Source organism: Leucoraja erinacea, chromosome 2 (genome assembly GCF_028641065.1).
Source record: "Leucoraja erinacea ecotype New England chromosome 2, Leri_hhj_1, whole genome shotgun sequence".
Classification (NCBI taxonomy): domain Eukaryota; kingdom Metazoa; phylum Chordata; class Chondrichthyes; order Rajiformes; family Rajidae; genus Leucoraja; species Leucoraja erinaceus.
In genome coordinates, this window is record NC_073378.1 from 73933015 (window position 1) to 74432656 (window position 499642).

The window sequence follows — 499642 nt, forward strand, 5'->3', positions numbered from 1 at the left end:
AAACAATCAGAAACTGGGTTCCAATTGAGTATAAGTTCGTGTCCTGCTGAGGAGGGGTAAACAAACCAAGGAGTCACAGAGGCTGGTCCTTGCAGAAGGCAGAAGGGTGGGGAGAGGAAGATGTGACCAGTGGTAGGATAGCATTGCAACGGTGGAAATGACATAGAATGATGTGCTGGATGCGGAGGCTAGTGTGGTCAAGGGTGAGGAACAAGGAAACTACCTCTGCTCTATCGGTGCAGTGGAATGAGCGGACAAGTATGGGGAAATGAAGGTGATGGTGAGTGCTACGTTTCCTGAAAAAATAGGTAATTTCAGATGACCTGGAACAGAAGGCTTCATCTTGAGAATGGACGTAGTAGAGCAGAAAAAACAGAGAAGAAAATTTGCTCTCATGGAATTTATGTGGGGTGACAAAAGTAAATAAATCAGTACATATTTTCAACACTTGTTTCTTGACGCATGCAAGCAAGACTTGCTTTAATGTTGCAGGAAATCGCAATTCAGCCCATTTTCTGGTAACACAACCTCACCCAACCCAGCACCTGCCCCCGTAACATAGGTGATGCCTGCATCTGTGTTTAAGAGGGAACTGCAGATGCTGGAGAATCGAAGGTTACACAAAAAAGCTGGAGAAACTCAGCGGGTGCAGTAGCATCTATGGAGCGAAGGAAATAGGCAACGTTTCCTCCCATCCCCCAGCCTGCAGGCTCCTCCTCCTTTTCCCGGGGGCCCCGCCCCCGATCAGTCTGAAGAAGGGTTTCGGCCCGAAACGTTGCCTATTTCCTTCGCTCCATAGATGCTGCTGCACCCGCTGAGTTTCTCCAGCCTGTATCTGTGTTTGGTGCTGTTCAGGTCCATAAAGGGGCTGTCCCACTTGGGCGACCTAATCCACGAGTTCTGGCGAGTTTGCCCTCGACTCATACACAAAATCCTAGGAAGTCTTTGTAATCTCCTTCATGCTCGAGAGAAGTCCCCGTGTACTCGAGGCCTCAGCTAGGTCACGGCGTATTTTTCAACATGTAAAAAAAGGTCGCTATGGAAAAAATTGATACTTTTTTTACTCGTAGGTTTAGTCGTAGTAGGTCAGCATGTTAGTTGTAGGTAATCGAGGGTAGTCAAAGGTAATCAAAGGTAGTTGAAAGGTAGTCTTCATCATAGTCGAAGGAGGTCGCCTTCACTCTCCACTATTCGGTGTCCAATTTTCCCGAAGTTAGTCATTGCTAGTCGAAGCTAGTCTTCAACATAGTCGAAGGAGGTCTTCTACATAGTCGAAGTTAAATCTCCTAAACTCTTCTAAACTTGCCAATTAGGTCGCCCAAGTGGGACAGCCCCTTCAAGTTAAACCAGATTCTCTGAACAGCACAACTTTCAACTCTTTTAGGAGTTTATTGAAACTACGTTTCATCTGAACCAGGTCATCTGAAACTAATTGAATACTACGTGACAATAAACTAAGCCTGATGCACATTTGTGCCTGATAATTTTACACCACTTTTGACTAACATTAACCCCCAACCTCCAATTTTCAACACAACTCACCTTGGGATTAAATGAACTAGTTGGTTCTGTCAGTAGAAAAAAATAATGTGGCCTCGCAATAGTGTCTTCAAATATTGCCTGGGATTGTCCCACATTTCTCCCATATTTATAATACAAAAAAAAAGCATAGTGAACAGTACAATACTGGCCACGATGCCTGTGCTGACCATGATGTCAATTTAAATGAACAGGCAGGGAATGGAGGGAGATAGACCATGTGCAGTTTAAATTGGCATCATGGATGGCACAGGCATGGTTCACCAAAGGGACGTACGGGACAAAACATAAGGTAAGTCGTTTATTTTACATATAAACTTGCTTCTTAGGATTACTTTAATCAAAATTTCATTTGCGAAAATGTGATTAAGGCCCCATATGAACCGGCAGTGTTTTTCCTGCCGATATGGGGTTTAAATTCACCGCAACCGCAACGTTCCAAACGATCGCGTTCCACAAAATCTCACTCGCAAGATGATTTAAATGGCCATTAATTTACGGGAATTCCTGTAATTTCCTTCCATTTGGCCTATAAATTCATGACAATGAGATTTAAAAATCATGTTATATTGCGAATTCTTGTATGGATGTTATTTGGACACTTAGGCTATTTAAAAATGTTAACCTTTTCTTAAGAAATGGATAGATGTTTAGATCTAGTAATTGAATTTTGTAATTAACTACAATTAGGTAACTAACTAATTATATGCTTTAATTTCAGGTCATCCAAGTAAGATTGTTTCATATTTGTTTCGGAATGCTTCAATCTATAACTGAAAATTTCATTCAGTTCTCTTAATTTTTAAGAAGGTTATGGGCTTTTGACTGTCCTCGATCACAGCTTTTGAGTTAAGTCAATCAGACCCTCTCTCACACCCCCCGCTGCTGAAAGACTCATCCATGCCTTCATCTCCTCCCGACTGGACTACTGCAACTCACTTCTCCTTGGCAACAGCTCCACCTACATCAACTGACTCCAACTGGTCCAGAACGCAGCCGCCCGACTCATCACCCATACCAAATCCTGGCATCACATCACTCCAGTCCTCAAACAACTTCACTGGCTGCCCATCTCCCACCGGATCACCGACAAAATCCTGGTTCTCACCTACAAAGCCCTCCACCATCTGGCCCCCCCCCATATCTCACTGACCTCCTCTCCCCTACCAACCCTCACGGTCCCTCAGATCCACATCAGCCGGTCTCCTCTCCATCCACAAATCCAACCTCCGCAGTTTTGGGGACAGATCCTTCTCCAGGGCAGCTCCCAGTCTCTGGAACTCCCTCCCCCAACTGATCCGCAATTCCGTGTCCCTCACCATCTTCCAGTCCCGCCTCAAGACCCATCTCTTCACCTCTGCCTATCCTTAGCCCCACGTCCCCCTCCCTTTTCGTCTGTGCTTGAATTGCCTCATATTGTGTTTTGAATTGAATTCTGTCTTTAATTTATGTACTAGTCATGTCTCTACTATTTATTTCATTCCCCTTACATGTTTTTCCTCTACTTGCTAAATTTTTGTAAGGTGTCCTTGAGACTCTTGAAAGGCGCCCATAAATAAAATGTATTATTATTATTATTATACTGATTGTATTGGGAAGGGTGATTATAGGGTGATGGGTTGTATATATGACTAAGAGATACTGTATAGTACATGAGGGTTTTTTTATTTTTATTTTTCTTTTTATTTTTTCTTTTCTTTTTTCTATTTTTCCCTCTTTTTTTTCTCCTTCTCACCCGATTGCTCAGTTTGGCCGGTCGGCCAGCTCTATGAAGAGTTCTGGCGGTTTCATAGTTCTTCCTTTTAAGAATGACAGAGGCCACTGTACTCTTCGGGACATGCAATGCTGCAGAAATTGTTTTATACCCTTCCCCAGATCTATGTCTACACAATTCCGTCTAGGAGGTCTACGGACAATTCCTTTGTCTTCCTAGCTTGGTTTTTGCTCCGACATGCCCTGTCAACTGCGGGACCTTATATAGACAGGTCTGTGCCTTTCCAAATCATGTACTATCAATTTAATTTACCACTTGTGGACTCCAATCAAGTTGTAGAAACATCTCAAGGATAATCAATGGAACCAGGATGCACCGAAGCTCAATTTTGAGTGTCATAGCAAAGGGTCTGAATACTTATGTAAATGTGATATTTCAGTTATTTCTATTTAAAATACTTTGCAAACATTTCCAAACACCTATTTTCGCTTTTTTATTATGAGGTATTGTGCGTAGAATGATAATTTAAAAAAAGAATTGAATCCATTTGAGAATAAGGCCGTAACGTAACAAAATGTGGAAAATGTGAAGCGGTCTGAATACTTTCTGAATGCACTGTAAATCTATTGTCTTTATAGTCAGGCATCCTTGTTCTGAGTTTTCAAGAAGGAACTGCAGATGCTGGAAGATCGAAGGTACACAAAAATGCTGGAGAAACTCAGCGGGTGCAGCAGCATCTATGGAGCGAAGGAAATAGGCGACGTTTCGGGCCGAAACCCTTCTTCAGACTGTTCTGAAATGACTTAACAGGCCTTTCATTTTCAGGAACAAAAATATACTAACTAAAATGGCATTGCTGAGCTTGTTTGCATCAGAGTACAGCCAGGAAGTTATCAGCTGTGTCCAAGCTCAGAATACTTCCTTGGAAATAAAACCCGGTGATTCCACATGTAACTGAAGGCCTTTAGACAAAAATTCCAGCCAGTGTGTTTCATTTCTCATGTTGATAAGTTCATAAGTTCTCGGTGCTTAGAAGTTCATGAGGTCTAGAATTAGACCATTCGGCCCATTAAATCTACTCAGCCATTCAATCATTTCTGATCGATCTTTCCCTCTCAACCCCATTCTCCTGCCTTTGCCCCATAACCACCCCTGACACCCTTTCTAATCAACAATCTGCCAACCTCCGCCTTAAAAATATCCATTAACTTGGTCTCCAAGCCATCTGTGGCAATGAATTCCACAGATTCGCCACCCTCTAACTAAATAAATTAATTCTCATCTCCTTTATAAAGGAAGGTCATTTTATTCTGAAGTTATGGCCTCTCTATCCCTCCTACTATAAAGGCATTGGCTTCTTATTAAGTTAAAATTCAGAGTGTAAGTCATCTTTGGTGCCTCGCCCAAATGATCATCCTCCGTTTAAGCTTTTGCAGCTGGAGAAAGGTCCCAACGTGAAACATATCTGAAGAAGGGTCCTGTCCCAAAACATCACCTTTCCATGTTCTCCAGAGATGCTGCCTGACCTGCTGACAATTTGTGTCATTTTGTGTATTAACCAGCATCTACAGTTCTTTGTTTCTTGCTTTTGTTTGCCATCCCCTTGCATGTCAATTCAGCAGGAGGCAATGGACAGTGACCAATAATAGAAACCCACGTGAATAAGCCAGAGTTGAAGAGAATTAATTGTAAACTGCTCAGGTTAGTGACAGAACCGCGAGTTCCTTATTCTCAATGAATTATTAAGTGAGCTGAATTTGTCACAAAGTTATCAAATTATTTGCAAAATAATATGCCAAAAGCTGGTGAGAGATGGCTATTGGAAGTCAATGTGTCATCACTTTCTGCAATTATCTTCCCATTATTCTTTGTTTTCCTTTCCAGTTCCTTATGCATCACATCTTCAGTCTATTTTTATTTTACTTTGTTTTGTTCTGTGGTTCAGCATTTTACATTTGTACGGCTTTCTTTCTATTCCAACAAAACAGAAACCCTTCAGCAATAACGCCCATCTTTCTATTCCAGTTATCTGAAAAAGTTGTCAGTCTGTAGAAGGGTCTTGATCTGAAACTTCACCTGTCTATTCCTTCAGCAGATACTGCCTGACCCGCTGAGTTCCTCCAGCATTTGGTGTTTTCACTGAGCAGGTGCAGTTTATTTTAGACAAGCCTAACAGTCACCTTTCTCAGTGATTAGTTTGCAAACTGCCATGGACAAAAATTGACTCGGCATAGCCAGGAAAGCTGATATTGAAAGTTCTGGAGACTTTTGGAGATAAATTCACCTCTGTTTTAAATGCTGTGTGGATTTGTGAAATACAATTACCTCACATGATTCCATCATCCTTTAATGTTTTGTCTTCTTGTTATTCTTTGTTTTTTTCTCTTTCTTACATACTTTATTGTTTTTTTTCTAATGGTCTTGCATCGTATTTAATTGTGTATATTTGTAAGATCTCAATTTCCTTTTTAATGGGCAAGTAAGGGTGTATATATTTTTACATATATATGAAAAGTAAAAGTGGCAGGCAGACAAAACCAGGGCAAAAATCAAAACGGGCCACTTTTCAACATAATTGTATAAGGGGTAATAGTGTTGTAAAAACAAGCCTGAAGGCTTTGTGTCTCAATGCAAGGAGCATTCGTAATAAGGTGGATGTGTTGAATGTGCAGATAGCTATTAATGACTATGATATAGTTGGGATCACGGAGACATGGCTCCAGGGTGACCAAGGCTGGGAGCTGAACATCCAGGGATATTCAATATTCAGGAGGGATAGACAGAAAGGAAAAGGAGGTGGGGTAGCGTTACTGATTAGAGAGGGGATTAATGCAATGGAAAGGAAGGACATTAGTTTGGAGGATGTGGAATCGGTATGGGTAGAGCTGCGAAACACTAAGGGGCAGAAAACGCTGGTGGGTGATTGTGTACAGATCACCTAACAGTAGTAGTGAAGTTGGGGATGGTATCAAAAGGAAATTAGAAAATGCGTGCGACAAATGCAAAACAGTTATAATGGGTGACTTAAATCTACATATAGATTGGGTGAATCAAATTGGCAGGGGTGCTGAGGAAGAGGATTTCTTGGAATGTATGCGGGATAGTTATCTAAATCAACATGTAGAGGAACCAACGAGAGAGCAGGCTATTTTAGACAGGGTATTGAGTAATGAGGAAGGGTTAGTTAGCAATCTTGTTGTACGTGCCCCCTTGGGCAAGAGTGACCATAATATGGTTGAGTTCTTCATTAGGATGGAGAGTGACATTGTTAATTCAGAAACAATGGTTCTGAACTTAAAGAAAGGTAACTTTGAGGGTATGAGACGTGAATTTGCCAAGATTGACTGGCAATTAATTCTAAAAGGGTTGACGGTGGATATGCAATGGAAGACATTTAAAGACTGCATGGATGAACTACAAAAATTGTTCATCCCAGTTTGGCAAAAGAATAAATCATGGAAGGTAGTACATCCATGGATAACAAGGGAAATCAGGGATAGTATCAAAGCGAAGGATGATGCGTACAAATTAGCCAGAAAAAGCAGCATACCGGAGGACTGGGAGAAATTCAAAGACCAGCAGAGGAGGACAAAGGGCTTAATTAGGAAAGGAAAAATAGATTATGAAAGAAAACTGGCAGGGAACATAAAAAATGACTGCAAAAGTTTTTATAGATATGTGAAAAGAAAGAGATTAGTTAAAACAAATGTAGGTCCCTTGCAGTCAGAAACAGGTGAGTTGATCATGGGGAACAAGGATATGGCGGACCAATTGAATAACTACTTTGGTTCCGTCTTCACTAAGGAAGACATAAATAATTTGCTGGAAATAGCAGGGGACCGCGGGTCAAAGGAGTTGGAGGAATTGAGTGAAATCCAGGTTAGCCGGGAAATGGTGTTGGGTAAATTGAACGGATTAAAGGCCGATAAATCCCCAGGGCCAGATAGGCTGCATCCCAGAGTACTTAAGGAAGTAGCTCCAGAAATAGTGGATGCATTAGTAATAATCTTTCAAAACTCTTTAGATTCTGGAGTAGTTCCCGAAGATTGGCGGGTAGCAAACGTAACCCCACTTTTTAAGAAGGGAGGGAGAGAGAAAATGGGGAATTACAGACCAGTTAGTATAACATCGGTAGTGGAGAAACTGCTAGAGTCAGTTATTAAAGATGGGATAGCAGCACATTTGGAAAGTGGTGAAATCATTGGACAAAGTCAGCATGGATTTACGAAAGGTAAATCATGTCTGACGAATCTTATAGAATTTTTCGAGGATGTAACTAGTAGCGTGGATAGGGGATAACCTGTGGATGTGGTGTAGCTGGACTTCCAGAAGGCTTTCGACAAGGTCCCACATAAGAGGTTCGTATACAAACCTAAAGCACACGGCATTGGGGGATCAGTATTGATGTGGATAGAGAACTGGCTGGCAAACAGGAAGCAAAGAGTAGGAGTAAACGGGTTATTTTCACAATGGCAGGCAGTGACTAGTGGGGTACCGCAAGGCTCAGTGCTGGGACCCCAGCTATTTACAATATATATTAATGATCTGGATGAGGGAATTGAAGGCAATATCTCCAAGTTTGCGGATGACACTAAGCTGGGGGGCAGTGTTAGCTGTGAGGAGGATGCTAGGAGACTGCAAGGTGACTTGGATAGGCTGGGTGAGTGAGTGGGCAAATGTTTGGCAGATGCAGTATAAAGTGGATAAATGTGAGGTTATCCATTTTGGTGGCAAAAACAGGAAAGCAGACTATTATCTAAATTGTGGCCGATTGGGAAAGGGGGAGATGCAGCGATACCTGGGTGTCATGGTACACCAGTCATTGAAAGTAGGCATGCAGGTGCAGCAGGCAGTAAAGAAAAGCGAATGGTATGTTAGCTTTCATAGCAAAAGGATTTGAGTATAGGAGCAGAGAGGTTCTACTGCAGTTGTACAGGGTCTTGGTGAGACCACACCTGGAGTATTGCGTACAGTTTTGGTCTCCAAATCTGAGGAAGGACATTATTGCCATAGAGGGAGTGCAGAGACGGTTCACCAGACTGATTCCTGGGATGTCAGGACTGTCTTATGAAGAAAGACTGGATAGACTTGGTTTGTACTCTCTAGAATTTAGGAGATTGAGAGGGGATCTTATAGAAACTTACAAAATTCTTAAGGGGTTGGACAGGCTAGATGCAGGAAGATTGTTCCCGATGTTGGGGAAGTCCAGGATAAGGGGTCACAGCTTAAGGATAAGGGGGAAATCCTTTGAAACCGAGATGAGAAGAACTTTTTTCACACAGAGAGTGGTGAATCTCTACAACTCTCTGCCACAGAGGGTAGTTGTGGCCAGTTCATTGGCTAAATTTAAGAGGGAGTTAGATGTAGCCCTTGTGGCTAAGGGGATCAGGGCGTATGGAGAGAAGGCAGGTACGGGATACTGAGTTGGATGATCAGCCATGATCACTTGAATGACAGTGCAGGCTCGAAGGGCCGAATGGCCTACTCCTGCACCTAATTTCTATGTTTCACGATTTCAATCATAAAAGAGTTAGAGAAAATATTAACTTATTTACTTCTCCCATAAATACATTGACAGGTCTACACTGCATTACTATTTGAAGGAGTTTGTTGTATTGCATTTACTAACTTCAAACCTAATCCATTAGAGGTAAAGAACTTTGAGATATTCAAAGGTAGTGAAAGGCATTAGATAAGTACTCAATTTTTCTTTCATTATTTATTTCAGGTATACTCAATAAGAGCAGAAAAGGCCCAATCAGCTGCAATGGAAGAATTCTCAAATCTTAACATAGTGTTCAGACTAACCAAACAATTCCTGAGAAAACAGGGGATTTCAATTTGTGAAATAACATCTGGCATATTTTTGTAGGTCCAACAAAGAACTATTTATGATTGTTCTGAGGTGCCATGGTAGACTGCCTAATATTAAATATTGGTGACCTGGCACGACAAATTGGTCTGGGTTGCATGAAATCAGTAAACCATCCACTCGCCATTAATCATGCCAGACATTCTCCTTCTCTGGGCCTGGCCAACAGATTGTACATTTCCTTTTGTAGGTGTTCAATACTGCAGGGTCTGCAAATTTCCAGTTTCCACCAGCTGCATGTAAAAGTAAACCAGTTAACTGCTCAGAATCGTCTGATCACCAATGACTATGCTTTAGTCGTACTTTAGTATTTATAAAGTAAGCTATTCCATTAAATTTCCACCAGCTCTTTTGATGAGTAATCCATTCGACATAATTCCCATACTCAGTTGCCATATTCCTCCATTTTCTTTCTCTTCCTTAGCACTTTACAAAATCCTTGTTGAAAATTACTATTTAATTTGTTTGGTGGCAGCTGCTGCTCAGTTGGTAATGACCTTGCCCGAGTCAGAATGTGAGTTCATCTCTCTCTCTTTGGAATTTTGATTGCAAAATCTGGAGTGGCAGGTCGCTGCATTGTTGGAGGAAGCATAAAATTAAAGTCCTCTCTGCTCTCTCAAGAAAACTGAGAATATTTTGTGGCACTCTTTCGAGATAGACCAGGTAAATATACCTGGTGGTCTGCCACATTTTATCTTTTGCCAAACACCCAAAAATCTGATAATCTGTTTGATATTGTACTGCTGCCTGTGGGAGCTGGTGCACAAATAAACTGCTGTATTTCCTATATTATAATAATGATGACAGTCAAAGGTACATTATTTGTCTATAATGCACTTGTTAGAATGTCAATTTTGGCTGACTTTTTATTGACCTTTCATCTTCCTAACCATTCATCTGATTTAATCTGTCAGCAAGCCATTTTAACTTTGCAATCAACAATTTGAAGTCATGGTGACGTATGATTATCAATACGCACTTCGATAACTTACCGCTTAGGACAAAACTGATTCTGTGGGTTGTGTGACTTTCCGGTGTCAACATGAGATGGCAGGAGCTGACAGTTAAGGCAACCCATTTAACCACATCCATACGACTTCCAAAGCAGCATCTATCCATGAGGGTAGGTTTAGAAATGGCCTCTACTACCATCTACGTATCCATCACCACAGCAACTCTGTCAATTTGAAGGTAAATTTGTCGATTAACTAAATGCTCAAGAATATATTAGAAAAGCTTTGGAGAATCAGCGAATCACTGCAACAACTTCCAGATTTCACATTTTAACTGTGCTTATGCATGCTCAATGGATTGCTGCTGGTTTCATTCTGCTATCAGCATCATTTAGAATGTTCTACTTTCTGAGGGGTTTAAAATAATTCGACATGTCATTGACTACTCTAATAAACTTATACACTTGAAAGTATCCTAACAGGCTGCATTATGGCCTGGTATGGCAATTCCAATGTACAAAAACGCATGAGGCTGCAGAGACTGGTGGATTCATTCCAGCCCACCACGGGCACAGCCATTCCCACTATCAAAAGCATCTATACATGAGGTGCTGCCTCGAGGCGGCATCTATCCTCAAGGATCCCCACCATCCAGGCCAGGTCCCCTTCTCATTGCCACCATTGGGCGAGACGTACAGAAGTCTGAAGTCACACACAACTAGGATTAGGAATAGATGCTTTCTGACAACGATCGGGTTCTTTAACCAACCCTCACAACCTTAATGCTATCTCACCAGCAGAACACCATAGACCACGTCTTACACTACCATGGGCTTGTTTACTAACTGTGTTTTTGCATTCATGTCTTATTTTGCACACTTTTTCTTTACACTGCCTTTTAGAATTTATGGGTGATTTATGTACAGTTTATGCTGTCATGTTGAAACAAGGAACTGCAGATGCTGATTAATACACAAAAGGACACAAAGTGCTGGAGTAACTCAGCAGGTCAGGCAGCAAGAAAGTTGGAAAAGGGAAGAGTAAAGACAAAGCATGCTTGGTCATATGTCAGCACAGATGAGGTGGTTAACTGGCAGGTGGTTGGAACAAGAGTCAGAGATAAGAACAACAAGTGTGAGGTTTGATGAGTTGCAGATTGTGAAGCCAGTTGTGGAGAGGAGAAAGAAGTGGGAGTCCAGGTGGGGCACAGGAGGTGTGGGGGAGAAAGGGAGGACCAATGCAAGTGTTTGAACTAGTAACCGGGAGATCCTTAAAAAGGTTAGAAACTGCTTGATCTGCCAAGTCATACTGGATTTCCCAGTTGCTAACCATTTTAGCTCCTCTTCCCATTCCCATACTGACCTTTCTATCTTGGGCCTCCTCCATTGCAAGAGAAAGGCCACACGCAAACTGGAGGAACGGCACCTCATATTCTGCTTGGAAAGTTTAGAACCCAACGTATGAATGTTGAATTCTCTAACTAACCTCCCCCCTTTTCTTCCCTGCATCTTAATCCCCCTCTCCCCTCCCCTCTGCCCCTGCTGAACTCCCACCTATTTCTCCCTTCCACAGCCCCCAGCCCCCCCTCCTGCTACTTCCCTCCACAACTGGCTTCACAATCCTCAACTCTTCCAACCTATTCTCACACCTTCTGTTCTTATCTCGCGCCTTTGTTCCAACATCTGCCTGTCAGAAAACCTGTGTCAAGATACCAGATACAAGATCCATTTATTTGTCACATGTGCCAGATGGCACAGTGAAGTGTAATCACCACACAGACATACAGTAAAAATAAAGAACACAACATACAGTTGATAGAATTCAACATAAAACATCCCCACACAGCAGAATCAAAGTTTCCCACTGTGAGGGAAGGCACCAAAGTCAGTCATCTTCCTCTAATGTTCCCCAATGTTCAATGTCCGCAGTCGCCGCTACGTTCAGGGCTCCCCGGGATGATGTAAGTCCGACGTCGGGGCTGGGGGACCTCCTCAGCGGCCTGGACATCCGAGTCGGACACCTCCTACTGGAGTCCGCGGCTTCCACAGGCCGCGTGGGCAGAGATGCAACGGTGGCGGCCCTCGGCAAAGGGCCCCAGGAATCCGCGATGTTGTTCAGCGCTGCCCGCGCTGGAAGCTCTCCCAAACCGCAGCTCCACAATGTTGGAGCAGCGGCCCAACGCTGCGGAGCTCCAAACGACGATCCAGGTTGGTATCGCCCGCTCCGCGGTGAATTCAGCGCCGCACCGCCGCTGTTGTAGCTCTGGTCTGGTTCCCGGTCCCCGGCAGGAAAATGCCGCTCCGATCCAGTTGGTAGGCCACGAAGAGGGGGGGCGAGGATGCGACTCGGATAAATAGTCGCGTTCCTGCCAGGAGGCGACTGGGAAATGGTTTCCCCCTTACCCTCCCCCCTTCCCCACATAGAAAAGTCAAAGATTCCCCCAAAAACAAACTTTAAATTGACTAAAAATAAAAAAAATTGAAAAAACAAACAGGCTACGTAGGCAAGGCTGCCGTCAGTGCAGCGCCCATAGTGTCCAAAAAAACCTTATTATCGACTTATTACCGCCATGCTTTGTTCTGCCTCTTCACTATTCCAGCTTTCTTCCCCCCTCCCCCCACAATCAGTCTGAATAAGGATCTTGACCTGAAATATCACCTATCCACGTTCTCCAGAGATGCTGCCTCACCTGCTGAGCTACTCCAGCATTTTGTGTCCAATTATGTCTTCATGGGTTATCTGACCCTATCTGCCTATGATGCAGCTACAAGCAAGAATGTTTCTGTACCTCACTGTGTGTGCATAGGATGATAAATACATACTGGACTTGATTAAATTCAACATTGACAGTTTTGCCATCGTTACAGCTGATAAGTCCCGTAAAATACTTAAGTGTTGTGTATTACATTTCCAGTACAAAAATGAGGAGTGCGCTATCTGGAAATAGATTCAACATGGATAAAATTTTACAGAGAGCAGGAAAGTAGGCAGAATTGGGTCATGCTATCAAAATAACTATAACAAAATAACTAACAAGTATAGTGGGCGAAATGGCCTCATTCTGTGCTGTATAATTCTATGATTTTATAAACATCTTCACTGCAAATGATGTTTGATTTTTCATGTTGATATTTTAATCTTTAATTTTCCAATGATTTTATCTGTTTTCCTGGTTAAAATAATTCTTCCTTCCATTTCATGACAAAATTGATTTCTTATCACACACGCAATAATTATTTTACAGCTGCCAGTGAAGCAGATGTTGTTCCATTCCATGTGGAAGTCAGCAACTGATAGCTGATTGCAGGCATTCAGGCAAACTTTAATAATACTGCTATTGTTTTGTAAGTATGAGATTGATGAGATAAGGAAACTGTTCTTAGAATGTAAAAGTAAGAAATTAGCTTCTTGCCTTACATTAACATTCCTTTGTCTAATTTTTGCAGCCTATCACAGGTGTCCCTTTTGTTCCCTCACCCTCTCCCAAAGACTCTCGCGACCTCAGAAGGGTCTTTCTCATTGATCTCGGACAAGTCATAAACAAACAGGAAGAATGTTTGGTGATAAAGGTCATCTGATACTGTTCAGGATTAGTCAAGATTTAAGATGGTCACGGTGGCACAGCGGTAGAGTTGCTGCCTTACAGCAAAATGCACGCCAGAGACCCGGGTTCGATCCCGACTACGGGTGCTGTCTGTATGGAGTTTGTACGTTCTCCCCGTGATCTGCGTGGGTTTTCTCCGAGAACTTCGGTTTCCTCCTACACTCCAAAGACGTACTGGTTTGTAGGTTAATTGGCTTGATAAAAATGTTAAATTGTCCAAGTTGGCGATAAGCAGAGTACAAAATTCAAAAGGTTCAGAAGATGCAAAACAATTTTTGGCCTTTAGTGCAAAGAGTAATGCTGCGCTTGCACAGGGCTCGGTGACACCACAGCTGGTGTGATGTCTGTAGTTTTAGTTTCCAAATATAAGGATGGATATATTTGCCTATTTATATCTCTGTCACATGGATTTACCAGATGAGCAATTTGTCCTATTGGCAGAGATTGAGTAAGGCTGGCCTAGAGTTTAAGCGAATGAGAGATAATGATATTAAGTCATGATTATGAGATTCACATGATGAACACTGAGAAGCTTGTTTCCTCAGGCTGGAGAATCTAGAAGTAGATGGCTATTTAGGACGAAGAAGAGGCATTTGTTAACTTAGAATGTTATAAATCATGAGGATTCATTTTCTAGGACTTTGTGAATTTTGCTGAGTAATGTTTATGATTTGGATTGAAGATTTTTGGGCTGTACGGGAATGAGGAAATGACTGTCGGGGTGGAAGATTGAACTGAGACACAGAGTCAGGTAGAATCAGTCAGAAAGAACCACATCTTCTATTACTTCCATTCTTAACAGATCAATGCATGAAGATGGAGTGGAAGTTGTGATAATTATAAATGCCGAAATATTAAGGGAAAAAAACAGGTGATATTTCAGAATTCAATAATCACAATGCTGATATCTGTGAGATAATAATACATGTTATCCTATCAAGCCATGCCTAAAATTTTACTCCTCATTAAGTGGATTGTACATAGAAACATAGAAAAATAGGTGCAGGAGCAGGCCATTCGACCCTTCGAGGCAGCACCGCCATTCAATAATGGCTGATCATCTAAAATCAGTACCCTGTTCTTGCTTTTTCCCCATATCCCTTGATTCCTTTAGCCCTGAGACGGCCACCCAACTTTGTGTCATCTGCAAACTTGAAGATGTCACATTTAATTCCCTCGTCTAAATCGTTAATATATATTGTGTCCAAATGTCATAGAGTCATACAGTATGGAAACAGGCCCTTCACCTCAACTTGCCCATGCAGACCAAGATGCCCCACCTAGTCCCACCTGCACGTTTGGCCCGTGTTCCTCTAAACCTTTCCTATCTATGTACCTATCCAAATGTCTTTTAAATGATAGAAAAAAATGTCAAAAAGTTAAACTAATTATCACAATAATTCTTAAATTAGTGCAATTCATATTATTACTGTGCCTTGAAAACAAATTCATTATTGCTGTCTTAAAACCAATTACTACTGTGCTAATTTTAACTTAGTAGATGGAGTCATTGCACTTTTGTCACTACTTCAAGGATACCTTTTTCAAATATTATTTATATCATTAATTATTGGAAATAAGCAGATGCAAATTATTTTTATTCCGTTTGAATGTGAGCAAACTTTAACCTATTTTAAAAAATTCTATGGGATATTTCTAGTTTGTAAAGTCACAATAAATTATATGTGACAATTAATGTTTTGAAGATTATCTCCATGATGTTGCGATTCAAATTGATTGCAGATATTTAGTGACTTTGCCTTGTTTTGCAGAATAGTGTTAACCTGCGCTCATTGACTTTATCCAATGGAAGAGTAATTGAACAAAATGTAAAACCGTCATCTGTTTCAATGTAGCCTATTACGTGACAACCTAAACAAATTGATCTCTGTCTGTCATGCTCACTGTCTGACATACCACGTTGACTGAACAGAAATTGCCTCCAAGTAAGATAAACTAAGCCATTCATTCTGGCCCTCTTCACAAACTCAACTCCCTAATCGCCAGCTCTGTCTCCCACCCCAGGAACAACACAAAATTGAACCAAGTTGTACCTCGTGTCATAGTTTGCCCCCATGTGAGCCTTGGGCCATAGATCAGTGCTAACCTTAAAATCATATCTTCCAAATTCCAAAGCCCATCTCTATCTTTGCCTAAGCTCACCAGTTGATGAAACCTTTGCCTGTTCTGGACCTGACTGTTTCAAAGCATTCCTGACCCACCTCCTTGCTCTCCTCTCAGCAAAATTCTGCTATTTGCTTCTTAATTTCCACCAAGCCCTATTCGTCCACCATCCCTGCTAATTTTCACAGGCTTCTTGTTCATCAGCATATCACAGTACTTTTCAAAGGCCTCCTTGGTTCCTCCTTAGGTCTGTAATCACCTGCAGAACTATAACCTTCCATGATATATACACACCTTCAACTCTGGCCAGTTGCTCATCTCTGGATTTAGTCAGTGTCTTTGATTAAAAACAAAGTGCTGGAGGAGCTCAGCAGGTCAAACAGCAACTGTGGAATGAATTGACATCCATCTGCCAATCACTCCACTCCCCTCTCCTCCCCTCCCCTCCCCAATCTGTAACCATCTATCACTAGCCAGGCTACCCACCCCACCTCCATTCCAGCTTCATTGCCTCTACTCCATGGGACTGCAGAAGGGTCCAAACCAAAAATTGGCTGCCCATTCCCTCCAGAGATGCTGCCTGATCTGTTGAGTTTCTCCAGCACTTTGTTTTTTGCTCAAGGTTCCAGCATCTGCATTCTCTGTGTCTTCATTTCAGCATCTTTAATTATTAGATTAAGGATATTTTAGAAAGATAAGTTGTTGGTGTCTCTGTGTGCTGTCATACTGTGGGACTTACTGCCATCTAGTGGGTTGAATTGGGATTGATTGCATGACTTAAAAAAGGAATTAAAAATGCAGTGAGCATGAAAAATGTGTATTTTGCTTCTGGTGTTAAGTGGGCTCTGAGGCATTGTCCACTGGTTTCCTTCGCATGCTCTGGATTCCTGCTATATCCCAAAGATGTGCGCATTTGTAGGTTAATATGCCTCTGTAAATTGTCCTTAGTGTGCAAGGAATGTGGGATAACTTAAAACTAGAGTGAACAGGTAATCCACGGTCGGTTTGGATTTAGTGGGCTGAAGGGCCTGTTTCCATGCCGCATCTTTCACTCAATCCTGTGGTCTCAATACTATAATACACCCACAAGGAGTAAACAATCTGCTTTATTATTTAGACAATCGACCACCTCATCTTGCCTTCAATACAAGTTTGGGGAGTTTATCTTTGAAACAAACTTCCACTTCTGAAAAATATAATTCAAACATTAAATTAAATTCATGTGTTAGTTCAACCATATGGGGGAAAATAAAATTACCAACTTCATTTGACCACCTGCATTCAGTGACTCATTAATGTAGATATCTATATGGAGAAATAACTTGTTCTTGTCTTCAGAACTTAATGCAAGTTTAATTTTTAGAAGCTAGAGCTTTTGCTAAATTAAAATGTCCTCGGTCATTTTCATCAACTATTCCAGCAGAGATTATACATTCGCAGACCATATTCTCTGAAATTTAAACTGTTAAGGGGTGATTTGATTGAAGTTGCAAGCAAACTAAAGGGAAGTGGAATAAAAAAATTGCTGACTTAGGGAATCTGAAATTGAAAACAGAAAATCCTGGAAATACAGCAGCTTGACTTGCCAAGTGTTTCCACCATGTCAATTTCTATTGAAGTGAATTATTAGAACTTGGAGAATGAAACAATTTCCACTGGTTTAGGAATTTACAACCAGGGATCATTGTCTAAAAAATTAGCAGCAAGCCTTTTGAGAAAAGAGTTAGGAAACAATTTTAAATGCAGAGGGTGGTAGCAATTTGGAACTATCATCTGCAAATGCCAAGTCTGAGATGGGCAGACGTGATAACTAAAGGTATAAATGAAATGGGCAAAGGATGGGATAAAGGTTTAGTTCACAAATCAGCTATGATAGCACTAAAACCTAGTTTAACCTCATTTCCCTGATATTCAAGTTGTTTGGCATAATTAAACAGCTTAATCTAATATCTAAAAACTAACTATATCATAGATGATTCTAAAGCATAGCTATATTTTTTTTTTTTAAATGGCTAAAATGTATTATTGCTAGTGGCAACACCTTCCACTTATCGGACATTCTACAATAAACAATGATAATATTGCAAACAATAGGCAGAAACGTATTTCATATGAATATTATATTCTTTAAAAATAGGTCAAATGAAGTCCGAATGCAGGGTCTTGACCTGAATGTGAATAATTCCTTTCATCCTACAGATGTTGCCTGGCCCACTGAGTTTCTCCAGCAGATTATATTTTGCTCTAGATTCCATCATCTGCAGTCTATTGTGCCTTGTGAAGAATTGAAAGTTGTTTATTTCATGTTAGTATTCATTGTCAAATCAGTCTATTGAATTTTAATTGATTAATGAAGACAGTATTACTGTAAAGTAGAACAAGGGGTTAGCAGATTGTAGGTTCACATTGAACTGAAGATTGATCTGGAAGATGTTCAACAGTAAAATACCAAGATTTTATTTGAAGTCAAACCATAGCCCCAAAACTACCTCAAAAAACTATAATTCATTACCAATCTGCAAATATTTGCTGTTGCTCTGCACAGCAACAAGAATTGCAGAACTATGAAAAGATTTTTCCTCCACAGTCAAGCTAATAGAAGTGACAGTATTCTGCACCCTTGTTTCTAAAGATTTCCTCACTGTCGATAGGATTTCAGAGGTTGATTAAAACCTGCTGTGAAAGCGCAATAAACGAGTCACATGTTATAAACTCAAGAAAAAGCTTTATTAAACAAAAATAATTCCAAAACACTAGTAGTGTTGCTGAGCCCAGAGTAACTGTGTGTCACTGCAGCAGGGCACACCCTCGACTCCCTTTCATCACAACTTCCTTCCAAACCCCCGCCCCTCAGTCACGTGCCTCTTACCACATAATGAACGAGGGTTCGATTAACCAGTGGCCCGACCACCAGGTGGCACCACACTGTCATGGCTTTTTGTCATACTTAGCACAAATTACATGGGATTAATTTATTCGCAGAAAAATGTCAGTTTAATGTTATTCATTGTGAGAAGTTGTGAGAGGAAAAGGGTATATTAAGCTCAGGTCTGGCTAACATTGGACCACAGAGTTATATTTGCTGCAGGCCACCAGATCGAGTCGAGAGTGTTTAATTGTCATATGTCCCAAAATGGAACAATGAATTTACTTGCAGCAGCACAACAGATGTCAAGATTGGATGTTGTAAAAAGCATAATTAAAGCATAATTAACAACAATAAAGATCAGAAGACAAACAAACAATAATAGTGCAAAGACAAAAGCTCCCATGCTGATGGTTATCGAGCAGGAAGTATTGCTGCCAATTCATATTGATTGTGTTCTGTTGATGAGGAAGTCAAGGAACCAATTGCAGAGACACAGTTCCACGAGTATGTTCAAGAAGGAACTGCAGATGCCGCGAGCATTGCCACTTTCATTTCACTGAACATCTCGTATGTGTATGTGACAAATAAACTTGACTTGACTTGACTTGACTTGACAGATGCTGGAAAATTGAAGGTACACAAAACAGCTGGAGAAACTCAGCGGATGCAGCAGCATCTATGGAGTCTGAAGAAGGGTTTCGGCCCGAAACGTTGGCTATTTCCTTCGCTCCATAGATGCTGCTGCACCCGCTGAGTTTCTCCAGCTGTTTTATGTACCTTCCATGAGTATTTTAACCAGTTTAGAGAGGGTGATTGGCTTGAATAGTCCATGAGGAACAGCCTGACGTTTGTGTTTTTATTATTTTTATTGTGTTTTTATTGTCCAAGCATGGACGGAAATCCCCCCCCCCCGCATGTTTTCTTCTTCTTCTAAAATCTTTTTATTAGTTTTTTTTTCAAAAACAAAAAGCAACAAAAAAATGATAAACATAACAATGATGTTGATACATAGGGATCAGGATTACATTAATAACAGGTAATATGAGTTCAGTGTCAAATTACACATTGAATATAGGTCTCTATGGAAATATAGTTAAGTGCTTAAAAGAAAACTTATGTATATAATAAAAACAAAAAGATAAAAATGGAAAAAAGGAAAAAACAAAGCCCCACTAAACTAGAAGAAAAAAGCAAAACAGAATCTGGGCTGCAAAGAATTTCAACAATTTAAGTCCCTACCAGCACAACAACCCACTTCTGAAACGGCTACTCTGCCAACGGCAACGCCTCCTCCGCCAGTGCCAAAGTCCCCTGTTTCATCACTGGGAATGCTGTTTCAATCTCTGCCACCAGTCAAACCATCGACTCTGTCCCTGGTGGTGAATACGGAGATGTTCTTTATCGCACACGTGCTGGTCGTGTTTGCAAGCCCACCGTGAAGTACCCGGCTATGTTTGACTTTCCCCCAGCTTATTATTCATTGCTGTGCATGCCTTATTTAGTCAATGGTTTTGTACTGACATTTAATTATTTAAGAGGGAGGATGTAGATCAGTGTCACTCATGTTATGAGTCATACTGTGGCCCCGCCTACTGGTTTAATAGAAAGCCTTCTTTCCCTTTCTTTCCCAGTCTTGAGTCATGTGTTAAGATGAAGTTACCTATGCTGTATTGCTAATAAATGTCTTTGTATCTTAATCACTGGACGCGAGTTAAGTAATTCCGACAACAGACATTAAACATGGAAACCTCAGGATTATGTGCTAACCAGTACAGGGGTAAGCAGATGAAGCATATCATTGTATGGTTGTAGAGAAAGAACAGGAGGAAAGGTTGTAGATTTCTGATGCACGGAGACCATTCCTGGGGCATATGAGAGCTATAAATGTGAACTGTACTGGGACTAATATCATGATATTGGGGTTTGGGAGTTTAAATTATCTTGGAAGTAAGGTGGGAACCTCAAAGGGAATTTTGGAAGGAGAGGAATAACGAGGAGTGAAAGTTGGAGAAAAAGAAAGCAAAATGAATAGTCAGCAGAAATAAAGAGAAGCAGCAAATAATTCACTATATGGAAAAAAAAATAGAATTAAGTGAGTGCTACATCAAAACGCTCACAATGTTTGCAATAAGGTCGATGAATTCTGGCATAAATAGAAGTAAATGGATATATTCATATTGCATTATGTCAGAATTCACTTAAAAAGTTAAATGTTCAAGGATATTCAACATTTAAGAAGGAATGGGAAAAAAAAGAAAGTGGTATTATGCTACATATATTGCGAGATCAATATAGGAATCTGAAATGATCTTGGGTCTGTTCATCATGATAATGAATTGGAATCCCATTGAGCTAAGACACATCAATGGATAGAAAGCATTTGTCAGGGTTATCGCTAGGTCACGCAACTGTAGTTAGAATATTGGATAGAGTATAAATGAGGAATGTGTCTGGGACAGGCATAATGCATTAATCATTAAGGGACTGAATAAATAGAATTCAACCTCATGCCTAAATGACTACCATCCAGTGGCCTTGACACCCACCATCATGAAATATTTTGAGAGGCTAGTTGTGGAACGCATTAAATTCAGTCTCGCAGCTGCCTTGACCCACTTCAGTTCACCTACTGTCACAACTAGGCCATCACCCTAGCCCTACACACATCCCTCGAACACCTGGATAAGAGAGACACCGACATCAGACTCCTATTCATAGACTACAACTCTGCCTTTAATACCATTATACCATCTGATTATCACCAAACCCGCGGGACTTGGTGTCATCACTCATCTCTGCAACTGGATCCTCGACTTCCTGACCAACAGACCACAATCAGTGAGGGTAGGAGATAAATCATCCTCCACGATAATCCTCAACACAGGTTCTACGAAGATTCGTTCTCAGTTCCCTTCTTTACTCCTTGTACACCCACGACTGTCAATTTTCAAAATCGCAGGCAACACCACCATTGTGGGCTAGGTATCAAATAATGATGAGACGGAGTACAGGAAGGAGATTGAGAACCTCGTGTCCTGGTGTCAAGACAACAACCTTCTCTCAGTAAGACAAAGGATATAGTGATCGACTTCAGGAAGCAAAGTGGTACATTCCACAGTTTTCATTTACGGTGACGAAGTAGAGATGGTGGAAAACTTCAAATTCCTAGGAGTCAATATCCCCAACAACATCTCCTGGACCACCCATATTGAAGCAACGATAAAAATAGCACACCAACGCCTCTACTTCCACCGGGCCTCACCACCAGCAGTCTGTCTGTCTGTCCCTTCCTTCTTTGTGTTTTAATAGTATGTGTTAAATGTATGTTTTTAGCTTATTTTATGTGGCGGGCGGGGGGGGGTGGAACTTTTTCGAATCCCTTACCTCGACGGAGATGCAATTTTTTTCCGTATCATATTTCCGTCTGCACAGCGGCCTAACATCGAGGAGTTGGCGACCTTTGCAGGAGACCGACTTTTGAGAGCTCAACTGTGGGGAGCCTGTGGGACTTTAACATCGCGAAACCCTCTATCCCTTTGCGGACTTAACATCACAGAGCACGTCGTCTCTAGCCAGTGACCGACTTCGGGAACTCCGAGCAGCAGGAGCTTCAACCGCCCCAACGTGGGAGTTTCGATCGCCCCAACATGGGAGTTTCGATCGCCCCAACATGGGAGTTTTGATCGCCCGGACGCTGAAGCTTCGATCACCCCAATGTGGACGCTTGTACCGTCCCGACACGGGAGCTTCGACCGCCGGCTGCAGAAGCTTCGATCACCCTGACTGCGGACGGTTCGACTGCCCCGATCGTGGAAGGAAAAAAAGAGGAAAAAGTTTGGACTTTTGCCTTCCATCACAGTGAGGAACGTGGGGAATCCGCTCTGGTGGATGTTTATGTTAATTTTTATGTAGTTGTGTGTCATTTTTATGTAGTTGTTGCTTTTTTTTCATGTGGCTATGTAGTAATATGCATATCACTGTACCTTAATTGGTACACGTGACAATAAAAGACTTTTGAAACCTTTGAAACTTCCTTAGGAATATACCAGCCAATGAACTTCCTAAGGCTTAGGCAGTTTGGCATGTCCCCTACAACTCTCACCAATTTCTACAGATGCATCATAGAAAGCACATTATCAGGATGATCACAGCTTGGTTTGAGAACTCCATTCAAGACCGCAAAAAATTGCAGCAAATTGTGGACACAGCCCACATTATCACACAAACCAACCTCCCTTGTATTGTCTCCATTTATACCTCGCGCTGCCTCTGAAAGGCCAGTAGCATAATCAAGGACAAGTCGCACCCTGGCCACTCCCTCTTTTCCCCTTTCCCATCGAGCAAAAGGTACAGAAGTGTGAAAACGCACGCCTCCAGATTCAGAGAGATTCTTCCCAGATGCTATCAGGCAATTGAATCATCCTACCACAACTAGAGAGCCGTTCTGAACTACTATGTACCTCTTTGGTGACCCTTGGACTATCCTTGATCGGACTTTGCTGGCTTTACCTTGCACTAAACATTATTTCTTTATCATGTATCTATACACTGTAAATGGATCGATTGTAATTATGCATTGTCTTTGTTGGCTGGTTAGCACGCAACAAATGCTTTTCACTGTACCTCAGTACACGTTACAATAAACTAAACTAAACAAAAGAGCAGAAGATGGAAGAAGAAATTATGGAATATACAACATGATTTTTTAGATTATTTTGCTGAGAGATCAAATGGTGAAAAGTTATTTTGGTGAGAAAGGGTTAATTGATCATTTTGTAATAAAAGGGTGTATAAGAAAGAGGGTTTTGGTTTATTGTCACGTGGCTTAAATGCAATTTATTGTCATTCAAACCTAGGTTTGAACGAAATATAATTTCTACAGTTTAACATTACAACACAATCCAAGACCCACACTTAACCGAGGTACAATGAAACGCTTCTTTTTTTTTTGCTATCCAATCAAATTAGGTAATACCATACATAAATACTATAGAATAGAATGCAATTTATTGTCATTCAAACCTAGGTTTGAACGAAATATCATTTCTACAGTTTAACATTACAACACAATCCAAGACCCACACTTAACACAGTTTTACATAAACATCCATCACAGTGAGTCTCCAACATCTCCTCACTGTGATGGAAGGCAAAGTCTTTATCTCTTCCCTTTGTTCCTTCTCCCGTGGTCCAGCAGTCCAACTGCAGTGTCGAGGCGAACTGGGGCTCCGATGTTAAAGCCCCCGGCGGGCGATGGTAAGTCCTGAGGCCGTTTAAGCCACGCCGGGCGATGTTAGGCCCCGGCTCCATGTCCTTAAACCCGCGATTCCAGCGGGAGAAGTCGCCGTTGCGGAGCTCGGAAAAGCGGTCTCCCACCAGGGACTTGGAGCTCCCGATGTTCCCGTCCACCGGGTCTGCGGCCGGTGCCTCCGAACTCCAAAAGTCGGGTCGCAGCCGCGCGCCACCACAGCTCTTCCCGCTCCGAAGTTGGCCAGCTCCACGATGTCAGTTCCGCAGGCTCTGCAACTGGAGCCCCCAGGTTAGTCCCGGCCAGAGGTCGCCGCCGGCTCCACGATGTTAGGCCCAACGACATCCGAGACCCGACAAGGAATAGTCGGGTCCCCACACAGGGAAGAGATTCAAACGGTTTCCCCACAGCCCCCCCACATATACACAGCTAAAAAAAATAATAAAAACTAACTCAAGACATACATTTAACAAAACAAAAATAAAAAAAGACAGACGACTGTAGTCGAGCCGCTGCCGTTAGGCGCCGCCACTAACCCATCAAGCCAAACCGAAGTGTAATAGGTAGAGCAAAGGAACATTTACTGAGTGCTGAATATATTTCTCACCATTATAGCTCAACAGCACCAGAAACAAAGTCCTATGTCTGCAATGACGAGAATCAGACTGCACCCTAGCTCTCCGCAGCCCGATAAAAGAGGAAAACCTGGTCCTGAGCGTGGTGGTATGCGCTTTCAACTTGGTGTGCACGTATGTACCTTCTGTCAGACAGGAGCGAGATGAAGAAGGATTGGCTGTGGTGGGAAAGGCCTTTTGTTTTGTTGACTGCTTTTCAGAGGCACCATGAAACATTGATGGAGTCAATGATGGGGAGTCTGGTTCATGTGATGATTACATCGCCAACACTGCAATTTCTTGCAAAATTGGGCAGAGCTGTTCCTAAACTAAGCTGTGGTGCAATCCAACAGCTTTCTCTGGTGTGTGAATATGCAGGGGTTTGGGTACTTGGGAAATGGCAAGTGGGTGTCTGTGAGAATGTGCGGATGACTTCACTTTGCAAGCTGCTGGACCTTGCTCCACTAAGTCTGGAACTTTGCAGAAGCTTCAGGAAGCTTCTGCACCTGTGACCCACTGGTTGCCACTAAGTCTGGGCTTTTGCAGGAGCTCCAGAACGCTGACGCTTAATGCATGCTTGGGATTGGTCCAGAAGGGTGGCCTGCACCTGGAAGTTTCTTATTGCCCTAAAGATGTTTCTGTGTCTCCCCACCATCACCCATGATTGGTTGCCTTCACGGTATGTTTCTCTATGTGGTAAGATGTTTCTACTTTGTTGCTTTGTATGAAGATGTTTGTAGGTATTGTTATATGATTGCACGAAGGAGTTGTCACTCCATGTATCTTCTCTCCGGTATCGGTGATTGGGTTTATAGGGGTTGCCCTCCCCTTGTATTTTCGCCCCGTTAGTTATAGGGGTATAAAAGGGTGATCTTTCAGTTGGGGTTGCCAGTTGTCTCTTTCTTCTGTTCTGTTTACATGAGGCTTGTGAAGGCTCAAGTGAGTGGATCCGAGTCCGGCCCCATGGTAGAAGAGTTTGGATTCCAGTGTTTGTTTCAGTGATTGACTGAACCAGACTAGGGGGATAGCATTAGTCCCAGAATCAACAGGTTTACCTGTAGAAGTTTGTAAGAGTGTTAGTTTAGTTTATAGATACAGCGCGGAAACAGACCCACCGAGTCCGAACCGATCAGCGATCCCCACACATTAACACCAACCTGCACACACACACACGAGGGACAAATTACACTTATAACAGCCAATTAACCTATAAACCTATATGTCTTTGGAGTGTGGGAGGAAACCGAAGATCCCAGAGAAAACTCACACGGCCACGGGGAGAACGTACCAATTCCGTACAGACAGCACCCGTAGTTGGGATCAAACCCGTGTCTCGGGCGCTGCAAGGCTCGGGCATCTATATTGCTGTGCCACCGTTCCGCCTTAAGTCATTGGAGACATGCTAAATTTCCTCAGTCTCACGAGGAACTAGTGGCACATCGTTTGTGGATGGCCCACGACAGATCGTTGGTAATATTTACACCAAGGAACTTAAAGCTCTCAACCATTTCGACAGGCACCATTGAAGCTGATTGGGGCATGTTCTCCACCACGGTTCCTGAGTGATCGAAATAAGATATTGAGTTTGAAACTGAAACTATGATCTTCAATCTAAACAAAGAAAACTATGAAAGCACAACGGGAGCATTAGATGCGGTTGACTGGGAAAACACATTGGGTGGCACAGTGGTAGAGTTGCTGCCTTACAGCACTAGAGACCCAGATTCGATCCGGACTGTGGATGCTGTCTGTGTGGAGTTTGCACGTTATCTCTGTAAATGTATGGATTTTCTCTGGGTGCTCTGGTTTCCTTCCACATTCCAAAGACGTGTAAGTTTGCAGGTCAATTGACTACTGTAAATTGTCCCTAATGTAGGATAGGATTAGAATACAGGTGATCACTAGTCAGCACAGACTCAGTGGGCCTCTTATCCATGTTGTAAGTCTACAATAAAACTAAAGACTAAACTAAACAATGATAGCTATGATGACGGTACATGATTTGCAGAAAGAATATATTATTTTAAAGCACCAAACCTCAGCAAGCAGATAGGAGAAATGAAAAATAGCGAGGAAGAGTTTTAGAAATTTGGTTGAAATAGCAGTATGTGTGAAGATATACTTGCAAACATTCACCAGGTTGGTTCCGGGAATGCCACATTTGCTTTACAAAGAGAGTTTTCATAGATTAACCTTGATCTATTTGAAACTTACAATTTTTTTACAGGGCAGAACTGGCTGAATGTAGGGAGGATATTTCCCTTGACAGAGGAATCTGGTACTGGGTATTAGTTGTTTAGCACAAGGTGAAGTGTAGATTGGAGGTGGTTCAGCATGAGATGAGGAGACATTTCTTCAAGCAGTGTATAGTGAATCTTTGGAATTCTCTTCCCCAGAAGGCTGAAGAGGTCCAATTATTGAGCTTGTTTTAAACAAAGATAAATAATTTTATGGATTTCAAGGGAGTCGAGGAACATGGATATAGTACAGGAACATAGCTATGATGTAGAATATCTTAAATGATGGCAAATAGGCTGGAAGGGTGAAATGTCCTATTCTAGCTATTTCTTATGTTCCAAAGAGTGATCCAAATGTTTCTTGGAATGAACAATGTAATCTTTCTTTAATTTAATTTAATACATCTAAATTAAATCCTTGAAAAGATTTAAAGAGAGATTTAAATCTCTCTGAAGTCTGAAGGAGGGTCTTAACCCGAAACGTCGCCCATGCCAGAGAGGCTGCCTGTCCCGCTGAGTTACTCTAGCATTTTGTGTCGACCTAAAGAGAGATTTACGTTGATTAAAATCATTTTAGCCAAAGAAGCATTTTTGAAGTGTCGGAAGCATGCCAGAGACTTTGCACAAAGCCTCAGTGCACAATGCAAGTAATCTATTTTAGTAATGTAGGGTGAAAAAAAGTCTCTTGCACAGGACGAAGGGGATAACATTCCAGCTCTTCTTTAAAACATTGCCTTAGGCTCCTCTACATCTAAATTAAGGAGACAGACCAGACCTTATCAACAAAAAGCACTTGTGCGGTCTGAATGCAGCATTGGAGTGTCAGCTTAGATTACTGCACTCGGTATCCACTGACCTAGAAGCTGGAATGCTATCACTAAGTCCCTGCTGATGTTAATGTGTCTGATTTGATTTATGTAAAAGGCTTCAACTCGCATGTTCCTATAAATAACTCAGCAGATCAGGCAGCATTTCTGGAGAGCATAGATGGGCGACATTTCGGGTCGAAACCTTTCTTCAGATCGATTGTAAGGGGAGAAGAAAGTTGGAAAAGAGAAGAGGCAGAATAAAGCATGGCAGGTGGATATAGGCGAGGGGGGTTTGGTCGGCAGATGATTGAATCAAACGGCAGAGATAAAAGCAATTGTGAGACAGGATAGAAGAGTGTTGTGAAGCCAGAAGGAGGAAAGTAGTGGCAAAGTAGGGCATGGGGGGGGGGGGGGGGGGGGAAAGGGTGGATGTGGGAGAAAAAGGGGGTTGGGGGTAATTAAAAGGTAACCAAAATTAGTTCATTCAATGTCAATCGTGTTGGGTTGTAAGCTTCTTAAGTGCAATATAAGATGCTGTTCCTCTGTTTGCGTGCGGCCTCACTGGCAATGCAGGAGGCCCAGGACAGAAAAGTCAGTAGATGGGAATGGGAGTAAAAATGGTTAGCAAATAGAGATCCAGTAGGCCTTGGCAAACTAAGCAGTTCCACTATAAACCTATCAACATCCAGTTATCTGGACTTACACTTCCTACCACCCTGCTTCTTTCTATCCCCTACTCTCAATTCCTCCATCTCCGCTGCCTCTGCTCCCAAGATGAGACATTTCATTTTAGGACATCGGCTTTCTTTCTTTCTCTAGTTAACATGTATCCCTCCCCCCACCCCACCCCTGTCTACGATGGATCCTTCACCCAGATCTCCTCTGTATCCCGTAGATCAGCTTTTGCTCCCCTCCCCGGACGGAACAAGGATAGAGTTTCCCTGGTTCTCATTTTACAGCCAACCAGCCTCCGCATCCAACAAATCATCCAACATGATCCCCCCCCACCAGTCACATCTTCTCATCTCCACCCTTTCCACCTTACACAGAGAGTGCTCCCTCTGCAACTCCTTGGTTCACTCATCCCTTCCCACTCAAACCACCCCCTCCCCAGGTGCCTTCCCCTGCATCTGTCCCTCTACCTCCTCCATCACCTCATCTGGGGATCCCTGCAGTCTTTCCAGGTGAGACAGAGGTTCGCGTGCACCTCCTCTAACCTCATCTGCATCCGGTGTTTCTGATGTGGCATCCTGTACATCAGCGAGACCAAGTGTAGACTTCCCGCCCCTGTGCCCTACCTGGACTGCCTCCAATTTGTCCCCTTCTTATCTATCAAAAAAAACCCTCGCCAGTCTCCACCTATTACCTGCCACTCTTTGTCCTGCCGCTCCCCTCTTCCAGCTATTCCACCCCCCCCCCCCCCCCCCCCCCCCCCACCCAAACTTCACAATCAGTCTGAAGAAGGGTCTCAAGCTGAAACATCACTGAGCTATGTTCTCTAGACTGACTTGCAGAGTAATGCCCCTGTCCCACTTAGGAAACCTGAACGGAAACCTCTGGAGACTTTGCGCCCCACCCAAGGTTTCCATGCAGTTCCCGGGGGCTTTTGTCAGTCTCCCTACCTGCTTCCACTACCTGCAACCTCCGGCAACCACCAACAACCTCCGGGAACCGCACGGAAACCTTGGGTGGGGCGCAAAGTCTCCAGAGGTTTCTGTTCAGGTTTCCTAAGTGGGACAAGGGCATTACTCCAGCATTTTGTGTCCTTTTGTGTATTAACTAGCATCTGCAGTTTCTTGTTTCCACTGTTATTATAAAGGTTTACTTCTATGATTGGGAATGTTATGGACTGTTCTTTGCTCCTGAGTAGACCTGTACTTGGCATTGTGTATCCCTTGCCCATACTTTGATCCAAGCATTCAAAACTGTTCAAAGAACAAAAAATACTTTTGATGGGGAAGTTATTGAAACCCTTTGTTAATAACCAAACTTGTGCTTCTTGGTTTTATATATAGACATGGACAGAGCAGGTAAGGGCACATTATTGCTATCCTAATTGTTTGGATGTAGACAGGACAAGCAAGATGCCTTTGGAAACTCATTTGTTGAACTGAGGTTACAGTATCGATCCTTGGAGAATGCACTTTGCACATCCCATCTGTCAGAAGTTTTCCCTTTATTCCTACTTGGCCTCCTTTCTCTCTACCAATTACAAACACACATCAGAAGATTACCACCAGTTCCCGGTGCTTTTATATTTGTGAGGCTGTTCACTGTATAAAGTTCAAACCTTTTCATTGTACCTCGGAACATGTAACAATATCTAAAGTCTATTGCACAACTGTTCTTTAATCAAAATATTGATCAAGTTGTTTCTGCCTTAGTCTAGATGGTGCCTTTAAGGTTTATGATTTTTTTCACTTTTGAGGGGCATTACCTAGTCATTACAACATTACTGCTTGTGTGAGGACACCGGGGCTTATATCTGTGTGCAATTGGCTGCTGTGTTTCCTACATCATAAAGTGACTGCACTTCATTTTACAGTAAATTAGGACATTTTGGTCTGGAGGGCGAAAGTACAAACAGAACTCAATATTTTGTTTAGATTACTCTGAAAAGACAGCCATATCATTCTGCTACTTCATCCCATGACTTCATCAAGGGCCCTCCCATGGCTGGACATAGGCCAGGTCAGATAAAATGCTACTTATGCAATGCGCACTTTACATTTCAGGTTGTTGCAAAGGTCATCTCAAAGAAAGTCGTCACATGTACGGTGAAATCATTGTGAATATATAGGTATACACTGCAAATAGCATGTGTAAATTATGGGAAATGAATAATTTGTTGAGCTTGGCAGCAGTTTCCTTCCCTGAGGGAACTCTGTGAAGTGACAATCTGTTCACTTTATTGTTCAAATTCTCTCAAGCTGTTCTACTTTAGATCATTGTTCCAAATTTGTTATTAATTGTTGACAAAATGGTCTCACTGATGAGGCCAGCAATACTGACCATTGAATGGACCAGTTTCCATGCTGTATAGTTCTATGGCTCTGGCGCAAGTCAAATTAGTTGGAGAGATAATGGAAAATTACAAACTCCAGAAAAACAAAACAAAATGTACTGAGCTAGGGACATCTATGTCCATTATCCAGAACAGAAACATAGAAACATAGAAATTAGGTGCAGGAGTAGGCCATTCGGCCCTTCGAGCCTGCACCGCCATTCAATATGATCATGGCTGATCATCCAACTCAGTATCCCGTACCTGCCTTCTCTCCATACCCTCTGATCCCCTTAGCCACAAGGGCCACATTAACTCCCTCTTAAATATAGCCAATGAACTGGCCTTGACTACCCTCTGTGGCAGAGAGTTCCAGAGATTCACCACTCTCTGTGTGAAAAAAGTTCTTCTCATCTCAGTTTTAAAGGATTTCCCCCTTATCCTTAAGCTGTGACCCCTTGTCCTGGACTTCCCCAACATCGGGAACAATCTTCCTGCATCTAGCCTGTCCAACCCCTTAAGAAATTTGTAAGTTTCTATAAGAGCTCACCACAGATGCATTAGAAGATTCCTTGAATGTAAAAACAGAGCTTCCATTTAGAATAACCCAGGCATAAACATCACCGATCCTAGCTCCATGAACTTCTCCCATGGAGTGTGAAACGCAGAATTTTAATGAGTCGAGGAATTAGGTGAAGTCAGGAAAAGGGTATATTTTGTTTTTCCTTAGTCAGTTAATCTAATAAATAGAAACATAACTGGGTATCAGATCTGTGGAATGCATGTCCTGTTTCATGAAAACATCAGGATACTTTCTCTGTCCTGGGCAAACATGGGGGAGAGAAGTGTGAGCTGGAGAAGCTTGAACTCAGCTGTTCAGAGGTGTCTGCCCTGCACGTGTGTGAATGCAGGTAAAGAGTAATTGCCTAATGTCCTCCATCTGTGGTACTTTTATGATTCTAATGCCCCTGTCCCACTTAGGAAACCTGAACGGAAACCTCTGGAGACTTTGCGCCCCTCCCAAGGTTTCCGTGCGGTTCCCGGAGGTTGCATGTGGTTGCCGGAGGTTGCAGGTAGTGGAAGCAGGTAGGGAGACTGACAAAAACCTCTGGGAACCGCACGGAAACCTTGGGTGGGGCACAAAGTCTCCAGAGGTTTCCCTTCAGGTTTGCTAAGTGGGACAGGGGCATAAGGGGCACAATCAAATAGAACAGGTTGTCCTACAACTTTAGGCTGTGCACGCCATACACAAGAAGAAAGCAAGAAAGAAAATCAGTTGCATTGCTTTTGTACCATTTACAGTTTGTCCTAAAGTGATTTACAATGGAAAAACTCTGAACTGACTTAATTGTTGTAGGTGCCCACAGCAGCTAATTTACACAGGGTGACATTTCAGAAACAGTTTCCCAGATATTGGCCAAACTTGTCACAAACACCTTTATTTTACACCCATTTCAGACACAAAGGTGTATCCATTGTGTAGAGAAACAACTGGTGGAAACTCTCCCATTTTTTAATCAAATTACACCATAGGATTTTTCTCATTTACGTCTGATGATGACCCGAATCACATAGAAAAGTTCTTCCTTGGCTCACTCAGAGGAAGGGTGTGAATCGAATACATCATCTGTTCATTTCGCTCCACGTATTCTGTCTGACGCACTGAGTTCCTCCAGCAGTTTGTTTTCTGCTCAAGATTCCAGCATCTGCAGTCTCTTGTGTGTTCTTGGCTCAGCAATACCTTTGTGCCTCTGTGCTATTCTATTAATACCATGATAGACTTTTGGGATGCTTTTCTGTAAAATTGTTAGATCTTCCTATTGGTCTTCCTTACCCCAGGGGAAATTGATATGATTGTTTGCTCTGGTAAGTAATTCAGCAGTCACTTGCTTTGTGTACTGCTGCACTGCTCATTAGGGATAGCTGGCTAGATTTTAGATAGTTAAAATATTTAGTTAGCAGTAATGATAATGGGGTTTCCGGGCTCCGATCCGGCTTGAGAAAAAACGTTTTCAAGTGAGGACCTAGTGCGCAGAATAAAATAGACTCAACAAAGCATCATGATGTTCAGAACAAGGATAAAGAATTTAGGGACAAGCAAATACTTGAACCTGAGAGATGAGGAAGAGATGACAACCATTACCTTTCCCAGCCACGATCAAAGTATAATGTTTAAGATATGGTAACCATTAATACAAATGAGAACCAGACTTCATGGATTGTTTCAAAATGTGAACTACAAGTAGCAATCAGCATGAAATTAAAAGCACAGCTGCATAAATAAGCATCATAAACTGGTGACTGGTTCATAGCAGAATCTGCTGAAGAGATATGATTTGGAAACTGACATGACCATGAGACATTGTTACATCCCGTGGCCAAGTGCACAACAGTAGGGTTATATAATTGCCCCGTGTCAAACTAGGTATCACATGTATTCAGTGAAGCAGTCAATAATTGTGGGTATTTGTGTATCCAGAGAGTCAGCCTTCATAACTCCATTTTTAAGTGTCTAGAGGTTTCTTTCCTCAGAAGCAGTTAGTCATGTACCCTTGTGAATTGTTTTTTTCCCAATGAAGAGTCTCCCTAAACCCAAAGTACATTGAGATTTTATAATCTTCAAAACAAAGATAGCAGCATGTGGTTTAGTACAAATTTCAATTGCTGCAATATATTGTTTATTTCAATATTTTGAGTCGGACAAATGGTTCCATTGAAGTGCATATTTACAATGTGAGCACGCTGCAACTGACAAGACACCTCTGATGTTCAAACACTTTTCCTGGTACAGAGTAATTTGCATGGAAGGGCTATAAACATTTACGGACGGCAACCCTGGACACCAAAAATGAGGGTTTCCTCTATCGGTTCATGAGTATCATTGATATTCAGAGCAAATGTGCCTATGACCATGTTTGATGGGCTATGACCAAATAATCCAGTCCGGAACTTTCTTTGATCTCAATCACAATGGTACAAAGCACTGAATGGATCTGACGCCCAGTTTCATGAAGCCAGTTAACACTGCCTCATTGTCTTACATTTGGCTGATGTATATGAGAATGTCTCATGGTCATGTCAGTTTGCAAATCATATATCCTGCTATCCTGTACATGTATTTATTTAATTTTTAAACTCATTATTACGTCATTTACAGTTTTTTTCTAAGATCGGTTCTTACATATTAATGCCTCTCCATAACTCCCGGATTAACCCTAACAATGTGTTTTCTGATATCCTGGATGGAATACGAAAGATACTCCCCAAATGGAAACCATTCTTTTGTTTATTTTATAACTAATCAATCTCTGAATGCATACCATGCGTATCTCACAGGTAAAAAGTGGTTTACATTTTCGAATAGCCATTAATAATTTTTTTTCAACTTTGCATTTATGCTGTACTTTTAACCTGAGCCACTTACTAAAGGAATAAAACTTTTTAAAGTGGCGCACGCTATTCTGAATCTGTTAACCATGTTGAATGTTTCATCCAGAAAGTGTTTCTGTGTTTTCTGAAGTGTACACAGTTATGAACATGGTGGGGAAAACCAGAAATGAATCCCAGACAGTAGACACAAAAAATTATAGATCTTGAATAAAAAGCACAATGTGCTGGAGTAACTCAGTGTGTCAGGGAGCATTTCTGGAGAACTTAGATAGGCAATGTTTCAGGTGGGGCCACTTCTTCAGGCTAAAGACTAAAGTCTGAAGAAGAATCCCGACATAAAATGTCGCCAAACCATGTTCTCCAGAGATGCCACCTTGATCTGCTGCGTTACTCCAGCACTTTGTGTTGTTTTACTTGGAGACAAATCCTCTTGCTAACCTACTTTATTTTACAGGGGCTACATGAGGAGCATTTGTATAGTAACTCACTGTCACCAAGAATGGAGGCTAGTTACACTCTGCTTGCATCACATGTAAAATGGAGTGATTGGTGGATAATCTACTCTCAAATTTGTTTGTGGAGAAATCATTCCTTATCTCAGTATGCAGTGATTTTTCATTCATTTCCATCTTACATCGGTGCATTTGGTTTTTCAAATCAGTAAGCTAAGAAATATAAAAAAACAAAAGATGCTTAAAATAATAAGTGCTGGAATATTCAGTATGTCTGGCAGCATCTGCAAAAAGAAAAACATTGTTAATGTTTCAAGTCACTAATAGCCCTGTCCCACGGTACGAGTTCTTTCCAAGAGCTCTCCCGAGTTTGAAGTAAATCTAACTCGTGGTAACCATATAACCATATAACAATTTACAGCATGGAAACACGCCATCTCGACCCTTCTAGTCCGTGCCGAACATGGTAAGCATGGAGAATGAACCGTGGTAAGCATGGAGAATGAACGTAGCGGGTGCGTCGGAGCTCGGGGACGTCTCTTAGCGGCTCGTAACGCTAACGGCAGGTACTCGGGAAGACTCGCTAAAGGCAGGTAAGCACGGGAAGACTTGTGAAGATTTTTCAACATGTTGAAAAATGTCCACGAGAGCCCCGCGTACCGACGAGTGGCCATTACCGTAAATCTCCGAGTTCGAATCAGGGCAAACACGGGAGAGCTCTTGGAATAAACTCATACCGTGGGACAGGGCTTTAATCCTTCCAGTTGTGTCTGAGAAATCAAGAGCATCATTTGAGTACATCATTTGGCCCGTTTAAGCCTTTTTCACTATCTGTTGAGATAATAGCATTCTTTTGATTTTTAACATTATTTTCCTGCATTCCAATATTAATCAATTCCATTATTATTCAGAAATCTATGAACCTCTGTTTTTGATGAATTTGATTATTGAGCCTTCACAACCCACCAGGAGAATCTAAAAAATCAACACCCAAAGCATGAAGACATTTCTCCTAATCTCAGTGGCAAATGGCTGCTCCTTGGCCTGAAACTCCTCGTCCAGGGGAAATCAACCCTGCATCCTTTCATGCTCTGTGATAACTTTGTAAGTTCCAATGAAGTTTCTCATTATCCTAAACTATATACAATTCAGAATTAATTTCTTAGCACAAAGTGATTGCCCCTAACCTAGATGAAAGCTGATTACTAAGAGTGTTATCTCTGCAGGATGGACTTCATCTTTCCAGGTGGAGCTGTTATCGGGCATCCATGCAATGGGGTTAACTAGCATCCAGCACATGTGACTTCATTAACCTGGATAAGCAGCTCGTCAGATTGAAGAATTCTCCAACAGCAAACTAGGATGGAAAAGGTACAATGTTACATTATCATTGGAAGATTAAGGATAATATGTTATTTTAAAATCTGCCATATGTTGAAATACTTCTCTGAGGAATGCATTTCGTTGTCTCTGTACTGTACACTGACAATGACAATTAAAATTGAATCTGAATCTGAATCTGAATCTGAATCTGAGGAAATGATAAAGGTCCCACAAACGCGACTTTTCAGCGACTGTCTTCGACCTTCAAGCTCGAGGGCACTCGCCTGAAAAACCTCGAGCTGGATCGACCGTCAGCGATGAAATAACGAGCCGGATCGACCGTCTGCACACTCATAAACACATCGCAAAGACGGGGGCCAGGAAAAGCGGGGGAGCGCTGTCTGAAATTCACACCCGCTATGAACAGGAAGGTAAAAGACGGCTGGCACAGTTACGGTAAGTCCTTTAGAGAGGGGGGGGGGGGGGGGGGGGGGGGGGGGGGGGGGGGGGGGGGGGGGGGGGGGGGGGGGGGGGGGGGGGGGGGGGGGGGGGGAGAGGAGAAGGAGTGGGGACTCTTTTAAGAAGCCAGACAATTTTTAATAAAGTTTAGCGGGCATTTAACATTACCAGTCGGTTTCCTTACCTATTTTATCTCAACGAGCTTTACCTTCGACTACCCTTGATTACCTATGATTGCCTTCGATTACCTACGACTAACATGCCGACCTACCTCGACTAAACCTACGAGTAAAAAAATATCTATTTTTTTCCATGGCGACCTTTTTTTTTACTCGCGGGCATTTTTCAGCTTGCTGAAAATAACGCCGCGACCTAACTGAAGCCTCGAATACACAGGGACTACTCTCAAGCATGAAGGAGAATTACAAAGACCTCCTAGGACCTTGTGTCGGACATGCTGCGAGTATGAGACGAGGGCAAACTTTTCTAAAGTCGTGAATTAGGTCCCCGCAGTGGGACAGGCCCTTAATTCTCATCCAATTTTAGTCAGAAATTTGGCTTGATGAATATAGCTTTAGGGACTATTAATAATTAATCATTCAAGCCAAGCAAAAAACTAAGACACTTTTAGGTATAATGGAGGAAAAATGTCTGTATATATACCTACAACCTTCATTTTCTTGATTGTAGTGGAGAACACTACAAAACTGCACACTCCGTGGAATATACTGAATTACTGGAATAATGTGCAGATGAATAATGTCCAGGATTTCTTTCTGTTCCATGAAAGTGATTATGGACTATTTCACTATCGTTACAAATGCAAAATCTGGGCCAATATTAATTCTAACATCTCTGGTCGGCTGATCAAGCTGTTTGTTCATTTTCAGTAATCAGGGTCAAGGGGAAAGACTGTCAATAACTAAGTGCCATTTTTTATCAATGAGAACACCTGGTATATGCTCAAATTATCTTTATTAAATGTAACTATTAGGATTGTCAAGTTTCTTGGTGATTCTTGCTTTGAATTGAACTACTTGAATAGAACCTGGGCATAAATTAAAATAAGTACACAAAATCGGAGAAAGTCCAGCAATGTTTGAGAAGAGAGATACAGAGTTAAGCCCCTGTCCCACCTATGTGTCCTTGGCACGCTAATTACGCGACCTCGTGGTCGCGTTGAGGCGCGACGGGCCTGCGAAGGTCGTGCGCGATTTAATGCGCCCGCACAGCTGTCTGGATCGCGTTACGTAATTTGAAGATGGACACAAAATGCAGGAGTAACTCAGCGGGACCGGCAGCATCTCTGGAGAGAAGCAATGGGTGATGTTTCGGGTTGGGACCCTTGTTCAGTCTGAAAGAAGGGTCTTGACCCGAAACTTCACCCATTCCTTCTCTCCAGAGATGCTGCCGGTCCCGCTGAGTTACTCCTGCATTTTGTGTCTATCTTAAATTTTCTTGTCCCCGCTCTGGGAGTAGAAGTGGGGGCGGATCCGGACCACAACGGCCGTGAGCCCTAGGCCGAGTTCGACGATCGTTTGCCTGCTTCTGCTGCTGTTGAAGGTGAGACGTTACATCGCGCCAGGGTCTTGGGTCTGTCCCACATTGGCCGTCATTTAGGCGACAGGCCGTTGGCGCGCAAAGATTTTGTTCACTACAAAAATTTTGGAGCCTCGTGCGATGTCGCGCACAACTACATACCCCTACGCACTTCTCAGTGGGACCGGCCTCGCGTGGACATACGATGCCCGTGCGCCTCAACGCGAGGACGAGGTCGTGTAATTTGCGTGCCAAGGACACGTAAGTGGGACAGGCCCTTTATTGTACTAGGTTGATTATCTTCCTTTGATGCTGAAAGGTCAAAGGCCTAAAACATTACCTAATCTAAGAAGTATTTCTTACATGTTTTGCTTTTATTTCAAATTTCCTTTATCCAATGTAGTTGTATCGAGGGACGTACCTTGTTCCCCTGAAAATACAGAATTTGTTCCATGTAAACATGATAACGAACTTCAGTCAGTTACAGTACACCTGGTCTCTCACAGTTACACTCCTTCAGGGAGTGAATTCTATAACTGCAGAAACTTGTTGATCAAAAGAGTTTGGACTTTATTCAGGACAGAAAATAATTGGAAAATTGTTAAGAAAATGAAAAAAATCAGGTTTGGCATGCCATATCTGTTCTGATGAGTGGTTTATCCACATAGAGCAAGTCTGGCTTTTCACCTTTTTGCTGGATATGCTGTGTCTTCTCTTTTCTGCACTTTTTAGATAGTCTCTCTGGATCAAGGACGACCTTCACGTTCTGTGGGGCTGTGAGGTGGGTGATGAGACCAATGTGGGACACAGTGAGCAAATTAGGCAGCAGCAGTGAAATGTGAAACAATCAATGTTTCAAGTCTTCAGAATTGGGGAAAAAGTATAGAGCAGGGTTTTATCAAGTCAAGAATCAAGGAAGGGGGATCGAAGAATAAGAGTCAAGAGTGTTTTGAAATGAAATGAAATGAAATGAAATGATTCAATTAATTGTCATTGTCAGTGTACAGTACAGAGACAACGAAATGCATTTTTAGCATCTCCCTTGAAAGGGAGACACAGGGCGTCGCGGTGTGCCCGCGCCTGCCGCCGTAATTACATTCCATTACACACAGGCAAAGGTGGGTGAAGTGTCTTGCCCAAGGACACAACGACAGTATGCACTCCAAGCGGGATTTGAACCGGCTACCTTCCGGTCGCCAGCCGAACTCTTAGCCCATTGTGCTATCTGTCTTGTCATATGTCCCGGACAGGACAATGAAATCTCTTACTTGCTGCAGCACAACAGAATATGTGAATATGTAAACATTGTATATAAGGGGGGAAAAAAGAAAAAGTTCAATAAATAACAAATATAGTGCAAATAACAAATAATAATGTAGTCTTTTGCAGTTCAGAGCTCATAGAATATTCATTGTGTTTAATAGCCTGATGGCTGTGGGGAAGCAGCTGTTCCTGAACCTGGACGTTACAGTCTTCAGGCTCCTGTACCTTCTTCCTGATGGCAGTGGTGAGATGAGTGTGTGGCCAGGATGGTGTGGGGTCCTTGATGATTTTGGCTGCCTTTTTGAGGCAGGGACTACGATAGATTCCTTCGACAGTGGGGAGGTCAAAGCCGGTGATGAACTGGGCAGTGGTCACAACTTTTTGTGGTCTTCTTCGCTCCTGGACGTTCAAGTTGCCGAACCAGGCCATGATGCAACCAGTCAGAATGCTCTCTACCGTGCACCTGTAGACGTTTAGGATAATCCTCTTCGACATGCCCGAATCTCCGTAATCTTCTCAGGAAGTAGAGTCGCTGATGTGCCTTCTTTACAATTGCATCGGTGTGCTGGGTCCAGGAAAGATCTTCTGATATATGCACGCCCAGGAATTTGAAGTTATTGACCCCCTCCTCCATCGTCCCGTTGATATAAACAGGATTGTGGGTCCTTATCCTTCCCCTACTAAAGTCCACAATCAGTTCCTTGGTCTTACTGATGTTGAGAGCCAGGTTGTTGTGCTGGCAACATTTGGTCAGTCGGTCGATCTCACTTCTATACTCTGACTCGTCCCCATCTGTAATCCATCCAACCACAGTGGTGTCTTCGGTGAACTTGATGATGGAGTTCGCACTATGACCGGCTTCGCAGTCATGGGTATAGAGTGAGTAAAGCAGGGGGCTGAACACGCAGCCTTGAGGTGCTCCCGTACTAATTGTTATTGAGGATGAAGTGGTTCCTCCAATTCGAACAGAGTGTGGGTTGTGGATGAGGACGTTGAGGACCCAATTGCAGAGGGATGCGCAGAGGCCCAGTTCCGAGCGCTTGGTAACCAGCTTGGAAGGGATGATGGTGTTGAACGCCGAGCTGTACTCTATAAACAACAGCCTGACGTAGGTGTTTTTATTATCCAAGTCGTCCAGTGCGGAGTGGAGAGCCAGTGAAATTGCATCTACCGTTGACCTGTTGTGATGATAATATTCTGCAATCATCAGTGAGCATTCTCACTACTGACCAAATATGAGGTACGGCGCTCCCGTCGGGGCGGCCCAGATCGAGGGAGGAACGGCGCTCCCGTCGGAGCGGCCCAGCTCGAGGGAGGAACGGCACTCACGTGAGGGCGATCCGGCTCGGGGCTGGAACGGTGCTCTGGGGGCTGGGACGGCATTCTGGCGGCGGTGACCTGAGTCCGGGGTTCAGCCGCGAGCCAGCGGCTGCGTCCGTTGGACTGGAGGGCGGCAGCTTCGACCACGCGGTGAGCCGGCCCGTTTGCGGGGTTCGGTGAGCTGTGGGACTGTTTGTGGTATCGCCCGGTGAGGTATCACCTCAGCGCAGAGGGAGAAGAGGAGGGAAGAGACTGCAGCCCTAAGATTTTTGCCTCCATCACAGTGAGGAGGTGCTTGGAGGACTCACTGTGGTGGATGTTAATTTGTGTTTATTGTTGTTTATTATTGTATTATTGTATGTATGACTGCAGGCACAAAATTTCGTTCAGACCATAAGGTCTGAATGACAATAAAGGAAATTCTAATTCTAATTCTAATTCTAATAATGAAATTAAGATTATGAATGAAGATAATTGGGCCAAGACACTCTACTGAGTAACATCTGCAATAAGGTGCAAAAATCAGTGCTGGAAGAACGCGGCAGGCAAGGCAGCATCTGTGGAGGGAAATACACAGATGCTGTTTTAGGTGGAACCTTTCTTCAGAATCAAGATTCCATCATCTGCAGCCCTTGTGTCCCCTTCAGTCAGTTTTCAGGGTGGGATAACTGACGCCCAAAAACCTCCCCGTGAGATATGACTTAAACCATTGGAATATTTTCCTCCTGAAGTTGATTAACCTAAGCATTACCAATGCTCCTTGACTACACGCCTGTTCAAATGCTGTCCTGATGTCAAGGTCCCAAATCATATCTAGAAATCAATTTTGTAGTCCATATTTGAACCAAGCTGTGATATGTTCAAGGGATGAATGGTCCTGATACTCTAAAACTGGCATTAGAGAGCAGGTAATGCTGTGGAGTGGTGCTGTTGGCACCTTGTATGTATGTCATATTTTTCACATTGGCAGGCAGATTAATCTACTTCAGAAGTGCAAACCTTAAGTAATGCAGCCAAGATGTTGTCTGGTACTATTAGCTTTTATTGTTTCAGAGCTCTCAGCCAATTCTTGATATAATATGCAGTGAACAAAATCGGCTGAAAGATATGCTGCGTTGATAGGGAGGACATCAGGAGCATGCTGAGAAAAATATGTATTCGGCTCTTCTGACAAACGCTTTCATTTTTCCTTTTCCAATATCACATTATGTATGCATTTACTCTGCAATGTTCCTGATGTTAACATTGTGACCATACTTCAAAATTGTTTTATTTGCCCCAACCTTTGCAATGAGCCAGTGTAAAATGCTGTGTGAAACTATGTTATTGTTTCAAACCCTTGGGATTGGGTTAAATAGCTTAATTAAACACGCTCACATTCATAATTTTTGGTCTTATGATCTGTGAAAGTTTTGATGGGCTCGTTAACACAACCCATGCTCAGGACCATTTCTGATACACTCTGTTGGTGTTCATCTGCCACTACTAATATACCTCAGGTCACAAAGTGCTAGAAAAACTCAGCGGGTGAGGCAGCATCTCTGGAGCACATGGATAGGTGAGATTTTGGGTGCAGACTGAATGTAGGGGGAGGCGGAGAAGAAAGCTGGAAAAGGCGAGACCATGGCAGGTAATAGGTCGACATCGGCGAGGGCATTTTTTTTATAGGCAGAAGGTAAGAACAAAGGCCAGAGATAATAAAGGACGATCTGAGTCCGCCAAGGCCTACAGGATCTCCTGGTTGCTATCTATTTAAACTCCCCTTCCCACACTGACATTTCTGATGTGGGCCACATCCATTTCTTGAGTGAGGCCACACGCAAACTGGAGGAACAGCACCTCACATTGGGTAGCTTACAACCCAACAGTATGAACATCGAATTCTCCAATTTTAGGTATCCTCTCACAACCCTTCCCTCCCCTGTGCCCTCCCCCCCCCCCCACCCCATTTCTCATCTTCACCCCTCCATTTCTTTTCTCCGCACAATCAATAGTCAATAGTCAATTTAATTGTCATTTGGACCCCTTGAGGTCCAAACGAAATGCCGTTTCTGCAGCCATACATTACAAACAAATAGACCCCAGACACAACATAATTTACATTTTACATAAACATCCATCACATTGCTGTGATGGAAGGCCAAAAAAAAACTTATCTCTCCACTGCACTCTCCCCCCCCCCCCCCCGATGACAGAGTCAAAGTCAAAGCCCCCGGCTGGCGATGGCGTTTGTCCCGCGGCCATTAAAGCCACGCCGGGTGGTGCGAGGTCGCACACCGGGTCTTGATGTTGGAGCCCCCGGCGTGCGCTCGCAGAGTCCCGCGGCCATTCCAAGCCGCGCGGGGCAGTGATGCAGGCCCCGCTCCAGGAGCTCTTCGACCCCGCAACTCGGGCGGGAGAAGTCGCCATTGCAGGAGCCCTGAAAAGCGGTCTCCCTCCAGGACCCTTGCTCCTCTCCTCTTTTCGACCGATTTAAACCAGCATCTACAGTTCTTTCCTAAACATCTTGCCCGTTCCATCCTTCTCCCCCTTTCCCCTCCCCCTCCTCTACAATCTGACTGGACTTTCCCTCCCCCTCCTCTACAATCTGACCTGGACTTTCAGAAAGCATTTGATAAGGTCCCACATAGGAGATTAATGGGCAAAATTAGGGCACATGGTATTGGGGGTAGAGTGCTGACATGGATAGAGAAGTGGTTGGCAGACAGGAAACAAAGAGTAGGGATTAACGGGTCCCTTTCAGTGACTAGTGGGGTACCGTAAGGCTCGGTGCTGGGACGCAGCTATTTACAATATACATCAATGATTTAGATGAAGAGATTCAAAGTAACATTAGCAAATTTGCAGATGACACTAAGCTAGGTCACAGTGTGAACTGTGAGGAGGATGCTATGAGAATGCAGGGTGACTTGGACAGGTTGGGGAAGTGGGCAGATGCATGGCAGATTAAGTTTAATGCGGATAAATGTGAGGTTATCCACTTTGGTAGCAAAAACAGGAAAGCAGATTACTATTTAAATTGCGTCAAGTTGGGAAAAGGGGAAGTACAACGGGATCTGGAGGTCCTTGTACATCAGTCTATGAAAGTAAGCATGCAAGTACAGCAGGCAGTGAAGAAAGCGAATGGCATGTTGGCCTTTATAACAAGAGAAATCAAATATAGGAACAAAGAGGTCCTTCTGCAGTTGTACAGAGCCCTATTGAGACCACACCTGGAGTATTGTGTGCAGTTTTGGGTCCCCTAATTTGAGGAAGGACATTCTTGCTATTGAGGAAGTTCAGCGTAGGTATACAAGGTTAATTCCCGGAATGGCGGGACTGTCATATGCTGAGAGAATGGAGCAGCTGGGTTTGTACACTCTGGAGTTTAGAAGGATGAGATGGCATCTCATTAAAACATATAAGATTGTTAAGGGTTTGGACACACTACAGGCAGGAAACATGTTCCCGATGTTGGGGTAGTCCAGAACTAGGGGCCAGTTTAAGAATAATGAGTAAGCCATTTAGAACGGAGACGAGGAAACACTTTTTCTCACAGAGAGTGGTGAGTCTGTGGAATTCTCTGCCTCAGAGGGCAGAGGAGGCAGGTTCTCTAGATGCTTTCAAAGTGCTAGATAGGGCTCTTAAAGATAGCGTAGTCAGGGGATATGGAGAGAAGGCAGGAACAGGACACTGATTGGGGATGATCAGCCATGATCACATTGACTGGCGGTGCTGGCTCGAAGGGCCAAATGGCCTACTCCTGCACCTATTGTCTATTGTTTATAGTAGTGTCTCGACCTGAAAGATCACCTGTCCATGTTCTCTAAAGATGCTGCCTGACCTGCTGAGTTATTCCAGCTCTTTGTGTCCATTTGTGTATTAACCAGCACGAGCAGTTCATTTCTACACTTCCAATATACTTACTGGTTCAGTTAATGATCAATACGACAAGATACATTTTTGACAAACTCATCTGGGGTAAACTTAGCTCAATGTGCTTCAAGTTTCTATAACGACTGTTGCTTCTGTTCACCGACACAAACAAACAAACGGGTCCACCCCATCGCCATGACAGTTGAGGAGGACGCATGCGCGCTAACGCACTCTTGAAGCGCATCCCGCAGAGCTGGCGCATGCGCGGCGAGTGCCGGATGTGGAGCGCGGGGCCGGCGGCAGCTTCCTGTCAGTTGTCCGCTCTCGAATGTTTGCGAGTGGCGAGCGGGTTGACGGTTTGAATCGGATGGGAGCGCGAGGCGCGGCCGGCAACGATGCTGCGGTCTGCTGGCGTGAGTCACACACACGCGCACACACGGGCACCGGGCACCGGGCACCACGGCGGCGGCGGCGGCGGCGGCGGCGGCAACAACACGGGGCTGTTGGCAACACGGGGCATTGCACTGACTGTAATATGAACTGTAATCGATGTACGCTGGGTTGCGTTAACCCAGAAAGTACAGAGGACAATACACAGTGTATTTAGTGAGTGCAGGAGATAATATCGACACGAATAGAGATCGTGCAGGGGATAATACCGACTAGAATAGAGCTCATAATCAATGGTTGCTGAGATGAATTGAGTGGGATAATGCAATATAGATTGTTAGAAATGTGTACTATTGGGAGGTGCCGCCTGTCCCGCTGAGTTACTCCAGCATTTTGTGTCAACCAAGTTAATGTGGATTGTAATTAATGTCAATTGGAACATATATGCATTAGTGGTTATTCAGGCATTGTCAAGGATTGAGCAATTTGTTGACAGACTTTATACCGAGTAGGAATACATTGGTATTTAACTGGAGGCAGGCAGTGACGAGGGTGCGACAGGGATTCGTATCTGAGCCCCAGTTGTTTACAATATATTAATAATTTCGTTGAGGGAACTAAATGCCACAGTTCCAATTTTGTTTTGAACGACTAGGGGTATGAATGTGAGCTGTGAGGACGATGCAGAGGCATGTGATTTAGATAAAGTGATTGAGTGGGCAAATATATGGTGGATGCAAAACAGTGTGAGATATAGAAATATTATCGGAATGGTAATTTCCTGGAAGAAGGAGTGGTGCAACTGGATTTGCAAGTTCCTGCACACCGGTTGTAGCAAGCATTAGGAAAGATAATTTATATATTGACCACCTTAACTGCTTGCTACAGTTTTACAGAGTTTTGTTAAGACCCCATCTAGAATTTTATGTGCACTTTTGGTCTCGTTATCTGTGGAAGAAATGTAATGAAGTATTACTTGGTGATTCCTGGGATGGTAGGACATGTTGTGGAAGAGAGGTTGGGCTGATAGGCATCTTTACACCGAGGTTGTGAAGACGCAGTCTCGGAAACCTATACACTGATTGTATGCAGTAATGTAGACTAATATATAATACTGGAGAATTTAAGAAATACCTGCTGATTTGAGTGGAGCAGAATACTGCAGCCTAATATATATATATATATGTTAGCGTGTGGAATAGGAATAAAAGATACTGTATAAAATAACAAATAAATACTTGCTCGTGTGAATTGATTTATGAAAATATGTATTGATTGAAATAATGCCCGTTGACATGAGTGAACTTGTAGATTATATATTGCAACATATGCGGAGATGTAGACTAAATATCTGCAGGTGCGAGTAAACTGTGTTAAAATATATTACTATATAGTTGGAGATAAAATTTGGACACATTAAACTTTCTCCCAGCCTCGTGAACTTTGCAAAGTCCTTGTCTCAAAATGTGTGAGTGTTAAAATGAGTTATTTTTGTCAGTCCAATTCAAGAAAACTTGATTTAAACTCTTGATGTTGAAATCGATTCTTTATTCTCACAGCGCTGGATAATTCTTTAAACCTTCCAACACAGAGTTAAAACTCTGGGGCAGGTCGAAAGAACCAAAGATCTTATAGCAGAGCAAGATAGGCTACTCCTGTTAAATGCAATGGGCTGACGTGTAGTACGCTATGGAGGGGATCCTGGGCATTTTTCCACGCCCATTTTAGCAACCTGAGCCTACCGACCCGACTTGCAGTGTAATCAATGTTGCGGGGCAACAGTTTGTGTGGGTTAGATTCATAAATCTGTCAGTTCATACTTCTTGTCAAGAATAAAATTTGACTCTGGTAATTGTCTTTTTTAATGTTTTTTAAATCATTTCTTTTTAAATGACTCACAAACAGTGTTTGAGTTGATTTTGTAGTAACCGGAACCGACCCGACTCGCAGGGTAATTAACATTGCGGGGGAACTTTTTGTGTGTGATACAGGGTTAGATTCATAATTTTGTTAGTTCATAATTATGTTAATTCTTGTTAAAGAATAAAATGTTTATAAACACACATACATGAAAATTATATAAATGTATATAATCATATAACACACACAATTATATTTCTTCTGATCCAACAATGAACTTTATTTCAGACTAGACACGGGACATTAAATAAGAAACATTGTAAATAAGAAACATTGTAAACCTCCCCGCAACTTCACACACACTAGGCCTTATCCCCTCTCGCGCTGCCCCGGACCCCGCACTCTCTCTCCCGCTGCCCCGGGCCGCGCACTCTCTCCCGCTGCCCCGGGCCGCGCACTCTCTTTCCCGCTGCCCCGGGCCGCGCACTCTCTCTCCCGCTGCCCTGGGCCGCGCACTCTCTCTCCCGCTGCCCCGGGCCGCGCACTCTCTCTCCCGCTGCCCCGGGCCGCGCACTCCCTCTCCCCGTTGCGGATCCAATCTTTGGCCGGAAGCGAGATGGCTGCGCAAGATGGCGGAACAAGATGGCGGAGGCAGGTTGCTAAAATGAGTCATAAAATCACCCATGAATCCGCCCATGAGCGTACTACGCATTTGCGTGAGAGTAACCCATCTTGCTCTGCTATAGGATCTTTGGAAAGAACTACTACTTTGGCATAAACGTAACACATTATATAGGTAAAAGACAAGGAGTGGCAAACTATTAACCAATCATTATGGTTTACTATACATTTAACTTATTTGCATTAACCAATCAACTAAATCCTTTACATTGAGTGACAACACGTATAGTCACATGATTTTCCCATTTCCGGCCCCTTTACAACCTTCTTCCCCTCTGTGGTTTCTTCAACCTCTTTGCTCAAAATCATTTTATTTCAATAAAGTAAAACCACAGATAGAAAACTGATTTTCACAGAATACTTTTCAGAATATACACATAATATAGCAATCACACAACACATGCATACAAAACATATTTTCACTTTTGGAAAATAAAGTTATTTCTAAAACTTCCGATTTAAATAAAGTCTAATACTTACAATCGTAATTAAACACAATGCACTTCACCATTAATTTCCTTACAACCACATCGTTAAAATACAGTTACTTATGGATTACAAAGATTAAATATGAATTTTGCCCCATTCTTACAAAGTGGTAAAGACCAGGTTCCAATCACACAATTCCCAACTACAGACACATAAAGGCCATTAATTGTCACACTTGATTGCTTCTTCCCAAGCTCGGGTCTAATTTCATTTTGTATTACAACCTCCCCCTACTATCTCTGGAGGAAACGAATGTAATGCTTCTTCACTAAAAGCATTCCTCACAACAAATGAAAGAGTATCAAAACAGTTACTTTCTCAGTTTCTGGTAACCATAAGAAATCCTTTTGCAAAGGTCACACAACCATCATATATGCCTTATCTTTTATCCCAACATAAACACATTTAAACAGCACAAACCATCTCACAGGCTAGTATCTACCCTTGGTGCCTACAATCCAACATAGGCAACCATAAATCGCCTTAAATGACACAACCAAACTCTGAGATGCGTCACAAAGGAAGAAGGATGGTGCCCATGTCATGGAGAAAGATCCCATTTACACCCTCCATTATAAACACCAACCTAAACCAACTACAACTTCTCACAGCATGATTATTGCTTCAAAGCAATAAAGAAAGATATGCCTATTCAGATCAACCTTTCCATGTTATGATAAGCCATCTGTTCTCCTGTGTGTGCTCTTTGTTCTTTCTTTCTTTGTGGAGGCATGTATTTCTCCAAACCCTTCTCTTGCAACTTAACACAAGTTCCTTAAGAACTTATCATTTGAGCAATTTTATTATATATTTCCTCATGAGCTCCTATTAAATTGGAAGAATGATCCCACAGACTAGTCAAGCAACAGCCGGACTTGAGGTGTAAGAAGGAAATGCAGATACTGGTTTACGCCAATGATAGACACTAAATGCTGGAGTAACTCAGCGGGACAGGCAGCATTTCTGGATAGAAGGAATGGGTGACGTTTTGGGTCGAGACTCTTCGTCAGTCTGAATCCAGGGATGCTGCCTGTCCTGCTGAGTTACGCCAGAATTTTGTGTTTAACAGCTTGACAGATGTTTAAAAATAATTATTTTGTTGGCCAACATGCCAGATGATTCCGCAATCTTGAATATGTAATTTTCCACTGATTTAAAAAGTTCCCGGCAATAGCACAGTGGCACACAAGTGAGAAGGAATACCCTGAAGTGCTGCAGTTCAATTCTATATCCAATAAATTTGTATTGTATTGCATTAGCAAGAAAGCTAACACCTAACTTCCCTCGATTAATGGAACAGTCCTCCTCCATGTTGAACAGGACTTGAAGCAGTGAAAGGGCATGGAATGTCATTGGGTGGGAAACTTAACTAACATAAACTTAATTCCTCACCATTTTGAGACCATCAATGAGCTGTCCAGTGCTGAAGAACATATATTCCCGAATGAGTTTGTGGTAGATAGTATATAAACTGTCATTGGAGATCCAATAGATTTATCCCATCTTTACCAATTTACCTGTGGCAATGGCATCTGTCAACGATAGCATTGATAGAAGTCAACGCTGTTCAGTCCTTGTCTTTGCATCAGTGATGTCCTGACTTTACATCACCCCCACCCCATTATCATGTGGAACAGATTTGTCAGATCAAAACTGGACATCCAGAAAGCAATGTCAACCATTATCGTGATCGAGAATTTGTGTTTATTGTGTGTTTTGTTTTTTATTATTGTATGTATGACTGCAGGCAATTAAATTTTGTTCAGACCGAAAGGTCTGAATGAAAAATAAAGTAATCTAATCTATCTGTAGCAGAAATATACACCATCCCAATCTGTAATCTCATCATTTGACATGTCCTTTTATCAAGGGATCAATCCTGATACATCTGAGGAATACAAAAGGCCAGGCTGGGAGCAGCACCAGGCTTGCTGGTGGGTTGTCAGGCTAGTGAAGCTATCACACAGCCGGCACGGTGGTACAGTGGTAGAGTTGCTGTCTTACAACAACTGAGACCCAGGTTCGATCCTGACTATGGGTGCTGTCTGTACAGAGCTTGTCCATTTTCCCTGTGACTGGGTGGGTTTTCTCCAGGTGCTCCGGTTTCCTACCACACTCCAAGGACGTACAGGTTTGTTAGGTTGATTGGGTTGGTTAAATTGTTCCTAGTGTGAGTAGGATAATGTTAGTGTGCGGGTATCGCTGGTCGGCGCGGACCCGGTGGGCCGAAGGGCCTGTTCCGTGCCGTATCTCTAAATTAAATTGAACTAGACTTTGTTAATGCAAAACAGCATGCAGTGGGCAGTTAAGTGATCGCACAACCAATGGATCAGATCAAAGCTCGGATGATCTATTATAACCATATAACAATTACAGCACGGAAACAGGCCCTCTTGGCCCTTCTAGTCCGTGCCGAACACGTATTCTCCCCTAGTCCCATCTACCTGCACTCAGACCATAACCCTTCATTCCTTTCCCGTACATATAACTATCCAATTTATTTTTAAATGATAAAATCGAACCTGCCTATTGGTTATGAGATTGGGAACTGAACAACTAATTGAGGAGTAATCCAACTAAAGGATGTTGTTTCTGCACCACTTCCATGTCCTCAAATACAAGGCTGATATATTTGCAGCTATGCTCTGAAAGAAATGTTGAAGAGATGGATGATCTATCTTGGTGTCCTTCCATGATCACCATGTTAGAGAAGCCCATCTTTAGCTAATTATGAAAGATTGCCCAGATTTGTTCACAAAAACAGGACATGCAATTTAATTATTTACTGCTCTATCAGTCTAGTCACAATCATTAGCAACATGAAGTGTGTTTGGCAGTTTGCATAATATTTAAACCCATTTACAACATCCCGGCAAATGAAGAAGTGCAACATTTGGGCATGGCAAGTAAGATTCCTACCAAATAATAGTCAGACTATCTCCAATGAAGTTTATCCACTTACCCTGCTGTTCAATGGCATAATTGTCAGCTGACCCATTCTCAAAACCTTTGGGCCACCATTGGCAATATACTAATCTGACCAACAAGGAAATACTGCAGCTGCAAGAGCAAATCATGATGATGAATGATTTGCTTCCTGATTGCCCAATACCTTCCCACTATCTGCAGGCCACAAATCAGCGTTGTGATGGAAAACTCTGCATCTGCCTGGATGACTGCAACTCCAATGCCACTCAATAGTAACCACCTGGAATAAGGCAGACTGCCAGATTGTTACCGCATCAGCCCATACCCCATCACATTCATTCTCACCACACTGGTGCTCAGTGTTTAATTTGCAAAGTGCACTGCTGTTATTTGCGCAGGCTATTCTAACACCATCTTTGAAATTCACCCTCTACTACCAGGAGCTTCTGATAGATGGTAATAGTGCTATTTGATTTTTCTGCTCCATATTTCCATATTGACTTTGAAATATATCATTATTCCTTCATCATTTGTCTAAGTTATGGAATTTGCTTTCATACAACGTTCTTGGACGTGATCGAGAAGTTGGCTCAACGCCATCTTCTTGAGGACAAGTCAGGATGGCCACTAAATACTAGTCTTTCCAGCTGTGTTTAGATTATTAACGATTTGTCATATAACATGTCTGCTGGCTTGATGAAATGAGGGCTCATATGTTTTAATTTATACCATGAGTAAAGAGATAATTCTGACATTTAGACCCCATCTGCAGGTGAGTTGAAGCTGGGGTTGAAATATGCTGTAATGTGCATCCACTACCATAGGCAAACCATAGTTCATGTGAACAGTAATAATACTAAATATTACTAATAGTAAATTGTAGTCAATATGAATATTCATTGCTCTCTGCTCATGTTTAAAGGGGTTAATATGTGCTGTAATTACATATTGCATAATTAAAAACACGGGTTTATGAGTTACATTCTGCTAATGTTTCTGAGCGTTAAGATATATATATGAAGTTGCTGTATGTTAACATATATACCTACAATTTAGGAGCAGAGTTGGCCACAACCCCTCAGGCCAACTCCACCGTTTAACAAAGGGTATGGCTAATATAATTGTGATTTTTCACTCCATTGCTTATCAAGAATATTTCTACATCTGCTTTAAAATGTCAAATGCTTTTTGAAATCTGATCTTACTGCCTCACACTTTTTCCATTCAGAGCACATTGTAGAAAAATGAATACATTGATCAAATATGATTTTCCTTTCACTGAACTATGTTGACTTGGCATGGTTTTGCTAATTGCCTCACAATTACACCGTTAACAAAGCTTCTTAAGAGCTGTCATCAGAAAAAAAAAACGATAACTGACTGGCATGCTGTTTCCTGCTTTCTGTCTCTCCATTTTGAATAAAAATGCGACATTGCTACTTTCTAATCTGATGGAACTTTCCTGAATCTTCAGCATTTTGGAAAATTATAAACAATGTATCAACTGTCTCGCCAGACACTCATATTAAGCTTCTTGGCTGAAGTGCACCAGGACCTTAAGACTTGTTGATCTGCAGCTTCGATAGTTTGCAGGGATAAGTTGTAATGCACACCTACTAACTTGAATCGCGTGCAGTGAGGTCTGAAACACACTTGTCACTGGTTGGCAGATGTCGATGCATCTGACCTCCCTCTCTACTGTTGAACTTCCAGGGAAGGAACTCAAAAATGTTCTGTTCTGAGGGGCTAGATGTACTTTTGGTCCAGCCCCCAGAAAAGCTGTTGAAAGATATGTAAGGGGTTATTGATCTTCCTTTGTAAAAGCTAAGTGGTTTATTTTGTTTCATTTGAATTTAGTTCATTTATTTTCTGGTAAGTTGAGCTGTTGTTAAGTGAACTTATAAAAAAAGTTCAATTATTTATATCTGAACCTTTTAAATGTCCCAGCTGTATAGATTGTATAACAGATTATGTTAATCCAAACTCTCATAATATGTATCTGGTGATTTAAGATGAACTGTTTTTCTTATATTTGCTGTGACTTGTATGTATCAAACTATACCTAATGAATATGTAACATACCTGGTTACAAAACAATCTATGGATTATATGTAGCAGCTAATGTTAAGTGATGACATTTGTGAAATTTGGCTGTTAAAATTGGAGCATCTGTACACAATCAAAATTGCTAATGCAACTCAATTTGTATGTATTATGTATTTGATGAGTTGAAAGTAATATTTTATATATAGCAGCTAATGTTAGTCGAAATCATACATGATGTACACCATAGCTGGTAGTGGGAGTTCTATCTACTTAATATAAATGTCAATTAGAGTCCATTTCTACATAAAGATAGACACAAAATGCTGGAGTAATTCAGTAGGTCAGACTTCTCTGGAGAAATTGGACAGGTGATGTTTTGGGTTGGGCCCTTCTTTGGACTGATTGTAGTCGGGATGGTGGAGGGAAAAATTGGAGGCGAAGAGAAAATCAGGACAAATGAGCGCTGACAACAGATGACAGACAAACAAGTTCCCTGACAGGGTGACTGTTGACTAGGGACAGGGGAGGGGAGGGGAGAGGGAGGTGTTTTTAAAGAGTGACCTGAAATTGGAGAATTCAACTTTCATACTGTTGTGTTGTGAACTGTCCAAGCGAAATACGAGATTTTTAGGATGGGTAAATCTATTTGAAAATGTGAGTACATTCATTTGTATAGATACAATGCCCTCCATAATGTTTGGGACGAAGACCCATCATTTATTTATTTGCCTCTGTACTCCATAATTTGATATTTGTAATTTAAAAAAATCACATATGGTTAAAGTGCACATTGTCCTAAAGGGTATTTTTATACATTTTGGTTTCACCATGTAGAAATGACAGCTGTGTTTATACATAGTCCCTCCCATTTCAGGGCGCCATAATGTTTAGGACACGTAGCTTCACAGGCGTTTATAATTGCTCAGGTGTGTTTAAATGCCTCCTCAATGCAGGTATAAGAGAGTTTTCAGCAGCTGGTCTTTCCTCCAGTCTTTCAATTACCTTTGGAAATGTTTATGGCTGTTTATCAACATAAGGACCAAAGTTATGCCAATGAAAGTCAAATAAGCCATTGGGAGACGAGAATAAAACTGTTAGAGACATCATCCAAACCTTAGGCTTACCAAGATCAACTGTTTGGAACATCATTAAGAAGAAAAAGTGCACTGGTGAGCGTACTAATCGCAAAGGGACCGGGAGGTTAAGGAAGACCTCCACAGTTGATGACAGAAGAATTCTCTCCATAATAAAGAAAAATCCCCAAACACCTGTCAGACTGATCAGAAACACTCTTCAGGAGTCATTCAATGACCACTGTCCGTAGAAGACTTCATGAACAGAAATACAGAGGCCACACTACAAGGTGCAAACCACTGGTTAGCTGCAAAAATAGGATGGCCAGGTTATGGTTTGTCAAGAAGCCCTTAACAGGGCAACCACAGTTCTGGTAAAAGGTCTTGTGGACAGATGGGACAAAGATGAACTTGTATCAGAGTGATGGCAAGAGCAAATTATGGAGGAGAGAAGGAACTGCCCAAGATCCAAAGCATACCACCTCATCTGTGGAACACAGTGGTGGGGGTGTTATGGCCTGGGCATGTATGACTTTTGAAGGTACTGGCTCACTTATCTTCATGTATGATACAACTGCTGATGGTAGTAGCATAATGAATTCTGAAGTGTATAGACACAACCTATCTGCTCAATTTCAAACAAACGCCTCAAAACTCATTGGCCAGCAGTTCATTCTACAGCAAGACAATGATCCCAAACATAATGCTAAAGCAACAAAAGAGTTTTTCAAAGCTACAAAATGGTCAATTCTTGAGTGGCCAAGTCAATCATGCAATCTAAACCCAATTGAGCATGCCTTTTATATGCTGAAGAGAAAACTGAAGGGGGCCAGCCCCCAAATCAAACATAAGCTAATGATGGCTGCAATACGGGCCTGGCAGAGCATCACCAGAGAAGACACCCAGCAACTGGTGATGCCCATGAATCGCAGACTTCAGTCATTGCATGCAAAGGATATGCAACAAAATACTAAACATGACTTCTTTCATTTACATGACATTGATGTGTCCCAAACATTATGGTGCCCTGAAATGTGGGGACTATGTATAAACACTGCTGTAATTTCTACATGGTGTAACCAAAATGTGTAAAAATGGCCTTTATTGCACTTTAACCGCATGTAATTAAAAAAAAACATTTAAGTACAAATTTCAAATTGTGGAGTACAGAGGTAAATAAACAAATGATGGGTCTTTGTGCCAAACATTACTAAATCATCTTTGTAGTATATTAACTCAAAACATAATAACGGTGCTACCTTAGATTGTGGTGAGGCCAAATTGGACTTGACCTGTTTGAAAGAGGTGTAAATAGAGGGTGATTGAGTAAGTGCTGAAACATTGATGCAATGTATTTTTTGTATTTTTTAATTTATTTTTCATAATTTTGGTGTTCAATATTTTTGAACAGTTCATTTGCTCTTCATTTGTGTTTTTGAGCATTTTCAAATAAAAAACAACTTAGTTGTCAGGATTTGATATTTTATGTTAGATTTTTCAGAACAAATTAAGAATTAAAGTATTATTATTGGGTGTCTTGCAGAATAAATATTTCCCAACAGTCTCTGGAACACAACCTGTGATGGTTTGGAGCATGAAGGCAGCAAGTTCTTAATCAAAATTTTATTTTTTTCTATGTTAAAAGCAGTATAATTTGAAATATGTTTACGGTGTGCCCAATTGCTTTCATTATCCTCAAAGCAGACCAATACTTCACAAAAATGCTTTATAAAAAAAGCTCTATCTAGATACAATTTGAAGTTGTTACTTTTTTATTTAATGTATTTCTAGTCTGCAAGCAAAGTAATAATGAATGGGTTTGAATTCATGAATGAATTCACATGCAAATCAGCAAAAAATCTTCATTAAATGTCCCAAGTTATTTCCCTTCTGTTGGTCTGTATATTTTATGTAAACAGACAACTTTTACCTCAAGGCTATAAAGGATAATGAGAATTTAAGTAAGAAGGATGCCAGAATATATTGGCATCCTTACAAAAAGTTAATTTTAGCTGTTTAGTTTCTCAGATTTGTTTGTGTTATTTAGTGTTCTTATTTATTGAGGTACAAAGACTCGTCAAAGATGGATGGAGTGTGATTTAAGTCGTCATGTAGTGGTACAATTAGGACCAAGTGAATCCTATCTTTATCCACCATAAAGCGCATTTGCAATTTTAACCAAGTGATGCACCCTCTAGGAACATAATCTAGATTTCACAGGTTGAGAACATGTGGCTTATTGTGTATGTATCAATTTAAAAAACTGTTATCCATCCTAATCCATATCCCCAGCTGTTGATGAATCGCCAGGCATGTTACTCTGCTAATAGTGCAAGTGACAGTATACTTTTACTGTTTTTTTAACTCTCCTTTTCAGCTGTGAGATTCCAGAAACAACCCAACCTCCTTCCTCCAACATCATCCTTTATGATTAAAAGCTTATTTTCAGTTTGCCTCTAATGCTTTCCCAGTTCCTCCAGCCCATGTGTGCCATTCAAAGATAAATGTCCTTCCTGTCTGCTTGGATATCTCCTCTGCTCCCCAATTGATCCTGCATGCTTTTTCTTTAACGTGATGACGTGAACCATATACTTAATAGTGTTTCATGCAATTGTAGCATAACTTCCCTAATAGACAATAGGTGCAGGAGTAGGCCGTTCAGCCCTTCGAGCCAGCATCGGCATTCAATGTAATCATGGCTGATCATCCCCAATCAGTGCCCCGTTCCTGCCTTCTCCCCATATCCTCATTGATCTGTACCGTCTGCCTGACGGCAACAGTTCAAACAGGGAGTGGCCGGGGTGGGAAATGTCCTTTATAATGTTCTGGGATTTCTTGAGACAGTGGGAACTGTGTAGGTCCTCCAAGTGAGGAGAGGGCAGCCACCAATTTTCTGGGCATTGTCACTAGCCCTCTGGAGCGCTTTCCTCTTAGCCGCTGTGCAGCTGGTGTACCACACGCATACAAAGTATGTTAGAATGCTCTCTATGGAGCACCGATAAAAGGACAGCAGCAGTCTCTGGGCGATGTTGTTCTTCCTGAGCACCCTCAGGAAGTGCCGTCTCTGCTGGACCTTTTTCAGCAGCGCAGAGGTGTTCACGCTCCATGTCAGGTCCTCCTCAATGTGAATTCCCAGGAAGCGGAAATCCGCCACCCTCTCCACTTTCTTCACTGCCTGCTGTACCTGCTTACTTTCATAGACTTACTTTCATAGACTGATGTACAAGGACCCCCAGATCCCGTTGTACTTCCCCTTTTCCCAACTTGATGCCATTTAGATAGTAATCTGCCTTCCTGTTTTTGCTACCAAAGTGGATAACCTCACATTTATCTGCATTAAACTTTATCTGCCATGCATCTGCCCACTCCCCCAACCTGTCCAAGTCGCCCTGCATTCTCATAGCATCCTCCTCACAGTTCACACTGCCATCCAGCTTTGTGTCATCTGCAAATCTGCTAATGTTACTTTGAATCCCTTCATCCAAATCATTGATGTATATTGTAAATAGCCGCGGTCCCAGCACCGTGCCTTGCGGTACCCCACTAGTCACTGCCTGCCATTCTGAAAGGGACCCGTTAATCCCAACTCCTTGTTTCCTGTCTGCCAACCACTTCTCTATCCATGTCAGCACTCTATCCCCAATACCATGTGCCCTAATTTTGCCCACTAATCTCCTATGTGGGACCTTGTCCCTTCTGATATGCTATTGTATGGCTCATAAAGGATGATTTGCTACCTTAATCTCATTCATCTATTCTGCTAGCATGGATTTGTAGGCGTGACTCGAAGATCTCTCCATTCCAATTTACTTTATTCAAGCACTCATTGTGTTTTTCTTTGCCTTGTTACCCTCTCTAAATGGATTTCACTTATAATTCAGTTAACCACTTTAAAGCCTACCTGACCAGTTTCCCGATATTAGGCAGAGGTTCAGGCTCAGGAACAGTTGCCTCCTCTCTGTTATCAGGCTTCTGAATGGTCCTTCCATAAAGTAGGGTGCAGTCCAATTCACTCTACCCAATTGTGGACACTGGACTTTGTCTGTGGAACTGATACGGTATTTGCTGAGACCTATTTTCTGCACTGCATATGCTTTGCCCCACCTTTGTACTTGAATTTGGCTTGTATTATTTGTTCTGATTGTTTAAAAGTGTAAAACAAAATGCTTTTCACTCGGTAGCTTGGTACACTGGACAATATTAAACCTAAACCTGTACCGTTCTGCAGCTATTTTTCCATCAACAAATTAGTATCAATTACACGGGTCAGAAATCTGACTATCACCAAGACTTCACTAAAATGCACTTCCAAATTTTACTTTCTGCTATTTGCCTCTGCCTCAATCCTGAACAGTATCTTCTCTGTACTTTCTAGTATTTATTGACTGTAGCATGAATATTGTTGTGTAAGAGCTAATTTATTGTGGTCCATGGCCATTCCATCAAGCACACCGGATGAGCAAAGTCCTTCATTTTCTTTTCACGAACTGCAGGAGCCTGTGGGGGACCTGATTTGAGATGTACAATATTATTAGGAAGGAAAAGAAAGGGTAGATCACAAAAAACTTTCCCCATAGCTGAGCTGTGTATTACCAGTGGACATTGGTTTAGGGCAGACTTGTAGAAGAACATTGTTTTAGGAGATGATCATATACATCCTTCCTTCAACACACCATCTGGTAACCATCTATATTAATCCCCTTTTCCAAACTTGATCTGTAGCCTATGTCTTTGTAAAATCATGTGGTTACACAAGATTCTGCAGCATTTGGATGAGTTCAGCACTTTGTGTTTTGACTCAATGTTTGTCTGGTTATTTCTTAAATGTTGAGAGGCTGCCTTCACCACAAGTTTAGAAGGAAGAATTCTTCTGAGGAAACATTTTTGTCACCAGACCCTACTTGCTCTTGCCAATTTCCAAAACTCATTTGTAGATGCATTGCAGCCAGGCATGGCAAATGCTCTGCCCAAGACCGCGTGAGGTCGTAGAGAGTTGTGAACGTAGCCCAGTCCATTACACAAATCCCCCCCCCCCCCCCCCCCCCCCCCCCCCCCCCCCCCCCCCCATCAACTCTCATCTCTTCACACTGCTAACATGATCAAAGACCACTCGCATCCCATTCATTCTCTCTTCTGCCCTCTTCCTGTCAGGCAGAAGCTACAAAAGCTTGGAAGTATGTGCCATGAGATTGAAAAACGGCTGCTTCCCTCCTGTTATCTGCCTCTTGAATAGAGCTTTCATATTCCAGGAATACATTTCAATTGACCTCGATGCAGCCATTGCATTTTTACCTGCACTCTCTCTGTAGCTCTGTAGATTACACTTTATTTCTCTGATATACTACTTGATCTACTCGTATATGATCTTCCTGGATAGCATGCAGAACAACGTTTTTTCACACTATCTTGGTACATGACAATAATAAACCAATACCAGAGGGTGGTTGGAAACTTGACGGCATTCCCTGAAGGGGTGGTGGTGTCACAGTCTCAACATTTATGCATTTGATGTTCCAAAGAATAGAAGGTTGTGGGCTAACTGATAGAAAATAGGACTAACACACATGAGTACCATGTTGGTGATCTGAAGGGCCTGTTTCTGTATTGTATGTTGTTTAAAATAATGGTCTGCCACCAGCCTGCTATGTTACAAAATACTGCCTCAACAATGGAGAAATAGCTGACCCCATGTTGTTCTCTCTCTCTCTCCTTCCCATCCACCCCTGGTCCTCCTTTGTGGAGAAAGGAACAGCAGATGCTGGTTCGACCTGCAACATCACTCATTCCGTTTCTCCAGTGATGTGGTCTGATCCGCTGAGTTACTCCACCTTTTTGTGTCTATCTTGGTCCTCCTGCATTTGCTTCATTTTCAATACCTCCCTTCCTAGTTTCTTCCACACGACAACACAGGATCCGCTCCCTAAATGGTTCCTCTGGCCATCATCGCCCATTATTTAGGAAACACGGAACTGCAGATTCTAGTTCACATAAAAAAGGCACAGAGTGCCTGACTAACTCAGTGGATCAGACAGCATTCCCAGAGGACAGGGATAGATGATGTTTTGGAATAGAACTGATGGGTTGTCTAATGAGTAAAGGCTGAACAGGCCGGGCTTTTATTCAGAAGATTGGGAGCAGACTTGATTGAAATATGATTGAAATATAAGATGTTGAAGGATGCTTAGGATGTGATGATTGTGTGGATGTGAATTGTGTTTTCTTTTATGGGAGAATTTAAAACAAATGGTCACTGTTTGATTTTTAAAATTGGTGGAGTGATTTTTTTTTCCACTAGGCTGAACCTTTGGACATGGGTAATAGGGTCATTATCTGAGTTTTTTAATGCAGATGTAGATAAATCTTTTGAAATGTAGTGAAAGGATTACTGAGAGTGTATCAGATCGCAGAGTTGAGTTTGCAAATTAAATCAGCCGTGATCTTATCAACTGGCAGAACAAAGTTGAGACTGAGTTGCTGACTCCTGCTCCTAATTGGTATTTTCGAAAACTATCATGTGAGACTCTACCCAGTAACTGATTAAACTTAAGGAGTATCCAGAAAGTCATTGGCAGTTCAAGAATAATCTTGGGTATATGGAAACCAAGCCAAAATAAGAGGGAGCACACCACCTCCTAAACTACCTCTCTACCTATCTAGTCTAATACCACTTGCCCCATCTGTGTCAAAGTCTACAATTCCCACATTCATCTCATGAATCACATTTAAACCCACAGAACTCAAGTGGTATAAAATCATCCTTGATCCTGAAGTAGCGACTCAGAAGAGCAGAAACTAAAGTCTTAAACTGTAATAAAGGCAATTATGTAAAAAGGGAGGGGGGTCAGACAGGAAAGTAGATGAGATGCAGGATCAACCACTATCTTCTCTGAATGGCAGTGCATATTTTAAAGGGGCAGATTGGAGATCAGAATTCACTTATTCCCCTTCTCTCTCATGACAAGATAAATTCTCCTGTTCTCTCAAAAGGATTTGAGCTTGCATTCTATTGATTTGTTCCAGGCCACTAAGTTTTTTTTTTTTTTGGTGGTTTTCTTTGTGCATTTCTATTTGAAATTTTGGAAGGTGGAAAGGTACATCTCTGTCGGACCTGTGAACAATCAACAAGAAAATATTTTGCTTTAATCTTGCCCGAAACCGGATAATCCAGAATTTTGCGGCAAAGCAAGGAGATTAATAATCTAATTCTTGTATAATTAAGAGTTGTAGTGGAGAATGAAGTCAGCCATTTTCAGTGTACATGCTTGCTGATATATTATGAGCGGAACAGTTAGAGTAAAGATAAAAGAAAACACCGTGCTGGAAGAGCTTGGCGGCTCAGGCAACATCTGTGGAGGGAATGCACAGGCGATACTTTGGGTTGGGGCCCCAAAGATGGAAAAAGAGTAAGAACAGACCGAATTATGGTAGATATAGGTGGAGAGCCCTTTATGGAACCGAACTGGTTCTGTAGGACCCAGTTGATTTGGTGTTCACATAATGGGTGTTCTATGTTTGGACCGCAATATAAGGACTTGGCAGGTGAAGTATTTCACTGCATTGAAGGTCACAAAATGCCATGTATTGATAAAGCATAATAACTTGCCATAATTTAATAAAATATGTCTGGCAATGTGAACCAAGATAGCTTTACACAATACACAATACAATTTATTTGTCACTTGAACCTCATAGAGGCTCAAATGAAATGTTGTTTCTACAGTCATACACACAAGAAAAAAAAGACCCAAGACACAACACAATTTACACAGACATCCATCACAGCGCATCTCCTCCTCGCTGTGATGGAAGGCAAAAAAACTTATCTCTCCCCTGCACACCCCATTCCCCTCCCGATGTCAGAGTCAAAGCCCCCGGCGGGCGATGGCAATTGTCCCGCGGCCATTAACGCCGCGCCGGGCGATGCAAGGCCGCGCTCCGGGTCTTGTTGTTGGAGCCCCCGGCGGGCGCTAGCAAAGTCCCGCAGCCGTTGAAGCCGTGCGGGGCGATGATGTAAGGCCCTGCTCCAGGTACTCTTCGACCCCGCGACTCGGGCGGGAGAAGTTGTCGTTGCGGAAGCCCCGAAAGCGGTCTCCCAGCAGGGACCCGCGGGCTCCCGGTGTCACCGTCCACCAGACCTGCGGTTGGAGCCTCCGAATCCCCGGGGTTGGGTCACAGCAGCGCGCCACCACAGTTCCACCCGCTCCGAACTCGGCCAACTCTACGATGGTGAGTAGGTCCGCAGGCCCCGCGACTGGAGCCCCAGGTCGGGCTCCTGCTGGAGGCCGCTCCACGTTGCAGCCCCAACGACAACGGAGACCCGACAGGAAAAAGGTCGGGTTCTCCGTGCAGGGGAAAGATTTTAAAAGTTCTACTTTTCAGAGCATGTTCTTAAATGTTAATTGTTAATTTGCATGAGTGATTGAAGCTATCAGAATTTTTAATTCAACTTTTGCAAATATACTGCTGTATATTGTCTCAATTTTGTTGGCTGTAGTTTCATATGCACATGTATCCTGAATCGGTGATCAAGATTTTAGTTTTCTACAAAATAATGATTGTACGATAATGTAACACAGAGTCTGAACAATAAAGGCTTTAAATAAATTGGATGTTGTAATCCGGCAGCTGCTTTAAGGTGAATCTACTGAGAAATTGATCAATTTCACACGTGAGGTGAAGCTAGACACTACCACTGAGTTGCGCAGAAGCTGAATATTTTGAAGTGAATAACTCTGATATTGCTCATACACCATTCTATAATGTGAAAGCCAGGAGTATCTTTGAATACTCTCTGTCACACACAAGAAGTTCAGTATGTTCCAAGTCAAAGTGACTTTGACCTACTTTGCTGCAGAATGCACAATACAGAAGGTACACTTCATAAATTTGCTAGAGGTTCTGAAACAATACACCTCAAACCTGTTGCCTCTACCCCCCACTGACGAAATAGGGAGAAATTCTGTGGAAGTACTGCAACTTGCAAGTTCCCCTCCTAGGTATTGGACCATCCTGATTTGAAGATGCATTCCTGTTCCTTGGTTGTTGGGTCATAATCAGTTCTGGTCAGCACTGTAAGAATTTTTGCCACTAGTACTTAAGCAATTTAGGAGGTTGTCTCGGCGCCATCTCACCCAAGGCAATTACAAATGTGCTGCAGATGCTTGCCTTTGCAGCAAAGATGGAATTTTGGGAATAAATTAAAAATTATGTTAATGAATTAAGTCACCTTCCTTGTAAGTTCTACTTGATTCTTTTGCCATTTCTCTGAAAGAGATGTGTAATTTTCTTGTGGATATCACATTTTCACATCTTGAGGCTATCAATGAGGCTAACCAGAGCATCTCTTATTGTACTACACATCACTCATTATGCTGCATTCAACTGGTCCTTGTGCTGCATGCAAACTACTTTGTCTATGAGAACATGTTGCTCTGGAATACTCAGTGTTTTGCTTCTGATAACTTCCTGGAGAACACAATGAAGTAGAGGTATGAGGGGGAAGAAATGGGTGGGGAAGAAAAAATAGGGGACACGGGGGATTGTGAGATAAACAGATGGAAGGGGTGGACAAGGAGTGGAAAGAAATGCATGTGAGGGAAAGGAGGATAGAAGAAAAAGAGGGAGCGGGGAGGGGGCATGCATGAAATTGGGGAATTTGACGTTCATGCCGATTGGGTTGTAGGCTACCAAATTTGTGTGCAGTCTTTATCAGGTAATGGAGGTGGCCCAGGAAGCACAAGTTAATATTGGAGTGAAAAGGGGAATTACAATAGGTCACAACTGGGAGCTCCAGCTAGTCCTGGTGCATGGAGCGCAATTGTTTGACGAAATGGTCGCCTATGCTTAGTTTTCCAATGTAATGGAGATCGTATCAAGAGCAATACAATAGAATAGGTTGGAGGAGGTGCATGTCGGGGTCATTGAATGGTAAAGATGGAGGAGTTGCAGGGACATGGAATAGTGGGTATATGGATGGAGCTGCCAAACGAAGCTGTAGAGGTGAGTACAGTTATGTTGGAAAAACATTTGGACGAATAGATATTTGTGAATAGCAAAGATTTAGATGCAGGCAGATGGGACTAGCTCGGGAAGATAACTTGGTCGGCATCGATGAGTTAGATCCTAGGCCAAGTTTCCATGGTCTATGACAGTATGTTGAAAATGTGTATTAAACATATTTGATTATTTTTTAATGCCAGCAATGCACTTGAGTGTAATCGTAAGGGGCAATCCAGCTTTGCCTGGTTTCAAACCAAGTCTGATCTTACTAACTCAAATCCATGCTATTTGAATTTCACTGCAGCAGAATCCAGAAGACAATAGATTTTCCGCCTGAACGACAGGTAGATTTCAAGATGGACTTTCCCCTTGACATTTAAATTCTCAGTGTGTTGTCATGATTTAGTCACAGAAACGTTACAATTTAAGATTTAGCCAAATTATTCAAATATTTATTATTGACATTTAGCTTTAAGTGATTTTATTTAACCATACATTTTATACAATTGTTGCACTAACAATCAACTAACGTATTAATAAACATGTAACTAGACTGCAGAATTATTTTTTAATGATGTGTGACACAGGGCAAATATTTATTTGGATACTTGCAGGATATTCTGTCAAAAATGAACTATTCTAACTGTATCTCTGGGTTCTGTACAAAGTATAATTACACAAAGTATAATTTATAATTACTGTTTATCCTCAGTGCCATAATGTCAATTCAATGAAGATATAATTCAGTAAAATGATTTATAGAAATGATTCTGTGAATTGGCTCTCTTGATCAGTGTTCGAGGGAATTTTGTACTTTATCCATACTCTATATCTGACTTTACTCAGATAGGCACAGACACCAAATGCAACAACTCCTAGATTAGTGGTGAGTCTATCGAACAGGCGGGAAGTGGTGTGAGCAAGCTTCTTATCCTTCTTGTACCCTCATGACACAATGATTACTTGTGGACTTGAAATAAACAGTCATTAATCAATGCCTCCCCAGAGTTAACTCTAATCTTGAATTTCTTGTTGTTTAGAAATCTTCCTCCCATATCTATCTATCTTCTATTCTATATATTACTAAAAGTCTGTTCTTGACCGGTTTTGGCCATCTGTGCTGTGATTTCCGAGAGAACGCTGCCACCTACGACCGTCATTTTTGGCCACCTAGCTCAGATCCCCCCTCCGCCGCATGTGTGCCGAGGATTTTTCCCATCGATTAAAAATGACAGAGATATTAATGTTTTTACAAAATTCCCCATTCTCTCTGCCGCCCCCGCTGGCGGCAGGGGGGAGGGACTATAAAACCAGGAAGTGGTGTGCCTCAATCAGTGTCTGCAAGCTGGAGGAAAGCAGAGGGTCACATTTCTCTGAGCTGTGAATAACACTGAACACATGTCTACTCAAACGCGAGTGCCCTTAGTGGTTCTAAAATGCTTGCAAAAAGTGTCTATTGGTTCTAAAGCTTGCAAAAAAATGTCTATTGGTTCTAAAGCTTGCAAAAAAAATGTCTATTGGTTTTAAAGCTTGCAAAAAATGTCTCTATTGGTTCTAAAGCTTGCAAAAAATGTCTATTGGTTCTAAAGCTTGCAAAAAATATGTCTATTGGTTCTAAAGCTTGCAAAAATATGTCTATTGGTTCTAAAGCTTGCAAAAAAAGTCTATTAGTTCTAAAGCTTGCAAAAAAGTGTCTATTGGTTCTAAAATGCTTGCAAAAAAATGTCTATTGGTTCTAAAGCTTGCAAAAAATGTCTATTGGTTCTAAAGCTTGCAAAAAAATACTTACTGCAAATGGTGGCTTGGTTGTTTTGGCTTGAAGTTGAAAGGCACTACTTACTGCAAATGGTGGCTTGGGAGCTTTGACTTGAAGTTGAAAGGCACTACTTACTGCAAATGGGGGTGTGGGTGCATTGGCTTGAAGTTGAAATACACTACTTACTACAAATGGTGGCATGAAGTTGAAAGGCACTACTTACTGCAAATGGTGGCTTGGGTGCTTTGGCTTGAAGTTGAAAGACACTGCAAATGGTGGCTTGGGAGCTTTGAAGTTGCACTAACTGCAAATGATGGCTTGGGTGTGGCTTGAAATTGAAAGACACCACTTACTGCAAATGGTGGCATGAAGTTGAAAGGCACTACATACTGCAAATGGTGGCTTGGGTGAATTGGCTTGAAGTTGAAAGGCACTATTTACTGCTAATGGTGGCTTGGTTGCTTTGACTTGAAGTTGAAAGGCACCACTTACTGCAAATGGTGGCTTGGGTGTGGCTTGGGTGTGGTTTGAAGTTGAAAGCCACTACTTACTGCAAATGGTGGCGTGGGTGCATTGGCTTGAAGTTGAAAGGCACTACTGTAAATGCACTTACTTCCTGTTTGCACTGTATATTGATTTTAGATAAAACGCTACCACTTATGGCTGTGATTTTTGGCCATCTTACTCGGTCCCCCTCCGCTGAACAGATGCAGAGAATTCTTCCCATCAATGAAAAATAAGTGTTATTAGTTTAAAAAAAAAATGTTGAGAATCTCTCCTGTCAATCACCCCATGAAAGCCACACCTTTTCCGGTGGGGGGGGGGGAGAGGGGTTATAAAACCGGAAATGTGGGTGTGGCTCAGTCTCTGCAAGATGGAGGAGGGAGAGGTCATGACTCTCTGTGTTTAGTGGCTTTGCACCCTACTTCAAATGGTATGAAACTGCACTTGAATTTGGTGGCCTTGCACCCTGGTAGAAGTGGTAAGAAACTGCACTTGAATTTGGTGGCCTTATACCCTGCTTGAAATAGAATTTCAAGGATTAGCCGTGAGTCAACTACCAGCCGTGAGTGAGTGAGTGAGTTGCCAGCACAACAGGCTTGATTGACTGAGACGCCAGCCCAAGAATCCATTTGGTGCGCACAATTTGCATACTAGCCCTCTGGAAACCAGTCCCTTCAGCCCAACACCCATACTAGCGCTCCAGAAAGCCCCCCCCCCCCCCCCCCCCCCCCCCCCCCCCCCCCCCCCCCCCCCCCCCCCCCCCCACAACTGGCCACCAATATTAGAATTGGTGGAGAGGTGAAATATTGCGTTGGATGACCAGCCCTCCTGTGTGATGCTGGGACCCAACGGGTCCCACTTATTGTAATATATCATAAATATCCAGATTCTACTCGCCAAAGATGTCGTTTGTTATCTTTTGGAGACTTGTTTGTTAAACACAGTGACCAAGAGAAACTGTAATGCAAGATTGCAGCAGATAAGAACCTAGACAGAACTGTGAAGGACTATCCTCCTCACTATTGATAAGGAAGCCTGCTTCTTGGCAGAATGTTTCAGCTTTAGCTATTTTAACTACATTCTATCTTGGCCATTTTCCCATCATGCTCCCCAGTATGTCAGCTCTAGGGTTAACCAAACTATTACCTGCTCATTTTCCTTATAATACTCAAAATTCCTTACAACAATCGGAGAACGTACTTGTTGTTTGTGTCCAGCGTGTCGGCTTCAACATGGGATACTGCAGCCGCTGATGTGGCTCTTTATCTTTTGCAAGTGTTATGGAGTAGATAAAGTCAATGATGTGTTCCATTTAAACATCAAACAGACAGCACTGGAAGATGTTGTGAAAAGGCAAAGTGGTTTATTATGCAACTTTGTGCAAAGAAGATGTCAAATGAATGCATCAGATCATTTATTTTATGAGCTGGTGGTTCCATGGAGCACTGCTGACTTGCCATAGTTTATATCCGCACCATGCAGCTTAACATTGGCTTTAAATAAGCTGCTAAATTGAAAATTCTTTGTCAGTAAATTTGAGTTTATTTTAATTTATTTATTTCAACACTTTTTTTAACAAGAGAATGGCAGGTCTTACACAAGGTTTTTTTTGAGGAAATGATAAAAACGATCGCAGGCAGAGGAAATTAGGTTAACGTCTTCATGTGTGCCATGGACATTGTGGTGAAGGGCTTATTCCTGTGCTGTACTGCTCCATGTTTGATTAAATAAATCATATTTAAATATCACTAATGTGTTAGAATCTCTTGTCTGCATCATGGAAGCTGTTTGTTTGCTGTTCTGCTTTGTGGGTGGATTTATCATCAGATCCAGAGGATGTTTTCATCTGAAGGATGGCAAAACGCCAGTGTGCCCAAGGGGAATGGGTGAGTGGACGGTGTGAACGGGGGAGTGGAGCCTGATGGAGAATAGTTTAGCTCTGTGCATCATTGGGTTTTGCTTTGTTATAAAATGTAGGTGAGATTTATCATTCATCTCTGTTTCCTCTTAGAGTTGAACAAGCAGAGATTGGCCATCAATTTATTCTCATCAAGCAGAAACATGACCCATTAACATTTGGTGTGATTTATATTTGATGATGCTGTATGCACACACATTTAAAGACAATTAACTGTTTTTTAGTTTAGAGCTACAGAGCTGACAGGCCCTTCGGCCCACTGAGTCTACACTGACCAGCAAGCCCCACACATTATCACTATCCTATACTAGGGACAATTTAAATTTATACCAAGCCAATTAAACTACAAACCTGTAGGTCTTTGAAGTATGGGAGGAAACTAAAGATCTTGGAGAAAACCCATGCAGGTCACAGGAGAACGTACAAACTCCGTACAGACAGCACCCGTAGTCGGGGTCGAACCTGGGTCTCTGGTGCTGTGAGGTAGCAACTGTGCTACTTTGTTGCAGTGTCACTCTCAGCAAACTTCTCTAAACACCAGTGTGAAGTAGCTGAGGAATAGGAGCAAGAAAAGCTCATATAATTTTTTGCCTAATCTGTCATTCAATTATATTAGCTTACATACACGTCCACCTCTTGTTTACCCAAAGCCTATATATTTACTGTGTTAAACTATTTCAGATTTTAATCTAGTGTCACAAATCATGAAGAGCTGTTTGGCGGTTGGCGGCGCGGCTCTGGCCAGCAGCGGCCTCTGCAGTCTGTCCGCGTTTTATTATTTTTCTGTCTGTGTTTTAATGTAGTTTTTGTTATTTTTTGTTGGGGTGTGTGTGTGGGGGGGTGGGGGTGGGGTGGGAGGGGGGGGGGAAACTTTTTAAATCTCTCCCTGCACTGGAGACCCGACCTTTTCTCGTCGGGTTTCCGTTGTCGTTGGGGCCACAACGAGGAGCGGCCTCCAACAGGAAGAAGCCGGGGACTCTGGTGCCGACGACTCACCTCACCGTCGCGGGGCTGGCCGAGTCCGGAACGGGTGGAGCGGTGGAGGAGCGCTGCTGCTGCTGCTGCTGCTGCTGCTACCGGAGAGTCGGAGGCCCCCAACGACAGGTCTGTGGATGGCGGCACCGGGAGCCCGCGGATCCCTGGAGGGAGACCGCTTTTCAGGGCTCTCGCAACGGCGACTTCCCCTGCTCGAATTGCGGGGTCGAAGAGCTTCTGGAGCGGGGCCTGACACCACTGCCCCGCGCGGCTTGGAATGGCCGCGGGACTATGCGAGCGCACACCGGGGGCTCTAACACCTAGACCCGGTGTGCGACCTTGCACCACCCGGCGTGGCTTTAATGGCCGCGGGACAATTGCCATCGCCAGCCGGGGGCTTTGACTTTGACTCTGACAGGGGGGGGGGGGGGGGGATAAGTGCAGTGGAGAAATAAGTTTATTTGGCCTTCCATCACAGTGATGTGATGGATGTTTATGTAAATTATGTTGTGTCTTGGGTCTATGTGTTTGTATGTATGGCTGCAGAAACGGCATTTCGTTTGGACCTCAAGGGGTCCAAATGACAATAAATGTATCTTATCTTATCTTATCTTGTTTGTCAATTTGTTTCATATCCTGTTGCATAACTCGTGTCAGGGAATCTACATGTTGTGTACTTGTAATGTTTCTTTGGCATTGCGCCAATATTTTTTATTTTAGATTGTTATCGAGTGCAGGAAATAATTTGGTGCCATTGAACATCTTTTTAACATCTATTTTAAGACCCAATTTCCTACAATATTTCTGTGCTTCTTTCACTGCTCTGGGTCTTAGACATCTATTTCTTGTTTTTCATACGTTTGCGAAAATGATCCAAATTCTTGCAATTCTGAGAGTTTCATGGTATTTGGCCTCAGCTAAATTTACCAGATTTACCTATCCATCTTTAATTTCATTCATTATATTATGCTATATAATTGTTATGTTTATATACTCAACAGCTTTTTGCCATCTAGTAAATAGGGCAATGTTTGTTTTTGTTCTTGGATTAAGGCGCTTGATAGGCCATTTCAAAGGGCAGGAAGGAGTAAAACATGTTAATGTAGCGCTGGTGTCAGCGACAGGTAAGGATGCATAAGGAAGATTAGAAGATTTAGATTAAAAGGTTTGACAGTAAATCATGACAAGCATAAGACTTAAATTCTCAGCAGTATATTCCAGTGAAAAATCAATGTCAATAAAAACGATCTATCTGACTGAACACGAGGTTAGTAATAAATTAAATGGTTGATAATGCTGGCAAGAAGAACGGTATCTTTGAGGATTAGAAGAGTTTTTGGAAGAAGCATTGAATGACTAAAACAAATTGGAATAGGTAGATTCAAGAGAGTGATGTAACAAATTTTAGATGATCAGCCATGATCACATTGGTATGTGTGGTATGTGAAGTATATTGGTATGTGAGGTATATTTAGGTATGTGATGAGGAAAAAAGTAGTTAAGACCAAAGTTGAACCCTTGAAGACCGAAAAAGGTGAATTTATTATGGGGAACAAGGAAATGGCAGATGAGTTGAACAGGTACTTTGTTTGTGTCCTCCTTAGTGAAGACAGATCCAATCTTCCTGATATAGTAGTGGCCAGAGGATCTGGGGTGACGGAGGAACTGAAGGAAATCCACATTAGGCAGGAAATGGTGTTGGATAGACTGATGGGACTGAAGGCTGATAAATCCCCAGGGCCTGATGCTCTGCATCCCAGGGTACTTAAGAAAGTGACTAGAAATCGTGGATACATTGGTGATAATTTTTCAATGTTCTATAGACTCGGGATCAGTTCCTGTGGATTGGAGGGTAGCTAATGTTATCCCACTTTTTAAGAAAGGCGGGAGAGAGAAAACGGAATTATAGACCAGTTAGCCTGACATCGGTGGTGGGGAAGATGCTGGAGTCAATTATAAAAGATGAGATAGCCGAACATTTGGATAGCAATAACAGGATCGGTCCGAGTCAGCATGGATTTACGAAGGGGAAATCATGCTTGACTAATCTTCTGGAATTTTCTGAAGATGTTACTAGGAAAATGGACAAGGGAGAGTCAGTAGTTGTAGTGTACCTGGACTTTCAGAAAGCATTTGATAAGGTCCCACATAGGAGATTAGTGGGCAAAATTAGGGCACATGGTATTGGGGGTCGAGTGCTGACATGGATAGAGAAGTGGTTGGCAGACAGGAAACAAAGAGTAGGGATTAACGGGTCCCTTTCAGAATGGCAGGCAGTGACTAATGGGGTACCGCAAGGTTTGGTGCTGGGACCGCGGCTATTTACAATATATATCAATGATTTAGATGAAGGGATACAAAGTAACATTAGCAAATTTGCAGATGACACAAAGCTGGGTGGCAGTGTGAACTGTGAGGAGGATGCTGTGAGAATGCACGGCAGATGAAGTTTAATGGGGATAAATGTGCGGTTATCCAATTATAAGGTCCTTATCAAATGTGCGGTTAATGCATTTCGTTGTCTCTGTACTGTACACTGACAATGACAATTAAAATTGAATCTGAATCTGAATCTGATTTGGTCGCAAAAACAGGAAGGCAGATTACTATCTAAATGGTGTCAAGTTGGGAAAAGGGGAAGTACAACAGGATCTGGGGGGGATCTTGTACATCAGTCTATGAAAGTAAGCAAGCAGGTACAGCAGGCAGTGAAGAAAGCGAATGTCATGTTGACATTTATAACAAGATGAATCGAATATAGAAGCTAAGAGGTCCTTCTGCAGTTGTACAGAGCCCTAATGAGACCACACCTGGAGTTTTGTGTGCAGTTTTGGTCCCCTAACTTGCTATTGAGGGAGTGCAGCGTAGGTTTACAAGGTTAATTCTCGGGATGGCAGGACTGTCATATGCTGAGAGAATGGAGCAGCTGGGCTTGTACACTCTGGAGTTTAGAAGGATGAGAGGGGAACTCATTGAAACATATAAGATTGTTTAGTGTTTGGACAGACTAGAGGCAGGAAACATGTTCTCTATGTTGGTCGAGTCCAGAACCAGGGGCCACAGTTTATGAATAAGGAGTAAGCCATTTAGAACGGAGACGAGGAAACACTTTTTTTCACAGAGAATGGTGAGTCTGTGAAATTCTCTGCCGTAGAGGCGGGTTAACCGGATGCTTTCAAGAGAGCTAGAAAGGGCTCTTAAAAATAGCAGAGTTAGGGGATATGGGGGGAAGGCAGGAACGGGGTACTGATTGTGGATGATTAGCCATGATCACATTGAATGGCAGTGCTGGCTCGAAGGGCCGAATGGCCTACTCCTGCACTGTGTCTATTGTCTATTGAATGGCGGTGCTGGCTCAAAGGGTTGAATGGCCTACTCCTGAATCTATTTTTCTCTGTTTTTCCATGGTTATTGCCTGGCCTATTGTGACACAAATATCACTATCAGCTTTCCCTAAATGTTGTATTGGCATCAGTTTATTACTATCATGCATACCGAGATACGGTGAAAACTTTTTTTTGTGTGCAATACAAGAAAGTATATCATACCTTTCATTCCATACATGAACTCCACTGGTGTTTAAGAAGGAACTGCGGATGCTGGAAAATCGAAGGTACACAAAAATGCTGGAGAAACAGTGGGTGCGGCAGCATCTATGGAGCAAAGGAGATAGGCAACGTTTCAGGCCGAAACCCTTCTTCTGAACTAGCACTATGTTGTCTATAAAATGTGTTTGCGCTAAATTTGTGGAAATTGTATGTGTGACAAGGTCACAAGTGAAATTTATTTTTAACTACTATGATTTTATTTTAGAACCTGTTATCACTCTGAGATTACATATCCATGAGTTGTGTTCTATACACTTTGACAAATTCCTGTGCGCATTTTTTGTTGCAGTTTTGGAACGCATTGTAAATTGCAAACCAAAGAATAAAAAAACGTGTGGTTAAAAATATTTGTTTATAAAAAAAATTGACGCAATGATGCAAGCAGGACAATGTTAGGATATATTTTATTGTGTTGGTATTACGTCCCATACTTGTATAATTATAGTTGGCCTTAATCCCCTGCCTCTACTGTCATTGCAAAAAAAGTGACGACCGTACACAATAGCAGTCAATTAACAATATATATCAATGATTTGGATGAAGGGATACAAAGTCTTCAAAGTTGGTTAAGAAGGTTAAACTGTTGGGTATAAATGCAGGAATAGCAAGATGGATTCAACAGTGGCTGAATGGGAGAAGCCAGAGGGTAATGGTGGATGGTTGTTTGTCGGGTTGGAGGCAGGTGACTAGTGGGGTGCCTCAGGGATCTGTGTTGGGTCCTTTGTTGTTTGTCATGTACATCAATAATCTGGATGAAGGTGTGGTAAATTGGATTAGTAAGTATGCAGATGATACCAAGATAGGGGGTGTTGTGGATAATGAAGAGGATTTCCAAAGTCTACAGAGTGATTTAGGCCATTTGGGAAAATGGGCCGAAAGATGGCAGATGGAGTTTAATGCTGATAAATGTGAGGTGCTACACCTTGGCAGGACAAATCAAAATAGGACGTACATGGTAAATGGTAGGGAATTGAAGAATACAGTTGAACAGAGGGATCTCGGAATAACCGTGCATAGTTCCTTGAAGATGGAATCTCGTATAGATAGGGAGGTAAAGAAAGCTTTTGGTATGCTAGCCTTTATAAATCAGAGCATTGAGTATAGAAGCTGGGATGTAATGTTAAAATTGTACAAGGCATTGGTGAGACCAAATCTGGAGTATGGTGTACAATTTTGGTCGCCCAATTATAGGAAGGATGTCAACAAAATAGAGAGAGAGTACAGAGGAGATTTACTAGAATGTTGCCTGGGTTTCAACAACTAAGTTACAGATAGATTGAATAAGTTAGGTCTTTAATCTCTGGAGCGCAGAAGGTTAAGGGGGGACTTGATAGAGGTCTTTAAAATGATGAGAGGCATAGACAGAGTTGATGTGGACAAGCTTTTCCCTTTGAGAATAGGGAAGATTCACACAAGAGGACATGACTTCAGAATTAAGGGACAGAAGTTTAAGGGTAACATGAGGGGGAACTTTACTCGGAGAGTGGTAGCGGTGTGGAATGAGCTTCCAGTGGAAGTGGTGGCGGCATGTTCATTGGTATCATTTAAAAATAAATTGGATAGGCATATGGATGAGAAGAGAATGGAGGGTTATGGTATGAGTGCAGGCAGGTGGGACTAAGGGAAAAAAAGTTGTTCGGCGCGGAATTGTAGGGCCGAGATGGCCTGTTTCCGTGCTGTAATTGTTATATGGTTATATGGTGACATTAGCAAATTTGCAGATGACACTAAGCTGGGTGGCAGTGTGAACTGTGAGGAGGATGCGGTGAGAATGCAAGGTGACTTGGACAAGTTGGGGGAGTGGGCAGATACATGGCAGATGAAGTTTAACGGGGATAAATGTGAGGTTATCCAATTTGGTCGCAAAAACAGGAAGACGGATTACTTTCTGTAGTGCTGACAAGTCACAAGATCACGGTTTCAAGGCCAAATCTGTCCATGCTGATATTTTTCTTTAAATTGTATTTTACTTCTGGAATGTTCCAGAATCTGCATGGAAATGTAATTTGTAGCTACAACATAATTTCATTACTTGGATAACTATTTTAAAAACTAATTTGTATTAGAGATGTTACCTTTTTTCTAATTGTACAAGTCAACACTAATCTGTTGTACTAAAGAATTGACCTTGAGCGAAATATACGTATCACATGGAAGCTGTGGAATGTTTGTTAACCACTGTAGAGGCCTACAATACCCCTTAAGATCAGCAGAATTTATTATTTAGATTTGGCTACGTTTGAAAATGTTAAGACTTAAATTTTTAGTAATCTATTTTGACATTCTAGGTCGGAGAATAACCAAAAAATTAGCTATGTTCTTGTCCAATTCCAAACTTGATCTTTTGCAGTTCCTTTGAATGTACTAGCTTCTTGGTGCTAATGAAAGAGCTGACGTATTAACAATCAAGTGTTCAAACTCAAGGAAATTTAGCCCCTAAAGGAAACCATGTCAAGGAGAATGTGTAAAACAGCATGGAAATTGGTCATTTGGCCCATCAAATCTAGTCGTACCATCAAACACCTTTTTTGCACTTATCCTATTTTATATTCTGTATGTTCCATACCTATAAATTAACTCCTTGCGGAAATTTTGAAAGGAAAAAACATAGTAAAGGAAGAATGATGGGGCATTCTTTTTAAAGCAGATACTCACCTAGCCTAGACAAAGTATATTTCTGGTTGATTGTTGATTGCGGGTGGATTGTTACAACCACCTATCATCTTCCAGCCTCTGTCGCTGTTTGCACACATTCTTCCCCCACCTGACTCCATCGCCAATCAACCAACCTACACCTGGATCTAACTATTGCCTGCCACCTCTTGTAACAACCCTACTGCTTGCCTTTTTATGCTTGCTACCTCCCCTCTACTGTCAACTGTCCATCTGAATGAATGAATGATACCTTATTGTCACGTGACGTCACAATGATATTCTTTGTTTTACATACCCAAGGGTTGCAAAGAGTCGCCAAATAAACGGTGATGACGAAGTTACAAGAATCCCATTTTAATTGAAACTATTTAATACATTCCACTTGTGGTCCCCTTAATTCTCGGTGGTTCCCCCACACTGGACCCTCCTTTGTTCTCCCTCTCGGCGGTTTCCCAAGCTAGGTCTTCCTTTGTTGCAGGCAGTGTGTCTGACCTCCGACACCCACGTGGCCCACCCATGACCTCGACTGCCTTGGCCTGCCCTCGACCACCGACCCAACAACAGCAGATTTTCCCGCCATGGATTTCCTGCCATGGATACTACATGACCTGATGAGTTCCTTCAGCAGATAGTTTGTTGATCCAGATTCCACATCTACATTCTCTTGTGTCTTTTTTCCCCCCTCATTCTTCCCTGCCACAAGAGTGCTGGTGGATTGAACAAATGAGCATTTGCTCTTTATATAAGATGGAATGGATAAACTGAATATTTACGAGCCACTTAGATGAACTGTGAACAAGCTTTTCGAATAGATATTTTATAAGTGACAATATAAACCTTTTTAAAAGGGTAATGGTGTTTCAGGGACAGTCAAATGTCATTGGATTTGATGAGGGAAATGCACTTGAAGTCACCTTCATGGATTTTAACTAGGCAATTGATAGATGTCAGAAAAATAAAAGCCCATGGGATCGAAGATTTAAGTGGGGGTTTAAATAGGTTTGGTAGCAGGAAGCAAAGAACAATGGCTAATTGTTTTGTGACAGTAGGCTATTACCAGTGATGTAGACACACGGCACTGCAGATGGTGGTTTACCAAAAAAGACACAAAATGGAGTAACTCGTGGTGGGGGTGGGGGGGAAGTCAGGAAGTCAGTCTCCAGAAAACATGGATAGGTGACGATTTGGGTCAGGACTCCTTCAAACTGACTATAGCAGGTGGGAGAAAGTTAAGAGGAATGAAGATAGGAAAAAAGATAGAAACAAAAGGCAGCATCTCTGGAGAGAAGGAATGGGTGACATTTTGGGTCGCGCCCCTTCTGCCAAAACTTAGCAAGTGATAGGTGACTATCGATGAGCGATAGTTGATCGATTGGCAGATGGTTGGGCAAAAACCGGAGATGGTAAGTCAAAACGTGTGAGATCAGGATGCAATGGTAGAAGTGTGTTAGAGTGTGAAGAAATGTAAGGGTAGAAGCTAATATTATCCCACTTTTTAAGAAAGGCGGGAGAGAGAAAACGGGGAATTATAGACCAGTTAGCCTGACATCGGTGGTGGGGAAGATGCTGGAGCCAATTATAAAAGTTGAAATAGCGGCACATTTGGATAGCAGTAACAGGATCGGTCCGAGTCAGCATGGATTTACGAAGGGGAAATCATGCTTGACTAATCTTCTGGAATTTTTTGAAGATGCAACTAGGAAAATGGACAAGGGAGAGCCAGTAGATGTAGTGCCTGGACTTTCAGAAAGCATTTGATCAGGTCCCACATAGGAGATTAGTGGGCAAGATTAGGGCACATGGTATTGGGGGTAGAGTGCTGACATCGATAGAGAAGTGGTTGGCAGACAGGAAACAAAGAGTAGGGATTAACGGGTCCCTTTCATAATGGCAGGCAGAGACTAGTGGGGTACCGTAAGGCTCAGTGCTGGGACTGCAACTATTTACAATGTACATCAATGATTTGGATGAAGGGATTCAAAGTAACATTCGCAAATCTACAGATGGCACAAAGCTGGGTGGCAGTGTGAACTGTGAGGAGGATGCTATGAGAGTGCAGGGTGACTTGGACAGGTTGGGGGAGTGGGCAGATGCATGGCAGAAAATGTGAGGTTATCCACTTTGGTAGCAAAAACAGGAAGGCAGATTACTATCTAAATGGTGTCAAGTTGGGAAAGGGGAAGTACAATGGGATCTGGGGTCCTTGCACATCAGTCTATGAAAGTAAGCATGTAGGTACTTAAGGATAAGGGGGAAATCCTTTAAAACCGAGATGAGGAGAACTTTTTTCACACAGAGAGTGGTGAATCTCTGGAACTCTCTGCCACAGAGGGTAGTTGAGGCCAGTTCATTGGCTATATTTAAGAGGGAGTTAGATGTGGCCCTTGTGGCCAAGGGGATCAGAGGGTATGGAGAGAAGGCAGGTACGGGATACTGAGTTGGATGATCAGCCATGATCATATTAAATGGCGGTGCAGGCTCGAAGGGCCGAATGGCCTACTCCTACACCTAATTTCTATGTTTCTATGTTTCTATGCTTAATCAGTCTTATTGCCTGTGGGAAGAAGCTGAGGAGCATCCTCAGTTGCAGTTGTACAGAGCCCTAGTGAGACCACAACTGGAGTATTGTGTGCAGTTTTGGTCCCCTAATTTGAGGAAGGCCATTGTTGCTATTAAGGGAGTGCAGCATAGGGTTACTAGGTTAATTCCCGGGATGGCGGAACTGTCACATGCTAAGGGAATGGAGCAGCTGGGCTTGTACATTCTGGAGTTTAGAAGGATGAGAGGGTATCGCAAAGTCCAAGTAGCCTTTATTGTCATTCAGACCTTGCGGTCTGAACAAAATTTTGTTGCCTTGCTGTCCTACATATAGTAAAAATGACAAAAACACACATAAACACAAATTAACATCCACCACAGTGAGTTGAATACTCCTCACTGTGATGGAAGGCAAAAGTCTTAAGTCTTTGTCTCTTCCCTTCTTATTCTCCCTCTGCGCCGAGGCGACCCAGGCTTCAGATGTTGTGACCCCGTCGGGCGATGGTAAGTAATGTCAGTCCCACGGCTGAATCCAAGCTCCGCGAATGGGCCGGTTCAAGTCCGCGGCCTGGGGTGGTCGAAGCTGCCATTCTTCCAGTCCAGCGGATGCAGCTGTTGTTGCGGGAACTCCGGAGAACAGGTCACCAACCTGTGACCTGCGAGCTCCCGACGATGTCGTCCACTGGGCCCGCGGTCGGGCCGGGTGGCTGCTGCCACCGGAACGCTGCCCCAGCTCCGAGGCCGGGTTGTCACTGTCCCAGCCCCGAGGCCGGGTCGTCGCTGCTGCAGCCCCAGCTCCGAGGCTGCCAGCTCCGCTATTAGGAAGGAAGAGACCAAAAACATGTTTCCCCCACCCATACACATACACAACCTAATAAACCAAAAATTAACTAAAACAGTACAAAAGAACAACAACAAAAAAGAAAAAAACAGACTGCAGGCGAGCCGCAGCTGCTAAGGCAGCGCCGCCATCTTGGTTGAAACGTATAAGATTGTTAAGGGTTTGGACACGCTTGAGGCAAGAAACATATTTCCGATGTTGGGGGAGTCTAGAACCAGGGGCCACAGTTTAAGAATAAGTAAGCCATTTAGAACGGAGACGAGGAAACACTTTTTTCACAGAGAGTGGTAAGTCTGTGGAATTCTCTGCCTCAGAGGGCGGTGGAGGCAGGTTCTCTAGATGCTTCCATGAGTGAGCTCGATAGGGCCCTTAAAAATAGAGTCGGGGGGTATGGGGAGAAGGCAGGAATGGGGTACTGATTGGGGATGATCAGCCATGATCACATTGAATGGCGGTGCTGGCTCGAAGGGCCGAATGGCCTACTCCTGCACCTATTGTCTATTGTGAAGCCAGAGGAGGAAAGATAGGTGGGAGAGGGCAGGATGATGGGGATGGGGAAAAATGGGTGCGCAGCTGAGAGAGGCACAAGGAAGAGGGGAAAAAAGGCAGGGGGATTAGTTTACCTATAATTGGTGAATTCAATGTTTATATTGTTGCATTGGCAACCCATGGGGTATACGAGGTGCTGTTGCTCCAGTTTGTGGGTAGCTTCGCTCTGACAATGGAGGAAGCCCAGGACAGAAAAGTTAGTATGGAAATGGAAAAATGAGAGAGAATAGTCAAATGGGAGAAGGTTGCAGAATCTACGCTTCGTCTCGTCGATGTATAGGAGGCCGAATTGGGAACATCAAATGCAGTAAAGAGGTTAGAGGAGGTGCATGTGAACCACTGTTTAACCTGGAAGGACTGCTGGGATCTCTGGTTGGATGTGAGGGTGGAGGTATATGGACAGGTGTTACACCTCTGCGGTTGCTGGGGATTGTCCTGAGGGAGGGGGTGGTTTCTGTGGGAAAGGAAGAGTGAACCAAGGAGTTGCGGAGTGAGCGGTCTCTACGGACATTGGAGAAGGATCTGTCTGATCGTGGGATCACATTGAAGGTGGCTGAAATGTCAGATAGTAATGTGTCAGATGCGGAGGTTGGTGTGTAATTGCACGTATGTGCAACGAGATTTTGTATGCAGCTTCCATCCGATATCATAACTTAAACAACTAATAAAATTTAGATTTAGATACCCCGAGAACATGGTTTATAAAAAGAACAGTAAAACAGTCTAAAGTGCAAATGTGTCTGTGCGATGTGACCATCCGAGGGAGACAGTTCATGGGGGTGGGGGGGCACTCAGCAGGGCCGGTTCAGAGTCGCTATAGCTCTGGGAATGAAGCTGTTCCTGAGTCTGGAGGTGCGGGCGTAGAAGGCCTTGTAACGTCTGCCGGAAGGTAGGAGTTTGAACAGTCCATTACAAGGGTGTGAGGAGTCTTTATGGATGCTGACGGCCTTCCTGAAGCACCGTGTGTGGTAGATGCCCTCCAAGGCTGGTAGCTGTGTCCCCAATCTTCTGCGCTCTGTGGACGACGCGCTGAAGAGCTCTCCTCTCCGCTTCCGTGCAGCTGAGATACCACACAGAGATGCCATACGTTAGTACTCTCTCTGCGGTGCAGCATCCAAGGGAATCCTGACCTTATTCCATCTATGGGAAGGGGGATTGAGAGCAGAACTGCGTTACACAGGAGATGTGGGTGAGGGCTTCATCTACGACAGCAGAGATGGGGTATGTTCTCTTTTGCAAGATGCAGTGTGAGAGAAGATGTAGTCCAAATAACTGTGGGAGTCAGTGGGTTTGTCATCTGTGATGGAGACAGATCAAGAATTGGGAGAGAGGTGTCAATGATAGTCTAAGTGAATTTGAGGGCAGGATGGAAGTTATTGGTAAAGTTAATGAAATCAACAAGTTGTGCAAAGGTGCAAGACAGAGCCGTGACATAGTCGTTGATTTGGTGGAGAAAGAGTTGGGGATGGTGTCAGGATACACAAGGACTGTTTGATTCAACCAACAAAAAAGGCAGGCATAGCTGGGGCCCATGCGAATGTCCCTAGCCATTACCAGTGATCTTCCACGGGAACTTGGTTCTTGACACTTTCTGATTTAAACCTAAATTTAGGGACATGATGATTGCAAGAAACCTCAAGCTACTTGAAATGCATTTTTTGTTTAATTTCCTATTGAAAAATTGTACGCATCAGGTAGCTTGTACATGGTTATATGTAATTTTGACTTTTCTGCTAAATGCGGAATGTTTAAAAAAAAATCTAAACAAATTTGATTAAATCAAAGTAAATTTAAACTGTATATTAAATGTCCAAATATGAAAGGTTTGGTTTGAAAATTACATTTTCAAATTTGACTGTGCATCACATAAATATTAATTTTTTTAAAAGCAGTCTGTTTCCATGTATACTTGATTGGCACCTGGCTTCGAATGGTTTGCACATTTCCATCCTCTCACTATATAAAATTATTAAGGGATTGGACAAGCTAAGATGCAGGAAACATATTCCTGATGTTGGAGTCCAAAACCAGGGGCCACAGTTTAAGAATAAAGGATAGGCCATTTTGAACTGAGATGAGGACATTTGTTTCTCCCAGAGAGTTGTGAATTTGTGAAATTCTCTGCCTCAGAAGGCAGTGGAGGCCGATTCACTGGATGCATTCAAAAGAGAGTTAGATAGAGCTCTTAGGGCTATTGGTAAAGTTTAACATTAAAGAAGAAAATTTAACATTAAAACATAAAAACATCCCCCCCCACAATGGTTCCCACTGTGGGGGAAGGCGCAAAGTCCAGTCCCCATCCACTTGTCCACCCATGGTTGGGCCTATTGAGGCCTCCGCAGTCGCCGCTACGGGGCCCGATGTTTCAGGCCCTCTCGTCGGGTGAAGGTGCTCTGGCGTGGGGAGAACCCTCAGCGGCTTGGGATGCCTGGAACGGCCGCTTCCTTACCGCAGACCGCGGCTTCCGAAGCCAACAGGCCGCGCTGGACGGAGCTCCACCATTGGTGATCTTGGCGAGAGATCCCAGGCTCCCGATGTAAAGTTCAGCACTGCCGCCCACGGCTGGCCACTCCACAGTCCTGCAGCTCCGTGATGTTCAATCGGCAGATCCCAGCTTAGTGTTCAGATCCGTGATGTCCAATCGGCAGATCCCAAATCAGTGTTCAGGCGCGGCGACCCGGGCAAGGCATCGCCGGCTCCGTGATAGCGCTCTAGCGGCTGTAATGCCTCCGAAGCCGAGGTCCCCCTCGGGAAACGCCGCTCCAGGCTCGCTGGTAGGCCGCGAGGACGGGTCGAAGGTGCTCCCCACTCTCCCCCAATGCAATATGCAAGTACCTTCAGCATGTCTCCAGATTATTGTTAAACACTTCCTTCTCAAGTTGATGCTAACTGTGCCAAAGTCCACATTCAACAGGAGTGAATATTTTAATAAAATGTACACTATGTTTGAAGGGCCGAATGGCCTACTCCATCTATTTTCTATCATGCTCCATATGCTCCAAGGAGGCTGCAGTGTACAGCAGACTGGAGATGTATTGTAGCTTTTCAACAAGGTTTGTTCAGCCTTTCACCAACCTGTCACCTCATTCATTGGGAGGAACAAGGACAGCAGACAAACTGCACATGATCGCTGTGAGTTTATTTTATTTTAAAGTACAGCCTTTTGAGTTTGATCCGCCATCCAATAAGGACATGGCTGATATGATCTTGGGCACTACTCAATGTTCCCCACTGTTACATGTGACCTGTACTTTCTCTATTGTCCAAAATCAGTGTTTCGTATCCTTGAATGTAGTCAATGCCTTATTCTCAAACTTTTAATCTGTCAAGAGAGGAGTTTACCTCTGTGTCAAATGGATGATCCATCATTCTAATTCTGTGTCCTCTAGTTCTAGATTCCCCTAAGAAGGAGACCAGTCCTATCAAGCTCCCTCAAAATGGCTTGCTTTACAGGAAGGATAATAAAATACGATGATTATAGACTACTCAAAGACTATATCTTTTCCTCTTGAGACAAATCCATTTATCCCAGAAATCAATCCTGTGAACTATGTTCTCCATTACAAGTATATTACCCCACAAGTACAGTGTTAGGGGTTATGGGGAGAAGGCAGGACATAGGGTCAGGAGGGAGTGATAGATCAGCCATGATTGAATGGCAGAGTACACTTGATGGATTGAATGGCCTGCTTCTGCTCCTATCACTTATGAAGTTAGGAGCCACAAAATTATTGTATGCAACTTGATGGAAAAATGTGAGATTGTGCACTTTGGTGTGGTTTTGTCAGTGCCCAGTTTAGTTGTGACATTTTTAGCAACCAACCTCCTTGCAGTAAAAGTCAACATTCTATTTACCTTCTTTACTTGCGGTATCTGCATTTCAACTTTGTCTCGTGTACAGATTCATCCAACAATAGAGCAGCATCTTGCCGTCTCTCTTCATTTAAACAATATTTTGCCTTTTAGTAGCAATGTTACAAAATTTTGAGATTTAAAAAATCAAGTCTGCAATTTGTCCCATCAGATAAAGCATAAAAAGAAGTTTAATTTGACACCTAATTCACTTTCATATCTTCAGTATTAAAAAATGTTATGGCCATTTTCATACTCTGAAATTAGCATCTTGTTCCCTATTGTTTTTTCATTGACTTAACTCAAAAGCTGTGATCGAGGACAGTCAAAAGCCCATAAATTTCTTAAAAATTAAGAGAATTGAAAGAAATTTTCAGTTATTATAGATTGAAGCATTCCGAAACAAATATGAAACAATCTTACTTGGATGACCAGAAATTAAAACATATAATTAGTTAGTTACCTAATTGTAGCTAATTACAAAATTCAATTACTAGATCTAAACATCTATCCATTTCTTAAGAAAAGGTTAACATTTTTAAATAGCCTAAGTGTCCAAATAACATTCACACAAGAATTCACAATATAACATGATTTTTAAATCTCATTGTCATGGATTTATAGGCCAAATGAAAAGGAATTTAGTGTTTAATTCCCGTAAATTAATGGCCATTTAAATCATCTTGCTAGTGGGATTTTGAGGAACGCGATCGTTTGGAACGTTGCGGTGAATTTAAACCCTATATCAGCAGGAAAAACACTGCCGGTGCGTATATTTACATAATCATATTTTCGCCGATGAAATTTTGATTAAAGTAATCCTAAGAAGCACGTTTATATGTAAAATAAACAACTTACCTGATGTTTTGTCCCCTACGTGAGATCCATCCCGTTGACGGCGTTCGAAGTAGCTTTTTATTTTACTCCAGCAAAGAATTTTCAGCATCAGGTAGTAGCCCGAGAAAATGTATCTCGGATAGGCAGGGGAAAACGGCATTTTAATCCCACCCACCCCTCAAAGGTGCCAAAGTCGCGCACATGGTCAGTGGCAGAACTGCAGCGCCGCTGAAGGTAAGTTTTGTAACATACCTACTTTTAGTCATTCTTACCAAACCAGATGACCTGATTTCATGGAATTGCACACCGCCCTAACTCGGTACTATCATTACCTTCGTGTCGTCATTGCAGTATTAAAATCCTAAACCTCCCCACCCTTCCCAATGCAATATGGGAATAGCTTTAGCATGTCTCAAGATTATTGTTAACCACTTCCTTCTCAAGTTGATGCTAACGTGCCAGTCCACATTCAACAGGAGTGTATTTTTTAATAAAATGTACACTATGTTTGGCTTTTGTTCTTTTCTGTAGATTTAAGTATTCTCAGTCACGTTTTATTTGCTTATTTTTAGGATGTTAAGTTAAGTTGGTTCACACATCAACTGGTGTGAAGATAAGATATGTACATTCCTGTCACGTGTCAATTTTCTTTTGTTTGTATGAAACTTCTGCTGGTAACAACGTGAAGATTAATGGACTTGCAAAACCAGTTTTTTCATCAGTAACTGCAGGGTTTACAGTGTCATTGCGTGCAGGTGTACAATCAAGTGATGGCACAAGCATTAATTGAAGAAGAAAAGTCATAGTACTATAGAGCAGAAATGGGCCCCACAGCACAGCTCGTACATGCTGACCAAGAAATATTATCTAAGCTAGTCCCATTTACCTGCATTTGGCTCATATCCCCCTCAAAGAAGAACTTGTTTTTATGCTCCATCTACCCCAGTCTGGGGACATCCCAATGAATATTATTGCAATAATATAAGCAAATGGCCATGAGGACCCATAAACTGGAAATATATAAATTAACAGTTCATCAGGATTGTTTGTGTTGACTGAGCCTTGAAAGTTGGCCTCCTTCATTTAAAAAAAAAAATTCTGACTCCTTTGTGTATCCAATGAAACGATCAAATTGGGCTCGCTGTAACATTTGACAGCTGTGTTCTAGTCTATTGCAAGGTTATCCCTGAACCAGAGAACTGTTGTGGCTGTTAATCTTATTGCAGTACTGAAATATTGCATTGCGAAAGCAGTCATCTGACATTCTAAACCAACCTTCTGTTGCAGGTGAATATAAAATATTACCTGGCAATATTTTTGCAGTGGAAGAGAGGATTTATCACCATTGCCCTGGTCAATACAGTCCCCCACACAGCATTATTACACAAGCGAAGATCGAGTAGTTGTTCATGAGATTTTGTTGCCTGTAAATTTACAGTCACATTTTCTACATTACATTTCCAAGTGATACGTTTTAGAACATTGTCATCAGGTCATGACAATCCCATTTTTGGTCGCCCAATTATAGGAAGGATGTCAACAAAATAGAGAGAGTACAGAGGAGATTTACTAGAATGTTGCCTGGGTTTCAACAACTAAGTTACAGAGATAGGTTGAATAAGTTAGGTCTATATTCTCTGGAGCGCAGAAGGTTAAGGGGGGACTTGATAGAGGTCTTTAAAATGATGAGAGGGATAGACAGAGTTGATGTCGACAAGCTTTTCCCTTTGAGAATAGGGAAGATTCAAACAAGAGGACATGACTTCAGAATTAAGGGACAGAAGTTTAGGGGTAATATGAGGGGGAACTTCTTTACTCAGAGAGTGGTAGCGGTGTGGAATGAGCTTCCAGTGGAAGTGGTGGAGGCAGGTTCATTGGTATCATTTAAAAATAAATTGGATAGGCATATGGATGAGAAGGGAATGGAGGGTTATGGTATGAGTGCAGGCAGGTGGGACTAAGGGGGAAAAAAATTTGTTCGACACGGACTTGTAGGGCCGAGATGGCCTGTTTCCGTGGTGTAATTGTTATATGGTTATACGGTTATAGGTCATACAGCACAGAGATAAGTTTGTGCCGACCATTGAGCACCCTGTTATATTAATCCTACACAGATCCTATTTTTTGTTCTTCTGCAATCTCGTCAACTTGATCCCCAGAGTCAAGTGACCGGCCTTAAACTGCCAACTGGTAGCACATATATAGATTTTGATGAATCTTGTTGGGTCGCCACTCTGCTGGACCACTAAGTACACCATAGTACACCGATGTCAAACTTTTGTTCATCGACTCCTAGGTATTCAACACAATCTTCATCTAAACATCATCAAACTCGTGGGGAACTCTTCAAGTTATAGGAGTAGAACTAGGCCATTCGACCCATCGAGTCTACTCCGCCATTCAATCATGGCTGATCTCTGCCTCTGAATCCCATTTTCTTGCCTTCTCCCCATAACCCTTGACACCCGTTTTAATCAAGAATTTCTCCATCTTCCCTCTGCACTGGGTCCTTGACTTCCTCATCAGTAGATGTCAATCAGTACAGATTGGTAACAACACTTCCTACTTGCTGACTAACAGTACAAGGGCATATCAAGTCGGTGTGCCCAGTCTCCTGCTCTATTCTATTCTCACTTTACCCATGACTGTAACCAGATACTGTTACATCGCCATCCTTAACTTGTTACTGTAGGTCATGTTGTCTCTTGCGGGAGGAGCATCAAGGCAAATTCCTTGTATGTGAATACTTGGCCAATAAACTTTAATTCATTCAACTTGCAGAGGACAGGAGTTAGATTGATATTCTGGTTTGAATTGTGTCAGAACAGTCTTGCCCTCAACATTAGCAAGACCAAGGAGCTGATTGTTGACTGCAGGAAGGGAAAGTTGAGCGTACATGAACCTGCCCTTGTCGGTGAGACTGTGGTGGAGAGAATCAGTAGCTTCAAGTTTCTGGGTGTGCAAACCTCTGATGATCTGTCCTCAGCCAAGCACATTGATGCAATCACAAAAAAAAGAATATCATGCATGCCTCTACTTCCTCAGAAGTTTGAGGAGATTTGCCATGTCGTTGAATACCTTCTCGAACCTTGACAGAGGTGCAGTGGAGAGCTTACTGTCTGGTGCATCATAGCCTAGTTTTGTAAATGGAACTCCCACTGGCTGCAGAAAATGATGGACACTGCCTGGTTCATCACAGGTACTCCACAGAGTAGGAGTAAACGGGTCCTTTTCACAATGGTAGGCAGTGACTAGTGGGGTACCGCAAGGCTCAGTGCAGGGACCCCAGCTATTTACAATATATATTAATGATTTGGACGAGGGAATTGAATGCAACATCTCCAAGTTTGCGGATGACACGAAGCTGGGGGGCAGTGTTAGCTGTGAGGAGGATGCTAGGAGGCTGCAATGTGACTTGGATAGGCTGGGCAAATGCATGGCAGATGCAGTGTAATGTGGATAAATGTGAGGTTATCCACTTTGGTGGCAAAAACAGGAAAGTAGACTATTATCTGAATGGTGGCCGATTAGGAAAAATGGAGATGCAACGAGACCTGGGTGTCATGGTACACCAGTCATTGAAAGTAGGCATGCAGGTGCAGCAGGCAGTGAAGAAAGCGAATGGTATGTTAGCATTCATAGCAAAAGGATTTGAGTATAGGAGCAGGGAGGTTCTACTACAGTTGTACAGGGTCTTGGTGAGACCACACCTGGAGTATTGCGTACAGTTTTGGTCTCCTAATCTGAGGTTCTGAAAGACATTCTTGCCATAGAGGGAGTACAGAGAAGGTTCACCAGATTGATTCCTGGGATGTCAGGACTTTCATATGAAGAAAGACTGGATAGACTCGGCTTGTACTCGCTAGAATTTAGAAGATTGAGGGGGGGGATCTTATAGAAACTTACAAAATTCTTAAGGGGTTGGACAGGCTAGATGCAGGAAGATTGTTCCCGATGTTGGGGAAGTCCAGAACAAGGGGTCACGGTTTAAGGACAAAGGGGAAATCTTTTAGGACCGAGATGAGAAAAATGTTTTATACACAGAGAGTGGTGAATCTGTGGAATTCTCTGCCACATAAGGTAGTTGAGGCCAGTTCATTGGCCATATTTAAGAGGGAGTTAGATGTGGCCCTTGTGGCTAAAGGGATCAGGGGGTATGGAGAGAAGGCAGGTACAGGATACCGAGTTAGATGATCAGCCATGATCATATTGAATGGTGGTGCAGGCACGAAGGCCGAATGGCCTACTCCTGTACCTATTTTCTATGTTTCTATGTATTGACCTTCCTGCCCTTGAATGGATCGACAGGAAGTTCTAGCCTCAAGAAGGCAATCAATATTAGGTTATCTCTGGATTGCTTGCAGTACCTCGTGCTGGTTATCTCTGGATTACTTCCAGTACCTCGTGCTAGTGAGGACAGGAACAGGGAGATAGGGGATCTGAATGTGTGGCTGAGGCGCTGGAGCGGAGAGCAAGGATTTAAATTTATAGACCACTGGGATCTCTTCTGGGGTAGGGGTGACCTGTACAAAAGGGACGGGTTACACCTTAATTGAGAGTTGTGAGTGTGTGGAATCCTCTACCTCAGAGGGCGGTGGAGGCAGGTTCTCTTGATGCTTTCAAGAGAGCTGGATAGGGGTCTTAAAGATAGCGGAGTCAGGGGATATGGGGTAAAGGCAGGAACGGGGTACTGATTGGGGACAATCAGCCATGTTAAGTCCAGGTTCAAGAACAGCTTCTTCCCATCAATCATCAGGCAGTTCAACAACCTGCATAACCCTATCCACAACCCTACCTCAGCAACAACGCACAAGGGACTTTGTATTTGGTTGCAGTAAGTCCTTTGACTTGCACTGTTAGGGTCTGCTCATGGTATAACTGATAGCTTGTATTATTGTGTATTACATATTTATTTGTTGTGTTGTAAAGCTGTGCCTGTAAAGCAGCATCAGGTAAGAAATTAATTGTACTGGTCCTGACGCATATGACAGACACTCTTGACTCGAGCTTCCACCACTCACTTGCACACTAAGAGCATTTTACAGTGACCAAGTAGCCAACCAACCTGTATCTCTTGGGGGTGGGGGGGGGGGGGGGGGGGGGGGGGGGGATATGAGAAACTCCACACTGACAATACAGGAGGTCAGTATTGAACCTAACGTCACTGGAGCTGTGAGGTAGCAGTCCTACACTCTGTGTCACTTTGGCACCTGTGAAAACTTCATATGTATGTAAGTCCATCTTTTAATTTGAAGATGGCAGTTTTCCCCCTGTAGAAATGCTAAATATCATGATCAAGACTTGATTAATGGTCAACGTGGGCTCAATATTGTGGATACTTTGCTTAATTTAAAGGGAAATATTTTAAACAAATTGCTGAATATCAGGATTATTTTCATAGTTTTTCGAAAATGTTTTCAGGAGTGCAGGTAACCTAATATTAGCTATTCCTCTGTAAAACGGTTACATTTAGGTTGTGCTAAAATGAACTATGACTGTATCTGAATTTAAAATTATCGGTATAGATTATTTCAATAACTTTTTAACACCCTTTTGTATTGGGTACCTTAGATTCCGGGATCTGAGGAGGTGTACCACAGTGAAAATGAAATAATGATTCCAGTCTTGTCATCGAGGAGGGCAAGTGAACTACCTGTGGATGAGGTTGCCAGCATTTTGCAGGTATTGGTGGGTAAAGTTGAGAATTGCTTGATTTATGAACATCATTCTTGATGATGATGCCATTAATGTTTTGGGGGATATTTTCCTTCTCACTTTGTTGAGCTAAGTTTATTTAATATAATGGGAAACATTAGACATTCCATCCATTATACATTGTATGCAGCACTTCCTTCGATGTCGTCTTGATTTTGATATTTACTATGGTTGGGATTCATTAGATTTATTCTGTGCGTCCTTTAGGATTGCTTCAAATTGCAAATGTGAGGATGGCAACTTCACCAAAAAATTATGGCACAGGGTTGTTACTTTAAATTGTCCAGGCTCTGCTCAATGCTGTGATAACTCCTTTTTCTGGTAAATATTTTACTTAATTTTGAGGGAAATAATTACACTTTAACTACAATTGCTAAACTGGATATAGAGTCATACAGCATTGAAACGGGCCCTTCACCCCAACTTGCCCATGCCGAACAAGATGCCCCATCAACACTAGTCCCACCTGCCCGCATTTGCACATTTCCCTCTTAACCTTTCCTATCCATGTACCTGTCCAAGTGCCTTTTAAATATTTTTATAGTACCTGCCACAACTACCTCCTCTGGCATCTTGTTCCATATACCCACCACCGCCTGTGTGAAAGGATTGCCACTCGGGTTCCTATTAAATCTTTCCCCTCTCACCTTAAACCTATGTCCTGTGGTTCTTGATTCCCCTACTCTGTGTAAAATACTTTGTGTGGATTCACCCTATCTATTGCCCTCATGATCTTGTACACCTCTATCTCGGCCTTCTGCACTCCAATGGATAAAGTCCTAAACTGCCCAACCTCTCCCCAGATCTCAAGCTCTCAAATTTTGGCAACACCCTCGTAAATCTAATCTGCGCTCTTCCCAGTTTAACAACATTCTTCTTGTAGTAGAGTGACCAAAACTGGAAAAAAAATGCTCCAATTGCAGTGTGACCAATGTGTTGTACAACTTTAACATACATCCCAACTTCTGTACTCAATACCCTCAATACTTCTGAACGCCAATGTACCGAAAGCCTCCTTGACTCGTACCTGCACTCGTAGATCCCTCTGCTCTGCAACTATCCCCATTGCCCTGCCATTCATTGTGAAGGTCCTGCCATGGTTTAATTTCCCAAAATGTTATACCATTCACTTCTCGGCATTAAACTCCATTAACCTTTCCTCAGCCCACTTGTCCTTCTGAAGAAGATCCTGCTGTAATTTTTGATAACCTTCTTCGGTACCATCGAGAGCAGCCTACTATATGGAATATTATCAAATGCCTTGCTGTAGTCCATAATTGACAAAGCCTATAGTTTTTCCCTCATCAGCCTTTTTGATTACTTCAAAACTTCAACCAGATTCGTAAGACATGATCTCCTACATGCAGAACTACGCCGACTAATCAGCCCTCATCTATCCAAATGCACAAGTAATCCCTCAGAATTCTCTCCAGTAACTTGCCTACCACAGGTTAGGCTCACTGGTCTATCATTCCTGGCTATTTCTTGACAGCCCATCTTAACAAGAGGCTTATCATTAGCCACCCTCTAGTCTTCTGGCACCTCACCCGTATCTAATGATTCATACATCTCAACCAGAACGCCAGCTTCCCACTGTGTCTTCAGATATATCTGATCAGGCCCAGTAGATTTATGTACCTTCATGTACCTTAGGATGTCCAGCACTTCCATGACCCCAATAGGGACTGTCCTCAGGACATCTCCCTTAACTGTTCCAAATGCCCTAGTCTTCATATGTACAAACAAAGGAGAAATACTCTGACCTTGCCCATCTCCTACAGCTCCACACAGAGATGACTATTTTGGTTTCTAAGGGGCCCTATTCTCTCTCTAGTTACCCTCTTTCCCTCAATGTACTGACAAAATATCTTAGGACTTTCCATTACATTATCTGCCAGAGCTATGTCCTGCCTTTTTTTCACCTCCATATTTCCTTAAATATTCTTGGTTCCCAAAACTCCTCCAGGAATACTCTTGATCACAGCTGCCTATGCCTGTTGAATGCATCCTATATTCTGACCAGAACCTCAATTTCTATCATCATCCAAGCTTCCTTACTCCCAGGTTCCTTGCCCTGCACTCGAACAGGAACATGCATGCCTTCAACACTTGTCACCACGCTTTTAATAGCACCCCACTTTCTTGACATTCCTTTGACTGTAAATAACCTACTCCAATCAACTTGAGCAAATTCCTATCTAATACTATAAAAGTTGGCCATGCTCCAATTCTGAATTCTAACTTGCGGGCCCACCCTGTCTTTGTTTATAAATATTTTAAAGCTAATAGGACGTTGGTTGCTGTTCACAAAAAGCTCGCCCACGGTCACTTAAGGGCAGGCAGACAGAGACACAGGCAGAGACACAGGCAGAGACACAGGCAGAGACACAGGCAGAGACACAGGCAGAGACACAGGCAGAGACACAGGCAGAGACACAGGCAGAGACACAGGCAGACACAGACAGAGAGAGAGACACAGACAGAGACACAGACAGAGACACACACACACACACACACAGACACACACACAGACAGACAGACAGACACACACACACAGACAGACACACACAGACACACACACACACACACACACACACACAGAAAGCGGGTCAGCGCTGTCTGAAATCCACACGGTGCAAAGCCAAGTTGATACCCGCGATAAACAGGAAGGTTAAACATGGCTGGCACAGTGTATGGTAAATCCTTTAAAAGAGCTGGGAGGGGAGAAGGGTAGAGAGAAGGAGTGGAGCAATTTTTAAGAAGCCAGACAACATTTGTGAAGGTTAGTGGGCATTTAACATTACCGGTCCGTTTCCCTTGCTTCTGAAAACTCGTGCTTATGTTTTTTTTCCCCAATGAGCCAATTAAAATGCCTGGTTAGCAAAGGCGATTACCTACGGCTACCTCAACTACCTACAACAACATGAGGACCCCACTACCACTGCACTACGAGTTCAAAACTACCGATTTTCTCCATGCCGACCAATTTTTGCTAGCAGAAAATGTTTCAGCTTGTTGAACAATGTCCTTGACCAAACTGTAGTAACCACTATGAGGGAACTCCTCTGGACCATGAAGGAGACTTACCAGTAACCACCTACGACCATGTGTCGACCATGCTGCGAGCTTGTGGCGAGCACAAACTCTCCTAAACTCACAAATAAGGTCGCTATAGTGGGACAGGCCCTTTAGTCACTTGCTCTTCCCAATTTTTTTAAGAGCAGCTCAAATTTTGCTCTCTCCCTTCTAGGGCTCTACATATTGCCCAAGGAAATGTTCCTAAACGCATTTCACTCTAAGTCCTTGGTACTATTACAGTCCCGGTCTATATTGGGAACATTAAAATACACCATTACAACAACCCTATTAGTTTTGCAATTGCCTGTAATCTCCTGCCATATTTGTTCTTCTAATCCCTTTTGATTAATTGGGGGCCTGTAATACACTGCCCACAAGGTGATCATCCCTGTTTTTATTTTTCAGCTTCACCCATATTACCTCACTGGACCAACCATCAGTAATGTTGTCTTTGACTACTGACATTCTCCTTAATAAATCAACCTCCCCATCTGCTTTGTCTATCTCTCCTGTAGCACCTGTACCTTGGAACAAACTGCGCACATTGTAACTCGATATTTAGTCAACGATGCAAAGGGGCCTGAAAGAGAATACAAACTTGGTTTAAACATCAAATGTGGGAACTTCAAAGTTTGCAGTGAAATCAACTTGTATTTTGTTTGTATAGAAAATCATTATTTGCAATTTGTTACGGTCTACTGCGTGTTGAATTGATCACATGTCGCTACTGGTATAACAATTTCTATGATTTAAAAAAAAATGCATTTCTTGAAATGCTATTCTTTTATCACAGGGTGACCTTCATAATGGCCTAAAGAATTGTGAAATTTCTCGCCGTCGGGCGTACCATGGATGGAATGAATTTGAAATCAATGAAGATGAACCTCTTTGGAAAAAGTACATTTCTCAGGTTAGACACAGTAGATGTACCAATATAACAATAATCTGACCATGTTCAGATGACACGAACGTGTTTCATAAACACGTATTTTCTTATCTATGGAAGTGAAATCTTACATTTCCCAGGTTTTGACTGGGGAACAAAAACAGGCATTAACAGGGTGTTGATTTGTTAATTTATACTGAAATCTTAAGAGACAAGGAATGCAAGTTCTCTGTAATAACCATAAAAGTAGTGTCGTAGTTTGCTCTTGATTCGATGTTGCTCTTAATTAAAATGATGTATTTTCTTTGGCTAATTGGCTACTAACATTTCCAATGTCTTTCCATCAAGGACATCTCTGGTTCCATGATCAGCCCAAAGTGTGTATTCTTTGCAATGCCCTTTCTAGAATTTTGGTATACCATGAAATATCAAATTGGAATTGTTCTTCAGTTGTTAAAATAGCATGATAACAACTGCATGAACAATTAAACGGCTATTTGTCAAAAGTTGCAGCAGGATCTTGATCGGTTGGGCAGGTGGACTGAGGAATGGTTGATGGAATTTAATACAGTGAAATGTGAGGTGTTGCATTTTGAATAGTCTAACATGGGCAGGACCTACACAGTGAATGGTATGGGTCTGGGAAGTGTTGAGCAGAGGGATCTAGGAGTGCATAGTTCTTGAAGGTGGCATTACAGGCGGATGGGGTGGTCAGAAAGGCTTTTGGCACATTGGCCTTCATCAGTCAGAACATTGAGTATAGAAGTTGGGAGTCATGTTGCAGTTGTACAAGCTGTTGGTGATGCTGCCTTTAGAGTATTATGTTCACTTCTGAGCACCATGTTATAGGAAATATGTGATCTAGTTGGAAAGGGTGCAGAGAAGATTTATAAGGAAGTTGCCAGGCATTTAAGGTCTGTGTTATGGGGAGAGGTTCAACAGGCTGGGACTCTATTCCCTGGAGCACAGGAGGGTGAGGGATGATCTTATAATATCATGAGTGTAATAGATTGGGTAGACACAGAGAGTCTCTTGTGTAGTGTAGGGGAATCGAGGACCAGAGGCACAGATTTAAGGGGAAGGGGGAAAGATTTAATTGGAATCTGAGGGGTAACTTTTTCACACAGTGCTGGGTGTCTGTAACAAGCTGCCAGAAGAGGTAGTTGAGACGGGGACTATTGCAACATATAAGAAACAATTAGACAGTTACATGGATAGGACAGGTTTAGAGGGATATGGGCCAAATGCAGGCAGGTGGGACTAGTGTAGGTAGGACATGTTGGTTAGTGTGGGCAAGTTGGGCCAAAGGGCCTGTTTCCACACTCTCTGACTCTATGTCGGATAAAAATATATATTTGGAAGTGCACAGCTGCAGAGTCTGGAAACAACAGGAGGAATTTGTTCTATTCAAGAGTTCTGGGACCGAATAGTGTCGGGTCAGGTGGCTGCCTTCATGCCTTTGTAGGTTCTTGGAGAAAAATTAGACTGAAAATTTAGATTGTGCCATATTGACGGAGAGGTAATCATTATTAAGAGCTTACTCTCTTCGAATGAAACACCAATCATTATCCATCCAATCAGATGCACATTTTCAGTGAAGAATAAGTGAGATTTGCCAGTGCTCTGACTAATAAGTTTCCTTCAATTAGCATTGTAAAGCAAGTTATCTCATCAAAATGTTGTTTGTGGGAGTTTGCTGTGCACAGTGGACTGCTGCATTTCTCCAATACAATAATAGACTCCTGGGGTTATACAGCATGGAAATAGGCCCCTTGGCCCTACTTGCCCATGCCAACCAAGAAGCTTCATCCACGCTAATCCCACCTGATGACATTTGGTTCGTATCCTTCCAAACCTTTCCTATCTGCACCTGTCCAAATGACTTTTAAATGCAGCTCGTTCTATCCGTCCACATCCTCTGTGTGGAAAAAGTTGCCCCTCAGGTTCCTATTGAATCTTTCCCTCTCATTTTAAACTTATGCCTTCGGATTCTTGATTCCCCTATTCTGGGTAAAAGACTGTTTCTATTCCCCTCATGATTAGACTGCATCAATATTATTTTGGCTGTAAAGCACTTTGGCGCATTCTGATAAGTGTTAGAGGAATGCAGATCCCCTTTCCATTAAGAGGGGCAATTTTGTTGGAAGTTTTATATAACTGCCCACCACAGCACTCTACATTAATTATCTCTCATTTTTGGATCATTTTGTAAAGTCAAGGTCTGTTGATTAAATTAAGTTAATTGGATCATTATGATTGCTCTCCATGTTTGCCTCTCTAGAATCTAAAACTTCAATTTGTTTCACCCAATTAAACTCTCGTCTTTGGTGAGATTGAAAAAAATATTTTTACAGAAAACATTATGGTCAGTTTCAGCTTAACGTGTTTTTGCAAAAATACTTTGTACATTTCAAGCCAGGCTCATCATAACCCATATTGCAGACAGGAAGTTGAACTATGCTTCTTGTAAACATCTTATTACAGTAAGAAATTAATGTATAACTGTGAGACTGTGTTTTAGTATAAAATAGTAAAACTGTTCCATTGTTATGTTAATTTTTTTAAATAATTATTTTGCAGTTTAAAAACCCGCTTATCATTTTGCTACTGGCTTCAGCTGTTATCAGTGTTATTATGCAACAACTGGACGACGCAGTCAGCATTACAGTGGTAAGACACACATGTTCACTTCAATGTATAGATAAAGGCGCACAAATTGCTGTTTTTTTTTCCCTTTTTCCTTCTGCCCACAATATTTAATATGTAAAAGAATATGTGATTCTGGTCATTCTGTTTGTAGTTTGTTTGGTTGTTTGTTTGTTTGTCTTTTTGCACAAAGTCCGCGAGCATTGCCACTTTTCATTTCACTGCACATCTCGAATCTGAATCTGGATATGTGACGAATAAACTTGACGACTTGAAATTGGGAACCAAATATTGTAGTTAAACAATTTCCATATTTAGCTGTGAATACATGGATTCAATAAAAATTATTGATAGAACAGAATTCTTCATAGCACACATAGGTTATTTATTTATTCTGTCATTCAATTCAAGATAAGAAAATAATATAAAGATCAGAAGAAAGCAGAGGGGATCCAGATTAAATCGAGTTTATTGTCAAATGCATTACAGGCACCTAGAGGCAGACATTGCACAAAAACATAAATTTTATATAAATTATCCACCTAAATTCAACAATACGGTGAAAAGGAAAGGACTCCAAAAATCAAGACATAATGTAAAACACAAATAGAAATCAAATCCATGGTGGATTGTAGGCTTCCATTGCCATGGTCGGATTAGGATTATGGAGGCATGGGGAACTGTAAGTGTTGGAATCTTGAGCAAAACACACAGTGCTGCAGCAAGTTAGTGGGTCAGACCACGTCTGTGGAGGATATGGAAAAGTAATGTCCCAAACCTTCCATTTCCTCCACAGATATTGTCTGATTGACTGACTACCTCAGTTCCTCCAGCACTTTGTGTTTTGCCTCGGATTGTGCAGGTCGGTTCATTAACCTGATGGATGGAGAAAATAGTTGTTCCTGAATATCGTGATGCAGGACCTTGCATTTCTGTACCTTCTGTCCAATGATAGCAACGAGAAGTAAGCATGAGCTGGCTGGTGGGGCCCGAAATGATAGATACTGCCTTGTTGATGCAGCACATCGTAGATACTTGTGATGATGCGGAGAATTGTGCCGGTGGTGGATTGGGCTGAGTTGACCACTCCCACACACAGTCCGTTTGCATTCCTGTGCATTGGAATTGCCATGCTGCAACCAGTATGCTGCAGTACAACACAGCTGTTACAGTACATCTGTAAGATTTGTGAGATTTTTTGACATGCTAAATTGCTAAATTTTAAGAAAGTAGAGGCATGGTGCACCATTGTAATTACATCTATGTGCTGGGCCCAAGAAAGGTAATCTAAGGTGTTAATGCCCAGGAATTTGAAACTGCTAACTCTTGCCATTGCCGACACCAATGAAAGATGGCACGTGATCTCCCGACTTCCCTTTTCTGAAGTCTATGATTAGCTCCTTGGTTTTGTTGATGTTGAGCGAGAGAGAGAGGGTGTGGGTGTTTTGGCACCACTCAACCAAGTGTTCTATCTCTCCTCTGTACACCATCACCAACTATAATTCGGTCACAAGCGGTGCCGTTGGCGTTATCTTCTATGATGATTTGTCCTCAGTCCAGCACATAGATATAACTAGATATAAACACGAAGAAGGAACTTTCTTAAATGTATAAGGAGATTTTGTAATTTCACCGAATACTCGAGCAAATGACTGCAAATATATGAGCGTCTTTTAGCTGATAGGTCAGGTCAGGGGGAGTTCCCACCGCCGGGTACCATGTAATCCTGTGCTACCTGCTCCATGGTCAGATAGTCGGTGACTAAACCGTCTCCCCCACCTGGTTTGCCGGGTGAGGAGGGGGCTGTGGACCCCCAGCAGGAACAAAAACAAGACCTGTCAAAGGGCGGATGAGCTCCTAGTGAGCCAATGGCCATCCACACTTCAGTAGAAGTTGCGATCACTGTCGTACATAGCATTGTAAGGCACCGTAGCCGTTGATGTTTTCAATGATGATGATCTTGATGATTGTTTTAGCTGGACCACATTTGTAGGGCCTACCTTGTTTGCCTAAAAGATTCTCGAGCTGAACAACATTGAGAGGTGCAGAATGCTTGAAGGCACAGTGAGATTTGAGACATGTAAAAAATGATTGAGATTGAAGCAAATAATTTAAATAAATGTTAACAATGATTTTAAAAATGGAAAACATTATGCTAACCAAAATATTCTTTAAAAATGGAAATTACACTCTATTTAATCTCTTCATCCTGGCCTGTAATCAATGGAATCTCCATTCTTACACCATCTAATGTCACACAATTTCAGGCAGTTAATTTAATGAATATCAGTGAGGCTGGTCTCAACTGTTAGAATCTGTTGAACACAGTGGCAGAGTGAACTGACCGATTCAAATTCCGTCCAATCTGTCAGTAAATCTCGGTTTTCTGCCTTTAAGAGAAAGTGTGAGAATACCAGCTTTTTACTTTAGCAAATTGTAGACCACAGCTATTGTGAATGTGTGCCCGCAAGCATTTAGATTTTGAGAACATAGAACTTAATTTAATTAATCTTACAGATCTGACATTTCTTTTGTGATGCTATGCAATTATTTATCTAACATTATTATTTTTAAGTAAACAATTATGCAGTCATGAAAACATTTTATATTAAATGACCATTATTCAATCTCCTGTTGATTCCTAACAGAAAAATACGGATGATTATAATTATAATGCAGAATAATCACTCTTTTTCTCTTCTTCTTTGAAAGGCTATTATAATTGTGGTTACAGTGGCTTTTGTGCAGGTATGTATTTTTCTCTGTTCCTAATTTTAAAAACTAATTTATACACAGAATTGCAAATTTACACCTAGCTTAGGGCTACCAGGAAATTCTAGCAAGATTGTCAACAATTTTGAACTTGTATATTGTCAAATACTAATGATTTCAGTGATATTTCTTTTGGCTGTGTTAGGTATATTACTCAATATTTACTCTTCTGATGACATAAGAGACCATGAGGTTTTAAGTAATTCGCTGGTTTTCCGAGCTTTCCTAAGTCCAGTTCCCCCACTAATTTTCCTGACGTGACATTTTCACCCAGACAGTTGTGATTCTCTGGAATTCTCTGCCACAAAAGGCGGTGGAGGCTAATCTACTGGATGTTTTCAAGAGATAAATATAGCTCTTTGGGCTAACGGAATCAAGATATATGGGGAGAAAGCAGGACCTGGGTACTGATTTTGGATGATCAGCGATGATCATATTGAATGGCTCGAAGGCCCGAATGGCCTACTCCTGCACCTATTGTCTATTGGACAGGCTAGATGCAGGATTTTTTTTTTCCTGATGTTGGGGGAGTCCAGAACTAATGGTCACAGTTTTAAGAATAAGGGGTAGGCCATTTAGGACTGAGATGAGGTAAAACATTTTCACCCAGAGAGTTGTGAATCTGTGGAATTTCCTGCCACAGAAGACAGTGGAAGCCAATTCACTGGATGTTTTCGCGAAAGAGTTAGATTTAGCTCTTGGGGCAAAAGGAATCAAGGGATATGGGGAAAAAGCAGGAATGGGGTACTGTTTTTAGATGATCAGCCATGATCACATTGAATGGTGGTGCTGGCCTATTTTTCTATGCTTCTATGAATCAATCGCCCAGCCTACGTTTGGTCTCGTTGATGTATAAGAGTCCACATCTTGAACGACGGATAATGTAGATGAGGTTGGGGGAGGTGGAAGTGAACATCTGCCTAACCTAAAAGGACTGTTGGGGTCCTTGAACAGATCGAGGGAGGAATGAAAATGTGGCCGCACACTCACCGCTTCCCTTGTCCTTTTCCATTGTGAAGATTCGTTTGGATTTATTTTTGTCATTTGGCTTCCATTATTTAAAAACATAATCACAGCAACTTAAAAATCTATACCTTATTTAATGAGAAAGCCTCAACTCAAATTATTGCTGGTTGAAAGATACCTCCCTTTTCCTCAATCTTTGCTGAACAGTTTTCCTCAGAAAATTATATCAAAAGTTTCATCTGTAGTGTTGACTGTATCTTTCAAGAATTTTGGGCTGATACATCACCACAACAGGAAAAATATGAGTAGGATGTGGTAAAATGGGAAGGCTGTGGCCTAGCGTCTGGAGGAAGATAGGAAAACCAAACTGACACATCGTGGGCACAAACAAGACAAAGACTTTTAGTTATATAAAGATGGGCCGAACTCAGGCAGGTGGGACATGTTGGTCAGTGTAGGCAAATTGGGCTAAAGGGCCCGTTTTCACACTTTATGGCTCTGCAATATAATCAGTAAGTTTGCAAATGACAAGAAAGTAGGTGGTATCATAGAAAGCGAAGATACTTATCAAAAATTACAGCAGGATTTTGATCAGTTAGGCAAGTGGGCTGAGGAACGTTTAATGAAGTACAATGCAGATAAGTGTAAGGTGTTACACTTTGGGAAATCAAAGTACTAGTAATTAAACATGAGAAGTAAGTTTACTTAAAGTGTTCTTCTGCATCTGAATGAGTACTATAAAAAGCTTGTTAGATAATTGGTAGAAGGAAGATCTTTTTACAAGGTACAATACACAAATGACTAGTTTGTGTGAGAACTTAGAAATGGGTAGTTTGAAGTAGTTCATGGTCCATTGAGATGAAACTGGAACTGATCTGTGTGCAAATAATATCATGTTATCTTAATGAAATAATCATGTTATGCATTCTGTGCATATTTTTAAACGTGTGCTCTATTTTAAAATGATGCAAATTTTCATGAGCAAAGACATCATTGTATTTTTGCTAATATCCGACAGGAATATCGGTCAGAAAAATCACTCGAAGAGCTCAGCAAATTGGTTCCTCCAGAATGCCATTGGTATGATCTTTATTTCCCCGAGTTGTTCTTTTCTCTAGTGTTCTTTCATAACATATGCCTGACAGTGGCAAAGGTAAGCTGTATGGTGTTGTTATCGCAGGAATTGATAATTGATTCAATTTAGTGTCATATATGCCATAAGAATTTAACAATTGTTTAATGTGCTCAACAAAGGCTAATTTTTCCTGTTGCAGATTTATTTTATTGCTAGTCGGCCCTTTCAACCAATCTATTTTTTATTGCTTTTTGGTCTATTGCTAGTGGTTTCCCCACTGATAGCCACACATCCAAGATATATATCACTGCAAATTTGGAAATTATATTCTGCAGATCCATGTTCTGTGGACCAATTTTTTTTATTGGTGCCAGCATGGAAACTTGGAGAACAACACTAATTGTCATCCTAATTCATCACCCCGCCATTGCCACTACTCTTTTTCCTTCCGGTTTTCTTTGCCAGTTCCCTATCTATGCTGCCAGAAACCATTTAACTATGCTTCAGTTTTGCTAATCAGTTTTCTCCATGGGACTTGATCAAATGCTTTGATATTTTATGTGTCCCCTTTATTAGTCTTCTCTATTACCTTATCAAAAAAAAAGGTTATTGAAATATGATTCGAAGGTTAGGCATATACCACCTTTTTTTTTTTTTTTCCATCATCACTTTTTGTTTGTTTTCGATGGAGGTTTGGCTTCCTTGCTTTTTTTTTTTTTTCCCTTTTATGACCAAATCCATTCTCATTATTAGGGAGTTCCTAAACAGTTGTAGAAGCTTGCATGAATAAACAGGGCACAACATTTGATTTAACAATTTTGTTTAACTTGATACATTTCCTAGAAGGCAATAATCAAAGCAACAGGAGATGCTCTTGGGGCTCGGCTGGGGTACAATGTCGGGGTAGGAGTTACTCTTAAACTAAATCTTGGTACATCTAAAGTTGGACTGACACAGAATGGTAACAACATTCCCTACCTCTACTGAACAAGAACAAGGCTCACATAAAAACAATAACAATGTAATGTAATGAATTGGGCTTCATTTTTTTTTGTTCACTGTTTTGGCTTGAGTTTTTCTTTATTTACCCTAGTGTAAGGGAAGGAAGGGTGGAACACTTGCTTGCCCGAGAACTGGTTCCAGGCGACACTGTTTGCTTGACTGTTGGTGATAAAGTGCCTGCTGACCTGCGTTTGTTTGAGGTAATGAATGGGTCTACCAAAGTTATATTTTTGTTTTAATGTTGTAATTGCACTTTGTTCCACAATTTCTTTAAAGCGATGATAAAATTGCCATGCAAGATTTTTGAACTTTTCTTTAAAATGTCACATTGCCTTTGAACATTGATCAATTTATTCTGTTACTTGATCTCTTGCTATTACAAATCCTCAGTGATACCAATAGTTAATTTCCTACTCGACTCCTTGGAGGAAACAGTGATCTTTAATAGTTATGTTCCAACTATCAAGCAGGAGCAGTCTGGTGTTTTTTTTTAAAATTAATTATTTGAAAATAATCTGTCATGTTATTGCATTTGAAGAATGGATGCTTTTGAGTTTAAAATTCTAATATTGATTAAATAAATTTAGAGGCTTTTTGGTTCTTCAGAGGAGTTTATATTTGTAATATTAATAATGATGAATGTAAAAGTGCACTGCTTCAGATAAAATGGTCATCTGGTGAAGTTGCAACAGGATAATATAACCATATAACAATTACAGCACGGAAACAGGCCATCTCGGCCCTACAAGTCCGTGCCGAACACTTATTTTCCCCTAGTCCCATCTACCTGCACTCAGACCATAACACTCCATTCCTTTCCCATCCATATACCTGTCCAATTTATTTTTAAAGGATAAAATCGAACCTGCCTCCACCACTTCCACTGGAAGCTCATTCCACACAGCTACCAGGGTGCTGTCCTGTGCATGGCTGCCCAGCCAGCAGCTATCTGTCTTCATCTTTTTATTTTTTCTCTTTTTATTGTTTTTCTCTTTTTAGATTAGTTAAGGGGGGTGGGGGGGGGGGGGGGGGGTTTTGTTTGGGGGGGGGGGGGGGGGGTCTACACTTTTTTTTTGGGGGGAGGGGGGGGGGGGGGGGGGGGGAGGGGGAAACTGCCTTTCAGGGTCCCTACCTGGTCGGAGAGGCAGCTTTTCTCCGGGCTGCAGCTTCGACCCGTCCTCGCGGCCTACCAGCGGGCCTGGAGCGGTGTTTCCTGTCGGGGACCGCCCAGAACCTCGGCTTCGGCGGCGGCACAGCGCTGGAGCGCTATCGCGGAGCGGGCGATACCTTGCCAGGGTTGCCGCGCTGGAGCTCCGGCGAGCTGAGGATCGCTAGGGAAAACATCGCGGAGCTGCGGGACTGTGGAGCGGCCAGCTGCGGGCGGCGGCGCTGAACTTTACACCGGGAGCTTGGGATCTCTAGATGAGATCGCCAGTTGTGTAGCTCCAACCGGCGCGGCCTTGTGGGCTTCGGAAGCCGCGGCCTCCAGTGCAGAAGCGGCCGTTCCAGGGTTCCCAGGCCGCTGGGAGGACTCTCTCGACGCCGGAGCAACATCACCCGGCGAGAACGGCCAGGAACATCGGGCCTCAGTAGAGGCAACTGTGGAGGCCTCAATGGGCCCGAGTATGTGTGAACTGGGGTTGGGGACTGGACTTTGTGCCTTCCCTCATGGTGGGAGCCATTGTAGGGGGATATTCTTTGTGTTTAAGACTCTTATTGGTGTTATGTCTGTATTCTTTTTTTGTGTGCTGCAAAATGGCAAGAAGCTTTTCACTTCACTACACCTGGGTGTATGTGAATGTGACTAATAAAATAATACCTTTGATACCACTCTCTGAGTAAAGAAGTTCCCCCTCATGTTACCCCTAAACCTCTGTCCCTTAATTCTCAAGTCATGTCCTCTTGTTTGAATCTTCCCTACTCCCAATGGGAAAAGCTTATCCACGTCAACTCTGTCTATCCCTCTCATCATTTTAAAGACCTCTATCAAGTCCCCCCTTAACCTTCTGCACTCCAAAGAATAAAGACCTAACTTATTCAACCTTTCTCTGTAACTTAGTTGCTGAAACCCAGGCAACATTCTAGTAAATCTCCTCTGTACTCTCTCTATTTTGTTGACATCCTTCCTATAATTGGGCGACCAAAATTGTACACCATACTCCAGAATTGGTCTCACCAATGCCTTGTACAATTTTAACATTGCATCCCAACTTCTATACTCAATGCTCTGATTTATAAAGGCTAGCATACCAAAAGCTTTCTTTACCACCCTATCTCCATGAGATTCCATCTTCAGGGGACTATGCACAGTTATTCCTAGATCCCTCTGTTCAACTGCATTCCTCATTTCCCTACCATTTACCATGTACGTCCTATTTTGATTTGTCCTGCCAAGATGTAGCACCTCACACTTATCAGCATTAAACTCCATCTGCCATCTTTCAGCCCATTCTTCCAAATGGCCTAAATCTCTCTGTAGACTTTGGAAATCTACTTCATTATCCACAACACCACCTATCTTAGTATCATCTGCATACTTACTAATCCAATTTACCACACCTTCATCCAGATCATTGATGTACATGACAAACAACAGTGGACCCAACACAGATCCCTGAGGCACCCAACTAGTCACCTGCCTCCAACCTGACTAATCTAAAAGGTATACTCTGACACCATGTCGAGCTTCTGCTGTTGGAATAACTTAGGTCACACACACTGATTAAGATCCAAAGACTTTATTAGTGTTACAGCATAGGTAACTTCATCTTAATATGTAACTCAAGACTGAGCGAGAAAGGGCAGAGAAGCTTTCTATTAATCTAGTGGACGTAGATACACAGTATGACTCATAACATGAGTGACACTGATCTACTGTGGGTTAATGAAGGAAGTGAAAGAATGCAATAACTATGCAATGCAAAGCTGTGGGAAATGTTTAGCTTGTCAAGCAAAACCTAAGCTGACATTACAGATGGATGACCTACAGCCGAACTGCCCAGTTCTGTGACAGAAGATAAGGTCTGGTTTCTCAAGTTTTACAGTGGATCTTGTACAACATGGCACATGACCACTGGTGGCATAAAGTGCAGGGGGGGGGGGGGGGGGGGAGGAGAGGGGGGCCTCACTTGGGTACACGCCCACCCGCAACCTCACTTGGGCCCAGCGCCTGGTGGGGAGGCTGCTGCTCTATGAACTAGGTAGGTGCTGCCTCTACCCCCTCCCTCTGCCCCCCCCCCTTCCCTTTCTGCACCCCCTCCGTCTCTACCATCTCTCTATAGGGAGTGGTGAATATTGGGACCTATGGTTCATTGGTGGAGTATTGTGTTTGGCAACCAGCCCTCCACTGTGACGCTGCACGCCACCCCCCCCCCCCCCCACCCCTCAATCTCTATCCCCCCCCCCCCCCTCCCTCTTTAACCCCCTCCCTCTCCCTCTCTACCTCCCTCTCTAGCTGCATCTGCGCAGTTGGGGGCTATGCGTGAGTGGATAAGGCGGGGGAAGGCGTAAAAGGAGCAATGGAATAATATTAATATAATATCAAAGGGGGGGGTTAGTGTGTGTGTGTGATGTGAAGGCCCCCCCTGCAACCGCGCGTTGAGGGGACGGGACCCAACGAGTCCCACTTGGTCTAGTTGACTTCAAATTCTTACCAACCATCAAAGTCGGGCTAACCGGCTAAGTAGTAATAAAATGAGCAGTGGAATCTATGGGTACTATAGAAATTTGGGGAGAATAAAATAAAATTATGGTATGCAACAGTAACCTTTGACTTTGTTTTAATCATCAATGCTGTCTAGCCTGGATTAATCCATGTTTTTCTAATGCACGTTTAGTCTCTCTTCAAATTAACTTCAGTAATTTTGACATTGAAGTCAAACTAACCAGTCTGTAATTGCTCTGTTTATCCCTTCTCTTATTTAAACAATAGTCAACATTAGCAGTCCCCTGGTCCTCTGATGCCATTCACATAGCTGGGAGGATTGAAAGATGCTTAGAGTATTTGCAATTTCTTTCCATTCTGTTAACTACGAGGGAGAAATTTCATATCAAATGGAGATGTGGCATCCTCTCAGAGGAGCAAGCAGAGGTCGGATATTAAGGATTTGCCATTGCTAGGCCAATAGTTATAATGCACCTGGTTAGAAGCTGTCTTAAAATGGCCAAAGAAAACAAATAACCTTACTATGAGTAATAGGAAGAACACTGGGTAGGTAATATGTTCCTGAGGTGTGTTATGTATGGTATCCCTGCTGAAGTTCTTAAAGTTTGGAGAGGGATTTCCGATGCAAATTGACAGGGTCACCTCCCCTGTTTGACAATAGTAGGAGATGCCAGGGGTTTCTTCAATTTCCTCTGAAATCCCCAAAATAAGCAGATTATTGGGTTAATTGGCTTTGGTAAATTTCTCTGTGTCGATGAGTAGTAGAATCTATAAGGACTTGATAGAAATTTTGGGAGAATAAAATAAAATTATGGTCAGCATGGGTTTGGTGGGGCAAAACACCTATTTCTCTATTGACTGACTCCAAAGCTGTTATGGGTTAATTTATCATTGTTAATTTACTATTGCATCTTTGATGTGATTTTCAAATCTACCATCAGCACCTTGCAGATTTGTGGAGACCTTTTGGGATTTTGGAATCTCGTTTAAGTCGCATTTTATATAAAAATCGAAATAGTTTAGTTCAATAATGTATTAGTTTCCCTGAAGGTGTCTGAGTTTATTAATTAACTTTTGTTCATTGCATAGTTGTAGATCTGTAATAGCTTGTTCCCTCGATGTTTCGTTGTGCCACTGATTTTGGAAAGCCGTCACTTAAACTCTCCATGAATTCACCCCTTCTACATCACTGCTATTTTTGTTTGCCCTATCTACATGCGGACTAAAATTCCCATGTTTATTCTACGAACCTAGTTGCACAATACTCATAATTTTCTGTTTTATAATATGCTCTACATTGCTGACACCTGTTTTGTTTTTTCGTCTACACTTTGCTGTTTTGTTCCAGTCAAAATTATTCTACTACTTGATTTTCTGAACCAAGATTTTTTTTTTTTAAAGAGTCATACAGCCCTCTGGCCAAACTTGTCTACATCGACCAAGTAGCCCATTTATGCGAATCCCGTTTCCTCCCGTTTGGCCCATTTCCCTCTTAAATCTTACATTAAAAACATGTGGTTATGGTACATTCCCCAACTTCTTCATCCAGCAGCTCGTTCCATGTATGTACACTTATATGTGTGAAAAAGCTGGTTCCTATTAAATTCTTGATTCCCCGACTGTGAAGAAAAAGGCTGTGGGCATTCACCTGTGACAACCCATTGAATTTAAATTTATTGCTAAGTGGAGGAAAATAAACTAAGAAGAATTCCTTTAGTAACTGTGAATGAAGGGGAAAGAGCCCAACACTAAATTCCTGGCTGCCTCGCGGACACAGAAATCTTAACATAGGTGAAAGCTTTTCTCCAGCTATGGTCAGTGGCTCAAGTTCTACAAAGTCCTACTTTCAGGTGTCTGTATCCGAGTTATTATTATTAATGCTACTCCTGTTTTTCAATTTACCCATCTCTTCCAAAAGTTAAATATCTTAGGACCGCTCCTTGAATACTGTGTGTGATATTGCTGGTGTTATCAAAAAATGGATTTACTTGCCGTAGCTCGCAGCTAAGATTCTTGCTCGCAGCTAAGATTCACCATAATGAGTCATAGGATGATGGATTTATTGTATGAGGAAAGATTAAATCGAGTGAGACTATAAGAATAAGAGGATATCCTATAGGAAACCTACAAAATTATTTTTTGCCATCCCTGTACACTAGCACTATCCTATACACTAGGGACAATTTACAATTTTTACCAAAACCAATTGACCTACAAACCTGTACGTCTTTGGAGAGTGGGAGGAAACCAGAGCACTCGTGGAAATCCCATGCAGTCACGGGGAGAACGTACAAACTCTGTACACACAGCACCCATAGTCAGGATCAAACCCGGGTGTCTGGCGCTAGATGGCAGTACCTCTACCGCTGCGCCACCGTGCACCCTATCTAATTTTCTCATTGTAGTACTCATCTTTGCAATTAATCTTGACCTGCTAATCTGTTTATTCCATGTTCAGAAATAGATCATCTTTCATACAAATTGCTTAATGTTAAAAGAATAAAAGCTGGTATTTTTTGCAGTGTTTTGAACGCACTTACGAACAAACATGGCTGTAAATGTTTTTAACCTGATTTGTCGCATGTGAGTGTGTAAAGGGGCTGTCCCACTGCGGCGACCTAATTGGCGAGTTTAGGAGGGTATGAAAAAGTGTCATGTTGAAGACCTCCTTCGACTATGTGGAAGGCCTCCTTTGATCTCCTTTGACTATGTTGAAGACTAGCTTCGACTAGCTTCAGGAAAATTGGACAAAGAATAGTGGAGAGTGAAGACCGACCTCCATCGACCTCCCTTCGACTATGTTGAAAACTGTCTACGACTACTTTCGACTACCTTCGATTACCTTCGACTACCCTCGATTACCTACGAATAACATGCCGACCTACAACGACCTACCTCGACTACACCTGCGAGTAAATATAAATCGATTTTTTTCCACGGCGACCTTATTTTAGTCGCTGACATTTTTCAGCGTGTTGAAAAATACGCCGTGACCTAGCTGAGGCCTCGAGTACGCGGGGACTACTGAAGGAGAGTTACAAAGACCTCCGAGGACCTTGTGTCGACCATGCTGCGAGTATGTGAGGGCAAACTCTTCTGAACTCACTGTGGGCAGAGCTAGGGGGTCTGAGCTATAGGGAGAGGTTGAGTGCACTGTGCTCTATTCCTTTGAGTGCAGGCGGATGAGGGGTGATCTTATTAAGATGTATAAAATCATGAGAGGAATTGATTAGGCAGATGGGGTAGAGTCTCTTGCCCCGAGAAGATGAATCGAGGACCAACGGACAGATTTAAGGTGAAGGGGAAAAGACTTAATAGGAATCTGAAGGGTAACATTTTCACACAAAGGGTGGTGGTTGTATGGAACAGGCTGCCAGAGGAGGTTGTTGAGGCAGGGATTATCCCAACATTTAAGAAACAGTTGGGCAGGTACATGGATGGGACAGGTTTGGAGGGATATGGACCAAACGTGAGCAGGTGGCACTAGTGCAGCTGGGACATGTTGGTGTGGGCAAGTTGGGCTGAAGGGCCGGTTTCCACACTATCATTCTATGACCCAAACAAAACTTAAAAGTATATAGAAAGTTAGCACCAAAGCACTATTTATTTAATGGAATTCTAGGGATTGGAATAATGAGATTAATTGAAAGCATGTCTGGTTGTTTTGAAAAGGCATTCCAGCAGTTTAATCAGCATTTTCATGAACCTCGTGATCTGGTGCTCTCCCTTGATAGCCACCCCAAATTATTATCATTTGTAGCTCTCACTTAGATTTGCCCACATCCTCAGGCTGTGCAAGACCTGGCGTCTGTGCATCTGCATAAAGGAGATAACATGTTTATGTTTGTATGACCTATTCTGGAAGAATGCATTTGAGAACATTAAATAAAGTCATAACTAAGTTCAATTGTGATGCAGCTACCATTGAAATCATTTGCCAGAAATGTTCTAGTATTTTTGAAAGATATGAGAAACTTGTCGGGGAATATTTGTTTGATTTATATGTAACCAAATAATGTTCTTTTGTCTTAAGGTTGTGGATATGTCCATTGATGAGTCGAGCCTTACAGGAGAGACTTCCCCATGTTCAAAGTCAACATCTCCGCAACCAACATCCACGAATGGAGACCTGACATCCCGAAATAATATAGCTTTTATGGGCACATTGGTTAGATGTGGTAGGGCAAAGGTAATTTTGACGAATTAACTTATTTAAATATAAATATAAATGAATAGGATTTTGTTAAGTCAACAGATTGGAAATAATTATTGAATGATTTCCTTCTATGTAACAACACAAAATGCAGGCTCTCCAAGCTAATTTAATCTGGAATACAGTGTAGCATGTTCCATGTAATAGGTTGTTTACATTCTATCACTTTTTTTCCAGGGCATTGTTATAGGGACAGGAGAGAACTCTGAATTTGGAGAGGTTTTTAAAATGATGCAGGCTGAAGAAGTAAGTCATTATTCATTTATGTATTAGTCATTAAAATGTTGCATTTTTCCTGTTCTCAGGGGAGTTTAATTGCAGTGAAACTTCCGCACTTTCACACCCACATTATTTGTTGAGAGCTGTTGCATTTCAACATTGAAGGCGAATGCAGACCTAAACTTCTTTAAAATTCATTAGAAATATTGTATTTTGAAATTATCTTTAATTTAACTGTTCAGATTATATTGGTTTTAACCTTGAAAGCTGTCATTTCCTAGGAGTTTGGCACCTTGATCTAGGATTATATTAAAAGCAAACATTGCATATTTAGATCTGGAAAAATTATGTACTGCAGTAATCATGTCGCTGAAATGTTTGGAGTGTATTCATTGCTGTCATCTTAGGGAGTGATCCAAGGCAGGAAGTTAAAGAATTAAACGAGAGGGCTGATCATTTAAAATTAGATGTTATATTAACTTTAAATGGCCTTCCCCAGTTTATGGCAGGGTTTAATTACTGTTTATAAATTGAATTGTTCGCAAATCATGAATATAGCCGTTAACCAAATTCTCACACAGCAGAACCCCTGCAGTAGCTACCAAATTCATCTCATCGATTCCCCAAATGCTTGTTTGTATTTATGGATTGCACATTGTCTAGCGCTTGTTAGCTGGGGAGGTGCATCATAGTTCAAACCATCTACTTATTTTATCCTTCAAATTTGTTTTCATTTTTTTAAGGCGCCCAAAACACCATTACAGAAAAGTATGGATCTGCTCGGAAAACAGCTCTCATTGTATTCATTTGGAATTATTGGTAAGCGGAACAATTTTAGATGTTAAACCCTCTTGAGGATGGAATTGAGTTGCGGAGATCTGTATTGTATTCTATTGAGTTTTTATATTTCAACTGTTTAATGTTGAAATGAAGTATAGAGTGTATTTCATGAATAACAGAGAAAAATTGATGATTTGTTAGAATTAAATGGACTTTAAACGTCAGATGCATGTTTAAAAGGCAGTTGTACTTATTTACAGTGCCCTACATAATGTTTGGGACAAAGACCCATCATTTATTTATTCACCTCTGTACTCCACAATTTGAGATTTGTAAAAGAAAAAAATCACATGTGGTTAAATGCACATTGTCAGATTTTATTAAAGGGTATTTTTATACATTTTGGTTTCACTGTGTAGAAATTACAGCTGTGTTTATTCATAGTCCCCCCATTTCAGGGCACCATAATGTTTGGGACACATGGCTTAACAGGTGTTTGTAATTCCTCATGTGTGTTTAAATGCCTGCTTAATGCAGGTATTAAGCACCAAGTCTTTCCTCCAGTCTTTCCATCACCTTTGAAAACTTTTATTGCTGTTTATTAAAGTTGTGCCAATGAATCGTTGTCTCTGTACTGTACACTGACGTTGACAATTAAAATTGAATCTGAATCTGAATCTGAAAGTCAAAGAAGCCATTGTGAGAAACAAGAATACATCTGTTAGATACATCAGCCAAAATCAACTGTTTGGAACATCATTAAGAAGAAAGAGAGCACTGGTGAGCTTACTAATCGCGAAGGGACTGGCAGGCCAAGGAAGACCTCCACAGCTGACGACAGAAGAATTCTCTCTCAAATAAAGAAAAATCCACAAACACCTGCCTGACAGATCAGAAACTTTTCAGGAGTCTGGTGTGGATTTGTCAATGACCACTGTCCACAGAAGACTTCATGAACAGAAATACCGAGGCTACACTGCAAGATGCAAACCACTGATTAGCTGCAAAAATAGGATGGCCGGGTTACAGTTTGCCAAGAAGTACATAAAAGAGCAACCACAGTTCTGGAAAAAGGTCTTGTGGACAGATGAGACGATGATTAACATATCAGCGTGATGGCAAGAGCAAAGTATGGAGGAGAGAAGCAACTGCCCAAGATCCAAAGCATACCACCACATCTGTGAAACACGGTGGTGGGGGTGTTATGGCCTGGGCATGTATGGCTGCTGAAGGTACTGGCTCACTTATCTTCATTAATGATACAACTGCTGATGGTAGTAGCATAATGAATTCTGTAGTGTGTGGACACATCTTATCTGCTCAAGTTCAAACAAATGCCTCAAAACTCATTAGCCGGCGTTTCATGCTACAGCCGGATAATGATCCCAAACATACTGCTAAAGCAACAAAGGAGTTTTTCAAAGCTAAAAAATGGTCAATTCCTGAGTGGCCAAGTCAATCGCCTGATCTGAACCCAATTGAGCATGCCTTTTATATGCTGAAGAGAAAACTGAAGGGGACTAGCTGCAATACAGGCCTGGCAGAGCATCACCAGAGAAGACACCCAGCAACTGGTGATGTCCATGAATTGCAGACTTCAAGCAGTATTGCATGCAAAGGATATGCAACAAAATTCTAAACATGACTACTTCCATTTTTCATGACATTGCTGTGTCCCAAACATTACGGTGCCCTGAAATGGGGGAACTATGGTATAAACGCTGCTGTAATTGCTACATGGTGAAACCAAAATGTATAAAGATGGCCTTTAATAAAATCTGACATGATGCACTTTAACAACATGTGATTTTTTTCAATTACAAATCTCAAATTGTAGAGTACAGAGGCAAATAAATAAATGATGGTCTGTCCCAAACATTATGGAGGGCACTGTATCAGATTGATAACTTATGCCAAAGCATTAGTAATTGAGCTCAAGGCTAAGCTACACCTAAGCTACTCCTTTGCAAATATTTTGACATTACACATGTTTAAGAAACTTTAATATAACATTAGCGTTGCTTCTTAGAATGAAGTTAGCATGGAACATCCTTATAAAGAAGCAAAACCTTTTGAAGAAAAATTTAGTAAGGATGCTTTGAAAACCAAGCACTGGTAGTTTCCAGGTATGTGACCAGGAAACTACCAAATTATCAATAGAAATCCATCTAATTTGATATATTCTTCAAGGGAGGAGGTTCAGCCCATGTGACTCCTGACCCACAGAAGTGTAATTGAATCTTGTTTCCTTCTGACATAGTTATTGCATAAAAACTCCAATAATCTGCCATCCAGCTGTTGGACAATTCCAGTGATTTGTAACTGGCTTATTGAGTTCTGTTTTCCACGCTTCCTTTAACTCACCAGCTACCCATTTCTCATGCTCCATGTAAATTGTAGCAAGTAGGAAATGAGAAACATAAGTGTGTATGGGTGTTAATGAGAGTAATATCCATAAATGTGCCAGTCTGGCACACTAAAATCCTGAGGATGCTACGTCATCTTGGTTTTACAGTAAAGTGGAACATTATTCTCTGTATGATCAGTTAAAGAGAAATACAGGAATATCACCTCCCCTGTACATAATTTTTTTTTGACCTTGTAAGAGGCTTTGGCCGTTCCCTCCATCAATGGGCAGGATCGTCTGGAGCATTGTTGAAATTCAACTGTAAACAGGAATTTATCATAATATAATATTTGCTTAGTGAAGGTAATCAACAAAAGGTATGAGCCAATTTAAGTGCAGACCCCACCATTCTATAATACTCGTGTAACACAACTACCAAACAATGACCATCTTAAGCACAAAATTGAACCAGCAACTTGACATTCAATGACATTCTCGTCACCGTGTTCACCACCATCAACATTCTGGAACTCGCCATTGACCAGGAAATGTAACGAGATTGTGTTACAGCAAAACATAGGGATGAATTAGGATTGCTCAGCAAACTGTCAAACTCATTGGGTTGAATATCCTTCTGTCGTAAAGAAATATGGAATTACAAACGTTTCAATTTTTTCAAAGCATTCAAATTTGTCTGACAGTAAACATATTTCTGTTATAAAAGGTGTTATCATGCTGGTTGGTTGGCTACAGGGAAAGCGCATCCTCGATATGTTTACTATTGGTGTGAGGTGAGTCAATGTTATTTTATGAAAAGGGTAGGTAGGATAAATATTTGAATGGACAAACAAGTAGGAGCAAAAGGGACAATGCAGTATAATGCAAGTGGATAAAATATACAGATTTGATTTTCAGTTGTCAATTGTAGGATTGCAGGACATTCAAAAAATAATAATTTGCGGCCAATTAATTACTTTTAAATTGAAGAGAATACACAGTTGTAGAAGTAGCCAGTTTTTCCACAGCAATGAGTTTTGATAAAATGATAGCATAGATCATTAAAAAAAAAAATCAAATCATAGATAATTTATAGGTCAGGACATCGGAAAATTACCCTGCTTTTGATTTCCAACTGGACGTTTACGGCAGGCTGCAAGGATATTTGAAGTTTCAGATTTTTATCTCATCTCAACAGTATGCCTAAATGTTCATCACTCACTTAGCATTTAAATGCGTGGAGGAAAATGGACCGTTGATGTATTGATTCGAGACCCTTCATTCTAAAATGTACCATATCTACAAAACACGAGTACCACCCATAGAATCCAAACTGACACAAGGTAAAATACTGATAATGTAAAAAATCTGAAATAACGACACAAATACAGGAATAGTTGTTCAGCATTAGGGTGCAAATCAAGGCAAGAAAACAATTAATGTTTCAAATCTGTGGAATGTATAGATAAATATTAAAATGCATGGTTAGATTGGGGGAGAAAACAATGACCAGGAAATCTGTGATGGGAGTCGAATGCAGATAGAATAAATTGGTGCAAATGTAATTAACCTGCTTTCGTTGGCTAATTTCAGCAAATTCAGTAGGAGCAGAATGATATGGATTTTAGTTAAATATTTAAGGATATATGCACTATTCACATTCTGAATCACACTAATGCAACCTTTGATTGTGCGGAACAAGTAGTCTCAGTTTTTTCAGCATTGCTGTTAACTGAGATCATTGTTTCAGATGACAATGAGCAAGATTGTCATGAACCAAGTATGAAGTGTTGCCACCACCCAAAAAAAACTTTCAAAAATGTGAATATCATTTTTCTGCCAAAATGATCGCCTTGTGGGAGAAAAAACTGGAAAATTGCAGAAGACTCAGAATATTTTGTAAATTCTTAGGTTAATTATATCTGCACCAATTTATTTAACCTGCATTCGACTATCATCATAAATTGTTATAAAACACTGTCTTCCATTTTTTGGATTCTTCAAAAAGCTTCACAGATCTGATATCTCAGATTATTCTCAGATGTTTAGGAAAGATTTGAGAGTTTATTTCATATAAAAACTGTAATTTTCAACATTGACTTTTTCTTTTTCTATTTTTGAAGGTTATAATGCTAAGCAAAATTTCATTTCAGATTGTAACTAATGCACAGAGGAAAATTAATGTCCTTTGATTCTACATTTTACATGTATTGCATTTAAAGCTAATGACCTCAATGTCCAACTATTTCAAATGTTTTTTTTAGCTTGGCTGTTGCTGCTATTCCAGAGGGTTTGCCAATAGTTGTGACTGTAACTCTGGCTCTTGGTGTAATGAGAATGGTAAAGAAGAGAGCCATTGTGAAGAAACTCCCAATCGTGGAAACGCTTGGTAAAAGTTAATTCTATTAAACATTAGCAGAGAAAATGTTCATATTTCCATTGTGTTGCATTTATTGCATTGCTTCACAAGTTGAATGAATGTAATATCAAGTGAATTGCAAATCTAATTAAGGTTAACTATAAGCAGCCTCCAATTCACAGATATTCAGGGATAAACATTGAATGGGATCAATATCAGCAATGTGGAAAATGGATTTAATGTTATTAGCTGTAAATAATCAGAACAGAATGACTATGCTGATTTGCTAAAAGGTTTTAGTCATGGAAAAATAGTATTTGCTAAATATCATTTGGCATATCTCCATTCTAGGTTGTTGTAATGTAATATGCTCTGATAAAACTGGGACATTAACTAAGAACGAAATGACAGTAACTCACATTTATACATCAGATGGGCAACATGCTGAGGTAAGAATTATTATTTTTTTGCTTGACATTGCTGTTTAAGTAATAAATGAACCTTATCTTAAAGGTTCATGACATTTGATATATTTGATATTATAAGGTACAAATGAATATTACTTCTTCATAGAATCATAGAACTGTGGCCCCTGGTTCTGGACTCCCCCAACATCGGGAACATGTTTCCTGCCTCTAGCGTGTCCAAACCCTTAGCAATCTTATATGTTTCAATAAGATATCCTCTCATCCTTCTGAACTCCAGAGTGTACAAGCCCAGCCGCTCCATTCTCTCAGCATATGACAGTCCCGCTATCCCGGGAATTATCCTTGTAAACCTATGTTGCACTCCCACAATAGCAAGCATGTCCTTCCTCAAATTAGGGGACCAAAACTGCACACAATACTCCAGGTGTGGTCTCACTAGGGTCCTGTACAACTGCCAAAGGACCTCTTTGCTCCTATACTCGACTCCTCATGTTATAAAGTCCAACATGCCATTCGCATTCTTCCCTGTCTGCTGTACCTGCATGCTTAGTTTCATAGACTGATGAACAAGGACCCCCAGATCCCATTGTACTTCCCCATTTCCCATCTTGACGCCATTTAGGAGGAATTTTTTTGGTCAGAGGGTAGTTAATCTGTGGAACTCATTGCCACAGGGCTGTGGAGGCAAATCAGTGGAATTTTTTTAAGGCAGAGATAGACAAATTCTTTATTAGAACGGGTGTCAAGGGTAGACATAAAATGCTGGAGTAAGTCAGCGGGTGAGGCAGCATCTCTGGAGAGAAGGAATGGACGACATTTCGGGTCGAGACCCTCATTCAGACCGATGTCAGGGGAGGGGGCGGGACATAGATATAATGTAGTCGGAGACAGTAAGACTAATGGGAGAACTGGGAAGGGGATGGAGAGAGAAAGCAAGGGCTATCTGAAGTTAGAGAAGTCAATGTTCATACCGCTGGGGTGTGAACTATGAGGTGCCGTTCTTCCAATTTGTACTCCAATTTTCCTCCAATTTGCCTCACTCTGACAATGGAGAAGGCCCAGGACAGAAAGGTCAGATTGGGAATGTGAGGGGGGAGTTGAAGTACTGAGCCAGCAGGAGATCAGGTAGGTTAAGACAGACTGAGCGGAGGTGTTCAGTGAAATGATCGCCAAGCCTGCGCTTGGTGTCGCCGATGTAGAGAAGTTGAAACCTGGAACAGCGGATACAGTAGATGAGATTGGAGGAGGTGCAAGTGAACGTCTGACTCGCCTGGAAAACCTCTTTGGGTCCTTGGATGGAGTCGAGGCTGGAGGTAAACGGACAGGTTTTGCATCTCCTGCAGTTGCAGGGGAAAGTACCTAGGGCGGGAATGGTTTGGGTGGGAAGGGACGAGTTGACCAGGGAGTTTCGGAGAGGGAACGGTCTCTGCGGAAAGCAGAATGGGGTGGAGATGGGAAGTTGTGGCCAGTAGTGGGATCCCGCTCGAAATGTCCTTGTTATGAATTGGGGGGGGGGAGGGGGGAGCAAGAGCGGAGCTGCGGGATATCGAGGAGACCCTAGTGAGAGCCTCATCTATGTTGGAAGAGGGAAACCCCCGTTTCCTAAAGAATAAAGACACCTCTGATGCCCTGGTATGGAACACCTCATCCTGGGCGTAGATGCGGCGCAGATAGAGGAGGGGATAGATTCTTTACAGGATGCAGGGTGGGAAGAAGTGTAGTCCAGATAGCTATAGGAGTCAGTAGGTTTGTAGTAGATGTCGGTCAATAATCTGTTTCCTGTGATGGAGACGGTGAGATCCAGAAACGGTAGGTGATGTCGAAGATGGTCCAAGTGAATTTGAATGCAGGGTGGAAATCATTAGAGTTCTGCATGGGTGCAGGAGGTCGCACCAATGCAGTCGTCAATGTAGCGGAGGTAGAGTTCGGGGATAGGACCAGTGTACGCTTGGAACAGGGATTGTTCGACGTACCCTACAAAGAGGGAGGCTCATGCGAGTCCCCAGAGCTACCCCTTGGAATTGGAGGAAGTGGGAAGAGTTGAAGGAGATGTTGTTGAGGGCAAGGACCAGCTCTGCTAGGCGGGGGACAGTATTGGTGGATGGAAATAGGCTGGTTCTGTGGTCGAGGACGAAACGGAGGGCTTTAAGACCCTACTTGGTGGGGGATGGAGATGTAGAGTGATTGGACATCCATAGTAAAGATGAGGGATTGGGGGTCTGGAAAACGTCATTGAGGAGACAAAGTGCATGTGAGGTGAATTGGACATAGGTAGGGAGGGATTGGGCTAGAGGGGATAAGATGAAGTCGAGGTATGTGGAAAGGGTTATGGGGTATCAAGGGTTATGGGGAGAAGGCAGGAAATGGGATTAGGAGGCAGAGATCAGCCATGATTGAATGGCAGAGTAGACTCGATGGACCTAATTCTACTCCTATTACTTGTAATGCTAAGACCACCACTTACCTACCTGCACATAACCCATATCCCTCCATTCCCTTCATATCCATATGCCTATCCAAAAGCCTTTAAAATGCCACTAATGTGTCTGCTTCAACTCCCATCCTCGACAGTGCGATTCAACCACTCGCCACACTTTGTGCTTTTTTAAAATCCTTGCTCTGCACATCTCTAAATATTGCCTCCCGCCATAAAGCTATGCCCTCTAGTATTTGATTTTTCAATCCTGCCATAAGTATTCTGACTGGTTACCCCATCAATGCCTCTCATAATTTTGTACACTTCCATCAGATCTCCCTGCAACCTCTAGTGTTCCAGAGAGCACAATGCCAGTCTGTCCAACCTTTCCTAGCAGCTATTTCTCTCCGCCCCCGCCCCCCCCCCCCCCCCCCCCCCACCAAGCATGTTATGAGATGTTTTAAGTTTGCAGATTCTAATTTAGTTTAGATTTATAGTTTGGATTAGTTTATTGTCATATACACCTGGATGCAACGAAACTCTTTGTTTCCACGAAATTCATAGAATAAACAGTATAAGGTAATGATCGATACATCAATAAATACAGCAATGAATGCAAAATGGCAGAATGGTGCAAATATTGTAGTGCAATCTGAAGTAGTGCAAAAACATACTAACGCACAAAAATACAATAACGGAATGAGGCAGAGTAAAGACCGCAGCACAAACTCTGGGAAGGAGCCGTAAATGAGGTGATTGGTTCAGGATTCTGTTAGCAGTTAGGAAGAAACTGTTCTTAAGTCTGGAAGTCCGAGTTTTCATGCTCCTGTATCTTCTCCCAGAAGGTAGAAGAGAGAAAACAAATAGACAGGTAGGTGGGCATCTTTGACAATACTTCCAGCCTTCCTTGTACAATGCACCATGAAGATGGACTGGATAGAAGGAAGCGACAAGCCTGTGATTGACTAGGCAGCTTTCACCCCTCTCTCTGCACGTTTAGGCGTTCAAGGGTAGAGCAGTTGCCATATCATGCTGAGATGCAGCCCGTCAAAATACTTTCTCTAAAGCATCTGCAAAAGTATGATAAAATCCTCGTGGGTATGCCAAATATTTTTGTGAAAGCAGATGTCAGCTTCCTTGATCACCTCGTCAGTGTGAATGGTTAGGTTGCTGATGAAAGGAACTTGAAGCTCGCGACCTTCTGTACAACAGATCTTATGATGAGGACTGGGCTGTGTTTAACCTCACTTCCTTCGGTGAACAATTGACTCTTATCTTGCTGTCATTAAGGGCTTGGTTATTCTGACATCATGACATAAGATTCCCGATCTCTTTCCTATACTCTGTCTCTAGTTGTTGATCCAGGTATCATCAGCAAACTTAAAGATCAAGTGGGCTTTGTACTTGGTGCTACAATCACGTGTCCACAAGGAGTAGAGCAGGGGAATGAGCACAGAATCCTGAGGAATACCAGTGTTGAGAGTCAGGGTGGAGGAAATATATGACCAGCTGTAACTGAGTGAAGTCTGCTGGTCAAGAAGTCCAGAAGCCAGTTGTGAATGAAGGCCAAGGTCAAGGTTTAGAGATGAGCTTACTTGGTATTATAGTATTTAAGGCTGAGCTATTATCAACTAATAGTATCCTGACATAGGTGATCTTACACTCTCCTCCTCCGCCTAGCAGAGCTGGTTCTCACTCTTAACAACTTCTCCTTCGACTCTTCCCACTTCCTCCAAATCCAAGGCGTAGTCATGGGCACCATATGGGCCCCAGCTATGCCTGCGTCTTTGTAGGGTACGTCGAACAATCCCTGTTCCAGGTGTACACTGGCCCTATCCCCGAATTCGATCTCTGCTATATTGATGACTGCATTGGTGCTACTTCCTGCAGTTATGCAGAACTCACTGACTTCATTAACTTTACTACTAATTTCCATGCTGTACTCAAATTTAATTGGACCATCTCCGACATCTCCCTACTGTTTCTTAATCTCACGACCCATCCCAGGAGATAGACTATTGACTGACATTTATTATAAACCCACTGACTCCCACAGCTATCTAGACTACACTTCTTCCCACCCTGCTCCCTGTAGAGACTCTATCCCCTACCCAATTCCTCCGTCTACCCAGCATCTGCGCCCAAGATGAGGTGTTCCATACCAGAACTTCTGAGATGGCCTCATTCTTTAGGGAATGGGGGTTCTCCTCTTCCATCATAGATGAGGCCCTCACTAGGGTTTCCTCGATATCCCGCAGCTCCGCTCTTGCTCCCCCTCTCCCCAGTCTCAACAGCAGAGTCCCCCTAATCCTCAACAGGGACAGTCACCCAATCTGCCGTTGCATACAGCACATAATCTTCCGTCATTTTCGCTACCTCCAATGGGATCCCACCACAAGCCACATTGTCCCATCTCCGCTTTCCGCAGAGACCGTTCCCACCGCAACTCCCTGGTTAACTCGGTCCCTTCCCACCCAAACCACCCCCTCCCCAAGTACTTACCCCTGCAACCGCAGGAGATGCAACCCTTGTTCCTATACCTCCCCCCTCAACTCCGTCCAAGGACCCCGACAGTCTTTTCAGATGAGGCAGAGGTTCACTCCAACCTCACCAACTGTATCCGCTGTTCCAGGTGTGGACTCCTATATATTGGAGAGACCAAGCGCAGGGTCGGCGATCATTTCGCTGAACACCTCCGCTCAATCCGCCTAAGCTTACCTGATCTTCCGGTTGCTAAGCACTTTCACTTGCCCTCCTATTCCCACACTGACTTTTGTTCTTGGCATTTTATTATGGTCGACGTTTGTGTTTGTTTTAAATCTCTGTATGATTTTGGTTGAATTTCTTTTAATCCATTTAAAAAAAAAATGTCATTCCATTTTGTGTATTGTGCAGGTTACTGGTGTAGGCTATAATAGACACGGAGAAGTAGTGATGGATGGCGAGGTAATACATGGCTTCTCCAAATCATCTATAAGCAAAATTGTGGAGGTACGGAAATTGTTGACAAATCTGTGAACTAAATTGAACAAATAAACTGTACTATTAAAATTAATATACCATTTGCTTTATTGTGAAAATGTTTGCACACAATTGATCTGCTCTTTTTATGCTTATCCAGGCGGGCTGTGTATGTAATGATGCTGTTATTCGAATTGATGCATTAATGGGGCAACCTACTGAGGGTGCTTTGATTGCACTGGCAATGAAGGTGAATATTTGAGAAATCATCCATTTCAATATTTGTGGTCTAAGTTCATATTTTGTTACTGAATAATGTTTGCTTAACTTTTACTTTATTTCAATGAAGGTATGTCTGAATCACTTCCGATTAGATGTGATATAAACCTCACTCAATGGCTAATCTTTTTGTCTCAATGACCAAAATTCAAGTTACATGATTGTATTATCTGTTAATTGTTGTTTGTGGGGAAATGGGTTCAATTTATTTTGATGCCCAGACCTGTGAAGCATAACATTACTGCATGAATTTCAGATTATGTAAATTACAGTGATAGAAGGATGGTGTTTATGCCAGGTACACAAAAATGCTGGAGAAACTCAGCGGGTGCAGCAGCATCTATGGAGCGAAGGAAATAGGCAACGTTTCGGGCTGAAACCCTTCTTCAGAAGGGTGGTGTATATGCCATTTGGGTTGGGAAGAGGCAGTTTAATTTAAAACATCGAAAAGTAGTTTGCCAAGTTCCAATAGAACTTGATTTAAAAAAAACAAAATTATACACAAATTTAATGATACAAAACCTAACGGGTATTGAATAACTTTTTTAAATCTATTATCCTGCGATTTTAGTGTCTTAATTTTATGAATTTTCATTCGGACAGATATGTAATGTTGTGCATAACAAGGGTGGTTGGGTGGAGAAACAGCATGGAGAATTTAATCCAAACATGTGCAAGGTGATACAATTTAGGAAGTCAAGTCAGGGTAAGATATCATTAACAAATAGTAGGGCACACAAAGGATTGTTAATGATCTGAGCTGCCTTGGAGTATGTCCATAGTTCCCGGCACATGGCTCACGGCAACAGGGTGGTGACGAGGGCATCTGGCATGCTTGCCTTCATAGGCCAGTGCATAGAATATAAAAGTTGGGGCATATGTCGCAACTTTATATAATACTGCTTAGATTGCACTTAGAGGATTGTGTGTACTTATGGTTGCACATAATATTCAGCGTTGTGTTTATGCTGGAAAGAGTAGAGGAGATTCGCCAGGATGTTGCTTGGATTGGAGGACTTTAGTTCCAAGGGGCGATTGATCGGCTGGGGTTATTTTTCTGGAGTGAAGGAGGCTGAGGGATGAACTGAGAGAGAGAGAGAGATATAAAATGATAAGGGGCTCAGATGGGTTGGAAAGTCAGAATTGTTTGGGCATCAAAACAACAGGGCATCGTTAGCATGAGAAGAAGGAGATTGAAAAGGGATTTGAGGGGAAAGGTTTTGTTTTTAAACAGAGTGACTTGTATCTGGATTCATTGGTTTTGGAGAATTGACTCAATTATTGTCTACCTGTGTGCACTTTGCAGGGATTGCTCAATAGCAGTTACAAGCAAAGATCTTGGTTTGAACCTCGGAGTTTGGTAGAGCAGCCTGGAAGAACTTGTTGGATATATCATGAGACCGATTTAAGATTTTAAGACACAGCTAATTTGTAAAAAAAAAAGACTTTTACACAGGGTACTGACAATTGAAAGGGTGTCGGAACCAATCAAAGTTTTTATTCAGAAAAAAATTGGATAAAAACCTGAAGTAAAGAAATGAACTAGACTACTGGAAATGGCCAGCTCTGCCAAACAGGCAGCTCGAGCATGGATAGAATTGCTGCTTTCTGTGATGTATTTTACAGTTAAATCATTCACGACAGGACAAATAAACCTAAATTCTGAATATGTTGTGTAGGACGACAGTTTGTTTTTGAGCCAAATAATTGATCTGTTAAATTGAGTTTAATGACACACAACTGCATCTTTGTATTGTGTTAATGCGAATAAGTTATTCTATTAAAAAAATGTTTATCCATGTAGTGTAATTTCTCAAACATTTATTGGAAAGTGATTGATGTCTACTTTTCCCTCCATCCCTTTCTCACAAGATGGGACTGGAAGGTCTCCAGCAGGATTATATAAGGCGAGCTGAATATCCATTTACATCCGAGCAGAAATGGATGGCTGTCAAGTGTGTACACAAAACTCAGCAGGTTAGATGTACTCTGGAATAACAAATGTTACTTGGATTAAAAGATCAACGTAGTGAACATCGGAGACGTTCTTACTACAGTATATGTTTAATATTTTCACTTTATGCATCAACGACACAAGTTTAGTGTATAGAGTTTGTGGAGCCATCAATCTCTCTTTGTCCTTTGCGCAAAAATAAATTGCTGCTGCTGCTGCACTTTAAAATTGTAATGATCTCATCCTAAAGATAAACAATATCACTTGTTATAATCATATACTTTGCAATTGCTTTCTACAGTTTTTCTTGGGTTGGCATTTGTATGACATCCATAATGTTCCAAAATGGATCTGTCATTGTTGTTATCTTCTTAGATTGCCCTTTAAGATTCTTGATAGCTTCCTTCCTCTTCAGTTTTGTGGGTTCTGAGGTACGTCACGAGGCCAATGTGGAAACCACTGACTCCTCCCCAAATGCAGCAGGAGTTTGTGAGATGGTCAACTCTTTCTGCCTCTCATGGGAGACTCGCTGTGTTTCTAATGTATGTTCTTGATGTTGCACCAAACAATTTGGTGGTTTTGTTGAAAGGGTCATGGGAGTCTGAGGAAAAAAAAATGGAAATTCCCAATGGAATATGTAAATATTTTGAGTTCAGAACATATTTAAAAGAGAAGAATTTATGCGATTAGACATGCATGACAGGTTTACATGTTCGTCAGAGAAATAATTTAAAGTCAATTTTTTTTCCCAGCTGGATGGAGATGGGTAGTGAATCAAGTTATTTGCTTGTGTAGTATTTCAGCAGGGTGTGTGTTTTTTTGTCAATAAAACAGTGGAGTTCTACTCTGTTAGCAAAAAAACAAAGTGCTGGATAACCCAGTGGATCGGGCAAGGTAATGCACAACATTTTTGCATCAGGAGCGTCCTTCAGGATGGAGTAGGGAGAAGAAAGCTGGAAAAGAGAGGGGTGGGAAATCTGTTTAGGGCATGACCATACAGAGGAAATGTGTCTGCCAGGGCATTCCTGCTTTTGGATATTGGGAAGTAGATAGAAATGGGATTAGGGAACAATAAGGTTGGAGGGTGTGGAGGGGAGATTGCTGGAGGCAACAAGATCAGTGATAATTTGGGAGATGGTGGCCTGATATTCCTCAAAGGGATCATAGTCCAAGCTTAAGTATGAGAAGATGTCCAAGAGTTGACGCCTGGCCTCCTCACGGTAGAGGTTTGCCGGCCAGACCACAACAGCACCTCCCTTTGACAACAATATTGGGATTGATACTGAGTGTGTGGAGGGCCGCGCTTTTATAGAGCTGCCGTTCCCTTCTCCTGTCTCCAACATTCCTCCTCGGCTTCCTCCTGCATTTCCTCTGTGGTTTTCTACCTGCTCTCACCCTCGTCATCTCCAACTGCTGTCGTATTGATCTACTCTGTTTCTATAGCTGAATGTCATTCATAACATGGTCCTTCGTGTTACTTGAAAATTATATTGTTAATCAAAAAATGTGGATTAAGAGTGAATCATTTTCTTGGGCAGTAGATTTTGCTAAGGATAGGCTTTCAGTTCTTAATGGCCAAAACTTTCCTCTACTCATTTCTGGTGTTTCATATACTCTGGCTTTGAAATTGAGCTGATCTAGAATAAGACAATGGTTTGAGCATGGAAACATGGAAACATAGAAAATAGGTGCAGCAGGAGGCCATTCGGCCCTACATCCCAGGGATCAATCTCGTAGGGATCATTGCCTGAGGGATCACAATAGGGATCATTATTCAGTTTTCATGTTACCGACCAATGTGCCTTCTAGAGCTCACCCCAAATTCCTGAACTTGGGCCATATTTAAAAATAAAAAATTCCTATCTTTTTTTTTTTCTCTCTTTTTTGTATGGCTTTGTAAATATTTAATTAGTGTATAAATGTAAATAATTTGGTATACATATAGCTGCTGCTGTACATATGGTGTACATATAGCTGCTAAATTTGTATAAGATAATTATAAGCAGTTGAATAAGGGGTGGGAATTAATAAGCTTTGGCTTCTTTTCGGACACATACGATTTCATTTATTTATAGATATTGTTTATGACACTTTATAAATATTCTTGTTTTGTTTTTTGTATGCTGTTTCACAATTGCTTTTTATTCTTTTATTCTGTTCGAAATAAATAATTAAATAAATAAATAAATAGATATCCATGAACCTGTCCAAGTGCCTTTTGAACATTGTAATTGTACCCATATCTATCACTTCCTCTGGCAGCTCATACCATGAAACCACAACTCTGTGGAAACATGAACATTTCCCCTCAGTTTAAGACCTCCCTTCCCTGAAAAGGGGCTGAATCATCCACTTTATCTTTGCCTCTCTTGATTCTATAAATCTCGAAGGTCATGTCTCAGCCTTGTAAAGTCCAGGAAAAGCAGTCCCAACCTATTCACTCTCTCCTTATAACTCAAGCCCTCCAGTGTCTGCAACATCCCTGTGAAACATTTTTCCATCCCCTCTGGCTTAGTCACATTGTTCCTATAGAATGGTGACCAGAATTATATGTAATATTACAGGCCTTAACAATGTCTTATGCAGTCCTCTATTGCTGTAACATGACAACCCAACCCGTACTCAGTGCCCTATTTGATGAGGGCAGGCAAGCAATATATTTTCTTCTACGCATTATGTATTTGTGTCACCACTTCTCAGGCAATGGTGTACTTGTATCCCTTAGGGTCTCTGTTCTCCAGGACCCTGACATTCATTTAGTAAGTCACACCCCAGTTATGATTAACAACGGGATTAACAGTACTGGTCCTTGCAGCACGCACCTGATCACAGGCCTCCATAAATCTGAAAAATACTCTTGCACCGCCACTCTCCGACTGTCCATCACCCTCGATCACGTTGGATCCTATGTGATTTCACCTTCTGAACCAGTCCTCCATGTGGGACCTTGTCAAAAGCCTAGTGAAAAGACATGTAGACAGTGGCTACCACCCTGTCCCCATCAATCCTCTTGGTCACCTCTTCAAAAAATAGGAGTAAATTTGGCATAAATATTTGCTTTGGCTGTTTTTATAGCTCACACAGATATCAAATATAAATGATCTGCCGTGGAAGTAATCGAAAGAAGTGACATTGCTTAAAGCAGATTGTGACAATTATTTGCAAATGTCATAATAGCTATTCATTCGTGTTTCTTTCACCAAAGGATAAAGCAGAGATTTATTTTATGAAAGGAGCTCATGAACAAGTAATTCGATTTTGCTCTAGCTACAGTAGCCATTCGCAAACCCTGCCACTCACCCAACAACAGAAGGAGTTGTATCAACAGGAAGAAAAGTATATGGGTACCGCTGGACTCCGAGGTAAAGCAAGGGTTTTTTTCCTGATGTATAAAACTCTATTTGGAATATGAACATGCAGGTTGCAACCCGTTTTACACTTTAAAGGACAATAACTTTCATTTGTTTGTGATGAAAGATATCGGTCCTCGCTGTCCTTTATCAAATTCAATTATTCGCCCAAAACCTTTGTTTTAAAAAGTATAGATGAAGCGCAGTTTTTTAACAATACTCAACATATTCTTGAATCTCTTCTGATCTGTCACCCCCTTGTTCCTCAACAGCTCATGAACCTTGTCATTAACATTAGGATCATTAGAACTTTATTGCCTCTATTTCTTAACCTTAATCTTTACTCAAACTGAACTTTTACATGTAACTGAGATGATACCCCTTTAACTACTTTCCCTTCAATGTTTTACTTTTCTCCACTTGATTTTGTTCTTTCTTATCATGTAATCAAAGTGGTTTAACTTCCTGCCTGTTTGCCATTATGTTATGGCTCTTCTTCACCTGGGCACTGGCATGGGGGAAGTCACCAGTCATGTGTCTGCCAATGTCACCAGACCTGAGTATTTCCATGTCTGTTGGGCCTTTTAGTTTTCAGTTTATTTGTGGGCAATCATTGAATGAGCCACAGTTGCTTCCAAAGCCATCACCAGATCCAGTTGTTAACAATGGTGGCTAATTCAACATCTAACAGGAAGTGAATCTTACAAGAACATTCCCATCCTCGATAATGGTGGGGCTCAACATGAGAATACTGAAATATCAGCAACTCGGTCTAGCCGCTATTGATAAATGCATGATAACATATGGCTACCTTCTGAGATCTCCACCATCACAGAGGCCAGTGTTCAGCTAAGTTGATTCACTCCAGTGCAGTTTGCAAGACTTGTGCAACAGAACCAACTACACCTCTTGTCAAGCTCTTCCAATATGGTTTCAACAGCATCTATTGAACATTGTGGGGCAAATGATCAGGTGTGTCCTGACAAATACAATCTGGCTAAATGGCCCCCAATTATGCAATTCTCAATTGTCAGTAAAGAGAAGGAAAGTTTGTTGATCGTGTTAGCAAGTAACACGTGGTCTTTAATCTGCTTATCAATGTTGAATTTTGCCTTGGCCACCCTGCTCTAGCTGCCTTCACTTCTTCAAACACTGATCGAAGAATTAGAAATAAAATTAGAGTGAATGGAGTGGGATAGTCTTGACATGACATCATTAGAAGTGGCCAGTAAAAACAAATACCAATGCCTTGAAATAATACAATGCCCTGAAATAATACTATGTTAATCACGAGCAAAATAATAGTGAATGACAGGAGAATTGGTTTCTGAAGATGGATTTGTATATTATCATCAGCTATAACTTCTAGACCAAGCCTGCATCCAACCATACTCCAGTGACCAGTCAACTCACTGTCGGGCACAGAAGAATGAAAAGTAGACCAGTGGTCCCCACTTGCAGTATTATTGCACTCTTTACAAATACATTTGTGTTTTGTTTTGATCAGAATTATGTAATGTAAATGCCTTTACTGCCTTCACAATCAATATTGGTCAATTTGAGATTTCTTGTCGGTTTCTGCCTGATCATGTCTGCTGTTGTTGTTAATTGGATACTAGTTTTTTATTGCTCATATCCAAAGTAACTACGGTACTTAAAATAGTTTTGGCAATGTTTCAAATTGATTCTTAATCTTCGCTGCATTAGCTCATTTTCGCCGTACCATTTAAAACAGCATGAATGATTGTCTTGGCATTAGCATTTAATTATGGTGAAATCAGTGAGAATTTTCTTACTGGAGTTGTATCTCCGTGGTTATTGGATGTTGATTCTGCCGATCCCTAACCCTGCTGATGCATTTGGTTAAAGCAAAGGATATGTTCCCCATAAAACTGGTGTAACAAGCAGGTAATTGAGAGTGTGGGAAAGTAAAGGGGCTGTCCCACTTGGGCGACATAATCCGCGAGTTCTGGCGAGTTTGCCCTCGACTCGTACTCGCAACATGGTCGACACGGGGTCGTAGGAAGTTCTTGTAACTCTCCTTCATGCTCGAGAGTGGTCCTCGCGCACTCGAGGCCTCAGCTAGGTCGCGGCGTATTTTTCAACATGTTGAAAAATGCCTGCGAGTAAAAAAAGGTTGGCATGGAAAAAATCGATACTTTTTTTACTCGTAGGTTTAGTCGTAGTAGGCCGGAGTAGGTCGGCATGTTAGTCATAGGTAATCGAGGGTAGTCAAAGGTAGTCGTAGATTGTCTTCATCATAGTCGAAGGGAGGTTGAAGGGAATCGAAGGAGGTCGGCTTCACTCTCCACTATTCGGTGTCCAATTTTCCCGAAGTTAGTCGTAGCTAGTCGTAGCTAGTCTTCAACATGGTCGAAGGAGGTCTTCTACATAGTTGAAGGAGGTCTTCAACATGTCATTTTTTCAAACTCTCCTAAACTCTTCTAAACTCGCCAATTAGGTCGCCCAATTGGGACAGCCCCTAAAGGCAATGCGGAAGAGATTATTTTTAGAAAATGGTTAAAAGAGTATATTGCATCTTTTGGCAAATCTTTAATAATGACACAAACTCACATCACGTGCACTGTAATAATTATGTAAGATTTTTAAATTGTAATCAGTGCATTTAACTTTCTGTAATGTTCAGAATATTTTTGTAGATAAGTGTGTACAAATGATGTTAAGGAGTGTGCATTTCAATTGCTTTTGTGAGAATTTGTTATCCATGGGAAGTGGACAAGTCATGACAATATTTGTATTGCTGATTTCGGGTAAATATAGAAATGTGCTAGACCACAAATGATATTTGACATTTTTTCCCATCCAGTACTCGCTTTAGCCTCTGGACCTGAACTTGGACAACTCACATTCCTAGGGCTGGTGGGAATGATTGATCCACCAAAGTCTGGCATAAAGGAAGCTGTCGCTGCACTAATTAAAGCAGGGGTTGAGATAAAAATGGTCACTGGAGATTCACAAGAGACGGCAGTTGCCATTGGTAAATATTGGCTCTATATATTAGTGTTAAAAATGACAACTGATACTTGCATTTGAAAAGATGCTCCTTTAATGCAATGATTCAATTTTTCTGTTTGAGAGAACTAATCCATGAAAACTAAAGCTGTATGTATTCTTTGGGTTTTGGATTTTATCAGTCCCTTGCATCTCAAAAATACTTAAGACAAGTCAATTTTGTCATATGTACAATTATGGTGAGTTAGAGGTACAATTAAAATCTTGCTCACTGCAGCTTCACATGCCCATAGACTGGTTAGCACGCAACAAAAGCCTTTTACTGTACCTCGGTACACGTGACAATAAACAAAACTCAAACAACACACATGCATTGTACATGACTGAAAAAGAAAAAGCTGTGCACAAACAGAAACCAAGACATTCGTGCAAAACACACAATTAAAAAACAGGTCAACGGTAGAGTGTTCCGTCGTACTCTGCTACTGAGATGGGATTACACTCGTGCAAGTTGGTTCAAGAACCTGGTGGTTGTAGGTTAATAGTTGTTTCTGGACCTAGTGGTGTGGGACTTCAGACTACTGTACCCCCTGCCTGATGGTAGCAGCAAGAAGAGCGCATGACCCAGATGGTTGACTATAGATATAGCCTTCTTGAAGCAGTACCTTGTAGATACTTTTGATAGTGGGAGGGCTGTGCCCATGGCTCAGCACTTCAACTCCCCCTCCCATTCCGAATCCGACTTTTCTGTCCTGGGCCTCCTCCGTGGCCAGAGTGAGCACCACCTGAAATTGGAAGAGAAGCACCTCACCTTGGGCAGTTTGCACCCTAGCGGCATAAACATTGACCTCCAATTTCCGGTAGCCCTTGCTGTCTCCTCCCCTTCTCTGCTCTCCCTCAGCCCTCTGGCTCCTCCTCTTCCTTTCTCCTTTCTTCTCCCCGCCCCCCTCCCCCCATAGTGTTAGTTCAGAAGAAGGGTTTTGGCCTGAAACGTTACCTATTTCCTTCGCACCATAGATGCTGCTGCACCCGCTGAGTTTCTCCAGCACTTTTGTCTACCCATGATATACCAGGCTGATTCCACCATTCTCTGCACCCTTTTGCATGCTTTAAAATGGTATTGGATGCAGAGACCATCACAAAAATGATGCTTGGATCTCTTTGAGTTCTCCTATTCCCAATCGATTCACCAAGGCCTTGTTTCGTGCTTTTTCTTTAAATTTATGTGCGGGTATGGATGGTGCGGGGGCTGTTGTGTAGGTCCCTATTTTCTGCAATACTTTAAAATCCATCTGGTTCATTGGACATTTTAAAATAATACTGTGTAACATCTTGGGGAAAAAAGTGAATGAAAGGTGTGCTTGTATAATAATAGGAGGGATATCCAAAAATGCAGAAAACCTGCCAGTCCGGTACAATAATATTGTTGAGGTGCAAAATTATCAGTTTTATTTTATTGTCATAGAATGAGTATTGTACGAAAGTCGATCCCAAAAGTTCCTATATCTACTTTTTAACAGTAATTTGTTGACTACTATGCATTATAACCACTGAAAGCTGAAAAACTCTTCACAAAAGATTTTTAAATACTACATTTACACAAGTATTGCTAAATATTAGTTATAATCAAAGAAACACAAGCAAAGAACAAAAATTAAAAATTAAGACCGAAACAAGTAAAATAATTTCAGCTCCATCCATTGCAATCATGAAATCTCTATAGCAAAATGTTTGCATGAAAGCTTTCAGGCAAGCTCTTATATCCACCGTTCCAGTTCACCCAACACCTGTTGATGCTTTGAGAAGTATCTTAGGTACTTGCATGTATTCAGCTTTATGCATTAGGACCCTTCCTACCATAATGCTGCGATATAAATTCAACTATTTGGAGTTTTTTTCTCAAGGCACAATGTTTTTATTTTTCTTTGTTTCAATCTTGTATTACTCGTTGATCTGATTGTACAATGGTGCAGCTGGTAGATCTGCTGCCTCACAATTCATTAGCACAGACCCGGGGTGAACGCTGGTTGTCACAGACTCGTTGGTCCCAAGGGCCTGTATCCACGCTGTATCTCTAAAGTCTGCAGCATCTCTTTACTTGAAAGGGTAAAGAAACTGGGAGAGGAAGCTGAAGGCATGATCAAAATGAAGAGTGTTTAGGAAAATTGTTCTAGTCGGCAGATGGTGACTGGGCTAAGAAAATGTTTGATGTCAAACAGGCAGTAGGTATGTTTAGCGACTTGGGACTGGAGAAACTTGCATTGGATGAATATAACTGAAAATTCTAGTGAGTTTTAAGGAACCAATTAATAAGGCAGGCAATGTTAAAATACCCATTTAAACAATAATTTTAAAGTACTGACTGATCATTTTAATGCTGATCATTGTATGCGTTGTTGGTCCATACATGTCCAAAATGTATTTTAAATGTTTCTGATTAGCAGAAGAGCATAATTTAGAAAATTATAGACATCCAAAAGTTAAGTAGTGTTGACATAGAATGAAAAGAAAAATATTGCTGTCTTTATTTAATACTGAGATGAAATACAAAATTAATTGGGTATATACAAATGTGTGTTGTACTTGTGCATGGACTATGATAGAATATAATATTATTATAAAATATGCTTTACTTGTATGTAGCAACCCGCTTGGGCTTGTATTCCAAGGGATCCCAAACACTGTCAGGAGAAGAACTAGACTCATTGGATATTCAACAGCTTTCACAGATTGTGCCAAAGGTATGTTGCAAAGTATGGATGAATATTAGAATGAGATTTGCCAAAGAATCGATGCACTGCATTACAGTGGTGGTACGGCGTGGTAGATGTTTCAGATTCGTAATGACCACAGCTTCGGAATATTTACATACTTGTGCAGCATCCATCCACAGGCTTCTTCTTCTTATTGAGTCCACACACAAGACTAGAAGTTGTTCAGCCAGAGCTGCATGTAGTGGCATTTGCCTTGTTTTGTGTGTCATTAATTATGGCATTTGCCTTTAACTTTTAGACTGCCCGTTATTATGTGAGTGGGATTTATTACGTATTCTAGGGCGTGTTTGGAGCTAAGTTTCTTGCGCAGAAGCTTAGTTTTTAGTTCAGTTTGGACTTACATGAGGAAGGCATACCCTTCGATCATGTGAAGTGTAACGGAGACACGAGGAGTTATCTAGCGTTTAAAGCTATATGCTGGAGTTTGACGAAGATTAAAGTGTATGAGTCGGAGTATAAGGTCGGATGTGTACCTTATTGTTTTTCATCAACAATAAATAAACTATTCATCAAAAGACTGTTATGAAGATTTATCTGTGAAGAAGCTCTAAAGGTCTCACGGAGAGCTCACATGCGTATTACGACATTCTCCTTAATCATATAGTCTCCTTAGTGGCTAGAGGGAGTAATCTCTTGAACAATATAAAAAATTGCCGCTACACTGCATACAATGGTGTCTGTCTTGCGCTTCGGGTGTGTGGTGGTGGAAAGATTGGTTGAAACGGCCGTGACATGAATGTTCCTTCCTTGACCCCATCCACAGGCTGAAACTATTAGTTTTCAATCTGTTGTGTTTAGGTTGTTTGCAGTATTTGAATAAGCTTTCACGCTTCAAAAGTAATACGTGGTGAAAAAGTTCAGTAGGTCTGGCAATGTCTGTGAAGAATGAAGGAGTTACCAATTCAAATCAATAGTCCATATTCAGATCTTCTATCTGACCTGTAGAGTACTACCGGTATCTTCTGGCTTTGTTTCACATTTCTAGCATTGTAGTATTTTCTTTTACGTACACTTAATGAATTTGCATTTGTTTTGTGGGATTAATATTACTTCACTAAATCAGTAACTAAATAAATGATATAACCTATTTACCCAGGATAATTGTTAATAGAATAAACTTCTATTAACAGTCCTTTGTATTGTACAACAGTGATAAATGAGGGGTGCAACTGACAGAATGGAGGACTTTGGGTCCTGTAATATGGTACTTTTCTATTTGTGGTGCAGCATTTTAAATGCAACAAAGCAACATTTGAGATCTGCAGTTACTTGTCCAAGAGATATTTTAACTATCAAGTAGTGCAAAAAAAATGCTTGATTCATTAAATGCTGCTTGTACTTCAAAGACATATAATACTTCAGATACAATGAGGTCTTTTTAGATATTTTAATGAAAATTTGTAATGATCCAAAGTATATTCTTTACATCTGTAGCCTTTGTTACTAGCCACGAAGCACAGCTCTGATCAGGCATTTAATTATCGGTGGAAGTACAAATAGGCTATCTTGTGTAATGTAGAAAGAGTTTCATGCTGACAATAGACAATAGGTGCAGGAGTAGGCCATTCGGCCCTTCGAGACAGCACCGCCATTCAATGTGATCATGGCTGATCATCCACAATCAGTACCCCGTTCCTGCCTTCTCCCCATATCCCCTGGCTCAGCTATCTTTAAGAGCCCTATCTAGCTCTCTTTTAAAAGTATCCAGAGAAGATAAGATAAGATAAGATAAGATACAAATTTATTGTCATTTGGACCCCTTGAGGTCCAAACGAAATGCCGTTTCTGCAGCCATACATACAAACACATAGACCCAAGACACAACATAATTTACATAAACATCCATCACATCGCTGTGATGGAAGGCCAAATAAACTTATTTCTCCACTGCACTCTCCCCCCCCCCCCCCCCCCCCATGTCAGAGTCAAAGTCAAAGCCCCCGGCTGGCGATGGCAATTGTCCCGCGGCCATTAAAGCCACGCCGGGTGGTGCGAGGTCGCACACCGGGTCTTGGTGTTAGAGCCCCCGGTGTGCGCTCGCAGAATCCCGCGGCCATTCCCAGCCGCGCGGGGCGATGATGTTAGGCCCCGCTCCAGGAGCTCTTCAACCCCGCAACTCGGGCGGGGGAAGTCGCCGTTGCGAGAGCCCTGAAAAGCGGTCTCCCTCCAGGGAGCCGCGGGCTCCCGGTGCCGCCGTCCACAGACCTGTCGTTGGAGCCTCCGACTCTCCGGTCGGGCCAGCAGCAGCAGCAGCAGCAGCGCTCCTCCACCGCTCCACCCGCTCCGGACTCGGCCAGCCCCGCGACGGTGACGGTGAGTCGTCGGCACCAGAGTCCCCGGCTTCTTCCTGTTGGAGGCCGCTCCTCGTTGCGGCCCCAACGACAACGGAAACCGACGAGAAAGGTCGGGTCTCCAGTGCAGGGAGAGATTTAAAAAGTTTCCCCCCCCCCTCCCACCCCACCCCCACCCCCCACACACACACACCCCAACAAAAAATAACAAAAACTACATTAAAACACAGACAGAAAATAATAAAACGCGGACAGACTGCAGAGGCCGCTGCTGGCCAGAGCCGCGCCGCCCACCGAACGCATAAGAACCGGCCTCCACCGCCCTCTGAGACAGAGAATTCCACAGACTCACAACTCTCTGTGTAAAAAAGTGTTAACTCATCTCTGTTCTAAATTGCTTATCCCTTATTTTTAAACTGAGGCCCCTGTTCTGGACTCCCCCAACATCGAGAACATGTTTCCTGCCTCTGGTGCGTCCAAACCCTTAATAATCTTTATCTCCTCTCATCCTCTCCAGAGTGTACAAGCCCAGCTGCTCCAATCTCTCAGCATATGACAGTCCCGCCATCCCAGGAATTAACCTTGTAAACCTACGCTGCACTCAAATTAGGGGACCAAAACTGCACACAATACTCCAGGTGTGGTCTCACTTGGGCCCTATACAGCTGCAGAAGGACCTCTTTGCTCCTACACTCAACTCCTTTTGTTATGAAGGCCAACATGCCATTCGCTTTCGTCACTGCCCGCTGTACCTGCATGCTTACTTTCTGATGAACTAGGACACCTCAGATCCCGTTGTACTTCCCCTTTTCCCAAATTGACACCATTTAGATCGTAATCTGCCTTCCTGTTTTTGCTACCAAAGTGGATAACCTTACATTTATCCACATTAAACTGCATCTGCCATACTTCTGCCCACTCACCCAACCTGTGCAAGTCACCCTGCATTCCCATAGCATCCTCACAGTTCACACTGCCACCCAGCTTTGTGTCATCTGCAAATTTGCTAATGTTACTTTGAATCCCTTCATCTAAATCATTGATGTATATTGTAAATAGCTGCGGTCCCAGCACCAAGCCTTGCGGTACCCCACAAGTCAATGCCTGCCATTCTGAAACGGACCCGTTAATCCTTACTCTTTGTTTCCTGTCAACCAATTTTCTATTCATGTCAGCACTCTACCCTCAATACCATATGCCCTAATTCTGCCCACTATGTGGGACCTTATCAAATGCTTTCTGAAAGTCCAGGTACACTACATCCACTAGCTCTCCCTTGTCCATTTTCCCAGTAACATCCTCAAAAAATTCCAGAAGATTGGTCGCATGATTTCCCCTTCGTAAATCCATGCTGACTCGGACCGATCCTGTTACTGCTATCCAAATGTGCCGCTATTTCATCTTTTGTGATTGAATCCAGCATCTTCCCCACCACTGATGTCAGGCTAACCAGTCTATAATTCCCCGTTTCCTCTCTCCTTCTTAAAAAGTGGGAAAACATAGCTACCCTCTAATCTACAGGAAATGATCCTGAATCTATAGAACATTCAAAAATAATCACCAATGCATTCACGATTTTTAGGGCCACTTCCTTAAGTACCCTGGGATACAGACCATCAGGCCCTGTGGATTGATCAGCCTTCAGTCGCATCAGTCTATCGAACACCATTTCCTGCCTAATGTGGATTTATTTCAGTTCCGCCGTCACTCCAGTTTCTCTGACCACTACTACATCAGGAAGATTGTTTGGTCCTCCTTAGTGAAGCCTGCTCCAAAGTACCTGTTCAACTCATCTGCCATTTCCTTGTTCCCCATAAAAATTCACCTTTTTCAGTCTTCAAGGGTCCAACTTTGGTCTTAACAATTTTTTTCTTCACATACCTAAAGAAGCTTTTACTATCCTTTATATTATTGGCTAGCTTTCCTTCGTACTCATCTTTTCTTTCCGTATTGTCTTTTTAGTTATCTTCTGTTGCTCTTTAAACATTACCAAATCCTCTTGCTTTCCGCTCATCTTTGCTATGTTGTATCTCTTTTATTTTTATACTGTCCCTGACGACCCTTGTCAGCCACGGTCGCCCCTTACTCCCCTTGGAATCTTTCTTCCTCTTTGGAATGAATTGATCCTGTACCTTCTGTATTATTCCCATAAATACCTGCCATTGTTGTTCCACTGTCATCCCTGCTAGTGTATCTTTCCAGTCAGCTCTTCCCTCATGGCTCCATAGTCCCCTTTATTCAACTGTAACACTGACACCTCCGATTTACCCTTCTCCCTCTCCAATTGTAGATTAATCTTGACCATATTATGGTCACTACCTCCTAATGGCTCCTTAACCTCAAGTTCCTTTATCAAACTCAGTTCATTACATAACACTAAATCCAGAATTGCCTTCTCCCTGGTAGGCTTCAATACAAGCTGCTCTATGAATGCATCACGGAGGCACTCCACAAACTCCCTTTCTTGGGGTCCAGTACCAACCTGATTTTCCCAGTCTACCCGCATGTTGAAATCTCCCATAACAAACATACCATGACCTTTACTACATGCCAATTTTAACTACCGATTCAACTTGCACCCTATATCCAGGCCACTGTTTGGGGGCCTGTAGATAAGTCCCATTAGGGTCTTTTTACCCTAACAATTCCTTAGTTCTATCCATACTGACTCCACATCTCCTGTTTCAATGCCATCCCTTGCAAGGGACTGAATTTAATTCCTCACCACCAGAGCTACCCCACCCCCTCTGCCCACCTGTCTGTCTTTTCGATAGGAGGTATACCCTTGAATATTCAGTTCCCAGCCCTGGGCCTCTTGCAGCCTTTTGTTGTAATTCCCACAAAATCATACTTACCAATTTCTAACAGAACATCAAGCTCGTCCACATTTTTTCTTCTGCAACATTTTGACCTTGGTATTTACCTCCCCTCTCGCACCGCTAGCAATTGGCCCTGACCTTACTCTCTTATCCCTTCTTGAACTTTCCTTCCCATTAATTCGGGAATCTTTCGTAATTTTTCCTGTGCTCACTTCCCCTTCATCTTTATGCTCCCGATTTGTCAATCCCTCCCCGCCACTATTTAGTTTAAACCCACACGTGTAGCCCTAGCAAGCCTGCCAGAACGTCGGTCCCCCTCCAGTTAAGGTGTAACCCGCCCCTTTTGTACAGGTCATCCCTACCCCAGAAGAGATCCCAGTGGTTTATAAATCTAAATCTTTGCTCCCTGCACCAGCCCCTCAGCCACACATTCCGATCCCATATTTCCCTGTCCCTGTCCTCATTAGCACGAGGTACTGGAAGCAATTCAGCGATATGCACCCTAGAAGTCCTGCTTTTCAGTCTCCTTTTTACCTCTCTGAACTCGCGTTGCAGAACTTCCTTCCTCTTCTTCCTGATGTTGTTTGTGCCCACATGCACAACTACTGCCGGCTGTTCACCTTCCCTCTCGAGGATGTTCTGAATTCGGTTTGTGATATCTTGAACCCTGGCACCAAATGTAACTAAACTACATTTTAAATGGAACCGGATGTTTTACTGTATTTGTGTTCTGCTACTGAGACGCGTTTCCATTAAAGCTGAAGAATTGTTGCACAAACCCAACAGCTTCTCTGAAGGATTAAAGGCAGCTTGGTTAGGCCATTCCATTGTGAAATGATTGCTATCCAAGAAGGCAAACCTATTACCACTTTGTCAGGCAACTGGGGATGGCTGATAAATACAGTAGTCTTCAAAGAGCATCTCAGCACAATTCTAAACTTGTACACGTTCAATTTATATGACTAAAGTGTAATAACAAATGAGAAATTAAATGATCTATCCCTGCGTGTACAAAAACATTATAATGCTATTGAGTGGAGTGCCAGTGTGTGCTGGTCAGTGAGTGTAAAATTCTAGCCTACTATTGATTTATGTTTGCACGGAAAATACTTTGTATGCGCATTTTGTTTGTAGCACGGATAAAAGAAAGCAATCTATTGCATTTGTATTTTGGGAATTTGTATTTTGGGAATTAACCTTCATCTTTGTTTTGCTTTGGATATTGGGTGTGCTAGAGTTCATGTCAAATTTTAAAATGTTTTTGATTTGATTGTATTTTCACAGATAGCAGTTTTTTACAGATCCAGCCCCAGGCACAAGCTTAAAATTATAAAGGTAACCATCACAATCAAACAGGAAATGGTGAAGGTGGTTATTTTCTTCTTTGAGAATGATACCATCTTTGTTGTGGGTTCTTGAGCTGTTACGCAGCTGTAGTTTGTAGTACTCTGTAGTTTAATTAAATGTTTTTATGCTTATCCATTTAATTCAGTAGTTACTATTCTGAATGACATTCGAGTATACAGAATGGGGGTATGTCAGAATTCTTAGAAAAAAGGTGTGCAATCCACCCCATTTGAAAAGTTTTAAATCAGTTCATGTGTTATGATTACTTTTCTTCATTTTGAGCACAATCTTCCTAATGTGAATATTGCACCTAAATGTAGTTGATCTGAAGTTGGAGAAAAATTGAGAACAAGTCAATTGAGGTAATTGGAGTAACATTATAGTAATTGTTTGGATACCTTGGCATGAAGAATTTTGATCGAGGCCTCAAAATCTACTGACGTTTGGATCTGATGTTGTTTGCTATAGCACCTACAATGCTTTTCCTCTGACTCAACAATGCCACTGGCAGATTGTTCCGTCCTCAACCTGTTTTTGAAATTGAAACATAGAAAATAATAGGTGCAGGAGTAGGCCATTTGTCCCTTCAAGCCAGCACCGCCATTCATTATGATCATGGCTGATCATTCAAATCAGTACCCCGTTCCTGCTTTTTCTCCTTATCCCTTGATTCCGTTATCCCTTAGAGCTAAATCTAACTCTCTCTTGAAATGAATTGCGATGGGACAAACTCTAAAGTTGTAAAGAATCTTTTATTTGCTGAGAAAAACTGGGGCCCGGGGGGGGAGGGGGGGGGGGGGGGGGGGGGGGGGGGGGGGGGGGGGGTGGGGGTTTTGGGGGGGGGGGGGGGGGGGGGGGGGGGGGGGGGGGGGGGGGTCCCCGGGGGGGGGGGGGGGGGGGGGGGGGGGGGGGGGGGGGGGGTGGGGGGGGGGGGCGGGGGGGGGGGGGGGCGGGGGGGGGGGGGGGGGGGGGGGGGGGGGGGGGGGGGGGGGGGGGGGGGGGGGGGTGGGGGGGGGTGGGGGGGGGGGGGGGGGGGGGGGGGGGGGGGGGGGGGGGGGGGGGGGGGGGGGGGGGGGGGGGGGGGGGGGGGGGGGGGGGGGGGGGGGGGGGGGGGGGGGGGGGGGGGCGGGGTGGGGGGGGGGGGGTCTCATTAAAAATCATAATCGGGGGGGGGTTTGGTTCTTGATCTGTTAGCAGCTGTAGTTTGTAGTACTCTGTAGTTTAATTAAATGTTTTTAGCTGGGGGGGGGGGGGGGGGGGGGGGGGGGGGGGGGGGGGGGGGGGGGGGGGGGGGGGGGGGGGGGGGGGGGGGGGGGGGGGGGGGGGGGGGGGGTCATAATCATTTTAGGGGGATGGGGGGGGGGGGGGGGGGGGGACCTAAATTAAGTTGATTCTGATTGGAGAAAATTGAGAACAATTCAATTGAGGTACTTGGGTACATCTAGTAATGTGGTTTTTGGCTACCTTGGCATGAGATTTTGATCGATGCCCTCAAAATCTACTGACTCTTGTATCTGCGGGGTTGGGGTGGGGCGGGGGGGCGGGGGGGGGGGGGAGGGGGGGGGGGGGGGGGGGGGGGGGGGGGGGGGGGGGGGGGGGGGGGGGGGGGGGGGGGGGGGGGGGGGGGGGGGGGGGGGGGGGGGGGGGGGGGGGGGGGGGGGGGGGGGGGGGGGGGGGGGGGGGGGGGGGGGGGGGGGGGGGGGGGGGGGGGGGGGGGGGGGGGGGGGGGGGGGGGGGGGGGGGGGGGGGGGGGGGGGGGGGGGGGGGGGGGGGGGGGGGGGGGGGGGGGGGGGGGGGGGGGGGGGGGGGGGGGGGGGGGGGGGGGGGGGGGGGGGGGGGGGGGATAGGAACCTAGGCCTAGCTGGGGGGACTGCCATGATCAAAGGGGGACCCTGTGTGTGTGTGTGTGTGTGGGGGGGGGGGGGGGGGGGGGGGGGGGGACTGTGTTTGTTTATTTGTTCCAGTAAAGGTGCAAAATAAACATTGCAAACCAGCCAACAGTCGCTTGTCTTTTTCTTTTCACTTTCAATTTCAAGTTTTTGTGTACCTTGTGTGTTGTGACTGTCAGCAGACCAATTTCCCTCCAGGGATGAATAAAGTTTATCGTATTGTATAATCCAAAGATTTTTCCCCAGATATCCAACTGTGGTAATTGGAGGCCATTCCCATTTAAAGAAAATTGCATTGCAATAAAATACCATTGTTTTTTTGAATTTTTTTCACAAAATAAAATCCGTGTTTCAGTGTACCAGAATGACTGGATTGTCCGCATTGTTTGCCATTGCATGAGAGGGTCTGCAGTGCAGTGAGACTGTTAAGTTGCTGCATGGAGAGGGGGAAAGGCTCGTAGTCTTCTGCATGTTGTACGACTTTTCCTCTGACTCAACAATGCCAATGGCATATTGTTCCCTCCGCAACCTGTTTTAGAAATTGAAACATAGAAAATCAGTACAGGAAGGAGTAGGCCATTTGTCTCTTCAACCCAGCACCGCTATTCAATATGATCATGGCTGATCATCCAAATCAGTGCCCCGTTCCCGCTTTCTCCCCTTACCCCTTGATTCCATTATCCCCAAGAGCTAAATCTAACTCTCTCTTGAAATGATTTGCGATGGGACAAACTCTAAAGTTGCAAAGAATCTTGGAATAAACTGAATTTGCAGAAAAGCTAGTCAAATCCACAATGGCAGGTTCCTTTGCTTTCCATGATTTGATGGTGTCATGGTGGTTATATCCAAACTACAGCAAAAAAAAAGGCAAAGGGGGATGTGCAATGGTTGTTATTGGATGTTAAATGGAGAACCCTATACCGATCTGTAGTTACAATTTTATAGTTCAGAGATATAGCATGGAAACAAGCCCTATGGTTCATGTCGACCATCAGTCACCCTTCGAGCTAGTTCTATTATCCCACTTTCGCTTCCACTTGCTAAATACTAGGGCAATGCATAGAGGCCAATTAACCTACAAAACCCACACATCTTTGGGATGTGGCAGGAAACCGGTGCACCCGGAGGAAACCCATGGAGTCACAGGGAGGATGTGCAAACTCCACATAGACAGAACCCTGAGGTCAGATTCAAATCCAGGTCTCTGGTGTTATGAGATTGTATCATGTCAGTTGTGTCATAGCTCTCCACAGCTGCTGGAAAAGTAAAACAAAGTTAATCTCATTAGCCACTGTATGTTAATCAACAATATTAATCCTAAGCGCAATTAAATTTCACAGCATCAGATGACATTTTGGCAAGAAAACTTCCTACTGATTACCGAAAGGTTTTTCTCTGTTAGTTGATATATCAGTATTTAAATTGCTAGCAGCCCTGTTGGAGGAAGTGTGGGGGAAGAAGGGGCATACACGCCAGGATGGAGACTTTGATGTTCATTGCCAAGTGGCTTTCATTCAGCTCCACTGTCTTACAAAACCTAGCTGTTGCACTGCATGTGTAGTGGATGGTAAATGAACTAAGTTTAAAAAAAACTAAATTTGTAATACAGCCAGTGAGAAATTTTTGAAGTAAGAAAGGCAGCAGTTTCTCCATGGGAAAATTCCACATTTATTATTTTTTTCCCCCAAATTCCAGTCTCTCCAGAACAATGGTGCTGTGGTGGCGATGACAGGTGATGGGGTGAATGATGCTGTTGCTTTGAAGGCTGCTGATATTGGTGTAGCTATGGGGCAGACTGGAACCGATGTCTGCAAGGAAGCAGCTGATATGATCCTAGTAGACGACGATTTTAAGACTATAATGTGAGTAGTGCTTTCAATCATTCTAACTATTCTTAATGCAGTACTGTGCTGAATGTCTTTATTGTAAACCAAGAAGTTTCCCACATGTTTCTCGTTAATTTAAGTTTTACTCAGTTAAAGTTGAAAGTAATTTTATATATGTGATTAATGACCTTTACAAACAAAAACACAATAATTTTAATTTAAGTAATGGGTTCATAGAATCATATAGCATGGAAACAGGCTTTCAGCCTAACTCATCCATGCTGACTAAGATGGCCATCGAAGTTTGTCCCATATCGCTCTTAACCTTTCTTATCCATGTACTTGTACATTTTTTTAATGTAATTGTACCTGCCTCAACTACTTCCTTCAGCTGCATCCTCCAGATACCCACAACCCTCTGCGAAAAAGGTATTCCTCCAAGTTCCTATTAAATTATTCCCCTCTCACCTTAAACCTATGCGCTCTTGTTATTTATTCCCCTGCCCTGTGAAAAAAAATTGTGTACATTCACCGTGTCTATCAGTGATGCCACTTTCAGGGAATTTTTTTTATTTTTTATTAGATCATTCATTGTGTACGTAAAGCTCCATAATTCTGCACCCTTCAGACTTCAGTGCCAGGCTAGTAGATTTTCTGGATTATTAGATATTAGTTCCTAACCTACTAATATCACTTTTTAAAGATGTTAAACAATGAAATAATAATTTTCCAGTGAATCAGGCAAGTTTAACAGGAGTTTGGGGAGACAGAGTAAGGTGAGGATTTTCAATCAGTCAATTGGTGGTTTATTGTTTCACTGGGTATGCGGAGGTATATCTAAATAACTAAAAGTCTGATCTTGACCACTTCCTGTTCTGTATACTGATTTTAGAAAAAACGCTGCCACGTATGGCTGTGATTTTTTGCCATCTTACTCGGGGGTGGTAGTGGTTGGTTTGAAATGAAGCACAGCAAATAGTGGGGGGTGGTGGTTGGTTTGAAATCAAGCACGATTAAAAGTCTAAACTTGACAAGTTCCTGTTTGCACTGTTTATTGATTTTAGATAAAACGCTACCACTTACGGCTGTGATTTTTGGCCCTTACTCAGTCCCCCTCCGCTCATCAGGTGCAGAGGATTCTTTCCATCAATGAAAAATAAAAGTGTTATTTGTGTTTAAAAAATGTTGAGAATCTCTCTCCGGTCAATCACGCCATGAAGGCCACGCCCCTTCCGGGGGGAGGGATTATAAAACCCGGAAGTGTGGGTATGGCTCAGTCTCTGCAAGATGGGGGAGGGAGAGGTCAGGACTCTGTCTGAGCTGTGAATCAACTGAATACGCTGAATGTATACCAAACTGTGAGTGTGGTGTTTATGTGGTGTTTTGTGTGGTTTTATGGTGGTTTCACCCTGCTTGAAGTGGCATGAAACTGCACTTGAATTTGGTGGCCTTGCACCTTGCTTGAAGTGGCATGAAACTGCACTTGAATTTGGTGGCCTTGCACCCTGCTTGAAATGGTAGGAAACTGCATTTGAATTTGGTGGCCTTGCACCCTGCATGAAGTGGTATGAACCTGAACTTGAATTTGGTGGCCTTGCACCCTGCTTGAAGTGGTCGGAAACTGCACTTGAATTTGGTGGCCTTGCACCCTGCTTGAAATGGTAAGAAACTGCATTTGAATTTGGTGGCCTTGCACCCTGCTTGAAATGGGATTTCAAGGAAAAGCGTGAGTCAACTGCCAGCCCATCAGCTGTGAGTCAACTGCCAGCACATCAGGCTTGAGTGACTGAGCAGCGACCCCAATAATCCATTTGGCCCACAATGTCCATACTAGCCCTCTGGAAACCAGTCCCTTCAGCCCACAACACCCATACTAGTGCTCCAGAAAGCCCCCCCCCCCTTCACTGGCCACCAATATTGGAATTGGTGGATAGGTGGAATATTGTGTTGGGGGACCAGCCATCCCGTGTGAACATTGGACCCAACGGATCCCAATTAGTCTAGTAGCTATCTATATGTGATTGTATGGTTTTATTAGCATGCTTATAACTTGAACTAACAAACTAGATGAGATAGCCAAAACAGCGCCAGAGACCGCAGATAGTTGAATCTGGAGCAAAAAAAACAAATTGCTTGAAGAACTCAGTGGGATCGGCAGCATCGGTGGAGGGAAAGTAATGATCGGCATTTTGGGCCAAGACCTGAATCGGGTTTGAGAGAGTATAGGAAGGATAGCCCATGTAGAGGGGAGATGGGGACTGGTGAGGCAGGGGCTGGGTGGTGATAGGTGGCCAGCCAGGTTCGGTAAGGGGTTACAATTGGGCGACAAAGGCTGGGGATGATCAGCGGAAAAAAAGGAAAACAAAACAGTGTATATTTTGCTAGTATGAATGTGCCAGGCAACCATTATCTCCGTCACACTCCCTGTTACTCTCGCTCTTGTGTCTCATTTTACCCCCTTTTTTCGATCATGTCCTCTTATCCTCTTTTCCCTATACCTACATCACTCGCTTTTTGTCTCATTTCAATCCTCCCTCTCCAGTCTGGTTCAACCTGCCCATTACCCACACATTGTTTCTCCCCGGATCTCCTATCCCCACCCTCATGTATTTCCAGTTGCTTATCAGCTTTGTCTTTTCCGCCTGCACTTTTACTTATCAAAGTCTAGAAATGGCACCTTTGCCCCTCTGCTTACCATCAGATTCAGATTCAGATTCAATTTTAATTGTCATTGTCAGTGTACAGTACAGAGACAACGAAATGCATTACCAATCCTCTACCATCCCCCACACCCCCTGATTCTGTCTCGGCCTTCACCCTTTCCTCACATTACACATTGTACTCTTATTTCTCCTTTGTGCTTCCACCTATTTCCCCCCCCCGCCAGCCTCTGTACCCAAACTCCCCCCATAACCCTTCCCCACCCTTCTCCACTTGTCCATCATCCCTCAGTCTACCCACCAGAGGTAATTGCCTCTCCCCTTTATGCTGGCTCCTCACCCTCGAAACATGCATCATGATGAGAATGCGAACTTGCAATGCCAACTATTTTTTTCCCTCCATAGATGCTGCCTGAACTGCTACAACTACAACAGTTTGTTTTTTTGGGGATAAAAAATATCACATTAAATATGCAATTTCCCCTATGCACTGCACATTCTCATGTTTGATTGAAATACAGTTTAGGATCTGATTTAAAAACTTTAACGAGAGCATAATGTAAGTCATCAGGTTTGTGTTTATGAAATGACTGCTTCATAAAAAAAAATGCCGGGTTTAGAGATCACATTTCTATTGAACAGAGCACTTTTGGTTAACTGTGGTGTATCTTGGTATCCACAGTAAATATCAGTAGAAACTGTCTAATTTATTAAGACACATTTGTAAATGTAAGACTTTTTAAATTCTAGGTCTGCTATTGAAGAGGGCAAAGGAATTTACAACAATATTAAAAACTTTGTTAGATTCCAACTCAGCACGTAAGTGTAATCATTTGCCAGTGACAAGGAAACAGCACGCTGACATTTTTGTAATGTTTGTATGTGATCAGTAGCAAAAAGGACAATTATTTAATAATTATGTGTGGAATTTATAAAACATAAAAAAGCACAGACACAAAAAGCTGGAGCAACTCAGCAGAACAGGCAGGATCTCTGGAGAGAAGGAGTGGCTGACGTTTTGGGTCAAGACCCTTCTTCCCGACCCTTCTATCCTTCTCGATCCGAAACGTCACCCATTCCTTCTCTACAGAGATGCACCCTGTCCCACTGAGTTACTCCAGCTTTTTGTGTCTATCGTCGGTATAAACCAACATCTGCAGTTCCTTCCGACATGGAACAGTACAGCACAGGAAGGAGCCCTTCAGTCCACAATATTTATGCTGAACATGACGTCCAGCTGATCTGATCTCATCTGCCTACAATGATGCATATCCCTCTATTTCCTGCACTTCCGTGTGGCTATCTAAAAGCTTCTTAAACACCACTATCATCTCTGCTTCCACCACTGTGTTATGTTACTCAAAAACCTAATATTTTTAAAATATGAATCATAGTTTTTACATGCTATAGTTTGCACATACTGATGCTTGGATTCAGCTTTAACTGCATTTTCAACGTGTGATCCAGCAATCAAGTTAATTGTAGATCAAAGCCACTGTGGTGGGCAGCAAGGAAAAACAGAAGCATAGTGAGACAATGTCATGTAATCAACATTTCGCTGGCATCAATGTGACAAAGCAGAGTTGTGCTGACACAGCTCTGAGTTGAGCCGGAGCCAGCAGAGAAGGATGTACAGGGAACAGGCATGTGTAATGACTAGTCTAGCAAATTGTAGAAGTGTGAGCACACACCTTGATAATTACAGAACTGCTGGGTAAAGTAACTATCGAATGGAGCCAGTAGGGATTCAAATGTCAAAGAAGCAAGTACTCAAATAAAAAGGAGTTGAATCATAGGCATGCAATAGGTAGTAACAAACCAGGCTATATCTGGGGGATGTGCAGAGAAATGTATAAAAAGGTGTCGACGGGAAAATCAACAGCAACAGCGCCAGAGACTAACCATTGCATTAAACGACCCTAAGACAGGAAATCAGAAGAACCTGACCAGTTTCGCCAGGAGCGCATAATATATTACTCCAAGTTGTCATCCTTAAACACACAAGGAACTGAATGAATGAGTGCTTTATTGTCACATGTGACAAGTCACAGTGCAATTCTTTGCTTGCAAACCTTGCCCAGGCATGCAATAGTCGCCCTTGAAGGATGCTTATAAAGTTACAAATCCCCCCCCACAGCGCCAATTCCCTCTTTGGTCTTCTCTCCATTCCCCCCTCCCTCATGGCGATCCCTCTACGCCTGGTCCCCACTGTAGATGCAGGTTTACAAAAAAACACAAAGTGTCGGAGTAACTTCATGAGCCAGGCAGCATGTCTGCAGGACACGGATACGTGGCGTTTCAGGTCGGGATCCTTTACAGGCTGATTACAGTAAGGGGGAGAAAGCTCAAAGAGTTGGGGAAGGGAAAGTGGCCTCACGCTGACAATGGAGGAGGCGCAGGAGGACAGTAAGGTCGGTATGGGAAGGGTAGTTTGAATGGTTAGCAACCTGGAGAACCAGCAGGCCTAGGCAGAACGAGTGCCAGTGTTCGGTGAAACAGTCACCAGTCTACGCATGGTCTTACGATGTAAAGGATGCCATATTGAGAACACCAAATGCAGTAGATGAGGTGCATGTACACCTGTGTCTCAAGGGCTGCTGAGATCCCTGTATGAATATGAGGGAGGTGTAGGGACAGGTGTTACATTTCATGTGGATGCAGGGCCAATAGCTGGGGAGGGGTTGATTTGGCTGGAAAGGGATGGCTGAACAGAGGGATTGCGGAGTGAATGGTTTCTATGGAAACGGGTAGGAATGAGAAGAGATGACCGGCGGTGGGATCATGTTGGAGGTGGCGGAAATGTTAGAGAATGACATGTTGGATGTAGAGAGTGATAGAGTGAAAAGTAAGGACCAGGGGAACTCTATCCTTATTCTATCTGGAGGGATGTGAAGCAAGAGAAGAACGTGGGACACAGCAGACACGGGTGGGAGAGCTGTCTACAACAGCGGGGGGGGGGCGGGGGGGGGGGGGGGGGGGGGGAGAAACCACGTTTACTAAAGGAAATTGCAAGACATTGAAAGTAGATATCAATCGATAGACTGTACCCTGTTATGGAGATCGAGAGAATGAGTAAGGGGAGAGAGGTGTCAGACTTGGTCTAAGTGCATTCGAGGGCAGGGTGGTAATAGTGAAGTTAATATAATCAACTAATTCTGCACGTATGCTGGAGGCAACCTCAATGCTGTTGTCATGGTAGCAGAGAATGAGTTGGGGTATGGTGCCCATGTCTGCACCTTTAACTTGAAGAAAGTGTGATGAGTCAAAAGAGAAGGTAGACAAAAATGCTGGAGAATGCTCCATAGATGCTGAGGCAGCGTCTATGGAGCGAAGGAAATAGGCGACGTTTTGGGTCGTGACCCTACTTCAGACTGATGAGGGGATTGGGGGGGGGGAAGAAGAAAGGGAAGTTGTTGAGGGTGACGACAAGTTTGGCCATGCAGAGGAGAGTGCTCGTGAAAAGGAATTGATGGGGTCTTTGTAGGAGGAAGAATTGGAGGGCCCTGAGATCATCGTTGTAGTATCATCGGAGAATGCAGGAGAAAAGAAGACGACGTAATGATGTGACAATGGCAGCCAGGGAATCGAAAGTTATTGCAGTTAACTCCCCATTCCCATCCCACACTGACCTCTCTGCCCTGGGTCTCATCCATTGCCAGTGTGAGTCAACATGCAAACTGGTGGAACAACACCTTTTATTCTGCTTGGGTAGCTTACAACACAACTTTATGAACGTTGAATACTCCAACTTTAGATAACACTCCACCCCCTCCCTTGTCCTCCACCTCCTCCCTTGTCCTCCACCCCTCCCCTCTTGGGTATGCATCGATTTCTCCCCCTTTCCCCTTCTACCTTTTTCCCTTCCACTGGCTTCAAATTTCACTCTGAATGACCTGATCCAAAACATCACCTATCCATTTTCTCCTGAGATGATGCCTGATCCGCTGAGTTACTCCAACACTTTGTATGTGTTTGAGCCCTAGATTTGTTGGAAACGATATAATGGCTCTTTGAGCTGTTAGAAACTAATCATGATTAATAAAGAAATATAGTTGTTGTGCAAAGTTATTGGTGTATTTATCGAGTGCTACATTGACATCACAACATTCATGTAAATAATTCTGTTTTCAACTTGCAATAAGTTTTGACATAGTTTAAATTGCATTGCTTATGGTAATTGCGTAGAATTTTATTCAATTTATTTACTTTCCAGGAGCATAGCTGCTCTAACATTGATATCTCTTGCCACATTGATGAACTTTCCCAATCCACTGAATGCGATGCAGATTTTATGGATCAACATAATTATGGATGGACCACCAGCACAGAGGTAAAAAGTTTGAAATGCAATGAAATGATACTCTGCACGCTTGACTTACAGACTCTTACAGCATGGAAACAGATCCTTTGGCCCTACTTGCCCACACCGACCAACATGTCCCATCTACATTAGTCCCGCCTGCCTCTGTTTGGCCCATATCCCTCTAAACCTGTCGTATCCATGTCCCTGTCTAAATGTTTCTTAATTGTTGCGATAGTACCTGCCTCAACTATCTCCTCCAGCAGCTTGTTCCATCCATCCATCCATCACCAGGTGGTACCGTGAAGAAGTCACTCCTCAAGTTTACCATTAAATCTTCCCCCTTCCTCCCCCCCCCCCCCCCCCCCCCCCCCCCCCTCCCCCCCCCCCCCCCCCCCCCCCCCCCCCCCCCCCTCACCTTAAACCTATGTCCCCAGGCTCTTGATTCCTCTACTTTGGGCAAGAGACTGTGTATCTACCTGATCCATTCCTCTCATGATTTTGTACATCTAAGATCACCCCTCATCATTCTGCGCTCCAAGGAATAGTCCTAGCCTGCTCACCCTCTCCCTAGACCAGGGCCTCGATGCCTGGCAACTTCTTCTCTGCACCCTTTCCAACTTGACAATTTATTTCAAGCAGTGATATTTATTCCCACAGTGCCGTGTATGGCAAGTTGCATGACATGGGGTGACAATAGTCCCTCCTGCTCGATGCAGATTCCCTACAACAAGACTTAAATTAATTTATTTCACACTCTTTTCCTTAATCTTTGTGCATCTATTTTAAATTATTTTTGCTATTAAATTACTTTGTTAATCACATGTTTTATATGCATTCCCTAAGCTGTAATATGTCGTAATGTTCTTCTGTCTTTCCTATTTCATTCTTCACTGCACTCGTTTAAATGGGCGAGACCAAGCTTAGAATGGGCCGAACACTTGCGTTCAATTTGCCTAGGCCTGCTGGATCCCTGCCGGTAGCCGACGATTTTAACTCCTATTCCCATTCCATAACAACCTTTTTGTTCTGGGCCTTCTGCACTACCATCTATAGCCTTTGTCCACAGATCTGCCAATCAAACCTCCCTCACCTGTATCCACCCACCTACTGCGTCCAGCTTTGACCCATCCCCACCTCTTTTCCAGCTTTCTACTCCCTTCTCCAATCGGCCTAAAGAAGGATCCCGACCCGAAATGTCACCTATCCATGTCCTCCAAGGATGCTGAGTTACTCCAGCACTTTCTGTGTTTTCATTACTTTAATTATTTTATGCAAATTCACCTATTCTTTCACATTCCGTTCTTCCAGTTACTCCAAGTTGCATTTGCTCTGATGATTATACTTGCATATTCAATTAATCATTCTTCACTATTCTACATTCCATTATCCTGTATATATACACTTTGGACCTGGATTCCACTATCAGATGCACCTTCCTCTCTGTTCTGCTTGCAGCATTATGAGATGACCATTCCCTTTATGATTCTCTGGTCAGCTTCCATCCTAGAAATAATGCAACAATTTTCCATGCAAATCAGGATTCCATGCCATGTCATCTTTCTTCTTACCTTTATCCAGGAACTCGTATAGTCAACAGACAATAGGTGCAGGAGTAGGCCATTCGGCCCTTCTAGCCAGCACCGCCATTCAATGTGATCATGGCTAATCATCCCCTATCAGTACCCCTAGTCCTTTCAGTCCTTTGAGATGGAGCAAGAATTCACTTGCACCTCTTTCATGCTAACATAATCATGTAACACTGATTATGCACTCTTGTTTCCAGTGGAGAAAGCTAAACACAGATTTGTCCATTGCTCAGTGGTCACCTCCACCTGCTCTCAATCTGACCTACCTGTATCTTCCTGCAGTTATAACATTGCCTAAATTAGAGGAAATGCTCCTTCTGTCATGCCAATATATATTGATCATGTGTTCTACATCTTCAGCTTATTAGCTTTCTATGCTTCAAAATTGGCCAGTTTTGTTCTACGTCATCCCTCTATAATATTCAGTTTTATTCTCCTTTAGCACACCGTAATGTACCAGACATTTACTACAGCTTCCTTAGAAACAGTAAGAAGTTTGGCACATCCCAAACAACCCTCACCAACATCTACAGATGTGCAGTAGAAAGCATTTTATGGGATTGCATCATGGCATGGTTTGGGAACGGCTCCATCCAAGGCCGCAATAAATAGATGTAGCCCAGACAATCATGCAAACCAACCTCCTTTCCATTGACACTTCGCTGCCTCGGCAATGCCCCTTGAATAATCCAGGGCCAACCTCGCCATGGTCTCTCCATCTTCTCCGTTCTCCCATCAGGCAAGAGGCACAGAAGATTGAAAAAGCATACCTACAGATTCAGGGACAAATTCTTCCCAGCTGTTATCAGAGAACTGACCCATACTATAAGTCCTGATCCTTCTACCTCATTGGAGACCTTTGAACTATCTTTAATTAGACTTTACTGGACTTTATCATGAGCTAAAGGTTATTTCCATTATCCTGTATCTATACACTTTGGACCTCATGTATAGTATTTTTGCTAACTGGATAGCGTGCAACAAAAAAGCTTTTTGCTGTACTTAGATACACATGATAATAATCAACTAAACTAAACATTCTCCTTTTGGTGTTCTCGCTCTCTAAGCACCCTCATTTCATAGCTTTCCTGTTCCTTTGTTCACCCTGTTTATGTGTAATTGCTCCTATCAACGTATCAACATAGATGACTTTCTCTACAGCTTATCCTCCTAGCAACCCTGGCCTTCTCTTATCATGGTTCCTTTTGACCTATCCATCGCTTCCCTCATCTGTGCAACTTAAAACTGTTTTTTGTAGTTGTACAGCATGAATCAGGGCCTACCACATCTGTGCCAACCCATCAAGTTGTCAACAATGTTAATCCCATTTATCAGCACTTGGTTGACACAAAAAGCTGGAGTGACTCTTCCTCTAAACCCTTCAGTCCTCACCATATGCCTATGCCCTTTGGTTTTCGATGTTTCCATGATAGGAATCAAAATTCTCCAACCACTCTATCTACGCCCCTCTTAATTTTTACGCCTGTTTTCCCCAGTTCTGCTCATGGGCGATTGACCTGAAATCTCAACTCAATTTCTCTGTCCAGAGATCTGCTGAGTGTTTCCAGAATTTATTGCTTTTACTAAAATGGATGTAAAAAAGATTGTAAAAGTTAGTCTTAAATATGAAAACAGCAGGAAGCATCTAGTTGATTTGATGTTTTTTTTAAATAACACGCACATTGTCAATATTACCAAATTTTGAAGACTTTATAATAGATAATCAAAAAGTTCATACAGATGTTCTCATCAGTTTCACTACATACAATACATGTAAACAATTTGCAACTGTGTACCTTTTACGTCTTAAAGAGTTGGATGTTATTCTAGTGTGCTTTCTAAACTCTTCTCTCGCAAATTGCCAACTTGTTACAGTAACATTCTGAATTATTTTTCTTTTGATCTCGGTGGTTAGCCTGGGAGTAGAACCTGTCGATAAAGATGTCATCAGACAGCCGCCAAGAAATGTAACAGACAGCATTCTGACCAGAAGCCTGATTGTCAAAATTCTAGTTTCATCGCTGACTATTGTCTCTGGGACACTCTTTGTTTTCTGGAGAGAAGTAAGTAACTCCTTACCAACTTCAGTGATTTCTAGCAGATTAAACCATCTTTGCTCTTCATGGGCAGACTGGTTAGTTTTCTCCATTAAAGCTAACTTGCAATAATTATCTTATTTTTAAAAACACAGTATTTTAAAGGCCCTGTCCCACTTACATGTCCTTGGCACGTTAATTACGCGACCTCGTGGTCAAGTTGAGGCACGAAGGTCCCGCGAAGGTCGTGCACGACAGCCGTCTGGAGCGCGTGACGTCATTTGAAGATGGACACAAAATGCAGGAGTAACTCAGCGGGACCGGCAGTATCTCTGGAGAGAAGCAATGGGTGATGTTTCGGGTCGAGACTCTTCTTCAGTCTGAAATAAGGGTCTTGACCCGAAACGTCATCCATTCCTTCTCGGTTTTGTCGGTTTTGTGTTTATCTTGCATTTTGTGTCTATCTTCAATTTTCTTGGCCCCGCTCTGGGAGTAGGAGTGGGGGCGGATCCGGACCGGAACGGCCGTGAGCCCCAGGCTGAGCTTGTTTGCCTGATCGTTTGCCTGATTCTGCTGCTGTTGGAGGTGAGACGTTGCATCGCGCCAGGGTCTTCGGCCTGTCCCACTTTGGCCGTCAGTTACACGACAGGCTGGTGGCGCACGAAGATTTTGTTCGCTACAAAATTTCGGAGTGGCGGGCGATACCGCGCACAACTCCATACCCCTCCGCGCTTCTCAGTGGGACCGGCCACACGATGCATTTGCTCCTCATCGCAACGATGAGGTCGCGTAATTTGCTTGCCAAGGACACGTAAGTGGGACAGGGCCTTAAGTTACACAACAATTTATCTGTTGGTTCAATTTATTATGCCAGTTGTCGCTTTAAAGATTTTAATTTGAATTGAGTATCAAATGGTGTGCTTGTGCTGAGTTCTGAATATTTTATCTATTTCTCAGTTACAGGATAATGTAATAACACCTCGAGACACAACAATGACCTTCACCTGCTTTGTTTTCTTTGACATGTTCAATGCATGGAGTTCCAGGTCGCAGGTAGAGTATTAAAACATTGAGATCAAGGTGTATTTTTGTGTTTCAGATTCTTGGGCAAAAAAAGGAGTATTTTTCTTTGCATTTGCGTAACTACGTTAGCTTAAGCAATGATCTTGATTTTGGATATGGGCACTGCTGGCCAGCATTAATTACCCACACCTAATTGCTCATGAAGGTGGGGATGATTCCTTATGTTGAAACACTCCAGTTCTGGTGCAGATCCTTTAACAAGGCTTCAAAGCCAGTTCCACATTTTAGATCCAACTGCAATAAAGAAATTGTGTTCTACTTATATTGCATGCATCTTGGCAGGCAACCATGAGGTGGGCATGTTCCATACTCCACCAGGACTTTAATGTTGGCTGAACTTGGTGGTAGTAATACCATTGATTGCCAAGGCAGGCTGGTTAGACTCTGTGTCTGGTACATTTGTGGAATGAATAAAGTATGTCTAATTCAGCCTGGAGAAATATAGAGCCAAAATCCCACTTATTTAAAGCTTTAGTAAATTTGCCCACATCTGTGCTTCCAACAGAATCGAAATATTCCTGTGGTTTGTTAATATGTAAAGTTATCAATAAATATTATAGTTATACCAAGAGTACTGAGTAAAATTACTGCATAGTTAATTCAAAGAATGAATTGTGTTCATGCTCTGATTGCATTTTCTTGTCACTTCCCCATCCGCAGACAAAATCGGTCTTTGAGATTGGGTTATGCAGTAATCTAATGTTCTGTTATGCTGTTCTTGGGTCCATCATGGGACAGTTGCTGGTAATTTACTTCCCACCGCTACAGAGGGTTTTCCAGACGGAAAGCCTCAGTGTACTAGGTGAGTCTTCATTTCTGCTTTTGGATGTACTTCTTATATCAGGGAGTTTGTTTTTATGTATTGGCAGTTTGACTTTTGGCAGGCTGGATAGGATTTATTATCATCCAAGTTTGTTTTTATTTGATATTTTGAAATCTTGCTCCACTAACTGCCAAAGTAATTTACATGTCACCATGTGATTTGTAAGATTGATTAGTGCTAATGCCACTTAATATATGTTTATTGATTTCAAGATATGATGAAGGCTGCATACATTACAAACCAGCCTTGGACTCTCATCTTCTGTGAAAGATTTTCATCTCAACTTCCCACTGTTTCTTCTATTAATTATTTCAAATCTCTGTGGGTTCTTAACAAATGAAATGTCCTTTCTATCTGCACTGTTAAGATGTGTAAAATATGATATACTTCAATCAATCGTTAGTATATTCTGTGTACACAAAAAAGTTAAACAGCGGGTGCAGCAGCATCTATGGAGCGAAGGAAATAGGCAACGTTTCGTGTAACCCTCGTCGGAGCTCCATCTGCTGCACCCGCTGAGTTTTGCTTTTGTAGTGTAACCTTCGATTCTCCAGCAATGCAGTTTTAAACTGGAACAATGTGGTAAACAGCCATTCCTGGAGCTATGGCTCAGCGGAGCCCTCTTTTGTTAGTCTCATTTTGCAATTTTTTTACTTGTGGTTATGGCTCCTAGCCTTGTCCATGTACTTTGTTCCTGGCTTTGTAAAACCCACGTTTCTTAAATTGTTTGAATTCTTTTGAGTTTACTTCTAAAACCATACCACTAAGTGTTTTCCAGATCATATCAGCATGCTGTGTTTAAGAAAGATTTTCTGATGTCATCTTAATTTTTTTTGCCCTCTGGTTACTAAACCTTCTGCTCCAGGGAAGCGATTCTTATATTAATTTAATAAAAATCATGATTAAAAAGAAAACTCCGTTATATCAAGGTTATTTCCCGGTATGGCGGGACTGTCATTTGCTGAGAGAATGGAGCAGCTGGGCTTGTACACTCTGGAGTTTAGAAGGATGAGAGGGCATCTTATTGAAACATATAAGATTGTTAAGGGCTTGGACACGCTAGAGGCAGGAAACAAGTTCCCGATGTTGGTGGAGTCCAGAACCATGGGCCACAGTTTAAGAATAAGGAGTAAGCCATTTAGAACGGAGACGAGGAAACACTTTTGCTCACAGAGAGTGGTGAGTCTGGAATTCTCTGCCTCTGAGGGCAATGGAGGCAGGTTCTCTGGATGCTTTCAAGAGAGAGCTAGATAGGGCGCTTAAAAATAGCGGAGTCAGGGGATATGGGGGGAAGGCAGGAACGGGGTACTGATTGGGGATGATCACATTGAATGGCGGTGCTGGCTCGAAGGGCCGAATGGCCTACTCTGCACCTATTGTCTATTATCTATTGTCTATCTCGTCTAAATCTTCCCTGCCAAGCATTTTTGCAGCCAAAGTCCCTAGTACAATAAGGGATGGTCAAGTTACAATCAATATACCATCCCTTTGAAAGACCCCCATTCTTTTCTCAAGTGTACGCTTTCCAATCAGACATAGGGGATTGTAGTATATTAGATTTATTGTAATGTTTGTTGATTTTTCACCGATTTCTTATAAAAATGCAAGGTGAAACACTTCATAATCTAGTAAGCATTTCATCACTTGGCCTTGCTACTGATATTGTCATAATTTCACGACTTGCTACCACATTTTATCTTATTTTTATTTTAGATCTCCTTTTCCTGGTGGGGCTAACTTCCTCGGTTTGCATTGTATCTGAGATCATGAAGAGCTTGGAGAGAAGAAAAGAGAAACTTCCAAAACAAAGTAAATCCTTTTTAGATGTATGATGCCGGTATCATGGCATTAACAAGCAGATTATGAGATACCTATTGACATGGGACTGATGAAGGTTGAACTTTGAATTGACATAATGTCACTCTTAATTTAAAAAGAATGAAGAGATGTGTTGACAATAAGGACTATGAAGAATTTCTCAATCCACCTGTTGGGATAGCACAGTGGAAACAGGATGCAATTTTTTTTCCTGCAGTGTGATTTGCTGCTTAAAATATACGTAACAATTTGCTTTGAGTATGAGAAAGAATCACTGCACAGATGTAGTGTAGAGTCTGCAGTACACTGGATAAAATGAAAGTTTTTTTCCTAATTTCAATCATATTATTTATCAATAAATAGTATGTTATTTTATATATGGTGGTGTGGATTTCAGTGGCACAAATTAGGTGTTCATATGCATTTAGCATTCCATTTTTTACAAAATTTGAGCCACAAGAAGAAAAATGTCTGCAGCCATTTTATTTTCTTAATATAAAATAATGTTCACAATTAAATAGCGGATGTACTTTTGTGTTTGTGTTTCATGAACATTGGAGGTCTTGACCACTATGAAAACCATGGTTTAAAATCTAGAGGCTGTATCACAAGTGTATATATGTATTTTAACAGAAAAAATGCAAATGTGTACAGTTCAGTGTCAAATGAAGTTTGCATATGTTTCCGCATATGTAATCGGAAATGACGACAGTCTGTAAAATAATATTGGCCTGCAATTTTGTTTCTTTATAGATCCATGTATCCTGTTTTAGTAATTGAATGAGTTGATTGTGTGAACTGTGATGACAAATTATCATTATTTGTAAGATGGCAATTGCAATGATGTCGGGAAATGTAGGTAGTGATTTTTTCATAATGTATTTGGGCTAAGGATGCCATTTTTAAGGCTCTATCTGTGATGGAAATGTACAGTATTGGAAAAATACAGTTTGTAATTAAATGATCTTTGTAAGACTTGTTTCCCTATCGTACTTTAAAAATTATTTAGCAGTGAAAGCCTGACATCAACAGATACTGAAACAAAGCTAACATTAAATTACGTGTAGGAAAGAACTGCAGATGCTGGTTTAAATCGAAGATAAACACAAAATGCTGAAGTAACTAAGCAGTCAGGCAGCATGTCTGGAGAGAAGGAATGGGTGACTTTTCGGGTCGAGACCCTTTTTCAGACTGAAGACCCGAAACGTCACCCATTTCTTCTCTTCAGAGATGCTGGCTGTCCAGCTGAGTTGCTCCAGCATCTGAGTTCTTTAGGCTGAAGAAGGTTCTTGACCCAAAACGTCACCAATTCCCTCTCTCCAGAGATGCTGCCTATCCCACTGAGTTACTCCAGCATTTTGTGTCTATCTAACATTAAATTGCACTAGTTTCTCCTCTGTGTGTGTTTGTTAAATCGACTTAACACTGATTTATTTACTCCCATGCCATCAACACCAGCCACTACTTTACAACACATTAACAGAAGACACAATACCTGCCAGAAGCAAGCACACACCGAATGATATTATTTTCTCTGCAATTCAAGATCATAGCATTCCAAGGTTGACATATAGTCATTGATATCAGATGTCATTGTCTTTCTGGGATATTGGTTGAGCTGTTTGGCCGAACAAATTGATGATGGCAGTTTTTACGTTAAAAATTTGTTGAACTGTTGGGGAAGAAATTACAGCCAAGAAAACATTGGCATATATGACTAGGTGATTGCGGGTTGAACCAGACGCGGCGGGCTGATGGGTTTGTTTCCAAGATCTCTAAAGTCCTTTGTCTGGGAGGCAAACTTTTCCGGTGATGCTACAATACTGGTGTCTTTCTGAAAAAGTGGTGAAATGCCTACTCACGATAAGAAAAGGATTCATAAATCTTCTAAATTACCATGCAATCAATCTTCTCACTCATCAGCAAAATGATAAGTTTTCTCCACAATTGCGGTTAAATAGCATTTCCTCATCAATAATCTGCTCTACTCAGCTCTGTTGTGGTTTCCCAGTACAACATAATGCCAGACTTCATCTTGGTCCAAATGTGGACTAAATAAATGGATCGTAAGATGCTAGTGACTGGATTATAAAGTAAGAATGACTGAGCAGTATTTGTTACATCAAATGGGCATCAAGAGGAAACCAGGCCAAGTGATGTAGCTGTTCTTATATGGAGGAAAGATGGTTGTGATCATTGTAGGTCAATCATCCCAGTCCTTGTGTATCAGGGTGGTGTTCAAAATGTACTGCAGTTACCCACAGTCTGAATCCTGAAACTCCTGCATAAGATATACATGCATTCAGATGGACAAAGGCTGATTAGCGCTAGCATCGTTTTGTACATTGGAGGTCGTGTCTCATGAATCTGATTTAGTTTTTTGAAGATATGAACAAAAAGGTTGATGAGGGTAGAGCTATAGACGTATATATGGATTTCAGCAAGGCATTTGACAGTTATCCATGGTAGGCTGCTCTGGAAGGTTAGAGTGCATGGGATCCACGGAGAGATCACTGAATGGGTTGAAAATTGGCTTCATGTAAGGAAACAGAGGGTGATGGTGGAAGGTTGTTTTTTGGACTGGCGGCATTGCTGTTTGTCATCTATATCAATGCTTTGGATGAGAATGTACATGGCATGATTACCAAGTTTGGAGATAACACTAAAGTGGTGGTACTGTAGATGGTTGTCAAATTTTGCAGCACAATTTAGATTGGTTGAGCAGGTGGACTGAAGAATGGGTGATGGAATTTAATATTGGGGAATGCGAGGTGTTACATTTTGAGAAGTCTTAACGGGCAGGACCTACACAGTGTATGGTAGGGGTTTGGAGAGTGTTGTCGAGCTGCAGGATCTAGGAGTGCAGGTACATAGTTCCTTGAAAGTGGTGTCACAGGTAGATAGGAAGATGGTTGGGTGAGGTTGAGCAGAGTAGGGCTTTGTTCCTTGCAGGAGGATGAGGCATTATCATGTACAGAATCATGAGAGGAATAGACCGGGTAAACACAGAGAGTCTCTTGAACAATGTAGGGGAATTGAGAACCTGGGGACTTAGGTTTACAATGAAGGAAAGATTTAATTGGAACCTGAGGCATCTTTTCTTTACACAAATGGTCATGGGTGTATGGGACAAGCTGCTGGAGGAGGTAGTTGAGGCATACAATACTATACAATTTATTTGTCATTTGAACCCCATTGAGGTTCAAACTAAATGTTGTTTCTACAGTCATACACACAAGAAAGACGCAAGACAGAACACAATTTACAGACATCCATCACAGCGCATCTCCTCTTCGCTGTGATGGAAGGCAAAGACTTATCACTCCCCTGCACTCCCCATTCCCCTCCCAATGTCAGAGTCAAAGCCCCCGGCGGGCGATGGTAATTGTCCCGCGGCCATTTACGCCGCGCCGGGTGATGCAAGGCCGCGCTCTGGGTCTTGTTGTTGGAGCCCACGGCGTGCGCTAGCAAAGTCCCACAGCCATTCCAAGCCGCGCCGGGCGATGATGTAAGGCCCCGCTCCAGGTACTCTTCAACCCCGCAACTCTGGCGGGTGAAGTCGCCGTTGCGGAAACCCCGAAAAGCGGTCTCCCTGTAGGGACCCGCGGGCTCCCGGTGTTACTGTCCACCAGACCTGCTGTAAGCCTCCGAATGTCCAGGGTCAGGTCACAGCCGAGCGCCACCACAGCTCCTCCCGCTCCGAACTCAGCCAGCTCCACGATGGTAAATAGGTCCGCAGGCCCCGCGACTGGAGCCCCAGGTCGTTCCTGCTGGAGGCCGCTCCACGGTGCTAGGCCCCAACGACAACGGAGACCCGAAAGAGAAAAGGTCGGGTTGTCCGTGCAGGGGATAGATTTTTAAAGTTTTCCCCCCCACACAAATACCCACACACATACACAAAAAAAAATAATAAAAACTATATTCAAACGAGACAAAAAATAATAAAAAGACAGACGGACTGCAGAGGCCACTGCGACGTGAGTCACGCCGTATTATTGTAACGTTTAAGAAACATTTAGACAGCTACAAATGCAAGCAGGTGGGACTAGTGTAGATGGGGCATGTTGATCAGTGGGCAAGGTGGTCCGAAGGGCCCACTTTGTGTCACAATGACCCTAACTCCCTACAGCACATCGCTGTAGCACTCAAGCTATTCTAAAGAAGATGGCTAATCAGCTCATGGAGGTCATTTAGAGACGGGCAAAAAAATGCTGGCCATGCCAAAATTGCTCACAACCTGGAGAAATAAAAATTTGAAATAATCCACTTGAAGGTGGTGTATGGGGGATATTATCTTATTTTGTAGATTTATTAATTAAAAACATGATCTACTAATGAACAACATACTCCAACCTTTGCATTACTATTTGTGTGATATATACAATCCAGTTTTACAAAATATGATGTTGACAGAATGAAATATTAATGTTTCTTAGCAGTGATATCAAGCAAAATTATGCTCATAAGAAAATCTAATTTGTAGATTGGGTTCTGAAAAACATCTTAAAGTGGAAATCGAGAGTTGCAAAAAAACAAACAAAAAAAACACAATTAAATCCAAGATCTTGAGATCACACAGTTAGAGGGAGACCTTAGAGTACACTAGGATTCATAATGAACCAAATATTGAAATTGGGGCAATGTTAGAACAGAATGAATTTGCCAGGCACAGTAGTCTTTGGTGAACAGGATTGGCAAGACTTTGAGGATGAGCTGCAGAGTTTTAGATTTCCTCAAATGTATTTGTTTTTAATAAAACTAGGAAATGCAATAAACAAATAGAGTATAAGAGAAGATGAATTATTTGTTTACCTCTTTTATCTCCACAGATGGCTATTCTGGTGAATATTTCTATTAGCTATTTTTTTATTTTAGATTTAGATATAGTATGAGAATTCTTTTACTGTTCAAGTTTTTGTAAGATGGAATAACGTGGAAGAGCAGCCAGAGGTTTAGAGACAGCGAGGATATGGATGAGGGCAAATTATTGAGGTAGGATGAACTTTCATAATATAGAGAAGGAGCCTTTTTGATTGCTAGTTTTGACCTTGGGTCGACATAGACTTTGAAGAATCTAGTTTCCTTATGTTGAGGATTATTTGAAATATGAATTACCAAAGGAAAAATAACAAATGGTAATATTTGGATAATCATTCAATTCTGTGTAGTTAGACTTCCTGTAATTTTCGAAGAAATTTCTTGCCAGTCTTTTTATCAAGTTCATCATGCACTAATTGGACCATCTTTTTGCCTTCTGCATTTGGAATATACTGTACGCTGTGCCTGAAATGTGAACCTGCATTAAATCCTCTGCAAATCTTGCGTGTCCTCACTCAGATGTGGGGTACAGAATGCAACATATATAAATGAGGTAAGAAATAGTCATTCTTTTCTTGTCTTTGATTATGATTTTAGGACATTTTATGAGATTTTATTTTCCTGTGTTTGAATGGCCTTCTATGGTGCAAGTTGTAATGTCAAAAACATGTCGTCCTCACTAGAATCTATTACTAAATAATAGTAATGCTGTTTTAAATGTACAATTTAAGAATCAGTATTATTTGTTCTCCATTTCCTTGGGCCATCGTTGTTCCTGCCGGTTTCTAAACATTTCTCAAGTGAAGAAGGTATTTGATTTGACTTTGGCAAAATAGGGTTAATGTTTTCAAGTCCAGCCACTAGATTGTACTGACTAATGGGATAACCCATTCCAATTCATAGTTCAAATCACAAACAAGCCGTCCGAAGGAATAGATTGTTTTTCTATCATATCACATAGCTACTAATAAGTAGGCAGGCTGAAGATGAACTGGTGTGACTCATTTAAATTTGAAACTATCAGTAATACCTAATAATGGCCATTTCTACTTCAAATGTAATAGGAATTAAGTTTCAAAAATATGATGATGTTAAGTTCCCAGATGAAAGATTTTAGGAACAGCTTTGCAGTACAGCACCTGATTTGTGTTTAATTGTGTGTTCCTTTTAGTGGTGCTGTGATGGGTCTGTTTAAAGTTGCATTCATGTATTATTGTAGTTGCTCTATTAGTCACTATTCACACAAAGTGCAAAACAATGTGCTGAATAACTCACTGAATCAGGCAGCATTTGTGGAGGGAATGGGCAAACAATTCTTGGTTCGGAACCCTTCTTAATACTCATGGCGTGGGGGGATGGGAAGGGGAGAATTCTGGAGATAAAACAGGTGAAGTTGGAACAAAGTAAGGTAAATGATCAGTGGATAAATAAATAAATATCCCATAATGTGAACCCCCTCCCTTAGTGGCTTAAATTAAAAATGACAAAAAAGTAATTTAAAGTCTCAAATCACCAAAATATTAGACTTCACAATAGTAAGTTAACGATCTAATTGTCTCGCTGAAGATAAAAGCATCCGCAGATGCTTGAATCTAGGAGAAAAAAGGTGCTGCAAGAACTCTCAAAACCCTTTTGCCATCACAGTGAGGCTTGAGTTATCCCAGCATATTGTATTTAATATTTTCATTAAGAGCTCTCCAGGAAATGTGTGTAGTAATTTCCTTTTCTTGACCTGACCTAAGGTGAATTTGCATTTTGTCAGCTGAGAAACTAGTGATGAGATGAAAATGATAGTGGTGAAAGTACATGCAGAGATTGCACTTTACAGTCACACACACCAATGGATTATCTTTGTTTTATAGTTTTCTAACCTGTTTTTGAAGAAGCAAGTTTTTTGTTGAGATGCAATTTAAAATTTCCCAATAAAAACGAGAAGATTTTGTTTCATGTTCTCAAAGTCTGTAACGTTTATCAAGCTGTAAGAAAGATTGAGGCAGCAAGTTGGGTGGAGGAGGGGTGGTAATGAAGGAATGATGAAGCAGGAAAGGCTCAATTTTCCAAAAGGGATTAACATTTGGAGCTATGGTTTATTGATATTTTGAGAGCCAATTTATTATGTTATATATTTTAACACTTCAATAGCTACAATGTCAATCTCAATTTTTAAGAACAGGTTAAGAAAAATGCTATGCTTTTAAGGCTTATATCATTGTTAACACCTGCAAGCTTCCCTAGCTTTATTTAATTTGTGTCAAAAGAAAATCAAAGTATATGACCTTTGGTGAAAACTGCAGTGAGAGAGTGACAAGGGAAATATCAGAAAACGAGAATGGCAACAGCTGAGATGCCTGTGCAAGACTGAAAATTTGGATGTAGGAGCAATAGTGAGAGCCATAAAGTGAAGGAATCTAAAAGGTGAGTGACGGCTGCTAGAAACATAGAAAATAGGTGCCGGAGGAGGCCATTTGGCCCTTCGAACCTGCACCACCATTTATAAAATTATATATGGACTGGACAAGCTAGATGCAGGAAAAATATTCCTAATGGTGGAGAATCCAGAACCAGGTGCCACAGTCTAAGAATAAAGGGGAGGTCATTTAAAACTTGAGGAAGGACATTCTTGCTATTGAGGGAGTGCAGCATAGGTTTACACGGTTAATTCCCGGGATGGTGGGACTGTCATATGCTGAGAGAATGGAGTGGCTGGGCTTGTACTCTGGAGTTTAGATGGTTGAGAGGGGATCTTATTGAAACATATAAGATTGTTAAGGGTTTGGACACGCTAGAGGCAGGAAACATGTTCCCGATGTTGGGGGAGTCCAGAACCAGGGGCCACAGTTTATGAATAAGGGGTAAGCCATTTAGAACGAAGACGAGGAACACTTTTTCTCACACAGAGTTGTGAGTCTGTGGAATTCTCTGCCTCAGAGTACGGTGGAGGCTGGTTCTCTGGATACTTTCAAGAGAGCTAGATAGGGCTCTTAAAGATAGTGGAATCGGGGGATATGGGGAGAAGGCAGGAACGGGGTACTGATTGGGAATGATCAGCCATGATCACTTTGAATGGCGGTGCTGGCTCGAAGGGCCGAATGGCCTACTCCTGCACCTATTGTCTATTCTCTAACTTCAAATAGCCCTTGCTTCCCCTCTCTCCACCCCCTCCCCCTTCCCAGTTCTCCCACTAGTCTTACTGTCTCTGACTACATTCTATCTTTGTCCTGCCTACTCCCCTGACATCAGTCTGAAGAAGGGTCTCAATCCGAAATGTCTCCCATTCCTTCTCTTCAGAGAGATTGCCTGTTCCGCTGAGTTACTCCAGCATTTTGTGTCTACCTTTGATTTAAACCATCTGCAGTTCTTTCCTACAGTCTAGATTCTGCATTGTACATATTGTATATGGAATATTTGTTGTTTTGATTCTGAAATGTCCATACAAAGGCAAACTTCTTAAAGAATTATTTTATTCCATCCAAAACAGAACCAGTTCCAACTTTGTTTTCGGACTTTCATGGGCATTCAGTGTGGAACAATTTGACAGGTACAATAAAAATCTGTACTTAACAATTATACTGCTTTGCCAGTTTCCGAACTTAATTATCAAACATGTTATTGGCAATCCATATAAAAGCTAGGACTACAATATCAAATCTTGTACCACCCACTGGGGTCCATGGGGTTGATGCAGGAAGATTGTTACGATCACCAAGTCCAGGACAAGGCATCCAGCTTAAGGAAAGGGGGAAATCCTTTAAAAACTCGAGATGAGAAGCCTTTTTTGAGCACAGAGAAGTGGTGAATCTCTGGAAGGTGCCACTGAGGGTAGTTGAGGAGTTCTTGGCTATACCAAGAGGGACCTATCTGTGGCCCTTGTAGCTCTAGGGGATCATGAGATTTTTTTAACTGAAATTTAGGTACGGGATACTGCAGTTGGATGATCAGCCATGAAAATCAAAGACAGAATGGCGGTGCAGGCTCGAAGGGCAGAATGGCCTAGCTGACCCTAATTTCTAGGGAACTGTCCTTTGATCCTGACTTAGAATGTTGTCAGCAACTGTGAAAGTGCATCCATAATCTGAAATGGGTATCTCTGAGGAGAAACTCATGCTAGTGCCAGATTTGCACATGCAAGATGGAATGTTTGCAGTGAAATAAGTGGGTCTTTACAGTGCTTTGGACCTATCTCCACTTTAGCTCTATCTGACTGACTTTTGTAACATGCTGTGAAATTATAAACTTGAAGAATATACAACACGAAAATCAAAGACAGTTGGAAAGCGGACTAGGACAGCATAGTGGAGCTGCCCCTCAACATAGCTAACAATGGATTTGATCCTGATTTGGATTTGTCAGTTAGTGGTCCATCATATCAAATGGTGTTATGCCCCTGTCCCTGTTAGGAAACCTGAACGGAAACCTCAGTGAAACTTTGCGGAATTCAGTGGTTTCCAAGCTGTTCCCGGAGGTTGCTGGTGGCCTACCGTGAGGTTATGAAGATTTAGAAAACAGGTAGGGGGACTGACAAAAACCTGCAGACTATGACCGACCTGGAGACTTTCATAGCTATCAATTATGGCATTTATTTGGTTAGTGCACCATTTCAAATGTTAGTTAGGCTTCCTAAGTGGGACGGGGGTGTTACAGTATATAAACTGCTCTTAAACTCAGTGTATAAACTCCTCTTAAAAATAGCGGAGTCAGGGGATATGGGGAGAAGGCAGGAACGGGCTACTGATTGGGGATGATCAGCCATGATCACATTAAATGGCGGTGCTGGCTCGAAGGGCCAAATGGCCTACTCCTGCGTCTATTGTCTAATATTTCAGTTACGAAAGATAATGTACAGCCAAAATGTTTTATTAATTTCCAAAAAGCGGGTTCAACAGTTTGATTTGTGTCCCAGACAAGTTTAGTTTGGATAGTTTAAAATATTTATTTGGAAACCTATGTTTCAATAACAATGCATTCATATACGTGCTGTTTTTGTTAAAGTTCCTCATAAAAGCATTAACGGATGAACAACCAAACACTGCTAATTTAATAGTTACATTTATAAAATATTTCCCATTCAAAAATTGTATAGATGATCACTTGTCTACAAAAAATTAACGATTGAAAATGGCAAATAGCAGTCTGTAGAATCCAAAGATTTTGGTGCAGATGTCAAAATAGTACAGCATTAATGAGGTTTAGGCACAGTTCTCATTTGGCAAGGTTGCAAATCTATTTGCATCATTTCCCAAAGGGAGCCCTTGATAACCTTTGTCTGTTGATGTCACAATAGTTTGTTTTTTCTTCAACTTGCCACGAGACTTGGATTTTTTCCCCATACTAAAGAAATCTGTTGGTACTGTGGCAGTCACTGCATGTAGGAGCTGGGAGTACATTTCATCTGCAGCCAGGGAACCTTCCAGTAGATTCTCTGTGGAAGCCATTGATTTCAGCTCTTGGTAGAAATGATGAATTAAAGTTCCACTGTAGAGCCTTTCCAGGACAGAAACAGGATTTCTATTAGAGGATTTCTTGAGTATTGAAGAAATCAAAACATAAGAGTAAGTGTCCTATCAGTCAAAAAGATTATGACTGATCTTTTACCAAGCATCCTTTACCCACTGTGAGTCCATATCTCTCCCGTTTCCTTGACATTGAAAATTCATCAATCATCATTGCCATTACTCAGTGAAAGAGCCTTCATGGTTCTCTTTGGAATTCTCTACCTAGGATTCAGTACTCTCAAGAAATGTCTTGCATGGTGATCCCTTAATTTAAGAATAACCTCTAGTTCTATATATCCCAGCTGCAAGAACTTCAATCCTGCCTCTCTTCCTGTAATAATTTGTTTTCAATTAGATGAGAGCATTTAAACTTGAGAGACTTGATCCACTCTGCATATCCTCTCCTTGAAGTTCAATCCTACTGTTCCTGGAATCAATGTAGCAAATTACTATTTTACACTCTTTTTTTTGATAGCGACCAATAGCCTTCACACTATTCCAGAAGCAGGGCCATATAACTACTGGAAGATATTTTTTACTCTTGTACTCAAACCTTCCTTAGTTTAGTTTATTATTGAGTCAATATTCCCCCCATTCCCGCATTAAAAGATAACACGCTATTTGCCATCTTAATCATTTGCTGTATCTTTTAAATTTTCAATAATTTCTGGATACCAATATATTTCTATCTCTTGGCATTTAAAAAAAATTTTGTTCCTTTCAAAGTGAATGACTAATTTTTTTTACCATTCACAGTCGATATCTTTTTGAATCCTTGCTGCATCCTTTTCATAACTCTCACTGCCAACCTGCATTTTTGTTTATCAATATACCTGGATACAATCTAGATCAATAGTGGAAAGGAATGTGGACAGATTGGGCCCAGTTCCAACCCTTCTGACACATCCCATCCCAAAAATTGCTATTTTCTGATAATTAACCTCAATTCTATTTGACTTTAGTTTAAAAAACTATGTAGCATCCCCTGTGAGATCCTAATATGTCACATTCACTATCTCCAACACATCCATCTTTTTTTGGATACAACCTGAACAAAAACTAGCAAATTTGTCATATACAATTTACTCTTCATAATGCTCATTCTGTCTAATCCTATTATTACTTTCTAAGTGGCATTGCTTCTTTAATAATACATTCTAGCATTTCCTTGGTACTGACAGGTCTATCTGATCCAATTCCCCATTCTGTAATTCATACTAAGTTGAGTGGCATTTGTTGCCTTTACATTGTAGAAACCATTTTGGAAATGACAACTAGTACATCCCATGCCACTCCTTCCAGAACTTTGGTTCAGATTTCATCCTGTGAACTCATCAATTTCTATTTGTTTTCTTTTTTAATTCATTTTAGCTCTTCATTCTTTCTAGGTCTGTTGATCTCCACGAGTTCCAAGTTTTATTTTGTCTTTCTAGGCATCAGATGTGGTATGCTTAATTATAGCCACCTAACATCAATTATACATTTTAAACACTGTTCTGCTGAGAACCAAGAACACATTTGTTCATTTCTTACCGTGTAATATCTGGTGTTGGAAGAGGACAGCACAAGAGCTGATTTAAATAGATTCCCATTAAAAGACAACTCTGCCATTGACAGAAGACGTGAGCTACATCTACATTCAGATTTCCCATTTGCTGCTCTTTTTGTCTCAGCTGGGAAAGTCTTTCATACACCATTTCACTGCCATTCTCGGTGGAGTTCTCGTTCCCTAGACATGTTTGAGCAAAAACATAGTTAAACCTTTTATTTGATCTGAAGAATCATTAATGAACATAATTTGCAGCAGAGGTAGGCTACATGCCCCCTCAAGCCTTCACTAATATAGCACTCAGTCTCATTGCCTTTCTACCTGCTCCTCCACTCCCCACCCATTCAAACAGAGGCCAATTGGCTTACAAACCCACACATCTTTGGGATGTGAAGGAAACTGGAGCATCTGGAGGAAACTCACGCAGTCAATGGGAGAACGTGCAAACTCCCACAGACACCAGATGGAACTATGCCATTGTGCCAGCCGATAAAGGAAAAACAGACCTATCTGGTATTTCCTACACTACTGCATTTCAGTCTTCACAGTTTTCTATTTGTTGTTTTCCTCTCCCTTTCTCTATTTTTAAATGGCCAGTTTTTCCTTTTAAATTAGTACTTTGTTTGCAGTTGCAGAATTCCATCAGTGTTCACATCTACACAACAGGACTGCCCTTATAAGCATCTCACTCAAACAGTGGTGCAGGGACATTTTGTTTACAAACTCATCCTACAAGTCTTAAGAACATTATCAAAAACAAGGTACCTGTTCATTTTTTTCAATCCATGTAGGTTTTTTCACATATAGCTGTCATGTTTACTTGTAAGAGATGAAACTAAATTTCTCCAATACAGTTCACTTTAAATTGTAAAGAGCCTTAATATGTGCTATATTATGTTGGTATATAAATGCACAATTAACAAGCAATTCCATTCTATATCTGACAATGACCCTTGTCTAACAAAAATACACTCATAACACAGGTTAATGTAATCCTAATTTAAGGAGGAGCTAACAGCTGATGAAAGTTCAGTGAAATTAGTTTATTGCAGTGATAGGGCCAAGCTGACATATGTACATTGCTACTCTCCGGCTTTAAAACATGCATACACATGCAATTCAGAAATGACTTATTCTTGTGACTTATAGTTACCAGGTTTGTGTATTAGTTTATGTAATTCTCCAGTTACAATACAAAGCAGTAGAGCCTGGAGATGGTGCAATGTCACTTTGGGTTCAGCCTGAGCTATCCAGTAGCAGGTAATATAAACTGTTAAATGAAGGTTGACTGGCAAAGCGTGCACATCAGCATTCACTTTCAGGGTCTCCAAAAAAAAATGGGTTCTATCCAGGATAGAAATCTGTAAAAAAGATTACATGTATGATTATTTCATGTAACTCAAATGAATTTGTAATGAACAAAATGATGTCCTGTCAAATGACTAAATGAGATAACTTATTATTAAACAAACATCTAATGTTTCTGATGAAAAAATTCATATTAAAGCATGTCTCATGTCATGTAAATATTCTAAGTATACAAATTATAAGTTACAAACTATGACAAAACAATTTTTGGCGACAATGAATACAATTTCCACGTGCACTAAACAATTTTACAATAGATTAAGTTAGAATGGAAGCATTTCCATCACTATATTTTAAACAATAAGCTAAGGCCCAGCTCCATCCAATTGTATTTTTGCTATAATAGATTAGGAATGCAGAGTAGAGGTTGATCACAATTGTATTAAATAAGTGAGTAAGCTTAAGGGGCCAAGTGGCCTACACCTAATTAATATGTAAAATGTATGGGTTTTCTCTGAAACTCAGCTGCCAAGTCTCAACCAAATAATGTGGACTTAAAGTAAGAAATCGCCCATTACAAACCACAAGATCAAGCACACAAAAACTCTTATCCAATATGGACCTTTGTTATAATAGGGGTTTTTGCCCCTCTCCCATCTGGCAAAAGGTATTGAAGTGTGAAAACACACACCTACATATTCAGGGGCAGTTTCTTCTTAGTTGTTATCAGACAACTTGATCATCTTAGCTCTATCTCATGAGATTTTTTAACTGAAATTTAGTTATAAACTTGCATGAGAATGCAACCACGAAAATCAAAGACAGTTGGTTTGTTTCAGCCTAGGGCAGCATGGTGGAGCTGCCCCTCAACTCCAGGGAACTGGATTTGATCCTGACTTCGGATGTTGTCAGCAACTGTAAGTGGTCCATAATATCAGTGGGTGGTAGGAGAATCGGTGCTGTTTTGCATGTGAGATGGAATGGTTTGCAGTGAAATAAGTGGGGGAATTCAGTGCTTTGAAAGCTGACATAGACTTAGTGACTGACTGGCCTACCGTGCTGTGAAAAATATGAAGATTTATACAACATTTAGTTGTTATCAGACAACCTGGTCATCTTACCACAACCAGAGAGCAGTGCTCAACTACTATCTACCTCCATGGTGGCCCTCGGACTATCCTTGATTGGACTTTGCTGGCTTTTTCTTACACTAAACGTTATTCCTTATCGTGCATCTATACACTGTAAATGGTTCGATTGTAATTATTGTGGCACCACCTGGTGGTTAGTCCACTTACTAGGCAAACCCTCGGCAGTGGGGGATAGGGTCACGTGACTGGGGCATGGCGGGAAGGAGTTGTCACGAGGTATAGGGATGTGCCCTAGTATATATAATGAACCCCCGGGTCAACCTTCCCCCATTCGCTTGTGTGTTGTTCTCTTTGTTTTGACAATAAAGATCTCTTTGATTCTCAACGCTTGGCTTGCTTATTCGCCCGTCATATTATTGTCTCTCTGCTAACTGGATAGCACATGACCAAAGCATTTCACTGTACCTTGGTGCACGTGACAAACTAAACTGTAATATTGGCTATTCGGATCTTGGGAGTGAAGGGAGCCCAGAAGATGTTTTTGATCTTTTGATGCATAACATAACAGATGATAGACACAAAAAGCTGGAGTAACTCAGCGGGTCAGACAACATCTCTGGTGAAAAGGTGCAGGTGATGTTTCGGGTCTAGACCCTTCTTCAAACCCTTTTTGAATTGGTGTCTCGATCCAAAACTTTGCCTATTTGGTCTGAAGAAGGGTCTTGACCTGAAACGTCACCTATTCCTTTTCTCCAGAGAATGCTGTCTAACCTGCTGAGTTACGGCAGCTTTTTGGGTCTTTCTTCGGTTTAAACCAGCAGCTGCAGTTCCTTCCTACACAGATAATCTGCAGATCTGGAAAGACCTGCCTCATTTTGTATAGGAAAATCAAAGTTAAAAAGATAAATGTCTATGTCGATAATGGCTTAGAGATGAGATGAAACTATACAGATGGCTATTGCCCAGGAATTCCAATGAATTATTTTAAATATCTGGAGCTATGACCAGTTTTAAACTAAAATTAAAATACAGTGCTAGGACCACATCTCAAGGCTGAACATGGGAGTCTGGGGATGGGAGTGAGCTTGAACATTGAGGTATGCACGCCTTGACATCTGAGGAGCATTTCACCAAGTATGACCACTGGTAAAATGGGCATTGGGGGAATACATTCATGGTTGAGTTACTGTGGGGTGAGGGGGTGGGCGATTGCCATTATTCAAGAACTTAAATGGACCAGCTAGGTACATTTTATGTCTACAAAATCAGGTTAGAGGCAAATGTGGTGAGTGACTTAGCTCCCAACAACTCAAAGCCTTTCCAGCACCCATACAATCAGGAATGAGATGGAATAAGCTCAGCTCCTAAGACTCGACATTCAGGATGGAAGCAGCCTGCTTGACTGCCACATCATCCACAATTCCAAATATTAATTCCCTCAATCACCCACACTGGTGGTGGCCCGTCGGTAACGAAGATGGTGGGTTGTGCAGTCTCCATTCTGACAGAAGAGGGCTGCACAAAAACCTGTGTGTGAATGAGGTGGAGAAGCTGTTGCACTGTGACAACTCCACCCTCTCAGCTGTAGAAGTCAGAGTCCAGTGATATGAAAAATCATCACGGCTGGAGACTTCTTGGCTGCAGTGGATGGCCCTGTCGTCTTTAGTGCTCTGACTAGCCCTTTGCATTGCTGCATCGCCTTTCCAGACATTGGTTCATTCTGCCTGGTTCACCAAAGCAGACTTTCAATGAAGGATGAGCATATCCCACAGGTTGAACTGGACCACACGGTACCAGTTGCAAGGCTATGCTTTGACCTGACAGGTAAGATCACTAAGGCCCACACTAAGGCTGCTGGTAATTACCCAAGCTACTCTGCCACCACATCCCAAATCGGCAACATACGTGGTCAGGGGCATGGACAGAAAGCACATTTGAATAGTATCACCTTCATGTTCCTAAGCACACAACATCCTAAGTTGGAAATATATCACCATTCTTTCTTTATCACTCAGTTTAAACTCTGGAACTCCTCACCCAACTGTGGGAATATCTACATCGGAAAGACTTTGATGGCTACAGTAGGTGACTGGCCCTCATTTCATTTAGGGATGGACAATAAAGTGGTGCATTCACCAACAGCTCAGGTACACCAAGGTGCATTTTAAAAAGTTGTAATGCATGTCCCTGATGAAGAATGTGTAGTCGCAAAGGTGTGTTACAGCAGGAAGTTCCCAGTGGATTTCATTCATGAGACTTGGTGAGAAAATTATGCAAAATGAAATTTACGTAGAACTACTTAAATTACTTTTTTTTTAAAAATCATCTTACTTCTGGTAGTCTTTGCAGTGAATGTATTTTGACGGAGTTGAAACTTTTCCCTACTGCTTGAATGTTGTTTTTTCTTAAGGTCTGCTCATGCCTATCATATTCTTGCACATAATGCACTTTTCCGAATTCTTCAGTACTAAGGCTGGCCTTTCCTGGTAATTTAGCAGATAAACCCAATGTTGCATCAGGAAAAGTCTCCTCGGAAATTAGCAATCCATAAATAACCTGGCGAATGTACAATGAGCACCTGTGACTGCTGCTCCTGCGGTTGTTTTCCACCTGAGCATGTAGGAACGTTCTTCTCAAGGTCAAGCAGTCACTCAGAAATGGAGCCAACTCTCCTTTCAACAGGGCAACTAACATCCATTCTGGGGCTTTGTTTGCCAACACAGTGGGAACATGGGGCCTTATCTCCTTGTTATGAAAGTACATTGCAAGATCCACCTCCGACTGAATGTATTCATCCATATGATAATACAGAACTGCTCGGACCTTCTCGAGTTCACTTTGCTTGAGGTGCTTCAGAATGTTTTCTATTGCATCTTTTGGCTCAGAAAACTCAGCCAGCCAGTTCAGGAGCCCTTGAATACGTGTGTTCTTCCTTCCTGCTGAAGACGTCCTTGCATGGAAACGCACTCTGGTGAAAAGGTTCTCCAAAAAAGGAAGATTAATATAATCATTACCATTCAACACTGCGAAGAGTGGAAGGAGAGCTTTGTTCAGGTGATTAAAATGGTTGCAGAAATTTTCTATTGAGAAACACTGGGCCGAAATATAGAAATCAGAATGATCTTTAAGACCAGTTATATTTTTCCACTTGAAATAATTGAGTGGACAATAACCAGCCTTTAACTCGAAGATACAGAAGTCACTATCCAGTGTTAGGACAGGGCAGTTCCATTGATTAGCAAGAGTGACAATGTCACGGTCTGCTTCAGAATGACACTGGACAAATGGTACTTGCAACTGCATTAAAACTTGTTTAAAAACTTCTGGAGCAAGTAGTGGCAACACAGTCCCTCTTCCACCTCTTGAAATTGTGTGTGCCTTGAGGATATTGTCCTTGGCACGTTGTTTGATAGTTTCAAATTTTTTATCAGAGCAGTCGCATCCACCATCGAAAACCACATATGGTGAAATATTACAGAGTAATAGAGCTTCAAAGAATTTATAGATGGTATCTGTAAATGAATCGTATTCACCTCCATACTTAAGATCCAAACCAGAGTCAAAGTAAAGTCTGTGAAATAAGTTATTACCATCAATCACAATTCTTGTATTTTGTAATTTTATATTATTAAAAAAATGATGATTTTCTCCAATGTAGGACGTCAATCCATGGATACCCATGTTCCAATGCAATCTGCTTCATCCTATGTAACAAACAGAACAAATTGGAATTGTCAGATCACGTAAATATTGTATGATGTACAAAAGCACTTATTTGCAGCTACGTACACACTGAACTAACTATAATAATCTATATTTTGCAACTTATACTGAATAATTTTAGTGAAGCTGAACAGAAAATTAAGAGAATGTTTAACTTCTCCCATGGGGAAGCCACATTTATGCCATCTATGCCCCACTAATCTGGCAAAGGGCAAGTTTGACTGTAATGTGCATATTTGCTTATTTGTAAACTGAAGCAGCCTATATTGATTGTAAAAGCAAAGTTTTGTGGAAATTGTGGAATAAAAGGAAGATTGTGGAAATCTGAAATTAAATAGATGCTCAGCAGAACTATTAAAGATCAACTCTGCTTCTTTCCTCACCTCATATTTGCTGCAGGAAAAAATACCATGTTTTTAGTTACAACTATTAAAATATATTAAAGTACTGTTGCTTAGAAAACCAGATGGTGCCAATTCAAGAATTCAAATACTGTGAAGATAAATTGTGCATAAATTGGCAATATTTTGTAATGATTTAGAACCAGGAAAAAGCATTTATTTTTTTTCACGACAAAGGAGTGGTGAAGAAATGGATGTCATCAAAATGTATAATAGTTTACAATAATAAGCGCACTTAAAATAATTTCATTGGGACATCACATGGGAAACCCAAGGTTGTGAAATATTTAATATGAATGTTAAAAGGGATGGAACCAGTAAAGTTTTTAAAAGAAATTCTCTCAGGGATGAGACGTTAGAAACTAAAGATAGCTGATGAAGGCGAGTTCTTATAGTTCTATTAAAGATAGCGGAGTGAGGGGATATGGTGAGAAGGCAGGAACGGGGTACTGAATGTGGAATGATCAGCCATGATCGCAGTGAATGGCGCTGCTGGCTCGAAGGGCCGAAGGGCCTACTCCTGCACCTATTGTCTATTGTGAGTTGAGAGATGCTTTCTTTTGGATGGATTTGGCAAAAAACTGCAGAAAAGGATAGTGTTAAAATGAAATGTGTTGATTATGCAAATTGTAAATCTAAAATGGAACTCACAAGGTAGCCAAGTTAAATCAAAGCTGATACTTTCATGATTTATGATATTTTCAAGATTGTTTTTGATCCAGCCTCCTCTGCATAGAACAAAACAGGCTAGACCTCAGAAAATGCATTGCTCTTAAAAGGGTAATGAATGTTTGGGAAATTTTAAAGAATAATAATGAATGGATGGGATTTATATAGCGCCTTTCTAGATACTCAAGGCGCTTTACATCGCATTATTCATTCACTCCTCAGTCATACTCGGTGGTGGTGAGCTACTTCCGTAGCCACAGCTGCCCTGGGGCAGACTGACGGAAGCGTGGCTGCTAATCTGTGCCTACGGCCCCTCCGACCACCACCAGTCATTCACACACATTCACACACAGGCAAAGGTGGGTGAAGTGTCTTGCCCACGGACACAACGACAGTATGCACTCCAAGCGGGATTCGAACCGGCTACCTTCCAGTCGCCAGCCGAACACTTAGCCCATTGCGCCACCTGTCGTCCTCGGGAGAATGCTTTATCCCTTGGATGTGGACAGTTAAGGGATTTCTGATTTTGTTTGTGGCTTGTGGAATGATCTGATAGATTAGCAAGAGACACAGAAACTATGCATTTGTAGTACAAGATACTGTAAAAATTAAAACGTGAGAAAGTAAACTCTTGAAAGTTTCAAGCAAAAGTTTAGAATTTTTTATTAAGTTTCAAAGATAGTAATGTTCTTTACTTGGCCAAGCCCATTAAAGAAATGGAGGCACCGTTTTTGTAGCAGGTTCAATCCCCCGAGCAAAACACAAACTTTTTGAGAGGGAACTGCAGGTGCTGGAAAATTGAAGGTAGACAAAAGTGCTGGAGAAACTCAGCGGGTGCAGCAGCATCTATGGAGCGAAGGAAATAGGCAACGTTTTGGGCTGAAACCCTTCTTCAGACTGATGGAAGGTGCCCCCCCCCCTCTCTCCCCATCTGGGGGGGGGGGGGGGGGGAAGGAAAAAGGAAGAGGAGGAGCCAGAGGGCTGAGGGAGAGCTGAGAAGGGGAGGAGACAGCAAGGGCTACCGGAAATTGGAGAATTCAATGTTTATGCCGCTTGGGTGCAGACTGCCCAAGTGGAATATGAGGTGCTGCTCCTCCAATTTCCGGTGGTGCTCACTCTGGCCAAGGAGGAGGCCCAGGACAGAGAGGTTGGATTGGGAAAGGGAGGGGGAGTTGAAGTGCTGAGGTCACCGGGAGGTCAGGTTGGTTAATGCGGACTGAGCGGAGGTGTTCGGCGAAACGATCGCTAAGCCTACATTTGGTCTCACCGATGTAGATCAGCTGACATCTAGAGCAGCGGATGCAATAGATGAGGTTGGAGGAGATGCAGGTGAACCTCTGTCACACCTGGAACGACTGCTTGGGTCCTTGAATGGAGTCGAGGGGGGAGGTAAAGCGACAAGTGTAGCATCTCTTGCGGTTGCAAGGGAAAGTGCCCGGGGAGGGGGTGGTGCGGGAGGGATGGGAAGAATTGACAATGGAGTTACGGAAGGAGCGGTCTTTATGGAAAGCAGAGGGGGGCAGATGGGATGATGTGGCGAGTGGTGGGGTCATGTTGGAGGTGGCAAAAATGACAGAGGACTATTTGTTGTATGTGACGGCTAGTTGGGTGAAAGGTGAGGATGTGGGGGACTGCCCTTGTTACAAGTGGGGGGATGGGGAGAGAGTAGTGTTACGGGGTATGGAAGAGATCTTGGTGCGAGCCTCATCTATAGTAGGGGAGGGGAACCCCCGTTCCTTGAAGAATGAGGACAGGAGGAAAAACACAAACTTAATTGGACAGGCACCATCCCTGGAAGGACGTGGACAGACAAAGTTTCAGGCAACGACCCAAAACGTTACCCAGCCCATTCCCTCCACAGATGCAACCTGACCAGCTGAGTTCCTCCATCACTTTGTGTTTTTCTGAAATATGACTGCCGGGGGCTAGGGGACGATGGTATACTAAGAAGCTCTTTCAGCTGCTAATGACCATAAAAGATGAAAACAAAGGGCACATTTTAGGCGCGAGTCAAAAATACTGAACTGTACTGAATGGATTTGATAAGGTGGGAAGAGGTTACGAAGACCTGGTGGGCCGAGATCAGTGAGGGATGTCAAGGTGAATGTTTAGAACAATAAATGTTGGTTCAAGGCACTGACACTGGACCACGTTTCCACCCATCTGATTGCCACAGTAACCAGTGGCAGGAATCCCTCACTGTTTGGGGCGAGGGTGGGCACTTTACCCCAGGCTTGGCTTGGCTTGGCTTGGCCTGGCCTTGCTTCAGCGGGGCAGCAGCCGCTCCTTCACCCGGTCGCCGATGCTGTTCCAGTACTTCATCTGGCGCAGCAGCGGCCGAGCGTCCCGGGGGCGACCCTGCTCGAAGGCCAGGTCCACCTTGTCCTCCAGCTCCCGCAGCCGCGCTTCCACCGAGGCGGCCACACGGCGAACGTCGGCCTGGTTGTCGGCCTCGGCCAAGCGCTCGTTCAGCTCCAGCACAGCGCCCAGCAAGGCGGGGTCTGCCTCGGCCTCAGCCTCCCCGGCGGCCGGCGGCTCACCCGGCAGCTCCAGCTCCAGCAGGTAGAGGCCGCGGGACAGGGGCCGCAACAAGGCGGCGAACGCCTCGTTCAGCAGCGCCGACTGTAGCTCCGAGTGGCGGCGCTCCACCGCCGAGCTGCGGGCGAAGTTGTCCGGGTGCAGGGCCCGCTGCAGCCGCCGGTGCGCCTCCCGCAGCCGCTCGGGGTCCAGGGGGAATCGGCGCGGCAGCCCCAGCAGCTGGAAGTAATCGAGCCGCCGGTCCGGGGCTTGCAGGGCCCGGCAGGACGAGCAGAAGAAGCCGGGGGGCTCGGGGGCGGCTCCGCAGCGCCAGCAGCAGCAGCCGGCGGCGGGGATGGGGCGCAGGCCGCGGGGCAGGCCCGGACACAGGCCTCGGCGGGTCGCAGCAAGGCCCGGGGCCTCCAGCCGGTGAGCAGCGGGGAACGGGCCGCACGCACCAGGGCGCCGAGCATCGTCCAGGCCGGGGCTCAGGCCGGGCCGCGCTGCACTTCCTTCCTCCCGCCCCTGCGGCGGGAACAGGCGGTGGCTCCGCAACCCTGCAAACGCACCGGGGAGGAACAAGGAACGTACCTGTTGCATTTACAGGCACATTAACTCAACACAACAACAAATACAAAACCAATATTAATGCAGACCCGAGACACCAGGCAATGCAAATCCCAGTTTACAAAACAAAAACTGGAGTAAGTGCTGGAGTAACGCATCATCTCTAGAGGGCATGGATGTGCATCAATTGACGTGTACAATTGCACCAAAGTCATAATTTTCTGACCATTTTAAATATATACTTTGCTTTTCTGTTTTGTACATTGTAGATGGTCTCTCATTTTTCTACATCATGCACTATCTGTCATGGTCTCAACCACTCACTTGGGTTGTCTCACTTGGATTGTCTCTTTCTCCATTAAGCCTAATGTTACTGCACCTTGAATCCTTATCTAGTTTTGTATCATCAATAACTTGGAAACATTATATTTCGTTCCCTCAGTGAAATTGTTGGTACAGATTGTGAATTGCTGGCGTAAAACCATTAATTCCTACTGCGTCTGCAAAACACTAAATTCTTCTGACTTTTTGTTTTCTGTAATCCCTATCCCTCCATATCCATGTGCATATCTAAAATCTTCTTAAACTCCATTATCATATCTGCCACCACCACCTCCCCTGGCAGCACTTTCCAGGTAACTACCAGTCTCTGGAGAAAAAAAAGTCCTAAACATTTCCCTGTAAACATTTCCCCTCCCATCTTAAAGCCATACATCTAATATTTGGCATTTTAATGTCATATAGTCTTTCCCCCGACTGGTATAGCATGCATCAAAAGCTTTTCATTGTACCTTGGTACACCTGACAATAAACTAAACTACTAACTACTATTAATCTTCAATTCTTAACTCCTGTTCATCCCCAAATTCAATGTCTCCATCAGCAAGTGCAACTCTCTTATTCATAAGCAAATTAGCCTATTTATTTTGTTTACATCGAGGTAATAATATTGTAGCCTGCTTTACCATACAAAATTGTAAAGTTACTTGCACAAATGCTCCATAAACAATATAAAACAAGCCAAGTTCAAACTATTATACTGCGTACACCCAGAATGCAAACCAAGAGTCAAGAGTGTTTTATTGTCATATGTCTTGAAATGCAACAATTAAAGTCTTACCTGCAGCAGCACGACAGATATGTAAATATAGTACTCTGTAAACACCGTAGATACACGACAATAGGTGCGGGAGTAGGCCATTCAGCCCTTCGAGCCTGCATCGCCATTCAATGTGATCATGGCTGATCATCCACAATCAGTATCCCTCTCTTGCCTTCTCCCCATATCCCATTGATTCCGCTAGCCAGAAGAGCTCTATCTAATTCTCTTTTGAATGCATCCAATGAATTGGCCTCCACTGCCTTCTGAGGCAGAGAATAGCACAAATTCACAACTCTCTGTGTGAAAAAGTTTTTCCTCGTCTCAGTTCTGCGCTCCCCCAACATCGGGAACATGTTTCCTGCATCTAGCGTGTCCAATCCCTTAATAATTTTATGTTTCTATAAGATCCCCTCTGATCCTTCTAAATTCCAGTGAATACAAGCCCATTATAACCAAAAAGCGCAAAGACAAAAATAATCCCCCCAAGTCTGTAGTTCGCAGCATATTTGGAGGCTGTTGTGTTTAATAGCCAAGGTTCCATTTGCATAGTTGTTAAGCCTCAATTCCCAGCCTATAAAAAGAGTCAAAGAAGTAGCGAAATTGGTGCAGCGATGTAAACTTCATCAGCGAGATTTGGAAAGTAATATAGGTGCAGGAAATGTGCACTATTCGAAATGTATCTTTATTCTCAATAAGTTTCAAAAATTACGTAGTTATGATCTACAAAAGCAATACATCTTACCAGCACCGCACCCTCTGGAATGAAATATAGCCTGTCCTTGTTAATATCAGACCGGAGTACAAATCCCCAGCACAACAGTTCCGACCATAAGTAACTTTACACGGTTCAAAGTTTTTACATTACATTTGGAGTGGAACTATTGTTACGCTTAATCATAATAACAGTAAAGTTTTTAAAAATCTATTAAAAACTTGAAAATTATTTTCTGTAAGAAAAATTTAGAATTGGAATCTTTCCATGAATGGAGAAACAAAGAAGTGGAGTCCCCGCTTCGAGAGATAGAGACATAGACAATGAAAATTAGGAGACCAAAATCTGAAGAAGGACATTATTGCTATTGAGGGAGTGCAGTGTACGTTCACCCGGTTAATTCCCGGGATTGCAGGACTGACATATGATGAAAGAATGGAGCCACTGCGGAGCTTTTCTCGAATTCTGTTTTAATGGAAATCAGAATGTTTAATATTAATTTTCATTCCAAACATTCACCATTAATCTTAATAGTTTATCAACAATTAAAAGTGCATAATTTAATAAATAATGTAGGAAGGAACTGCATGTTTAAGAAGAAACTGCAGATGCTGGAAATCGAAGGTAGACAAAAGCAAAGATCTTATAGCGGATCTATAAGATCTTTGGACAGAAGTGCTTGAGAAACTCAGCGGGTGCGGCAGCATCTATGGAGTACTGCATGTGCTGGTTTACACCGAAGATAGACATATGCTGGAATAACTCAGCGGGACTGGCAGCATCTCTGGAAAGAAGGGTTGAGTGGTCAAGACCCTTTAGTCAGATTGAAGAATTGGAGCAGATTGAAGGAGGGTGTCGACACGAAACGTGACCTTTGCCTTCTCTCCAGAGATGCTGCCCTAATAAATAAAGTAGCTCAGTGGAGGTGGCGGTCACCATTGCGGTGACGTCACGGGGAATACGCTCTATCTCTCAAAGCGGGGAGTCCATTTCCCGGCGTGCCTCACGCCGTCGCGCGGCGACAGGACGCTAAACCCCGGAGACTCGCGAGCAAGTCAACAAGATGCAGGCACTTTGCACAGGTGACACCGCTTCCAATCAACGTACTCGCAAATGCAATTAAATAAAGTAACTTTCCAGCAGTTGATGCATTTGAGCAGTGCTTGCTCTCACCTGATTTATATCTCGGAGGTAAGTGCATGTACAGCGTGAGGCTGGGGTTGTGCATCGCAGTCAGAGGTTGGGGAAAAAACAGTTAACTTTTGTCCTGGTTATCGTCTTTTTGTTTGTTGTTTCTTTAACGACTCATTCGGCTACAGAAACTTCCGTAAATAAATTCGGAAACAACATATTATGTTAAAGTTTGTGTCTCGTAGTGTTTTGAGAAATTGGACATTGTTAGCCGCTCTTTTTATAAGGTGCCTTTATACAGTCCAACTAAATCTTTTGTTCTCTCTTGTGGGTTTAGTGATAAGAACTGAATAAACCGGCTTCAATGTTGTCTGTGTGCCAACTGTTTCTTCTGGCGAAGAACGATGTATTATATTTCCTCCTTTCTCTCAATACGATTTAAAATGTGACATTTATTTCTGCTCCAAGCCTTGCGCAACCTTGAGCGGGACACCGGTACCAATCTGTCGTATTGTCGTTATAGATTTGTATCATGAGTTTCAGGTGGGGAAGTGTTGGCAGGTGCAAAGCGGAAACTCAGGGTCCAGAGTAACAGTATCCACGTCTGCACGCACACACAGCTTTGTGTATGGGATGTTTTTTTTTCTGGAAAACAGGTTACAACTTACAATGCCTGGTCAAATTCAAAGTTATAATCATGAATAGTAATGAGTGAAGGGTTGACAACTGCAGTTGAAAAGAAAAATAAGTAAAATAATATCAACCGCAAGTCTGAAGAAAGGTCTCGACCCGAAACGTCAACCGTTCCTTCTCACCAGAGATGCTGTCTGTCCCGCTGAGTTACTCTCGCTTTTTGTGTCTATCTTCGGTTTAAACCACTATCTGCAGTTCCTTATTGCACAAATATCAACAGCAATTTGGCATATCCCCAATTACTCAATTCATTATTTTCATTATTAAGCCCAATTTAGTTTCTTTAAACGACATATATTAAAGATATGAACGATGATGTAATAATGTAGATATACACAAAAGGCTGGTGTAACTCAACTGAACAGGCAGCATCTCTGGAGAGAAGGAATGGGTGACGTTTCGGGTCGAGACTTCAATAATGTAACTGCTTTCTCACACAAGGTTGTGGAATTGAAGTAAGATTTGTAATTGGACCCAGTTTGCCGATTTCTTAATAGGTACAATGAAGGAGTAGTGTAAATGATTAGACGTAACCATGGTAACTTGGATCATGTTAGCTGCTAAAGATGCTGTGATCTTATTACCAATAGAAAATAAAAACACGTTTGAGAGTTATCTGTATCGGCATAGTGTTTAATGCATTGTGACAATACCATAAATATATGTGTAATTAAAAACCAAACAATATTAGTGCAAAGTCGTAAACAATGCCCCCAAGTCTGTAGTTCAGAGCTTATTTGCGGTTTGGAGTTTTTACATAGCCTGATGGTTGTTGGGAAGAAGCTGTACCTGAACTATCATGTTATAGTTTTCAGGCCCTTGTACCACCTTCCCGATGGCACAAGTGAAATGAGAACGTGCCAAGGTGGTGCGGGTCTCTGATGATGTTCTCTGTATTTATGAAGCAGTGACTCCTATAGATCCCTTTGATGGAGGGGAGGTCAGTACCTGTGATGGACTGGGCAGTGTTCACCACTTTTTGCATTCTTCTTCATTCATGGGTGTTAGAGATGCCGAACCAGGCCGTGATGCAACCAGTCAATATACTATCTATTGTACTCCTGCAGAAGTTCAAGAAAGTATTAATTGACCTACCAAATCTCCTCAGTCTTCTAAGGAACTAGAGGCATTGATCTGCTTTCTTTATAATTGCATTAACATGCTGGATCCATGACTGATCTTCAGAGATATGCATGCCCAGGAAGTTGAAGTTATTGACTCTACCACGGTCCTGTCAATGAACACATGTTTGTGGATCCTCAACCTTCCTCTACCAATGCCAACAATCAGTGCCTTGAGTTACTGCCGTTGAGACCAAGGTTATTCTGGCACCAGTTGGTCAGTCACTCGATTTCCCTCCTATAATCTGAATCTTTATTGTCTGTACTTTGTCCAACAACATTTGTGTTGTTGGTGAATTTGAAGAGGGAGTTGGAATTGTGACTGGCTGTGCAGATGTGAGTATACAGTGAGTGGGGCTGGAGGCTGAGCACACATCCTTGAAGAGCTCTTGTGCTGATGGTTATTGAGGAGAAGTGTTGCTGCCAATTTGTACAGATTGTGGTCTGTTGATAAGGATATTGAGGATCCAGTTGCAGAGTTGCACGGAGACTCGGTTCTGTAAGCTTGGTAACCAATTTGGAGGGGATAATGGTGTTACACAGAGTTATAGTTAATGAACAACAGCCTGACGTGTGTGTTTTTATTGTTCAAGTGGTCCAGTGCAGAGAGGAGAGCCAGTGAGATCACATCCTCTGTTGACCTGTTGTGTCAGTAGGCAAATTGTAGTGGGTCCAGGATCTTGTTAAGGTAGAATTTCTTGTATGCCATAACCATTCTCTCAAAGCACTTCATCAACATGGACGTTAGTTATGTTCAGGCACGTCATCTTACTCTTCTTGGGCACCGATATTATTGATGCCCTTTTAAAGCAGGATGGAACTTCAGACCTCCATAACGAGAGGTTGAAGATGTCTGCAAAAACTCCATCCAGTTGGTCTGCACATGTTTTAAGAACATGACCAGGTATACCGTCGGGTCCAGATGCTCTTCGATGGTTCACCCTCCCGAAGGATTCAATTCAACTTTATTGTCATTGCACAAATACAAATATAGGTACAACGAAATGCAGTTTAGCATCTGGTCATAGTCATAGGAAGAGGATTTCCAAAGTCTACAGAGTGATTTAGGCCATTTCGAAAAATGGGCTGAAAGATGGCAGATGGAGTTTAATGCTGATAAATGTGAGGTGCTACACCTTGGCAGGACAAATCAAAATAGGACGTACATGGTAAATGGTAGGGAATTGAAGAATACAGTTGAACAGAGGGATCTGGGGGTATAACAGTGCATAGTTCCTTGAAGGTGGAATCTCATATAGATAGGGTGGTAAAGAAAGCTTTTGGTATGCTAGCCTTTATAAATCGGAGCATTGAGTATAGAAGCTGGGATGTAATGTTAAAATTGTACAAGGCATTGGTGAGACCAAATCTGGAGTATGGGGTACAATTTTGGTCGCCAAATTATAGGAAGGATGTCAACAAAATAGAGAGAGTACAGAGGAGATTTACTAGAATGTTGCCTGGGTTTCAACAACTAAGTTACAGAGATAGGTTGAATAAGTTAGGTCTTTATTCCCTGGAGCGCAGAAGGTTAAGGGGGGACCTGATAGAGGTCTTTAAAATGATGAGAGGGATAGACAGAGTTGATGTGGACAAGCTTTTCCCTTTGAGAATAGGGAAGATTCAAACAAGGGGACATGACTTCAGAATTAAGGGACAGAAGTTTAGGGGTAATATGAGGGGGAACTTCTTTACGCAGAGAGTGGTGGTGGTGTGGAATGAGCTCCCAGTGGAAGTGGTGGAGGCAGGTTCATTGGTATCATTTAAAAATAAATTGGATAGGCATATGGATGAGAAGGGAATGGAGGGTTATGGTACGAGTGCAGGCAGGTGGGACTAAGGGGAAAAAATTTGTTCGGCATGGACTTGTAGGGCCGAGATGGCCTGTTTCCGTGCTGTAATTGTTATATGGTTATATGGTTATAGTGCAAGATAGTAGAAGTAAAAATAAAAATACAAAGTTGGCATACAATAAAAGTTAAAAAAAATAAATAAATACTGGTTAACAGTGTGTGGATTGTGGATGAATTAAAACTGACACATAGGCAGATAACTGTATACAAGTGGGAGAGTCTAAGGATGGCTAGCGTCGGGACTCCGAGTTCAGCAGTGTAATGGTGTTGTTGACAAAGCTGTTCCTCAGCCTGCTTGTGCGAGACCTAAAGCTCCTGTACCGCCTCCCTGATGGGAGGAGGGCAAACAGTCCATGGTTAGGGTGAGAGGGGTCCTTGATGATTTTCCCGGCCCGTCTCAGACACCGTTTTCGGTGGAGGGCATCCATGGCAAGGAGCGGGGCACCGATGATGTGCTGAGTGGTTTTCACCACACGTTGCAGTGCCTTCCTGTCAGCTGTGGTGCAACTGCTGTACCATACCGTGAAGCAGGTGGTCAGGATGCTTTCGATGGTACAGCGGTAAAAGTTGGACAGCATCTGGGGGGACAGGTGAGCTTTCTTGAGCCTCCTCAGAAAGTAAAGGCGCTGCTGCGCCTTTTTGATCAATTTGGTGGTATTGAGGGACCAGGACAGATCCTCTGAGATGTGTACCCCGAGGAATTTGTAGTTGGAGACGCGCTCCACCTCAGTCCCGTTTGTGTGGATGGGGGTATGTCTGCCACCTCTGTTCTTCCTGAAGTTAACAATTATTTCTTTCGTCTTCTTAGAGTTGAGGACGAGGTTATTATTGGCACACCAGGCTGCCGGGTTCCGGACCTCCTCCCTATAGGCTGATTCGTTGTGTCTCTCTGTCTTTTGCTCTCCCTCCCTCTCTCTCTCGTATGCACTCTCTCTCCCGTTCCCCACCTCTCTCTCTCTCTAGCTCTCTCGGCATTCTCGGAATCATTGACGTTTTGCGGTAGACAAAATACTGGAGAAAATTAGCGGGTGAGGCAGCATTTATGCAGCGAAGGTAATATGCAACGTTTCAGGTCGAAACCCTTCTTCAGACCCGGCTATTTCCTTCGCTCCATAGATGCTGCCTCAAGCCTTGTCCCACTGTGTGAGTTCACCCAAAAGCTTAAAATCTCTGTGTAGCATCTCTGTCCCTATCTTCATATTCCCACTTTGAAATAAAATACAAAGTTTGACAAACATTTCGCAGCAGAATCGCGATTAGTCGATTCCCACGCATTTTCAATCATCGTTTGATACCATATATTTGCATCTGTATAGCGATCCTGCTGCAAAATTTTTGTCGAAAATTATATTTTATTTCAAAGTGGGAATTGGAAGATAGGGACAGAAATGCTACACAGAGATTTTGATAGGAAGGAAACGTTATAGCAGCTGAGTAAAAGATTGGTTAAATGGTAGGTCCAATGAAGATCGGGCGAGGGGGATTGGGGGGTGGGGGAAAAGGATCTATAACTTGGGACTTGCCTAAATGAGTACTGAGATGGATTATCATTCCACACCAAATTTCTTAGACAATAATACATTTTATGCAATTATCACAACATTTTGTTGGATATGGATCAACCTATGCTCGTAAATTAGTAAAACAAGTGTTCTTTTTTAAGTACTGTTGTTTCTGGGATGGGATTTCTGATAACAAATAACCTACATTCTATATTTTAGATTAGATTTGTTTATTGTCATTCAGATCTTTCGGTCTGAACGAAATTTCCTTTAGTCCTGTTGTCATACATATAATAAAAAAATGACAAAAACACACAATCAACACAAATTTATCATCCACCACAGTGAGTTCACCAAACACCTCCTCACTGTGGTGGAAGGCAAAATCTTAGTCTCTGTCTCTTCCCACTTTGTTCTCCCTCTGCGCCGAGGCGATCCAGGCTCCAGATGTTGTGACCCCACCGGGTGATGGTAAATCCCGCGGCTCAACCGTGCTCCGCGAACGGGCCGTGCTGCCGCCGCCACAGCTCCAAGGCCGAGTCGGGTCTCCGCTGCCGCTGCTGCTGCCACCACAGCTCCGGGGCCGAGTCGGGTCACCGTTGCAGCTGCCTCCGCCATAGCTCCGGGGCCGAGTCGGGTCTCTGCTGCCGCCGCTACAGCTCCGAGGCCGCCAGCTCCACCATTAGGCCTCGGCGCAGACGGAGACGGGGAATACGACAGAAAAGTCGCATCCCCCGAAGGAAGAGACCAAAACATGTTTCTCCCACCTCACCCACACAAACACAACTTAATAAAACAAAATGAACTAAAACATGACAAAGGTACAAAAAGAAAGAAAAAATACAGACGGACTGCAGGTGGGCCGCAGCTGTTAAGCCAGTGCCGCCATCTTCACACTTTGTCATAATGTGGCTGAAACAATGGCATATTTTGTGATATTTATTGAGATAGAAAGATACAACTGAGTTTGGGCAAGATATTACCTTGCAACATTCTGTATGTCTGATAGATAATGTGAAATGGAACTCAGAAATGATGGGAGGATTACATAAAATTACAATTCAAAGGTAATGAATATACAGAGTATTCTTATTTCCATCATGAACATACAATAGTGATATAGGACACCAGTCCCTACTGCGGTAAACGCACGAGCTACTATGGTGCTACGTTAAAGTATCAAATTTTTACATCCTGAGTATATTTTATTTGTGGGCATTTTTCAACCTGTTCAAAAATCTTCACGAGTTACCACGTTTCCGGAGTACCTGCCGTTAGCGTTAAGGAATGGCATGTTGGCCTTTATAATAAGAGGAATCGAATATAGGAGGAAAGAGGTCCTTCTGCATTTGTACAGAGTTCTAGTGAGACCGCACCTGGAGTATTGTGTGCAGTTTTGGTCCCCTAATTTGAGGAAGGACATTCTTGCCATTGAGGGAGTGCAGCGTAGGTTTACAAAGTTAATTGCCGGGATGGCGGGACTGTCATATGCTGAGAGAATGGAGCAGCTGGGCTTGTACACTCTGGAGTTTAGAAGGATGAGAGGGAATCTCATTGAAACGTATAAGATTGTTAAGGGCTTGGACACGCTAGAGGCAGGAAACATGTTCCCGATGTTCGGGGAGTCCAGAACCAGGGGCCACAGTTTAAGAATAAGGAGTAAGCCGTTTAGAATGGAGACGAGGGAACACTTTTTCTCACAGAGAGTTGTGACCCTGTGGAATTCTCTGCTTCAGAGGGCGGTGGAAGCAGGTTCTCTGGATGCTTTCAAGAGAGAGCTAGATAGGGCTCTTAAAAAATAGCTGAGTCAGGGGATATGGGGAGAAGGCAGGAACGGGATACTGATTGTGGATGATCAGCCATGGTCACATTGAATGGCGGTGCTGGCTCGAAGGGCCAAATGGCCTGCTCCTGAACCTATTGTTTATTGTGTATTGAAACGTCCTGAGCTCCGACGTACCCGCTATGTTCATTCTATGTGCTTACCACGAGTATTGATTTTTTTTTTTACTTGGGAGAGCTCTTGGGTGAACTCGCACAGTGGGACAGGGCTTCACACCTGCTGAGTTTCTCCAGCATTTTTGTCTACCTTCGATTTTCCAGCATCTACAGTTCCTTCTTAGACGTTTTGCGGCGATGGCTGCATCTGCGGTTCCTTTCTGTTGGGGGGAAACAGTTCTGGCCCTTGTTCACTCCGCGGATGCTGCCTTGACCACTGAGTTCCTCCAGCACTCTGTTGTTTGGCTCTGAAGTTGAAGGTGGATCCCCCCTGTTACAACTCCCTGTCTGTGGTGGCTCAGCGGGACGGGCAGGGGCTCTGGGGAGAGGGTTGCAGTTCTGGTCGAGACCCTTCTTCAGACAATCACAAGTACTCTTACCGACGAGAGTTCAATTCAGTCTGAAGTAGGGTCTTCTCTCAATAGTCGCTGCGCTGCCTGTCCTGCTGAGCTACTCCAGCTTTCGTCTATCTTCAATTTCAGAGTTAGATAACATTTCTCATGGGGGGCTTATAGCGTCTCTCCCCCCCCCCCCCAACCTCAGCCTCACGGTCCTTAGTTCCTAAAACCCATTTAAAATTATCCTTTTCTTAAGAAATGGAATCTACAAGACATTCTTAATGGGACAGTAGTGGGCAGAAAGGCATGTCATGCGTGGTTTGAAGAGCAAAATCTTGTAGTTTACAATGCCAAAATTGAAAAGTTGAGGAAAAACAAGGAGTACAGAGTTGCTTATTGGTTACAATCTGAGGAGTATGATGATGCTACTGATTATGATATGCCAATGTACCAGCTAGCAACTGATCTTCTCCATAAAGACCTGGTCTATTGCTAGAAATTGTAATTATTTACCTATGTTACGGACTTGCAGCATATAATACAATTATATTAAAGTTCTGATCTTGAAAATATCACCTTGAAAATATCACGTTTTTGAATTTTCAAGGCAGTCAGCTTTGACAGGGCATCTTGCTTCACACACATTCTTTTACTGCTTATTAACTGATGTTACTTAGTGATAAGATAATAGACAATTCACTTATCACTATATAGTTTGTTTCACATAATTTGTAGTAATTCTTAGCTTGGTCAAATTTGTATTGGTGCAATACTAAGTTTATTGTTTCATTTATTTCCAGGTATACTTAAAGGCTTGGCCAAATTTACTACGTAACAATCGCTTGGCATTCGGTCAACTTCACTTAAATTTAGGAGACCCTTTACCTTCGATATTGGAAACAAATTCTGGAGGAACACTGCCCCTATCACCGTGAGAGGAGAAATATGCCGAAGTTTCAAGAAGCTGAAAAAGCTGTTCCCAATACTTTAACAAAGGACTGCATCGGGTCACTGATTGGACAAAGATATTTGGTTAAAGAAAAACTTGGCAGAGGCAGTTTTGGGATGGTTTACCTTGTACTGGATAAGAAATGCCAAAAAGGAGAAGCGCTGTAAGTTGAAACTTCGTAATTTAAAACTACGGTGTTAATGGTACATGATCTTTAGTTTTATTTGTAGCTTTAAAAGATTGCTGATATGTAATGGGTGGTGAATAACATGGGTGAAAGGATGTTATCACATGTTCTCCTATGTCCCATAATTTTGTGTCCTTTCATAAGCTTCCAATTTTTATCTTGTGAAATGAATCTAAGATTTTGAAATGAATTTCAAGGGGACAAATCTGGTGACTAGATAGGGAAATTTTATATTTTCATCCTCTTAAATTGTAATAAAATTGCATGCTTTTCTTTGGGATTTATAACTTTGGCCTTCTGCAGAGAGAAAAACAACTTTTGGTTTGGGCATGTCGCTCTCAAAAACTGTACTTACTGCCCTTGAAGCTAGTGATAATCTATCTTTTTAAGGCACTGCTGTCCATGTGGTGAAAGTACTTCCACTGAGTTCCTTTGATTAGGACGGTGACAACCGATATATTGCGTGTCTTGCAAGAGAGTTTGCATGTGGTGGCATTGCCAGGTGCTTACTGCCCTGGTTCTTGCTTTTGATGAAACCTTTTAGCATCTTTGAGAAGCTATCTGTCAATGATCGAGAGAATGGGGGTGGTTTAGATTGTTTACAAAAAATATTTTGCTTCAAATCTAGTTTAGACAAACTTCCACTGTCTTAACTAAGATACCATGGCCTTGATAAGGAGCAATGCTGTTAAAGTTACTGCACAGAACCAGAAAAATCTTATTTTGAAGTATACTAATGAAAAATTACTGCATTGCATAGTGTTTGTTTTGCTGCCACCTAATTACATTTTATAAACCTCTTGTGCCTCTTAGATTCTTTTTTTTTGTGTGTGATAAATCAATTTGTGAGGATAAAAAAAAAAAATCTCCCTGAATGTTGTTTTGCAGAATTGTGCTTTTGCAATTTTAATTATGTTTCTTTTAAAGTAACAATTGAGAATAGCAAATGATTGATTTGGAACTTGGCCTATATAGAACCAAGCAGGGGTGGAAATCGCTCTCATGCGGGGGGGGGGGGGGGGGGCACAATTTCTTGGTGGCCGCATGCAAGCACACACAGGAGAGTCTTCGACCGTGGGGCCCTGTGGATGATAACACTGGGAGCTGACCTGGTTGGTGACAAACTCTAAACTCCAGCAACAGCAACTTCGTCTGCCCCGAATCGTGGGGCTTCAATCGGCCCGTTCGCGGGGCCTTTCATCGCCCTGCGCGGCTTAAAACCAACCTCAAGATCTTCCATCGTCCGGCGGGGGCTTCAACATCGGGAGCCTTGATCGCCTGGACGCATCAATTTGACTGCGAGGCGATGGAAGATCCCATGGAAGATCCCACGGCCGATTTTAAGCTGCGCTGGGTGATGAAAGTCCCTGCAAACGGGCCGATTCAAGCTACGCTCTATGATCTTTACTCCACCAGGACGTCTCCCTCCTCCAATCACCGTGCTCTATCCTCAGTCCCACCCACGCCCTACCTCCCTCCAATAATCGCGCTGAATCATCATGCCCCCTCCCCCTGCACTGCCTGCTGACTGATGTCTCTCTCGTCCAATCGGCGCCCTTGATCATCGGTCCTGCCCCCACTCTCTCGGGGAAAGCGGAGATTTAAAAAAAAAAATTCACCAAATTTCAAAATCCTTACTACAAAACATTGGGGGGATTGTCCCCCACTTCTCAAAACATGGAGGGGACGTGGCCCCCCCTGCCCCCATCCCCCCATCTCCCGGGATTTCCGCCCATGGAACCTTGAGGCTGCAATTGATTGAAAGGTGTTTTCATAATTTACTTCCCTGCTTTATATGTGGGGAAAAAAGCAAACTTAATTTATGACCTAAATGCTGCAGTTGGTCATCTCTGGCAAACTGAAAATTGTTTTTCCACCTTCCCTTCTGCTCATGAACCTGTTCGTGTGTAGGCTGAGAAAGCTGTGATGCATTATCAACATATTGGCAGGCTGCCTGACCATCCCAAAATATCAGTGCAAGCTGTCCTCTTTCCCTTGCCATTCCCACTTCAATAGCAGATGTCATCAGGAGCAGCATTGTTAGGTGTGTTGTAACTCCATCCCACTACATTCCCCACTCCCCTCCCTCCAAACTTGCATTGACAAGTAATTTGTATTAAACCATTGACAGCAAGGATTCTGGTTTCCCAATCAACCCTTGCCAGCAGCATGGGACAGGAAGAAATATTGTAGCTTGCAAGTCAGTGAAGTAAACCTATCAACAAACAACTTTGAGACATTATTTACACCAGTGTGATTCTCCCGTTTTGTACTGGATGTTTGTGCATGCGACAACATATCTGAGAGGCCTTGTGTAGATCTTTGGATCCATAAATTTTCTTTAAAGCTTTTGTAGTAAAAAAATTGAATCTTTTCAATCTAAGTTGCATTTAGTATTTGAGGTATGTGCGAGCTTTCTCAAAGCAAGCCGAATTATTTCTATTCTGAAAGCTACTTTCAGCTACATTTGTCAAGGAACGTGTATTGTAGAAAGCCAACTTGCGGAAGAAATTAATGAAGTGGGGGCCGGCAGAGAATGTGGGGAGAATAGAAATGAGATGGGTCAGTGCAGCCTCGGTCAGGTGTCGTGCCTGTTTCCATGCTGTATCTTTCTACGATTTAAAATAAAAACTGGAAAAGCTCAGCAGGTCAGTCTGCAACTGGAGGGAAAAGAAATGGTTAACATTTCAGGTCAAAGACCCTTTGTTAGAATTGGAAAAGAGGTTTATTAGACTGTCAGGAGGATGAGGGTGTGCAGTGATTTGCAGTAAATGAATAAAATTTTGAAGTGTAGCTAGCTGCCCTTGTAACAAGGAGGACAGAAACCTGACCACCAGGGGCGCTGAGGAGATGGCAGCCCTGCCGGCAGTCTGTTTGTTTTTTCATATTTTTGTTATTTTTAGCATTTGTTAAAAGTTTGTTTTAATGTACTTCGGTTTGTTTTATGTGGGGGAGGGGAGAGGGAATCGGGGGAAACTTTTTTTCAAGTTCCTGCCTTCCCGGAGGTGTGAACAATTTTCCGGGCTCTGCAGCCTACCATCGCTGGAGCTGGATGCCTCCTCGTACTGTCGTGAGCCCCACCGCGGGTCGTGGACTTAACATCGGAGTGGATCCCTTGCCTGGGATCGCTCCCACCGCGGCTTGCGGACTTACCATCAAGGGCTCGCAGTCTCGGGAGAGGCCTTGATGGTAACTCTAAAGCCGCAGAAGGAGCTGACAACCCCCCGATGCAGGAGCTGACCTCCTCGACGCGGAAGGCCCGAACTCCGCCGGCTATGGGTGTCAAGACCATTCTGTCAACGGAGGGCTCGAGGCCCCCGACCGAGGAAGAACAAAAGGAAGGACGAACTTTATTTTGCCTTCCATCACAGTGAGGAATGTGTAGGAGTCACTGTGGTGGATGTTCATGTTAAAATGTGTTTTTGTGTCTGTTGCTTTTAATTGTATGATTGACCTGGCCGGTGAAATTCCTCGTATGTTGCAAAACATACTTGGCGAATAAAATCTGATTCTGACTGGAGCAAGAACATTTTTGAACCGAGCTGTAGAGTTGTTGCCTGACTTCTTAAAGCGTAGTAATTGAAGTATTGGTAAATCTAGGGACTCCATGTCTATGGGACTTGCAAAATGGGACAACCCCCCCCCCTCCCAAAAGTTTCCTTCTTCAAAATTAAAACTCTATAAAAGTTGCTAAATTTGCCTTTTTTTAAAATATAAAAGCTTGATGTACTTCCAAGGTTTGAACAGATGTAATGAGTAGGCAGTTTCAGATATTGGTTGTGATGTGTTAATTCCTTTGTTAGTACAGCTGCAATGTGTTTCTCACAGGCATTTGCAACTTTAATTCACTTGGTGACATTTTCTGAATACGATAATATTCTTAAAGGTAACTTGAGTTTGTCTTTCATTATTATGCTGGTAAGGCTGTCTTTTTACCCTGGAGCATAGGAAGTTAAGGTGTTACCTTGTAGAGGTATAAGTAAGTAACTTTATTGGTCAAGTATTCACATACAAGGAATTTGCCTTGGTGCTCCGCCCACAAGTAACAACATGACATAGTGACAGTTACGAATGACTCGGAAAACACTAAACATTAATAATAATAAAACATTAATGATAAAACACCATTGATCAAGCATGTGAACCAACAAAATACCAGATCAAAGGGAGGCTACAGATTTTTGGCTGTTGAGTAGAGCAACTACTCCTGGATAAAAACTGTTTTTATGTCTGGCTGTGGCAGCTTTGACAGTCTGGAGTCACCTTCCAGAGGGAAGTGATTCAAAGAATTTGTGTCCAGGGTAAAACAGGGTTGTGTCCAGGGTATAACAATCATGTGGGGTATAGATAAGGTGAATGGTTCAGTCTTTTTCCTCGGCAAGAGGAGTCTAAAACTAGAGGCTATAAATTAACAATGAAAGAGGATTAAATTTAAGAATGTTGAGTATGTGGAACACTTCCTGAAGATCTAGTAGTCTGGTACAAATACAATGTTTAAAATAAACTTTGACAGGTTCATGGATAGGAGTGTTTAGAGGGATATGGACCAAATACAGGCAAATTAGATTAATTCAGGTAGGCAACTTGGCTGGCAAGGACGAGTTGAGCTAAAGGGTCTGGCACTGTGACCGGGTGGAGTGAATACTGAAATATTGTTGCTTGTGGTGGAGGAGTGGGTAACGAGGACATGCATTTAAGGCGTTCGGCAAAAAATACGCTATGATTTGAGCACTCACAGATTTTAGGTCTTCGTATCTTGGTCTCGAGGCAAAAGCAATCCACTTGGTCACATTCCTCCATCCTTTCTCCAAACATTTGTAATCCCTTTCCCGTGGGAAATTAACCATCTGCGATTAACACAAATTCAAAGGAAAAACATGAAATCAAAATTGGAGCATATGAAGTGACAAAGGTTAGTGGGAAAACCAAAGGACTGGGTTTTTCTCAGAAACATGCAGTGATGGGATTAAAAGCTAATAGGAGGGAAAACATTTAATATAATATCAAAACAATCAGCCAAAGCTTCTTGAGTAGCTCAAGTAAACAAGGGACTGTTGGGGAGTGAGAACAGGGGATTAATCATGGTAAATAAATAAAAGGCAGATAATTTAAACACTTAATTTGTGTCCGTTTCTAATTGGGGTGGGGGGTGAATTTAAAATGATCATGAAGTCAAAGCAACGGTAAAAGTCTAGTGAGCCTAAAGCAGACAAGTTGCCAGGACCATCCAAAGATTTCAAGGGAAGTGGCTGCTGAGATAGTAGATTTATTAATTGAAGGTTTGGAAAAACTCCAGGAATTGACCATCAGATTGGGAGTTGCAAAATATAACTGCCTTCTTCAAGAAGGGAGGTAAACAAAAACAAACAAAACACAGAACACTATAAGCAAGTTTATTTAACACTTGTTGTTGGAAATGTACAGGAGTCGAGAATTGGGGGAGAAATAATTAGCAATTCAAGGATAGATCATGTTTGACAGATTTGTTATAGTACATCTACAATACGAGTTGGATAGAATGAGTGAGTCTGCAAAAAACTTGGAAAACAAGACTTTAATGTAGGAAAGTGTAAAATGCGCTTTGGTAGGAGAAAATAAAACAGACCATTAAACTGAGAATGCCTGAAAATAAGGAGCACAGTGGGATTTTGGTGTTGTGTATGAATCACTAATGTTAGTTGACAGGCAGACACAGCAAGTAGTTAAAAAGGCAAATTGTGCAATGGCCTTTTATTACATGTTGGTACAATAAGCGAGTTCGGTATTAGATATAGAGCATGGAAATGGGCCCTTCGGTCCACAGAGTTCACGTCGACCAGCAATCACCCCATACACTAATACTATCCTACACACTAGGGACAATTTGCCAATTAACCTTCGAACCTGTACATCTTTGGAGTGTGGGAGAAAAATTAAGCTCCTGGAGAGAACCTGCATGGTCATAGGGAGAACATACAAACTCCGTACAAGCGGCATCTTTAATCGGGATCAAATCGGGTCTCTGGTGCTTTAAGGCAGCAACTCTATCGCTGCACCACTATGTTGCCCTATTCCATACTAATCAATCCAAACTTGCCCAAGTGATGGCTAGAACTTAATTCGATTCGAATAATTTGTGATTACTCAGTTGATTCTTGCATTCTCTGTGAAACAAAAATTTAACATTAATAAAAACTGACACTTTCCAACTTCTCCGTTCTGAAGTCTATGATCAGTTTCCTGATTTTGTTGATGTTGAGTGAAAGGTTGTGGTTTTGTCTCTCTCCTGTAACCTGGCTCACTGGCACTTGTGACTCGGCCAACAACAGTTGTGTCGTCGACAAATGCATGGATGCCAGGGAATTGATCACAGTCATGAGTGTAAAGAGGATAGAGCAGGGGGGCTAAACATGAGGCCCCAATGTGTTCTGTATTATTAATCCATGCCATTTATAATCTCCACTACACATATGTGGATGCCATCCTTTACATGGTATTATGATACCACACAGCTTTTCACTAGCAAGGTCAGTCAGCTCTCTCGAGCTCTCTCGCTGGCTGGCTGGCTGGCTGTTTGAATGTTCTTGTTTGCCTGTGGAATAAAGATTGATGTTCACTATGTGTGTTGCTGTGGATCATTTATAAACATGCACCTTTGTTGGAGGTAAATGAAGAGGAGGTGCTGTTACCAATCCACACTGAGGTCTGCTGATGAAGAAGCCAAGGATCCAGTTGCAAAGGGGCTGGGTCTTGGAAATTGGAGATGAGTTTGTGGAAGAGGGGTTGATAGTGTTGAACACTGAGCTGCAGTCTATGAACAGCAGCCAGGCGTATGAGTTTCTATTCTCCAGAGAGCCCAGAACACAACAGGGAGCCTGTGAAATATCATCTGCTGTTGACCTGTTATGGTGATTGACAAATTAAAGCAGATCCTGGTCATTTCTGAGGCAGGAGTTGATTTGTGCCATAACCAACTTGTTGTAGCACTTTATTTTGTGGATGTAAACGTAATTGTGCGATAGTCATTGAGGCTGGTAGAGGCAGGTCACTGAGTGCTTTGTAGTTCTTGGATGCATCTAAATATTCTACTGGGTCTATCAGTAAGATACGTGCTGCCAAAGGTTAATTCTAATATAACTTTAGTAAATCATTTTCAAAGGTAGAGTACAATGAACTGATGATACTATCCGTGGACACAAAAATACTGGAGAAACTCAGCGGGTGCAGCAGCATCTATGGAGCAAAGGAAAAAGGCTTTTTCCTTCGCTCCATAGATGCTGCTGCACCCGCTGAATTTCTCCAGCATTGTATTTCCTTCTTAAATGTATTTCCTTCAGAAAATGTATTTTCCAGCATTTGCATTTCCTTCTTAAACATACTATCTGTGGAGATGGTTTTCCAGTCGGGTAAATCTAACGTAATTGTTAATATAATAATCCATTCATAATGCAGCATTCATAATGCAGTGGATGTGGTGTATCTGGACTTCCAGAAGGCTTTCGACAAGGTCCCACATAAGAGATTAGTATACAAACTTAAAGCACAAGGCATTGGGGGTTCAGCATTGATGTGGATAGAGAACTGGCTGGCAAACAGGAAGCAAAGAGTAGGAGTAAACGGGTCCTTTTCACAATGGCAGGCAGTGACTAGTGGGGTACCCCAAGGCTCAGTACTGGGACCCCAGCTATTTACAATATATATTAATGATCTGGATGAGGGAATTGAAGGCAATATCTCCAAGTTTGCGGATGACACTAAGCTGGGGGGCAGTGTTAGCTGTGAGGAGGATGCTAGGAGACTGCAGGGTGACTTGGATAGGCTGGGTGAGTGGGCAAATGTTTGGCAGATGCAGTATAATGTGGATAAATGTGAGGTTATCCATTTTGGTGGCAAAAACAGGAAAGTAGACTATTATCTAAATGGTGGCCGATTGGGAAAGGGGAGATGCAGCGAGACCTGGGTGTCATGGTACACCAGTCATTGAAGGTAGGCATGCAGGTGCAGCAGGCAGTAAAGAAAGCGAATGGTATGTTAGCTATCATTGCAAAAGGATTTGAGTATAGGAGCAGAGAGGTTCTACTGCAGTTGTACAGGGTCTTGGTGAGACCACACCTGGAGTATTGCGTACAGTTTTGGTCTCCAAATCTGAGGAAGGACATTATTGCCATAGAGGGAGTGCAGAGACGGTTCACCAGACTGATTCCTGGGATGTCAGGACTGTCATCTTATGAAGAAAGACTGGATAGACTTGGTTTATACTATCTAGAATTTAGGAGAGTGAGAGGGGATCATAGAGAAACTTACTAAATTCTTAAGGGGGTTGGACAGGCTAGATGCAGGAAGATTGTTCCCGATGTTAGGGAAGTCCAGGACAAGGGGTCACAGCTTAAGGATAAACTTTAGGAAATCCTTTTAAAACCGAGATGAGAAGAACTTTTTTCACACAAAGAGTGGTGAATCTCTGGAACTCTCTGCCACAGAGGGTAGTCGAGGCCAGTTTTTGGCTATATTTAAGAGGGGAGTTAGATGTGGCCCTTGTGGCTAAGGGGATCAGAGGGTATGGAGAGAAGGCAGGTACGGGATACTGAGTTGGATGATCAGCCATGATCATATTGAATGGCGGTGCAGGCTCGAAGGGCCGAATGGCCTACTCCTGCACCTCCATTTCTATGTTCTATGTTTCTATAGATTAGAATGAAGTTTTTTTTTCTGTTTGGGTTTGCATCTATGCATGCAACCAAGCAGCCCACTAAGATAATGATGGAAATCCTGCTTTAAGAAACTGTGGTGTCAAAATTGAAGGTAGCCAACAATGCTGGGTGAGGTGATATCTATGGAGCGAAGGAATAGTTGGTGTTTCGGGTCGAGACCCTTCTTCAGACTGATGTGGGGGGGGGGGGGGTGGGGGGGGGGGGGGATGAAAGGAAGTGGCGGAGACAGTAGGCTATGGGAGAGCTAGGAAGGGGAGGGGAAGGAGATTGAAAGATTTCTGTCAATATTGAAAGATTTTGGGAGAAATTTACTTTATGTCTCCAGTACTGCATTGGATGCTAGTGGCTCTCTCCTCCACCCATTTGTTGATGTATTGCACATGTTTGCACACTGAAGTTCACTGAGAACCTGAGGCAATTTTATCCCAACACATCCATTAAAAACATTTATTGAATTAGTTAGGTGCTAGTTTTATATGCCATTCAATTTTTCTCGGCATTAAAATCATAGCAGGCTGATGATACCAGGAATTGCGTAAACCTAGCACTGAATTCCTGAGGTTTTTTTTTAAAAGCACCCCACATTTTAGCTTTTAACATTGCTCTTCGTTGTCACTAAGAAGATCTTGTAGTGAACTCCACAATAGTATTGTCTGAAATATTTAACTGGTTAGGAATAAATGTTCTAGTGTTACCTGGCGGTACAATGGCGCAATGGTACAATGGTAGAGTTGCTGCCTTACAGCAAATGTAGTGCCAGGATACCCGGGATCAATCCGACTGCGGGTGCTGTCTGTACTGAGTTTGTACGTTCTCCCCGTCACCTGCATGGGTTTTCTCCAAGATTTTCAAAGACGTACAGGTTTGTAGTTTAATTGGCCTGGTAAATGTAAAAATTGTCCTTAGTGGTTGTAGGATAGTGTTAATATGTGGTGGGCTGAAGGGCCTATTTCTGCGCTGTATCTCTAAACTAAACCTAAGGGCAGTTATTAATTCTCCAACCAATCCAGCCTGTCCCTCTTAATCGCATTATCTTGTAATGTACACTCTCCACTTCATCCAAAACTTTGTGGTGATTTGTGAGAAGGCAAGAACCTAGATTTAGAAACACATTAAAGGATGGACACAAAATGCTAGAGTAACTCAGCGTGATGGGCAACATCTCTGGAGAGAAGGAGATGGGTGGTGCTTTCTTCAGAAACATTTTGGCAATCTTGGGTGAACTAAATTTGTTAAAATTCTTCTCGGTCAGTCTGTGCCCAAGTCTACATTTCTCCATATTGTAAAGTCCCAATATTGGCATGTCTATCATGGTGACTTAGCTACTTGTATACGATAACAAAATAAGTTGAATGTATCTGGTCATTTGCTGATCTTGTGCCAGTAAGGCAAGCTCATTGGGCAGATTCCCCACTTCAAGTAATTCACCCCAGCTGGTAGAAGAAAATATTAAAAAATTGCATATGCTGGACTAGCGAAACAAAACCAAACACTCGGAAATAGTCAGCACATCAAGCAACAGTTACCATTTTTAAGGGGTGTGACTCTTCTTCAGAAGTGGGACAGAAAGACAAACAAGGATATTTTCAATAAGAGAGAATTTGAGGGAAGGAGGGTGATGGACCTCTGGAATTCTGAACGTGTTTCCAGCATCTATGTTTTTAAAGGTGTCTCGCTAGGGAAATGCAGAAGGTCTGTGCTTTGCCATTGGATTACCGGAATAATTCAGTCATGGCACAATCACAAAATTGTCAATGAAGAGCGGCCAGCAAGTTTACGTCTTGCCTGCATCCCTCAGCAAATTATTTCCTGTCAATTTTCTTTTAGACTGATGTGTGAGTATTGCTGTACTTTATGAACTCTACCTGCAGGGGGCACTTGTGGTGCATTGGTTATGATTGTACAAAAACAAATCAGCCTGCATGCAAGTGAGTAATGCTTCAGTAAAGTACCATCTAGAGTATTTCATTTAGAGAGCTTTAATACTTTTAAGTTGAAAAATAATGCAGCAATTAACAGTCATTTCACATACTGGGTCTGCACTTACTGGGAAGTGGATTTGGATTTGAAAGGAGCAAATTAATTTAATTTAGCATTACTTTGTGCCTGCATGACAGTACTACTTTGATTTTAAACGGTTCAGGCTGAAAATCTGAGCTATTAGCTAGTTATCAGTGGCTGTGGAATGAAAATTTCTGGTGATGAATCCTCATTGGCACTGACATTTTTGCTAAACCTGGGCTGGATCTCAACACATTTACGGTAAACAGGGAAATTTGCTAAAATACTTATTTAAGTAAGTAAGTTTATTGGCCAAGTATTCACATACAAGGAATTTGCCTTGGTGCTCTGCCCACAAGTAACAACATGACATACAGTGACAGTTATGAATGACTCGGAAAACACTAAACATTAATAATAATAATAAGACATTAATGATAAAACACCATTGATCAAGCATGTGAACCAACAAAATACCAGATCAAAGGGAGGCCACAAATTTTTGGCTGTTGAGTAGAGCAACTACTCGTGGATAAAAACTGTTTTTATGTCTGGCTGTGGCAGCTTTGACAATCCGGAGTCGCCTTCCAGAGGGAAGTGATTCAAAGAGTTTGTGGCCAGGTTAAGAGGGGTCAGAGATGATCGTGCCCGCACGCTTCCTGACCCTTGCAGTGTTCACTTCATCAATGGAGGGAAGGTTGCAGCCAATAATCTTCTCTGCTTATCGTACAATTCGCTGCAGCCTCCAGGTGTCGTGCTTGGTGGCTGAGCCAAACCAGACCATGATGGAGAAGGTGAGAACGGACTCTACGATGGCCGTGTAGAATTGGACCATCATCGCCTGGGGAAGATTGTGCTTCCTCAGCTGCTGCAGGAAGTACATCCTCTGTTGTGCCTTTTTGACTGTGGAGTCGATGGTAGCCCCCCCACTTAAGGTCCTTGGTGATGATGGTTCCCAGGAACTTAAAAGACTCCACAGATGTGACTGTGGTGTTGTTGGTGGTGAGGGGAGGGGGAGCTCTCCTAAAGTCTACAATCAATTCGACTGTCTTAAGAGCATTGAGCTCCAGGTTGTTGCTACGGCACCAGGACGCCAGCTGTGAAATTTCCTGTCTGTAGGCAGATTCCTCCCCATCCTGGATCAGTCCAATCAGGGTTGTGTTGTCCGCAAACTTAAGGAAGAGATTATGTTAGATTGCACATCTGTTTATGGGGTCTGAAGAATTTTTAGATATCTCTCCATCTTTCCTGTAGGGCGCCGTCCTGTATGGTATGGCTGCCCAGCCTACAGCTGTACATTTTTTTCACCTCATTTTTAAAATTTTTATTGCGTTTTAGGGTTTTGTTTCTGGAGCTCTAGTCTTTTTTATGTGGGAGGGGAAGGGGAAAACTGCTTTTCAGGGACCCTACTGGTTGGAGAGGTGGCTTTTCTCCGGGCAGCAACTTCGACCCGTCCTCGTGGTCTACCAGCGGGCCTGGAGCGACGTTTCCTGTCGGGGATCGTCCAGTGCCACGGCTTCGGCGGCGGCACAGCACTGGAGCGCTATCGCGGAGCGGGCGATGCCTTGTCCAAGATGCCGCGCTGGAACCGCCGAGAAAAACGTCGCGGAGCTACGGGTCTGTGGGGCGGCCAGCTGCGGGCGGCGGCGTTGAACTTCACATCGGGAGACTGGGATCTCTCGCCGAGATCATCAGTGGTGGAGCTCCGTCCAGCGCGGCCTGTCGGCTTCGGAAGCCGCGGTCTCCGGTAAGGAAGCGGCCGTTCCAGGTTTCCCATGCCGCTGAGAGGATTCTCCCGACATCGGAGCACCATCATCCGGCGAGAACGGCCTGGAACATCGGGCCTCCGTAAAGGCGACTGCAGAGGCCTCAATAGGCCCAACTATGGGTGGACATGGGATGGGATTGTCAAATTGAAAAAAAGATTGAGTAGGAGGTGCCTATATTCTGTGGGAAGAATGAGAGGTGGAGGGGCTTGGCCGAGTACATGCTCAGTGAAATTAAGCAATAGCTAAGAATGGAAGATGGAATTGCATCTCTCAGAGCAATGAGTCTGGAATTCAGTAACGCAGGCCAGTATAGCCTTTTGAATGTACACATGACCTGGATAGATAATCTTTGTGCCAAAAGGGGAGTCAATGCGAGTTAGCATTAAGGCCACATGCTCCTCATGTTCTTTGATGCTCAGTTTAAGATCAATAATAAGACCTATTGATATGATCAATAATACCTATTGATGTGATTGATATAGGCAGGTACATGGATTGGACAGGTTTAGGAGGATTTGGATCAAACGCAGGTAGGTGGGACTAGTGTAGTTGGGACATGTTGACCAGTGTGGGCAAGTTGGGCTGAAGGGCCTGTTTCCACACTGTATCACACTGACTCTATGATTAGTATGGGTGTCATGGGTTATGTGGAGAAGGCAGGAGAATGCGGTTAGGTGGGAGAGATAGATCAGCATGATGGGATGGCAGGGCTGCCAACATTGGGCGAGAGGTGAGAGTGAGAAATTGCGAGGGTGAGTAGCAACCGGGGGAGGTATAAACCAGCATCTGTCATTCCTTCCTACACGCGGTGAGAATTTAGTGGTGGTTGGTCTGGAAGATGGAGAAAGGCACATTCTGGAAGGTGGAAGTTATTTATGTTTAGAGATACAGCCTGGATACAGGCCCTTTCACCCACTGTCTCCACACTGATCATCAATCACCCATTCACACTATTTCAATGTTATCCCACTTAAACATCCTACACACTTAGGGCAATATACAGAAGCCAATTAACCAACACACACATGTCTTTGGAATGTGGGAAGAAACCGGAGCACCCAGAGAAAACCAACGCAGTCCCAAATAACGTGCAAACTCCACACAGATAGTACCTGAGGTCAGGATCGAACCTGGGTCTCTGGTGCTGTGAGGCAGCTTCATTACCACTGTGCCATAATATCCAACCTGAATTCACGTTCTGCACAGGAATGATGAGAAGACAAACTTTGCAAAAGGGATCAACAGCAAAGGTCAGGCAATGGTAAGCACATGTGTTTACTCTGTCACTGGCTGATAGCAAATTTTAGCACTCTTTTGGCTACCTTGTTGAAGTCAAGAATCAAAGCCAGGATCCTGTTGCTCTATGTAGCTCAACTGAGCAGATCCATGCCATTCTTTATTAAGGTTTCGGAGAGTCGGTTTTATTAATATATGCTTCAATGGGAAGATAAGTATCGAGGGTCAAGACACAACAGTTTCTTGCACCCAGAACTCTCCACTTCTGCCATGCAAGTCTCTGAAATTCTACTCTTCCCTTCTGTGAGTAAACATCAGATATAAAATAATACCAAGAGTAATCATGACCTTTTAAATTGCTCTTTGAATTATCTAATATAACTAGTTCATAACAAGATCTCTGCAATCACAAATGATAGAACATCTTGCATAAAATAATTACATTTCCAATGCACATTTCATAACTGCAGAGCATTGCAAAGCATTTCACTTCATTTATTTTTGAAGTGTTTCCTTCTTGTGAAGAAGGAACAGTATCGGAGATGTTACAGCAGGCTCTCAGAAAAAGCAACGTGAGGATGAAGCAATAATCTGGAGGATTAATACACACCAGGACATAGCCTACAATATCTCTGCTTTTCTTTGAAGTACTGCCATTTGCAACCAGCTGAGAGGGAGCAGATGGGGCCTTAGTTTAATATTGCATCAAAAAGACAACGGCTCCAACAGTGCAGCATTCCCTGGACTATTGTGCTCAAGTCTCTAGACCAGGAATTGAATAGAGTTGCTGTCAAGCTGGACACTGGTTATCGGGCTATTATGTTACTACATAACAGATATAATGCTGAGACTTTATAAGGCACTGGTCAGTCTGCATTTGGAATATTGTGAGCTGTTTTGGGCCCTAAATCTGAGGATGGATGTGCTAGCATTGGAGAGGATCCAGAGGAAGTTTATATGAATGATCCCAGGAATTATTTGGTTAACATATGATGAGCATTTGATGTCACTGGGCCTGTACACACTGGAGTTTAGAATGATGAGGGTGACCTCATTGAAACTTACCGAATAGTGAAAGGTCTAAATAGAATGAACGTGGAGAGGATGTTTCCACTAGTGGAGAGTCTCTGACCAGAGGCCACAGTCTCAGGACATACCAAAAGAGAGTAGTTGAAGGATTTCTTTAGTCAGAAGGTGGTGATTCTGTGGAATTCATTGTTACGGAAGCCAAATCAATGGATATTTTTAAGGCAGAGATTGACATATTCTTAATGTCTAAGAGTGTCAGGGGTTTTGGGGAAAAGGCCGGAAAAAGGAGTTGAGAGGGAAAGATAAATCAGCCATGATTGAATGATGGAGTAGACTTGATGGGCTCGAATGGCCTAATTCTGCACCAATGACTTATGAACTACATGATAACCTCTCCAAAAAAATTAGTGCTAAAGTTTTAATGCCAATGTATTCAAGAAAACAAAAAATGTAAAACTATGGAAAATTTATAACTTAAGGCTATTTTGACATTTCTGGGTCACAGAGGAACAAGTTGGAGATGATAAGAGATTTTAAAACAAGAAAAGTACTTTAAAATTAGGCAATGCCAGACTTCGAATCAAAATAGGGCCGGAGGATTTATGAAATCTAATGAAAAGGAACTGCAGATACTGGTTTATACCAAAGAAAGACACAACATGCTGGAGTAACTCAACGGGTCTGTGGAGAAAATGGAAAGGTGACATTTTGGGCTGGGACCCATCTTCAGGTTTTATGAAAGTTAAGTGATGGCAAATAGAGTTCATACAACACAGAAGCAGTTCGGCCCAATTCATCCATGCCAATCAAGACGCTCCATGTAAGCTTGTCCCATTTGACTGTGTTAGACGCATATCCTCATAAACTTTTCTCTCCATGTGTTTGTCCAAGTATTGTATTGTATTGTATTTTAATGACCACACAGCCATGCTGGTGGAATTTGTTATCAGTACAGCTCTGTACAGGTTCCAACATTTCATCAAACATTAAACATATAGCATAGATATACATACAAACAGACGCATTACATAATACATAAGGGCCATGCTTATTCTTATTCCTCACCGTACAGAGTTTAAAATGTTAATTGCAGTGGGAATGAAACTGTTTTTAAAGCGGTTTGTTTTTGAGGCAATTGAGGCAAAAGTGTCTTTTAAATCTATAAATCTACCTTTGATGACATTTTGAGGCAACTGTACACCTGTACTCCTAGATCCCTCTGCTCTCCTCAGGGCCCTACCATTCACTGTGAAGGTCCTGCCCTGGTTTGACTTCCCAAAATGCAATGCCTTGCACTTATCTACAATAAACTTCATTAAATATTCCTCAGCCCACTTGCCCAGCTGATTAAGATCCTGCTGTAATTTTTGATTTCCATCTTTAATGTCATCATACTTCCTAATTGTACCTTGTGCATTCTTATTCACATTGTTGTTATAAATCACAAATGCTGATCCCTGAGGCACTCCAGTGGTCACAGGCCTCCAGTATGAAAAACACCACCCTTCCATGAAGCCAAATCTAGTATCCAGTTAGCTAGCTCTCCCTGGATCCCATCAATTACCTCATCCAGAGTCGCTGCCTTGGTTATTTCTTCAGAAAACGTAATCAAATTCATAAGAGACAATCCCCCAGGTACAAAATCATACACACTATCCCTAATCAGTCCCAGTTGATCCAAGTGCAAATATTTTATCCCTCGGGTATCTTCCTTACCACACAGATGTCAGGCTCACAGGCCTATAGTTCCCAGGCTTTTCCTTGCAGTCTGTCTTAAATACAGGCACACGTTAGCCTCTCTTCAGTCATCTGGCACCTCACCCGTGTCTAACATTCATACGTCTAAGCCTGGGGTCCTTCAATTTTTCTTTTAGTTTCCCACAGTGTCCTCCCAAATATCTTATCAGACCTGGGAGATTTATCTACCTTCATATGCCTTTCATAGGACATCCAGCACCTCAATGACTGTAATATAGACTGTCCTCAAGAAATCTTCATTAATTATCCCATTCCCTATCCTTCATGTCTTTCTTTACACTAAAAGCAGAGGAGTAAGGAGCATTGAGGACATTGCTTATCTCCAGCAGCTCCACACATAGATAACCATTTTAGTGTGTATGAGGCTCTCTTCTCTCTATCTAGTTACCCTCTTTCCTTTAATGTACATAAAATCTCTTTGGATTCTCCTTAATTGTATCTGCTAGAGCTATCTCATGCCCCTTTTTTGACCTTCTGATTTCCACCTCAAGTATGTTCCTCAATTCCTTAAACCAGTCTAGAGATACACTTGATCCCAGCTGCCTATACCTTGCCCATGACTCTTTCTTTTTCCTGACCAGAGACTCAATTTCTCGTCATCCAAGCTTTCTTACTCTTGTCTGTCTTGCCCTTCATTGTGACAGTAACTTATATGCCTGATCTCTCACCATCATTTGCTCCAGACATCCCTTTGTCCGCAAGCAATTTACCCGAATCAATGTTAACAAGTTCCTATCTAATACCTTCAATGTTGCTCTTGTCCCAATTTAGAATTCTAACTTCTGGGCCTGCTATGTGAATTAAGTGTGAACTTTGCATGGCTAATGTCATGTTAATTCTGTATGAAGGATTGTATCATATGCTACTGTGTTTTTGCAACATTCTTTAGTGCGGGACAGAAGGGGCAATTTTTCTCTGCTCTCATTGTGAGCTTCCAATGGTAAAAATATCCATGACCATTTGAAAATGCTCCAATTTCTGATTATTTTTCCAGTATCTAGTGAGTGTAAGAGTTGGAGAGAATGGTGATGAGATGAGAAATCCTAGCTAGGAAGATAGAAACATAGAAATTAGGTGCAGGAGTAGGCCATTCGGCCCTTCGAGCCTGCACCGCCATTCAATATGATCATGGCTGATCATCCAACTCAGTATCCCGTACCTGCCTTCTCTCCATACCCTCTGTTCCCCTTAGCCACAAGGGCCACATCTAACTCCCTCTTAAATATAGCCAATGAACTGGCCTCCACTACCCTCTGTGGCAGAGAGTTCCAGAGATTCCACCACTCTCTGTGTGAAAAAAGTTCTTCTCATCTCAGTTTTAAAGGATTTCCCCCTTATACTTAAGCTGTGACCCCTTGTCCTGGACTTCCCCAACATCGGGAGCAATCTTCCTGCATCTAGCCTGTCCAACCCCTTAAGAATTTTGTAAGTTTCTATAAGATCCCCTCTCAGTCTCCTAAATTCCAGAGAGTATAAACCAAGTCTATCCAGTCTTTCTTCATAAGACAGTCCAGACATCCCAGGAATCAGTCTGGTGAACCTTCTCTGCACTCCCTCTATGGCAAGAATGTCCTTCCTCAGATTTGGAGACCAAAACTGTATGCAATACTCCAGGTGTGGTCTTACCAAGACCCTGTACAACTGCAGTAGAACCTCCCTGCTCCTATACTCAAATCCTTTTGCAATGAAAGCTAACATACCATTCGCTTTCTTCACTGCCTGCTGCACCTGCATGCCTACTTTCAATGACTGGTGTACCATGACACCCAGGTCTCGCTGCATCTCCCCTTTTCCTAGTCGGCCACCATTTAGATAATTGTCTGCTTTCCTGTTTTTGCCACCAAAATGCATAACCTCACACTTATCCACATTATACTGCATCTGCCAAACATTTGCCCACTCACCCAACCTATCCAAGTCACCTTGCAGTCTCCTAGCATCCTCCTCACAGCTAACACTGCCCCCCAGCTTAGTGTCATCCGCAAACTTGGAGATATTGCCTTCAATTCCCTCATCCAGATCATTAATATATATTGTAAATAGCTGGGGTCCTAGCACTGAGCCTTGCGGTACCCCACTAGTCACTGCCTGCCATTGTGAAAAGGACCCGTTTACTCCTACTCTTTGCTTCCTGTTTGCCAGCCAGTTCTCTATCCACATCAATACTGAACCCCCAATGCCGTGTGCTTTAAGTTTGCATACTAATCTCTTATGTGGGACCTTGTCGAAAGCCTTCTGGAAGTCCAGATACACCACATCCACTGGTTCTCCCCTATCCACGCTACTAGTTACATCCTCGAAAAATTCTACAAGATTCGTCAGACATGATTTACCTTTCATAAATCCATGCTGAATTTGTCCAATGATTTCACCACTTTCCAAATGTGCTGCTATCCCATCCTTAATAACTGACTCTAGCAGTTTCCCCACTACCGATGTTAGACTAACTGGTCTGTAATCCCCCGTTTTCTCTCTCCCTCCCTTCTTAAAAAGTGGGGTTACGTTTGCTACCCGCCAATCTTCAGGAACTACTCCAGAATCTAAAGAGTTTTGAAAGATTATTACTAATGCATCCACTATTTCTGGAGCTACTTCCTTAAGTACTCTGGGATGCAGCCTATCTGGCCCTGGGGATTTATCGGCCTTTAATCCATTCAATTTACCCAACACCACTTCCCGGCTAACCTGGATTTCACTCAATTCCTCCAACTCCTTTGACCCACGGTCCCCTGCTATTTCCAGCAAATTATTTATGTCTTCCTTAGTGAAGACGGAACCAAAGTAGTTATTCAATTGGTCCGCCATATCCTTGTTCCCCATGATCAACTCACCCGTTTCTGACTGCAAGGGACCTACATTTGTTTTAACTAATCTCTTTCTTTTCACATATCTATAAAAACTTTTGCAGTCAGTTTTTATGTTCCCTGCCAGTTTTCTTTCATAATCTATTTTTCCTTTCCTAATTAAGCCCTTTGTCCTCCTCTGCTGGTCTCTGAATTTCTCCCAGTCCTCCGGTATGCTGCTTTTTCTGGCTAATTTGTACGCATCATCCTTCGCTTTGATACTATCCCTGATTTCCCTTGTTATCCACGGATGCACTACCTTCCCTGATTTATTCTTTTGCCAAACTGGGATGAAAAATTTTTGTAGTTCATCCATGCAGTCTTTAAATGTCTCCCATTGCATATCCACCGTCAATCCTTTTAGAATTAATTGCCAGTCAATCTTGGCCAATTCACGTCTCATACTCTCAAAGTTACCTTTCTTTAAGTTCAGAACCATTGTTTCTGAATTAACAATGTCACTCTCCATCCTAATGAAGAACTCAACCATATTATGGTCACTCTTGCCCAAGGGGGCACGCACAACAAGATTGCTAACTAACCCTTCTTCATTACTCAATACCCAGTCTAAAATAGCCTGCTCTCTCGTTGATTCCTCTACATGTTGATTTAGATAACTATCCCGCATACATTCCAAGAAATCCTCTTCCTCAGCACCCCTGCCAATTTGATTCACCCAATCTATATGTAGATTGAAGTCACCCTTTATAACTGTTTTGCCTTTGTCGCACGCATTTCTAATTTCCTGTTTGATACCATCTCCAACTTCACTACTACTGTTAGGTGTTAGTGTTTCGTAGCTCTACCCATACCGATTCCACATCCTCCAAACTAATGTCCTTCCTTTCCATTGCATTAATCTCCTCTCTAATCAGTAACACTACCCCACCTCCTTTTCCTTTCTATCTATCCATCCTGAATATTGAATATCCCTGGATGTTCAGCTCCCAGCCTTGGTCACCCTGGAGCCATGTCTCCGTGATCCCAACTATATCATAGTCATTAATAGCTATCTGCACATTCAACTCATCCACCTTATTACGAATGCTCCTTGCATTGAGACACAAAGCCTTCAGGCTTGTTTTTACAACACTCTTACCCCTTATACAATTATGATGAAAAGTGGCCCTTTTTGATTTTTGCCCGGGTTTTGTCTGCCTGCCACTTTTACTTTTCACCTTGCTACCTATTGCTTCCACCCTCATTTTACACCCCTCGGTCTCTACGCTCACACATTTAAGAAACCCTTTCCCTTTAACTCCATCCTCCACTATCCCATTCGACACCCCACCCCCCTCATTCAGTTTAAAGCCACCCGTGTAGCAGTGGCAAACCTGCCTGCCAGAATGCTGGTCCCACACCTGTTAAGATGCAATCCGTCCCTTTTGTACAGTTCCCCCTTACCCCAAAACAGATCCCAGTGATCTAAGAATCTAAATCCTTGCCCCATGCACCAGTTCCTCAGCCACACGTTCATGTCCCGTATCTCCCTGTTCCTGCTCTCCCCAGCATGGGAACTGCAAGCAAACCGGAGGTAACAACCCTGGAGGTCCTGCTTTTCAACATTTTTCCGAGCTCTCTAAAGTCACGCTGCAGAATTTTCATCCCCTTCTTTCCGACATCGTTTGTGCCGACATGCACTACCACTTCCGGATGTTCACCTTCGCCCTTGAGGATTTTCTGCACTCGGTCCGTGACATCCTGGATCCTGGCACCGGGAAGGCAGCACACCATCCTCGCATCCCGTCTGTTGCCGCAGAAACCCCTGTCCGTACCTCTCACGATGGAGTCTCCCACTACAATGGCCTTGCCTGCCTTAAGCCTTTTTGGTTTTGGCTCAACAGCCCTATTCGCATCGCAAGCCAGTCTGCCGCTCAGTGTAAACACGTCTTCTTAAGGATAAGGGGGAAATCCTTTAAAACCGAGATGAGAAGAACTTTTTTCACACAGAGAGTGGTGAATCTCTGGAACTCTGCCGCAGAGGGTAGTCGAGGCCAGTTCATTGGCTATATTTAAGACGGAGTTAGATGTGGCCCTTGTGGCTAAGGGGATCGGAGGGTATGGAGAGAAGGCAGGTACGGGATACTGAGTTGGATGATCAGCCATGATCATATTGAATGGCGGTGCAGGCTCGAAGGGCCGAATGGCCTACTCCTGCACCTAATTTCTATGTTTCTATGTTTCTGTCCCAACAGCTTCTAAGCGGGTGAACCTGTTTACAAGAGGTACACCACCCGGGGACGTTGGCATTCCATGCTTCCCTCCCTTTCTCACTGTCTCCCACCTTCTCTCTTACAGTACCTTAGGTGTAACAATCGTACTGTAGGACTTGTCGAGGAACGACTCTGTTTCTCGTACGAACCGGAGGTCATCCACTTGCTTCTCCAGTTCCCCAACACGGCCCTTCAGGAGCTCTACCTGGATGCACTTTTCGCATTTGTAGCAGCCAGAGGCACCAGCGGTGTCCTTGACCTCCCACATACTGCAAGCATCGCACTGAATCAGCTTGCCCGACATCTCCTTCTTTCATCTCTACCTCTCAAGCGTATTGCGTGGTCTCCTCTCCTCAGCCTCCTCGAACATAAACCTAATCTTGCATAGTGAACGGGTTTAAGCAATCGTATTTTTTTTAATTTCTCTTGTGTCTTGAGTGAACCTTTGTATATCCACATTGGTGAAATGCAGGGGAAGTAAATTAATCTCTCCGTTCCCACAAGTGCACCAATCGTGCTCAATAAACTGCTGTGGTTTCAGCTTTTCAATCCTGCAACTTCATTAGATTTGAAATTGAAACTTTCTACATATAGCAAAACAATCTTAAATTGAACACCTGAGCTATGTTGTAAGTTACTAACAGAAAGTTCATTCAAGACAGTTGCCCGAGAAATTGCTATTTTTGGAGAAATTTATCTTGTTCTGATATGCTTCATGGTTTACCTTGTGTCAATAGCAAATTTGCAGATGACACAAAGCTGGGTGGCAGTGTGAACTGTGAATAGGATGCTATGAGGAAGCAGAGTGATTTGGACAGGTTGGGTGAGTGGGTAGATGCATGGCAGATTCAGTATAATGTGGCTAAATGTGAGGTTATCCACTTTAGAGGCAAGAACGGGAAGGCAGATTATTATCTGAATGTTGTCGGGTTAGAAAAAGGGGAAGTACAACGAGACCTAGGTGTCGTCGTACATTCGATCTGAAGAAGGGTTTCGGCCCGAAACGTCGCCTATTTCCTTCGCTCCATAGATGCTGCTGCACCCGCTGAGTTTCTCCAGCATTTTTGTGTACCTGTCGTCATACATCAGTCACTGAAAGTAAGCATACAGTTACAGCAGGCAGTGAAGAAAGCTTCATAATGAGAGGAGTTGAGTGTAGGAGCAAAGAGGTCCTGCAATTGTACAGGGCCCTGGTGAGACCACACTTGGAGTATTGTGTGCAGTTTTGGTCTCCAATTTGAGGAAGGATGTTCTTGCTATTGAGGGAGTGCAGCGTAGTTTCATGAGGTTAATTCCTGGGATGGTGGGACTGTGATATGATGAAAGAATGGAGCAACTTGGCTTGTATTCACTGGAATTTAGAAGGGTGAGAGAGGATCTTATAGAAACATATAAAATGATTAAGGGATTGGACTTGTTAGATGCAGGGTGACCAAAACTGAACACAATACTGTAAATGTGACCTCACCAATATCTTGTACAGCTTTAACATGGCCGGCCAACTTCTATACCCAATTCTATCATTGGTGAAGGCTAATGTGCCGAAAGCCTCTTTTGACCACCCTATTGTGACGACATTTTCAAGGAACTAAGTACCTACACACTTAGATCCCTCTGCTCTATTTTAACTCTCCCCAGAGCCCTGCCATTGACTGCTGAGGTTCTGCCCCGGTTTGACTTTCCAACATACAACACCTCTCACTTCTCTGCATTAAATTCCATCAACCATTCTTCAGCTGACCAAATAAATCAAGATATTGCTGCAATTTTTACAACTATCTTCACTATCTATAATACCAACTGCAAAGGTATCATATGTCAACTGACTAATCATGCCTTGTACAACATACTCATCCAAATTATGGATATAGATACAAACAACAATGGGCCCAGCGCTGAACCCTGATACACACCACTCATCACAGGTCTCCAGTCTGAAATAATATTCTTCCATCCTTTGCTTCCTTCCATGAAGTCAATCTTCTATCCAGTTGGCTATCCCTCCTGGATCCCATGTGATCTTACTTTCTAGACTAGAGCAGCCTACCATGCAGAACCTTGTAGAATCCATATATACAATATCTGAAGCTCTGCTTTCATCAACCTTTTTGACCACATCTCTAAGATTCGTGAGACACAATCTCCCAAAGCATGCTAAATTTCCCTACTCAGCCCTTATCCATCTAAATGCACATATGTTATCCCTCAGAATACGACCTAGTAACTTTCCAATCACAGATTTCTCTGCCTTTGCTGTATAGTTGCAACTATCCTCCAATAATCGTGGAAGTGGAGTTATCTTCTGAACTGATGAGAAGGTTTCAATATCTGTATCTGGATGTAGTACGCTGAAAAGCTCTAGATAGAGCATCACTCAGCACTGTGATGGTGGTGGACGTGCTAGACGAGATGAAGAAGCTTTTGTATGTGTTGATGTTTTGGAGATCTCTGATGCTGGCTGGTATTCCAATCCCTTGCTGTCTTGAAGAAAAGCGAGTTAGAACGTGCTAATGATGTGCCGTGTGGAATGAAATAATTTCCAGGTTGGTAGCTTCTGGTTGACATGCCCATGGGTGCTTGGATTAATTGGATGTGCTCCATCTTTAAATCAATAGTGGTAGTCTTGATCTTGTGGAATGTTGTCACTCTGATGATCTTGTGACGATGAAGTTTAAGGTCCTTTATCATGAGCTCTGCCATTGTAGGTGTTAGATATGAACCTTGCTGCTCCGTTTTGCACTGCCTGGATCTTATTGATGTTCCCTTGAGTGAAAGGATCCCACACAGAGCAGCAATATTCAATATGTGGACATACAAGGCTTTTATATGCTTGGATCTTCACTTCTTTAGGTGCATTTTGCAGATTGCGACATAGAAAGCCAATAACTGCTGGCTTTGGCTGTTGCCCCTTCCACATGTTTGTTCCATTTCATGTTTTCAGACAATAACTCCTAAATATTTATGACTAGAAACTGCCTCTAACTGCCTCTAGCTGATGTCCAGAGAGTGTATAGGAATGATGGATCAGTTTAGATTTCCTAGTAAAACCATGACATTACATTTTTCTGGTTTGAATATCATTTGTCATTTCTTCTCCCATCTCCATTGAGCGCAGATCTTTTTGAAGCATCAGGCAACCATCCTGAGACTTGATCAATCGATAAACCACACAATCGTCGGCGAAGAGGTAGATCTTGGATGTGATGTTATCTGGGAGATAGTTAATGTAGACTAAAAACAGCAGTGGTCCCAGCACAGTGCCCTGTGGTACGCCAGAGTCGACATAGGCTGGTTTTGAGGATGTTCCCTGGACTACAACCGACTGCTCCCTGTCAGTTAAAAAGCTAGTTATCCAGGAGTGAAGTGAGCCCTCTACACCAAAGTATTTGAGACGGTGAAGAAGCCTCTGATGTGGAACGGTGTCGAAAGCTTTTGCAAAATCTAGCACCACTGCTTCCACTTGTTTGGTTTCTTCCACAGAGCTGAAGATTTGGTGAATGGTGGTTATCAACTGGGATTCACATGACCATCTGGTCCGGAAACTATGTTGAGTATGACTGAGGATGTTGTTTCTCTCCGGGTGTCCCATGATGTGTCGATAAATGACATGCTCTAATAGTTTACAACAAACTGAGGTGAGCGATACCGGCCAGTAATTTGCAGGGTCAGTTCTACTCCTTTTCTTAAATAAAGCAGTGATGTTAGCTTGCCTCCAATCACGAGTAAGTCTGAACACTGAGAGAAGATGATTTGCAAAATAGGTGCCACTTGTTCAGCACACAATTTAAATATTCTTGGAGAGATGCCATCTGGACCAGAGGCTTTGTTTGCATCAAGATTCTTAAGAAGTTTCATTATACCCTCAGTAGTGATGGACAGATCAGAAATCCTTGGGGCCTGTCTAGGTCCTGATGAGGGGATGTTAATGATGGCTTCTTTGGTGAAAGTAGACTGGTATTGTTTACTAAGTGTCTGCTTTTTCTTTGGGGGTGCTGACTAATTTGCTTTTAAATTGTCCACTCGAATCACATCTCTTTTGCTTGATGAATGACCAAAACTTCTTAACATTGGTTTTAAGGGAGTCAAAGATGGTGGTCAACAAGTGGAGTTGTTCAGCTTTGAAAAGTTCTTTCTGAACCTGTTTACGAAGTTGTTTATAACAAAGCCACTGACAAGAAGAACCCTCAGATTTGGAAGTATAGAAAGCTCTGTTCTTGATGTTAAGGGCTTGTTCTCCCTGATGTTAAGGGCTTGTTCATCCAAGGCAGATTGTAGAAACATAGAAACATAGAAATTAGGTGCAGGAGTAGGCCATTCGGCCTTCGATCCTGCACCACCATTCAATATGATCATGGCTGATCATCCAACTCAGTATCCCATCCCTGCCTTCTCTCCATAACCCCTGATCCCTTTAGCCACAAGGGCCACATCTAACTCCCTCTTAAATATAGCCAATGAACTGGCCTCAACTACCTTCTGGCAGAGAATTCCACAGATTCACCACTCTCTGTGTAAAAAAATGATTTTCTCATCTCGGTCCTAAAAGACTTCCCTCTTATCCTTAAACTGTGACCCCTAGTTCTGGACTTCCCCAACATCGGGAATAATCTTCCTGCATCTAGCCTGTCCAAGCCCTTAAGAATTTTGTAAGTTTCTATAAGATCCCCCCATCAATCTTCTAAATTCTAGTGTGTACAAGCCGAGTCTATCCAGTCTTTCTTCATATGAAAGTCCTGCCATCCCAGGAATCAGTCTGGTGAACCTTCTCTGTACTCCCTCTATGGCAAGAATGTCTTGTAGCGAGAGCTTTTGTATTTTGTGGAACTTTAGACTCATGGGCTGAGTTGATGGCCTCTTTGAAACAGCACTAGTTTTCTTCAAACGATCGGTTACCGCAGCTCGCAATGCTTTGCAGAAGTTATCCATCTCCTTCGGGAGGTCGGGAACATTAGCTTTGTGCCAAAGATAGATCTTATGGCGTTCGGTCTTCTGAATATTTGGTCATAGGGATTTGATATGCCAGCTTCAATTACTACAGGAGAAAATCAGCTGGGGTTGGTCACCTGTAGCAAGTCAGGAATATTCCTTACACTATAGGATCTTGTCTGGTGGTTGTGGTTAGGCTAAAAAGCTAACTGTGTAAATGAGAAATCCTGAATCAAATCCAGCAATTCTCGAGAAAGTTCCTGTGGGTATACACACTGATGTTCAGGTTTTCTACACAGGTTGCCCCAATCAATGTCAGGAACAATGAAGTCTCCTCCTATCCATACCATTGGATTTTTGCTGAAATCTATCCTGGAAAGTGATTCATGGAGCTTCTTAATAGGCTCAGATCCTTTACTGGGCGGGCGATAGAAACATCCAATATGGACTAGTTTGGAGTTATCCATTCAGAAAGAAATCCATATCAGCTCACATTCAACATCCAAAAACTGAAGATGAGTGTTAATGAGGTTGTTTCTTACTGCGATGAAGACACCTCCAGCTCTTGTTCCAATTCTATCTTTCCTATGGATGGTGTAATTATCTGGAAAACATGCACTACTACCAATAGTTGGATTCAGCCATGACTGTGCCGATGATGATGTGGGGATAAAATGATTTGGCTGCTTTTTTGGAAGCAAAAGCTGCTTTTTTTAACCAAAATGCTTTGGTAGTTCAAAATTGTAAGTCGTATTCTACTCTGGGTACATTTTGTTGGTAAAATAGGTTTGCTGGAACCTAAAGGAGACTTATCGTGCTTCATTCTGAGTGGGGAAGATGAGGCTAACGGGTTGCCAATAACTTGTTGCTTGATGTCAATGAATCAGTACTATCCAAGTTGGTATCATCTGGGTCCAGGCTGGACAGTGCTGCGAAACCGAATATCCAAAACAAGCTAGAACTGAACCACAGGTACAACAGCATCATGTGAGTTGAGAGTGCTCGGATAAAACTTTATATATATCGTCGGACATTGGGATACATTCTCGATGAAGCCACTGCTGGCAGTGGTCACACTGGATGCCGTCTTGATTCCATCTAACTGCTCTGCTGCGGATAACGCCACGCCAACGACACTTGGGTTACGAATTTGTGTGAATATCACTGTAGGAAGACGGTATTGCAAACATCTGGCACATCAAGGGTAACTTGCACATGATGGTTAATGAACTTGGTTTTCTCAATGCGTAGAAGTGAATACACAAGATGGAGAAGGTTGGTGTCAGAATACACAAGCTTTCTTTCTCCAACATTTTCTTCATTTATCGATTACACATCAAACCTCCCTTCTCTGGAACTGATGTGATGGTGCTGCTCCAATTGCTGAATACTGAAGACTCCAGGGTAAACTGCTGAATTTTGAAGAATCGTTATTGTGCCTATTGCTGAATTCCGAAAAAACAAAATGCCACCAGGATTCCCACCACACAAAAATTGTTGAAAACTGCACAAAAAAACACAAATATGGTAATGGAGAGCCTAAAAAATCACAAACACATAGATGAATAAGGATTGCACTGGATTGTGATTAAAAAGGTTCACAATAATCATAAAAATGACGAAATTTCAAAATACTGCATCGGCTTCCTTGTAGTTGCTCTGTGCCTTATGTCTATGAAGGCTCTGCCGAATTCTGCTGTTATAGTATGGTGACTGACGTTGATCTCTGCTTCCAGTTAAAAATATATAAATTTCACACAAAGTGTCATGACAAATTCACAAAATTCACCAAATTTACCATCTGCACAGTTTACTAAGACGGATGAATGATAAAAATGTACCAAATCCACCAAATGCACCACCAAAAATGTTGAATCTATTATTATAAAACTCTGATTTTACTTGTGTGTTTGCTTGCTTGAACTTTTTCTTTGATTCACATCTCCTTGAAAACTCGACGCAGTAACTGTGAAATGTTTACATATTCCGGTAGGAATTTACCTCATGATTTAAAAAATCCCCTCATCTGAAATTTTGATTCATTATTTCCTGAGTTTTTTACTAAAATTGTCCACCAATCTGACATTTTTAAAATCTAAGCTGGATGACGTCACAATGCCTCTGCTCCTCGCGGCAAGCTGCGCAGAATTTTCAACGCGCAGCCCCACTGTTTTCCACGAGCTGTGAGTTACATGGCCCAGCCACCCCCCCCCGTTTTGGTGTAGTTCCTTGATCTCACACACAGACAAACAAGATGATACTTTTAATAGTATACTTGACCAAGTGCAGACCCATTGGGTCTGCTCCCCCAACGCAGCCTTTCCCTACCCGTAGCCCCCACGGGAGACGTGGTCCTCCAACTCAAGCCGTTCAGGACTCAGCAGTGCGGCTGTTTTTAAATGGCGTCTTTGAGGCTTGATGCGGGCGCTAGCAGCTGTTATGGTCGCTGGCCAGCAGCAGGCGACAAAATTAGGGGGTGGGGGGGGGGGGGGGGGGGGGGGGGGAGAAGCATTTTATTAAAAATGTGTACATAAACACGACGAAATTTAATCAGGAGTGGATACTTGGAATGAAAAGTGAAATGTCTACCAAAATGGAAAAAATCTGGCCGTTTGTGGGTCTGGTGTTGGCATAGCAATGAATCAAAGGCTTGCACCCACAGGCTGGCAACCACAAGTCAGGCAGAAACACAGCCAGCCAGCAGCCACAGAGTTTTAATATTATATAGATAGATTCATCAAACATATTTACATCTGGACCTATTTATTTAAATATATATTGTGCCTATACAGTGTCCTCCATAATGTTTGGGACAAAGACCCATCATTTATTTATTTGCCTTTGTACTCCACAATTTGAGATTTGTAATAGGAAATAAAATCACATGAGGTTAAAGTGCACATTGTCAGATTTTATTAAAGGCCATTTTTATACATTTTGGTATCACCATGTAGAAATTACAGCAGTGTTTTATACATGTGCACTTTAACCACATGTGATTTTTTTTTTTTTCTATTACAACTCAAATTGTGGAGTACAGAGGCAAATAAATAAATGTTGCGTCTTTGTCTCAAACATTATGGAGGGTACTATATATTGGCAGGATGGAAATGATAGGCCACATCCAATTTATTTTTTATTATGCATGGATAGATACACCTTATGTCAATGGTTTTAGATAAACCTGAAACCAATGTTTGTACAGTGAATCAAAAGAATAAGTTCATGCTAGTGACTTTTTTAAATTATTTATGACCATACATGATTAGTCACTGAAGAAAGGTACTTCCAGCTTATTAGCCTGCAATATGTGTCATATTTATGCTGTTGAGCAAAAGCCAAATGGTTCATCGATGGCTTCTCTGAATAAGAAATTTATTTTTCAGTTACAGAATGTTCTACTTAATTATAGCCTTGCATTTGGTAATTCATTCTGAGTCATGAGTGTAATTGCTCAGTGAAGGAACCTTGTGGACGCGGTTAATAATTAGAGATTTTGTGACGGTTTTTCATAGGATTTGTGTAATGGTAAATGCAACTAAATGCTGAAAGTTGCGTGGCTCCAAACTATGTGCCACCTAGTATGACCGTATTCCTAGATTTCAATAAGGTTTTAATGTTAGCAGATTTTTTTCCTTGTCTATATCCCAATTATTGTGAACCATTTACCCATTATCCAATTTCTACGATAGATCATGTCTGCTGAACCAGATTGAATTTTTGGACGAGATGTCCCTTTCCTGTCACTTCAGGATGTTACAAGCTGACCAGTAGCACATAAAATACAATGGGAGTCACTGCTGTTAGATAGGAAATTGACCAGGTAATTTGCTCAAAGTAAGCTCCCACAGATGATAATGTGATCAGGGTAAGGGATAAGTATCAGCCAGGTAATTGGGGACAATGGTTCTGCTGCTCTTTAATATAGTGCCACAGGAGACACGAGTTACAGCACAGTCTGGAATCCGTAGCAAAAGGGAGAGTTCGTGTAGGAACCCAGCGGGTGAGGCAGCATCTATGAAGGGAAATGGATAGTTGAAGATTTAGGTCGGGAGCCCTTATCTGTCACCTAGATTGAAAGAATAGAGGGGAATTAGCCAGTATAACAATATAGTGGGGGTAATGGGAAGGGTTGTACAAAATGTAGCAAGGATTGGTGGATACGGGTGAGGAGGGATTGTCAGACAAGAGTCAGGGAAAGATGGAGATAGTGCCAAGGGTAATAATTGAAGAGGACAAGGATGCAGATTCTGTAATCTGATGGAAAAGGAAGGTGATGAATGGAAGTGAGGGGACATAGTGACAGGTGGTAACAACATAGAGATTGGATTTGTGGGTGGGGGGGGGGGGGTGGGGGTGGGGGGGGAGGGTAAGTAGATTCATTAGAAGGAGTGGAATGGACAGATAGAATGGGTGGGAGGAGGAAAATAAACATGATGCAAAGGTAAAATACCCAATAACGTAGCCTGCACAGCTGACTGTGGCAATAAATCCCACAGATTCACCACCGCCTGGCTAAATAAATTCCTCCTCATTCTCCTTTCCAAAAGGTATGTCCTTTTATTTTGAGACCATGCTCTGGTCCTGAATTCTCCCACTATTGGAAGCATCCTCTCCACATCCACTCTACTCCAGTCACAATGCTCCAAATGCAGTCTGAGCAGTGCCATATAAAGCCTCGGCATTACATCCTTGCTGTTATATATAGGACAAGTGTTTATACTAGTCCTCTTGAAATTAATGTTAACATTGTGTTTTCTTTCCTCACTACCGATTCAACCTGCAAATTAACCTCTTGGGAATCCTGCATCAACACTCCCAAGTGCCTTTGCAACTCAGATTTGTGAAATCTCTCCCCATTTAGAAAATAGTCCTCACCTTTATTCCTGCCACCAAAATGTATGACTGTACTTGTTGCTGAGCTGTATTCCACCTGCCAGTACTCTGCCCACTCTCCACACCTTTCCAAATCCTTCTCCAGACTACCTGCTTGCTCAACATACCTGCCCCTCCAACTATTTTTGATACCATTCACAAACCTGGCCATAAATCCACCAATTCCAACATCCAGATCATTAGCATATAACATGGATAGTGACGAACCCACCGCCGATTCCTGCAGAACACCACGAGTCACCAGTAGCCAACCAGAAAAGTCCTCCTTTATACCTAACCTCTGTCTTCTGTCAGTTAGCCAATCTTCTATCCACGCAGCCTCGTGTGTTGCACCCTATTGAAGGCCTTCTGAAAATCCAAATAAACAACATCTACTGACTCTCCTTTGTCTATCCAACAGTTTTGTCAGGTAAAACCATGCTGAATTTGACCTATTTTATCATGTGCTTCTGATACCCCAAAACCTCCTTAATAATCCTTAATAATTAATTCCAAAATCTTACCAACCACTGAGTCGGGCTAACCAGCCTATACTTTCCTTTATTTTGCTTCACTCCCTTCTTGAACAGTGGAGTTACATTTGCAATTTTCCAGTCCTACTGGAACTATTCCTGACTCTAGTGATTCTTAAAAGATCACCTCCAATGTCTTCACAATCTGTGCAGCTACCTCTTTCAGCACCCTGGGGTATGGTCCATCTGGTCAGGATGACTTATCCACCTTCAGACCTTTCAACTTCCCAAACACCTTCTCACTAATAGTGCCTGCACTCACTTCTGCCCACTGACTCTTGAATTCTGTCAGTGAATGATCTTCTCAACCTAGATTTGTGCTCAATTGGAACACAAATGACAGATGAGGAAATCTTAAGCAAAGACACACTACTGGAGGAACTCAGCCAGTTAGGCAGAGTCTTCAGACTGAGGAAGGGCGTGAACTTGAAATGTCATCTGTCCAGTAACAGGATAGATATACAGTGGGATATTGTGGTTCAAGTCCATGGTTCCCTGAAAGTTATAATACAAGTAGTTAGAGTGATAAAGGTGGCATATTGGTTAGGGTAAGAGTTTTTAAGTCATGTTGCTGCTTTATAGGACTTTGGTTAGGTTGCATTTGAAGTATTGTGTGCATTTCTGGTTGCCCCATTGCAGGAAAGACGTGATGGCATTTGAGAGGGTGTGAAGAGGTTTTCCAGAATGTTCCCTCGACTAGAGGGTAGTAGCCCTAAGAATTTGGGCAAACTTGGATCGTTTTGTCTGAGCATGGACATTAAGGGAAGACCTAATAGAAGTTTATAGAATACAGGTAGCATAGACAATTGGAACCTTTTTCCCCAGTGTGGAAATGTTAAAGAGGATACATCTTTAAGGTGAGAGGGGCAAAGTTGAAAGGAGAGATGTGGGCCAAGTTTGTTTTTTTTTACACACAGTGGTGGGTACCAGGGCCACTGTGACAGGGGTGGAGGTGGAGGCAGACATGATAGTGTCGTCACTGATTAATTGGACTCTGACAACTTGCATCTTTTATCCAGACACTTTATTTACTTGTGCACAAGGAGAACCGCACAGTCCCAGTAGCCGCGCGTAGAGTAGCCGTGCTGCTCTAAAATTCTACTTTGAACTATCTGCTTTTGTACAGTTTTTGACCAGTTAAATTGGCATTCTTTATTGGCATAGATAATTACCAATCTGATATTTTGTGATAATATTATATAATCAATAAAAACAATACATTCTTGTATATTATGGTGGCATACTGATAGAGAAATTGCCAAGCCCTGTCCCACTGTACGAGATAATTCAAGAGTTCTCCAGAGTTTGCCCTGATTCGAACTCGGAGATTTACGGTAATGGCCGCTCGTAGGTACTCGGGGCTCTACTGGACATTTTTCAACATGTTTAAAAATCTTCATGAGTCTTCCCGAGCTTACCGCGTTTCCCAAGTACCTGCCATTAGCGTTACGAGCCGCTAAGAGACGTCCCCGAGCTCCGACGTACACGCTACGTATATTCTACGTGCTTCCCACGAGTTAGATTTATTTTTTTTTAAACTCGGGAGAGCTCTTGAATGAACTCGTACAGTGGGACAGGGCTTTTACAGCACCAGAGATTCTGGTTCGATCCTGACTCTGGGTGCAGAAGAAATTAGGTCAAGTAGGCATTATGTTCAGCACAGACATTGTGGGCTGAAGAGTCTCTCCTTGTGTTCGACTGTTCTATGTTCTAATACAGAAAAATATGTTTGCAATTTTTCTAAACACAGTTGAAATCAATGTTGCACAGTTGAAATCAATTGAGTGCAGCAATGGGTTTCGTTAATGTAACACCTAGGAGAAGCAAACAAAATGTTTAAGGTCAATGACCAAAAAGTTTGCATTGAAATCAATTTTACATGCTGGTGGTTGGGGAACAAATGGTGGTTGGCAGGGAGAGGACAGAACATAAGAACTCTTGTGACAAAGTGGGGTGGGGGGTATCATCGAATGAGAAAAGAGATGCAAAACAAATGGGGGAAATACTGGGATATGTAAAGGAACAAAATAATTACAGAAGTGTGAATAGAAACAGCAGCATCTTCATCTGGCTATTGAACTAAAAATTGAGTGCAGAAGACACTATTGTGCTTGGTAAAAAGATGCGATGGTTCTTGAACTCCGTATTGTACTTCATTTGTGTTTTGTATGAATCTGGGAGCTGAATGGAATTGGGAAATAGTAAAATACCAAGTTATAGAAGTTTGTGGTTGTGTTTGTAGATTGAACCTGTGCTTTGCTTCCTCATTGTAGATGAGATTGCGTTGTGAGCAGTGAATGCATTCTGCTGAACTGCGCAAGGTAATTTGTCCAGTCTGAAGAAGGGTCCCAATCTAAAATGTCACCTATCCACGTACTCCATGGATGCTGCCTGAGTTACTCCAGCACTTTGTTTTGTAAACCAGCATCTGTTTTACTGTGCCACACTGTAGCTTGGTGTTTCATTGTAAATGTTATTTGGTGCAACATGATTAGTGAAAAATAAGGGTCTTATTGCTCCTGCCCTTATAAGAAGAAAGAGTGGGGAATTGATGTTTGCAGAATGTATTGGATTGTTGCAGACCCTTTGGATTGCTGAGAGAGAAGGGAAGTTTTTTCGAAGCATGATTAAATGGAATTGCACCTCTTGAAGCTTTCATCAGCATTACAGTAGATGGTGCTAACAGGACACTGCAAATACCTCGGCGGAGTTGGTAAGAGATGCACTGCTTTAATCTGCTAAATTGCTCAAACTCTGCAAAATCTCTTGGGGTGAGAATCCCTTTTTAATGAAATATGGGTAAACAGCTGTCCATGGTAAACAGCTGTCCATGTTGATGATTAGCAACTTCCAGGTTTCTAAATTGGCACCCTCTAAATGTTGTTGGCGGGTTGTTAATTATGGAGTAAATCAGGCCTCTTGGTTCTCCTTCACTGACATTTCACTCATGCCCAAAGCATTTAACAACTTCTTGTGAGCTACTTTTATTGATTAGTATGGTTATATTGACCAAGAATGCCTTTGCCCTGTTGTTTGGAATCCAAATCCAACTGTATTTTAGCTTGCTTTTAAAGATTTAAGGCTACTGATTTCTAACATGATTTATTATCTGTGACTTAATGGGTACTAGCTACAAATGTTATGGGGTATGCTCCAGATGCTTGAGAATAAAAATTAAATTCTCTACATGACACCGACGGATCGGCAAACTATTGGTATTTGGACAAGACTCTCGTGAGACCGCACTTTTCTTTGTAGGCCCCCCTCGGTCATGATTGACCATGGGTGGTGCATCCTGGTCGGATGCAAGCCTGGGCGATGTCATATGGAGGACAGGCTGTTGCCCATGTAGCATGTCCCCCCTCTCCACGTCGCTGATCGATCCAAAGGAACAGCAGGGCCATTAAAGTTTGGCACCAGCGCCGTTGCAGGAGCTGCCAGAGCGAGGTTGTAGACAACGACGAACTGACTTAGGGGCTCCGACTCCGGATTTTCTTGAGGTTTACTCCTGGAGCCTTTTCCATGACTGGATATGGCCGCAAGGCAGTGGAGGTTTTAAATCAGAGTTTTCCTAGATGGACTGCCTTCCCAGGCTGACGAGCCCCATCTGCCCGAGACTCGTGGGGGCGGGAGCGTCTACATTCCCGTGCAGCACCTGCCCATTGCCCAGAAGTGGGCCCACTTCTCAGAGCACATAAAACATGCCACAACAAGGGCACAATTGTTTTTCATTCATGTATTATGTCTACCAACACTGTAAATTTGATAACACTGGTTGGAGCATGTTTCAAAGTGCAAATGCTGCTTGGGATCAAATAAAATTTCCCTTTACCAAGTTACTTAATTGATCTGGCACTTATTTGGTATGACAATGAATTTAATCACGATTTGCCATATGAACATACTAGTTTCTTTCTAACACACTATGGGTCCAAGATCACTTGCAATGAATACAGTACAGTCATTTTGTTGAGATATCCATAGTTTTATCTGAAACTTTCGCTGTTTCCCTCTTCAACACGCTGATAAGGTGGTTTGTTTTACAAATGACTTGTCACATTCTACTGTTTCAATATGTAGTAACACATTTTGATGAGTTTTGTAGTGTTCGATATCTTTGGGTCCACGATATCTCATTTTCATATGCTGATCACACGTAGGCAAGAAAATGTAAATTATGTTTGGTAATAGTTATAGGCAGTGATGGAAATGTGTTTTTGGAACTAGGGGTCCGTGAGGCTGAGGTTGGGAAGGGGGGGGGGGAATTTTTTTTATGTGCGGTCATACCCGTGTAAGAGTACAAGAATGCATAACTTGTTTATTATGTATTTATAATATAGTTTATTGTGTATTATATGTCATAGCTGCTTTCTTGCATCTCTCTCTCTCAGACGGACGAAAGCAATGATCATAGAGTGGAATAGGTGACATTTTGTGTCGAGACCCTTCTTCAGACTGACAGTCAAGGGAAAGGGAAACGAGAGATATAGGCATATCTTCCATTCATTTGTCCTTAGTACCGTCTATATCTCTTGTTCCTCTTTCCCCTGACTCAGTCTGAAGAAGGATCTTGACCCGAAATGTCATCTATTCCACTCTATGATCGTCGCTTTCGTCCGTCTGTCCGCTCATTCGCTCGCCCTTGGATTAAGTAGCGCAGGATAAAACTCTGAATTCACGCCATTCTCCTCCCATTCCCAATCTGACCTTTCTGTCCTAGGCCTCCTCCATTGTCAGAGTGAGGCCCAGCGAAAATTGGAGGAACAGCACCACATATTTTGCTTGGGTAGCTTACACCCCAGCGGTATGAACATTGACTTCTCCAAGTTCAAATAGCCCTTGCTTTCCCTCTCTCTCCATCCCCTCCCTCTTCCCAGTTCTCCCATCAGTCTTACTGTCTCCGACTGCATTCTATCTCTGTCCCACTCATCCCTGACATCAGTATAAAAAACAGTCTCGACCCTAAACGTCACCCATTCCTTCTCTCCAAAGATGCGGCCTGTTCCATTGAGTTATTCCAGCATTTTACATAGATACATAGAAAATAGGTGCAGGAGCATGCCATTCAGCCCTTTGAGCCATTCAATGTGATCATGGCTGATCATCCACAATCAGTACCCCATTTCTGCCTTCTCCCCATATACCTTGATTCCACTAGTCCTAAGAGCTCTATCTAACTCTCTTTTGAATGCATCCAATGAGTTGGCCTCTACTGCCTTCTGAGGCAGATAATTCCACAAATTCACAACACTCTGGGTGAAAAGGATTTTCCTCATCTCAGTTCTAAATGGACTACCCCATATTCTTAAACAGTGGCCCTTGTTTCTGGACTCCTCCAACATTGGGAACATGTTTCCTGCATCTAGTGTGTCCAATCCCTTAATAATTTTATGTTTCTTTAAGAAACCCTCTCATCCTTCTAAATTCCAGTAGATACAAGCCCAGTCGTGCCATTCTTTCATCATATGACATTTCTGCCATCCTGGGAATTAACCTCATGAACCTATGTTGCACTCCCTCAATAGCAAGAATGTCCTTCCTCAAATTAGGAGAGCAAAACTGCACACAATTATCCAGGTGTGGTCTCACCAGGGCCCTGTACAACTGCAGAAGGACCTCGTTGCTCCTATACTCAAATCCTATCATTATGAAGGCCAACATTCCATTAGTTTTCTTCACTGCCTGCTGTTTCTTGCATGCTTACTTTCAGTAACTGATGTACAAGTACACCCAGGTCTCGTTGCACTTCCCCTTTTTCCTAATCTGACACAGAAGGGGTCTCGACCCAAAACGTCACCCATTCCTTTGCTCCAGAGATGCTGCCTGACCCGCTGAGTTACTCCAGCATTTTGTTTCTATCTGCCATTCAGATGATAATCTGCTTCTTGTTTTTGCCACTAAAGTGGATAACCTCACATTTATCCACGTTATACTGCATCTGCCATGCATCTTCCCACTCACCTAACCTATCCAAGTCACCCTGCATCCTCATAGCATCCTCTTCACAGTTCACACTGCCATCCAGCTTTGTATCATCTGCAAATTTGCTAATGTTACTTTTAATTCCTTCATCTAAATCATTAATATATATTGTGAATAGCTGCGGTCCCAGCACCGAGCCTTGAGGCACCGCACTAGTCACTACCTGCCATTCTGAAAGGGAACCGTTAATTCCTACTCTTTGTTTCCTGCCTGCCAACCAATTTTCTATCCATGTCAATACCCTACCCCCAATACCATGTGCTCTGATTGTGCCCACTAATCTTCTGTGTGGGACCTCATCAAAGGCTTTCTGAAAGTCCAGGTACACTACATCCACTGGCTCTCCCTTATCCATGTTGCTGTCTACCTGAACTTAGTTGTTAGGGATAACATTCATTTCTTTTCATTCATTTTTGAATGACAAATAATTTAATTCAATTCAAAATGTACAGGTCTATTACCAAGAAGATCTTGGAACATTTCATATTGTTTGTCAATGCTCTGCATAGTCTACTCTTCTGCCTCACTTTCCTAAAGTTTACTTAAATTTAGAGCCTTGTTTTCTGACTCATCCTTCTCCCTCTTAACTAGTATATTGAATACCATTTGACGATAACTGCTAGCCAAGCATTACTGCACCATGAACTAATTGACTAACTCGGACTAATTGTTCATTATTTTTGTTACCTGAAATAATTTGTTATCGTTCCAGAAGAATTGAACACAATATTCTAACTATGGAACAAACAATGATTTATGCAAGTTTTCTATTAGCTTCTTAAACATTATTTCCCATTTGAAAATGTAGCATATCATTTGCTTTTGAAGGTTTGTATATCTGAACCCTGATTTTTTTTAAGTGCACATTTAATGCATCTCCTTTCGCCATAATACCTCCCAAAATACATAATCGAGTTTTCGAGAGAGGGGAGAGGCACGGAGGCGGAGAGAGAGGCACGGAGGCGGAGAGAGAGGCACAAAGGCGGAGAGAGGAGCACGGAGGCAGAGAGGCAAATAGAATAACGTGGGATAATAAAATAACGTGGAATGATAAAATAACGTGATTTTACCTGAGCCCATAGCCCTAACAGTGAGTTTAAGAAATTCTGCCTTCAATTTTATTCAAAGGAACGCGGTGTTAAAACACAATTACATTTACTGATGAATGTGGATCGATGTATTGATGACACGTTGTATAACTACTGTTAACTACTGGCTGTTAACAAGTGCTAACAGTGGAAGTTAACAAATCGTTTTCGTCTGAGTTGAATAAAGTGAGAAACGGCTCGAATCTTTCTGCAGTACTCATTAAACCTGAGCTGGAATTTGAAAACTAGGGGAACGCCATACCCCTGCGTACCCTCCCATTTTCATCACTGGTTATAGGCATGACTGGCTGAATTTTCATAACATTTCTTGCCACTGTTGTGTTTAGTCCTTTGTTAACCTGATGTATGTGATTAGGGCAGGAGCATTCTTTCTTTAGCACTTTAGTAGATGTGACCTCAAACTGAGAACCTTAATAATTTTCCCTCCTGCCCTTCATTTCTGAAGTTTGTCTTGTTCTGCATGTGCTCTAGTCACTTTCTGATGTGCTGTACTCCATGAATGCTAAATGTCTGGTGGTGCAACTAGTTGAGTCACTGTCTCATAGTGCCAGAGACCTGGGTTCGTCCTGACCTTAGGTGATGTCTGTGTGGAGTTTGCATGTTCTACCTGTGATCATGTGGGTTTCCTCTGGGTGCTCTGGTTCCATCCAAAGGATGTGCAAGTTTTTTAGATTAATTGGCTTCTGTAAATTTTCTCATGATGTGCTAGGGAAGCAAGTAGATGAGAAAGTGGGATAACATAGATAACTTTACTAGTGTGAATGGGTAATTGGTGGTTGGCGAGGATTTGGTGGGCCGAAGGGCTGCAACTCTAAACTAAACACCTCGTTTGTGTAGAAGCTTCCAATCTGCATGGTCTGCACGTTTTGAAGGGTAGTCATTGTAATAAATAAAATCTGGTAGCCATAGAAAAAAATAATGTAATCATGTCCACGTAAACTGCTTAGAAACATTGACAGATGGATAAATATTGGCCAAAGCACAGGGCTAGCCTTGCCAATGGGAATTTTTACAACATCAGGATATGGCGAACAACACTTCATCTGACAGACGGTATTTACTCTCTTTGTATTTACATTGGAGTATTGACCTAAATTTTTACACTACATTCTCTGGAGTAAGCGTTGAACATAAAAATAGCAGTATTGAATCTGGAATGGACCATTCAGCCCCTTGCACCTGCTCCATCATTGAACAAGATTATGGCTGATTACATGCGTATTATGATTTCCTGTACCAATCCCAAATACCTTGATTCCCTTAATATTTAAAAATATGTTGATGTCTGCTTTGAATATATGTAAAGAGGGGATGGAATTTTTTCTCAACTTTGAATTTAAAAATATCCCATATTTTAAGACCTTGTCATTTGGCCTTTGACACTTGCACAACTATACTATAAATTCAATTGAGTGCTGTGTGTTTCAATGAGATTACCTTCCATTGTCTCAATTGTAAAAATAATTGTAAGAGTTATTTAGTCTTTGTAAATATCCCATTGGCATTTTTCTAAACTCCAGAGAAAGCTTCTCCAGATCAGGAATGAACATAGTGCACTTTTGGTGCACTCCCATTTTTTTCTAGTATTCCTATCTGGCGTTGAGGAATAGAATAATCTGAATACAATTTATTTTTGAAATTGCTTACTGCATTCCATTTTGACCTTGAAAATCACATATGAGAACACTCTGGTCTCTGAACACATCATTAATCTCTCTCAATGTTAAAGCATACTCTTGTTTTTTCTCTCTGGCAAAGTGGATGATCTGACGTTTTGCTTCATTATATGCTAAGCTATGTCCTCGCCCATTTGTATCCCCACAAGGCTCTTGATTCCAGCTCTCACCTTTCACTTCTCACTATCACCCAGCTTTATCTCATCAGCAAACTTGGATGAGTGGACCGAATGTAATACATCCAAATCACTGATGTAGACTCTAAACAGCTGCGACTTTAGCATTGATCGCTGTGGCGCCTCACCAGTGACAGTCTCCCAACCAGAAAATGACCTATTTATTCCTACTTTTTCTGCCAATAACCAATCCTTATTCCACTGCTGCATTGTCCCCTATCCCATGACCTCTAATTTTGTCCAATAATATCTTGCTTAAAAGCTTCCAAGAAGATTTAGTCTTTTGACTTGTATGTAGTATATTACCATGAACCCATGGCTGCCCTAAATAACTGTAATAATGAAGTGATGACAAGAGGCAGGACATTTTATAATTTGACTTTAAATTCCCCATTTCCCACTTTATTAAAAAATGGTTGATGCAATGACTGTATATTGCAGGTGGGCATAGCAATCTTTGTCAGGAGATGAGGCAAATATATTGGTAAAGATCTTTGCTCTCGACTGGGAATCAAATTTTTTTTTTTTCCAAAAGGTTTTTGTTGACAACAATGATCCCATTCCCTCTGGTGACAGACCCATGATTTATTGATTGCAAACCTGTCGCGTATCCAAGATTCACATCAACAAGCACATACATAGCCATGTGCTGTGCCACTGTATTGACAATTGTTAGTTTGTCCACCTGATGAGATTCCTGCAGTGAAGAACTGTTGTTATTTTTATTTAAAAAATGTTTTTTTCATTCCTTGTCCTGCGAATAAATATCCCACACAAAATAAACCACACTCGGTTCATAAAGCTTGTAATGCTTGTTGTATTATTTTAATAGCACTCATTCTTCTGGTCGTAGATACCAAAGGACCAATAAGTAACCATGGCGATGGCCACTTAAGGAACGCCAACGGTGACCACAGGAAAGCTCATGATTCAGGCAGTAGGCTGTAAATGTCAAGCTATGGTTCACCACAGCATGTGTTTGTTCTGCAGCTTATTAAAATTTGTTGTACAATGATAATGCTTTTTTTAAAGTTAACAAGTGCCCATACTTCACCTTTGGGAGAATTCTGATTTTGAAAATTTCTCAGAAAAATTGATCCTACTACAATTTCCATACATTTCTCTCTGGTTCCAAACATATTTGGTTCAGTCCCTACTCCAGGAACTGAGCACAAAAAATTAGGGTGATTCAGTAGTGCAGTACCAAGATGCAGAGGTGTCATCGGTATGAGCTTCAGAGAAGACGTTAAATTAAAGTTCTATGGAGATACAAAGTACTGAAGATGTCGGTTTATACAAAAAAGACAGGTGCTGGAGTAACTAAGCGGATCATATAGCGTCTGCGGAGACCATGGATAGATGATATTTTGGGTTAGGACATTATGTTTTTTGTTTGTCCTATCATCTGCCAATCAACCCCACCCCCCAGAACCTCACCTGTATCCACCTATCACTTGCCAGACTGTGGTCTGCCCTGGTCTCAGTTCCAGCTTTCTCTCTCTCCCCCCCTCCAAAAAAAAACTCCACCACCATAATTACTGAAGGGTACTGACCTGAAACATCACCTATCCATGTTCTCCAGAGATGCTGCCTGACCGCTGAGTTACTTTAGCATTTTGTGTCTTTTTTTAAATCAAGGTTCTGTCTCTCTCTGAAGTGATCACAAAGGATCCCATGACAATACTAATAAGAAACACATTGCTGCTTGTGGAAATTGTAGTGTGTAAATTAACAGCCTCGTTTGTTGCATTGCAACGTTAACTCCAAAAGATATAAGGGACTTTGGGGCAAGTGACAAAGGGCATCAAAGACTAAATTCGAAAGCAAACAACTGCAGCTCCTGGAAATCATGGAAGTGGCAATGAAGTCAACCTGATATTGTACACCAGCTTGTATCCTTGTGGGTGGAAACAAATTCCACATTTGTGATGAGTCTGGCTAACCTTTTTTTAAAGCATCAAACTGCCTACAAAAGAAACAGGAGTATATGGTTATCACTATAGCCTAGCGATAAAGGAACTAATCTGCCAAAAAGCAGCCTGTAATGTTTAAAATAAAAAGGAAATTTAATCATTACAAAATTATCTAACATTATTTATGGAGCGACGAACTGCTTAGTGATAGCTGAAAGATTCTACAGCACTCACTGTACGTATGGTTTCCACCATGTAGGGAGACTATGACAGCGCTGGCATGGGCTTTGTAAGTTACCTTAATCATCAAAAACCACTGGGGTAGAGCCCTCTTGAACTGCTGTGGTTCAAGAAGGTGGCTCATCACCACCCTTTCTTGGGTTGGGGAATGTGCCAGTCTTGTCAGTGGCAGACATGTCGTGCAAATGCATTTAAAAGCATATTGCTTTATGATGAACAAATGAATAGCACTGGTAGACAAAAATGCTGGAGAAACTCAGTGGGTGAGACAGCATCTATGGAGCGAAGGAAATAGGCAACGTTTTGGGTCGAGACCCTTCTTTCTTCTTTAACTCTAGTACATCTGTAGAAATGTCTGCCTTTGATCAACAGATTGGTTATTCTCCCTGATTCTCAGTCCTGGTCTGTGATTAGATTAGATTAGATTTGTTTATTGTCATTCAGACTTTCGGTCTGAACAAAATTTTATTTCCCTGCAGTCATACATATAATTAAAAAATGACAAAAACACACAATCAACACAAATTTAACATCCACCACAGTGAGTTCACCAAACACCTCCTCACTGTGGTGGAAGGCAAAATCTTAAAGTCTCTTCCCTCTTTGTTCTTCCTCTGCGCCGAGGTGACGGTTCAAACTCCGTGGGTGGTTGCTGCCGCCACCACAGTTCCAGGGCCGAGTCGGGTCTCCATTGCCGCTGCCGCTGCCACAGCTCCGGGGCCGAGTCGGGTCTCCATTGTCGCTGCTGCCGCCACCATAGCTCCGGGGCCGAGTCGGGTCTCCGTTGCCGCTGCTGCCGCCACAGCACCGAGGCCGCCAGCTCCGCCATTAGGCCTCGGCGGAGACGAGGACGGGGAATACGATAGAAAAAAAGTCGCATCCCTGAAGGAAGAGACCAAAACATGTTTCTCCCACCCCCCCACCCACACACATACACACAATTTAATAAAACAAAATTAACTAAAACATGACAAGGAACAAAAAGAAAGAAAAAAACCAGACGGACTGCAGGTGGGCCGCAGCTGTTTAGCCAGCACCGCCATCTTCATGATTGTGATGATTCTGTCGATGATTTTCTCTGTTAATAATGACATTACTGTGGTGCTGACAGTTGTAAAAATTGAAGATCTTGCATTGGAACATTTGGGAATAATTTTTCAGGGAAGAAACTTCTTGGTATTTGATTGTAATGAATTGTTCCCTGCATCGGGCGACTGGCAGGGCATCGGGCATCAATGCTTTGCGTGGAATCGTTAACCATTGACGCTAATTCCTTTGACGATAATTCCAACAAGATCTGGCAAACTCTTCCACGATCCTGTATGATACCATTCCTCGGACAACAGCACTGGTTTTTATAATAAAATAAACGTTTTTTATGATCATTATTGCTTGGAGATTGGGGTTGGGCAATTTGATTGCTCTATTTCCTACAACAAACCTACTTCATTCATTTGCAATGTCTTGAAATGCATGAGAAAAGCACTCTTTCACTGTATTTCTTTTTTTTCGTATGTAGCACAAAGTGGGCTTAAAATAACTGGGAAGAAAATAAATAAAACAAAGTAAATGGATGGTGTGAAAGGGAAGAGAAAACATTGCACCTCTTCAGTGTTAAACAAGTAAATAGGCTAGCTGTTATGCTATTTGGGATGCCAGATGGTGGATTCGCATTGCTATTCAAATTCATGCTTTGTTGCACAGTAATTGACAGGTAAAACATTTTTTTAAAGAAATCTCGCCAAGCTAAATGCCTTCGGCACATGGAAACCGCTGTGTTTGACAGCAGAACATTTTAATTAACATTTTTTTTTGCAGTTACATCATTTTCTTGTGTGGTAACTGATTTTGTTTTCTCCTTAGATATTTTGTTATGGTGTTTGCAATTGATAAACGGAAGCTTGTATTCTGTGTCTTGGATGCTTTGAATGGAGCTTGGGGAGATTGGGGAGATTGTAGACAATGTTTGGGTTCTGTAACATTGGTGCGAAGGGAGGGAAAGGTTTCAGCATACAGTGGTGCTAGGAAGGAAGAGGGCATGACCGCGGAAACAGATTGGAGGTTCTAAGGTTTGCACTCAACTAATCCTTCCAGCAGCCACGTCCAGAGAAATTAAAATAAAAAACAGAAACATTTGGAAATGGCAGGCAATCATATTTCTATGGAAAAGAAAACCGTGTCATTCACCTGAAATTTCAAAATTAGATAAGATTAGAGACAAAATATATTGTAAAATCAAAATAATGGAAGGGGAAGGAGAAAAGATTGTGATTTGGTGGCTGAACTAGGCTGAACTTTGCATTTTAACCTTTATAAAGAGAGAACATTTTGCAATTGCGCAGGGCCTTGACGACATTGCACATATAAATTGTAATTATTACCAACTCAAGACTTGGCCATTGCAGAAAGTCTATGCTTTCAAAGTTGGGCTTTGGCTAGGAACCTTGTGGCCCTGTTTTTGGAGATTGGGCTGGAAACTGGGGAACCTGCCGATTCTTGGCTTCAGGTACAAATTGCTGACCCTGGGTACAGGCCAGTCTTAATCCAAGTCTCCTCATAAGACATCCCATCTTCCCAGCAAAGAATCATGTACATCTAAAAGGTCCCGTGGAATATCGAGTCGATGAAACCAATTAAAAATACAAAACTAAAGGACCAACCTTGCCTCCTATATGTTTGATTTGAAGTGATAGCGCAGACGAGTAGATCAGCAGTTTTGAGAGGAGCAATTATAATTTCCACATCCTCCTGCCTCGCACCAGCTGCATTCAGTTTTTGTTTGGTTGGGTTTAGTTATATGAGAAAGATTAGCAGAAAACCAAACTTTAGAAATATGTGCCGCAGACCAATTTGTACCAGACTTTAGTTTCAAGATTACACTAAACCGTTAATGTGTCTATTTCCAGTTGAATTCCTGTCCATGGGCACTTCTACATGCTATTCACCTTGGCTTCAGTGTTGGTCTCCTGGCCTTGTTCCATGTTGTGGGAAAAGGGGCAAAATACCACTGACGATGCATGAGAGAAACCACCTAGAGACACATTAACCACATTGCATATTTTCTGCTTGTTTAAGTTGCTGACTGCTGGCCAGATTAGTTGCAACAGGCAAGTGGATTTAAATTAAATTAATTAAATTAAATTTATAAAGTGGATTTAAAATTAATTATATTAATCTGAAGAAGGGTTTCGGCCCAAAACGTTGCCTATTTCCTTTGCTCCATAGATGCTGCTGCACCCGCTGAGTTTCTCCAGTTTTTTTGTGTACCAAGTGGATTTAAATGACTTGTTCCCGGTTACAGGGTAGTTATGTTCATTCATTGTGGATGCAAATTGCTGGTCTCAAAGGATTATGATGCAGAAAATAAGCCTTGTACTTGCTCATTTTCAATCTCAAAAATGCATTTAGTTGCTCAATCTCAATTTGCACCGTGTGTATTGATCATCTAATTGATACAGCAGTGCTTCGGACCGCATAGGGAATTTTTCAACTTAAACTCAATCAAGCCTTCATATCTTTTTTGATTTACCTTACTGTCAGCTGATTTTTGCAAAAGGTGATTTAAACTTACTCCAGCGCTGCACAGCACCAATACACTTTGCTATCTGGAAATACCATCCAGCAAACAGATGCTGTTGTCTTGGAGTGGAAAGATTTTTTTCCTGGAGTGGAAATGTATTGGATTTGATCTCCTGCAGTATCTCAGAATAACAATCTGTCTGAAGAAGGGTTTCGGCCCGAAACGTTGCCTATTTCCTTCGCTCCATAGATGCTGCTGCACCCGCTGAGTTTCTCCAGCTTTTCTGTGTAACCTTCGATTCTCCAGCATCTGCAGTTCCCTCTTAAAAACAATCTGTTCATTATGGGACTAAAATTGGAAGGAATTGCTTCACTCAAAGGATGGAGAATCTTGGGGAATTCTCTTGCTCAGAGGGCTGTGAAGGTCTAAGCACATTGTTCATTAAAAACATGATTAATAGACTTTTGGATATCAATAAGATGGTGTTGCAGTAGAAGACAGTCATGATCTTGTGAACTGGTAGAGCATATCTAATTCTACTTCAAGATGTATTGTACATGATTGTACATGACTGCGCCTCCATCTCATACCCCATGGCTTCTGTACACTGTATTGTACATGAGATGAGTCTCCACATTTCTTGTCAGATAAAAGGAGCAGAATCGCTTCTTCCAGATAAAACAACTAATTCAATGCATCTTTCCTACCATCAGGCCATTTCATTCTTCAGCCTCTAGCATCTTGTTCCCTGCATTACAACGCTGGACCTATTTTCGTTCTGCCGATCACCCGTGTTTTTTTATTAAGTGTCGTCAAATTCCATTCCCCTACCCAAAGACTGTCCTCCATGAATTATCATTGGACTGCCATCCTCTTAATTGGATCATTCTTAAAGGCAACAAACCGCACATCTTTACCCAACTCAACCAGCTCCACAAATGTGGAACTGATGCACAACCTCGTCCCCTTGATATTCCATTCACCTGAAGATTATTTTTGATTGCATAGGACATATGGAACAAAAGCAGATGATTCAGGCCGGCATTTGTGCTCCCTTCGAGCGTTTGCCAAAAACATCTCTTGATCCATAGCCTACTTTTTCATATGCATATCCTATTAAATATTGTTGGTTTTAACTATTCCCTCTAAAAGTGAGTTGCACATTCTCGCTACTTGTTAAGCAAAGAAGTTATTTCCAATTGAACTTAGACTATCTCACAATGATGGCATCTAATAATGTTCTTCCTCACATGTGGATCACATCACTCCAGTTTTGAGTTCTCTACATTATGAACCATCCAGACCTCTGAGGGCATCTAGGACAGGTCTGTTCTCTGTCCCCAGAATCAGAACTAAACATGGAGAAGCAGCGTTTAATTTTTATGCACCACAAATATGGAACAAACTTCCAGAAAAATCCTGGTCCGCTCCAACTCTCAGTTCTTTTAATTTGGAGTTGAAGACTTTTCTGTTTGGCGCTGCCTTTAATTAAATTTAATAATTATTAATTTCTTACACTGCACTGTAACTTTTATTCTTGTATTTTATGCTTATTTTATTTTAGCTTTTTTATTTTCTATTCTTTTTAATGATTTTTTAATTGCTTTTGATTGCTCTTTAATTGCTATGTTTAAAGCACTTTGAATTGACTTGTTGCTGAAATGTGATATATAAATAAAATTGCTTGCTTGCTCGCTCACAAGTGAAAACATTCCCTCCTTACCTTCTTTATAAAAATATCTTCAGATTATTAAAATAGTCTCGGTCTGTTCATCCTCTTCATTTTTCCTACTTTGCATTTGGTTATTGTTTTGGAGTTATCCATAGAAATTTATTGTTGCACTCTATATTTTATAAATGTGGTCTTTGCTCTGTAAGTTTATTAATGTCTTCTTGAACTCTGTTTCAGCTCCCCTATTTTGATGATCTCTTCCTGTTTGATATCTGTAAATTTAGAATCAAGCTAACATTCCAAGAGATTTGTGTATTAAGGCAAGGTGAAAAAATGTGGATGGAGTGGATGTGGGGAGGATTTTGCCACTAGTAGGAGAGTCTAAGACCAAAGGCTTAGAATAAAAGGTACTACCTTTAGAAAGGAGATGAGGAATTTATTTGGTAGGAGGATGGTAAATCTGTAGAATTAATTGCCACTGAAGGCAGTGGAGGCCAGGTGAATGGATATTTTTAAGGTGGAGATTGATAGATTATTGATTATCACGGGTGTCAAAGGTTATGGGAGAAGTCAAGTCACGTCAATTTTATTTCTATAGCACATTTGAAAACAACTCTCGTTGACCAAAGTGCTTTACATCAGTGCAGGCACTAATGTGCTACACGTAGATCTAACAATAAATACATAAATACATACATATAACGCTCCCTTAAAGGACCTCAAGAAACGCTTGTGAGTAGAAATAGGATTTAAGTCTAGACTTAAAGGAGTCGATGGAGGGGGCAGTTCTGATGAGAAGAGGGATGCTGTTCCACAGTATAGGCGCTGCAACCGCAAAAGCGCGGTCGCCCCTGAGCTTAAACCTGGACGGTGGGATAGCCAGTAGCCCCACGTCAGCCGACCTGAGGGACCTGGAGGTAGAATGGTGGGTTAGCAGATTTTTGATATAGGTGGGGGCAAGCCCGTTGAGAGCTTTATATACATATAGGAGCTTGAAATTGATTCTGAACTGCACTGGGAGCCAGTGGAAAGAGGCCAGAAACGGGGTGATGTGGTCCCTTTTATGGGTACCTGTCAGAAGTCTCGCTGCGGTGTTTTGGACCAATTGCAGTCGGGACAGGGATGATTGGCTGATGCCAGTGTATAGGGAGTTGCAGTAATCAAGGCGGGAGGAGATTGTGCGTGGGTCCAGTGGAAAGTAGAGTCAGATTGAAGGACTCAACCAGGTTCATAAATTCACTCACAAGAGGCTTAGTGGGACAGCAGACATGAATGTTAAAATCACCAAGAATCAGGACCCGGTCAAATTTGGGCAAAAAGCTAGAGATAAGATCAGCAAATTGGGTGATAAAGTCCTTATGCATTTTTGGTGGGCGATACACAAGAACAATTAAAAGGGGACAGACTCGACCTACTATAATTAGTTGATGTTCGAAGCTGGAGAAATGATCAGCGTTCAGGAGGCAGATGAACGGGGTTGAGAGGGAAAGATAGATCAGCCATGATTGAATGGCAGAGTAGATTTGATGGGTTGAATGCCCTAATTCTGCTCCAATAATTTATGAACTGATGAAATAATTGCACTTCTCAACAGCGAACACTTTTACATCCAAGTTTGTTTTTTTGTTTCCAAGCGGTTTGTCTCAAATTTGGAAGATTAAAATTAGCAAATGAATCAAGACAAAAAGAGAACAAAACTAAAGCAATGTGCTAGGAATCTGGCAATGGACACCAAACCGAGCCTACGGAATGAGACAATTAATTTCTCAATTGATCTTTCACTAGAATTGAGAAAAAAATTTAGGTTGAAAATTTTAATCAAGTTTGGAAGCTGCAAACGGTGAGAAGAGGAAAACAGAAATGATATATGATAGTACAAAGGGACAATGGTGCAAGACAAGTGATAATTGAATTTATGAAAGGTTAGGATCATTATTTGAAGTTGAATCCAGTTACGCTGGGATAGGATTTGCATTCAAAGATGCAAGTATCTTTTTAGAATAAATATCCTTTGCTCGTGGTACAAAAATATTTTAAATAATACTTGGCATTATTTTTAAAGATGACTACAGGTATAATGTGCAAATAATGTCTACTGATTTATTATAGAATCAGAGATAATTTTTGATCTTGCTTAGTGCTGTAACTATATATAAAATTAAGATTGCCTTTGCTCACTTAACCAGAAATTGGCAAAATTGGAAGGTGCCCATTATTGCCAATCCGGCAGATTGATCAAGATGTAAGAATTTTTAATTACAATTTGCATATGGTCTGCTTCTGCCTTTTATTTCTTGCATTCTTGTGATTTAATTGAAAATATATCCCATTGTCTCATTGCATGGGAAGCTGTTCAGAGTCAACGCATACTTTACTGATCCAGATGCTTATCAAATTATGGCTACATTGAATGGCAATGCTAGCCATGGTCTAGACATTTGGGTCATTCCCTGCCAACCTAGCTTTGCGACCACATTGAAGACACAAAGTGCTGGTGTAACTCAGTGCATCAGGCAGCATCTCAGGACAACATGGATAAGCAACCTTTCAGATTAGGACCCTTCTTCAGATCCATGTTCTGCAGATGTGCTGCCTGACCGGCTGAGTTACTCAAGCATTTTGTGTCTTGTTTGGAAAACAAACACCTGTTGTTAATTGTGTCTGCATTTATGAGCACATAACTCATAATTTTAAGTATGCAGATGATACTAAGATAGGTGGGGTTGCGGGTAATGAAGTAGAGTTTCAAAGTCTACAGAGAGATTTATGCCAGTTGGAAGAGTGGGCTGAAAGATGGCAGATGGAGTTTAATGCTGATAAGTGTGAGGTGCTACATCTTGGCAGGACAAATCAAAATAGGACGTATATGGTAAATGGTAGGGAATTGAAGAATGTAGGTGAACAGAGGGATCTGGGAATAACTGTGCACAGTTCCCTGAAAGTGGAATCTCATGTAGATAGGGTGGTAAAGAAAGCTTTTGGTGTGCTGGCCTTTATAAATCAGAGCATTGAGTATAGAAGTTGGGATGTAATGTTAAAATTGTACAAGGCATTGGTGAGGCCAATTCTGGAGTATGGTGTACAATTTTGGTCGCCTAATTATAGGAAAGATGTCAACAAAATAGAGAGAGTACAGAGGAGATTTACTAGAATGTTGCCTGGGTTTCAGCAACTAAGTTACAGAGAAAGGTTGAACAAGTTAGGGCTTTATTCTTTGGAGCGCAGAAGGTTAAGGGGGGACTTGATAGAGGTTTTTAAAATGATGAGAGGGATAGACAGAGTTGACGTGAAAAAGCTTTTCCCACTGAGAGTAGGGAAGATTCAAACAAGGGGACATGACTTGAGAATTAAGGGACTGAAGTTTAGGGGTAACATGAGGGGGAACTTCTTTACTCAGAGAGTGGTAGCTGGTGTGGAATGAGCTTCCAGTGAAGGTGGTGGAGGCAGGTTCGTTTTTATAATTTAAAAATAAATTGGATAGTTATGTGGATGGGAAGGGAATGGAGGGTTATGGTCTGAGCGCAGGTATATGGGACTAGGGGAGATTATGTGTTCGGCACGGACTAGAAGGGTCGAGATGGCCTGTTTCCGTGCTGTAATTGTTATATGGTTATATGGTTATAACTGCAAATGAGTAAGATTAATTTTATGCACATGCAGGTGGGTAGAGAGGTGTGGGATGACTATGCTGGAAGGAATGAAATTCAATCCTCAACAAGGGATGACATATGATCAAGTCAACATTGTCACATTTGTTTATTTGTCACATACACATGCAAGATGTACGGTGAAATGAAAGTGGCAATGCCTGCAGGATTGTGCAAAACAACAGAACAGAACAGAACCATTTTTTTTTAAAAGACACAACGGTAAGAGGCGGAGAGTAGAACTCTTCAGCGCGTCGTCCACAGAGCGCAGAGGATCATTGGGACAGAGGTACCAGCCTTGGAGGGCATCTACCACACACGGTGCCTCTGGAAGGCCGTCAGCATCCATAAAGACTCATCACACCCCTGTAACGGATTGTTTGAACTACTTCCCTCCGGCCAGAAACAGAAACAGCTTTATTCCCAGAACTATAGCGGCTCTGAACCGGACCTGCTGAGTGCCTCCCATCTCCCCTGGACTGTCTCCCTCGGATGGTCACGACACACAGCTTATTTATTTTACTTTTCTTTTTCATCGGTTGGAGCTGCATACTAAATCTCGTTGCACTGACGTGCAATGACAATAAAAGATATTATTATTATTATTATTATTCATTGAGGCCAGTTCATTGGCTATATTTAAGAGGGAGTTAGATGTGGCCCTTGTGGCTAAAGGGATCAGGGGGTATGGAGAGAAGGCAGGGATGGGATACTGAGTTGGATGATCAGCCATTATCATATTGAATGGCGGTGCAGGCTCGAAGGGCCGAATGGCCTACTCCTGCGCCTATTTTCTATGTTTCTATGTAAAGGTGTAGAATCCTTGTGGGAAGAGTTAAGAAATTGCAAGGGTAAAAAGACTTATGCGAGGTATATACTGGTCTCTGAATAATCATAGTCTTACAGCATGGAAACAGGCCCTTCAGCCCAAGTTTCCCACACCTGCCAACATATCCTATCAACACTAATCCCACCTGCATTTAGCCGATATCCCTCTAAACCTGTTCTATCTAAATGTTTCTTGTGAGAGGACCTGCCTCAACTATCTCCTCCGGCAGCTCATCACACTCTTCGTGTGAAAAAGTTACCCCTCAGGTCCCTATTAAATCTTTCCCCCTCTCCTTAAACCTATGTCTTCTGGTTCTTGATTCCTTTATTCTGGGCAAGAGACTCTGTGTGTCCTCCCAATCTATTCCTCTCATGATTTTGCACACCTCTGTAAGAGCACCCCTCATCCTCCTGCGCTCTAAGTAATAGAGTCCTACCATGCTCAACCTCTCCTTATAGCTCAGACCCTCGGGCCCTGGTATCATCCTCGTAAATCTTCTCTGCACCCTTTTTGTTATATGCTTACATATTTTTCACTGTTCTGTTGTTTACATATTCTGTTGTGCTGCTGCAAGTAAGAATTTCATTGTTCTATCTGGGACATATGACAATAAAACAGACTGGACTCTGGACTCTTACCAGCTAAACAACATCTTTACTCTAATATGGTGCCCAAAACTGAATACAATACTATAAATGTATCCTCACCAACATCTTATACAACTGCAACATGACCTTCCAATTTCTATATTCAATACTCTGACTGATGAAGGCAATGTGCCAAAAGATTTTTGACCGCCCTACCTGCCTGTGATGTGACTTTCAACACACCATGTACCTGTCCTCCTATACCCCTCTGCTCTACAACACTCCCCAGAGACCTACCATTACTGTATTCACCATTCCTGTCCGTTAGTGTTCCCAAAATGCAACACAACACATTCCTCTGTATTAAACTCTATCCACCATTCCTCAGCCCACCTGCTCAACTGATCAAGATCCTGCTACAATTTTTGACAACCACTTTCACTATCTACAACACCGCCCACTTTTGTGTCCTGCATACTTGCTGATCATACAATGTATGTTCTCATCCAAATCATTGATATAGATGAATAACAGTAACGGGCCTAGCACCAAACCCAGAGGCACACCACTACGCATAGCCCTCCAATCCGAAAAGCACCCTTTCACCATCACCCTTTGCTTCCTTCCATGAAGCCAACTTTCTATCCATTCAGCCATCTCTCCTTGAATCCCATGGGATCTGATCATCCAGACCAGCCTACCATGCGGAACCTTGTTGAATGCCTTACTGAAATCATTGTAGATAATGTCTGCCTTCATCAACCTTTTTGGTCACATCCTCAGATCTGTGAGACATGAAGAGTGAAAGGCCTAGATGGAGTGGATGTGGAGAGGATTTTCCACTAGTGGGAGAGTCTGGGACTAGAAAGCACAGCCTCAGAATAAAAGGACATAACTTTAGAAAGGAGATGAGGAGAAATTTCTTTAGTCAGGGTGGTGAATCTGTGGAATTCATTGTCTCAGACGGCTGTGGAGGCCTTCATTGGATAATTTTTAAAGCAGACATTGACAGGTTCTTGATTAGTGTGTCAAAGTTAACAGGGAGAAAGCAGGGGAATTGGGTTGAGAGGGAAAGATAGATCAGCCGTAACTGAATGGCAGACTTTGATGGGCCAAATGACTTAATTCTGTTCCTATGACATAAACTTATTATCTTTTTCATTTCCTGTTTGCTTGGATAAGTGCTGCTGTGGCAATGTTCAGTGAGCTCAGTGCTATTGTCTCTTTGATTGGTAATTATTTCAACACCCTTTACATACATACTCCCTCCATTACCTGCAAGTGCCGGTAGAAGATGTACCTTCTGGAATGAAAGGTATGCTGCAATAACTCATCAACATGGTGGAAGATTGCAACCTTCACGTGGTTCGACTAATACAATCAACCTGGCATGCACAATCAAATAAATCAAATAGAACAAGTTGTCCTACAACTTTAGGCTGTGCACGCCATTCGCAAGAAGAAGAACTCACCAAAAATTTGCTTATGTGCTGATCTTACTTTTTTCTTACATTCTTATGATTTCTTTCAAAACGCATCCCGGGCTTGCAGCTGCTCTTGCTGAGAATAGTAAGGACAGGCGGGAAATTGGGACACTACCAGCTGAAGGTTCCCCGCTGTTTTCACGCCACCGGTTTTAAAAGCAATTTTCCCATTTTTTTCGTTGTCACTGTCTATTTCCTGGATTTTCCAGTTGAAAAGTACTGTGGGAACACACCGTATGGACTGAAGATAATTCAAGGACAGTGAGGGATAGATAATAAATGCAGGATTCAGCAATGAGATTTGTTTTGATACAATTGGATTATATATATATTGAAAATAGACTGTATTGGTCTTTTAAGCTCTTGATAATGCACCTCACAAACACTGCACGTAATAAAAATATTGCAGGTAGGAACTGCAGATGCTGGTTTACACCAAAGATAAACACAAAATGCTGGAAAAACTCAACGGGATAGGCAAGTATCTCAGGATAGGAGGACTAGGTGACATTTCAGATTCAGACTCTTCTTCAGACTGAGTGTCAGGGGAGAGGGAGACACAGAGATAAGGAAGTCTAAGGTGTGAAGGATAAGGGAGGTGCTGTTCCTCCACTTTGTGCTGGATCTCACTCTGACAATAGAGGAGGCCCAGGACAGAGAGGCCAGTGTGGGAATGGGAAGGGGAGTTAGTGTTTAGCAATCGGGTGATCAGGTAAGGTGATCATGTGGACTGAGCGGAGGCGTTCAATGAAACGAACGCCGAGCCTGCGTTTGGTGACGCCGATGTATAAGAGTCGACACCTGGAACAGTGGATACAGTAGATGAGGTTGGAGGAGGTGCAAGTGAACCACTTCCTAACCTGAAAAGATTGTCAGGTCTTTGGATGGAGTCGAGGGAGGAGGTATAGGGACAGGTGTTGCATCTTCTGTGGTTGCAGGGGAAAGTACCTGGGGAAGGGGTGGTTTGGGTGGGAAGGGACGAGTTAACCAGGGAGTTGCAGAGGGAACGGTCTCTGTGTAAAGCGGAAAGAGGTGGAGATGGGAAGATGTGACTAGTGGTGGGATCCAGTTGGAGGTGGCGAAAATGTTGGAGGATTATGTGCTGTATGCGTTGGCTGATGGAGTGAAAGGTGAAGATAAGGGGGACTCTGTCCCTGTTGTGACTGGGGGGAGCGAGAGCAAGAGCAGAGCTGCAGGATATCGAGGAGACCCTAGTAAGGGCCTCATCTATGACGGAAGAGTAGAACCCCCGTTCCCTAAAGAATGAGGACATCTCAGATGTCCCTGCATGGAACACCTCATCTTGGGCGCAGATGTGGCGTAGATGGATGAATTGGTAGTAGGGAATAGTGTCTTTGCAGGAGGCAGGGTGGGAAGAATTGTAGTCTAGATAGCTGTGGGATTCACAGGGTTTATAATAGATGTCAGATTAGATTAGACTTAGATTAGACTTTATTAATCTCCTTATTCAGGGGAAATTCAGATGTCCTTGCAGCACACTAATAAAATTACAACATAGCTTTCGAGAAGAAATTCAACACCAAAACACAAAAACATCCCCCCACAGTGATTCCCACTGTGGGGGAAGGCACAAAGTCCAGTCCCCATCCCCTTGTCCACCCAGAGTCGGGTCTATTGAGGCCTCCACAGTCGCCGCCACGGCGCCCGATGTTCTCGCCGGGTGATGGTGCTCCGGCGTCGGGAGAACCCGTCAGTCGATGGTCTATCTCCTTTGATGGAGACTTTGAGATCAAGAAACCTTTGGGAGATGTCGGAGATGGTACAAATTACTTGCTTTTGTACACTGCACTAACCCAGGCTGTGCTTTGGGCTTATGCTCAATTAGATCCCCTGAGGAATAGAGCAAATTTTGAAATTGGCATTTGAAACTCTTAATGTGGCTAAAACCCAGAAAGGTGGCAAACTGGGACCTGTATTGTTCTCTGCAAGACCAGACTCAATCGAACACAGCTGTGAACACTTTATTACAAATTATACTCTTAAAATCACATTGCCCATAGCAACCAGACAGTAGTAGCAGCACAATAAGTGTGAGGGAGGGGGTGAAACTCAGACCAATCATCTACTCTTGTTTCTCCAAGTTGTACTCTGTTCAACAATGATCATAGTTTGTGCACAAAAGTTCAATTTTTTTCATAGTATTCTCGGTGGTTGGCAGTTATGTGCTAATGCGAATCGCACGGAGCTGTGCCCAGTCCATTTCTTGAAGTACATGGGTTAGCAGATTTTTGATATAGGTTTACATGCAGGACATTGACCACCTGTTCACACTGGTTCTATGTTATCCCACTTTTGCACCCACTCCCTACACACGTGGGCAATTTACAGTACCAATTAGCTACAAATCCGCACATCTTTTGACACACATGGTCACGGGGAGAACATGCAAACTCCACTTGGACAGCACCCGAGGTCAGAATCATACCCGGTTCTTCAGTGCTGTGAGGCACCACTGTCAACCAATTATTCGAGTGATTTAATCTTATGATGCACATTCTCTAACTGGGATCAGAAAGATTTTTAACATTTGTCATCATTTAAGTTATAACTTTTATGATCTACAACTCCTTCCACAACATCCTGTATTTTATTAGCTCTACTTATGGCCTAATTTTAGATTAGTTTAGAGATACAGCATGTAAACAGGCCCTTTGGCCCACTGTGTCCACGCCGACCAGCGATCCCCGCACATTAACACTATCCTACACCCACTAGGGATAATTTTTACATTTACCAAGCCAATTAACCAACAAACCTGTACGTCTTTGGAATGCGGGAGGAAACCGAAGATCTCTGAGAATACCCACGCAGCTCAAACTCCGTACCGACAGCACCCATAATCGGGCTCGAACCCGGGTCTCCGGCGCTGCATTCTCTGTAAGGCAGCAACTCTACCGCTGTGCCACCGTGAATCCTTCTGAGGTTTTGCTTTCAATATCTTCTGTGCCTCGGCTTTCCAATATTCCATTTGAACTGGATTTATCAATATATCAATATACCAAAGGGATTTATTTTAGTCCTCAGTTTAACTCCAATAGCCCAGTCATTCGATGTCTTCTTAACCCACTTTAATAAATGGCTTATTTTAATTTCTGTTGTAAACTTGATACCTTTAATTTCTATTGGTGATGTAGCCTTCACCATCAAAGGAAACATTTTGTCCCATGTTTTCACATTCTTAAACTGCTTCAACCAAATTCCTCCTTTATAAACATGATTTAAACTTTCCTCAGTATTTGCAGCTCCTCACACCAATCTGCATTATGGGGAGTTATAGATCTTCTGGAAGCTAAGAACAATGTGATTTCATTAATTTATAGTTTATTTACCCTGGTCGGAGCATTAGTTTAAAACATTTGCATGCTGAAAATTGTTTTTTAAATTAACAATTGGAACAGCAATTTCCTTCTTTTAAAAAATATAACCAAAGACACAGTAACTTAAACTGCATTTGGGCTGATTTAGAAACATAGAAACATAGAAAATAGGTGCAGGAGTAGGCCATTCGGCCCTTCGTGCCTGCACCGTCATTCAATATGATCATGGCTGATCATCCAACTCAGTATTCTGTACCTGCCTTCTCTCCATACCCCCTTGATCCCTTTAGCCACAAGGGCCACATCTAACTCCCTCTTAAATATAGCCAATGAACTGGCCTCAACTACCTTCTGTGGCAGAGAATTCCAGAGATTCATCACTCTCTGTGTGAAAAACGTTTTCCTCATCTCGGTCCTAAAAGATTTCCCCCTTATCCTTAAACTATGACCCCTTGTTCTGGACTTCCCCAACATCGGGAACAATCTTCCTGCATCTAGCCTGTCCAACCCCTAAGAATTTTGTAAGTTTCTATAAGATCCCCTCTCAATCTTCTAAATTCTAGCGAGTACCAACCGAGTCTATCCAGTCTTTCTTCATATGAAAGTCCTGACATCCCAGGAATCAGTCTGCTGAACCTTCTCTGTACACCCTCTATGGCAAGAATGTCTTTCCGCAGATTAGGAGACCAAAACTGTACGCAATACTCCAGGTGTGGTCTCACCAAGACCCTGTACAACTGCAGTAGAACCTCCCTGCTCCTATACTCAAATCCTTTTGCTATGAATGTTAACATACCATTCGCCTTCTTCACTGCCTGCTGCACCTGCATGCCTACTTTTAATGACTGGTGTACCATGACACCCAGGTCTCATTGCATCTCCCCTTTTCCTAATCGGCCACCATTCAGATAATAATCTACTTTCCTGTTTTTGCCACCAAAGTGGATAACCTCACATTTATCCACATTATATTGCATCTGCCATGCATTTGCCCACTCAGCCAGTCACCTTGCAGCCTCCTGGCATCCTCCTCACAGCTGCCCCCCAGCTTCGTGTCATCCGCAAACTTGGAGATGTTGCAATCAATTCCCTCGTCCAAATCATTAATATATATCGTAAATAGCTGGGGTCCCAGAACTGAGCCTTGCGGTACCCCACTAGTCACTGCCTGCCATTGTGAAAAGGACCTGTTTACTCCTACTCTTTGCTTCCTGTCTGCCAACCAGTTCTCTATCCACATCAATACTGAACCCCCAATACCGTGTGCTTTAAGTTTTTATACTAATCTCTTATGTGGGACCTTGTCGAAAGCTCTGAAAGTCCAGATATAACACATCCACTGCTTCTCCCTTATCCACTCTACTAGTTACATCCTTGAAAAATTCTATAAGATTAGTCAGACATGATTTACCCTTCATTAATCCATGCTGACTTTGGCCAATTATTTCACCACTTTCCAAATGTGCTGCTATCCCATCTTTAATAACTGATTCTAGCAGTTTCCCCACTACCGACGTTAGACTAACTGGTCTGTAATTCCCCGTTTTATCTCTCCCTCCCTCCCTCCCTTTTTAAAAAGTGGTGTTACATTAGCTACCCTCCAATCCTCAGGAACTACTCCAGAATCTAAAGAGTTTTGAAAAATGATCACTAATGCATCCACTATTTCTGGGGCTACTTCCTTAAGTACTCTGGGATGCAGCCTATCTGGCCCTGGGGATTTATCGGCCTTTAATCCATTCAATTTAACTAACACCACTTCCCGGCTAACCTGGATTTCACTCAGTTCCTCCATCTCATTTGACCCCCGGTCCCCTGCTATTTCCGGCAGATTTTTTATGTCTTCCTTAGTGAAGACAGAACCAAAGTAGTTATTCAATTGGTCTGCCATGTCCTTGTTCCCCATGATCAATTCACCCGTTTCTGACTGCAAGGGACCTACATTTGTTTTAACTAATCTTTTTCTCTTCACATATCTATAAAAGCTTTTGCAGTCAGTTTTTCTGTTCCCTGCCAGTTTTCTTTCATAATCTATTTTCCCTTTCCTAATTAAGCCCTTTGTCCTCCTCTGCTGGTCTCTGAATTTCTCCCAGTCCTCTGGTAGGCTGCTTTTTCTGGCTAATTTGTATGCTTCATCTTTTGTTTTGATACTATCCCTGATTTACCTTGTTATCCACGAATGCACTACGTTCCCGGATTTTTTTTTTTGCCAAACTGGGATGAACAATTGTTGTAGTTCATCCATGCAGTCTTTAAATGCCTTCCATTGCATATCCACCGTCAACCCATTAAGAATCAATCGCCAGTCTATCTTGGCCAATTCACGTCTCATACCCTCAAAGTTACCTTTCTTTAAGTTCAGGACCCTTGTTTCTGAATTAACGATGTCACTCTCCATCCTAATGAAGAACTCAACCGTATTATGGTCACTCTTGCCCAAGGGGCCACGCACAACAAGACTCCTAACAGTTGGTTAGCTCACGTTGGTATTGGGCATTCTACTTGCTTTGTAAATCTAACCAATTATGTTCCAATTCTGTTTTATAGGCTTTTTCAAAGATTTATTTTACCATCCAACGTATGAATTGAAAGAGAACACCTAATTTGTCGGCGTAATACACAATGTGACAAACATTTTGGCCAAAATATTTAGCAATCATTAGACCATCCATATATAGATAGCCTGTGAATTGTAAGCCTGGATACTTGGCGGCCACGATGTATATATTTTACAGACTAAAAGCCCTGTCCCACGGTACAAGTTCATTCCAAGAGTTCTCCCGAGTTTTACCCTGATTCGAACTCGGAGATTTACAGTAATGGCCGCTCGTCGGTACTCGGGGCTCTCATGGACATTTTTCAACATGTTGAAAAATCTTCACGAGTCATCCCGTGCTTACCTGCCTTAAGCGAGTCTTCCCGAGTACCTGCCGTTAACGTTACTAGCCACTAAGAGACGTGCCCGCTACGTTCATTCTCCGTGCCTACCACGCGTTTGATTTTTTTTAAACTCGGGAGAGCTCTTGGAATGAACTCGTACCGTGGGACAGGGCTTTGAGTCTTCTCTTGAAGGTAGCAGAGTCAGGGGATTGGATTAGATTAGATTCCTTTATTGTCATTTAGACCTTTCGGTCTGAACGAAATTACGTTGCCTGCAGTCATACACAGAGCCAATAAAAACAAAACATACAATAAACACAAATTAAACATCCACCACAGTGAGTTCACCAAGCACATCCTCACTGTGATGGAAGCAAAGTCTTAGTCTCCGTCTCTTCCCTCCTTGTTCTCCCTCTGCGCTGAGGCGATCGATCCAGGCCGGAGATGCTGCCCTCCAGTCCAGCAGACCTCCGTGGTGTTGTCGCCACCGCCGAAAGCCGGAATGCCGTCTCCGCTCCGAGACGGCCCGCCACAGCATCAGCTCCGGGTCCCGCAGTCTCCGCTCCAGGCCACTGCCCCAGCTCCGGGTCCCGCAGTCTCCGCTCCGGGTCCCGCAGTCTCATAGAAACATAGAAATTAGGTGCAGGAGTAGGCCATTCAGCCCTTCGAGCCTGCACCGCCATTCAATATGATCATGGCTGATCATCCAACTCAGTATCCCGTACCTGCCTTCTCTCCATACCCTCTGATCCCCTTGGCCACAAGGGCCACATCTAACTCCCTCTTAAATATAGCCAATGAACTGGCCTCAACTACCCTCTGTGGCAGAGAGTTCCAGAGATTCACCACTCTCTGTGTGAAAAAAGTTCTCCTCATCTCGGTTTTAAAGGATTTCCCCCTTATCCTTAAGCTGTGACCCCTTGTCCTGGACTTTCCCAACATCGGGAACAATCTTCCTGCATCTAGCCTGTCCAACCCCTTAAGAATTTTGTAAGTTTCTATAAGATCCCCTCTCAATCTCCTAAATTCTAGAGAGTATAAACCAAGTCTATCCAGTCTTTCTTCATAAGACAGTCCTGACATCCCAGGAATCAGTCTGGTGAACCTTCTCTGTGCTCCCTCTATGGCAATAATGTCCTTCCTCAGATTTGGAGACCAAAACTGCATGCAATACTCCAGGTGTGGTCTCACCAAGACCCTGTACAACTGCAGTAGAACCTCCCTGCTCCTATACTCAAATCCTCTTGCTTTGAAAGCCAACATACCATTCGCTTTCTTTACTGCAGCAGGCAGTAAAGAAAGCGAATGGTATGTTGGCTTTCATAGCAAGAGGTCTCCGCTCCAGGATGCTGCCGAAAGCCAGAACGCCGCACCAGCAAGTCGGGCCACCGCTGCCCCAGCCCCGAAGACGGCCAGCCTCTCGTTGGTAAGTCCTGGCTGGCTCTGCCTCTGGACCCTCGGGGTCGATCGCAGGTTGGAGGCCACCAGCTCCGCCATTAGGCCTCAGCGCAGACGGAGGCAGAGAAGGGGGATACGACACGAAAAAGTCGCATTCCCCCGAAGGAAGAGACAGAGAACATGTTTCACCCCTCCTCTAACACAACCCAACAAACTAAAACTTAACCAAAACAAGACAAAAAAAACAACAGAAAAAAGTAAAGACAGACGGACTGCAGGCGAGCCGCAGCTGTTAACAGCGCCGCCACTTCCGGAACCCGCCTCCACTTCCGGATTTGGGGAGAAGGCAGGAACGGTGTACTGTTTGTGGATGATCAGCCATGATCACATTGAATGGCGTTGCTGGCTCGAAGGGCCAAATGGCCTACTCCTGCACCTATTGTCTATTCTGTGTTTTTCAGTCAATGTTACATTATATATTAATAATTTTTTAATCGGAACCACTGTTCAAATAAATGTTTTTAACATTTTCAAAATGCTATTTAATCACCGTTTCCATCTATTCTAAAATCATCAATGCCAAGTCCATGCCTAATTTATCAAATCCCTGAAATGAAATTCAATAACTTTTCTGATTGTCTGTATTTGATAGTCCAGGAATACTTTAATGAGCCATAGCAATTTATCTTTCATTTCTTGCAATGTAGTAGTAACTATTTGCTCTTCTCTTCCACAGAAGCCAAATTAAAAGTATAAAACACAACCGATCCATGCAAACCATTCCGACTCCAGGGGGCTTTTTTTAATAGCTTCACAGAGCCCACTGGTTATTTCTACCCCACCACCTTCACTGTTTGTCTAAAATTATATCTGCATTGGAAAAGCTGCCAGACTTCATTGTATATTGTGCACCATGCATCATGTTTGAGAGAGTTAGCAGTAATAGTCACTGGGCTAGAATCTGGAGATTGTTTCTGCTGACCCAGAGATATGATTTGATTTGTATACTGCTGAGTTATTTTAAATTTAAGTAATTTAAATGAACCTGAAATGAAAGGCTGTAGTGGTGAAGGTGAAACTATTAGGTCATTGTTTAAAAATCCATCTGATTCACTGATGCCTTACCTTTGAAGATGGAAATCTGCGATTCTCATGGCCTGGCCCTCGTGCTTTAACCCAACAAATGGGCCGTGTTTTATTGCTGCATAGTCTCTGGTCATAGTGCTTTTATAAATATCAAACAATGGCTGTTTTTTCAGTGGCATGAATAAACATACAAATACAAAAACATCTATAATTATAAACCTTTCTTTACCTGATGCAATGCATGTTTTTACTTTAAAAACAAGAACCTTCTCTCTATAGAAAGTGTAAACTTTGATAATCAGTGATGCCTTTCTCTGACCTTCTCAATATAACCAGGGCAATGACTTGCTGGACACGTTACCATAACAACATTACTGATAACCTTTATATTGCTAACCCGAGATAATATTCGGAGATTGTGGGGACAAAAGTAACATACAATCTATTTCTTATAAAAATAGGCATCAGCAGTGATGAATCGATAAAAACAATTGCTGAAAGTCACAACTGGGCATCTACATAAAAAAACACAGATGCAGAAACACAGAGTTCAAAGGAATTTCAATTTGAAATATTAATTCTGTTTCTCTCTCCACAGGTGCTATAATCTGCAAAGTATTGACAGCATTTCCTGTTTGTAATATTAGTTTTACAGCACCTGCAATTGATTTTGGTTCTCAAACACTGAAGCAGGAGCATGAAAAATAGGAAAGGTTCCCTCGTGTCTGATATTTTACCTTGGTGCCACCTTCCTGTACTAAGTCCATATCCCTCGATGCCCAGAAAATCTAAAAATCAATTGAGGTCTGTCGTTAATATGCTTAGTATCGAGCTTCCACAGCCCTCTTTGGTGAACGAATCTCACAGTTCACTTGTGTCTAAGTGAAGATATTTTGTATTCATCTTGATCCTGTATAGCTGACCTCTAATGATGAGTCTATGATTCTGGGTTCTCGACTCTTCTGCCTAGGAAAAAACATAACTGCATCTATCCTGTCAAACCCTGTAAGAATTTGGTCTGTTATAATGAGAATTTAGCCTCTCATTCTTTTACACTCAACAGGGTAGACCAAGTCTTTTTAATTTCTTCTCATTATCATTTATCTGTATATTGTAGAAGGCGTCATTGTAATCATGTGTAGTTTTTTCTTTGACTGGATAGCGTGCAACAAACTTTTCACTGTACCTTAGTACACCTCAGTTTGGGGGTGGGGGGGGGGGGGGGAGGGGAGGAAAGGGGTCGGTCTGGCAGCTCAATGTTCTCGGATATAGGAGAAATGGGGGTGAAGGTTAAAAAGATGGGGGGCGGGGGCGGTTGCATTACTGGTTAAGGAAGATGTCATGGCAGTGGTCAGGGGTGACATTACGGACGGTTCATCTAGTGAGGATAGATGGGTGGAACTGAGGAACAATAAAGGGATCATCACCTTGTTGGGGGGTGTACAACAGACCCACAAATAGCCAACAGGAATTAGAAGGACAAATATGCCAAGAGATTGCAGACAGCTGCAGGTCAAATATGGTTGTTGTACTAGGGGATTTTTACTTTCCAAATATTGACAGGGAAAATCATAGTGTAAAGGCTTTAGATGGGGTGTAATTTCTCAAAAGTGTTCAGGAGAGTTTTCTCCAGCAATATGTAGGGGCTCCCACACTCGAGAGGGCAACACTGGATCTAGTATTGGGAAATTGGGTTGGACAAGTGAATGAACTGTGTGTGGAGGAGCCTTTTGGGACCAGTGACCACTATTCGATTCGGTTTGAGATAGTTATGGATAGGGGCAGAGAGGATCCAGGTGTAAAAATGCTCAACTGAGGTAAGGCCAACTCTGAGACAGGAAAGTAGACTATTATCTGAATGGTGGCCGATTAGGAAAAGGGGAGATGCAACGAGACCTGGGTGTCATGGTACACCTGTCATTGAAAATAGGCATGCAGGTGCAGCAGGCAGTGAAGAAAGCGAATGGTATGTTAGCATTCATAGCAAAAGGATTTGAGTATAGGAGCAGGGAGGTTCTACTGCAGTTGTACAGGGCCTTGGTGAGACCACACCTGGAGTATTGTGCACAGTTTTGGTCTCCTAATCTGAGGAAAGACATTCTTGCCATAGAGGGAGTACAGAGAAGGTTCACCAGACTGATTCCTAGGATATCAGGACTTTCATATGAAGAAAGACTGGATAGACTCGGCTTGTACTCGCTAGAATTTAGAAGATTGAGAAACGTACAATAGAAACATACAAAATTCTTAAGAGGTTGGACAGGCTAGATGCAGGAAGATTGTTCCCAATGTTGGGGATGTCCAGAACAAGGGGTCACAGTTTAAGGATAAGGGGGAAATCTTTTAGGACCGAGATGAGAAAAACATTTTTCACGGAGAGTGGTGAATCTCTGGAATTCTCTGCCACAGAAGGTAGTTGAGGCCAATTCATTGGCTATATTTAAGAGGGATTTAGATGTTGCCCTTGTGGCTCAAGGGGTCTGGGGTATGGAGAGAAGGCAGGTACAGGATACTGAGTTGGATGATCAGCCATGATCATATTGAATGGCGGTGCAGGCTCAAAGGGCCGAATGGCCTACTCCTGCACCTAATTTCTATTTTCTATGTTTCTATGAGAGTATGAATGAAAGTCTTGCTCAAGTTGACTGGAGCAGGTAATTTGAGGGGAAAGAAGTGGGATGTTTTTAAAAGGGTGCTGACAAAAGACCAGGATAAGCATGTCCCTGTTAGAGTAAAGGGCAAGACAGGCAAACAAAAGGAAGCTTGGCTGACAAGGGAAATTGAGTCATTGGTCAAGACACATGGGACAGGTATAGGCAGCTGGGATCACGTGTATCCCTGGAGTAGTTTCAGGAACTGAGGAGTAAACTAAAAAAGGGAATCAGAAGGGCAAAAAGGAGCCAGGAGATAGCTCTTGGAGAGAGATAGGATTAAGGACAATCCCAAGAGATTTTATAAATGCATAAGAGGGAATAGGTTAACTCGAGAGAGAGTGGGACCTCTCATGAATCAAAGTGGTCACCTCTGTGTGGAGCCACAGGAGATGGGCAAGGACCTCAATGAGTATTTCTCCTCTGTATTTACCGCAGAGAAAGACAGGAGGATGGTGGAACTTGGGGCAGTCAATGGAAGTGGCTTGAGAGCAGTCAGTGTTACCGTCGAAGCGGCGCTGAAGGTAATATTGTGTTTGAAGGTAGACAAGTCTCCAGGGCTGGATCAAATATATCTGAGGACATTGTGGGAAACTAGAGAAGAAATTGCGGGGGCCCTGGCTGAAATTTATAAGTCGTCTATAAATACAGGAGAGGTTCCAGAAGACTGGAGTGTGGCAAATCTTGTGGCTCTTTGCAAGAAGGGCTGCAGGGAAATTGCTGGGAACTATAGGCCAGTGAGCTTGAAAAGTAGTTGGAAAGTTAGTAGAGTATTATGTACAGGCATTTAGACGAACAAGGGCTGACAAGATAGTCAGCATTGTTTTGTCATGTCTTACAAATCTGCATTTTTTGAACACATGAGCAAAAAGGTCGATGAGGGCAGAGCTGTATATATATATATGGAGTTCAGCAAAGCATTTGACAAGGTTTTGCATGGTAGGTTGTTCTGGAAGGTTAGATCAGATGGTATCCAAGGAGAGATAGCTGAATGGATAGAAAATTGACCATAGAAGGAAGCAGACGGTGATGGTGGAAGATTGCCTCTCGGACTGGAGGCCTGTGACTAGTGGTGTGCCTCAGGGTTCTGTGCTGGGCCAGTTTCTGATTGTCATCTATATCAACAATTTGGATGAGAATATACACGGCAAGATTAGCAAGTTTGCAGATGGTACAAAAGTGGGTGATTTTGCAAATAGTGAAGATGGTGGTGAGAAACTGCAGCAGGATCGTGATCGAGTGGCCATGTGGTCTGAGAAATGGTTGATTGAGTTTAATACAGAGAAATTAGGTTTCGCAGTTAGGGAAGTCTAACATGGGCAGGGCCTACACAGTGAATGATAGGGTTCTGGGGAGTGATGGAGAGCAGAATGATCTAGGAGTGCAGGTGCATGGTTCCATGAAGGTGGATTCACATGTAGAATGGGTGGTCAAAAAGGCTTTTGGCACATTAGTCTTCATCTGTCTGAGCATATAGGAAGCCATGTTTTTTACTGTTCATTTACAGTTTGGTGTTCAGTTTTGAACGTGGTTATAGGAAAGATGTTGGCAAGCTAGAAAGGGTACAGAGAAGATTTACAAGTGTTTTGCCAGGACTAGAGGGTCTGAGCTACAGGGAGAGGTTGAGTAGGCTAGCACTCTATTTCTTGGAGTGCAGGAGGATGAGGGGAGATCTTATAGAGGTGTATAAAATCATGAGCGGAATAGATCGATTAGATGCACAGTCTCTTGCCCAGAGTAGGGGAATCGAGGACCAGAGGACATAGGCTTAAGGTGAAGGAGAAATTATTTAATAGGAACCTGAGGGGTAACATTTTCACACAAAGACAGGTGGGTGAATGGAACAAGCCTGAATGCAATGGCTGCCTCGCCAACAGTCTGTCTGTCTCTTCCTTCTTTGTGTTTAAATAGTGTGTGTTAAATGTATGTTTTAGTGTTCTTTAGCTTATTTTATGTGGGGGTGGAGGGGGATAGGGGAAATTTTTTCTAATCTCTTACTTCGACGGAGATGCAATTTTTTTTCCGTATCGTATCTCTGTCCGCACTGTGGCTTAACATCAAGGAGTTGGCGGCCTTTGGAGGTGATTGACCGGGTGCTCCATCATGGGTGCTTGCGGACTTTAACGTCGCGGAGCTCGTGGTCTCTGGTTAGAGGCCGATTTCGGGGAACTCCAAGCCACAAGAGCTTCGATCGCCACGACGTGGGAGCTTCGATGGCCCCGACTGCGGATGGTTTGACTGCCCCGACTGCGGGAGAATAAAGAGGAAGAAAATTGGACTTTTTTGCCTTCCATCACAGTGAGGAATGTGGGAAATCCACAGTGGTTGATGTTTATGTTAACTTTTATGTAGTTGTTTGCCTTGTTGGTTTTTTTCGTATGGTCCTATTCGCATATCACTGTGCCTTAAGTGATAGATGTGACAATAAAATACCTTTGAAACCTTTAAATGTGTGGCATTCCCACCTGAATATGATATGTTTATTCTTGCTCTGTTTCCCGCCAATTAATCAAACTGCAGTATAGAGATAACCTCAATCTCGTGCGCTAATTTTGTTTAATGACCTCTGATATAGCACTTTATCAAAGGCTTTCTGAAAGTCAAAACAAACCATATACATGTTCCAGAATTTTCTAAGTGACTGCCGTAAAAAGCTCTAACAGATTTGTCAAACATAATTTTCCTGTCATAAATCTTTTTACTCCAGCCAATCTTATTGTTATTTTATATCCCCTGCTACCAATTAGTTTAATAATAGATGATAGTACTTCCCTGGCTCTACCAGGTTAACTGGTCTATAAATCTGTTTCTCATTGCATTCTTTCTTAAGTAGATTGATTATATTTGCCATTTTCGAAACGTTAGGATTCTTTCTGGATCTATAGGATCTTGGTTGATGACAACCAGTGTTATGCCACCTTTGGGAGGAGGTTTATCAGATTCTGGGGATTTATTGGCTTTCAGTCTTGTCACCTTTCCAGAGTAAAATGTATTTCCAATACTAATTTCTTTTGGCTTGTTGTTCACTAGTTCATCACTATTCCATGAATATTGATACAAAATATCTCTTCAATTTTGCTGTCATTTTGTGAATAAACTAAATAGCGGGAGGGGAAGGGGGGGGGGAGGAGTTGACAAATTGGGAGTATAAGGATGGAGTTAAAGGGGAAGAGAGTACAGGAAAAGTTACAAAAGACACCCAAATTCATGAGACGGAAGGTTCAAGAAGGGATAAGAGAATAAGGTCAGGTGAAATAGGAACTGGTGTGAGAGGGGAGGTGAAAAACTATTTTAAAGTGATGTATATGAATGCACAAAGTATAAGAAATAAAGAGGCTTGGTTAGAAATTGGTAAGTATGATGCTGTGGGAATTACAGAGACATGGCTGCAAGAGGATCAGAGCTGGGAAATGAAGACATCAGGGGTATACGTCCTATTGAAAAGACAGACAGGTGATCAGAGGGGGTGGGGTGGCTCCGTTGGTAAGGAATGAAATTCAGTCCCTTGTGAAGGGTGACATAGAATCAGAAGATGTAGAGTAATTGTGGATAGAACTGAGAAATTGTAAGGGTAAAAAAACCCTAATCGGAGTTATCTACAGCCCCCAAACAGTAGCCTGTAGATAGAGTGTAAGTCGAATCGGGATTTAAAATTGGCATGTAACAAAGGTACAGTGGTTATGGGAGATTTCAACATGCAGGTCGACTGGAAAAATCGGTTTGGTACTGGACCCCAAGAAAGGGAGTTTGTGGAGTGCCTCCGAGGTGGATTTTTAGAGCAGCTTGTACTGGAGCCTACCAGGGAGAAGGCAATTCTGGATTTAGTGTTATGTAATGAACCGGATTTGATAAGGGAACAAGGTAAAGGAACCATTAAGAGGTAGTGCACATTTAGAGCACATGGTATTGGGGGTAGGGTGTTGACGTGGATAGAAAATTGGTTGGCAGACAGGAAGCAAAGTGTAGGAGTGAACGGGTCCTTTTCAGAATGGCAGGCAGTGTCGAGTGGAGTGCCTCAAGGCTCGGTGTTGGAGCCGCAACTGTTTACCATATATATTAATGATTTGGACGAGGGAATTTGGAGCAATACTAGAAAGTTTGCAGATGACACAAAGCTGGGTGGTAGTGTGAACTGTGAAGAGGATGTTAGGAGGTTGCAGGGTGACCTGGACAGGTTGAGTGTGTGGGCAGACGTGGCAGATGCAGTATAATATAGATAAATGTGAGGTTATCCACTTTGGTGGCAAAAACAAGGGGGCAGATTATTATCTCAATGGGGTTAGGTTAGGTAAGGGGGAGGTACAGCGAGACCTGGGTGTCCTTGTACACCGGTCACTGAAAGTTGGTTCACGAGATTGATCCCTGGGATGGTGGGACTGTCATTTGAGGAAAGATTGAAAAGACTGGGCTTGTATTCACTGGAAGATGAGAGAGGATCTTATAGAAACATAAAATTATTAAGGGGTTGAACACGCTAGATGCAGGAAACATGTTCCAGATGTTGGGGGAGTCCAGAACCAGGGCCCACAGTTTAAGAATAAGGGGTAGGCCATTTAGAACTGAGATGAGGAAAAACTTTTTCACAAAGAGAGTTGTGAATTTGTGCAATTCCCTGCCTCCGAAGGCAGTGGAGGCTGATTCACTGGATGCATTCAAAAGAGAGTTTGATAGAGCTCTTAGGGCTAGCGGAATCAAGGGATAAGGGGAGAAGACAGGAACGGGGTACTGATTGTGGATGATAGGCCATGATCATATTGAAAGGCGATGCTGGCTCAAAGGGCCGAATGTCCTACTCCTGCACCTACTGTCTGTATCGATGTGTGTGATACAAGTTTCACAAATGTTTCAGTGTTAGCCATTGCTTATTTAAGAACATGGGTTCAGGTTGCAATTAATCGCTTTTAATCTTAACACAAAATTTTATCAATCACAAGACCAAGTGCAGACCTGTTGGGTGTGCTCCACCAACACACCCGTTCCCTACCCATGGCCCCCACGGGAGGCGTGGTCCTCCAACTCAAGCTGTTCCCGAACGTAAGTGAAGCTGATCACTGCTAGCCGAGGCATTGTTTTGATTTTTTTCAATTTTAATCCGTAATAATTTGAGAAATAAAGCATAACATTTTCAGTGAAGATGTCTGCCTAGAGGGGAAAAATGTGAATTGGAATATGTAAAAAATTTGTGAAAGTTGTCATATTTAAAGCTTTAATCGTGAATAACGTCAAATATATGATGAAAACTTCATTGAAGCTAATCACTGGTAGCCGAGCCATTGTGATGTCATCAGTCGAAGCTAGTCGTTTTAAATTCAGTCTTTTGATTTTTTTAAAACTTTAATCAGAAATAAGTCGAGAAATAAAGCATAACATTTTCAGTGAAGATGTCTGCCTAGAGGGGAAATATGTTAATCAGAATATGCAAAAATCTTGTGAAAGTCGGCATTTATAAAGCTTTCATCGTGAATAACGTGAAATATAGGATGAAATCTTCAGTGAAGCTGATAACTGCTAGCCGAGCCACTATGATGTCATCAGTTGAAGCTGGTCTGCTCCCCCAATGCACCCGTTCCCTACCCGTGACCCACATGGGAGGCATGGTCCTACAACTCAAGCTGTTCCCAAACGTGAGATTCCAGCACTCCCCTGCCTCCCTCAGCAGTGGGCTTTAAAATAAATTGCAATTGCACTTCCCCTGCGTGTTGCAATAGCAATTCGCTCTCCCCCTCCTGTGAGGTGAAAAATTCAGTGTTACTGTATCGCAACATTTTATCGAAGTGTGTTGGAAGCTGGCAGTAATGATTTTAATGAAAAATGTGAATCAGAATATGTCTGCTCCTCCAACGGTGTGGTCTCCCAACACAATATTCCACCCCTCAGCCGTTCCCCCAATGCAACTTAACCCATTCCCGAACGTAAGATTTCAGCACTCCCCTGCCTACCTCAGCAGTGGACTTGAAATATTTTTTTAATTGCACTTTCCTGCCTGCCGCATCAGTTCCAACTGCAATACCAATTGGCCCTTCCCCTCCTGTTGAAAAATCCCATTGAGGTGAAAAGTTCAGAGTGTTTCTGTCTTGCAACTTTGTATCGAAGTGTGTTGGAAGCTGGCAGGAATGATCTTAACAGTAAAAATCTTATGAAAGTTGGCATTTTTAAAGCTTTAATCATGAATAACGTGAAATATAGGATGAAATCTTGATTGAAGTTGATCACTGCTAGCTGAGCCATTGTGACATCATCAGTTGAAGCTGGTCATTGTAATTTCAAAGTCTTATGATTTTTTAGACTTTTAATCAGTAATGAGTCGAGAATAAGTCGAGAAATAAAACATAACATGTTCAATGAAGGTGATCTCTGCCTGGAGGGGAAAAATGTCCAAATATGTACAAAAATGTAATCGTTACCGCGTAGTGTTTTTGCGAAGATGTAAAGACAACCACATATACACACACACATATATACACACATATACACACGTACAAGATCACAGTTTTAATAAGTATATGATATGATATGATGATGATAACCTTTCCTTAAATCCTCCTTAATCGTGAGATTATTGATTGTCCATTTTTCATTGTGTTTTATTAGCACTAAAATAGCCCCTTTCCACATTAGTTCCTCAATATATTGATGTAGAACATGATTTCTTATAGATTTCATGAATTTAGTTTCTTCAGTTTTGCTAATTTGGGTTGTCTATCGTAGATGCAGAATGAAGCCCCCATGATAATTGTATCACCATATTATATGTTCTAATTTCTGTCAACCCCTACATTATGGCTACTGTTTGGGAGCTGAAAGAAAACTCCCACCAATGTATTCCGGCCTTTTTTTTAGCCTGGTTACTGTTGCAAGATATAAAGTGGATTGCTAGATGCACCATTAGTTGTGAAACATTTGAGATCTATAAGGGCTCGCTAGAGGGCGAAGATTATAATATCTCTGATTTACTAAGAGGAATTTGCTATCGTGTATGTTGGATCAACAATATTTTTTTTTTTAAATCAACTATTTATTGAACATGAGGATGCATAGCAATTATATCTGTTTCCACTTCCCCTTGCACCCACCAGTCCCTGTGTGTGTAAAAAAAACACGTATTGTAAATCATCTTTAAACTTAAATCACCTTCACTCCTTAAAGCTATCCCTTTAGTATTTGGCATTTTCACCCTGGTAAAAATACTGACTATCCAACCCAAAGATCTTATAGCGAGCAAGGTGGTCCACTCTGCTAAAAAGCCGTAGTAGGGTCATGGGTAATTTTCAGCGCCATTTCCGTAACCGGCTTTCATCATTGCGGGTCGAGACCCCTGTTCAGACTTAGTCAGGGGAAAGAGGAACTCAAACCATCCTCCCCCCCCCTTCCCCCTTCCCTCCGACACGGACACAGAGTGATCACAGGCCCCCTTTTTTTTGTTAAACATCTATTTCCTTCGGGTTTTTTTTAAATGTCCCCCTTACCATTTCCATACTTTTTCAATAGCTGCCATGATCCGTTTGATGTCATCCTTTGCCCTGCTCCTCAACTCATTGATTACTCAGTGGCAATGTTGCTGTTGCATTACTTTTGGCTACAAATGGACAGTGTGGAAATTCATTAAAAGTTAATTCATTAATTAGATCTTAATACCTGTCCACCTTTGATCAATTCCCTCATTTTCATGTTGATCAATTTCACCCAGCACATCACTTTACCAACAATAATTTTAATTCCTTTCTTCAATTGCTTCTTTGTAGGAAAGTCTTAAAGGAGATATCTGTTGGAGACCTGGAACCAAATGAGACTGTACAGGCTAATTTGGAAGCACAGCTGCTTTCGAAGCTTGATCATCCAGCAATTGTTAAATTCTACTCCAGCTTCGTAGAACACTATAGTTTCTGCATCATTACAGAATACTGTGAGGTAAGCAATTATTCAACCACCAGACAGAAGATTTGCAATGTTTTCAATTTGTTTAGGTTTATGTGACAAAACACTGGTTAATTTAAAGTGGCACATTCCCACTATTAGTTTGTATGGTTATATGTTGTTGACTTGAACATTGTGGTGTTTGGACTAGATCAAAAGTTTTCTTTGTTTTTAATGATATTTTGAATTGCAGCGAATTGATGCACCCAGTCGCATGCTACGATTTCTCATGCTCTGCAATGGACTGGTAGCTCAGTCCTCAGAAATAATTAGAATTTAGAAAATTGTTGAGAACATTTGATACATTTGTTGAGAGCATGTGATGCATTTACTGTATCACTTTTATTTTAGTCACGAGATATGATAGCTCAGGAAGTAATTGTTTAAAAATGTGCTATAATGATGTGGGATTTTGCGTAGGAATCACCACTTGTTTAATCCAGATAGGGTAAGTGATTTTCTTGTATTCAAGCAGTGTTTAATGCACAGAAATTATATGAAGGATTCATAGCATGTTTAAGCACAATTTAAATTCTTAGTTTTCAAGATTCTTGCACCATATTTGAGATTATACTATTATTACCTTAATACTTCCTTGCTCCATGGTTTGAAAATGTTGGGCTTTGATGATATATGATAGAAGTTGTTCCCTCAAAATGTATTAACCAAATATGATTCAAAGTGAATACATTTGCATTTTAATTGAATTAATTGATGTTCTATATTATCCTTTTATTTAAGAAAGGTTATGTTGATGTTAGATTTTTTTAAATTAAGTGAAAGAATGACCCTCATTTGAGGAATGTTGTGATGGATCTGAGAAGGAATGAAGGAATGACTCCAACAATAACAGCACAGGCTGATACAATACTACAAATAATGTCCACTTCAAAACAACCTAGATGGGATTGGCTAAGGGCCATGTGGAGGAAGTAAATCAGAATTCAGCAATTCTGAATGCAACGATAACAGTGCACATGTAAATCACATAAGTTCAGCACGAGTAAAGGAAATATATTTTGGTGCAGGCACCGAATAACCTACAGTTAAATCAGCTCCTCTAATTCAAACTTTACAGCTTCTGATTATTGTCAATTCATAGATGTCTGTTGATAAAAATATTGTAGCTTCTGACCTTCACTGCAATGTGGTACATGTTTGGCCATAGCAAGAAGTTTTTAACATGGACATTCTACAGTGCCATAAAAAAGATTCCTGATGTAGATCAATTCCGACAAAGAGCAATACTTTTTCATTACATGGTGAGAAAATTGCATTCCTTGACTCCCTGCGTTATTTTCACTTAGGGCAAAACAGATATTGTTGCATTTGCACCTTATCCATTTATTTACTATGAGAATTGCATACTTTTGTGTAGTAATTGAAAACTGCAGAGCTAGAGTGTAATGAAAAAAATATTAAAAATTCAAATGAAATTTTGTCCTATGGTATAGAAATATAATAGCTCATCAGAAGACAAAGAGAATAGACGCAGTCTATTCTGCAGATGTTATTCATTCCTCAGCAATGTAACTGGCTGACTGCAATCTTCCAAGAGTATAAGAAATAGAAGCGAGCTTAGACCATTCAGCCCTCCGAGTCTGCTCCTCAATTCCACATGTTACAGGTTCATCCTCCAACTAAAATCTTGTCCTTTGTCTATTTTATGGGGGGTTTTCACCCACAACTCAATGTGCAATTGGATCAGAAATTGAACATTCGATATGATCATGGCAGATCATCCAACTCAGTATCCCATCCCTGCCTTCTCTCCATACCCCCTTGATCCCTTTAGCCACAAGGGCCATATCTAACTCCCTCTTAAATATAGCCAATGGACTGGCCTCAACTACCTTCTGCGGCAGAGAATTCCAGAGATTCACCACTCTCTGTGTGAAAAAAAGTTTTCCTCATCTCGGTCCTAAAAGATTTCCCCCTTATCCTTAAACTATGACCCCTTGTTCTGGACTTCCCCAACATCGGGAACAATCTTCCTGCATCTAACCTGTCCAACCCCTTAAGAATTTTGTAAGTTTCTATAATAACTGACTCCAGAATTTTCCTCACCACCGATATTAGACTAACTAGTCTGCCATTTTCTCTTTCCCTTCCTTTTTAAAAAGTGGGGTTACATTAGCTACCTTCCAGTCCTCAGGAACTACTCCAGAATCTAAAGAGTTTTGAAAAATTATCACTAATGCATCCACTATTTCTGCGGCTACTTCCTTAAGTACTCTGGGATGCAACTTATCTGGCCCTGGGGATTTATCGGCCTTTAATCCATTCAATTTACCTAAAACCACTTCCCGGCTACCCTGGATTTCACTCAGTTCCTCCATCTCATTTAACCCCCAGTCCCTTGCTATTTCCGGCAGATTATTTATGTCTTCCTTAGTGAAGACAGAACCAAAGTAGTTATTCAATTGGTCTGCCATGTCCTTGTTCCCCATGATCAATTTGCCTGTTTCTGACTGCAAGGGACCTACATGATGATGGTTTGCGACCCAAAACATCACCTTGCCATGTTCTCCAGAAATGCTGCCTGACTAGCTGAATTAATCCACCTTTTTGTATCTCTCTATGGAAATGAATTCTTTATTTGGGGGAAGATTGATGTATATTATGTGTAACGCATCATTGAAGATTATCTGTTGCTCAATGAAGGAGACATGTTAATGTGAATCGGCTTAAATATATTCATACCAATCACTTTATAATGAGCTTACAGCCCAGTGGTATGAATATTATAGACAATAGGTGTGGGAGTAGGCCATTCGGCCATTCAATATTGATTTCTCTAACTTCTAGTAACCTCTGCCTTCCCTCTCTCTCTATCCCTCCCCCACCCAAGTCGCACCAGATTCTCGTTTTCACCCAACAAAAAGCTAACACTGGCCTATTTCCTTTATCGTTGTTACTTTTTTGCATATCTTTCATTCATTGTTCTTTATCTTTCCACATCATCGTATATATTCTTGTTTCCCTTTGTTCTGAAGAAGGGTCTCGACCCGAAACATCACCCTTTCCTTCTGTCCAGAGATGCTTCCTGTCCCGCTTTTTGTGCAAATCTTTGGATTAAACTAGCATCTACAGTTTCTTTCTACGCTTATAGCGACTGCTTAATTTGTTCTAACTGATCCATTATCTTGGCCTCACTGGAGAATGGAAGTAAGTGGAATTGAAGTTACTTGAATTAAGGAAATGGAACATCACAAAATGTAATATTTTTTGAGTCCAATATTTTTCTTTCTTATAATTTAAGAAATTAATACTTTTTATACAGACCTTTCACTGTGGCCATGGCTGCACAAAGTGCTTTACAGCCAACAATTGTTGTCACTGGTGTGGAAAAACATGCTAATCAATTTGGACACAGCAGCTCCCACAACTGCAACATGATGAACCAGATGGTCAATTTGATTTTGATTGAAGGATAAATATCAACTAACAGTGGCTGTCAGTCCTCCTCACTTTGAAGCTATGCTTGCAATTAAAAATGCAGATGAGAACTAATATTGATGTAAAAGGCAGCATCTCTGACCATGCAATGCTGTTTTAATTATGCTCCGGGCTGGTACTCAAATACACAACGTTCTGAGATGAGAATTGTTCCCAATGAACCAGTCTTAATAATACAATTTATCTGTGTACTTATCCTTTATTGCTGGTCCTTGGATCAGTGGGATAGGTGGATAATCAATCAATGCCTTGACTTGGATCTTGCAAGCTTCAATTGTTTTGCCAAGTGAAAGGTGCTGCATAGTGCAAATTGAACGATCAATGAGATCAGGAATTATCTACAACATTCAGTCACTTTTACTCTTGTACTCGTTAATACGCCTTATGTCTATTAATCTTTAATTTAAAATTCACAAAGCATTGATTGTTGTTTGTGAAAGGGGGGTCTCATAATTCTACCATTATTGCATGCAACAATGTTTCATATTGCAATCCTGAAATGCTTGGTTCTTATTATAAAATTGTACCTCGGTGATCTCTCCTTGTCATTTAACCCTTAGAGTGCAATGTAGGTTAACTAAAATTAAAATTGGACTCCAAGTGCTCATTTTCAGCTTCAGCAATCCACCTCTCTGTTCCTCCTCATTGAATGGCATCTGCAAACCAGGATATTAAATTCTGCAATTGTATATGGTGCGAAGCTGAGGAGTGCCATCTGCCACATTCTGCAAATCTGAAAATGAATTCATTATGCTACTCGCATCCTCTACCTGTCAACCTGTTACTGACCCCTGTTGAAGGTTCCCTTCAATTTTGCCTTCTGAGGTTTACTATTAACCTCTTGTGAGGAATCTTGTCAGATGTCAGAACTGTGCTTAGTGGACACTTCAGATAATTCAGTCGAGCGAGTCAGACGTGACCTGCATTTTAGGAAACTCAGCTGATTCTCTTCAAGTAGCTAATATCTGATGCTATTTAAACAATCTGATTCGGTTATTTACTAGGATTTGATTTCAAGGGAGAGGAAAGGTAAAGATGTAGCTTTGAACTTCAGTATGTCCCAAATGTCCTTAAGAACCAGAAACTTTTTCTAAAATGTAGTTGTGGTTGCAAATGATGGTGTCTGTTTGGTTCTATATATAGGGATGTTACAAAATTTTGAGATTTAAAAAATCAATCCTGTAATTTATCCCATCAGATAAAGCTTAAAAGGAACTTTAATTTGATACCTAATTCACTTTCATATCTTCAGTATTTAAAACGTTATGCTCATTTTCATACTTTGGAAATTAGCATCTTGTTCCCTATTGCTTTTACATTAACTTAACATAAAAAACATCGAGGACAGTCAATTGACATAAAAGCCCATAATTTTATTAAAAATAACTGAATGAAAGTTTCAGTTATTATAGATTGAAGCATTCTGAAACAAATTTGATACATCCTACTTGGATGACCTGAAATTAAAGTATATAATTAGTTAATTACCTAATTAAGTAGCTAATTACAAAATTCCGATGTGACGGAAATAGTAATAAACACCCAGACTGCCTTGAAAATTCAAAAATGTGATATTCTCAAGTTCAGAACTAATATTATTGTATATAACCATATAACCATATAACAATTACAGCACGAAAACAGGCCATTTCGGCCCTACAAGTCCGTGCCGAACAACTTTTTTCCCTTAGTGTCATCTGCCTGCACTCATACCATAACCCTCCATTCTCTCCTCATCCATATGCCTATCCAATTTATTTTTAAATTATACCAACAAAACTGCCTCCACCACTTACACTGGAAGCTCATTCCACACCGCTACCACTCTCTGAGTAAAGAAGTTCCCCCTCATGTTACCCCTAAACTTCTGTCCCTTAATTCTGATGTCATGTCCTCTTGTTTGAATCTTCCCTATTCTCAAAGGGAAAAACTGATCCACATCAACTCTGTCTATCCCTCTCATCATTTTAAAGACCTCTATCAAGTCCCCCCCTTAACCTTCTGCGCTCCAGAGAATAAAGACCTAACTTATTCAACCTTTCTCTGTAACTTAGTTGTTGAAACCCAGGCAACATTCTAGTAAATCTCCTCTGTACTCTCTCTATTTTGTTGACATCCTTCCTATAATTGGGCGACCAAAATTGTACACCATATTCCAGATTTGGTCTCACGAATGCCTTGTACAATTTTAACATTACATCCCAGCTTCTATACTCAATGCTCTGATTTATAAAGGCCAGCATACCAAAAGCTTTCTTTACCACCCTATCTATATGAGATTCCACCTTCAAGGAACTTTGCACGGTTATTCCCAGATCCCTCTGTTCAAATGTATTCTTCAATTCCCTACCATTTACCATGTACGTCCTATTTTGATTTGTCCTGCCAAGGTGTAGCACCTCACATTTATCAGCATTAAACTCTCCATCTGCCATCTTTCAGCCCATTTTTCCAAATGGCCTAAATCACTCTGTAGACTTTGGAAATCCTCTTCATTATCCCACAACCCCCTATCTTGGTATCATCTGCATACTTACTAATCCAATTTACCACACCTTCATCCAAATCATTGATGTACATGACAAACAACAAAGGACCCAACACCGATCCCTGAGGCACCCCACTAGTCACCTGCCTCCAACCCGACAAACAACCATCCACCATTACCCTCTGGCTTCTCCCATTCAGCCACTGTTGAATCCATCTTGCTACTCCTGCATTTATACCCAACAGTTGAACCTTCTTAACCAACCTTCCATGAGGAACCTTGTCAAAGGCCTTACTAAAGTCCATATAGACAACATCCACTGCTTTACCCTCGCCAATTTCCCTAGTAACCTCTTCAAAAAATTCAAGATTAGTCAAACATGACCTTCCAGGCACAAATCCATGCTGATTGTTCCTAATCAGACCCTGTTTATCCAGATGCTTATATATATTATCTCTAAGTATCTTTTCCATTAATTTGCCCACCACTGAAGTCAAATTAACAGGCCTATAATTGCTAGGTTTACTCTTAGAACCCTTTTTAAACAATGGAACAACATGCGCAGTACGCCAATCCTCGGGGACTATTCCCGTTTCTAATGACATTTGAAATATTTCTGTCATAGCCCCGGCTATTACTACACTAACTTCCCTCAATGTCCTAGGGAATATCCTGTCAGGACCTGGAGACTTATCCGCTTTTATATTTTTCAAAAGTGTCAGTACTTCTTTTACTTTGAAACTCATAGTATCCATAGCTACTCTACTAGTTTCCATTACCTCACATAATTCAATATCCTTCTCCTTGGTGAATACCGACGAAAATAAATTGTTCAATATCTCCCCCATCTCTTTTGGCTCTGCAGATAGCGGTCCACTCTGTCTCTCCAATGGACCAATTTTATCCCTCGTTATCCTTTTGCTATTAATATAGCTGTAGAAACCCTTTGGATTTACTTTTTACATTCCTTATACTCCTCAAGCACCTCATTTACTTCATGTTGCCTATAATTATTGTAGATCTCCCTCTTTTTCCGAACAAGATGTCCAATTTCCCTTGAAAACCAGGGCTCTTTCCACTTTTTACTGTTTCCTTTCAACCGAACAGGAACATAAAGATTCTGTACTCTTAAAATTTCCCCTTTAAATGTCCTCCATTTCTCTTCTACATCCTTCCCATAAAACAAAATGTCCCAGTTCACTCCTTTTAAATCATTTCGCATCTCATCAAAGTTAGCCTTTCTCCAATCAAAAATCTCAACCCTAGGTCCAGTTCTGACCCTCTCCATAATTATAATGAAACTAATGGTATTGTGATCACTGGACCTGAAGTGCTCCCCAACGCATACCTCCGCCACCTGTCCCATCTCATTTCCTAACAGGAGGTCCAACACTGCCCCTCCTCTAGTAGGTACCTCTATGTATTGCTGCAAAAAACTATCCTGCACACATTTTACAAACTCCAAACCATCCAGCCCATTTACCGAATGTGTTTCCCAGTCTATGTGTGGAAAGTTGAAATCTCCCACAATCACTACTTTGTGCTTACTACTAATATCTGCTATCTCCTTACATATTTGCTCTTCCAATTCTCGATCCCCATTTGGCAGTCTATAATACACCCCTATAAGTGTTGCTACCCCTTTCCCACTTCTCAGTTCCACCCAAATAGCCTCCCTAGATGAGCCCTCCAATCTATCCTGCCAAAGCACTGCTGTAATATCTTCCCTGACTAGTAATGCAACACCTCCACCTCTTGCCCCTCCAATTATATCACACCTGAAGCAACGATATCCGGGAATATTTAGTTTCCAATCACAGCCCTCCTGCAACCATGTTTCACTGGTCGCCGCAACATCATACTTCCAGGTGTCTATCCAGACTCTAAGCTCATCCACCTTTCTTACAATGCTCCTAGCATTAAAATATGCACATTTAAGAAACCCTCCGCCTCTTATTCTCTGTTTATTTCCTTTTTTTTCTTGCTTCTCTTGTGCCCGAGTGTTTCCCTTTTCTGCTTCCTGCCTCCCATTCTGTGTACTAGCTCTCTCTGTTTGAGTCCCTCAGTATTATATGCTGTAAGTCCGTAACAGGTAAAGAAATTACAATTTCCAGCAAAAGACCAAGTCTTCATGAAGAACATCAGCTGTTAGCTAGTACACTGGCATATCATAATCAGTAGCATCATCATAAACCTCAGACTGCAACCAATAAGCAACTCTGTACACCTTGTTTTACCTCTACTTTTCAATTTTGGCATTGTAAACTACAGGTTTTTGCTCTTCAAACCATGCATGACATGCTTTTCTGCCCACTACTTCCCCATTCAGACTGACTTTTTCCAAACAAGGTATACAAGTACAAGATATGTTCATTTTTAAGATCCCTCTTAGATTTGGGCATGACAGAGAAATTTATTTCAAGGCGAGCTCTAGCTATGCCAGGCTGGGCAATTGGATTGTTCATTTTGCATTTCTTCTTCGGAGGCATCTGAAAAATGTAAAGAAAAAAACCACCGAACAGCATTAAATAGAAACAAGTATTTATTTGCAGTTTTAGAAAAAAATAATTTTGAAATAAATAATTTTGTTCAACAAAATGCCTAACACAAGTTAAACATGAAAAAAATAAATAAATACCCAACAAAAAATGTATATTCATCAGTGTCATCAAATTCATATAAATTCAATTACTATATCTAAACATATATCCCATTCTTAAGAAAAGGCTAAAAATATTTTTTTTAATAGCCAGTATCCAAATAACAAACTGACCCATTCACACAAGAATTCACAATATAACATGATTTTTAAATCTCACTGTCATGAATTTCTATGCCAAATCAATGGAATTGAATGTTTAATTCCCATAAATTTTACTCTGTTGGTATATAACACTGCAGCAGGCAAGGGCCGTATTATACAGACATGTGTTCTAAATCCACAAACATCAATTTCTCAAGATAATCAAAATCATTATGTTTTGCACAATCATATCATAAGAACATCTAAATTATCTATATTTTGTGTAATTGTCTATCCATGATCAATATTTTCATACTAAATATCTGGCTAAAAACTGTACTGTGGAAGTTTTTAGTCAGATATTTAGCATGAAAGATTGAGTTTCCTTGAACCCGTCTTCATTGACGGGTCAGTGGTGGAGAGAGTTAACAAGTTCAAGTTCTTGGGTGTGTGTATCTCTGAATATCGGTCCTGGACCCAGCACATTAATAAAGAATTACCATCAATGCCTCTACTTTCTTAAAAGATTGAGAAGATTTGGAATGTCGTCGACAAATATTCTCTTGAACTCCTACAGGTGTAGAGTAGAGAGCATATTGACTGGTTGCATTATGGCCTGGTTCGGCAACTCAAATGCCCAAGAACAAAGGAGATCACAAAGTTGTGGACTCTGCCCTGTCCAGCTCCCCGCCATAGAAGGGATCTGCATGAGTTGCTGCTGCAAAATGGCATCCAACTGCCCTCAGAATGGCTGCTACAGAGAAAACACGGTTGCCCACCTCATCGCAGAGTGTCTGGTGAATGATGCAAGGATCCTTGTCATGGTTTATCCCAAACAGCTCTGCAACAGGGGACTCTCAGATTTTCGGACTGTTCTCAGGGACACATTCAGAGATGGCCATCAAGTGCTGCTATTCTTTCAACTCTGAAAGGCGCTCTTCAGTCTACACAAAACTTGATTTCCCAGCAGAGTGACATATCCATCAGGGAATATTTCTGACTCCAGACTGCAGCAGTACGTGCTGAGGGACGCACTGAAGCTTGGTGCAGCCAACGCCAAGGCACTGTGGGGGAGGACCACAGTCTGGGATCCTTTCGCTGCTGCATATTGTGAGACAGAGTATTGTGGAGGTGCCCCTTAAACAAGGGAAGGGACATCACTCAGGGGGGCTACATGATGTCAAGGTGCCTGGTACAATTACAGTTTTGTGAACACTACCAAAGATAACTTTAATGAATGTAAATGTAGCCCCTGAGGAGGTCAGAAGAGTTTTTACATTGTTCTTGCTTTGTATATATTTATTCTAGAAAACGTTTATTTTTTGAGAAAAAACCCCATCATCAAGGACCCACATGATCTCCTTTGTGTAATGCAGCAACCAGAAATACACACAATACCCCAAATATCCTAATCAAAGTTGCAACTGGACCAAGGTTCCTTTGTGCATTAATGCTCCCAAATGCAAGGATATATGCTTTATCCTTGCATTTGACCTCCCAAAGTACAAAACCTACTATTTGTCAAGATTAAACTCCATCTGCCATTTATCTCCCATATGTCCTGGTGGATCCTTTGACAATCTTCTTTGTCCTCTCCAAATCTACGGATTTTTGTGCAAAACTTGCTAACCTACATTTTCATCCAATTCATTTATATTCTCATGCCACTGAAGTTTTGTATGGTCAGCAATTCTAAAAAATATTTACGGTTTTTACCTGATTGTAAAGATGTAGATGTACTTCATTTCAGAAGCTCATTTATTATCTACCTTCTGTCTCTCACAGTGGCTCCTCCACTTGGTCACATGGCATTAAGAATTGGTGATACTGGTGATCTTGTAATCATTACTTCTGTACTCTGTCTTGGTTGGAAGTTAATCAAATGAAATTAATCTTCACTGACCTTATTTTAACCACACTACAAATTCTTCACAGTGGGGTCTGAATACTTGTGAAGGCAGAGGTGATCTGATTAATTCCATGTCCTATGAGTTTACTTTCACAGAGTAAAATATCCTCCTTTGGCATGCTGACCTTTCAATTTAGCTCATAATTATAGCTGTGAATTGCCTCATTCATGAATGTGAGGTAATTACAGTATTAGTAATACAGATGGCTGGCATTTGAACTATACAGACATCTTGTATCATGTTGGCATATTATTGCCTGTCTAATTGTACTTTGAAATATATTTCTGCACTAATCCTGCTTCTGGGTAAGATGTTTAAGAAGGAACTGCAGATGCTGAAAAAATCGAAGGTAGATAAAAATACTGGAGAAGCTCAGCGGGTGAGGCAGCATCCATGGAGCGAAGGAATAGGTGACGTTTCGGGTCGAGACCCTTCTTCATAGTTTCTCCAGCATTTTTACCTACCTACTTATGAGTAGATGCTCATGTATAATATATGTGACTGCCATTTGCTATCATTACACAGTGAGAATTAGCGAATTCACAAAAATATCCTTTCCGAGCATAAGGCAAATTTATTAAACTGACGAACTCTGCAAAGGAACAGGGAATATCTTTGAAATCTGGTATGTGGTACGAGCTTTGAAATGCTGGATATGAAATAAAATGCTTTACACTCTTGTTTTGGGAAGAGATGGTTACAAATCTGTAGCTGGAAATACATTTAATATTTTTTCAGTGCAGTATATTCAGTAATATAATATTTCAGAAGTTGCTTTTCCCATAATGACAAAAGCTGTTTTTACCCTTACTTTCTCCATCGCTACAAATCCTGCAACTACCTAGGATAATGCACACTTCTGAAATCTGATGATGCCAGGAATTGATTTGGACCAGTTAAATGAATGTTGAATTGTTTTAAATCTAGATGAAAAACAAATGGCCAACAAATGGTGTAGAGCAGAAGGATTTAGGAGTGCAGGTGCATGGTTCCTTGAAGGTCGAGTCACAGGTAGATAAGGTGGTCAAAAAGACTTTTGGCACATTGGCCTTCATCAGTCAGAATATTTGTAGAAGTTGGGAGGCCACGTTGCGGTTGTATAAGGCAAGGCAAGGCAAGGCAACTTTATTTATATAGCACATTTCATACACGAGGCAGACTCAAAGTGCTTCACATAAAAACATGTCATACAATACAATGAAATAATAAAATGAAATAAAATAGAATAATTAAAAGAAAATAAAAGCAAAATTAAAAATGCATTATAAAAAGTGCATATAAGACGTTGGTGAGACTGCATTTAGAGTATTGTGTTCACTCTGGTCACCATGTTATGGGAAAGATATTGTCAAGCTTGAGAAGGTTCAGAGAAGAATTACAAAGATGTTGCCAGGTCTAGAGGGTCTGAGGCATAGGTCGAGGTTTAGGCTAGATCTCTATTCCTTGGAGTGCAGGAGGATGAGGGGTGATCTTATAGAGGTGTATAAAATCATGAGAGGAAAAAATCGAGTAGATGCATATAATCTCCTGCCCAGAGTAGGGGAATCGAGGACCAGAAAATATGTTCAAGGTGAAGGGGAAATGATTGAATGGGAATCTGAGGGGTAACTTTTCCAAACAAAGGGTGGTGGGTGTATGGAACAAGCTGCCAGAGGAGGTAGTTGAGGCTGGGACTATCCCAACGTCTAAGAAACAGTTAGACAGGTACATGGATAGGACAGGTTTGGAGGGATATAGACCGAGTGCAGGCAGGTGGGACTAGTGTAGCTGGGACATGTTGGCTGGTGTGGGCAAGTTGCACCGAAGGGCCTGTTTCCACACTGTATCACTCTATGAGTCTCTAAGACTAAGTTTGTCTGAGAATTAGTAATGCTAAACAATACGGCAATATCTGTGTCTGATACTCAACCATTGAAATCAGTTGAGGAATTTCAGAAGTGGCTGAAAAAGTGCAAAGGTGATAGACTTCATGTTTGGTGCTAACCATCTTAGAGCAAAATTGATAGAATATTAGAACTGAAAGTACAGAGACATAAATGCCTAGCAATTGGTTATATCACCACTCTTTATAATCAGACACAGTGTATCATTTCATGTATTTCAGTATTCTTTAAGGGATTGCATCAAATATGGAGACTACACTTGTAATTACATTAGCCCCAGTACTTCCATGCACTGTTCCTTCTTGTGTTCATGACTGCACAGTTAATGATTCATCATTGTCCCACTTCCCTTTTGCACTCTAAGAATCCAATTTCCAACTTTTAGGATTCATTCCATGTTTAACTGTGAGCACTTCTGTGCTCCACAGCTTTGTTTATGAATTTAAGGCAGTCTGTTGATCACTGTGTGGTTACTTTCAGAAATCATGTTAGGTTCAGAAATCAGGAAATCTATCTCTTCAAGTAGGACCTTGTGCCAGAACTATATTCTCCATCAGTCAAGGTCACCGTCATTCTCCACTCTCTTGCCACAGTGTCATTCCACGTCGGTGCAGCTGATCTTTGCCATGTCTTTTGCTGCTCACTGCTGCCCTGGTTACTGAAGACTCGCTAGGAGGAAAGTCAGTGGAAAAAGAGGCAAGAAAGGAGGAATCCTCGGGTGGAGACTTAAGCCCCCATCTACCAACGGTAGGCAGGAGTTAGGCTGTGCAATGGAAGTGATGGAACACCCTTAAACAGTCTGCAGAGTCGGAAACCCAGGTTACTCTACTAGGGCACCATCATACTTGAGTGCGAGTGTAAGAACAGTAGATTGCACTGAAACAGTACACAAGAGCCATGTTCTTCCTTCAAGTTCAGAGTTGTTAAAATTGTTAGACTAAACTTGTCCATAAAAACCTATGTCCTGGCAGCGGCACTGGATTGTAGTTGCAGGTTCAGCCTGGCCAAGTGATGTTGTTGATGTACTCCGTACCTCTGCAGGCCATGTATGCTTGGCCTCTTGGAACAGCCATTGATCTAACCAGGCCCCAGGCTGTTGCAGGACCTCAAGCGACTTACCCCATCAATTCAATTCAATTCAATTCAATTCAATTCAACTTTAATGTCATCGCACAAATACAAGTATGAGTACAACGAAATGCAGTTTTGCGTCAGTCCGTAGTAGTTGTACATTGAAAAAAAAAAAAAAATAGAAAGAGGAAGATACAGAATCAGCCTGGGGACGGAGGGACCAAGAAATCTATCGTCGGGGACTCCGAGTTAGCAATGTCCGTACCTGTGCAGCTGTTCCTCATCCTACTAGTACGTGACCTGAGGCTGGCCTACCGCCTCCCTTGGGAGGAGGGCAAACAGCCATGGTTGGGGTGTGAGGGGTCTTTGATGATCTTCCCAGCCCGTCTCAGACACCGTTTTCGGTGGAGGGCATCCATGGCAGGGAGCGGGGCACCGATGATGGCTGCCTCACCACCCGTTGTTCCTGTCTGCAGCAGTGCAGCTGCCAGGTGGTCAGGATCTCTATGGTACATCCTGATCCAGACATATCAACCCATGATCACGCCTTCCCTTGCCCCACACGACCACTGCTCAGACTCTGTGGCCCTGGGCGCCTCCCACAACTGACCTTGGAAAATCAAGAGCAACTCCGAGGTCACAGGAGGTGAGCCCCTAGCCTGTTGCTCCTGGAGTGTGGAGAGCTGCTCATGACTAACAGCCCTCTGTCCAGTAAAAGCCACAGTTTGCTCTCAAATGACCTCTCATTTCTGTGTGTGAACAGCGATCCACTGGCAAGTGGCATCTGTCAGCTCCTAGTTGGCAAGTTGCTGTTCCTTTAGAGGATGCACTCGGGTGGCATAGGTCACTTGTCCAGCTGAGTCGGGTGAAGACTGCGTGGATGCATTCGGACTCTGGGTGGCCTTTGCTGCAGCTGACACCTGCTCCAGTAAGCACTGCATGAGGGGGTTGATTTTGAGAGTGTGCCAGGAAGTGCTCTTGGCCTTCTGAGAGGCACTCGTTGCTTCCTGGTTCTGCACACCCTACTGGGAGGGTAAAGAGATTGACTCCTCCCTGCTGCTTGTAATTCTCCCTCACAGTAGATCAGGCAGCCTGCCTACTGCTCTCACCATCTCCATTAACATCCTCATCAGCTGGATCAGGAAGTCACCCAGTAGTGGGTCTCACCTGATTCCTGTGAGGTAGTGCAGATAGTGCTTGGCACCTCTGTTGCCAAAATCTGCGCTTGACTTTCTGACTCCTGCCAAGCTGCAGCCCACTGGGTGCAAAGCCAATGCTGGAATCTGAAATAAACACAGAAAATATTCTCTCAATGTTATCAGTATTGATACAAATGCAAAAGCTGATATCTGAAATAGTTGCATTCCACATTGATTCGCAAAGTTGTCATCAAGTCTGTGAGAGGTTGATGCTGTAGTGGTGTGGCGCACTTCAGAGAATGACCACCACTCTTTCAGATCTTTCTCTCAATGATGCACTGAGATCTCATCTTAATATATTTTGTGCTCTGGTTTCTGAAACGGAATTAGAACTGACGACCTTTTGACTAGGAGGCCCCGAATCTTAGTTAATTCTCATAAAGATGTTTAAAATATAATTATAGTTCCCGTTGTTATATTTGGACAGAGAAAGCACTATCCAGGACTTTGACTGGGTTCCGGAAATTTGATCACATTTTTGAATAAATTATCAGCCAAGGATAGTTTAATAAAAAGGCCTGGATTTGAGAACCAGTAGCAATGTGATGGTGCTTGCCCTTCACCTTGAGGTGTACACAATAATCCAGTGGTGTCCATGTAAGACCCGGGTTTGATCCTGTCTTTGGGTACTGAATGTATAGAGCTTCCACATTCTCCCTGTGACTGCATGGGTTTCTGCTGACTCCTTTAATTTATTCCCACATCCCAATGATGTGCTGGTAGGTTAATTACCTGCTTTGGTTTATGCTAGTGGCAATAGAATCAAAGAGACGTGTTAAAAATTTCAGTTAATGAAGTGGGTTAGGAACTAGAACAATGGCAGGCAAAGACTTGATAGCCTGAGTGGTCTCTTTCTGTGTGAAGTAAGTGTGTGATATAATTTAACGTTTACTTCTGCTCCTATTTCTTTTGATCTTGTGTCCTAATCTCTGGAATAGCAGCAGAAACATTTATCAAGCTGACTTTTGACACTAAAATTATCATTGCCAGAAAAGTGTAACTAAGAATATTCACAAATCTGTCATCTGCAGCGTTTGCACAAAAAGACCTATAATTCATGCTACGTCAATATTTCACTGCAGGGTGATACATTCATGCAACATCGTATACCGGGAAAGTGACAAATTACAATAGAAAATGTTCATTCCTGGTAAAAGTTAAATAATTTGAAGACTAGAATAGACTCTTGATCTGCTTGTGCTCATTAATCCTGCAAGAAGAAGAGCACTCGAAATGGGAGCAGACCAACCTGCCCCCAGCAAAGAGGCACTGAGCCTCTGCATCAATTGCACTTTCCTGTCCGATTCCCATAGAGTCTGGAAAACTGTTGATCTCTGCCTTGAATGTACTCAATCACTGAGCACCCACAGCCCCCTTGAACTGGGCAGCCCACTGTAAAAGCTGTAACACAGACTATGATACTAGACTCGCAGCTTTTGCAACTTTTTTGAAATGCCAACTAGTCTCCAGCCAGGCCATTGTTCCATCCCAGCTGAACTTGGAATTAGAGTAATACAGCATGAAGACAGGCCCTTCGGCCCAGATTGCTCATGCCGACCATCTACACTTGTCCCACCTGCCCACGTTATCTGTCTTAACCTTTCCTATCCATGTAGCTGTCCAAATGTCTTTAGTGTTGTTATAGTTTCTGCCTCAACTACCTTCTCTGGCAACTCATTCCATATATACACCACTCTCTGTGTGGAAAAAATTGCCCTTTAGATTCTCATTACATTTTTCCCCTCTCAACTGAAACCTGTGTCCTCTGGTTCTCGATTCCCCTACACTGGGTAAAATACTCTGTGCATCTACCCTATCTACCCATACATCCCCCTATACAAGATGGCGGTGCAACCGGTGTTTGCAGCGGCCTCTCTCAGTGAAAATTCAGTGCTTTCGCATGTTATCGGAGCGGGCGGTGTGATTGTAGAATGTGTGACAGGAGAGAGTATGTATGTGCGGCAGTATGAGCGACAGTTTCTGTTGGACACTCGCAACAAAGTTTCTGGTTGTGGCAAACACTTACCGAGCGTTCTGGGCGAGCTGGGACTTCTGTGCCGTATAGGCCCATGCCGCACCTGGAGCAACACTGGTGAGGAATCACCGTAAGCGGTGTAGCGGGATGCGGAAGCGGGGGAAGCGCGGAGGAGTCTACGCTAGGCTAGTCGCTAACCCATACAAACCAGCAGTGCCTACACTCATGTTGGCAAATGTCCGCTCCCTCGACAACAAGATGGACTACATCAGAGTGTGGGGAGCTACTCAACGTAGCGTGAAGAACTGCTGTGTCTACGTCCTTACGGAGACCTGGCTGAACCAGAACATCATGAACGCTGAGATCCAGCTGGAGGGGCTAATGCTATACAGAGCTGACAGGGTAGCTTCGCTAGCTGGTAAGTCAAGGGGAGTCGGTCTGGCTGTGTACGTTAATAGATCGTGGTGTCGGGATGCCGTGGTGGTTTCTACTCACTGCTCACCTCGCATAGAGCTAATGACTGTGAAATGCCGACCCTTCTACTTACTGACGGCAGTCTTTATAACGGCCATCTATGTACCACCGAGCGCGGACGTGAAGGACGCAATGACAGAGCTCTACAATAACATCAGTGAGCAGCAGAGGGAACATCCCGATGCTTTCTTTATGGCAGCTGAGGATTTCAACCAGGCAAGTCTTACATCTGTTCTGCCTAAATTCTACCAGCATGTAAATATTGCAACCAGGGGAAAGAACACACTAGACCTGGTGTACACAAACATCAAAGATTCATATAGAGCAGCCCCCCTCCCCCATATCGGCAACTCTGACCACCTGGCGGTTATGCTCACACCTGCATACAGACCCAGGGTGAAACAGGACAGGCCAACGGTCAAAGAAGTCAGAATATGGCCACAGGGAGCTGCCGCAGCACTGCAAGACTGTTTTGAAACCACACAGTGGGCCATTTTCAGAGAGGCAGCAACAGGTGACAGTGGAATTGACCTCCAAGAATATATAGAGTCCGTCATCGGATACATCAATAAATGCATTGATGGTGTGACGGTGGTTAAAACCGTCAAGAGGCGTGCCAATCAAAAACCTTGGCTAACTGGGGAAGTTTGTTCTCTATTGAGAGCCTGGAATGCTGCATTCAAATCTGGGGACAACGCAGCATACAAACTGGCAAAGAGTAACCTATCCCGGGGGATCAGGGAAGCGAAGATGCGGTATGTAGAAAAACTAAATAACCACTTCACAAATGACAAAGACACACGTCGCTTGTGGCAGGGATTTCATACCATCACTGACTAAAGCCCCCCCCCCCCCCCCCCCCCCCCGCTGCGGAGATGCAAAAATGACCCCTCTCTACCAGATGAACTGAACGAGTTTTACGCACGTTTTGATGTTAAAAATACCACCCAGATACAAGCACTCCTGCCATCACCCAGCGACCAGTCACTCAGGCTGTCCACAACCGGAGTTAAAAAGGCCTTTGCCTGTGTCAATCCACGCAAAGCTGCATGGCCGGATAACATCCCTGGACGCATTTTAAGGGACTGTGCTGAGCAACTAAAAGATGTCTTTACAGACACTTTTAACATCTCACTCAACCAGGCAGTAGTGCCCAACTGTCTCAAAAGTGCCACCATCGTCCCCGTCCCGAAGAAGCCCAACCCAGCCTGTCTCAATGACTTTCGTCCCGTGGCTCTCACACCCATACTAATGAAGTGTTTTGAGCGGCTGGTCATGCAGCACATTAAAAATTGTCTCCCTGCCGACCTAGACCCACTGCAGTTCGCTTACAGAGCCAACCGGTCCACAGAGGACGCAGTCTCCACAACACTCAACCTCGCACTGTCACTTCTCAACCGGAAGAATACCTATGCCAAGATCCTCTTCATAGACTTCAGCTCCGCTTTTAATACAATCATCCCACAGCAGCTGGTGGAGAAGCTGAAGCTGTTGAAGGTGGATACTGGCACTTGCAACTGGGTCCTTAACTTTTTGACACAATGGCAGCAGACCATCAGGGTGGGCAGTCGGACATCAAGAACCATCGCTGTGAGCACGGGCTCACCCCAAGGCTGTGTCCTAAGCCCCCTGCTGTTTACTCTGCTTACTCATGACTGCACTGCCAGACTCAGCAATAATTATATCAATAAGTTCGCTGATGACACAACAGTGGTGGTCTCATCAGTGACAATAATGAGTCGGCGTACAGGATGGAGGTGGAGCTGCTTACGGAGTGGTGCAGATCTCACAATCTCACCCTCAATGTGGAAAAAACTAAGGAGATGGTGATCGACTTCAGGAGGGCAGGAAAACAACATCACACTCCGCTGTATATTGATGGAGCTGCTGTGGAGAGGGTCAGCAGTGTGAAGTTCTTGGGACTTCACCTGGCGGATGACCTGACCTCTACGACCAACACCACAGCAGTGATAAAAAGAGCTCAGCAGCGGCTCCACCCTCTCTGGAGACTAAGGAAAGCAGGTCTCCCTACTGCTCATCTAACGACCTTCTACAGGGGCACCATCGAAAGTAAATTGACCTATGGCATCACTTCCTGGTTTGGGAGCTGCAAGGTCTACGAACAAAACCAACTCAACAGGATAGTGAAGACCGCCAGCAGGATCATTGGTGCCCCACTCACTTTCCTGTTGGAGATCTACAAGAAGCGGAGCATCAGTAGAGCCATCTCCATCATCCAGGACCCCTACCACCCATCACACCACATCTTCTCCATTCTGCCATCTAGGAAGAGGCACAGGAGCATCAGCTGCAAAACCAGCAGGATGCTCCACAGCTTCTTCCCACGGGCAATAAGACTGGTTAACGGACTGTGTCCCCCTCCCCGTATATCATACACCAACACTTCTAACCTCGCCCATACTTTGACACCTAGACACCTGTCAAAGCAAAGCCACTGTAGGTCTGAATGTCTGTTTTTATTTCACTTTTTAGGCCTATTTTAGATATGGTAATTTTAATTTTTAAAGCTATATGTATTCTGTTTTTATTAACCGCACTGATGGGAACTGATTGAGAAACAATTTTTTCGTTTCATTTGTGTATGTAAGTTAAAATGACATTAAAGTAAATACTGAATACTGAATAATCTTATACACCTCTATAATATCATCCCATCCTCCTACGCTCTGAGGAGTACAGTCCTAGCCTGCCCAACCTCTCCCTATAGCTCAAGCCCTCAAGTGGGGGAAAGCTGGAGAAGAAGGGGGGAGAAGGGGGGGAGGGGGGGGGGGGGGGGGGGGGGGAACATAATCTGGCACATGACATGTGATTGCAGGTGAAAGGGGGTTTTGAATGGCAGATGATTGGACAAAGGTTAGAAATGAAAAGATAAACAGTGTGAGATAAGGATATGTATAAATTGTGAAGCTGGTGGATGGGGAGGGGGAAGGGTGAAATGGGTGAGTCCAGCTGGGGCAAAGGGAAGTAAGGTAGTGTAGGGGGGTAGGGGATGGTGGGGGGTGTGGGTTGGTGTTTGTAGGTCAGTTACCTAAAATTGGAGAATTCGATGTTCATATCAATAGTTTGTAAACTACCCAAGCGGAATATGAAGTGTTTGCACATGGCCTCACTCTGGCAATAGATGAGGCCCAGGACCGAAAGGCCAGTATGGGAATGGGAGTTAAAATGGTGGGCAACCAGGAGAACCAGAAGGCCTTGGTGGACAGAGAGCAAATGTTCAGTGAAAAGATGGTTGAGTCTACGCTTGGTCTTGTCGATGTGAAAAAGGCCGCATCGGGAACACTGAATGCAGTAAATGAAGTTAGAGGAGATGCATGTAAACCTCTATCTCACCTGGAAGGGCCGCTGAGATCCCAGGATGGATGTGATGGAGGAGGTTTACGGACAGTTGTTGCATCTCCTGTGGTTGCAGGGCAAGTTAAAGAGTGCAGGATATTGTTCCCAACTTTGTAGCATCAGTTATCTTGCAGGTATATTAAACTGACATGGATAAGGAGTAAAACAAATATCTTTATTAAACAAAATACAGCCTTTATTCTGGAATGATTTACTCCTGAAGAAGCTGTTTTAGTTACTGTCAAATAGAAAATGTTGCACCTTCGATATTGAGCGATCAAAATCTGGTAGTTAAAGTATTATTTTATCTGTTATTGTTACATTGCTGCCACTATTCAAATAGCATTTGTTGTGGGAAAGTTTTGAAATCCAGAAAAAAGTGATTATTTTCAAGTATTGTACTTTGAAATTAAAGCCATTGGTGAAGGTCAACTGAACATCTGGGCAGTCTGTATGTTGTTGACGGTTCCCTACTGAATGTAGCCATCAAACATGCATCATACTCTTAGCCAGGAACATCTCTTGTTAATCACAGCAATTCAAAGGCATCTCTACAAAGTTATTTAAAAGCCAGACTGGGTAAGGAGAGCAGGTTTCCATCCCTAAGGTCATTGGAGCGCAAAATGACTTTTTACACCAATCGAGTGGAACATACTAAATGGGAATACGAGTAGGCCACGTGACCCTTTAAGCCTACTCTACCATTGATCAAAACCATGACTCGTCTACCTCATTTCCAGCACTATGTCCATATCTATTGATTCCCTTAATTTTCAGCTGTAACAGCTTTCATCAAGCTGTACCTCCATACTACAAGATAGTGTTGGTCAGATAAACTTGCTGCTGATCCATTCTAATTTTTTTTGTTCCTCATCTCCATGGTAAACTACACAGAAATCAACTGGCCTGGATGAAGATCCTGGCTGTGTGCTCCGGAGCTGTTTACCAGCTGGAAGAGATATTCAGCGGTATTTTTTAATATCTGCCTACTTCATTCTGAGGTTCCCATTTGATTCCAGAAGACCTTTATCATCCCAGTGCCAAGCAAAAGCAAGGTAGCGTGCCTTAATGACTACCATCCAATAGCTCTGACATCCACCATCATGAAGTGCTTCGAGAGGCTGGTCATGGCACATATTAACTCCAGCCTCACAGACAACTTTGATCTTCTGCAGTTTGCCTGCCATCGCAAAAGATTCATGACAGACAACATTTCCCTGGTGCTACACTCATTACTGGAACAGCTGGTTAAAAGGACACCTATGTTAGACTCCTATTTATTGACAATAGCTCTGCCTTCAACACCTTAATCCCAATCAAATTCATCTCCAAGCTCCTAGGATTCAGCATCCCCTTTGGAAATGGATCCTCGACTTGCAGACCCATCGATCATAATCAGTGAGTACAGATGACAAAACATGCTCCAGAGTAATTTCTCAACATTGGTGCCCCGCAAGGATGCCTTCGCAGCATCTTATTATGCTCCATATACCCTCGCAACAATCACAACCAAATTCTGCTCTAACTCTATGCAAAAATTACAGATGACACCACTGTGGTGGGCTCGATCTTGAACATTGACGAGACAGAGAGAGAGCTTAGTAACAAGGGGTCAAATAAAGAACCTCTCCGCCAATGTCAGCAAAACAAGAGGCAGTTATTGACTTCAGGAAGCAAGATGGACTTGTAGGGCCGAGATGGCCTGTTTCAGTGCTGTAATTGTTTTATGGTTATATGGGTTATGGTATGAGTGCAGGCAGGTGGGACTAAGGGAAAAAGTTGTTCGGCACAGATTTGTAGGGCCGAGATGGCCTGTTTCCGTGCTGTAATTGTTATATGGTTATATGGTTATAATGTAGGTATGTTGCAAAGCGTACCTGAAGCGTCGCTGAAAATCTGCCCCAGCCCATGTGCTCGATTTTGGCGCCGTTTAGAGGGGGGCAGGTTTAAAACGCGATTTTCTCTAGGCTGTTCAAATCGAGTTTGTTCAGCCTAGTTAATTATTAACGAAAATTCGCTGGTAGGTTCCCTCACATGAGCTATTATTAGTTTTACAAGTTTTTCCTAAGTGCTATCGTAGTTTAAAAATTAACCTCTAAACCCCCGATGGCTCGCAACCAGCTGGGTCTATAGAGCAGAAATCTGAAGGGTAGCAGTATATCTTTACATTAAAAAGGGCTTCTTAAGATCACTTTATACAAAGTTTAATATTGCGAGTAGCTAATTTTGGGCCCATTATATCCCGCAGTATTTTTATGGGCATTTGAGGGCACAAATCTACCGCAATGTGAACGTTCTAAACCAGCGCGTTCACAGGAACCCACTAGAAAGCTGATTTTAAATTGACTTTAATTCACAGCAATTGAACACTAAATTCCTTCCATTTGGCCTATAAATTAATGTAAATGATATTTTAAAATCATGTTTTATGGTGAATTATTTGTGAATATTATTTGGACACTTAGGCTATTTAAAAATGTTAATCATTTATTAAGAAATGGATAGATGTTTAGATCTAGTAATTGAAGTTTGAAATTAGCTACAAGTGGGTAACTAACTAATTATATGCTTTAATTTCAGGTCATCCGAGTAAGATTATTTTATATTAGTTTCAGAATGGTTCAATCTATGATAACTGAAAATTTCATTCAGTTCTCTTAATTTTTAAGAAGGTTATGTGCTTTTGACTGTTCACGATCACAGCTTTTTTGTTATGTCCATAGAAAATCAATAGGGAACAAGATACTAATTTCCGAGTATGAAAATGGCCATAACTTTTTAAATACTTGAGATATGAAAGTGAATTAGGTGTCAAATTAAACTTCTTTTTATGCTTTATCTGATGGGATAAATTACAGACTTGATTTTTTAAATCTCAAAATTTTGTAACATTGCTATATGATGTACACACCCCCAGTCGGCATCAGTGGAGCCAAGGTGGAGATGGCTCAGTGCTTCAAATTCCTTAGTGTAAATTTCACCAACAATCTGTTGTGGACCAGCTACATTAGGGGCATATGGTGATTGATGCTAGGATTAGTAGCCCTCAAGCAGATTAATAATGTGACCACCCCTTTTTTTACAGTGAACTGAGCTAGAAAATTAGGGTGTGGGGGTTACCCAAATGCAAAAGTAGTGGATCTGAGAGGCTGTCCGTAGGACCTTTATAGCTTCAAGTGTCCTACACGATTCAGCAAACACTGGTTGCAGGATGCACAAGAACAGAGAAACGGAAGCTGAAGAGAAATATGCTATGCTATTGTTGATGTATAGGCAAGGGTTAAATGAAAGAATGTTCCTCATCAGCAAATCAATTGCTTGGGATTTCCAATTTCTGAACCGCATCATTTGCTCCTCCCTCACCTCGGGTTACGACAAGAAATATTAGAGAAACAGTTTCTGTCGTCATTGATTGGACTCTGCATCAGGTGCCCTCGCCTCCCACTCCCCAGACCTGATGCCTCCATCGCTTCACCCACAAGTCTTGTATACACAGACCTATTTAGCAATGTGTATGAAGGGACTGCAGATGCTGGTTTAAACCAAAGATAGACACAAAATACTTCAGTAACTCAGCCAGACGGGCAGCGTCTGAAGAAGGGTCTTGACCCGAATCGACACCCATTCCTAATCTCCAGAGATGCTGCCTGTTCCACTGAGTTACTACAGCATTTTGTGTCTGTCCTATTTAGCAATGATTTGAATGTTTCATTAATGCAATTTTTTCTCTGAAAAGTTTGAAAAATATATTAGGATAATAATTTATGTAAATATATGGTAATAGATTAAAACATATTTTATAAGCTATACAATTAAAGGTATTAGGGTATTAGAATAGTATTGGTGATCTCTACTTGCACATTTGTCTAGATTGCTCTAATTTGGTACACTGAATTATTGTGGAATCAACAATTTAATTTGCTCTCCAACACCATTTATCTGGTGCACAAGCTGGTGGTGTGATTCTTTGTTTTTAATCATTTGGTTTCAGGGTAGAGATCTACAATGTAAAATTGAGGAGTATAAGCAAGCCAGTTTGACGTTCTCTGAAAGCCAGATCATCGAGTGGTTTATACAGTTACTTCTGGGAGCCCAGTACATGCATGAGAGGTATAACCAGTTTATTTTTCATTTGAAACAATTGTACAGCTATTCATAAAATGTGACTTTAATCGCAGGTATCGCATTTTCAATTTGTGCTATCTTTTGTGAAAATGTTGGCGGAATAAACACATCACTGAATCATTGACATTTACAGCATGGGAGGAGGCCATTCATCCCATCCATGTCTCTGCAGGTTGTAAAAAAAAAACCATGCAATCCAATCTCACTTTTCAGCTCTTGCTCTGTAGCTTTGATGGTTAAGACACATAATGTGCACATCCAAATATTTTATAAATGTGGCGAGGGTGTTCTATTTTCACCAACCTCAAAAGCAGCAAGTACTGGATTCCAACACCTCTGGTGAACTTTTTTTCTAGTCACCTCCTTGCCAATCCTGCTTCCAGTTAGCCTGCTGACCAGTCCAGTGATGAAAATAGTCCTACCTATCCATCTGTTCAGACCGGTCATGATTTTGTACACATTCATTTAATCCCCCTTCAGTCTCCTATGCAAATAACCTTACTCCACCCACTCACTAATGATAGCTAACATTTGTTAGCCCTCAAAGCATCCATGTGAATCTTTCCTCATCCTCTCCTGTGTTATCATATACTTCCTGCAATGTGGCAACTGGAGCTGTACACTAGGCTTAATAGTATCCAAACAGAATGGGATCAACCTGTTAATGTGAAAGTTGACGTTTACTGTACATTCTTTTCACATCTTAACCTGTCTAAAAGATTTTGATCGTTTTTGTTATGCTTTCTGGAAAATATTTTTGTATTACATATTAATATAATTTGTGTGTACTTCAATGCTTGCCTAATGCAGAACAAAACCACACTCATTGTCAGTTTTCGGATGTGACAAGCACTGCCCTGAGAGGATGGCAAGAGGATTATGTCTTTTAAAATCCCATTCCTTTTGGTTATTTTACTCTGACAGTATTGGTATGTAGTCAGTGTGTTTCTTAGTCTCAGTGAAGCTGACGGAATAGCAAAAGTATATTTAAGTCTAAACAGTGCGAGGCTTGGTGAGAAACCTGCAGGTGGTAGTGTTTCCATGTAACCTGTCATTGTCGTTCTGAATGCTTTTGATCATAGAAGGTCCTGCCAAGGAAGTCATTACTGGTTATACAGTATTTCGAGGCATTATTGGACATCTGGGGTTTAATATCAATGCATGGTTCCTGAGAACCATATTGCTGCACAATGAAAGAAGGGCATGCAGCCATTGAACATTCTGTCAGCATGGGCAGAGATTAGAGATAAAAACTTTATTTTGGGCTGTTGTCAAAAAATCTTTCCTTTGATTAAAGAAAGCTCTTAGTGGAGCAGCTGAATGCAGCTTTGATTTGGGCAATTATGCTATCATATCTACTGGAGGGCTTGTGGATTGCTGTTCCAAATGAATTGATGAAGACGTCTAATTTAAATGAACATTTGTTCATTGCAGCTTGTGCTGTCATTGTTATTATCATCAAATAATCTTGCTAGAAGCTTTAGCAGAAGTAACTTAGAGCCATTTTATTTTCTGAACACCTTTCCCTTTAGGCTACAAGTAACAGCATGTGTTTTCTGCTTATATTGTGGTGCCACTAATTATTTTTTCCAAATTAAACTTCGCAGAAGAATACTTCATAGAGATTTGAAAAGCAACAACATCTTTTTAAAAAATAACATTGTAAAAATAGGTAAGAATTGCCATTACTGATCCGGGTCTTGGATGTATCTATCACTGACATTGATTTACTGACTGTTCTGCCTCTGACCTCAGCAGTAACCACAGAGTATCTGCTTTTGTGCAAGAGATGCATTACATTTGAATGGGTAATGTATTTGTTTGACATGCCAATTACATGAGTGCTGTTTTGTTTCCAGTCTGGGTTCCTTTTTCTGGAGTGGAACTTTTCATCACTGACACAATTTGTCTTACTTTTAGCTGCCAGCATTTTGCTGAGTTTCTTATACTTGTATGATTTATATACATTAGATGTGAAACTTGCCTAAAAAAAACTTGCTGATTCTATATTCCTCCCACACTTATTAGGTCTGCCGATGTTGATAATTAAACCCCAACCCTAACTCGACCTGTCCATGGCATTTCTGAGGTTAAGTGCCCACAATTGTTTTTCCAGATACAACCAGATTTGCCATAAATTATCTGCCATAATGACAATAACAAGGTCAGGGTGCTTACTGGCATGTGAATAACTTTGCCATAAAAAGTCTATCCATTAGTGAATAGCTCCTGAGATTCTGTAGAGGCAAAAATTGCACAAACAAGTTAGTGTAAATGCAAATCCCCATGGTCGCTTTAAAGTTGGAATATCACCAGAAGATTCCAGCAGGTCAGGCAGAGAAAGAATCAGAGCTAATCAATACGAAACTCAATATAAACCAAACAAAAACGATAAGAAAACCATGGTTATTTCAGCTGCAGCCAGCACCATCTTTGCTATTGACTGGCCGGATAGATAGCGGAGGATTAATTTAATGAGGGAGGGAGTTAAAGCCAGCTTACACTGCTTTAAACCAAGCTCCATCTTTTAAAGGGGACATGGATTGCATCTGGTTCTGGGGCTTCCCCAATGAATCGGATCTGGGGAGCAGCAGAGAGCAGTGCAGGTTCTGTGGTTCATAGATGCAGCGCTGGAGACATCCTTTCTCTGGAAGGGGCTAGGAAACGCCTCAGATATACTCAGATGACAGTGAACACAGATAGTATGGAAGTCAAGAAATGGAGTCCAGCCTTGAGACACGAGCACAGTGATGCAAGTTGATTCATGATATTGTAGTGCGTGGGTCTCAGAATGAGGCAAGTAGTCCGCAGTTTGAGAAGCACTATACTTTATTTCCTCCCGGTTCAGGGGAAGACGAAACCAGGGGAAGATGGCACCCAAACCCTGCCTTTTATACCCTCCGGCTAAGGACCGCCTCCGGACTGCACCACTCCTGTGCCGAGGGGTTCGGCAGTATAATGGGACGACCCTTAGGAGCCGCCACAATATCACAAAAATGTTCCAAGTTCACTAAAACCATTTTCCAATCTCAGCAACTCACCACTATTCCAGCTCCCTGTGACAATTCACCACATCTCTATCAGTCATAATTGAGACCCAACACTTGCATGCTTCACTTAACACACTTACCCACATATCACATCACACACCCACATCAGCAGCTTGCACACCCTGCCTGCCATCTATTTAACCATGACAGCTGCATCACCCAAACATTAGCAGACACTCGCTGGCATTGTTCCTCAGATAGTTCCTCCGAACTATTTTGCAGCTCGTTCCATACACCAACCACCCCGCGTGAAAAGTTTGCTCCTCGGATTCCAATTAAATCTCATCAGTGATGAGATTTATTCTGGGAAGTCTCTTCTATAGCTTCTCCAATGCTTTTACATCTTTCCCAAAGTATTGCACCCAGAACTGGACATAATACTTCAGAAAACAATATCATACCCTCAATACATATCTGTTGTCTGTCACTATTTTTTAGCCAAGGATCCCATTTTGTTTTTCTAACCCTTTTTTCTAACCTGCCCTGCACTTCACAACAAACTTTGCATATCCCACTGCACTTCTCTGTTCTTCTACCCCTTTTGAAATTGCATCCGTTAAAGTTGTTTCTCAAATTCGAGGGATATACACAATTGAGTTTCCCAAGTTTGGTATTAGGACTGCTGATTTCTTTAAAATGTAATAATGAATTAGATTTGGAGGTACAGGTACAGGCAAATATGCAGATGAAGCAAAACTTGGAGGCATAGTGAACTGTGACTTTAAGGAGATGCGGACATGCTGATGGAATGCAGGATAGGTGGTGGACAAAATTTAATATACTAGAATGTATTCTGTCCGGCCCCGGTGATTTCCCCCACCTCCTCCTCCCCCCCACCTCCTCCTCCCCCCTCCCCCCCACTATAAATTAATTTAGCCTATTCTTGTACCTCTTCATAATTTTTTTGCCCATTTGCAACCTTGACCATATTGTTGCTGAATATCTAGCAGCATCTTCTTCCTGGGTGAAAACTGATTTGTAGCACTCTTTTAATATCTCATCCTTGATCTCTGGCACCATAGGTTGATTTGCTTTTTGGTGTCTGGTTCCATTGCTATTTTCCAGCAAGAGGCAAAAGGCCTCTTCTCAAATCTGAAATCAAGAGCCATACTGCCATCTAATTACTTGCTGGTCTGGTGCATGAGCCCAGCAAATAAATCGGCAGCTGTGGAACTTGGGAGACACATTACACAACGTTTAAAACCAACCATATCATTTGAATCTAGAGTTTGTTTTCTTAAACTTAAAAAAATAATGTGCTTTATTTTAAGGAGACTTTGGAGTATCTTGTCTTCTGATGGGTTCATGTGACCTGGCGACTACATTTACTGGGACACCCTACTACATGAGCCCAGAGGTACTCAGCCACCAGGGCTATGATTCCAAGTCTGACATATGGTAAGTGGTAGTCGATAAGTTCTGATAAATCATTTCCAAGTGTGGCAATTTATGACAAATTCACATCTGTAGCACTATCGGATCTATTTTCATTTAGCTGTTAATTTCACGAAGATTAACCCTAATGTGGAGGTATTGTTTAATTTGTTGACTTGTTCAAAGCTCTCTGTAGCTGTAACACTATATTCTGCATATAATACCTGTACAGCATGCAAACAAAAGTTTTTCACTGTGTGTTGGTACTCATGACAATAATAAACAATTGCCAATACCTTCAGGGATCTCTGGATTTGTACACTAATGTCCCTTTGTTCCTCATGACTCCCCTTGGTGTCTGCTGCTCATTGTTTCTGCTGCCCTTATTAGCCCCCCAAAATGCATTACTTCACTGTTTTTCCTTTTTGCTGTTGTCCTGCTCCACTCAGAAGTTTATCAACATTACTCTAGTCTACATTACTCTAGTGTCGCCTGCAAATTCACTAATTGTAGCTCCTGCACTCACAACTAAATTGTTCATGTATTTAAGGGCGGCACAGTGGTGTAGCAGTAGATTTAGTGCCTTACAGCACCAGAGACTTGGGTTTGATCCTGACTATGGGTAGTCTCTGTACGGAGTTTCTCCAGGTGTTCCGGTTTCCTCTCACATTCCAAAAACATGCAGGTTTGTAGGTTAATTGGTTTCTGTAAATAGTCCCGAGAGTGTAGGATAGAACTAGTGCTAGAACAGGATAGAACAGGTGATCACCGGTCGGCGTTGACTCAGTCGAGCGAAGGGCCTGTTTCCATACTGTATCTCTAAAGTAAACTAGATAAATAGCAATGGTTCCAGCACCAAGCCCCACCGCTGGTCTCAAGCTTACATCAAACCATCTCTATTACCAAGCCGTATTATGCTCTGTCCTCTCTTATTCGCCTGAATCATTTTCTCTTAGAAACATCTCCATGTTCTATGTACTATATTTACAGGACCCATTCTCTCCAACAATTCATCTCTGCCATAGCTTGGACAGTTCCTCCTGAACCAGTTAATTGTCTCAATAAAAAGAGATTAAGGTAATTTTGGTGCAAATTTCCCCAATAACTGACCGGCTTGCAGCGTATTAACAAGTATGTTAATCTGATGTCTTCAGTTGATAAGGAAACCTCCAGTACAGGTTTACAGTGAAGTATTTAATTCCAGAAGCAGACTATTCTACACAAATTCTCCTGTGCAGCTGAAACAATCAGAGAGTATCATCCTTATCAACAGTTATCTCTTTTAATGATCTCTCCACTGGTGCACAAAGGCATGTTCAGCCACAATCAAAACATTAGGTTGTTCTAAGGGGACACTCTGAGGATGAGTAATTTCCTTGGTACCCAGTCATTTCCCATGTATGGCACGGGTGGGGGACATTTTTTGTGGAAATGAAAATGTCAGATGGAATTTTCGCACTGTGTAAACATTGTATATATTTATTACTTGGACATGGGGCCACAGAGTGGCACGGGTGGGGGACTGTTTGGTGAAATTTGACAAATGAAAAAAATTGCACTGGAAAAATCTTGTATAGTCTCCGAAAATGTCGGATGAATTTTGTTTTTTTGAATGGTTCAGGAATTGTATATATTTATCAATTGAATAAAGTCTATTTTGAAATTAAAAAAAAAAAAAAAATTCCCATGTATGCCTCGCAGATTTTTAATTTATCCGACTGCAATGACAGCATCTACCAGAGTCTGTCACCAAGTAGATCATGTCCATATTTATCTCCATGGGCTTGCTGCCTTCCTGCACCTCAGATTAATGTCCCGAGCAAAACCGTCTCACATTCGTCAATGTCCATTCTAAGCTTGTTCTATTCTGCAAACTCCTTTCAACATCAGAATCGGGGTTTTGCTTAAATTCTCTTATTTGTCAACATGCACAGCAAATGATCCTGCAACACCTGACTTAACAGCGTCTGCAAGTTATTCCTTTCAGCCAACATCTTTAAAATGACGTTATCCCCTAACTGTCTCCGATAGCACATAACAAATGTTAGCATTCATAGCAAAAGGATTTGAGTATAGGAGCAGGGAGGTTCTACTGCAGTTGTACAGGGTCTTGGTGAGATCACACCTGGAGTATTGCGTACCGTTTTGGTCTCCTAATCTGAGGAAAGACATTCTTGCTATAGAGGGAGTACAGAGAAGGTTCATCAGAGACTGATTCCTGGGATGTCAGGACTTTCATTTGAAGAAAGACTGGATAGACTCGGCTGTACTCGCTAGAATTTAGAAGATTGAATGTTGGGGGATCTTATAGTTTAAGGATACTTACAAAATTTTTAACCGGGGTTCGTGCCACAGGTATTTAGGCCAGTTCATTGGCTAGATTTAAGAGGGAGTTAGATGTGGCCCTTGTGGCTAAAGGGATCAGGGGGTATGGAGAGAAGGCAGGTACAGGATACTGAGTTGGATGATCAGCCATGATCATATTGAATGGCGGTGCAGGCTCGAAGGGCCGAATGGCCTACTCCTGCACCTATTTTCTATGTTTCTGTTTTACTTGTGAAAATCTCAGATGGTACTGACTAGAGTCCCTTTAAGTTTTCTAATAATATATCTTCAAAATACCTGGTCCATGGTTGGTAGTATTAATAAACCCTTGTGTTTTGTATATCTCTGGTCCTAATAGTACCACCCTCCTCTTTGCACACATGATCATGTTGCTTTGTTCTCTGTCCCTCCTCAGGAACTTGACAATATCATTTTCTCTCTGCCTTTTCTATAAAAAGAATAAACAGCTGTGACCTCATTTTTTTCCAACTGACCAATGTATCTATACATCCAATTCATGCCATAATTCCTATTCTCTCCAGCCACCCTTCTCTTTTCCCTCACATGATAACTGCCTTGTTTTTTAATTGGTATCCAATATTTTTAATTGCGTTATACAGATGTTCTTTTCCTGTGAAGTGATAGCCAAAAGCAGTAATGTGACTGCATTCTATTTGATGTTGCTGTACTAGCAGTTATTCTGCAGTCTGCACATTAAAAGTTGCATGATCAATCTACCCTGAATATATTTTCATGCAGGTAGCATTTTTTATTTCCGTTGTTGCGATTCATCGACAATATTGTATTTTGTATTATCCAGAAAGCATTTAACCGCGCTTTGCTTTGAGATGGATGGGTTGGAATTGCGACTCGTCGAACTGGCAATGCTTGTCCTTTTGCAGCATTTTTCAAATTAGATCAATTGGCCATAGTTCTTGTCAGCAGTATTCTTTTTCTCCACTGGCAGATGGAGGGGGCATATCGTAACCGAATGCAATAGTAGTATATTCAGATGTGAATTTAATAATTCACAGAAACTTTGCAATTCCAGGAAAGCGATTACTCTGCAGAAGTACACAGCTCTTGGTTGCACACTGAGTCTAGTGCTATAAAAGGATTAGCTATTAACTTGCCTGCAACTCTATCTCATTCCCAGTTTTCTCTCCGTGGGTTTCCTCCATTCCTCACATCATCTCAAATAGGTTTATTATTACAACCCAATGTTGGAAATTTCTCTGTCCACCAGAGCTCTGCTGTGCTGGATCAGTTGTGCGTAGGGATGTAGTTGAAGCTGGGACAGGGGAAGGCTTGGGTTGGGCTCAGGTTGTACCAGCTGGAGCTACTGACCAGGGCTAAATCTGAAGCTAGCCAAAGTTGGATTGGGATTTCCAGGATTTTGATCAAGCGGCAATGACAATATATTTTCTGGTTTGAATGGTGTGTGAGTTGGATGGGAACCAGAGAAACTATTTCTCCTGTTCCGCTGCTGCCATTGAAATGGGTTCAAGAGGGTTGAGGGGAACTGCTGAAGAAACCTCGGCAAGTTGCTGCAGGGCATTTGTCAGATGGTTTACAAGATGGGTAGGATACACTGCGGGTGGAAGGAGTTTCATTTATTTATTCCTATGATGTGGACATCATTGACAACACCAATAGTTATCGTCGATCTCTAATTACAACTCGATTTAGGTTTATTATTGGCACATGTAGTGAAATACTTGTGAAAAGCTTTGTTTTGCATGTTATCCAATCAGACCAGATAATGCCATACATAAATATAATCATCAAACTTAAGTCCAATAGATAGAGCAAAGGGAAAAATATAGTTCTCAGCATTATAGCATGTTTACTGAGGTACAGTGAAACGCTTTGTTTTTCATGCTATCTAATCACATCACATAATACTAGATATACATACAATCAAATGAAACTCAAGTACAAGAGGTAGAGCAATAGAAAAATATACAGAGTGCAGAATATATTTCTCAGCATTTTAGCGCAACAGTTCCAGAGACAACGCCTAACAGGGTAGAGGTGAATCGGACATTCCCCAGTTTATGAATACGCAGCATCTGAACAAGAGTCAATCACACTAGAGAGTCAGGAATCCCATTTTGAACAAGATGGAGTAGAAGTGGTGGACTCCATTCCCCCAAAGGACTTCAGTGGACCAGATGGATTTCTATGACCATAATGTCTTCCTGGAGACTATTACTGAGACTGATTTGTTCTTTAAATTTCCAAAATATTAAAAAAAAACAAGAATTTTTAATTCTGCAGCTGCCTCTGAGTAAAATAGTCAGTACTAATACTTAGTAATATATTAGTCAAGTCAAGTCACATTTATTTATATAGCACATTTAAAAAACAACTCTCGTTGGCCAAAGCGCTTTACATTTGTTATAAGAATAGCACAACAAAACAAACTACATACATATATACATGTAGCCCTCATTCAGTGGACGTCAGGAAAGGCTTGGGAGTATAGATAAGTCTTTAGAGTAGATGGAGGGGGCAGTTCTGACGGGAAAGTGGATGCTGTTCCACAGTCTAGGAGCTGCAACCGCAAAGGCGCGGTCGCCCCTGAGCTTCTGCCTAGTCCGTGGGATATTCAGCAACCCCAAGTCGGCCGATCTGAGGGACCTGGAGGTGGTGTGGTGGGTGAGAAGACTTTTTATGTAGGTGGGAGCAAGCCCATTGAGGGCTTTGTAGACATGGAGGAGGATCTTGAAATTTATACAGCCAGGGAGCCAGTGGAGAGAGGCCAGGATTCGGAGTGATGTGGTCCCTTTTTCGTGTGCCCGTCAAGAGTCTCGCTGCGGCGTTTTGGACCAGTTGCAGGCGGGACAGGGAAGATTGGCTGATGCCAGTGTAAAGGGAGTTGCAGTAATCTATGCGGGAGGAGATAAACGTATGGATGATCTTTTCGAGGTCATCAAACTGGAGCAATTGTTTTATTTTAGCTATCGTCCGAAGTTGAAAGAAGCTAGCTTTTACCACGGCATTGACTTGTTTGTCAAATTTCAGTGCTGAGTCAAATATCACGCCAAGGTTTTTGACATGAGCTTTGAGTAGTGGGCTAAGGCTTCCAAGGCTGCCTGCTATCATTTTGATTGAGTCCGAGGGGCCGAGTAGGATGACCTCAGACTTACTCTCGTTTAGTTGGAGGAAGTTCTGGGCGTCCAACACTTTATATCCTCGAGGCAGTGGGTATGGTTAAACAGATTTGATTGGTTTTTGGGCTTCAGGGGGAGATAGAGTTGGGTATCGTCTGCGTAGCAATGGAAGGAAATGCTGTGCCTTTCAATGACTTGGCCTAAGGGGAGCATATACAGGGAGAAGAGAATGGGGCCAAGGATGGAACCTTGTGGAACCCCACAGCAGAGGCTAGCTGGGGAGGAAAAAGAGTTTCCTATGTTAGTCGAGAAACTCCTACCTTTGAGGTAGGAGATGAACCAGCTCAGGGTAGTGCCATCAATACCAACCCCGTACCGGAGACGGTCAATTAGGATGGTGTGGTCGACAGTATCAAATGCTGCACTGAGGTCAAGAAGGAGCAGAATTGCCCAGTCGCCGGAGTCAACGGTGAGCAGTAGGTCATTGTGTACCTACAACAAGGCAGACTCTGTGCTATGGTGAGCCCTGAAACCTGATTGGAAAGTTTCCAAGATAGTGTTTTGGTGAAGGTAAGGTATAAGTTGATTTAAAATTACCTTTTCAAGGGCTTTTGAGAGGAAAGGCAGTTTAGAAATGGATAGTCATACCAATATTCAGGTAATAGTCTCCAGAAAGGCACCATATGTCATAGAAATCCATCTGGTACACTGTGTGTGATCCAGAACCATGACAATTAAGTTAACCACCTGGTAGCTCTTCTGCTCCAGCTGCCAATAAAATGGCTGCTCTGTCCTAGTCATGTTCAGCTGCAATAATTGTTGTTGGAGTTGCTCACATCCAAGCAGGTAGAGCGTGTTCTGTCAAATGATAACATGCAACTTGTAGGTGGTGGAAATGCCTGGGGTTGTCAGGAGTTGGTTAATATGTCAGTGAACCTCTTTGAAATGCAGAACAGATGCAACAGCTTCACCTGTAAGATTTTGTCAGGAGGATTTGAAGGGGAGTGCCAAAGGCCAGACCAAAATAATGAAATACTGGGCTTTATCTCCAGAGGAATGGAAAATAAGTTACAGTATTAGCAACAGGTTGTGATTGGTCTTGTTAAGTTTCTTTCATTTAACCTTTATGTTTGTCCTGCTAGTGATGTGGATTTGAGGATTGAACTAATTTGTTTTTCCTGGATCCCTTGGGTTCAATTAGCTGGAAGAACACACAAACCATTGGGCTGAGTGGTTAGGTCAGTGGCACAGAAATTTGAATGACTGTAGCATTGTCATTCTCCAACATCAAATTAATATCTATCCACAAGAAACACGGTCAAATAATTAATGTACTGCATAAGAGCAAGCTAAAATTATGAACAACCTGTTGAGCTCAGGCGTCTGAGTGTTCTAAAGTAAAATGTAAAATACTGATTGTAAAAATATCTAATGTGCATCGGATGCATCACACGATAGTCAGTCACATCACATCATTTAAAAGAAAATGATACACATTTTGTGCCTTTCACAACCGAAGAACATCCCAAAACACTAGAACCAAGGTTGTAGTTTTGAGGTATTGTCATAGCTCAAATGTATGAAAAGCGGTCACAGATTTGTGCACCTCCTGATCCCAGCATAAGAATGTGATATGGAGCAGGCCATTCTCTTCTTCGATGTAGGCGATTGAGAGAGAAATATTGTCCATGGAAACAATGGATTACTTCACTGCTCTCTTCTGAAGTAATGTGTCCACCTGCGAGCATAGATGGGTCTGCGGCTGAGACGCAACTGGAAAGCAGGATCTTCCAGTGTGCAGTGCATTCACACTGGATTTAAGGCTAGGTTTTCTTTTTTTCTTAGGTAGACACATGATAGGGCATGACTTGCTTCAGTTCCAGTCTTGTGGGGTCTGGGGTGGCCAAGGAGGCCAATATGGGAACAAAGACTCTTCCTTAGATGGGTTAGGAGCTATCTGATAGGGTGCGTAGCTGCTTTAGTTTGTCAGGTGGTGTGCTCCTTCATAAATTATGTGTGCGGCAGGCACAAGACTCCTTGTATTATCTTTAATGCTTTTTCTCCATTTTAAGTGTCATGGACCAGAGGCTCCCAAGAATCAATGAGGGTATTGCATTTCTGCAGAGGTTTTGAGTCTTTAACTCTCTGTCTTGTAATCCGTTCCTATGACAGAGCTTAGAATAGTGTCTACTTCATGAATCTGGCCTTAAGTGTGCAAATGTCACAGCCTGCTTAGTGCAGCTGAAAGATTGAAGCTAAGGTTCAGTGCTGGCGACATTGGCCTTGGAGGCATCAACATTGGATTGCTTTTCCCATCAGTCAGTGTGGAGGATTTTGTAGAACTTTGATAGTATTTTTTGAGAGGGTCACATCTCTCAGTCTGAGCTGTGATAACACTGAACACGTGTCTACTAAACTGTGAGTGGTTTTAGTGACCTGTCAGTGTCCTTAATGTGGTTTGAAAATATAGTTTGGAAATGCTAATGCTGTGTTGCCTTTGGTTTGGAAATGCTAAAGCTGTGTTGCCTTTGGTTTAGAAATGCTAACGCTGTGTTGCCTTTGGTTTGGAAATGCTGAAGCTGTGTTGCTTTTGGTTTGGAATTGCTAAAGCTGTGTTGCCTAATTAAAGTTGCCCTTGCCTAATTAAAGTTGCCTTGCCTAATTAAAGTTGCCTTGCCTAATTAAAGTTGCCTTGCCTTCTATATAATTAAAAGTCTAATCTTGACCACTTCCTGTTTGCGCTTTATATTGATTTTAGAACAAACGCTACGACGTACAGCTGTGATTTTTGGCCATCTTATCCAGAGTCCCCCTCTGCTCATCAGTTGTCAAGGATTTTTCCCATCGATGAAAAATAAAAGAGTTATTAGTGTTTAAAAAATGTTGAGATTCTCTCTCCTGTCAATCACGCCATGAAGGCCATGCCCCTTCTGGTGGGAATGGGGGGGAGGGACTATAAAACCCAAAAATGTGGGCGTGGCTCAGTCTCTGCGAGATGGAGGAGGGAGAGGTCATGACTCAATGTCTTTTTCGGCCTTGCACCCTGCTTGAAATGGTATGAAACGGCACTTGAATTTGGTGGCCTTGCACCCTGCTTGAAATGGAATTTCAAGGAATAGCCGCTTGAAATGAGTCAACTGCCAGCCCACCAGCCGTGAATGAGTGAGCTGCCAGCACAACAGGCTTGAGTGACTGAGTTGCCAGCCCAAGAATCCATTTGGCCCGCAATGTCCATACAAGCCCTCTGGAAACTAGTTCCTTCAGCTCACAATGCCCATACTAGCGTTCCAGAAAGTCACCTCCCCTCCCCCCCCCACTGACCACCAATATTGAAATTAGTGGAAAGGTGGAATATTGCGTTGGGGGACCAGCCCTCCTGTGTGATGCTGGGACCAACGGGGTCCCACATAGTCTGGTATACTTATAAAACTCTCATCTTGTTCTCTTCCAGTTTGCATTGTTTTTAAATTTAAGCAAAAATGGTACCTGATAGCGCTATGATTTTTCGCCACCTTACTCGCCATTCTCCTGCGCTGCAAGTGCAACAAGTTGTATTCCGATTGGTGAAATATTACAAAAGTTATTTGTCTGTCATTTGCCAGGACGGCAATGCCAATTCTGGCACCCGCTGTCAATCACCGGAGGGGAGAATAAAGCTGAAAGAGTGGAGTGAGCAGAGAGTGGCTGTGTTTGCGGGCGGGTGCTGTGTTTGCGGGCGGAGGCGATGTTCGTGGGTGGCGACGGCAGCCTCCCGACGAGCCCCCCTGCTGAATGAGTCCGGAACTGACCCCCGGTCCCCCACCAGGGCTACCACCTCCCCCCCACCGCACACACCCCCCTCCCCCCTCCCACATACACCCCCTCTCCCACACCCCCCTCCCACACCCCCCACTCCCCCCCCCCCCCCACCCCCCCCCCCCCCCCCCACCCCCACCCCCCCCCCCCCCCCCCCCACCCCCCCTCCAACACACTCCCCCTCCCACACCCCCCTCTCCCCCCCTCCACACAAACACCCACACCCCCCTCCCCCCCCGTCCCCCACACCCCCCGTCCCCCCGCCTTCCCCTGACTACGGGTGCTGTCCACAACCCCCCTTGTACTTTCCCCTTGTTACCCCCGTCACCCTCCCTCACCCTTCCCCTCTCACACCCCACAGTGTCGCCACCCACACCCCCCGTAACCATCCACCACCTAGTGTGATATGACAGTGTTAGTGTGCGGGGATCGCTGGTCGGTGCGGACTCAGTGGGCCGAAGGGCCTGTTTCTGCGCCGTATCTCTAAACTAAACTAAAAAAACTATACTCATTTGCTATACTATTCTGCCTATTTCTCCAATTGTCTCAAGCCTATTCCCTTCCACAGTGTGTGCTCACTTAATACAAAACAAAATTACCGCTTTTCATACTTAACATTCAGGATAAATGGTCAGTATCTAATTCTTGCAACTTTCTTGTATTCAATGCAAAATGTGCAATGGTTGGTAGATTGAATTCTCTGGTATTTCTAACAGGGAATAGTGGTACCAATAGTCCAACCAACCTCTGAGAACACTGGAGGGAACAATAGGTGAAAGGCACCTATAAAAATGCAATTCTTTCTTTTAGTTGCTCCCTTGTAACATATCATATGGACATCGAAACATGTTTAGACCGAAGATAGACACAAAATGCTGGAGTAACTCAACGGGTCAGGCAGCATCTCTGGAGAAAAGGAATAGGTGTTGTTTCGGATCGAGACCCTTCTTCAAACGTGACCAAGACGTGTTTCTTCTCTCCTAAACACGTAGGTCGATGGGTTGCATTTTGTATGAGATGTGCTGCTTGCATCATGCATTTGCTGGTCACAACTTTATGTCAATTGTTTTGAAGATCGTGGAAGGTGAGGCTCCATCACTGCCAGATCATTTCTCCAGAAATCTCAATGCAATCATGACAAGGTAAGTGTGTCTTCAACTGTCAGTAGTGCCTTGGATGTCATGGTGGGGATGATGCTGTTGATCACAAAGATGGCTTGGCTTAACCCCTCTGGGGTGTCACTGTGGTGCATCTGACTGCAGATTCTGAGTCTGCGGTGGGTAAGCCAGTCTCACCGGAGGGTCCTCTGTCATCAGTCCGCGGTGGGTGAGCCTCTGTCATCTGACCAAGGCGACAGGATCCTCTGTCGTCGAAGGGGCTGAATCACTGTCAGCAACTTAATGATTTCTGCATTAAACTACTGGATTGCCCCCAATTTCATGGAATAACAACAATGAGTTGTGACAGCCTCTCCTTCCTCAGAACCACAACATCCACCTCAATACAATGTAAGCTTGACGGTACAACTGCTTATTCTCCACCAATGCATGGTACTTTTTTTCAGCATGTTACAAAAGAATCCATCACATCGACCATCAGCTGCAGAAATTCTGAAAATTCCATATATTGATCGACAGTTGCAGGTATTAAAAATAACCCCCTCATTAATAATCCACGCAATACTCACCTTCCAGGTACTTCATCAATTGCAATTGCAGAGATAATAGGTGTATTTAAAGTGTAGCTAGATAAGCACTTGAGAGATAGAAATTAGATTTGTGATTGAAGTAGGTAAGGAAAGAGAATGCAAGATACGAGGAGATGTCAGCTAGGCTTGAACAGAGGAGGCAGAAGGAAGATTTAAAGGTAGTGAATAAAATTATGGGAAACTATTATTGTGACGTATCGTGGTACAGTGCAAAGCTTTGTTTTTCAAATCGGATAATATAAATGCAATCAAGCCAAACTTAAGTACAATAGGTAGAGCAATGGGGAAGAAACAGAATGCAGAATATACTTCTCAGCATTGTTGTAATAATAATAATAATACATTTTATTTATGGGCACCTTTCAAGAGTCTCAAGGACACCTTACAAAAATTTAGCAAGTAGAGGAAAAACATGTAAGGGGAATGAAATAAACAGTAGAGACATGACTAGTACACAAATTAAAGACAGCATTCAATTCAAAACACAATATGAGGCAATTCAAGCACAGATGAAAAGGGAGGGGGACGTGGGGCTAAGGATAGGCAGAGGTGAAGAGATGGGTCTTGAGGCGGGACTGGAAGATGATGAGGGACACGGAATTGCGGATCAGTTAGGGGAGGGAGTTCCAGAGCCTGGGAGCTGTCCTGGAGAAGGCTCTGTCCCCAAAACTGCGGAGGTTGGATTTGTGGATGGAGAGGAGACCGGCTGATGTGAATCTGAGGGACCGTGAGGGTTGGTAGGGGGAGAGGAGGTCAGTGAGATATGGGGGGGCCAGATGGTGGAGGGCTTTGTAGGTGAGGACCAGGATTTTGTAGGTGATCCGGTGGGAGATGGGAAGCCAGTGAAGTTGTTTGAGGATTGGAGTGATGTGATGCCAGGATTTGGTGTGGGTGATGAGTCGGGCGGCTGCGTTCTGGACCAGTTGGTTGATGTAGGTGGAGCTGATGCCAAGGAGAAGTGAGTATCAGTTCCAGAGACAAAGTCCAACATTTGCAATCTGGTTGAGATGAATGGGACAGTACCCTAGCTTATGGAAAGACCATTCAGTAAGCCTAATAATAGAGGGGCAGAACCTGTTCCTGAGTCTGACGGTGCATGCTTTCAAGCTTGTGTGTCTTCTGCCTGTTGGGAGCAGAAGGAATGACCAGGGCAAGACAGGTCTTTGATTATATTGCCTTGTGAAGGGTGAATAGAGTAACTGGTAGAGAATCTGGTCTGTGTGATGAACTGGACTACATCCACAGCTCATTGTAAATTGTTCTGGTCTTAGCCAGAACCATTCACAAACCAAGCTGCAATACAACCCTACAAGAAAAAGACTTGGTGCTGGAGTAACTCAGCATCAAGGTGGTTGTATGTGGGTTAGTTACCTAAAATTGGAGAATTCAATGTTCATACCATGAGGTTGTCGGCTACACAAGCAGTTTACGTGATGCTGTTCCTCCACTTTGTGTGTGGCCTCACTCTGTCAATGGAGAAAGCATAAGACAGAAAGGTCAGTATTGGAAGAGGAAGGGGAGTTAAAGTGGTCAGCCACCTGGAGATCCTTGGGGGGGATGGGGTGGTTTGGGTGTGAAGGGATGAGTGAACCATGGACTTCCAGATGGAGTGGGCTCTGTGGAAAGCTGAAAGGGGTGGTGATTGGTGACAGGATCAGGTGGAAAGTGGCAGATATGTTGGAGAATGGTGTGTTGGATGCGGAGGGAGGTGGGGTGAAAGGTTAGAACCAGGGCAACTCTATCCTTGTCCTATCTGGATGGAGGGGGTGCAAGAGCGGAACTGCAGGACACTGATGAGATGAGGGTGACAAATCCATCTACAACAGTAGGTGGAAAAACCATGTTTATTGGAGAAAGAGGACCTCAGATGTCCTGGGAAAAGACATGTCATGGGAGATGATGCAGTGGAGACGGAGAAATTGAGAGCAGCGGATGTCATCTTTACTAGAGACAGAATGGGAGGATATGTAGTGTCAATACCTATGGGATTGGTTGCGTTTGTACTCAACCCAACAGTTTGTACTCAACCCATCTGTGGTGCATCTGTAGATTTTTTTTTAATCAATAAGAATGTGGAACCTCTTCCCACAGGAGGTGCTGTGGTGAATAGTACAGATGCATTTGTGGGGAAGCTAAATGAGGGGTAAGGCACTGGAATGTTATTGTGAAAAAAGATGCATGTGAGGAAGGTGTAATGAGACATAAACATATGACCTATGACTGAATGGCCTACTTGTATAATATTCTAAAATACTCCTACTTTGGTATGAGTGCTATATATCAAAACCACGTCATTTTCAAATCTGATTTGATTTTGACCTTGACATTGAAAGACACAGTTTTTGATTATCTACTCTGCACTCCTTTTCAATTTTCTTCCTTCAGCCCACACAGTATTTGGTCCCTGATGAAGCAGCAAGTCTGCCCCTCAAGCTTAATCAAATGCCTTGTATTTCTCCACACCGTTCCCCAGCTCTGGGAAGAAAATCCCCCACATCTGCCACATGATCCTCTTTTGGGATTGATAGCTTTCTTACTGCACAATTTTCTTTTAACTTACTCTGCCAATATCCCCTTTCAGAGATGTCAATCTCGAGACATAGATTGTGCATCATTGATTAAAAGATTAGAGGGCTTGTGGGAAATGAAACTTCAACCAACGAGTGGTAGGGGTCTGGGATTTACCACCTGAAATGCTGGTGCAGGTTGAATTCCAAAATATATTTATTAACTCCTTGGATGGGCACTTGATGTGGTATTATCTAGAAGGCTGTGGCATAGAATTAGTCTTAATTTTTTTTTTTTATCAGCCAGCATTGAGAGAATAGGTGGAATGACCTCCTGACATAAATCTCCGAGATGTTAACACTGTTCAATTCATAATGTGGGAAAAAATGAAACGGCTTTTGGCATTTCTAAAACCCTCATTCTCATTATGTCAAAGAATTTAATTAATAACCGCATAAATATGTGAAGAGGACAGCTTTAGACCTTTTTATCGACAGGTTGGGAAGTGTTACAAGATCCTCATCCATTTACGAGCAGTTAAAGAGATGGGGAAACCACAAGAATAAAAACTTGACTGGTGTCATTGATACTGTCAAACAAATCTCTAAAATACATTCAGTTTTGTCAGCTTACTGACAGGACCTGTCATGTCAAGCAGGGATGGGAGGGTCATCGACCTAAAGATTTACTGACAGGACCTAAATTGGTCGACTGTGACAGATTGGTGATTGGAACTCAGAATTTCTATTAAAGTAGCACTAGATTTTCTTGTGTAAGAATAATCTATACTCTGTCAATTGTAAGTGAAAACATATTGTTAGAGAGTACATACATTATATTTCACATGCTAGGAGAGACCAACAGCTTTTCTTTTAGACATTCCTTTTATTTAATGAGTTGTGAGTGAGGCTGGAGATGGCAAAGTCTGCATCAATTTCACCTATCTGACTGCCATTATACAACATCCTTGTGCTTTGAGTTTCCTGTTTTGTCCCAGCGATGCATTGTCAGACTGGTTATATCCCTAACCAGTCTGAAGAAGGGTCTCAACCCGAAATGTCACCCATTCCTTCTCTCCAGAGATGCTGTCTGTCCCACTGAGTTACTCAGCTTTTTGTGTCTATCTTCGGTTTAAACCAGCATCTGCATTTGCTTCTTATACATTTTGTCTGCTCCACTGCAAAATCTCCTCAAGGTATGTCTGCTTTGAAGCAGTTCTCCTCCTCTCTCTGACGAGAGTTCAGCAACATCCTCTCTCGATATTCCCTCTCTGTGATTCCTGCTGCACTCCGACTCTACAACCACATTTTAACCCAGACTCGCTACCACATCCACGTGTGTTTTCTCGGTGCTTGCCTGCGTCTCCATCTTCTACCTCGGGGTTTCCAGCTCCGAATCCAGACATCCCAGTTCTTTATCTCTCCACATCACTGTCTATATCTCTCGTTTCCCTTATCCCTAACCAGTCTGAAGAAGGGTCTGAACCTGAAACGTCACCCATTCCTTCTCTCCAGAGATGCTGCCTGTCCCTCTGAGTTACTCCAGCTTCCTGTGTCTATTGTGATTTGGGGGAAAGCTTGTGGACCAAGGGTTTCTATGTGCTTGCTTTCCTTTGTCTGGTTTCCCTGCTACGGGGATGTTTTGAAAAAGCCTTGGAAAGTTACTGCAATGCTTCTTGTGCAGTTGTGAAGGAGGAAGTGAATGCTTCAAAGTGAAACCTTGTTTTCAATGGTTTGATATTTTAATGATCAGCCTAGAAATTAAAAAAAAAAAACACTACAGATTGTGGAAATTTGAAGAAAATTGCTGGAAAAACGTAGGGTGGAGAATTTGTGGAAAGAGAAATAATGCAGGTTGAAGATTCTTGAATTCCCAGCTTTTAATTATTCACACACAATTGCTTGTAGCTTTATTTCTTTGATATTTCTTGGATTTGTTGGATTCCTGTATATTTGCCTTTGCATTGCATGAATATTGAAAGTATTGTCATATCATGTTTTAATGATTGTTTTTCCTCTGTTATAAATTGCAGAACATAAAAAGCAAGTTCTCAAACATATCCATGAAAGACAAAATGATAAGCTCCCAAAAAGATGCTCTGCAAATAAAGAAAGCCTTGTAAGTAAGAACTCATACATTTGATCTCTATGGTAGCCTTCATTGTTCTAATACTGGAGTCTGAAGACTCATTATAGGGTGGGGTGGGTTGAACGCACTAGGGCAATCAAAACATATCAAGGAAGTGGGTTTGAAGTCAATGATGGGTAGTGGATGTTGGAATGACAGCAGATAGACTGGATGCTTTGAGGGACAATGGGAGCATTGAGGTATGGTGGTTGGAGGTATCGGGGGCTCCTAGTTATTCAAGTGCTCTGTTGTTGTTGGAGGTGGAGATTGAGAACTGCTGCTCCCAGATCCAGCAGCATATCGCATCCTCACATCTGCATGGAGTTTGCATCTGTTATTTAATGGCTTTTCCTTGTGTGCTCCCATATCCTCTGATGTCCCATAGTTGTTGGAATTGGTGACTAATTGGCCACTCTCATGTGTCGCTGGGTAGTAAAGTCTGGAACGCAATTGATGGGAGTGAGAGGAGAATAGAATGGGATTAGTACAAATTAATGCTTGATGATTGGCATGGATTCATATGTTCCTGCACTCCTCTGCTCTGCAGCGCTCCCCAGAGCCCTGCCATGCACTAAGTACTGCCCTGGTTTGACTTCTCAAAATGCAACACCTTGCACTTATCTCTATTAAACTTCCTTAATTATTCCTCAGTTCACCTGCCTAACTGATCAAGATCCTGCTACAATTTTTGCTAACCATCTTTGCTATCTATGATGCCACCCAGTTTCATGTCATCTACAAACTTGCTAATCATGCCTCATATCTTCTCATCCAAACTGCTGATATGAACCACAAACAGACAATGGACCAGCACTGATGTCTGAGGCACACCACTTGTCACAGGCCTCCAGTCCAAAAAAACATCCATCCACCATCCCTCTGTGCTTTCTTCCATGAAGCTAATTGTCTGTGCATTCCGCTAGTTCTCCCTGCTATCTAACATTCCAGAGCAGACTACCACGCAATACCTTATCAAGTGCCTTGCTGGTCCATATAGACGTCTATGGCTTTGCCCTGATCAATCGTTTTCGATACTTCCTCAAAAAAACTCAGATTAACGAGGTATGGTCTCCCGCATACAAAACCATGCTGACTATCCCCAATAGACAATAGGTGCAGGAGTAGGCCTTTGGCCCTTTGAGCCATCACCGCCATTCAATGTGATCATGGTTGATCATCCCCAATCAGCACCCTGTTCCTGCGTTCTCCCCATATCCCCCAACCAGTATTTTTAAGAGCCCTATCTAGCTCTCTCTTGAAAGCATCCAGAGAACCCGCCTCCACCTCCCTCTGAGGCAGAGAATTCCACAGACTCACCACTCTTTGTGAGAAAAAGTGTTTCCTCGTTTCCGTTCTAAATGGCTTACTCCTTATTCTTAAACTGTGGCCCCTGGTTCTGGTCTCCCCCAATATCGGGAACATGTTTCCTGCCTCTAGTGTGTCCAAGCCCTTAACAATCTTATATGTTTCAATGAGATCTCCTCTCATCCTTCTAAACTCCAGAGTGTACAAGCCCAGCGACTCCATTCTCTCAGCATATGACTGTCCCACCATCCCGGGAATTAACCCTGTAAACCTACGCTGTACTCCCTCAATAGCAAGAATGTCCTTCCTCAAATTAGGGGACCAAAACTACACACAATGCTCCAGGTGTGGTCTCACTAGAGCTCTGTACAACTGCAGAAGGACCTCTTTGCTCCTATATTCGGTTCCTCTTGTTATAAAGGCCAACATGCCATTCACTTTCTTCACTGCTGTACCTGCATGCTTACTTTCATAGACTGATGTACAAGGACCCCCAGATCCCGTTGTACTTCCCTTTTTCTCAACTTGACGCCATTTAGATAGTAACCTGCCTTCCTGTTTTTGCTACCAAAGTGGATAACCTCACATTTAGCCCCTGTATATTCAGTGCATATTTATCTTATCCCTCGGAATACTCTCCAGTAACCTGCCTACCACAGACGATAGACTCTATGTGAAGATGAATGGTGAAGGGAAACAAGACAGTTGGAACCGACAGATTACAGAAAACATTTAAGAGGGATAGACAGATTTGACGTGGATAAGCTTTTCCCACTGAGAGGAGGGAAGATGCAAACAAGGGGACATGACTTGAGAATTAATGGACAGAAGTTTAGGGATAACATGAGGGGGAACTTCTTTACTCAGAGAGTGGTAGCTGTGTGGAATGAGCTTCCAGTGAAGGTGGTGGAGGCAGGTTCGTTTTTATCATTTAAAAATAAATTGGATAGTTATATGGACGAGAAAGGAATGGAGGGTTATGGTCTGAGCGCAGGTATATGGGACTAGGGGAGAATACGTGTTCGGCACGGACTAAAAGGGTCGAGATGGCCTGTTTCCGTGCTGTAAATTGTTATATGGTTATATCGGAAAGGCATTTTGTCCATATCTATTTAGCCAGCAGATTTTTTAAATCATAGGTGGCCGAGGCAAGATTTAGTGTGAATATATCTGATGCCCCATTATAATATTCAAATTACCACTCTGCTTGTTGGAGAGGATTAAACCTTTGAAATCCCACTGACATTTGATGAAGCTGGAAAGGCCGATTGAGGTTTGCATTTCAGAATCCAATCCAAATTCTCTGTTTCAACGAATTGAAAAATCCCTTCTAATTTCAATGATCAAACTGACGCACTAAATGAGAACAACTGCAACCTGAGATATGATCAAGAACTTGAAAGTGGTTATCTGTAAATCAGGGCTATAACTAAATTGTGGGATTTAAATGCTTCATTACTGAATATTGAATAGCTGGGAGTGATTACAGAAAGAGTCTTGGGTATTTCAATGGGTGTCACAGAGTGCACGGTTGATTAACGTTGAGATCGGCTATTGCAAGTTAATAGTCGAGCTCGATCCTACGCTGTTCATAGTCTGTTTGTTTCACACACATATTTAAACCTGTTACCCTTTGGCACTTTTAATCACACTGCTAATCCTTGTGATTTATAAAATTGCCTGCTTCTAAGTACTACATTTAATGTGCGGCCAATAATATGTTACAATGTCAATCCATTGTTCAGCATGTGAGTGGTATTAAAGATTGTAAAGGCAGTGAGAGTTCTCTGGGCCAGAGGCTCAGACCCTGGGGGTGATGTACTCTAACTAATAGAATCTGTGCTGCTTGAAATAAATTATTTTTGACTGTGGCTGGTTTGGTAACCCTCTTGCCTCCAAATTAGGAGTTTGTGGATTCAAATCCCCCTTTAGAGATGAGAGAGTAGAAAGTGTGCTATGTTAGAGGTGCCGCCCTTAGGTGAGATATTATGTTGAAGCCACATCTGCTCTTTCAGTAGGAGATAAAGGGACCCATGGCGCTAATTCAATAAAGATCAGGGCTGTTCTCCTTTGTATTCTGGGGAATATTCACTCTTGACTTTCATCATCAAACCGAAGAAAGGTTGGCCATTATTACTGTGGTGATTGTGGGAATTTGCCATGTGCAACTTGGCTGATGTATTTCCTACCTTGTATAGCTACTACACCTCAGGTTTTGTCAAATCCTTTGAAAGGGCTGGTTGGACTGTGGTAAATCATTCTCTCTCTTACTATTTTAATTATATTGATTTGAATATTGCACAAAATGTATTGATATCCCTTGGTCTTAGTCCCTTACTAATGTTGGAGTAAGGAATGTACACCATTATTAAAATAGATTCTCTTCTCAAAAACAGTTCCCTTTTTATTGGAATCATTACATCTTATAACAATTACAGCACGGAAACAGGCCATCTCGGCCCTACAAGTCCATGCCGAATCTTGTGAGACAAACATAGAAACATAGAAAATAGGTGCAGGAGTAGGCCATTCGGCCCTTCGAGCCTGCACCGCCATTCAATATGATCATGGCTGATCATCCAACTCAGTATCCTGTACCTGCCTTCTCTCCATACCCCCTGATCCCTTTAGCCTCAAGGGCAACATCTAACTCCCTCCTAAATATAGCCAATGAACTGGCCTCAACTACCTTCTGTGGCAGAGAGTTCCAAAGACTCACCACTCTCTTGATTACAAGAAGTAATTTTTCAGGAATTCTTCTATCATGCAGCTTTTGTTATTATGGAGTTTACTGACGGTGTGTTGCAGTCTAATGGTAGAATAATTATTGTTACGCAAGCAATGAATTAGTGTTTGAATGTTCTAGAACATGCCGATACCTAGAAGAAGTTAGATGAGAAATCATTAACAGGGTGAGAAATCAAAAGACCCTTTAGTTGTGGTCTAAGATATTATCATGCTTGTATTCAAATCCTCGTACAATAAATGCTGACATATATTTGTTCCTGCTAATTGGCTGTGCATCTTAATTCTACCGTACAAAGGCTTATGTATTAGACACTCCAGTTGAATATCAACTTTCTCAGTTTCCCTGGAGACAGGAGATTGCTGATGCTGGAATCGTGAACAAAACACATATTGCTGGAGGAACTCAACCTGCCAGGCAGTATCTGGGGAGGAAATGGAGAGGTAATGTTTCAGGTCGGCACCCTTCTTCAGACTGATGACCCCTAGTTATTACATATTTCAATATTCTGCACTAAAGCCTTGGCCTTTCTCTTTAAAAGTCTGAATTTCCCCTCATCAGAAATTTGCCTCCCCTCTCCATCCTGAAGTTATTCAGTGTAAAGTCTTAATTGCGGCCCTTATATAATTAGCTAGAGCACTGGTCCAAACTCAACTTTCTATCTACATCTATGTTCCTGCCTGAAAGTAGAGGTATGTGGATTGATAAATAGTTACCAGATATAATATTAAGAGTAGAACAGCTCCTTCTTGGGTAAACATGGCTGATTATGTGCAAACATAATAAAATTCATCCAATTGGTTCAGTTCAGTTACTGAATTACAGTTACATATTCACGGCAGCACTTGATGGATTTTGAATAGTAAGGGAATAGAGGAATATAGATTCAATGCAGAATAGTGGCACTAAGGTAAAATAAGGTTGACACCAGGAGTAAGAGGATATAGTTAAGGGAGAATGTCAAAAAGATTGGGTAAAGGGAAGACTGAGGGGCGAGTTGAAAATTAACATTAAAACAATTTGATTGGGTAGGCGCATACAGAGGAAGAAGTTTGATCGCTATTGCTAAATGGGCTGCTGAATGTACACTTCACGGCACACTTGGTCTCATGGACCATGTGATTATTGAGAAATGAGTGCAGCTGGTGGCTGATATTCTTGTCTGTGTTCAAACTTGCAGCCAGAGAAGAATAGCTCCTCTCTTAAGACCTTTCTGCTTTGGAAGAGCCCATTACATGTCATAATCAAAAAATATAATAGGAGATCCATGAGATGCTACTTTTCATGGAGAAAGGCAGAAAGGTGCATGGCTGAGGTGATGAGCACTGATGCATGTGAGGAGAGGTTAAGCACATAGCAGAGAGAGGAGTAAAACGAGTGGAGTGTCGACAGCGGTGAGGCCTCGGCGACGGTGAAGCCTCGCGATGATGGGGCCTCAGCGGTGGTGAAGCCTCGCAGTGGCAGTGATGCCTCGTGGGTTGACCTGTGATTGACAGTCGATGAGAGCATGAAGGACCACCGTGAGGGGGGGAGGGGAAGAACAATGGAGGACCCAGCGTGTGGGGGATCTCCATGAGGGGGGAGGGGAAGAACAATGGAGGACCCGGCATGGAGGATCACCGTGAAGGAGGTAGGGGGGAGAACAAAGGACAATTGGGTACCTGGCGTGGGGAAACCGCTGTGGGGTGGGGGGAAGAGAGAATAAAAGCAGTGCTTTGTAACATTGTCAGCGTCGTATGTGTTTGCTATTTGTATACATTGGGTAAATTGACAATAAAATATTCCATTCCATAAAAGACTGTGCAGAAAGCATCTGATTAACAGGGAGCTAGCTAGCTCTGGCAGAGCAGAAGCATGGATCAGGTGGACCAAATGCTTTTTGATCAAATATTATTGCTGGATAATCAGGTAGCCATTGACCCTCAAATTATAACATGTGTTATTTAATTAAGTAAAGCTCTTGAAATTAACTGATCTTTCTTAGGGATACCCCTAAGTAGTATTTAAATAGAATAAAAATACTCCATAGGATTCACAAATAGTCACATTTCAAAATTTTGTATCATCTTTGTTCTGGCACTTGGCTGCTAATTAGAGCGAGAGCATCATATTGCAAAAACTATTTCACAAATCTCTAAATATAAATCAAATTAAAATAATTTAAAACAAATGTAGTCAGAGCAAGACATTTCGACATTTAGATTTCAGATACTAATTACAAACTGGAATATGATTTTCATGAAATTTACAATTATGAAGGAATAAGTAGCAAACCGTGGGTGTTATCTGGCTGGGCAATTAGAAGGAGAATTGGCAACATGTTAATTGGAGGGAATGCATATTATAATCACAAGCTGTTGAATTGAATTTGCATGAATAATTACCACATAAATCACACACTTGACTACAAATGGTTTGAAGTCATATTCCAAAACATATACATTGATCAACTGAGAATACCCGCGCATAAATTAATTTGTCTTTGTTCCCTGCCACTTTATTCTAATCAGTTCACTGTTAACAGCCTGTGTTTCATTTAACTTTTTTACATCCCATATTTTTTTGGTGAACATCTTTGATTTACTATCTAAACAGACAGGCATGCCCAGGGATCTGACTGGGGGTGGGAATTGGTGGTCAGGAATGGTTGTTTTGTGTTTGGACTGATTTCAAAGTCTAGGACTGGGATCTGCAGACATGAGGTCAAATTGCTCCATGGCAACTGGTGAATTTAAAGTCAATTAATTACATAAATATGGAATTAAAAGATGGTCATGGTAATTGTGTCGGTGATGCCGTTGCTTACTGGAAAAACTCATTTCACTCATTAATGCCGTGTATAAAGGAATGCTATTGATTTTTAACTGCTGTCTGAAATGATCCACTGTACTGTGAAATACCAACATTTGGTGTAACAGTTGGACATGCAAACTATTCTGCACCTTATTGTATTGTATTAATTTAAGAGCTATTAAAGATGGTCAATAAATGATGGTTTTGCCAACTAGGCTCATTTCTCACAAATGAATCTGATCTTGAAATTAAAGTCAAGTGCTGTTTTAGTGTTTCACCATAGTCTATGCTGCATCACTTTGAACTTGAGAAATTGTGTCAGTCACAAAGTACTGCACAACTTTTAGAGTTTTAGTCATGACAACTGGAATCTCAGTTTGTTTGGAAAAGTGATCACTAACAACAGGCACTAATTCAATTGGGTTATTTTCGATTGTTTCATAAACCATGAGAACAAAGCTCTGGAGATTTCTCAAAACTTCACTTTCAGCAGTTTAATGGCTCGAAAGGAGACGCATCATTTGTCATTAGTATATGTATAAAGCTCGATGTAACTAGAATGTTATAAAAACATTTCAGAACTGAAAAAGATGCCAAGTAAAAGCATATAGTAAATAAGAGGGGAATATCTGAGTCATCAGTGCATTGTAACACGTGTGATTCTTGTATTTAATGGTGAGCCAAGCAATCCCATTTATTTTAACTGAGACTTACAGAACTACAGTTGCTGATTTATCAAATAAAACCTGATTTAAAAAATAAAGTGCTGGAGTAACTCAGTGGGTCAGACAGCGTTCCCGGAGGATATGGATCGGTGATATTTTGCATTGAGACCCATCTTCAAACTCATTGTGGTGATGGGAGGGAGAAAACTGGAAAAGAGGTGGGGCCAAACAAACCTGGCAAGTGATAGGCGGGACTAGTGTAGGTGGGACATGTTGGTCAGTGTGGGCAAGTTAGCCGAAAGGCCTATTTTCACGTTGTATCACTCTATGACTCTCTGATAGGAGGATACAGGTGAGAGGGATTTGATTGGCAAGTGGGTGGCCAATGACTTGGTATGATAAGGGGCCCATAAGATGTCAGATAAAGAGAAGAGAGGAGTGAAATGTAAAGCCAGAGGAAGGGACATGGGTGGAAAAAGGGGGGGGGGGGGGGGGGGGGGGGGGGAAATGGATTGAAGGGGGGAAAAGGGGGGGGGGGGGGGGGGGGGGGGGGGGCACAATAGTTGGAGAAATAAGTGGAGGGTCAGGCTTTCATCGTGTGGTTTTGACATTGAAAATTTGACAGGTTAATTTATTCTGATCCCTAATGAGAGGCTGGATAAAGAAATGATGAATTAATGTTGAATATCTACTGTAAGGTAATTCAGCAAGCTTAAATACTGCTTTATTTTCTCTTGGGTATAGACTGAATGCCAAACGTCAGATAATTGTTTTGATTAAAGAACTATGGTTAAAGGGTTTAAAAGGTAAATTTATTTTGGAGAAATGATCCAAGTATCATGTAATGCTATTGTTGTGGGAATCCCCACGTTTTTTAAAGTTGGTAAAAAAAAAAAAAAAACTTGCATTTCTATAGCAACTTTCACATCTTCTGCAGAATATTCCAAATTGCTTTTCTGCTGAAGATCATGTTGATTGTCAGATGTTCTCGTGCAATGAGGTACAGGTATAAAGAAAAATCTTGCAGCAGCACTTCAGACAAACACACAAACATAAATTATACAAAATATTTACATAAATTGACAATTTTTGGATATGGAGTTTGTTGAATGAACACTACTGCATAGTCCAATAAATTGATTAATTGGAGGACAGAAGTGCATCCCTCTGTTTCTAGGTCTTCTTTCTGTTGAAAAAAAAGGTAACCTGCATAATTACAACCATTTGGCAAATCGCATAAAATAAAGACATAAATGCTTGTAGCAGCTGTCATCTTATACATCCTGCTTGTGGAGGGGAAGTAAAAGCAAAAAATTGTTTGTAAATTATGAATTTTTAATTGGCAATACAGTTGACAGAACCTCATCTATTGCGTCCGCTGCTCTAGATGTCAGCAGATCTATATCGGTGAGACCAAGCGGAGGTTGGGCGATCGTTTCGCCGAACACCTCCGCTCGGTCCGCAATAACCAAGCTGACCTCCCGGTGGCTCAGCACTTCAACTCCCCCTCCCACTCCGTCTCCGACCTCTCTGTCCTGGGTCTCCTCCATGGCCACAGCGAGCAGCACCGGAAATTGGAGGAACAGCACCTCATATTCCGTTTGGGGAGTCTGCACCCCGGGGGCATGAACATCGAATTCTCCCAATTTTGTTAGTCCTTGCTGTCTCCTCCCCTTCCTCAGCCCCCCTGCTGTCTCCTCCCATCCCCCAGCCTTCGGGCTCCTCCTCCTTTTCCCTTTCTTGTCCCCCCCCACCCCCGCCCCCGATCAGTCTGAAGAAGGGTTTCGGCCCGAAACGTTGCCTATTTCCTTCGCTCCATAGATGCTGCTGCACCCGCTGAGTTTCTCCAGCTTTTTTGTGTAACCAGTTGACAGGACTGCTGGGTTAGCATGAATATTGTTTGAAACATAACAATCGCATTAATTCCGAACGAACCACACTTCCTTTCGGTAACTAGTTGTCAAAGAAAGACATGAGCAAAGAACAATTAACTTTGTCAGCTTGGAGTACACATCCTTTTCTCCCTAACTGGGTCTTGAATTTTGCTTTATCTTAATTAATGTTACCTGAGCTAAAAACTTTGGGATTTCTTTTTGACTTAAAATCTGACTGCTATAAAAACAGAAAAAAATAAATGAGTAGATGCTTATGTCTGGCGCCCACATATGAATAATGGAACGATATAAAGTTTTTGTATGTGGTGATCTATACAAATGTATAATGCTCCATGGTTCTGTCCAGTTTTCTACATTTAAGCTGATGGTTAGTAAATTCCAGAAGGCAAAACAATATGTGGGCATTGGTGATCATAACTTCAAGGAGACCTTTGTAAAATTATATAAAAGTGTGAAAGACATAGAAAGGGCAGTGTCAGAACCTTCTCCCTATGGCGGAACTGTAAAAAAAAAACTAGATAGCATTGCTTTAAGGTCAGAGGGGGAAAATTTAAAGATGATGTGCGGGACAATTTTTACAAAGTGGTGGGTCCCTGAAACATGCTGCCAGGGATGGTGGTGAAATCAGATATGATAGTGACATTTAAGAGGCTTTTAGATAGGTATGTAGCGGCACCTGTTATTGCTCGCAGGTCGTCGAACCCTGCGGTCGGGTGCCTCGGGCATGTGACACTGGGAGGGGCTGCGTTTTTGCGCGCTTTCTGGGCGATGCCCCTTCAGTCGCTCTAGACCACCGTTGTGGCTGGATCAGTTTTGTTGGTTGTGTGAGACCAATCGTTAGTTTAAACGTTTTACGATTAAAACTTAATTTAAACGATCGACTCTCATCTCTACCCGCCAAAGGTACATGGATATGCGGGAATAGAGGGATGTGGATCACATGCAGGCAGGGGATATTAGTTCAACTGGGCATCATATTGGGCACAAATTATGGGCCAAAAGGCCAGTTCCCGTGCTGTGCTCTTCTATGTTCTAAGAGGCTTGTCGTGAAATAAAAACGACAATTGATGCATGAGGCAATTGGGAATTATTTGTTGTTGGTAGTGAGCTCAGAAACATATGTTTAGCAACCATGCAATTTGATTATCATCTTAGGATAACTGTCTCTAATATTATGCTTAATTTATTTGCTAACTCCCGGATGTACATTGTTAAGATTAGCGTACACCAAAGCAAAATATTAGGGATAAACTCTGAAGTAAAATGGGAAATGCTGGAAATACTCAGTGGGCCAGGCAGTATCTGTGGAGGGAGAAACTGAGAAACGTTTTCATGTTGCTGAGCATTCAGTAGAATTTGAACACGTTTGTGATTAAAAGTGATTTTTGTAATTTATAAATTGGTTGATGTTTCTCCTGCCTTGCTAAAGCTGCTTTAAAATTACTTAATTGGATGTGACGTACATTGAGAGTCTCTGGGGTTGTAATAGTGGATATAGAAATGCAAGAGTTATAGTTTTATTCTGTTTTTCTAGTCAGAAGAAAGTTCACCTTCAAACACTACGTGAGCAGTCTGAAATCCAGAAAATGACTCCACGAGAGAGGATGAGGCTTCGAAAATTGCAGAGTGCAGATGAGAAATCTAAGAAATTGAAGTATGTGCAAAAGTGCAGCATTCATTTTGTTTGAGGAGGCGAAGCACTTAGTGCTCAGAAACGTTAATTATTTGTTTTGTATCCTCGCCATATCGAGCGATATGAAGATTATATGATTATATGTGACCTTGGATCACCAATAACAAACCTCAGCATGTGGATCCTTCTGAAAAATTCATTCAAAAAATGACAATTTAATTAACCAATATTTCTTGAAATTCTTGGTAACCCCAAGAGAGGGGAATATTCAACTTTGGTATCAGTACCACATGCAGAGCAATTGCATGGCAGTGAGCCACTACAGAAGAGTAAATATGCATCAGCCACTGATTATGCTTTATTAAAATCAAAAGAACAAAATGCTGGGATGTGAGTGTAACTATTGGCCAAAACTCTCACTGCCCACCCACTACCACAATCGTACATGAAATGAAATGAAAGAAATGAAGAACATGATTTTTCTCCCAACATTACCTGATGTTCTTTATTCCTCTCAATATTTAAAAAAAAATCTAACTGATTATTGATCAAGTTACATGACAAGAATGCTCATTTTTTCTCTTATGTCTGAATATCAGGTTGGAATTTCTACATAGTGTTTAACTTTGAGCATAGATGATTGTTGTTGGATTATTTTATCCAAAGCCCCAATGTCACTCCCATCATTAGTTTGAAAACTATGGTAAATCACATTAAAGTTTTTTTTTTCCCCCAATAAGAATAAATCCAAATTCCGTTGTCATCCAGACAATAGTTATGACTGTGCGTCGTGCTTTGTGTCTTGAGTCACAAAGCTTTCCCCTGGAAGTCCATTCAAAAGGCTTCACCACAAAAGTCTAGGCTGACATTGCATTTCAACACTAAGGTACTGCAGTGCTGATAGAAGTAACATCTTCTGGATGAATTATTAAGCTGAGATCTTCTTTGACTTCCCATATGATTGTTTTTTTTTAATCCTATGGGGCCTTTGAAGTGGATACGTTATCTTCAATGTCCTGGAGTCAAAACATACTCCTTAATCAAAGCCATGTACATGCATTCGCGTCAATAAACACGAGTTGAAAAATAACTTGTTTTGATATATTTACTTTCACATAAATTCCGTAAGAGCAAATTTTATCCTTTATCTCTAATTTTTAGTTAGTGATTTGTGAATTCAGTAAGCAGAGGTCAATGTTTTGGCTTCAGTCTGGAAATTCAGCTAGGGGTAATTTCAGGTATGAATAATCCTCTTGCCCAGAGATGATTTTTCCACTAAGATGCTGTCTTCTGTTTCTTCTCCCATTCGCTCTCTTCCCAAGACTTTCATTGCCTGTTTCATCTCTCAACCCCTGAACATAGCCCTGCCTGTAATCCTGGCAACAAACCATGTTACTGAGCGGCAAGCTTTAGTTCTTAATATATAAATCACATGCTCAATGAGCCAAGCATGACCAGTGACAGGGCCAGTTGTAAGCTCCTTTCCACAATATATTATTTGGGAACACTACAATTTTTACAGTATCATATTACGCTGCTAACATGGTTGAAAGCATCCATCATTTTTATGGTCGGTTATATTGCAGGACTATTTAAACTCTGCTCCTTTGAGATTCATAAATAGAAGTATGAGTAGTGTTGCAATCAATGATTTGTTTGTGCAGTTAAATTTCTTGATCATTATATTTCAATATATGTATCTAGAATTATGTGAGCAACAATTACCTGGCCTAAGTTTTGTTCCTTCTATATTTTGTTCTTAATTCAGATAAGGTTTGAATTTTATAGGCCATATTCATTAGGTTCATATTCATTAGGTTCAATCAATTGAGCAGGAATTGTTGCTTTTTCATTGATTGCATGGTGCAAAGAACTGACTTTTTCCATTTCATACCAATAGGAAACTGGCAGAAGAGAAATATCAGGAAAATCATCAGCGCATGCAGCAACTGAGGAATCTCAATTTTCAGCAAGTCAGTGTAGATGTTTTGCATGTAAGTTGGCACAAAGTTGGTGGGCTTTAAACCACCCAATGAAATTTCTGTCATCCTCTTTATAGGGATTGTAAATACATTTGCTCCAGTGATGTTAGCAAAGATATTTTGGTGAGCATTAAAATTTCAATACGTATATCTAAAACTGACTGGTTAGCTTGCAACAAAAGCTTTTCACTGTACCTCACTACACGTGACATTAAACCAAACTGAACTAAAACAAACTGGGCAACAATTAGCTGTGGGTGCCTAATTATGGCAGAAATTGAAAAGTTGAAACCTAAATTTATTTCAGTTTTACCTGAATCTATTTCAGTTTTATGTGAATCTAGCAGATTCAGAATGATCAAGTATGTTATGTTGTTAATATTTTAAATTTTGCAGTGATTCATCACTATAAATGGCATGGAGTTGGTGGAATATTGAGGAGAATTAATGATGCAGATGACCCTAAAATAGGTGATATCATAGATAGGGAAGATGGTCATCAAACATTATAGCAAGATCTTGATCGGTTGGGCAAATGGGCTGAGGAATGGTTAATGGAGGTTAATGCACATTAATGTGAGATATTATATTTTGTGAAGTCAAAACTGGGCAGACCTACAGAGTGAATGGCAGGGCCCTGGGGAGTGTTGCAGAGCGAAAGGATCTAGGCAGGGGTTCCCAACCTTTTTCGTTCCGCTTACCCCTGGCAACGTTAAAAGCACATAACATTGTTTTTTCACTTATTTATGAACAACTAATGATGAACAGATATTGGTAAACCAGAATCAAACACAGTCAGTCATTGAGAAAAATATGTACAAATCCAGAATCAACAAATTTACCTCTTGGGTAGGTGAAATGTACCCCTTGGGAGTAAATTTACCCCAGGTTGGGAACCTCTATGTATTGTTGCAAAAAACTATCCTGCACACATTTTACAAACTCCAAACCATCCAGCCCATTTACCGAATGTGCTTCCCAGTCTATGTGTGGAAAGTTGAAATCTCCCACAATCACTACTTTGTGCTTACTACTAATATCTGCTATCTCCTTACATATTTGCTCTTCCAATTCTCGATCCCCATTTGGTGGTCTATAATACACCCCTATAAGTGTTGCTACCCCTTTCCCACTTCTCAGTTCCACCTAAATAGCCTCCCTAAATGAGCCCTCCAATCTATCCTGCCAAAGCACTGCTGTAATATCTTCCCTGACTAGCAATGCAACACCTCCACCTCTTGCCCCTCCTATTCTATCACACCTGAAGCAACGAAATCCGGGAATATTTAGTTTCCAATCACAGCCCTCCTGCAACCATGTTTCACTGATCGCCACAACATCAGCCTTGTCGGTTAGTCCACGGTTTTTGAGGAGTTTTGCCTCCCCACCCTTTCAAGTAGTTATTTCTAGCCTTCTTCCCCCACTTCTCAAAGTATTTCAACGTCAAAGAATTTTTCTCTCAATATTCCATCAGTTATGTAAAGTCTGTGCCCTGTAGTTATTTACTTCTCCCCAAGGAAAATATATTTCTTGGACCTAAAAGTGTAAAATTGCTCATCCATACTCAACACCACATATATATGGGGTTATTTTTCAATGTATCTAAACAGCTTGCAATTTGTTTATTAGGATGGCTAAATATCTTACATTTGAACTGCATTTCTGAGGCAAGTAGAGAAAATTCCACAACACACCTGGCTTGTAGATGTATCTACAAAGTGACTTTCAGTACCTATAAAAAACCATGGTGATATGCTTTGAGCTAATCAGCGCCTTTTTATTTGTCTGAATGTGTTTAATCTCTTTAAAGTAGTAGATTTCTGCAATCTGGCCTTTTGGATATAGTTTATTGTTTTTATCCAGTGAGATTACATTTGCTGCCAGCTATTTCTGTGGAACAAATTGGAAGGTTAATACATTCTGTGAGTGGGCATCAGATAACATTTTTATGTCAGGTTTTGTAACTTTGGGAAAGAAGATTTGCATTTCTTTATTACATTTCCTTAGGTTGGCTGGAAATGCTCTATGGCCAATGGAGCACTTTTGAAGTCAATGATGAAAACTTGGAAATGCATTAAGCATTTTATCAATAACAAGATCCCACAATAAAGCAATAAAACTTGGATAATATAGTTTATTAATGATATTGATTGAGGGATAAATAAGGTTGGAGAGTCTGGGCTAATTCATCCGTTATTCTTCATATATTGTGATAGTGCACAGTCTCAAAGTGCCGATTTGGAATGTTAGCTAAGGTTTTGTGCTCAAGTTTCCAGAATGAAGCTTTGTTGCATCTGAAAAGGTGTTGAAGTTTGAATATTTGTATGTCTATGGATGATTCGTGAAGTACTCGGGTAGATTTGCAGTTCCCACCTTGACCTCATCTGCCATCTCAGAGCCTCAACAAGGGGAAACGAGGGACTGCCTAAGAAAGGAACAGCAGAAAACAATTTATTTTTTAAACAAATGAAAGAATTTCAAGTTTTTCCCAATGGCAAAATGTACCTAATAGTTTAAAACTGGGCCCAAAAAGATTCAATGATATTGGCCTGCAAATGATTGCATAGCCATCATGTTTCCCAGTGATCACAGCATTAATTTTGCTTTGGTTCGCGGAGTAAGTGGGAGATAACCAACATGGATCTCATCAGAGAATGTTTGCAGTTGTATGGTCATTGACTTGGATCCATGAACTTAAAAGAGGAAGGATTTTATTAAGTACAATAATAAAGCAATGTTAGCACATATTAGTTTTTGACTGAGGATAACTGTCCTGATTTTCAGTGAAGACTGTTGGTGGCTTATCCAGCAGATTCCCTCAAAAGTCCCTTTAATCATTGTGCTCCCTGATTATTAAGGTAAAACAGTGAAACAAAGTTATGTAGCAATAGCAACAGAGCAACATGTACAAACTCAGTAAAACCAACCACAGTCCTACTCATTTTATTGCCATAATTATTCTCTTACCATGAATCTTTATTGCCTTGCTAAATCTTAATTTTCTTGTCCATCCTATTAATGTCATGGAAATAAAGTTGCATAAAACTTCCCAGCATAATTTGTGATTCACATTTGAATGCTCATCTTTAAAATATTTGAATTCCTTAAACACTTGGGTCTTCATTGTGTTAGCTAATATAGAGTAGAGATGGAGTTTTAAATGCACTGAATACTCATGAGTTAGAAGGGTGAAAATCAACTTCGAACCCCATTCCTACTCAATATCTTTTGCACTTCCTGAAACATATGCAAGGACATCAGAATTGCCTTTTATAGGTTGTTAAAAAGTCATACTGTAATCAGAAGAGGAGGAGGTGTAGGGTGAGCAAGGGCTTAAATTCTTCATTAATCTTCACGCTTCCACATGTCATGCTGCACATTGCAGGGCAATAGTGCGGACCATGATGTGGCTGTGGGACAAGAATGTATGAAACTGCTTATCCATTCTTTGTTTCATGCGGAAAACCAGCTGCCTTTCCCTGAAATCATTGCAGTGATTGGCAACCCATCATTCTGGTAATTGCAGTACAAATCAGCATCATTACATTGCATCTGCACCCACAATTTAGCCTGTTAATTCCAAACAAGATATCATAAAATTACAAACCATTTCATAGAACTGGGTCAAGCCTGATATTTAACTGATTCCAGTGTTAGCACTGTTCCCAAACCACCTTCCACCTTACTTCATCTCATCCAATCATCATAAGCATAATTCCCAGAAGGAGACAAAATGCTGGGCAAACCATCTGCTATCAAACCCCAATCTCGTCTATGTCCACCTATTACCCGAACCTTCACCTAACATCTTTGAGTTTGCAGATGAAACAAAGCTGGGTGGCAGTGTGAGCTGCGAGGAGGATGCTATGAGTTGCAGGGTGACTTGGATAGGTTGGGTGAGTGGACAGATGCATGGCTGATGCCGTATAATGTGTATAAATGTGATCTTATCCACTTTGGAGGCAAGAACAAGAAGGCAGATTATTATCTGAATGGTGTCAGATTAGGAAAATGGGAGGTGCAACGAGACCTGGGTGTCCTTGTACATCAGTCACTGAAAGTAAGCATGCAGGTACAGCTAGCAGTGAAGAAAGCAAATGGCATGTTGGCCTTCATAGCGAGAGGATTTGAGTTTAGGAGCAAGGAGGATCTACTGCAGTTGTACAGGGCTCTGGTGAGACCACACCTGGAGTATTGTGTGCAGTTTTGGTCTCCTCATTTGAGGAAGGACATTCTTGCTATTGAGGGAGTGCCGCATAGGTTCACAAGGTAATTCCCGGGATGGCGGGACTGACATATGATGAAAGAATAGATCGACAGGGCTTATATTCACTGGAATTTAGCAGGATGACAGGGGATCTTACAGAAACATATAAAATTCTTAAGGGATTGGACAGACTAGATGTAGGAGAAATGTTCCCGATGTTGAGGGAGTCCAGAACCAGGGGTCACAGTTTAAGAATAATGGGTAGGACATTTAGGACTGAGATGAGGAAAAACTTTTCACTCAGTGTGTTGTGAATCTGGAATCCTCTGCTACAGAAGACAGTGGAGGCCAATTCACTGGATGTATTCAAGAGAGAGTTAGATATAGCTCTTGGGACTAATGGAATCAAGGGATATGGGGAGGAAAAGTAGGAACAGGGTACTGATTCTGGATGATCAGCCATGATCATATTAAATGGCTGTGCTGACTCATGGGGCCGAATGACCTACTCCTGCACCTACTTTCTATGTTTCTATCTATATTCTCCAGAAATGCTGCCTGACCTGCTGAGTTACTTCAGCACTGTGTGTCCCTTTGTGTATTAAAACCATTTGTGTTATTTGTGTTTGCATCTAAGCTTTTATTCCCATCTCCTTCATTTAATTATCTAACTTCCAAGTATTATTTCAATTTCTGGCCAATATATATTCCTCAGTCAACATTAGTGGAGATTTGCTGTTTTACTTCGGAGTCACGTGAGTGACTACGTGAAGAATCCCGCCACGACGCATGCGTGACATATCGCTTTCACGCTTGCGAAACGACAGGCGGGGTGGAGCGTTCCCCCGCAGCGGTAAGTTTGAAACCGCGACCTGCAGGTAAGTGATTTACTCTGCAGTAGTGTTTGTCCCCGCGCTGTTTTACACGGGGTGGGGGGGAAGCTGGACAAAATAGTGTCCACAAGTGCTGCGAGTGAAGCTGGCTGGGGAAGACCGCAAAGCAGCTGAAGGCACAAGCCCCATAAGGGTTCAGCTGTGCCGATTTCTGATCCCGCGCCGGCCAGAACACCACGGCCGGGAGACTATTCAGAATGGGGCCGTCGACTTTTGACAAGTCGATAACAGCAGGAGGCGGGGTGGAACGACGTTCCCCCATAGCGACTATTTAAACCAGAACCTGCAGGTAAGAACTGCGGTCTTCTTGGGTTTTTCCCATGCTGATTACAGATGGAGAAGACAAGGTCTGCGACAAAGCTGGTGAGGGAGGACCGCGGAGCAGCGGGCAGCCAGCAGCAGCCAGCGGCACTCGGATCACCGATAGTGGGATCAGCTGTGCCCGATGTCGCCTCCGCACCGGCCAGATCCACGCGGCCGGGCGGTAAGGCTAGACACAAAAACAAACAAGGTTGTGGACTCAGAGGAGTCCAACTTTGAACAACCACGGGCGGCCAGCAACCAAGAGCGCTGGAGCCGGATGGAGCGGTGTGTGGAGCATTTGCTCCAACGTGACAGACTCCGGGAGATGGAGTCGGGTCACTATGGGCCCTATGATAAACCCACAGCAGTACCTCCTGAAGGGCTGCACAGTGCTTCTACCTCATCAGAGGGGAGCACTGCGGGTCAGTTCTGGGCTGACCTGGAAGAGGGGTCTGCAGAAGGAAAGACAAGTGTGCAAGGGAGAGAACCTACTGGACTAATAAAAGGGACTCCAACAAAAACCCACTACAGCCAAAGACAGCACCACTACGCACCCACCAGCAGAACTGGTGAAAGCTCGAAGGCCCAGTACTCAAAACATGAGTCTTTTTTAGGCCATGGCCCAGGCCGGCCTTCTTGGAAGATGCGGGGACCTCCAACGCCAACCAAACCGAAAATCCAGACACCAGCGCAACAACAGCAACGAAGAACCTACAAAAAGAAGTAAACCTGCCACTGGTAACTATGGAGGTAGGTGGGTCTGGTTCCCTACAAAATACAGGGAGCATGGAGGTTGGGAGGAGATTACACTCTTTTCTGAATGCATGGAGCATGTTAACCACTGATACTTGCATCTTAAGCAGTATCCAGGGATATACAATAGAGTTTTTACACAAGTACAGCCCTCCAGTTCAAAATATGCCGAACCGAATGTTCGTGCTTTCTGATAAAGAAAAATCAAAAGTGCAAGCTGAACTGGAGCGGCTTTACGTAAAAGGTGTAATTGAGAAAACTCAACACGAACCATTAGAATTCGTGTCCAATATATTTACCAAAAACAAAAAAGATGGTGGTTGTCGCATCATCATAGGTCTGACAAAATTGAATACATTTGTACAATATATTCACTTCAAAATGGAAACCTTTGTTACTGCTAAACAATTAATTTCCAAAGGTTACTTCATGGCCAGCATCGATTTAAAAGATTCTTACTATTCAGTGCCTATATGAGGTGACCACAGATGTTACTTAAAATTCAACTGGATGGGACAACACTGGCAATATAGAACACTGCCAAATGAATTATCATCAGCCCCAGGCTGTTCACAAAATTTTTGAAACCAGCCCTAGCGTTTCTACGGAAACGCAAACACATGGTCATGGCATATTTAGATGACATACTCACTGTGGGCAAAACTTTGGAATTGGCCAAACAAACTGTAACAGCCACAAAACAGTTATTTGAAAAACTGGGATTTATTATCCATCCAGTTAAATCTAAACTAACGCCTTCCACTACTATGGACTTTTTGGGGTTCACCATTTACTCAGTTCACATGTCGGTGACTCTGCCCAAGGGAAAGGCTAGAGATTTAATAGAGGCTTGCAATAACCTCATTGACATCAGCAAACCATCCATCAGATTGGTAGCAAAAGTAATTGGCAAAATGGTGGCTGCCTTTCCAGCTACACAATTTGGACCTCTACATTACCAAACCTTACAGAGAGCAAAAATACTAGCACTCTAAATTAATGCAGGTCACTTTGACAGACCTATGAAACTACCAATCAAAGCTAAAATGGAACTAAAATGGTGGATAGATAACATCTGGCTTTGTTCCAATCCAATCATTGTCAGAAACCCTTCCATGGTACTACAAACTGATGCCAGTGCACTTGGGTGGGGAGCCACCAATACCATCACCAGCTGGGGAGGTAGATGGAATGCTAAGGTGGCATCTTTATTACTCACACTGGGCATAAACTACCTGGAAATGTTGGGTGCATTCCATGGCCTAAAGTCATATTGTACTGGGTCATATCACCAGCATGTTAGACTACAGATAGACAATACCACCATGGTAGCATACATTAACCACATGGGTGGTAACAAATCGACATCATGTGACAATCTGGCTAATACAATTTGGCAATGGTGTATCCAGAGAGATATTTGGATATCAGCCACTTACCTACCAGGAAGACTAAATTTAGTGGCAGACACCAGGTCACGCAAATTTAATGAAAACACCGAATGGATGTTGAATAAAAAAGTATTTGCTGATATTACAGCAAAATATGGAACACCAGATATCGATCTATTTCCATCCAGACTTAACCACCAGTTATTAAATTATGTTTCATGGGAACCAGACCCTGGGGCAGCGGCGACAGATGCATTTTTGATGCACTGGGGGAAATTGTTTATTTACGCATTCCCTCCTTTCTGCCTCATCAGTCGGGTATTAAGGAAAATACAACAAGACTCTGCGTCTTGTATTTTGGTAGTACCCGATTGGCCTACTCAACCATGGTTCCCAGTGGTATTAAACATGGTATTAGAACCATGTATCACCATCCCACATAGACCAGATTTATTGCTACATCCATAACAAGGGATAGCCACCCATGCCATAAAACAATTGAACATTAATTTCTAGAGTTTAAAAACACCTCTACTACAACTGGGACTGACGGACCGAACAGTGAACATGATCTCGGCGGCCCAAAGACAGTCAACCAAAAAAAAAACAGTATCTGGTGGTCTATATCAGGAAGTGGGAGATGTACTGCCATAAAAACAACATCACCTACAGAGACATGAACATCATGTCTGTTCTGGAATATCTGGCAGGCCTCCACTATGATGAGGGGCTCGGTTACAGTGCCATCAACTGCGCCAGAAGTGCCCTATCGACTTACCTATGGCAGGGGACAGAGCGTTACACTGTTGGGACTCACCCACTGGTAACAAAACCTATGAGGGGAATTTTTAATACTAATCCCCCAAGAACCAGGTACTCCCAAATATGGGATGTAAGTATTGTCCTGAAGATGCTCAGGAATTGGTCTCCAGCAACAGCTCTGTCCCTACACAGACTGACATTAAAAACAGTCATGCTAATGGCATTGGTCACGGCACAGAGGGTACAGTCACTGCATAAACTAAGACTGGACAACATGACTTCCTCAACAGAAAATATTACGTTTCATATCTATGAGTTAGTAAAGCAGAACAGACAGGGATCAGCAGGCCTCAATATACAATTTAGGTCATACCCAACAGATGACCGTCTGTGTATAGTAAGACATCTGTCGTTATACATGGAGAAAACGAAAATCCTAAGAGGCAATGAGAAGGCACTTTTTGGTCAGCCACAAGCAACCACACAAAAGAGTGACGGTCCAGACCATCTCAAGATGGCTGAAACAGGTGTTAACACAGGCTGGGGTAGATACTAATATTTTAAAATCTCATTCCACCAGGGCTGCAGCTACATCGGCAGTGATACAGTTGGATGTACCAATGGACCAAATCCTCAAGGCAGCAGGATGGTCTGGGGGAAATAACATTCCAATTATTTTACAACAAACCAGTAATGAAACCTGGAACGTTTGCAGAAACAATTTTAAGTTCTGTAAATTAATTTAAACCCATAAAAAGGGGTTATAATTTTGTGTTAATAAATTTTATGATTTCAATGTCGAATTCATGTCCAAATTATGTTAACACAATTCCTCCTACAGTCATCAAGGCGGACGTGATGCATGGACTCGTTTCCACGGCATGAAATCACAGAGCTTTAAAATCTTCACGTAGTCACTCGCGTGACTCCGAAGTAAAATAGTAAGATTAAACGAGAACTTACCAGTTTGAAGTTTGATCTGTATTTTATGAGGAGTTACGATGAGGGATTACGTGCCATCCGCTCCCACCCTTGATCATATACTTAACTGGTATCTCTTCTCTAATCTTACTATGTTTAGTCATTACAGTTATCTGTGATTTCACACCGCTGCTTTGAAGAATGACACTTATGCGTCGTGGCGGGCTTCTTCACGTAATCCCTCATCGTAACTCCTCATAAAATACAGATCAAACTTCAAACTGGTAAGTTCTCGTTTAATCTTATTATTAATCATCACAATGCCTTTGCTGGGAACCTGTTGTACAGAAAGTGTCTGTTTTTTTGAGGCTCGAGAAATTCAAGTGGTTGAGCTAGCTCTCAGAATTTGAATGAGTTGGCACGGTTTTCTGAGTAAGCTGATGTCGTGAACTGTATAAATGACCGTTTGACATGAGTCTAGTCATATACTTCGCCCTTTATCCAATTTATTGGCTGACAGTTGTCAACAGGGAACTGTTAAATTATCACCCTGAACTTCCTCCAGGAAAAGCCTCAGTACAATACTTGCTCTTGACTTCCCACTTGTAATGGTGCAATAGATGTATTTATTGATTTGGCTACATGTCAGCAGAGACTCAACTAATTGCACACTCATCTCTGAGGCAGAAGGTTGGGGGTTCAAGTCTGAGCATTGAACCTCAGGCTTATAGTTACTGTGCTGTTGTTGTTTGCATCATTCAGTTGAGATGTTACACTGAGGACTCCTCTCTTGGTGGATGTTAAAGATTCAGTGAAATTGTTTTGAAGAGCAGGGAAGGTATCCCTGTTCACTATTAAACCTTCAGCCACCATCAGGCTTGTAGTTACTGTGCTGTTGTTGGTTGCATCATTCATGTTGAGATGCTACAATGAGGACTCCTCTGTTCTCTTGGTGGATGTTAAAGATTCAGTGAAATTGTTTTGAAGAGCAGGGAAGGTATCCCTGTTCACTATTAAAGCCTTCAGCCACCATCAGCAAAATAAATTAACTGGTTATTGTCATTGTGCATTTTACAGAAGTTTGTTGTGTGCAAAGTGATCGCCACCTTTCTTAAATTACAATAGAGACTGCTTGTCAAAAGTACTTATATGGTGCAAGGCATTTTGGGCCATCTTGTAAGACATGAAAGGCAGTTTTGAAACAAAAGTTATTCCTTTTTTTGATAATATAATGAACAGTACGAGTATAGTGGAGAGATAAGTTTTTTTGATAAGAGTGGAGAGATAAGTTTTTTTGGCCTTCCATCACAGCGATGTGATGGATGTTTATGTAAATTATGTTGTGTCTTGGGTCTATTTGTTTGTAATGTATGGCTGCAGAAACGGCATTTTGTTTGGACCTCAAGGGGTCCAAATGAGAATTAAATTGAATCTTGAATCTTGAATCTATAGGAGAATAGAGCATTCTATTTGCTTGTTCAATTGCCAGTGCATAATGACTTGATATATTAGATATCGAGCTGTAGAACTTTATCCTTGTATAGTTGAAGTCAAGAGAACTAGATTGTGTATGTGCAGAGTTCAGTGTTCATATACTACAAAAAAAACTAGGGGAACTCTGTAGGTTAGGCAGCGTCTGTGGAGACAGGGGGTGGTTAACATTTCAGGTCGAGACCCTGCATCATCCCTCTGCCTCCCCAGCTGCTACTTGATCTGCTGAGTTCTTCTGGCAGTTTGTTTTTTGCATCCACAGTCTCATGTGTCTGCCAATGTAGCACCTTTGTGTGTTTAGCATCAGCTACTGTTAGCATAAATATCTGTTCTCTGAGGATTCATTACAAATAGACCTCTTGAAAATAACATGCCTAGTGGAGTGACATACAGTTTTAGCATGCCTACTTCTTTCTTCCTTTTTATTGCTCAAGAGATATTTTGCTTTTTAATTCATGCTCCACACATGACTGAACAGGATAAATGCTGAGAGCACAAGCTATAGATCTGTTCCAATATCACCTTTAATAAATTCCTCTATTTGTATAGTGTGCATACATCCATGCATAGCAGTGCTTTGTCATGTTGATTTGCAGATTTAACCAAGTTTGTCAATAAATTGCTATGCGCAACACCCCCTCCCCTTTGCCCAACCCCTAGGCATTAATCACTTTTTATGTTGGCTAAATTCCCAAACTCTTTGCTTACTTTGCTAATACCTTACTTGGTGTAAAGTTTAATTTTGCCTTATGAAAGTTAATTGACCCAAGGTCATAGCTTGGTTTCCCCATCCACATATTAAGCATTTCCAATTGTCTATTTTGGTTTCTATTATCTCCTAAAGTAACTCACCACCAATTTTGTTTTAAATAATTAGGCCCTTGATAGAGGATCATAAAATTAATGCATCATGGAAGGAGATTTTTGTGCCATTAGATCTGTGCTGGTTGTATGCCAGAGCAATCCAGTTTGTCCAATCTCTTGCATTCACCTTCGATTCCTGCCCCTTTCAAATATTAATCCAGGCCCCATTTGATTGCTGTGATTAAATCTTCCTCCATTACCTACTGCTAGTAAATTCCAGATTCTAACCACATGCTGAGCATAAAAGCTTTTCTTTAGGTCTCTTTTGGTTCTTTTGCCAGTCATTTACTCTATTTTCTAATGATTGGCTATTGTACCTATGGGAACAGTTTGCTCTGTCTAGTGTAGGAAGGAACTGCAGATGCTGGTTTAAACTGAAGATATACCCAAAAAAGCTGGAGTAACTCAGCGGGACTGGCAGCATATCTGGTGAGACGGAATGGGTGATGTTTCGGGTCGAGACCCTTCTTAAAACAGTTTCCTCTACCTCTATAGACCTCTGACGGTTTTCAAATCCTGTCTCACCCTTCTTTGTTCAAAGACAACAGCCTGGTTACTCCACACTGATTACTGCAATAAGCTTCCTCATTCCATCATTCCAGAAGTAATTCTAATAATTCAAGGTGCTGTGTGAACAGATGTCACTCTTAATATGATCAAAATACAAAGGATCAGATTACATCTAGTCCATCATTGATCAAATTGGAAGTGAGGATACTCTCTGCATTGATGCTTGAAGTCATGCAATCAGCACTTAACCCCTGCACAAATACTTGCTGCCTCTGAGTTTTAATTCTGTTTCTTTTCCATTTTTGAGCTACACTGTGAACTGCTCTTGTGCTAAGTTTTGTAGCAATCTTTCTTATCAAGGGTTTCCCATGAGTTCAATAACATCATTAGATTTACCACTGTTCACGTGGGCAATCACATCCTCAGTCAATAGTCAACAATATTAATACCATCTGAATCCATGATGAAATACACTTAGTTGTTCCAGTTTGTTCCTGACAGGGGCTAGATCACTTCAGCTGTTGTTGACAATAAGACCAATATGACTATCATTTCAATTAGTTTTACAACAGCATGGATCGAATAATAGAATCAGATTAGATTGTCATGTTATTTGAACATGGAAATAGGATTAAGTTATTTCCTATTCATTAAGGCGGCTCAGAGGCGCAGTGGTAGAATTGTTGCCTTACAGCACCAGAGACTCTGATTCGATCTTGACCATGGGTGCTTTCTGTACAGAGTTTATACATTCTCCCTATGACCGCGTGGGTTTTCTCCGGATGCTCCGGTTTCCTCCCACATACCAAAGAAGTGCAGGTTTGTAGGTTAATTGACTTTGATAATTTGTCCCTAGTGTGTTGGATAGAACTAGTGTACGGATGATCGTTGGTCGGTGAGGATTCAGTGGGCTGAAGAGCCTGTTTCCATGCTGTAAAACTCTCAACTAGTTATCTGCTGCTTTTTGATGATTCTTATAATATTTGTATAATTTAATTATTATTGTTCAATGTGTCTCTCTTGAATGGAGAGGAAGCAATAAATTGAGCAATTGAGCCTACCTAGTTTATACAAAAGCTGTTGGTTAATCACTTAGTGCTGGAGGATTGGCGTACTGCGCATGTTGTTCCATTGTTTAAAAAGGGGTCTAAGAGTAAACCTAGCAATTATAGACCTGTTAGTTTGATGTCAGTGGTGGGCAAATTAATGGAAAGAATACTTAGAGATATATATAAGCATCTGGATAAACGGGGTCTGATTAGGAACAGTCAACATGGATTTGTGCCTGGAAGGTCATGTTTAACTAATCTTCTTGAATTTTTTGAAGATGTTACTCGGGAAATTGATGAGGGTAAAGCAGTGGATGTTGTGTATATGGACTTCAGTAAGGCCTTTGACAAGGTTCCTCATGGAAGGTTGGTTAAGAAGGTTCAATGGTTGGGTATTAATGGTGGAGTAGCAAGATGGATTCAACAGTGGCTGAATGGGAGATGCCAGAGAGTAATGGTGGATGGTTGTTTGTCAGGTTGGAGGTCAGTGACGAGTGGGGTGCCACAGGGATCTGTGTTGGGTCCACTGTTGTTTGTCATGTACATCAATGATCTGGATGATGGTGTGGTAAATTGGATTAGTAAGTATGCAGATGATACTAAGATAGGTGGGATTGCGGGTAATGAAGTAGAGTTTCAAAGTCTACAGAGAGATTTATGCCAGTTGGAAGAGTGGGCTGAAAGATGGTAGATGGAGTTTAATGCTGATAAGTGTGAGGTGCTACATCTTGGCAGGACAAATCAAAATAGGACGTACATGGAAAATGGTAGGGAATTGAAGAATGTAGGTGAACAGAGGGATCTGGGAATAACTGTGCACAGTTCCCTGAAAGTGGAATCTCATGTAGATAGGGTGGTAAAGAAAGCTTTTGGTGTGCTGGCCTTTATAAATCAGAGCATTGAGTATAGAAGTTGGGATGTAATGTTAAAATTGTACAAGGCATTGGTGAGGCCAATTCTGGAGTATGGTGTACAATTTTGGTCGCCTAATTATAGGAAGGATGTCAACAAAATAGAGAGAGTACAGAGGAGATTTACTAGAATGTTGCCTGGGTTTCAGCAACTAAGTTACAAAGAAAGGTTGAACAAGTTAGGGCTTTATTCTTTGGAGCACAGAAGGTTAAGGGGGGACTTGATAGAGGTTTTTAAAATGATGAGAGGGATAGACAGAGTTGACGTGGAAAAGCTTTTCCCACTGAGAGTAGGGAAGATTCAAACAAGGGGACATGACATGAGAATTAAGGGACTGAAGTTTAGGGGTAACATGAGGGGGAACTTCTTTACTCAGAGAGTGGTAGCTGTGTGGAATGAGCTTCCAGTGAAGGTGGTGGAGGCAGGTTCGTTTTTATCATTTAAAAATAAATTGGATAGTTATATGGATGGGAAGGGAATGTAGGGTTATTGTCTAGCGGGTATATGGGACTTATATGTGTGTTCGGCACGGACTGGAAGGGTTGGCCTGTTTAATGCTGGATTGTTTTGTTATATGGTAACCGGAAGTTTGTGTAATGGGGATTTTGCAGAGAGTTATAGCAGGGTTCTTGTTAGTCAAACTATGTATTTATGATTTGGGCTTGATTGCTATTGTGCTATTATTAAGAAGCTTATGAATTATATTTAAATTGATGGTGAAGATAAAAATTCCTGCCTGTGGGAAGGTGGTTAGTCAATGGACTGGTCAGCTGAGTACAATAGTGCCATGTAGCATTATCCATGGATTTGTTACTTTCCTTAGAAATGGTGCTATGGGTCTCTTGCATTCACTGCAGAGGCCAGTTTAGCATTTCATCTGAATGTCACCACCTCCAACAGCACAGCATCCCCTCATCCTTGCGCACGACACCATTCAGCCTTGTGCAGGAATATCAATGCAGATTATATGTTTTACTATCCAGACTCGCCCTTGAACCTATGATCGTCTTATCTGATGAGCCAAGCCAGTAAATAGGTTTGCTAGTTTGAAGTTTGTTTATGTGGGGTGTGGGATGAGAGAGATGTAATTACATCATGTGTTCTATAAAACATTTAAAACCTTGCGTCTATTGTAATAAAAATAGAATTTAAACTGGTTGAGTTAGCACAAAGCAATAGCATATTCATGAGTGTTTACTGACTGAGCTTGAAGCAAAATTAGATGGGTAGCCTGCTGCTAATTTATCCCATTTGTTCACAGTAAGAGTTCTTTTCTTCCTTAATAGTTTCTCAGGGTTAGCAGAATAAGATAATCAGTTCATTTTATTACATTGTACAGGAATGCATGCCTCAAATTATTATTTATTAACACAAATCTGTTTCTAAAGGACGACGCACATTTGCATTTATTTTTCAGGGGAATTTAAAAAGGCAACAAGAACCTTCTGATTCCCTCTCTGAGAGAGTCCTTCAGCACACAGGGTCTTGATTGATAAGACATTCAACCACGGAAGTGAGAAGCAATGCCTACTTGGGCTCACGAGCAGCTGATTGTGCGGCAACAAAGTTTTTAATGAAATAGAACTTATATAAAGCATATAACAGCTTATTCCAATATAGCAACTTCTTCCAATAAAACCAGGGCAATTTCTCCAGGAAAATTATTGAGTTAAATAAATTCAATAATAACTATTTATTAGTGTCTTAATAATGTGCCAGATTGTGTGGCAGGCTTGATTGATGGGGCAGTCATCCCTTGTCTGAAGCCTGGTATTCTATTCAGATTAATATGGGGCAGGAAGGGAGTAGTACAGCCAATGAAATATCTGGTCACCATCATGTTGCAGATAGTGAGAGCTTGCTATGAATAAACTGGTTGCCATATTTCCCAGAGTGTGATGGGGATCGTATTTTTTTTAATGGAATTTGTTATAAATTGCTTTATAACAACTTGAGATAATGAATGGTGCTAAAGAAGTAAGTGTTAGCTTTTTCTCTCATTCTAGCTATTAATATCTGAAGGGTAATCACAGTTGTAATGCAAGGAATGTAGAAGGTAATTAGTGCATGACAAGCACTCGGCTTCAAAATGTTCTCATGAGATTATTTATATCCACCTGGAAACAGCAATCAGACTCTTGTTTTAACATCTTGTCCAAATGGAAGGACCTTTGACAGCACTCCTTCCAGTGTTTCCTTAAAACATCAGAGTTATAGAACTGTACAACACATACACAGGCCCTTCAGTCCACTTTATCCATGCCGACAAAATTGCCATACTCCGCAAGACAATTTGCTTGCATTTGTCCCATAGCCCTCTTCCTAAACCCTCTAAACCCTTCCTAGCCATATACCTTTAATGTCTTTAAATAGTCGTAATTACATAGAAACATAGAAACATAGAAAATAGGTGCAGGAGTAGGCCATTCGGCCCTTCGAGCCTGCACCGACATTCAATATGATCAGGGCTAATCATCCAACTCTACTTCAATTGTTTCTCATGGTAGCTCATTCTGGATCTGGACGACCTTTTGTGTGAAGACTGTTCCCCTGAGGGCACTGTTCCCTCTCACCTTAAGCCTATCTGTCCCCTCTCACCTTAAGCCTATACCCTCTAGTTTTAGGATCCTCAACCCTGGTAAAAAGACTGTGAGCATTCACTTTATACATGCCCCACACAATCTTGATCATCTCTAGAAAGTCACCCCTCAGCCTCCTACACCCCAAAGAACAAAGTCCCTTGCTATCCTTTTGCACTCTTTTCAAATTAATGACAACTTTCCAGTAACTACATTGTTCACAAAGTATTCCATGTGGTCTTGCCAATGATATGTACAGCTGCATCATGACGCTCCAAATATTCTACTTAATAGCTTGCCTGGTGAAGGCAAGTGTGCCAAAGGCCTTTGTCACCACATCGTCCACCTGACTCACTACCTTTACCGAACAATGCACCTGTACTCCCAAATCTCTGTTCTGCAGCACCCTACAGGGCTCTACGATTTACTGTCAAGTCCTACCCTGCTTTGATATTACCAACGTGTCACATGTCACACTTATCTGAGGTAAATTCAATTTGCTATTTGGCCCACCTTCTGACTGATCTAGATCTTGTGTAAACTTATACATCCTTCCTCATGGTCGACTATACCACCAATTTTGATGTTATCAACAAATTTACAAGATTCAAGATTCTCGAGACATTTATTGTTACATGCACCAATTGGTACAGTGAAATATGGGGTCACCATACAGCCATACGAATAAAAAAGAACACAGAACATGATAGTCTTTAACATAAACATTCCCTCACAGCGGAATCAAAGTTTCCCACTGTGAGGGATGGCACCAAACTTCAGTCATCCTCCTCTTTGATGTTTACCCGTGGTCAGGGCTCCCGAGCCCCCCGCAGTCGCTGCTATGTGCAGCTCGATATTCAGGACCTCTCGCCGGGATGATGGAACTCCGACATCGGAACGGAAGAACACCGTCAGCGGCTTGGCTTCCCGAATCGGCCACTTCCTACCGGAGACGCGGTTCCCGAAGTTCACATGCCGAGCTGGGCGGAGATTCACGCTGGCGGCCCTCTGCAAAGGGATCGCAGGACTCCGCAATGTTGAAATCAACGCCGCCCGCGGTTGGACTCTGCAAACCACAGCTCCACGATGTTGAAGCAGCAAGCCTAACACTCCAGAGCTTCAAACGGCGATCCAGGTAAGGCATCGCCCACTCTGCGATGAATCCAGTGCTGCGCCACTGCTGAAGCTCTGGTCCAGTCTCTGGCAGAAAATGCCACGCCAATCCAGATGGTAGGCCGCGAGGGGGGTGAGGACGCGACTCGAAGAATAGTCGCATCCTCGCCAGGAAGTGACTGAGAAACGGTTTCCCCCTTACCCAACCCACCTCCCCCACATAAGAATACTAGAAAACTACAAAACATACCTTTAAACAGACTAAAAATAACAAAAAAGATGGCAAAACAGACAGACTGTAGGCAGAGGCTGCCATCATGCGGCGTTCCTGGTGGCGGGAACTATTCAGTATTCAGTATTTACTTTAATGTCATTTTAACTGAGTACTTACATACACAGAAGAAACGAAAAATTGTTTCTCAATCAGTTCCTGTCAGTGCAGTTAATAAAAGCAGAATAAATACATACCTAAATACCTAAAACTAACATATCTAAAATAAACCTAAAAAATAAACTAATTAACTTAACAGACATTCAGACCGAACAGTGGCTTTGCTTTGTCAGGTGTCTAGCTGTCAAAGTATGGGCGAGGTTAGATGTGTTGGTGTATGATGTATGGGGAGGGGACACAGTCCGTTAACCAGTCTTATTGCCTGTGGGAAGAAGCTGTGTAGCATCCTGCAGGTTCTGCAGCTGATGCTGCTGTACCTCTTCCCAGATGGCAGAATGGAGAAGATGTGGTGTGATGGGTGATAAGGGTCCTTAATAATGGAGATGGCTCTGTGGATGCTGCGCTTTTGATAGATCTCCAACAGAAAAGGGAGTGGAGCACCAATGATCCTACTGGCTGTCTTCACTATCCTGTTAAGTTGTTTTTGTTCATAAGCCTTGCAGCTCCCAACCAGGAAGTGATGCCGTAGGTCAGTATACTCTCGATGGTGCCCCTGTAGAAGGTCGTTAGGTGAACAGTAGGGAGACCTGCTTTCCTTAGTCTCTGGAGGGGGTGGAGCTGCTGCTGTTACCTATAATGTTATCTACATTGACGATTTGGATGGCAACCAACAGCAAACCCAGCACCGACCCCTGGTCACAGGCCACCAAGCAGAAAAACAATGGGCAAGTGGGGGGAGCGCTGTCTAAAAAATTCACACGGTGCAAAGCCAAGGTAAAACAGACATACACTGCGATGAACAGGAAGGTTGGCGCTGTAAAAAGACGGTTAAAGCACATTGTACGGTGAGTCCTTTAAAAGAGGTGGGGGGAGATGGGGGAGAAGGAGTGGAGACAACTTTTAAGAAGCCTGTGAAGCTCGGCGGACCATTAACATTACCGGTCGGTTATCCTTGGTTCTGAAAACTACTGCTTATTTTTCCCAATGAGCCAATGAAATTCACCGGTCGGCACTGACTACAACCTACGAGAACCTCTGAGAACCTTCGACCTCCTGGCAACCCGTTAGGACCTCCTTGCGACCCACCTACGGCTGGAGTGTTCTCGCTACTCTCCATGGCGGCTTCATCCTAGTCGCCGCTAATTTTTCAACATGTTCAAAAATTAGCGGTGACTAATTCCTAGAATGCGGGAACACCTCACGACCATTAAGGCAACTCCCGAGCAATCACCCGCGAACATGTGGCGACCATGTGGTGACTGCGTAGTCTCCTGCAGTCGCCTAAAAAGTTGCCTAAGTGGGACAGGCCCATTAGCAGCCTTGGCCTGAACGTTTTTGAATTCAGAAGAATGAGAGGTGATCTAATTGAAATGCTTAAAACTCTTGATGTGGCTTGGCAGGGTAAAAACAGGAATGATGTTTCCCATGGCTGGGGTTGCGGCTTAGAATAGAAATCACAGTTTCAAAATAAGGGTGTAACTATTCAAGCCACTTCTTCGCGCGGGTGCAGTGAACTTTTAATTTCTTTATCAAGAGAACTCGAGATTCGTGGAGACATGAAACTGCAAATGTTGGTCCTCTATTCAAGAAGGGCTACAGGGAAAATGTTGGGAACAATAGGCCAGTGAGAACAAAGTTGGAAAGTTACTAGAGAGTATTCTGAGGGATAGGTTATACAGGCATTTGGACGGGCAAGGGCTGATTAGGGATGGTTAACATGGTTTTGTATATGGGAGGTCGTGTCTCACAAATCTAATTATTTTTAAGACGTGACCAAAAAGGTCAATGAGGGCAGAGCTGTAGATGCTGTATGCATAGATTTCAGTAAAGCATTCGACAAGGTTCCACATGGTAGGCTACTCTGGAAGGTTAAATCACATAGGATCTAAGGAGAGATAGCTGAATGGATAGCAAATTGGCTTCATGTAAGGAAGCAGAGGGTGTTGGTGGAAGGTTGCTTCTCGGACTGGAGGCCTGTGACTAGTAGTGTGCTTCAGGGTTCAGTGTTGGGCCCGTTACTGTTTGTCATCTACATCAATGATTTGGATGAGAACATGCAGGGCAAGATTAGCAAGTTTGCTGATGATACAAAAGTGGGTGGTTTTGCAGATAGTGAAGATGATTGTGAAAGATTTCAGCAGGACCTGGATCGATTGGCCAGGTGGCCTGAGGAATATTTGATGGAATTTAATACAGAGAAGTGTGAGGTGTTGCATTTTGGGACATTTAACAAGGGCCGGACCTACACAATAAACAGTAGGCCTCTGGGGTGTATTGTAGAGCAGAGGGATTAAGGAGTACTTATGGTTCCTTGAGGGTTGTGTCTCAGGTAGAGAAGGTGGTCAAAAAGGCTTTTGGCACATTGGCCTTCATCAGTCAGAGTATTGAGTTTAAAAGTTGGGAGGTCATGTAGCAATTGTATAAGATGTTGGCGAGACCGCATTTAGAATATTGTGTTCAGTTCTGGGCACCATGTTATGGGAAAGATATTGTGAAGCTTGAAAGGGTTCGGAAAACATTTATGAGGATATTGCCAGGACTAGAGGGTATGAGCTATAGGGAGAGGTTGAGTAGGCACTGAGATTAAAGGGCATAATAAAACAGCATAGGTAGACAAAAAATGCTGGAGGAACTCAGCGGGTTAGGCAGCAACTAAGGAGAGAAGGAATTGGCGACTTTTTGGGTCGAGACCCTTCTTCAGACTGATGTCGGGGAAGGGGGGGGGGAGGGAATGAAAGGAAGTAGACGGAGACAGTAGAACTTGTGGGAGAACTGGAAAGGGGTAGGGGAAGGAGGGAGAAAGCAAGGGTTATCTAAAATTAGAGAAGTCAATGTTCATACCGCTGGGGTGTAAACTACCCAAGGAAAATATGAGGTGCTGTTCCTCCAATTTGCGCTGGGCCTCACTCTGGCAATGGAGGAGGTCCAGGACAGAAAGGTCAGATTGGGAATGGGAGTGGGAGTTGAAGTGCTGAGCAACCGGGAGATCAGGTTGGTTAAGACGGACTGAGCGGAGATTTTCGGCGATGCAATCGCCGAGCCTGCGCTTGGTCTCGCCGATGTAGAGAAGTTGACACCTGGAACAGCAGATACAGTAGATGAGATTGGAGGAGGTGCAGGTGAACTCTGCCTCACCTGGAAAGACTGATTTGGTCCTTGGATGGAGTTGAGGGGGGAGGTAAAGGGACAAGTGTTGCAGGACAAAGTACCCAGGGAAGGGGTGGTATGGATGGGAAGGGAGTGACCAGGGAGTTATGGAAGGAACGGTCATTGTGGAAAGCAAAAAGGGAAAGAGATGGGAAGATGTGACCAGTATTGAGATCCCATTGGAGGTGGCAAAAATGTTGGAGGATTATCTGTTGTATGCGATGGCTGATGTGGTGAAAGGTGAGGACAAGGGGGGGACTCTGTCCTTGTTACGAATAGGGGCAGTGAGAGTAAGAGCGGAGCAGCGGGATATAGAGGAGACCTTGGTGAGAGCCTCATCTATAATGGAAGAGGGGAACCCCCGTTCCCTAAAGAATGAGGACATCTCCGATGCCCTGGTATGGAACACCTCATCCTGGGCGCGGATGCGGTGTAGCCGGAGGAATTGGGAGGAGGGGATTGAGTCTTTACAGGAAGCAGGGTGGGAAGAAGAGTAGTCAAGATAGCTATGGGAGTCAGTGGGTTTGTAGTAGATGTCAGTCAGTAGTCTGTTGCCTGCGATGGAGATGGTGCGATCTAGAAATGGTAGGGAGATGCCAAAAATGGTCCAAGTGAATTTGATTTAATTTTAGATAGCCCTTGCTTTCTCCCTCCTTTTCCTCTCCCTTCTCAGTTCTCCCACAAGTCCTACTGTCTCCACCTACTTCATTTCTTCCCCCCCCCTGAAGAAGGGTCTCGAGCTGAAATGTTGCCAATTCCTTCTTTCCGTAGATGATGTCTCACCCGTTGAGTTTCTCCAGCAATTTTTGTCCACCTTCGATTTTTCCAGCATCTTCAGTTCTTTCTTAAATAATAAAATAGCAGTTTTCCACAGGTGCAAAGGAGGATGTAGGGACCATGTGATTTGCTTCCTGCATTTCCTGCTTGTATTCTTATGTAGGACACAGACAGACTTAAACATTTAGTGTATCTACTGCAACTGGTCAAGAAAAACTATGTATAGACTATCAATGTAAAGCACCAGTGAAGAAAAAAAGAAATCAGTGGTGGGAATGTGAAATTCACTATTACAGGGCATGTGGATAGCCTGGATGTATTTAATTGGAAGCTGGAGGTGGCAAAGGGAGGGTGAGCATATGAAGGGGAAAGGACCATGTTAAAAACAAACATCGACATAGGTTTGCTGCATAGCGTAATCTATTACTGAGAAGGTAGTCTCGGTAGTCTCAATGTATCTTAGTGTAACCAACTTGTCTGCTGCAGAAGGCCACAAATCCTTTTCGTGAAGCAGTGCACATTTCATTTCCACTCACTGATAGAAAAATTTAATTGTTTAGCCCACTTAAATCATTTAGTGTTTTTAGACATGTTACCAGTAAATGAAAATTAAAAAGAAAATCCAGATTCTGGAAATCTGAAACACAAACAGAAACTCCCTCAGCTTGGAGTTCTCGAAGTTCGTCTGAATGCGGGCTCCGTGATGTTAAGCCCGCAAGAACCCACGGTTGGAGCTCCGAGATCGATCCCTGGCAAAGGGATCGCGAGTTCCGTGATGTTAAAATCCAGTAGGTTCCCCGCAGTGGAGCTGTCACAATCGGTCTCCAGCAAAGGCCGCCAACTCCTCGATGTTAGGCCGCAGTGCGGACTGAGATACGATACGGAAAAAAATCGCTTCTCCGTCGAGGTAAGAGATTAGAAAAAGTTTCCCTCAACCCCCATATAAAAACAAGCTAAAGAACACTTAAAACATACATTTAACACATACAATTAAAACACAGGCAGACTGTTTGTGAGGTAGCCATTGCTGGCGCCACCTGGTGGATGGGAATGTTCATGCCCAATTATAATATTAGTATATTTGACCTTTAATTTGTACTTTTGTCTGATTTAAATTAGGAATCTATTGAGCACAGATCATCACATGAGACCCAGTCACCGCCAGTAGTTGCTCATGATTTCCGATCATTAAGGCAACCTGAACTCAAAGGGCAGAAGATTTTGGATAGACTGTGCATGTCTGAGCCACCAGACCATGGTAAGAAGGTACCCCATCTTTCCGCTGCTTTTGTAAAGGTGTTGATATCGTATAGCATTTTATGAGGAAAGAGAATGGCTACTCCATGGTGGCAGTGTTCCGAGAATGTTCCAAAGCTACAAATTGATATCTACAGTGAACAGTAACTACTTCATTTCTTTATCTTCTTCACCCCCACCACAATTGTGTAGCCTCTTGTATTTGTGTCCCCACAGTTGTTGTTCTCATCCAATCTGCCATGTTCTTGTCAACTGTGGGAGCAAGTTCCAAATGCATGATAAACAGCAGGAAAGGGTGAAGATACTCCTCACTGAATCTGTATTTCTCTGGTATATAATAAAACTTATCATCACTGACCACTACCTAGTTGTGTGACGGTCTCATGGATCAATATTCTAAACAACTCTACCCCTCACCGTGGCATTATGGTATATGGACCCCATCTGAGCAATGTGAGCCAAAGTTCTCAATGACAAAAGAAAAGGAAGAGGGCACATACCCATTAAAACATGCATTTGTTATTTAGTAAATTCATGAGTCTTGGTAACTGTTGATCTACTTCAGCTATCAACTTCACCCCCCTCCCCACCTCCCTATCTTTACTTCCCTAGACTCCCTCATCCCTTGAGTCCCAGTCTTGAATATACTCAGTGGCTGAGGATTCAAGTTGTCTGAGGTGAGAATTTCAAAGGTTTACAACATCTTTCTTTTCTTTTTCCTCATCTCTGTCTATGTGTCCAACCATTGTTGGCTGTGATGACATATCCACAGATTTAACAGGGTGCAGATATGACAGTTATTTGCTTCACTGGATTTTAATTTTAAATTCCCATGTAATGTAAATAAATAATGTTATACACTTTGTTACTCACAAAATAATGTATTGCCCCAAGCCTATACAAACTAAGTGTTAAAGGTAAAAAAGAGCACCTCCATAACCTCTCTGTCTCACATTAGCAATTTAACCAACTTCCTTCTTTCTCTTTACTCATTCCCTGGCTGACACAGTCAATAACAAGGCCAGCATTTACTTCCAATTCCTCATTGTCCTTAGTGGTGACACTAGTGAGCTGCCTTATTGAGCTGCTGCTGTACCTGCGGTGAAGATTTACAGAAAATTCCAAGATTCAAATGAAGGAATAGAGAGACTTCCAAATGAAGGATGGAGAGAAGATTTATGAAAATCAAAACTCCAGATACTGTGATTTTGAAATATTAGAAAATATTGGAAGAACTCGCCATTAGTCAGCATCCGTGTAAGTAGTAGCAGAATTAATGTTTCACATCAAACACTCTTCAGTCAGATCTGAGTATTTTTGGCATTGTACTCCATTAATAATGTGGATTTTTTTGTAGCTGTGTGCTTTGTCCAGCATTTTATTTCTAGTTTGCTTTTCTATTGATATTGATAAGGATGTCGTACACATTAAATTGGAGGCACAATAAATTGTCAACTGTACAGCAAGCACAATCAATTTACTCAACAATGAAAATAGAAGTAGTGAAGGGAACTATAATGACTTCTGCCATTACAAACAGAATAATGTCTGCTGCAACTTGCAATGCGTAGAGGCTCACAACATAGATTTGTGTAAAGCTTTCATTCACAGTTGTCATAGATCTTGATTGGCAGCAGACGGTGTAATATGGAAGACACAAAGTAACTCAAGGAGTCAGGCAGCATCTCAGGAGAACACGGACAAATTACATTTTAGGTCAGGACCCTTCTTCAGTCTTGTTTCGGAAGTGCATACCCCATTATGGTACTGCTATTTTGTGCACTTTTTACAAAAAAATTATGATTTCTAAATTTAAATTAAGATAGCACAGACATTTCTTCACTCTCAAAATATGTGCAATTCAAATGCAACAATGGCATGCATTTATAACATCCCTCAGAATATCCATTGGTGCTTTATTGTGAAGTGCTTTTGTAGTGTAGTTGTTAATCCTGGCTAAATTGGAGCAGCCAGGACATTATAATTGAGTAAGGGCTTGTGTGCTCCTATGCCATTTTGGTCAAGTTAAATGTGCCTTTGCAGAACTGAGACAATAGACAATAGACAATGGGCAATAGACAATAGGTGCAGGAGTAGGCCATTCGGCCCTTCGAGCCAGCACCGCCACTAAATGTGATCATGGCTGATCATCCCCAATCAGTACCCCGTTCCTGCCTTCTCCCCAAATCCCCTGACTTCGCAATTTTTAAGAGCCCTATCTAGCTCTACAAGGATCAAACCCGCGATGGTTAGGTATTGTATAGGGGAATTTGTGTTGTGTTATCCAAAATAAAGTTTGGTTGCTCAAGTGCTTGATTCAGTATTTTATTGACTGAAACTAGACTGGGGGGGAGCTTAGAACGAGCTATTTACATGGTCACCATTTCAGTTTAAGAAATGCATCATTTCATCCAACAAGATCTCAGCAGCAGCAATAACATAACAATGACCTGCTTAACCTTTTCTTTTTAAATGTTGATTGACAGATATATATTGGTTTAGACTCTGAGGATAATTTACCTGGTATTTTTCAAGATAATGCTATGGGACCTATTATATCGGCAGGCATGCCGATGGGGTTTGTGACTAGCTTTGCTGCTGATAGATGGCACCATCCACTCAGTGCAATATGAGAAGCATCAGCCTGGACTGTTGAGTTCAAATCTCTGGAATGAAACTTGAACGTACAACCAACAGAATTAGAGATGAGTGGGCTGACTCACTGTCCACTGCCATTCACTTATGGAGCTTTTACATTTAAGATAAATCTTCTGGGTGCAAGGGCACTGGTGAATATATTCTAATTGCTGTTGACATATTAAAAATGTATGAATAGTTGCCTTCAATGAATCAATGCAACACATTCTAGTCTAGACATAACATGGCTGTCATTTTGAAATGAAAATCAAAAAACTACAGATGATGAAAATTTAAAATCAAGACAAAAATCAGGAAATATGCAGCAGGTCAGGCTGCCTCCCTGGGAAGAGAAAGTGAGTTAACCTAGTGAGATTAGAGATGTTGGCTGAGCAGCAGAACATTTACTGCATTTCCTGTTTTTTTTCCCCCCTCTTTTTGAGATGTGGCAACTATCAGCTACATAATAAAACAGGCACCAATCCCACTCATTCTCCCACTCAAACACACTCCACTCGCTGTATTCCTTCCCTCTCTCAGACATTCCTAACCAACTCTTCCTCCGCACAAACCCTACCAACCTCTTTTATTCCCTCCCTGATACACTCTACACCTCTGTTTCCTCTGTCTTCTTCACTCCCGCCCCAAGGGGGTACCAAGGAGAAAGTAGGACCACACAAGGATAAAGGAAGGAAATTGTGCATGGAGTCAGAGGATGCAGGTGAGGAACTAAATGAGTACTTTGCATCTGCATTCACCAAGGAGACGGTGGACAGTGAAATCAGTGCGGAGAAGACTAATATGCTGGGGCATTATGCAATCAAGGAGGAGATGGTGTTGGGGCTCTTGCAGAGCATTAAAGTGGATAAATCCTCAAAGCCATGGGATATTGACTTTTAGAACCTTGTAACCCTTGCTTTCCCTCACTTCATCCCTCCCCCTTCACAGTTCTCTGACCAGTCTGACTGTCTCCAATTGCAAACAAGGGAGATAAAGGGAAAAAAGGGGGGACAATGAGAAGCAGGTACAGGGAGGGTGATAAGCAACAATAAAGGCTGCAATTGCTGGGATGTGAAAAATAAGAAAAGTGATAATAGAAACCATTGAAGGGAGGGATGGGCAGCTGAAACCAGATGGTGGAAGTTAATCTAGTGGGTGAAGTGTGTGAATGCAGGTGGATGAAACCAGGAAGGGAATGGAGATGAAAAAGGGTGTTGGGGGCTGGAGGGGAGGGTGAGGGAAAGTGAATAATAATGAGAGGACCAGGGATGGAATAGAGTGGGGAGAAAGAGATGTTTGAGGGAGGGGGATCAGGAGGAATGGTTGAAATTGGAGATTTCAATGTTGATACTGTGGTTGCTATTATCTGATTGAGGCCCAATGCCTTTATATCCCACCTGCTGCAAACATGTAGTTCCTACAGGAAGGTAGACACAAAATGCTGGAGTAACTCGGCGGGTGAGGCAGCATCTCTGGAGAAAAAGAATGGGCGACGTTTCAGGTCAAGGCCCTTCTTCAGTCTGAAGAAGGGTCTCGACCTGAAAAGTCGCCTATTCCTTCTCTCCAGAGATGCTGCCTCACCCACTGAGTTAATCCAGCATTTTGTATCTACCTTCGATTTAAACCAGCATTTGCAGTTCTTCCTTACACATGTAGTTCCTACTCCTGTTTTCATCTCCCAACCACCACTTTGCTAGACTTATAGCCGAATGATGCTAAATTGCATCTTTAACTTTATATTTTTTACATGATTTCTGAAGAAACCTTAGCCTTTCACCAATCTTCAGCCTTTTTGCCTTTTTCTATATCAACATTATGAGCCTCTTTTGATCTTATACCACCTTAAACTCCTCTTGATTGCCAAGTCTGACACTTTTTCAATTGCAGCTTTTTGCCTTGAAGGGATTATATTATTAATTCTTTAAATGTTAGCCATAGCTGGCCTGTTATATATTTCATGTAGACTTTCATTCTTGCATAGTCACCTCAAGGTTCATGCCTTTGTATTTTGCTTATATATACACTGATTCCCAATGATCACTGTTCTGTAAATGTCCTTAACTACCAGGTTGTGGCGGCTCCTAAGGGTCGTCCCATTATACTGCCGAACCCCTCGGCACAGGAGTGGTGCAGTCCGGAGGCGGTCCTTAGCCGGAGGGTATAAAAGGCAGGGTTTGGGTGCCATCTTGGCCTGGTTTCGTCTTCCCCTGAACCGGGAGGAATTAAAGTAAAGTGCTTCTCAAACTTCGGACTACTTGCCTCATTTTGAGACCCACGCACTACAAGGTCATCAATTAATCCTTTCTGATTACACAATATGAAATCTAATTACACAATATGAAATCTTAAGGGGTTGGACAGGCTAGATGCAGGAAGATTGTTCCCGATGTTGAGGAAGTCCAGAACAAGGGTGAGGATAAGGGGGAAATATTTTAAGACCGAGATGAGGAAGACTTTTTTCACACAGAGAGTGGTGAATCTCTGGAATTCTCTGCCACAAGGTCTTTGAGGCCAGTTCATTGGCTATATTTAAGAGGGAGTTAGATGTGGCCCTTGTGGCTAAAGGGATCAGGGGGTATGGAGAGAAGGCGGGTACAGGATACTGAGTTGGATGATCAGCCATGATCATATTGAATGGCGGTGCAGGCTCGAAGGGCCAAATGGCCTACACCTGCACCTATTTTCTATGTTTCTATGTTTCTATAGTAACCTCTTCCCATGTTGGTTAGTTCCTCAGCATAATTAATTTAGAAAACCAGAAGGACTGTGTTTAGGTGAGTGGTAGAATCTGAGGAAGTTGATGAGAATGTGGAGACAATTACATAATGTAAGGTTAATGTAGTTGGTCGTTTGATGGTTGGCATAGACACATTGGCCAGAATGGCCCATTTCTGTGTTATATCTCCCAGCGATTATAAATCACAGCCATTATGTGTTATAAAACCTGTTTTTTGCAGCATTCACTGATGCACACATTAGAATTCTCATTTAATCCCTTAGAGATTTGCAGTGCCAGTTTTTTTTTTTAATGCCCTAATTTTTTTTTTCTACATTATTCAGTTTTCAGGTCAATATTTCCAGTGCATCCATGCCTCCAGAATGATTGATACAATTTACCTTGCAGCAAAGGATGTGGCTCTCTATTTACCCAAACTTTACAAAACATCCCATTTACCTATTGCTAATACAGTTTAATCCTATCCTTACATGTGATCAAGTATATTATCCCAACTCAACAGCACTGTGCGTTGATCCAGATGATATTTAGCACCACTTAGTGTCACTGGGATACATGTATATTTTAAGATATGTTTTCTGCTGTTATAACCTAAAGAAAACACTGCCTTTCTGGGCAATAGCTCATTTTGAATATTCTTATTTAATATTCATGAGTCGCATGTTACAAATTGAAAATAGAGCATGAATTGGCTGAAGGAATTACTTTGAAAGTAGGCTTTTATCTTTTTAATTGGTGGCTGCTATTACATAGAACAGAAACAGTGCAGCACAAGAACTGGCCATTTGGCACACAGTGTCTGTGCCGAACATGATGCCAAGACCGTCACTTAACTATCTGCACATATACCGTACCCCTCCAATCCCTGCATGTCAATATACCTATCCGAAAGTCTTTTAAATACCACTAATGCATCTGCTTTAACTGCCACCCCTGGCAGTGTGTTACAGGCACTCACCACCCTCTGTTTAAAAAAAAAAACTTGACCTGCACATCTTTAAACTTTGCCCCTCTCACCTGAAAGCCTTGCCCTCTAATATTTGATTTTTACATCCTAGGAAAAGGATTCTGACTATCTACCCTATCTACGCCCCTCATAATTTTACATACTTCTACAAGGTCTCCCCGCAATATCTGGCGTTCCAGAGAAAACAATTCAAGTCTGTCCAACCTCTCCCTGTAGTTAAAGCTCCCTAATATTCTGGTAAACCTTCTCTGCACCCTTTCCAAAGCCTCTACATCCTACCTGAAATGGGGTGACCAGAACTGCATGCAATACTCCAAATGCAGCCTAATCAATCTATTATAAAGCTGCACCATGACTCAATGCCCTGACCTATAAAAGCAAGCATAGCATATGCCGCCTTTACCACTCTGTCTACTTGTGTGGCCACTTTCAGGAAGTTATGGACTTAGACCCCAAAATCCCTCTGCACATCAATGCCGTTATAGGTAATGCCATTCATTGTATATTTCCCACTCACATTTGATCTCCCTTATATATTACCTTAAGACTAAAATTCAAATGGCTTATGGAAACTATTTTCTAAAAATTGTTTTCATGAAAATATTTGCTGACCAACGTTTTGATATTGAAAAAAAACCCCAAATCAGATTCTGCTTCTCATGTTTTTATCAAAAGCCAGCAATGAGGGCCACACTTTAAGCTCTATATTTTTTTCCCCACCATTGCAACAAAATGCTGAAACATTTACTGATTTGTTGCAAACCATGTATGTGCTAGGATGTGATTGAGAATGGTGTGTAGGTGGGAAAGAAATTCCACTTAGCCCAAGTAGTTCAAAGTCCAGACAATCAGTGAAACCAGCCCACTCAGACATAAAATAACCCTTGGGTCAACAGCTGAGTTTCAGGAGGAGGAAGGCAAATATATTTTCATAAGGAGAGTACAAGTTGTTGGAAATGTTTGAAGGGCAATATAACCAAATTAATAAAATAATGGGAAATCATGAGGAAAGTAATTAATCAGGCAATAATCAAAATATTAAAAATGATCACTAGTTCATGGTACCTTTTATTGGAATCTTGCTTGCTTTTCTGTTGCTGCTATTTATTTTATTTTCGCTGCAATTTTCTGTTAATATGCAGGAGTCCAGAAATCAAAGGTGCAAATGGCGTTCAAGGCTTGGCAACATTTTGTCTAGTACCTTATTATTGGCTCAAATAACCCAGATCATGCATAGCTGTAGCTGTACGTGTGCACAAGCTCCTGTTTAACCAGATGCAGGAAAAATGTTCCTGATTGGGGGTCCAGAACCAAGGGTCACTGTTTAAGAATAAGGGGTAGGCCATTTGGGACTAAGATGAGGGAAAACTTTTTCACCCAGAGAGTTGTGAATTTCTGTGGAATTCTCTGCCACTGAAGGTTGTGGAGGCTAATTCACTGGATGTTTTCAAGAGAGAGTTAGATGTAACTCTGAGTGCTAATGGAATCGAGGGCTATGGAGAGAAAGCAGGAATGGGGTACTGATTTTGGATGATCAGCCATGATCATATTGAATGGCAGTGCTGGCTCGAAGGGCAGAATGGCCTACTCCTGCACCTATTTTCTATGTCTCTAAGATGAGTAAGAACAGGAAAGGATTCCAATAGTTTGTTACACATTGGCAATTATCTTTCGGTTAAGTAATTTTGCAAGAGCTTTTACAAGTTGTCTGTACAAACTATTTATTAGACAGTAACTGCCAAACAATATGTTTCAGGATAAAATGGGATTAATTTATAAAGTGTAATACAACATACAGAAAGCAATGGTTACAATTATTTTTGTAAAGAAGATTCACTGGCTGAAAAAGCCGTGAAAGACGGTTCAATAATGGCCTTCAGAAGGGAACTGAATAATTACTTGGAGACATTTGCGGAGCCATAGTAGAGGAACAGCAAAGAGGAACCAGGTTGGTGGGGCTGAAGTCAAGCTAATACTATTAATGGAAGTCCAATACAATTTAAAAAACGTTTTTTAAATATGTCTAATGCATATGTATCACTAATTACCTTCAGTTAGGGAATTATCAGTTAGGTGAGATGAAAGATGCAATGATGGGTGTCATTTTTGCAGATATTTATTTCTGACATAATGTCATTCACCATTCAAACTTTTCTACCACATTTACATTAGTTCCCAATTAACTAGTGCTTTGGTTTTAAATGGACATCATTGCCTTCTCATGGCTTGTCCTACAGTGTCTGAAACTTACATCAGTGCTACATTTCTGCTCAAGTCGATCCTTTGCACAACCTGTGTTTTAACCATTACAATTTGAAAGTGTTATTTCCTCCCTAAACCTTTGTTTCCCTTCTCTTTAAAATCCACCCCTTGGCTGAGCTTTCAGTCACTTGCTCTGATTTCCCATGATGTGACTCATTCAAAATTAACCTGATAATATTTTATTGAAGTACCCAGGGCTATTTGGCCACATTGAAAGGTGCTACTATATAAATACAAGTTGTTCTTTTTCTTGTTATTGTGTTCCATCTGTCTGCCCTGTCAGTGAATATTTTGGTGCAAATTCTATCTGGTGTCTCTTTTTAAGTCAAAAGCCTTAAGTCTTTTTATTGTAACCTGCTGTTTAGAGTTTGCTGCAGTCAGAAGAAGTAAATTATTCATTTCCAGCCATTATCACATTTAAGACGAGTGCCATCGAAGATTTAATACAAACCTTGACAACAGAGGGCCTGCAACAACAGCAGAATGTTTGATTAGCTCGGGGCAGATATTCAACCTTGTGCTGAGCATGCAAAATAGTAATAACTTCATGGAATCCATCTTTGCAGGCAGAGCAGATGGAAGTGGAGCCGCATAATGAAGTAGCTAGTAGAACTGGTGCCTTTCAGCTCCAGCGACCCAGGTTCAATTCTGAGATCGGGTGCTGTACAGTTTGCCCATTCTCCAAGACCACATGGTTCCTCACGGGGGATCGCTTTCCTCCCAGGTCTCAGAAAAGTACAGATTGATGGGTTGATTGGTCACTGAATAGGTCTGAATAGAGTGGAAGTGGAGAGGATTTTTCCACTAGTGGGAGAGTCTAGGACCAGAGGTCATAGTCTCAGAATAAAAGGCCGTACCATTAGGAAGGAGATGAGGAGGAATTTCTTTAGTCAGATGGTGGTGAATCTGTGGAATTGAACCTCCACAGCCTCTGAGGCAATGTCAATGGATATTTTTAAGGCAGAGATTGATCGATTCTGGATTCGTACAGGTATTAGGGGTTATGGGGAGAAGGCAGGAGAATTGGGTTGAGAGGGAAAGATAGCTCGGCCATGATTGAATGGCAGAGTAGACTTGATGGGCCAAATAGTCTAATGGCCCTGTCTCACGGTGCGAGTCCACCCACGAGTGATCCAGAGTTTAAAACAAATCAAACTCGTGGTAATCACATAGAATTAACGTAGTGGGAACGTCGGAACTCGTAACACTAACGGCAGGTACTCGGGAAACATGTTAACTCGTGAAAATCTTTCAACATGAAGAAAGATTTCCACGAGTCAAATTTACTCTTGAAGTAAAAATTTTAAACTTTACAACTCGTAAGAACGTAATAGCTCGTGAGTTTACTGTAGTGACTCGTGACTCTACCGTGGGCACTCTTTAACTCAGCGGGACAGGCAGCATCTCTGGAGAGAAGGAATGGGTGATGGGATGACGTTTCCAAAATTCTGCTGCGTCTTTGTGTTACTCCAGCACTGTGTGTTCACTTTTTGTCAACCAGCATCTGCCCTTTCTTGTGTATTACTTTATTTGTACCCGTGACAGTTGATTGTCGCTCCCTTCAATTTCCCAGGGGGTCGGGACGGGACTGGAGTTGGGAGGGAAAGGTGGGGAGGGGGGAAGAACAAATATATGAAACACCAAAAACAGACAGCAGAGATGTCTTGGCTATACCGCTACAATAATCGAACTATTGGTACTTTGCTGTTTCTTTGACTACAGTCATGTGAAACGACTTGTACGTTTAATTTATCGACAATGTCTGGCACTGAATCTCACTCTTTCAAATCCGTAGAGAGACATGAAAAGCTGGAGTAACTCAGCGGGTCAGACAGCATCTTTGGAGAAATGGACTAGGCGACTGCAGACTGCAATCTGAAGAAGGGTCTCGACCCGAAATCTCGCCCATTCCTTTTCTCCAGAGATGCTGCCAGTCCCGCTGAGTTACCCCAGCTTTTTGAGGTTATCTACAGTTTAAATCAGCAATGCAGTTCCTTCCTGCACCTCTCAAATCTGTGCCATTATTCAATACTCCAATTTTTGTTTTATTTAACTAATACTGGATAATATTGCCCTGTTTGTTGGTCGTATGCCTCTACCCCACCCCTGGTGCTCTAAGTGCATTTGTTTTTTCTTTTACCCCCGGGAGGAAAAAAAATCACATCCAGGAGTTCATCTGGAGCAGTTCTCGGATATAACAGCGAATGAAGAGAAATTGGCGTGTTATTTAGAAATTAATCCTTAAAGAGAGTGTAATTCGTTGGATAAATGAAATCGTCACTAGGCAGCATCTCCCCCCCTCCTGTTCTGACCCCCTGGGAAATGAACGGAGCGACAATCAATTGCCACGGATACAAATAATGTCATACACAAGAAAGGACAGATGCTGGTTGACAAAAAGTGAACACACAGTGCTGGAGTAACACAAAGACGCAGCAGAATTTTGGAAACGTCATCCCGTCACACATTCCTTCTCTCCAGAGATGCTGCCTGTCCCACGGTAGAGTTAAAGAGTGCACACGGTAGACTCACGAGTCACTACGGTAAACTCACGGGCTACTGCGTTCTTACAACAAGTTTAAAAGTTTAAAATTTTTACTTCAAGAGTAAATTTGACTTGTGGAAATCTTTCATCATGTTGAAAGATTTTCACGAGTTAACAAGTTTCCCAAGTACCTTCCGTTAGTGTTACGAGTTCCGACGTTCCCGCTACGTTAATTCTACGTGATTACCACAAGTTTGATTTGTTTAAAACTCGGGATCACTCGTGGGTGGACTCACACCGTGAGACAGGGGTTTAACTCTGCTCTCATCACATGAACTGTAAATTGCTCCCACTTTATATATGTGTGATGGAATCTAGAGGTTGTTGATGGGAATGTGAGTGAAATAAAAATGGAAATTGTGTAAATGGGTTATCAATGATGATGGGGTCTCTGGGCCAAAGGGCTCGTCCAATGTGTATAATTCTATGATTCGATGTGCAATATGGCAATGTCATCATAACAGGCATAAAATGGATTTCTACACTAAAATATTTTAGGATAAGCAATAAGCTAATTAGATATTCGCAATCCAAACAAGGTGACTTCAAAGCAAAAATAAAAGTACACGGAGAATCTGAAATAAAAATAGAAAATGCTGGAAGTATGCAACAGCATCAAAGTTAATGTTTTAGGTCAAATTGATCTTGAGGTGATGTTGTAGGCAGCTTGTCTGCATAGGGATACCAGTTACAGTAAATATCCACATTAGATAGTACAATTGATATATTGTACAGTGATCCTGCGAGAGAGAGAGAGAAATCCAGAGACGGAAAAGATTGTCACTGCTTGTTAGCAGGAGAGTCACGTTCAAGATTAACAAGCTACCCAATAAACTATAACCATTCTTGTGATCTGCCTGATGTCACCAGCCCCCTTTAACCATCATCTATTTCTATTCCTGTGGCCAAGCACCATCCAACACATCCATACAGATCACCATCCTCTATCACTAATAACCTCCATCAACATCCAGCCCAGAAATTAGGGGTCCTACCTTTTGTCACTCTCTAGCTTCACACAACATTTTGGTGATTCCTGATCATCATTTGCATGTACGTCTCAAAGTCAAATTCTGGTGATTATGCTCCTTGGAAGTGACCTGGGGTGTTTCATTGCCGCACGGAAATGGAAACTATTGATTTTGGATTATTCGTGTCAGTATCACTGATTGACAGTGACAGAATAACTCCATTTTTAGCAAGTGATATTCTGAGATTCCAACCAATACTTTGTAATTGAATTCTGCAAATTGGTGGTTAAAGCTAAATTATCTCTCCAAGTCTAAAAGCATGATGGGCACATTAATATTTAGCTCCATTGTCCTTTTTATTGATACTTACAATCTCCTGTGCCATGGTGAGACGGAGATAATGCTGCTTATAATAATAAAGCTGTTGTGCTCATAATACCACTTCACAATTATTGACGACATCAAACAGTGTTTGAATGATGTAGTTTTCAGAAATTATTTTAGTTGTTGCGAGATTACACTGAGAAATTGGGACCATTAGTTCAGTCAGATTATTTAACATTATTTTAATAGGTAATATACTGTAGGACTATCGCAGGGGTCACAAATCAAAACACGGAATGTAGGCAAGAGTAAGGTGGATGCGTCATGAGCCTGCTTCATTATTTTATATTATGTCCACCATCATATCTCCCCCCCCCCATGTCTCTTATTCCACATAATATCCAATGATCCATCAATCTTAGGCTGCATTTTCCTCAATGACTGAGCAGCTAGTGCCTTCAACAATAGAGAATTGCAAACATCCACTATGTCAAAGTTATTGCAGTATTAAATTATCAATTGCTTCCACCAAATCCATGTCATTAACGAGTGTTAGAAAAAAACAAATCATTTCTTTATGCCCACTGTCAGCATCGGGCATTCCCAAGTCAACCGAATCACAGGACAAGTAAAGACTATTCTTCAAATGATAAACAGAACACTTCAGTAAAAAAATTGGAAACGATCACAATTGCGTACATTTATGTAGCAGATATCACATAGCAGAAGCTCCCATGGTGCTTCACAGGGATGTTACCATGAGGATACGCCTGGCTTCTTAAGATGCAAACTGCCAAACAATGCGATCTGAAACCATAAGTAGAATTCCTCACATTCACAAATAGACAAAAAACATGCGCTAGACCTGAATGTGAAAGACGAGAAAATATTGCATACAAATTACAACCTTTTGGGTATAAGAGTGTGCCCTGAGTTTAAAATTGCTCAGTCCTGATTCCCAGTTGTTAGCTCTGTGACCTGCTAAGCAACTCCAGCCATACAGTATAACACTCAACCTTTGTGAATTTATGTTGTTATTGTTCAGGAAGAAATAAGTTGAGAATCATCGCGTCTATCCTGTGGTTAAAGTAGTTTGCCTGCAAGTTAAGTTAGTAATTACACATCCGAAGTATTTAATTATCTGCAAAGAGCTTTGAGGTATTTTGATATTGCGTGCATGCATTTCTAACCCAAATTTGCCTAATAGCTTATTTACATGTAATAAAAAGGAATGCAAATGCTGGTTTATACCAAAGATAGGCACAAAATGCTGGAGTAATCAGCGGGTCAGGCAGCATCTCTGGAGAACACAGATGGGTGATGTTTTGGGTCGGTAACCTTCACAGGTACTCCAGCATTTTGTGTCCATCTTTAGCTTAATTACATGATTGTGCATCATTTAAGCAAGTGCATGTCACTGATTGAAAAGTGTTGAAGTACCAAATGTCCTCCGAGAGATGAAGAATTTTCCATCTGTTTTATATTGTTGGCTGGTGCATTCTGGCAATAGGCGCAGAAGACCTTTGCATTATGTCTCTTCTGAAAAAAAATGGTTCTTCTGATACTTTAATGCTCCCTCACTAGTCAGCATGGAGTTTAGACAGTGAATATGGAATCATGAATCATCTGATACAGGTGAAAGTGGCACTCATTGAGTCACAGGGTGCATAAAAGGAACAGGTTCTGGGGGTGGGGACCATCATTATGTTTTTTTCAGGCAACTATGGCGTCATGTACTCTAGGTCTCAGGAAAAGTGGCAGCTGAAATGAGGCACACTTGGTTGTGTCTAACTAATTAGTTCCGGCCAATTGCAATGGATATCAAGTATATTATTCAGAGGTTCATTCAAGAGCATCAAGGAATTGTACAGTTCTCTCCACTTGCAACTGATGATATACCAACTACATCTTCTGTGGTTTGTGAGCTACAGCCATAGCCAGTTCAAATCTTTTTTTTAATGGAATATCTCCTTAAGCAATCTGACATCCATTGGAACATATAACTATCAGACAAAAGGCCAGTTCTATGTTGCCCAAATGGGAAATTGAAACTTTATAAATTATTGTTATACAGATCTGTAAGGAACATTGATGATCATTCACTACCTCAAAATATAATTTGCCATTCATTCATCTCACACTGCTAATGGCACCAGAGAGATTAAAAAGGTTCTGAGGCTGGTAGTTTGATCCCTCAACAGCATCACATGGTGTAATAGAAATGCAGTGAAACTAGCTAAGGCACTGCTAAAAAGGGCCATATTATCAATGTCAAATGCTCTTTTGAGCACCCCAAGTCCTTCCCAAGGGATGATGAATGGCCCTGATAGAGAGTGAAAAGTAGATGAACTGGGATGCTACTCCAACAACAAGGCTGCTTTATCCAAAGGTGCAGGAAGGCAAATGAAGGTGGTCAAAAGATGTCAAGCACATCACTACACTGTGGTACCACTGCTGAATGTCAGAGACACAGTGAGAATGAAATTTACAACAGACTGACAACAGAACATTATGATGACTTGGCATACGGTGCAGTTCAGAGAAAGATTGACCTTTATCAAATTGTAAATAGCTTGTTCTAAGCTCCCCCAGTCTAGTTTCAGTCAATAAAATACTAAATCTAGCACTTGAGCAACTAAACTTTATTTTGAATAACACAACACAAATTCCCCTTTACAATACTTAATCATCGCGGGTTCGATCCTTGTATCTGCTTAGCCAAGCCCTCCCAGCCTCGTGCAAGCAGTGACACTCCAAAAGGTCACGCAGTCCCAAGCCTTCTTCCAGAAGTTCGACATCGGACCTCGTATGCCTTTAATAGGTCCCGAACACTGAGGGGCCGAATCAAATAGGGGTGGTCTCTGTACAGTCCAATAACCCATATCGATTACAACAGTACATGATGGACAGTTCCCCAACCCAATAACATAGTAACTAATTGTATTCAAAATGAGCTTCTAGAAAGACGCCAACACAGATGAATGATGCAACATGTGCCTTGAGATTCAGCCAATCCAGACAAAGCTTAACATTTCAACCAATCAACAACTATCCAAATGAGGCTTTGCAACATTATTTAAACTATGTATATCTGGTTTGCATTGACCCAATCAGTTCCATGCATTTTACACCTCATTGTAAGACTTCTGCAGATGTCCCATTCTTTCTCTGCAGCGCTTATCTGGCCACAGACATACTGGCACAATTCAGCAGCTTGTCTCAGTTCTGCAAAGGCACATTTAACTTGACCAAAATGACCTAGCAGCACACAAGCCCTTAAGGGCGAGTCCCACCAGCATGCGCCTGCTTGCGGCAAGCGCGACCAAACCGGAAGCGGGGGCCGCGCAGAGGTCAAGTGAGTGACGTGAAGTTCAAGCAAAGTCCGCGGGAAGTTCGTGCGTGACATACGGCGTCGAGACGCGCACACCGTTGCCGCACGGAATTTTTGAACACGGTCACTTTTTCGGAGCCCTGCGCGATGTCGGGACCAGCTCCGCACAACTCCATACAGCTCCGGCGATCGAAGTGGGACCAGCCCCGCGAGACCGTATGGCTCAAGCGACCACGTTAGGTCGCGCTTGCCGCATAGGGTCGCATGCTCGTGAGACAGGCCCTTTACTCAATTTTAATACCATGGCTGCTCCAATTTAGCCAGGATTAACAAAATGTGTAGGTGACATCATAGAGGAGGTTTCTTTGACACAAGCAGATATGGAGATACCAGAGAGTGCAGACTTTCAGAGAACCAGAACCACATTGAAATAAATTAGGAAGAGTAGCCTGTTTGCTCAAGTATTTGGACTTTGTGGTAAAGTAAGGCAGATAGAAACTAGACAGTTATTTGGATTTTTTTGTTTTTATTTATTTAATAAGGGAGGAATATAATAAATGATATATCGATCTATGGATAACAGTTTTTCCTACAGTGCTCTAATCTCTTTAATGAATATTTCATGGGTCTATCTACTTCTTAATTTGGTGAATAAAGTTCCAGGAGGAGGCTGTTTGAAAGAACGTGACAAAATAGAAGCTGCTGGCTCTGTAAGCTGTTTCATGAGTAAAGTACCACTGTTGATGGGGCCATAGGTCATAACCTAAGAATTAAAGGGCATTCCTTTAGCAAGGAGATGTGGAGGAATTCCTTACCTCAGAGGGGAATGAATCTGGAATTATTTGCCACGAAAGGCTGTGGAGGCCAAGTCAATGGATATTTATGGCAGAAATTAATAGATTCTTGATTAGTCAGGGGTTATGGGGAAAAGGCAGGAGAATGGGGTTAAGAGGGAAAGATAGATCAGCCATGTTTGAATGGTGAAGTAGACTTGATGGGCTGAATGCCTAATTCTGCTCCTATCACTTATTAAACTTATGAAAATACTGACTAATAATAACTAATGCAAAACTCTTGAAAATACTCCAGAACGAAGGTCATCGCCATCCCTAGTAACAACATACATAATGCAGATGACACTTGCAACTCAGCTCCAAGTCATCTTCAGTATATACACTGAACATCCACAAACAAAAGCCTGAAATTGCTGTGCAACATATTCTCCAACAATAAAGATCAATGATGAAACATTTAAAACATGGACTGCATATTAAAACTCAGGAGAGAGAAGACAGACATGGATGAGGAAATTCACCACCACTTTCAATGTGCTAACACATCTTTGGTTGACTGAGAAAGAGTAGTTCAGATCAAATCATCAACCCTGGCACAAATCAGTGATGGCTGCCCACTTGGATTGCTACAAATGGGCAGCTTACAACCCAGTGGTGTGAATATTGATTTCTCTAAAGGGTCTGTCCCACTGCGGTGACCTAATTGGCGAGTTTAGAAGAGTTTGCACTCGACTCATACTCGCAGCATGGTTGACACGAGGTTCTAGGAGGTCTTTGTAACTCTCCTTCTTGCGCGAGAGTAGTCCCCGCGTACTCGCGGCCTCAGTTAGGTCGAGGCGTATTTTTCAACATGCTGAAAAATGCCCGCGAGTAAATAAAGGTCGCCATGGCAAAAAATTGATATTTTTTTTAATCGTAGATTTAGTCAAAGTAGGTCGTAGTAGGTCGGCATGTTATTCGTAGGTAATCGAGGGTAGTCAAAGGTAATCGAAGGTACTCAATGGTAGTCGTAGATAGTTTTCAACATAGTCGAAGGGAAGTCAAAGGTACTCAATGGTCCAATTGTCCTGAAGCTAGTAGAAGCTAGTCTTCAACATAGTCGAAGGACGTCTTCTGCATTGTCGAAGGAGGTCTTCAACATGACACTTTTTCAAACTCTCCTAAACTCTTCTAAACTCGCCAATTAGGTCGCCGCAGTGGGACAGCCCCTTAAATTCAAGTAACCCTTGATTTCCCTATCTCTCTGTCCCTCCCCCACCCTAGTTCTCCAACTAGTTTCACTGTCCTGTTTAATTTTACTGATTGAATGCCTCGTTGTCATTTTCCTCTCATCTAACAATGAACCATTCTACATTTCCTTGATCGACATCTTTGATCTGTCATTTTCACCTTACCCTCCATATCTCTGGTCTCCAACTCCCTTGACTCTCAGTCTTAAGAAGGGTCTCAACTCGAAATGTCACTCATACCATATTTCCAGAGATACTGCCTGTCCCGCTGAGTTATTCCAGAATTTTGTGTCTATTTTCGGTGCATTTTTAAACCAGCATCTACAGTTCCTTCCTCCACAATACAAATCCTTCACAGGTTACAAACCCCTGACTTATTTTAGGTACAATCAAGCATTTGGGGGACTGAACAGTGTAATTGTCAGCTGCTGTGGGGCTGCACATGATATTACACATTATAACAATGAATGTACTTCAAAAGTACCTAATTAACTCTAAAGGGATTTGGGAAATCCCAGGATTGTAAAAGCACTATAAATTGAAAAGCTTTCTTTACAGAATTACCAATTTCCTGTTCTTAATGGAGGTCATGAGAAAAGTCTGTCGGCCTGATTAGCCTTCTGTAAATCTGAATTATCAACTTAAATAGTCTGCCATACTTTTGTAGTAAGCCAGTAAATAGAATTGTTGATTACCTCACACTGAAGGATGACATATTTATCTATCATGTACTTGTTTCATTGTCTGATTTCAGTCAGAGCCAAACTGCAGGAAACTAATTCTTTTGATGCAAAATCCCTGTTCGGTTATTTCCTTGCTTTTGTTTTGACTGTATCTCTGGATAAAGATACTGGCTACATTACAAGGTTCAGCAGTTTGGAGGAAGTATCACATTCCTTGGCAATGTAATTGCACATCACTCACAAAGCAACTGCAGGATGTTTGCCATGTTGACTGAAAGGTAGTTGTGGTTATAATTTCATTCCCTGTAGTCCTTGAAACTAAATTAATCTTTTGAGGGCAAAATGAAATTATTTGTTCTACCAATTGTACTGATGCAGCTAATGTGGATATTAAGAGCTTATCTGAAAATACAACTCAGCCATAATGGCCTCGAAATTATATTCACATAACTGCGTGCATAAAACAGTGTGCTAATGATTATTTTATACATGAGCGCCAACACCCTGCTCCCAACACAACCCCCGAGGCTGGGTTAACCTGAAAGGCTGTTACAACTTGTAGCGGAAGATGCACCGCCTGGGGCCAAGGCCAGATTGGGGGACTGAATGAGAGGGCTGTCCACATGAGGACCTAGATCATAGAGGCAATTGGTTGAAAGTAGGATTGGTCAGGGTCAGCATCTAAAAGGGGCGCCTCGGCCAAGTTTAAGGCTTAGGAATATAATCAGAGAAGGGGATATTCAGCAGTGACCAGGAATTAGGGGAATGAATCAGACAAGAAACTTCACTGAGAATTAGTCTGCACTTGGATGCAATGATCAAGAAAGAAGAGATAAGGGGTGCCAATTAGGGTTTCTGTCAGGAGCACAAAGTTGGTGCCAAGAATGGTTAATTGGGGAATTTGGCTTTGAGATATCATGAAATTTCGGATGTTGTGGATAGGAGGAGAGGGTCAGAGAGTTGGGAGGCCATGCTGAGAGCGGAGGGGATTGCAAGGATGGAGTGATCGCAGATGGCTGTGGATTTTAGTTGTTATGTGCTGGGGTTAGGACAATTAGGAGATCAGAAGGGGTTGGCATTTCAGGTCAAGAATGAGATTGGTAGGTCAGGGTTGGTACCATATGGGTAAAGGGAGAAGAAAGATGAAAGCTAAGGAATTTCAATCTCTTGCTGCATATACAATAATGCCATCCCATGTATAACTGGCATGTAAATAGCATCATTTGTCCAAATGTCACTCATGTCAGAAGTGCCCATTTGAATCCCTGATGTCTCTGCACCCATTTCAACACAGCACTAGGGTCAGCATCGACTCAACTATTCCACTTGTCAACCTCCCACCTACTCCAATCTCCCCAACACCCATTTGTCCCAGCATCCTAATTCCCTAACCTTTTAATTTTCAACTTCATTTATCCTCAATGGAGTGTACGTCCTCGGATGATGTGCCCTCCTAAAGTACACGATCAGCTCCTTAGTTTTTTTGATATTCAAGAGAGGCCGTTGCCCTGACACCAGAGTGCCAGATAAGCCACCTCCTCCTGGTAGGCCATCTCATCATTGTCTGAGATCAGGCCCACCACACTGTCCTCAGCAACCTTGATTATCGAGTTGGAGCTGAACCTAGCCACACAGTCATGTGTGTACAGGGAGTACAGTAGGGGGCTGAGGACGCAACCCTGGGAGGATCCTGTGCTCGGGGTGAGAGACTTCAATGTATTTCCCCCCATATTGACTACCTGGGGCCTGGCGGTGAGAAAGTCCAGGGCCCAGGCACACAGGGAGGTGTTGAGCCCCAATTCCAGCAGCTTCCTGGCCAGTCTGGTGGGGACTATCGTGTTGAAGACTGAACTGAAGTCTATGAACAGCATCCTCATGTAGCCCCCCTTCTGGCTGTCAAGATGAGAGAGAGCGGTGTGCAAAACCTGGGAGACCGCATTGTCCGTGGATCTGTTCGGACGGTATGCGAATTGTAGCGGGTCCATGTTCCGAGGGAGGAAGGCGCAGATGTGTTTCTTCACCAGCCTCTCAAAGCATTTCATGACTACCGAGGTGAGGGCCACTGGACGGTAATCATTCAGACAGGCTGGGGAGGCATTTTTTGGTACCGGTACAATGATGGATTTTTTGAAGCAGGCAGGGTCGACAGACTTGTCATACAGCAATGTGTTGTCAGTGCAATGTTTCCTCGTATCTCTTTCCTTTGAGTCTTTGTTTTCTTTTGGATACTGTGGGAACACAATAGTTCAATTTATGGACTAAAGAAAACTCCCCGATTAACTAATTATTGTTGAATGTCACTCACCTAAGATTAATTTGAAAAATTCACGTCTGAATTAAATCAGTGCTAGCCTGACCTTCTTTTATTTTCCTTTTTATAACCTGCTCCTTTCCCAATATGCACCGTCTTAGTGAGAATGGAACTGGGCACTGAAATAAAAGTGGAGAATAAACAAATCTGGCAAACCAGCTCATTTGTTCCATCAGAGCCTATGTTTCATTGAAAGCTCCTTTCTCCTTCCCGCATTTAACACTAACAAGATGACACTCTCTTTCCTTTTCTCTCCAGCTCTCTCTGAAATAAATCTCTATTAGTAATTTCAACTGTTCCCTTAGGCAACAGATTCCATGTTAATACCACTCTACATATATTTTCTTCTCCTTTGTAGACTTTTGATCAGTCCTTCCATATAGTCTGATTCACCTCATTGTGGACATTGGACTGCCCATGGAAGTGATGCACTGCAATGCTGAGAACTATATTTTGCATTCTGTATATTCCCATTTGCTCTCCCTATTGTACTGGAGCTTGGGCTCGATTGTATTTGTGCAGAGTAGGATCTGATTGGACAGCATGCAAAACAAAGCTTTTCACTGTACCATTTGATAACTTAAACTGATGCTGAAACCTAAAGAAAATTTAAAAATGGAAGGAGTATGCCTTTCAGCCATTTATACTTGCTCCATCATGAATGGATCCATCCTGAATGAATCAATCGCTTGATTCCTTCAATACCTAAACTTTCACCAATCTTGAATATATTCGTGACTGTGTCCCCACAGCTCTCTTGGATAGAGAATTACAAAGATTCCTTAGACTTTGGATGAAGGTAACTCCTGTCCTGAATATTTTGCTTTTGAAACTAGTGAGTGAAAGCACAGATCAAAAAGAAACAAGCAAAAAAGTTCATGTCAAGGCATGTTAGAATCTTGTACATTTTGCTAAATTTCGTCCTGCCATCCTTCTGAACCTGGAAATTCGGCCTAGTTTGCTCAATCCCTCCTTTTACTTCTGGGATGGGGTATACTCTAGGTTTTATGAATCTTTGCGACATTCTATAATTGTATCGATGCCCTCCTTTGATAAGGTAATCAGAATCAGTATATAATATTCCAGATGTGGCCTTACTGGTGTCTGATATAATTGGAGCAAGACGTTTCTACTGTTGCTTTCAAAACTTCAAGAACAGTTTCTCTCGAATTCTCGATTGGATTTCATGTCATTTGTATTGATGACCTCTAGATGTCTTTCAGAGCAGTCTTTCTAATGGTTTGTGATCTCAATGGAACTGACTGAGCTTGCATCTGTCGCAACTTAGTGCTTGTGAAGTTCCTCTCGAACAAGATATTTATATTTAATTCATTCACCTGAAGATGAGAGATGTCAACTGTGGGTAAATGATTGATCTCCCATATATAGCAAGCCACATCCGGTTTGGATCATACCCACATTACACCTTGCATCAAACAGGAAGCATAGAGACTTTTTTTGCCTGACATGTATGTTTAAAAGTGCAATGTGATAGGCTGATGTGGTTGATAGAAGCCCCCGGTCGTATAACTGGATAGACTTGGCCAGAAATAACTGGATTAACAAGAAATTCAATGATAAAACTGAAAATGTGAAATACACAGCAGACTAGTTAATATTCACAGAGAGAGTACAGGTTAACGTCTCACCTCGTCCACCATGAGACTGAAGATTCGGCCCAAAAGGAAACATCAAAACCAGAACACCATCAAGAAATTCAATGTTGACGTCCTTCAAGACATCAACCATGTACAGAAGTTTCAACACAAACTTCAAGAACAACTGCCTCAACAAATCCCACAATCTGTCGAAGAACACTGGAATCTATTGAAGAACGCTATAATCGCCTCTTGCAAGGAAACAATTGAGTTCAAGTAAAAAAAACATCAGGATTGGTATGACAATAATGACAAACTCCAACAACTCATAGATGAAAAGAGAAAATAGAGGGAGTACAGAGAAGGTTCACCAGACAGATTCCTGGGATGTCAGGACTTTCATATGAAGAAAGACTGGATAGACTCGGCTTGTACTCGCTAGAATTTAGAAGATTGAGGAGGGGTCTTATAGAAACTTACAAAATTCTTAAGGGGTTGGACAGGCTAGATACAGGACGATTTTTCCCGATGTTGGGGAAGTCCAGAACAAGGGATCACAGTTTAAGGATAAAGGGGAAATCTTTTAGGACCGAGATGAGAAAAACATTTTTCACACAGAGAGTGGTGAATCTCTGGAATTCTCTGCCACAGAAGGTAGTTGAGGCCAGTTCATTGGCTATATTTAAGAGGGAGTCAGATGTGGCCCTTGGGGCTAAAGGTATTAGGGGGTATGGAGAGAAAGCAGGTACAGGATACTGAGTTGGATGATCAGCCATGACCATATTGAATGGCAGTGCAGGCTCGAAGGGCCGAATGGCCTCCTCCTGCACCTATTTTCTATGTTTCTATGTTTCTAAAAGCTTTCATCACCTTACAAAATGACCAACAGTCGGCTACCAAAAGGAAGTGCTATCAGGAATGCAAGGCTGCAGTCCAGAAGAGCACCTGAAACCTGAAAAACCAATGATGGAGGGAGAAAGCTCAGGAAATCCAACAACTAGCAGACGCCAACGACACTCGAGGCTTTTTCAACGCCACCAAAGCCATTTTAGGTCCATCCACTCACGATCAAGCCCCTCTCAAAAGCAAAGATGGGTCAACCATCCTGAAGAGCAATGCTGATATCAATTCTAGATGGAGGGAGCACTTTGAAGATCAAACCTCCTCATTTGACAGGGAATGTGATCAAGAACATTCCAAAGCGGCCCGTTGACGACTCCCCAAGCATCACTTGTAGAAGTCAAGGAAGCCATCAAAATCTAGAAAACCACCAAGGCAGCTGGACTCGATGGAATACCAGCCAAAGTCTACAAAGTTGGAGGTAACCTGCTCCATTACCATCTGCATCAACTTCTCAACTAGATCTGGATAAATGAAGATGTACCAAGATGTACCAAGACTCAGCAATCATTACCATCTACAAAAGGAAAGGCGATAGATCTGACTGAGAAACTATTGTAGAATTTCCCTACTAACAATATCAGGCAAAGTCCTCACCCGCATCATGAACAACCGACTCAAGCCTTTAGCCGAGAAGATCCTTCCAGAGACACAAGCTGGAACAGTCTTCCTACATCTAGCCTGTCCAACCCTTTAAGAATTTTGTAAGTTTCTATAAGATCCCCCCTCAATCTTCTAAATTCTAGCGAGTACAAGCCGAGTCTATCCAGTCTTTCTTGATATGAAAGTCTTGACATCCCAGGAATCAGTCTGGTGAACCTTCTCTGTACTCCCTCTATGGCAAGGATGTCTTTCCTCAGATTAGGAGACCACAGGGACATATCTGATATTTTTATTTGTAAGAACAGATTTATTTATTTTAGCTTCATCTCATTATTTTGGCTATACACCATGATCTACACTACTTAAAATAAAGGATTTGAAACAATGGGATTTTTATACAAAAAACAGGAAAATAACCTGGAAGTTTGGAGACCTTCAGTTTCACTACTGAGTGCGGTATTTACGCAAACACCCTTCTCCCAATGTCCCAAACGTGGAAAATCAAGGCAATGAAAAGATCAAAGATAGATGTAAAATCTTGGAGTAACTCAACGGATCAGGCAATAAAAGAGTCAGCAAGTTTGCAGGTGACACTGAAAGTGGTGGTGTGGTGGATAGTGAAGGAGGTTATCTCAGTTATAACAAGATCCACAGGAACTGGGAAAGTGGGCTAATGAATGGTGGATGGAAATTAACTCTGACAAGTGTGAAATTATGAATTTTAGGAAGTTAAATCAGGGCAGGACATATACAGTGAATGACAGGGCTGTGGAAAATGTGGTAGAACAGAGAGACTGATGAGGTCAGGAATTTCAGTTCCTTGAAATTAGCCTCAGGTAATAAAGGTGGCGAAGAAGGCATATGGCATGCTTGCCTTCATCAGACAGAACATTAAATACAAGTGTTGGTGAGACTGCACCTGGAATATTGTGCGCATATCTGGTCACCATAATATAGGAAGGGTGTGATTAAACTGGAGAGGGTGCAGTAAAGATTCACAACAATATTGCTAGGACCGTAGGGCTGGAGTTTATAAGAGTTTGTAAAGTGTAGGATTGTATTTCCTAGAATAAAGGAGAACTCTCCATTTGGAATCCAGTAATGCTAAAACGAGGCAAACGCAATGCTGATGTCCCAGTGGGGACTGGTGTTCATAGAGACTGATAATCAGAAACTCATTGTACTGTACATCCTATTTCTAATCCACTCTCCAAGTTCACCTTGCTTTTGAGAGTGTGGCTAGACTGAAGATGTTTATCTCTTACATTGTAAACTGCTAATCAAGGGCTGGCTCATTATACATAATGCCAATGATTATCACTGATCTGCAGCTGAATATGCAAAACTCTATCACTGTAAACCCCATTGCAAAAGTGGAATGGAGGGGCCGGAACATGTAATTTCCATTCCTCATTGGTATCACATTATACACAAACAGCCTCCGGCTAATTACTTTTGCAAATTTTCAGTATGTGCATTTATATAAACTTTTGTTACGTATTAAAAATTTTCACAAGAATTTGCTGAAAATATGAATGCAAACAATTTTAATCTGAGTCGGTGGACAAATATATTCAGAAAGGGATAAGAATATTGGGTTACTCCAGTTTGAAGATTAGGCTGAACTGTTTAAATTTCATTATTAATTATTGCAATCATTGCATCTGTGGAGTTCAACATTGGTACCATCAGCTGCTCATTTCTACTACAGCTAGATAGCTGTAGACTCAGCCCGCATCTTAGTTTTGTGACCTACTTTCTCTACTGCCATTGCTACCAATATTATTAGTTATGATATAAGTGGCCACTTTAAGTCCCAGAGGCTCACACAGCAGCCGTTGGGAACATTTGTAGTTTCACATTGCAGCCTTTTGCACTCGATGACAAGATTAACAATTTCAGTGAAATTACTTCCTCTGTTTGTATCAGTCATTACTATGGTAAGGTTACCCATCTCTGATAGAAACTCCGTTTTTCTTTCTCCATAAACTACCTGATCCGCTATGAATTTCCACCGTTCTTGAGGTGTCAGGCCTCAGCAACAGCTGTGACCTGGATTTCACTACCTTAATATGTCACACTCAGCTATTTCCCCTCTTTAATCTATTAACGAGATGTCTCCGTAAACATCAGGGTCACCAGCGCAATCCTGCCATCAATCTAATTCCCTTTGTCCAATTCATTCCTTTTGAACGGAGACGAGGAAACACTTTTTCTCACAGAAAGTGGTGAGTCTGTGGAATTCTCTGCCTCAGTGGAGGCAGGTTCTCTGGATGCTTTCAAGAGAGAACTAGATAGGGCTCTTAAAAACAGCGGAGTCAGGGGATATGGGGAGAAGGCAGGAACGGGGTACTGATTGGGGATGATCAACCATGATCACATTGAATGGCCGAATGGCCTACTCCTGCACCTATTGACTATTGTCCATTGTCTTTCCCCATTGAAAATTCATCCCTTTCATCTCTGCAATTTAAAACAAACCTATGTTTGTTCGGGAAACTTATGTTTGTTTTCCCAGATCTGGTGAATACTCTTTGACCTGAAATGTTAACTCTGTTTCTCTTTTCACTTAGTTCTCTGACATATTGCATATTTCCAACATTTTCAATTTTATTTATCTTGTAAAGTTTGATCAGCAATGTTTAAGTCAGGTTTTATTTTTAAATGAAAGAAGCAAGCTTTTCAGAATAGGAAATCATTTTTGTTCACTATTGGAGCTAATTTAGTGCATTGATGAAATTGTATTTAATTAGATGAAATCAGAACAGTATGTAAAAAATTGCTGCTTCGCTATTATTCATGGCCTTATTGCTTATTGCACTGCTTTGTCAAATTATTCCTGTTAGATTACAAATATATATGCAAATGATTGTAATGGAAGAAAATTAATACCTGTGGTTACAAGGTGACAGTTTGCTTAAAATTGACAAATCTGTCAATCATAAATGCCTGTTATAGGGGGAAAAAAGAAAATTTAATCATGATGTTGCAACTAAGTTACTATATTTATGCAGTTGGCTGTTTGAATTTTGAATGAAAAAGGGTATGATTAAGTTTTTTCCTCAAAGTTTTTCCTATAAAGTTGCATTGTGTTTATTTTAAGTGGTGATGACAGTCAAAGAGAGGTGAAGACTGCACTTGCTTTGTCATTTAGCGAAATCCTAAAGTTCCGCAGATCTTATGAAGCTCTTGTTAAATACTCACTGTTACAACAAAGGAAACTAATGGCCAGCTTTATTTTGAATGAGGGTTAATAATGATAAGGATGGTCAGACTAACCCCCCTTCAAAACAGAGCCATCACATCTCTTGCAGGAGCACTGTTAGGGTCTCAGTTTAACATCACATCTGAAAGATAGCACCCCTTCATGGATGTCTGAATTTTACTGTTCAGTTTCCAGAGGAGAATTTAAACCCAAATCATTTCAACGCAGGACCATGTACTCCTCGGTGAAATGATTCCTACCATACTCTTTCAGGTTTATACATTTATTTGTCTGATGTAAATGGTATTCATTCCCTGAAATCAGTCTCTAAAGTCTCTAAAATAGAAATACGATTTAACAAGGAAAATGAATTATGCATAGAGGGAAAATGAAGGGGAAGCCTCACAAAGCATCTATAACTAAAAGGAGCAGATTTTGGGAAGAACAGCAGATTAGGTCAACCAATACATATGCTGATACGTTTATTGCCATTTATGCTAGGGTGCAATGAATGTTCACATGAAGCTCACGGACGTCACGGGCTGTACATGTACAACTCATGACATGTACATGACCGAGTAGGAAGAGGTGTGGAAATTTGTCAATAGAGATTACAAAGAGCACATTCTGAAGAAGGGTCTCGACCCGAAACGTCGCCCATTCCTTCTCTCCAGAGATGCTGCCTCACCCGCTGAGTTACTCCAGCATTTTGTGTCCACCTTCGATTTAATCCAGCACCTGCAGTTCTTTCTTACACATTACACTCACCTGGGCGACGGTGTCTGATGTTGTGAGACCCGAAACACCCGATGACCCCAGGTCACATCACTGATGATGCGTTCCAGCGCATCTAGAAGATGTCTTTTTCACACTTACTAAGTATTTTGCTGACTAATAATTGCATGTCAAATCTCTCTTTACACTCTAACAGCTGTAGGTGGAGCTCTGCCTCTGGTGAACTTTAAGGGCCTGCCCTACAGGCAATTTTTTTGACGACTACTGGCAACTAGGCTGTCACCACATGGTCGCGGGATGACGCCTGTATGGTTGTGAGTTGTCTCCTCAAGTCTCCTAAAGAGTCGTAATTTTTTTCTTGTCGCCGCTGGATTTTGAAAGGTTGAAACCTTTCGGCGACTGTGGGCTTGACGTAGCTTGTCTTCTCCTGTCGTAGGTTGTCGTAGGTTGTCGCCAGGATGATGCAGGTTGTCATCAGGTGATGTGGGTTGTCGCCGGGTGATGACTTTGGTGAACTCCATTGGTGACTACCTGCGTCAACCTACGTCAACCGGCGACCGGTACTGGCGACTGAATTGTCTTCAGTTGTCGCCGACAAGGTCGTTGCTTGTTGTAGCTTGTCGCGGGTGGATGTAGGCTGACTGCGGTTGTCGTAGGCTGTCGCCTGTGTGGTTGTAGGTTGTTGTATGTGTCAATAGACAATAGACAATAGGTGCAGGAGTAGGCCATTCGGCCCTTCAAGCCAGCACCGCCTTTCAATGTGATCATGACTGATCATCCCCAATCAGTACCCCATTCCTGCCTTCTCCCCATATCCCCTGACTCCACTATTTTTAAGAACCCTATCTAGCTCTCTCTTGAAAGCATCCAGAGAACCTGCCTCCTCTGCCCTCTGAGGCAGAGAGTTCCACAGACTCACCACTCTCTGTGAGAAAAAGTTTCCTCGTCTCCGTTCTAAATGGCTTACTCCTTATTCTTAAACTGTGGCCCCTGGTTCTGGACTCCCCCAACATCGGGAACATGTTTCCTGCCTATAGTGTGTCCAAACCCTTAACAATCTTATATGTTTCAATGAGATTCCCTCTCATCCTTCTAAACTCCCGAGTGTACAAGCCCATCTGCTCCATTCTCTCAGCATATGACAGTCCCCCCCATCCCGGGAATTAACCTTGTAAACCTACGCTGCACTCCCTCAATAGCAAGAATGTCCTTCCTCAAATTAGGGGACCAAAACTTCACACAATACTCCAGGTGTGGTCTCACTAGGGCTCTGTACAACTGCAGATGGATCTCTTTGCTCCTATATTCGATTCCTCGTGTTATAAAGGCCAACATGCCATTCTCTTTCTTCACTGCCTGCTGTACCTGCATGCTTACTTTCATAGACTGATGTACAAGGACCCCCAGATCACGTTGTACTTCCCCTTTATCCAACTTGACACCATTTAGATAGCATCGTCGTAGGTGGACGTCACCGAAAAAATCGTCCAAGTGGGACATGCCTTTTAAATAGTGCAACCTTTAACATTGTGTATTCCTCAGTGTGTCGCATGTAATCTATTTTCCATGAAGGATTCAATTTAATGATCTTGCATGACTGACTATATGCTGGTGAATTAATTTCTCCAAGATGCTGCCAATAAATTTGCCAATACGCAGGGAACTGTTAAGATGTAATAAAATTGATCTTGTTCTTCGTGGCATTTCTTAAAAAAACATTTTTATGTATACAGCACCTTTCCATCTTAGTTGTAATGTGACTGCACTCTGAATGGTCAAATCACATGTTTCTTTGGAAGGACTAGTTATAGTGGTTGAATGATGTTTCTGTTCTGCATTAATATTTTAAAGTTGTTACCTGAAAGCAACAACCAATATGTGCACATCCAGCTTTAATTACTGGATAATGTGTGTTAGAATATTGCTTGTATAATAATTATTGACGAGAATATCATTTCAGCAATCATCCCTGTTCGAACATAAAACAGTACAGTACAGGAACAGGCCCTTCAGTCCATAATGCCTGTGCTGAACATAATGCAAAATTACTGTGCTCTTTAAAAAATAGGTGATCCTTTTATCTTTAAAAAGAAAAGACAAAGGCAATTTCTTCGGAAAACTATGTGATATTAAAGGAACACATTAATGTGTACCCAGACAATTTACATTCCATGTCTGTGAAATAAATTTCTCTCGGTGAAGGTTTTGCACAAAATATCTAAAGAGAAGGTGAATATTTTTGTTTGAACATCTATTCCTAGAAAAGCAGCCTTGACAAGTTACATCTTGAGACTAAATCTGGGGTAGGTGCGGGGAAGGAATTGAAGAGTAGACCAGTGAGCTGCTTGATTATGTGAACAAATTTGGTAAAGAAATTACACCATATTAAAATAACAGCAGAGAGAAACTGTTCTTGTTGCTATTTTAAGTTTGTTATCCTTCCAAATTTAATTCCATCTTGCATTATTATTTTTTTAAGAATATAATTTTATTATCAGTTTATTACACCAGATTCAGTTAATGTAGAGAATGAACTTGTTTAGCTGTAGACTACACCCCAGTGCATTACAATAGCTGCAGTATATTAAAGTCGAGGGGTTTATTTTTTCCACTAGTGCAATGAAAATTTAATTGAACTGTGTTCTGTTAGGTGGCACTATTATCTCTGAATCAAAAGACTATTAGTTCATGGTCCACTTCAGAGACCTTGAGAAGTTACTGTGTAATTCTGAAAGTTGCCAAGAGACAGGTAAAAATACAATGTATTTTCTTCCACAAAATAGCATATATGGGTCGGTGGGGCCACTGCGAGCCGGCTGCCCTGCCAGCAGCTTGTTCGTTATTTCTAATTTTTTGGGGGGGGGTTTGTGTGCCTATTGTCCGTCTGAGTGCCTCTTGGTATAGATTATGTGGAGGGTGGGGGTGGGAGGGGGGGAGGAAAGGGGTAACTGCTTTCGGCTGCCTCCTCCACGGAGACGCAACATTTTCCATGTCGCCTCCCTTGCGGCCTAACGTCATGGATTGGAGCAGCCTTTCCCGCAGTCGGGCCCGGAGCATCGGCAGCAGGTGCAGCGTGGACTTTCCATCGCATACCCTTGCCAGGAGTCGCCAGAGACCACTGCTCCGAATGCTGGTCTGGTGTCGTTGACATCGTGAGGCTGTGGTCTGCGTAGCTTCTAGCATGACATGGACTTACCGAAGAAGAGGTCCGACAGTCTGAATAACATCCTGATGCCGTGGTCTGCGGAATTTCTAGCCCCGGGCAGGGGGTGGTCTTACCATCCGGAGCCTGGGATCTCTTGCTGGGGAAGAGCTCCGACCACCGGCCTGCGGCCTATAACGCCCTGAAGCCACGGACTCCGGTAGGAAAGTGCAAAATTGGAACTGCCAAGCTGCGAAGTGTGTTTCACCATACCGACGTCAGTGTTTAGATCATCTCGACGAGAGGGCCTGTACATCAAGGGCCGTCTGTAGTGGCGACTACGGAGGGTCTATGGCCCTAACCACGGATAAACAAGGGAGGAGGACTGGCTGAACTTTGTTGCCTTCCACCAGAATAGAATAGAATAGAATAGTTTCTTTATTGTCATTGTAACATGAACTATGTACAACGAAATTTAAAAATGTCAGCCAGTCAGTGCACCATTCAAACATTTCTAAAAGCTAACGATACATACAAGATAAAATATTAAAAGATAAACAACTAAAATAAATATCACGAAAATAGCACGCATAAACACCCAACCCTCCATCCTTCTGTCGATTTCACAGTGTACCACAGTCCCTTAGTCTGTATCGCCCCTGCGTTCCTTGGCGGCTACATTTAGTGCTTTTATAGCAGTGGGGTAAAAACTGTTTTTTAGTCTGTTCGTCCTTGTCCTTGTAGATCTGTACCGTCTGCCTGACGGCAACAGTTCAAACAGGGAGTGTCCGGGGTGGGAAATGTCCTTTATGATACTCTGGGATTTTTTGGTGCAGCGGGAACTGTGTAAGTCCTCCAAGGTAAGGAGAGGGCAGCCAACAATCCTCTGGGCGTTGTCAATGGCCCTCTGGAGCGCTTTCCTCTGAGCCGCTGTGCAGCTGGTGTACCACACGCATACACAGTATGTTAGTATGCTCTCAATGGAGCACCGATAAAAGGACAGCAGCAGTCTCTGAGTGATGTTATACTTCCTGAGCACCCTCAGGAAGTGCAGTCTCTGCTGGAGACTGCACTGCAGTCTCTGCTGCTTAACACAAACATCCACCACTGTGAAGAATGCTGTGGTGGATGTTTGTGTTAAATTTTATTGTGTATTGGGTGTGCTTTTTAAATGTATCGCTGCTGGCAAATTCATTTCACTGCATGTAATGTACATGAATTTGAAGAATAATGCTTCAAACTTGGGGATGATGTTGTTGATGAATTAACTACATTACTGTAAAGTTAGTTCATTTAACATTGATGCCATTCTAAATTATTGTACGTTCTTCTATTAGCAGCAAAGGAATAATTTTAATTATTTTAGCCGATCTAAATCTTTCTTCCAGAGAATAGATTTGATTTGCCCATCTGAGTAAGAAACGTTAGTCCATTCAATTCCCTTGATCTGTTCCACTGTCAAGGCTGAGTGTTATCCATGCTCTAGTTCCACACCTTTGCTCCATCCCTTGAACTCGTACTTATAAACACCTATTGATATAACTCTCAAAATTGTCCAGTCTTTTGCACGACAGAATTTGAATCTTCGAACCTTATCCTTTGTACAAAAAAAAAAGGTTAAGGGAAGTTTAGAATTCTCTCCCCAAAAAGGTAAACATATATTCCTTGATTTCCTTCCTACATAGCTTAGCACCAGTAAAGGAAATAGTTTTCTCAGATGTTTCTTATTTATTTGCTTTATCAATTTAAAACTGCCAATTAGATCGCAAGAAAATTGGAGCTAAATTCAGCTACCTGTCTCCTCAAATCTGTTTCACCCCTCAATCCGATCATGATTAATTTGCCCCATGCTTCACTCCTCCTCTGTGCCATTTCCCCAACTTCCCTCAATTTCCTATTCTTTTAAAATATTATCTATATTCACTTTAAATACTTCCACAGTGAACAGCCTTAACAACTCTACAAGGTAATGAATGCCAGTGATTTCATCACCATCTGTGATAAAAACATCCTATCTGCCTGTTTTAAATGGCTACCCTAATCTTGTAACTATGCTTCCTTGTGTAAGATTCTCCCACGAATGGAACCATCACAACATCTAAACTGACATGCCCCCTTGGGTACTTGTAAGGTGACCCTCATTCGACTAAACGCCAAAGAATCTCAAAACTTCAGAATTGAAGTTTGTAGTGTTCATAACCATGTGTTATCAGAATGCCGAGTGCATGATCCATCTCAGTTTCCTGCGGAGATACCACCATCTCAAAATCCAGACTTCACCAGTTCAATGTGATATTTAGAAATGGCTGAGACTGCAGTGTAGAGCAATGACAGTTGGACCAGACAATAGTCTAGCTAGAGAACTGTTCTACAGAACTAACTATTCCTCTAAAAGATAGACATAATAACTCAGCGGGTCAGGCAGCATCTCTGGAGAAGAGGAATAAATGATTTTATCTTGCACTAAATGTTATACCCTTTATCCTGTATCTGCGCACTGTGGATGCTGCGCTGTATCTCTAAACTAAAACTAAACTATTGCAGCAAGAGACTTGACACCATCATTCACGAACAATGCGGCATGCTTGATCCTTTAAACATTCATTCCCCTTACCACAAGCACACAACAGTTGCAATCAGATATGATCAGTCAGCTCACTTTTATCTCATGAAAGTCCATTTACCCGAGATGTTACACAACAGTATGGATCACTAAAGAAACCCTTTGTTAGCACACCAAACAAAGTCAATTTATTGAGAAATCAGAGTGCATTTAAAGATCTGCAGTGTATTCTCCCAATAATAGTGCAGCTTCATCAGTTACAATCCAAAAAAGGCATTGTGGCACCTCATAAACCTTCAACCTCAAGCCAGGAAAGACAATATTGCCATTTGCTGGAATTCTTGCAGGTGCCACATCATCCCAAATTGGAAATATATCACCATCTCCCCATCTGAGCTAAAAATACCTTCATCAAAATGACTGCAGCAGTCAGGAGCCCACCAACTTCTGATGGAAAGTTAAAAATGAGTAATAAATGCTGGCTGGGGCATAGTGAAGAGAAAAAATATCTACCATAACAATGCAAGGTTTATTTAAGGTTAAGTTAATCAGGTTGTGCTTGTGCAGATAGCATTTATCCATTTCCAGTGGAGTGAGAAGAGAGGAGAGAGTGTGGATAGGGGATGAGTAGAGGGGGGAAGATAGAAAGAGCTGGAAGAAAGGAATGGAGAGAAAGTTGAAGAGAAGAGAACAGAAAGGAGGATTATATGAGGTGAAAATGCCGCAAAGGTAATAGTATAGGGGAGGAGAGATGGGAAAAGTAGGAGAGAGCATGGGGAGGGTGCGGGGAAATTAGAAAGGTGAAAAATAATGACAGTGCGGCACATTGAGATGGAAGTCAAGGAGGCGGGAGAAGCAATTTATAGGACCACAAAAATAAAACAGCAACTAAGGAAAGGAAAAGAACACTCCCAAGGCCAAAACCTTTCTGTTCCCTGGAGATTTACCTCCATTGACAATTTTCAATGCTGAGAAGTAGCCTAATAGATTTCTGATCATAAAATGGAAAAATAGAAAACAATTGCAAATAATAGGCATTGGAAATAAAAACAGGGAATATTCATGGAATGAATGGATGGAAATAAACAGCTGCCAGCTTCTGTGGAGAGAGACTAAAAGTTGGCTTTATAGGTCTATCATCAGATATGATCATCCAGTCAACTGACTTTCATCTCACGAAAGGCCATTGACCTGTGATGTTGTACAACAGAACGGATCACTATATAATCCCTTTGTTAGCACACCAAATAAAGTCAATTTATTGAGAAATCATTTAAATCTTCTGCAGCATATTCTCCCAATAAGTGTAGAGCAGATTCCTCAGGCAAATGACAGTGTGTGGGGGATGGTTATATATAAATTATATGAATAAAATCAATCTCACACTTGCAGCAGTGTGGTCACCAAGCTGGATTGACAAGGATATTACTCATTCATCTCCTGGCTGCATAACATTGTTGCTGTACAGATCATTTAAAAAAAAAAGTTACTGCAGAAAAAGATGTACAGCTTTGTACCCAGTTAATTAAGTCAGAGTGCCAGATTGTATCACATGTGGCAATAATAATTAAAAAAAAAAAAAGATTTTGGAGAATTGCACTACTTTCCAAACACTATGCCTTTGTTTTTTTTAAAAACATCTGAAGTTATTTAATTATTTCCCTGTTGGGTTTTCTATCAGGATACTTTTAATGAAGATAAGTGCAACTCATACAAGCAGATGCTAGTAGAAGAAATTGCATTCTGTGGTGTCCATGAAATAAAATTAACTAAAATTCTTCACATTTGTTCAGAAATGGTTAATACTCATACCAGTTTTATGTGTTTCTACCCATCATCATTTTCGCTCAGATGTTCTTTTTTGTGTGCCTGCTGTGTATGTTTCACAGTTTTCTGTTAGTGATACATTACACAGACAAAGAGGCTTAATCTGACCTTAACAGTGACTCTGATGTCATATTAGCTCACTTCATCTGCCCCTATCAGAGATATTTCAACCCATTCCTTGCCTTATATTCACAGTGAATGGCAGGGCTATGTGGAGTGTTGTAGAGCAGAAGAACCTAGGAGTGCAGGTCCATAGTCCCTTGAAAGTGGTGTCACAGGTGGATAGTGTGGTCAAGAAGACTTCTGGTACATTGGCCTTCATCAGTCAGAATGATGAGTATATAAGTTGGGATGTTATGTTACAATTGTACAATACATTGACAAAGCCACATTTGGAGTATTGTGTTCAATTTTGGCCACCCTGCCATAGGAAAGATGTTGTTGGATGGAAAGAGTTCAGGGAAGATTTACAAGGATATTTGCAGGACTTGAGGGCCTGAGCTACAGGGAGAGGTTGGACAGGCTAGGACTTAATTCCTTGGATCACAGGAGGATGAGTCGTGATCTCATAGATGTGTATAAGATCATGAGGGGAATAGTGAGGGTAGATGCACAGTCTTTTACCCAGAGAGGGGAAATCAAGAACCAGACGTCATAAATTCAAGGTAAGAGAGGTAGGATTCTATTGGAACCCGAGGGGAAACTCAAGGGGTGGTGGGCATACGGAACAAGCTGTTAGAGGAGGTAATTGAGACAGGTACTATTACAATATTTCAAAAATATTTTGTCAGTTACATGGATAAGAAAGACTTAGAGGGATATGGGACAAACACCGGCAGGTGGGACTTATATAGATGAGGCATCTTGGTCAGCACGGGCATGTTGGGCCGAAGGGATTGTTTTCAATCCATACTATTCTGTGACCTTTTATGCTTTCTTAAACTAATTTGTTCCTCCCTTTTCCAATTCCGACACAGGTTCCTGGGCCTGGAACATTAACTGTTTCCATTTCCGCTGATGTTGCCTGACTTGTTGAGTGTTTCCAGCTTGGGGAAATAGAAGAGATAGTTTCAAGGTGTGCTATGAAGAAAGGGAGGTGGAGAGGCAGACAGTTTATGTGAGGAGATTCCAGACTCTGAGATCAATGGTGCATGCAATTAAATTCCTACCAGCTCACTTTAACTTAATGACTTCCCCTTAATTTAAGTAAAATAGGTTTTAGGCATTTGTAACTAAGGTTAGAACAGGTTGTGTGCTCTATTTATTGCAATGATGAACAAATCACAATCAGAGAAGCATGGATGTGTAGAATGACAAAAAAAGATTGGATTATCTCACAGATTTATATTTTATTCATTAGGAGTTGGGAAATACATATGTAAAGGCTTTTAAACTGATATAATTGCTTGTTTCAGCAATTCCCGAAGATCCAGAAGTAGCTGAAGAGTTTTATCATGAAGATGGTTTTGAATCTTGTTCTGATGAAAACCTAGAAACTGACGAATCCAATGAAGAAAGTGAATGCTCTACTTTCAAAACTTATGAACAGGTAGACAATACTCCAGCTCAGTATCAAATGCAGCAATTTTTGACTGGTAACTGGGTAGATGTTTTTATTGTTGCTGTCGGGGATGATGAAGAGAGTGAGAGTTAAGGAAAACTAATTAGCGCCATGATTGATGTGGGATATGTGATGATACAAGAAGAAAGCCTGTTTAGATGTTTCACCAGAGACATTATGACTGATTTATTACCTACCTCTATCACCCCATGTTAACCTTGTATTCTGAATAACTTTACCTAACAAAAATACATCCATTTCAGATTTAAATTTGGCTAGTATTTACTTTTTTTGGATAAAGTGCCAAATTTCAACTACACTCTCCATGTGGGACTGCTCCTAGACTCCCAAATTTGGCTGAAAGAGTTTCTCCAAAGCTATTCAGTTTTCTTTATGTTCTTGAAAACCTCCACCAGTCTCCCCATAACGTTCTATCTTTCAGCAAATACCAGTTTGTACAATTCCTCTTTGTGATTTAACACCAAATATGATTCTGATGGTTGCGAGTAGTTGCAGTAGTCGTGGAACTGAAAGGGCAAGAAACCCAGTTGTATAATCTGTAATTATATTCATCAGTGATTGGCAATTACAGTTGGGTGTCTTTTTCTGCACAATTGAGATTTGGATCCTCACTAAGAATGGACATGCGGTAAACCCTCATAACAACGGACCATAGTGAGGGGTGGGGGTGGGCCTGGGGAATGGTGTCCTTTATCACTGATTGTCCGCTATAACCGAGTAAGTTATCGTTGTATAAGTAATAGAAACAGGGAACTGTAGATGCTGGTTAATACACAAAAGGACACAAAGTATGGGACTAACTCAGCTGGTCAGACAGCATTTCTGGAAAATTTGAAAAGGTGACATCGAGTCAAGACCCTTCCTCAGACTCTTGATCTTAAATTGGGCCTGGAATCCAAGCGAGTTGATGGCCCAGCCTAGAAGTGGCCAGAAGGCGGTGCGGGCCAGTGATGGCATCAGCAGCCCGGCATGGCGTGAAGGCCGGTAAATCAGTCCACTATAACCTAAATCCGTAATAATAAGGGTTTACTATATGTATAACGTTTGAATTTAAAGCAATTTTGTTTCAAGGTCATTTGAATTTAACCTACAGAACAGTATGTTCTTTGCGGACATGTTTCTCAAATGGGCATTTTAAATAGATTCTTAATCATTTCAAGTCATTAAGGTGGAAGAATAATTAGGTGTAAATTCACTAAAATTCAATGGATGATAAGAATATTTTTGGACTTATTTTTCAAAAAGGTTATGTAGATCTTGCACTATTGCTTTGCTGACTTAACATTTCTAGGATTGCAATAGTTCATAGATTTACTGGTGTCAAGAAAGTCAAGTTTTATTGTCATATATCCCACAATGGAATTCTTTCTTGCAGCAGCAGCACAATAGTTTTGTAAAACACTGTACTCAATTGATAACATAGCAAACAAACAAAAAACTGTTCAGTAAACATAAAACATAAAACCCAATATAGTGCCAAAGCAAAACAAAGCCCAAAGCCTATGTCCCTAGTGCAACTCAGGCAGTTCACAGTTTAAAGTTGAGTTTGAGTTTGTTGTGTTCAATAGCCTGAAGGTTGTTGGAAATAAACTGTTCCTGAACCTGGACGTTAGAGTTTTCAGACTCCGACACTTACTTCCCAATGGCAGCAGTGAAAGTAGAGCGTTGGCATGGTGGTGCGGGTCCATGATGATGCTGGCTGCCTTTTTGATACAGCACCTCTTGTTGATCGCTTCAATGGTGGGATCGATATCAACACATTCTCCAAACTTTGAGAATGTATTAATTTTTAGAAAAAACTAGACTAAGTGGGACCCGTTGGGTCCCAGCATCACACGGGAGGGCTGGTCACCAACGCAATATTCCACCTCTCCACCAATTCCAATATTGCTCGTGGGTGGGGGTGGGGGCTTTCTGTTGCGCTAGTATGGGGGTTGCGGGCAGAAGTTACTGGTTTCCACACGGCTAGTATAGACAATGTGGGCCGAATGGACTCTTGGGCTGGCAGCCAACTGTTGCAATGATTTTAAAAGCCAAGCCAAGGCAAACAATTTGGCTGCAGCCACCCGACAACCAAAATTCATTTTGTGAACACAAACTTTTTTAAAAAGGCGAGGCAAACAATTGGGCAGCAGCACTTGACAACCAAAATTCATTTTGTGAACACAAACTTTAAATAAAAAGGCAAACAATTTGGCAGCTGCCACATCGAGGGGACTCACCATGGAGTAGACGTGCGTTCAGTGTTATTCACAGCTCAGAGAGCCGTGATCCTCTCGCTCCCTGGGTCTGGCAGAGACTGAGTGAGGCACGACACGTCCGGGTTTTATAGTCCCTCCCCCTCCCCCCTGCCGCCAGCGGGGGCAGCAGAGAGAATGGAGAATTAAAAAAAAACATTAATATCTCTCTGATTTTTCATTGATGGGAAAATTCCTCTGCTCCCGGAAGGTGGAGGGAGGCTCTGAGCGAGGTGTCGGCGTTCTCTCGGAAATCGCAGCACAGTGGGCCAAAAGCAGTCAAGATCAGACTTTTAGTAATATATAAGATATCATTATTAAGCAAAATGATTGAAAAACATCCTGGTGATTAATAGATCATATAAGTACATGTTTGTTTTCTGTCCATAACCTAATTTTCCTGTTCATAATCTTTCAGGACACAGATGTTGAAGCCCTAGTACGGTGCATGGAGGATGTTCTGGACAGCAGAACGTTAGGTATGTCTTTCACGACTTTACTGCCACCATCATCCAATTACAGAACTGAATATCCAATTCAGTGGTACAGAAGACCTACTTTTTGAAACCACCTCTTTCCCAACTATGATTCACACTGGCCAAATTAAATGATTATTTAGTGCCTCAGTATAACCATATAACCATTACAGCACGGAAACAGGCCATCTCGACCCTTCTAGTCCGTGCCGAACACGTATTCTCCCCTAGTCCCATATACCTGCACTCAGACCATAATTCCTTTTCCATATTACTATCCAATTTAATTTTAAATGATAAAAACGAACCTGCCTCCACCACCTTCACTGGAAGCTCATTCCACACAGCCACCACTCTCTGAGTAAAGAAGTATGCCTGTATATAATTATAATTTTCATAATAGGCCATACAAGCTTTCTGGAAATAGACAGTCTTTACACAGAATGGCTTGAGAATGCCATTGTAATCAACAGCAATACGTTGTTTATACGCAATAGTTGTCTATATGTGATAGTAATAATCTTGACAACCAGCGAGTCTGGCGATGGATCTCAATCCTTTCTCTTTCAAGCAAACATCCAGGAGCATTAGATATCCATTCCTTTAAGCCTGCTTTCCAGTTTGTGAAATCAAAAGTGATTTGCAGCTAATTCTTATCTATCATCTCCACAAGTCGTAATGGCCTTGGCTGGAGATAGAAAAATCAATAAGAATAGCATCAGGCATTTAAAATGAAGGCACCACTCTTCCTTAGAATTTACAGTCTGTGGCTTTTGCTGCCACTCACAGAGAGCACTGATTGAGATGTGTGGATTTCCGAGAATGAGGACACCGTGGGTGAGTGATTTCATGAACAGAGATTTCTTGCACAGCATTGCTCCCTATTAAGAGCTGCTGGCCATGAAATAATTTCAATGAAACACTGCCCTGTCTCACTTACAGTAACTACGATCTTTTGTCTTGTTGCTTGCGTGCTTTCTCTTAGGCTTACATTGGCTGTAGGCTTCGTGATTTTATTGAATTCCTGAATTTAAGGCAGGTTTTTCTGTTTTTTCCCCTGCTGGTTGAGCATTTGTCTTTTTTCTTTTAGTGTGATACAAAGTAACATTGTCTGAATTTAAACTTTGACACAATTTAAATGAGAACCGACTCTGGACCGGTGCATAGCACCCTTTTCTCTCAATTGGAATGTTGTGTGTTCAAATACCACTTAAAAATCAGCACACAGTCCAAGGTATACACTTCAATGCCATTCTGGGGGACTGCTGCACTTCGAAATTTCATCTTTCAGAAGAAATAGTAATTGAGATGCTCTTTACTCTGGGAGGTATGTGATAAAGAAATCATATGATCTTGAAGAAGTTTGGTAACTACGCTGTCCAAGCTAAAGTTTTCCTCAGCATCTTGCTGTTTGCGAAAGCACCACAGCTATTTGGAAATTAGCTGTGGTGTTTCCCACATTGCATCAGGGGCTGGATGGTGCAACTGTTGCCTCCGAAACCCAGGTTCAGTCCTTACTTTGAGCACTGTCTGTTGAATTTGCACATTTGCCTTGACTACATCAGTTCTTTCTGGGTGTTCTGATTTATTTCTACATCACAAAGATGCTGGTAGGTTAACTGACTGCTGTAAATTTCCTTTTCCACAGAACATAGAACAGTATAGCACAGGAAAAGACCCTTCGGCCCACAATATCTGTGCCATACATGATGCCAAATTAAACAAATCTCCTCTACATGTGATACATATCCATCCATTCACTTCATATCCAAATGCCTATCTAAATTTTTCTTAAATTAGACTATCATATCTGTTTCCACCCCTAGCCCTGGCTGTGCATTCCAAGCACCCACCACTCTGTGTTAAGAATTTGAACCTCCCTTTGACCTTGTCAAATACTAGAGGGTATAGCTACATTTCCAACCTGTGAATAAGGTTGTGACTGTCTACCCCATCTATGCCTCTCATAATTTGATATGCTATGCTATGTCTTGTTTCACATTTACATCTTGGAAAAAAAGTTTGACTATCTACCCTATCTATATCTCTCATTTTATAAATATCCCCCAGCCTCCAAATCCAAGTTTGTCTAACCTTTTCTTGCAGCTAAAATTCTAGGTACTTTACATTACAAAAAAAAAAAATTATATAAAAGGGAATGGTCCTGATTGTATGGCAAAGACCCAATGGGCTGAAATGCCTCTTTTCACGGTTTGATAACCAAGTAACAATCTATCTATATCTATCTATACATAACTAATACTCTGATTTCCATTTGCGCAAAAACGGTTCACGATAGCGCTACGATTTTTTGCCAGTTCACTTACCATTCTCCTGTGCTGCGAATGCACCTAGTTTCATTCCGATCGGTTGAATGTCGTAAAAGTTAGCGAGGTTTAAAAATCTTAAAAACCGTGTGTGTGCAGATCGATCTCTTCTCCTGCCAGTCGGCACCGCGCAGATTAGTCTCTTCCCCTGTCACTCCCCGGGACGGTCCACCCCTTCCTGCACTATCGCGTCTTTACTGGTGGCCGGCAGAGGTTTCCAACCGGACTTTCGGAGGGACCCGAAGCAGCCCAGCCCCTCCCCGCCCCAAGCAGCAGCCCTGCTACAAGCAGCAGCCCAGCCCCCAGCAGCAGCCCAGCTTCGGAGACCCGCCTAGCCCAGTGTGGGAGACCCAGCCCAGCCCGGAGTCAGAGATGACGCTAAATGGAAAGCGGAGACTCTGATCCCGGTGGAGCAGAACGACCAGCGACCACTTTGAGTCCCCATCGCACCGCCAATTCCAGCCACTACCCCTCTGGTCCCTCTCGCTGGCACCTTTCCCCCTCTCCCCCCGTGATGCCCCTCTCCCCCAACGGCTCTTTCCCCATCACACACACCCCTCCGAGCTCACCCCCCCCCCCCCACACACCCCTCCCCCACACACTTCACAACCCCGCCCCCACCACACACACCTCCCCCCCACAACTTCCTCTCTGCCCACCCCTCCCTCCGCCCACACAGAACCTCCCCCCACAACTTCCTCTCTGCCCACAACCTCCGAAAGCCCCGACCCATTCACGGAATAGAATATTTTTAGCACTAACGGCCCCCCCCCACAACTTCCTTTCCCCCGCGAGTTTGCGCCCTCCCCAGTTACCGCCCACACACTGCCTCCCCCCACAGACTTCCTTTCTGACTGTGTGGGCCCATTGCCCCCTCCCCCCGTGTCTCCCTGTCCCCACACACCCCTCCCCCCCCCACAAGGCCCACTGCTCACACCCCTCCCCGCCCACATCACACTTGCACCCCTGCCCAGGGGGCGCACTTGTCGCTGTAGCCCATCTGCTGACCTCTGCAGCTCCCCCCCCCTGCCCAACCCGCCCCCCCACCCAAAGTTCTCCCCCCATGCGCCCCCTCACAACCCCCCGCAGCCCCAACAACACTTCCCTGCCCCCTTGCCCCCCCTGGTATGGCCCCCTCCCCAACAAACCCCCCCCTGGACCCCCTCCCCCTCCCCCCCACACCCACCCCCCTTCCCCCCACAACCCCGCCCCCACAACTTGGGGAATGGTTTGCGTTGCGGGACCAGGCCTCCCGTGTGACTGGGAGCCAACGGGTCCCACTTAGTCTGGTGACCACAAAAATCAAACAGCTAGAGGAACACTGCAGGTCAGGCAGTATCTGTGGAGGGAAATGGACAGTTGGTGTTTTGAGTCTGAACCTTTCCCAAGACTAATGGAGTAGAGAGAAGACAGCTGGTAGAAAGAGGCAAGGGGAAGGTGTGGGGCAAGTGTTGTCAAGTAATAGGTGGATCCAGGTGAACAGGTTGTTTGGTCGATGTGTCAGATGAGGATATAGTAAGGCGAGTCTGGGTCAGAACATGGTCAAAGAGATGGAGAGCTGTAGGAATCAGTGGAGAAGGGAGAGAGGGAGACTCACAGAATTCTTCAAAGTTGGCATACTTTGAGGAGATTCTGTAGTGAAGCAATAAAATGGAGACATAAGAGACTGCAGATGATGAAATCTTATACAATACCACATTCGTCTCTAAACTTTATGTAGGATGACCCTCGTACATTTATTACTGTTTATAAAGATGAGGATGGATTACACATATCTAGATTTGCATTCTCTTATAAATCTTACTACCAATAATCAATGAATCATACCCTCAAATGCATTCATTTACTGAGCATCCATAACCACCCAGGCTAGTGAATTGCAAATAATTTGTTCTCTCAGTTCTAAACAGTGGGCAACTCTTTATGTAACTATGTCACTTACCCATCCTGAGGAAACAACCTCTCAACATCTATCCTGCCAAGTCTTTGACATCATCATAGTATCGGGGAAATAACTGAGGGAAAGCAAAAGCATGAAGCAGTCTGGCATCTTTTGTTTTACTTTCTGGTAAACATAAATGAATAAGCTTAATCTTTAGATTTGATGCCCATATGTAATTGGACAGATTTCTAGATAACCCAATGCACATAAACAGTGAAGGGATTGAGCAGTAGACTCCATGCAGAGAAGTGAGGCAAGGATCAGTTGATAAACACAAAACGCTGGAGTAACTCAGCAGAACAGGCAGCATGTCTGGATAGAAAATGGGGGAAAAACTATATTCCAGCTTCTCTTTCTTATGTTCTCACAACAACCAAGGTCATACTTCAAAAGGCACAAAGTGCTGGAGTAACGCAGCAGGTCACTATAACTATATGCAGTTAATGACAAGATCCTTAACAGCATTGATGTGCGGAGGGATCGTGGAGTGCAAGTTCATAGCTCACTAAAGATGCCAGTACATGTAGATGGGGTGGTAAAGACGGTGTATGTATGCTTGCCTTCATTGTTAGGTGCTTTGAATTCAGGAAGTCATGGTGCAGCTCTATAGGACATTGGTTAGGCCACATTTGGAGTATTGCATGCAGCTTTGGTTGCCCCATTACAGTATTGATGTGGAATCTTTGGAGATGATGCAGAGGAGGTTTACCAGAATGGTGCCTGGGTTTGAGGGTTTCAGCTACAGGGAGAGGTTAGATAGACTTAGATTGTTTTTTATGGAACGTCGGAGATTGAGTGGAGACTTGATAGAAGTATATAAAATTATGAGAGGCATGATAGGGTAGACAGTAGATCTTTTTGATAGGGTGGAAATGACCAAGACTAGAGGACATAGCTATAAGTTGAAAGGGTTTGTCAAGTTATTTACAATGAGTTTGAAGCTTCAATGTATACTGCCATATTCCTGCTCAGATTTCTTTCCTCTGCTCCATTAAGGTCTTGAGATTTGAAGCATTCCTGCATCACAACTATTTTTTCCCTTCTGCAACTTCAAGAGCTGAAGGCTTCACCCTTTGAGGCAGAGGAAATGTCATAAATGGATTACATTCATTTTCATGTCTCTTGGAACTTTGATGTATAACCTTTGGCAATGTGTGAGAGAGCAGAGATTTTCCTTACTATTTTATGGCGCAAAAGGAAATCATTCAACCCAAGCTGGCTTCCAGCCAAGCATTCGCAGCAGTCCCATGTTCCTTGTGCCCCAGAGCTCCTCAACTTACTCTCTTTCATATACTCATCAACTCCTCATTACTTCTTGGAGTATCCGGGAGAAACACGTGCTGACACAGACATAACTTGCATACACACATACAGGCAGCAACTAAGGTTAGTATTGAACCTAGGTCGCTGGAGCTGTGAGGCAGCAGCACTAACACCTGTACCACCGTGCTATTCTATTTTTTTCTTCGTTGTAACTTTATTTATTGACTGACTTATTTTCATTCACAAATCGACAATTATACAGAGTGATTTATATACAGTGATTTATACAGCTTTTTAAAAAAATGAAATAAACCATTCCCAGGGCACTTCACAAACAAATGTTGACATCAGTCCACATTGGGTGACATTATAGTTAAAATGAATAAAAGCTTAGCTGATGATCAAAGCTTTCATTAGCAAGTTCAAGGTGGGGAGGGGGCAGTCTTGGAGAGGCCTGGGAGTTAGTTCCAGAGCTTAATGTTTAGGCAGCTCATGGTGGAGCTATTCATTCAGGGATGATCAAAAGGGCAGGATTGCTCTCCCTTTATCTCCTTTTTTCTTAAGATCTTTACAAACCTACTTCTCTCACCATATTTGTGATAACATGAAATAACACTGGTTTGTGTCTGAGGAGCAAATTATAACTGATTACACCTCTATAAAACTTTTGGTAACTATGGTAGGGTGAAGACTATTCCATGCTTTAATTGTGCGGGGGAACTCCATGGAATAGCCAGCAACTCTGGATAGAAGAAATTGTGTGACGTTTCGGCTAGAGACCCTTCTTTAGACTCCCTCTGGTTTTAGTGTTTTTAGTTTAATTTAAAGATACAGCGTGGAAACAGGCCCTTCGGCCCACCGAGTCCACGCCAACCACCGATAACCTGTACACTAGTTCTATCCCACACATTAGCGGAGTGAGTCAAGAGTCAAGAGTGTTTTATTCATAGATACAAATACAGCAAGTGCTGCTTTAGATTCCACTTGGATGCAAATGATGAAGTTGCTGCTCTCAATGTTGCCCTCTGGTCCAAAAGAATAAAATGAAGACTTTAATTATGTCGGACCTTTCACAATTATAGAAACATAGAAAATAGGTGCAGGAGTAGGCCATTCGGCCCTTCGAGCCTACACCACCATTCAATATGATCATGGCTGATCATCCAACTCAGTATCCTGTACCTGCCTTCTCTCCATACCCCCTGATCCTTTTAGCCACAAGGGCCACATCTAACTCCCTATTAAATATAGCCAATGAACTGGCCTAAACTACCTTCTGTGGCAGAGAAATTCTCTCACGTCCCAGTTAGAACAATGAAATCCTTACTTGCAGCAGCATAACAGAATATGTAAACATAGTACTCTGTAAACAATGTAATAAACGAGAAAACAAAACTCTACATATTTATATATGAATATATAACTATATAAATATAGGTGTGTGTGTGTGTGTGTGTGTGTGTGTGTGTGTGTGTGTGTGTGTGTGTGTGTGTGTGTGTGTGTGTGTGTGTGTGTGTGTGTGTGTGTGCGTGTGTGTGTGTGTGTATATAATATATATGCCCACCCACCCACACAGAATTTCCCTCCTGGGATTAATAAATTCTATCGTATAGTATCGTGTGTAGGAAGGAACTGCAGATGGTGGTTTAAACTGAAGATAGACACAAAAAGCTGGATTAACTCAACAGATCAGACAGAATCTCGGGACAAAAGGAAAATATTACGTTTTGGGTTGGGTCTGAAATAGGTTCCTGCACAGCTTTGGAATGTGGAAGGAAACAAGAACACCCGGAGAAAACCCATGTGATCAAAGGGAAAAGGAGCAAACCATACAGACAGCACCCATATTCAGGATCAATTCCGGGTCTCTGGCACTTTTAGGCAGCAACTTTATGGCCAATGTACTGTCCCATTGTCTTGAACTTAATTAAAACATACAGTAGCTGTAAAGGGGGACATAGCGCCACTTGGAGATTTAAAACTGAAAATGGACATTTTCATTTTTTTTAGTAACCAAAGTTATCAACGTATAACATTTTTTGTGTTGGAAAACAAAATATAGCAGCACAGCTGGTGGACTTGCTGCCTCACACGCCAGAGATCTGTGTTCGATCCTGTCCTCGGGCACTGTCTGTGTTGAATTTGCACATTCTCCCTGCAAACGTGTGGGTTTCCTCCCACATCCCAAAGACGCATTAGCTTTGTAGGTTAACTTGTCTGTAAAATTGCCCCTAATGTGTAGGGAGTGGGTGAGGAAAGTGGGATAACAGAACTTGTGTGAATGGGTAGACAAAAATGCTGGAGAAACAGCGGGTGAGGCAGCATCTATGGAGTGAAGGAAATAGGCGACGTTTCGGGTCGAGACCCTTCTTTAGACTGATGTGAGGGTGGGGGGAACGGAAAGAAGAAAGGAAGAGGGTGAGGGAGAGCTGGGAAGGGGAGGAGAAAGCAGGGATTACCTGAAATTGGAGACGTCAATGTTCATATGGCGGGGGTGTAAACTGCCCAAGCAAAATATGTTGTGCTGCTCCTCCAATTTAGGGTAGGCCTCACTCTGGCCATGGAAGAGGCCCAGGACAGAAAGGTTAGATTTGGAATGGGAAGGGGAGTTGAAGTGTTGTGCCACTGGGAGATCAGGTTGGTTATTGCAAACTGAGTGGAGGTGTTGTGCAAAGCAATCGCCAAGCCTGCGCTTGGTCTCACCGAGATTGATCATACGCTGAATAATCCAACCACATTTTTGTATTGAAGTGGAAAGAAATAATAGAAATTGCATTCATTGCAACGTGTAAAAAGAGATGAGATACTGTATCGTGATTTTGCTGCATGTCATTATGGTATATATCATGTCTTGGTTGGTGAATATGTTTAGTTTGTGACTTTATTTGAAGCAGAAATAATATGTGAAAGCTTCATTGAGCATAATTCCAACTGGTAACTACGGACTTTGTCCGAGCACATTATCGCACGCGTCATGCAAGCTGTCTTAAATGACCACCTAAACTGTCATTTGGCAACTTATAAAGTTGCCAAGGTTGCCCGGCTGACAACAGAGAAAAAAAATCAACTGAGAGCCCAGCAAGGTGTATGATATTTTTGACAATGTCATAGGCATTTCTTACATATGCTGTCACAACGCACTGTAGTCTCTAAACAATCCTTCAGTAATTTTCCTTGCCCTCAATTTCAGAATAATAGTGTTTTAAGCCAATAACTCGACACTAGCACTGGCAATAAATAAAAAAAGCGCAGCTTTCCAGCCCCTTATCTCATTGGCCACGCTCGGCTGCTAATCCGTGTCAATCTGGTGGACCATCTTCCTCTAGTCGTGGGGGTGGGGGATTGGGAGGGGCCTCACGTGGAACAGCTTAGGGCCTCTCTTCATCAAAATCCAGTCCTGAGAATGGGGTTGAGAGAGAAAGATAGATCAGCCATGATTGAATGGCAGAGTAGACTTGATGGATCGAATGGCCTAATTCTGCTCCAAGAACATGAATAATAGTAAGATTAAACGAGAACTTACCAGTTTGAAGTTTGATCTTGATTTTATGAGTTACGATGAGCGATTACGTGAAGAAGGGCCGTCCGTCTGCGTGCGTGTCAATCTTCAAAGCAGCGGTGTTAAATCACAGATAAAAAGAAGACCTGAGAATAGTAAGATTGTGAAGAAACTAGAACTTCCAGATGACTTTGATAGTATGAGGATGGGAGCGGTGGGCACGTAATCGCTCATCGTAACTCCTCATAAAATCAAGATCAAACTTTAAACTGTTAAGTTCTCGTTTAATCTTACTATTTTACTTCGGAGTCACGTGAGTGACTACGTGAAGATTTCAAAGCTCTGTGATTTTACGCCGGTTACGAATCCAGGCGTCACACACTGAATGGATTGACCATGGATGCATGTAATCATTAAAGCATTCAGACATTACATAGTTAAGTAAAGAAACTGATGCTTTAAATGAAAGAAAGGTTTAAAAAAAAGTTACCCCTCTTAACCTTGGGGGGAGGGGGGGGGGGGAACTAAGGAACAGAACTTAAAATGGTACGTGCACCCCCAGTCCGGTTATGGGTTTGTTATAAAACCGGTGGACCGTTATTTCATTCATCCATCCTGCAGCCACTAGGATGTCATCAAGGGGCATGTCCATAGCTCTTGCTGCTGACGTAGATACAGCCCTGGTGGAGTGAGATTTAACCATATAAATGTTTACTCCTGCTACCGCCATTCCCTCTTTTGACCATCTGGAGATGGTTTGAGTTGACACCTTTTGGTGTGGTTTTTTTATGGCTGATGAGGACCGATTGTTCTGAGCCTCTGAGGTTCTCCGTAACTCTCAGATAGTGGTGTTAGTATGTTACCACCCACACAACCGTTGGTCCACTGGATATGCCAAGAACTGGATCTCCATCCCTGGCATTCCTGGCCTGCTCTGTTTATCAGATTCCTGATTAGGAATGTTATGTTGTTCATATTGGTGGTCATGTAGTCCAACCGTAGCTTTTGCAGTGTCTGGACTCTTTGTCAGCATACCACCTTCAGGGTTAGTTATAGGCGGTCCCCACTGTCAAAGTAGGGTTTGTACCACGTTCACATCCCATGTGTCAGTGTACCTTGGCCTTGGAGGTCTTAAATTGTAAATTCCCATCCTGAATTTTGTTGTAAAGGGGTGCGTTCCTATCGAACTGTGCCCTGCTTCCAGCATCAGATTGGAGGAGAGTGCGCCTCTGGCACTATAGATGCACTATAACTTAGTTTATAGTTATAGTACAGTTGATAGGAACTCCAAGACATCCATTATCCGAACTGTGTTGTATTTGTTCGGACAGTCCTATGCCTTGAAATGGCCTCCTCAGAATCTGCAGACCAATAAGTTATACATTCATGTAGTGGATGATTGCTCCCTGTAACTGGGTTCACTAGGAAGTCCCTGCTCTTGGGTACAGCCATTACTGGCTGGACTATAATTCCCAAAATCTTTGGGGACCTGGCTTGAGTAGGCCAATCTGGCACTACCAATATGCCTGTGGCTTAGTCTTACTTGATTTTTGTCAAGCATCGGTTTGTGAGACAAATTGGCGGAAAGCATACATAAACAATCCTCCACAATTGAGGGAGAAAGCATCCACTGCTTTGCTCCTGGATCCAGCTCGCAGGACACATATCTGGGTAACTAATGGTTAGTCTGGATGCAAACGGCTCAACATCTGGTATGCCAAATCGTGTAGTTATTTTGTTAAATACTGTCTGATTCAACATCCATTCTGTGTTGTTATTAAACATTCGTGATCCAGCATCTGTCACCGTGTTATATCTACCTCGTAGATTTCACAAATATTCCTCTCGATACACCAGTGCCAAATGAGGTTCGACAATCTGTCGTAAGATACAGATTTTACACCACCCTTGTTAATGGATATATGCCACCGCAGTGGTGTTATCAATCTGAATTTGAACAAGGCTCGCTACAGAGAACCTTGAGTCCATATTGTGCCCCCAACAATTCTGGGTAATTGATTCCATGTGTTGGGGAATTACAGACTCCTGCTCATTCCATCTGCCCCCACAGCTTTAGACTGTGTTGGTGTCTTCCCATCCTTAGCCACTTGCATAGATCTGAAGAACCCTCGATGGCTTTCGAGCAAAATTTCCCTGAGCTGTCTCCCATTCGTTATCCGCCATAGTTATTCAACACTGGCCTCTGTTGGCAATCCATAATTTGCCAATTCGGCCTGCATGTAATCTGAGTGTTCGTTCCTTTGCTTGCTGTAAGTTCTGGTAATGCAAAGGCCCATGACGTACTGCTGGGAATGCAGCTATTATTTGCCAATTACACTCGCTGTTTGCCTGATAGATGGCTAGAATTTGACTATCAGGTCATTGCAGGCTTAATTAATATTGTCGTTTGCCCCTATGCAAAGTCACCAACATATTTACTGTTGACTCCAAAATGAAAATGTCCTCCAAATATGCCATTACTATGTGGTTTTGAGACCTTTGTAGTCCCAGAATGGTTTCCGTAGTTTAGTCAATAGTCTAGGAGCTGATGTCAACCCATTTGTTAAACATCAAATATTCCTGAGAATAGACACCGAATAGCATCTTTGCATGCATGCCATGTGACCCATTTTATAGAAAGCTCCTATAAAACAGTAGTTAGACCATAACATAAAATTGCTGTTTCTAAAAGTCTGTACTGCACAAATGAGTTAAACCTGGATGAAGTGACATCCTCCATCTGTCACCTGTCCTGGAAGGCAATCCTGCCCAAAATACTGGCCCTGCCTTGAAGACAATTCCGGTCCGAGTTCCAAGTCTGCTTGGAACCTATGTATGTTGTGCAGTAAAAAATAATCACATGTTGTTATCTGTTTTTTAAAACCAGATCTGAAATTCATGTTATTGTCATTTTGAACAAAAACACAAGAGTAAAATTACCAACATGTAACTGGTCCACAATCCCTTGTTTCAGTAAACCCAGACCCACCTACCTCCATGGCTACCGGTGGTCTTGTGGTAAGCCCAAAGGCCCCTGATGCAGGTTCCTTTTCTCTCCTTGATTGGGAATTCGACTGGTAGGAAGTGTGGATTCCATGTTTCTCCTGACCTCTACTTGGGTCTTGGTCTGAAAACCTTATCATACTGAGCCTGCCTTGTCGGACAATTCTGGCCATAATTCTGAGTCTGCCTTGAAAGACGACTCTGATCATATTTCCGTGCCCAGCTTTCAAGCTACCACCGACTTCAGTGAACTGCTTACCCCATATGGAGGTGTGGGGTGTGTTGTCGCCTACTGATGAAATTTGCTTGTCGTTGGTACCTTGATTGGTCCGACAGCTTTTGCTTCCTTCTTCTGGTCTTACCTGAAGAGAGGATTCGGCGGTTGGTTTCTCCAAAGTCAGCATTTGTTTTTTTAATATTTTTTTTATTAGAAGTACAGTAAATTACAGTAATACACATCAGATACATCTCATTACATTTTGTTGTATCACTGACGTTTTTCGAGCTTTAAAAAAGGTAGAAATAAAAGAAGGAAAGTGAGCAAGAATCGTGAAGGTGCAGGAAAGTGTTGGGAGAAGAAAGGCCCTTAGGGAAGAAGTTAGAGAAGGATGTAAAGAAAGGAAATAAGACCCTAGAAAGAAAAGAAAAAAAAAGGAAAAACAATTGCTCTATTGTAACACAAAACTCCGCAAAAAAGGATATACCAACCGGGTTTTTTTTAAAATTTATTTTATACCCCCCGTCATTTGTGCGGATATTCTGCCAACTGCTGTCTCTTGAGGCCATATGCATGTGCTTCAGTATGTTCATACTTTAATTCGAGATCAGTTACCTACTGATCTCGAAACCAAATTCCGTTTGAACGTTATGTGAGGTTCAAATGACAAATAAATGGTATTGTATGGTATTGTAATTCGAGATCAGTTACCTACTGCTCACTCACACTCCTCTCCATTGAGAGTGAGGTTAGTAGGTAGCCCTGAAAACAGGTGCTGCCGCAGGTCCCTGAGGATACCTGCGCTGACATGGCACCTCCAGCGGGCCTAAATGAGATTCTTGCTTTGGGTCAGACTGAAACTGACTGTGAATGCTCCTCTCCTCAGAGCAGGAGACATTTTCTAGATCTCTATCCAGGGAAGCACCCAGTGGAACCTGGATGATTGCAGAAGTATTTCTTTTCTTTTGTGCTTATTATTTATTTTATAAAGCTCTTTGGTGCAAGTTAACTTAAACAGTGCTGTATAAGTAAAAGTTACTTACTTACTTCCTTGCTTCTGCTTGTCCCTGGGAAGGTTCCTCCCCCCCTGCTTTTGTACTCTGATTCAGAGTGGTTTCTTCCATATGTACTTCCCCCTCCAATGGGGAAGACATTGGGCTGCCCCATTATGCGAGGCTCCCGGTACTGCCTGCTGCTGTAGGTCCGGGCTGACACAGCTCTCTCCTTAGAGCAGGTCATTGTTGGAGCAACTTCTCCAAAAAGTTGCTCCTATGTGGGATAGTCGTCCTCAGACGCTCTCCGTTGAGGGAGGGTATCCCTTTCCCTCCCCGGACTCTTCTGAGTCAACGGGTTGTTTGACTTGCGGGTGGATTTTCCCGTACTGCAGGACCACCAACGGAGCTCTCCTCCTGCAACAAGTCTCCTGCCGGTTCAGCTGCCGGCGCTGTGTCGGGAAACACCGTCGCCCGCTACTGGGAAATGCTGCGGTCTTCGGCAGCCGACTTCCCTGCGGACCGTATCCTCGACATCTGGGCCCTGAAACTACAAAATGTTTCAAGCCTGAAAGAACACAGGTAAGTGATTCAACTTTCCTTACCTGCCCATCCTAACGGCCTGGGAGGACGCAGTGCCTCTGCCAGTCCGTCGCGCGTTGCGTTCAGGCTTAATGACGCGCACGCAGACGGACGGCCCTTCTGCACGTAGTCACTCACGTGACTCCGAAGTAAAATCTCTATTTCTTTTACCTAGAAATATTAGAAAGACATCCATGTGTTTGCATGAGTACATCAGAAAATAAGACTAAAAGGCTTTTTGTTCATTTAATAATATTGTGGCTGGTCTAGGCCTCAGCTCTACATTCCTTAGGTTATCCATTTTGGTGGCAAAAATGGGAAAGCAGACTATTATCTAAATGGTGGCCGATTGGAGAAGGGGGAGATGCAGCGAGACCTGGGTGCCATGGTACACCAGTCATTGAAGGTAGACATGCAGGTGCAGCAGGCAGTAAAGAAAGCGAATGGTATGTTGGCTTTCATAGCAAAAGGATTTGAGTATAGGAGCAGGGAGGTTCTACTGCAGTTGTACAGGGTCTTAGTGAGACCATACCTGGAGTATTGCGTGCAGTTTTGGTCTCCATATCTGAGGAAGGACATTATTGCCATAGAGGGAGTGCAGAGAAGGTTCACCAGACTGATTCCTGGGATGTCAGGACTGTCTTATGAAGAAAGACTGGATAGACTTGGTTTATACTCTCTAGAATTTAGGAGATTGAGAGGGGATCTTATAGAAACTTACAAAATTCTTAAGGAGTTGGACAGGCTAGATGCAGGAAGATTGTTCCCGATGTTGGGGAAGTCCAGGACAAGGGGTTACAGCTTAAGGATAAGGGGGAAATCCTTTAAAACCGAGATGAGAAGAACTTTTTTCACACAGAGAGTGGTGAATCCCTGGAACTCTCTGCCACAGAGGGTAGTTGAGGCCAGTTCATTGGCTATATTTAAGAGGGAGTTAGATGTGGCCCTTGTGGTTAAAGGGATCAGAGGGTATGGAGAGAAGGCAGGTATGGGATACTGAGTTGGATGATCAGCCATGATCATATTGAATGGCGGTGCAGGCTCGAAGGGCCGAATGGCCTACTCCTGCACCTAATTTCTATGTTTCTATGTTTCCTGCCTATTACCCATAATCCTTGTTCCACGTGGACCAAAAATATATTTATCGCAGCCATAAACATTTTCAAAGACTCTATCTCCACCATTCTCTGGGGTATAGAATGCTGAAGATTCACTATGCTCTTGGCCCCTTATTCTGCCCCCCCCCCCCCCCCCCCAGTCTCAGATTCCTCCATAAGGGGGAAACATATTCTCCCTGTGCTAACTAATTCTCGAAATAATGCCTGCAATTGTTGGGGAGGTGAGAAACCTGCATCTCATGAAATGCTGCCCTTCTGAATTGAGAAAGATGGCATCAATAATATGTCTCTGCATTGATTACAGACAGTGGCACTGTGACTCCAGCAGCCTACCAGGGACCAACTGCAATCAACTGTGTCATGGCACAGGCCAAGATGAATCGCATGAGGGCGTAAGTACTTTATGATGCTCAGTTTATTAACTGGAAACCATCCCATATTTGCCAAAGATATTGATTAACAGAAGAAACAGTAGGTTATCTCAATGGTTATATTATTGGACACGTAATGCCGAGGACTGGAATGATGACCCAGTCTTGAGTTTAGATAGAACATTAAATAAATTAGCCCAATCTAGTATCAATGATGGTCACAATGTAATTATTGGAATATTATACAACCAAGGGCTTCTAATTAATGACCACCACTCAGCCAATTGCAAATAAGTATATTCATCTCTTTAACATTTTAATCATAAACTAACAGGGAAAAATATAGCACTGATGTTTTCAAGTCTCTGGGCATATGAGAGAGAAAGGTTGCAGGGAATACAAGGAAACAGGAGATGGCAAATGAATTGTGGAATTGCCCAAGGAATCAGGATGAGTATAAAATAGGACACATCTATCTCTATCATATCATATCATATCTATATCTATATACTATTAAAACCGTGTGTGTGCGTGTGTTATTTTGCATGTGAAATGTATCTCCTCGAAAACCAGACGCAAAAACGCAGAGATTTTTTCGGTAGGGATTTAATTTATAAGTTCAGAAATCCTTGGTCAATTATTTCCCCAGATTTTGAATAAAAATTATCACAAAACTCAATTTTTTAATTATAAACGCGCTCACCAGCTGCTGATGTCACAATACCCACATGCTGACCAATCCAGGCCCACCTGCGTCCTGGCCCTGCCCCCCGCCACTGTGGATTAAACGCGCGGAAATATCGAGAAAGTTCTGCAGAACAAAAATTCTATAGCTGCGTTCCGCTGTAGCTTCATTTTTCTACAGATCTCGGGGCAGCGACTCCTCGCGAGCTGAACTCTCCTCATAAGTTCCGCTGAACCTTCCCCTCACAGCTGCCGCAGCTCGCAAAGCCCCGCCCGCCTGCGCACCCCTCCCATCCCCTGCGCGCTCATTCGAGCTGAGGGTTTCCAGAGAGTCAGAAGCCGGTATTTCTTTGCTGTGAATGCTCGCTCCTGGGCGAACGCATCTTGCCTTAGCGGCTTTAAAGGGCTGGTAGTTATCAACGGCTGTGGGTGTCGTGAGGCCGCGTTACGTCAACACCCCCCCCCTGACGAGCACTGGCATTTGGCTCTCTTAAGGGGATTGAGGGAGAGGAGGGGAGGTGAAGAGGGCGAGTTGAAGTAGGGATTGGAGAGGGGGGAATGGGGAGGTGAGGAGGGAGAGTGTGGGAATAGAGGGAGAGGAATGGGAGTGATAGGGAGTGGGGAATAGATGGACTGCCCCCATGACTCTCCCTCCCCCTCTCTCCCCACTCTTCCCCCTCTCTCCCCGTACCACTCCCTACACTCTCCCCCCTACCCCATCTACCTCCATCTCCCTCCTGCCCCCCAACCCACCCTCTCCCTCCCACTCCCTCCCCCCCACCTCTCCCCCTCCCTCCCCCCCCCATCAGCCCCCCTCTCTCCTCCTCCCCTCTCTCTCTCTCCTCTCATCTCTCTCACTCCTCCTCCCCCACCCCCCCCCCCCCCACCCTCTCTTCCTCCCCTCCACCCCCTCTCCCTCTGTCTCTTGCCCTTCTGTCTCTGCCTCTTTCTCTTTGTCTCTCTCCATTCTCTCTCGGCTCTCACTCTCTACCCCCCCCCCCCCTCTCTAAACGTGCCTGCGAGTTGGGGGCTATGCGTCAGTGGATAGGGCGGTTATGGGGTAAAAGGAGCAACTTAATAATATTAATATAATATCAAGGGGGGTAGTTAGCATGGGTGCTGGGGGGTTGTTAGTGTGTGTGATGCCGCATGCCCCCCCCTCCGCAACCACACGTTGGGGGAACAGACCCAACAGGTCTGCACTTGGTCCAATATACTTATAAAACTCAGATCTTGGATGTGTATTTATTTGTGTTTCACATCTCCTCGAAAACACGACACACTAACGGCGAACGATAGAGATTTACGCTATGAAGTCAAAAATTGCCTTATCTCAAAATTTCATGGATTATTTCTCGAGTTATTCATGACGTCACAATGGGTCTGCTCGCATGGCCTTTGTGCACCGTTTTCCACACGCAGCCTGCTGCGCTCTGTTTTCCATGCGCTGCGAGTTACGTCATGCCCCCCCGACTCGAAGTCATTTGATCACTGCCTGCTCGCCATGGTCCCCACAGCCTGCTAGCTGTGGGCCTTGCAGCCCACTCGCCCACTCGATCCCATCCTCCTCTCCCCCCTTCTCCCCCTCTCCTCCCTCCCCCCACCCCTTTAATTTTCCAAATTTCCTCTCAAATACTTCTTCCATGTTTAATTCAAATCTTTTCTATAGCCCTGTTCATTCATATTCACTACAAGACTATTTCCAGTCTGATTCAAGTGTCTCAATTGAATAGCTCCTCCTTCCCTGAGACAGTTGCCAATGCCCCACAAAACCAATTTCGGTCAGCATGGATTTATATTTATATCTAAAGCTATTTATAGAATTATAGATGCGGATAAATTTAGCCTCGTCAACATTTCCTCATTTGCTTAATTTATTTCCAATGATGAGAGTGGGACATCTTTCCACGGTGCAATATCCTCATAAATTTGATGTGAATGTATTTCAGGATTAGGAACAAAGTTAATTTAACTTGGATCATAAAATGTGAATGAGTATTGAAATTGCTTCTGCCTTGTTGATTGTTCTTATTGTTTGAGCTAGTGAAATATTTGCCTTGTGAAGCAAATTTCAAAAGCAGAACGTAAGTAAATGTAGTTACATACAGACTGGAATAGTGATAAATACGCAGCTATGATCATTGATTTTAGATGTGGGTGGATATAGATTCCAATAAGTAACAAATATATCCTTTAATTTGTCAGACAGCGAAAAGCAGTGTTTTTGCTCAAAGCAATGAAGCGATGATAGGAGTAGAAATTGATCATTGTTGCATCCATCTAGATGTAAAATGAGAAAACATAAACCTTTGTGGTCCGAAAGGAAGGGGAAAGTAGCATCTAAATGCAGAATATTCTCAGAAGCTGGAAGCAGGGATTAGTGGTAAATTAATGACTACCTTTCACGCTATACAGTAGTTAGCAGTGCTGTTCCCATCGGTATTTTAAAGCACTAAGGTTTTTTCAATGTTTATAACCAAGCTAGTGTTTAGTGCAGGGGAGCAACATCATAAATTGAAAACACAAATTTTTGGGTTACTTGATAAAGAAACAAAGTAAATGTTAGAATGAGAAGTGCAAAGTTAGGATGAGGAGTGGGGGAGAGTTAAAGGAATGATCAGGAGAGACTGAAAGACACAAAAGGTGGTGGGTATCAGTTGAGAGAAGATAGCAAAGGATTTTAATTGTGGCTGTTGTATCTGGAGGAGAAGTAAATAGACAACAGCAAATAAACAGTGCTGGAACTGCGATACAGAACACTGCACTCACGGTTTTTAATTATATGGAAATGTCTTGATATTTTTAATATTTGCTTTTTAAAATTGTTTAAATTAGTTCATTTTTTAAATGCATTTAATTATCAGTGATAATTAAGAGTAAGTAAAGTCCTCAAACAGCTCACCATTGTCAATGACCGTCTATGGCTGACCCTCACCAGACGTCCTCCACCCATCAGGTACAGAGGTTTGTCCATCCAGACCTCCACACACAGAAAGACCAGGCCTGGGAGGCTCTTGCATTTTCTACATCACACCAGTAACCACACTTGTTAAAACAAAACTTCATTGGCTCTAAAGGGCATTGTGATGACCTAAAAAGATGTGTATGGTGTACGGCGACGTATAAGCACAAATCTCAGCTTTCACAGGATGGAGGACCATAAAAGAATAATAGTCTTGTGACTTTGCTATGTTATTGATGTGTTATTGTCCTAAATTACATCGATGACCCCATGGACGTCCCTGGCCAGGACCTGCCCCAAAAGCAGTGGACAACCCTCAACCACTTGAGGACAGGCGTTGGATGCTATGGAGTAGCGATGAAGAGGTGGGGGCCTCGTGGACAGCGCCTCCTGCGAGTGTGGGGACCCAACTCAGACAGTGGAGCACATAGTCACCAGTTGCCCCAAACACCGGCCACCGAATGGTGAACGAGGTCCGGTTGACCTAGACGATGACACGTTGGCCTGGTTTGCCTCAAAGGAGCTGCAGGTCTAAAAGACATCCGACAGAAGAAGAAAAAGTCCTAAATGTGCAGAATGATGCTCATCCTTTATTTGAGCATCATTGTACTGCTACATATGATTGACTTCCAAATGTTCCTCTGTGACCTCACAGCAACATTTGATACAGTGGACCACACCATCCTAATTGACCGTCTCCGGTACGGGGTTGGTATTGATGGCACTGCCCTGAGCTGGTTCATCTCCTACCTCTAAGATAGGAGTTTCTCTACAAACGTAGGCAACTCTTTCTCCTCCCCAGCTAGCCTTTGCTGCGGGGTTCCACAAGTTTTCATCCTTGGCCCCATTCTCTTCTCCCTGTATATGCTCCTCTTAGGCCAAGTCATTCAAAGGCACGGCATTTCATCCCACTGCTATGCAGGCAATACACAGCTTTATCTCCCCCTGAAACCCAACAACTGGTCAAATCTACTCAGCCTTATGCACTGCCTCGAGGATATAAAGTGTTGGGTGGCCCAGAACTTCCTCCAACTAAACAAGAGCAAGTCTGAGGTCATCCTACTCAGCCCCTCAGACTCCATCAAAACAAAAGCAGGCAGCCTTGGAAGCCTAACCCCCTTACTCAAACCTCACGTGAAAAACCTTGGCGTGATATTTGACCCTGCATTGAAGTTTGTCAAACAAGTCAATGCCATTGTAAAAGTTTGCTTTTTCAAACTTTGCACAATAGCTAAAATAAAACAATTCCTCCAATTTGACTACCAAGGAAAGATCATTCACGCATTTATCTCCTCCCACCTTGACTACTGCAACTCCCTTTACACTTGCATCAGCCAATCATCCCTGTCCCACCTGCAATTGGTCCAAAACGCCGCAGCGAGACTTCTGACGGGTACCCATAAAAGGGACCACATTGCCCCAATTCTGGCCTCTCTCCACTGGCTCCCAGTACGGTTCAGAACCAATTTCAAACTCCTCCTTTATGTATACAAAGCCCTTAACGGGCTTGCCCCCACCGACATCAAAAATCTGCTAACCCACCATTCCACCTCCAGGTCCCTAAGGTCGGCCGACTTGGGGTTAATGACCATCCTGCGGTCCTGGTATAAGCTCAGGGGCGACCGCGCTTTTGCAGTTGCAGCACCTAGACTATGGAACAGCATCCCTCTTCTCATCAGAACTGCCCCCTCCATCGACTCTTTTAAGTCTAGACTTAAAATTTATTTCTACTCACAAGCATTTCTTGAGGTCCTCTGAGGGAGCGCTGTATATATGTATTTATGTATGTATTGTTAGATCCATGTACCACTGTATGTAGCATGTTAGTACCTGCACTGATGTAAAGCACTTTGGTCAATGAGAGTTGTTTTTAAATGTGCTATAGAAATAAAATTGACTTGAATTGACACCGTTTGACACAGTCACCAAAATTAAAGCTCACATCTCTTTATTTAATGGGCATGCCCTTTCACCATCTCTATGGCCTCTGGCTTCTGAAAGATAGGATTCTAAGTCACAGAGAGGCTGTCCAGGTTTGTGCACGCTTGTCTTTGAACTGAGACTTGAATCCATAAAGATGAGGCGTGGGTTTGTTTTAATGAACAGAATACTGAAAGGATTTTGTGTGGAGGAAAGAACTGCAGATTCTGATTTAAATCGAAGATAGACACAAAATTCTGGAGTAACTCAGCCGGACAGGCAGCATCTCTGGAGAAAAGGAATGGGTGACATTTCAGGTCGAGACCCTTCTTCAGACTGAAAGGATTTTTCTACCTATCCCATTTCCCACAGCATCTACAGCCTAAAACAGGCCAATTGGTACAATTGATGGTAGACAAAATTGCTGGAGAAACTCAGCGGGTGCAGCAGCATCTATGGAGTGAAGGAAATAGGCAACGTTTTGGGCCGAAACCCTTCTTCAGACCCATTGATCATGTTCATTCTCCAGAAATGTTATCTCACTCTAGTTACTACTTCACCTTCTGGGCCAATATCCCTTTATTATTTTCTCCCTTGTCCATGCATCAGATTTCCCATCAAATATATTGAAAGGGATCTGATTTAACTAATCACATGACAGAGCTCCACTTCAAAAGCAGGACTTCATTTGGGCGACATCTTTGATGTGCCTTTTAAGATTCTCCCTAGTTCCTCACAACCAGTGGACTTCCTGGTTGAAGTGTGACTGCAGTTGTAGAAAACATGGTAACAATCTGAGCTCAGCAAGTTGTTACAGCATAAGCATTTGCTTTTGAGTTGTCAAATGAAGGATACATGTTAATCAGGGCATTGAGGGATAATCAAACCATTCAATATATAACTGATGTGCCTGGCTGAGAGAATAGACACGTCTTGGTTTCACATCTTATCAGAATGACAATACATCAAACAATAGCTTTTCCTCAATAATACACTGGATCCAAGACTAGATTTTCTATAAACAACTTTTTGAAGTCTAATGCCCCTGTCCCTCTCAGGCGATTTTTTAGGCGACTACAGTCGACTAGGCTGTCGCCACATGGTGTTGCCGGGGTGTTGCTTGTATGGTCGTGAGTAGTCTCCTCAGTCGCCCAAAGAATCATGGCGTTTTTCTGGTCGCCGCTGGGTTTTGAAATGTTTAAAACTTTTCAGCGACAGTCGGCGACAGTTGGCTTGACGCCAATGAGTGTAACTTGACTTCTCCTGACGACGTAGGTTGTCACTAGGATGACAGGTTGTCGCCAGGTGCTGACTTTGGTGAATTCCATTAGCGACTACCTACGTCAACCTACGTCAACTAGCGACAGGTCTGGCGACTGAATTGTTTTACCTTGTCGTTGCTTGTGGACGTAGGTTGTCATAGGTTGTCGCAGGTGTGGTCGAAGGTGGACATACTAATGGGTTGCCGGTTGTCGGTAGCTGGATGTCGACCAGGTGGTAGGTTATTGTAGACATTGTCATAGGGGGGTCCAATCGCCGGTTTTTCGGCGACCTACTACGACTATGATAGCCGCCGAAAAAAATCACCTAAGTGGGACAGGCCCATAATTTTAACCCATAACTTTCTGACAGAGTGAGAAACGGACATCAGTAAACTATGAATGTGAGAAGTTATTGCGTCAATGCTCTACAGCTGCAATAAGTATCTTGAAGAACTTTTTAAATTTCACAACTCAATATTCACTGAAATTAAACTTCAATTGCAGTGTATGTGTGTGTTTTAATGAGGTGTGTTTCTACGTTCAGTGTTTGGGGAGATGACTAACATGGCAAATATCTATTGCAATCACTAGACATTTTTTGCTTGACATTTCCAAAGTTAACACATTTCAGATGAAATAGGTGCTGATTAATTACAGAAATAAATCAGGCTCTGGCAACTTGCTATTAAAATTAATTATGTAGCATAGAGATTTTTAAGAAATATATACCAACGGTCAAAGTGCCAGATCAAATAATTAAAATTGATCATTATTGGAGAGAGCATTATTGTATTTCTAGGCAAGGGCATGAGACTTTAATTTTCCCTATTTTTTTTCCTCCCCATTGTTTAGTGAATTATCTGATTCATTACATTTTTAAGACTAGCGTCTGCAGAAACAATGTCAACAGTGTTCTCAAGCACTTCCAATTGTATAATCAACCAATAAATGGACTTTGAGCTCGGGAGTTAACATGAGAGGTGTACTTTAAGAATGATGGTTGGGTGTTTTAGGGAAGGAATTCGAGAATAAAGGGCTTGAATAAAACATTTAGAATAAAACATCCTTAACTGGCAGAAATGGCATCCTGCATGACATTAAGTTCCAGACAAGAGGTTTGCCGGTAGGATACCTGCCTCTCTACCCATCTTGCCTCTTGAAAACCTACCTTTTTCTACAAGCAAGGCCTCAGTGTTACACCATCTATGGCCTATTTGCAGTACATCTCTTAGGTGAAGATGATTACTTTATGCAACTCTTTGCGTCCAGACAAGGCAAGCATGAGCAAGTAACACAATAGGCATCACATCTGGATACTGGGCTTGATCCAGGCCAATTTGGCCTGATGTCAGTTTTCATTTGATTATGTTCCTGAGTAGTGCCTATGGGATATTTTGGCTGCATTAAAACTATGTCATTTAGTCTTCAAGGTCCCTCAATACTTCATTTTTTGCACCAAATCTCCTCCCCATTATCCCAATTAGCTTCCAATGGTCAGCCCCATTCTTCAGGTGAACATCATCTGAAAGCCCTTAGTGAATGTTGTCAGGGTTGTAACAATGAAGGAGGGATTGGGCATCTAAAAAGACAATAGCTCTGATCTAATTCCAAACATTCACCTATTCTCCAACTCCCTCAATATTTTGGTTATTAAAAGATCATCGATGGCAGATTCCAAATGAACAATTGATGGCTGTCAAAATTCCAAACCTGCTATTTTCTGTGAGGAGATTGTTCCAATATTTCTCCAAAAAAGGTCTGGCTCTAATATTTAGAATGTGTCTCTTTATTCCAAATTTCCTCAACCAACAGAAATAGTTTCTCTCAACCCACCCTATAAGCTCCTCTTAATATCAGACTGGTTTAACATGTCCACCAGACTCTTCATAACCATTCTTTTAAGGAAATAACTTAGTGACTTAAGAACAAAATGTTTTTAGATTCTTCTTTTGTTATTCAGTGTCCTCCATAATATTTGGGACACAGACCCATTATTTATTTATTTGCCTCTGTACTCCAGAATTTGAGATTTGTAATAGAAACGATCACATGTGGTTAAAGTGCACATTGTCAGATTTAAAAAAAGGGTATTTTTATACTTTGACATAGTGGATTTTTGCAATTTTCCATTGTTGAAGGCACGGGCAGCTCAGTCAGTGAGGAAAATACAGCCTACAATTGATGGATCATTGGCGATTATGTGAAATAAGAGACAGAGTGGGGGGGGGGGATATGATGGTGGACATAATATAAAAATAATGAAGCAGGCTCATGATGCATCCAGCCTACGTTCCATGTTTTAATTTGTGAACCCTGCAAAGGTCCTACAGTATACTACCTTTTAAAAGAATGTTAAATAAACTGCAATGGTAATGACTGAACTAATGGTCGCTCATTTCCCAGTATAGTCTTGCAACAACTAAAATAATTTCTGAAAACTACATCATTCAAACAGTTTGATGTCGTCAATAATTGTGAAGTGGTATTATGAGCACAACAGCTTTACTATTGTAAGCAGCATTATCTCCGTCTCACCATGGCACAGGAGATTGTAAGTATCAATAAAAAGGACAATGGAGCTAAATATTAATGTGCCTATCATGCTTTTAGACTTGGAGAGATAATTTAGCTTTAACCACCAATTTGCAGAATTCAATTACAAAGCATTGGTTGGAATCTCGGAATATCACTTGCTAAAAATTGAGTTATTCTGTCACTGTCAATCAGTGATACTGACACAAATAATCCAAAATAGTTTCCATTTCCGTGCGGCAATGAAACACCCCAGGTCACTTCCGATGAGCATAATCGCCAGAATTTGACTTTGAGCCGTACATGCAAATGATGATCAGGAATCACCAAAATGTTGTGTGAAGCTAGAGAGTGACAAAAGGTAGGACCCCTAATTTCTGGGCTGGATGTTGATGGAGGTTATTAATGATAGAGGATGGTGATCTGTATGGATGTGTTGGATGGTGCTTGGTCACAGGAATAGAAATAGATGATGGTTAAAGGGGGCTGGTGACATCAGGCAGATCACAAGAATGGTTATAGTTTATTGGGTAGCTTGTTAATCTTGAACGAGACTCTCCTGCTAACAAGCAGTGACAATCTTTTCCGTCTCTGGATTTCTCTCTCTCGCAGGATCACTGTACAATATATCAATTGTACTATCTAATGTGGATATTTACTGTAACTGGTATCCCTATGCAGCGAAGCTGCCTACAACATCACCTCAAGATCAATTTGACCTGAAACATTAAAGGGCCTGTCCCACTGTACGAGATAATTCAAGAGTTCTCCTGGGTTTCCCCTGATTTGAACTCAGAGAATTACGGTAATAGCCGTTCGTAGGTACTCGGGGGCTCTCGTGGACATTTTTCACAGCGCTGAAAAAACCTCACGAGTACCCCCGTTTCTCGAGTACCTGCAGTTAGCATTACGAGCCACAATGAGACATCCACGAGCTCCGACGTAGCCTCTACGTACATTCTACGTACTTACCGCAAGTTTGATTTATTTAAACTTGGGAGAGCTCTTGAATTACCTCGTACAGTGGGACAGGCACTTATATTCGATGCTGCTGCATACTTCCAACATTTTTTTTTTAAATTTCAGATTTTATGTCGCGTTGTTTGGATTGCTATTCTATCCAATTAGCTTATTGCTTATCCTAAAATCTTTTAGTGTAGAAATCCATTTCGTGCCTGTTACGATGGCATTGCCGTATTGCATACGCATCGAATCATAGAATTATACACATTGACCAAGCCCTTTGGCCCACAGAGACCCCATCACCATTGATAACCCATTTACAGTATTTCCATTATTATTTCACGCACACTCCCATCAATCTCTAGATTCCATCACACATATATAAAGTGAGAGCAATTTACAGTTCATAAGTAATAAGAGCAGTGAGACCATTTGTCCCATCAAGTCTACTCTGCCATTCAATCATGGCCGAGCTATCTTTCCCTCTCAACCCCATTCTCCTGCCTTCTCCCCATAACCCCTGATACCTGTACGAATCACGAATCGATCAATCGCTGCCTTACAAATATCCATTGACATTGCACAGAGGCTGTGGAGGTTCAATTCCACAGATTCACCACCCTCTGACTAAAGAACTTCCTCCTCATCTCCTTCCTAAAGGTACGGCCTTTTATTCTGAGGCTATGGCCTCTGGTCCTAGACTCTCCCACTAGTGGAAACATCCTCTCCACTTCCACTCTATTCAGACCTATTCAGTGACCAATCAACCCATCAATCTGTACTTTTCGGAGACCTGGGAGGAAAGCGATCCCCCGTGAGGAACCATGTGGTCTTGGAGAATGGGCAAACTGTACAGCACCCGATCTCAGAATTGAACCTGGATCGCTGGAGTTGAAAGGCACCAGTTCCACTAGCTACTTCATTATGCGGCTCCATGTCCAGCTAAAGTCACTATGCTCTGCCTGCAAAAATGGATTCCATGAAGTTATTACTATTTTGCATGCTCAGCATAAGGTTGAATATCTGCCCTGAGCTAATCAAACATTCTGCTGTTGTCGCAGGCCCTCTGTTGTCAAGGTTTGTATTAAATCTTCGATGGCACTCGTCTTAAATGTGATAATGGCTGTAAATGAATAATTTACTTCTTCTGACTGCTGGTTACAATAAAAAGACTTAAGACTTTTGACTTAAAAAGAGACACCAGATAGAATTTGCACCAAAATATTCACTGACAGTGATGACAGATGGAACATAATAACAAGAAAAACAACAACTTGTATTTATATACAGGTATGCCAGTTATAATATTACAGGAGAGATTGGCCAAACTTGGAGTGCTTTTTATGGAGCATCGGAGTTTGAGCAGAGACCTGGTAGATGTCCATAAAATTATGAGAGAGCCAGAAACTTTTCCCAGGGTGAAAGTGACACAAACTACAGGGCATAGCTTTAAAATGTTAAAGGAGAGGTGCAGATGTTGCTTTTGATTACACTGAAAATGGTGCGGGCTGGAATGTGCTGCCAAGGGTGCTGGTGGATGCAGATACATTTGAATTGTTTCATTTAAGAGGGTTTTGGATGGTGATATAGATCACATGCAGGTAGAGATTAGTTTAGCTTGGTATCATGGTAATCACAGGAATTGTTGGCTACAGGGCCAGTTCCTGTCCTGTTCAATGTTCATTTAATTCTTAAATGAACAATCTCATATCCTGAGCCCTTGGCTCTTTGTTCAAGACACCCAGCCAGATTCAGCAACTTATTCAACATGTTCTTTGTCAGTTCCTATCAGATCATGCTGTGTCTAAGTACGATCACCTTACATTCTTCCAAACTTCAGTATGTTCATACCAATCTTAACTTCCCTTCATAACACAAACCTCTCATCTCAGGAATCAACCTTGTGAATTCACATTGCATTGTTCCCACGGCAAGCATACCTCTCATCAAGTGTAGAGAACACACCTTCATAATGTTATTTTGATAATCTAAATCAAGGTTACTAATGGTGTGTAAAGTTGTGATTATGGTTTAGATTAAATTTGACTTGGACTGGCCTGAGAAGAGGAGTTTTTTGTTCTCCTGAGTGATGATCGACTGTAGGAACTCACTATGAATGAACAAGATACAACAAGCTACGACGCTGTCGATGACACCTGAAGACAATTCAGTCGCCGGTACCTGTTGCTGGTTGACGAAGGTTGTTGCCAATGGAATTCACCGAAGTCAGCACCAGGCGACAAGCAACGTCACCTGTCAACCCACGACAACCTACGACAGGAGAAGACCGGCAACGTCAAGCCCACTGTCGCCGAAAGGTTTTGAACATTTCAAAATCCAGCAGCGACAAGAAAAAAGTTACGACACTTGAGGAGCCAACACGACAATACAGGGTTTAAGAAGGAACTGCAGATGCTGGAGAATCGAAGGTACACAAAAAAAGCTGGAGAAACTCAGTGGGTGCAGCAGCATCTATGGAGCGAAGGAAATAGGGTTTCGGCCCGAAACGTTGCCTATTTCCTTCGCTCCATAGATGCTGCTGCACCCGCTGAGTTTCTCCAGCTTTTTTGTGTACCTACGACAATACAGGCGTCACCTTGAGACCATGTGGGACAGGCTCTAAGCTGATTTTTTTTCTCTCTCTGCTAATGTCACTATACTTTTCTGTTTCAATGTGTCATTTATCTTTTCTGTCTCCAATTGTTGTTTTTGGAAAAAATGTTGTTGCCTTGAAAACTGGACTACTCACTGTCATGGACCTTTCCTCTGATCTCCCCGTGCTCCTGAAAAGATGCTTATCTTTTCACTTTTCTAGTTCAGTTGAAAGATCCTCGACTCAAAATGTTTCCTGTTTTACTCCCCGCTGATGTTTCTGGACCTGCTGAGTGGTTCCATCTCCAATTATAAACATTGCCGGCCCATGTGACTCTTGCTGAGCACACACTTTACAAATCCTGTGTGAAAGCATGATGCCTCAGCCTCTTCACTACATCTCAGTGATGTGGGGAACTACACATCATTACTCTCTGTATTCCTTACCCTGGAGGGAAGGCTACTGTTCAGTGGAAATGGTGATTCATGATCTTACTTCCCCTGATGCAGGAAGGAAGCACATGCATACAATCATCAATTCATATTTTAATCTTGGAGCCTGTGCTCCCCAGTTACTGAATTGCCTTTTAAACCTTTTAATTATTTGCACCTCAGTCACTGAGTAATTTAAAGTTTCTTAGCAAACTTACAAGCTCTTAGCATCTCATTTTGTGCGTGTTGAAGCAAAAATAAAGTCTAGTTAGAAAGTGCTTCCGACATGGTAGTTTGAATGAAATCACAATCAATGAATTAACTAGTGAAGGCAGTGTTTGACTGTGTTGGTTACAAGGAAAACTACAGCACCAGCAGAACAAGATAAACGTGTTATCCAATCAAGTCATCCTGTTACAAGAGTGTGTGATCATATAGACGTACACAGGTAGCGCAAAGTGAAAATTCCAGAGGGCAATATATGGTTACATAGTTATGGCATTGCAATTACAGAGAAAGTGCAGATAAAAAAGTGCAAGATCCACAATGAGGTAGGTTGGGAGATCAGAACTACACCTTCAGTTTATGAGAGGTCCGTTCATTAGGCTCATAACAGCGGGGAAGAAGCTGTTTTCAGCAGGGAGAAACCAAATTGACATTTCAGGTCAAGGACCTTTCATCAGAGTTGAGTGTGTTTTATGTTGCAAAAGGTATAGAGGAAACATAAATGGTAGGGTGCAGACCAACATTGTCAAGGTAATAATTGCTTTTAAGAACCGACACTTGGAACAAAATCATACAGAGGCAAATATAACATATTGAAGCAAAAGTAGGCACATCTCTAGAAAAAATAGGATTTCCTAAAATTATTACACAAGGTATTATGTCAGGAGGGCTGCAGTGTGCTGAAAAAAAAGATGAGATGCTGTTCCTAGAAACTTCTGCCGAGTATTTTGGAGCAATAGCCTGATAACACAGAGGCACTGGAAACTCACTGAGACAGACTGAATGAATAAATGCATGAATACTGTACATAGTGACATTCTTTGCTTGCTTACCCAAGGCGTGCAATAGTCGCCACATAACGAGCTCTAACGTTACAGTATCCTACGCCAAGTACATTTTTGTTCTCCCCCCCCTCCCCCAGCGGTCCCCCCACGTCGGGTCCTCCGTTATTCTTCCCTCCCCTCCCCTCCCTCCCTCAATGCGGTCCCCACAAGCCAGGTCCTCCATTGTCCTTCCCCCTCCATTACGGAGGTCTCCCCACTCTGGAGTGATCTCCAATATAGAGGTCACACATTGAACACTGACACAATACATTACATTCAGGGCCGGCCTTAGGAGGTGTTAATTGAGAACAATTTTGGTGAGCCCCAGGTTCCCGGCCAAGGTCTGTCGATTCATAGAAATATAATTAAAGTCTATTATAGACTTTAATTATATCTCTATGGTAGAATGGAAAGTAATCAAAATGTGCACTTAAAAAGTGCCTGCGACTTAATGGACCTAACAGATCTAAGCTACATTTTAATATAAAATTGTATACATGCAAGCCTACAAGTAACAAACAAAATGTGTAGATCACCTCTGAAAAGTACATAGTTACAATACTACTTGTTTTAGTAACTGTGAAATGAAAAAAATAAATGTAATTAAATAGATCCTGGAAAACCAATAACCATTGGTGAAAAAACAGTCCAGGCATTAGATTTTGGCCTTCAGCCTCATCCTACCCTTTGGGCTTCTACCCCATCCTAACTTAGTTGTGTGTGTTAGTTGTCTGTGCGTGATGTGTGTGTGGGAGGGAAGGACAGAAGGGAGGGAGGGAAGTAGAGAAAGGAGGGAGGGGAGAAAGAAGGGATGGAGCGAATGAGAGAAGGAAAGGGAGAGAGAGGAAAGAGGGAGGGAAGGAGAGAAGGGAGAGAGAGGGAAGAGGGAGGGAAGGAGAGAAGCGAGGGATAGAAGGGAAGGAGAGAAGGGAGGGATAGAAGGGAAGGAGAGAAGGGAGGGAGAGGGCCAGCGGCAAGAGCAGATGCCGGGGTCCGGGCGGACGGGTGTGAGCTGAGGCCGATGTTTGTAAACGTTGCCCCAACCCCCGGCCCGGCCCTCCGTGCATTGTTCACCGCGACTCCCCGGGGAGAGAGAGGGGTGGAGCCGGGGTTGTGTGTGTGAAGCACGACGACTGGAGGGGCGGGTGCGCTGCCGTGAGTGAACGACCCACCTCCCCCTCTCCCCCTTCTCCATTCCCCCTCATAACCCCATCTACCCCTTTCTTCCCCATCCACCCCTAGAGAAATGCAATCAATGTGGACGTTTTTAATCATGAAGAAAGGGCAGCTATTAGAATTAATTCTGGAATGCATTTGGAATTGTTTCCTGGTTAATACATTATGGAGACAATTGGAAAACAGGATGTCTTGAATCTGCTCATGGGAAATGAGACAGGTTTAATAAATGATGTTAATATAATAAATTCCTCAGGATATGGTGATCATAATATGATAGAATTATGTATTCCAATTGAGAGGGAGAATAAGGTGTGATTAACTTTAATAATGAGAATAAGAATGGAATGAGGATAGAGTGGCTACGGTGCACTCAACCAATAAATGAGTAGGAAAGATAGTAGGCAAGAAGTGGCAAACATTTAATTTGGGACATGTGTTAGAAGGAAGTGCAGATGCTGATTTAAACCGAAGGTAGACACAAAAACCTGGAGTAATTCAGCGGGGCAGGCAGCATCTCTGGAGAGAAGGAATGGGTGACGTTTCGGGTCGAGACCCTTCTTCAGACTGGTTAGGGATAAGGGGAACGAGAGATATAGACGGTGATGTGAAGAGATAAAGAACAATGAATGAAAGGTTTGCAAAAAGGTAACAATGATAAAGGAAGCAGGCCAGCTGTTGTAGGGTGAAAATGAGATGCTAGTAGGTGGGGGAGGGATAGATAGAGAGCGAATACCGGGGCTACCTGAAGTGAGAGAAATCAATATTCATACCACTGTTGCCCAAGCGAAATATGAGATGGTGTTCCTCCAATTTGCATTTAGCCTCACTCTGACAATGGAGGCGACTGAGGACAGAAAGGTTTGTGTAGGAATGGGAAAGAGAATGAAAGTGTCCAACAACCGGGAGATCAGGATGGTTCAGGCGGGCTGAGCGAATGTGTTCCTATCACCAATCAGCGTTTGGTCTCGTCGATGTATAAGTCCACAGCTTGAACAACGGATACAGTAGATGAGGTTGGAGGAGATGCAAGTGAACCTCCGCCTAACCGGAAAGGGCTGTCGGGGTCCCTGGACAGGGTCGAGGGAAGAGGTATAGAGGCAGATGTTGCATCGGGACACTCGGCAAAACTGTACCCTAGTAAGGAGGAAGGATTCTAAGGGAGGGATGAACCAAATACCCAAGAAAGTTAAGAAGGTCATTATGTTGGTGGAGGAATTGTATAAGGTGGTGAAAGTTAGTGCAGACAGATAAATTCAGGTGCTATCAAAGGATGAAAATTAGATATAGATGAGAAATTAAACTATTAGGGTAAACTAGAAAACAATGCCAAAACAATGAACAATAAGGGTTTCCTATGTGTTCTATAAAAAGGACTAGAGAAGTCTAAGTAAATATTGCCACTACCCTTAGAGGGTAGAATTAGTTCTGGTTTTAAAGGAAATGGCAGAGGAGTGAAACATATTTTGCTTCAGTGTTTTTTTGTTAGAAGATAATTTCAGCAGATTGTTAATACTGAATGATGATGTACTGGAATTAAATACAAACATCATTAACAGAGAATTAATAAGGGAAATCGACAAGGGAAAAGGAGTTTAGAAGGATGTGGGGGTACCTCATTAAAACATTGAATCATGAAAGTCTTAGATAGTCAATGTAGAGAGGATGTTGCCACGAGTAGAAGAGTCTAGGATCAGAGGCCTCAGCTTCAGAGTAAAAGGACATACCTTTAGAATGGAATGAGGAGGAATTTCTTTAGCCAGAGGGTGGTGAATTTGTGGAACTCATTGCCACAGAAGGCTGTGGAGGCCATGTTAATTAATATTTTAAGGCAGAGATGAACAGATTCTTGATTAGTACAGTTGTCAGGGGTTATGGGGATAAGGCAGGACAATGGGGTTGAGAGGGAAAGAGATCAACCATGATTGAATGGTAGAGTAGGCTTGATGCGCCGAATGGCCTAATTCTGTTCCTATAACTTATAAAGACAGTATATTAGTTATAACCTTCCACCTTCCACAATCTTTAGATTGTGGAGAAATGCCAGAGAATTGAAAAGCTGCCAATGTAACATATCAATTTAAAGAGGAAGGAAACAAAGTTAGTAAAATTGGTCAATTAACCAAGGTCTTTAATGGAAATATGTAGAACTATTAAGGAAGTACTAGCAGCACTCTTGAAATTTGAAACAGAAATATTGGCATATCCATGGAGGAAGATGGTGCTGCTAGTCAAAATCATAATTGAATCAAGCAGATTTAGCACGGCCTAAGGAAGGTAAAAATTGTGTTTAACAAATATAGCATTCTTCAATCAGAGTGGCCAGAGGGGAATCAGGACATTAATATATTTGGATTTCCAGAAGGTGATCAACTAAGTGCCTCAAAAAAGGTTGAGGCTCAAGACAATAGCATATGGCATTGGAGGTAATGAATGAAGATGGATAGAGGCAGGAAGTAGGCATAAGGTGATCTGTGACCAGAAGGATACCATAGGAATCAGTGATGGTACCCTAGCTGTTTATATTTATTAATTGCTTGGAGGAAGTGCAGAAATGTATGGTTGTCAGATGGATGGGAAGACTGGATTTGAAGAGGATGCAAACAGAGTAGGGAGAGATATTAATAGGTTAGGTTGGTGGGCAAAAAGTTGGCAAATGGAGTGTAATATGTGAAAATGTGAAGTTGTTCATTTTGGAAAGGGGAACAAGCATATTATTTAAATAGGGAGAAACTGCAAAATGCTGCAGTGCAGTAGGATGTTAGCCATTATGCACGAAACACAAAAAGGAGAGAATAATGGGATGCTGCCTATTATATCTAGGGCAGGCGGGTCAACGTGTTACAAATATGAATGTCTTACCGTACAAGGCACAAGATTGATGGAACAAAGAGAGGTGAAGGATGAAGGGCAGGTGGAGCCTGGTAGGGGGGGAGAAAGGGTGGAGTCAGGATTCAAGGCAGGCAAAGAATGAAAGGAGGCAGACAAAAAAAAAGGGAGATGGATCCAGGTGAGGGGAAGGGAGGGTGAAGGTGGAACCAGCTGCTGGAGAATGATCAACAATTACTCAAAAGCTCGCAATGATGGAATTTGATAAGTAAGAACATGCAAATCTATGCACCACCTGAAGGGCTGTTTGGCTCACTGGAAATTGGTGAAGGGTACAGGAATAAGTGTCATACCTCCTGCAGTTGCAAGGAGAACTGCCAGAGGTCCGACGTGAGGGGGAGAAGCGGTTGGGGGCAGTTTGGGAGTAAATGGATTAGGGTAATCTGCTGAATGAGAGATAAATTTGAAACTGAGATATTGGCATATCCACGGAGGAAGATAGTGCATGATATTTATTGGGAAAGGTGGGGAGTGACTTCAAGGTATTTAGAAAAAATTGAAAAATAAAACAAAGTGAATATTTCTACTGAAGGAAACAAGTTGAGGCAAGTGTGTAAATATACAGTAAACCCTCCTTATAACGGACCATAGGAGGAGGAATGGTGTCCGCTATTGTTGATTGTCCGTTATAACCAAATAAGGTTTTATAATTGTATAAGTAGTAGAAACAAATAACTTCAGTTGCTGATTGATACACAAAAGGTAGGTATGTTACAAAACCTACCTGAATCGTGGCTGAGCATCTGCCCTACCCCGTGTGCGCGATTTTGGCGCTGTTTAGAGGGGGCGGGTTTAAAACGCGATTTTTACTAGGTTGTTCCAATCGAAAATGTTCAGCCTAGTAAATCATTAACGGAAAATCGCTGAAAGACCCCGTCGCAAAAGGTATTATTAGTTTTTATGGCCTTGTATAATATTTATAGTAGTTTAAAAATCACTCTCTCACTCCGCAACCTCTCGCAGCCCCAGGGTTTTATAAAGCAAACAATTAAAGGTATGTTCCTTATTTTTACATTAAATGGGGCTTGCATATAACCCTGTATATAAAGTTTTCTATAGCGAGTAGTTCATTTTGGGCTCTTTATATCCCGCAGTATTTTTCTGGGCACTTGAGGGCACAAATCCAGCGCAATGTGAACGTTCTAAACCAGCGCGTTCACGGGAACCCACTGGAAAGCTGATTTAAATTTACTTTAATTTACAGCAAATTAACACTAAATTCCTTCCATTTGGCCTATAAATTGATGTAAATGAGATTTTAAAATCATGTTTTATTGTGAATTATTTGTGAATATTATTTGGACACATGGGCTATTTAAAAATGTTAATCATCTATTAAGAAATAGATAGATGTTTAGATATAGTAATTGAAGTTTGAAATTAGCTACAATTGGGAAACTAACTAATTATATGCGTTAATTTCAGGTCATCCAAGTAAGATTATTTTATATTTGTTTCAGAATGCTTCAATCTATGATAACTGAAAATTTCAATCTGTTCTCTTAATTTTTAAGAAGGTTATGGGCTTTTGACTGTCCACGATCACAGCTTTTTTGTTATGTCCATAGAAAATCAATAGGGAACAAGATGCTAATTTCCGAGTATGAAAATGGCCATAACTTTTTTATTACTTGAGATATGAAAGTGAATTAGGTGTCAAATTAAACTTATTGTTATGCTTTATCTGATGGGATAAATTGCAGACTTGATTTTTTAAATCTCAAAAGTTTGTAACATTGCTACAAAAGGACAATGAGTGTTGTAGTAACTCAGCAGGTCAGGCAGCATCTGTGGAGAACATGGATAGGTGACGTTTCAGATCAGGACACTCCTTCAGACTGGATCCGTAACTGGGCCTGGAATCCAGGTAACTCTACAGCCCCAGGCTGCTGGCAGCCGGGGGAGAGGCAAGGATCAGCAGAGTCATTTGTCACATCCCGCTGGCGGCTGAGGCGCAGGTAAGGGTTGCCCCTGGAAGTTTCAGTGGCAGCAGCAGTGGCATGGAAATGGCCGGGGTGGTGACAAGTGCGGTCAGGGGGCATCAGCAGGCATAGTTGGGGCGCTGGTGGTGTTGCGAATGGCGGAAGTGGCGTCATAAACAGGTCCGTTATAAAAAGCTTATATTAAAACATGGGTTTACGGTATTTAGTAGGGAACTCGATCAGCGAAGTGAAATTGAAATAGGATATAGAAATGCGACTAGATGAGAAAGGATGGGGAAAAGTTCAAATCTAGCATAAACACCAATATATTTAGCTGAATGACTTGTTAAAATATAATGCAGTTATTTATTTTGGACTTCATTGATATCTTATACTTAGATATGCCACAACAGTGATGCTTAAATGAATAAATCAAATCATTAAACATGTAGAAATACTGTAAGTCAGGGTGTATGGATGTTGCAGCTCATTCAAATGCCAATTTGGATCCAGTATTAGGTAGATTTAACTTAATTCAAACTGGAGTTTATTTGAAGTTAAATCATCACCATCTGGATGATTGAAATCTGTTCTAACTGCAATTTGTTAAAGTATTCCTGATTATTCCTAATTAAATTTTTGGAAAGCAAATAAAGATCAGTGCTGTGGCCTTTGTTGTTTATACTATTTATGAATAGCCTGGATACGAATGTAGGAGGTATGATTAGTAAGCTCCCAGGTGACAGAATTTGGCGGGGTTGTGGATAATGCGAAAGTTTGTCTGACTTCAGCAATAGATCAGATGGAACGTTGATCGATGGAATTTAATCCCAGCCTTGAAAGGGTTCAGAGAAGATTCACCAGGACTCAAGGGACTGAGCTATAGGGAGAGCTTGAGCAGGCTAGGGCTTTATTCCTTGGAGCGCAGGAGAATGAGGGGTGATCTTTTCGAGGTGTACAAAATCATGAGAGGAATAGATCAGGTATATGCACATGTTTTGTTCAGCGTAGTGGAATTGATAACCAGAGGACATGGGTTTAAGGAGAGGGGGGAAAGATTTAATGAAAACCTGAGGGGTCTTCTTCCTCGTGTCCAGCCATCTTCTATTTCACGTCTTTCCGGTCGGTCGGTGACGGTTGACGGTCGGTGGTTGCAGAATTGGCTACTTCAGTCAGTCACTGTGGTACAGTTTCTGTCGTCAGCATAGCCTGGGATGCGCCACGTGGAGGCTTCTGCTTGCATCCCACCTGAGGGGTAACTTTTTTTTAAATTCAAAGTGCGGTGGGTGTATGGAACAAGCTGCCGGAGTTAGTTAAGGCAGGTACTATCGCAATGTTTAAGAAACATTTAGTCAGGTGCATGGATAGGGTAGGTTTAAAGGAATATGGGTCAACAGGTAGGTGAGACACGTTTAGATGAGGCATGTTGGTCGGCACGGGCAAGTTGGGCTGAAGGCCCTGTTTCCACTGTGTATGACACCGATTCTGTAAGTGCGGGGTCATGCATTTTGGAAGGTCATTCAGAGTAATGATGTAGTAAACAGGGACAGTAAATGGCAGGCACAATGAAGCGTTAATAAAGAAAGAGGCCTGGAATACACGTGCAGAGTCCATGAAAATAGCCACACAAGCACATAGGAAGGTGTAGAAGTTCTAGTCGGCAAGCTAATGGATGTAAATGTGTAGAGAGAATGCAGTAGAGGTTTGCCTGGATTGGAGTTATGCAGAGAGATTGGCTATGTTGGATTTGGTTTATCTGGAAACGGAGGTTGAGGGGTGATCTGATGGAGGTATATAAAATAAGAGACAAAGACAGGGCAGAATCTTTTCCCCCTGGTAGGTGGGGAAACAAGAGGGAATGGGTTTAAAGCGAGAGGAAAAAGTTTCAAAGGAATCCGAGTGTAAAGTTTTCTTTAAAACACAGAATGGTTGTTATCCAGATTGCATTGCCAGAGGTGGTGGTAGAATTAGATAAAATGTTGAAGAGGCATTTAGGCTGGCATTTCAATAGACAAGGCAAAGAAGGGAACAGACCTAAAGCAGGTAAATGGGATTAGTCTTGGCATAACCATGGTTGTGAAGGGCTTGTTTGTGTCGAATTCATTGCTTCTATAAAAAAAAGTTATTTTCCCATTTATAGCAGTCTTTGTAATATTAATACTATGAGTGTTTATCCAAAAGTTCAGCGTATTCCTCATCTGGTTTCAATGTATTTGTATCGTAGGGCAGCAATTCAAAAGCTGGAAGCAGATGTGTTCCAGAGAGTTTATGACTATCTGAAGGCAGCACGGAGAGAGTACACCAAGGAAGCAGAAGTCATGGAGAACCTGGAGAGGTTGGGTGCCAAACCAAGCAACTGCTTTGAAGTTGATCAACTTCTATACTTTGAGGAGCAACTGCAGGCATCGTCAGTAGCAGCTCAGCAGCCAAACGCTGAAGAATATGGCCAATAATCAATGTAGTCATTGTTCTCCTGAACTCTATCTAAAGGCAATACCGGTTTTGTGTTAATAAATGCAGTAAATACCAAATGATTGGTAAGGCAGCATCTGCCTACGAAAGACTGAGTCAAGGTTTCAAAAGTGATGAAAGTCATTGGATCCAAAACATTAACAGTTCTCTCTTCATTGAAATTGCCGAATATTCAGTTTTGCAGCATTTTCTCTTTTTATTTTGGATTTCCAGCATTCCCATTATTTGTTTTTTTTGTGGTATCACTTAATACTCATAAAGGAAGTAAACTTTATATGCAACTCAATCCTAACAAGAAACGCTTGCTTATAATTAGCAATATTCCCGAGTGTTTACCTGGCAGAGCTTCTTTTCTAAAACACAAGCATTTTAAGGAGGAAATTATAAATAGTAGATAGTTAAAGGTTTGTTTTTCTACACCAAAAATGATCAAAAACAGATATTGCTATTCATCAGCAATCAAATGCAAGAGTAGTTTCTCCAGAATTTATAACGTAACTTTTAGTAGTTTATCAGTTCTCTTACAATTGTTTTTTTTTGTATAAATAAAATAAAACTTCAATTTATTACTCTAATTATGTTTTGGTATTCTGTATAATTCCGTGAAGATAATTGTGTTCTCAACAAAGACATGTTTTAAAATCGTACATTTTTACCAGAATTGTTTCCTTTATTATGTGAATAATAATTTCCCAAGGTTATGGGGAAGAGGCAGGAGAATGGGGTTAGGAGGGAGAGATAGATCAGCCATGATTGAATGGAGGAGTAGACGATGGGCCGAATGGCCTAATTCTGCTCCTATCACTTATGATCTGATGGCCTTGTGATTATTGGGACTGGCATTATTACCGTAACTATCTAATCTCTACACCACTAGGACACAGGGTGAAATGTCCAAGAGATGCAGTAGATAACACAGCAATGTATCTAAGACAACACAGCCACAAGTGCCAATGGCAGCAAACACATGGAAACACTAACATCATCAGGCTGTCCTCAAAGACAACTATCCGGGCAGGCATTGTTGTTTCTTCACACTTGCTTGGCCAAATTGCTGCAAGTCACATCCAGTATCTTACCTCTAATGGTCATGGTTGATCATCACCTTTTCAGGGAAAGATGGGGATGGGCACAAGGAAGAAGCTAGAACGGGAACAAGCCTTGTCCTCCCAATATTATTGAAAATATCATACCAAAACAGTCAGAACACTAGCAAGTTGCTTAAAAAGCAGACAAAAATGTACTTCAATCCATGTACACTACAGGGACATCAGTACACACTCAGTATAAATTGAACTGAGGGAGTGCTGCACTGTTGAAGGTTAGTTCTGGGATCAATTACCAAAACAAGGGCCATGAAAGTTCCCAAGCTCTATTTTGAAGAGGAGCAAGCAAACCCAAATCAATATTTAGTCCTTAAAGCTGATCTTGAAGTCATTGTCACTTTGCAAATCAAAGGAGTTTGCTGCACTCATGTCTGGTGCCATTCTTCACTTCATAGAGCTACACAGCATGGAAACAAGCCCTTTGGCCCAATTCTGCTTTTGGCCTAAATCCCTCTCAACCTTTCCTATCCATGTATCTGCATGTACCTGTCAAATGTCTTTTAAATATTGTAATTATACCTGCCTCTACTACCTCCTCTAACAGATAATCGTGAAAACATTTGCCTCCCTGATCCCCTTTAATTCTTTCGCCTTTCACCTTGAACCTTTGCCCTACCCAGGGAAAAAACCCACTGATAATGTACCCGATCTAGACCCTCATATTTTATAAACACCGTCCACCCTCACCTCGACTGTGTACACCTATTACTTCCACATTTTGTCCTGCCCCTCCTCTCTTCCAGCTTTTCTCTTCCCCCCCCCGCCCCCGCCCCTGCCCCAACAATCATTCTGAAGGGTCATGATCAACAACACCACCTAACCATGTTATCTAGCAATGCTGCCTGAACTGCTGAATTACTTCAGCACTGTGTCATTTTTTTTTTGTAAACCAGCATCTACAGTTTCTTGTTTCTCCAATATCATTCTCTTTCCTCCTACCATCAGCTAATTTTGTATCCAGTTTGCAATCTCACTTCGGATCCCATGTATTCAAACTTCCCAGACCGGCCTACCATATAGGGCCTTGTCAAAGTCTCTTAAACAATTTCCACCACATGTCTTCATCAATCTTCTTGGTTACCACTTAGAAAAACTCAATAAACTTTGAGACATGATTTTCCACAAACTATGATGATTATTCCTAATCGGTCCTTGCTTTTGAAATGCAAATAAATTGTCCTTCAGTACCCCTTCCAGTAACTTTCCCTCACCACTGATGTAAAGCTCATTGGCCTGTTGTTCATTGGCCAGAACTCATAGCCTTCCTTAAATAAAGTTATAATATTAGCTATCCTCCAGTCTTCTCATTTCTTACCCACAGCTACAAAAAAAAAAAAAATCTCAGCCTGAGCCTTAGAAGCCTGCTGTACTTCATAGCAACCACATGGTCAGGGCCCAGGGACCTATCCATCTTTATGCAGTTCAAAACTAGCAACAACTCTACATTCATAATGTGATATGCCTCAGGACATCGTTGATATCTTTCCTGAACTCACTCACTTCCGTGACCTTCTCCACAGTAAATACAGGAAAGTAGTATTCATTTAAGACAAGGCTCATCTCCTGCTACTCCAAACATAAATGACCACACTGATTTTTAAAGAAATCTGCATTCTTCCTGATTATGCATTTACTCATAATAGAGAATCTTTACTTTTTCTGCCAGCGATATCTTATGTCCCCATTTTGCCCTCCTAATTTCCTTCTTAGGTCTACATTACATTACAATACAGACAGAGTACATTTTAACAAGAGCTTCACTGGCTGCAATGCCCCTTGGGATATTCCATGAAGAAACAGGATTGCAGGGTTTTCTTTTTTAATTGGTTTTGGCTTAATGCTTGTTTCTACCAGAAATCCGCATGGAATAAAACAGAGTGAAAAATATACTGAAAATCTAGGTCAGCCCGAGGATGGTTTATTTATCGTTGCACCCTTCATTTTACACATCACAGACATTGGGAGAGTAATTACCTCTATAACTTAATGGCTGATGGAACTAATGTAAAGAAAGATTGCTGAACTGGAAATAGAGGAATTCTCCACAGCGCTGAGCTGATTGTAATTGCAGGTATTGATTTTATTTCCACTTCCATCTCCCAAGAACCAGAGTGGAGAACGCATTTGATCTCTGACACACATTACACCACGGGAACAACTACTGCACATGATGATTTTAGATTTCATATTTCTGCAATGATTGGTAATGCGCTGTATTCATGCACATGGTAACACAAGGTGCCAAGCAGAGAAATGAGGTGCCTCCTGCAGTAGATCTAATGAACAAGTTAATCTGATATGACAATGGTTTGGGATACATGGCTACAGTCAAACTTTGGCTTATCTGGCATCTTCCACTTATGGAGAGGTTGACAAACATGGCCTATGTAGATTCTGTTCAGGGCGTCCCACCATCTTCAGGTAAGGTTGAAACCAGGGAACCTACCTGTAACGTTTTCATTGAATACTTGTGCAGGGTCCACAAGGCCAGCTGGATCTCCCAGTTGATAACCATTTTAACTCCCCTTCCCAATACCATACTGCCCTTTCTGTCCTTGGCCTCTTCCTTTGTCAGAATGAGGACACACACACAAACTGGAAGAACAGCACCTCACATTCCACTTGGGAAGCAAACAACCTAACAGTATTAACATTGAATTTTCCAACTTCAAGTAATATACTCCCCCCCCACCCCACCTGCTCTTTAGTTTTCTGCACCCCCACCACACACTGGTGAACTCCCATGTCTCCTGCCATCTTCCACCCTCCTCGCCCCTTCCCCTCCAGCCAGTACCCTGCTCCTTTATACATTCCCCCCATCCCAGAGTACACCATTGTTCCATTTTTTTCCTTCCCTCTCATCCCTTCCACCCACGTTCCGCTTTCCGGCTTTAAATTTCACTCCTCCTCCTCCTCTCATCTGAAACTTTTTTGTCCCTTATTCACCTCTAACCTTTGTCACTTGCTCAATTATCCTCTAATCATTCCTCCCCCTCCCCCCCCCCCCTCACCTTAATCCATCTATTACTTCCCAGGCTTTGTAACGCCCCCACCACTCTTTTCCAGCTTCATATTCTCCAGTTAATCTGCCTGTTCTTTTGTATTGTATTGTATTCAATTTATTGTCATTGTCTCAATTTGAGACAACAAAATGAATTTTCCTTACAGGCAGTATCATTAAAAAAAAATCACAAAGAAATTATAAAAATAAATAATAAATAAATAATAAAACATTAAAAATAAAATTGAAATTGAATTAAAATTTAAAAAAAAAGCACAAATACAGAAGTCCACGACACAACATAACATAAATGGCACCCAGGTGAGGACGGCACCATAGTCCAGCCAGCCTCCCCTCCGTGTTCATCCGTGGACGGGGCCTTCCAAGCACCCGCAATCGCCGCCCCGGGTGGCCCGATGTTCAGGCCCTCACGCCGGGCTGGTGGAACGCTGACGCCGAACCCCGACGGTGAGCAGCCTCCTCCTCAGCGGCCCGGACCTCCTGATCAGCCGCCTCCCGCAGCCGGAGTCCGCAGCTCCTGAGTCCGCAGGTCGAGCCGGGCAGAGTCACAGGACCCCGCGTTGATTAGTCAGCGCCGCCCGCGTTGGGAGCTCTGCAAACCGCAGCTCCTTGATGTTGGTGCAGCAGGTCCAGCACTCCGGGCTCCAAACGCGCGACCCCGGTAAGGCATCACCAGCCCCCGCATTGTCCCGCCGCTGCTGGAGCTCCGGTCATCCCGGCAGAAAAGGCCGCGCCAATCCAGGTAGGTAGGCCGCTGTGGGGGGGGGGGGCGAGGACGCGACTCGAATAATAGTCGCGTCCTCACCAGGAAGCGGCTGAAGGACAGTATCCCCCGCACCGTGCCCTCTTCCCCCACATAAAAACACCAAAAAAACACACTTTTACATAACTAAATAAACAAAAAAACAAAAAGATACCGGGCTGTAGGTGGAGGCTGCTCGCACCAGCGCCACCGGAAGTACAATACATTTCCTCCCCAGACGTTGCCTGATCGCGGAGTTACTCCAGCATCTGCAGTGTCTTGTGTCTCGATTATATTCATTGTTTGATGTCAGCAGCACCATGGGGCAGAGAGATATTCTCCAGTAGAGTGGACGAGTCAAGCGTCGCAAGGTTGAGTGATCTGTTTTGGCTCCCCCGTGATGTTAAAGCTTGATATAAACTTGAGGAACAGCACAACAGATTGTGATGGGGAACATCAGAGCCTACTGGATATAACACTATGTTCAACAATTTCAAATGTTTTATTCTAAATATTCCTCAGAGTTGTTTCTGATCCAACCCTGAAGCGTTGGTGAAATAGCATCGTTGCCAACCATCTACAAACAGTACATCATCAGATTAGAAATTATTCCCAAGGAAATTTCAGTCTGTTCTCATTTATCCCTATAAACATTTTTAGCAGCTGTGGTCAAATCCCTTTTTGTGAAGATTATTGTTAGTACATCTCTCTGGTTCCCATGCAGTGTCAGTGCCTAGAATATTAGCTGCTTGTGTTCCCAACCCATTTCCTGCACATATTCATTTATTTCTCCCACAGCACCACACACGATGTAACAATTGATCCACAATTGGCAGTGCTAAATGCGTTATATAGTGGTGGCTTTCATTGTTTGCTTTTCTGAATTTCACATGAAATTATTGAAATAGAACCACATTTCAGAATAGAAAATGCTCCACTGCATTGAGCAAATTGTAATTGTACATTGGTTACCTTGCTCCCCCATTCCAGGGTCTAGCGTATGTTACTGCATCAGGTGCGTAGCAGATGGTAAATTGTAAAACAATGAAACAGGCCATTAAACCTATTTATCCATATTCAGAAGAGCCTTCTTCCCCCATTCTCTTCATGTAACCCTCTACCCTAACAAGGTAATAATGATGAGCAGGAAAGAACTGCAGATGCTGGTTTAAATCGAAGGTAGACACAAAATGCTGGAGCAACTCAGCGGGACAGGCAGCATCGCTGGAGAGAAGGAATGGATGATGTTTCGGGTCGAGACCTTCATTCTGAAGAAGGGTCTCGACCCGAAACATCACCCATTCCTTCTCTCCAGAGATGCTGCCTGTCCCGCTGAATTACTCCTGCACTTTGTGTCAACCAAGGTAAAATTGATTCCTCTTTTAATCAACGGGATTAGATTTGACAGAGATGGAGTAACACAAATTACATACTAGACACAAGCAAATGCAGACACTGAAATCTTGAGCAAAAGACACTAAATGCTGGAGTAACTCAGCATCTCTGTCAGACAGCATCTCTGGAGAACATGGATCGGTGATATTTTGGGTCAGGATCTTTCTTCAGACATTTCTTTTGAGGTGTAGGGGTGGGGGTAGAAGAAATGGCATGATTAGTATAGGGGGAAGGCACCAGGACCCTGCAGGGTCAGTATCAAGGCGGGTGGGAGAGTAGCACTAGGATCCAGGGGATCCAGTCAAGAGGCAGCACAACATACTGCTGAGATCAAGCATCCACAAGAGTTAGATCCATGTCCCAAATAGTGGAGATAGTTCATGTGTAAGTGGTGGGGATGTACTACAGTTGGAAGGATAAGACTCACAAGATGATAGAATGTAGCATTTGAAGATGCTTGACCTATTCATTGGTGTGAAGTCATTGGGCTTCCTGTGGCACTGCATCCCAAATCTCAGGCCTCAACAGTTGACTCTTCCCCCTGTCTTTTCACTACAAATCTAGAAGTTCTCCTATTCTCTGTCAATATAGGACATCGCTCTCCAGCTTAATACCAAGACCACCAGTGCAGCATTGGTAAACTCTGGCACCCACTCATTCCTGTTTTGTGTCACGTATTGCCTGATCAGTTACAATCTGCTCGTCAAACCTTCCATGCCACAGCCACAGCCACAGCACCACCCCTCCTTGAGGACTTTATAAAAAAAATGAAAAAAAATTTTTTTTTTTTTTATTTTATTTTATTTATTAGAAGTGAGTACAATGCATTGGTACAAAAACGATGTTAACATATTACATTCTCTGTACAACTTACCTTTTTTTTTTAAAGAGAGAAGTGAGAAAGAAGAGAGGAAAAAGAGGTTGTGAAAAGTGAAGAGTAGATTAATGAGCATGGGTGAAAAACCAATAAGGAAAAAGTGAAAGAAAAGGAATGTGAAGAAGGAAAGCAGGAGGGAGATTATTCCATTGCCACAGTGAGATGTTTTTTTTTAATATTCTAAGTCTTCTTTCACCCATTACCTGAAACTGTTGGTTTTCATGATACAGGTACTATGTCACCACACGAATCCAAGAAATCAATAAATGGGGACCATCTCCTTAAGAATAGGTCTTGTTTGTCTATTAGGAGGAGTCTCATCTCTTCCAAATGTGCTGTGTCCAGCATATTACTGAGCCACATTTTAAATGTTGGTATATTAGCATTTTTCCAAAATTTTAGTATGTTTTTTTCCTGTTATTAACCCATAATTGAAAAATGAGTTTTGGTGTGTATTTAATTTGTTCCCATCTCTACTAACTCCAAATATAATCATTTCAGTGTTAGGATCCATTTTTGTCTTAAATAGTTTTGAGAATATATCAAAAATAATCACACCAAAATTTATAAAGTTTTGAACAAGAGACAAATGCGTGCGTAATATTGGCATTTTGAGAAAGATATTTATCACAAATGGGAGAAATATTTGGATAACATTTATTCAACCTAGTTTTGGAATAATATAATCTATGTAATATTTTAAATTGAATTAAGTTATGTCTAGCATTGATCGAACATTTATGTATATGTATCAAATATTTTTCCCATGTTTCTTTTGAGATTTTTATAATTAATTCTTTTTCCCAGTCTTCTCTAATTGCCTCTGTTGATGGTAATTCTATATTTAAAATACTGTTATACAAGTATGATATTAATTTTGTTGACTCCGCATTGATATTCATTACTTCTTCCAGTGGGTCTAATATTATACTTTGGAATCTTGGTATATATTTCTTAATAAAGTCACATACCTGTAGGTATTTAAAATATTGATTGTTATTCAATTTAAATTTTGATTTTAGTTGTTGAAATGATACTAAATTTCCCAATTCATACAAATCACCCACCTTTTTAATTCCCACTTTTTCCCATTGTTTATATGTTTTATCCATACCAGATGGTTTAAATACTGGGTTATTCACTATTGGTGTTAACGCTGATAAATTTCTTAATTTTAAAGTTAATTTTATTTGTTTCCAGATTCGTATTGTATTTTGTATAATTGGGTTCTTCTTATATAACATATTCTTCAGCTTTATTGGGGAAAAGATGATCGCTCCTAGATCGTAGGGGGAGCAATCCTCTTTCTCCATTCTTATCCATTCCAACTGTTGAGCAGAACTGTCCAACCAATAAATTATATTTTTAATATGTACTGCCCAATAATAGTATAGAAAATTAGGTAATGCAAACCCCCCCACCTCTTTGGGTTTGCACAAGTGATTTATTTTAATTCTATGTGCTTTATAATCCCAAATAAAATTAAAAATATTCGAATCTAATTTTTTTAAAGTGTTTTGGTATATATATCGGTATAGATTGGAATAAATATATTATTTGTGGTAGCGCTATCATTTTTATAGCGTTTATTCTGCCGATTAGTGACAGTGGGAGCGTTCTCCAAAATTTAATCAGCGAGTCAAATGTATTTAATAATGGTATAAAATACTGATTTATATCTTCTAGTAACTTGAATACCCAAATACTTAAATTTTTCCGTTGCGATTTTAAATGGAAATTTTAATAGGTGATTCGCTTTCTGGGGTTTTAATGACATAATTTCACTTTTATTCCAATTTATTCTATAACCGGAGAAAGAGCCAAATCCTCTATTAGATTTAATACATTCGGGATGCTCGTTTGGGAGTTTGTAATATATAAAAGTATATCATCTGCATATAGTGATATTTTATTAATAGTATCCTTAGTATTATATCCCTGAATATCTGGATGCCTTCTTATCCTTGAGGACTTGAACGCCTATCAGCACATTACAAAGTTGGATCTAATGTGTTGCGATGAGGGGATAAACGTGTTCACAATGGCTGGTGAAAACATTCCTAAGAGCAGCAAGTAACTATTAGGTGTTGGAAGGAACTGCAGATGCTGGTTTAAACTGAAGATAGACACGCTGGAGTAACTCAGCGGGACAGGCAGCATCTCTGGATAGAAGGAATGGGTGACGTGTCAGGTCAAGACCCTTCTTCAGACTTCAGACTAAATGTTAGGTGCTGCCAACATCACCTAGAACAGCATACACTCATCACATGTTGCAAACACCCCAATTTACTCCCCCCCCCCTTTCAACCATCTGAGCCTCAATACTTAATACTTAACCTACATTCTCAATGTAAGAAACTGTGCTGTTGCTCTACTGCTAAAATCAAACAGGCTACTAGAATATTAAAAATATATGGAACTGAAATCTATTTACCACAGCCTTCAACTTTATATCTGCCTTTGTCCATTCTCATTTCATGCCTGTCTTTATTTATTTCTCATTTCCCATATATATGTAACCAAATTACATAATTGATTTCGCAAGTGAGAATAACCAGGACAAGCAGATAATGCGTGTGGGTTGTTGATGAAATCTTGGTTTAAGTGTAGGACATATAAAGAGAGTGCAGCGAGCAGTGGATAGCAAGTGCTTAAAATGAAGACCCTTCTAACAATCCCATTTTAAAGTTGATTAGTTCTGTGGTGTGAAGTTAAGTGAGGATGGTAAATGAAAGATAAAAACTCAATCCCAGAGATACAGGAAGAGATTAAAATGACATTGGGATGGAACTCAATTCTAGGGCACGACAATCAATCAGTTGTGGTCAAGGAAACAAAAAGAAGGCTGTGAAAGGGATGTGGCGAGGGGCACCTCAGAGACAATAGGTATTTGATAAAAGGTTCGTTGATTGAATAATGTCAAAGATTTCTAACCGCTGGGTATGTTATTACATTGCCTGGCAGGAAAACCACAGAAAAACAGCAGGCTTTTTCACTGTATTTCACCAGACTGAATTGGCAGCACAATTGGTTTGTTCTGATCAAATCTATAACCAAGTTGTAAAAGGGAGATTCCAGATTTTGTTTCGTATGGCATACACATCAGAGAAAATATGGATAGCGTAAAATATTTATCCTGCAATTAAAAAAATGATACTATTCTGTCAATGCGGTATTCTGAACTGTGAGACATAGCACTATTGCAAATGCACAAATAAACCATTCTTTGTGCAATTGCTCCATTAAATGGAAGGAGACAGCAGCCAAAATCTCCAGACTTAAGATCATGACACAAAATTGGGTTACATTTAAAAAAAAGTTAAACCTCGAAATTTACTGTTATGATACCGAGTTGGATGATCAGCCATGATCATATTGAATGGCGGTGCAGGCTCGAAGGGCCGAATGGCCTACTCCTGCACCTAATTTCTATGTTTCTATGTTTCTATGATACATGCCTGTTTTATAATATCGTTCATTTTAATTGTTCATTTTAATTGTTCATTTTAATTGGTGTGGCGTAAACTTGCACGATGCTGAAGATCTACAGTATAATTAAAATTCTTACTCTTACTTGGAACGGAAACCACAAGATAATAAAGATTGTTCCATAAAAAATGCACACTGGAAAAAAAAACTTTCTCAACAATTTATCTCAACGCTTACATTCTACCACCATGGGAATATGTGTGCTGATAGTGAATAGGTTGCATCCCCACTAATCACCAGCTGCTGTTTATTTCAACTTTTGTTTTTTAATCCGTTATTTGACTGTAAATCCGCTCTAGCATCCAAGTCCCAATTCCATCTGTTCTATCCTTATTCACCAGTCTCTTCTGTGTGACTTTTTCAAAAGGCTTCTCAAAATCAACTAATTTCATAGAGAAGGTCTTTTACCCAGAGTAGGGGATTGGAGAACTAGAGGACATGGTTTAAAGCGAGGGGGAAGAGGTTTACTATGAATCCGAGTGGCTATCTATCGGACTCAGGAAGCTGCTGCCCAGAACAACAATGATCTCTATTGCCATCTTTTTTTCAAAACTCTTAAATGTAGATGTCAGGCACTTGGGATTCTCAGGCTCATTAAACCTTTTTGCCGTATTTTTTTTAAATTTTCTCACTTGCACTGAAACATCTGTCGTGACCTATTCTATTAGGTCAAAAACAAATTTGTTAGGTTCCTCTGCTATTTGCTCATTCCACATTATAAATCCCTCTGTCTTTGCCTGTAAGGACCCTACACTTGGCCCCACTAGTATTCGCCTTTTCACGACCATCCAAGATGATCTTTTAGATGGTTTTCATGTTTCTTGACAGTTGTCAGTTATGAAACTACATTTATGGTTATTGTTTGTTTAAATACATTTAAAAAAAACTGTTATAATCATACCTCCTTCCTCCCTCCCCAACCAACACAGCCAGACCCCAGTCTGCAAAGACTGGACCCTTCTACACCTACTCCTCCCCAATCACCACTTCACACCTGCTTAAAACAAGACTCCAGTCTGAAAAGAATGGACCCTTTCCCACCCACACCTCTCCAATCACCACTTCACACCCAATTACCCCACCCCACTGTGCTGCAAAACATCATTTCTCATCCATCCATCCATCTCGAAAACTCTGATCTTGTTATCTTCCGGTTTGGCAGTCTTTCTATTTGTGCAAAAACGGTTCACGAAAGCGCTATGTTTTTTTTAAACGTTCACCCACCGTTCTCCCATGCTGCGAATGCACCAAGTTTCGTTCCGATCGGTTGAATGTCGTAAAAGTTAGCGAAGTTTAAAAATCTTTAAAAACACGTGCGCAGATCGATCTCTTCTGTCAGTCAGCGCCGCGCAGCTTAGTCTCTTCCTCGGGACAGTCCGCCCCTTCCTGTGTCATCGCATCTTTACTGGAGCGGAGGATGGCCGGCGGAGGTTTCCAACCGGACTGTAGGAGGGGCACCAAGCAGCCCAGCATGGGAGACCCTGCCCAGTCCAGCCCAGAGTCCGAGACCCAGCCCCGCGTCGGAGATATTGCCACAAAGAAAGTGGAGACTCTGATCCCAGCAGAGCAGAATGACCAGCGCCCGCTGCGAGTCCCCATCGCACCGTCAATTCCAGCCACTACCTCTCTGGTCCCCCTCGCTAGCTCCTCCCCCCTCCCCCCTCCCCCCGTGATGCCACCCCCTCCCCCCCACACAACACCCCCCCCCCCACAACCCACCCCCCCCCACACACACCCAGTCCCCCCCCACACACACGCCCCCCACACAAGCCCCCCCACACACACACACCACACACACAACTCCCCCCCACACACACACACACACAACCCCCCCCCACACACACACACACCCCCACACACCCACACACACACACACACACACACACACACACACACACACACACACACACACACACACACACACACACACACACACACACACCCACCCCCACACACACACACACTCACACACCCACACACACACACATACACACACACACACACACACACACACACACACACACACACACACACACACACACACACACACACACCCACTCACACACACACACCCCCCCCCACACACACACATACACCCACTTATACACCCACACGCCCACACACACACACCCACATACACACCCACACACACACACACACACACACACACACAAACACACACCACACACACACACACACAACCCCACCCACACACACACACACACCCACACACACCCCCACACACACACACACACCACACACACACACACACACACACACACACACACACACAACCCCCCACACACACACACACACACCCCCCCCACACACACACACACACACCCCCCCACACACACACACACACCCCCCCCCACACACACCCCCCCCCCCCCACACACACACCCCCCCACACACACCCACACACCCCCCCCCACACACACACCCCCCCACACACACACACCCACACCCCCACACACCCACACACACACACACACACACCCCCACACACACACACACACCCCCCACACACACACACACACCCCCCCCACACCCACACACACAACCCCCCCCCCACACACACAAACCCCCCCCCGCGCACACACACACCCCCCCCCCCCCGCACACTCACACACACCCCCCCTCCCACACCCACACACACGCACACACATCCTCATACACACACACACTCGCACACACACACACAACCCCCCCCACGCACACACACACCCCCCCCCACACACACACATACCCCCACACACCCCCACCACCACACCCCCCACCCCCCCCCCCCCACCACACCACCCACACCCCCACAGCCCCCCTTCCCCCACAGACAGGAAGCAGCATGTGGGGCTGGGAAAGCACATCTCACACATGCAAACCCTCAGCATAGGAGCACTGCAAGGCTGCAAACTCTTCCCTCTCCTCTAGTCTCTCTACACCAACGACTGCAACTCCACTGACTTCTCTGTCAAGCTTCTCATGTTTGTGGACGACACTACCCTGATTGGACTGATCCAGGATGGGGAGGAATCTGCCTACAGACAGGAAGTGTCACAGCTGGCGTCCTGGTGCCATCGCAACAACCTGGAGCTCAATGCTCTTAAGACAGTGGAATTGATTGTAGACTTTAGGAGAGCTCCCCCTCCCTTCACCCCACTCACCATCAACAACTCCACAGTCACACCTGTGGCATCTTTTTTTCATGGGAACCATCATCTCCAAGGACCTTAAATGGGGGGGATACCATCAACTCCACAGTCAAAAAGGCACAACAGAGGATGTACTTCCTGCCGCAGCTGAGGAAGCACAATCTGCCACAGGCAATGATGGTTCCATTCTATATGGCCATTGCAGAGTCTGTTCTCACCTTCTCCATCATGGTCTGGTTTGGCTCAACCACCAAGCACGACACCTGGAGCCTGCAGCGAATCGTCCGGTCAGCTTAGACGGTTATTGGCTGCAACCTTCCCTCCATTGATGAACTGTACGCTGCAAGGGCCAGGAACCCTCTCACCCTGGACACAAACTCTTTATGAAACTCTTGTATTTTATTTAATTCACATGTTTAATCAATAATGTTTTATTATTAATGTTTAATGTTTTATGTGTCATTCCTAACTTTCACTGTATGTCATGTTGTCACTTGTGGGCGGAGCACCAAGGCAAATTCCTTGTATGTGAATACTTGGCCAATAAACTTATTCATTCATTCATTGAGCTTTGTATATTGATAAAGTACTCATACCCGATTATTATTTTTGATCCCCATTACATTTTTAAACTTTTTATTTACAAAGAGCAGGAGTAGTGAAGCGTATCATTATACATGGATAAATTGCTGTGTACTAACAAGTCTGGACATGGTGATCCCGATGACACTGACAGTGCTTTGCATTGTAAATCAGTCACTTCCTCAAGCACAATCTGTTTTAATGTATGAGAGTTCCATTCTATAAGGCCATTGCAGAGTCTGATCTCACCTTCTCCATCATGGTCTGGTTTGGCTCAACCACCAAGCACAACACCTGGAGGCTGCAGCGAATCGTCCAATCAGCTGAGACGGTTATTGGCTGAAACCTTCCCTCCATTGATGAACTGTACGCTGCAAGGGCCAGGAAGCGAGCGGGCAAGATCATCTCTGACCACAAACTCTGAATCACTTTCCTCTGGCAGGCAACTCCGGACTGACAAAGCTGCCACGGCCAGACATAAAAACAGCTTTTATCCCCACGTGTGGTAGCTCAACTCAATAACCACAATCTGTAGCCTCGTTTTGCTCTGGTATTTTATTTAATTCACATGTTTAATCAATAATGTTTTATTATTAATGTTTAATGTTTTATGTGTCATTCCTAACTTTCACTGTATGTCATGTTGTCACTTGTGTGCGGAGCACCAAGGCAAATTCCTTGTATGTGAATACTTGGCCAATGAACTTATTCATTCATTCATTGAGCTTTGTATATTGATAAAGTACTCATACCCGATTATTATTTTTGATCCCCATTACATTTTTAAACTTTTTATTTACAAAGAGCAGGAGTAGTGAAGCGTACCATTATATATGGATAAATTGCTGTGTACTAACAAGTCTGGACATGGTGATCCCGATGACACTGACAGTGCTTTGCATTGTAAATCAGTCACTTCCTCATTTGACATATTGTTGTAATGTATGAGAGTAGATACAGTTAAAGTCATTGATTGTTAGATTAATGTCTGCCGCTGCACACAACCTAGTCAGATTGGGCACCTTGTGCATCAACAATACTAGTGGGAAACCTTACCCCAACAAACAGTATGTATCAGAAAAACACAAGCAGTGTTTCAGTTCAGTAGCGTTAATGTGATGTTTGGCTAATTAGTTGTTTAACAGCCTCACCATTAACAGCTTTTTACTTGGTGTGTGTTCTCTTATGAACAAATTTTGCAAGCTCATTTTAATAAAATGTATTGAAATAGTGGGACTAATTTGTTAAATAGGCAGTTCAAATGTTTAGCTTAATGATAAATGTGAAAGTCAAGTGAAGGCCTCAGACATTTCTAAAATCTATTGCCAGATGCTCCTGCCGATAAATTTCATACTGAATTTGAAGAGTCTACAATGACTAAAGTGAAAATAATGAGACATTGCTATACATGACATTGCTTTGTTATGCACAAATGCATATTAGTTGCTTGCCTTTTGTAATGAGTTCTTCAGTTAGAGCATAATAACAGTGATTACTGGAGTCCCCACTGGGTTGCCACCACTTTACACAGATTACACTGCAACCATCTAGGCAAAATACTAAGGCATTAAAACCAAGGTTTGGGTTCTCACAAGCTCCAATCTAAAGCAAACATTTTGATTATTTTAACCACCTCAGTGCCACACCAACATTTGCTGAATATACCACTCACGAATTTGCTTCATAAATATGCAGTTAAAACAAAACTAGAATTCAAGGTCCTTTTCACACAGAGAGTGGTGAATCTGAGGAATTCTCTGCCACAGAAGGTAGTTGAGGCCAGTTCATTGGCTATATTTAAGAGGGAGTTAGATGTGGCTCTTGTGGCTAAAGGGATCAGGGGGTATGGAGAGAAAGCAGGTACAGGATACCGAGTTGGATGATCAGCCATGATCATATTGAATGGTGGTGCAGGCTCAAAGGGCCGAATGGCCTACTCCTGCACCTATTTTCTATGTTTCTATGTTTGCAATAGGGTGTAACCTAGAGACACAAGGAACTGCAGATATTGGTTACCAAAACCCCCCCAAAATGTTGGAGTAACTCAGCGGGTCAGGTTGCATCTCTGGATGACATGGATCGGTGAAGTTTTGGGTTGGGACCGTTAGATCCGGAAGTGGCGGCGCTGCCCTGGCAGCAGCGTCTCGCCTGCAGTCCGTTTGTTTTTACTTTTTTGTGTTGTTTTTTTTTCGTTTTGTCTAGTTAAGGTTTTGGTTTTTAGGTTGTTGTGTTTATGTGTGGGGGGGGGGGGGGGGGGTTGAAACGGGGCTTGCTGTCTCTCCTTCGGGGGAATGCAACTTTTTTGTCATATCCCCCTTCTCTGCCTCCGTCTGCGCTGAGGCCTAATAGCGACCTCGAGACTCCGGCTGGCGACCTCGAGACTCCGGAGGCAGAGCCAGTCAGGACTTGCCCTGGGCTCGCTCCCGTGAGGGCGGCCCGGCTCGGGGCTGGAACGGCACTTACGTGAGGGGCTGTGACGCTCCTGTGAGGGGCTGTGGCGCTCCCGTCAGAGTGGCCCAGCTCGAGGGAGGTATGGCACTCATGTGAGGGCGATCCGGCTCGGGGCTGGAACGGTGCTCCGGTGGCTGGGACGGCGTTCTGGCGGCGATGACCTGAGTCCGGGGTTCAGCCGCGGGCCGGCGGCTGCATCCGCTGGACTGGAGAGCGGCAGCTTCGACCACCCTGGGCCGCGGTGTTTGAGCCGGCCCATTTGCGGAGTTCGGTGAGCCGCGGGACTGTTTGTACCATCGCCCGGTGGGGAATCACCTCAGTGCAGAGGGAGAAGAGGAGGGAAGAGACTGCAGCCCTAAGATTTTTGCCTCCACCACAGTGAGGAGGTGCTTGGAGGACTCACTGTGGTGGATGTTAATTTGTGTTTAGTGTTGTTTATTATTGTATGATTGTATGTATGACTGCAGGCACAAAATTTCGTTCAGACCGTAAGGTCTGAATGACAATAAAGGTAATTCTAATTCCAATTCTAATTCTTCAGACTAGGATTGGCAGTGCGCTCATTACTTTAGTTTAGACTTTACTTTATAGATACGTCGTGGAAACAGGCCCTTCAACAACCGAGTCCACGCCAACCAGCGATCACCCCGTACACTTGCACTATCCTACATCTAGGGACAATTTACAGAGGCCAAATAACCTACAAACCTGTAATGTTTATGGAGTGTTGGAGGGAAATCCCACATAGTCACAGGGAGAACGTACAATACAATACAATACGGGTTTATTCGTCACATTGCACATAAAGTGCAAGTGAAATGAATTTGTCAGCAGCGGTACAATGGTAAAGAACACACACACACACAAACACACTAAAAATTTAACACAAACATCCACCACAGCATTCATCACTGTGTTGGAAGGCACAAAATTTGGCCAGTCCCCCTCCATTTTTCCCGTGGTCAGGACCTCAACCCTCCGCAGCCGCCGCTGCGGGTGTCCAGATGGTAAAAGGACAAGGTAAGAAGTCCAGGTAAGTCCCGAATTGGCTCTTCCCCACCGGAGACCGCGGCTTCAGGTTGGTGTAGGCCGCAGGCCGGCGTCACAGATTTATAGTTCCCGCTGCAGCCAGAAGCAGCGCAGACTGCAGGACCGACAGACGAAGCTCCCCTCCAGGGATCCCCGGCGAGGGACCCCTCTCCCGATGGTAAGTCCACGCCTCGTCCGCGGTAGAAATTAGCTGCGGGCCGGCATTCGGAGCTTCTTCTTCCCCCCGGGTCTCCCTTGAGGGATCCCAGGCTGCGGACGCCGCGCCAGCTGGAGCCCAGCAGACCGCGGCTTCAGGCTGCCGGCTGCCGCGGGCCAGCGAAACGGAGCGCTCCCCTCCGGCGATGGCTCACCGGCTCCACGCCGAGAGTCCGCGCTGCGCCCGCAGCTGAAGCCCCGGTACAGACAGCATCCATAGTTAGGATCGGTCCAGAGTCTCTGGGGCTAACGCAGCAACTCTACCATTGAGCCATCAGCTCCACTCAGTCCTCTCAGGTGGAAGTGATTGACCACACACATTTTTCAGAGGTGATGGTCCCACAACTAATCATTATCTCTGATTTGGAAGGTAGCCAAAAATGCTGGAGAAACTCAGTGGGTGAGGCAGCATTTATGTAGTGAAGGAATAGGTGACGTTTCGGGTCGAGACCCTTCTTCAGACTGATGTGTGGCTGGGGGGGGAGAGAGAGATGAAAGGAAGAGGTGGAGACAATGGGCTGTGGGAGAGCTGGGAAAGTACTCTCTGGTCAATTTGTCCCTTCCCACCCAAGGACTTAAGCAGTCTTTCCACGTGAGGCAGTGGTTCACCTGCTCCTGTTCCAACCTCATCTATTGCATCAGCTGCTCTAGGTGTCAGCTGCTCTACATCGGTGAGACCAAGTGTAGGCTTGGCGATTGCTTCGCCCAACACCTCCGCTCTGTTCGCAATAACCAACCTGATCTCCCGGTGACTCAGCTCTTAAACTCCTCCTCCCATTCTGAATCCGACCTTTCTGTCCTGGGCCAGAGTGAGTCCCACTGCAAATTGGAGGAGCAGCACCGCATATTTTGCTTGGGTAGTTTACACCCCAGCGGTATGAACATTGACTTCTCCAATTTCAGGTAGTCCTTGCTTTCTCCCTCTTTCCCCTCCCCTTCCCAGCTCTCCTGTTGTCTATTGTCATTCATGAAATTTCACTCCACGGAAGAAAAATAATGGAAATGGAGACTCTTTGGACAATGTACAGACAACAAATTTTTATTGAATTTAGAGCAAACAACTAGTCTCCCAATATTATTCTTTCAGCTATATTTAGTTTAGTTTAGAGAAACAGCGTGGAGACAGATTCGTCAGCCCACCGAGTCTGCACCGACCAGAGATCTCCGCACGTTAATACTATCCTACAGTAGGAACATTTTTTACATTTAAACCAAGCCAATTAACTTACAAACCTGTTTGTCTTTGGAGTGTGGGAAGAAACCTGTAGTTCTCGGAGAAAACCCACGTAGATCATGGGGAGAACGTACAAACTCTGTATAGACAAGCACCCATAACCAGGATCGAACCCAGGTCTCTGGCACTGTAAGGCCTCAACACTACCACAGCATCACCGTACCACCCCTTATATTCTTTGAAATGTGAATAGAGGGCAATTTGTTCCTTGAACCCGATTTATCATTCAAAAAGTTAATGGATGATCTTATATTTCCAGTGACATAGCAGGTCAGCTGTCAGAAGAACCCCATCAAACCCACTCCTCTCCTAATTCCCCTGCAACATCTCCATCATGAACCTGCAACTTCTTCCCAGATAAGCAATGTAATGTCACAATTTTGCTCAGCAGCCAGAAAGTTCAGCTCAAGGATGTGCATACAAATGTCATATCTTTTCCAATCAAAGTGTCTGGGATTAGATGTGGATATCTTTCAGATAATGGTGTTCATCTTTTGGATGCAGGAGTGTGAAACATATACATCTTCTAGATGCGCTGGGACACATCCTCAGTGATGTGATCTGGTGTCATTGGGTGTTTCGGGTCTCACAACATCAGACACCCTCACCCTGATCAACCCCTGTGATTTTTCTGCACGACATCTCACAAGATGGTTCACATCAGACGTTTGTGTGACTGGCTGTGATACTGTCTGATTGCCAAGCACTGATGTGAAAATTCCTGTAAATATCTGTTAATGATATTACTTTTCTTCTGGCTCCGAATGAATGTTTTTTTTTAAATCACAGGCAATCACAGTAACAGAGTGAAATATTAGTACTGCAAAATGTACTGCTATTTAAAATATTCTGTATGCATATTCAGAAGAATATGAAAATGAACCCTATCCTTAGTCTTGTAAATGTTTCACCATAGCAGCTATTTCTGGAATGAACTATGCTTTTTTTGTTTGTGTTCTTGCTTACAAAAAATAACGCTGTTGGTTAAAGTCCTGCTCCAGAAGCTCAAGCACAAAGATTTAGGTGAAAATAGTGCTGTCCTATTAGAGGTGTGACCCGTTTGGATGAAGTGACAAATGGCTCTCAGGCAATATAGAATAATAAATGTGTTCAAGAAGGAACTGCAGATGCTGGAAGATCGAAGGTACACAAAATTGCTGGAGAAACTCAGCGGGTGCAGCAGCATCTATGGAGCGACGGAAATAGGCGACGTTTCGGGCCGAAACCCTTCTTCAGACTGATGGGGGGGGGGGGGGGGGGGGGGTAGGGGGGGGGGGGGAGAGAAGGAAGGAAAAGAGGAGGAGGAGGAGCCCGAGGGGCGGCGGATGGGAGGGTGCTCATATTCTGCCTGGGGACCTTGCATCCGGATGGCATTAACATTGAATTCTCCCAATTTTGCTAGCCCTTGCTGTCTCCTCCCCTTCCTTAACCCTCTAGCTGTCTCCTCCCACCCTCCCATCCGCCCGCCCTCGGGCTCCTCCTCCTCCCCTTTTCCTTCCTTCTCCCCCCCCACCCCCCATCAGTCTGAAGAAGGGTTTCGGCCCGAAACGTCGCCTATTTCCTTTGCTCCATAGATGCTGCTGCACCCGCTGAGTTTCTCCACCAATTTTGTGTACCTATAGAATAACAAATACCCTGTGCTGAGCAAGGAAGCTCCTTCTGATATTCTAACATATATTCCTCAAACGATCTCTTTCAAATTGTTTATCCGGTCTTCTTCATACCTGTTTGAGGGAATTTGGTCTGTGTGAACTGGCAGCTGCGTTTCGTACATTAAAGTAAGGATTACATTTAACATTATAAAATAAATAACTGAAGAGTAGTTGATGAAAAGTGTTACAAGCATCAGCAACAATTTCTATTGGTTGAAACTCCTCTGGAGCTCCTGAGGATATTTTTGTCATGTTAAAGGTGCTATGTAAATAAAAGTCATTGCCATTTATACAATTATCTGAAATGCCAAAGGAGGCTTTAACATTCCTGTTGCCATGGAGAATTTCAAAGTAGTAAAAGTTGCAGAAGATGTAGTTTGCCTTCTCCAATCATTAAATTGAATGAATTATTAAGTATGTGACCTTAGATTGCATTTTTGTATGTGAGCACTGTGGGAGTGCATTCACCCCACATTCAGCAACAGTTAACAACATTTGATCCTCTTCAATTTATCAATGACAATTGAGAATGGGTAATAAATGCAACAATCCAGCACAATCAGCCACATGAAATACATTTTTTGGCATTTCCTGGAATATAATGACTATTGATTTTAAAGCTTCTTTTCATTAACACACATTGACAACAAAAGACAAAAATTGTTCCAACTCCCTCTTGCAAGCACATTGGAATTTCTTCAGGAAATATGTTCTTGATCTCGGTGCCTGAATAACATTCCTTGAGCTTGGCATGATTAATGGTTTTAATTTCAAGGTTAGGTTTTAACCTGCCTTACTACATGCTACATGGAGATAAGAATACTTTAGTGTTATGACTTCATGAAATATTAATAATAATCACATCACTGCTAAATTGCAAAAATGGCTGGGGCATTTGCCTGTGAAAAGATTTGAACAAATTGAGGGCAATAGAATTTTTACTCTCAATAATTCCCGGTTTAGGTCTTGCTCCTTGTTTGAGGAAATTAAAGAAAATCTTCAATCTAATATTGTGCTGCATTAAAAAAATCCACAAAAATGTATCGGTTTCATCGATAGTAGGAAAGTAGTTTTGCATAGGTAGGATTATTTCTTGGCTTTCAGCATGGCTACACACTGTAAATATATTTACTTTATCAGAGTGTGTAAAGACACACACTTTTCTTTGCTATGGTCTTTAAGAACCAGGGCTTTTCTTAATGGAAACACTGGGACGTAGACACAAGGCTGGAGTAACTCAGCGGGTCAGACAGCATCTCTGGAGAAAAGGAATAGGTGATGTTTTTGGTTGACACCCTTCTTCAGGATCTCCCCCATCTATGTCATACTAGCTTCAAAGTTGTTTCGTTGGCTCATTGCCTGTAACTCGTTTTCACCTAGCCCCCAGCTAACAATGGACTGTTTACTTTGTCATTGTTACTTTTTTGCATATCCCTCACTCATTTGTTCTATATTGCTGTCTATCTCTCTCATTTCCCTTTCCCCTGCCCCTCTGAAGTCTGAAGAAGGGTTCTGACCTGAAATGTCTCATCCCTTTTCTCTGGAGATGCTGCCTGACCTGCTTAGCTGCTCCACCAGTTTGTATCTAGCTTTTCTCTACTGTTGGGGTCTGCTTTGTTGAATGAGACCTCTGGTACTTTGTTGCACGTCTTCAAAGTCCATTGTTCCAGCAGGAATGTTAAAGGTGCTGTGAATGGCAATTAACATTACCACATGTGCATGGCTTAGAAACACAGTAAGTACTAATTGACTTTTGCAATCAATTTCACATTTTAATTCAATCTCAACATGCCTGTAAAAGAATGTGTGATGCGATTCAAATTCTACACCCTTGCCTTTAACAAGATGTCCTTGTCCGTGACAGTTAGATAAACACAAATGTGTGCATTTTACTCCTTATACTTAATGTGTGGAGAATGATGGATATCTGGAAATAATTGCAGTGGTTGTAAGGGTTCAGGTGTTTTATATATAGAATACAGGCTGCCGATGAGTGCTTAATGGCTTGTAAATGCTGGAAATAATTGAAAGGCAGTAATCCAATCAAGTTATTCATATGGTATATGCAGGACATGCTGAGCATTGTCACCTTTTTAGTTGAATGCTTCATTTGGGTTATCTAGACAGTGGAGGATATGTGGGGGTTGATTGGAAGAAATAATTTAATTGGAGATTTGTGCACACAATAACAAGCACCAGGATCAGGAATACACCCATAGCACACGAGAGGACTGTTCAATAATCTGGTAACAGCGGGGAAGGAATAGTATCTGAATCTGATGGCACATGCTTTTGCATCTTCCGCCGATGGGAAAGGGGAGGAGATACAACAGCTTGAAAGCTTGAACTACCAGGGTATAAGTGGTCCCTGATAATGTTGCCTGAGGCTGGGCAAAGTGCAGTTGAAGTCAATGCAGGAGAGAGGCCTGTGTGATGGGCTGGGCTGCATCCACAACCTTACAATTTCTCACCATCTTGCATAGAGCAGTTACCAAAACAAGTTGTGATGCGTCCCGAGTGGATGCTGCCTACAGTGTATGTCTAAAAATTGCTAAGAGTTGTTCGAGGCACACTGAACTTCCTTAGCCTTCTGGAAGTAGAGGTGTTGGTACTGTACTTGCTTAGCCGTATCTTCAATGTGGTTGGACCAGGGCAAAGTATTGGTAATAATTGTGCTACACAAGCTGCCTCTCAACCATGTGCCAATACAATAATGATCAGATAATCTGTTTTAGTGACATCAATTGTTGGACAAACATGGGCCAAGACTTCAGGAACATCATTCTCCTGTTTCAAAGTAGTGTAATTGCTTTGTTTTTTCTTACTGCAGCTTTACAGGAACATTAAATGCAGCAACAGAACAAATAAACAAACGATAAATGATCAGTTATTCTCGGTGAGCCAAACCATGATAGAGCAAGACAAAGTCCACAGTGCAAATTTAGCGCAAAATCCATTGTAGTTCTAATTGTAGGGGTTATTGATAGGGACACAATGCTGGAGTAATTCAGCGAGACAGGCAACATGTCTGGAGGAAAGGAAAAGGTGATGTTTCGGGTTGAGACCCTTCTTTAGACTGAGAGTCAGGGGAGAGGGAAACTATAGGTATGAAAAGTGCAGAACAAACCACAGCCATCGACAATGACAGTTCCACATTGGGTTATGGTTAGGGCTTTGCTGGATGGTTTAAGAGCCTGGTAGTTTATGGGAAGAAGTTGTTCTTGAACCTGGAGGTGATGGTTCTCAGGCGTATGTGCCTTCTTTCCGATGCTAGCAGAGAAATGAGTGCATGGTCAGGGTGATGTAGGTATTTGATGATAATCAGCTGCCTTCTTGAGGCGTTGCTTGCTGTAGATCCCTTCAAAGGATTGGAGGTAACTACCAGTAATGGACCAGGAAATGGCCATCACTTTCTACAGCCGCTTTCAACTCTGGCCATTCGAATTACTGAACCAGGCAATAATGCAACCAGTCAGTATGCTCCCCGCTGTACACCTGCAGAAGTTCAAGAATTTGGTGATATGCCAAATTTTCCCAAACTTGTATAGAGGCATTGGTGAGCTTTCTATCTTTGCAATCACAGAGGTCTTTTAAGCAACAAAGTTTGTAATCTTTACTCACTCTCTTCCATTTATGACTCAGACTCACCAGTGTGGTTGGATCTGAAATGTCTTCAGAAATACCACAGTTCAAGAAATACCACAGTTCAATATGCCTTATGAAGATATCGATCTTCATAAGGCATATGAAGATAGATATCTTTACTGATTGACCACAATCAGTAAAGATATAGAAACATAGAAACATAGAAATTAGGTGCAGGAGTAGGCCATTCGGCCCTTCGAGCCTGCACCGCCATTCAATATGATCATGGCTGATCATCCAACTCAGTATCCCGTACCTGCCTTTTCTCCATACCCCCTGATCCCCTTGGCCACAAGGGCCACATCTAACTCCCTCTTAAATATAGCCAATGAACTGGCCTCAACTACCCTCTGTGGCAGAGAGTTCCAGAGATTCACCACTCTCTGTGTGAAAAAAGTGCTCCTCATCTCGGTTTTAAAGGATTTCCCCCTTATCCTTAAGCTGTGACCCATTGTCCTGGACTTCCCTAACATCGGGAACAATCTTCCTGCATCTAGCCTGTCCAACCCTTAAGAATTTTGTAAGTTTCTATAAGATCCCCTCTCAATCTCCTAAATTCTAGAGAGTATAAACCAAGTCTATCCAGTCTTTCTTCATAAGACAGTCCTGACAACCCAGGAATCAGTCTGGTGAACCGTTTCTGCACTCCCTCTATGGCAATAATGTCCTTCCTCAGATTCGGAGACCAAAACTGTACGCAATACTCCAGGTGTGGTCTCACCAAGACCCTGTACAACTGCAGTAGAACCTCCCTGCTCCTATACTCAAATCCTTTTGCAATGAAAGCTAACATACCATTGGCTTTCTTTACTGCCTGCTGCACCTGCATGCCTACCTTCAATGACTGGTGTACCAGACACCCAGGTCTCGCTGCATCTCCCCCTTTCTCAATCGGCCACCATTTAGATAATAGTCTGCTTTCCCGTTTTTTGCCACCAAAATGGATAACCTCACATTTATCCACATTATACTGCATCTGCCAAACATTTGCCCACTCACCCAGCCTATCCAAGTCACCTTGCAGTCTCCTAGCATCCTCCTCACAGCTAACACTGCCCCCCAGCTTAGTGTCATCCGTAAACTTGGAGATATTGCCTTCAATTCCCTCATCCAGATCATTAATATATATTGTATATAGCTGGGGTCCCAGCATTGAGCCTTGCGGTACCCCACTAGTCACTGCCTGCCATTGTGAAAAGGACCCGTTTACTCCTACTCTTTGCTTCCTGTTTGTCAGCCAGTTCTCTATCCACATCAATACTGAACCCCCAATGCCTTGTGCTTTAAGTTTGTATACTAATCTCTTATGTGGGACCATGTCGAAAGCCTTCTGGAAGTCCAGGTACACCACATCCACTGGTTCTCCCCCTATCCTACGCTACTAGTTACATCCTCGAAAAATTCTATAAGATTCGTCAGACATGATTTACCTTTCGTAAATCCATGCTGACTTTGTCCAATGATTTCACCACTTTCCAAATGTGCTGCTATCCCATCTTTAATAACTGACTCTAGCAGTTTCCCCACTACCGATGTTAGACTAACTGGTCTGTAATTCCCCCATTTTCTCTCTCCCTCCCTTCTTAAAAAGTGGGGTTACGTTTGCTACCCGCCAATCTTCAGGAACTACTCCAGAATCTAAAGAGTTTTGAAAGATTATTACTAATGCATCCACTATTTCTGGAGCTACTTCCTTAAGTGCTCTGGGATGCAGCCTATCTAGCCCTGGGGATTTATCGGCCTTTAATCCATTCAATTTACCCAACACCACTTCCCGGCTAACCTGGATTTCACTCAATTCCTCCAACTCCTTTGACCTGCGGTCCCCTGCTATTTCCGGCAAATTATTTATGTCTTCCTTAGTGAAGACGGAACCAAAGTAGTTATTCAATTGGTCCGCCATATCCTTGTTCCCCATGATCAACTCACCTGTTTCTGACTGCAAGGGACCTACATTTGTTTTAACTAATCTCTTTGCAACACAAATTCTCAACACCAGCTCCCCACAAAACTGTGTTCTCAGCCCCCAACTATACTCTCTTTACAATCAGGATCATGGCCAAATTCTTCTCTAACTCCATTCGCAAGTTTACAGTTGACACCATCCGAACGGGCCATATCTTGAACAATGTCAAGATGGACTACACAAAGAAGAGAGCGAGCTTAGTAGCATGGTGTCAGGACAACAACCTTTCCCTCAATGTCAGCAAAATGAAGGACCTATCACCAACAATTTGATCAGGTTCAACTGCATCAACAAAACTGCCAATGCCTCTACTTTCTCAGAAAACTCAAGAAATTTGGCATGTCCACAATTACTCTTACCGATTTCCTATATATGCACCACAGAACACATCCTTTTGGAAGGCATCATAGTTTGGTGCGGCAACAGTGCAATCAACTCCATCTACACTTCACGCTGCCTTGCGAAAGCAGCCAACGTATTCATGACCACATATCCTGGTGATTTTCTCTTTTGCATTACCCGATGCACTCAAATATGGTTTTATCTGCCTGGATAGCACACAAAATGATGTTTCCCACTGTAACGCGGTACATGTACATAGCTTATTGTTGCATTTGGAGTTGGTTATTGTCCTATAGCATAAGTGTGTAGAAGCAGTTGAGATACTACTTTGGCTTTGGGCTTGGTTCTCTTGGTTGAGCACCTATCTTGGTGCTACAGCACGTACTTTGTTTTAATAGTAATTTTGAACCATTATCAATAAATCCTCGACCCTCAAATCTCAAATGGATAATAAGTTACTTTACTGAGATTACGCAACACAGTTTACAGAGATTCCAGAGATTATGAAAGGTTCCATATGAATGCAAGACATTATTGATTAGAAAATTAATCAGTTCAAGCAAATCAGGAGGGTAAAAAGGGGACAGGAAACGGCTCTAGCAGATATTAGGAATATCCAAAAAGATTCTATAAGTACATTAAGGAAACAATGGTAATTAGATAGAGAACTGGGCTCCTCAGGAGGATGAGAGGTGATCTTATAGAGGTGTATAGGATCATGAGGGCATTAGAAAGTGTGAATGCATAGAGTCACTATAGGAGAGTAAGACTTAAGAGGGGAACAAATTAATAGGAACCTGCAAGGCAAATTTTTCTCTCTGAGGGTGATGGGCATATGGAACAAGCTGCCAGAAGAGGTAGCAAGACATTTAAATGACATTTGGACAGGTACATGGATAGGAAAGTTTTAGAGGGATTTGCGTCAAATGCTAACTGGTGGTAGATGGGACATCTTGGTTGTCATGGTTATATTTACCGAATAGCCTCTTTCTGTGTTGTATGACTCTAATTGATGATAAATATTTACATTTTATTTTGCAACAATCCCCAATATGCTCTTACTGTATTAATATGTTCATTTGAATGTCTGGTGCTTGGGCACAAGCTGTCAACCAGCTGTTTCTTCCGTTTAATGCAATTTCTTCAAGGCTTTGGGTGATCACATCAAAGATCAATTAAACCACAAGACATTTCTTAGTCTTGCTCAGATCTTTGTAATCCATCATTCTGCAGCTGGGCTTCCTGAATGTTTACCGAACTTCTTCACCGAACTGTTTAAATATTTCTCCCAAGTCCTCTATATAATTATGAATTAAACATTCTCTCAAATGTATATCTAACATTTTCATTAGAATATAGGACTTTGACAATTAAAATATGCAGCACTATTTGGATGGAAAATAATTAAAATGAGAACAATTGAATTTGAACAATTGAAAATACCGTTTTCCTTAGATTTCACCATTTTGATCTAAAGAAAATCTATGCATAGTCTGTTAGGGTCAATAACCTCACCTCCTCCACTATAACACTGAACACCGGAGTGCCACAGGGCTGTGTGCTCAGCCCTCTCCTCTACTCCCTCTTCACCCACGACTGCACCCCAAAGTACGGATCCAACACCATTATTAAGTTTGCTGACGATAACACGGTAGTAGGACTGATCAGCGACAATGATGAGTCAGCCTACAGGGATGAGATCCCGCACCTGACAGCCTGGTGTGCCAACAATAACCTCGTCCTCAACTCCAAAAAGACGAAGGAGATTATTGTTGACTTCAGGCAGACCAGAGGAGGCAGTCATACCCCCATCCATATAAACGGGACTGAGGTGGAGCGCGTCTCCAGCTATAAATTCCTCGGAGTACATATCTCGGAGGACTTGTCCTGGTCCCTCAACACCTCCAAGCTGATCAAAAAGGCACAGCAGCGCCTTTACTTCCTGAGGAGGCTCAAGAAAGCCCACCTGTCCCCCCAGATCCTGACCAACTTTTACCGCTGTACCATAGAGAGTATCCTGACCACCTGCTTCACGGTATGGTACAGCAGCTGCACTGCTGCGGACAGGAAGGCACTACAACGGGTGGTGAAAACCGCGCAGCACATCATCGGTGCCCCGCTCCCTGCCATGGATGCCCTCCACCGAAAACGGTGTCTGAGACGGGCTGGGAAGATCATCAAAGACCCCTCACACCCCAACCATGGACTGTTTGCCCTCCTCCCATCAGGGAGGCGGTACAGGAGCCTCAGGTCACGTACTAGTAGGATGAGGAAAAGCTTCTACAACAACACAATCACACTGCTGAACTCGGAGTCCCGACGATAGATTTCTCTGGTCCCTCCGTCCCCTTTGTTTAATCATTCTGTATTTCCTGATTATTCTGTATCTTCCCTCTTTCTATTTTTTTTTTTTTTTTTTTTCTTTATGCACAACTACTACGGACTGACGCAAAACTGCATTTCGTTGTACTGATACTTGTATTTGTGCGATGACATTAAAGTTGAAATGAATTGAATTGAATTGAATATTTCACAAATTCATCCTCTGTTACCGCAATTTTTTCTTGCCCAGTCCATACGTAGATAAAGTTCCCACTGAGTCCTTCATCACTGAATTAGAGTATTGTAATGAAATTTCCAATCATCTCAGTCTAAATCCTATCATGAGATAATGTTGTGTAGTTCCAGACTCTACACCAGAGGTAACAAACTTTCAACATCCAGCCTCAATCCCATTTAAGGCCTCGTATGTATGACTGATCTTTCATGTCCTCCTGTGAGTAATGGCCAATCTTGTTTAGTTATTCCATAATGGATGTCATAACAGAGGCAGATTTGAGTTTCCACATGGAACTATAATATTTTGGTCCAGGACACAATTTATGCTTAGAGCTTTAGATTTAAGATGAGAGTTACTGCCTATCGCATGTGTCGTGCAAACTATACTCAGAATTACACTCATTTTGAAAACTACAGTCAAATGGATTTGCCAAATACAATATCTCAGAAGAATTAATGCAATGCTAGAAAATGTATCTAAAAATAATAGAATTAACCATCCATTCAAGAATAATATGCTTACAGCTTGAGGCAGTTTGATGCGCTAAATGGCTGCTGCCTAGAGCACTGACACCCATAATTATTTCCAGCAAAGGAAACATGAATTTTGCAGAAAAAATCTTTAAAAACAAAAAGTGCTAATGATTTTTAAATCTTCCAGACTTATGCAGTGAAACAGGACGCAGGCAGTTTTACAAATAATAGCTTGATGTCCTTATGTCAGAGAGAGATAGAACACATCAGCAGATTGCTTTTGACATGGAACAATGAGATGCTGTTGGAGAGCAGATGGCTGCTACCCCTGTTTGTAGGGATGATACTCATGATCAGTGCACTGAGCTCTCAGGGCAAAGGGATGCTGCACATGAGCAGTTCAGGATTCTGCTTAAATAGGGAGATGAAGAGAGGAAATTCACATGTGAGTGGATCACTCTCTACAGAAGAGCAAATATGGCAGATGGAAGAGAAGAACCATGCACCTTCCACTCACAAGTGTCTCCTCAATCTGAGCAGAGTCACTGTGGTCTCAAAAAGGGGTGAAGATAGAGACTAAATTCATGTGCTTGGTGGTCTATCTTCAGGCCCAGCAATGGATTTGAAATGCAAAGGTGGAATGCTATCAAATCAAAGTCACACAGCACGGAAATAAGCCCTTCAGCCCAATTCATCCATGCTGACCATAGACCCCCATCCAAGCTCGTCACAGTGACTGGCTCATATCATTTTTATCTTTACAGGGCAGTCTATCATGCAGAATGTAGGAAACATCTGCAGCACAGCCCTCTTCAGCCTTCTCAATTACATCTTCACAAGACTCAATCAAACTCATGACAGAAACACGATCTCCTATACACAAAATCATGCTGACAATCTCTACTCAACCAGTCTTTGCAAATGCATGTATATCTTATCCCTCATTATCTGCTCCAATAACTTTCCTACCGCAGATGTTAGGCTTATGGATCTAATATTTTTTCTTTGCAGCTCTTCTCAAGTCGAAGCACAACATGGAGGCCATCCCATGGCAACTCACCCATGTTTAGCAAGGATTCACACATATATCAGCCAGGACATCTGCAATTTATTCTCCAGCTTCCCTGGATGTCTTCGGATATATCCGGATATATCTGTACAGTCTCAGTAGGTTTAGCTACTTTCATACATCCAGCATCGCCTTAACTGTAATGCAGGCCGTCAAGAAATCACCATTAACTTTCTCAAGTTCCCTTGTCCTCATATCTTTCTCCACAGTAAACACAGAGGAGAAATACTCTAATAGACTTTGCCTATCTCCTGCAGCTCTGCACAAAGAAGACCACTTTGGGTTCTGGGATCCCTATTCTCTGTCCAGTTACTCTTTTTTTTTTCCCCTTAATATAATTATAATTATAACTCCTTATTCTTATCTGCCAGAGCCAACTCATTGCCCTTATTCTTTCCTCCAGATTTCCTTCTTAAGTATGCTCTTTAGTCCCCTAAAATCCTCCATGTATACACTAGTTCCCTTGTGCCTATACGCCCGACCCATGGCTCCTTCCCAGACTCTCCATTTCTTTCACCATTCAAGCTTCCTTAGTCCCCTCTGTCTTGTCCTTCACTCTAACAGGAACATGCATGCCTTCACCTCTTATTATCACACATTAAAAGCATCCCACTTTCTGGACCGTCCTTTTCCCAAAGAAGGACAGGTCATAGTATAGAAGCTGGGATGTAATGTTAAAATTGTACAAGGCATTGGTGAGACCAAATCTGGAATATGGTGTACAATTTTGGTCGCCCAATTATAGGAAGGATGTCAACAAAATAGAGAGAGTACAGAGGAGATTTACTAGAATGTTGCCTGGGTTTCAACAACTAAGTTACAGAGAAAGGTTGAATAAGTTAGGTCTTTATTCTCTGGAGCGCAGAAGGTTAAGGGGGGACTTGATAGAGGTCTTTAAAATGATGAGAAGAATAGACAGAGTTGATGTGGATCAGCTTTTCCCTTTGAGAATAGGGAAGATTCAAACGAGGACATGACTTCAGAATTAAGGGACAGAAGTTTAGGGGTAACATGAGGGGGAACTTTACTCAGTGGTAGCTGTGTGGAATGAGCTTCCAGTGGAAGTGGTGGAGGCAGGTTCATTGGTATCATTTAAAAATAAATTGGATAGGCATATGGATGAGAAGGGAATGGAGGGTTATGGTATGAGTGCAGGCAGGTGGGACTAAGGGAAAAAAGATGTTCAGCACGGACTTGTAGGGCCGAGATGGCCTGTTTCCGTGTTGTAATTGTTATATGGTTATATGGTTATAGGCTCTATGGCATGGAAATAAGCTGTTTTGCCCACCTTGCCCATAACACTCACCTGATAGCTATGTCCTCGTATATTTGACATTTCCACCCTGGGGAAAAAATCCTGGCCACCTACTGTTCGATGTCTCTCGGAATGTTATAAACTTCTATCAGGTTTCCCTTCAGCCTCTGATGTTCCAAGTTTATCCAACCTCTCATCATAGCTAATACCTGCAAATCCAGGCAGCGTCCTGGTAAATCTCTTCTACAATCTTTCAAACCCACTACATTCTTCCTGAAATGGGGCAACCAGAACTGCACAGAATACTCCAAATGAGGCCTAAGCAAAGTTTTATAAAGCTGCAACATGACTTCCTCAACACTGACAGCACTAAGCGATGGGCAAACAGACTAAACACCACCTTTACACTAACTATGTGTGTTGCTACTTTCATGGAACTTTTCCTTTTTTTAGATGACACAGTGGTGCAGATAGCAGAGCTGCTGCTAAACAAGGTTAGAGAGCCTGGTTCAATCTTCACCTTGGGTGCTGTCTGTGTGGAGTTTGCACATTCTCTCGGTGACTGTGTTGATTTCCTCAGGGTGCTCAGGTTAGTTTAGAGATACAGCATGGAAACAGGCCCTTTAGCCTACCGAATCAGCTAACACCCATACTCATATTCTACCCTAACATTTGGGACAATTTACCAAAGCCAATTAATCTACAAACTGCACATCTTTGAAATGTGGGAGGAAACCGAGCACCCGGAGAAAAAAACGGACATACTCCACACAGACAGCACCCGTAGTCAGAATTGAACCCAGGTCTCTGGTCCTGTAAGTAGCAACTCTACTGCTGTGCCACAGGCTCTGGTTTCCTCAAACATCCCAAAGACATGCAAAGACATTTGTAGTTTAATCAGCCTCTATAAAATTGCCCCTAATCCGTAAGGAGTGGATGAGGAAATGAGATAACACAGAAGTAATGTGAGCGGGTGATTGATGGTCAGCATGGAGTTGAAGGGCCTGTTTCCATGCTATAAATGTATACTAAACGTTGTCTCCAAGATCCCTCTTTACATGAGAAGGAATGGGTGATGTTTCGGGTCAAGACCCTTCTTCATAATGTTTGAAGAAGGGTCTTCACTCGAAACGTCACCCATTCCTTCTCTCCAGAGATGCCGCCTGTCTCGCTGAGTTACTCCAGCATTTTGTGTCTATCTTCAATTCAAACCAGCATCTGCAGTTCCTTCCTACACATTCTCTCTTTACATCATTGCTATTCAGGATCCTGCCAAAGTGCAATGCCTCACATTAAGTGGGAATTCAGTGGCTGGAAATGTTAACTACTAAGAATTTCAATAACCTGTGAATGCCAATGAGAACACTAGTTGATTAGTACGGGTGTCAGGGGTTATGGGGAGAAGGCAGGAGAATGGGGTTAGGAGGGAGAGATAGATCAGCCATGATTGAATGGCGGAGTAGACCAGATGGGCCGAATGGCTTAATTCTGCTCTTATTACCTTATTGCTAGATGCAAAACTCTCAGTTCCAGCAACATTGCTTTTTACTAGATACTTCTGTTGATCTGCAGCACCCAGAGCTCAAAAGGTGAATTAACGACTACACCTTGAGCAAGGAATAGCGGTTAGAAAAATTGTACCGTGAACATTATAATTTAATGGGTTCAACATGTAGCTAAAAATCAGTGGGAAGTAATTCTGGACATATTGTATCCCTGCTTGAATCTCAACTGAGCAGTGGAAGTACACTAGTGACGAAGTAAGAGATGAACATTCATGTTCTGATTTGCCAGCTATTGGATGGAGACATAGATGGGGCGAGGTATTGCTTTGTGTGGTGTGATATCTGGTCTGGCTTGGTGACTCTGCAGACTGTTTGAGAGGGAATTCCTTCCCTCCCACAGTGGTGCTCTTCTTCTTCCCGCTGCTGATAGATGGTGGTGTAGGTGTCCACCTAGGATTCCATGCTTGTGCCACTTTTTTCCCTGACTTTGCTCCGAGTTGGTCTTCAGGGCACTTCCTCTAGGACATGCTGCTACCTCATGACATGAGACTATGCGGCATACTATCATGAGCAATGGTTTCAGAGTTTAACTACGGCTGCAGTCGCACAGGTGGGCACACTAGACAGATAGCACAATGGGCTAAGAGTTCGGCTGGCGACCCGGAAGGTAGCCGGTTCAAATCCCGCTTGGAGTGCATACTGTCGTTGTGTCCTTGGGCAAGACACGGCTGTAATGGAATGTTACGGCAAGCAGGCGCAGGCACACCGCACACGCCCTGTGTCTCTCTTTTTCAAGGGAGAGATAAAAATGCATTTCGAATCTGTACTGTACCATGACATGACAAGACAATAAATTGAATCATTTTTTTCATTTTTCACTAGACAGATAGGAGGCATTCGAATCACACCATCAGGAAGCCTAGAGCATTCCTCATGCTGTCTAGTATTCACGTGGCTTCCGTTAGACAGTGCTCTGCAACAGCGAAGGGGAAATCACTGGAGTGAGGGAAGGAGAGAGTAGCCCTTCTCCCCCAGGGTCCATACCTCCAATCTGCAGCCACCTCTGAAGATGATACACCTCTGAAGATGATACATAACTCCACATAACTCTCCTAACTTTACATACTTCTATCAGATCTCCCCTCAACCCCTGGCATTCCAGAGAAAATAATACAAGTCTGTTCTAACTCTCCCTGTAGCTAATACTCCCTAAACCAGGCATCATTCTGGTAAACCCCCTCTGCAACTTTTCCAAAGCCTCCACATCCTTCCTGTAATGGGGTGTCCAGAACTACATGGAATGTACTAAATGCAGATAACCAAAGTGCTAAAACTGCAACATGACTACCCAACCCTTATACTCAATGCCCCGACTAATGAAGGCAAACATACCATATGCTTTATTTACCACCCTATCTACTTGTGTTGCCACTTTCAGGGTGATATGGACTGTCTGTCCATCAACCAAGTCATTGTTAATCCTGTACACCTTACTCTTCTGGGTCAGCCCTCCATGGCTGACATCTGCCTAGACTCCTGATAAAAAACAGGCTCAGCCACTCTAGCATCATCTAAAAACATTGACTCTGCCGAAACTGACAGTGAGTGACTTATGTTGAATTTTTGAAATTCTCATGCAATGCAGTACCCAGTAGTCACATTGATAGGTGCCATCTATTGCTGGATAAATTGACACGGTGACACATTCATTCACTTCAGGAATGCAGGGGTCAATGAAATGAATAGAATAATAGATTGTGGCATCACCATGTTCTTGCCCTACTGCGGTGGTAGCCGTTATCATGGCTACCAATTAGTTCATGCAAAACCCTGATCTTGGCATGATGAAGGACTTCATTTACCGATACAGCGAGAACACTTTTCGTATATTTTAACTTCCATTACCGAGGGAGTGGTAGTGACGCAAATTGATAAATTAAACAATCAACCCAATATATTGTTATTACACTTTGCCCCAAAGATGAGCAATGGTTTCAGAGTTTAACGACTGGTTAATTGCACCGACACTAGTTAGAATTTATGGCGACTGATGGAATCAGTGGGTAATAAATAATCATCTCCCGTGACAATGTAGCCACAGCATTGTCACACGAGACATAAAAGCCTATCATCACATTGTGCTGCGCAGTAAATTAGCAGGGATTTTACCAGGAAGTATATGAACTTGAATATAATTATACTTAGTGCAGCAAGTAATAACACAGGTGAGTGCTCGAAGGGGGCAGTACCCAGTACTTTCCTCTTTTGTTCCCCGTTTCTGTAATTACAGATCTGCTTCCTTATGTGAATGATGGTGTTTAGCAACACTAGTGATAGTTCAATGCACCACATTACAAACACCAGCAGCTCATTTAAATGAGATCATACCAATTATCCCCACAATGAAGAAAAATGTACACAAAACTTCACAGAGAAGCATGACAGTGTATTGCGAGTCTAGATACAAATACAGCAAGTGCTGCTTTATATTTCACTTGGATGGAAATGATGAAGTTGCTGCTCTCAATTTTGCCCTCCTGTCCAAAAGAATAAAATGAAGACTTTAATTATGTCGGACCTTTCACAATTCTAGAACAACACAAAGCACTTTACAGTCAGTGAAATACTTCACTGAAGTTACACCACTATTCTGCAGAGGAAACATGGCAGACAGTTTGCGTATAGGATAATCTCACAACAATGAGAGAATCACCAGATCATGCGTTTTGTGATCCTAATCGATTGTTAAAGACCTACTAAGGGTAACCCACAAATTGTATTTTAATTAATGCTGTTGGATCTTGGACCCCCATTTAGAGGCAGGCATCTCACCCAACAGCAAACCCCACCAACGATGAACCCGAGTCTCAGTGTGGGGTTTTGTGCTGCAATGCTAGAATTGTGCTGCGATGATCATAAACGATCAAACCCGAGTACAGAATCATTTAATAAAAAAGCTAAATAAGACAAATTTAGAAATATGAAATAAAGGTAAATGTATTGGAAATAAGTTATTGTGAATAAATAAACTAAGAATTCTTAATCAACAGAAGGAGCAAGTTATGAAAGAGCCATTGCTGAAGAGTCTTTACCTAGACAGTTATAAATGCTAAAATTGGGCATTCCCAGGGTTTCTCTGATGCATAATTCGGGTGAATAATAATTAATTAAAATATCTAATTACTCAAGACCGATATTTAAGATTTCAGCAAACACCTACCCAAACAAGTAACAAGTGTGCTTGTACAATAATAATTAATTTTGGGAATCTTTGTGTGGAGACTTTAGAATCTTATAATAGATGCCGCGCAGCCCGTTAAACCTAGGTCAGCTCTTTTTTAAAAATCCATTAAATTATTCTGTTTCTCACTCCCTTAACCTAGAGATTTGCATGTTCGCCCACTTCCTAGTACTTTGTCTAATTCCCCTCAAAAAGATAACATTGAATCCTCCTTTAACATTGATTCATGCATTAAACCCAGACCATAACTTGCTCTGGGGTAGTGTTTCCCCACTCCCCAGCAAACTAACTTTTTCACCAGTTAATTTTAAATATTTGCCCTCTGATTAATAATTATTTCAAAACTCCATAGAATTCCAAATACACCCATCAAGTCTCTTTTTATCTCCTTGTTCTAAAGGAGAATAATCCCCAGTTTCCCAGCATCTCCACAGAAGTGAAATATCCCTTTCCCTGGGGCTTTCTCCTGGCAAAGCTTCATGCATTCTTTTCAAGGCCTCGGCACCCTTCTTAAACGGTGGTGCCCGGAAGACATAATTTGTGATTTATAAAGGTTTTGCATAATTTCCTATGTCCTCCGTGGCTCTATTTATAATGCAAGAATACCATCTGTTGTTTAAATTAAAGTATTTTCAATTAACTATTTAGTTAAAAGAAATCACCATCAAGAAATGCTTCCCCACCAGCTCTACCTAACGATGTATCACTTATTCACAGCCATGTATTTCTTGAAAAATGTTCATTCATTTCCGAACAATAGCGTGATTACCACTGGAAAATATTTGTGAATAATGTTTGATATCTGGTTGTAATGGTTAATTAATGACAATGTAATGGGATTAACAAAGTCCAGTTGTAGTCATTCTGCTATTTAATTAAATTAAATGTTGGGCATTGCTCGATATAATCTATTATTTCAATGTTATTTTAACCTCATTTTAATAAACAATACATCCCAACCTCAGCTATTTAAATTCGTGGAATTAAATTCAGAAGAAATTTAAATAGCAAATGAAAAATAATATCTCCCGAAAGTGCAAATTATGAGAAAATAAGATGTTGATTATTTTAGCTTAGCACCAAAATATATCAAACTACTGCATGTAGTCAGGTACTATAAGTATTATATGGGAGGTTTACAATAATAAAGGGAATCTAAATATGTTCTGTAGCTTAAGATAGAATCTATTATGGATAAATGTTCAATTATAGAGGAAGTAGGAAATGTGCACCTGTAATAGCTGTATGGGCTGGATGGTTTGGAGTTTGTAAAATGTGTGCAGGATAGTTTTTTGCAGCAATACATAGAGGTACCTACTAGAAAAAGGGCGGTGCTGGACCTCCTGTTAGGAAATGAGACAGGTCAGGTGGCAGAGGTATGCGTTGGGGAACAGTTCGGGTCCAGTGAGCACAATACCATTAGTTTCAATATAATTATGGAGAGAGTTAGAACTGGACCTAGGGATGAGATTTTTGATTGGAGAAAGGCTAACTTTGAGGAGATGCGAAAGGATTTAAAAGGCATGAATTGGAACATTTTGTTTTATGGGAAAGATGCGGAAGAGAAATTGAGGACATTTAAAGGTGAAATTTTAAGAGTACAGAATCTTTATGTCCCTGTTCGGTTGAAAGGAAAGTAAAAATTGGAAAGAGCCATGGTTTTCAAGGGAAATTGGACACTTGGTTCGGACAAAGAGAGAGATCTACAATAATTATAGGCAGCATGAGGTAAATGAGGTGCTTGAGGAGTATAAAGAATGTAAAAAGAATCTTAAGAAAGAAATTAGAAAAGCTAAAAGAAGATATGAGGTTGCTTTGGCAAGTAAGATGAAAGTAAATCCAAAGGGTTTCTACAGCTATAATAGCAAAAGGATAACGAGAGATAAAATTGGTCCATTAGAGAGTCAGAGTGGACAGCTATCTGCAGAGCTAAAAGAGATGGGGGAGATATTGAACAATTTATTTTCTTCGGTATTCACCAAGGAGAAGGATATTGAATTATGGGAGGTAAGGGAAACAAGTAGAGTAGCTATGGAAACTATGAGATTCAAAGAAGAAGTACTGACACTTTTGAAAAATATAAAAGTGGATAAGTCTCCAGGTCCGGACAGGATATTCCCTAGGACATTGAGGGACGTTAGTGTAGAAATAGCAGGGGCTATGACAGAAATATTTCAAATGTCATTAGAAACGGGAATAGTGCCGGAGGATTGGCGTACTGCGCATGTTGTTCCATTGTTTAAAAAGGGGTCTAAGAGTAAACCTATCAATTATAGACCTGTTAGTTTGACGTCAGTGGTGGACAAATTAATGGAAAGGATACTTAGAGATAATATATACAAGCATCTGGATAAACAGGGTCTGATTAGGAACAGTCAACATGGATTTGTGCCTGGAAGGTCATGTTTGACTAATCTTCTTGAATTTTTTGAAGAAGGTACTCGGGAAATTGATGAGGGTAAAGCAGTGGATGTTGTATATATGGACTTCAGTAAGGCCTTTGACAAGGTTCCTCATGGAAGGTTGGTTTAAGAAGGTTCAATGGTTGGGTATTAATGGTGGAGTAGCAAGATGGATTCAACAGTGGCTGAATGGGAAATGCCAGAGAGTAATGGTGGATGGTTGTTTGTCAGGTTGGAGGCCAGTAACTAGTGGGGTGCCACAGGGGTCTGTGTTGGGTCCACTGTTGTTTCTCATGTACATCAATGATCTGGATGATGGTGTGGTAAATTGGATTAGTAAGTATGCAGATGATACTAAGATAGGTGGGGTTGTGGATAATGAAGTAGATTTTCAAAGTCTATGGAGAGATTTATGCCAGTTGGAAGAGTGGGCTGAAAGATGGCAGATGGAGTTTAATGCTGATAAGCGTGAGGTGCTACATCTTGGCAGGACAAATCAAAATAGGACGTACATGGTAAATGGTAGCGAATTGAAGAATGCAGGTGAACAGAGGGATCTGGGAATAACTGTGCACAGTTCCCTGAAAGTGGAATCTCATGTAGATAGGGTGGTAAAGAAAGCTTTTGGTGTGCTGGCCTTTATAAGTCAGAGCATTGAGTATAGAAGTTGGGATGTAATGTTAAAATTGTACAAGGCATTGGTGAGGCCAATTTTGGAGTATGGTGTACAATTTTGGTCGCCTAATTATAGGAAGGATGTCAACAAAATAGAGAGAGTACAGAGGAGATTTACTAGAATGTTGCCTGGGTTTCAGCAACTAAGTTGCAGAGAAAGGTTGAACAAGTTAGGGCTTTATTCTTTGGAGCGCAGAAGGTTAAGGGGGGACTTGATAGAGGTCTTTAAAATGATGAGGGATAGACAGAGTTGACGTGGATAAGCTTTTCCCACTGAGAGTAGGGAAGATTCAAACAAGGGGACATGACTTGAGAATTAAGGGACAGAAGTTTAGGGATAACATGAGGGGAGACTTCTTTACTCAGAGAGTGGTGGCTGTGTGGAATGAGCTTCCAGTGAAGGTGGTGGGGGCAGGTTCGTTTTTATCATTTAAAAATAAATTGGATAGTTATATGGACAGGAAAGGAATGGAGGGTTATAGTCTGAATGCAGGTGTATGGGACTAGGGGAGAATACGTGTTCGGCACGGACTAGAAGGGTCGAGATGGCCTGTTTCCGTGCAGTATTTGTTATATGGTTATATGATTAGTGTCAATGGCTGGTTGACATTGACTCAGTGGACCAAATGTCTTATTTGTTCTGCACCTGTGATACAATAAATGCTCATCGTTAGTGTGACATTTGGAATGTACATGAAAGCAGTTTTGATTTCTTATTCTGCCACCTGACTTTGTGACATTTATAATTCCTGGATGATTAATCGATTTATACAGTTTGAACGGATGAATTTCTTCACTCTGGTGCTGAAATGCAGTGGAGGCCATCGGAAACGGTTAGCTCCAGAGATATGAATGGCCCAACAGATCTCAGTAAAGAGCCAATTACGATTTAGTTGTTTAAAATTCTACTTAAAAAGACATCAGTTTACTAGTCAATTTCTTACCACAATTTTCTTACTTTATTGCCATTTTTAATACAAGAACTTCACATACTAGATTCAAACAAGAGAGAAACTTTAGTCTAACTCATTCATGCTCACCAAGGTGCCCCATCTAAGCTAGTCTTATTTGCCCACATTTTTCTCTCCAATCCATTCCTATCCATGTAGCTGTCCAAGTGTATTTTTAAAATGCTGCTATCTACCTGCTTCAAGTACTACCTATGATAGCTAGTTCCATTTACCTCATCACCTGCGTAAAAAGTCGATCCACAGATCGCTATTAAAACCACTTCCACCCTCCCGCCATCTTCACCTTAAACCTTCACCCTTTGTTTCTTGATTCCCCAACCCTAGGAAAGAGACACTGTGGATTATTTCTAACAATTCCCCTCACTATTTTACACTCCTCAAAGATCACCTCGGAGTCTCCTGCATTTAAAGGAATAAAGTCCGAATCTGCTCAGGCCCTCAAGTCCTTGCAACATCCTGTTAAATCTTCTTTGCATATTTCTTGGCATATTCCCTTTAGCAGGGTGACCAAAACTGAACATAATTCTCCAATCACGGCCTCACCAACAACCTGTACAACTGTAACATAACGTCCCAACTTCAACACTCAAATCCCTGACTGAAGGTCAGTTTGCCAAAAGCTTTCTTCACCACCTTATTTACCTGTAACACCACTGTCAAGAAATTATGTACTGGTACTCCTACATCCATCAGTTCTACATCAATCTCTATGGCCCTGTTGTGCGCTGTGAAGGTCCTGCCCTGGTTTAACAGCCCAAACTGCAACACCTGATGTTTATCTGAATTAAGCTCCATTGCTTTGCCTACTTGATTAAGATTGTACTGGAATTCTTGATAACCATCGTTGCTGTCCACGTAATACTCATTTTAGTGTAATCTGCAAATTTACCATGTGCTGTACTGTACATTCTCATCTAAATCATTGATCTATAGACAATAGACGCAGGAGTAGGCCATTCAGCCCTTCGAACCAGCACCGCCATTCAATGTGATCATGGCTGATCATCCTCAATCAGTACCCCGTTCCTGCCTTCTCCCCATGTCCCCTGACTCGGCTATCTTCAAGAGCCCTATCTAGCTCTCTTGAAAGTATCCAGAGAACTGGCCTCCACCGCCCTCTGAGGGAGAGAATTCCACACTCACAACTGTGTGAAAAAGTGTTTCATCATCTTCGTTCTAAATTGCTTACCCCTTATTCTTAAACTGTGGCCCCTGGTTCTGGACTCCCCCAACATCGGGAACGTGTTTCCTGCCGTTAGCGTGGCCAAACCCTTGATAATCTTACATGTTTCAATAAGATTCCCTCTCATCCTTCTAAACTCCAGAGTATACAAGCCCAGCTGCTCCATTCTCTCAGCATATGACAGTCCAGCCATCCCAGGACTTAACCTTGTAAACCTACGCTGCACTCCCTCAATAGCAAGAATGCCCTTCCTCAAATTAGGAGAATAAAACCGCACACAATACTCAAGATGTGGTCTCACTAGGGCTCTGTACAACTGCAGAAGGACCTCTTTGCTCCTATATTCGATTCCTCTTTTTATAGAAACATAGAAATATAGAAAATAGGTGCAGGAGTAGGCCATTTGGCCCATCGAGCCTGCACCGCCATTCAATATGATCATGGCTGATCATCCAACTCGGTATCCTGTACCTGCCTTCCCTTTAGCCACAAGGGCCACATCTAACTCCCTCTTAAATATACCCAATGAACTGGCCTCAACTACCTTCTGCAGGAGAGAATTCCAGAGATTCACCACTCTCCGTGTGAAAAAAGATTTCCTCATCTCGGTCCTAAAAGATTTCCCCTTTATCCTTAAACTGTAACCCCTTGTTCTGGAGGCCAACATGCCATTAGCTTTCTTCACTGCCTGCTGTACCTACATGCTTACTTTCATTGACTGATGAACAAGAACCCCCAAATCCCGCTGTACTTCCCCTTTTCCCAACTTGACACCATTTAAATAATCGGCCTTCCAGTTTTTGCTACTAAAGTGAATAACCTCACATTTATCCACATTAAACAGCATCTGTCATGCATCTGCCCACTCACCCAACCTGTCCAAGTCACCCTGCATTCTCATAGCATCCTCCTCACAGTTCACACTGCCACCCAGCTTTGTGCCATCTGCAAATTTGCTAATGTTACTTTGAATCCCTTCATCTAAATCATTGGTGAATACTGTAAATAGCTGCGGTCCCAGCACCGAGTCTTGCGGTACCCCACTAGTCACTGCCTGCCATTCTGAAAGGGACCAGTTAATCCTACTCTTTGTTTCCTGTCTGCCAACCAAATTCCTACCCATGTCACACACTACCCCTAATACCATGTGCACTAATTTTGCCCACTAATCTCCTATGTGGGACCTTATCAAATGCTTTCTGAAAGTCCAGGTACACTACATCCACTGGCTCTCACTTGTCCATTTTCCTAGTTACATCCTCAAAAAATTCCAGAAGATTAGTCAAGCATGATTTCCCCGTCGTAAATCCATGCTGACTTGGACTGATCCTGTTACTGCTATCCAAATGTGCTGCTATTTCATCTTTTATGATTGACTCCAGCATCTTCCCCACCACCAACATTAGGCTAACTGGTCTATAATTCCCCGTTTTCTCTTAAAAAGTGGGATAACATTATCTAACCTTCCAGCAGCCTACCATGCCTAAACTGCCATGCAGAAACTTATCAAAGTCCTTGCTGAAGTTCATATTGAGCAAATCTATGAGGATGCCAATTTAAAAAAAGGAAGATTGTTTTCCTCTCAGAGGAATGCAATGCTTTGAAATGTACTGCCCCACCAAACTAAATATTTGGTCATAAAATATATTCAACATCCACATATGGGCAATTAAATACTGAAATCTGGATGTTGCTTTTTGGGATATCTAGCTCCATCCTACATTGCCGGATTCGAACTTAATTCATCACAGACTGATTCATCTCAGAATCTAAGATGTTGACTTCACTTCTCACTGTGAAAACAAACTTTGAAAATGTTAATCCTTGTGGAACGAGGTTTAACCGCATTTCTAATGACCCAGATGACCCCTCTACTTCTGAATAGCTTACCTTAGAGTCTTGGCAATTATTGAAAATATTAAGAATTATTGAAAATATTAAGAATAAACAACTTTTGGAAGTTCCTTTTTTATGTTAACAAGCTTCTAGTTTCCTCCTTAATGCATTTCTGTGGGTCCAGATCTTTACTTATTTAATTAAAATGAGATAATATATAACTTGAAATAATCCGTTTTCTTCATTTTTTTCTGAGAATTCATCAATGTGATTGACAAATCAATCCCCCCTTTATTCATATTTGTTAGGGATTATTCAGGGATTAAGCAATAATGTAGAAGTTGCAGCCATTAGTTCAAACTGAGAACCAGTCTTCAGAATATCTGTTTTAATGTACATTGCAAACTTACAGACCATCTGTTCTCGTATACATCAGTTGAATGCAAACCAATGGGTAATGTTAATTGGCCTACATCAAATCTGGAATGTTTATCAAGTCATTTCACACCACTGTGGTAGAGATGAAGGAAGCTTCCAGGCTATTGTTTAAGAAAGAACTGCAGATGCTGGAAAAATCAAAGGTAGACAAAATTGCTGGAGAAACTCAGCAGGTGAGGCAGCATCTATGGAGAGAAGGAATAGGCAATGTTTCAGGTCGAGACCCTTCTTCAGACTGATTTCAGGGGGGGGAGGAGGGGTGGTAAAAGGAAAGGAAGAGGCGGAGACAGTAGGCTGTGGGAGAGCTGGGAAAGGGAGGGGAAGGAGGGAGAAGGCAAGGACAACCTGAAATTGGAGGTCAATGTTCATGCTACTAGGGTGTAAACTACCCAAGCAAATTATGAAGTGCTGCTCATCCAATTTGCAGTGGGACTCTGGCCATGGAGGAGAATAACTTAATTGTCATTTGTCACATCATACATTGGCATATTTATCTGTCTATCAGTAATGAGGTATTTACATCCTTGAGAGTTAACCTCACAACACTGATGTTGAGTGTAAGGGTTCTCTGTCCTCAGAAGCTTTTAGTCCATCCATACAAATTACTTTGAATCAAAAATGTTGGAATATTTAGAGTTTATTTGTCTGCTGCTTTGTTAATGTGTAATTCAATGTAACATTTGGTCAAACTCAAAATATTGAAGTAAACATCATCATTGTAGTTCCTGAAATTGTATTCAATCACCTGTTGATATCTTTGATTTTAAGAGCATAAAAACGATGTAATTTGAGTTGGGAGATTCTACCACCTGGATCTCCGAACGAATGTCTGTTTCTCTTGATGAATAAGAACTTTTATATCAACCGGCTTCAGCCTCTGAGTAACTCAATGCAAGTGGTCACAATGATATTCCCATATTGAAAATTACAGTCAAATAGAAAGAATGATGATTTGATAAAATAGGTTTGTTTTGTTGCTATATTTTAACCAGTTTACTGAACAATCACAAACTGCATCAACCAGAGATGGAAAAACAAAGTAACGAATAAAACATTTCAAGTCAAATAAGTAATTATACCATCTCTGACTATTCCAAAATGGTTTGTTGATTTGAAGTGCAGTCAATGTGTATTGCAGGAAACATCGCACCAATTTCAACATCTAAAATTCAAAAGCTAAGAAATGTTGCCTGGGTTTCAACAACTAAGTTACAGAGATAGGTTGAATAAGTTAGGTCTTTATTCTCTGGAGCGCAGAAGGTTAAGGGGGGACCTGGTAGAGGTCTTTAAAATGATGAGAGGGATAGACAGAGTTGATGTGGACAAGCTTTTCCCTTTGAGAGTAGGGAAGATTCAAACAAGAGGACATGACTTCAGAATTAAGGGACATAAGTTTAGGGGTAATATGAGGGGGAACTTCTTTACTCAGAGAGTGGTAGCGGTGTGGAATGGGCTTCCAGTGGAAGTGGTGGAGGCAGGTTCATTGGTATCATTTACAAATAAATTGGATAGGCATATGGATGAGAAGGGAATGGAGGGTTATGGTATGAGTGCAGGCAGGTGGGACTAAGGGGAAAAAAAAATTGTTCGGCACGGACTTGTAGGGCCGAGATGGCCTGTTTCCGTGCTGTAATTGTTATATGGTTAACATAACAGGTTCCCATAAACATCAAAAACAATAACAACCAGAACGGTAATGACTGAGGAATAAATTGGAAATACAAGGATGGAGTTAAAGGGGAAGAGAGTATAGGAAAAGCTAAGAAAAACACCAGAATTAATGGGACAGAAAGCTCACGAAGGGATTGGAGGGTATGGCCAAGTGAAATAGCAATGGATGTGAAAGGTGAGGTGAGTAATGGATTAAAAGTATTATATATGAATGCGCTAAGTATAAGAAGTAAATTGGATGATCGTGAGGCTCAGTTAGAGATTGATAGATATGACATTGTGGGGATTATATAAACATGGCTGCAGGAGGATCGGGACTGGGAACTGAATATTCAGGGTTATACATCCTACAGAAAGGTCAGGCTGGTGGACCAAGGAGGTGGGGTAGTTCTGTTGGTGAGGAATGAAATTCAGTCCCTTGCAAGCAGTGACATAGGGACTGACGATGTAGAGTCGCTGTGGATAGAATTGAGGAATTGTAAAGATAAGAAGACACTAATGGGAGTTACCTACAGATCCCCAAACAGTAGCCTGGAGATAGGGTGCAAGTTGCAGCAGGAGTTAAAATTGGCATGTAACAAAGGTTATGGGAGATTTCAATATGCAGGTAGACTGGGATAATCAGGTTGGTTGTGGACCCCAAGAGAGGGAGTTTGTAGAGTGTCTCCAAGATGGATTCTTAGAGCAGTTTGTACTGGAGCCTAACAGAAAGAAGGCAATTCTGGATTTAGTGTTGTCCAATGAACCAGGTTTTAATAAGAGAACTCAAGGTAAAAGAATTGCTAGGAGGTAGTGATCATAATTTGATAGTTTTAATTTGCAATTTGAGAGGGGGAAGATTAAATCAGAAGTGCCAGTGTTGCAGTTGAACAAGGGGGACTATGAAGGTATAGAAGAGGAGCTGGCCAAGGTCGACTGGTAAAGGATCCTAGCAGGAATGCCAAGAATATCTGGGCATAATCCAGAAAATGCAGGATCATTTCATTCCATAGAGGAAGAAAGATTCTAAGGGGAATAAGAGGCAACCATGGCTGACAAGGGAAGTTAGGGATGGAATAAAACTAAAAGAAAAGGTGTTTAACACAGCAAATAGCGAGAAGCCAGAGGATTGTGAAACTTTCAAAGGACAACAGAAGGTAACAGAAAGGGAAATACGGGTGCAAATATGAAGTACGAGGTTAAGTTGGCCAAGAATATAATGATGGATAGTAAAAACTTCTTTAAGAATGTTAAGAGAAAAAGATTAGTAAAGACATATGTGGGTCCCTTGAAGGCAGAAAAAGTGAAATTATAAACAAGGAAATGGCAAAAGAGTTGAACAGGTACTTTGGTTTTGTCTTCACTAAGGAACACAAATAATCTCCCAGATGTACCAGAGGATAGATAATCTAGGGAGACAGAGGAACTGAAAGATATTTGCATTAGGCGAGACATAGTGTGGGGTAGACTGATGGGACTGCAATCAACAGAATTGTTGTAGTTATTTTGAGTGATTGATAAATATGAGCAGAATAACGTTTTTATTGAGCTTCACAATGGTGAACATGGAAATAAAAAAAACTGTTGGAAAACACTTGTGTTTAACATTCCGTATCAAAGGCAACATTCTTTTGTTTCGCCTAGTTATTCATTACTGCCAAAAATAACTCTTGGAGCATTCTCATGGGATGAATTACAAAGTGGTATAAGAGACCCGTTTCATCAGTTGAGACTAGTCTACAACTGTTAGATCTATTCGCTGACCCAAGGGCCCTGACTGCTAGCAATCACTTGTACCCATGCATTACGCGCGAGCTTTTTTAAATGATGAAATAACATCAGTTTTAATTGGGTCAACATTAGAGAGAAGAACAAGGTTTGGTACAAAGAAAGGAAGCAATCAGCAAAAGAATAGCATTTAATGTATTACCTGTTGCATCTGCTGACATATAACACAAATAATGATGGATGATGACATTTGAAATTATTATTGCAAATTTCTCCTCAATCAACATCCACAAAAGTTGGATTAATGTTTTGTTCTTTGTTGAAATTGCTTTGCATAAATTTGGCATAGTAGCAACTACTTCTTAAAAAGCCTTGCTCTCTTCTGAGGATAACTTTAAAATGGGAGACAAAGGCACTATATATTTGTAGTTGTCTCTTTCTATTGAATTACTTGTGGATGGATAACAAAAGTGATCAGTATAGTGTAGCTTAGCTATAAAAAAAAGATCAAAAGGTTCTTGGAACATCTAAGCAACAGACCAGATGATTAATCGTGGGAGTGATCAAGGTTTCCATTGACTTACGTCAGGCTGTTGTTTATTGACTACAGCTCGGAGTTCAATACCATCATCCCCTCCAAGCAGGTTATGAAACACACAGAACTGGGTCTCTGCGCATCCTTCTGCAATTGGATCCTCGATTTCCTCATCCACAGACCACAGCTTGTTCAAATTGGCAGAAACACTTCATCCTCAGTGATAATCAGTATGGGAGCACCTCAAGGCTGCATGCTCATCCCCCTGCTGTACTCACGACTGTGTAGCCGGACATAGTGCAAACTCCATTTTCAAGTTTGCTGACAACACCACCATTGTGGGATAAATTACAGATGGTGATGAGTCAAAGTATAGAAGTGAGATCGACCGACTGATGAAATGGTGCCAGCACAACAACCTAGCTCTCAAAATCAGCAAAACCAAAGAACTGATTGTGGACTTTGGGGGAGAAAGGTTGAGGACCTACAACCCTGTTTACATCAATGGGATGATGGTGGAGAGAGTCAAAAACTTCAAATTCCTGTGTGTGCATATATCGAACAATCTTTCCTGGACCTAGCACATTGATACAATCATAGAGAAAGCATTTCAGTGCCTCTACTTCCCAGAGAAGATTATGGATATTCGGTATGTCAAAGAGGATTCCCTTGAACTTCTACAGGTGCACATTAGAGAGCATATATATACCAAAATATTTTTTTTTTAAATTAGACTCTAACATTACAAATTATATTTGGGACTATAAATCACATAGAATCACAAAAAAACACTTATGTAAACCAAAAGAGGTCGGGGGACTTTCACTTCCGAATTTTATGTATTATTACTGGGCAGTGCATATTAAGAATATGATTTATTGGTTGGATAGTTCTACACAACAGACAGAATGGATAAAAATGGAGAAGGAGGATTGTCATCCTTGTAATATAGGAACGATCCTCTTTTCCCCCAAAAAACTGAATAACACAATATATAAGAAGAACCCAATTATATATGGTACAATAAGAATTTGGAAACAAATAAAATTATCTTTAAAATTAAGAAATCTATCACTGTTAATGCCAATTGCGAATAACCCTTTATTTAAACCATCTCTTATTGTTAAGACATATAACCAATGGGAAAGTCTCGGAATTAGAAGGATCAGGGATATGTACGAAATAGGAAACCTACTATCATTCCAACAACTACAATTAAAATTTAAATTGAAAAACAACCAATATTTTAAATATCTTCAGATTTGCGACTTTGTGAAAAAATATATACAAGGATATCAAAAAGTAACTCCTGACTTATTGGAAGAAGCAATGAATATTGAAGCTGACTCACAAAAATTAATATCCTATTTATATAATAGTATTCTAAATATAGACCTACCATCGACAGAGGTACTTAGAGAAGAGTGGGAACGGGAATTAATGATAAAAATTACGAAGGTTAAATGGGAAAAATACCTGATATATATTCACAAATGTTCAATTAATGTAAGACATAATCTAATACAATTTAAAATTGTACATAGATTATATTATTCAAAAACAAGATTGAACAAATTTTATCCAAATATATCCGCCACTTGTGATAAATGTCTAGCCCAAAAGGCAACTATAACACACTCCTTAGTTTCCTGCATAAAACTTTATAGATTTTGAAATGATATTTTTGAAATACTTACAAAATTATTCAAGACAAGAATGGAACCTAATACTGAAATGATTATATTTGGTGTAATGGAAGATGGGAATAAATTGAACGCGTCTCAAAATCTATTCCTTAATTATGGTTTAATAATAGCAAAAAAATTAATACTTAAATTTTGGAAGGGTACATCAATACCAACGCTTAAAATGTGGATTGCAAGTATGTTGGACACCGCCCATCTTGAGGAAATACGATTCCTCCTAATGGATAAATCAGACCAATTCATAACGAGTTGGTCTCCATTCGTCGTTTTTTTGGAATCATATGGTGCAACACAATTGTAAAAAATAACTTTCAGGACTGGACGAGGGTTGGTCAAGACTATAAATAATGATCTCCTTTTCTTTTCACTATTTTTTCTCTCTCAACTTTCTTCATTTACTCGTTTTCTTTCTTCACACACTATATATTTCACATTTTTCTATCCTTTACTATCTAACTTCTTTTTCTTATTCTCATCTTTTTTTTCAATGTAACAAAAAAAAAGAAGTTGTACATAAAATGTATTATGAAAATAGATATTAGGCACTTTGGTGCCATATGACTGTGCTTACTTCTAATAAAATAAAATATTATAAAAAAAAAAAAAAAAGAGCATACTGACTGGTTACATCCAGGAGCGGAAAATACTGCATATTCTGTTGTGCTGCAGCAAGTAAGAATTTCATTGTTTTATCTGGGACATATGACAATAAAACACTCTTGACTCTTGGTTCCCACGACCCTCCCCAATGAAGATCAACCCAAACAGGAACAACTCTGTTCAGATTCAACTCTGTTCAACTATTGCTGGTATTGATTCGGCTCCTCTTATAAATGTTCCCTTTTAAACCACCTCCTGGTTCTGTGCATGCTATCATATGCAACTCCAAATTGTACCATCATCCCTTTAGTCATTTATTCTCACACCAATACCATTTCACTGTCTATTCCTTTCCCCTGTTCTTTCTTACAAGCTAATTTTATGTTTAATGCAGCAGAACAATACATAACATGTACCCAACTAGAACTGTTCGGTTGGTTTAATTTGCAAAGTTGAGCGATTTTCATCTGAATAATTTGCTCTTAAATGGTCACATTCCTTTAAATTTAATCTACAGCAGATGGTTGGAGAAGCTTTAACCATACTTCAAAGGCAGCCATGGGCGATTTAAGCTTTATCGCTTGATGATACAGGCCAATTAAACTGGAGAAGAAACAAAATCAACATCCACTTTGCCTGTTGTAATTCAGCAATGACATGGTCTGGCATTTACAGTCTTGTGCTAAAACATTTTAAATAAGATAAAGGGAGATTAGTATTTTATACATTACATAACTAAAATCAAGTTGTTGGGGTGTAGAATACACTTCCGGGAATAGTAATGGGGACAGATTTGATTGTCACATTAAAAAGAAAGTTAGATACCTATTAAAAGGAAAGGATTTGTAGTGCTATAGAAAGGTGGGTGTGGGGGGGGGGGGGGGGGGGGGGGTGGGGGGGGGGGGGGGGGGGGGGGGGGGGGGGGGGGGGGGGGGGGGGGGGGGGGGGGGGGGGGGGGGGGGGGGGGGGGGGGGGGGGGGGGGGATTGGGGGGGGGGGGGGGGGGGGGGGGGGGGGGGGGGGGGGGGGGGGGGGGGGGGGGGGGATGGATTAACAATCTAATTAATCTAGAGCAGATTAACTACATTGATCATACCTGGAGCCAATAAGGACTTGGCAGGCTAACTTCCTGCTTTTGTCATAACCATTTTGTGATTCAATTCAACACTTAGCTTCCAATTGGCATTCCCCAAAATACTTAAGATTGATGAAATTCAGCAAACATTAACCCGCACTCAATCATTCCATCAAACTCACTGGCAGATGTTCTTGAACAGTAAATGCAAGAAAAGGGCCCCAAGAATTCAGAAGTATTTTAAAACACTTTCTAATAAGATGATCAGCCCATTGTGACTGTTTGCATGCATTGACAGTCTGGTGCTCACAGTGTGGAAATGACCATGTACCTTCTCTATCAATCAAATTTATTGTCAGTGACTGATCTTGACTTTATGCACAGAATTAATATAAAACTACTTTAAACTCACCAAGATGTTCTGAAGAAAATGTTCTGCTTTTAGAAGGCGAGTTAACTGTGGTTTGCTTCCTTTGCTCTTCAATTACTGAGTGAATTGAGTCTGATTAGTGTGTCATTAACTATTTGCTGTCAGTGAAATGCCTTGCCTCAGTTTCAGTTTGGTTGAAACAGCATTGGCAACAAGTACTCATTAATGATTATCAGTCAAAGAGAGACTTGCATTTAGATAGCACCTTTCCACCCCTCAGTTTGGCTCCAACATTTAACTGGGAGGTAATGGAGGTTTTTGATATTGTTGTAATGGAGGAAACCAATCAATTTGAACACTGACCTCTCACAAACGTCCATTCCTGGGATCATTCTTGTGAACTTCCATTGGAACCGCTCCAAGACCAGCAAATCCTTCCTCAGATATGATGCTCAAAATTGTTCACAATATTTCAAATATGGCCTGACCAAATGCAGTCATTGTGGGTGGATGGGAATGAAGAGTTGAAGCTACAATCAGATTCAGCCACAACATTATGGCTGGATTATGGGGTAGACTTGAGGATTAGACTTGAGGGGCTATATCCTAATTTATGTGTTTCCATGTTCAGTAAGCCCTCGCTTTAACGGACCCCTTAATAATAGATTTAGGTTACAGCAGACGGACCTGCCAACACCAGGCTCCCTCCCCTCGCACCAACTACCGCTTCCACTGTTGGCCATTGCTTTGTCCACTTGGCCTCCCTCTTCCCCCCTTCCCCCTTCCTCCTTTCCCCGTTGCTTTGTCCACTCCGCCACTCTCTCCTGCATCGCATCCTCCTTCCATCGCTCTGTCTACTCGTCCTCTTCCCCCCCCCCACCCGCTTCACCACTGCTTCCTCATCCTCCTCTCCCCCGGCAGTGTCAACATACTCCACCTTGGAAGATGCTGGCGACTGCGGGGAGAAGGAGGTGGAGCGGGGCAACGTGAGAGGGGAGGGAGCTTCAAGGAGACTGAGCGCATCCTATCAGTGGTGCCAGCCTGAAGTAAGCGCATCCTGCCAAGGGCTATAATGTGAGCCGCAACAACAACTGTATCAATCAGACCGTGCAGCTGCTAATGAAGAGGGGCCCACTGCTGCAGACCAGCGGCATCGCCGCCTAGTTTTAAGGTGAAACAACACAAAGTACTCAAGTAACTCAGCAGACTGAATCGGTGTGTATTGCCCCGAATGTGGATGAGAAAGAGGGATAACATGGAACTAGTGTGAATGGAGGTTCACTGGTCATCGTGGATTCAATGGACCTAAGGGCCTGATCCGTGCTATATCCCTACACTAATCTAAGGGAGAGATCATGGCTGATCAGGAGGAGCAGGGCATCTCTCTGACAATCTGATCTGGATTAATGATCCTCTCATGCAGTTGCGAATCCCAAACACCATCACAATGGATGGATTCTGACAAAGGCACAAGAAATGCATTACTGGGCTTGGATAACTCTGTGAAGGGTGTCTGGTAGTTTTCCCAAATGGAAAGCCCAGCATTAAATTTAGAGTCAGAAATGTCGTGATTTAAGCTGGGTAGGTAAACCTCAGTCTTGCATTAAGTATTGTGGTGAATATCTTCAAACTGAACTGACAGCTCGGGCTCACTACTGGCTGATTATATTTTGACAGTGTATTAAAACTGCTCATTATAATGGCAGCAATAGTGACCGTTGACTCTGCAACTGAAAGTTTCACCCTGTGGAAATTTAATTGGTATCAGATGTCAAGATGCTTTGTTGCAGACACCTGGATGTCTGTCAGTGCGTTTTACTACCATGTTCTCTGCCATCTCAAGCTGTAGCATTCATTTTAATGTTCCTCACAAAGCAGGGAAGTGTTCGTTCCAGTATGGTTACTGATACTGATGCAAAAGTTATCAAAACAATAGCTGTTATAGTGGGAGAAGAGGATAAGCTTTGCATAAACTGACGGCCTGCTTCTGGTTTAATAACTACTAGCTCTCTCGCCTCTGGGGAAACTTGAATAGGTAGTGATGAACAAAAATAATCTTACGGAGTGAGCCAAGAGGAGAATCAATAATTAAACCTTGTATCATACATTTAGATTATTTTGTTTCACAAAATTAGGTAGGCAGGTGCCATCTATCAGAATTATAAAAACAATTTAAATAAAGAGTTCTCAAATTGTCATTTTCAGAGGTTATACATTATTTTTTTATTAATGCAATCTGTCAACTCTTTTAAATTCCATGATCTTGGGGCTTTGTCATATCTTGAGGAAAGGTTGGAAAGGTAGTAAACTCTAATTAATGATTTACAGGAACAGCTTGAAAGATGACTGACTCGCCTGGTACAGGCTGGCAGATCCAGAAAACAGCAGAGGTCAAGGGCAAGGGGAAAGGCCAAGGTATTGAGCGCAAGTCCCAATAGTATGTATGTCTCTTGTTCAGTTAATTTCACAAAAGGGTAGCAAATGCATAATCATTTTCAAATAGGTCACTCTTTAGACGTCAAATTGTGCACAGCTCAATAAAATCAACGGGGATGAAGAACGCTTCAGCAGTGAACCATTTGACAACTCAATATCCAACCAGCAAAAATTATGATTTTACATTAATAAAAATTCTGACACATTTATATGTTTCCCTTACTGCCTTCTGTACACCAGTGAAAGGTTGCATTCAGTTACCTACGACATCTACATCTCTCATTCTTCCAAGGGTGATGAATTAGAGTTAATAATGCAATCTTCCATTCAACACACTGGACAGAATCACAGGGATAATGCCAAATTACAATTATTTTATAATAATGATGAGCGTTTGATGGCACTGGGCCTATACTCGCTGGTGTTTGGAAAGATGAAGGGGGACTTCATTGAAACTTATTGAATAATGAAAGACTTGGATAAAGTGGATGTGGAGAGGATATATCAAATAGTGGGAGAGTCTAGGACTAGAAATCATAGCATCAGAATGAAAGGACGTTCTTTTAAGAAGGAAATGAGGAGGAATATCTTTTGTCAGAGGGTGGTGAATCTGTGGAATATTTTGCCACAGAAGGCTGTGGAGGCCAAGACTATGGATATTTTTAAGGCAGAGATCGATAGATTCTTGATTAGTATGGGTGTCAGGGGTTATGGTGAAAAGGCAAGTAAATGGGGCTAGGAGGGAGAGCTAGATCAGCCATGATTGAATAGCGGAGCAGACTTGATGTGCTGAATGGCCTACTTATGCTCCTATCATGACCTTATGACCTTATGGCTCAAGAGAACCTCACCACAGAGAATAATTTTGCTGAAGGACTATCATCCACTCGTTTGTTTCTCCCTACATCCCCTTAAGCATTGTGCAAGTGGATTGTTTTACATTCCGAAGCATTTATAAGATTCTGCCACAAATCATCAGTCAGTGGATGTTGGATTTTTAGTAGACCTTTGATAAGGTGCCACACGAGAGGCTGCTAAAGAAGATGAGAGCCCATGGCATTAGAAGGAAGATACTAGCACGGAAAGTAGGTTGGATGAATTGCAGAAAACAAAGAGCGGAAATATTGAGGCCTTTTTCTGGTTGGCTGCCATTGACTAGTTGTGTTCCGCAGGGGTCGGTGCTGGGGCCACTACTCCTCACGTTGTATATTAATGATTTGGATGAGGGGATTGAAGGCTTTGTGGCCAAATTTGCAGATGATACGAAGATAGGTGGAGGGGCAGGTAGTGGAAAGGAAGCATGGGCTCTGCAGAAGGACTTCGACAGGTTGGGAGAGTGAGCAGAGAAATGGCAGATGGAATACAGCATAGCAAAGTGTGCAGTCATGCATTTTGGTGAAAAGGCAAGAAAATGGGGCTAGGAGGGAGAGATAGATCAGCCATGATTGAATAGCGGAGCAGACTTGATGTGCTGAATGGCCTACTTATGCTCCTATCATGGTAGTCGGAATGAAGGCGTAGACGTAGCAGGAATGAAGATGTAAGGTATGATGAGTGTTTGACTGCATTGGGTCTGCACCCGCCCCCCCCCCCTCCCATTCTCCTGTCATGCTGGGCAGGAGGTGCTCTCTGGACCATGGACACTACCGGGAAGGTTCCTAGGCTTGGGAGAAAAGAACAGGAGGAAGTTCCCAACCCTTAGGATATCGGAGAAGAAGGAAGCTTAGCCTATTAAATTATGGAAACAGGCGGCAAACCAGACACTTGTGACTGTTCCAGCAAAGAAGAAGACCGTGACTGAAATTCAGTTAATTAAGCTAAGGCAGGCTGCCAGAACAATGCTGAAAGCAATGGAAATTAATTAATTCCACCGTGTGTTATCCTACAGCTATTTTGCAGTAATGAAATATTCCTGTTTCAATGGAGTTTTATAAAAAATCAAACCTACTTGTTCAGAAAAAACTAGCTGCTTGTTAATGTATGTGTGGGAGTGAAGGAAAGTGTAAATGCTCAAAATCTCTTCTGGAAGCAAAGTAAAGTGGTATAACGAGAATATTTTGAAAATTTTAATTGGATTATCAGCAAGGTAATTAAAGCAACAAGGCTCTGGGCTCAACTGATTTGGAATGATATTAAATATTAGAGCATCTTAGTGTGGCTTTAATGCACTGACTGTGCCATGGATTGGCTTCATTTCCAATCGGATGAGTTAGTGGTGGCACCAGGCTGGCAGAGGATGCAGCCCAGTAGGGTTGGCTAGGACAGTTTCCTCCCAGGATAACAAACCAGAAACCTCAGTGCAGGAGCCAGGAGATGTGGCAGAGAGGAAGAGCCAGAGCAGTTTTAAAAGTCCATGTGCAGGTAAGAAAGTAGACATAAAATGCTGGCGAAACCCATCGGGTGAGGCAGCATCTATGGAGAAAAGGAGTAGGCGACATTTCAGTTTTAGACTCTTCTTAAGTCTGATGTGGGTGGGGGAGCGGAAAAAAGAAAGGAAGAGGTGGAAACCTAGGCTACGTGGGAGAGCTGGGAAAGGGGAGGGGAAGGAGGGAGAAAGCAAGGACTATCTGAAAGTAGAGGTCAATCTTCATACCGTGGGGGTGTAAACTAGCCAAGCGAAATGAATGAATGAATAAGTTTATTGGCCAAATATTCACATACAAAGAATTTGCCTTGGCGCTCCAATTTGTGCAGAGCCTCACTCTGGCAATGGAGGAAGCCCAGGACAGAAAGGCCAGATTCAGAATGGGAGGGGGAGTTGAAGTGCTGGGTAACCGGAGGATCAGTTTGGTTAGTACGGACTGAGCAGAGGTGTTGGGCGAAGCTGTCACCGAGCCTACACTTGGTCTCGCCAATGTAGAGAAGGTGACACCTACATCAGCGGATGCAGTAGATGAGATTGGAGGAGGTGCAGGTGAACATCTGCCCCACCTAGAAAGACTGCTTGGGTTCTTGGATGGAGTCAAGGGGGAAGGTAAAGCAACAAGTGTAGCATTTCCTGCGGTTGCAGGGAAAAGTACCAGGGAAAGGGGTGGTGTGGGTGGGAAAGGAAGAATTGAGCAGGGAGTTACGGAGGGAATGGTCTCTACGGAAAGCAGAAAGGGGAGGAGATGGGAAGATGTGGCCAGTGGTAGGGTCTCGCTGGAGGTGGTGAAAATGTTGGAGGATAATATGGTGTATGCTGATGGGGTGGAAGGTGAAGACAATGGGGACTCTGTCCTTGTTACGAGTAGGGGGATGGGAGTAAGAGCGGAGCTGCGGGATATAGAGGAGACCTTAAGAGAAAACTCAAGAGCACTGCAGCAGCCTCTACCTATAGCCTGTCTGCCTGTTATTTCAACCTTTTTTTTATTTTTAGTTAGTCTAAAGTTTTGTGTTAGGGGAAGCTTTAACTTTTCTATGTGGGGGAGGGGGGCAGGGTAAGGGGGAAACCGTTTCTCAGTCTGTTCCTGGCGGGGACGCGACTATTTCTCCAAGTCGCGTCCTCGCTCCCCACCTCGCGGCCTACCAGCTGGATCGGAGCGGCCTTTCCTGCCGGGGACCGAGAACCGGACCAGGGCTGCTACAGCGGCGGCGCAGCGCTGGAGTCACCGCGGAGCGGGCGATGCCTACCCGGGTTGCCGTTTGGAGCTCTGGAGCGTTGGGCCGCTGCTCCAACATCGTGGAGCTCTGGTGCGGAGAGTTTCCAACGCGGGCGGCGCTGAACAACATTGTGGAGTCCTGGGGCGCCTTGCAGAGGGCCTACAGCAGCAGTCTCCACCCGGCGCGGCCTGCGGACTTTGGAAGCCGCCGACTCCGGTAGGAGGGGGCCGACTCTGTGTCCACGCCGCTGAGGACGTCCCGCAGCCCCGACATCGGACTTGTATCACCCCAGCGAGCGGTCCTGGACATCGGGCCGCCCGTAGCTGTAACTGCGGAGGGTTGGGGAAGCCCTGACCATGGGGAACAGTGGAGGAAGAGACTGACTTTGGTGCCTTCCCACACAGTGGGAAACTTTGATTCTGCTTGTGTGTTCTTTATACCCTTTCTGGCATTCCCTCCCTTCACCACCTCCAGTTTAAATTCCAGTTGGAATATTTTGGAGGACCCAAGAACCAAGAACCTTGGTGAGAGCCTTATCTATAATCGAAGAGGGAACCCACATTTCCTAAAGAATGCGGACATTTCTGGTGCCCTGGTCTAGAACATCTCATCCTGGGTGCAGATGCGGCGTAGATGGAGGAATTCGGAGTTGGGGATAGAGTCCTTACAGGAAGCATGGTGGGAAGAAGTGTAGTCAAGATAGCTGTGGGAATCAGTGGGTTTGTTATAGATGTCGGTCAGTAGTCTGTTACCTGCGATGGAGATGGTGGGAAGAGGAGATGTTGGAAATGGTCCAGGTGAATTTGAGTGCCGGATGGAAATTGGTGGTGAAATGGATGAAGTCAGTGAGTTCTGCATAGGTGCAGGAGGTAGCCCCAAAGCAGTCGTCAATGTAGCCGAGGTAGAGTTCGGGGATAATTTCGTAGGTAAGATGTATTTTTTTCATGCCCGACAACCTTAGCAACAAGTGTGTGGAGGTCAGGTTCTAGTGGAGTAGCCATATTGTGGCGGCCATTTTAACAGAGGCTACTTTAAAGTAGAAGTGCTGGAAGGTCACAGTGTGGGCGTTGGTGAATGCCAGGCTTTAGTGAAGAGGGCATGCAGAATCAATGTAAGGACAAGGTATATTTCTTCTTAAATGCACTAGATTTCTATATTGTTGGGACAGTTATAGCAATAAGTGGAATGGTATGCTGTTCCAGTCTAATGAGAAGAAGTCCGGGGCAGTCACGTATCGGGCGACTGTGTCCAACTGCAGCTCCTCTCAGATCCCACGGATTGGATTAAGCAACAGTTGGATGCTCTGAGGAACATACAGCAAGGGTAATAGACAATTGTTTCAGGGAAGTGGTCACACCAAAGGTTTAGTCAGATGAACCCTTGGTGACCACCAGTTGAGGCAGGCAGGTAATATAGGAACCCCCTGTAGCTATTATCCTCTCAAACAATACACCATTTTGGTCTTGACCAAAAACATCACCTATTCCTTCTCTCTAGAGATGCAGCCTGTCCCGCTGAGTTACTCCAGCATATTGTGTCTATCACTATCAATAGTAATAGGGAACTCTATAATCAGGGGTATAGACAAGCGTTTCTGTGCAGGCAACCAAAACTCCAGCATTGTGTGTTGCTTCCTTGGTGCCAGAGGTAAGGATGTCTCTGAGCCACCACAGGACATTCTGACAGGGCTTCCCCTCCCCCCCCCCCTGGTGAATGCTATGTACTTACCTTTCTCTGTTTCTCTCCCGAGTACAGGCCTCGTGGCTGTGAGTCTGGAATCAAGGGGTTAAAGGCTCCTGTACCCAATTGGCCAAGCTGCGTCAGGTGACGGGTGACTCATCTGAAGCTTAAATACCAGAGCTTCTCAGGATTCTCTCTCTTCTTTGTCGACCCTGACTTGTGAGCAGACTGCTGGTGTGAGCTGAGGAAGGCCTGGCCACATGGCATAGAACTTTGTGTACTTTCACCATTACTTGTTAACAAATATTGAATTGGGACGGATAAGGGCTGACCTTAGTGTTTTCGGGTATTTTGTTTCAGGGTTATATCTCTTTAGGCAGGTTTTAGAGTCTCTGGTTCGATGGTCCATTACGTGGCTGACTGGAGCACGGTTAAATTGTTTGTTAGTCCATCCATGTCCCTGACTGGGTTGTTTGAATCAGGTTTGGGTTTTGTGTTCCATTGAAAAATTAAAACTATTTTTGAACTTGAACCTGGTTTTTGAATTATGTTACGCGGTTCTGAAGTACCTGCATTCGGGAGTCGTAACAGGGGTCAGTGAGCAGCCATATGTTGTTGTCCGATATTGGTACCAAGACAACCGTAGCAAGGGAAATGAGGGAAACAACCGTAGCAAGGGATACGTATGCATAATAATATACATAACAAACAAACAATAACAATGCCCCCCACAAGTCTATGTTGTTTAAAGCTTATTTGGAGGTTGTAGTGTTTCATAGCCTGATAGTTATAGGGGAAAAAATATGCCTGAACCTGGACATTACTCCTGAACCTGGATGTGGTAAAAGAGGTGGAGGAGTTGCATTGCTAATCAAGGAGAATGTCACAGCAGCACACACTGAGGACATACCCAGGGTTCATTCACCAAGGCAATATGGGTATAGCTCATAAATAAGATAGATGTAGTCACTCTGAAGGGATTAAACTATATGCCTCTCAATAGCCAGGAACAGATATGTAAACAGGTTATGTTTACAAATATTGTAGTCATAGTTTAAGGATAAGGGGGAAATCTTTTAGGACCGAGATGAGGAAAACTTTTTTCACACAGAGAGTGGTGAATCCCTGGAATTCTCTGCCGCAGAAATCAGTTGGTAGTTGGCAGAAGGTAGTTGAGGGAGTTAGATGTGGCCCTTGTGGCTAAAGGGATCAGGGGGTATGGAGAGAAGGCAGGAACAGGATACTGAGTTGGATGATCAGCCATGATCATATTGAATGGCGGTGCAGGCCCAAAGGGCCGAATGGCCTACTCCTGCACCTATTTTTTATGTTTCTTTGTTTCTATGTAAAAGCAACCTTGTTGTTGCAGTGGGTGACTTTAACTTCCGCAGCATAGGCTGGAAGTTTTTTAGTGCAAGAGGCTTAGAAGGAAAATAATTTGTTTGGCGTATCGATGAAACAGTATGCGGATAGTTCATCTGGATGAGTGACCATGCTGGACTTTGTATTGAGAAATAAGGCAGGCCAAGTGACTGGTGTTTCATTGGCAGAACATTTGGGAGCAAACATACAGGTAATTACTTTATAATATGAATATGTATGTCTTGTCTGCGCGGACAGTAACTAAATTGGGGGAGGGCAAATTAAAACCTGATTATGCAGGAGCTAGATAGAGTAAATTGGGAGCAGCTGTTATTGGACATGTGGGAACTGTTTAAAGGCCAGCTGATCAAAGTTCAGGACCTACATGTTGCAGTGAAGAGAAGGGACAAGGAAAGGGAACTCCGTTGATGTGAAAGATAGAACTTTTGGTCAAAAAGTAAAATAAAGCATATTTAGGTTTAGGTATAGCAGGTTTAGGAAGATGAAATCATACAGGAACTTGGAGGAATATAAAGAAAGCAGGAAGTAACGCAATCACAGAATTAGATGCGGTGAAAGGGGTAATGAAATGTCCTTGGAAATTCAGATTGAAGTGAAATGTGGCATTGTGCCAGAAAGTCACATTGCAGCTTTATAAAACGTAGGTTAGGCTGCAATTGGAGTATTGAATGCAGTCCTGGTCACCTCTCTACAGGAAGGATATGGAGGCTTTGGAAAGGGTGCAGAAGTTTACCAGAATGCTGTCTGAAGCAGAGAATATTAGCTTTAATAAAAGGTTGGACAAACCAGGATTTCTTTTCTCTGGAACATCAGACATTGAAAGGAAGGCCTAATAGAAGTTTATAAAATTATGCGAGGCATTGATAGGGCATTTAGTGCAAAATCTTTTTTATAATGGAATTGTCAAATACTAGAGAGCATAGTTTCAAGGTGAGAGGGGAAAGTTTAATGGAAATGTGTGAGAAAGCTTTTTTAACAAGAGTGGTGGGTGCCTGGAATGTGCCAGGTGGTGGTGGTGGTGGAAGCACGTATTAGTGATGTTAAGGAGGTTTTTAGGCAGGCACATAAATATACAGGAAATGGAAGGATATGGATCATGTGCAGGCAGAATGAATTGGTTTAGTTTGGCATCACATTCGGCACAGACGTTGCCAGACAAAGGGACTCTTTCTGTGCTTGACTGTTCCATGTTCTATTTCCCAAAATTATAATGACATGCAAGTATGGTTGAATTTTCAAAACAACGCATTGGAGTGAAAAGCAAAGAAGAAATACTGGTCTATGCAGACTTTACGCCATGTATTCAGCACCTTTCATGACTTCATGACCTTAATCAGTGAAACTTTTATTTTTATTCATTCATTCACACTGTGGGCGTTGCTGGCAAACCTATCTCCACAAAGTGTCAGACAAAGACTGAGAGCAATGGTACTCATTTTGTTGGCAAAGTGTGCAAATGAAAAAAAGTTCAAAATGAATTTTATGTTTCCAAGCAAGCCAAAGTTTTTTTTTCCATTCTTCTCTGAGATGTAAGCATACATTGCCCATTGCCAATTGGTTTTGAACTGTTCTTAAATCCGTGTCAGGAACTTGCTTCCTGATGGCATGACTGATAATGTTTCACTGCTCTATTTCAAAGAACAAAAAAAAAGTCAATTACATCGCAATGGATCTGCAGCCACAGAAAGTTCAGACCAAATAAGGATTGCTGATTTCTTTCCTTGAAGGACATTAGCAAATTAGATGCATTTTTTATCATGTTAATTATGACTGTGAAACTACTTTCCCAATCATAATTACTAACTTTAATAGTTAAAATTACTAGGTTTCATTGTCATAATTAACACGATTTAATTAACAAGATTTTTAAGCAAGTTTTATTTTAATTAATTGTATATAAATTGTCCAGCTATTGTGCTGGGATTTAAATTCATGGCGTTGAATCAATAGGCCAAAACCCCTGGATTTGTCATAGACAATAGGTTCAGGAGGTACATCGAGCCAGCATCGCCACTCACTGTGATCAAGGCTGATCATATCCAAACCCAATAACAAAACCAAGTTTGCATCATATTTCCTGAAGTTTAGTCAGCACAATAGATAACACAATCTCTAAAGAAAACAAATGTTAAATTGAAGCATTACAAAACTACTGAAAAAAATCATAAATTAAGGTTCAGGGTGGATTATGTTATGGTCGTTTACCAATGTCATGGTCCTTTCAGGTTTAGGAAAGAGAAGGAGTTGTCAGAATTAAATAGCTTTAGGAATTGAGGCGCAAACCTTTCCATTGGATTCGGGATGATATCTGTTTTATGTATCTCCTGTCATAAGTGGTAAATGCTTATTGAAACTACTGATATCAATAAGGGAAACATGGCAGGCAAACTGCATATGGCAATCTTACCTAATCAACTTCAAGATATAAATCTGTGATTGGTAATGTTAATTGAAGGATTAAATGTTGGCTGGGAATAGAATCTATACATTACTAAAATTCTTATCTTGTTTGCATGCGTGTGTGTTTGTTTGCATGCTTGTGTGTGTGGGATTCATGGCCTGAATTATGCCAAAACGGTACATGATAGCACTACAATTTTTGGACCACCTTACTCAGCATTTCCCTGTGGTGTGTTGTATCAAGTTTTGTTCAGATTTATGTTATATTTTACAAGTTATTCACATTATTAACTTTACAAAACACCACTTTGAGAACAATAGCTTCAATTACAGTGGCAGTTAGCAGCTGTGATATCACAATGGGATCTCATTTATATAAACATCACAATTGAATCTCATTTAGCAGCAAATCTGGGATCGCTAATCATTTAAAAAACCAAGATTTCTTCGGAGGAGATTTAATTTACAAAATACATCACCATTTTCATTGTAGGGGGTGGAATACGGGAGAGCTTTCATTTACAAAAAAAAAAATACCTTTCTTGTGGGGTGGGGGGAGCTCCCCATTTCATTGTTGGGGGGGGGGGGGTGGGAAGATGGATGGTGAGGCGTAGTTGGGTAGGGTTGTGGACTATGGGTGAGTGGTGGAATATTGCGTTGGGGAATGGGAACCAATGGTTCCACACTTGGTCTAGTATTTTATAAATTTGAGAGTATACAATTTCTGAATGAGTGTGCTGCAAAGTGTTAATGCACACTAGAAATCCCTGAATCTAGTCCACACTAGAATCTGTCAAATTTATTCTTGAAAAGCTGAGACCTTTCTGCGATGATAGCCATCCATATTCTGGACAAACTGAATTGGATAAACCAGATTTTAATTGTCACAAGACTAGAAATGAAGAGATTTCAATTAATTTACAGTTCCAGGGAAGGCTCAGCACATGAATAATGTAAAGAGGCCAAACATTGCTTCTCTGGTTACCTAGTCCCATATCTGAGGATATGGGATAATAAATTAATGATATAGAGGGAATTTGAATCACCATAGCTAGGGAGCAAGGGGTGGCTTTCCTGCTATTCCTCTTGCATTTTCTTGTTATCTGATGATTGGCACCACAAAGGTTCTTAAAGGAAGCAGGTGCTGTGGTTTATATAACCATATAACCATATAACAATTACAGCACAGAAACAGGCCATCTCGGCCCTACAAGTCCGTGCCGAACAATTTTTTTTTTCCCCTTAGTCCCACCTGCCTACACTCATACCATAACCCTCCATTCCCTTCTCATCCATATGCCTAGCCAATTTATTTTTAAATGATACCAATGAACCTGCCTCCACCACTTCCACTGGAAGCTCATTCCACACAGCTACCACTCTCTGAGTAAAGAAGTTCCCCCTCATATTACCCCTAAACGTCTGTCCCTTAATACTGAAGTCATGTCCTCTTGTTTGAATCTTCCCTATTCTCAAAGGGAAAAGCTTGTCCACATCAACTCTGTCTATCCCTCTCATCATTTTAAAGACCTCTATCAGGTCCCCCCCTTAACCTTCTGCGCTCCAGAGAATAAAGACCTAACATTCAACCTATCTCTGTAACTTAGTTGTTGAAACCCAGGCAACATTCTAGTAAATCTCCTCTGTACTCTCTCTATTTTGTTGACATCTTTCCTATAATTGGGCGACCAAAATTGTACACCATACTCCAGATTTGGTCTCACCGATGCCTTGTACAATTTTAACATTACATCCCAACTTCTATACTCAATGCTCTGATTTATAAAGGCAAGCATGCCAAAAGCTTTCTTTGCCACCCTATCTATATGAGATTCCACCTTCAGGGAACTATGCACGGTTATACCCAGATCCCTCTGTTCAACTGTATTCTTCAATTCCCTACCATTTACCATGTACGTCCTATTTTGATTTGTCCTGCCAAGGTGTAGCACCTCACATTTATCAGCATTAAACTCCATCTGCCATCTTTCAGCCCATTTTTCCAAATTGCCTAAATCGCTCTGTAGACTTTGGAAATCCTCTTCATTATCCACAACACCCCCTATCTTGGTATCATCTGCATACTTACTAATCCAATTTACCACACCTTCATCCAGATCATTGATGTACATGACAAACAACAAAGGACCCAACACAGATCCCTGAGGCACCCCACTAGTCACCTGCCTCCAACCCGATAAACAGCCATCCACCATTACCCTCTGGCTTCTCCCATTCAGCCACTGTTGAATCCATCTTGCTATTCCTGCATTTATACCCAACATTTGAACCTTCTTAACCAACCTTCCATGAGGAACCTTGTCAAAGGCCTTACTAAAGTCCATATAGACAACATCCACTACTTTACCCTCGTCAATTTCCCTAGTAACCTCTTCAAAAAATTCAAGAAGATTAGTCAAACATGACCTTCCAGGCACAAATCCATGTTGACTGTTCCTAATCAGACCCTGTTTATCTAGATGCTTATATATATTATCTCTAAGTATCTTTTCCATTAATTTGCCCACCACTGAAGTCAAACTAACAGGTCTATAATTGCTAGGTTTACTCTTAGAACCCTTTTTAAACAATGGAACAACATGCGCAGTACGTCAATCCTCGGGGACTATTCCCGTTTCTAATGACATTTGAAATATTTCTGTCATAGCCCCGGCTATTTCTACACTAACTTCCCTCAATGTCCTAGAGAATATCCTGTCAGGACCTGGAGACTTATCCACTTTTATATTTTTCAAAAGTGTCAGTACTTCTTTTACTTTGAACCTCATAGTATCCATAGCTACTCTAGTAGTTTCCCTTACCTCACATAATTCAATATCCTTCTCCTTGGTGAATACCGAAGAAAATAAATTGTTCAATATCTCGCCCATCTCTTTTGGCTCTGCAGATAGCTGTCCACTCCGTCTCTCCAATGGACCAATTTTATCCCTTGTTATCCTTTTGCTATTAATATAGCTGTAGAAACCCTTTGGATTTACTTTCACCTTACTTGCCAAAGCAACCTCATATCTTCTTTTAGCTTTTCTAATTTCTTTCTTAAGATTCTTTTTACATTCCTTATACTCCTCAAGCACCTCATTTACCTCATGCTGCCTATAATTATTGTAGATCTCCCTCTTTTTCCGAACAAGATGTCCAATTTCCCTTGAAAACCAGGGCTCTTTCCAATTTTTACTGTTTCCTTTCAACCGAACAGGAACATAAAGATTCTGTACTTAAAATTTCCCCTTTAAATGTCCTCCATTTCTCTTCTACATCTTTCCCATAAAACAAAATGTCCCAGTTCACTCCTTTTAAATCATCTCGCATTGCATCAAAGTTAGCCTTTCTCCAATCAAAAATCTCAACCCTAGGTCCAGTTCTGACCCTCTCCATAATTATATTGAAACTAATGGTATTGTGATCACTGGACCCGAAGTGCTCCCCAACGCATACCTCCGCCACCTGTCCCATCTCATTTCCTAACAGGAGGTCCAGCACTGCCCCTCCTCTAGTAGGTACCTCTATGTATTGCTGCAAAAAACTATCCTGCACACATTTTACAAACTCCAACCCATCCAGCCCATTTACAGAATGTGTTTCCCAGTCTATGTGTGGAAAGTTGAAATCTCCCACAATCACTTCCTTGTGCTTACTACTAATATCTGCAATCTCCTTACATATTTGCTCTTCCAATTCTCGTTCCCCGTTTGGCGGTCTATAATACACCCCTATAAGAGTTGCTACACCTTTCCCACTTCTCAATTCCACCCAAATAGCCTCCCTAGATGAGCCCTCCAATCTATCCTGCCAAAGCACTGCTGTAATATCTTCCCTGACTAGCAATGCAACACCTCCACCTCTTGCCCCTCCAATTCTATCACACCTGAAGCAACGAAATCCTGGAATATTTAGTTTCCAATCACAGCCCTCCTGCAACCACGTTTCACTGATCGCCACAACATCATACTTCCAGGTGTCTATCCAGACTCTAAGCTCATCCACCTTTCTTACAATGCTCCTAGCATTAAAATATACACATTTAAGAAAACCCCCGTCTCTTATTCTCTGTTTATTTCCTTTTTTTTCTTTCTCCTCTTGTGTCCGAGTGCTTCCCATTTCTGCTTCCTGCCTCCCATTCTGTCTACTACCTTTCGCTATTTGAGTCCCTCGCCCCAACCATTCTAGTTTAAAGTCTCCCCAGCTGCCTTTGCAAATTTCCCCGCTAGGATATTGGTCCCCCTCGGGTTCAAGTGCAACCCATCCTTTGTGTTGGGATACCTGATAACTAAGAGTCCATGGCAGCTGAAAAAGCCAAATACAATAACAGCCAATATCACATGTGTGCTAGAGCCGCCAACAACCTGCATCTCAAGGTACTTGATCTGAATGAAGAATTTCCTTTATTGTCATTCAAACAAGTTTGAAAGAATTTTTTACCATGCAGTCAAGACTGCAAAAAAGTGACAAAACACACAATTAACATAATTTAACACAAACATCCATCACAGTGAATCTCCAGGCACCTCCTCACTGTGATGGAAGGCAAAAAGTCTCATCTCTTCCTTACTTCTTCAAGGTTATCGATGTTGAATTCCCCGCCGGGCGATGGTAGATCACGCGGCCGATTTTGAGCACCGCGAACGGGCCGATTCAAACTATACGTTTGGGGTTGGCGAAGCTGCTGTTGTGGGAGCTCCCGAAAATCAGTCACCAACCAGTGACCTGCGAGTCCCGACGTTACCGTCCACAGGGCTCGCAGCCGAAGTCTCCGAAGTCGGGTCGCAGCCATAGTGCCACCACAGCCTCCAAAATCAACCAGTTCCACGATGGTGAATCCACAGGCTCTGCCACTGGAGCCCTCAAGGTTGATTCCAGTTGGAGGCTGCCAGCTCCACAATGTTAGGTCTCAGCGCAGACGGAGATACAAGGAAAAGGTCACATCCCCGACCAATTATGAGATTGTTTTATATTGAGAAGCTGATAAACCCGGAGGCATGTGGTGTGGACTGAAGTAATGTGTAGACCAGACCTTCTGCAGAAGAGCATCAACCATTTGCCTGTTAGACAAATGCAAACTTCTATCCTGGTCACTTCCTTTCACCTGTCACTTTCTTCTTGATGTGGTTAACCCAATCACAGCACCTATGGTATTCAGAAGGGAAAAGTTATAGTAACTCATTTACAACTATTAAGTGGGATAGTAGAATTTCATATGACTATATCAGGGTAATTATTACTTATCTGCAGTGCAATTTAGATTCAATTTTAATCATTGTCAGTGTACAGTACAGAGACAACGAAAGTTGTCATCGATTTTTATTGCATAGATCAAGATTATTTGTCTGTGCTGGAGGCCTGTGACTTTTCTCCAGATCTGTGCAGGACATAAAGAAAGAATACTTTCTGAATCTTTCTAGCAATTGATGGGCAGATTTCTTAACTTGACCTATAAAAATCTAATGTGTATTAGCCGCATATACAAAATCATGACACAAAAACACAGATATTAAGCTAATTCAAAACATTTATCAAGTTCAGTAATTACAGTGGGCCTACACCATGTTCCTATCTGAAAAAAATAAAATAGAATTCCACTGGTTTAATGAACAAAACAATCGGTACAATGTATTTATTAACATTGCGTTTATGATCAGAAAGTGCAGCAGCAATACACGATTAGTGATAGTATTATCCATATTTTCCATGATCTCTTTTACCTATTTCCATCTCCAATTGCTGAACATTAGATACTAATTATTTTTGAGAAACAATTTAATCAGCTGAGATCCTAATTTCATAAATATAATAACTTATTGATGAAAAAAGATGAAAGATTTGAAGACAGAGCTCTGTGCCCTGGTTCCCATACTTTGATCAGATGCAATAGATTTGACATGATTTCAAAATTAACATAAAACTCAAATCAGAAGCAGGCTGCATGTTGAATATTTCCATAGCTTCCATGTATTTGGATCTATGTCCAGTTTTAAGTAATTATTAATCACAGTATATCCATAATTATCAAGGACATCAAAGGTTGAGAGGGAAAAATAGACCAGCCATGATTGAATGGCAGAGTGGGCGATGAGCCAAATGGCCTAATTCCGTTCCTATATGTTATGGTGTAGTATTGAATGAAACCATTCAGCCCAATGTGTCAGACCCAGTTATTGAAAGAGCTATCTAATAAACTACAATCTTCCTTCCGTTTTCTTATAAAATGTTGCTCCCATTAAACTGGTTTCTTTAAGCAAAGCTAACAATTCTGTACCTAGCTACATGTTGGCTACTGTATATTCCACATGTCTTGTATAGGCTGTGGTTTGCCCTGAGTCAGATTTAAATCTTATTGCAAAGACTTGATTGCACAAATTCAGGGTAATACCTGCAAAGACATGTGAAGGAGTGCTGCATATTTGGAGGTGCAGTTTTCTTTGAATGGGATGCTAAATTAATGCCCTCTCTTCTTTCTCATTGCACACAAAAGATCTGCTTTTGAAGCAAAGTTATCGCCATTGAACTGGCCCGTAATTTTCACACCGACTATTATGGCATTGCTAATTTTGCAAGCTTATTGTTTATATTTCCTATAGTAACTATATCACCAAGGCCAGAGAGACCCGCTGTACAGAAAAAAAACATCAGCCAGTTGCATTAAATCACACAGAGAAATGTTTTAAAAAAATGGAATCTGAAATCAATCTGCTGACCCAGCCACCTCTGTGGACAGGGAAGCAAAGATGATTGCTATCGGCTCCCTCTTTCAGCTCAACGTGAATACTTGTGAAGGCGTTATTATCGGTTACTTCTCAGATGATGTGTTGTATTTTGTGCTTCAGTGGATCAATCTGTGCTACACTGCTTGGTTCCAGGCAGGCTAGAATACCAGTAGCTCTGCCAAGGCAAGAGCTAGGCACACCTATAGAGGTAATGTAAGTGAGATCTCATAAGCATCTACTTGTCCCATCAACAGATTGGCTTTCCTTACCTGAAGCTAATATAATCTGAGGAGGGACACCCAAATATAACCAGATTTAACTTTGCATAATTATAGTGTGGCATTTTAATATCAAAATTATTATAAGCAGGAAACATTGTTGTTGTGAGCTCCTTGAATCGGGAATGTCAAGAGCCTATTTTGCTGCTGCTCAGCACCCCAGAGACCAGCAAATGGAGCCTGATTAGCATCATGGCATCAAATATTGCAGTGGAGAAGTCCCACCAGTGAAACTCCTGTGAAAGCCTTTAAAAAACGGCAATGTTGTCTGAGATTTTTGATTTTTTTTAACATAGCAAAGTAATTGAAAAATAAAAATGATGTATTAAAAAATAGAAGAAAATCAACTAAAAACATAAATAGGTAACTAAAATTGCCGAATAATTTCCACAACTAATTTTCAAAAGTAACTTTGCCTTTCTTTCTCCCATCAGCCATGATCACATTGAATGGCAATGCTGACTCAAAAGGCCGAATGGCCTACTCTTGCATCTATTGTCTATTGTCTTACAAATCCCATTGAAATAAATTGGGTGTACCAGGTCTATCCCAGGTATGGTCTGAGAGTGGACAAAACTTGGTAAATGTTGGAAATCCTCACAATGATCTCTGCCATTGCACTTTCTGTGCAGTCTGACGGCAGTTCACAGCTGGGCAATGGCAATGGCAATGGCAAGTTTGAGACTTCGGCATTGGGTCATTGGAGACCAAAAGGTTGTTGTAAAACACTGGGAAATGTTGGCAATTTGTTGCAGAGTTACAAATATTTCCCTCCAAAATCTAGACCAATGATTTACAAGGACAAACTTATCTTTAAATAGAGTTACCATAGATTCAGTCCATCCTAAAGAGGATTAAGCCTCCAAAACATTAAGTAGTTTGGGGGCTTAATGGCCCTCCCATTAATATCTCGGGCAAGTAATGATACCAGCTCAGAATAGACAGAGCCTATGCTTAATGTTTTGTTCTGTGTAGCAGAACCCAAATTTGTGACCTTTCAAACAGTAAATGAAACATTTTTCCAATCAGCTACACACATATGTTGCACATGGTGCTGGCATTGGATAAGATTGAAAAGCTTACAAGCATGTAAAGGTGTCCTACGTATTTCATCTGCTAACCTCCAACACAATACAACAGAGTATTGGACAGTGCTGTATTTTAAACTGTGACAGTCTGTTCCAATCCTAGTCACAGTTTAAGGATAAAGGGAAAATCTTTTAGGACTGAGATGAGAAAACATTTTTTATACAGAGAGTGGTGAATCTCTGGAATTCTCTGCCACAGATTGTAGTTGAGGCCAGTTTATTGGCTATATTTAAGAGGGAGTTAGATGTTGCCCTTGTGGCTAAAGGGATCAGGGGGTATGGAGAGAGAGCAGGTACAGGATACTGAGTTGGATGATCAGCCATGATCATGTTGAATGGCGGTGCAGGCTCGAAGGGCCGAATGGCCTACTCCTGCCCCTATTTTTTATGTTTCTATGTTTCTATAATCCCCATTCTTAATCATAGGCGAGTCCACTGGGTTTCAGAATTCAATGATGTACACACTAAATTGGAAAACTTATTTTCCGAGACACTACTAAAACTTACAGATCCATTGCTAGAAGAATATTATATATTCCCATTCCCAGGTAATGGCATGTGCGCAGATGGATTTCGGCACATTGAGACCACTTCCCTGTGGCGACGAGAGTTAATATTTAAAGGGTGAAAATGTGTGCGATGATCAGAAACTGATTGCTTTTCTCCTGAACTTTAGTAAGCTAGATGAATCTTTCTGTTCTCTTTCAAAGACACTATTAAATCTAACTATTAAAAAATTAGTCTTTAAAAGAATGTGACCTACACTGATTGCCCATACCTAATTATCTTTGTATTAAGTGGCTTGCTGGATCTTTGCAGAGGGTTGTGTAACTGGAGACTGATGTAGACAGATTGGGGAACGGGGATGAGTGAACAGGATCGGTTTTCTTGGTGTTCAAGAAGGAACTGCAGATGCTGGAAGATCGAAGGTACACAAAAATCCTGGAGAAACTCAGCGGGTGCAGCAGCATCTATGGAGCGAAGGAAATAGGCGATGTTTCGGGCCAAAACCCTTCTTCAGACTGGAAGGAAAGGAAGGAAAAAGGGAGGAGGAGGAGCCCAAGGGCGGGGGGATGGGAGGATGATGTACACACTAAATTGGATTTAGTGTGTACATCATCAGTTTTCATGGTCATTGTTATGGATATCCTTGACTGGCAATGAGATTTCAAACTCGAATCTACTGAACAACTAGTCTAGACTTGTGGATTAGCAGCGCAGAAGGTAACTACAATGTTACCATATCCTATAAAAACACTTAGGTGTTGTTTTACATCAACTTATTATTCAACATAAAATACATAACTGACAATGCATCACTTCAGTCCCACACAATGTAACTTGACAACATGTAAAGATTCTTCCTGCAGACAGCGGAGATGGCAAGCATTTATTACCTCTATTGTTCCAGACAACCCTTCACTCTGTGAACAATGCCTCCTAAAGCTTACAGCTGGAGAGAACTGTCAATGGTGGGGGAAATGTTAGGAGAGAGATTTATGGAAGAAGGCGAGATGAATTCCAAACAAATTTGACCAAAGCTTATTGTTCTACAGTGCATTGCATCAAAATACCAACAACAAAGAGAATGAGGCAGGAAACAACATTTAAATAAACTATTTTATCCATTTGCTGCAGGCACATAATCTTCAACAAAGATGAAGCTCTGATGATCTAGCCTGCAATTAGGGACATTACAGCTTAAATACAGGTAATTCTGCTGTAATGCATGTTACCATTACATTAAACGATTGAAGAATTACAAAACAACAGTTATAGTAAGCGGGCGAAATTGGTTAAAACACAATATCTGGGACTAGTTATAAGATGCATTATCTTTAAGAACACAGGCTGCCAGTTTCACCACAGGAGGCCATTTAATAGAGTTAAAGCCCTGTCCCACGGTACGAGTTTATTCCAAGAGTTCTCTCGAGTTTGCCCCAATTCGAACTCGGAGATTTACGGTACTGGCCACTTGTCATTACTCGGGGCTCTCGTGGACATTTTTCAATATGTTGAAAAATTTTCACGAGTCTTCCCGTGCTTACCTGCAATCTTTACCCCCCCCCCCCCCCCATACACAACATAATAAAATAAAACCAAAAATTAACTAAAACAGTACAAAAGAACAAACAAAAAAAGAAAAAACAAACGGACTGCAGGCGAGCCGCAGCTGCTAAGGCGGCGCCGCCATTCTCCGTGCTTACCACGAGTTTGATTTTTTTTAAACTCGGGAGAGCTCTTGGAATGAACTCGTACCGTGGGACAGGGCTTTTACTTTGGAAATTGACAAGCGATCTATTGATACTTGTATCAAATGATGTGATTGCATGTCAATTTCGAAAGTTACTCTCTCTTTATATAATTGTCTATTAAACAATGCAACATACAGCCTTTATTATTTTTGGTTGCAGTAACAAGATAAATTTGCTATTAATAGCACCTTCATTTTTTGTAAACCCTGCAGGAAAAATAACTTTGTTATTGTGAGTTTGAATCTCTCGAGCCACTGACCCTTTTTTCCCCCATCAACACAATTATTTTTGTTACATGAGACATAATTACCTGAAAAGAAATGCTGGTGTACAATCAGAATTAGCTTCTAAATGTTCAAATACTTCCGCCATTTTTTAAAATTAAAAATATAAGGAAAGAAAGACCAGGCATTATAATTTTGATGAGATTCAATGGAAATTCTTCAATGCAAATCTGTTCTGGTTGAGATAATACAATTTATTTAAGCTTGGTGAAGTCAGTTGCCAAATGAGATTCCATTTCCTGAAAGTCAGAAACAATATCCAGGGTCAATTAAATGGAAGAAGGCAGTGAGAAAAGAGTTTGTGAGCTGAACTAGAAGTGAAGATATCATAGATTAATTATACCTGACCAAAATTTGGCAGACCAGAAATAATATAGATCTTTTTCATTAACTCATAATGTATCAGAGCCTCTATATCAGAAGAAACATCGTTACTGTTCAAAATATGGGAGCCAATTTGTAGAGACAATGCTCCAATAAGCAACCTAATGAGTTGTTTTAATAATTGAGGGATAAATATGTACCAACATTTTGGGAAAATCTCCATGGTCCTGTTCAAAGTAGTGATGGATCACCCACATCCTCCCAAGAGAGATAATATCTCATTTGAATTACATCACTAATTTGAATGCAATACAGTGCTTCCACCCCTCAAAAATCAAAAATTCCTTACATAGAATCTCAAATTTCCTGGAATTTGATGGTATTTCCTGAAATTTTCAAAAATGCTTCTTGCGTGCTATTTGTTGTTGTTTATTTTTTGTGGGCACACGTTAACAACACAAAGAAGAACAAGGAAAAACAGATCTATGTAACTACACTGTACCTGCCTGCTTCTGCTATTCACTTGTGCAGTGTTATGCAAGGCAGCTTTCGTTGCTTCCAACAGCTTTCGCTGTCTTCGTTTTTTCAACCTGCTCTCCTGTGTCTCTGTCTCTGCTCTCTCTCTTGCCATCTCTCCCTCCCTCCCTCTCTCCCTTCCTCCCTCCCTCTCTCCCCCTTTCTCCCCTAACCTCTCTCCCTCTCTTTGTCCCTCCCTCACTCTCTCTCTCTCGCTCCCTCTCTCCCTCTCTCTTTCTCTTTTGTTCACTCCTCTCTCTCTCTCTCTCTCTCTCTCTCTCTCTCTCTCTCTCTCTCTCTCTCTCTCTCCCATCTCTCCTCTCTCTCTCTCTCTCCTCTCTCTCCCCCTCTCTCTCTCTCCCTCCATCTCTCTCTCTCTCTCTCTCTCTCTCTCCCTCTCTCTCTCTCTCTCTCTCTCTCTCCTCTCTCTCTCTCTCTCCCTCTCTCCCTCTCTCTCCTCCCTCCCACTCTCCCTACCACTCTCCCTCATCTCTCCCTCTCTCCCTCTCGGCCCTTTGAGCCCACCCATTATTCTGTAGAATCAAGGGCAATCCCACCTCCCACTGATAACGTTTCGCCACTGGGCTTATCCAGAATTCTACCACTGCCTGAAAAATAAACAAAGGCTCAACTTCCACTGAGAAAGAGAACTCCAAAAACTCATTGTTATACGAGAATTTTCCCGAACAGTCTGTGACCCATGGTGCTGTGGCCATAACGCTATGTTTAAAGCTCATAGCACTGTGGCCATAGATAGCACTATGTTTAGATCCCACAGCGCTGCAGCCGACAGCATCTTGTTTAAATTCCCACATGTTAAACTGACAGCGCTCTGTTTAAACCTTTGAGCGCCAAATCGGCAATGCTTTTTTTATTACCTTTACACCCCCTTCACGGGCTGGATGCGGAAATCTCCCGAAAGTATTCAATTTCCCTAAAATTACCCTAAGA

At 42.2% G+C, this 499642-nt stretch overlaps 4 protein-coding genes across 9 annotated transcripts; 2 read left to right on the forward strand and 2 right to left on the reverse strand.

Annotated features, from left to right (window-relative positions):
* The first annotated feature begins 44443 nt into the window (after nucleotides 1-44443).
* atp2c1 (ATPase secretory pathway Ca2+ transporting 1) lies at nucleotides 44444-157995 on the forward strand. 2 transcript variants are annotated; one of them, XM_055658547.1, is made up of 27 exons: nucleotides 44444-44601; nucleotides 89259-89375; nucleotides 93274-93390; nucleotides 95947-96036; nucleotides 98725-98760; nucleotides 100769-100830; nucleotides 101919-102027; nucleotides 109525-109680; nucleotides 109882-109950; nucleotides 110667-110742; nucleotides 113775-113841; nucleotides 115312-115436; nucleotides 115758-115855; nucleotides 121146-121241; nucleotides 121372-121461; nucleotides 123363-123467; nucleotides 126650-126806; nucleotides 129622-129792; nucleotides 132411-132508; nucleotides 138936-138986; nucleotides 142583-142749; nucleotides 146124-146192; nucleotides 149587-149703; nucleotides 153178-153325; nucleotides 154256-154351; nucleotides 155042-155183; nucleotides 156918-157995. In XM_055658547.1, the coding sequence occupies exons 1-27, from the start codon at nucleotides 44584-44586 to the stop codon at nucleotides 157034-157036; spliced, it is 2766 nt and encodes a 921-aa protein (XP_055514522.1). In that variant the 5' UTR covers nucleotides 44444-44583; the 3' UTR covers nucleotides 157037-157995. The 2 variants fall into 2 exon arrangements, with proteins under 2 accessions (XP_055514522.1, XP_055514530.1); XM_055658555.1 differs by having other exon boundaries at nucleotides 89259-89369.
* An 8683-nt stretch (nucleotides 157996-166678) lies between these two features.
* On the reverse strand, nucleotides 166679-181124 carry aste1b (asteroid homolog 1b). 4 transcript variants are annotated; one of them, XM_055658567.1, is made up of 5 exons: nucleotides 181002-181124; nucleotides 173612-174984; nucleotides 170035-170242; nucleotides 168866-169061; nucleotides 166679-167321 (listed from the first exon to the last, which is right to left on the reverse strand). In XM_055658567.1, exons 2-5 carry the CDS (start codon nucleotides 174959-174961, stop codon nucleotides 167027-167029), a joined length of 2049 nt encoding a protein of 682 aa, XP_055514542.1. In that variant the 5' UTR covers nucleotides 174962-174984; nucleotides 181002-181124; the 3' UTR covers nucleotides 166679-167026. The 4 variants fall into 4 exon arrangements, with proteins under 4 accessions (XP_055514542.1, XP_055514559.1, XP_055514549.1 ...); XM_055658584.1 differs by lacking the exon at nucleotides 181002-181124 and adding an exon at nucleotides 178301-178435; XM_055658574.1 differs by lacking the exon at nucleotides 181002-181124 and adding an exon at nucleotides 178142-178312.
* hscb (HscB mitochondrial iron-sulfur cluster cochaperone) lies at nucleotides 176710-179181 on the reverse strand. Its single transcript, XM_055658607.1, is given in 2 exon segments — nucleotides 176710-178964; nucleotides 178967-179181. Coding segments are annotated over 2 exon segments (723 nt in total). The 5' UTR covers nucleotides 179064-179181; the 3' UTR covers nucleotides 176710-178338.
* A 717-nt stretch (nucleotides 181125-181841) lies between the features above and the next one.
* nek11 (NIMA-related kinase 11) lies at nucleotides 181842-425381 on the forward strand. 2 transcript variants are annotated; one of them, XM_055658619.1, is made up of 16 exons: nucleotides 181842-182162; nucleotides 190408-190719; nucleotides 264547-264712; nucleotides 289269-289387; nucleotides 291010-291074; nucleotides 293724-293850; nucleotides 304055-304204; nucleotides 304627-304705; nucleotides 309311-309396; nucleotides 320344-320463; nucleotides 322343-322436; nucleotides 345607-345745; nucleotides 382524-382657; nucleotides 385346-385406; nucleotides 400651-400738; nucleotides 423325-425381. In XM_055658619.1, the coding sequence occupies exons 2-16, from the start codon at nucleotides 190553-190555 to the stop codon at nucleotides 423551-423553; spliced, it is 1824 nt and encodes a 607-aa protein (XP_055514594.1). In that variant the 5' UTR covers nucleotides 181842-182162; nucleotides 190408-190552; the 3' UTR covers nucleotides 423554-425381. The 2 variants fall into 2 exon arrangements, with proteins under 2 accessions (XP_055514594.1, XP_055514602.1); XM_055658627.1 differs by lacking the exon at nucleotides 320344-320463.
* Nucleotides 425382-499642: the final 74261 nt, after the last annotated feature.

Bases quoted from the DNA above. Each gene is read 5' to 3' on its own strand.
- atp2c1 (XM_055658547.1), top strand. The intron at 113,842-115,311 runs GTGAGTCAATGT...TGTTTTTTTTAG, and splicing joins ATGTTTACTATTGGTGTGAG to CTTGGCTGTTGCTGCTATTC. The intron at 154,352-155,041 runs GTAGAGTATTAA...CCCCATCCGCAG, and splicing joins CATGGAGTTCCAGGTCGCAG to ACAAAATCGGTCTTTGAGAT.
- aste1b (XM_055658567.1), bottom strand. From the start codon at position 174,961: ATGGGTATCCATGGATTGACGTCCTACATTGGAGAAAATCATCATTTT. The intron at 169,062-170,034 runs GTAACTATAAGT...AAACATGTCTAG, and splicing joins TAAACTAATACACAAACCTG to GGAACGAGAACTCCACCGAG. The intron at 167,322-168,865 runs GTAAGAAATGAA...TGTCCTGGAAAG, and splicing joins CCAACACCAGATATTACACG to GCTCTACAGTGGAACTTTAA.
- nek11 (XM_055658619.1), top strand. From the start codon at position 190,553: ATGCCGAAGTTTCAAGAAGCTGAAAAAGCTGTTCCCAATACTTTAACA. The intron at 291,075-293,723 runs GTAAGAATTGCC...CTTTATTTTAAG, and splicing joins AAATAACATTGTAAAAATAG to GAGACTTTGGAGTATCTTGT. The intron at 382,658-385,345 runs GTAGACAATACT...ATAATCTTTCAG, and splicing joins CTTTCAAAACTTATGAACAG to GACACAGATGTTGAAGCCCT.